The sequence below is a fragment of the Phyllostomus hastatus genome, unplaced genomic scaffold (assembly GCF_019186645.2).
Source record: "Phyllostomus hastatus isolate PE091 unplaced genomic scaffold, TTU_PhHast_1.1 phas_contig_244, whole genome shotgun sequence".
Classification (NCBI taxonomy): Eukaryota; Metazoa; Chordata; class Mammalia; order Chiroptera; family Phyllostomidae; genus Phyllostomus; species Phyllostomus hastatus.
In genome coordinates, this window is record NW_025333796.1 from 727,192 (window position 1) to 1,294,302 (window position 567,111).

Below are 567,111 nucleotides of genomic sequence, written 5' to 3' on the forward strand. Positions count from 1 at the left end.
GAGCACAAGGAAGTCCGCCTGGCCGTGTTAAACTAGACGCGTTCTATTTAACAATGGAGGGATGTTACGTTGAGGAGTCCAGTCATTAAGGTTCCCCCCGCAACTGCTCGATGATGGAAGGAGGATAATGAGAATTCACATTCTCCTTTTTTGGGGGAGGAATGGTTTAAGTGGGGCACGGCACATGAAATTTTAATAAATGTATGATGAAACATGGTAAAGAACTACTTTCACAAAATGGTAGATAGTAAGATTTATTTTAATTTTTCAATCTGAAAAAAAAAAAAAAAACAAACAAACCCCAAAACAAAACAACTATACTCATATGTACAGTGCGAACACTTCCGGAGCACGTACACTCGGACACGCCGTGTTTCTCTCACTCCCGTGACAATACTGTATTTGCCACCAGCAGATTTACAGAAGCGACTGCGTTGGCGGTCGCCCAGACAGCACGGGTTAACATTTCAACACACAAGGAAACACTCGCCTCTTCCCTCCCGGCAGGTGGTCTCCTCGGACCCGCCACCTGCCTCCGGGCCGGCGGGGCGCGTTTGCGTGCCCGCCCGCCCTTCCAACTCCGGCGCCGCAGACCCGGCGGCTGTCTGAGCCGTCGCCTGTCCTGGCCAGGCCCAGACTTAAATGATGAGCCACTTGCCGTGGAAAATGACCCCCCACCCCCGGCGGTTTATCCGCGGGCACGGTGACGCTCACCCCCGAAAGACGTGTACAAAAATCGCAGGAAAGGGAAAATAAATAAAGCTCTTGTGCAGCAGTCTCGCTCACGCTACAGTCCGGAACACTTAAACGCAAAACTGTCCTCAGAATCTTATAAAGTCATCGTTTATGCTCAGGGTACAAGTGCTTGACAAATCTAACGAAAAAGAAACTGGTTTGGTGAAGGTTCAAAGACTCGCACACGCCAGCCGTGTCGTTTCGCACACGCACACGCGGTCCCCGGCAGGAGCGGGGCCGTGTCGCTGTCCTGACAGAAGGCACTAGGTCTGAATATGCCACACGCTCGCCTTATGTCTGTCACGTTCCCTGTCCCCATACCATGGATTCTCGGAAAGAAAAGTGATAAACGTTTCAGGACACAGCGCACTTTAATTAGACGTACGGCATTTGAAATCTTTCAGACAGAGGCCCGCAGACAGCCTTGACGATGCGGGCCTGACTCTTCAAACACACACAATCTTTTTTTTTTTTTTTAAAACGCTTAGTTGCAACATCACTGGAAAGAACAGCCGTCGCTAAGCCCTGACACCCGTCCTCGGCCCTCTGGCTCTCTCCTGTGGCGGTCAGTGTGGGTGAGGCAAAGCGTGACCCAGAGCCTTCGCTCAAGTCCTGTAAGGGCGCTCCCGTCCCGCGGTCATTCAGCGTCCGGCTCCTTCTGTTTGGCACCTGTCGGAAGAGGGGAAGGGTCAAAGCGACGTCAGAACCCGTGACTCGTGTGCTCTGCGTTTGGGGCACACGGAGCACCTCGGCCACAGGGACAGGTGAGACCTGACTCCACAGGGACAGTGGTGCGCCCTGGCCCGGGGCCAGCCTGGAAAGGGGCATCTTTTCCCGAAGGCGCCGGGTTCTGGGCCTGCGTGGGCGGTTCTGCCCTGAGAGGAGGCCCCTTCCTGCCGTGCAGGAAGGAGCTGTTCAGTTATCTGTAACTGCCCCCTCTGGGCTGGGCCTGCCCTCGGCTGCACGCTGTCTGGGGGGTCGCCCACCGCCCATACTGCGGTGTGTTCGGGGTCAACGCCTGTAGCATTCCCCTGCATGAATGGAACAAAACCACCCATTCTGCTCACAGACATCTGGATTACTGCCAATTTTAGGTTATGACATAATGCTAGGAACAACCTCACATTCGCTTAGTCCCTGTAGCAGCATTTCATGATTATAAAGATCATCATGAGTTTCACATTCTCTACTATCTGAAATGTTAAAGTGACCCCGCCGGGTCTCGAGTCCAGTTCTGGATTCGGCAGCTGTGGGCGGGGCCCGCAGGGCGCCCTCCTGACCAGGCCCAGGTGCGCTCCCTCCGGGCCTGCGGGTCCCTGCGGTCCTGCGGGGACAGCCCTGGTGTCCCCACTCGGTGGTGTGGCGGCGGGCGCTCCTGCAGCGTGGGGATCTTTGGGTGACAGGTCAGCTGAGAAAACCAGTCTTAGCTAGTCTGACTTCCGAACAGAAGAAAAATCAATACCATAGTACACACACTGTAATGTTTAACTTCCAAGAGCTCAAAGTGCACGTGAGTTAGTCTGCCATCTTGGCCTTGGCCTTGGTCTTGGCCTTGGTCTGTGTGGCCTGTGCACTCGGGGCAGGGAGGGGAGGAGGAAAAAGAGGAAAGCAGGGAGAGCTGCTGGTTCTAGGACCCGTCGGCTGCCCCACAGAGGAGACACGCCAGCTCCTCCCTCCCGAGGCCTCTCCACCTGCTCCGGCTCCGCTCCCGGCTGCAACCCCTGGGCGGGCTCAGAGTGAGCCTGGCGAAAATGAGTGAGCCGTCGGTGCTGTGTGGTAGTCAGTGTAATTTCCACACACTATTCACAGGCAAAGTTGTGTTGTGGTCTTTGTTTTATGCACTCAAAACACCGGAAAGCTTCTTTTCTTTCTGAGGCGCAGGTGAAGATTCCAACAGTTAGAGCCCAAAGACTTTCCCTCGTGTTTTCCAGTTAGTGGTCCTAAAACTAAAACAAAACTGGGGAGGGCTTAGCTTTTTAATGGAAAAAGTTATGATGACCTTGGCAATGAATCCTTGGTAATTCGGGCACAGCGGGGCAGAGACAGGCTAAGTCAGAATGCTGTCCATAAACTCCTCTCCCTCCCCCAAGTGCAAGAGCAGAACCTCACAGCCACAGAGAACAGGACAGTGGTTTACGGAGGAAGGCGCAGAGGGCCGCCCTGCGGGGCGCACCCGGCGGCGGCGGTGGGCTGCGCCCGCTCCTCCGTCCCAGCGGGAGGAGGTCAGACACGGACCGGTACCTGGCGGGGTGAGGATCAGCGCCTGCAGGATGTCCGACAGGGAAATGATGCCCACGATGCTGTCGGCTTCGTTCACCACCACCAGCCGATGGACCTGCAACCGAGACAGGCAGGCTGCGTGAGCACGCCGAAATACAGAGTTTTAAAATGGAAAATAGAGAAACGCTGCCTTTCGTATGCTTTACAATGACTGCAGCCCACACGTGCGAGAGAGAAACAGTACAGAACCACATAAAGGTCTTTGGCGCTAATGTTCAAATGCAATGCTGATTTGCTCGACTATTTAAAAAAATTTTATTTATTTTTGAGAGGGGGGAGGGGAAGAAAGGGGGTGAGGGAGAGAGATTGAGAAAGAAAGAGAGAGAGAGATTGATTGGTTGCCTCTCATACACGTTTGGCAGGGGCCCAAACCTGCAACCTAGGCATACGCCCTGACCCGGAATCGAACCCATGACCTTTTGATCTGTGGGACCACACCCAACCTACTGAGTCCCACCAGCCAGGGCCATGCATAGCCTTATGGGTTTCCTTTGCATGTAACTAGCTGTTTTCCTCTTGCTGCCTAAACATTGTCTCTTCATTTCTCGAGTTTCCCGTTTTGATTACAAGACTTGGTGTGGGTCTCTCTGTGCTTCCCGGGGCGGGGTATCTGTTTCCTTTGCCAGGTTAGGAGTTTTCAGCCATTATTTCTTCAAATCAAGTTTCGGTTCTTTTCCCTTTCTTCTTCTGCTGTGATCCCTGTAATGTGAATGCCTTTGTGCTGGCTATTTCCCTGGAGCTTCCTTAAATTGCCCTCATTTTTAATTTATTTTCTTTTCTGCCGTTCTGATTGGTTGACCTCCACTAGCCTGTCTCCCCAGTCCCTACTCCCGTCTTCTGCAGCAGCTAATCTGTGGCCGAGTCCTCCCCTCCAGAGTACTTTTCACTTCAGCTATTGTATTCTTCAGTCTGCTTAGTTCTTTATTCCGCTAACTCCTTGTTGAAGTTCTTCTGTTCCACTCCCAAGTCTGGTGAGCACCCTTATGGCTGTCTCTGTATCAGAGAAATGACGTATCTCCGTTTCCTCAGGTTATTTTTCTTCTGGCTTCATTGGAGAGAGCCTTCTCTCTTTTCATTTTGTTTGACCTTCTGTGTTTGCTTACATGAATTACACAAAACAGAGTGCTTTCTCAGCCTTAGAAAAGTGGCCGTGACCTCCGCGCAAGCTGTGAGCCAGGTGGTTCTGGCAGGCAGGCTGGAGCCAGGCGGGCACCTCCGGCACCTGGCGCTGGGCCTGCCGGTCTGGAGGGGCTCTGGGCAGGGGCAGGAGGGCCGGGGGCATGTGGGGACGCCCGGTTGATGCTGCGTGCTCCCTTTCTGGGGGGCTGAAATGGGCTCTGGGCATGTGCGTGAGGATGCGCTGTGGTGCTCTCACAGGTGGGCCAGAGCACCTGGGTATCAGGGTGGACGGGGGTGTGAGCAGAGGTGCTCACGGGCCCCCCGACCCTGGAGAGCCGCTGCGATGTCCTGGCCTTCTCTATTTGCGCCCTGGCTCTCGTCTGCTGGGCAGAAGCTGCTCTGTATGCGGACCTCGTGTACCAGGTCTGTCCGGGAAAAGTCCAGCCGTTGTTAATATACCGAGAGCAGTTTGTGCAACATCCACCACGTAACCTGGCAGCCAAGGAGAGTGGACCGGAATGGGTACGTGTGAACAATGACGACTTCACTGTGCTTGTCAGTGGGGGCAGCAGACACCATTGAGTGAGCATGTGCCCTGTGTGGCCGTCACATTCAAATTGAGCAAGTAGAACAGCAGATCTGCGTCGAATTTTATGTTAGGCTTGAACGTTCCTCCGTGGAAACTATTTGGATGACTCAGAAGGCCGCAGCCCCGGGCAACTGGTGATGGACAGCTTCATCTCACCAATGTGTCCGCTCATGCATCACGTCTCCTGCAGAGGTCTGTGGTGAGACATCACATCACCCGGGTGACTCAGCTCCGCTACAGCCCAGATCGGGCGCCCTGCGACTTCTGGGTTTTCCCAAAACTGAAATCACCTTTGAAAGGGAAGAGATTTTAGACTGTTGATGAGAGTCAGGAAACTATGACAGGGTAGCCGAGGATGATGAGGAGAACTGTGTGAAGCCCCAAGGTGCCTGCTTTAAAAGGGACTGAGGTGTCATCGTCCTGTGTGCGATGTTTCTTGCATCTCCTTCAGTAAACGCCTCTATTTTTCATGGCACATGGCTGGATGCTTTCCGGACAGGTCTGTCGTGCACTCGAAGGTGTACATTTGAGGGTGCCTGTGGGAGGGGCGACTTCAGGTTCCCCCGAGCTGCCACCACCTTGGCACGGTCTCTAGTTTGTCCGCAGTGACACTTCCGGTGATCCTCTGGATACCCTAGCTTGCTTTGGGCTACAAAAACCACTGCCATCTTTCTCACACTGACCAGCATATATTCCTTTTATAAGTTTCTCTAAAAAACTTGGGTTCTCCAATAATCCTATGATAGAACTACACATTTAAGAACTGTAAGTTAAAATAACGGTTTACCTCGAGGACAGAGGTCTACATTCCATTAACATTAACTAACTCTTGAGCTGCTGAAGGTCAAGGGGAAGCCCTCTCACCTGGAGAACGAATCCTACTAGACAGACATGACCGCTGAAAGTATTTTCTTGTCCTCTGTGGTTGGGTCTAGACTTTACGAATGTCCCTTCTCTGAGATATCTGAAAGCCAGGGCGACACTTAGGTCACACAAATAAACCAAATCATTGCTGATACTGCATACCCTTCTCCTACTGAACTATCCAACATGTCGAAGATAAAAACCGGTCCTGGCTCCTCACCAAGAAGTCATCTGGTGAAAGGAATTATTTTAATGAAGAAAAAAGCCCGGATGGTTAACTTGAGAAACTGATGAACTGCATCTTTACTTTCCTTGATGACCTGCTTCGTATTGTAATGAAATTTCTGTTTTTCACCAGATGAACTTCAAAAACCAGCCAGCTACCTGTTGGGAACCGCCCTGCCTGGTATCAGAAGCTGTAACCCCGCCAAGGCTAAGGCTGAGGGAATGACCTTGGACCATAAGGCACCAAGGAGACAAAAGCTTATCTCCCTGGCAGGAGCGCCACTTCTGCTCTTTTTACTTCACCCTGCCCGGCCCCCAAGGCTTGGTCGGTTAGCCAATGACGGGTAAGATTCCCCAAGGGGGGAATGATCTAAGACAGGCACGATCACGTGGGAGGCCCCCAAGGAAGGACTTTGGGGGCTACAGCAAAAGGGGGTGATGGACCCTCGCTCCTCAGCTTTGACATAGCCCGAGTCCTCATCATCTGGGAGAAAATCTCCTTATCTCTTGGCTGCCTTACTTCCCTTGCTCCACCTAAGCCTGAAACAATGACAGGGTGGTGCAGCTCTGTGCTGGAAAGGGCGGGTTCCCCCTGGGCAATCAGGCCTAAGAAAGAATGTGTAAAATCCTGTGAAACCTGCTTTGTTTAGAATGCTCTCAATGAAATGATAAGGGTCCAAGCAAGAAGTAAGTTTGTTCCTTAAAGTTTTTTACAGCTCTTTAGCTGTCTGACCCTGACTCAAAATGGGCCCTCAGACTTCCTTGTTATTTGATCTTTCCTTCCTGGCAATGTTTAATGAGCTTTACAACGTGATTTTTACTCATCATAAAGGATGCCACCATCTGCATGTGCACTCTGCTTACAAATAGGAGGGAATCCTGATCTATTTCTGCTGATAATCTTCAGAAGGCACATAATTCTAAAGACCTTCATAAAATTATATATTCCTAAGTCAATTAAACTCCTTTGCAAAACAAGGAGTGACGGTGCTACATTCGGTAGAAGAAGGAAAGACTTCCTATTGAGATTCCAGGGAAACCCATCAGTAGCCACAGCAGGTGAGGCTGGGTGGGGCATCACCTCCGCAGAGGCCAGGGCAGGGCGGGGCTTGTCTGTGTGCAGAGGGCACAGGGCTGGGTGGGCTCGTGACGGCTCCCGAGAGGGAGCATGGCGCCCTCCTTCATGGGAAGCGGTCGGAAAGCAAGCTGGCTGCCCGTCATTAGCCTAAGGAACAATCGGGCACTCTGCTTCCTGGGCCGTGTTCGTGCGTTCTGCCGGAGCAAGCACCCGACACACTGATCAGAGGGGCTGATTCTGCCCAATCAGGGCGTGTCCCGGGAGGAGCACGGCTGCACCCTTCAGCCCTGAACAGTGATGGACGGGACACCTCTCTCCCTGTCTACCGAGGAGGAAAAAATAAGGGTTTGGGGTGGGCATGCCGAGTTCGGTGTGCTGTGCAATGACCTCGCTCACCCTGGACTGAGCCAGTTATGCGGCACACAGGGCAACCCTGCGGGGTTGAGCGGGTCGTGGAGTGGATGGAGCGGGGGGTGGGGGGGCAGGAGATGAGGTCACCAGACATGTACTGTTCGCCTGAATCAGGAGACAGAGGTACCAGCGGGAAGAGAGAAATTGTACTTTACTTAAAAAAATCAGAGTACATTCTATCATTTACTTTGTTAAAACCATGTAATTGAGCATTTTTAGCTTCCCATTCATAAATACCCAAAGGGAACTTAAAACTCTTGGGACTTCGGTTTCCTCCAGTAGGCCTTTTTTAAACCATGGGAGTAGCTTACCAGCTCACCTGATCCAACTATGATATCAGGACTTAAAAATCCCATTCAGTGAACATTTAGAGAAGACCTACTATGTGCCAGTAACACGCTGGGTTCTGGCACTGGGAGACAGCACCGTCCCAATGAATCCCACAGGCCGTTCCAAGAGTCCCAACCCTGGGGCCCCCTTCACTCACCGGCTGGGGCTTGTGTGGCCCGGGAGGCAGAGGTGGGGGGGGGGCAGCAAGGAGCCCGGCACAGCCGTCTCACTCACCTCGGCTCGCACTATTCTGTCCACGATGGTCTCCAGTATCTCCAGCTTATTGCACTTGACAACGCCCTCGAAATACTGGGAACGGTGCTGAAGCGCCTGGGTCACCGTGATGTCTAGGTTGTTGTATGTTTTTTCAGCAGCAAGGTTCTGTGATAAAGCAACAGAAGGAATTAACACGCTTTCATTTAGGTTCACGCTAATGACCCAAATGAGCAAGGGTGTCAAACAGCCCGGTTTTAAACCCGTGAGAGTCTGTTCAGCCCCAGCACACGGAGCTTGTACGAGGCCATCTGTGCTATCCTCCTCCTCCCGGTCGACATTAAGGCTCAGGCTGTGGACCTTAATCAGGAAGCCACGGTGCTAACTTGACTGCATGCCCCTCTAAAGATCCCCGTCCCAGGCCCCCTGCTGTCCTCACCCTGCACGGCTCCCCGCCTGAACAGAGCCTTTCCAGAGGTGGGCTGACCTCGGGTGGGAAGCGCCACAGGGCTGGGGGACCCGCGCCGGGAGCCCCTCGGGGTTCTGATTAATCTGAGCAGGCCCCGCCCACCCAGTTCCAATGAGCAGATACACGTATGTTTCGGTGTCTGTTATGTCAAGCAGAACGGGATGAAACGGAAGGCTCTGAGACGGCTGGAGGGGGCTACCGAAGTTTCAGTCCCCTTTCGTCGAAACAAAGGGGATTCTCGGGGAGTGCATGTAAAATGAACGAGGAGAGAAAGCATCGCACGGAAAGATGCAGCACCAAGGTCAACCCAGCAGAGTTAAACCAGGGGTTCACGTAGGACTTCACGTCACTATTCAGTTCATTTGCTGTCTCCTTTAGGACAGTTGTCCGCAATCATCAAACAATGACACCAAGTTCGTGTGCACTGAGCACGTGCCCATTGGGGGAATAACTGGTGTCCCCGCACAGAAGAATGACCCTTCCAAATACACACACACACACACACACACACACACACACGCTGCAGTGACGGGTAAACACCACACGCACCGAAAAGACGGGAGAGTTATAAAGTGCTACGAACACATCATGTGTTTGCTACACCGATGGATATTAGAAGTGTAATTACTGGGGGGGGGGGGATATGGAATTCTCTTGATAAGATCTTTACACTCAAAAAAGCCAGAAATCATTAAATTACAGAAAACTACAAAAACAGATTATTTAATGTTTTAAACACATTCTAGCCCTGGCTGGTGTGGCTCAGTGGACTGAGCACAGACCTGCAAACCTAGGGTTGCCAGTTCGATTCCCAGCCAAGGCACATGCCTGGGTTGCAGGCCAGGTCCCCAGTAGGGGGTGCTCAAGAAGCAACCATACATTCATGTTTCTCTCCGTCTCTTTCTCCCTCCCTTCCCCTCTCTATAAATAAATACAATCTTAAAAAAATATAAAAAAATAAACACATTCGAGATGGCAGACCTAACAAAATTGAGAATACTTACAATTACATCAAATTTGGAATAAATATCCACAACTTTTCCTAAAAATGAAGATATATGTTAGCAAAATGTCTTAAGAGCACAAAATCACATTTAAAATTAGTTGTAACTAGGTAATGATTAAGATTTACATATTACTAAATAAAACAAACGTGTCTATTTTTAAATGCACGTGAACTTTAAATGCACATCTTAGTAAAAACGAGCCAGTTTATAATTCTTACTATCCCAAGTGCCCCCTGGCGCTGAGCTTATCCACCCGATTTAAATGTTTGCTCCCTCCGCTTAGCACCTAGGCTGGGGCTGGGGGTGTCCAGCCTGCAGACCGCCTGCGGCCCAGGGTGGCTGTGAATCCGGCCCAACACACAATCGTGAATTTACTTAAAACATGATGAGGTTTTTTTGTGATCGCGTGTCACAATGTATTTAATGTGCAGCCCGAGACAACTCCTCTTCCTCCGGAGTGGCCCAGGGATGCTGCAAAGCTGCCCCCCCCTCCCCCGCCCCCGGGAGCCTGGGCCGTGGGGCAGCAACCCAACGCTCCTGAGACACGCCGTCGCTCCTGTTCCAGGCCGGACACGGACCTGACTCGTCCACGACGGGCAGGGCGGACACCCGCCGCTCCACGAACACGCTCAGGGCCTTGATGATGGGCGTGTCCGGGTGGATGAAGGCGATGTTGTGGTAGGTGCCGATGCCCAGCGCGTCCAGGTTCTGCTTCATGAAGGCCGGCTTTGGCATGTCGGACATCTGCATGGGGGGGGGGGAGGGGGCGGGAAGGGCAAGGGCTGTAGCGGCTCCCCAGGCCCCCCTGGGCGTTCACACGTCCGCACGGATGAGGAACCCGTGCGGCACACTAAGGGGAGTCTTCCCCAGCTGTCCACCCGGGCGCCGCACGAGTGCGGAAGCGCCCCAGGTGCAGAGCTCTCTCCCGTCCCCACCAGTGTGCACGTCTCTTCCATGTGACGACTTAGTCGAGTGCCGCGAAGCACTAACACTGTAGCGTTTTTCCCCTTCTCCGCACCCAGTGGGAAAGAGGACGGGAGGGAACAACAGGCCTTTTTCAAAACTAAAACCCAGAAGCCACCAAGAACGCTCTGCTTTTAAGTATCCGCATGAAACCCCGGTCCTGCGGCCCTCGCTGGGTCGCGTACTGAGAGCCCGTGTGTCTCCAAAGCCCGCGTGTTGGATAGGGCGCCCCTAGTGGCTGAGCGCGTCCTCACACCGTCCCGCCTCCGTCCACATCCGGAACTCTCCCCCTTGGGGGGGCGCGGGGGGCTCCCATGTTGGTCTACTAGGCATGAAGGACAAGCCAACCGCACAGAATTAAAAGAACCTTTAAAAGTTAACTTTTTTTTTTTTCACGGATGTTTTAGAGGAGGAGGGAGAAGGCAGAAGAGAAGTGTAGGATCACGTTTGACTAAAACAAAATTAAGGTGTACAGTTTCAAAAATCCACCTTTTAGAAAGGGTATAGTCGACTCCATCCTCCTGGTGTACCTTATAATTATCAGGAAAAGATGAACAATTAGGAGAAACAAAATGTTCAAGTCAAAGAGTTCATCAATATTCAAATCATGAGACTCCTAGAAATTTAGAGAAAAAAAAAGACCTATTAGGTCACCTGGCCCACGGCAGGGCCACCCCGGTTCCATCCTACGTGTGGAGGCTGACTATGGGCTGTCTCCGAGGGGAACGCTCCTTTTTCTCAGAACGGTAAAAACCAGGCTCTGAAACTCCTTTAAAACTCTGCACTGTGACCTGAACACCTCTAGCCATCAGGCTATTCTAACAGAATGACCATGTTGGCCCAAATAAGAGGCGGTCCCGGCAGGGCGACCCCCTCAACTTTTCCCGGGAGACAGACGCCACGGGCTGGTCTCACCCCGCTGCCCCTTTCCTGCGGCAGCAGAGCCATGGGGTGGGAGTGGGGCTGGAACCCAGCCATTCCGGGTCTGGGGACCAGGGGAGCTGGGTGCCCGTGTACACGGGGCAGGGCGGGGAGCTGGGGCAGGCTGCCGGTCAGATGCCCATGGGGACCGAGGCAGCCACCCGGCCTCCCCCCGGCTTCCTCCCTCACGAGACGGGAGGGACAGAAGCGCCCGAGAGAGCGCTGGCCAGGCTCGGACTGAGCACAGGACCTGCCTGGCTCACTGTGAATGTTGCTGTCAAGTGCTTTCTCTAGGGGACCCACGGGAGAGACCGAGGGCCGTTCACGCCCGCCCGGCGCCGTTCCAGCTCGGACCCAGGGCGGCGGCGTCAGACCCTGCAAGGCCAAGTCTCGCCCGCCGCCTCCCCACGCACGTCCCTGATCCTCCTTCCACGACTGTCTTTCTGCCGAACCGCACACTTTTTTTTTGGTAAATGACCCTTCTTCTTGCTACCATTTTTATCATTAATTTTCACGAGAAGAGTGTTACTTTCCCATGAAAACTATTACGATGTGGGGCTGGCGTGCTGGGTAGGAGACACCCCGGCTCCTCCCCGCCCCCACCAGAGGGCCACGCCATGGCCTTGCCTGAAGCTGTGGGGGGGGCCAATGGGAGAGCTAATTGGACGCACTTTTTAATGTCTGTTAAACTCTTTAAAGAAAAGACTCTTCAAATGGTCTCTTTGGCACCGTGAAACGAGGCCACCCACTGTTCTGGCTGATCTTACAAGGGAAAAAAGTCAGGTTCAGCGCCTGTCATTAAGAGGAGGAACTTGAAGGCTGTGGTCCCTCTGGGCCTCCGTGAAACCGGCCGACCGAACCCGCCGGTCTAAAGTTTGGCACGGCTGCGAAACCGCCTCGTTTCGAATGCGGCGGGGATCCTGCAGGGGACACAGCCCCCATTTGGGCCAACATGGTCTCCTCCTGCCGGAACTGTGTTCCCTTTGGGCTCCCCTCCCGCCGCTGCCGTTTGGGACAGTGAGCTGCTCCTGGGACAGCCCGTGGCGGCTGCGTGCGTCCAGCGCCGTGAGGTTGCACTAAAGCGCCCGACGGTGACAAGTGGCGATAAATCACCGGCCCGACCTGCCTCGGGGGGCACTCCTCCCCCAGACTGACTGGCACACTGCTTCGCCTTCCCTCCTATTTTAGGGGTAGAATAGTCTCACGTAAACAGAGGATCCCAAACGGTTTTGTCCTTTTGCCACTCGCTCTGAAAAGGGTGCCGGCTTTTTAACTGGAATCAGCTTTGGAAACGTGCAGTTCAGACAGGAAAGGGCCGAGAAGCCGAGGTGAGAGACAGAGGCCCCGACCCTGACCATTGCTCCCCCTGAGGGCAACGGGACCCGGCGCCCCGGAGTGGGTTCAGTTCGAGGGGAGGGGACTGAGTCTTTAGAAACGCTGGAGACTACTTACAAAGAGCTGGAGGAACTTGAGGATTCTTTTGTGGGTAAGGATATAAAGTGCATTCCCACTGATGGGGTCAATAACGGGCAGTCTGTGGATTTTATTTTTGATCAGCGAGCATACGGCGTCGAAGAGGCTGTGGGGAGAGCCGTGAGAGAGGTTAGGGGGCTTTCGGGAGGGAAAACGCGAAAACGTCGGACCACCCCTGCTTTCAAAGGGCTTCTCAGCGCTTCCTGTTACAACCACAAGGGGCTGACCGACTTGGAACGGTGTTCCGGAGAAGTCTTACATTGGAGATCGCACGCAGTAAATATTTGGGTTCCCCCCCCGCCCCCCGCCCCCCAGGCTGCGTCATTACTCAGCCTCCACCACGACTGCCAGCTGCGAGGCCCGAGCAGCTGCTCGGCAGCACATTTAGGGCTCTCACGGGAGGAATGATGGGACGCCGAGCCCCAGGAATGGCGCTAATGAACCCCGTGAGCGGCGCCTGTGGCCAGTGGGGCCCCCCTGGGCTGGCCGCTGGCCTCTCCTGGGACCGCCCACCCGGAGGCATGGTGGGTGTTTTTCACCTGTCTGTTGGGACTTGGACACGAAATACTACAAATCAACGCCCCACGTTTTTGCGCTAGCAGCCTACAGGGTTAAGGATGCTTTCGTACGGACGTGGAGGTGGACCAGAGCCACCCCAGAAGGCTTGGATCAAGATGTACGAGGGGGGAGACTTCTGAGAGTGCAGCCCCTCCCTTGGGACCCCCTTGGGCCGGGGTCTGACAGAGACTGAGTTTTCAACTGCGGGGTGCGTGGGAACCACCGGGGCGGGTGTTCTGTGGCGCAGTCCTGGGCACGGCTCCCCATCGACTGCTCTCGCTGCGGGGAGGAGGGCCTCGGGCCCCGCTGGTCCACCCCGCTCCCTGCCAGGTGTCCGCGGCAGGGGGTCGGGGTTTCCAGGCTGCAGAGTGTGACCGCCTCCCTGGTCCACGGCCGACCCCCTGCAGCAGCAGTGGCCGGGGTTTCTGCTGTCTCTCGCTTTCCTGAATTTACTACGTGGAATTAAGGGGGTTGGCCTTAATCTGGATGAAAAAAAAATCCACCAACCAACCCATCACGGTAACAAAACAGAGGAATCTGAAGGAAGGCGTTCAAAGGAGAAAAACTTCCCAGGTTTACCTTGCATCTGGAGATATATTCACTAAAGGCTTAAATGTTTCTTGTAAATAGAGCTCTGCATTCACAGAAAGAAAATACATAATTAGTAACACATTTGTTCTTTGCAATGATTACATAAATCAAGATACCCTGCAATTTATAGATGATAATTAGATTAAAAACCCACATCAAATTTAATTTAGCAGAAACTATCATCTTGGTTACATTTACGGCTATTTTAAACAACTTCCAAGCTGTTTTCAGGATATTGCCTTTGTGGAAAAACTGAGTGTTTAACAAGGAGTCCTACAAGAGATGCTGTGAAAGTCAGTCCAGGCAGCTGACAGAGGTGCTGCCAGCAGAGGTCACCCCACAGCCACGTCACCCACAGGAGACCAGCCTCCGAGACCCCCTTTAGGACTGGTTTTCCCGAGTTAAGGAATGAACCAGAAGCCGCAGCAGACTCCGTCCTTTAAGTGGTCTTATGTTTCTCGTGACCAAATGGATGCTCCAAACGCACGGCCTCCTGGGGGTCTTTCCAGTTGGGGGAAATGACCTTTGTAAAGATCAGCCAATTAATGTACTGAGCCTTCTATACAGAAGGCATTCGAGGACGTCTGACATTACTGCCATCACCACCGAACAGCCTTGTAGTGTCGACACGTACGGAGACTCGCCCCTGCTCTAACAGGGGACTCTGGGCACAGGTACCTGTGGGTACCGGGTGTGCGGGGGCTGGCACGCCCAGGCTTACAGCTGCAATGCAGGGAACAGGATTAATAAGCAGCAACACGAACATACACTCGGTGTTGCACAGTCACGGCTGTAGACCTGCGTCTGCCTGCCCCATACCTTCGCATCAGGACGGGCAGGGCCGAGACGCGGACCACGGCGCCGACGCCGTTTAGTCGGCGTTGATAAAGCCGTCACAAGTCACTCGGTGAAACTTCTGGGTCACACGGAATTAAAAGTCCCTGAGCCCTTCGGGGATTTCTAATTAAAAGTCCCTGAGCCCTTCGGAGAATCCTAACAGATGTTCAGATTTCCCGGCCAGTCACTAAGGTTGCTTATCAAACCAAGCGGATTACGGGAAGTACAAAGCTAAATTTCAGTTTTCAATTCACAACTGGCCTTCAGTGGGTCCCCCCATTTCCCGCCAGCACCTCCCCCGCCCCCGCCCCCACCCCCCAGAACAGGATCCCCGCCCTGGTTCCTGCCAGGCCCGTGTCTGTGGTCTTGCTGCCGGCAGGCGGCCCCCCTCCCCGCCCGCCCAGCTGAGCGGACCCACTGACACAGAGCAGCGCCCCAGTCGGGCAGTTCGGGTTTGAAAATGGCTCCGTTTCAGAACAGGGGGCTGTGGTCACGAAGGGTGAACGCCAGGGTCACAACCAACCAGGGGCAACCAGGACGCTGGCGTCCCGTCAGCTGGTCCCAGCTGTCTAGCTCAAGGGCCACTGGTTCGTGTTTCTCCCGATTTGTAAAGAAATGATGAGCAAATTCACAGAAGGACAGACCCTTGCCTTGGTTCATCTCAGGCATCCCTTGGTGCATTTTCTGTACCAAGGCAAATTATTTTGGGGGGTAATACTTCTCACCAAAACGGTGGATCCCGGGGTGTGGGGCGGGCAGAGATGTGGGCACAGGTTAGCTTACTCAGCCTCACGTTCCCGGCCTCACTAACACCTGCCACAGGGTCTCCATGGACTTCTATCACACAGAATGGACACTATGCATGGCAGGAGGGCAGGCTATCGAAACTAAGATAGAAACAAATGTTTGCCCTGCCTGACCGGTGTGGCTCAGTGCGTTGGGCATTGTCCCGCAAAGTGAAAGGTCGCCAGTTTGATTCCTGGTCGGGGCACAGGCCTGGGTTGTGGGCCAGGCCCGAGCTGGGGACGTGCGAGAGGCAGCCACACACTGATGCTTCTCTCCCTCTCTTTCTCCCTCCCTTCCCCTCTCTCTCCAAAATAAATAAAATCTTTTAAAAATACACTTTAATTAATGTAATTTATCACTAAGCAGAGAAAAGGGTCTGTGAAATTAAGAAATATTTTAAACACCGAGTAGAGCATTTCTGCTGATATTAAAAGATTTTAAACACCCAACGATACTTACCCCTCCACGTTTCAATCTTGTGTTCCTCTAATTCATAAATCTGTACCTGAAAGTAAGAATTCTTATTTACAAATGTTCATACAACGTAAGGACATTACTTGTCCTAACTACTTCCGGTCCTGTAACTCGGCAGGTGGAAATGATCAAGGAGACGCAACGATACTGGAACTACAAGTCAGAAACGAATGCTCCGCATTTCTTTGAGGATAAATGTTCTAGTAATTCAAAACATCGTAAACCAGCCTAACGTATTTTCGTTGATTTAACTTGAAAATTTCTGACACATTTAGCTTTTAAAACACACACAGACATACACACTCATTCCTCTGAAAGGTTTCTAGTGTCGCTAATTTAAAAGGGCGGCTGGTTGATTCCTGAGCGGAAAGGGGCGGTGGGGTCGGCTCACACCTGGGGCCGCCTCACCCGTCTTCACGAAGGGGGAGGGGACAGGGCCCCCACGCGGCAGGCCCCCTGGAGTCTCCAGCTGTCTCAAATCTCCACACCTGCTCTACCACTTCTCAGCTGCTATTCCTGGCCAAATTACTGAACCTCTCCGAACGTGTTTCCCTGCCTAAAGGGTGGGATAAAAAGCCACGCCCCCCATTTGGCTTCTGGAGGGGCTGTGGAGATCACGTGCCAGGTGCTCCCGACCCTGGAGCTCCCTCCTACCCTGCCTTCTGCAGCCCCCCCCCCCCCCCCCGCCGCTTTCAAAAACACAGCCGGGCCGCAACCCGGCACTCCATCAGGGCGCGTCAGGGTGCTGCGGCAGGAAACCTGGGCTCTTCTGGACGCGGCCAGTCCAGTGGGCAGGCGGCAAGGATACAGTCCTACAGAAGAGTGCCACTGACCGCCGAACACAGGATACACGCTCGGCCACTCTCCAAAGGGCTCAGTACGGGCCGTGGGAGCCGGAGGGGCACAGAGGTCAGGTAAGGAACCCTGGGAGGCAGAGCAATGCTGCACTGCCACTCATCAGGATACAGATCTCTCCCAGGTGAGCAACGCTGCACTACCACTCATCACAATACAATGAAAAGTGCCCCGAGGTTGTCAATTAGGCCCTGACTCAGGGACCCACGCTGCCCGAGGGGGACTAGTACAGGGAACCCCCCCATCAATCACTAAGGTGAGGCTCGAACAGGATTCTGAAAGAGCAGGACTTCACTGGCCGGGGCCAGCTTCAGGAGGAAGAGCGAGCGAGTGAAGTCGAGGAAGTGGATGAAGATTCCCAAGGAAGGGAAGTCGCACAGGGGAGGGCGGAGGCCAAGGCCACGCCCGAGACCACATCCACAGCAGGAGTTTGGAGGAGGAAGAGGAAGGACCTCCTGACTCAGGTTAGAAAGAGGACAGATAAGAAGTAGCCCGCACACTGAGTGTGAAAAACAGGCCACAAGGCTGCGCAGGAAGGTGGAGAAGCAGCAACCGCTGCTCCGTGCACAAAATGTAGCAGTTAAAGGAAAGGCATCCAGGACCCACGTTTGTGTAAAGAATAGTGTTTGATCGGAAAGGCAGCAGCCTTGGCTGCCATTACGAAGAGCAGTTCCTTCCACAATACACGTGAACGTTGTTGTTTGAAAGTTTCATTTCCATTTTGTGGAAAATCAGCCACAGAAGACTTTACAAAGCTGCTACATTCCCAAAGAAGCTTCATTTCAGGCTTACATTCCCAGTCTCACTGAAGATTCAACAGGAACGAGGTTTGAAAATAAGACTGGGGATCACCTGAGGAAGAATTAGCAAGTTTAAGGCCGACCAACGGATGATCTGATCTGAAGGTCAATGACCCCAGAGTCCCAGGGACCCGCGGCACAGGGTGACACGGTCTCACAGACGCGCACTGAGGTCCCAGAGGGGAGAGGACTGGGAGAATGAGACAGAGGCCTGCTCGAAGGAGCCGCAGCCGAAAACCTCCCCGATGACATGAAAAACCAACTTAGAGGGTCACACCAACTCGATGTACCCACAGCAGGATGAGCACAAAGGAAACCACGTGTGGGCATATCACCGTTACTGCTAAAATCCCGAGTTCAAGGGAAACTCTTGCCCTGGCCGGGTAGCTCAGTTGGTTAGAGCACCGTCTTAACATGCCAGTGTTGTGGGTTTGATCCCCGGTCAGGGCACACACAGGAATCAACCAATGAGTGCATGGATAAGTGGAACCACAATTTGATGTTTTCCTCTCTCTTTAAAAATCAAAAAATAAAAATAAAAAAAAGAAAGAGAAACTCTTGAAACAGAAGCAGCATGGGAGGGGATGGGTCAAAAGACAATGAAATTACATCCTTACAGTGTTAAAGAAAAAATGCTAACTCAGTTTCTGTCAAACAGCAAAACTGTCTTTCAAAAGTGGTGATGAAATTCTAACGACACCGTCAGACGGGCAAAACCGGAGGGAGCCCACCGCCAGCAGCGCCGCGGACCCACAGCCGCGGGGTTTTCTGCGGCACGGTGGGAAGTGCGGGGCCAGAGTTGATGGAACTACGTTTTATGCCAAACATGTGATGTCCACTCTGCATAGACTGTAGTAAGTTACAAGTGACAGGGAAACCCACTCAGCAGCCACACACACACACACACACACACACAGAGTGCAGAGAGGTACGGCTAAAGTATCGCCAGCGCTCTGTCATCCAAGATGGATTAGATGGGCCACACTCAGTCTCCTGCTGAACACAACTAGAAAACAGGAAAAAACAGGGAAAACAACTTTTTCCAGACACCAGATGACAAGCAGGCGAGACTCGGACCCCGCCGGGAGAAGGGAGGCGGCACGGTGGGCCCCGGTCAGCACACCGTCTCCAGGGGCCCCTGCGGACCCCACGCCGCGAGAACACGGCAGCCTCGCTGAGCTGAGACAGGCAGCGAGGGCTGGGAGGGCCGAGCCCACGGGAATGGACGAGGTGGGCTCCACAGGGCAGGGAGCTGTCCAGGTAACGCGGCGGGGGTGCACCCGGCACTCCTGAGTTCTTCTCACTGAACGCTCAGCTGGGCATGCGCGGCGCGGAAGCACGTGAAGCCAGGCCAGACCGACGCCGAGGGACGTCTGCGCTCTGACCAGGCAGAGGGCAAGTCCTGGTGAAGCAGCCAGGGGAGCGCAGGGGGCTCCTGGAAGCAGAGAACTAAACCAGCACTCTAACAAAGCCCGGACCCCCAGAAGCACATCGAAGACACAAAGTAAGCCCAAAAGCTGTCACTCCACACCCACAAGGGCGACTGTAACCAGAAAGACAGGCGGTAACAAGTGTTGGCGAGGACCCGGAGAACCCGAACCCTCCTGCATCGCCGGTGGGGGTGCCAAACGGCGCGGCCGCTGGAGACCAGCCCGGCAGCTCCTCACAGAGTTAACCATGGTACCGCAGGCCCCGTCAACCCCACCCCCGGGCATACGCCGGCCAAGGGAAATACAGACGCGGGTCCTCACAAACACTTGTACACGAGTGTCCGCGGCACCATATTCCCAGCAGACACAAAGGGGACACCATCCCCGTGCCCACCGACTGGCGAACGGACAAGTAGAACGTGGTACACCCACACCGCAGAGGACTGTTCGGGGGTAAGAAGAAATGAGTGCTGACTGGTGCTACGGCAGGAGGAAACCCGGAGAACGTTGCTCGAGGTGGGAGAAGCCAGCCACAAAGAGCTACTACGTGTTAGTTAGGTGACTCCCTTCGTAAGGCATGCCCAGAACGCGCACGTCTACGGACACGGGAAGCGGATCAGCAGAGGTGCCCAGGGCTGGGGGGACGGAGGGTTGTGTGCGGGGGGCTACAGCTAAGGCGTGCGGAGTGTCTTTCTGGGGGAATGAAAATGCTCTAAAATCGACGGTGGTGATGGTTGCAGAGAACTGTGAATATCCTAAAAACCATTGAATTGTACACTTTAAATGGGTGGAAAAAGGGTATATGAATTATATCTCAACAAATCTTAAAAAAATAATAAAACCCTCAAAAGCATCCAGCTGACCTGCCAGTTAAGTCCACTGCCTGCCCAAACAACTCGAATACTTTTGAATGGAAGACAGTACAGGTATTCAAGGACATGCTGACAATGTCTGCACCCACCGGAAACTATGAGATTTTCAAGAGGCAGGAAAATATGATCTGCATATAGGAGAAAAATCAGCCAACAGAATCAGGCCCAGAATAGACAGAGATGATGAAATTAGCAGAGAACTTTAAAACAACTGATATGTTCAAAGAATTAAAGATATGAAGAAGAAAAATGAAAAGTAAAAATAAAAGAAGAAACTTCTAGAGCAGAAAATACAGTATCTGATTGGAAAAACAATGAAGAGATTAGATATGGCAGAGGAGGAGAATGGTGACCCTGAAGTTACAGAAAATACCTGAAATGAAGCACAGACAGAAAAAACTGGAGGAAAAACCCTGCACAACAACAGAGTCTCAGCTGAGCAACTGGAACCCCCAGTGGCGGAGCAGGGGAGGGGCAGCAGAACAGCGGCTCCCCCCTGCGGCGGGCAACAAGGCGAGGTCTGCCTTGACTTCAGGGCTGCACTGGAGGTGCTGGCCAATGCAATAAAGCAAGAAAAATACTACGTTCATGGATGGCAAGCCTCAGGAGTGTTGAGATGCCAATTCTCCCCAAATTGATCTGCAGACTCTCAATAATATCAGAAGGCTCTTTTTTTAAATAGTCATCAAGACATCATGGTACAAGAGACAGACAAGGAGAACAATGGAACAGAACAGAGTCCAGCAACAGACCCACACCTAAGACAGTACAACAATGCTATGACAAAAAGGCTTATCAATAAATAGTGTGGGTACAGTTGACTGAAAAAAATCCTAATAAATGTACGAAAAGGTTCCTAGAACTAATAAGTGAATCTTATAGGATAAAAGGTCAATATACAAAAATCAATTGTTGTTTTCACTAACCATGAATACTTGGAAAGTGAAATAAGCCATAGCTTTCACAGTAGCATTTTTCTGCACATAATTAGAAAATGAGGTGAAATGTGGAGGGAAAAAAAATGTATCCTTGAGAATTAAGAAAATCTTTGGGCTGCATAATTTAGACACAACTGTGTTTCTAGACATTTTGATTTAATTGACTACTGCTGAGCTTTGTTAGACAGGGCTTGGCTACACTTAATAAAAATCTACCCACTTAATAATCAAACTCTGTGATTCTGCAAGCCCAAAAGCAGAGAGATGTCCATTATAAAGAAAATCAATATTTGCCCGCATTGGCGGCATTAAAGAAATCAGATCTACCAGGTGAAATGAATACGGAATAACTACAGGTCTTTGGTGGAATTGTTTTCTAAGAGTATGCATTATGAGGAAACTTATTTTCCCATTTTATGACGGAATTTAATTACTGGGCAATATTGACTATTACATGTAAAAACAGCAGTAATTGGCTTGTCTTTTTACCTTTTACGTACCCAAAATAGTGCTAGTTAAAGAAACAGTATACAATACTGTCCTTTCCCACCCTTGCCAAAATAAACAAAAAACCCCCCAAAACAACAAAGCCAAAACCCAGACCCGCTGGTAGAATCGGGAAGTCGGGGCGCTAGAGTTAGGGCCCTTTGTGGGCTTCTACACCCTCTCCTATAACGACAGGTGGGCCAGGGACCAGGGCGTCCGCCTTGAAAACGAGCCACGAGCAGTCTATTTTCAACTGGCGGGAGAATGTCAACACGGAATTTCTTCAATTTTATTTTTCACTTCTTTAAACGACGGAATGCCTGTCGTTCTTGTTGTAACACTTTGGGGTAAGTGCACGAAGCGGCCCTCCTGTCACCAGCCCCCCGGGGCAAGTCCCGTGGCGAGGGTCAGTCTCATCTCCCGGTGCACGTGCTCACCGGGGCGGCCACCCAGACGGGAGCGGCGTGGGGGCCACCTTCGCTGCCCGGCCCAGGCCGCCTCTCCACGCTGCAGTGTGCCCGTCCGGCTGTTCGAGGTCGTACACTCAGTGAAGCCCACTGACCACCTGGGCCACAGGCGGCAAACACAGGGCCAGTGTCTGCCCGGCACCTCGTTTCCACCCGGCGGCGGCACGCAGCTCTCGCTTAACTGTCAAGGAGTAGTTACACTGACACAGTCCTAAAGTTACATTCACCCCTGTGAAGGCAACCGCGAGGCTGACGTGGCCCCCGGTGAAGATGAGTCTGACACGCCTGATCCAGGCCATGAGTAAGCGCACAGCACTCTGCCGCCCCCGGGGATTCCTGAAGGCCGGATACCGACCACCTTCTCCGAGCTCCACGCGCAGGACTGATTTACACGGGGCCCCCTGTGCACCTCGCACTTTTGGGGAAAATCAACCCCTGGCACCACCCCTGCACCACAAAACCCCCAGACCCACAAAAATCTTCAACTGCGCACACACACGACCCTCACACACACCCACAGAACACAGCTCCAGCCACGGACACGAGGATTTCTGGCACTTACCATGGGTGATTTATAGTATCTATGTAGTATATTTATGAAATCTGTAATCGTTAGCATTCCTGGAACAGAGAATTATATGTTAAAGAGGAAACCCTGAAAACGTGAAAGAAAATTTCAAATAGCAGGCAAACGTGGAACAGTGGCTAGAAAAGTGCAGGCGTGTGCGCATCAAGCGCAGTGTAATACATCATTTAAAGCACTTCATCTGCTCATCGTCTACAGCCAAGGAAGATGCACAGATTCACCTGAAATTTAATCCAGCGGTAACTGGGTTTAATCACAGTATTGGGCACCTCAGCAAGGGAGAACTTAGTGACAGTTACAAAACATCGCACAGGATGGGCAGCTACGTGTAAATCACTGAAAATACTTTAAAATAAGATCAGGTATTCCAGCAGCTCTAGCAACATGATACTTCTGGGGGCTCCTGGACTGTTTCCTGGGAAGCATCTTGGAAACAACCCGCCTTACCAGTCATTACGTGGTAAGTGCCTACTATGTGGCAGGTGCCAGGACTACAAAGAGGAAACCGTAACCGAGAGGGGGAGGCAGGCACCCGGCTGGTCATTTCATCCTAACATGACGCACCCCGACAGGGACGACACCCCCATCTGCTCTGACTGCCAAGATGTGAAACCATGGAGTTTAGATGCTGTAGTCACACTGTGCTCAACAGTGCGACAATATTTAGAGAAGGGACTGGTCGCTTTCACATCACATCGTCTGCCCTGCCAAAAGGTGTTCGCCCACGAGGAAGAGGGGGTGGGGGGGACCCCAGGTGAGCAAAGGTGGCTGACGGACAGACGTCCAACCACGGCTTCCCCCTCGGACCCTGGGCTCACAGGAACTGGCACACGAGATCCTCCCGAGAGGCAGGAAACTCGATAAAAAAGCAGGGAAGTGGATTTGAGTTCACTGGCGGCCCCACCTCACCTGGACACATAAAAGCAAGCACGTTCTTTCATTTGCTACCATGTTTACGAGGGTGAATTCCAACCAGCGCCCATTAAAATGTCCTGGGCTTTGTGCTTTTCAGATTCCAGATTTTTCTCTGAGGCCACAATGCTTACCTACAAAACTTTGTTTTTTACTCTCCCACAGCGGCGCTGCTCGAACGCCATTGGCTACTAAGGCGAAGAAGGCCTTTTTAACCTGCGGGCAGAGAAGAGAAGCACAGTTTGAAAGTGTACACGTCAGGAGGAAAAACACCTTCGACAGAAACAGTCAACCAGCTCTTACCAGTTATCTTCAACATCAAGTTTTCTAAGTTTGATAAACTAAAAATAACCAAATTTATGAACATCAGCAGAAGTACTTGCGTATCATTTAAAGGCACGTAGGGACTGGGGATTATTTTTTGAAAGGGAAACAACACAATTAACTTCAAAAGTGTTTTCTTATTGTAGCGAAAGACTCTTGTCAACAGAAACTTGAAACAGTAATTAAAACCATATAAAAGAATTAAACTTCAGAGTTTAATTTCTCCTACACACGATTCTTTAGTTCACTTCAAAACACTGAAGTTCTAATGGGTTCCTTGAAGTGAAAATTTGTTTTTCACATGTTCACTAACAAAACAAACAAGCACACTTTCTCATGTCCCGAGGCTGGGAAGAGGTACAAAAGATGTCATTTAGTGGGACTTTTATATCTTTCAGACACGAACACCCGTGTGCCTGTCACAGGTTGGCCCGCCGTTCAGATGACATTTGCGTGAGCTTATCTCATGGCAACCACCTTCCTGACCAATGCCCCGGGAACCACGGCCGGTAAAGGAGGATCAGAGGTGCCCTGGCTGGTGTGGCTCAGTGGATTGAGTGTGGGCCTGCAGACCAAGGGTCACCAGTTCGATTCCCAGTCAGGGCACATGCCTGGGTTGCGGGCCAGGTCCCCAGTAGGGGGCGTGTGAGAGGCAACCACACATCAGTGTTTTTCTCCCTTTTTCCCTCCCTTCCCCTCTCTAAAAGTAAATAAAATCTTTTAAAAAATTTGAGAAGGATTATCAAAATAAATCATGACAATAAAATCTTTAAAACATTTTTAAGAAGGTTTATTAAAAGCTGAACGTCTGGTGCTGTAAACGAGTCTCTCCATACAGACAGCAAACAGGGGAAATGGTCCGACTTCACGAGGAGCCAAAAACACAAAAATCGAAGCAACTTCAGAGCATCACGTAGAGCTGCTGACTCAGCCGTGTTCCGTAGTCACGGCACCAGTAACCGTGACGCCGCGAGCCGCTGGCGGCGCCCAGAACCGCCAGGGTGTTTGGAGCCCCGGCGTGCGTCGGGAACCACTAAAATATTCACGCTCTCGGAGCGTCGGAGTGCTTGCTTGTTCTCTGTGGAATCATTTACTCAGACCAAAATTTCAGGAGCAGGATTCAGGAATTCAACCAATGTTGTTCAATGTGACACAGTTTCCAGTTCCGAAACTGGAAAAACACCCATTCCCAGCGAAAGCCAACTGGTTTCATACTGGTGTCCCAACGAGAAAGGTACCCAATAGAATGATTATGAAGACTAAGTTGCAGTAAAAAAAAGGTACATGATAGTGCAAATGCAAATTACAATAGTATACATTGATTATATAAAATATACATTTCAATGGAAAAGATAAAAGAGAAATAAGCAAAAAAAAAAAAGTTCTGATTCAAGAAGCTGGGACAAGGAAGTACCTTTCTTTCAAAAATGATTTATCGCTCCCTTGTTAACTAAGGAAAAAAACGATCCTTTTCTCGCTATGTTCTACAACCTCTGTTAACGTCACCACGGAAACACATGAGAGAATTACGGACACTTGGAGCTTCGAGTCAGACCAGGATTAATACCTCTGCACCTGTCTGCGCCCTGAAGGTGACAGATTCTGCCGTGACCGAGAATGACTTGTGCAGGCGCCTGAGGGGCAGGGGCGGGGAGCTCATCAATCAGTCTCAGTCTCAGCCGGGCCAGCGCTGTCCTGAGGGCCGCGGGGGGTCCATCCATCAGCTGAGTGACCCAGCGGCACTGGGGAGAGGAGGGCGTGGAGCCCACCCAAGGACACAGGGACACGCAGTCATCACACTGGCACCGTGAGCTGATGAAACAGTTCCTGAGCCACAGCCCATACCAAGAATTGCCCAAACATCCACACCGTTTGTGTGACTAGTAGTCACGGCACCCGGGGACGGCGGGCCAGTTTGAACGGGCTCCTCTGACCTGGAGGCTACTCTGAGAACCTCGGGTGTGGCCCTGGAAGCATCAGAAAAAGACTGGGGGAGAGGAGTCACAAATACGCAGATTTTAACACAGATGAAGTGATCTGCTGAGCTGGTTTTTCTGAACTGGCGGGAGCGGGTTCAGAAAACCAGCAGAGGAAACCAGCATTATCACTCATAGGATCACCCATCAGAGTCGCAGTGCCCGGAGCTGTCGAAAGGCCTTCCACTCTGAGAGCTGAGTTTGGCCACGATGAAATCAACAGTACAAGGTGGGCCAAACGCACCGCCATCTGAAAGCCCTGGTGTGCACGGACCGGGCCGGGCCAGATCGGCGGGGAGGGGGTGGGGGTGGGGAGGGCGCTGTGGTTCTTGAGAGGAAAGCAAATAGTGGCTGGAGCTCCGCAGGTGCTGCGGGACTGGTCTGCGGGCACACTCTCCAGGTCGCCTTCCGGTGGCTGAGCCTCAACAGGGATCCGCCATCTGTCCAAAGGAGTCAAATCCCAGGCAGGACAAGAACGGAGAAAACCACACCTTAGCACACCCCAGACAAGACGCTAAGAATCAGAGGCAAAGAGACCGTCCGCCAGAGGGAAAAAGACACTGACTTTCCCAGGAGCCGCCCTCAGAAGGACAGGGACCGATTTTCACACTGAAATATGATGACTGTCCTTTCAGAACCAGAAGAAACAAGAAAGCCCTGCCTCCCCACGAGCGCGTCTCGGACTCATCGGCTGCGTGAAAGCTCCACGCAGCCGCTCGCTGCTGCCGCGTCGCGAGCCCCACAGCCGGCCGGGTGCAGGAGCCGCGGGGGGGGGCGCTCTAACCGAGGGGGGGGCGCGTGCACACACACACACACGCGGACGTCGGGAACCGGCCGGGCAGGCTCACCCACCAGTCACTTCTGAGCAGACTGGCACTGCTGACGCTGCGCAGGTCAAGGGCGGGGAGGCAGAAACGCCCCAGGGAGCAGCCCCCAGCGGCAGAGGGCGGTCAGAATTCACTGGGAGACGTACCCTCGCTCCACTCGGGCAGGAGAGGCAGGACGAGCGAAGGCCAAGGAGGTGCCTGGGGCGAAGTGACACACCTCGGCCCGGGCCCCAGCCCTCTCTCTCCGGGCCTGGACGCCGCGGGACTCGCTGGGCCTGGAGGTGAAGGCGTTCAGCCTGGTACCACACGTACAGCCAAAAAGAATAAATGTTTTAATTTCCCACGGTGCTGACCCGACTGGAGGCAGGCAGAGGAAAATTCACGGCTTTCATTTCTCCGCCACGCACCGCTGAGGTGACGCGCCCACCCACCGCGGAAGGAGTGGCGGTTCCGTGCTCCGAAGACCTCACGGAATGTTCTATGGTGGCCAAGACACAGTCACACCGTCTTCACCACAGGCGTCCGGAACGCCCTGGCTCGGCGGCGTGCCCGCTGCTCCTGCGGCGTGGCTGCCCTTCTTGGCGATCACGGGGCCTCCTCTGGCTTTTAAACGTGTGCGTGGGGTTGCTCCAGGGCCCACTGAACAGTGTGGTCACAGAGTTCTTCATGGTGCTGGAGGGCACAGGGCGTTACTGACTCACCGACAAAAGGACAGAAAAGGGACAAGAACGGCCTCGCTCTGACCAGGAGAAAAGTCTCGAGGACGGCGGAAAAGTTGTTTCTCTTCTGCGGATGTGCAATTTGCTGAGACTGTTACCGATTTTCAAATGTACTCCTTAATGGGGGCGCCAGACAACCAAAGGGGACGGTCAGATAAAATGGACACCTGGGGCACAGACAGATCAAGCGGGGCCCCCGCCGTGCGAGGCGTCCTGACAGCCGAGCGCCCGGCAGCACACCGCGTCCCAGGAAACGGGAATCTGGTTCCGCTGATGCTTTTCACATGGTTTCACCCTGCTTTTCAGTAATTCAACCGATTGTGAGGTTTTTGAAAAGTTATTTTAAAACAGATTTTGTGTATTCGTTTTTAGAGAGAGGGGAAAGAGATGGAGAGAAACATCGATGTGCAAGAAAAACATGGATCAGTTGCCTCTCGCATGCCCCCAACAGGGGACCCGGCCCGCAACCCAGGCATGTGCCCTGACTGGGGATCGAACCTGCAACCCCTTGGTCTGCAGGCCAGCGCTCAATCCACTGAGCCACACCGGCCAGGGTGATCGCAGGGCTTCTACAACTCATGCTGATGAACGGCTAAAAGCTCTTTCAAGTTGTCTGATTTGGTTTCTCACTAAATTCCGACGTCAGGGCTCGTCCAAAGGATTCACGTCTGCACGGCTCTCCACTGTGTAAAGCAGGGCCGGGCTCTTGGGAATGGGATCTAAGCCCCCGCAAAACCAGCCCCAGCGCGATCCCTACAGCCCCAGCCGACTCTTGGGTCCTGCGCTGGGGTCAAGTAAGCCGGAGGCCCCCGTGCTGGGCTGAGGCGGGCGGCGGCTGGAGGAACAGGTGGCGTGAAATGGCCCCCGGGAGGCAGCCGCCGCGACCAGCAGCCTGGCTCCAGCTGACAGAGACGTAACCCACATTCTCCTCGGGTCCAGGCGAGCCGCCCGCTCACCCACTGGGCCCCACACTCTGCCTCGTGCCCGTGGGGACACCACGCGGGGCTCCATCAACCGTCTGGCTGAAACCCAGACAGGAGAGGTTCACCTCCTGTGGCTTTTACTTTCGGTCAGTTCACAATAGGCTCCTGGAGGTGACCACTTCTTCTGTTTTTTGGTTAATCGTTCATTCAAGCACCTCGGCCGCCTCCCCCACCTGCTGCCTCGGGACCAGACCGTCTCACCGTCCGCAATCCCGACGTCACACGGGCCCGGTAGTCCCCCCTCATTATACTCGGACATGACTCATTTGAACCTGGTTTAATGCCCCCTCCTAAAATCTCCACACCTGTCCTGGACTTCAGTGTCCTCTAATCACCATTTGCTGCCCTCTCCCCACGCGGGAGGTCCTTCACCTCCAGGATGAGAAAGTACACCATGAGCTGAAGAGTGTCCCTTCCTCCTCTTTGGCACCTGCAGCCAGAATCTGGAGCAGCAGGCCTGGCTCTCTCTATCCTCCCGGCTTTTAACATAAGCAAGCCCCGCCCCCAAGTGGATCTTATCCAATCCCAGTGGAGATCACCCACGCAGCCCCGCCCAGCCATCCCTTCTCTGAGCTCACTTTTTTTTTATGTTTTTGAGCTCACTTTTGACTCTATGGTCTTCCTTCTACGTTTCCTACGCGTTCTTGTGAACGCGTGTGCTTGGCAAACAGCCACTTCTTTGGGGAACTGCCTCTTTTCTCCTTGGTTGGCATAATTAGCAGTCACGTTGATTGGAATAATTTGAGCAACAAAATAAAGTAGCACTAAGTTATAACCCAATGCGCTGTATCTCTTCTCCCCATACATCTATACTGCTATTAGTAACTGAATAACCTTACGGGGGTGGCGGACAGAATGATGTCCCTTGTGGAGTTCCCACTCACTCTCGGGGGCACCCCGCCCTGCGGGGGTGGGAAATGTCACACCCGCCTCCCCAGCCCCAGTTAAACTGCTCTGTGACCGCGTCTTCCTGAGTGCGGTAGGGACTAACTGCAGTGGCACCCAGATTAACTGCAGTGGCACCCGGATGGGGTGTGGTGGCACTGGCGCCGTCGCCAGGACACGCCCGTCCGTCCCGGGCCCGGGTGGTCTGCCTGGATCCGGCTCGGCTCAGTCACCAACGTGCCCCGGGCCCAGCACCCCGGGTGCTCTCTGCCTGAACTGCGCCTGCACAGTGCTGCCCGTCCCGACAGGCCGCCCGCCACACTGGCCACTGTCGGTGACACTGCTCACCGGGTCTGGCCGTCAGGGAGCAGCAACACTTCCGATGCCTCAGGAGGCACCTGCCAGCTACAGGGTGAGGCTGTGGGGTCGGTGGGGGCACTGGCTGGCGTGTCAGACACCCCTCCCAGGGAGGTCCCAGCGGCTGCTCTGTGCACGCCCCACACCATTGTGCGGCCGCACACCACTCGGTCGGTCTCCTGGAAGCAGCACGCTCTGCTCTGAGCTATCACTCTGACACGTGTACTGAGTGACCCAGAAAAGCTGTTCTCGGCGGGGACCAGAGCAAGCTCATTCTCGGCAGCAAGGGCAGGCTCCTGGTGCACGCGGCCCACGGCCAGCAGAGTCACGGCCGGGGCTGCCCGGGGAGGCCCCTTCGGGTTCCCCGCTTCCCACCGGGCCCTGGTAGAGACGGGACGCTAACGAGGAGAAGCCATGTGTCCGTGCAGCCTGAGTGCCCCCGTAAACGGGGGTCATCTGACCTGTCCAGCCACACGCTGGGCTGTGCTCCACAGCCGGCCACCGTCGGCTGCCCAAGGTGCAGGGGACAGAGCTGGCCAGGTCTAGAGAGTGAGGACGATGCCCCAGCAATGCCTCCCGCTCCTGCCACTGGCACCAGCTATGGCCCCTCCTGTCCCCTGTCCACACCCACAGCCCACAGCGGGGGTGGGGGGGTGGGGGGGTGGGGGGGAGAGGATCCTTGTGAGCCGCTGACCAACAAGCGGCAGCCGGGCCTGCTTTACAGACGGTCCTCCGGTCCTCCAGTCCCCCAGCAGGCCGGCCCCGCGTTTTCCACGGGTCACTCGCTTTGGCTGCATTCTGAATTCGGAGGAAAGTCACCTTCCTGGCGAGGGCGGAGCTGCGGGAGGGCAGAGACAGGCCGTGGCAGCTGCCGCTCTCCTGGCGGCGGGCAGCCGGCAGTCAGGACACCTGGGTCCTGGGAGAGGGAGCCCTCTGGGGGTGGCCGCCGGCGGGAGATGGGCTGGCCCGGCGGTTGTCCGTGGGAATTCAGGATTTCTAGTTGTCATGACAGTGGCAGAGACCGTGTTCCTTATCGGAAAGTGACCGGCTGTCCCTTTCTCTGCTGTAACATTGTATTTGGAAGCTTCCCTGACTTTTGCATCAAAGAACCAGAGAATCCTCGGGTTTTAGAGGGACCTGGACCGAAATGAATTTAACAAAGTCGTAAAATGAGAAAAAAGGGCAATTTGCCAAAATCCACTGTATTGTCCCATGCGAACCAAACCCAAGTAGAAGATGAAAGGGACCCGGGGACACGACTGCAGGCAGTGTTGGGAACCGCCCTGCCTGGTTTCAGAAGCTGTGACCCCCACCAAGGCTAAGGCTAGGTGAGCGACCTTGGACCGTAAGCCAGCAAGGAGACAAAAGTTTATCTCCCTGGAAGCAGTCCCTTCTGCCCCTTTTACTTCACCCTGCCTGGCCCCCAAGGCTTGGTCGGTTAGCCAAAGACAGGTAAGATTCCCCAAGGGGGGAATGATCTAAGACAGGCACGATCACGTGGGAGGCCCCCAAGGAAGGACTTTGGGGGCTGCGGCAAAAGGAGGTGATGGACCCTCGCCCCTCAGCTTTGACATAGCCTGAGTCCTCATTCTGTCTGCTAGAAAATCTCCTTATCTCCTGGTTGCCTTACTTCCCTTGCCTGACTTAAACCTGAAACAATGACAGAGGGTGGTGCAGCCCTGTGCTGGAAAGGGCGGGTTCCCCGGGTGATCAGGCCTAAGAAAGAATGTGTAAGATCCTGTGGAACCTGCTTTGTTTAGATGCTCTCAGTGAAATGATAAGGGTCCCAGCAAGAAGTAAGTTTGTTCCTCAAAGTTTCACAGCTCTTTAGCTATCTGACCCTGACTCAAAATAGGCCCTCAGACTTCCTTGTTATCTATTGTTTGATCCTTACTTCCCGGCAATGTTTAATGAGCTTTACCTGAATTCTTCTGCAAAGGAACCCAATAAAAGCCTGCTCGGGCAGGGGAGTGAGGCACTCTCCCCTAGAGAGAGTGGCCGTTCTGTCCCTACTTCCCCACAGGACCTGGTTGTCTCTGTGTGTGTTTGTCTCGAGTTTCGACGAGCCATCCGCAGTGTTCCGAGGTCACTGCCGGTCGGTGGCCACGACAAGGCAGCCCTGCTCCGCAAAGGTGTATGTGTCACACAGACACTAAACACACGCGTGTGCGCACAGGTGACACCTGGCATCACCTGAATGCATTACCTAGGGCTTTCCGTGCAGAGCTGCAAGCCACACTGGTGGAAAATCAGCTGCCATGAGCACAGTCTTCGTACCGGACGGTCGGGTTCAAACCTTCTGCGATCACAGGCAGGTGATCCTCCACCGTAGTGGTTTTCCCTGTCCAACCAGTGTCATTTCAAATGAATTCACCAGCTGTTCTATTAAATGAGAAGCCCCTCACGGCGTGCGGAGGGGGCAGCCATATCACGTGGGCCGCGGGGGCCGATGCCCCCGCACTGGGCGCCGGGTGCCGTCACGCGCTGGCTCCGCGGCCCCAGCCCCTCTGTTCCAGGGTCTGCGGGGTCAGCTTTGCGACTCAGGTTCTTTAAGTCTAGAACGTGAGGTTCCCTATCCGTACACAGAGGGGGTCAGGACACATGCCCACAAGGCCACCTGGACGATGACAAACCCAGACCGAGCCGTGGCGTGGAGCCCGACATCCGGAGAGGACCCAGGGCGCGCCCGCTGGGACTCTCAGATGGCGACGACCTCGTCCGGCAGCCGCCCGAACAGTGTGCCGACCATTCCCCAGCACTGGGCCACTCACCTGCAACGTGGTGTCGAAGACCACGAGCTTGGAACTGGTGGGAACGATGTCGTAACACTTGTGTGACCTCATGAACCGCATGTAAACGCCACTTTCTGAGTCTTCTGCTGGGAAGGAAGAGAAAAGGGCAGCTCTCAGTGACAGCCAAGAACGCCCCCCGCGGGACCAGGAGTGCGTGCGGAAAACCTGCTGCTGGCAGACCTCCCGGGAGACGGGCCCGTGTCCCCGTGCCAGAGGGAAGGTGACGCGGACGCGCTCCCTCGCTCGGACGCGGCGCCGCCCTGGAGGTCCTCACGGGGACAGCAAGGCGGGGAAAAACCAGGCGTGCGCATTGAGAAGGAAAAAGCAAAACTGCCCTTATTTGAAGACTCGCTGGTTTTCTAACTAGAAAATACCGAAGAATCTATAGAAGAGTTTCCAGATCTTTAAAAGAGAAAGTTTAGCAACCTCCCAGAGGGCAAGGTTAATACAAGACAAAAAGCATGCCACCGTGTCTCTGTACGCCAGCAGCGAGCAGTGGGAACTCGCTCCACCAGCCACCCTGCCCTCTCCCAGTCCCTGCCAAGAGCTTGCACGCCCCCTCCCCAGGGCCCGGACTGCAAGGCCGCGGCCCGGACCGCTCTGCCCACTGCTCCCTGGCCTAGTGAGCCCCTCCGCCTCTGGGCCTCGGCTCCGGGACGTGACTGGGATGCTGTGCAGCCAGGACTGGAACCCAGACGCCTCTCGATTCCAACGGGGTGCTCCTCGCGGGGACGACAGCCCTCCTGCTGGCCTGCAGCGACCTAACCCCCGACCTGTGTCCACGGCTCGGCGTACACTGCCGTCTCCGAGAGACTCTGACCAGGCCTCTGAGCCCGCACCGCTCGGGACAGTGGGGGCTGGACCACCCAGGAGGACGGACGACTGTGCACAGCACGCAGCAGAGGAGTTGGTGGAGCAGCATGCCAGGCCCAGAAGACCCTCTGAGTTCAGGTCTCCTGCCGCGGCAGGCAGCGCGGGCTGGCTGCCCTGCTGATGCCACGGTCAACTACGCGACGCTCTCCCGACCTGCTCCAATCCTGACCTCCCCACAGGGCCCCGTCGTCCACAGCCCGCCCTCCCCATCAGCCCCCGACAGTGCCCTCCTCTGGGGTCTCCCCTCGTGCTCCGGAATCGGGTCTGATGTGCTGGTCCGGGCTCAGGAGCCCCCAGGCTCCGGCTTCCCTCTCGGATTCGCTCATCCCGCTTTAGTTGACACACCCTCGCTCACCTTTTCCCGTCCAACTCCAGCCCAGCCTCTCACCCCCCGTCCCCCCAGTGCCCACTGGGGAAGGGGCACCTCCATGCCGGAAGACCAGGTGCCGCGTTATTAAATCACCTGAATCCGTCCAACGACCTGGCGGGGCGCACCCTGCTTTCTTCCCGTGCACAGGGGCACACCGAGGCTCGTGGGAGCTCGGTAACTGCCCACCTCCACAGGCGGGAAGCGGGAACTGGGGGTTCCAGCCGGTCTGAGGCCGGGGCTCCCCCGAGACTGCTGCCTCACCTGCTCACGACCCCACAGGGCCGGTGGACACTGTAGGGTGCTGCCGGCTGCCGGGCACTGTCTCCGGTGTGGCGAACAAAGGCCGACATGACAGCCGTGGCCCCTGCCCTGCACACTCACATGCTGGCCGAGAATGAGGGCGCCCGGCGGTGAGCGATGGGACCAAGGTGGTGCTGGGTCACACAGAGTCCCTCCCACGGGCGGCCACCACCCCTGAGCCACGAAGGGTGAGGAAGGGGCTGGACGACGACCCCTCCTGTGGGTGCAGACGGCAGCCCGTCTGTATTTCTCTTCGGCCGTCACTTTCTGTCCCATCTGTAGTGGCCTGGAAGCGCTCGGGTTCTTGTCTTCCCTGGGCACGCCTCCAACGACCAGGATCTCACTCGTCTAGGACGTGAATTCATTCCCTCAATAACCGTGCATTGCACAGGGTCTCAGTGTGGGTCCTCCAGGGTGGGTCCTCCCAGAGCCGGCCGAGGCGAGGGGGGAGAGCCAGGGAAGGAACAAGTCAAGATGGGGCGTGTCGGCAGGCAGGTGACAGCTCCGTGCCTCGTGGGTCGAGGCTGTGAGATGGGCACAGGCCCAGACTGTCTCACCACAGCCCCCCCGACTCTGCCTTCTTCGGGGAGGGGGGTTCACCCCGGAGCGTTACCTCTGGCATTTCTGCCCTGTGCCCACAAGGCCGGCTGCCGAGGAATGCCCGGGCGGAGATGACGAAACCAGAGTGTGGACGCGGGCTGGCGCCCGCCAGCCCCTGCTTCTGGCACCGCCACCGTGCTAGAGGCTGGAGTCCCCGCCGCTGCCCCGGCGGGACAGACCTGGGGCTGTCCCCACGGCGGCACCGCGAGCACGACCCGGGACAGGCGGGCACTCGGGGCAAACGACAGCGGCAGCCGGAGAAGGGACAGCCCTTGTGACGTGCACGTCTGTCCGGGGGCTTCCACATCCACGTCCCCAGAACGGTCACGTCCCGGGACTCAGAGGCGCGTGGGGAAGGACGGAACCCCAGGGCGCTCCCCTCACAGGGCGCACGTGCCTCTGGCCCGGCCCGGCCGTCACTGGCCCCACAGCGCCAAGGAGGGCAGACCGTGAAAGGGGCAGCGTCCCCGTAGCCCACTGACCGGGGGGTGTGCGCAGACACGAGGTCAAGAGGGTCACCGCAGTCAAGCGCGCCTGAACTAACACGTGAGTGACGCATCGCCGGCCACATCCCGAAGTTCAAACGGACGAAATCAAGAGGGAAACTACAATAAAGCGTAATAATCCACCTCCCAGGAAGGGACCCTCACAAGAGATTTTGCTTATCGATTAAATTAAACCTTTTCATAAAAGGAGCACATGTTATAGATGATAGTATCGTGATACGGATACCTGAAATGAAATCTTAAAATTTTACCATGAAAAGAAACACTCAAACTTCTAATTTTTTAAAACCCTTCGTGTCATCTTAATTCCTCTGTTGACCTTTTAAAAATATTTAAATAAACATTTTATTTTTTAGGCACTTTTAAAGAAGATTTTATGTATTTATTTTTACACAGAGGGAAAGGGAGGGAGAAAAAGAGGGAGAGAAACAAGAATGTGTGGTTGCCTCTCTCGCGCCCCCTACTGGGGACCTGGCCACAACCTGGGCCTGAGCCCTGACTGGGAATCGAACAGGGAACCCTTTGGTTCATAGGCTGGTGTTCAACCCACTGAGCCACACCGCCCGGGGCTAAATAAACATTTTATTTTAAACAGGTTTACAGAAAAGCCATGGTTGATGGCTCAGTTCCGGGTACACCTCATATCAGGCTTCCTGACGTCTGTTACTGGGGTGCACCGTCGCAGCCGACGGACCAGCACCGCCCCGTTACCGGTGAAGTTCACGCTCCACTGGACTCCCTCCGCTCCCCTGACCCGGGACCTCACACCGGAAGGGCACTCGGTCATCGGGCTCCTCAGCAGCCTCAGACTGTCGAGTGTGTGAGACCTTGTGTTCGGTGACCTTGACAGTTCAGAGGGGTGCGGGGCAGGTGTTCCGTGGAATGGCTGTTGAGATTTGCGCGATGGTTTTCTCATCATCGCAGTCTTGGGGCTGTGTTCTGGGAGGGAGACCCTGAGCTAGCAGGTCCCCTCACTCGCCACATCAAGGGTGCCTGCTGTGCTCGTGACCCATCCCAGGATCACCTGGCTCAGGTAAGAAGCTGCCAGGCCTCTCCGCTGTACTCCTTCCCTTCCTTCCACACTGCAGTCCCCACACCTACAGGGTTGGGGGCCAGGCTCCACCTCCCTTCGGGCGGGCAGCTGCAGAAGTGACCGGGAATTCTTCTGTCCCTCTGTCTGTCTCAGCCCGAGTTGCCAACCGCTGCTGCGTTAGGGCTGGTCAGGCGCTGTGCTCTGCTGGTGGTTCGGGGAGGGGGGCGGTGTGTGGAGCTCCTCCCAAGGTCCCGTCTGCCCTGGCTCGGAATTCCGCCCCCTCCTGCCCCGTCCTCCCAGGGCCCCCCTGCTCGCACCTGCGACCTCCCACCAGCGGGACTGCCGGGGAGCTGGGCAGTGCGGGCGCGTGGGGGTGGGGCTCCCCGGGCTCCCTCCCGAGCACCCACCAGCCCCGACCGCGAGAGCCGGGGCTCCACCACCGCCCCATGTGGTCAGGCACATTTGCTGCAACCAGTGAACTGACAAAATGGTCACGGACGAGTTATTAACAGAGGCCCGGACCTTCCTTGTTCTGGTGGAGGGCCGGGCAGGTGCCTCAGAGGGCACCCCTCAGCTGGAATGCCCCACGTTTTCCTCGTAACTAGCATGGGGCTCTGGGGCTTAGGGAGGACATACAAAACTTTCTTTTTTAAATGTAAAAAGCTTGGCCCAACAAAGCACAAGCAAAAGGTTAAATATGTGAAACAAATTACAGCAGAATTTATTTTGGTCTGCACTATGAACAGATTATTACTGACATGATAAAAAACATCAGTGACAAAGGTGTTAGCGTTTAAGCCAGGAAAACAAAGTGAAATAAACGGCCTACAGCGCCACAGCTCCTCCACACGCGGTGCGAGCTGCGTTTGGGCGGCCTCATCTGTGTTGTTTACGCTGCGAGGAAGCCTCAAATGGAAATTGCAGGGAAAGGGGCACTGAAATAGAGAGAACCAGAGTAATCTGGAGTCAAACCAAAAAGAAAAAAAAAAAAAAAAAACCCAGCAAAACCATTCAACAATAACAGGCTGTTTGGAATGCATTATTAAAATTCCTGGGAAGGCATGAAGTTCAAACTTGCATTATTCAACAGGTAACTGGGGTTAAGATATTATCACAATGTTCCATTCTTTTGTTGTTTTATGTATCACTGGACAGGAGCGGAGTTACGGAGTTACTGTTCTACCAGGGGCGGCTGTTCGTGGAACAACGTGAGACCCCACCACCCCTCCAGGGACCTGCTCACCCAGCGCCGCTGTCGGAGGGAGCTGCTGAACAGGGCAGTCGGGAAGCAGAAAGTACACGGTGAAGTGTTTAACGTGCGAAGGTTAACAAAACACTTTGAAGATGCAACATCTAAGTCTAAATGTGAACAATCGTACACACTCAAGAGGAAAAGCGTGGCAGGGAGCGTGTCTCTTTCTAAAAGAGCCGACGACCCACCACTGTCGGTCCAACAACCCCTGGCAGGTCCTCACTGCTACACCAGCCCCGCGCCCCGCCCCCCGGTCACCCCAGGTTCCTAGCAGCTGACCTCTAACCCGCCATCTCCCCCAGGGATCGCCCACCCCCCACCCGGGACCCCACCACTACTTTCTCTGGGAACACCTTCCTCATTTCCGTGTGTGCTTTGCATGCAATTTCCTCTTTTCTAGAACAGCGCCTTCCCGTCCCACGTGCCCTTCTGCGGAGGGTTGCGTCCGGGCTCCCAGAGATGTTCCCTCCTGGCGCGTCAGGAGGAGACTTTATCTGGAACAGGGATCTCCTCTGATGGAATTCAAGTCAGGGCCTTGAGATGAGATCATCCTGGTTAGGGTGGGGGCACCCACCACATGTTTTTACAGGAGAGAACGAGGAGGCCGTGGCTGGGCGGGCAGCTCAGTCGGTTAGAACATGGTCCTGACCCGCCAAGGTTGTGGGTTCGATCCCCAGTCAGGGCACGTACAACAATCAACCGAAGAATGCATACACGAGTGGGAAGAACAAATCCATGTTTCTCTCTTTCTAAAATCAATAAACACAAAGAAAAGGGGGAAGAGGAGAAGACACAGACAGACCCGAGGGTGATGGCCAGGGAAGACGGGGGTAGAAGTCAGGGTGACGCGGCCCCGAGCAGAGGCTGCGGTGTGGGGGAGGGGAGACCCTCCCTCAGAGCCTCCGGAAGGACCAGCCCGCCGACGCCCGCCGTCACACTGCTGGCCTCCGCGCTGGGAGAGAACCACGTTCTGTCCTTCTGAGCCGCCAGGTCTGGGGCAACGCTTTGTGGCGGCCTGGGGAAACAATCACGCCTTCCAAGTTCAGTTCCAAGGCCGGGAACCCCTTCCTGCAGGCCCTGAGTCCGAAGGGATGGCGCCGGCCCTGACTTTCCCACGGGAGCTGGGCGAGTCGCTCGCTTTGGGAACCTGTGCCTCGCACTGCAGGTCGGGGTCCGCGCTTCTTTCCGACCGCGGCTTTTGGGGGCAGTGGGTGCGGTGTTGAGACAGGCCCGCTGACCTGCATGTCGCTGGCAGACACGCAGGTAACATGCACAGGACCGAGCGTGAATTACTGTGTTACCTCTCTAACCTGAGAGAGGAGAAGAACAATGACAGAGTCTAAAAGAACGCTGGTGATTCCGGCTTTCATGACCGACAAAGATACTTTGTTACTGACCTCTGCAAGACTGAAGGACTGGAAGCGGATGCTTTTAGTCACAGAAACAACGCACCTAGGGAAGTGCCCCCTGCCATTTTTTTTTTTAAAGCAAAACAGCATTAATCTACGGCCTTGAAAGTGTTAGCAGGTATATTTGATACTGAAGCTGTTTTCTACTTCTACTGGGCACAGGCACGTTATTAAATTGAGTAAGACTGCCGAAGACCTGAAAATGTTCGCACTGTTGTAAACCTCAAACACACAGCACAACACCTTTATCAGCTCACACCCCAGAGATAAACACTACGGGCATAAATGACTTCTAAAAGCTATACACGCAGAGTTTTAATTTAGAGCTTGCAACGAACGTGCTCAAAGATGGTGTGATTCTTGGGCCCTTCCAGCCTCACCTGTGTGAAACTTAAGAGACCACTGACAGACTGTCACCGACCATTTGTTCGTGGGACAAAGACGGCACTGAGGGAGGGGGACAGACACAGTGAGGGGAAGAGGAGGTGGTGGGCCCAGCTGCCAGTGCCCCGGGGACTCAGAGGAACATGGGTCACCGAGGGCGCGTCAGAAAACAGCAAGGGCTCCCTGCAACTGCCTCGACTCTGTGATGACGTCGCCGAACCTCCGGCGGCACGGAGAACGAGTTCTGCTCGCTCCCTCGGGGCCGAGCACCCCAGGGGCCCACGCGGGCCCCGGAGATTCAGGTCAAGGGGCGCGAGAGAAGCCTCGGAGCACGGAGGAGTGGCTGCTCCCTTTGACCGGCCCGTCCCGTGCTGGCGTCGCTGTATCGGCCAGAAATGCCGGCGAGCCACAGGGCTTCACATCAAAATAAAAAATGTTTGAGGTTATCAGTATGTTAATTGGGGGGGGGCAGAGAGAAACACGGATCGGTTGCCTCCTGCCCACGCCCCAACCCGGGGTCAAGCCTGCAACCTTTCTGGTGCACGGGACACCGCTCCAACCAGCTGAGCCACCCAGCCAGGGCGTCGTCAGAATGTTAGTTATTCTACAATTCAGAAACACAACGCCCCGGCCAGTGTGGATCAAGTGGTTGGCATGCTGTCCCACAGACTGAAGGGTAGTGGGTTCGATTCCCGGTCAGGGCATGTACCCAGGATGCGGGTTCAGTCCCCAGAGGGGGCGCACATGAGAAGGCAACCGCTTGAGGTTTCTCTCGCATGTCAGTGTTTCTCTCTCCGCGCCCTTCTTCTCTTTCTGAAATGAATGAAAAAATGTCCTTGGGCGAGGATGAAAATAAAATAAAATTTAGAAACACAAGCTTACTATATGCCTATGGTATCTTCCCTCTTTAGAAAACTATTTCAAATAGTTGAGCAAGAAATAGGTTTAAAAAGGTGAACACGGAAGTTAGGTGTGTATGGAAAACCTGAAACTCACGACTCTTCCTGAAGTGCTTAGAAGCGGGAATATTAACAAAGTCGAAGCTTACGTATAATTTTACAGGACGCGGGAGGGAGCAGAACCGATGACACGCACTCGACCTTGCTCCGTTCCGTGCTTCCTGCGCTTGCCCTCGTGTGCGCTGGGCGTCAGTGCCCCCGAAGAGGAGATGCATTTGCTCTTCCCGACGACCGGGCGAGCGAACAGGACGAAGGAAGGGGAGCGTGGGCAAGCACAGACGCACAGCTTCCCCACTGTCCACCTCCAGGAGCGGCAACGGATGCCTGAAGGTGAGGCACGTCTCCGGCAGACAAAGCAGTGGCCTCGAAATTCAGGTGACCCCCATCCGAGTTTTAAATGGCTCCGCGTGGAGTCCTAGGGACCACCCCACGGAGGCCCCTATCCCAGCCCGAGCTCCCTCTTTCTCAGGGGACAGACCCCACGGCGGAGCCACTGCCGTCCTCTCTGCGGCCGTCCTCGGGTTTCGGTGTCAAGGATGAGCTGGGAAGCCGCCACCCTTTCCTGCGCCCTGAAATAATTCAAAGGGCAAAGGCCAGGACCGTTCCCGGTGGGGCTGAGCGACCGCGCCCACCCACGGCCGGGAACGCCCCTTCTGCAGGGCCTGAGGAGGGAGGGGCGCGGACTTCTCGTTGCTTCTGGTACAAAACGGCTTCATTCGGCTGCAGTGCAAGTTCACAGCCACCCCGTTCACCCACTTCAAGTGTGCAACTTAATAAACGCCTACTTAATTTCCTTTATAGGGACTGATCAAAGGGATCATCGACTAATCAGGAAAACACGAATTTATAAAATCCATTCAAAAGTGATTGAAAGATTTTAAAATTCACTGGTACAGTTTGAAATACACAGGTTTCTTTTAATGTTATTTTCTAAATGTCTGCACTTATAAATAAGAAAGCCCTTTTATTTCTAATGCTTTTTGCATTTTCACTCCTTGGAAAGAGTGGGCAAAGGTTTACCCACTTGACTGGTCTTTTCCAGGATCGACACTCTAGGTTTTGCTGAGCGAGCCCACGTCCTGTGGTTGACTTGGTGGGTTGCTGGGCGCAGCTCACAGGGTTTTAGGAGGGAAGGGGGGAGGGTGAGGGCACTCGGCAAACCTCCCGGGGCACCCGTGCGGCAGCCCGGTGCAGTGTGTCCAGTGGGCTGACGCCACGCCCACTGACGGACACGGCACAGGTGACCAGAGTCGGACGGAGCCTGGGGCCTCTGCCGCCCGCACGTCTCTGGGGCCGAGCCTCTTCCAACAGGTGCTCCCGCCGCGGGCTCCCGCCTGAAGCGGCACGCAGTGGTCCCTGCAACACGGGTCAGCGCTGCCGAGCACTACGATTTCCGACCAAAGTACGCCACGACGGCTGGCAGAGTGGGGCGCGCACGGCAGGGGCTTCCTCTGGGGGGCCTCGGGGCCCTCCCCCCAGGGTGCTGGGCAGGCGGCCAGCCTTCTCCGGCTGGGGCCCCAGCGGGGCGGCCGGGGAGCGAGTGCAGGGGGCGGCAGGAGATCCAGACCGAGGCTGGGTCCAAACGGCCCTGACCTGCTGTGTGTGTGTGTGTGTGTGTGTGTGTGTGTGTGTGTGTGTGACCCGGAGCAACCGGCGGGGTCCCTGTGAGCCTGACCCTCTTCCTCTGTAAAGGCGGGGACAACTCCAGTTTGCGGCAGCGTGACCCTGAGGGACGGGGACTGAGAAGCCCGGACACAGCTGCTCGTGCCGCTGAAGGGACAGGGCCCCCAGGGCGCACGTGGGGGGAGTCTGGCCACAGGGACACCAAACCGCCCCCAGAGGAACGGCCGCCGCCAGAGGACATACGTACTCATAGGGACCCGCAGTTTCTGCTGAGTTGCCTTTTTGGTCCTTGCGCGGCGGGTCATGCCCGCGGTGACATTTCTGCAGGTGGCCACGCCAGGGCGGGCGCTGGGAGTGACCCCATCGCGCTCACAGTACCCGACCCTCACGGACTCCTCCTGGCCGGGCCCCGAGGGTCCCTCCTGCGCATGCATGCAGCGAGTGAGGCCTGCGGAGCCCGGCCCGAGGTCTCGTGGCTCTGCAGCAGCGGGAGAGACGGGACTCTGACCAGGGGCTGAGTCAGGCTCTCGGTGACGATGACTCTCATTACACCCGCAGCCGAGAGGGAGGGCGCACCCCAGAGCCAGAGAGGTCAAGGTGACAGCGCAGCCCCAGGGAGGGTCAGAACAAACGAGGAGGACGTGGGCGCGGGAGTCCGAACGCGGTCCCGATGGGATGATGAGTGCACGCCCGTTTCGAGGCGGACGTGTGGCGATCTAGAAGATAACGCTGTTGGTGACAAATGAACTAGCGTGGCCAAAAACACATGAATCACAACCTTCAGGAACCACAGGAAACAGCTCCGAGGGAGACAGACACAGTGAATTAAATGTTAAAAAAAAAAAGTGACTCAGATTTAACCCAAAGGCTCCCACACTGGCTTCCTCCCCAGGGGACGGTCCGTCCGCCTGTGTTATCGGGGGCACGTCAGACGCTTTCCCCCTCACATCTGGGCAGGCCCAGCCACGAGAGGAGGAGCCTCGAGAGGAGGACCCCCGAGACTGCCGCAGACCCCCGTCACGTGCGCGGGCCGTCACGCACCACCTCCGAGGGCTGTTCCTGCCCTGCAGCGGCCCCCTCCCCGGGGTGACAAGTGCACGCGGGCTTCCTGCTCAGGCGGGAGCCGCCCGAGTCCCCTCCCACGGCGACACTGCTCTGGGACTAGCACATGTTAACTGGCGTGGATGGCGTCCCCTTGTCGCCGCCAACAGAAGGAGATGCCTCAGCTCTTCTTCAGACCCACCAGGGACCCCGGGGAGAGTGCGCTGCCGTGCCACGGGGAGGGCCGAGGCTTCCCCGTCAGCGCACACAGACAGAGGGGCGCGCACCCCGAATACTTCCCGCAAACCGAGCCGCGAGTACTCGATCTCCGAGACCCGGGGAGCAGTTTTCGGACCCCCGCCTCCGGGAGCTTGCAACTCAACGGCAAAGCAAGCGAGCGAACACATTTCTCCCTCACGGCCCAGCTCCGCCGCGAGGGACCGTGAGACCACGTGTGGAGTCCGGCCCGGGGCTTCTGGACCGCCTTCCCCACGCCAGGGACACGCGGGCGGCACCTGGGGCCCAGCAGAGGGAAGGACGCCCCAGGGAGGGGGAACAGCCTGTGTGCAGTGCGGACGGCGCGGAGGCCCCGGCCCTGGTGGGCGGGACTGAAGGTCCGGGAGAGCTGGGGGGAGACGCGGGGGGGGGGGACGGGGGGCGGGGGACAGACGGGTGTGCGCCTCAGCAGGAGGGGGGACAGGGAGGGGAGCAGGGAGGTCGGAGACCGGTGGCGTGGGAAACGTGGGCTCCGGCAGAGGAAAACCCCCGTAGGCTCAGAGTCACGGACTCGTGGTGGACGCAACGCGGTCAGGCAGGTGTTTGCGGAAAGCCTCTCTGAGGGCAGCGCGTCAAGGCGGTCAGAGCGGCCGGAGCCGATGCCGGGGGAGGTCCGGCTCCTTAACAGCTGCAGAGCAGGCGGGGGCCTGGCCCGGAGCAGGGGCAGAGGTGCCCGTGAGCTAACAACATTCAGGCAGCGGAACTGAGGGGCTCTGAGTGCTTGGGTGGGGGCAGAGAGACAGCCACAGCCAGACACCCTCCTGGTTACACAAGGAAACGCAAATGAGCTCGGTGGAGGCCGTGCCCCCGACGGAACCAGACTGGCTTTAAAGAAAAGAGGCGGCGGCGGGAGGGCGGGAGACTAGCACAGAGGGGCCTCGAGATGCATCGGGCAGAGACACCGAGCAGGTAACTGGATCCTCAGGTGAGCTCTGGCCGGAGATACCTCCCTGGGATCATCAGTTATTAAAGCGCCGCGGTAACTCAACCCCCGGGATGAAAGCACCGGGCGGCGGGAGCCGTGGTAACCGAAGCCACGGGAGGGCCGGGGGTGGGTGGGGGTGCGGGTGCGGCAAGGGAGGAGGCCCAGGACGGCCGCGGGGAGGCCCCCGCGTCCAACGCTCAGGGAGGAGCAGCAACCGCGGGGTGTGAACGGGCTCAGAAGCCTGCTCCCCAGGGAAGGAGGGAAGGAGAGCAGGAGCCATCATGGAAACCAGCAGCCAGACGCCCACGGGGAAAGATGCCGCCGCGTGGGAGGGAAGGGACAGCCGTCGTCCGTGACTGTGAAAAGGAACCACTGCACGCACCCCGGGGGCTTGGGGGGGGGCCGTGAACCCGGGGGGGGGGGAGGCAGGACCGGAAGGGGGCTGCTCCCTCCCGGGGGTCAGGCAGACAGGCCCGGAGCAAGCGTGGCCGGGGATGCTCTGGGACTCCGCACCGGGAACCGGCCGCCCTCCCAGAAACGTGCCCTCAGGGAATTCGCTTAATCTCTTGCTTTAATCTCGGTTTCTCCCTCTACAAGAAGGGGGATGCTACAAACACTCACGTCTCAGGGGCGCTCTGCAGACCGGAGGAGCCACACGGCGAGGACCCGGAGAGCAGGGCCTCGCTCGCCGCACGCGGCACGTGCCGGCTTTCACGGTCGGCGTCACGGAGGGCGACGAGGCCTCCGTTCCCCCCGGTGAGCGCCAAGTGCCTCGAGCGCCGGCCGTGTCCCGACTCCAGAGTCCACAGGGGAAGCGTACAGCCGCAGGGACGCCGGTGACACACCCTGCCCGGGCCCACCCGCCCCACGCGGAGCCGTCAGGGGGGTGCACCGCCCTCTGGGCCGGGGGCCGGGCTCCGAGGTCCGCTGACAGGCGGGGTCGGGGCGGAGTGCCCACCGAGGGGCAGGCAGAGTGGGTCTCGAGAGGGAAGGTGACGGGCTCCCCGTCCCCGAGAGGACCCGAGTGCTGGCTCAGCGCCGACGACTTCCTGTCCCTGGGAAGCCAGGGCGCAGGCCCCACTCCTGGAAGTCCCTGAGCCCTCCTGGGCACGCTCCTCTGTTGAGCAGGTAGGGACCTCGTCACTTCAGGCAACAAGAGCCCCGGACCTCCCAGACAGCCCTGCTCTCCCCGCAGTGACGCCGCCGTGTCCGTGTGAGGCTGTGTCCCGACCTCGGGGGCCGTAAAGTGTGCGCCTGCACTTGACTAAACGCGGTCAGCTTTCAACGGGGGGCCGCTGGCGAAGGAAACACTTCACTGTACGCCTCCCACAAAGCTGTAACTACTCTCATAACCGAGGCGCAGCCTCTTGTCTGGGGTGAGCACGCAGACTCGGAGTGGGGGGGGCTGGCCGAGGAGCAACCCGGCTGTGCTGTCCCGGCAACCCTGACGCTGGACCGCCCCTGCCACCAGAGGTCAGTGCCCGTCACTCCATCATCCTCAAACGGTCAAGTGCACCGCGAGCCTCCCTGGGCGGCAGGCTGCCCTGAAGCTCAGCGAAGGGGCTGCTCCACCTGGTGACCGCTGACCGTGGACACACGGAGCCGGCTCTCCCCGAAGCGAGTCAGAGTGTCGTTTCTCAGGCTCTGCCATTATCCGTCCCCTCCTCTCATACATGTGTCCCCAGGGGTCCCATCCCCGGGAAACGAGAACCACAGGTACACAGGCTGCCTGTCTGTCCGGGCACCGCGGCCCTGCGAGTGTCCATGCTGACCCGCCTTGCTCTGAATCCGAGTTTGGGGACGCGCTCCGGAAAGGCTGTGCCTTGGAAAATGCCCTGCGGGCGGAGGAGGAGCGGCCAGGACAGAATGCGCCTCCTGGGAGGAAGGGAGCAGGCAGGTGGGAGAGGCGCAGGACAGGTGGACAGAGCCGCCAGAGCACCTTAGGGGCCACCTGCCCCACCGAGGAGTCTGCGACAGCTGACACAGAGGGAGGGCGGCCAGGAGATAACAGACGAGATTCCTCACGTGCCAGAATGACAGGTGTGTTCATCACAGACAAGCTGCTGGACGCGCCCCTCTCTCCGAGGGCGTCCGTGGGCTGGGTCTCGGCGCTCGAAGGTGCCTGCCCTCGGTCCTGACGCTACGTGGGTTTGGGACAGTTAATCCTGATGAACGCACGCGGAGATGTGACGCCCAGAACAGCACAACACGACAGCTGGAAAGCGAAAGCAGGACTCTGGGCCGGGTGTGGCTCTCCTCTCTCTGCACACGCTGCACCCCAAGTTCCCGTGAGGGAACTCCAGTCGCCCCCTTATCCACTGGCTCCCTGTCTGTGGTCTCAGCTTCCCACGGTCAGCCGTGGCCCGAGAACGCTCAACGGAAAATTCCTGAACTAAACAATTCGCCACCGTCAAGCTGCGCGCCATCCTGAGTTGCACGGTGCAGCGTCACCCCACCCCCGCTCTGGGCTGCCGGGGACAGACAGGCCACCTCCCTCTGTCCACCGTCTCCCACCGCGGACACTCCTCCCCGTGCGTCACTCAGCCACCTCTGCGCTGTCGGACCCCCTGCTTCGGTGCGGCAGGGCCCGTGCCCGAGTCACCCCGACTTTACTGAAGGATGACCCCGAAGCGCACGCGCAGTGATGCCGGCAGCTGGGCCGCGCCCGAGGGAAGCCGCTCATGCTTCCTGCGTGTGGAAAGGTGCGCACAGTGTGTGTGCACAGGGAAGAACTGGGTGCGACGGGCTTCGGGGCTGCCAGTGGTTTCGGGCACCTGCCGGGCATCTTGGACCGTGTCCCCTGTGGGTAATGAGGGGCTGCCGCGTAAACCTGTACGGCACTCAGGGAGGCGCCGAAACACCGTCGAGCACCTACTGTGTGCCAGCCACAGCAGGCACCGGGGAGGGAAGGAGAGGAGTCGTCAGAGAAGCGGAGAAGGGGCCCGGGGCACGGCCTCGCAGAGAGGGTGGGCCGCAGGGGAGCCTTGGTGGGCGGGTAAGGTCGGCAGGGTGCAGGCCGCACGCGGAGAAGGCCTCCCTCCCAAACGTGGTAACACCTGGAGGCGCAGGGACAGGAGGGGACATACCAGGACTGGGAGGGACACAGGGCGAACTGTGCCTGCAGGCCAAGCCCGGCCCTTTTCCTGTGTGCAGTCTGACCTGACCGGTCTGGTCCCCGGCTGCCACCTGCCTCGCTGCGGCGCCGCGCCGGCGAGCTGAGAGACAGCGTGGGGGACGGAGACCAGCTGGCCCTCTGCAGAAGCCGGGGGACACGTGGCCTGGAGCCCTGGTGCTCAGGGAGGCGTCTGTGAGGCAGGAGCATCTAGGGGTCCGGCCCGGACGCACGGAGCTGGAACCTGCCTCCTCAAAAGGTCTCTGGTGATTTGTACGCCCAGAAAGCTCTCCTGCCACCGGCGTGTGGGGCTGGGAGGAGGCGGTGAGGCCGCCGGTGAGGAAGAGCAGGTGTTTACCCCGTACAGAGTGGGGGGGGAAGCGGCGAAGATTTCCCCGTAAAGGAGCGGAGCCATCGGCCCACGCTCCGCGAAGGGCCCCGGTCACACCGCGACAGCCCGAAGGGTTGACGGCAGGGAGCGGCGTCAGGATCCACGCCAAGACCCAGGCAGCGCAGGGGGCGGCGCCAGATGGCCCCTTCTTTCCTCCTAGGAGCAAATGACATTTTGAGACACGACTCCAATTTCACTAATGCTTCCGGTTTGTTGCCAACAAACACAGCACCACTTATAATTTATCAGGAAGCAGAAAAACACTTAGTAACAAAATATCAGGAGTCGCGTGTTGCCACGCACACCAAATGCATCTCCGTCTAAGTAATGCTTCCGGACGGCGATGCATAAATGATGACAGTCTCCGGATGGGGAGGAAGTTTAAAGCTGACACGAGGATCAACTCATCAGCCATCTATTATGTAGGCTGCGAACACATCAGTTCACAGGATATTTAAAGGTGTGATGTCTTATGTTAGAATTTCCCCTCCCCAAATAAATGCACGATTCTGCTTGATACTCAGTTTTTCTGTATTTTGGATGAATAAGCAATCTAAAGTTAAAAAAAACCCACAACAAACCAAAGCAGTGTTTTAGACCGCACGCCGACACTGCTCCTTCTCCGAGCCATCGCCTCACCTTCTGCCTCCTCGACAACGCAGGACAGTCTGCCAGGGGTGTCTGCGGGTGCGGCATGCTTCAACGCAACGGCAGCAACAGAGAGAGACACAGACGAGCGAAAACGGAAACGCCCCCCCTCAGGGGCCCGGTTTCCTACTCCACCTTCGCTCCACGGGCAGAAACAAGGCAAAGGGAACGAGGCTTCTACATCTGCTCGGAACGGTGCACCCTCATCAGTCACTAAACGTCAAGGAAGAACAGAACCCATCAAACCGCGTGCTGAGAAGACTTCCCACGATGAAATTCACCGGTAAAGGCTGGGGAAGTCTGCGAGTTCAGTGCGGTGGTGGAGGCGACAGTTAAGAGGTCACCATTAGTAACGCCTGCGGAGGACTTCCTCAGGGTTGCGCCCTGCACTCAACCTCCCCGTCTGGGCCATTCCGTTTCATCCTCAACATACCCTGGTACAGCTCTCTCTCTAAATGGGGACACTGAGGCACAGAGAGGTTACGTGACTTGTCCCAGGCCACACAGCTGCGCAAGAAGGGGAGAGATGGTTTGAAGCTGGGCCTGGGTTCCGGACCGTAACTGTGGTGACTCTCTGATTAGCACCTTTCCTCCCCTTTCCCGTGGTGCCCAGGTGAGTCAGCACAAACGGTGGGATGCAGTGGGCTCTCATTGTTACTACCATCACCGACAAAGAAACCCCCTATGATTCAGATATTCTAAATCTTAATGGAAAGGTGGGGGCGGGGGCACACCATAGTGCCCTGTGGACAGTGGCCAACATTTGACTTGTGATATAATAAACAAAGGGATAATGAGGCGGATTCCTCAGTAGGATAATTTCTCAGTAGGATAAAATGCAAATGAAGTCCCAGTAAAATTCTGCAATATGTATCATGCAACTGCTTGTTAGCAGGAGATACGGATGCAGACCTTTAATGCTAATTAGCACAAATGCATTATTCTCTGGCTAAGATGTGTGTGGAACACTACAGGGAATCTGAAACGAAATAAATGTGGGCACTGGCCCAGCACTACCTACCGGGCTACCGGGCCCATGTGGGCTGTGCCCATCCTTTAAGGAGCCGCCTGGTCGGACCTGGACGGGGGTATGAAAGTTGGCCCGAGCGCCCACACGGCACGTTCTTTGTTGCAGGAGCTGGACTTTGTCAATATTCTCGGGAAAACAGAGAAGTTCACTAAATAAATAATGCAAGTCCACGAGACAGTGTGCAGGCCCTTCACATTCCTCGAATTGTGGGGCGTCTCATGCAAAGTTCTCTTCTCACTTTGAGCTCATTCTGTTCCACCTGAACTACTGATTCTGCCCAACACCAAACTATTCCCTTTCAAATGTTTAAGTTTCAAAATAAGACGCAAGTAAAACCTCGTCGTATCCCATTTTGAACATTCATTTTGCCAAAGAACAAACCATTCCCTTCACGTTTTCGATAGCTTCAAAATAAGATCCAGATGAAGAAAGAAAAAAAAAACAAAACAAAAACGGGCGGGGGCAACCCAGCGAGAGGAGAAGAGGCGGCAGGAATGATGGAGCGACAGAGTCACCTGAACTCCAAACCAAGTCACTCGGGGGCTCCAGGTCTCCCCGATTAACTTTCCCTATTTACAACAGGGCGACACACCCTGGCGGCGGCGCTTTCGCGAATACGCGTCAGGGCACAGTTCGCGTTCTTCGCAGGGATGGACCACGAACAGCATTTGGGGGTTGCCCCTGCGGCATTCCAGGCAATTACCACTGCATGACACCTGGCTCTCTGTCGGGCTCGGCTGGTAAGGACAAAAGGAGCGACCATCCTGGCACCCCGCTCGCCTTCCCCTGCGGAGGCACCGCGGGCCACTGCGGACGCGCCCCGCCAGCCCCGCGCCTCCATCGCCCGCCGCCGGGCAGACCGGCGGGGCGCTCGGCGGGGCGCGCGGCCTCCGGGGCGCGGGGAGCCGGCGGCCCGGCCCCTGGGCGCAGGAGCAGAGGCGCGTCCCGGCGGGGGGCACTCACCTTCTTCCAACTCGAATTTCTCCAGCATGCCGGCTTCCGCGGGTCGGGGGGCCGCCGCCAGCGCCGCCTGAGGAGGAAGAGGACAGGGATCAGCATGCGCTGGGCGGCGCTCGTCCCCGCGCGGGGCGGGGGCGCGGGGACGCGGGAGTCGGAGTGGTGGGGAGGGACGGGGGCGGGCTCCGCGGCCCCACGGAGCGCTGCGGCCTCACCCGGCGGCGGCGCAGCCGCCAGGAGGAGGGGCCTCTGCGCGCGGACGGGACAGAAGGGGACGCGGCGCGGCCCAGCCCCCGGCCCGCCCCCGCCGGACCTGCGCCCCTCCCCGAGTGGAACAGCCCGACTCCCCTGCCGGCGGCTTTGGTACGGGCCGGCGGAGGAAAACGCGTGGGAAGAGGACCCGGGCGTGCGAGCGGCAGGCACATCCCCTCCAGCCGGGGCCCTGTCCCCGCAGGGCCGCGCGGCCATTAGCGGAGGAGGCCGCCGCGTTCTCATCGCCGCCTCGCCCTCCCACCCGCCGCGCACCTCCGCTCACCTCCCCCGCACCCACGGCCAGCGCGTCCCCGCGGGCTTAACCTGCGCAGGTGCGGCCTGGGCCAGCCCGGGGGTGGGGCGCGAGGGGCGCGCCGCGTGGGGGTGGGGGGCGGGGCGGGGCGACGCGCGGAGCGGGGGGCGGGACCCAGAGGGGAAGGCTCCGCGGGCCAGGGTGACTGCACTTCTTTCTTAAATTTTAGGTTAAACTGCCCATCCCCCTCGCGTACTAAAAGGAATTGCTCCTTGGGTCCCAGGTACAGCGCCGCCTGCACTTTGCCGCTGCCGCTGCCACCAGCCACGGAGGTCTCCATTCGCTGCCCGTCCCACGACTCCCTTCTCGGGGTGCCCCGCTGCCAAAAGCTCGCACAAATCTAAACCTGGCCCTGGCCACTCTGTCGCCCTGCATCTGATATCCGAGACTCCCCTATCGCCGGCTCAGGCTGGCAGGCAGCGCAGCTGGCGGCCGAGAGCCGGCCGGCCGCCGGAAAGAGCAGCGCAGCGCGGCTGGGCAGAGCACAGGCACCCCGCTCCCGAGGCTCTGCTGTGTGATTTCTGCCTCATCTCCGGATGGGGGGAGGGGGGGCGGGGCGGGGCTCAGCTCAGCCCCCAGGGCCAGGGCCCTGATAATGAGCTGAGCTCCCCGCTCTGACTGGGGCTGGCAGTGGGCCCCCGGCCTCTGGATAGGAACTTGGTTTTATCGCGCTTGCAAACCACGCCAGGAGAAGGAAGTACCAAAATCTCCTGCGGGCTTGCTTTCTGCTCCGTCATCCCAGTTGAGCCCAACCCTACATCTTAAGCTTCTTCTTAAACAGAGGGGGGTGGAGAGGTAGTAGGGGTAAGAAAAAAGGACAAAATACATTTTGTCAGAGGATTGGTGGTAAAAACCCACAGCTGTGTCATGCTTAGCAGCCAAAGACTGACTGTTCCTCCTAAGTTCAGGGCATAAAGCAAGGATGTCTGCCTTCTGTCCTTTTTCAACATAGTACAGGAAGTTCCAGCTGCTGCAATAAAGCAAGAAAAATTAATAGCAGGCACACAGATCGCAAAGAAAGACACAAAACCATCCCTATTTGCAGATGACACGGTTTTCTGCATAGAACGTCCCGAGGAATCTAAAAGTGAACGAACAAATGAACAAAAAAAGCCCCCAAAGTAGGACTAGTGAGTTTAGGGTGTGATACCAGAGCAACACACAACAATCAACCTCATTTCTATATACTAACAATGAACATGTAGAAAACTGATATTAAAAACAATACTATCCCTGGCTGGTGTAGCTCAGTGGATTGAGCTCAGGCCTGCGAACCAAAGAGTCGCTGGTTCGATTCCCAGTCAGGGCACGTGCCTGGGTTGCAGGCCAGGTCCCTGGTCGGGGGGGCATGTGAGAGGCAACCACACACTGATGTTTCTCTCCCTCTCTTTCTCCCTCCCTTCCCCTCTGTCTAAAAATAAATAAAATATTTTTAAAAAACAAAACTACAATTGCTGCAAAGGACATTAAATACTCAGCGATAAACTGAAGGGAACACACGAGGTCTGCAGGCTGAAAGTGACAAAAGGCGGGTGCAACAGAGAGAGACCTAAACAGACGCAGGGGCGCCGCACATTTGTGGACTGACTGGGAGACCCAACGTCTTGGGGATGTCCGTTCACCCCCAAAACTGATCTCGAGGTTTCGTGCACATCCTGTTGAAATGCCGATCAGTTATTTGTAGACAAGCTTAGTGGAGCGTTCATAAGGAAACACTCAGGTTCTGGAACAGCCAAAGCCGTCTCGGACGAAAAATGAGGGGCAGGACTCGCCCGGCACGAAGCTCACCCCAAGGCCGCAGCAGTTGGGACTGCGAGTGCTGCATGTGATTCCACTCACACGGTGTGGAATTCAGAGAACCGAGTAAAGGAACACAATGGAAACAGACTCGTGGACAGAGAGCAGCAGCCTCATGGCTGCCGGAGGGGCGGGGGCGGAGGGCTGGGGCCTGGGTGGAGAAGGGGAGGGACTGAGGAGCACGGACAGGCGGTCACAGACCAGTCACGGGGGCGGAAAGTCCAGCAGTGGGAACAGGGCCGGTAGCGCTGCAGTAACCACGCGGGGGGCCAGGAGAGGGCTGGAAACATCGGGGGGAACACTTCGAAAAGTACAGGATTGTCGAACCACCGTGCTGCACACCTGAAACTAATACAGAGTAACATGGAATGTGAAGTGTGATTGAAAAATAAGATAGAGACAGACTACGGAGTACGGGCAGAGGGACAGACTCACGGTCCATCGGGGCAGAGAATCTGACCCACCCATGTGCGTCCCGCTGGTGTCTGCAGAGCAACTGGACACAAAGGTATACAGGGGGCCAAGGCGCACAGGTGAAGCTGCTCAACGTCATCAGCCAGCAGGGACACGCAGACTGGAATCACACTAATCCATCACTATCCCCCCACCAGCATGGCCCGGATAAGGATGGTCCGTGCTGCTGAGGACGCAGAACAACAATCACTGCTGCCTCGCTGTGGGGACACAAAGTCGGACCCCGGCTCTGGAAGGACAACGTGACGGTTTCTCATGAAACTACACCTGCAGCTGTCACACGACACAGCGATGGCACGCTTGGGCATTCATCCCAGATGACATGACACGTACGTTTACACGAACACCTGTATGCGAATGTTCCCGGCAGCTTCTCTCGTGAGGGCCCAGCCTGGACGTAACAGATGCCATTCGCCGGGTGACTGGTTAAGCAAACCACAGCCACGCATCACTTAACGACGGGAGCGCGTTCTGAGAAATGCGTCGTTAGGTGATGACATCACGGTGCAAACGCCACGGCGTGTGCTTCCACAGGCCTGGATGGCGCAGCCCACGGCACGCCTGGCTGTACGATATGGCCCGCGGCTCCTGGGCCTCCAGCCTGCACAGCGGGCTGCTGCACTGCACAATGGAGGCAGCTGCAACACGAGGGCGAGTACCTGTGTGTCTGAACACAGGAGAGGCCCGGGGAAGGGCACCGCAGGCAGAAAACGGTCTCCCTGTAAGGAGCGCTGACCAGCAACGGAGCTCACGTTTCCACGTGGTTCCGGAAGCCGCTCTGGGTGCGGCAGGGAGTGGCGAATGGACGTGAAGGCTCAGGGCATTGCTGGGCACCACCACAGACTTGGCAAATGCTGTAACACAGGCCACACTAAATGTATAAAGTAGTATTCTTTCTCCAATAATAAATTAACCTTAGTTTACTGTAACTTTTAAAAAAAGATTTTATTTATATTTTAGAGAGAGAAAGAGAGGGAGAGAAACATCAATGTGTGGCTGCCTCTCACGTGCCCCCAACTGGGGGCCTGGCCCACAACCCAGGCATGTGCTGTGACTGGGAATTGAACCGGCGACCCTTTGGTTCGCATGCCTGTACTCAACCCACTGAGTTACAGCAGCCAGGTACTGTAACTTTTTTTAACAAAAAGTTTTAAAATACTTTGACTCTTGTAATAATACTTAGCTTAAAACAAACATTTTATACAGCTGTACAAAACCATTTTCTTTGTGTTTTTATGCTGTGTTTTTTCTATTTAAAAATTTTTTAATTTTAAGGTTAATTTATTATTGGAGAAAGAATATTACTTTATAAATTTAGTGTGGCGTATGTTACAATACAGTGTTTGTAATTTTTAAAATATTTTTGTTGTTTGATTTTTAAAAAGTATGGTGGTACGGTGGAAGTGTCGATCATTTTACTTTTTGAAAAGTCCACATTTTGATTTCTTGCAGTAATTTTGGTATAATTTAAAAAGACTGGGGGGTGGGAGGGCGGAATGGGCGGAGGAAGGCAAAGAAGGAACAGTGGGGCATCTGTAATAGAATAACAGTAAGAAAACCTTAAAAAAGAAAGAATAGTTCTAATTAAAAAAAAATTAAAAAGACACCCTCGTTGCTGTTGATTCGGCCGCCGCCAGTTCACCTTTAACCCCGACGGGCTGCGTTTTGGAGGCAGGAACGGGCGGCAGCGGGCGGCGTGTTCGCCCTTCCGGAGGCTGCCGGCTCTGCAACCACGGCCCCCGGACGCCGGAGTCCTGTCCCCGTCCCCGCAGACAGTGGTGGTGGCGAGTGGAAATGGACACAGATCCCCGTGAGCCTCGTAGGGGTGACGGCACTCGATATCAGGCGCACAGGAGGAAGCTACAATAAAACGATTCTGAATCGTGCCAGCGAGAACCGTTACTTATTTCCACGGGGGGTTTTCACTTAGAAGTCCCGTGTCTTCTTGCTTGGAAAGGAGCGCAGTCCCAGGAGACTGGAGAGGGCAGAAGAGGAAGCTCTCCAGGACACAGGAGGCCGAGGGGGTGATGGGTTAGTTGGTGCGAATAACTGAAAGTCGGTGGCTGTCAGCTGCCCTTTCCGTGGTGATGTTTTCTGGAAGTCTCAACAGACCTATACGCCTGGCTTAACTGTAGCAATTTCGGGGGTGGGGGAGGGCAAGGCCGGAGGGGCCGGAACGGGCAGGGGCCTGCGTGGGTGCCAGTCCCCGCCCGCCCTCTCCGGAGCTCCACCGAGTGCTGAGCTGGACTGGAACGAGAGAGTGCCCGAGAAACGCAGAGACACTGCGAGGGCGACTTTCGGGCTGGTGAAACATGCTGCACTACTGAGGTCTGCCGTCCCAGGTCGTGGTGCCCCGGTGCCGCCAAGTGTGGGATTTTGAAGGAATATCTCTCGGGAAGGAACACTTCAGCCTGAGAACTTAATCACAAAACGGCTGCCGTGAAAGCTTTCCTTTATGCACTGCAGTTGGCTATGAGTTCCCTTTGCCTTTTTTAAAAAAATTGTCATCTTAAATAGCTACTGCAAGAAATAAATCAGCCTGAACTCCGGGGCGAGCAGCTCCTGAATAATTCAGTGTCTGGAACCTCGCAGCCGCCATGTTGCTGGTCGGGGGACGTGCTGACGCCGTCTTTGAGCTCTGGCTCGGTTCCCCTCTGCAGAGACGTGCCCCGTGGGGTGGGGGAGGAGGTGGGGGGCCTGCTGCCACCAGTGCCCAGACAGGAGCCGAGGGCCTTCTGACCAGCTCGCAACCCCCCTCGGGGCCGACCACTGCAGGCCTGTTTCAGGCTGACAGCTCTCTCTCCAGCGACTCGTCCTCTCCACCTGAACTTCCTACAGACAACTCAGGCCCGTCCCCCTGAAACAGTCCTCGTGTCCTCTCTCCCTGTCACGTCCTGTCCCCCGAGGCTGTCCTGCTCGCCTGCATCTCCACTCCGGCTCCTGGGCTCGCCTCCACCCCTTGGGCGTGGCTGCTGGAGCAGCTGCGGCTCCTGGGGTCCCGCCCTTTTCTGCCCCAGGGCCAGGGTGACCTTTTGAAAACCCAGACCTGCTCTCATAACTCCCCAGGGGACACAGCTCACAGCTCGCTCGGGGACTCTCAGGAGCCTTCAGGAATGTCGGGCCAGCTCCTGGGCCCCGCGGGGCCTGGTCATCCATCTCCTCACCTTCTCCTGCCTGCGGGGCCCCAGGCGCGGCCCCTGCTCACGCTGCGAAGGGCGTGAACATTCCGGCTGGTCTCCTGACCTCCCCTGCCCTTGGCTGGTTCCCACGCACTCCCAAACGATTCTCGGCCTCTCCTTACGATGTACCGGGCAGGCCAAAAAGTTCGTTCGTATTTTCCCTGTTATGGTGTCTCCAGTAGTGCTTAGCTGTCTTTAGCGTCCTTCCAAACAATGTTGTTAGACTGTATGGTGACAGCGGTCATATCAGCATGTGTTTAAAAAATTATTAAAATTGGTGAATTTTTGTGTAGCCATTTTAATATGGAAGATGGGAGAAAATATGCAACATTTTCGGCATACTGTCCTTTATTATTTCAAGAAAGGTAAAAATGCAACTCAAATGGAAAAGAAGGTTTGTGCCGTGTGGGGAGAAGGGGCTGGGACTGATCGAACGTGTCAAAAGTGGTTTGCGAAGTTTTGTGCTGGAGGGTCCTCGCTGGGCCATGACCTGTGGTCGGCGGGGGGGACCTGCTGCACTCTGGACGACAGCAGAGGAAGTGCTCTGAAGGCGAAGGTATTTGCAGGGCCCCGCGGACCATGTGGCCTCCATCCCAGAACACAGTGTTCTTCTCCCCTCCCCTCCTTTTCTCTCTTTTCTTTTCTTTCTCTCTCTCTCTCTCTTCAAGATTTTATTTATTTATTTTTAGAAAGGGGAAGGGAGGAAGAAAGAGAGGGAGAGAAACATCAATGTGTGGTTGGCCCTCGCACACCCCCTACTGGGGGCCTGGACTGCGACTCAGGCCTGTGGCCTGACTGGGAATCGAACCTGTGGTCCTTTGGATCACAGGCTGTCACTCAATCCACTGAGCCATGCCAACCGAGGCTCTTTATTTATTTTAAAATTATTGATTTTGAGAGAGAGAGAGACATCAGTTTGTTGTTCCACCTAGTTATTCATTTACTGGTTGATGCTTGCATGTGCTCTGACAGGGGATCGAACCCACAACCACGGTGCATGGGGATGACACGCTGTCACCAGCTCAGCCCCCAGGCCAGAGCAGACCCCGGAAAGACAGTCAGAAGCCACTGGGAGCTGAGGGAAGGGAGTCAGGCTTCACACGGCGGGACAGAAGGAGTGAACGTCAACGTCACCTGTTTCTGGTGACGTGAAGGGACTTTACTATCTGGGTAAAGGGCAGAGGGAGGCTCAGGGAGCACCAAGGATCAGCGAGAACATTTACGACGTCTTTGCAATGAACATCAGAACTAAGCGAGACAGTCTGGGAGTTATCACAGGAATAGAAATAGTTTGGACTTGGCGTTTCGGCGAATTAGGAAATAGATAGAAGAGAAACTAGAGTAACAATTAGAAACAGAGGCATCAAAGGGAGCCTTTAAATACAGCAACGACGTCTTCACAGAAGCCCAGCCCAGCCCAGCCCGTCAAGGAGGACGGGCAGGGTCACAGGAGCCGCACGGTGGGCTGTGAACGCTACGCCAGAGCTCCCTGCAGCTCCTGCTCGCTCTCGGGGCCGTGCCCACGCCTTTATATTGCCTCGGCTTTTAAAACCAGTGGCCTGGTCTTCGCACACTATTCATAAATCTCTCCTGAAAAGAATGCAATGTGAACACTGAAGCTTAGATTAGCACTGTGTTCTTGGAGTGACCCTAAATAGCGTATAAGTTGGTTTTTAAAATCGAGTACAAGGTTTTTTTATTTTTAAAGCTTCATGATCGCCAGCATCTCAGGACCTTTTCTCCCTCTCCCCTGCCATCCCCTCCCCCCTCCCCTCCCCTCCCCAACCTAACCTAGGCCGGCGGGCACCTCACCTCATGGGCCTGTTTTCCGGCTGCTTGGGAAGGGGCTTCGCCATGAGGCGACACGGGCTTGGAGCAGCCAGGACAACAGGGCGGCAGAAACAGGACAAAAGCCGGGGCAACTCGCTAGGTGCGCAGGATTTTAGCTTTTAAATGTTTTTTTTTTTTTTAAAGCCTAACCTGAGGATGTGTCTACTGATTTCAGAGACAGACAGGCAGACAGACGTCGATGGGAGAAGGAGGCAGTGACCCAGGATGGAACCTATGACCTTTCGGTGTGCAGGATGATGTGCAACTAACTGAGCCGCTGGCCAGGGCCAGGCTCTCAGGCTTTAGAGGCAGAACGATGATCTCGGGCTGAATGAGAAGAGCTCGCTGCGGGAAACTGCAGCTCAAAGAGGCCGTGTATTAGCATCCCCCGCCCCCCCCCCCCCCCGGTCCCCCAAACTCTTACTGTCCGTCTGATACCCGGGACATCGCCACAGACAGGAGGTGGAGACAAGTGAGGAGGAGGAAGGTCAGAGAGGCTCAGGCGTGTTACTGCTGTTGCTGAATTGACCTTTAAAATGGAAACCATTCCCCAATGTAACCTGAGGAGAGGTGCCCGAATTCCAGGTATAGGAGAACATCTCAGGATATAGGAGAACAGGTGAGTTTACTTTTCTGCCGATGTGTTGTGTCCCTAGGCAACCGCACCTGCGAATGAACTACGACAACCGCAAACTCCAGCCCGAACCCGGCGTCTCCACAGCGCCCCACTGCGGCGCTGAAGCTACTGAAGTTACAAGCACGTGACTTATCGTGGCCACAGAGAAATACAGAGGTGCTGCCGATGAGTCAAGAAAACCCGGACATAACTAGAAGTTTAAAAAGCATGACAACAGCCCTGGGGGGTGGCTGGGTTGGTTGGAGCGTCGCCCTGATACACCGAGGCTGCAGGTTCGATCCCTGGTCCAGGCAGATACAAGAGTCAACCAGCGGGCCCATCAGGAAGTGCAACCACAGACCGACGTTTCTCTGCCTCTGCCTTTCCTCTCTCCCTCCAAAATCAACACATAAAAATTACAAAGTCACAGAAAGGATGACAACACAGACTATGCTTCACGACAATAAGGAAAACCGCAGCTCACTTCACACACAGAGTCTTGTCCAACGATACAGCTGACGCGGCACGGACTCTGCAGGGGCGGGGCCTCTGACTGGGTCAGCGCAGGGGGTCCTGACGGGGCGGCCCCTGTGGGTCAGGCCCGCGGCCGACCTTCGTGTCCGGCCTGAGGGAGGGGCCGTCACTCGTAGGTCTTGGACCCGCACTTGGATTTGCGCAACATCGGGGAGTTCGAGAGCCAACAGGGGTAACAATCCCGATGGGGTGTCGTCGGCCGGTACTTCTTTTTGTTAAGATCTCCAGGACTATCTCAAAGTCAAAACGTGTGACCGCAGCAAAGAAAAAGTAAAGAAACCAAACAGAGCCACTGGGGGTCAGGTGGGCCGTGGCCTCAGCGCTCAGGCCCCGCCACCCTCCAGGGCCCGGATGGGAGTCCGCCGTGGCCTCCGGGCCCTGAGCCCATGCGTGTGGTGCGCCTGGATCCGGTCCCAGCTCAGGCCTGGGGCTCATACCCGACAGCTGCTCTCAGTGGGGGGCTGCCCTTGGGCAAAATGGAGGAAAAAAAACCCAAAAACCAACCACATGGGTTTCAAACCTAGGCCTCCATCCCAGCCCACTTACTAGTCACTGACTCTCAAGCAGATGAGTTAATTTTTCTCAACCTGGATTCTTAGTCTGAGAAAGGGAGATAGTGGTACCTGCTGTGCAGGGCGGCGTGAAAATTAATTGAACCAGTGGCTGCCTGGCATTTAACTGAGTCCCGGACTGCATCACGGGCAGGAGACGTGGGCTGTGTCGGGTCAGGGCGAGGGCGGGGACGGGGACGGGAGGCCTGCAGAGAGCCTGCATTCGCTGTGAGAATCCGTGGGCGCCCAGCGCTCACTTCCAGCTGTGGGGGAGGCGTAAACCGCATCCTCTTTGAAGGCTGGCGGGACCGTTCGTTCCGCAGACCCCGAGCCTGCCGTCCTTTGCCGTCCCCAAGTCCACGGAAGGTCGTCTGGCGACTGGAGATGGCATTTCCATAAGCCAGCTGCCACCACACGTGCCCGACGGGACCGGAGTCCGTGCTAGGCAGAGAACACACACACAGAAACACCCTAACACGGGACTGTCCCGAGCACACTCTCGAGGGCCGTGTTACGAGGCAGCTGTAACGGACCCACAGCCCGTATTGCTAAGCGTCTGAGGTGTGTGACTGCCACCCGCGGAGGGCAGGAGGCAGCGAACCCAGTGCGGACGCGGAGCCGTCTCCAGCCCACGCCTGGCGGGACGCTGACTTTTCTCCAGCAGTCCACGCATGAGGCTGGACCCGTGGGCGGGCGGAGTGAAAGCGCAGCCCCGTCTGCGGCCGCGTGGCCTGAGGACCACCAGGATCACAGGCTGGGGGGCGCCGAGGACCAGGCCTCTATCCAGAACGTGACCTCTTGGATTATTTCAGCACAGAGTGCTACATGCAGCCCCTTGTGGGGGCGTACCGAGGAATTTTCTGACCCAATTTGGTGTGTACGTTCCACTAGCTGTGCCCAGACACAACACACACAGCTACCAGAGGGTTACTGCCGACACTCACGATCGCGTTCTGGAGACAAATGAACCATACTGATATCATGTCTCCACGTAGCGTCATTAAACATGGGCAGCGAGCACACACACTAGTATGTGGGGATCCCCCCGAACGATCTGTAGCTGCCAGACACCGTGGAAGCGGAGGGCAGACGCCGAGCCCGGCACAAGGGCAGGTCTGCAGACGGGAAACTGCTTCCCTCTCTGTCCCCGGGCCCTTCCAAGCGGCGGCCACGCCTCGGGCAGGCAAGCAGCCCAAACGCCCTCACGGCCTCCAGGTGCTGAAGCACCTGATGCCCCATTTCCTAGAGAATGTCCCTGCTGCTGAGGGAGTCTCCCGAGACGGCGGTGACGGTCACCGCGACCTGCATCTGACGGCTCCGAGTCACGTGTTTCCCGGTGTCCGGCCCCACAGCGCACTCCGTAGCTGGGACAGTGCAGGGTGAGGATTAACGCTGCGCGACCACCACCCTTTGTGAGCCGAAGACTTTGAAAACATTTTGTGTTTTTTGTTTGAAGTTTTTTAAGTTTTTATTTATTTTAGAGAGAGAGGAAGGGGGTCTTGGGGGGAGAGAGAGAGGCTTTGGACTTGTGTCACTTATCCATGCGTCACGGGTGGCTCCCTGCGTGGGCCCTGACCCGAGACTGACCCTTACTCAGGACCCCAAACAATGTCGACTCAGGCCCCTCAGGAACAGCGGGGACGGCGTGTGGCCACACACAGCCTCCTGCAACAGGTCCCCGGGGTGCTGCCGGAGGCCCGGGGGCCGTCACTCATTAACAGGTTCTGCATGCCCTGCCCTTCTTGGAGAGACACCGGAGCAGGCTTGTAAACTTTCCCACCGCTCCAACGGCTAAGGCCGACGGAGTCGTTAAGGGGTCACCGTTAATTCGGCTGGTGTACCGACGATACCTCACACGCTCAGGTTAATGCTTTTCTAAGGGCTGCGCGTGAGGGGGCTCCCCTGGTTCGGGGGCCGAAAGAATTTCCATCTAAATGCAAATCAAGGCGGGGCCGACTGGAATGCAGGAGCAGGTGCGGCAGCTTTTCCGCCAGCCAGCCGTGTGCAGCGCCCACCCCCCTGCCCCGATGCATTCTCCTACACCTGGGTCCACAAACAGGCTCCTCGGGAGGCGGGGCCTGCACTGTCCTTCCCTGCGCCCGCGGGGAGGTAAAGGTGCCGCAGTCTTGGTTTCTTTGACTGTATTCGTGGAGACGCAAAGGGACAAAGAGCCCCTGATGTCCCTCTTGAACGCCCCAGAGGAATCGGAGAACGTGATCCCCAGGTGGGTCTCCTCTTTCACCCCCGATCTGCGTGTCCTTCTGAATGTGATGACGCCGCCGGAAACTGGAGTCCCCGGCCACGCACCTGGGCATCCCCGGGGCCGGCCTGCTCTGTCTCCCATGCACGTTCAGGAGGAGTCCCTTCCTCTGGGTCTTCACTTGGGCCTTCATTCAGACCTCTGCCATTGCTCCTTGGACCAGCGTTTCTTCGCCGGGCTTCTGGCGTGGTCTTTCCCCCATAAATTCCGATCGCCAGTCTGTCACTGGACTGATCCTTCTATGAAAACGCAAGTCTGGCCCCAGCCAGCGTGGCTCCGTTGGCTGGGCATCATCCTACGAACTGAAAGGCCGCCGGTTTGACTCCCCGTCAGGACGTATGCCTGGGTTGCAGGTTCAGTCCCCTGGGGCACGCACAGAAGGTAGCCAATCTGTGTTTCTCTCCCTCTTTCTCCCTCCCACCCCCCTCTCTAAAATAAAAAATAAAATATTTTTTAAAAAAGAATATTACAGGAGAAGTCTGACCACCTCTCTCCTCTGCACCACCACTGGGGCAGGCTGCGGACCACCCGTGACACTGATCTGTGGGCTTACGTCTAGTCTGCACCCCTTCCCTACCCACGGGGGTTGAACCTCGCACTGCTCCGGACGTCCTCGGTCCACTGGGCCAGTGGCCTGTGCGGCTTCACCGCACCCCGAGGGTGGGAAGACCATGCATCCTCCGCCCTAGCTCTCCGGGACGAGCTGCGAGTTGGCCAGCTTCATGGCCAGGGTCCCTCGGGGGCGGGACGGATGACCGATCTCCCGTGTGACCCCCAAGGACCCTGCTCTGCGTCTGCGGTGGGGCACCGCCCGACGGCTGGCCTCTCGCCTTCCTGGGGACCCGTCTCATTCTGCTGCTTTGCACGGGCGGCCCCGTCCGTTCCCTGGGCGGAAGCTCCGGCACAGGGGAGGGAACGGTTTTCCGAAAAAGGGCCGGGCAGGAAACCTGTCAGGCTCTGCCGGCCACTCGGTCTCTGCGGCCGACACTCACCTGTGCTGTCGCAGCAGGGCACAGTCACAGGAGGCGCGGAAAGGCACGAGCGTGGCTGTGTATGAATGAAATTTTAATTCCCGTGGGCCTGAGGGTGCCAGCCCTGAACGGGGCCCACGTGGGCAAGTGTTAGGCTGAGACGCTCAGACTTAGCTGGAGCGGGTAGGAAACTATGCCAAGAATGGGGATTTGGGAGCTAAATCACCTTGGTTCAAATCTTGACCTTTTTTCTTTTTTTTTGAGATTTTATTTATTTACTGTTAGAGAGGAGAAGGGAGGGAGGGAGAAAAGGAGGGAGACAGCAATGTGTGGTTGCCTCTCACGCGCCCCCTAGTGGAGACCCGGCCCACAACCCAGGCCTGTGCCCCGACTGGGAATCGATGCAGCGGCCCTTTGGCTCTCAGGCTGGCGCTCCATCCACTGAGCCACGCCAGCCAGAGCCAAATCTTGACGTTGGTGTTGCTAGCTCTGGACCTTGGGCGACTCCACGCAGGTTATCGCGGTGGACCCTCCCGGCGATCCTTTAAAGGGAACACCATCTTCCTGGCACGGAGGTGCGAGCGGAGAGGGCCCGAGGTTCAGGACCTTGTGAGCCCTTTCATCAGCAGCTCGAGTCACGCCCAGCCCTCACTCCGCCGCCTCTTCACACCCGCCTCCTGGAGGGAGCTGTGCACACTCTCCGTCCGCGCCGTCACCTCACACGCACGCGGGGACCCTCTGCAGGCTGGCGTCCGCCCCAGCTTCTCAGGAGTCGTGACCGGTGTGTGGAGCGGGGCGGTCCAGCCCGTCTCCCATGGAGGTGACGTCCGCCACGCCGTCCGCCCACGTTAGGGGGACAGTGGTCGTGGTGTGTTCCGCCCCCCAGGAGGGGTGCTGCTGTGTGTTAGCCAGGATCGACTCCAGGGGCCGCCCTGATGTCATGGGACACGGGCATCTCAACCGCGGCCCCTCCCAGGCGAAGGCAGGGCCACTCCTCCAGGGTGGCAGCGTCGCAGGAATCCTGAGGTGGCGACTGTCCTAACCGCCAGTTCCACCTCGAGAGGCATTGGTTCCATCCATCAAGGAAACGGACTTTTTAAAAAAATATTTTACTTATTTATTTATTTATTTTAGAGAGAGGAGAAGGGAGGGAGAAAAAGAGGGAGAGAAACGTCCGTGTGTGGTTGCTTCTCGCATACCCCCTGCTGGGGACCTGGCCACAACCTGGCCTGTGCCATGACTGGGAATTGAACCGGTGACCCTGTGGTTTGCAGGCTGGTGCTCAGTCCACTGAGCCACCCCAGCCAGGGCTGACTTCCTTTTTTACCCACATCTGTGTCCCTGTGACCACAGTCATGCTGAGGGCACGGCCCTGGGACCTGTATGTCTTTGGAAACAGACCCCTCTCTGTCAGGTTGGGACCTAGAAGTGACAAGGTGGGGGGTGCCCCCTGACATGCCAGCCCCAGGGCCCTGATTTTTCAGGCCTCACTGCCTGCTGGGAAGCGCATGTGGGCAGGGACAGCTGAGCCATCACCGAGTGTCCAGTGTGGTGCCAGGCACGTGGCAGGGTCTTAGGAACCTGTGGAACAAATGATTTCCCGGGAGGGGACAGAGGCAGGGCACTTATCAAGTTAGAGAAGTCTTTCCCTGACTGCTGTGGCTCAGTGGGTTGGGCATTATCACACAAACTGGAAGGTCACAGGTTCGATTCCCAGTCACAGTACATGCTTGGGTTGCGGGTCAGGTCCCTGGCTGGGGACGCTCGAGGGACAACCAATCCAGGTTTCTCTCTCACGTTGATATTTCCCTCCCTCTCTTTCTCTCTTCCTTCCCCTGTCTCCAAAAATAAATAAATAAAATCTTTCAAAAAATACTTCTTTAAAAAAAAATCTTGAGGCAAAAAGATCCAACGTCCTTTCCTTGGAGCTCACCCACCCCCCAGGGACAGAATAAACAGGAACCCCCCCCCACACAGAGCCAGGGCACTGCTCGGAAAGAAGGGGGAGCCCCCAGCCGAGGGCGCCTCTCTGGTCTGGGCTCGGTCTACTTTCCGACGGCGGGGTCACGGGGTCGCGGCGCCTGCAGGGCGGCAGCACAGGACCAGAGCCAATGACAACACCTTCCCTGGACAGCCCAGCCCGGGGGGGGGGGAGGGGACAGAGCTTCCCCGCCAGTCTCCCCGGCCCCCGGGCAACACTTGTCTGCCCTCGTGATGGCCAGTCCCCGCAGCTCCCCCCCCCGGGGCCCGAGGGGAAATTCTCCCCAAACTATTTTTACAACATCTAATCTGCTGTGAGTCACAGGCGATGCGGCTGTTGCGTGGCCATTTCTGGGCAGACAGTTCTAACGCCGAGACCTTATTAGGCCGCCCGTCCCTCGACGCTTCAGACGGGGAGGCAGGAGTCTGAGACAGTCGTGCACCCGGCACCTTCAACGGCTCCTCGACGGCCAGCGATCTCAAGCAGTTCTAGGTTTTAAACGTGCTTTCCCGTTTTTTTTTTTTAAAAGGGTCCTTATTCCAAATAACAATCTTGAAAGACTGGTGCGAGATTTCCTTCCAAATCCTAGGAAAACCCGGAATCTTGGAGACGGATTCCGTGGACAGACGGCCAGGTTTAAGAACCAACTCAAGTGCATGGATTCATTGGCTCACATCACCTCCCCCCACACGAGTGATGAAGTAAGTGTTAGTTGTCTTCTGATACATACAGATCACCCCCAAAACTCAGTGGCGTAAGATAACAATAATTTATACTCTGTTATGGGCTAAATTGTGTTCTCTCCCTAAATTCAAATGTTGAAGCCCCTCCCCCCATGTGACTGTGTTTGGACAGGGGGCCTTTACAGAAGTCACCCAGGTTAAAGAGGTCGCAGGGGTGGGCCCCTGAGCCAGCAGGACTGGTGTCCTCCTACGGGGAGGGGGAGCCTCGGGGGCGTGTGTGCCTGGAGGAAAGAGCACGGGAGGACCCACCCGGCGAGAAGGCGGCCGCCCGCAGCCTGTCTCCCCCTCTGCTACCGGTTCCTGCCCGCCCAGGCCTGCCCGCGGCCCCCACACTGTGGCCCCCACGCCGTGGCCCCTTCCTTCTCCCAGCACACGGCACACTCATTCCCGCCCCAAGTAGTGGCTGTTTTTTTCCTAGAAGGCTCTCCACCTGGCCCCTCACTTAAACTCTACCAGTGACTCGGGCTCAGCTCGGCGGGGAGCCCTCTGCACGGGAGTCCGCTCCGCCCTCAGGGGACGGCGGGGTGTCCCTTCTCCCTCCTGCGGTCACGGCCGGGTGTCTCGCCACTCATCCCCACCCAACCCGCTTGCTGTGTCTACTTCACGTTTCTCCGGCGCCACTCTGTCCCCAGGAAGACAGACTGCCCGCCCGGAAGGCAGGAGCGGCAGCTCGCGCTGCACCCCCAGCGCCGGACACACACAGAGGACGCTCCGCTGACCCCCAGCGAGGGGGACCGCCTGCGCGGGGAGAGTGGCCACGGCGCGTGCTCGGCGTGACCCGCGCTTCCACTTCCTCCCCAACGTGACAGCCGTCCTGGTTGGACTGTGTCCCCCCCAAAAAGTGACGTGGCGGTCCTAACCCCTGATACCTGTGAATGTGACCTTATTCGCAGATGAAGTCTCTGCAGGTGTCACCAAGTTAAGACGAGGCCATCCTGAGTCAGGCTGGGCCCCGACCCAACGGGGCCGGTGTCCGTGGAAGAGGAGGGAACCGTGGCCCCGGACAAACGCAGAGAGAGGGGACACAGGCGTGTACGGGGGGGGAGGGGAGGCAGAGGCGGCTGGGGGGGCCACTGCCCCAAACCGAGGAGAGCCTGGGGCCCCGTGAGGCTGGGCAAGACAAGGCAGGACCCTCCCCGAGAGGCCCCGGGTGGAGCCCGGCCCCGCCAACCCCTGGGCGTCAGACTCCCAGCCTCCAGCGCTGGGACGCGGCAGCTTCCTGTGGTGCAGGGTCCCCAGTGTGCGCCACTTGGCCCCACCAGCCCCAGGAAGTGAAAACAACGTAATAGAATAGCTACGTCTGTGCAGATCGAGCTCAGGGGCATGCTTCTCGCATGCTGGCCGGGCACAGACCTCACGCTGAGCATCCTCGGCGCCCAGCACGGGAGGACGGGGCGGCAGGGAGGGGCGGAGTCCAGCGAGCACGCCCAGGGCCCGGCGGGGAGCGGGAACAGGAGAGGGCCTCCCCAGGAGCCCCACGGGCTGCTTCTCAGGAGGAGCAAAGGCAGCTGCTCCGCCCCCACTCCGCTTGGAAAGGCTCCTCTCAAGAATGCTCCCAGCCAACGCCGTGTCCGGCATCAGACTTAGAAGCTAAAAGCTCTCGGATCAAATTCCTATTTTTAAGAAGCTTTTCCTTTGCCTTGCCTGTGACTTGTTACTGGAGTCTCTCCCCCTCAAGATCCATTCAAAGGAAACTTTTAATGGCCGATTTTCAAAAAGAAGCCGAGGGAACCAAAAAAACCCCGTTTCTGGTCAAGTTCCAGGTGTTGCCACTTTCCAGGGGACTCCCACCGCCGCCCGGCCGCCGGCCCCGGGACGAGGCCTGGACTTACGGTTCTGGAGGGAGCGTGGTGCGCGGGCGAGGCCGCGGGGGGCCGGGCCGCGCTCTGGAAGGAGGACGGGCAGAAGCGCTGGCCCGAGTCCGGAGGGGAGCAGGAGGCATAGGTGCGGTTCTCCAGGCGCTCGGGCTCCTGCTTGTAGGACTCGAGCGGGAACGAGTGCTGCTTGGTCACTTGGGTGGGCGTCGAGGGCGAGGACGAGAGGCCGGAGGCTGCGGGGGAGACCACAGGGGTCGTCAGTCCGGGGCCCACGGGTCCCCCCACGCCCAAGGGCCCCAATCTCAAGGTGGCGAGAATGAAACGACGGAATTCCAAATATTGGAACAAGCTTTTACAAACTGATGTCTGATCCCTTAGAATGAGCTGTGCCCAGAACTCCCCTCGTCATCCAACTTTTCTCCCTCTCTCTTTTTTTAAGACTTTATTTTTACAGACAGGGAAGGGAAGGAGAAAGAGATGCAGAGAAACATCAGTGTGTGGTTGCCTCTCACACGCCCCCTACTGGGAACCTGACCCACAACCCAGGCTTGTGCCCTGACTGGGAATCAAACCAGCGACCCTGTGGTTCGCAGGCCCCGCTCTGTCCACTGAGCCACACCAGCCAGGGCTTCGTCCTCCAACCTGAGCCACGGGTGGGGTCCCCTTCCGGGGGGGAGGGGGGTGCGCAGACAGTGCAGGGGCCGTCTGGGGGAAGGTCTCTCACACACGCGCACAGCAGACGCTGCTCTCCCCCGCTCAGTCAAACCCCGCTTGACCCGGGTGGGGGGCACCTGCCCCGCGTCCCCTGCCGCCTGAGGCGAGACCTGGGGGAGTCCACGAAGGAGTCAACAGGGACTGAGGTCGGAGTTGCAGACACCATGGGACGACAGTCCCCGAGGACCAGAGGAAAGGACGCGGCGTTACTGCCCTGATGCACGCAGCAAATGCGGCCCCTGGGAGTCAGTCGGCGGAGTGAGGGCGTACCGTGAAGGTGGGTGCTAGGCGGGGGGGGGGGCCTGTATGGGGGGGGCTGGACTGGGAAGGGGCCTTGCAAAGTGAGGATGCAGATGGGCAGGAACCGGATCGGGGGTGGGGGGGGTACTGGGGACATGAACCTGCCCTTCTGGGGTGAACTGCGTCCCCTGAAGAGATGCCCTGAAGTCCTACCCCCAGCGCCCAGTCATACGAGGTCGGATGAGGTCATACTGGAGTAGGGTGGGTCCTTCTTCACCCGGTGTGACCAGTGTCCTCCTGAGGGGACAGGACACAGAGACACACACGGAGGGGAAGGCCCCGTGATGGCAGAGGCAGGGGCTGGAGCGAGGTGCCTACAGGCCCAGGGGCGACCAGCCACCCGCGGCTGCGGGAGGCCAGGGAGGAGCGGACCCAGGGTCGGGGAGGGAGGCGGCCCTGCCGGCCCCCGGGCTGCAGGGTCCAGCTGTCCTGCTGTCTGAAGCCACCGGTGTGCGGCGCGTGGCCACGGCGGCCTCGGGACCCTGACACCCAGTGACGCTGCCCGGTGCTGACGTGTCTTCCGAGAGAAGCAGAGCTGGGGTGTGGGTCTGGTCTCCCCTGATTTCTAGGTGACTGAACGGAATTTTCATGTTCAACGTGTTGTTTAGAATGTTTCCATCAGGCGAGTCAGAGCCCAGATACCGAGGGACACGGCCAAGGCCACCGGCTGGCTGCTTCTGACCTAGACAAGGACTGGTCAGCCCACAGAGCCACGGCCCGGGCCCCTTGGCTGAGCCCCCTGTGCCGCGTGCTGCCCTGGGTCAGGGGAGGGGCTGGGGAAATGCGCACCAGCCACCCACCGGCGAGGAGCGAGGAGCCAGGAGGGAGCGGGGAAAGGGGAAGGCTCGGGTGTGTGTCTCCGGGGTGGAAGTAACCACGGAGACACGTCCAGGTGTCCCCGTCCGGGGCACCTCCCCACACCACCAAGTCGCACCCCGTGGGACTCGCGGTCCCCAAGCCCCAGGCCGGCCTCTGGAGCAGCCCCTGCGCAAGCAGGACACAGACTGCTCTCCGCCGCGCCTCCGTGCATCTCGGCACTTCAGTGAGGATAGGCCTCCTCCAGCAAGGCCCCCGGTGCTTTGTGGATGCAAGGTTTCCCCGGAGGTCTTGAGAAGCAAGGTCTGCTTTGAGGTGGGGCTGCAGGGGGGGCTGGGGGGTCAGGGCGGGGCGGGGGGAAGGAGAGCGAGGACCGAGCGCGGGAGGGAAGGGGACGGCGCAGCCGCTCCGGCAGGCCGGCCGACGGAGGAGGCCCCTGGCCCAGCTCCCAGCCCTTCTCCGGGCCAGGCGCCCGCGTCCTCATGGCACCAGTGCTCCCCAGAGACGCCCCCAGGAGGGTGAGGAATGAGGGCGCCAGCCAAGGCTCAGGGGGGTGGCCCAGCTGCTGGAGCTTGGGCTGGGGACCAGGAGCGGGGACTCCTGTGCAGGTTCGCTCGTGGGGCCTGGGCACCTCGCTGGCCTCGGGCCCCCCGGGGGGGGATGGCAGGTGGGTGAAGGGTCCTCCCAGGGAGAGTCCTCAGCAGGGGCGCCGGCCTGGCTCCTCACCTCGGACGGGCTAGTGCCCAGCGTCACAGTGGAGCAGAGAACGCTGCACGGTCCCTGCTCCCAGCTCTCACTCTGGCCGAGGACACAGGCTTGGCTCTGGGGGCGGGGCAGAGGCCGGGCAGGGGTGCGGAATGGAGTGGGACGCGGTGGGAGCCGTCTAAGGGGCACCCACACCCTAGCAGCCCTGGAGGTCCCCTGGGCAGGGACTGTCCAGGGGGTGTCGGTTCCTCACGTTGGGGGGAAGGGCCTGGCCCCAGGGACCTCCAGCGCCCCGAGCAACAGTGCAGAGCACCCACATTGGCCCCACGCCAGGCACAGCCTAAACCAGCCCCTCCATTGGCCCGTGCCCCCGCTTTCTGGCCCCCGCCGCGCCCACGGAGGACTCTGCAGAGGCCCGGAGTCTGGAAGGAGGTGCCTGTGCCGCGGCACTTCGGGAAAATCCGATCAAAGCGGCGCACACACACACGCCCGACCACGCAGACGCGCCTGCCTGGGGACGCTGCGTGGCCAGCGAGGGCGCCGGTCCTCCCCACGCTGCTTTGGAGGCAGGGAGGCCGGCTCTCAGGCAGAGGTTCGACACCTCCGGCCCGCCCGCACGGACGGCTGCGATTCTGCCCCGGGGCGCGACGAGCCCCGTGACTCGTGTCCGTGGCGCGGTGGCACGTGAAAAAGCGGCCCGCGCAGCCATCTGCACGGAACGGCACCACGCACGTGGGCCCGGAGTGCCTGCACTCGCCCGAGTGCCGCTGCAAGGGTCCGCAAGCGCCGTCACCGGGTGCGGGAGCAGCTGGTGGAGAAGACTTCCAAGGCCCGGCCTTTCCAGTTTCCAGCTTGCATGCCACGGACATGCATGATCTGCTCCGAAAACCGCTTTTCTGCGACCACGGTTGTGCTTCTGAGCTAGAGGCCGGCTCACACGGCATCTGAGCGCCTCCTGCCTGCTCTCCCCCACGGCCCCCCGCCCGCCCCGACAGGCCGTCCCACTGAGGACGTTCTGCTGGGTCCCAGCCCGGACACCGCCGTGTGAGGGACACTCGCAGCCAGCGGGAGCCCCGGCTCGTTCTGGGGGCATGGAACGTCAGTCCCTCAAGTGGAAACAGCTAAAGAGCCCGGGACTCAGCGGCTTGCCCCCTGGCGGGCCCTTCACACCACGGCCCGCAGTGTCTGCTTCTCCCGCAGCGCAGCCCGGTAGGCTGTGCCCATGTGGTGCCGCCGCGGCGATGCCAGCCCAGTCCCGACGAGGGCCAGAGAGAAGCCGGGGGCCGAAGACGCACCGCCTGGACCGCCCGGGATGCCGAGGGGATAAGGTGGGCTTCTCATGCTGGCGGCGGCGGGGGGATGATTTGTTTCTGGTGGGACAGAACGATGCTCCATGGCCCTGAAAAAGGATCCTCTCACCGAAATCTTTCCAAGTTCAAAGACACCTCCTGCCTGGCCTTCCTGCCTCCCCTCTGCTCCCTTCCCAGAGCCGGGGATTCTTGTGGCCCCGAAATCCAGACTCTGGTCGACAGTATCGCCCGATAAGCACCTGAGAGCCGAGTGCGCGCCCCAGGCAGGAGGCCTCAGAGAGCAGATCGCTGAGGCTGGGGGCGGTGGCGTCCCAGGAACAGGGGAAGCCCCGGCCTCGCCTCCAGGGGAAAGGAGACAGATCTGCCCCAATCCGGGGACTTTCCCACGGCCCAGAAGGACGGACAGGTTTCCCATTGTGTTCTCCAGAGAAGGCTCCCCTCCCTCTTCTGCTCCTTAAGGACTTCGTTCAGGACAGCCGTCAAGGAGGGACAATGCCCTCGATTCTTCCCGGGCAGCGGCCAGGGCGAGGGAACAGGCTCCGTGGGGAGCAGACTGGCTCCTGGCAGCCGCACAGCCCGCCAGGCCAGTGGCCCCAGACACCGGGGAGCCAGGGGCTGGTGACTTCACAGGGCCGACCGCGCTGGCAGGCGCTGCGTCTGGAGAGAGGGGGTGTGGGTGGGGGTGGGGGGGTGGGGGAGCCGCCGGAGGAGGAACGTGAGCACTGGCCTGCGGCTTCACCACTAGGAGCCGTGGCCTTGAGCCAGCCAACCGCTCGCCTCGGTGGCATGAGCCAGGTAGACCAGACGGCCGTGCGGTGAGTACCGGCATGCGCTCCTGCCCTCCCCACCCTTGCCTGGATGGGCCTTTTCCAGGCGTGTGGTCCGAACTCACGGGGAAGAACGGAACATCTGTCTCGTTCCTGACCTCACAATGCCCTTGTAGACCATTATTCCAAGAAGCACAGGATGGGAAAGGCAACTTTTCAGTTTATGCCGGATGAGGGGTTTGCTTACGTGCCGTTTCTTAAGACAACTACTGGTCACGGACATGAGGGGCTTGTGCTGTGCCTCACTTTGGAGGGATGGTGACGAGGGTCAGGGGGACGGTGGCACAGGCAGAGTGGGCCAAACGAGGGTGCACAGCCAGGCAGCCGCAGGGTCCCTGCTGCTGAGGAGCGTGCCGCAGAGGGACACGGTGGGGGGGGACAGAAATTCCCGGGCGACACAAGTGCATCCATAGGGGAGGGGGCGGGGGGTGCAGGCTGAACCTGCCGTGGAAAGCAGGACCAGTGAAATGGCGTGGGTCCGGCCAAGACGGCATAGAGTATAGGAAACAAAATGGAGTTATTCACGGCAACCACAGGGGCTACCAGTCAGTGGTGACACTTTGGTTCAAGAGGGAAACTACCTGAGTCACGCTGGACACAGCCGGCAAGGAGACACGCCCACGATATCTGCCCACGTGGTCCGAACAGCCGAGTCTGCGGAGCGGGACCACCCACAGATAGGCTCCCGGGGAGACTCCCAACTTGCCAGCAGGGGGGCCAACACACTTATCAAGGGACCCAGAAGGGTGGGGTGCACCCCTCTCGAGGTATAACTGAGGCAGCTCCAGACCACTGCTGAGACAGCCGAGCCCCACGCACCAGAGTGCCGCTCCACGCCACGCTGATCTCCCTTGGCACTGGCCGCCGGTGGCTCTGCACATCCCTCCCTGCAAGACGCTGGTGACCCCCACAGACTCCGCAGGCGCCCGGACCCACAGACTGAGACTCTGGGACTCGGGTTCGTGATGCCCCAATTCTCTTGGGTGACACTGTTACCTACTGTTTCTGAGATGTTAGTGTTGTTACCAGGTGAGCCCAGATTTGGGTTACACCTGCATTAATGAAAGCTGGGGGACCTGCATTAACCAAGTCCGAGTGAACAGCACAGTCCCCCGTGTTGGCTCCCTGATACTTCTGGGTGCCAGTGTCACCTGTAGGACTGGCAGCCGTACGGTGGCTCAGCACTTCCGGCTCTTAAGGCCTGGACCAGACAACCGCGTGGGGACCGAAGGCTGCCTACAGGGAGGACTGCGTCACAAACATCGCGTTCTCCACACCCGCCACCGCACGCTGCTCTGCTGAGGATGGCTTCTCTAGAGGGGTCACTTCCACTTTCAACCTTTCCTGTCTCGGCATTCCCTGTGCCTGGCTAACCTCTGCCCTTCCCGGCTTTAAGCTGATCTCTGGACACCGGAGTTCACGCAGCCTTCAGCCAGGGTCCCGGCTGCTCTGAGACCTTGCTTGGAATGCTCCAGAATCGCCCGTCTCCTCAAAGACACCGACCTGGTGCCCCTCCCCACCCCCCTCCACCGCACCGGGGCCCTCACTCTCGGGGCGGAGTTTCCAGCCTCCCGCCCGGGATCCGCCCGGATGGCGTTACAAACCACCGGCACTGTCTGTGCCGGCCCTGAGCTCACTCCCAGTTCAGGTGAGAACTCGCAGTCAGCTTCTGGGCCGCAAGCCTCACTTGCCGACTCTTTTAACAATCAGCTCTACCATCTTTCAGAAGTGAAACTGTTCAAAACACGGTGCAGAATGTCCAAAGTCACCTTGCAGTCACAGCGTGATGGTCATGTGGTGGGTAAAAAAGTTGATTTAAAAAAACAAACAAAACAGACAGCCCTGGCGGGGGTGGCTCAGTGGATTGAGTGCAGGCCTGCGAACCAAAGGGTCGCCGGTTCGATTCCCAGTCAGGGCACACACCTGGGTTGCGGGCCAGGTCCCCAGTAGGAACCCTAGGTTCCTTCCTGGGTCAGTGTGGTGACTGCCATTCCCTGCGAGGACACAGGGAAGCACCCTCATTTACTAGGAGGACGCAGAGCGTCACACTTGCGGGCTAACGCCAAGGTGCCCGGTGGGCAGGGGGAGGCTCTCTCAAGCCGCCCACAGGAGAAGCCAGAATGTTTCTGGGCAGGAGCCCCCCACACTACCCCGAGGTGCCCCGCCCTGCTCAGGTACGCTCTCAGGCCAGGACCCGATTTCGATGCAAGCTCAAACAAGTCCTCCTCACCTCGCCCTCGCTCTCTCCAAGAGGCCGCCCTAACACAGCCCGTCCAGGCGGATGACGGCTCCCAAAGAGCCAGCCTGCCCGCCACACGCAGGTGGCACTGTGACGTCACCGCAGGTCTGGTGCGAGGGCCCATGGGGACCCGCCCTGCTGGGATGGGACGGGCGGGTCACCACCGGGGAACGCCCTGCTGCCTTCCCCTCTCTGTCTGGGACGTGGCCCTGCCTCTAGCCCCTCTCGGAACTCCTGGGCGTCCATCCCCTGCTTATTATTCCAGCCACTGGGGACATTCCCCCGAAACCAGGAAGGGCGTGACCCTTCCACACCTGTGACCCTGTGATAACCTGCTGCAATCGGCCATGAAGCGTGCACTGGGCTGCTCTGTCTCTCTCTGAAGGCACGTCGGCACGGTTTTGCCTCTCCAAGAGCCGGGTGGGGAGGGTTTGGGGTCCCGGGGGGCTCCAAACTTTCCCACAGCCCTTCTTTCCACAGGGCGGCCAGGCTCCCACCGCGCCAGCCGTGGCCAGTGGCTGTGTCCCTGCCGAGGGACCCGGAGTGGGAGAGCAGGGAGCCTGAGGCCAGAGGGACAGCGACGTGCGGACCACACGAAGGGAAGGACGAAGGGAAGAGCAGGACGGCTAGGACCCCCGCACCCGCCGGTTCCTGGGCACGCTTTCCACGAGCTGACACTGCGCCGTGGGTCTCTTCTATCCTTTCTGCAAGTCAGCTGCTTGAGTCACCGAGAACCTGGGTGGGCGACAGTGACCCACCACCCTCCAGGAAGGGCTCTGAGCCACCGTCCCCTCCCCCAGGTGCGTCCTGGGCCTTTTCGCGTGTGCAGGTCTCCGACCGGTCAGCGTGCACTATCCCACCAGGCACTGCGGCACGTGGGCCCCGGGAGCGCAGTTTCCAGGCCTCCCCTTGGGAAGCGGGAGGAGGAGGCAGAGCTGGGGAGGCGGCTTGTGGGTGAGCGTGACCCCCGCCCCCGCCCAGCACTCGCCTTTCCACTGGGTCCCCGCAGGCAGGCCCGGCGGTGGCTGCCGGCCAGTCCCAGGCATTCACTGCCCAGGGTGCCGCTGCAGCCAGCCGCCGGGGCTCCGACCAGAGCTCTCCTGTGGGTCTGCTGACTCAACGCACACGCCTCCTGGCCTCACCCGCTGGGCCCCGTGGGTGGCAGGTGCCGGGAGCCTAGACAGGGTGCGGGCGAGGCCGGGAGGCCCGGGGCTGGGAAGGCATCCAGGCTGGGCCTCGGCCCTGGCGCGGCTTTCCGTGGGCTGTTCTGCTCACCTGCCTCCCGAGGAATGACAGACGGTGACAACCACATGCCTGGACGTCTCCTTGGGCTCTCGGGGGAGGGCTGGCAACCCCACCAGCGGGGGCTGGGAACAGGACCGTCTCTCTGGGGAGCCTAGAGCTCCTTACCTTCCAGCGTCTGACTGACAGGCACTGCCGCTGCCTGAGCTTGTGTTTTGTTTTTTTTTCATCCTCACCCGAGGATATGTTTATTGATTTTAGAGAGGATGTGTTTATTGATTTTAGAGAGGAAGAAAGAGAGACAGAAACACTGATTGGTTGCCTCCCATAGGTGCTGTGCCTGGGGATCAAACCTGAGAACCCAGGCATGTGCCTGACCAGGGGTTGAACCCACAACCTTTTGGTGTACGGGACAATGCTCCAACCAGCTGAGCCACCCGGCCAGGGCTACCTGAGCTTGTTTTATGGGCCATAAGAAGGCAGCCCCCTATCAGCACGATTTGAGGGTTTGGAGAGCCCCCTGCCCCCTCCCAAATACCGCACGTGCTTGGTGGGTCTCTTTGACGGCCCGGTCACCCCTGGGGCACTCTGCTGTCGCCTGAAAGGCTCCGCAGCCCAGTCACCTCGGCCAGCCTCCGGAAGGCTGCTCTGGGCGACATCTTCCCCTGCATGGGACTCCGTGCAGGGACTGTCACTGGGCCAGGAAATGCAGGGGGGACCCGAACTGGGCTGCACCCCGTTAGTACCTCCTGCCTCCACGAGGCTGAATCCTCTCTCTGGCCCCCTCACCCGGTGCCCGGAGCTGTGTGTGGGCAACGCTGTCGGAACGCTGTGCACGGGGCCCTCAGCACTGACCACCGGCTCCGTGCTGGGCCCGCTCTGGCTCCCAGAGCTGATTATTCCCGCCTTGCGTGCGTCCGGCACATTCCAATGCTGTCAAGTGACAATGTGCTGCGGCCTCTCTGTTACACGCCCGTCTCCCCGGCGAGCACGAGCCGTGGTGACGGTCCCTTACCGCCCGGCCGCCAGCACACGGGGCCGCACACGCTCCCTCTGATGAGTGTGAGCCGCGTTCACCAGGCGCCCTCGCTCAGCCGAGCGCCCGACGGGCACCGTCCACAAAAGAATGGGTGGGAAAGTCGGGTTTCATCAGAACCGAACACGTCAGGTCTTCCGAAGGCACAGGGAGGAACGTGAGACAGCGGCACGTGACAGGGAGAAGGTGTGTGTGCGCAGCACACGGGCGATGCAGGAGGACACACGTCCAGACCGGCCGGCAGCTCCCACAACTCGGCAGCGCGAGGGCAAGTGGCCCGGTGAGACGAGCGGCCGGCGGCGGTGGGACGGGCACCTCCCCGAGGGAGAGGCAGGGAGGGCGAGCACGTTACCACCAGGTGCTCACCCCGGAGTCAGGAGGGAGACGGGAATTAAACGTGAGCCTCATTCACAGCTGCCCTGAACCGGGCAAGACCCGGACGTCCCTCGGCTGGCGAGGTCATGAGCGAACGGTGCACCCACACAGCGAGGAACCGCTCGGTAACGACGAGGAAGGACCCCCAGTGCCGCCGTGTGGGCCGGTCTCCCGCGGTGCCCCGACCGCTGTTCGCTGCACTTGTGCGTGTGTGCGACGTTCTGGGAAAAGCAAAGTGACAGGGGACAGAAAAGTTGGAGGTGGCCAGGGGTTGGGGGTGGGGGAGGGGCTGCTGCCTGTGAAAGGGCATGAAGGGGCTTTGGTGGCCACGATGGTTGTTTTTGTCACAACTCGCGGCACCAGATGCCGGAATGGGTGAAGGTGCTATACGCAGACTGTCACCGCGCCTGCCTGGCTCAGGGAGCGCTCTAGGCGAGCCCAGGGCTGCCCACCAGCTGGCCTCGGCTGGCCAGCCTGGGGCCCAGTTCCCCGGGCCTTGAGACGCCTCCACGCTGGGGCCCCAGGCCTGCTCCATTAAAAATAGCAGCTGGCACCCCCGCCCTCCGGCCGGAATGTCATCTCGGGAGACTGGACGGAGCCACCACTGCTGAGCAGGGAAAAGGAGTGAGGTCTTGGCTCCCAGCCCCTGGGGCTCAGGCACCCTCCTCCGCCCTGCGGACTGGCTGGAGAGAGTTCAAAGGTCAGGCAGGGGAAAGGGAAGAAGGTCCCTGCGGAGGGAGCAGGGAGGGGCCTGCAGGCAGGCGCACCCAGCCCTCGGCCTGAGACCCTGAGACCAGTCAGTGACTTGAGTCCTCCCGTGGACCTGAGCACCCGGCACAGGTCCGAGCACAGAGAAGGGTCCAGGCCACCAGAAGGTCACGGGGCTCTCGCTGGGGTGCACAGGGGTCCAGAGCAGAGGAGCAAGGGCCTGGCCCTGGCCCAGTGGTGCCTTCTGCAGGAGGGACGACTCCAGCCGGCCCCTCCCCCCGGTTCCCTGTCCCCTGAGGCTTCCCCGTGGCCGGCTTGGTCCCTCGAAGCCACTCCCGGCCCAGCAGAGGGGTCTGTGCCCCCGCGTAGGCAGGCCTTTTCCATTTTAAAGCACCATGGCAGCCCTGGCCAGGCGGCTCAGCTGCTGAAGCGTCATCACCCCGTACACCAAAAAGACTGTGGGTTCGATCCCCAGTCCCAGTGCGAACAGGAGGCAACTGATTGATGTTTCTCTTTCTCTCTCTGTCAAATTAATAAACATATTCTCGGGTGACAAAACATGACATTTTGGTTGGTGTTTTAGAAACCTGTATGTGGACTGCCCGTGTACTTTTTTAGTACCCGAGAAATGCATTCGTCCAAATGTCCGAGCCACCTACCTGGTTGATCAGAACTGTCTCTCTCAAATATTTTTACTTGTGGTAAAACACGCCGGCCGTGAACTTTACCTCCTGAACCACTGCAAGCGCACGACACAGCGGCGTCACACACGCTCACACTACACACAGCCGCCGCCCCGTGCCCCTGAACCGAGACTGTCCCCATGCCCACCTCGGCGCCCAGCACCCCCTCCTGCCCCTGTGAGTCTGACGACTCTGGGGACCTCATCCAAGTGGAGTCACGCTTGTCCCCGTGAGACCGGTGGCTGTCACCCGGTACAGTGTCCTCAGGGCTCATCACGTGGTAGCAGCGTGTGCCAGAACGTCCTCCTTTTCAAACCTGAACACCGCCCCGCCGGACCAACGGACCGCAGAGCTTTCTTTTCAAGCCACCCCCAGCCTTGCTGCGGCTTCGTCTCTCCTCTGGCTGCCCCTCCCTGTGGCGGTGGCGGCGGTCTCCTGACAGCCCGCCCGCAGGCTTCCGCGTGCCCGTCCCTCTGACGCAGAGAGCCCGGCACGAGGAGCCAGGTGGCCGGGACCCACATGGCCCCCGGACACTCCTGGGGACACCCCTCCGTGCCTCGGGGCCGGAATCCACCCCTCCGAGCCTGTGCCAAGGCCCGCCTGGACACAGTCACAGGACCCCCCGCGGGTCACCAGGCCCACGGTGGGAGGGGCCCCGGGGAGGTGTCCCGCATTCCTCGCCTCCTTCCCGAGGCCAAGTTTCCGACGCGCTATCTGAGAAGCCCTGCCAAGGGTAATGTGACATTTACATGACACCTGCTAAGGCTGCTGAGGTGACATAACGGTGGGGGTGGGGGGAGGGCGGGCAGGGGTGTGTCCCCGGGCACAGAGCCCGCGGCTGGGCACGGCCGATGACTCGGTGTTGTGTAAATTAAACCGGCGGTCACCTGCTCTCCCGTGTCTTGGCTGAGCCCGCTCCCTCTGACGTGACCACGGCATCCCGAAGCCGGGCACTTCCCCCTTCGGCGGTGCAGCCTCCTGAGAAAGCACCGGGCAGCAGCCCTGGGGGGGGGCGGCGGCAAATGCCCCACTGCGAGTGACCGAGAGTGACCACGAGGGGCTCCCAGGGAGAACAGGCCCCTCACGCAGGCGCCCATGACAGGCCATCCGGCAGGTCATTCACGGATGAGCTCACTGGGGGCTCTGGGGGGGCCGACCCAGAGCTGGACACTGTGCCCAGAGCTGTGACCACCCTGGTAGGGGGCTCGGCCCCGCCCTCTTCCACCTTATTCTGCACCGACTTCAGCAGCCCACGCCTAGGTCTAGCCCAGGAGGGCCGCTCACTGCAGTCTGGGCCTCAGTGTGGCCCGCAGTGAGATGGGCACGCTGAAGCTGAGCCCCTGCGCCGCTCCCTGTGCCGGGCGGCACCTCCGCCCCCTGTGCCCGGCGGCACCTCCGCCCCCTATGCCGGGCAGCCCCTCCACTCCCGAAGCTGAGAGCCATGGCCCTACCGGGGGGGTCTGGGCAGGAGCTGCAAGGCTGGGCACTGGCCGAGCCCGTAGCCCCAAGCGTGGGACACTCCGGCCTACAGACCTGCAAACCCGGCCCACGGGGGACCGTGGGGGACATTGGGGGACACACCTAGGCCTTTCGCACGACTGTGGTCACCTGCTCTGCAGGCCTGAGCCTCCCTCTGGCTGTCACCCAGGTCCAAGTGCCACCGCCTCTGCTCTGGCCCGGAATGAGGGCCTCTTCTCCTTGCCTAGACTTTGAATGTCTAAGAGGAGACCCTCACCCCCAGTTACGAAAGGTTACAAGAGGTCCCCCATCCAACCTGCCTCTCGCCGTGGCCAAACTTTCAAAAACGGTTGGCGATCCAGGTGAGGGTGGGGCGGGGCAAGCCTTTCCTCTCCTTTCTGGCCAAGGACAGGGAACAGGGCTGGGAGGGAAAGGTGGGAAGGGGCGGCCTGGAGGACAGGGAAAGAGGAGGAGCCAGCCCGTCCTTGTCCCCAAGCTGGCCAGCTGTCTGCTGGGAGGGGACGGAGCCACCCGCCCCGCGGCCGGGCCCTGGAGCTCGGGAGCAGTGAGCCGAGCGGCTCCGTCTCCCCCAGGCCTGTGGTCAAGCCCAGCTGCCGGCTGCCGGCTCGGACCCTCGGCCCGCCTGTCCCCAGACCCCCCGGGAGGGAGAGGCGAGCGTGGCCCTGCCTCAGGGTGGCCAGGTCGAGAGAGGCAGTGGGGCCCGTCCGTCTTTTCTGGGTCAGAAGGACCCGGATGAGTCCAGGCGCTGGGACGGGCGTGCGGACGGCCTGGAGGGGAGCGGCAGCCTCAAGGACACGGTGGGGGCGTGTTCGGAACGGCGCGGCCTGTGTGGTCCCAACAACGTGGGACTCTGGCTGCGGCTGCTCTGGCAGGCTCCCCGCTTGCTTCCCCTCGGGAGCCGCGACAGCTGAGCAGAGTGTCGCGGGGACCCTGAGACACCGAGGGCAGAGGTACAATGACGGCCTGGCGGGGGCCGGCCTGGGGGCTAGGGCACGTCCCCCTCTCCAGGGCTGCCTTCCTGCCCCGCGCGGGGCTGCGGCTGCGGCCGGCCCGGTCCCGACAGAGAGAGAGGGGCTGGGGTCACCGCGGCGGTGGCGGTGCCCCGGATTCACTGGGGGTGACACGGGGAAGCATTTCTCTTCAATCTGTGTCACAGAGGAGGTGGTATCGGGGGTTCCCTTGCCACTGGCCATGTTTAGTTTTTGATTAGGCAACAGGAAAGAGGGTTTTCAGAGCAGTTTTGCTCTGAAAGAATCAGTGGAGGGGACGGCGAGCATCGACGGGGTGCCCGCTGCACGGTGAAGCGTCCGGCGGGGCCGTGTGGGGGACAAGGGGTACCGGGATGGGCCGAGGAGGCAGACAGAAGCGCACGATCCCATGAAGCCGCAGCACAGGCAGGCGTGTGATTGCGCGCGCAGGGGCCCTTTCGGGGAAGGGAAGAGCGTCCAAAGTGAGAGCGAGTGGGACGAGGGGCCCGGCACACAGCAGAGCAGAGGCCGAGGGCCCTGGGTGTGGGGGTGGGCGCTCCTGGCAGGGAGGCAGGCCCGTGGGAGTGATTAGCATTCAATAAACCGGGAGGATGGGCAGGTAGGGGAGCCAGAGGGTGGTGGAGGGGGACAGCGGCCTGCTGCCACCGGCGGCCACAAAGCAGAGCCCCCAGGCTGCGAAGACAGTGCACCACCACCGGCAACAGCTGCGCCTGCCGACGTTTCGCTGCTTCCGAGACTAAGGAAATGGCGTCGCCGAAACCTGGCAACGCGGCTCTGAGCCACGTGGCTTTTGTTTAACATTTAGCAGCAAAGGGGTCACTGAGTAAGTGACCGCAACATGTTTTCTTCCCCCACGAGGGGACCAGGAGGTGGTGCTCGGGGCCCCGTCTATGGCCCCCACATATTTCACGTTGAATGAACGAAGCGTATTGTTGGCAAGGCTCTGCACTGGGTGCCGGGGGCAGTGAGAAGAGGCCCGGCCCTCAGGGAGCTCGATTTCTTGACCCCGGCGATGCCAAGAGTGGGCGGAGGACCGAGCGGCCTGGCATCACCGGGGCTTGCTAGACGCACCGACACTCTGGTCCCACCCGGACCCACGGAATCCGAGTCTGCCCCTCGGCGACTCTCAGGCAGGACAGGGTGGCCATTCAGGCCGTGAGCAACAGCCGGGCCCCTGCTGGGCCCGTCAGAGCGCAGGCTCCCGGCCACACTCCTGGTGTGGGGGTGCGGGAGCCGGGCCCGAGGCCCGGGACTGTGCACCGCTGACAAAATTCGAGGTGATGGGTGGGCTGGCCTGGGACTCACCGTGAGAGCCAGCTGCCTGGGCTCCGGGGCAGCCTGGGCGTGCCCTGGCCCCACGCCCGAGGACAGGCCCGAGGGCGGCTCCCCTGTGTGGCCAGGCCCCAGGCCCTTGCTCTCCACACCATTCCTTCCATCCAGGAAAGGCCTGGCTGCGTGCCCGGCCCTGGCCGATCCTCAGCCCTGGTCCCACCCGCTCAGAGACCGCGCGTCTCTGCAGGACACGTGCGTCCTGCCTGGGGATCTGATGTCACCTGAGGGTGACGCGGGGGCCCCAGGCATTGCACACAGACGAGGCAGCCTTGCTGTGCCAACTACTCCACAAAGCACACACAGAAGCACCCATCAGACAGCCAGGCCTCCCCCCCCCTCCCGTCACCTGTCTGAATGCCCCTAGTCCTCAGGGGCCGCTGTCCAGGGAAGCAGCCTCACCCAACACCTCAGAACAGTCGCCGGGTGCAGGGTGGCTCTGAACCTCGATGCTGAATTACCCAGATTCTCCCTGCACCCTCTGCACTGTGTGGCCTGGGGCCGGTCACGAGCCACGTGTGGCTGTTCACGCTTAATAGAAATAAAAGAAAAACATCAGTTCCTTGTCGCTGTGACGGGTTGAATTGTGCATGTGGAAATCCTACTCCCAACCCCCCTAAAAATTGTGAATGTGACTTTAATTGGAAATCGAGTCTTTGCAGAGGTAATGAAGTTAAAATGAGGTCATTAGGGTGGGCCTGACCCAGTATGACCGGTGTTCTTACAAGAAGAGGGAAATACGGATTAGAGCACTTCTGGTCAAGATGGAGGCGTAGGCAAACATGCTTGGCCTCCTCACACAAGTACAGAGAAAAGGACAACTCGACGCCAGAACAAGTATCACCCAGAGGCATCAGAAAGCTGAGCTGTAAGGAGGTCCGACAAGCAAGGGCTTAATGCAGCCACGTTCGTCCGGACGGCCAGGAGGGGCGGAGCGGCAGAGGGGCACGGAGCCCGGAGCCCCGGGAGTAGCTGGCAGAGGCAGCGTAACAGGCGGTCCCGCACTCACGCGTGGTGGGTAAAAATCAGGAGGGATACCTTAGGAGCAAGGGATCCCAGTCCCAGACCAGACCACCCAGCCCAGGGTTCCAGTGCCAGGAAGAGAAGTCCCCATAAGGTCTGGCTGTAAAGACCAGTGGGGGCTAGGGCAGGGGAAGAAACGGCCAGAGTATCAGGAGACTCCTCTTAAAGGGCCTGCATGGACTTAGGATTTACACGGAGCCCCCCCCCGGGGTTCAGCGCCAGGGCAACAGCTGCCAAGTGGCACAAGGGGAGAAAGTGAAGTAACTGGAAACGGGACAAGTGCCGGGCACACCTCCAGAAGCCAGGTAGTGGCACTGTCCCCTCTCTGACCCCTCCTCCACACAGAGTCACGGAGTGGTGAAACAGTTCGCCCTGCCCTGGCGACCACTTCAGCCTCTGTCCCACACAACTGACAGGTCCGCTCTTCCACAATAGGCCACGCTACTGAGACAGGGAGTCAAAGCAGCTCCACCTGATACACAGAAACAAGCACGGAGAGGCTGCCCAAGTGAGGAGACAAAGAAATATGGCCCAACTGAAAGAACAGAACAAAACTCCAAGAAAAAAAAAAAAAAGAAAGGAAGCAGAGATAACCAACCTATCAGATGCAGAGTTTAGAGAACCGGTGATCAGGATGCTCAAACAACTCACTAAGTATGGCAACAATATAAAAAAAAAGCCAGGCAGAAATAAAGGTTATATTAAGCAAAATAAAGAAAAATCTACAGGGAACCAACAGTGGAGGGAAGAAAGCTAGAATCAAATCAATGATATGGAATACAAGGAAGGAAAAAGCATTCAATCACAACAGCAAGAAGAAACAAGAACTCAAAAAAAACAATCAAACAAACAAACAAATGAGCATAGACTAAGCAGCCTCCGGGACATCTCCAAACGCACCCACATCTAAATCATAGGGGGGCCGGAAGGAGAAGAGGAAAAAGAAATTGAAAACGTATTTGAAACAATAATGAAAGAAAACCTCCCTGATTTGGTGAAGGAAATAGACACACAAGTCTAGGAAGCCCAGAGTCTCCCAAAGAAGATGGGCCGAAAGGGGCCCACACCAAGACACATCATAATTAAAATGCCAAGGAGTAAAGATAAGGAGAGAATCTTAAAAGCTGCAAGAGAAAAGGAGACAGTTACCTACAAAGCAGTGTTCATAAGATTACTGGCTGATTTCTCAAAATAAACTTTGCAGGCAAGAAGGGACTGGCAAGAAGTGTTCACAGTCATGAAAGGCAAGGACCTACATCCCACATTGCTCTACCCAGCAAAGCTGTCAGTTAGAATGGAAGGGCAGAGACAGTGCTTCAGCTTGGCGATGATGAGATCCCTTAGCTTTCATCATCACCAAGCCCTTATTATGTATGAAATGTTAAAGCGACTTATTGAAGAAAAAGAAGAACATCAAAACTATGAACATTAAAATGTCAGCAAATCTGCAACTATCAACAACGAATCTAAAATAACAAACGAAGCAAACAACTGGAACAGGAACAGAATCACAGATAAGGAGATCACGTGGAGGGTTATCAGTGGGGAGGGGGAGGGGGAAATGGGGGAAAAGGTACAGGGAACAAGAAGTGTAAATGGTAGGTACAAAACAGACGGGGTGGGGGGGGGAGCGAGAATAGTGTGGGAAATGGAGAAGCCAAAGAACTTCTATGTAGGGCCCATGGACGTGAACTAAAGCGGTGCACTGCTGGAGGTAATGGGGGTGCTGAGAGAGGGGAGCCAAAGGGGGTAAATTGGGGCAACTGTAATGGAATAATCAGTAAGATGTATTTAAAAAAAAAGAAGAGGGAAGACTGGACAGACACTGCCCGTGGACGCCACCGTGGGAGGGTGGGGGTGGGGAGGGGAGTGACCCATCTACGAGCCGACAACGGCCAGCCAGCCCCGGCGGCGGCGGGGAGACGGGATGGAAAAGGGTCTCCCTCAGAGCCTCCCGCAGCAGCCCACCTGGTGAGACCCCGATGTTAGACGTCCAGCCTCCAGAACCGAGAGAGAGAAGAGCCTAGTTTTAAGCCACCTGGTTGGTGGCGCTGTGTCCCAGCTGCCCCAGGCACTGACACAGCCGCACTGTCCGTATTGCCGGCGCTCAGTGGCCACGTGCGGCTCCCGGCTACCCAGTGCGACAGCCCAGACAGAGAGCACTGCCGTCTCTGCAGAGAGTTCTGGACAGTGCCATTCTGCGGCGTGTCTTTCTAAGACAGACGCAAAGAGCAAGAGCCTGATTCTCAGTAGAAGCCAGCTTTTGTCTGGCTGGGCTGGACTTGTCTTCCGTATCCTCCACACCCCTGGTCCCTGGCCTTCAAGCGGGAGAGACACCCTCGTGGTCAGAGGCTCCAGGCTCCTCCCCAGCACGAGAAGGTAACGCTGACATCGGGGCCAGAGCCCTCACAGACGCGGACAGCACACGGCCAGGACCACTTGGAACCCGAGACCCAGTCCACAGAGTGAGCCCCTCCTGCCCTCTTATCTGTCTTCCCCGGCCATCTGCCAATAAGCCCGCCAGGGGCACGCCATCACCGTTCTGTGCGTAGACAAATACAACCCTGAAGTTCGACACTTTCCTGTTAGTAACCGATCCTCAGGTTGAGACGTGCACACACTTCCAAGACTCTCACGCTAACACATCCAAACTACTGACGAAGACCGTAGCAAGAATGAATGATCACACGTGAGGCCCGAGGAGCTCAGTCCCTGATGACGGCCAAGTTGACAGGGGGAGCGGGCTGATGGCAGGAGGAGGGAGGACCGGCGCCCAGATGTCTCCCAGGAGGGGCCCGAGTTCAGGGCTGCAGGCACGCCCCCAAGGCCAGGGCTGCAGGGAACAGCCTGAGCACCAGAACCAAGCGAGGCTGACGCTGAACGGCCCACGGCGTGCTTCTGCCTCCGGGCACTCCTCCCTGCCTGTGTCGCCCAGCTGTCCCTGGACCAGCTCCTTCCTTCAGGGGTGTGGCCCAGCCGGCGAGCTCGAGAGAGAAGGGGGGCCTGGCCGGAAGACACCCCCAGCCGCCCTCCCTCTGGGCCTCTCACATGGCCGACGACAAGAAGGCTCATCTTTCTTTAACGCCCCTTCGCACCCCTGACTCCCTCCTCAGCAGAGCCAGGGAGGGGCAGAGACGGGAAGGAGAGAGGCGGCCCTTTGCCGCCGCAATCGATAAGCTCTGCAAAGAGGAGGCAGCCGCGGCCAGCAAGAGGATTCCTTTGAAGGACTCCTCCAGCCGGCTCTCCGGGCCGCCTCCGACTCAGGCTCCCAGGGGGCCAATAAGCCGCTGTCTCGCCCACCAGCGTCTGCCGTCCCGACGCGGCAGTTCCGCTCCCAGCGCCGGCCTCCATCCTGCCGGCTCCCGAGGGCCTGTGCGCATCGTCCACGCAATGAACGCCGATCGCTCCCGTCCTCCACAGCTTCCTGCTGCTTGGGTTTGTGAGAACGATTTATGGGAGGGAAGTGCACCGATTTGCACAAGCGAGGGCATGCCTTGCACAAGCGAGGGTGCCCCATGAGCAGCTCTCAGATAAGGAACAGACATCACTCCCCAGGAGCCCCATCCCGCACCCGTGCAGCCCCGCCCACCTCCCAAGATAATCACCATGAGGAGTTCTGCCGGTCTGGTCTGGGACACCAGTGCGCCCGGAGAGCTTGTATCCTGCTCGTTCTGTGGGTGAGGTGCACCCCCATGTGCTGTGCCATTCACTCTCATTGCCTCGGGAGACCCCTTTACTGAGGTGCGGCGGTCCTTGCTACCGTGGGCGCCATCCGGGCGGTTTCTACGTTGGGGCTGTCACAGACCACAAGTCTGAGATTATACACACTCGCTCCCACGAGGAGGCACGCCCGCATGCCCTGGGGCTGCTGCTGCTGTCTCCCACGGACATACTCGTTCAGCACAAAGGTCTCGGGGGAGAGGGGAGAGGCAGAGCCCAAGGCAGGAGGGTGCTGGGCGCACGGGTCCACCGGATGGAACAGAATGCCAACTGTAAGGGAGGGTTCATCCCTCTGCCTGCAGGACGCACAGACAGACAGACAGACAGCAAGAGAGCACCGCCCAGAGACGCGCAGTAGGAGTGGGGCTAGGAGGTGAGGGGCGCAAGTCTGAACAGCCCCCCAGCCGACGGTTTTGCCCCAGAATGCTGGTGCCCATCACGCCTGCCTGGGGCCGCTTTGGCCGCAGGACAGAGAGAGCCCCGAGCGGAACGCAGTTTCTCTGGCATCCGGGATGCCATCAAACACTGCGAGACACGGCGATGCTGGACACAGCTCCGGCCGTCAGCAGGCGAGCGAGACCGTCTCCGAGTCCGAGGCACGCGCTGCAGCGCACTGCTGCCCAGCTGCTCTGGGAACCCCTGCGGTGTCACTGCTGGCTGGGGCTGCCGGGCTCCCGTTCCTTCCGGCCGATGAGAGAACGGAGGCTGGTCGGCCTGTTGCCTTGCACACACGCACACACGCACACACATGCACCACACACGTTAATCCTGCGGGAAAGTTGGTCGGGAGCCCTGAGCCCCAGACAGGATTTCCCAGCAGGCCGCACACAGAGCCGACACCCGCGTGCCAGCATCCATTCGTCACGCTGAGCTGGCCTTGGACACCACCAGGTGGGGCGCCTGCTGCAGCCCAACTGTCTGTGACAGACACTCTGTAGGGAGACAGACGGTGGGGGGCTGTGCCTGCAGGCGGGGGGCCAGGATAAGGTGCTAGGAATGCGCACAAGGCTGATGCCTGCTGGTCCGTGCTGTTGGGTGGGGCGGTGCCTGTGTCTGTGCAGCGGGGACTGGGCATAGGGGGTGGGGGGTGGGGGGAGGACACTGCGATGTCTCCTGCACTCAGCCCAGCGCGAAGCCTGACGCAGGAGCCACGTGCCCTGTCAGGCCGGCCCCTGATTCGCCGCCTTACGTAAGAGGACGTGGGCGGAGGCCAGCGGAGCAGCTGCGGGCAGCGGCAGCGGAGAGCGGGACTTTTCGGAGAGAAGGGGCTGTGTGGGGCAGGCGCGGCGGGTTCTCACCAGGGCCCAGAAGCAAAGCCGCCCTGTCAGCTTTCCGCATCGTGTCAGCATCCGCAGGGCTTTCCAGAGCTCCGCCTAAGACCGGGGTGCACTTCCTTCTCTCTGCCGAAGTGCCCCGGCTCCAAAGTCAGAGAGAGAGCCGCGGTCCCTTTCTCCTGGTGCACGCCACACACGTGGGACCTCAGGGACGAGGGCTGGCCTCGGGGTGGCCCGCCACACCGCCGCCCTTCCCCCGACAGTCCCACACGCCAGCTCGAGACCCCGCCCCTCCAGCCCCGAGGCCCCTGCCGTGGGGCCAGGGCCCCACCCTGCAGCCCGGGTCTTCCCAGTCCTGCGGGGCAGGGCGGAGACGGAAGGGCACGTGTACGTGGCCCGGGCCGGTCCACCGCGGGTGGTCAGAGGTAGGTGGCACCCATCCGGGGGTGACGGTCAGGCACCGACTTTGTACGCAGCTGCATGTGGCCCAGCACAGCAGACGCGCCCGCCCATCACGGGGAAGCCTGCCCAAGGGGTCTCAGCGGAGCCCGTGCACGAGCGGGTGGCTCCGAGCCCACCGAGCCTGCCCTGGCGAAGGCCCTGCTGCTCAAGCCAGGGAGGGCGTCCCCCAAGGCCCAGCCCGTCTCTGGCCACCCCGGGGACACCCCCGACAGAGCACAACCCCGACCACTGGGAATCACCGGTCACCAGGGGCCGGAAGTGACGGGGCCGTCTCTCGGCGCTCACGCCTGGGGCCTCCTCACCTTCCCGCCGCCGCGGCTCTAAGGGCCTGACCCAGGGGGAGTCCTCGGGGCTCGTGTGGCATACAGGCTCTGCCCCAGAAGGCCGCCTGCTGGCCCATCTGCCATGCATAAGCAGCAGAAAGCCAGAGGGGCCCAGGGGACCCTGGAGGGAGCCTGCCTGCGAGAAACCCAGGCCAGCTGCAGGCTCGGGCACCACCACACCACGCACAGTGACACTGCTGAGTCACCAACAGAAGGCGGATGACAGCCAGCACGGTGCTTTGCTGCATGGGAAGCCGGGTCCGAGCCACTGGCCTCCCCCACCCCTCAGCCCAGGAGCACCAGGTTCAGGGGGCAGGGAACCAAGCCCTGCCCTAGCCGGGGGCAGTGACTAGACAGAAGCACGGGTGCTGGGACTCCGGCTCCCGCCCTGGACTGGGAGCGGGGCTCCCGCCTGGCCCTGCCTTTAACCGGCCAGATTCTCAAGGCGTCCACCCTCCCCGGTCTCCCCAGGCCACGAACCGAGGGTCCTCAAAGGGTCAGGGTATCATGTCCCCACAAGAGCCACAGCACTCTCCAGCCAAAGGCCCCAGGAGGCCGGCGCGGGCGCGATGCCCACCGATCTGCTTCCGTAGGACGCGTCCTCACAACGTACGTTATGGCTCCTTCGTGTCTCCAGCAACAGTCTTCCCCCAGGGAGTGGGGTCGGAGGAAAGACGCAGGCCCGTGTGGCCGGCTCCAGGACACGGTGGCAGCGGCTTGTGCACCGCTCGTCACAGAGGCTGCCCCCGAGTACGTCTGGCCAGGGCGTCTCCTTCTCAAACCGGACCCCGAGGCCCCACTAGTTCCCAGTGCTCTCAGCCCGGGTGCAGGCAGCCAGCCTGGCCAGGGCGAGGGAAAGCAGGCACCCGAGTACACACCCAGGAGGTGTCTCCCGGGAGGGACAGGTGGCTCCTCCCGGCCCCGCCCTGCATCTGCCTCAGGGCGCACGGAGGTGGCCCTTCCCCTCGGCCGAGGGCCCAGGAGCTCCGGCCCTTCTCCCAGCCCCAGGACCTGTAGCACCTGTTCGAGGACATGCACACACCTGGGGAACCACCGGGTCAGGTCGCTAAAACCCAGTCCTGCCTCTCAGACGCTTCCCAGACTTGAGGACTTTTTGTCCGGGAGAGACAGCGTGGTGCTGGCCCGACACCTAACAGCTCTGCCCCCGTCCGACAAGTGGGCTGGAGACCCGGTGAGGCAGATCCTCGGTGGTGACCACTGGGCGGTGACCCCGAGGTACCGCCGCTCCCTTTCCAGGGTCCCTCCCTCACCTGCCCTCTGATGCTTTACGGAACCCTTGAGGGACCTTCGAGAAACTCCCTCCTGACCTCCAGCCAGTGCGTCAGCAAACCCCCTCCCCCAAGACCTCCCAGCCCAGGGGACCGGGTGCTGCCTCTTGGAAGAGGAATGGAAACTCAAAGGCCAAAGGCTCTCCTCCCGAAGTGACCATCTGTCTCTCAGGTGACCCGGCCTCCAAACCGCCGCCGCACCTCACCCAGCCGCCCAGCCCTGGGCAGGGAGCCCGGGGGGCGGGGGGCAGGCCCTGGAGGAGGTCTGGCTCCCCCGCAGTGCAAACACAGGATGCACGCAGGATGCACACATGCACACAGGATGTACACAGGGGTCGGGGCCTGACTGAGAGCCAAGTTCAACAGGGCCACCTCGCGAGCTGGGCCCCGGACGACAGAGGGCTCTGTGGGGGCCTCCTGAGCCTCCGCAGTGGCCAGGCCTGTGGACGGGTCGACCCCACGGCAGTCGCCAGGCTCCAGTGCAAAGTCCAGGCCAAGGCGGCACCGGACCCCAGGCCCTGGGCTGCCCCCACGGCGAGCAGGGTCACCACTTAGCCAGAAAACTCGCACCAGCCCCCCAACAGGGTGGGGTAAGGACACGCAGGGACAAGGTGCAGAGCACCGACCTTGGCGAGGCACCGTGCGCCACCCTCATCGTGACTCTCACCATGGTGACTGCCCATCCCGGGGGCGGGGGCGTGTCGCCTCCACGGTGAAGTGGGGGAGCCCAAGGAGGGGGAGACGGAGCGACTCGGCCCCCCCTCGGCCGGGCTCGGACGCAGCTCTGGCTGGCTCCGAAGCCGACACTGCCTGTCTCCTCCCTCTCTCTGCGTGGGCAGCCAGCGCTCAGCGTCGTGAAGGAAACATGTGAAGACGATCACTTCCTACCCACCTTCCCTCCTTCTCTCCCCCCTTCCCTCCGTCCCTCCGTCCCTCCGTCCCTCCCTCCTGCCCCGGGACTCAGGGAGGCCTGGCTAACAAGCTCAGAGCTCTGGTAACTGCAGGATCCAGGTTTGCCCTCAGCTGCAGCTGTTCACCCAGGCGTTCTGGAGCTTCTCCATCGCCCTGTGCCAACCCGAGACCTTCCTGCCACGGAGGAGAGCCGAGGACACGGGGCAGAGAAACGGCAGGTGTCTTCCACCAGGAGCACACTCGGTGTTTTAACTCCATAAGCCTCTCCTCCGAACAAAGGGCTGTGTTTGCAACAATGGGGCTGGCCGAAGGACCTCGACTGGGGGCTCGGGGTGCCCCCGATGTCACACTCGCTGAGCTCTGGCCGGTGGCATTCAGAGAGAAAGCACTGTTCACATCAAACCCGGCTGTGTCCTTTGCACCAGGGTCACGCAGGCAATGACCGGGGGCACGGCCTCGTGCCCACACGCCACAGTGACAGCCGTGACTACGGCACGGGCAAGTCCCTGGCGACGCAGGCGGCTCAGTTCCCTGTGAGCCCGCAGCACGGGGCGGCCGCCCGGACCGCCAGGGTCACCTGCAGAGCCCCGGTCAACCCAAGTGCCCGGGAGGCCAGCCCCCGGCAGCCACCCTCCGTCCTGGGCACTGGGGGCCGGGGCGCGGGACGCTGAGCGTGTGGGCAGCTCCATGGCCACTTCGCACGTCGGAGCGTCTTCCAGGGTGACAGCGCCTGTCACCCATGTCCCGGTCAGTCATTAAGGAGCAGGTCAGTGCGGGCGCCTCAGAAAACACCCGCGTCGACACTCGGTGGGCCGGCACGTGCACACACTTCAAGTCTGTTCGCCTCACCCTCACAGGTGACCAGGCAGGTGTTAGGGTCTCCGAGTTACAGGCGGTGAAACCGAGGCACGGGAAGGGCCAGTCCCCCGCAGACGACCGATCTTCGTGGGATGAAGGAGCGGACGAGAACTGTTTGCCAAGAGCCGGGACCGCTGGCGGGCTGCCCGAGAGGAGGGCAGAGCGTCAGAGACGGTCTTCGCGGAGCTGCCGGCCGGTCTGGGGACCCTCGGCCCGAGGGCGCTGCCGGGCCCCCGCCCAGCGAGCACACAGTGGGTGCGGGACACAGGCCACGTGCCGCTGCACTGCCTCGGGCCGGGCCGGGCGGCGTCACCCCACAGGCCCCGCCCTCCCTGAGGGGACCCAGGACGGGCAACCGCCTTAGGACTTCCTGGTGCCGCCCGTGGGGTGACGCTCACCCCACCCAGTGGCTGGGCCGCCCTCAGGTGACAAGCGGTTGGGAAGACCCGGTGTCAGGGTGTGGCTGGCCACCCGGGAGCAGCCTTCGTCCTGCGGCCTGCGTCACACGGAGTCACAGGACTGCACGGCTCGGTGTGACCGCCCCCCCCATCGTGTGCCCCCCGGCTGTCCCCCCGCCCCCACGCGCCGCCAGCTCTGCCGTGAACGGACAGGGAGGGGCCCACGCACCCGAGCCTGGGCTTCCCCAGTGCCGGCTCCAGGGAGCAGAGGCGGCCGCGGCGGGGTGTCATGCCCTGGGGACAGCCCTGTTCTCGGGCCCCACAAGTCTGCAGACGGCCACCACAGGGGTGGCCCTGCAAGGGCCCTCATTCTGGTGGGGGGAGCCCCCACCCCTGCCGATGAAGCCGAACAAGCAGCCCTTCTGGGCGCTGATGAGCTGACACCCACCCAGAGCCGAGGCTGGGGCTGGGGCTGGGGGCTGGGGCTGGGGGTGGGAGGGCCCCCGCCTGACCGGGAGAGGGACGGCCCCTAGGGATGCCAGCTGCAGGGGGTGTCGGGCCACACTGGGCTCCTGCTAGTGTCTGGAAACGGGGGACGACCCTCGCCCACCCCGACCACACCCTGACGAATCGGAGGAGAGAGATGGTCCGGCCGAGCAAACCCACGCCACTGGCCCCCACATCTCCCATCACTCGTCGGGGAACAGGGCACGTCCGGGAGGCTCCCAGCACCCAGAGCAAATCATGGGAAGGGGGCGCCCCGTGCCCTTGGGGAAGGGCGGCACCACAGAGGAGAGGGGTGCCTGCTGGCCTGGGGCGTTCTCTGTCCACTCTGCACACCCCCCACCCGCTGGGCGGACCCCACACTGGGGCCGAAGCAGTCCCTGACAGGTGTTCTCTGTGGCTGGACAGTTAAATCAAGGACGGACGAGGGAACCGGTTGAACGGGGAGAAGGGGGGGCTCGAGCGCCGACGCCCAGAAGGGTGAGAAGTCGGTGGAGAAAGCCCCGTGAGCCCCAGACCGCAGGGAGCCGGTCGGCTCGCGCACAGGCCGGAACGCCCGCACCTGTCCCCCGGGCGTGGACGGGAGGCAGGTGTTGTGATCTTTCGCTCTGACCCCGCCCTTCCGAGGAAGACCACGATTGCCGTGTGGGTTTTAGGACACAGCCTTGCCAGCCGTGGCAAGGGAGGCAGGGACGTCTAAGACGGGCACGACCGACACGCAGCAAATGCCCACGACACACACCCCCTCACTGCGACCGCTGTGAGGACCGCCTGCACCAGGACGGAGACTTCCGTGGGGGCTCCCGCCCACACCCCGCAGCCCTGCCGTCGCTCTGGGCGAAGATCGAGCCGTTTGGGCTTCTGTTTCGGGCCGCCGGGCAGCCGAGAACAGAAACAGGACACCCGGGGAAGCCGGCCCTGTGGGCCGCAAAGGGGCCCCTGTCATAAATCCGCCCGGAGGGAGCCCCCCGGGGTGGCAGCCGGATCACAAATCCCTGACCGGGCGGGCCGGAGCAGGTCGTCACGCCCCGGCCTGTACCGTCCTCTGCCCCCACTGAGCCGCCCGCCCATTGTTCCGGTGCATCCAGGGCACGGCACCTCTGACCGCCCGGTTCCCAGGCCCCCGGGCGCCTCGCAGCCTCCAAGGAGCACGTGACCTTGTTAACTCTGCTCTGACCGCTCAGTCCCATCCCCCCTGCCCTCCTCCCACCTCTGCTCCACGACCCCTCTTGGGTGTCGGCCGTGTCAAAGAAACCGCAAAGCTGCTCTTCTCCGGAGCGTCTGAGGTCTGGCTTCCCGGCACGGCTGCCTGTTTGGGCTCAAATAAACTCTTATAAAGACTCTTTGCAGGCCTGGGTGTGTCTCACGACGACCACGGGTGGCTCTGAGTGCCCCTGGGCCGGTTACGCACCAGCCCCAGGCTCCCCGGTCCTTTGTTAAGGAAACTCGGCCGGGGGGGGGGGGAGTGCGGGAGCTCACAGTGTGAGGTGTGAGTGCCTGCCAAGGAAGCACACGGAGGCCCTGCACGGAGCGGCCCGGAGAACACCCATTTCCACGCAGTTCCGGAGGCCGGCAGGTCCGAGGTCAAGGTGCCGGCACAGTCAAGATCGGGTGAGACCTCCCGTCCTGGCCGGCAGGTGATTGCTGCCTTCTCTCCGTGTCCTCACCTTCCCCTTTTCGCCAGGTCACCAGTGACCCTTCTGACCTCACTTCACCTTAACGACCCTCTAAAAGCCCCCTCTTCACAGACTGTCCATCACTTTGGGGCTTTAGCGTGTGATGGGGGGACCATTCGGGCCGGGGTGAGGGCCGAGGGCCTCCCGGGGTTGCCCGCCCAGCACTGGGTCTCGGTGTCTGTGTCCAGGGGCTGCGTGCTCGTCCGCTGTCCCTGCTCCGGAAGTGACTAGCAGGCCTTGTCGGACCGCCAGCCTGGCTCTTTGCATCTCGGGCCATCTGTGAGCTACTCACTATCCTTCAGTACATTTTTCTTGTTGCCCACCGCCCCCCGCCCCCCGGCCCCGTAACTAGCTAAACAAACTTCCGATCTTGTGGTTCCGCACTCAGAGGCCAGGCCGCACAGGAACCCCCTTCCACAGAGCCCCAGGCTGGCCTCTGGGGATCCAGTTCTTGCTCTGACTCTGAAGGGGGGCCTGTCCCAGCCCCGCCCTTTATGTTTACGAACTTGCAACCTCTCTCTTTTTAGGGCTGCCCGGCAGTGCTGCCTGGGGTGCTCCCGGGCCTGTGGCGCTGCAGGGAAAAGGCTCGAGACAGAACCCCCGTCCTACGTCCGGGTGGGGGTCCCTGAGACAACGCACGTGGACACGTCTCAGCGGCCCAAGGACTTATCCCAGGACAGGGAGGGGCGTCCCTGTTGGGACCCCTGAAATACTCCCGGGGAAAGGGAGGGGTGGCCAGCATCAACACTTCGGTGTCCTCAGGCATGTGTTTGTGTCCCTGTTGTAGCAGCCCCGCTCCGGAGCCATCGCCACTGAGGAAGAGCAAAAAGCTCTGGTCTAGAAACAGCACGGGGTGAGGACGCAGCGGAACCGAACTCGCACTCGGGTGCCGGCATCCCCGGCATCCCTGGCATCAGCTCCACGAGGGCAGTTTGGCAACAGCCCCAGAGAAGAACCACACGCACTTCCTGGCCCAACAATCTCCCTCCCGGGACTTTATGTCACAGGTGGGATCGTGCATCAGCATGGAGAGTAGGTGTTTGTTGCAGCATTTTTGCAGCAAAGAACGGAGAGCAGCTCTATCCATCCAAGACCAGTTCAGTAATTCCCAGTCTGCGGGACGGAGTACTATGCAGCCATGAAAAAGAATGGCTGCCAATGTAAACAGTCAAGGGTTATAAAGTAAGTCGCAGAGTAGTATGCATGACATGCTACCATTTGTGCAAAAAAAAAAAAAAGAGGCTTGAAAAGGCTCGGAGCGTCTCTGAAGGATCTGAGGTGAGGGCCGCGGAGAACCAGAGACCTGGGCTGCGGGCGGGAAGGTGCCTCGCTTCGCACCTCTGGACGTTTTCACAGCCACGCGGCGTCGCCTCTTCAAGTGCGTGAGTGTGTCAGCGACACAACAGTGTTCCAGGACTGGAGTTGATCTGTGAACTTCCGGCACGTTCAGCTGCCCGGTGTTATGTCGCTCTATCTGCACTCTGTCGTTTGCAAAACAGGGGCAGAGATGTTTCACCTCGGTGAACTCGGGAGGCGGGGACGGAGCCTTTCAGGCCCCCCTCCTCTCTGAGATACAACCCCCTGCGGGTGCAGCACAAGTAGGGTGCATCCCAGCAGAGGAACCCCAGGACTGGCCTGGGGCGAGTCCTCTCTGAACAGAACTGAAAGCTCCTCCCTCCCTGCAGCTTGCGGGGGGGGGGGGGGCTGCCAAAAGACCGAGGCTGGGCGAATGAGTGATGGGTGGAGGGCTGTCTGAAAGCTCCGCCCTCGCCTTCTGCCCTGCCCACCCATCTTTCCTCAGGACCCAAGGGCGCACTGCCCTTGGGCTCCGCGCCTCTGCCTGCTCTGCTCTCCCTCACCGGTACCTTCTCCCTCCACAGAGGCTCCTCCTGGGGCTTCCCTGTCCCGGGCAAGGAGGCTGCGCTTTGCTAAAGGAGAGCTGGTTCCTGCCAGGCGGGGGGCAGGGGCAGAGTCGCTCTGCCCGAAACCAGCACAGTGCTGGGGGGACCCGGGGGGACAGCAACCCCAACGCTCCGGGGCTCCACCCGGGCCTCGGGCCCCAGGAGGGCGCTTCTGCCTCGTCCGCCGACAGCTCAACACCCCTCCCGGCTCCCAGGGGGGCCCATCACCCGGCACTTTCTTATTACGGAGGTGCTGCTGACACACACCACCCCCGATTAGATAGACGCGGGCCGCGGGCCTCACCGAGTGACATTCCTCACTTCCCCGGACGCCCCGGTATCTTCCAACTGGCTCCCCACTTCCGAGCCTCCATGAGCCCCCCCACCCCTCCCCCTCCTCCTCCCCGAGGTCCAGAAATGGGGACACTGGGGTCCACCCTCCACGGAGGGGCAGCTGGAGAAACTCCGGACTGGACTCAGCAGCTCTCCCTCCATAAGCTGCTGGACCGCCGCCACGCTCCGGGCCTCCTGGGGCCGGACTCAGGGGTCTGTAAGGGTCTCGTTCTGTCCTCTCCCCCAACGCAGTCCCCGAGTCAAGGCCGCAGGACCCCGGGGAAGGCTGGGGGAAAGGGGACCCGGCCCCCCGCCCCGCTCACACACAACTCAAGGGGCTCTAGGTCCCTGAACTGGCTCCAGCCTGGGCACGGAGGGGTCACGACTCCGTCTTTATGACCCGGTGAGACTTCTGTGCACTTGCCCCAGAACTTTTCCGCACACACAGGCGGAGTAAGAATTGAGTTCCCTGCTAGGAGCACCACGGGCCAGCCGCTGCCGCCGCCGGGGCTCAGACGGCACTCCCCGGCCGCAGCTCTGGAGCTGGTCCGTGGCTGCAGGAGCCACGCCCACCTCCTCTCGCGACCGAGGGTGACCCCTGGGCCCCGCCCCCCGGACCCGACTGCCCCCGGGGCAGGCAGGACTTCAGGCCGACGCCGGCAGTCCCACTGTCCTCTCTGCCCCGCAGAGAACGGGGGCCCGGGGCTTCAAGGGTGCCAGGGCTCCCCTTACAAATCATCTGTCGCAGGCTTCGTGACAAGTGTGTCCTCTGGACACTCCCAGGTCCCAGGTTGGGGGCGGAGGAGCAGGCCCTACGTGACAACCCACTGACACTCAGGTCCCCCCCCCACACCTTCCTCTCCGGGTCCCCGGGCAGGCCTGGCCCTCCGACCCCAGGTAGTGTAGGCCGCCGTTGGGTCTACGAGTCAGCCACACACAGTGCAGGGCCGTTCCTGGCCCCCGCGCCCTTCTGAGTCCTCTCGGCGAGCCCGGGGCAAACGCCTCCATAGGGCTGGCACCCACCCACCTGCGACACAGCCGGGCGGGCCTCCAAGCCCCATCAGCTCCCCACTACCCCGGCTGCTGGGGCTCTCTCTGCCAGCGCCCCTGAGGACAGCGCCCCGACCACGCCCAGTCCCCCAGCCCCACGCACCTCTGCCCCGTCCCCCTGCCGCGTATCCCCGGAGCCTCGCCCTGCGTGACGGGCTAACTCGCACTCAGCCGGGAAGTGCCGGTGCCCAGGCTCAGAGGGGCCCAGAGGGCCCCCGGAGGGACAGTGTCACCAGACGCCCAAACGTGCCACCCAAGCCGTGTGCCTCTAGAGAATCAGGCTGTGGGGGCTGGAGGGGTGTTCGCTGTGTGCCCCAGGTCACGCCACAGGTGGCTGCGCCCTCAGGTGGCCATGGGGCCCGACGCGCTGGCAGCCGGCACAGAGGCGGCCCCGGGCCCTCAGCACCTCATCACGCACAGCGATGGTGGCAGGAGGCCCCCTCGGGCCCCGGAAATGGTGAGGCCGGTCGTCTGACCATCGGGGAAGTGTGGGTACGTGTGAGGCCCTCGCCAACGAGACTGAGGGCCCACCGCTGCCGGAAGGGCCGGCGGTCGAGCAGACAGAGGGACCGTGTCCGCAGACGCACGGAGAAGCACACGTGGCCCCCACGCACGGCTGGGAGGGAGGGGCCTCCCTACACGCGCTGCCACCTGCACGAACCCCAAGGACGCCACGGAGCGAGAAGGACGCCAGGCGCAAGGGCACAGACACCGAGTGACCTCTCCTGCGTGAGGCCCCGGGCTCGTCCGATCACGGAGACGGCGCTGAATGGGGGTGCTGGGGACGGGGATGGGGGGGGGCTGCTGCTGTGTCCGGGGGACAGCGGGTCGGTGTGGGAGGGTGAACAGTCGACGGACGGGGGTGATGGCTGCAGAGCAAGGAGAACGTGCTCAATGCCTCTGAACTGGACCCTTACGGTTAAAACAGTGCGTTTTCACCACAATTAAATGATGCCAAAACAACAAGCACAGGAGTAGACACACCCCTCACGGCTGCCGTGTGTGACTCACGGGGCGTGGGGGTTCCAGTGGGACGGGGGGCTCCAGTGGGACGGGGGGCTCCCTAGGAAGGTGCAGATCCAGGGACCCCGTGCCCCCCGCCTGCCCTGGGCCTGTCCGTGCACAGGGGCTACTCCCTGGGTTACCGGCTCTGACCACTCTGTGGGTCGGGCTCACTTCTCTCTCCGCCATGTCCACGCTCTCTTCCGGCCCGAGTCCCAGGGCTCCGAGAGCCTCCCATCAGATGTTTGAAAACTCACCCTGCGCCCAGCCTGGTGTGGCTCAGTGGATTGAGTGCCAGCCTGAGACCAAATGGTCACCGGTTCCATTCCCAGTCAGGGCTCAGTCCTGGGTTGCGGGCCAGGTCCCCAGTAGGGGGCGCACAAGAGGCAACCACACACTGATGTTTCTCTCCCTCTCTTATTCGCTCCCTTCCCCTCTGTAAAAATAAATATAACATCTTTAAAAACAAAGCAAAGCAAAACAAAACACCTCACCCTGGGCTATGACAGATAACATGCTGTCGAGGGCCTGCTGTATGTGGGGGGAGGGCATAGGGCGTCTTCACGGCTACCTCTGGAGGACCCCCCACCCCGCTCAGCAGGCACAGTGACCCCCAGAACTGCGAGCTCCCCAGAGGTCCGCCAAGGTGTCGGCGTGCTGTGGGCTCGTGGTTTGAGGGGATTTTCTGCAGTTTTCAAACATTTCAAAAAGTTATTTCACTGCATGCACTGCATGACTTCAAAAGCACACAAAAGGAAATGCATGAAAAATAAATGCATCTATTTTCAGGGGGGCGGGGCGCCCGGGGAGGCCCGGTTCCCTCCCACCCAACGCCGCGTCTCCAGGTCTTTCAACTCCTCCTCATTCGGCAGGACTCAGAGGCCCGCACGCACCAGCCCGCTGATTAAGTCCGAGGCCTTGAAAGACATTCACGATCTCCCAGAAGAACTCAGATTAAAGATTAAGAAGCTGAACAGGGTCCAAGCGCAGTAAGACTGTTTGTAACTCAGTGTTCAGTTCTGTGGCCCAGACCACGGAGCCGAAGCCAGCCGGGCTCCACAGCGACGACGGAGGACCTGAGGTCCCCGCGCCCGGTCGGCTGCCCCAGCCCACCCGCGTGCATTTGTAGTGGCCCGGGAAAACGTCCCCCAGCGGCGACCTCGCCGCGCCTCGCGGTCCCCCGGGGGTCTTGTACCCGCCCTCCCCCGCTTTGATTTCCTTTGATTTTTCTCTCCCGGGATGAAGGTGATCTATTTTTACTGCGGCAGCGGGTGTGGAGTGAGGGGTTGCCATAGCGACAGCCGGTGGTGACAGACCAGGCCCTGCCACAGTTCTGGGTCAGAAACAGACCCCGAACGCTGGGCCCCTCCCTTGCCCACTGGGGTCCCGCCTGCTGCCCGCAGGGGCCCCCAGGCGACCCCTCAGCTCCCAGGTGCGGGCAGGAGGCGGTCGGGTGTGCCCCGTGAGACGCTGGGTTAGGAATCCCGGGGCGGGCTCGTGTACACACACACACGAACGCTGAAGCATCTGCCCCAGCTGCACACGTGTGTGCCGGCAGCCGGCAGCCCTCGAACGTGTCCGACAGAGAAGCTTGCAAACATGCAGGGACGTTCCCAGCCGCTGCGGGAACCCCGACCTGGAAGCTGCCCAGGCCCCATGAGGGGGCTGCAGCCCTGGGCCCTGCAGGTGACCGCCGTGAGGGACCCTTTGTTACCCGGCAACCAAGTGAACGGGCGGACCTCAGCCGCAACCTTGGCCTGGCCGCGTCTCCCAAAGTGCGAGTGGGAGAAGCCGGACAACAACAGCAACCTTGCACAGACCCACCCTACGAAGTTCAAAGCCAGATAACGCTAATTTGGGGGGTCGGCACCTGGCAGGGGGCTGGGGGGGGGCTTCTGTGCCCGGACGCTGCTCTGTTCCTTCTCCGGAGGCCCGCCGCCAGCTGGGGGGCCCTGCTGTGGGGGTGATCCTGGGGGAGGGGGCTGGTGCAGCAGACAGCCCCGAGAAGGGGGCCCTGGGCAGCCGTGGAAGGCGAGGGGTCAAGCGCCCCTTCGTCGTGGGCCGGCCCGCAGGTGCCAGCCTGAAGACACGGTGGGGTGCCCTCCTTTCTGGGGCGCCGGCACTCCAGCGTCTCCTCGGAGCCACGGCCACAGCTGCTCAGAGGTCACCCCGAGGCCCCAGCCACTCCTGCTGTCCGTTCCGAGCAGCCAGGGCCACTCGGTGGCCGGGCTGAGTCACCCGGGACTGAGAAGCGGAGGGGACAGCGGGCACCGCTGACTCAGTACCCACCGTGACTCACGCTGGCCCGGGGTGGCGGGAGGGTCAGCGGAGGGGGAGGCAGAGAAGTGACACTTCCGTGTCCCTGCAGACGTCCATCCTAAACAGCTAAACACCCATGTGGGTGCGTGAGCGTGGGGGTCTTCTGAGGCCACCCCAGCGGGGACCCCGGAGCCGGGCAGGCAGGCAGGCAGGCAGGCGGGGAGACCATGAGGGGGTGGGCGAAGAGCTGAGGGGGGCGGGGTGGACAGCAGCCTTCGCCTTCCCGCTCTGCTGCTGCGTGAGGCCAGGAGCCACCACGCATGGACGGACGCGAGCCCTCCGCCCGCAGCCGCGGGGGACAGGGGAGCAGGGACAGGCGGGGCTGGGGGCCGCGTGCACCCGGGCGCGAGGCGGATGGGAAGGGGAGGCTCATGGTCACGCCAAGACCCGCCACTGGCTCTGGTCTCCCGTGTCACGTCCACTCTGGTGGCAGGAGACCGAGGGCCCGCTGCCCGGCGCTCCCCGGCTCTCCCCCACCCCCCTGGCGCCGCCCTCAGAGGGACCCGGGAGACCGCTCTTGCTTACCCCGGCCCCCCAACCGCAGAGGGCTGGGACCACACCTGACCCTCTCATCTTCCTTCTCCGTTTTTTTTTTTTTAATTCTCACCCTTGGGATATTTTGTTTACATTAATTTGGGGGAGAAAAAGAGAGGAACAGCCATCGGTTGCCTCCCCTGGGCGCCCGGACCAGGGACTGCACCTGTGAACCTTGGGTGCGCAGGACGGCGGCCCCGCCACCCGAGTCACCCACCCGGCCCTTTCCCACGCTTGCTGTGCTCGCCACATGCCCCTGGTGCCCACGGTCTGGGACTCTGCTGACCCCAGAGAAGGCTGGGGTCAACCCCTCACTGCCCGCCCCAGGGGGTGTGAGGCCGGAGGGGACGTGAAGCTGGGCTGGGGCAGGGCGCGAGGGTGCAGGGGGGTGGGGGGCAGGAGCTAAACTTCGAGGCCCGAAGGGGTGAGCTTCTCAGTAATCACAACTTTCAGGGGTATTTTACCCCAAGGTGTGACGTGTTCAAAATTCCAGTGACAGCTGCGTGCTTCCTGATGGAAGTGCCACCCACGGGCACACACAGACGGACCCCGCGGGTGCTGCCCCTGCCCACCCCGACTCTCCCGGGTGGCCACTCTGCCTCTGTGCGGGATGGAGACGGTGTGTCTCCTGGCGTCTCTCGACCTGGGGAGCGGCAGGGAAACCCGAGGAGGCGAAGGGTGCCTTGTCCCCTGAGACCGAGCCAGCGACAGAAGTCGGGTCCCGCAGTGACGGCGGCGACGCTGCACGGGGTCGGGGTCAGAGCGGTGGGTGAGACGCTGCTCTGAGCACAGGGCCCTCCCTGCCCCTGGCGAGCCGGGAGCCGGGGGGTCCCTGAGTGGGTGGGGGGGGGTTTAGAGGGAGGGGCGGTTAGACTGGGCCTTAGAAAGCGAGTGACGGACGGGCCGGGAGCTGGGAGGCCTCGCTCGGTCGAGGACCTCCGGTTCTCCTCCCCCGGCGCCTCCAGGCCGGGCACTGTCAGCAGGGCCCACACCGGCCCTCCGGCCGTGCCCCTGGGCCCTCTCTCGCAGGGAAACCAGGACACACCTGCACACCTGGGCTGCGGTCGCCTCGGGCGGCCTCAGCCAGCCTCCCCACCCCAGAGGGAGCTTCTGTGGGGGCCCCGGTTTCCCCACGCCCCGCCCCATCGGTGCCGGCATTTGCACACGAGCACTTGCAAAGCTCGGTGGACATGCAAATGTTGTTTTTGCTCCCAGAAGTGCAGGGGACAGGGCGACGGCCAGATTTAACACGGCGGGGAGAGCCGCCCTCTGGCCGGCGAGAGGCTTTCAATGAGGGGCCCGCCTGTCCCCACCCCCAGAACCCGGCCGCTGGTTCCCCAGCGGCAGGTTCAGGCTTAGTTCCAGAGCACACGGGGGTTTATTACTTTATTGCTCAGCGTGTCATCTTTGTAAACTGCGTCTGGGAACCCGCGGCAGGACGTCTGTGACTCCCCCGGCCCGGACAGGGCGAGGCGCCGGCCTGGTTCCTCTGAGAATTCACCTTTGAATCCAGTCAGATGCACAACCCGGTTCCTCCCGAGACTGAAGACACCCCCCCCTTGCCCCAGAACTGCACTGGCCTGGGGGGCTGCCGCTGAGTCCCGGGTGCTCACGCCCAGGGCCGCCTGCAGCACACGAGGCCCGCCGGCCGGAAATGACCGGACAGCGCCGAGATGCAGGCGGTTTTTCCGATGACCCTTCTCTCCTCTGACCCCCACCCCGCCCCGTTCTGCCACAGTCACTTCCTTATGGCCTGCACACGGTGTCACATTCCACTCGCGTGACATAAAATCTGACGCACCCTCGCGCTGTCCCCGTCCTCGCCACCCCGGGGTGTGGGAGCCCGTCCCCTTGGACAGCGGGGTGCTCAGGAAGCGCCCGGGACACCCCAGCGGCGCGGCCAGGAACCGGTGCACACCTGTGCTTACACAGCGCGGCCTCCTATCTGCTGGGAGTGGCAGGGCTCACAGGCGCCAGGAAGCCCAGAATGCTTCGGGCTCCGCCTGCCCAACCCCAGCCTCACGGGCAGGGCCACCCCAACCCACAGGTCCCTGGACACACCTCAGGGGAGACGCCCCCCACCCCGACCACTGCAGCCACAGTGGCCCCGAACCCCGTGCGTGCAGAGGCTGCAGCGGGCCCCAGGGGACGGAACGGCCAGCTTCCCCGCCCCCCCGAGACCGACCAGGTGTCGCTCCCTCCCACACAGACCCTGACCTGCTCAGCGGCCCCACCCCAGGGCGAAGGTGGCCGCAGAATCCCTCCTCCCAGACCCCTCCTGCCAGGTTCCTGCACACACGTGCGCTTCCCGCCTCACGGCCAGAAACGGCGGCCCCCGGCCCTCCTTCCTCGTCCCCGCCCTGCTGGGCTCCCCTAAACGAGCGACAGCCCGACAGGTCACTGACCGCGTCGGGCCAGGTGGGCGCGGGAGAGAGAGAGAGGAAGTCGCCTCGGGAGAGGCACACGGGGCCGTGCACGACCAGCGCTGCCATCAGTACAGAAACACACCCCGAACACACCCGTCCACACCTCCGCCTGCCGCCCGACAGTCACCGCCACGGCGGAGAGGGAGAGCTGCACCGGCTCCCGCCCCCCGGGGTCTGCACACGCGTGCACACCCGGGCACGTACACACACACCTGTGCACGTACATGCATGCACACCCCCCTGGGGTCTCCCCCCCCGACAGGACCCCCAGCTGGGGTGCGCAGGGCGGCGTCCTACCGTAGAGACCATGGGGCTCCGACTGCCGCCTCCCGGTGCTGCGGCTGGGTTCCTTGGGCTTCTTCTTCCCCCTGAGGCTGCCGAAGCGCTTCATGGGTCGTCGCTGCGGCCACAGGAGCGGCGACAGGAGACCACACCGGGCGCGTGCAGCCAGCCTCAGCCCCCGGCGGCGGCGGCAGCGGGGAGCCGGGGGAGGTGCAGCATCCGCCGGGAGGCGTGGGGCGCCCCGAGGCCTCGGCCCCCAGCAGCTCAGAGACGCAGCCTGGGAGTCCGAGTGAGGTCCCCGGGGGGCAGGGACGCGGGACGGCCACTCTCGGGCCGGCAGCCACGGGACTCACGGGGCGGGAACCTCCCGCCGCCCTTCCTCCAGCAGAGCTCGGCTGCAGCGCCCGGGCACCCCGCCGGCCCGCAGTGGCAGGGAGCCTCCGCAAGCACAGGCAGAGCCTGGCCGTGGGTCTGTTTGTGGAGCGCGGGCCAGCCCTGCACCCGGCACGCCCGGGGGCTCGCCCTCCGTCACGTTAGAGGAGGAGGGACGCCGGAACGGGCCCGGGGAGCACCGGCCCGCCGGTCATGTGCGGGTCTGCAGATGTCTCTTTAAAAAGCCTGTAAAAGGAAACCGCACCGGGCAGACAATCCTTGGCACCCATTGGCCGGAGCGCGCTCCCATTGTGACATGACATCACACAACTATTTTGATTCATGTGTTCCAAGGGTCAGGAGGCTCCGGCTGCTCCTCGGCGGAGGGGCCACCTGTCTCGGGGCTGGAACCTGGTGAGTGTCCTTCGGCTCCGGCTCCTCGAGACGGAAGAAAAAAGCCCACCTATGGGGGGCGGGGGCTTGGGGCCCCCCGGAATTCACTGGAGGGGGCAGCAAACTGGAACCTTGGACTTGCTAAGGACTGCAGAGTCACAGAGCTCAAAAGCGATTTTTAGAGAGGGTCTGGTCCAACCCCCTTCTGGGGCAGGTGGGGAAACTGAGGCTTGGGAGGGGCAGCAGCCTGTCCGAGGTCCGGCAGGTAACCGCAGAGCCAGGGCCGCACTTCTGAGCCAGGCTCCGGATCTAAGGAAACCACCCCAGGTGCTTTCAGGGTGTGCCTGGCCATCATGAAACAAACTTTGCCCCGCAGGGCAGGGGAAACATTTTCCCTCCTTTTTTTTCCTGACGTCCTCATGAGACTCCAGGGAGGGGAGGGGATGTGCCCACCGTTGCAACCCTGAGAAGGCTCCCTGCCGTCCGCGGGCCTCAGCCGCCCCTCTGCGAGCCGAGACGAGACTCGGGCGCGCTGGCCCGCTGCCCGGAGTCTGCGCGTCTGACGGCTGGACGGTCTGTGCGCCACCCGGTCCTGCCGGGGCCGCCGGGCAGACCGCCGGTCCGTCTGCTCTCAGCCGCCAGGATGCCCGAACGCACCCGCCCGAGCGGTGTCGCCCTCCGGGAGGGCTCCAGTGACCCGGAGCGACCAAGACGGACTGCTCACCACCACCAACTCCTCCCGAAACCCGCCCGTGACGGATGGCGAGTGGCCAGAATGGACGCGTGCCATTGGGACAGACGGACGGAGGGGCAGGCACACGGCCCAGCTGAGAGAAGAGCGGAGCTCGGTGGGGGGTCAGCCCTGAGGGCTGGAGGGTCCGGAGAGGGGCCGGGCCAGGCCAGGACCGCCCGTGGCGGGGCCTGACCTGCAGAACCAGGTCGCAGAACCCCCTCCAGCTGGGTCCCCAGTGGGGGGGCGGGGGGACGATCTCCGTGCTCGACGCGCTGTGGTCAAGGCCTAAAGAGACCACGTCGGGCAGTTCCGGAGCTCCACAGTCAGATTTCCTTCCCCTCCCCCCCACCTTCCCCTCCTTCCTCCTTTCCTTTAAATGCACTCAGCTCTTAACAGACACTGAATGTTCTGATTCACAAATGAAGCCTAGCCCCGGCCCGGTGGCTCAGTTGTTCGGAGCGCCGTCCCGAACAACAGAAGGTTGCAGGTTCGATTCCCAGTCAGGGCACACACCTCAACGGCAGGTTTGTTTGATCCCCGGTAGGGGGCAGGTACGGGAAGCAACCAATCGATGTTTTTCTCACAGCAATGTTTCTTTCTCTCTCTCTCTCTCTCTCCCTTCCTCTCTCTGAAGTCAATAAACATATCCTTGGATGAGGTTAAATAAACAAGTAAATAAGCTCTGGTTGGTGTAGCTCAGTGGATTGAGCCCAGGCTGCGAACCAAAGGGTTGCCGGTTCGATTCCCACTCAGGGCACAAGCCTGGGTTGTGGACTGGGTTCCCAGCAGGGGGCGCCTGAGAGGCAACCACACACGGATGTTTCTCTCTCTTTCTTTCCCCTTCCCTTCCCTGTCTGTAAAAATAAATAAAATCTTTTTAAAAACAAGTAAATAAACAAACAAAGCCCCACTTCTTTAGGAAAGGACCCCTAAACAGGTGTTCCCCTCAGAAATAATAAGGGGGCACATTTGACGAAAAGGAAAAGTTTTTATCTACGCCAGTGTAACGCTCTTGTCTTGGACGATCAGGCATGGAGCAAGAGGGAACACGTCAGCGCAGCGACCGAAAGCAAATGAAAATAATCCACCTCGGAGTCCCGCCCGGCGGCCCTGCGCCCGCGCACGGCCGCTCACTCGCCAGGTGGTTATTAAACCTCCATCCGATCATGACCGAGGCAGCTGCTGACGGAGGGGCTCAGGGTCATGAATAATCTGAAGGCATTCGTGTCCTCCAAGAACTCCCTTCCAGGAGGGAAATAACAACCCCGTGTGCCTGCCGAGTGCCTCCCACCTGCCAGTCGGAGTTCGAGTCGTCTCACGGTGATTGTTTTAGCTCACTCCCTCCCACGGGGGGGCGGGGGGAGGCGGGGGCAGGTGTTAGCACCACCGCTTTATTTATGATGAATCGCTTAGACTCAGAGATGCGCCCTGACAGGGATCAGGCAGCTAGCAAGAGGGGGGACCGTGGACTTGACCCTTACTCATCTGATTCCAAGTTTACCATCTGCCCACGACCCCTAGTTTCACAAACACATGCAGACCAGAGTCGGCCATCGGCGGGGCCAGAGGCCGAGTCCTGCTGGGTGTCAGAGGGCCATGGGCGGCCGGAGGGATGTGGAAAGTTCCCGTCTCTCCACTCCCTCTCGTCACGGTAACCTTCAGGCAGCGGAGAGACACACGGTGTCTGAAAGTCTCCGGCCCCATCACAGTTCATGTCGTGACACCGACCAGCCGCCCCAAGGGCGTCTGCGCCGAGCTGACCTGCCCACCGCGTGCGTGTCCCAGACGCGGGGAACGCCCCCCAGACCCGGACACCCTCCCGCGGGGGACGCGCCGGGGTGCTGAGGCCAGAAGCGGGAAGACACCTTGCTCCCTCTGTCCCCGGGGCCAGAACCACCGCAGCCGCCCGGCCCGGGCGCCGCTCTGTGACGAATTCACTCGCTGCGGGAGACGCCGGTGCCTTCGCAGAGCAGAGACTGGGGGGGCCCCCAAGTGAGGAAGAGGCCCCCCCACGTCACTCGGGGTCGCTGCCGGGTGCCGAGACGCGACTGGGTGTTCTGAAGGGAGGCGGCGGCAGCGGCCCAACTCTGACTCGCAGACACCCGTGCTCGGCCCGCACCGCCTGCACCGCCCACAGGAGGGCGCACTGCCCGTGCACGGAGTCGGGGCCCGTGCAGGGCAGTTTTAAGGGGAGCCAGGGGACGGCAAACGCAGCTACCTTGAGAGTGGACACAAAGCCCCAGAGAGACCCAACTACACCAACGCGACCTTTTTTTCTTTTTTTTATCCTGACCCACAGACATTTTTTAAAAATATTGTCTTCAGAGAGAGAGGGCGTGCCTGGACTGGGGCCGGACGCACCCCAACCACGGACCCGAGAGCTCTCTCGGGAGCCCTGCCCGTCCCGTGTTCAGTCCCCACCGGCCGGCAGCCCCGCGTGCACGGGCGGGGTCTCTGCACCCGCCGGGACCCCCGGGGGTCCTCACGGGGCACATCCCACCCTGGGGGGCCCCTTCTTAAGGGAGGGAGGGAGTGCCAGCTCCCCAGAAGAACCGCATTCCCTTCCACACGTCGGTCCGGTCCGAGGGCCGGGGCGTCTCGGGGTCAGACGTCCGGCTCCCTGGGCGGGCGCTGGGGCCCGGCCCAGAACCGGACCGCGTCGCTGGGACGGCAGCCACCGCTCTGTGCGCCTCAGCAGGTCCCCCCCACGAGGGCGCGGGCCCGGGGGGTCACCGTTCTGACTCCCTCCTCGAGGCCGGGACGGGGCGGGTTGCAGGTCGCTCAAACTGCGTTCTTGGCTCTTGCCGCCGCAGTCCTCCTGGTTTTCCAGCTCTGGGCCCACACGTGACGTGGCGTGACGTGGGAGAGCACTCGCTTTCCGGAGACCCTTCCCGCGGTGAGCCCGCGTCTTACTCCGTCTGGTGTGGGTCTTCGGTCCCCAGACAGAGGGGCCGCTCCCGCCTCGGGGGGACCAGCACTCAGTGAGGGGGCTCCTCGCACGGAGGCCGGACAGGGGCCAGGGGCAGGGTGTGCTCTGTGCGCGGCCACCTGGTGGGGGGGCAGCATGTCACCCCCCGGGGGGGCCGGGGGGGGCGGGGAGGCACGTGCAGCCTGCGGCACGTCCCTGCCGCGGGCGTGATGAGCTCTTACGGTCGCGGAGAAAGGCCCTGCGACCCCAGACCGCGGGACATCAGCTCGGTCGTCGCACCCCCTCAGCCGCTGCGCCGGAGGCCTGTCCCCACAGCCTCACACACGGGCGTCTGCGTCCCAGGCACCCGGCGCTGACGCCGCGCTGCCGGCCGAGGCCCCCACCAGGTCGTGCCGTCTCTCCCTGGCAGACACCACGGCTGATGCCCAGCTTCTGTCTGTCACCCCCTCCGTCAGACGCCCGGCCCGGCCGAGGGTGGATGGCCCCCCGCAACAGCCCCCTTGGAGCCCACGCCCCCTCTAGACTGCCAACTGTACTGAAATAATAAAACCCTCGAGGCCCCAAACCCTCCTCCTCCCCAAAGCCGCTCGGGCGCTGTGCCGGGCGCAGAGCGGCCTGGGGGCCCCGTGCGGCGGCGGAGCGGCAGGCACAGCGGGGCCCTGCGGGCACACAGGCTCCTCCTGGAGCACCGTCCCGGCTGAGAGGCCGGCTGGCCGGCCGTTCCTGTCTGACTTAAGAAATGGAAAGGAACAGAGGTTCAGAGAAGGGGAAGGATTTGGCCAAGAACCCCTGGGAGGGAGCCCCGTGGACGAGGTGGGGCTCCATCCCGGGTCCGCCAGACGCCCGTCCAGGGGCCCGGAGGACCCCAGGCTGCCTCCCCTCTGTCAGGGTGCTGACCAAGTAAACGGAGACACGTCGACCGAAGCCTCGCTTGGAGCCGCCGAGGCCCGTGGGACGGTGCCTGAAAGGCGCCCCGAGCTGCTCTGCGAGGCTGCGGCCAAACGGACCTGGTTACGCAAGAGGACGGCGGGGGCCCGAGCCGGGGGGGGGGGGGCGGCCACACACGTTAGCACATCTTCTGCCAGCGCCCTCCTGCTGGTTGCAAAACCCTGTGTCATATTTCACGGAAAGTTCTAAAGGTCGCCGTGGCACTTGACTTGGAGCGAGATCCCATGTCACCTCCTTGGGGCCCTCTGGGTCCCCTCCCCGGAGCTGCGGGGGGGAGGCAGCGGCAGCGGCTCGGGAGAGTGCCGCCCCACCCTGACTGGGCCCCCCCGCGGCCGCAGGCACCTCCCACGGCACCCAGCACGCCCACGGCCCCGCACGGCCTCGCGGCGACCCAGGAGCTGGAGTGGAGAGACTCTCGGAGTGGCAAGGGGGTGGGTTTGTTGGGCAAAGACAGAGCCCCTCGACTTGCAAGCTCACACCGGTGGCACCTCAAGCCCAGGGCAACGGGGGTCTGTTCATTTCTAGGGTACAGAGAAGTGCAGACAAAGTGCAAACCCGCGGCGGTGACCCCTTTCAGCACGCCAAGTGCGGCACCCCCAAAGCGTGAAGTCCAGAAACCGCCTTAGCATCCGAAGGGGCCCCACAGGCCCCAGGGAAGGGCTCGGTGGGGGCCTCATTTAGCCCCTCCAGGCGGGCCCTGCAGTCCCCAGGGGTCTGCACGCCGGGCCAAGGGCCCCAGGGTGCCGGAGGCAGTTGACAAGGACTGCGCGTTTCAGAGCGGCCCCCAGGGCGAGCCTTGGACTCAAGGGCCGTGGAGCAATGGCTTCCAAAGGCCCCGAAGGTTCTAGAAGCCGAGCGCCTGGATCCCTGTTTCATTCCCTAAGCTGTGTCTTGGAAAGGCCGAGCGAACAGGGGCGTGCGAAGCCTGGACGGGGTCAAGACCGATCCCTCGCCTGCTCCGCGGAAAGCCGGAGTGCGGCCCACCCAGGCCCTCACCTCCTGGCACCCGAGCCGGCTTCCGCCTCCTGGACCCCGGGCTCCCCAAGGGGGACCCCGGCTGCCCTGGTGCTGCCTTCTCCTGGAAACCCCTGGCTTTGACGCGAGGCCTGGGCTGACCTTTGTCCTGGACCTGCTCCTTCCGACTAGTGAAATACAGCACAGGACACAGCAACAGCCGAGCTTAAAATAACGGGTTGAGCGCGGCACCTCAGAGCAACTGGGCTTCACGTATCGGGCACGTTTCTCCCCTGACAGAGATCAACACACAGCCTGAGCCCCCTTCATGCCCCCCCCACCTCAAATTCTTCTGGAAAGAAATCACACGAGATAAAATAGCAACACGGCCCCGGCGGCAGCAGAGCATCTGACACGCACTACCACGGCCTGTGCAGAAGGGGGCGCTCGGGGGAGGCCTCAGTGGCTGACGCCTGGCGGCTGCCCAGCGGCTCTGCATCAGGAGGGCACTGCGGGGGGTGGGGGGGGGAGGGGCAGCTCCAGCCGGCCCGCCGAGCACCTGGACTTGCACGAGGAGCCCCACACACGGGGCAGTTCCTCCTGCAGACCCCAGGTCGGAGACCTCAGACGTTCACGGCCAACACCCTGCTCATCAGCCAAAGCTCAAGCTGGAGCATCTCAGTTCTTGAATGGGGAGCCCAGGGCCTCTTCCTCCCGGTGACTTCCTCCGCGTAGCCGCGCGCACGGAACACTGGCAACACTGGCGTTCCAGCAGCGGCTGCAGGGGGGGCGGGGCCGGGCGGGGCGGGGCGGGGCGGCGCGGCGCTGCTCAGCGCCAGAACTCGGGCCGCGGAGCGCGTCTCCGCGTCTCGCGCACAGAAGGGGACGGAGTGCGATGACTCAGGCGTCCCTCCGTGTTTGAACTTGGTCTTCGCTCGTGAGTGGTGGCTGGATACACGGAGGGGGGGTCACGGGCCCATCTAATTAGGACCCCCAAGCATGTATAAAGGGTGAAATTATATTTAGTATCTTCTGAGTCAGAAAACCACCAAGTGTCTACAAATCTAACCCTTGAAAAGATTTATGTCTGGGTGCTAAGTAGGCTTCAGTTTCAGACGCCGAGAAAGTCCACTCAGGTGTCTGGCTCGTTTCCTCGAGCCGACAAAATACGAAAAAGGTAACCAGGAACTCAGATGGCTCACAAATTCAGAGGGGCCTGACCCCGAGCTAGCTGATGTTGTTATACTCGCCAGAGCCCCCCACCCCAAATTCTTCTCGGCTCCAGGAGGGCAGTGCTGCCCCCGGGGGTGAGAGTGGGCCCCGGGGAGGGGCTGTGAATTATTTTTACACCCAAAACACAAACACACACACACACACACACACACAGAGTGTGTAAATAACACATCTGCTGCCTCCTCGTACAAACAATACATCTGTTTTATGAGAATTGCAAGGGGGTGATTGGAAAAAACGTCTAAAATGGCTCTCTTTATAAAAAGAAAAGTTTGATTAATTTTTAAAAAGAGGCTGGAAGGGAAACTGGGGAAGAAGTGGGGAAGGGAGTGTTTCTCGTCCACGATAGCGGACACCAGACAGGGTCGACCGGCAATAAACCACACGAGCGTTGAATGCGTGTATAAGTTAGAAAGGTCCCTCCGGGGTTTGGGTGGAGGGGCAGCCGACCCGGAGCGGAGGTCGGGCTGCACAGTGACTGGCCTGGGGCACCTAGAAAAGCGCCGGGGACTGAGAGAGACGGAGGGAAAAGGGCAGCCCGGAGCAGGGCGGGGTCGGGGACCTCTGCTCCCCACAAAGCGAGAGGCAGAGACGGCTCGTGCCGCGGGAGCACAGCCTGCGTGAGCACAGCGCAGACTCCTGGATCAGGGCGAACTTCCCGACTTGGACTTTTAACCTGCAGGTAGGAGAACGCCCCAGCTGTGTGAGACTACACTGCAGCAGGGTTTAGGGATAAAGGGACACTCTATCATCTGCCACTGTCTCTGGACGGCGTAGGCACCGTGTCAACCCACACGGATCTGCGGGGGGAGGGCGAGAGCGAGGCCACGGGCAGAGGCGGTGAGACGTTAACGCTGGGGAATCGGGGTAAAAGGTACGTGAGAATTCTTTGTGTGTTTTTGCAACTCCTCTGCAAGTTTGAAATCATCAAGATAAAATGTGACTTTTCGAAAGCAATGAAGAAGTAACGTGGTCAGGGCAGGGACGCCTCGTGGGTCAGCATCTCCTTGGACGGTGCCCCGCAGCTCCTCGCGGCGACATCTGCATGACAGCCACCAGAGGGCGCCCTCCCCAGGGACCACGCCGGGTGCCAGGCCACATGGCCCGGCAGAGTGCTGGCTGAACTTTTCAGGAAACTCAGATGCCACGCATACTTTTCCTTTCTTTGTGGGCAGGCAGGACGAGTCACGTTCTCGTGCAGCCTGCTCAGCCCCAGGAGCCGGCCTCACCAGCTGCCCGGATCCAGAAGGCTCTGGCCGCGGCCGGTCAGCGCAGGGCCCAGGGCCCTGGCTTGGCTCCTCAGAGCCAGGGCGGCTCGGGGGGCTGCTGTGGGCGCGGGGGCCCACAGTGCACCTTGGAATCGAGCCAGGGAGCACAGCCGGGCCAGGGAAAACCTTATTGAGCCAGGCACAGGGTAAAACTCACCGAACTCTGGATCCTAGCAGACACGTGGAGGCAAACCCAGGGCCACTGGCACAACCTTCGGGGAGCAGAGAGCCCGCCCCAGACCCGACCAGCACCACCAGCTCGCGGGCTGGGCTCGGTCCCACCTCACCGTTCACTCGCTCATCCGCTCCTCCCTCCCTCCCTCCCTCCCTCCCTCCCTCACTCCCTCGCCCATTCGCTCACCCACCCGCTCCCTCCCTCCTTCCCTCACACTGTCCCCGTGACCTCAGGGCACTGGACCGAGGACTGAGTGAGGGCGCCTGCTGACCTCGACAACAGTCGCAGGGTCCCCGAGCGGCAGACTCTGAGAAGGAAACCGACACGGAGGACACGCGTGTTAGGGACACACATGTTAGGGACATGCTGGGGACCAGCATCCAGGACAAGGAACGGGAGGCGGCAGGCTGGGGCTCGAGCCAAAGGCGGGAGGCAAGCCCGCTGGAGGGGACCCTTACGGGAAGTTCTGGGGCCAGGGTGACCCCCACCCTCCCCCAGGGCGGCTCTGCTTGGCGCCCGGGGCTGGCCTTCCCGGCCGGCCTGCAGCCTGGGGGCGGGAGAGGCTGTGGCCCCTCTGTCCGGATCCTGCCATGCAGACCGACCCCCGGCTTCTGCCAGGTCACCTCCGTGTGACCTCCCTGCCACTCCCTGCATTGCGGCCCCCCCAGCCTCTCCCGCCGCAGAGGAGGGGCTCCCCCACGCGTCTCTGGCTGGTGTCCCCGCTCCTCCGTCACCCTCAGAGCCACGGCATCGAGTGCCGTCTGCTTCAACCGCACGAGTGGCTCCGCCCCGCGGGCGGGACCCCGACCGCCGTGCGCCATGAACGGGCTCCCGGAGAGAAGCCAGGTTCCGCAGAGAGACCGGCTGTGGGCGTCGGCCCAAACGCTGGGGGCCTGGGGCCCCCGGAGTGGGACAAACAGCTGCCGTGGGGTGGCTGATCATGGGTGACGGTGGCGGGGGGTCCCAGCACCCAGAGCCCCTGGCAAGTGGAACAAAGTCTTGGGGGTTCTGAGTGAAAGCCTCAAAAGCCCGAGTTCATTCCTGCAGGCGCAGCACAAAGCCCTCGGCACTTTGTGGGAACACAGGCTTGTATCTGGAGAACAAACTCGAGCTGCTGGGGGAGAGAGGAAGAGCTGCCCACAGTCCAACACAGAGATGGGCGGAAGGACCAGCATCTCACAAGTTCAACCCAAATGGCCCGCCCGACACCGGAAGACACACAGAGCCCCAGACGGGGCACGGCGCGGAAGGGACCGAGGGGCGGCTGACCCAGCCCAGGAGCCCAGCCCCGCACGCGAGAGTCCTGGCATCCTAACATAACCGCGAGCAGAAAGTGAAATGGACTTGGGGTCCCGAGGGCACACGAGCTCGGTCACAGCCATGCGCTGGCTGGTCGTAGAAAGAGAGCCTTCCAACGTCCACCGCCCCGCACCTCTGGCCAAGGCCCGGCACTTTCCCCGGCCCCGGTGCTCTGCGCCCTGGGAGTTCCCCGGCCAACTGGCTGCCAGCCGCTCCGGCCCCGCCCTGCTGCTGCTGCTGACCACCAGGGTGGCGTCTTCCTGAGTACCCCCCCACCCCCGGAGTCCCGCTGCTGCCAGGGCAGGAGGCGGCACGCTCGGAAAACCAGCAGGAGCGGATGGAAGAGGAGGCAGGGTCCCGGGCGAGCACTGTTCCGGGAGAAAGGGCTTCCGGCCACACACGAGCGGGGTCACTGCAGACTGTGTTTCTTGTGGGCGGCGACAGACAAGAGCATTTCAAACGGCTGCCGTGACCAGCTGTGTGTGTCCCTCAGGGGTGGATGGGGACGCCTGGGTCCCCAGGCATGCTGTCATCTTCTTGCCTGCCCTACAGACACCGCAGCCGTGACCTACAGCAGCCCTCGGTGTAATCAGAGCAGCTGGCCATTCTGGTCAGCAGTTTTCAAGGCCTTTCTTCTGTAGGACAGAGGTGGCGTCCCAGGGCCCAGCGGGGCAGACTTCCGTCAGTAGCGGCCACCGGTATGGAGTGCAGCCCACGCAGATGCCCCCTTTTAAAAAATCCTCACTCCAGAATTGTTTACTGATTTTTTAGAAAAAAAGTTAAAGACGAGAGAGGGAGGGAAACATCGATCGGCTGCCTCTTGTGTGTGTGCTGACCGGGGATCAAACCGGCAACAGAAGGGACAACCAGCTGAGCCGCCTGGCCAGGGCTTTCTGGAGAAGGCGGGGCGCGAGGGGGTCTGAATGAAGGTGGGAGACCACCGTGTTGGGTCTCCAGGCCACCCCCGCAGCCCCCACTGGTTCGCCCACGTCCAGCTCCACCACCGGTCACCGCACGGAGGCCACATGGGCCCTCCGGGTGCATGTCGCTCCCTCAGTAGCCCCATCCCGGGCTCCCCGACTGCTCAACAAAAACGTGAAATCCTGCCCTGGCCTGCAAGGCCGCACCCAGCTCCCTGGCCGCACCTCCCTGGGCTGCCGCCTGCAGGCCCACAGGGGTCCCTGCTCGAGGCATGTGCACCAGCCTCCCCACCCCCGCCGGGCCGGGCGGTCCAGCCCCCCACACCCACCTGGCTGCCCCCTTGCATCCCTGCCTGAAGCAGCACCACCCCCTCACCCTGCCCCATGGTCACACGTGATGCATGTTCCTCCCTGTCCCCTCTCCCTGGAGTGTCACCCCACAAGGGCAGGGACTCACTGGCCCGTGGCTGTGTCCCAGTCCCTGGCAGCTCTGGGCAAATGCGGTCAGCATGCGGCGACCTGAAAGACCTGGGCAGGCTGGTCAGGCTTGAGGTGGACATGTCACCTCTGTGACATCAGTCTGGCAGGTGCACGTAAAGGCAAATGTCCCGGGCTGGACACACCAGGCAGGGAGGGACAGGGAGTCTCCTCCTTGTCCCCCGGGGCAGGCCCACCTACGGCCCGCACCAGGCTCAGCAGTGAGGCTACGTCGCCCCCTAGTGGTCACTCGGCCAGGAAGGGCAGAAAAAGCCAAAGTTGGCTGAGCCTGGCCAGGTACCTGTCACCTATAGGGGAGGACCTGGTCTCTCCCAGCTTCCGATGGTTGCCGGCACCCCTCAGCGTCCTTGGTTTGTAGACGCGTCACGCCAGTCCTTACGTTTGAAGTCACATGGCATCCTCCCTACATTGCCATCCGCCTATAAAACACCAGTCACACTGAATCAGCCCCCAGCCCCCACCCCCACTCTGGTTTGACTCTATCTCAACTAACGACACCTACAGTGGGTGGCCTTACTTCCAGACCAGGTCACATTTAGAGACACCAGGGGTTAGAATGCCAATGCCTTTTCTTTTTTGAGGGTTCACACTTCAACCCGTAAGTGTTACCGTAAGGATGAACTGAGACTGTGTTTTCACAGTCTGTGTAACAGTGCCTGAAATGAATTCTTCGTCCTGCCTCACTGCCCCGCTAGCCCTGGGCGGAGAACCTGACGGCGACTCCCGTACGACCCCCCGGACTGGAGGCTGCCGGCACCGGGGCCTCCCTCACCCACGGCCATGGCTTTGACTGACTGTCACGTACAGAGCCCACAGGGAGGGCCACTCCTCCGGCGACTGTGATAAGCAGCGATTTCAGGCCCGATTGCACCCCCTTCCTCTGCGACACCTGTGACACAGCCCTCACCCGCGTCTTCTGGGAAGGGCGTGGGGCCCCCCCCCCACCCGGGCGGGGCCTGGGCAGGGGCAGCGCCGGTCGCGGAGCGGAGTCTTGGGTCTGCCCCCGTCACCATGGCGACACGACCGCCGTTCCGGGAGCCGGGCTCCCTTTGCCGCGGGAGGACGCTTGTCGAAGGGGGTTCTGCAGTAAAACCCCGCGAGGTGGGCGGCCAGGACAGGGTGCGCCGGGGGCTGAGGCCACGGCCAAGGTCGCTTTCCGGAAACCTGCCTCCTCCTCGCAGGGACTCAGCGGTGGCCTCTCAGGACTCCTTGTTCCGGGTGGTTTGCTCTCCATTCTCCTCCAAGCAGGCTCTCCCGCCGCAGCCCCGCTGCCCGGCGGCAGGCGCCCCACCCGGGAGACGGCAGGCACCCCACCCGGGAGACCGAGGCGCCCCACCCGGGAGACGACGCAGGTGCCGGAGGAGGGGGAGCAGAGCGAGGTCCCTTTGCCGTGTCCCTGCCGAGACCCTGCTGGCCCCGGACTGAGTCTCGGAGCGAGAATGGTTCGGAGGGAAAGAAAGGGCCTGTGTTTCCCCGAGAACCTGGCGCTCGCAAGCGCGGTGCTGGGATGGGGGACAGCCGGTGCCCAGCGGGCGGTGCGCCAGCACGGCCGGGCCAGCCACAGAGACGGAACCGCTTCTGGAGCCGTCAGGGGACAGCCGTGGCCCAGAGGCCTCTGGGACATCCGGTCAGCCCACGCCCAGCAACACGCGTACCCCGAAAGGTGACCTCAGGGATATGGAGCCTTTGGTGCCGAGGCCAGAACCCCCCGTGCTGTCCCCAGGGGCCGGTGCCAGGCCCCCCTGGCTGGTGCGTATTCTGAGTAGCACCCCAGGTCAGATGGCCGTGGAGGGGCCCCCAGGTCAGATGGCCGTGGAGGGGCATGAGGATAGGGGATGGAGACGAGGCAGCCGGTGCCTCAGAGCTGGCTCACGCCTTGCCGGTGCACTTACAAGCCAGGCGTCCACACCTACGATCTCCAGGACAAGTGGCGTGTGGCCCTGCTTGGCTCCTGGGGGGGCAAAGGGAGAGCAGAGGAAAGAACCCTGGAGGGGACTCACGGGGACCCCAGGCTGAGCGGGCGCCGTCCTGCCCGCCGGGGCGAGGGGGTAGGGCGGGGCTGCCCGTGAAGGACCGAGGCGGACCTGACAAAATTGGCTTCTTGCTGAGCCAAGTGGCGTGGAAGTGAGAGGGACGGAAAATGAGTTCAGAAAGAAGGCTGCCAAGGCGCCCCACGTGGCCCCGCCCACAGACGTGGTTCTGCGGTCCCCAGCAGCCCACCCTGACAGGGGAAACCAGGCCGTTCCCCGGTGAGCATCCGCTGCAGACGCGACCGCCCCGGTGCTCAGGAGCCCGGCTAGTCCTGGTGTCCGGGCCGGACACGAGTCCCCCCGGGGCCTCGGGTAACAAACGGTGTCTTCTCGACATCCCCGTGGTGGGCGCGGCGGGTCAAGGGCTGTCTCTCAGGCTGCAAGAAGACCCTTCTCACAGGCCGACGGCACTGCTCTCAAGCTTGACTGCACGAAACCAGTTCCGGGGCAGCAGGAGCCGCAGGTGGTCTGGACGTCTCCATCCAGGAACAGACCGAAGTCCAGGATGGGCAGGGAGACTGTGTGCCCTGCACGCACGCCAAGGCCACACACGATGACAGAATCACGTGGCCAGGAGCCCAACGGCCCCCCCGCCCAGGGAAGTGGGGTGCACTCCAGCTGGACACGGGTCTGGACCTCCCCACATGGCCCACGACAGGGTGGGGCGGGTGGGTTTCCCTTTAGGGAAAGTCAAGGTCTTGGGCTCTGTGGTTCCAGGGTGAGAGCACGAGCCGGTGTTCTGGGCCAGCCTTCCCTAGCCTAATCCACACTCCCTGCGATGAGCAGCCAGCCATTCCAGAACCTTCCGGAGCCCTGCCAACAGCCGCCTCCCCCGAAGGTGGAGGAAAGCCTCACCAAACCGCCTACACCTATATCGCCTATATCACCTATCACCTATATCACCTATCACCTATCACCTCTCCGGAGCACCTCACGAGTCAGACGTCGGGAACCGGGTGTTCTCCGGCCCAGGACCTTGGTGAGCCCTTGCAACCACTGAACAGAAACGGGGAGGGTGGGCCACTGTTCCCGGGCATGGAGTGCCAGGCCCATCTTCCCGGCCCACTGGCCCACCCGCGGGCTCCCCCCGACCACCAGACTCGATGTCTTCTCTGCTCCTCCCCAGGCCGGCCGCCCAGTGCCCGCTGACCCTCTGCATCCCAGCCCGGGATGCGAACGGCAGACCGCGGCTGCTCCTGCCCAACCCGTCGTGCGCTGGGCCGAGGTGTCCGCCCCAACGTCACATCTCCCCAGGGACCTCAGGACGCGACCTCACTTGGAAACAGGGCTGCTGCCGACACAATGAATTAAGGGAAGAAAGGGGAGAGACAGAGACAACCGCCCTTCCTCACCAGCCGCAGAGATCAGCACTGCCCCCTGCGGCCTGGCCTCACTGAGAGTCACGCCGCACTGACCGCGGCTCACCGTGCCCACGCGGCCCGGGAATAAAGGAAGACGCCCCAAACCTCTGCTGCCCGAGGGCACGCCGTCCAAACCCCCACCATCCCCAACAGGCACTCCCTGTGTCTGCAGAAACAGTCAGGAAGAGGAGGGGAGAAAATAAACCCGAGAGTTCGCCTGGTGTGCTTCCCGTTACCGTCGACGGTGCTGCACTGAGACGGCTCCGCACTTGCACCACAAACACTCGGGATCCGAAGGAGCGCTCTCCTACACACACTCCGTCTGTTGGAAGGACGCCACTCGAACCCCTCCACGCGGGACCGTGGGCTCCGGGGCCATCGGCAGAGCTGAGCAAGGGCTGGGCCCGGGGCTCGGGCCCCGGGCAGGGGACACACCTGAGCTTCACGCTGCCGCCGCCCCCGCTGCTGCTTCTGAGAAAAGGCTGGAGGCCAAGGCCTCACCAAGAGTCAGACGTGCACAGTTTACCCCACGGCCAAGGCCGCACGTGAGGGGTTAGTGTAGGGAGGAGCTGCCTGGCCGGCGGAACCAGCACCGTCCCGGAGAGAGACCTGCTCCCGAGGACAGATGCAGATGAAGGCGCTGGGCACCCGCCTGCGGCCGCCCGGCCGCCCTCGCTGCCCCTGCAGGGGGCACGGGGGCCCGGCGGCCAGAGGAAGGGCCCCGGCAGCCCGGCACCCACCTGAAGACTAGCATCAATGCCTTACTTTTTCTGGAGCGGGAGAAGAACCGGATGCCCCCCGGCGAGGTAGACGAGCTGGAGGTGGGGGAGGAGTCCTTGGACGAGGAGCGGAAGATGCCGCTGAAGCTCATGCGGCGGGGGGAGCGCGGCGGCGACTCCTGGTAGGAGAACGGGAACACGGTTTTGGGGGAGCCAGGGCTGGTCTTGGGCCGCACGGGAGCCGACACGGGGCTGGAGGGCCGGTGCTGGGTGCCCCTGCAGAAGAAGCCCTTGGAGGGGCTGACCGAGCCGAAGGGGCTGTCCGCCTGCGGAGAGATGGGCACACGGGTGGGCACACGGGTGGGCGCACTGCGGCCTCGGCCCCGCCCCGGACCTGTCCCTGCAGTGCCCCCCCCCCCGTCACCCCCCCTGCCCCGGTCACCGAGCCGCTCCTCCACGGCGCCCCGCCTGAGAGACAGCCCCTCTCTCTCTCTGCAGAGCTCCCCCCACCCCCGTCCGCATGCAGAGCTCCTTTACAGACAGACAGAGGCGGCCGCCGTGGTCTGGGGAAAGCGCCGGACCCCGAATCAGCCCGCCCTCAGGCCGGCCAGCACCACCCAGAGGCTGTGACCTCTGCCCGGCTCCCCGCAGGGACTTCCTGGAGGGGGAGGGGGAGGGGAGGACGGGCAGGGAGTGGACACGGCTCAGAATGACGTCCCCTCCCCCCAACCTGCCTGCAGGTCTGTGTCCTGGAGACCGGGTCCAACACCCCAGAACAGGGCGCTGCCCGCCTCCCCGGAGGAAGCAGGCCTCTGCGGTCTGCACACAGGGGCCCCGGCTGCCCCCGAGGGCCCCGCGCTGGGAGGGATGCGTGCCCACCTCCACGCCACAGTGGCCTAGGAAGGGGGGGCAGCTGGCAGTGGCCAGGAGGAAAGGGACCAGGGCCAGGCGCCTCTGAGGCTCACTGCACGGATGACGTGTCCCCGGGGCTCCTGGAGCAAGGGCAAGGCCTGGCGGGGACCCGCCCGGCGCGCTGAGACCCTGGTGACCGGAGGCGTGCTGGGCAGGCAGGTGGGCGCACAGGCCCAGGGGCAGCAGCCTCGGGGCCCACGCCGGGTGCCTGCCTGGACCCATGACCCCTGTGAGCTCCTCCACCACCAGAGGGCGCCCTCGAGCTGGGCTCCGGGTTCCCTCGAGGGCACCAAGTGCACGCTCGCTCACCGGTGGGGACAGCACTTCCAGTGGCTCTCGGCCTCCGTCCACCCCCCCGTCACGCCCCACCCTGAGTGGTGGGCGGCGTGGGCCTGGGGACGTGGTGGGGTGGCCGGCACGCAGGTGGGCCTGCAGCAGGCGGTCCGGGCAAGGACCCTGGAGACAGAGGCTGCGGCTGCGAGCCCAGCTCGGTTCCCGGCCGTGTGGCGGGTGAGCTCCCGTGTCCTCGCCCGTCCAGCGAGGACCCTGGGCTGAGGCACGGGGCTGGGAAGGTGACCGGGAGTACTACGAGGGACGCAGCTCGCCCAGGCCTGGCCCACCCGGGACTCGAGGGGTCTGGAGGCGAATGCAAAGCAGACCCGCCACGGCGCTGGAGCCCGAGGGCACCGTGCCCGCCGTCCCGGGATGGGGCGGCAGCGGGGGTGGGGAGGCCGGGCGCAGCCGAGTCTGCAGGCCTCCCCTCCAGCCCCTCCCCTCCAGCCCCTCCCCTCCAGCCCCTCCACCGCCACCCGCACATGCGGCTCCCCCGGCCCTGTCTCCAGGATGCACCAGGAGACCACCAGACACAGGGAACGGGTGGAGGGTGGACCTGCAGGTGGGAGTGCAGGTGGGAGCACAGGTGGGAATGCAGCTGGGGAGCACAGGTGGGAGCACAGGTGAGAATGCAGGTGGGATCACAGGTGGGAACGCAGGTGGGAGCACAGGTGGGAACACAGGTGAGAAGATAGGTGGGAACACAGGTGGCTGTGCAGGTGGGAGCGCAGGTGGGATTGCAGGTGGGATACACAGGTGGGATCACAGGGGGGATCACAGGCGGGATGCACAGGTAGAAGTGTATCCTGGGCCCTTGCTGAGGGAGTCCCGCCTCGGTGGCACCTCGGGTGAGCTGTGAGGAAGGTGGCCTTACCTTGCGAGAAGAGAGCTTTTCTGAGCTCTCCAGGTCCCCATCCAGGAGTGGCATGGCGAAGGCGCTCAGGTCCTAGGACGGAAACAGAGCGCGTGGTCAGTGACGGTGGCCCTCGGGCGCCCGTCTGCCTCACGCAGGGGCTGCACCCGGCTCCCCGTGTGTGCTGCCGCCCCTCCCCGACGCTCTCCGGTATCAGCCGTGACGCAGGGGTGCGGATGGCCAAGGGGGTACAAGGGGGGGCGACGGTGCGGTGGCCCCCCTCAGAAATCCTGACCGCCCCCCTTGTTCCCTTCAGAACGGGAGTCTCCGTCCCCGGTCACCTGTCCCCCGGGGGAGGAGCAGGGAGAAGAGACGGGGACGGAGAACCGGGAAGGGAAGGAGCCAGAGGGAGGCGGGAGTGGGGGGGAGGCCCATCTCTGGGGAGCGGCCCACAGGCAGCACGAGGGGCCCCCCTGACGTCACACAGACCCCGGAGGACGTGCCCGAGGCGGCGTGTCTTCCCGGGAAAGATGTGGGGGCCGCAAGGGGGTGCGGGGGGCTGGCCGGCTGGGCGGAGTGAACAGTCACGCTGCTGCCGGAGTGGCCGGAGGAGGGGCATGGGGCGGGGGGCGGGGCTCAGGCCACAGCCTCGCCACGTCCACAGCAAAGGCGTCCTTTCCCCTCCACCCGCCGAGCCCACCAGCCCACGCACACGAGAAGCTTCCGCATTGCACTGGGTCTTTATGTCCGCCGGCGTTGGGGGTTTCCGTGCACCCCTCCCCGCACCCGCTTCACCTGCCCAGGTCTGCCCCCCCCCCCCCCCCGGCCGGCTCCCTCCCGGGCTGCCAGGTGGCACGCACGGCCTCCAGCCCCGCCCCCGTCCCAAGCCGTCTCCAAACCTCTACGTGAAGAGTGACCCCTGAGAAAGTGAGGTGCACTGCGTCTGCGTCTGCCCCGCCCCCAAAGCCGCAGGGACTCCCACACCTAGTCGGCGGAACGTGGGGGTTTTTCCCTGGGCAGGGGCAGGCCCAGCCTCTCCAGTGCTGGGGGGTTTCAACAGTCTTGGCCCTGGCCTCGCATCTGAACCTCCCGGGGACCCCGGGTCTCCCCGGGAACGTGAGTTGACCGGTCAGTGGCGTGGTGCAGGCAGACCCTCTGTGGCTTTCCCAGACACGCTTGTCTGGAAGGCTGTCCTGACCACCCCGGGTGCCGGGTGGGCAGGTCACTGGGCGAGGCAGCGAGAGGCGTTGAAGATGCGGTTTCTTCCGAGGACGGCGCGGCGCCCTGGGCTCGTCCCTGCGCCCCCGCGCCCCCACTACAGCCCAGACCTGGGCACACGCCCCGTAGAGGGGTGTCGGGACTCTGGGGAAGGTGACATCCCAGTGTCGGGCTGACGACGTCACGCGTCGGGAGAGCATCGGGACAACAGAGAAAAGCCCCAGGTGTGGGGACATCCCCAAAGTGACCCTCAAAGCAGCTCCTGGGGCCCCCCTCCCTACCCCCCGCCCCCATCAGAAATGCAGGCGAAAGTCAAAGGTGGATCACAAAAAAGGAGGGTGTCGGAGCGGAGCCGGCGCTCACTGCCACTGGGCTGTCCTCGCATCTGCCACCTGTGGCCTCATTGGGGCCCGAGAGCAGCCCCCTCGGCCACGCAAGGCAAGGGGTGTCACCCGGGGCTCAGAAGAGGATACTGAGGGTCAGAGAGGTCACGCCTCCTGCCCAGGGCCAGACAACCAGGGCCCCCCACTTCTAGCTCCGAGTCCCTCCACCGCCTCCTGGGGGTGCTTGCACCAGGACACACACCCGCTCGGTGTCAGAGGCTGGGACGACGGACAGAGGGCTTTCCACAGAAACTGCGCAACCTCGGCACGGCGAGACCTCAGGGGAAGGGACGGGCGGGTGAGGGTTTGAACGGTTCAACGTCGTTCCCCAGGCAGTCCACGATACTAACTTTCTCTTGAAGAGTTACTTCTCGATTAGGCGTAACCGAGCCGTGGGTGTGGGAAGTACAAAGTGTCGAGTGCCCCCGCACCCTACGTGGTCAGCCCACAGGCTGGCACTTCTGCGCTTTGTATAGTGGGGGTCCTGTTTACAGCTCCCCCGCCACGCACCCCAACACTCCCCCACGAGATAACAGAATTCACGCTGTTCACAGCCAGCCGACGTGTGCGTTCTGGCAGAACGAGGCCGGCCTCCTCGCGTCGTCTCAGCCTTGCCCGGAGGGGTCGGTGCGTGCGGATCGGACGCCGTCCTGCCAGGTCAGCGTTTCTGACGCTCGGGCTTAACAAAACCTCTTTGTTGACGCAGCTGGGGGACCCCAGAGAGTGCAAACACAGGACACACAGAGGGGCCGGCGGCCGCCGCCGGGGCCCTCGCCTGCACCTGAGGGCCGGCCAGGGGGCTGCATGTCGGGGCGTCACGGTCAGACATTCCTGCGAAGTTACTGGCCGCGTGATTCCCGCGGAGGAAGGAGCACGCCCAGAGAGGTGTCCGCGCCCCGACTCCTGCAGATCAGCCCCAAGGCCACCGAGCGCCAGCGGCATCGGGAGCCACCTGGGCCAACACGGGGCGGCCGCTCCGAGGTCCTGAGACCCTGGCCGGGCGCCCACAAGCCCCGTGTCCCTCGGCAGGTACGGACACGACCTGTTCGCCGAGACGCGCCAGGGGCCGGTGCCAGCCCGGCCCTGTGGTTTACCACCCGGGGGATCTCGGGCGCGTCTGAACTCAGCCTCCCGTCTGTCCGATGACAGGGTCCAACCAGACGGTTTCAGAAGGCGCCTTTCAGCTCCCACATCCAAACAAAGCAGCAGGTGGGGTCCGGAGCTCTTTCTCAGGGGGTCGCCCTGAGAACACAGAGCGAGGAGCCCCTCTCCTAAGACCCGTCACGAAAAGAACTTGCCCTGCTCCCAAACCACCAGACCCACTCTCGGCCCTGGAAGCTCAGGGCCTCGGGGGGGGGGGGGGCGAGGGGGCGGGGAGACCTCACAAACGTGGGCAACACCCAGGGCAGGAGACGGCCGTGCCCTTTGCGTCCCCAGCGAGACTTTGCAAAGGAGGAGGTCACGACCCGGCTGTGCCCATGGCTTTCTGTCTGGCCCGTGCCTCCATCAGCGTGGGCGCTGACCCCCCAGGTCTCTCTGGCGATTTCTAAGGCCCCTTGTTCCTAAGCGCCCGGGTCGTCGGTACAAACGCCAGGTGGGTCCCAGCGGACAGGTGGTGTGATTCCACAGGAGCCATGAGAGGCCGTCTCCGGACTGAGGGTCCCTTGGGGTCCCTGCAGAAGCCCCGCCCTGCCTGTCCCCCCCACCCGCCCACTCCCATCCACCAGCGCGGGGGTAGCTGTCCACAGGACTCGGCCCTGTCTGCGTCTGGCCCGTGGGGAAGAGGCTTGGGACCCGCCTGCGGCGGCGGCCGCGGTGAGGGCCTTGGCGAGCACGCAGGCGGGAGGCCCCGTGGGTGTCTCCAGATGGGCTGGCTCCGCGCACAACCTCAGCACCGCCGAACAGGCAGTTCCTGGTGCCACGGCGGGGGGCTGGCGACCAGAGCCACGGTCAGCCGGAGCCTTTGAAAAACACTCGCGTTACATAACCGTTCTCAGAAAAAAAATAAGGAACAAACCCTGAATCACTGGAACTCGGCAGCAGGGGCGGGACCGGGGCCAGATTCGGGGAAGCCTACACTTAACTCTCCGGGTGGCTGCAGACGCCTCCGCTTCCCGGAGAGGATATCGCGGCTCCTGCCTGCAGTCTGAGGGGCTTCCTGGTGTTAAAGAGAAAGGAAACCCCCATGTTTCACTCCTATGTGCCCCCTCCCCACTCTCCCTACACCTGGTGGTCCCAGCTGGCCTGCCGCCCCGCTCTGGCCCTGGCCAGTGGCCCTGGGTCTCCAGCCTGACGGTGAGCTGGCCGTTCTCCAGAGAAGGACACCCTGGGCCGCGCAGCCTGCCCCTGCCCCGGCTGTAAGGAGGCCCCGTCCCCGCCACCACTCCCAGCCCTCGCCCAGGGCCTCGGCTGGCGCCACAGCAGCACACAGCCCGCTCCTGTCCTCGAACCGCGCAGCCGCAGACTCCCCGACCAGAGTGGCCCAGAGGCCTCCGCTGCCCCCTGGGCGCTCCTGTGTGTGGGCGCTCGCCCTGGCCCCGAGGACCCCGGGGTTCAGTCTGTTCGGTGAGTCTGCAGCGCCGGCGGCGGCGGCGCAGGGCAGTGGCTGGGAAAAGCACGTCAGATGGTACGAACCAAGGCCCTTCCCGCAGTGACAGTCCCTGCGCAGTGGGGGCTGCGAGGGTCACCAGCTGGGGACACCTCAGCCTCGCCCGTCGAGGCTGGGAGCAGGCACAGGACTCAGGGCCGGTGTGTGTCGCCCCACACACTGGCCCGAGTCCTGGGTCACTGACTCCCGCTCGACCGAGACCTGAAATCCGGCCGAAAAGCTCCCACAGAGACGCTGACTGAGCCAGAGCTGCCTGACCCCTCCGCTGCCGCGGCAGGACGGTGGATCACGGCCCAGGCGCGGGCATGCCAGAGGGACAGCAGAGCGCGGCTGCTCTGGGGACGCCACGGTCTTCCTGCTGACAGGCAGCTGGGCCTGCCCTGCCCTGCCCTGCGGGCTGCCCGCGCTTGACCACAGCTAAAAGCAACCTCGGGAGGTCCCTGTGGTCTCCCGGTCCACAGCTGAGGATGCCCCTCCTCGCTCAGGCCCCAAAGGGACCTCTCAGGGCAAATGTTCCAGGCCTCGGCTAACCACCACGATTAGCACTGTGGAGTGGGCGGGGCGAGGTGGGTGGAGGTGACAGTGGGTGGAGCCGGGAAGGGAGGCCAGCGGCCGGGGAGGCCCTAGAAGACATGGATGAGGAGCCACCTGCTCACAGGCCACCAGGAGGTGTCTTTCCAGCCCCCTTGCGCAGGTGGCATTTAGGCCCACGTCAGAAGACGGGAGGAAGGAAGTGTCATAGATGGGGGGGGGGGGGGGTCTCTGGGCTCATGGACCAGTGCCGTCGCCGAGTCTGGGACGGTTCTGTGTCCACTCGGCCGAGCCCGGCCCCAGTGACTCAGTCCAGCTCGAACCTGGAGGCTGCTGGGAAGGTGCATGTAGATGAGGTTGGTACCTACGGTCCCGCCTCTCAGTGACGCTGATTACCCGGCAGTATCCACCCAGGCGGCTGAAGGCCTTACAGCCAAAGCCAAGGTTTCAAAAGGAACTCCGCCCAAGACCTCAGCATCGACGCCTGCTGGAGTGCCCACCTGCTGGCTGCCCTTCACTATAGATATATTTATAGCCCTGGCTGGTGTGGCTCAGTGGATTGAGTGCGGGCCTGCGAACCAAAGTGTCGCAGGTTCGATTCCCAGTCAGGGCACATGCCTGGGTTGTGGGCCAGGTCCCCACTAGGGGGCGTGTGAGAGGCAACCACACATTGACGTTTCTCTGCCTCTTTTTCTCCTTTCCCTTCCCCTCTCTAAAAATAAATAAGTAAAATCTAAAAAAATAAAAAAATACTTATATACTGTAATATATTTATGTAATTACATAATTATATACTATGTACTTCATTAATTTGTAATCATCTACGTTAAGACACGTAGCATAAATGTATTAAGCATACACAGTACACATATGCTAGTATTGCGTGTTCACACTGATGGGTGGATACTAAGGGCACATGGCACACGTGTTAACACCCCTGGGCAGACATCAAGCCTGCGTTTGGCAGACCCCCATCCTGTCCTGGCTCCACCTCTCCAGTGAGCCCCGATACTGACACGGAACCCTGGACCTCCTCGCCCGAGGTGGGGGGCCCTGACCCCACACAGGTGAGCGGGCCCACGCGGTCGCCCGGGGTCTCTGCACACCGAGCAGGCCCGAGAGGAAACGGCTGCACGGGAGGACGAGCGCGGGCGTGAGAACGGCCGGCGGAGTCGGGTGGCAAGCAGGAAGCAGCGCCGCCGGGCCGCCGTGGCTGCGCGGGGGAGCGCGGACACCCAGGGGAACAGCAGGGGGTGGGACGTCCCACCCGCACGCGGCAGCCTCGTCTGCCCCGGCCTCTCCAGGGAGCCCAAGGCGCCACGGGGACGTCACTCGTGGGGGAGGTGCGAGTCCCCCACCGGACGACAGCCACGCTGTGCTAGGACTGAGCGCCCTCCCGCTCCGCACACACCGGCAGTCCGGGGGCAGCCAGGACCTGTCTCCTTCGCCCGAGCGACTCGCCCCTCCACCGTCCCCCACACACGGCAGGACTCGAACGCCGGTCTGTCTCCCCGTGGACAAAACTGCCACCGGAGCAGGCGCTCAGGAGCTCGTGTGTCCTGACAAATACGTGGCCGGTGACGGCTCCCGGCACCGTGCACAGCAAGACCCGCTGACAAGGGAATGGATTTCACTTGGGACACCGTTGTCACTCAAGCCTCCTGGAGGCGAGGACACATGGAGCCTGTGAGCCGTCCTCCAGAGGAGGGGCAGCCCCTCGCTTCCCAGGCCGTTCCCAGCTCCGACGTTCGTTCTGGGACATGACGGAGACAGACGTAAAGACGGCGTCCGAGGAGACCAGGTCTGGGTTCCCAGAGAGGGTGTCTTCACCCACAAGTAAAATGCCAAACCACCAGCGGAGGCGGCTGTCCCAGCAGTGTGGACCCCTGCGTGTGGCTCTGCGCCACGACCCCGATGGCCCTCGGTCAGCCACCGGCCCCCCCCAGCTGCCCAGCCAAGCGCCCCGCAGGCAGCGTGGGCAGCATGGAGGGCGGCGGGGGGAATCAAGCAGGACTCGGTCTGTGTTTGAAGACAAACTGCAGGAGGGACACCACAAGTTAGAACAAAATTGGCTCCCAGGGAACATTTTTGTAAGGTCACAGGGCTGCTGGCGCGCTCCGAGACACGCCCTGCTCTATGCGGGTGGCGCTTGCGCAAGAGCCAGGGCTTCAAGACCTCCTCCTGCCCCCAGCCACCTTACCCCCTGGCGCGGCTCAGGGACTCAGCCCAGAGGCTGAGCCTTTCAGCTCAGAATTTCCGAATATCCACTGTCCATACTGGTGCAGCCACTGTGGAAAAAGGTATGGAGTTTTCTAAAAAAAAAACTTGCCCTGGCTGGTGTGGCTCAGTGGATTGGGCACCGGATTGTGAACTAAGGGTCACTGGTTCGACCCCCAGTCAGGGCACATGCCTGGGTTTCGGGCCAGGTCCCCAGTAGGTGGTGTGCAAGAAGCAACCACACACTGATGTTTTTCTCTCTTCCTTCCCCTCTCTAAAAAGAAATAAATAAAATCTTTAAAAAAAAGCTAAAAATGGAATTGCCATATGATCCAGCGATCCCACTAAGGATATATGCTAAGAATCCAGAAACACCAATCAGAAAGAACACAAGCACCCCTATGTTCCTGGCAGCATTAGTTACAGTCACCAAGACCTGGCAGCAGCCCAAGTGTCCGTGAGTAGATGAGTGGATAAAACCACTAGGGGACATGTACACAGTGGAATGCCACTTGGCCATCAAAAGAAGGGAATCTTGCCGTTTCGCAAGAGCATGGATGGACCTGGAGAACATTATGCTAAGTCAGATAAGCCAGTCAGAGAAAAACAAACACCATATGATCTCACTCATATGGAATCTAACAAACAAAATAAACTGACAAAATAAAACCAGAGGCACGGATACATGGAGCAGACTGACAGCTGTCGGGGGGAAGGGGGTGGGGAGGGAACTGGGAGAGATCAGCCAAATAACATGTATGCACGTATGCATGGCCCACGGACACAGAACAGTGGGGCGAAGGCCAGGGGGAGGGAGGGCGGGGGCTGAGTGGAGCGGGAGAGAGGCGGGGAAACGGGGAACATCTGTAATACTGTCAACAATTAACAGAAAAAAAACATGTATCAAAAGATTCTTCCCTACCTCATTGGTGTGGCTCAGCGAATTGAGTGCCAACCCGCAAGCTAGAGAGTCCCTGGTTCAATTCCCAGTCAGGGCACAGCCCTGGGTTGCAGTCCAGGTCCCCAGTAGGGGGCGCACATGAGAGACAACCACACATTGATGTTTCTCTCCCTGATTTCTGCCTTCCCATTTGTCTAAAAATAAACCCTTAAAAAAAAAAAAAGATTCTGCCCTAGCACTTGCACAGGTCCCGAGGGGCCCTCCGCCCCTATTTGCTGAGTCACCCACTGGCCCTGTGTCAGCAGGAGAGTCTGAAAAGTGCGAGCTGTTCGCACAAAGCGGCGAGGCGCCCCGGCTTCCCGCACCGCACACAGCGAAGAGCCGCGCCTCCGGCTGTCCTCCGCTCGCTTTCGGCCCGCGGCGCACTGGCTGCTCCGGCAGCGTTGGGCCACAGTCCTCACACCCCCAGTCCCCACCCAGCAGTGCGCGACGATGCAGTGCGCTACACAGCCAACAGAAGTGTGACTCGGAAGAAAACGGGGTGCAGCGCGTCGTCTCGGCAAGGTTTCGTCTCAGCGGTGCACGCACATGCGCAGACGTAGGATAAAACGTGCGCAGACATAGGATAGAATGTACGCGGACATAGGATAAAACATGCGCAGACGTGGGATAAAACGTGCGCAGACGTGGGATAAAACGTGCACAGATGTAGGATAGAACGTGCGCGGACTTAGGATAAAACATGCGCAGACGCGGGATAGAACGTGCGCAGACGTGAGATAGAACGTGCGCGGACTTAGGCTAGAACGTACGCCTTACTGTGATGCAATGCGTCGCACCCAGCCTGCCCGGGATGGGCTTTGCAGCAGTGCAGGTGGACGTCAGAGGCGGGCTGACTCTGTCCCCCACCCCGCTGCCCCCGGAATGGACAGGGAGGGGCACCATCTGTTTTCCTCTGCCCGGGCTGGAGCCCTCTGCCCCCTCTTTGTCCTCTGAGCTCAGAAATGTGCAGGGAGTGAAGAGACAGAGCATCCAGGGGAGGTGGGCAGTTCCTTACCTGCTCCCCTGTCCTCCGCTCGGAGCCACCACGTGGTAGAACCAAGGCCTACCCCACCGCGCTCCTTCTCACTGACTTTGACCTGACCAGGACAGCCTTCTCACAGTGTCGCGGTGCAGGTGAAGCCCCCGCACAGGCCCGGCCGTGCTGTGAACGTCCGATGTAATTATTCTGCCAGGCCACCCTCTCAGTTTGGTTCTGCTGCCTCTTTGCATCTTTCCTCCAAGGGACAGCGCTCCTGGTCCTAATCTCCCTTCCTTGTCATGTGTTGGCCTGTGTGACTTTGATATTTCCCAGAATCCTCCACGTGTATGGTCATTGCTAGTAATGGGAGCAGCTGCTCTGAGCACCTTTGGAAATAAGTCACCTCAAAGTGCCCTCACTGTCATCCTGCCACCTGAAGACCGGTGGGTGCTCCGCAGAGAGGGGCAGCACGTCCGTGGGGACCAGCAGGTCCAGGACACGGTACCTGCCCACTTCCCCATCTTTCCTGCTGAGGGCCAGGCCTGGCACCCTCGGGCAGCCCCACGGGGGACATCGGAGTTCTCGGCAGCCTGCAGTCTAGCTGCAGGGCCTGCCTGAAGCTGCCCTGAGAGGCCAGTGGTCGCCAGTCCACCTGGGGGCAGGTGCTGGCGTGGCCACTTAGCCCATGCCCATGGCTAGGAGTCCTTTCAGAATTCAGAGGTGCGGGAATCTTGTGTGCACACCCAGGGGATCCTGCTGGAGGTCCAGCCTCCAGACAGAGAAGGGACTGAGCAGAGCACAGCTCGCTGGGTGAGGCGGTGCAAGGTCAGGGAAGGTCTGGGAGCCAGGCCCTTCTCTCAGGTGCATGCGGGCCGTGTGGGCCAGGATAGCAGGCCGCGGCCTCCACCTTCCAGGTGGACGAAGGTGCTGGGCGTGGCCACCAAGGGCCTCAGGTGGTCTGCAGGCGCAGGCGAATCCTAGGGCCGGAGGGGATTCAAGGCCATCGACCATGGTGGAAGCGAATCCAAACAAGGAACTCGTTAGGTTTTTGTTGTTTGTTTTTTAGCTGCCAGCAGCCCGTTCTGCTGGGTCGGGGGTTGGGGGGAGGGGGTGCTCATTATGTAAGGAGGGGAGGGAAAGAAAATGCTGCATGTGAGGCCAGGACAGCAGAAACTTCTAGACCAGCTGCTGCCACAGCAGGGAGTCAGGTACAAGACACAGGGGTTGTTTTTCAAGGCAGGAGACATCAAAGCCTGCCTCTCACATCCCAGGAATGGGGTTAGAAGCCATCATCTCTTTAGGAGGCCCGGTCACTGAGATGCCCTCGTGGGCAGGACATCTCCCAGGCCACGTGCCTCCTTGTGGGCCAGGACGGGGCCAGTCCTCCACACTTCTGCTCCCTGCTGGGGTCTTTAATTTTTGCTGAAAAAACACCGGAGGATTCGGGGCCTAGGGGGACATTCCTAGAGCCAGAGGACCCTTGGGATTCTCTGTCCCTTGGCACCTCCAGCCTTTTCCTCTTAGCTTGTGGTCACACGTGTCCTGGGAGCCTCTGGACCACCCATCTCTGCACTTCGCACCCATGAGGGCCTGGGGACCCTGCCCCACACTGGAAAAACACAGTGCTCCAGGCCCCAGGTCCTTGTGCCCAGACTGAGTGGTCTCTGACCTTCCAGGACCACCGTGGGGAGCTGCCAGTCCCCGAGACCCATCCCAAACTGGCCTGGGAGAGAGGTCCATGGAGAAGACAGAGCCACCCCCTGCTCCAGTCCTGGGGAGGCCGAGTGATGACTTCCGTCAGACACCGGGAGTGCTTTGCCCTTCGAGCAGCCACGGTACCCCAGGGAGTGCACCCCCGCAATGTGACCAATGGGCAGAGTTTGAGCTTCAACAGCCTGGGACTGACACGGGAGTGTCCCTCAAGAGGGACATGCCATGGGCGCCAACAAGGAAAAGAGAAAGAGAAAGAGCTCCTGGATGTGCCCGTGGTCAGCAAGGCGTGGAGCAGCCTATGCGCTCCAACGGGGAGCCCCGCGTATCAGAAAGGGGGAAACTCGCTCTCCTGCCTGTGCCGTGGGAGGGGCTGTCCCCCTCGGCCTCACCAGCAGAGGACGCCGCCCACTGCCGGGCTCTGCGGGGGCCATGGGAAATGGCATCTGGGTGACCTACGTTCCTGACGTCTGCTCTGTTTCACTGCTGGCTGAGCTGGCGCAGCTCAGAGCAAGTACAGGGGTCGGGACCACGGGGAGCGGCGCTTCTCCAACTGCAGCGAGGACGCGGCGGGTCCTGAAGTCAATTCAGTCCAAACGGGCTTTCTGATGTTACCGATGGGATGGGTTGGGGTGGGATGGGATGGGAGGCATGGGATCGATCAGGGGGCGTACCTAGCACAGAGCCGGTGCGCCAGGAAACTTGGTTTGGGCCGTGCCTGCCCAACCACAGTGTCGTCACCGCAGCTCCCCGCCAAAGCCTGCAGGCCCCAGGCGAGGTGACTCCCAGCGCAGTTTGCAGGTTGGCCGCGTGGCTGCTGGCCCCCCAGCCAACCCCCGCTCACCCGTGCCTTCCCTCCCTGCACGCACACGCCGCCCCTGTCGAGAAGTGGGGCCTGTTCCTCCATCTCTCGACGTCGGGCTGGTGTTCCCCACAGAAACACAGCAGCGTGGCACCATGCGACTTCCGAGTTAGGTGATAAGACTTGTAGCTCCCCCCCAAAACCTTCCCTGGGGAAGCCAGCAGCTGAGATAAAATCCCACCGCCCTGAGACCACTGTGCTACGGGGAAGCCCCAGCTAGCCACCGGAGAGGCACCAGATCGGGCGGGGAGGAAGCCCCGGGGACTCCGGCCTCCGTGGCCGTCAACTGCAAACATGCGAGAAGCCGCACACGAGCGCTGCCGGCCGAGCCAGGAGACCCCCAGCCCCTGCCGATGCCACTGAATATTATCTCAAAGTTTGGGGGCGGGGGTTGTGGTACACCAAGAGATGACCAGGAACGATGCTATCCTGTGAAAGCTGCTTAATTTCTCTGTGCCTCGGTTTTCGAATCCGCAAAATGGGAACCACAGGGACTCTAGCAGCTTATGAATTAACATAGATAAATATGTAAAGCACATAGCACATGAGCTCCAACACACGAAGACATGGCAATGTCGTGTGACAGTCACAGGGAAAATGCCAGCCATGACGTCGACCTCCCGGGCTGATGTCAGGGGCCAGCCGGTGTTCTTTACGGTGGATGTTACCATTGCTGAGGGCAGAGGCCGGGCCGTGGGATCCTGTCTCTTGGAGCTCCGATCAGGGAGACGGGCAGATTCAACCACACCCCGGCGCCTGCCGAGACCCGTCCGGAACCCGCAGGGGAAGGGCAGGTCAGCGAGGCTGAGGGGACTCTGAACCCCCGGGGACATAGTCAGGGACACAGGGAAGCCCCAAGAAAGCCTTTGGGGGTGCTGGACATGCTCTGTGTCCATCCTGGCAGTAGCGGTCACGTGACTGAGAGCATGGGCCAGGACCCGTCTGATTATATCCGTGCAATGGGTGATTTCACTGTGTGCGAAATGCAGCTCAATGAAGCTGACCGAGAAGGGGCCGGCCAACCACCAACCCACCCCCGCACCACAGGGGAGAGAGAGGAAGAACCACCCAACTACGGTGTCTGTGCTGTGAACCCCGGGTACCGAGGGGGCCTTTCCACCCAGGGCGGGTGGGGTTTTCAGGGAGCAGCGGGGCTGTGGGCCGTAGTTCCATCTTATCCCCCGGCAAAGTTCTTCAGGCGCGCCTGCTCTCCTCGTGCCGGAGCACCTGCTGCGCCTGTCGGACCGGGCATACTTGCCCCTTCTCCCCGTGCCTGGGGTCTGAAAGGCCAGCATTTGGCCTCCCGGAGCCCCGTGTACAGCCACGGCCGAGACACACCCGCAGGTGCATCTGCCGGACACGGAAGACCCACTTCCTCCCAAAGGAGGGTCCCCCGCAGTGTGAGATGCCCCGAACCTCCCCCAAGGCCCCTTACTCGGGACAAGGCGGGACTGAAAAGACCACCAACCAGAAGAGAGAACACATCACCCCACGCCTTCTCTGATTAGCTAATTCCCGGAGTCGCCCACCGCCGAAGGGAACCCTGCAGCCTGGGAGGGAGGACCTGGAGGAGACAGCTCCCATGGGGTGGTGACGCGCCGACAAAAGTGCTTGGGGAAGCCCACCAGCGTGGGGGAGCAGCGGAGTGGGGACCCTGGGCCCCAGGAAGGGTCCTGAGGTGGGGGAGGGGGTCCCCGGGGGCACTGGTGGGCTCACAAGGCCCCGACTCCCCAACCTCTCTCTCTAAACCACCCTTCCCCTCCCCCTCAGTACGCAGGGAGGGGTCGCTGAGCACCAGGGGCAGGGCGGCTACCCACTTGTGGTCACCCGCAGCCCAACTATCCCCCGGTCAGCCCGCCCGACACCCTGGCTCCTCGACACTCCTCCTGGATCAGGCAGGGATGCGAGGGCCAAGGGGAGGCGAGGAGGAAGAACACTCGTAGGCAGGTGCAGAGCCTCCCTCCTCCCCTGGCCCTGCAGGCCCCGAAAGTGCGACTCTGACCCTGGGGGTGAAGCTCGCTGCACAGGTGGCCCCGTGCCCCCTCTCCCCTGGCAGCCAGGAGGGGGGGCGTCCTCCTGGGGAGAGTCGCCAGGGAGGGGACCACTAGTGAGATCCCCAGGGGTCTGGCCAGGCCTGGAAGGGCTCTGTGACACGCTCCCAAGGGACCCAGAACAGAGGGGTTCCCGGGCTTCCACACCCGGCACCCAAAGCCCCTTTCCTCACCCCCAGACCGGACTGGAACAGGCCCCTCCACCCCCTCCAGGGCCCACCCTCCTTTCCAAGCGTCCCCCTGGATTTGTGTCAGATTTCCAGGCCCCGGGAACTGAGCAGAGATGTGTAGCATCGATGACTCAGAGCGAGTGGGTGGTGACAGGTGCCTGCCAGCAGCTCGGAGCCAGGCCTGGCCGTTCCGGGGAAATGCCCGGCTGGGGTCCTGGCCTGCCATGAAGGGCGGATCCCGCCAGGGGCCGGGGGGCTGGGCGAGTGAGTGGCAAACCTGCCCCAAACAGAAGGACCCCAGCGTCGCCTCCCCCCCACCTCCCGGCCCCGAGCCAGCCCAGCACCAGCGGCAGGGGCCCCAGACAGCCCTGGCAGGCAAGGCAGACGCCCCCCTCCCACCAGTCCCCCTCGAAAGGGGGGTGCTGCCCCACCCCATGCTGGAGGGGGCTGCATGGGGCTGCGCCGGTCTCCCCAGCAGCGGGTCCCGGAAGCTCGTCTCCCCTAGAAGTGTATCACTCCTGCTCGCTCCTAAAACGCGGCCCCTCCAGGGCCCCAGCCGGCCACCCTCGGCTCACTCCGGGCTCTGAGACAGGAAGCCTCGCCTGGTGCTGACCTGTCCAGTACTCCACAGGGGGGCGGGGAGGGGGGTCCTAGACCCCCAGCCTTTCTGTAAGCCCTGAGCTCCTGCCAGGGCCGGGTAGGGAAGGCTCATGTTGGGCTTGAATGTTGGATAAGCAATAATCACCCTTCTGACCCTCACCGGTGAACACTGTCCCTGCAACGCCTTTGCGTAGTTCACAGCGGGATGAGCCTCGCAGGGTCAGGGTTCAAGGCCAACAGCCGTGGTCTGTGTCAGGCACCCGAGCTGCAGTGACTCAGTCCATTATTCCTCACGTCTTGTCTCCCTTTTTCCTTCCCGAGAGGGAAGTCTCGTGCCCGGGGTGGTTCACAGAAGATTCTGCTGGCTCGTCCTGCGCCCTGGAGGGCTGGGCGCCTGTCCCTGCACTGTGTGAGGGTCACGTGCCGTCCGTTTCCTCACAGCCTCTGCCCGAACACAGGCCAGCCCTCACCTGGGACGTCCCAGAACCCCTGGAAGGCTCACGGGGATCAGCCCCGGCTGCAGCCCTGCCTCCCGGTCACGCAAACGTGACTGAGCTGCTCCGGCCTGCCCACCGAGGGGAACATCTGTGCGCGAGGTCAGACCGCACGAGCTGCCTGGGTTATACACGAGAGAAAAGCCACCCAGTCGTCCGAAGCTCTGAGTTGCCCCTTCTCTCTCCTGCGCCCCCGGTTCTGTGTCTGTTCTCTCCCCAAGGGGCCAGGAACCCGTGTGAGGAACTCCAACCCCACCTCCACAGCCTCCCACCCCCACCCGGGGCTGCCCAGAGCCCCAGGGAGTTGGCGGCGCCCCCCTCCCCCCCAGGCGGCAGGGTCACGGAGGCGCAGCCTGCAGACGGAGGGGCTGGCTCTGCTGCGGCTGCCTCTCGGCGTCTGCTCTCCTGTGTACTGAGTCTGCACCGCGAAGCCCTGGCGCACGGGCCACTGACGGGCCGGAGCCACCGGCACCGGCGGAGGGCGGGCTCCCTTCCGTGCAGACGCTGAACGAGGCGATGCCGCCACACCCCTCGGCTCGCCTGTCTGAGAAGGAAACCCAAACCCAAACCCAAAGTCCAGGGCTGCCTCTGCTTCTCTCCGCCCCCTCCCTGCCTGCCCGCACTGTACCCCAGGGTGGAGGGTGCTCGTGGACATCGGGAAAGGCCTCTGTGGTTCCAGGAAGACAGTATACACAGGCCGCTGTGACCTTCAGGAGGCAGCTCAGCGGGGGAGCCGCGTGGAGAGACAGCCAACGGCCCACCAGGGAGCGCGCGCCATGCCCACTCGGGGCAGGCGGGCAGGAGGGAGGGCCGGGACTGCTCTGTCTCCAAGGACGGCTGGAGAAGGGGCTGGACCGGAGTGGCAGGGCACTGTACGAACCCCACAGAACCCACAGCCCCCATGCCTCGATTTCCTCGGGAGGAATCGAAGGGGTGAGACCCAGAGAACCCCATCACACAACGGTCCTGGTCAGGCACCGGCTTTGAGAACCGTTCTGCTGGGCTCAGCCAGGTCGCTCCCACACCTGCCCGCTCACCTCAGGGGCGGCGCCTGTTCAGTGAGCATCTGCTACGTGCCCGCACTGGCCCTGGGTCCACCGGTCTCCCCCCCAACCCTGCGAGGCCCCGCTGTCATCTCGGGAAGATGAGCTAACTTGCCCGTGGCCCACAGAGGGTATGAGAGTAGGGCACAGACTGAAACTCACATCCGACACCCACGCCCAGGGCTGAGGGGCTCTCTGGGGCAAGGGGGGCACGTCATGGCTGCCTGGGCATCTGGCAACAGGATTGGACCGTTCTCCTCACTCGGACCTCAGGGTCGGAGGTCAGAGCCCTGCAGTCTGTCATCAAACCACGTCAGGGCTCTGGGGCCCAAGTCTTGCTCGTGGCTGAGGTCCCTTGCTGGAGAGCCCGCAGACGTCACCGGGGTCCCCCGCAGGTGTCGGGGTGCTGAGACCTCCGGGCTGGAGGGGCCGGGGAGACGCAGAGCCTTCCAGAAGCCGAGGTCTTGCCTGGGATTCCCGCCCGGCCACCTCGCCGCGATGACAGCCAGGAGCACTGGACGTTTGTCACACGCCCACACGGGGCGGTGGGAGGGGAGGCTGAAACGCAGAGCCTGCGCGTGAACCCTGGCCTGCCACTTCCTGTCTGTGCAGCCTTCACCCCTGATTCAAGTTCCTGGGGCCTCTGTGTCCTCACGCGTGAAGCAAGGCAAACCCCCCCCCCCCAGGGCCGTCACGGGGAATGGAAACAACTAGCATCCACGACAATGTCAAACATGGCGCCCGGCGCCTAATACACGCACAGTCAGCAAATATTTACCCAAACGCAAACAGCGGACGGTTTAAGATGAGACACATCTTCCTAAAAACACACACAAAACCCCTGAGTGACCACAGGGAGCTTCCAGTGGAATCAGCCTGTAAGAACTAACTGAACATAACCTCACACAAAGTAATGCATAAAACAAAAGCTAAAGCCTTCGCCTACATTAGCCCACCCGCTGAGGTTGAGGGAGCTCTCAGGAAGGGAGGGGGCAAGGCTGGTCTTCGAGGGCCTCCTGTGGGAGGAGAGACTGGGGTACTTGCAAGGAAAAGAAAAACAAAACAAAACAAAAAAAAGCCTAGCCCGGGCCGAGTGGCTCAGCTGGTTGGAGCTCAGTGGGTTAAACCAAAAGGTTGTGGGTTCGATCCCTAGTGGGGGCACGTAGGGGAGGCAGCTGGTCAATGTTTCTCTCTCTTCCTCTCTCTCTCTCTCTCAAATCAGTAAACATATCCTCGAGTCAGAGAGTCGGGAAAATCCAAGAGGAGGGGCGGGGGGGGGGCAGCACCTCTGAGCTCAGGAGGCTGCAGCCGCCGGCAGGGAAGGAAGGAAGGAAGAAGGATACGGACATGGGACACGAGAGAAGGAACGGAGCCCACACGCCCACACGCGCACGCACACACACACACAACACCACCTCCACGAGACTCACTCTCTTTAAATCACCAAGGAAAGTTACGTAAGGAGAAAACAGACACAGCTCCAAGGTAGCCAAGGAACAATCGGTTCCTCCCGGGGGCGTGTGATGTATTTAATAAGCGGCCCCCGCAGAACCGCGCGGCGCGGCGCGGCGCGGCGGCGCACGGGGAGGAGACAGCGCAGCCGGGAGGAAGCGGCCCCGCGCTCGCTCGGCGGCAGGCAGTCCCCACGCACTCCGCCCCCCCACCCCCCCACGGCTCGGGAAGGTCTGCTTACTCAGCACCAGGGGGTCCCGGAGGCGTCCTCTCCCGGGCGGGCGCTCCTCTGGAGTGCCGGTGGCGGGGACACTCGCACTCACGCACGCTCCCGGCTGTGAAATATCCTGCCGCCTCCCTGCAAAGCCCCACGCGCGAGGCTCGGCCCGGCCCGGCCCAGCCCCGGCAGTCAGCCCAGCGCGCTCTGGGGCTCGGCTGCTCCCCGAGCCGCAGCCGCTGACGCTCGTCTGCAACAGATGGGGACCGGGGCTGGGCGTGTTCCCAGGCCCCGCAGCCGCACACCACGCGGCCGGCAGACGGCGTGAGCTGGCCGGAGCCAGCGCAGGTGGCAGCCGCCTCGTCTGGAGCGGCGTGGAGCGGCGTGCTGCTGCACACGCAGGCGGAAGCCCGCGTGGAGGGGCTGCGCTCGTCTCACCACCGGTGCCCGGGCCGCCGGGGAGGCGCCTCCTCGCTCCACAGGCACGTCTGCGGGGGGTGGGGGGGAGCCAGGTCTTTTAAAAAGACAGGCAGCGGGCAGAGCGGGGGGCAGGAGAGGCCAAGGGTGAGGCAGCGGGTGGCATCAGGGCTCGGAGCAAGGTCCTCCCGCCGACACGACGCCCTGTGCTGTCCCCTCCCTCCACGCAAAGGCCAGCTCGCTGCAGGGGGAACCAGCAGGGTGGCTCCGGAACCCTGGGCTCCCCAGAGACCCCCGGCCTTGGAAGGGAGAGACGGGGGTTTTCTCCCCAGCAGGCCTGTCGTGGGCCAGGGCTGCTCCGAAGCGCTCCACCAGCCACACCTGCACTTGAACCCTGGTCCTCCGGCCCTGGGCCGGCAGCCTACGGATGTCCAGAAGGCGGCGTGGTCCCCGCCTGGGTTAACCAGGCCCCGTTTTCCGCAATTCTGACATGTGCGGCCCCGCTGGCTCTGGGGGGGATCAGCCAGGCCCTGGAGCTGTAAACTGCTCACCTAGGACACGCCCCCATGTGCAAACCAGCCAATCCGGAGCCGGAACCCCTCACGGGGGGGGGGGGGCGTGTGCTCTCACACACTGGGCCACGCCCCCTGCCCTAGCCCCCAGGGGGCAGGTCCTGGACAACCAGGGGCAGTCTCTGCACCCAGACCCGGGACTATTCAGGTCCCAGTCCAAGGCCTGCTCAGCCAGCCGAGCCCGCACCTCCCGGAGGGAAGCCCAGCAGAGGCCCTCGCCCCCATCCTCCCCCGGTCCGCCCACCTCCTGACCCACCCTGGTGCCGCCCGCGTGGCCCTGCGTGGCCTGCCGCGCCTCTGTTTCCAGGGTCCGTGAGGACGACACACCACTCCTGCCCGTCACCCTGGCGTCTGCTCGTCTGACCGCGCCCGATGACAGCGGCCCGGGGAAGCCCTCGGCGCCTTGCCCTGCGACGGGGCGCGCACGCTGGTTGGGAAGAAGACAACGAGGGCCCCCCTTTCAGAATCCAGCCGTGTCCGCTGTTAAATCGCGCTCATGATTTCTCCCTTTCCGCAACGGAGGAGTTGCTCGAAAAGACACCGAGTGAGTGAGCTGGAGGGGGAGGAGTTCAAGTGGAGGCGTCTTCCTGGACGCACCCGCCCTGCGATGCTCCGCTATGATGTGGCCGGCAAATCCGAGGTCTGGGTGAAGGTGGCGACGACCAGGAAAGGCAGACAAGACGGCCGTGGGCGAGCCCCTCGGGGGGCTGCATGCAGGGGGCCCAAGGACCTTGCGTGACAGTCCACCCAGGGTCACAATCCAATAGGCCACTGAGGAAGAGCCGGGGATGTCAGGAAGCATCCCATGCGGTTGGGAGCCTGTGGCTTTCCTTACGGTGACTCTCAGCCCCGGCGGGGGAGGGGCAGTCACCGTCCGTCCAACGGCCCCTTCTGAGGCCGGCGGGAGTGGGGCAGAGCCTGGTGGCCATGTCTCTCCGGGCACCGGGCTGTGGCTCCAACGGGCGGATGACCGCAGAAAGTCCCCTGAGGCCCGAATGCTATTTCCGTGCCTGTGGGATGAGCCGTGTGTCACCTGAGGGCCCCCCCCCCCCGCCAGGTCCTCTTAGACCCCAACACCAGCACTCAGGGACAGCGGCCCGGGTTTGTCATTTCTCTGAACCACGGTGGCCCCTCGGAGAAAAGAGTCTGAGGGAAGACTCTTGTCCTGTGGGTCTCCCGCGGCTGCTGCGGGGATCACCGACAACCGAGCCCTCGGACAAAAACCAGTGCTGGCTTGGAGTGTGCGGGATTGTTCTGGAACCAGAGGGCAGCGTGAGCGTGAACTCGTGGTCTGGGGGCCGCTTAGGGGTGAGTGAGGGGCCCCGCCCTGCAGGCGGCCCCCCAAGGGCAGGGGGACAAGTGTCCACCAGAGACCCAGCCAACCAAAACATTTCCTCCTGCCAGTTCTGGCACCGGCCTTGCGGGGTTAGCTGGGCTGGTGTTATTGATGTGCGCTTCCTTCCAAAGCACACAAACAAGCCTGCGGAACAGCTGGAAACGCCAGGAAAACGGGCTCCGCCGGCCAAAGCGCTCGCTCATCGGAGGTTCGCCACACTTGGCCAGCAGCACCTGGGAGTGGCGGGTGGGGTGTGAGCGGCTGGCGCGGGCGGGGCCGGGCGCTGACCGGCGACCTCGCGTCTCCGGCACCTGGTGGTGTTCACCGGAGACGCGGCCCCATACACAGCCCTGCTCCGGCTTGCCAGCTCCCAACCACAAGTACGGTCATTGTTTCACCGGCATCTCCCCTCGCTTCCAGAATCTCCACCCCACCCCGGTCCCCACTTCTTCTCCAGGCTCTGAGCCGGCCCCCCTGGCTCTTCTCGGACAGGGCCGGCCAGCCCTCCTGCAGGAGAAGGCCGGGGGGTCAACAACATGAGGAGAGCAGGGCCACTACTGGCCGATCCGGACGTTTCCGGGACATTCCTGTGGCACGTGCTTCTGATTCATTCCCTCATCCACACACACACACACACACACACACACACACACTCATTAATCTCCTTAAGCATCACTCTCAGCAAAAACAAAATAAGGCAAAAAACAACACACCAGCTCCGTCTGCCCACAGAACGCCCCACAGCTCTCGGGTGCAGCATGCCCTGGGAGCTGGGCTGTGGCCACCAGACCTCCCGACCTCCCGACCTCTCAGGCTCGCATGAAGCTGACCCCGGAGTCCTCCGGGCTCCCCCACCCCCACTAGTCAGCTTCCCTGGGTTCTGTGGGTGGTGGCCCTGCCTCTGCCCCGGAATTGATGTTTCTAAGTGCGGTTTTCAGTGCTGGGCATTGACCCGGGCTGTGTCCACCTCCACGAGAGGGAAACGGGTGAACTACTGCCCATCGGGCCAATAAAGAACACGCAGCTCAGAGAGGCCGAGTCACGGGTCCCTTCCCCGCAAAGCCCGGCTTCCGTCCTTGCTGTTCACGCAGGACCACACGCCCACTCCTTTCCTTCGCCGGTTGTTCGTTCACTTGTATCTTCCCATTGTCCCCCTGCTTTAAACATTGTGGTTTTTTAAAGATTTTATTTGTTTATTTTTAGACAGAGAGGGAGAGAAACATCCATGTGTGGTTGCCTTTCACATGCCCCCAACCGGGGGACCTGTCCCACAACCCAGGCCTGTGCTCTGACTGGGAATGGAACCTGCGACCCTTTGGCTTGCAGGCCAGTGCTCAATCCACTGAGCTACGCCAGCCAGGGCAGGAGTCAGGTTCCGGGGTAAAGTCCGACAGAAGGGCACTCCCTCGGACTTTGGGTATCGTGGGCGCTGCGGTAAATGGCCCTTGGCCCAGAACATCTGTCGTCTTCTAGGGCTTAGATAAGGCGTGTGAGCCGAAAGCTCCATGACCGGCTAAGGCCAGCAGTCGCGATTCGGGCTGCGTTTTGCCCTAGTGGTCCCTCCGCGGTCACCCTGCCCGGGTCCCGACCCCACATCCGGAGTCTACGGAGACACACGTGTACTTGGTCTGTGCTGCTGTGTCACGGGAAGGGGTGTGAAGCAGACGGCAGAGACCCGCATGGGTCAGAGCCCCTCTCTCCTTCTCCTGACTCCACTCCGCTCCCTCTACAAGCTCCGTGCGGCTTCCGGGGGGCACACGGGCTGTTTGCTTGGCCACGCGCCCTGTCTGCCTCCAGTGCGGGTTGAAGGGCCCCAGAGAGGGAGCCCCAAACCCAAACACAGCGCGACGCCTTGGCTTTCTTCTACAGTTAGTTTGTTTTTCCAGTTTGGCCTCTGATCACGAATACGTGGAGAGAGCATGCCTTGTGTCCTCAAGGATATCTTCAGATAATGTTGTGACGATCTTTCTGAAAACACTCTCCACTCTGAACGTCGACTACACCGGACACCCAGCGTGTGCTTCCCCTTGGCTGGACCTCACCCACCCAACACGTGCTGGACGTGTGTCCTGTGCCAGGCGACCAGGGCACGTAGAGGAAGGACAGACTCCCTGTCCTTCAGCCAGTCCTAGCTTGTGGGGGAGAAGAATATATTCCTGAGCCCTGGCTGGCGTGGCTCAGTGGATTGAGCGTGAGCTGTGAACCAAAGTGTCACAGGTTCGATTCCCAGTCAGGGCACATGCCTGGGTTGCAGGCCATGGCCCCCAGCAACCACACATTGATGTTTCTCTCTCTCTTTCTCCCTTCCTTCCCTCTTTAAAAATAAATAAATAAAATGTTAAAAAAAAAAAAAGAGTACATTCCAGGAAGGTGTTTTTGTCTAAAGGCGAAGCCTGTTTTCGCAGGAGGCTCCCGGCCCTCCCCCGTCACCCCTCCTGTCACGTCCCACCCTCTCTGCTGGGGACTGTCCGTGTGTCCTTCCCCGAGGACAAACGCATTAGGCTGAAGTACACCCAGACTGACAGCCCCCGATGCTCCAACCCCGGGACAGTGATCTCCAGGCCAAACTTCCCGTTTCACCCAGGACTCCTCCACTCTCTTTGCTGCCCCCAACAGCCTCCAAAATCAATAACCAAGCAACCAGGTCCTTGGCCATGAACTGGAGTGACCAAGTGGACTCGATGTGCCCGGGACTCTCCTGGTTCAAAATAGAGTGTCATGGTCCCAGAAACCCCTTCGTCCCAAGCCGACCCGGACAGCTGGTCACCCTAATAGGCACCAGATCTCTCCCGCTGGCCGCCCCCACGTTCCCTCATGTTGTCCCCCTGAAATCAGATGCACCTTAGCCTCCCGTGCCCACCCACAGCCCCCCTCGCCCTCCGTCTCTCCTTCCTTCCGGCTGCACGGATTTCACCCTTCCCTCTCCAGGGCCCAGCTCTTCAGTAACTGAGGAACCCTCCCACCTCTCCCTTCCCGTCCGTTTCACCGACCAGGTAAAATCACTGAATAAGAATGGGACTGGGGGGTTGTGTTCAACAAGGAAAAGGAACTCCTACTGAGCGACCACCAAAGTTTTAAAATGAAAGTCAACGTGAACACCAGCGTCGCCTTGTCCCAAATATAGTTCCTCACGTGGCCCTAATGTGGCCCGTGGCCCAGGCCCAGGCCGTAGCCGTGAAGGGTCCTGGTGAAGACAAAGGCCACCCAGATTCCTCGTTGGCCGGCGGAAGTCAGGACCGGGGAGTGTAAGGCGAAAAGCAGGAACCACAACAGCAGAAACCGCCGGAGGGAACGGAAAGTCGGGCCTCCCCGCTCGGCGGCGGCCTGTCTGCCCGTAACCTGGACAACGCGTTCCGCTGGGGGAATTAGAAAACAGCGGCGGCAAGAAAATCCAGTACGACCAGACACTTGCTTCACCGATTGAGGGTGTGCCCCGGCCTCCCAGCGACTCCAGCACACGGCCCCAGTTGAGAACCGAGAACCAGGCGGCAGACCGAGAAAAACAGAAACACGGTGAGGGGCATGGGGTTTGTTTTCCGTCGACAGAAACTCGAAAGCACAGCGTTTCTGAACGCAGCTCCGACCGGCGTTTCCTGAGACGGCCTCAGCTAAAACCTGGCTGGGTGCACGCCGCCCCTTCGGCCACGGCTTCCGACGCCAGACCACCACACACGTCCCCCATGCTGTGGGTGCTCCTGGGGGACCACGGGGCACCCCTGCTGCGGAGCAGACGCGATGACCCTGCCTCACCGTGCTTCCCTCTCCCTTCTCACGCCCTCCCTCCCTTCTCACGCTCTCTAGATCAATGCCAGGGTAACATCCAGGTCCACACGGGCCTGGGGCTCCAATGTGCCCCTAAACGGAGGAGGAGGCTCAGCAGGGGCAGGGCCCAGGGCCACACTGCCCGCCCAATGGGGGCACCCTGAGCACCTGCATTCCAGGACAAGCCCCACCCACACTGGCCTGGAAGCGGTGCAAGTCCTTGCTTGTCCATGGGTGTCCCTGCTTTTGTGAGGAAGACCCAAGTCTCCTTCCCATGAAGCCTTGAGACAGGTCCTGAGGGTCCGAGTGGCAGTTTAGGGGTCTCGAGAGGGTCCTTGGTAAACGAGTCAGGGTGGGGGCTCCCCTGAAAGCAGAGCCGCCGTTCGACTAATCTCGGGTACTCCTGGCCTGTCGCGGTTCCTGATGCACGGGGCGCTCAGCAAGTATTTGCTGAAAGGGAGAATAAATAGTTCGAAGCACAAGCCCTGGCCAGGTGGGTCCGTGGGTTAGAGCATCGTCCCGATACACCAAAGTTTCAGGTTCGATCCCCGGTCTTGACACGTACAAGAAGCAACCAGTGAGCGTGTTAAAAAGTGGAGAAACACCGAGCCCTCGGCAGTCCTGGGTCCTGGGGTCCGCCTCTTGCTCCCACGGGGTTCGGGCGGAACGCACCCAAAGACTCCCCTTTTCCCCAACTCCCTTCCAACCCCTTTCCCAGTCGCCGCCTTCGGAACCACCTCAGCCATCCTCAGCCCCCCCGCGACCAGCCGACACCATTTTTGTTTTTTGACCTTGATTCCTCATTGCCGAACAACCACGAGCTCCCACGCTCGCCGGAACTATTCCACCCAGGTGGAGGCCACCGTCCACCGCCGGGCACACACCTGCGCCTGCGGGCCTCCCACACCTACCTCGCTCTCCGGGCTCCTGCTCCGGCCGTGACTTTGTGGCTCTGCAGGGCGCGGGCCAGTTTTCGCGAGACCCGGCCGAGGGGCAGCACGCAGGCGACAAGCGTTTCTCAAAGCGGCAAAACCAGCGCCACAGCCGCGCTTTTCCCCAGGACGCGGCGAAGCCATCCCACGACGAGTGGGGCGGCGCTCGGGGCGCCGCAGAGGACGCCTCCGGCCTTGGCTTCCCGAGCCAGGCTCTTCGGGGTGTACGCGTCCGGGGTTCCGCCCGCACAGCCCCTCGCCCGCACAGCCCCTCGCCGCGGTGACTTCCTGCAGAGCCACTTCCTGGACGGGGAGGCGAAACTCGCCAGGAAGACAGGTGACATCTGACGAACATCCGCAGGTCGGCCGGCCCCCGCGCGGGGATTGGCGAGTGTCTCTCGGAAAGGCTCACCCGCCAAGCACAGCTGGGAAGCCTTCGGAGCCCGGCAGCTTTGGGGGGGCCCTCTGCATCTCCCTGGTGTCTGGCTCTCGCCCGAACCTCCCCCTGAAACCAACAGACATCCGTTCAACCACCCTGGAGCCCTCTCCTATGTGTTGGACCAAATAGAAACAATAAAGTTTTTTGCGGAAAAAAAAAAGTGGAACAACAAATCAATGTCTCTCTCTCTCTCTTTCTCTCTGTCGATAAGTAAATAAATAAATTAGCGCTGGCTGAGTGGCTCAGTTGGTTGGAGCGCCATGCCACACACCAAAAACTGTGGGTTCGGCCCCCAGTCGGGGACACATACCCCCGGGTTGCAGGTTGATCCCTGGTTGGGGCGGGTGCAGGAGGCAACCGATTGATGTTTCTCTCTCTCAAATCAATAAACACGCCCCCGGGTGAAGATTATAAAGACTAATAGTCATGAAATAAAAATCAGTATTTTTTTTTTTTAAAGAAGGAGCGAACCAGCCCACCTCGCCCGCGTGACACTGCTGGGAGGTCTGGTGAAGGACCGCGTGAGAGAGTGCGGACTTCCTGCCGTCCCGGGAAACTGACCAACCAACGTGACCCGGTCTCATCATCGCTTCCTCCCTCCCCTCCCTCCCTCCTCTAAGGGCCTTTGGTCTCTCGACGTATCAGTATGAGACTGCCAGTCCATGAGTTTACTTGGTGTGTTCTGATGGGTTCTGAGGGTTCTTGGCTAGGATACCAAAGCAGAGGCAACCAAAGAAAAAAAAAAAACTTGCCAAATTGGACTTCACCAAAATTAAAAACCTATATGCTTCAAAACACACCACCGAAAAAAATGGAAGGACCGCCCACAGAAGAAAAGATTTGCAAGTCATTTTTCTGAGAAGGGACCTGTACCCAGAATATAGAAAGAACTCTTCTTTCTTCAAGTATATTTTATTGATTATGCTATTATAGTTTTCTTAATTTTCCCTCTTTATCCCCCCTCCGCCCTGCACCCTGAAACCCTTCAGCATTCCCCCCCTTAGTTCATGTCCATGGGTTGTACCTATAAGTTCTTTGACTTCTGTTTCCTACACCGTTTTTTATCTCACCCCATCTATTTTATGCCTACCTATTATACTTCTTCTTCCCTGTACCTTTCCCCCACTATTCCTCTCTTCCCCCTCCCCGCTGAAAACCCTCTGTGTGATCTTCATTTCTCTGATTCTTTTCCTGTTCTGGTTGTTGGCTTAGCTTTTGTTTTCATTGTTGTTGGTTTTTTTTTAGGTTCAGTTGTTGATAGTTGTGAGTTTGTTGTCATTTTACTGTTCATATTTTTTATCTTCTTTTTCTTAGATATGTTCCTTTAATATTTCATATAATAAGGGCTTGGTGATGATGAACTCCTTTGACTTGACCTTATCTGAGAAGCACTTTTCCTGCCCTCCCATTCTAAATGAAAGCTTTGCTGGATAGAGCAATCTTGGATGTAGATCCTTACCTTTCATGACTTCGAATACCTCTTTCCATCTGCTTCTGGCCTACAAGGTTTCTTTTGAAAAATCGGCTGATCATCTTATGGGAACTCCTTTGTAGGTAACTCTATCCTTTCCTCTTGCTGCTTTTAAGATTCTCTCCTTATCTTTTATCTTGAGTAATTTAATGATGATGTGCCTTGGTGTGTGCTTCCTTGAGTCCACCTTCTTTGGGACTCTCTGAGCTTCCTGGACTTCCTGGAAGTCTATTTCCTTCACCAGATTGGGGAAGTTTCCCTTCACTATTTGTTCAAATAACTTTTCATTTCCTTGCTCTTGTTCTCCTCTTTCTGGCACCCCTATAATTCAGATATTGGAATGTTTCAAATTGTCCCCAAGACTCCTAAGCCTCTCTTCATTTTTTTGAATTCTTGTTTCTTCATTCTGTTCTGATTGGATGCTTATTTCTTCCTTTTGTTCCAAATCGTGGGTTTGAATCCTGGTTTCCTTCCTGTGACTGTTGGTTCCCTGAACATTTTGCTTTATTTCACTTTGGGTATCTTTCACTTGCTCTTTCATTTTGTGACCCAGCTCAATCAGTTCTGTGAGCATTTTGATTACCAGGGCTTTAAATTCTCCATCAGATAGGTTGGCTATCTCCTCATGGCTTAGCTCTCTTTCTGAAGTTTTGCCCTGTTCTTTCATTTGGGCCACATTTCTTTGTCTCAGCGCACCTGTTACGTTATGGGGGGGGGGTGTACAGCCTTAGATTTTCACCCAGGCAGGGCAACGCTCCCTGCTGCTCCACGGCACTGCCTTTGGGGGAGGCACCAGAGAGGGAAGAGTGCAGCTTGCCTGCTCGTCCCTAGCGCACTCTCACACTCCTGCGTGATGCTGGGAGTTTCTCCCACCGCAGCAACCGCCATAGTCCACGGTCGACTCTGAGTCCGTTCCGTCAGCCTGCCCATGAGGTCCACTGCCTCGCTGCAGCCAGTCCTGCCTGCACAGTCTGCCGCCTGACCGGTCTGGTTATTCTGTCTGACTGTTTCTTTAATTCCTCGGTTGTCAGAGTTCCATGATGCAGTTTGATCTTCTGGCACTTCTGGTTGCTTATTGACTTCAGGTTGGTCGTTAACCTCCTTTTGGTTGTGCAAGGAAGCAAAGGGTTTCCACCTACGCTTCCATCTTGGCCGGAACTCCAAATGCGCTCCAGAAAGAACTCTTAAACTCAATAATAAAAAGAGAATAATAATAAATAAGAAAATCCCACTTAAAAATGGTCAAAGGTTATGAACAGATATTTCTCCGAGGAAGATTTACAAATGGCCAAAAAGCATGTTTTTAAAAGATGTTCATCCACAGCAGTCGTCAGGGGAAGGGAAATCAAAACCACAATGAGACACCACCTCACCCCGAAGAGGGTGGCTAAAATGAACAAACAGACAACACCAAGTGCTGGCGAGGGTGTGGAGAAGTTGGGACCTTCATACGGCGCTGGCAGAATGGAGGGTTTACGGTAAACCCAGTTGGAAAACAGCATGGCGGCTCCCTAGACGTGGAGCACGAATGGACCAAAGGAGCAGCATTTGATCCCTGGGTGGGAACCCAAGAGAAATAACCACACGTGTCCACACCAGAACACGCACACGAACATTCACAGCCGCATTCTTCCCAAGAGCCACGCCGCACGTCCTTTCACTGACGAGTGGCGAGCAAAGTGAGCTCCGTCCCTGTGGAATGCGGGGCGGCTGCGGAAAAGAAAGGAGCACGAACACCCGATAGAACGGGGGTGAACCTGAAAACACTGTGGTTAAGTCAGCGGTGGCCACCCTTTTCCTCTCACGGCACGCCTCAACGAATCACTAAAATTCTGCAGCACACCAAAAAATATATATATCGTTGGCCGATCTGACAAAAAAAAAAAAAGAGACAGGTATAATTTTGAGTCCTTCGCACCAGATGGCTCTTGTCATGTCGGCTGCTGTCCTTCTCTCATCAGACAATCGAAGGAAAAAGGGGTCAGTACCCCTGACTCCATGGTCGGGTTCGGCATGTGTTAAAAACTAGGGCAGACACACTGGTTGACAGTCGCCGTGGTGAGTGGAGGAAGCCAGTCTCAAAGACCACAGACGACACGATCCCCTTTATATAAAAGTCCAGAGCAGGGAGACTAATAGACAGACTTGTTTCTCAGTCACTCAGGGCTGGGGGGAGGGGACCGGGACAGATTGCTGACAGCTACAGGCATTCTCTGTGTGTGTGTCTGCCTCCAAATTTCCCCTTTTTATAAGGATGCAGTCACACTGGATTAGAGTCCCACCCTGCTTTGTGGGGAGCACCCTTTTTTTGGGGGGGCACACAATTAAATCCACCCCAGGGTGCTCTGAGGAAGCTTTTTTTACTTTGGCTTCTCTGTCCACCTCTTACCCCTCGGGAGTCGCTTAATCTTTATAACACGTCAGTTCTAAGTCTGCCAGCCCGTTCAAGAGTAACAAAGTATCATCTAAAATGTTTCACAGCAGCATTTCCTGCACCTCCTGGGATCAAGCCCTCCTGGCTCCGGCAGTAGATGCTAAAATAGCCTTAATTCCACATCCTTCAGTTCACAAGGACAGCGGCCACAATACCTCGTAATTAGGTGACACTTTCTGTCCAGGAGCTGGAGCCCGGCCAGGAGTGGGCACCACACCACGCCTCCTGTCTGGGTGTATTTTTAAGCGGTGGCCCCTTGCCACAGAAGGGCAGGCTGCCATGCGGAGAGACACCCAGAAAGGAAGTGCCTGTGGCACCAGCCGGCAGAGAGATGCTTCTCTTCTGGGGCCCTGGGACGTCTCCAGGCTTTGGGGGCGAGGAAACATAAAGAGAGGGGCTGCCGGTCTGGGCCTCGCCCTGCCAGGCACAGAGTCCTCACCCCTACTGCCAGGGTGGACACCCGCCGCCCCATCTTACAGACTAGGGGCCGAGGCCCCAGTCACAGAGCTCCTGAGTGGCAGAGGGCATCTCGGGTCCAGGTCTGAACACTCTGACACCCGTGTCCTTCCCAGATGCGGGAAGCACTGGGCGAAGCCAAGAAGCTACCCCTGCCCACCTTCCCCAGGGGTCCCGCCTTGGAGCCAGCACCCACGCCCACTGCGTGGCCTCCCCTTTATCTGGCCTGGGTCCGCATGCAGGTGGGCGTTGTGTCAAAAGCTCCCAGTGACTCCGACGGGTAACGGGCAGCAGGGTGGACAGCCACCTGCCTGCTGGGTGATGCCTCCCTAGGACGGCGGGGCTGGGAAGGCCGGGACCGTCTGTCCAGCGGTGGGGCGTCTGTCTGTCCCACAGAGGGCAGCCTTCCCTCTCCCAGAGGCACAGCTCGGGCGGGACTTCCTGCGACAGGAGCTCTGCAGGCAGAGTCGGGGGCATCCAGGACCCTCGCCCGCTGAGCAGCCTGCAGGCGTGCATCTACTTTGGGGCCGGCAGGACCCAGAGCACGTTGCACCTCCCAACACCCGACCCCGAGTTTTTGTTCTGACACCGGGGACATCTGGCGAGAACAAACATCAGTGACAGCTTCCCGGGCCTCCGGCTCTGCCCTGGGTCAGGCCGCTTTTGATGGGCCCTTCCCTGTGTGATTTCTCTTTCCCTCTGGGGGCGTGCACCCTCCCCCCTCGCCGCCCACCCCAGTGAGAGACCGAGGTCGGAGCGCAGCTCAGCTGTACCCACAGACCGGGGACAGGGACTCCCCTGAGAGCTTCCTTCGTTCAGAGACAACCCCCACCAGGGAGGGGGGCACGCCCCACCCCCGGCCCCCTGGCCCTGTGTGCGAAACCAGCCAGGGGTGTCTCAGGGTGGGCGCCGGCCTTCTGCTGTGAGACCTGGTGACCAGTTCCCTCAGGACCCCGGGAGACTCGGTCTGTGCACGTCCTGGGTGGGCCCAGCAGTGGGGACCAGGCAGGACCCCTGAGGTGAGAGAACAAGGCAGCCGGGCAGCTAAGACACCCCAAAGGAGGGTCGCCCAGCCCACAGGCAGCCGTGTGTTTCAGGCTGGCGGAGCCCCCTCCGCTTCCGAGCCCTTCCCTGCCCTGGACTTCCCCTCCTGGCCGCCTCTTCAGGGCAGAGACCCCTTGTGAGGAGGTCCCATCAAGGGGCATAAGCGCAACGTGTGTCTGCTCGTGGGGACGGACAACAGCCCCCCACCCCCCACCCTCGCCACTTCCGAGAGAAAGCAAATCCCTCCGCCGTGAGATGCTGGTTGTTTGCTTTTTAATTAAGAAGCAAGTTAAACCCCTTCACGTAACAATCACAGATATTCAGCACTGGTCTGGAATGCCCTACGGGGGTCCATTCTGGGGTGATGGGGCGGGAAAGGGAAAACCCCGGCAGGAAGGTGCAACCGTTCGAGAAAAAGGAGAAGAAAACTCGGAGCTCATGGGCGTGGCCGACGGAACCCGGAGACGCTCTGACACCCACATGTCCCCTGCACCCCAAAAGTTTCCCAAAGATGTACTGGGGCTCACAACAGAAGCAGACCAACAGTCAATAACAGGGTAGAAATACTCCACATCGAATTCGGTTGCATAGAAATAGTTAAGATAAAAAATTTTTAAAATTAGAAGCTGTCCCGGGCAAGAGGTTATTGTAGTGTTGAGAGCTGGGTGGGGGAAGGAACCTGCGGCCTCCTCCTTTGCCGGGGGTTGGGGGGGCGGGGGAGAGGCAGAGGGTTTAGAAGGTTCTAGAGGCTGATCTAGCTAGTTCTCCTCCACAGCAGCCAGCAAGCTTTTAGGCATCAGCCCCTTCCTTCCTCCACTGGTTCTCCTGGAGATGCTTAACGACCTGTGAGTCGCGGCTGTTTCCATAATAATCCGCCGCCTGTGCCTGCCGGTCTCCCGAAGACCCGTCCCTGGGAGTGGGCTTGGGCAGGGAGGACGACTCTTCTGGGCTAGAGGAGCAGGCGTGGGGGCTCATGCGGACCCCCAGCCCCAGGCTCCCCACACTCTGCAACAAAGCCGCATGGGGTTTACCGGTGCCCATGGCACGCCCCTCCCGGCTTGGCGGATTTGGGAGGAGAGAAACAGGGTCAGGCCGGGGGTTAGCACCAGGAGGCTGGAAGCGTCGGCTGTGGGAGCACCGGCAGGCACGGGGGAGGCGTGGGCAGCAGGCGGCGCTAGAACCCGAATTTCATCTTCCCTGCCCTCCCCCTCCGGGCAGTTCCTCTATTTCTAGAAGCCACGGCGGTGACACAGGAGACCCAGCCCCAGAAGAGGAAGGCGGGAGGCCCACTCCCACCCGTGGGGCGTGCGAGGCTGGGGTCAGCGGGGCCGCGGCGTTGCACGGCCCCACGGGGCTGATTCCTAGGCGCCCAAGGGTCCCTGGTGTCCCTGTGCTCGGGCAGCACGGTGGCCCCGCCAGGCTCGGCCCGCTGGCCTCCGTCTGCCCCTTCGCCTCCTCTTTCTCTCTGCCCCAGCTGCCCAAGGCTGCCACCCAGGTCTGGGAAAACAGCTTTCCTGGATCCGGCCCAGGGAACCTAATTGGACCCAAGGTCACCAAGGAAAGGAGCAGGTTGGTCCATTGCCCAGTGCGTAGACTCGCAGCTGCCACATGCGTCCCCCGGGCCATTCCCTAGCCTCCGGGAGTGACTGCGTCGCGATTAAATGCCCGTCTTCCCCCACCCCGGCCCCGGCCCTGGTGATCACCGGGCCAAAATCCACCTAGAAAAAACATTTTTTAAAAGAATTTAAAAAATGGTGATTTTTTTCCAGTCTCCAGTCAATCAAAGGCCGTAACAAAGATAATATAAAGAAATAAGGAAAGGAAAGAAAAGAAAAGAAAAAAGAAAAAAGAAAAGGAAAGGAAAGGAAAGAAAGAAAAGAAAAGAAAAGAAAAGAAAAGAAAAGAAAAGAAAAGAAAAACCAAGACACCAGGCGACACAGCTATGCAGAGCGGCTTGGAGAAGCCATCGACCGGATGGCAGCCGGCTGCCGGTCTGCAGCCTTGCGCACGCACCCCCATGCTGTCCCCTCCCACCCCCCTCTCGGGGCCTCAGTTTCCCCAACTAGAAAGTGACGGCCGTCCACCAATCAGCTACTCCTTCCTCCCTCAGCAGCTCGCCCTCAGTGCCCCCCGTGTACGAGACGGCCGCTGTGTCTGCAGCTCCTAGGCTCCAGCGCACCGTGCTCGGGCCTACACTGTGCCCGGCCTCACGGTCAGCCAGAGGCTTTGCCCACAGGGCTGGTCCCGTCAGCGTGGGAGTAAGGGCGTGGGAGACACGCTGCCGCCTGCCTTGCAACCACTGGGGAGGGCAGGTGACAGGTGTGACCAGCACGCCTCACCGAAGCTCTGTCCGGGACCCCAGGGTACTGGGCCCCACGCTGTCACACCCGCAGGGTCTCTCTGAGGATGGGGGAGTGGCCGGACCTCCGGCGAGGTCCCCAGAGGGAGCTGTGCGGGGACCTGGCTGGTGACGCCCTCCCCGGTGACGTCATGCGGCCCAGAAAGCCACAGCAGAGGAGGCCGTGGCAGGGGGTGCTCTCTGGAGCTCTGGGCTGGAGGGGTCCTGTGTGATTGCGGGGGTGGGTGTTCAAGAGGGAGACCTGGCTCCCCCCTCTGAAGGCGTGTGGGTGCTAGGTGCCCCGCCTCTCTCAGCCTCAGCAGCTTCTCGTCTGGAAATGTGAATATTTCGCTCATCGAAGAAGGTAAATCACCGAACAAATGCCTACTGAGGTGTGATTGGGAGATTTCAGGTCAGAATGGTGGGTGCAGGCCCCACACCCGAGGACAGGGTGATGCCCAGCAGTGGTGGGGGGGGCAACGCCGTGCAGCAGAGCATGCAGGAGGGGCTGGGGAGGAGCAGAGATGGAGTCCTACCTGCATGCGCTTTTTTAAAACAATGCCTAGCCCCTGGCTGGCGTGGTTCAGTGGATTGAGTGCTGGCCTGTGAACTAAAGGGTTGCAGGTTCGATCCCCAGTCAGGGCACATGCCTGGGTTGCAGGCCAGGCCCCCAGTTGGGGGCGTGCATGAGAGGCAACCCCACATTGATGGTTCTCTCCCTCTCTGTCTAAAAATAAATGAATAAAATCTTTAAAAAAAAAAACAATGCCTAAAGCTCCCTGACTGCGCTCCGTGTACCCTCCCTCTCAGGCGGCTCCCGGACCCTCAGAATTCAGGCGGAGCACGACTTCAGGACGGAGAACAGGTAGCCGGTGGGACTGCCTTCGAGGTCCCCAGGGGGCTGCCGAACGGGCCCCACCTCGGATGCACTTAAACGACGCACAGACACATGGGCAAAGACTTCCACACGCAGGCACACACACACACGCGTGTGCATGAGGGCAGGTGTGCCATGCCCAGGTGCGCCCACACGCTCGCTGCGAGGCAAGCCGTGTACGCGGGGCAGCCTGCGCAGGTGGCACTGAGAGATCACGCGTCTCGGAGTGAGTCCTAACGCCGGCACCAAGAAGTGAGCCTGGGCTGCATTTCACGCCGTGAGTCCTGAGCTTCTCCGCACCAGACACCACCGTCCAGGTCCGTGGTTTCGGGAAGGAGCCACCGGCCCACCATTCCCAGGACTGTGGCCGTCACGTGGCTGTAGCTGTTGCTATGTCTCTCGAATGTGTTTGTTTTCCCCAAAGTTTAAGAAATTACACTGCCCCCAGTCTGATCCTTTCTGGAGCAAAGTTGAAGCGCTATCTTGCTGGTGTGCTTCCAAAGAGACCGAGTGCATTTCTTCTCCGTCCAGATCTCGGGTCACGCGGCCTGACTCCGTCCACCCCGGGGTGGGGCCTCCCAAGGCAGCTCGGGCTGGAGCTGGAGACCACTTATTGCCAAACAAATTCACGAAACGGACTCACTGAGAGTCAGCAGACTCGAGGTCAGGAGGCCTTGGCCCGGATTCACACATCTGGGCCGAGGCCGGCATTGTCTGGTGAAGAGGGGGCAGACGCACCCCCTTCACGTCTCCCCCCCCAACCCGGCTGTGGTCACGACACAAGGTGCCCACGCCCTCTAGGCTGGGCCACCGAGAGCGGACAGCGAAGGGGGTGGCCCTGAACCACACGAGCACTCTGGTCTGTGTCCCTGGTGTCACGCCTGGCCAGGGACACAATGACTGGGAAGACTTTTCATTGGAATTCAGAGTCCAAGGCCTCACGCTCCGCAGGACGGAGAAGCAGGAAAAGACAGGGCCTGAGGCCCGCTACCTCGGGGCCTCAACTTACTCATCTGTAAAACGGGCGGGTGGCACAAGGTTGTTGTCTCCAACTCCTGTCGTTCTGTGAAGTTAGAGAGGACCTGCTTTCTGGGGGAGGGGCAGGATGTGCCGGGGCAGGGAGGGGGGCAGAATGAGTAAGAAGACCCCCCTCCCCCCAGCCCCAACTTGGGGAAGGCTATCAGAGCAGGGCCTTCCAAGTGCCGGCCCTCCCACACTGGGGGATCATATCATTATTCGCCTGGGCCACACCCTACCAGTTTGTTTGAACATGAAACAGGACAGAACGGAAAATACTGCAGTGCCTGGCACAAAGTTGTCAGTACGTGAGCCACTGTCATTACTCTTACTGCTATTGTAAGTCAGCGAGTGTCCATGGTCCGCATTTCTGCCCGAGGACGCGAGCCCCGCGCTCTCGGGGTTTCTGGTGGTCTGGGTAACCGCCCGACGCGCCTCTCGCAGGGCGCCCGCACTAGGTAAGTCTCTGCCGGACGAGGGAAGGGGTCTCCTCTCACGAGAGAGCAGTTCCAGACCTGCACCTCCTCCCTCCTGGGCCAGTCGGCCCAGGCCTGAGGTCTGCTGGGCGAACTCCGGGCCTGCGGGGCATGCCGCCCGGGTGAGAGCCCTGAGCTCTCCCCGCAGCACGGGGACGACCACGGCCCCTCCGGATGTGCTGGGGTGCGCATGCGCGCAGCAAGCGCTGCGTGAGTGCGGGCGCGCTGCAGACCCTCGCATGGGGCTGGGAGAGACGGGTGCGCCCTCCCTGTCTGTGCCCCCCTTGCAACTGTACTGTCACCCCACAATTCTCCTTCCGGGGAGCACCCCCGCTCCTCGCCTCTCGCCGGGTGGGGATGGAAATGGGCCTCTGCTCCTCTGTGACCTCCTGCCCTTCGGGGGTGCTGGCCGGACGTGGCCAGGCGCCGAGTCCTTTACTTCTCGGGCGAGGAGGTCGTCAGAGAACGTGAATCCTGGGCTAATGAGCCGAACAGAACCGGGGGCTGCGAGAGAACTGCAGCGCCTCTTAGACCCTAAACCACCAGTTCCCCAAGGGTGGTTCCCAGGCTGGCCGTGTCAGCACCAACCCCAGAGCTTGTGAGAAATGCAGATTCTCAGGCCCTCGCTGACCAAATGGACCAGCATGCGGGGTGGTGCTCTACCACCCTCACCTGTGAGGGAGGACAGGTGTGAGGGGCCCACCTGGCCCCTGCACCTCTGAAGAGAAACATCAGGACTGACTCCTGTTCGGGAGACAGTGGAAAGGTCAGTGACCCGGATTTGGGGGGGCAGGGAAGAACAGGTAAGGTGGTGAGGGGCCCTGTCAGACTCCCACCCACCTCCGGCCCCTCCCTGCAGCGGCAGTGGCGGAGGCACTTGCCAAAACACTGAGGTGGCAGCAGGGCACACCTCAGAGGTCAGAGTCCTCCCAGAACCCCGATGGCGCACCCCCCAGGTCTGCTCCTCTGAACGGCCGGCACCCCTGGCACCCCTGAGTCCGCTGCTCAGGGCCCCTCCCTTCATTCCGGGCCGTCCCACCACCTGCTGTTTGCCTTTCCCCGAGGGGCCAGGAACTCAGGATGTTTCAGCCAGTGTGTGTGTGCACATGTGAACACATGCATGTGTGTGCACATGTGAACACATGCGTGTGTGTGCGCGCATGCATGTGCACGTGCAGCTAAGTGAGCTGTGAGTCCTCTTATGGGCACCTCAGGACTGGACGAGCAGCGTGTCCAACCGCATTCTGCACATCCGTGCTTTTCCACGCTTCGCTCCTGGATGCTTCCCGACTGTCCAGGAAGCCGGTCCTGGGTGGGGGAGGCCCCCCACCCCCTGGGCCCACAGGTGGGGGTGGGGTCCCGCGGCTGTGCAAGGAGACTGGTGTTTTATTTTTGTTTTTGAAGATTTTATTTATTTATTTTTAGAGAGGGGGAAGGGAGGGAGAAAGATAGGGAGAGAAACATCAGTGTGTGGTTGCCTCTTGCACGCCCCCTGCTGGGGACCTGGCCTGCAACCCAAGCCTGGGCCCTGGACTGGGAATCGAACCGGCAACCCTTTGATTCTCAATCCACTGAACCACACCAGCCAGGGTGGCACTGGTGTTTTAATGACGCAGCCGTGCATCCCACCTGTGTATTAAATTGTTCTCAGCAAAGTCCCCAAGGCCCTTAATGATCAAAGTGGGTGTGGGGGTAAAAGGCTTGCGGGGGGTGGGGGGGTGGGGGAGGGGGGCTTGCCGTGTGCAAAGCCCTTGTCCGCGGGGGCCGCCTGTGAGGAACGACACGGATGTGGACTCTCCCAGGGGCTCCGCGGGGGCCTTGCAGGGAGACCACGGCCAGGGCCCCGGGACATCCGGCGCGAGGCTGGGCCCACAGTGGCATCCCGCCCACCGGACACCAGCCGGACTGTGGGGCTGAGCGGGAATATTCGTCCTTGGCAAAGCCTCCGAAGGGAGGCCCTGGGCTGCCGGGCACGTCCCCCTGCCGAGGGTGAGGTGTAGCTACCTGGATGCTCGGGGAACCTGCGGGGTCAAGGTCGGGATTAGGCCAGCGGTGTTCTCGGACTTTCCCTTCTATTATCAGCTCTGTTCCCCGGTTTTTCCAAGCCACGCCCTCAGGGGACGGCAGCCTGGGCGCCTCTCCCCAGCCTGTCTGTCTAGGAACCCAGGGAGAGGCTCTGCCCCCTAACGGGTCCCTGCGCGTCTCCATCCCTGTGTGGGGCCTTGCAGACTCCCATCTCGGCCCCTCCCAAGGTGACCCAAGGTCACCTGGGGCACACAGTGCAAGGCGCCCACGGGCTATGTGAGGGCTGGGCCGGCCTGCGCCCCGCCCCCCACAGAGCGTGTCCCCCAGGGTCCGTGTTCTAGACCCAACTCTCCCTGCCCCCGGGGGGCACCAGGTCAGGGCACGAGGAGGTGCAACCCTGTGGCGCTGGCCTGGCACCTGGAAGGGGCTCTCGCAGGCTCCCGGCGTGGACGGGGGGCGTCTCGCCCCTGCTGCACGGAGTGACGTCACGGTGACGCCACCTACGGAGCAGTGTTTACACCACAGCCATCGGCCAGCGCCACCGCGCGGGCTGCTTTTCCGGAGACAGTGCTGCGCCCCCTGCCTGCGGCCCAGCAGCCCTGGGGCCAGGCCGAGCGGGGTCCACCCGCACCCCCCCGCGGGCTGCGGAGCCGCCAGCCCCCGCAGGCCCAGACCTGGGGCTTCTGTGCTCCGACCGGCCGGACGGAACCGCGGACACACACCTTGCACTTCCTGAGCCAGCTCAAAGCGAGAGCACGGCACGGAAGACAACGACAAACTTTAGAGAGCACGTCCCAGTTCGGCCTGCCTGCGCAGCCAGGGAGGACCCCCACATCCTGTGGCAGGTGAGGAAGGAAGGAAGGGGGCGGGGCTGGCGCGGCGCACAGCCGGCCTGGGCAGGTCCTGGCCGGGCAGGTCCTGCGCCCACGGGCCTCTTCCCGGCGGGGGGCTGCGGGAGTGCGGGGTGAAAATTAATGACTGTTTAGGAGGTTGCCTGTGAGCCGTGAGGGTGGGGGGAGAGGGGCAAGTTCGGGCACTCTCGCGCCGCCCTGGCACGCTCTCGGGCCTGGGCAGGCGAGCTGCGTAGGAAAAGGATTTCCTGATGAGGCGTCTTGGGAGGAAGTGGCTGGCCGGCCGGCACTCTCTCCCCCACCGGGGGGTGCTGGCCACCGTGGTCTCCCTGGGTGTGCCCTCCCCCCCGCAAAGAGTCCCAGGGTCTCAGGGCGCCGGAGGACTGCTGGGGAAGTGCAGGGTTAGGGCTGTCATGCCTCAGTTTCCCCATCTCTAACTGTCTCTGTCTAGAAGGCCAGGAGAGCCAAAGCCAGAGGGTGAACACACACACACACACACACACCCTGTTGTATTCACTTCCCGGGCTGCCGTAGGCAAGGTACCCCACGCCAGGTGGCTTCCGACCACAGAAGCGTGTCCCCCCCAGCTCTGGAGGCTGGATATCCACAGTGAAGGCCCCGGCGGAGCCCCCTCTGAGACCAAGAGCGGGGGGAGGGTTAGGGTCCCCGTCCGTCCCTGCTCCTGGGGGTGCCAGCAACCCCGGCTTGTGGCAGAACCACGCCGGCCTCTGCCTCTGCCCTCTCCTGGCCTCTCTCTGTGCGTCTGTGTCTCCCTTCCCACAAGGACACCGTCATGTGGGACCAGCGGCTCCCCTGTGACCTCGTCCGAACAAGTCCCTCACGGGTCCCCGGGGCACAATTCTGCTCCTCATCCCCCACTGTTGCTGAATGGGTCCAGTCTGGGGGAGCTGCTCCGGGCACGCTGTCGTTTTCCAGAGGACAGCGTGGCCATCACAGAGTGGACACCGCAGGGCTGCAGGGCATGGGGTGGCGTCACCGTGGGCCCAGGGAGCCCGACGCTGGCAGCCCGGTGACCGCAGAACGAGGCAGACCGGGGCCTTGGGACCCGAGCCAGAGGTCATCCGAGCCGGCACTGTGGACTGCTGCCCTGGGACAGCGGGGGGTAAGCCCTGCGTGTCCAGGACAAGCCAGGTCCCCTGCCTCGGGGGCTCCTCGAGTACTTCACTGACAGGGACCCCCCCCCAAAGCTGCTCCTGGAAGAAGGGAGCCAATCTGCCTGTTTACTAACATCGCAAAGGAACCCGCCAGCAAACGCGAAATCCCTTCATCTCAGAGAGGAAAAGGCGCACAGCAGGCAGAAGGTCACCGTGCTGTGCTCGACCCCAACCTCGGGGTGACCAAAAGGGCGGGAATCGGGGGCCCCGAGGTGTGGTTGGCCTCACTGGGTAAACCAGCCGGTGCTCACAGGCAACGGGAACCCCTGAGCCCGGACTTGAACCCAGGTGCTCAGATCCTAAGGCCCTTAAGTTCCCAGAGTCCCTCAGACCCACTGTCCTCCGCTGTCTTGTGTCCAGAAAAGAACACGTCCCCCCCACCCCCCCACCGTCCTGTTGCCAAGGCGTCTGCCAGGGATGCCCGGAGGGGTGACTGACTCAGGTTCCACCGCGTGTCCGCTTTGGGGCCCAGGAGAAAAGGGAAGATGGGGGTGGGGGGTCTGGCCCTTCCCGCCCGGCTGCTGGGAGTCTTCCTGGAAGCCGGATCTGAGGGCTGCGAATCAGAGGTCGTCAGTGAGCTGTGGCCTATGACCTCAGGCCGGCCCCTCAGCCTCCAAGGTCACCTTCCACCTGCTTCCCCCCCAGAAGTGGGGAAGTGGGAGGGAGGGGCCTGAGTGAGCCCACATCCCCTCTGGCAGCGGCGGCAGCGGGAGCCGGGAATCCTGTGAAACATCTCCGACAAACAAGCCGGCGACTTCCACCCGCCCCCCCCTCCCCCGCCACCCCGCACCCCGAGACAACTGTCGTGTGCCAGGCTTTTAACAGCCTGGTGCAGAAACACTGAAGAACAAACACGAAGTGAAGGAACTCAGTGACGGGGTTCTGCTCGAACCCCGTCTTCCCCCTTGGAGGCCCTTGGGTTTGGGGCCTCTGGCAAGAAAGTTGCTTCTGCTTTTGACCAGCCACTTCCTCTTTTCTGGAACCTGCTGGGTGCGCCCCCACTCCCCCCCCCCCACTGCTGCCCCAGCCCGGGCCAAGGGCAGCTGCTCCTGCAGCCTCTGACCTGGGCCTCGGGACCCCGAACCACAGATCCGCAGAGCCGGGTGGGGCGGGGGTGGGGGGTGTTCTTTTTTCCCAACGCTGTTCTGTGTCTTTCCAGAGCTAGGTACCAGTGAGACGCATTCCCCTGTTCAGCAAAAAGTACTGGCTTTTGTTTTCATCCTCACTGTCTCACCGTGAACCCTTGACATCCTGGAGGGCCCCAAAGGCCACCACACTCCTAGGGCGTCGGCCCTGGCTGGGAGGGCCGGGGCGGGGGCAGCCAGGAGGACCAGACCCCCACACACCACATGTCCAAATGTCTTACTCCGTGTCACTCTCTCCCGTGGACTGAGCGCACCGTCAGGCCGGGCACTTCTGACACTCACGCTGTCCTCGGACCTCGCTCTGCGCAGAGGCAGGGGGAGCTGGGGCCGTGCCCTGTCTCCGCCCGGGTGAGGGGCTCCCCTCCACTCCCCTCACCCAAAGGACGGGAGGCGGCTCCAGTGAGGCCCGTGGAGGGCAGGCCCCGCCGGTCTCCAGCACCTCCCTGCTCGCCCGGGTCCCCGACACGCGCCCTGAAGCAGCCGGCCCTCCGTGAGGATTGCGCAAGGACCAGGGGACAGCCGCCTCGGAGCGTGGAGCCCAGAAAAGGGAAGAGAGACGGTTTTGGGGAAAGGGAGGGGGAGGGATCAAAATCACAGGCTTGGCAATAAAACCATTTGTATTTCTGAAACTGAGCCGTTTAACAACGGTCCCTGCGTACATTTTTTATAAGTTGGACAGTTTTATGTGGGGAGTGGGTCAGAGCCTGGGGCGCGTGTGATAAGACTGTCATCCTTTCCAGGTTAAGGGCGGGGGGGGACATCACCACGTGCTTTTCCCCGCTGAGGAAGCCGGACACAGGGCGGGGAAGGGGGGCCGTGACTCAGGCCCTCAGCACGGCCGAGCTGGCACCAGACTCGGCCCTCCTGGCTCCCCAAGGCTCCGTGCGTGGGGACTGCTGAGAATGGGGGTCCCCGCCCTCTGCGCCACCTCCCCTGACCCCCAAAGCACCGCCTGGAGGAGGAGACGCGAGCACAGAGCCAGGGGACAAGCAGGGCACAGGTGCTCAGCAGGCATGGTCCCTCTTCGAGGCTGGAAATGGCTCCAGGACCTGGTGCCTGAGGCCCAGCCCCGGGACCCCAGCCGCCCCACTGTCCACAACACCCGGCCGTCCCCACCCCTGCACACCCCCCCCCGTGGGCAGTGGGACATACACACCCCGGAGACAGCGGGAAGACCAGGTGCGTGTGGGATGCAGCATCAGGGAGGGGGGGGCGGGGAGAGGAAGGAAAAGCGGGGGCAGCCATCAGAAGGGCCGGGAACAGAGCCCAGCGCCACAGCCCCACCCGCACACACACAGGCCCCGGGGGATCTGCGTGTTCCTTCGCGCGTGCGGGACGCACGGAGCCCCAGCAGCACGCGTGCAGGCCCTGCCTCCCTTGCAGAGGGACGCTGCGGCGCAGGGAGGAGAACTGGCGGCCGCCACGGAAAAACCCGGCGGGCGGGGCGGGAGTGAGGCTGCGCCCCCCGCCGGGAGCAGTCCTCGCCGGCGGACAGGGCCACCCCGCTCGCTCCTGGCGACTCCCCGCCCCTGCAGCCAGCCAGTGAAGACGGGGGCGTTTGGATCGTCGCACCTCGTGCGAGCCCGCGGCGTGCCGGGCGCTTCCGGGGACGTCACTCACTGCCCGCCCCCCCCCCCCCGCACCGGCCCCCGGGAGCGCCCCAGCTCGCCGTCACGGCCTTTACGAGGGAGGGTCCCCGGAGCACACACGGGTGACAGGCCGCCTCACCGCGTCCGGGTTCGAAGGGAAAGTGAGAGGCGGTCTCGCTGGGGACTGCGCGTGGGAGGTGGAGACAACCACGCCTGCTTCCCACGGCGGCCTCGCCCCTCCCCAGCCCAGCCGTGCCCCCTGGGCACGCCACTCGGCCCACCTGAGCCTCAGTTTCCCCAGCTGCAAACATGGGGGCAGTGATAGGAACCAGGCAGCCCAGGCCAGGTGGCTCGGATGATTGGAGCGTCGTCCTGTACACCAACAGGTTTTGGGTTCAATTCCCGGTCCGGGCACCTGCCTGGGCTGCAGGTTTGATCCCTCGTCAGGGAGGAACCGATCGATGTTTCTCTCTCACTGATGGTTTTTTTTTCTCTCTCTCTCCCTACCTCTGTCTCTAAAACCAACTTTTTAAAAATCTTTCAGTAAGGACTTTTAAAAATAATACGGATCAGGAAGAGTTGACCAAGAGTTAAATGACAGCATATGGGACAGGGACGGTCGTGGTGCCGAGTAGCTAACCTGGTGCTCAAGAGATGACTATTTCTGCCCTGGCTGGTGTGGCTCAGCGGGCTGAGCTCCAGCCTATGAACTAAAGGGTCGCCGGTTCGATTCCCAGTCAGGGCACATGCCAGGATAGTGTGGGCCAGGTCCCCAGTAGGGGGCGCACAAGAGACAAACACACATTGATGTTTCTCTCCCTCTCTTTCTCCTCCCCTTCCTCTCTCTCTAAAGGTAAATAAATAAAATATTTTTTTTAAAAAAAAGAGAGAGATGACTATTTCTGACTTCACTCACAGGCAACCTTACAGTCGGAGGAACAAGCAGATTGGCCTCGGGCACCAGGGACGTGTCCCCATGGGAACTCGCCTCGCCGGTGCCTCCTGGCTGGTGTGGCAACCACGGGGAACAGAACTGGGTCAGAAGGCAGGTTTTTCAAGCTGGGTGAAACGGAGCCGCAGTGAGACAAAGGACGGGAAGAGATAAGGGCAGGAGAGCGAAGACACAGGAAAGGGGACGACAAGAGAAGCCCCTGGTTTGCAGCCAGGGGTCCGAGGGTCAGTCCTCCTATTTTGGCTTTACATGAAAGCTGGTATTCCTTCTGGGAATCCGAAGACGAACCAGTACAATTTTTGGACAGCGGCATTAGAAAAAAAACAAAACAAACACTAAAACCCTCAGTTCTCACTGAGCCAAGGGCTGCTCATGGCTGTAAAACCATGTTTGCTGAGGCCCTGACTGGGCAGCTTCGCTGATTAGAGCATCGTCCTCATACAACGAGGTTGCAGGTTCGATCCCCGCTCAGGGCACATATGAGAATCAACCAATGCATGAATAAGTGGAACAACAGATCGATGTTTCTCTCTCTAGCTTTCTCTCTCTCTCTCCAAAACAATCAATCAATAAAATTTTATTTTTCAATAAAAGGTTTGCTAGGAACGGAGGGTGGTTAGAAGCAGGGGCTGTGAAGGTAAGTCAGGGCCGGGCGACACTCCGCACTGCAGACCACTGAGGCTCACAGGGCTTGGTGCCGGGGGTCCACCTGGTGCCGGGCAGCTGTGCCCAAGGGGAGCCCATCGGCAGCTGCAGGTCCAAAACATGACTTCAGACGTAAGCATCTGTCATCAGCCCAGAACAACGGTTGGAGGGGGATGCCCCGGTCCCTTCCATGCACGCACGTCCCGTGGGCTGCAGGGCGCAGTGGTTTGGGGGTGGGGGGGTCACTGGAGCCTGGGCTCTGCATCAGAGATTTCCCGCCTGGAGAATGGGGACAGTGATGGCATTGGGTCACGTGGCTCGAGTTAGCTGATGCACAAACATGCCCAATTCGAAACGAGCCCGGCCCTCTCCTCTCCCCCACACTCTTGGGGAAGGAGCTGGGACACCTGCTTGCTCAGAAAGTCCCGCCTCCTAGGGTGTGGGACCTGCACCGGGACAACCGCCTGATGTCACTACAGCTGGAGGATGAGGCACCCTTGGAGTTCACTGTGGCCATTGCTGGGTGACCCGTGACTTACGAGCTTTCTCAAGATACAGTGACCTTCAGAACCAAAGGATCCGCGGTGGAGGCTAGGAGAGCATGCAGGGAGTACCCCCTATGTGGGACGACGCACTGGGCACTTTGAGGAGGGCCGGATGCAGGAGGTGGGAGAAAGCCGGAGGGCCCAGGCCTCCCCACCCTGAGAGTCCCCCGTCCTGCAAGACTGGGACGCACACAGGTCCAACCGTCCCGGCCTCTGTCAGCCGAGGGGAGCATTCAGATCCCTCAGACCACAGGGAGCTCAGAGAACCAGGGTGCTCGGAGGAGGCGCTACCTGCCGCCCGGCCTGTGTCTCTCCCGTCTGCCAAAGGAGAGATTCAGGAAACAGAGGCCCCTGTGGCCTCCAGCAGGGAGAGGTCACTGGGTTTGTGGGCAGCGCCGCTGGGCCACCTGCCCAGGGAATGTACTTCCTGGGTGCTGGCAGCTCTGGCACCAACAGAGCCACTTGGGAACCGGTGCCCAAAGGCCGGTCCTGAGCTGAATGCAGCGGGGAACACAGATGCCACGGAGAGACCAAGGCTCAGCGGTTTCCACCGAAAGGACAGGAGTCACAGCGCTACTCCTGGGGGACGTGTGACTCTCTGAGGACAAAGGTGGCGGTGGCAGTCATGAACCACCGTGGTCTCGCCCTTCTCTGGATTTTCACCAGCCGGCCAGGAGGCAGCTGGGAGGGCTTCCAGGGGGAGGCCTGCGGAGGCAGGGGCGGCGACACAGGGGCCACTCTGGAGCCCTGCGGGTACAGTGTCCCGCTTCCAGGTTCAGCTTCCGCCCCCACCGCCCCAACTCTCAGCAGCCCAGCCCCCAAACTTGGCCTTCGAGTCTTAGGGTGGTCTTCCCCACGGGCCCCTTTCTAGGGGAGAGGACACCAGCATTCCCAGAGCAGCGTGTGTGTCTCGTGTCGTCCTCCCCTGTGAGGTGGGATTGAGACCCACGCTCACAGGTAGGAAATCTGGGGCCCAGAGAGCGGCAGTGAACTGCACCCAGGATGCTCTCTGGGCTCCCAAACTCATGCCCCTCCCAGCCACCCTCGTGGAAAGCTCAGCAAAGGGCTCTGTTCTCACGAATCTGGTGCAAACGACTGTGAGGTCCTCATGCCTGTCCCCTTGGTGCACAGAAGCTCCCGGCCTCCTGCGGCTGGAAGGTGGGGAGGGAGGGAGGGAGGCGGAGGGGCTGCCCTCTGACCTCGGGCCCATATCCCCCTCGAGCTGGGCACCCTTACGCCACCAGGGCACCAGACCACTTTCACGAGCCATCTAAAATACCTCCTGCCACCTTTAGGGGGGCTCTTAACAGTCAATTAGTCTGAGCAAAAAGCCCAAATAACTTTCCCATGTAGGAGGTGCAGGAGAAAAAAAACAAAAACTCACACAAAAATGTTCCTGAAAATTGCCATCCAGCTGACCCACTGGTTTGTCTGAAAATGTTTGCTGTGTCATCGTTGGCTCCCCTAAGATTTGTCGAGAATCGATTCATTCGCATTGCTGGGAATTGGTTTGCACAGAGTGAGCCGAGCATTTGGATTCTCAAAGACGCCACATTTTTTTTTTCCTTCCCACGGTGCTGCTTGGTTTCTGCTTTTTCTCACCATAATCAGGGGTCGGCCACCTGGGAGCTAGTGCTTTTGGGGCCGGGACCTGAGGAGGTGTGGGTGCACCCCATCCTCAAAGGCGTGTTTGGTCTAATTAAGAAGGCCACTCCTCTGGGGGGGGGGCAGGGGGAGTCATCCCAGTTCCAGAGGCTACACGGAGTCAGCTGAGGCCTTCGTTGTAAATCTCTCCCTCTGCCCCACTCTGGCTTTCATTCTTTCCCCCGCCACTCAAGGGCCAAAACCACAGGCTAAGAATAATTTGTAGGTCAAGGTAACAAAGGGCATTTGCTTATCATTAAACACGGAAGGCAATAACCAAATAGGTCCAGCTGACCTAAGGACATTTCCTTGTGAACGCTAGGCCCACGTGCCCAGCCTGAAGAACTTTGCTTGGGATCTCTCGTGGCCACGTCCAGGGAAGGAGAGGGGTGGATGGAGGTGAGGCCGACGGTGCCAACCCGGGGCCTGGCTCTGCCCGGAAAAGACTCGGTGCTCCCTGACCACCGCCCATGGCGCTGGCTGTTGAGGCAGCGAAACACAGAGCTGCTTTGAAATCATTTCCTGGCCCGACCTGAGGAGCAGGTGCTCCTGGCCGAGGGCCAGGGCGGGCCAGGCCGATGGGGCTGTGGCTCTGCAGAAGCTCCCTCACCTGTGGCCACGGCTGCCGGCTGCCAGAGAGGGTCTTCTCCCTGCCCGGCAAGCCCCGAGGAGAAACCCCAAGGTTCCCTCCCTGCCAACCCACTGGCCAGTCCCCGAACCTCTCAAAGCCACATCCCCAGCTGCTAAGTGGCCCCGGGGCCCAGCCTCCACCCTCTCTGGCACACGGGGGCCTCCACGCACACCCTGGGCCACTTCTGCACCTGGCGGGGAAGCCACCTGGCCCAGTTCCTCCCTTCGGCCCACTGGGTTCCGCTGCCCAGCCTTTGCCTGCGGCTGAGCCCAGAAGATTCTGTTACCGGTGCCCCGAGGTCGTTCTGCAAATCTCAAAATACACTCTAGCGAGCAAAGGCGAGCGGCGAAGAGACAAGCGACCTCTCTGTTCTCCTGACACTGCCACTCGTCTTTGGGGACCAGCCTGGCGCGGGTCGGGTGGCGCCGTGGCCGCCAGCCCAGCTTGGGAGGGCCAGGCCCCGCTGCGGGTCCGCGGGCGTCTGCCCCCGCCCTCACCCACAGGCGCCTGCGGGCCACCTGTCCCCGGGGAGGGAGCGTGGCTTCCCCACAGCCATGGGGACAGAGCCTGACGGGGACCACAGGGTGCACTCGAGGGTGTGTGCGTCCGTGTGTGTACAGAAACAGAAAGCCTAGCAGAAATCATATACTCTACCAGGTATTAATTAGAGAGCATGTGATCTAATAACACAGCTTATATAATACATTAACCCATTTATGATCTTAAACTATTACCATATCATAATTGAGTAACGCATTAATGGATTATAGTTATATATTAATATATTTTATTATGTATTAGTATAATTACATAGCAATGCGGTGAACATATTATCATATGTCAATAATTATGTATGATATATATGTACAGATTTGAGGAAGAATAAATGTTTGCTGTTTTAAGTCACTGCGTTCGGGATGTTTCAGTAGCAGCTAAGGTGAACTGAGACAGTGCCCTGGGCCCAAGGTCCCTCTGTGTGCGGGCCACGCCGGGCCGGGCGGGGCTGGGCTGGGCCACGGGACACACTGTGAGCCCCGTGGGGTGCCTGGAGCGCAGCGGCTCCCGGGTCATGTTCCCCGACTTGGCAAGCAGCGGTCTCTCTGTTCCGGGCGGAAGAGCCAGCGTGAGATTTCCTGATTCCTGGTTTACTGTTTACTCTAATATTCGGTTTCTCAAAAAAAAAAAAAAATTAGAAAGAACCAGAAACTAAGACCTATGGGATTGTGGAAGACGGATGACTCACTTTTGAGACAAGAAGAGTGGAAAAATGGCCTTCCATGACCTTCACCTCGAAAGGAACTGAATAAAGAGTCTGGAGGTCGGGTCAGCCCCAACAGCTGCAGACCAGGGGTTTCGTTCTCCGGGCACCCACCCCGTGGGTGGGGTCCGCCTACCCAGAAGTCCTGCCTCCCCACCTCAGGCTGCCTGGACCGTCCGGTCCCGGGCTTCAGGAGCCTGGGGCTGGGCGGGGCCGAGCAGGGCCACCAGAAAACCCCGGGAAGGGATTCCAAACACCAGACAGAGTTTTCTTGGCGGGTTGGGCTAGGATGGCTGTGAGCTGTCAACAGCTCACACTTCTCTCTCTACGGCCAAGATCGTAACACAGATAGCCGTAATCTTTCACAGGGCTCTTTCAGAGACGAAGAGAGACAGCGTATGGGAAAGCAGATGCCTGGCACACAGCAAGGGCTCCATCGATATCGGCTGCACCCGAGGACAACCGTGCCAGCCCGGATGCTGTCTGATCGTCAATAGTATCAACCAGTCCTAGCCACCGGGGGCAAAACACCCGTGGAGCAGCATCGGAGCTTCGGGGAGGAAGAAGGATCTCTGGGGCGCGGCTCCTGCCACGAGCCACGGACAAGAGCCGGCCCTGGGTGACCGCAGCTTCCAGCCCAGGACCCAGCGAGCGTCTGGGCGGCCAGGGCAGAAAGGAGCAGCGTGTCTACGTGTGTGTGTGTGTGTGTGTGTGTTTTGGAGGATTCAGGGGACAGGACACAGAGCAGGACCTGGACCTTGGGGGCCGGAGACGCAGACCTGACCTGGAGGCAGGGAAAAGCAGGAGGCTCCGTGGGCCTGGCCCCGCCCCCTTGGGCAGGACAGAGCTGGCAGTTCTCCGCAGCCCCAGCTGTGCTCTGTGGGCAGGGACCCTGCCCTACGAGGTCCCTGGAGCCGCTGTGACACAGCCCCACAAGCGGGGTGGCTCAAAACCACGGAGACATGCTGGCACCCCGCAGGCGCCCAAGGCTGCAAATTGAGGTGTCACAGGGCTGCGCCCCTCCAAAACCTCTCCCAGCGTCTGGTGGCCCCATGTGTCCGTGGCTCGTGGCGGCATCGCTCCCGTGTCTGCCTCCGTGGTCACGAGATCTCCCCCCTGTGTCTCTGTGGCCAAACTTCCCTCTTCTCAGGAGGACACCCATCGTCCTGGATGAGGGGCCGCACCCCACCTCCCTTCAGCTCGGCTAGCGACATCTGCAAAGAGCCTGCTTCCGAAACAGGCCACGCTCCCAGGTCCCAGAGGCTGGGACTTCGACGTGTCTTTCAGGGACACGATTCCAGCCATGACCCTGCTTCTCTTTGCACCCTCAACGCCTAGTGAAGGGCCTGAGAAACAGACCAACCAGCTGGCTGGGGTCCGGTCCCAGCTCTACCCCTGCGTGACCGTAAACACGGCCCCCCAAGACTCAGATCTCCCTTTCTTCACCACCCAGGGTGGCTGAGAAGTTGCCCCCTTGCTTTCTCAAATTCTCCCCTGGCCCCCAGTGCCCTTTTTCCTGCCCCGCCCCTCCCGGCACGGCCCTGTACCAGACTCCGCACAAGGGGCGAGTCCCCGCCGTGCCCCCGCCAGTGGCTGGCAGAGTGGCCGGGCTTCCCACCGCAGGCCCTGGCCTCTGCCCCCCCACCCCCACCCCAGAGAAAAGGTGGGACCCCTGGGGTTCCCAAGAGCAAGCTGGCCGCTGTCGAACACTCAGCAGCAGCCAGGTCGGAGTCCGGCTATCAAAGCCCAGAGGCGCTGGCAGCGGCCCCAAAGCCCGGGCGGTATCTGATGGGTCCCTGACAAGCCCTGAGTTGGCAGAGAAGGGCTTCCTGTGAGCAGGAAGGAAACGATGGGGATCAGGTTATTCTCAAAGCGCGCAGAAGAGGGAGGAAGCGAGGGGGAGCTGGGCGAGCCAGTCCAACGCGGGGCTACAGCGGGCGCGGGTGAGGCGCCTGGTTCCGCGGGGGGGAGCGCGGCCGGGTTCACGTTCAACGCTTCCTCCCGTCCACGTGCGCTGCGCGGCGGGGTCTCGAGAACTCCCCGCGGGTGAGCCTCAGGGACAGGGCCTCGCTCCCCGGAGGCTCCTCTGCCCGGCGCACGGCAAGGTCACGGCCAACTACCCAAGCGAATCGAAGACTCCGTTTCAACCCGGCTGCTCACTTCACTGGCCTTTGCACACGCTCCGCATTGTATGAGACGTACGCACCCCTGGCAGGGCCGCGCAGTGGGTTAGGGCGCCCGCCCGGTACGCCCAGCTGGTGGGTTCGATCCCCGGTCGGGGCACACACAGGAATCAACCCATAGATGCATAAATAAGTGGAACAACAAACCCATGTGTCTCTCTTTCTCTGTCTCCCCGCTTCCCTCTTTCCCTAAAATCAACCAATCAATAATTTTTTTTTCTTTTAAAAAGATGTTGAGCCCTGGCAGGTGTGGTTCAATGGACTGAGCACCGGACTGTGAACCAAAGGGTCACCGGTTCGATTCCCACTCAGGGCACATGCCTGGGTTGTGGGCCAGGTCCCCACTCGGGGGCATGCAAGAGGCAACCACATGTTGATGTTTCTTTCCCTTTCTCCCTCCCTTCGGCCCTCTCTAAAAATAAATAAATAAATAAATATATTTTTTAAAAAAGACATTGACAACACTTTGGCATCTGGGTCAGTGTCGTGGGGTCACCGCCAAGACGGGCTGGCCCACCATCTCACGGGAAGCGGGAGACGCCGGCCTTTCACGAGCGCTCACACGCGCCGCTCCGGGTCAGGGGGAGGGCGGATGGAGGCCAATGAGGCGAAGGGGACCGGATTCTAGCCCGGCCCGTGAGAGTGCCCGCAGCCTCCCTGGGGGCAGTGGCCGCCCCCGTGAAAGGGCAGGGGTGCCCAGGAACAGACCGTGGCCGGTGGCGGCCGAACACAATGAAACGGACAAAGCGAGAGAAAACACACAGTCAAGACTCGGCGTCATTTCCGGGCACACTTCCCTGCCCGCATGGGTGCACAGGGCACGGGCGGACCCAGAAGGTAGGCGAGGGGGGGCTGAGAAGGCCCTGGGCAGGACAACGTGCTCCCGAGTCCTTCCTGTCGTCACCCGCACTCGGAGCACCGCCGGAGGGCGACCCCCGGGCGGACCAGCACCAGCGTACGGAGCCCGCGGGTGCGCTGGAGGAGGGCAGCCCAGGGACCACGGGCAGAGCGGGACACCTGCAAAGCACCGGGAGCCCCGACCAGCCAGCCATGTGCGGAAAGACGCGAGACCGAGCCCACAGACCCCACGGGGCCGCCGCTTCATCTCCGTCCCCTGGCGCGAGAGACGTCCTCCTGGGAAAGAGGGGCCTGGGTGTCACAGCTGCATGGGTGTCACAGCTGCACTTCTCGATAGGCTGCTCAGAGCAGCCGCACCTCGGCCCTCAGACGCTCTGCAGGGCGGAGCCTTCCCACACCCGAGCCCCACCGGCCCGTTCCCTCCAGCGCCGGGCTCGGCGGAGCTGGCGTCCAACCAGCACGCCGCGGGAGCCCACTCTCCGGCCGGCCGTACGCCCACCCCGAGCACTTCAGAGGGACACCCGGGCCCGGGTGGTAAACCCCAGGGCCTCAGCACCATTCTGGGGACTCTGTCACTGCGTCGCTTGACTCCTGAAGGCCCCGATTGTCATACGCTGCGCCCCCAAGAGCCTGTGCTCAGGGCACCCGAGACGCACTCAGCCACTGAGATGCTCAGTCAGGAAATGTTCCAGCGTGGCCCCGCAGCCTGGCCCCCGGCAGGCTCCCCTGGCAGCTGGGGCTGATCTGAACATCTGTCTGTGTCTGGAAGCCGGAAATGGGCTACCTTTGCTCAACAGACACTAGCCAAGGCTCTCTCTTCTCATCAACAGCCAGTCAAGTACAGATGACAGACAGACGCATGGATAGACAGATAGGCAGACACACAGATGGATGCGTGGATGGGAAGGAAGGGAGGGGGGAAGGGAGGGAGGAAGGGAGGAAGGAAGGGAGGGAGGGAGGGAGAGAGGGAGGAAGGAAGGAAGGAGGAAGGAAGGAAGGAAGATAGGGAAGAAGGGAGAAAGGAAGGAAGGAAGGAAGGAGGGAGGGAGGGAGCAAGGAAGGAGAAAGGAAGGAAGGGTTGAGGAAGGAAGGAGGGAGGAAGGAAGGAAGGAAGGGAAGGGGGAGGGAGGTAGGAAAGAAGGAAGGGAGGGAAGAAGGAAGGAAGGAAGAAGGGAGGGAGGAAGGAAGAAAAGAGAAAGGAAGGAAGGAGGGAGGGAGGAAGGAAGGAGGAAGGAAGGAAGAAAGATAGGGAAGAAGGGAGGGAAGAAGGGAGAAAGGAAGGAAGGAAGGAAGGGGGGGAGGAAGGAAGGAGGGAGGGAGGGAGGGAGGGAAGAAGGGAGGAAGGAAGGAGGAAGGAAGGAAGGGGGGGAGGAAGGAAGGAGGGAGGGAGGGAGGGAGGGAAGGAGGGAGGAAGGAAGGAGGAAGGAAGGAAGGGGGAGGAAGGGGGGAAGGAAGGAAGGAAGGAAGGAGCTCACGGGGGCAGATGAAACGGGTCGGCGTTACCACCGTGGAAGTTGGAAGCCAACTGCTGTCAAGCCCGCGTAGACGTGAGACTCCCACGGGGACCTCGTCAGAAGTGCAGAGCCACGGGCTCCCCTCCTCAGAGACCCTGACGCGGGAGGCCTGGGCTGAGACCTGGGCTTCATACTTTAAACGTGGTTCTACTTAGGCTGGTCCAGGAACCCCAGTTTGGAAAGCACTGCTCTAAACCCTAACCCTTGCTCAGGGTGGTACCAACTGACCAAGGTCGGAGCCGAGGTCAAAACTGGCACCCTTCCTGTGCTGCAGGGCACCCATTTCCCTTCCCAGGGCCTCAGCCCAGGGCGTGTGGGTGGTGTGATGGGCACGCAGCCCTCCAGCCCTGGGGACAGGAGGGCAGCTCCTGCTCCCCCCACCCATTCCGGGCCGTGCCCCCTGCCGGGGCAAGTGCCCAAGCTAGTGGATGTGGCTGGAGGGAGCCTGCCGGTCACAGGCCTGTCACCAGCCCGGAGGGCGCGAGGATCCCCTCGGGAGGGACACGCCGCAGACAGCGGCATCACTTGGGACGGCCCGCCCACGCCCAGCCGAGGCTCCACGACCTTCCGTGACTGGCCCGCCGCTCCTGGCTCTATTTCCAGTTGTCTCCAGTGACTGTGAGGAAGCTCCGGGGCTCCTGTCCCGAGAGGCCCGGGCGCGTGCTCGTGAATACTTAACGGTCAGCCGAACAACACTGGCCCCTGGCTCCGTGGGCCCCGGGGCCCCGGTGTGGGTCCTTCTCTCTACAGAGCTGCCCCCACCCCCCCAGCCGCCCCACTGGTCGCCTGCTTTGTCCCTGGCTCACAAACAGTTCCAGTGACCCACCAGTCACCGGCCGACGGCCCCCGGTGAGCACGAGTCTGAGATGCACGGATTTCAGTGCAACCCGGGAAGCCGCTCTCTCTCTCTCGGGCGAAGAAGGAGAAGACAGCAGGTTGGTCCCCAGCAGTAGCTTCTCTGGCCGGGTCCTGGCAGAACGCCACCCGCCTCGACCGAGTCACTTGCTAAAGCCGGTCCCTCCCTCTCACGACTATCCCCTGCCGCACGTCAGCTCGGGCGGCTAAGAGCACGGAGAGCCCAGGCGCGGTGCCCGCTGGGCGCGCCGGGACGCTCCAGACACTGCGCCCACCTTGCTGCCCCGTGGGCCCCGTGCGCCCCCGGGGGATCTGCATGTGGTCTTTCCTCCACCTTCTCGGACCCCTGACACCACCCCCGGGGGGCAGGGGTGTGGGGACGCTCTCCCAGAAAGCTGACCCAAACCGCCTGACAGACAGACTGGAAGCGAGCAAAGGCCGCATCCCCTGTTGGGCCAAGGGCCCTTCTCCCGCCAGTCGAGTTCAATGTTTGCGTCGCGTTAGTTTGCCGTTCCAGCTCTCCATCACCCGTTGCAGCCGGCAGGCCCCAGGGCGCCCCCTGAAATGAATTCCCCCGTGTTGGCGCGTCAGGCCGGCAGGAGCCACCGGGAGGAGGCCGGTGAGACGGTTAAGGAGAGCCGGGCCCGGGGTTGGAGGTTTGCAGACGGCGCCTGCCGGCCCCTTGGGTCACAGCTCTGACGACGCGTGGGGCTCGGGGGTGCAGACCGAAGCCGGTCATGTCCAGAAGGGATTCGACCGGATTTGGAGAAGAAGAGACGAGCTGCGTGGACACCAGAGCCCCCCCCCCCCTGAGGCCCTGTCACCGAGGGTGCCGATGGGTGTGACCGAGCGGCCCCACCCACGGGGCTGGCACAGTCGCACTGTCCTCAGCATCCCAAAGGTCCCTGGAAACGGCATCCTCTGGGCCCCGGGGACCGCCTGGAGCTGGGGGACGGGGAAGCGGAAGTAACTCCCCTCCGATGCGCCCCCGTCAGCGCGCGTCCACCGTGGCGGTGATCCGGCGCATCACTGTCCCCAAGAACGACGTGCCCTCACACCGGACACCTGGATGCCGTTCCCGTCTGCCCCGCCACTCACCTGACCCCTGGGCTCCCCCAGTCTCCCTCTGACACAGCACACCTCCCCCCTGTCTGTCCCCTCTTGCCACTGCCGCAGGCCAGCCCTCGGAGCCTGACCTCTGGTTTTTACCAGGGCGGCTGCCTCGGTTTCCCCGACACCGACCACCCCTCTTCCTGTGACCCCCCTTGGCCCACTGCTACCAGGCTAAGTCTCAGAAAGGGTAGTTTTCATCCCCTTTCATTGCTTCTTAGTTTAGATTCCCCGCCAAAGCGGACAGCAAGGGGACTCAGGTTCGTTCATTCATCCCCGGGGGTGGGGGTGGGGGTGGGGGGAGAATGAGCGGGGAAGCCGGACGCGCCAGCACCCTGACGGATGGACGACCGTGGGGGGCTACCGGGCTGGCCCCCGAGGGGACCCTCTCAGGCAGAATGCACGTCACGATGGTCCAGCTGCACCCCTCCTCGGCTGAGGGCTGCCCCTGATGGGGGCACACTCCTGACCCCAGCACTCAGCGCAGACCGGCCTGCGGCACTCAGGAGGACCCCGCCGAGACGGAGGCAGACTCGGACAGGGGCTGCGGCGTGGCGTGGGGCCGCTGGGCAAGGCTGCAGTGCGCTTTGTCCTGGTGGGCCGCCGCCACCCCCCCTTCTCAGCACCTGAGGGAGGAGGTCCTCGCTCCCTGGGCCTGCCTTCCTGGCCGGGCCGCAGGGCACCCAGGTCAGCTGGGAGGTCAGCGGACGATAGGTCGCTTTTCAGAGCTAAGTTTATCCCAAGTGGTGCGCGGGGCATTCTTATACTAAAAAGTCGTTTGTTTGCCCTTGCTGGTGTGGCTCAGTGGATTGAGCACAGACTGTGAACCAAAGGGTCGCTGGTTCGATTCCCAGTCAGGGCACATGCCTGGGTTGTGGGCCAGATCCCCAGTTGGGTACACACGAGAGGCAACCACACATTGTTGTTTCTCTCCCTTTCTTTCTCCCTCCCTCCCCCCCGCTCTTACATAAATAAATAAATAAATAAATAAATAAATACAATCTTTTAAAAAGTTATTTAAAATTGCTAAAAATAGTTATTTGTTGTGTCTCTGAAAGTCTACTTTAACCTGAGCACATTTAGCACCTTTCTTTGCTGAGTCTGGCAACCCCACTGCAAGGCCCTCCTTGGCTGGCCTCAACCCTTTCTGGTTACTCCGGTTCCGAAACCCTTCCCTCCCCAAGCAGGGGATGCCCCTGGCCCCGGGAGCACCCGGCCAAGCCCCGGAGGCCGCGGGGGTGCTGGGGCTGGTTCCCTGCCAGGAGCAGCCCCCCCGGGCTTCTCACCCGGTCTCTGTCCTGCCCACCATCTCCGGGTCTAGTGTCTCTCTGCCGCCTCGTCCTTCCCTCCCCTCTGAACGCAGGTACTGCCTGCACCTGTCATCGCACGCCCTTGGGTCGCCTGCCGGCGTCTGTCTTATTTCCCCAGTGCGATCGGGACTCTCACCTGGCCCAGCTTACTGATGGAGACCCCCAGGGCCCTGTGAGGGTGGAGACAGCAGCCCCGTTCGCCCCCAGAGCTCACCCCCTCCCCACCCCCAGAGCCCTGGGCACATGCAGGGAGATGGCCGAGGAAGCAGCCCTGCAGGCCGGGCCGGGTGGGTCAGGCAGCCAAGGTCACCGCCAGCAGCAGCAGGTGGTCAGAGGACCCGAACTACCTGCTGGCTTTTCCAGGTTCTCGGCCGGGCCTCTCAGCCCTTCCCCAGGTCCCGATTTCCCTCCCCCGATCACCAGCAGCCCCGCCCCCCCAGCACCCCACACGCAGCCTCTCGGCAACATGGTCTGTGCCCTGGACAGTGCCGGCTTCCGCCCTGTCTCTCTCTCTCGCATCAGGCGCTCTGAGGTGGACGTACTAGCCACACACTCACGTAACACTTGAAAGGCGTAAGAGCTTCCCCGGGAATTATGTTTCTGAAACATCCCGGGAAGTAGTGGGTGAAGAATGATCACCTCGGCGGACACATGGGACACACGGGGGGGTGAGATGGCTAACTGCAGTGACCACTGCTTCGGGGAGCTTTTGGGGGGACACTGACAAGCGTTTCACATCAGCCATGTCAACGGGAATATTTCAGTTTCAGGTAGAACGCTGATTCAGAAGACTACTTCTTTATGCATATTTTTGGGGTCACCACACTAGTGGCCACACAACAGCCAGGGGTCCAGTCACCTGCTCCCCGAGTTTCCCCCTGACCAAGGAGGACTGGTCACTGCACCCCAACTTTAAGCTGCTCCCCAAGTCCCCATCAGATGTCTGGGGTCTGCACCATGGACCTTACCCTTCCTCACCCACAGACAGGAGAGGGGGAGCTGTGTTCCACAGACCCCAGAGAAGAGTGCCCACCGGGTGGCAGGGGCCAGGGGGTGGCCAGCCGCCCGCCCCAGCCCCGCCCTGGCGCTGTCAGGAAGGCGATGGTGATCAGACTGTCGGTAATGGGGTGTGGAAGCAGCTCACTGCGCATTCCCCGCACCCCCGCGCCCAAGACCGGCCAGAGAACAAAGTCACCTTCTCCGTGGAGCCCTCTGCTCTGTGTGTGTGTGAGTGTGCGCGCGCGTGTGCAAGCATTTTACTTGGTTGGTGGAGGGCAGGGGTGTGACCCGGTTGGGGTTTTCCTCGGGGTGAACTTGAGAGCTGAGCCCCGTCCCGTCACCGTCGCCGGATCCCCGGCAGGGAGGCTGCGACAAGTGGCGGCGGGCGGGCTACCTGGGCAGGCCAGCCCCCGGGGCGGGGGGCGGGCGGGCGGCGGGGCGTCCACCCCACCCGCCTTCCCTCCACCTTGACAAAGTGACGCCGCAGACCGGTCGATGCACCCAAAGTCCGCGCTGCGCTGCCCGCGTGGCCGGGGCTGAAGTTCCCCACAAGCCCGGCCGCGATAGGGATCCCCGAGGCCCCACGTGCTCGAAATGGCGCTGCGGGGGCGGGGGGAGGGCTGGCAAAGGGACCGGCGGCAGAGGAGCCCCCGCCCCAGGTCCAGAGACGGCCTGAGGGAGGCTGGGGAGCAACGAGGTCCATTTGGGCGAGCAGCCACCCAGCCGCCCCGCCCCCGCTGTCCCCACCCACCACCCCTCCCCTGCGTCCCCCGCGGCCGCGCGCAGCTCCACCTCCCCGGAGCGCGGTCCACACCGTCCTTTTCCAACAAAACAACACTACGCACCGCCCCCCGCACCCGCACCGGGCGGGACTACGCCCAGCCCGCCACCAGCGGGCCCGGTCCGGGAGCGCGCCGCGTGCCCTTCCCCCCTTCCCCTCACTTCCACCCCCCCCCCCCCCGCTCTCGCCGCAGACGGCCGCCGAGCCCCGGCTGCACGCGGGTGGGGAGAGAGACGGAGCCGGGGCTCGGCGGCCCAGCTCGGCCCCGCGTCCCCACCCTTCCCGCGAGCGGCCCCAAGTGACAGGAGGGGCGCGCACGGCGCGCGCGGGGCAGCCCGCGTTAACCGCTTCGGCGCCGGGGCGGCTGCCGCCGGAGGGCGGGGACCCGCGGACCGCGGCTCGGGGACTCACCGGAATGTGCACTCGCAGCGACCGCCTCTTCTGGCTGGGGTTTTTCTTGCCCGGGCTGGAAACGTCCTTCTTCTTCTTGGTGTCCATGGCCGCGCTTCCCATAACTTGAACCAGAAGTTGATTCCGAGTGGCTCGGTCCTGGAATATGGTCCTGCTTCCTAGCCCGGCCCCTGCCCTCCGCCCGGGGCGGCGAGCTCGTCACCGCTGTCCTTCCCCCGGAGACACCGCGTGGGGACCTGAGCGGGGAGGGAGGGTGGAGCAGGTACCTCGGGCCGCCGCCCGCCGCACGGGAGGGATGGCGGTCGGCGTGAGCCGAGCTCGTTTCCTCTTCCTCCTACGGGCTCATCAGATGCCAAATCAAAGCCACAGGCTGTCCCGGTGCTGGTCTCTCTCCTGGTTACGCGTGGCAGAGGTCTCCGGCTGGGTGGCAAAGTTTTCTTCCTTTTGCAAAGCGCAGCAACATTTTCCTCCCACTCGGCTCCTCCCACAGATCCCCAGAGGTAACGTGCAAGGCAGGTGCAGTGGAACGCGGGGATCTGGGAAACGAGCCCCCTCGGCTCGTGCCCAGGTGGAGACTCCGGCGAGAGTGGGACAGTTGGCGTGCGGATGTGACCCTCGGCCGCAGAATAAAGCCGCCCGGAGCCTGGAACCGGGGCCGTCCTCCGGGCGCGAGGGAGGGAGGGAGGAGGGGAAGGAGGAGGCGCAAACGCGGGCTCGGCGCGTGGGGCTCGGGCTCGGCTGCGAGCACAAGTTGCGGCGCGGCTCGCGCGACCCCGCGGGCAGAGGGGGCCGGGCGCCGTGTGCCCCACACCGGCGCCGCGGTCCCGGGGTCGGCAGGGGGCCCGCGCGGACGCCGCGGGGAGCGCGGGACGGCGGGAGGCGGCGTGCACCCAACAGGAAGTGGGCGCCGCACGGCTCTGCGTGGTCCCCGCGCCCCGTGGCGTGCCCGGCGGGCGGGGGCTCCCTCCCCTGCGGCCACGGTGACGCGGGACTGGCTCGCGGCTGCTTTCTGACCCGCGTCGCGCGGTCCCCGGCCTCTCTGTTCGGGCCCGAGCCCCTGAAACACGCCCATGCGGCCGTCCTCCGCCGACCCGGCCGCGGCGGGAGCGCAGGCGTGCGGTGGGATGCGCGTGGATCCGCACGTGCTGCGCGGGGCACCGCGGCCGGCGGGCGGAACGCGCGCGGGGTGCGGCGGGGGTCGCCGGGACTGCGGCTTGGCACGCCTGGATCCACCCCGCCCCGCCCCGCCCTCGCGGTCCGGTTCGCCCGGAGTTGCGCAGTGGACCCGCGGTGAGTGTCCGAGTGCCCTCCCGCAGCACGGCGCCCCGAGAAACGCGGAGTTGTCTCAGACTGCGGCAGGAGATGGGCGAGGAGAGGCCTCCACGTGCCGCCGCGATCTTAGAGCGCCGCCGCCTCGCCATTCTGCCAACCTTGCCGAGGGCCCCTGGGGGTTCTGGGTGGCGGGGTGCCCCCCCCCCGCCCCAGGAGGGCGCGACCTTGGCCCTGGCTGGAGGCCGGGTGAGCGCTGGATCAGGTGCTGAGGCCCGTGGCCCCCGCGAAGTCACTGGAGCGCCCTGAATGCTGACGTCAGCCCTGCTGCACCCCGTAATCAGTAATGCGGAGAGGCCGCCCAGCGAAAACGCGACACAGGTCGCTTTAGGAAGACCGGGGGGACCGGCGAGAAGACGGTTCGAAGAGTGTTCTCAGAGGGGGAGGGTTCGCCTGCCTCAGGGACACCCCTTCGGTGGCGCCTCCCACCCAGCCAGAAGCGCCCCCATTTCGGTCATCTATCCCCTTTCCCTTTCCAGCCCAGGTCCCCGGCGCGTCTGGTGTGGGTGCGTCCTCGGTCCGCGGGAGCGGGGTTCGGGCGGGTTGTCCGACTTCTCCTCGGCGCCTGCTCCCGGGACCAGAACGCGGCCAGACGGGGCAACCGCCGCCGCCCGGTGCTGGAGCAGTGCCCGTTGGCAGGTCGCCTGCTGCCTGCTCTTCAGGGGGGCGCATCTGGGTTCAAAAACCAGGTGGCGAGCCTGGCCCCAGAGCTGTGGAATTTCTTGCTTTGACCTTTGCGTGAGTGGCTGCGTGAGGGAGACAGAGACCGCATGATTCCACAGATGCCGGAACCCCTGGTTAGCAGTGGGAAGGGGCTGGCCGCTGGCCCGTGACAGGGGCCCACCCTTCCTCTCTCCAGGTTGCCCCCCAGCTGCCACCCAGGTTCCGTCTCTGCAGCTCACGAGTTTCATTCACCAGCATGTGCAAATCACTCCACTCGATGAGAACTGGGTTTGGAAGGAAAGAGGGAGAGAGCGCGACGGTGCAGGCTGGGGGGTGGGGATTCAGGAAGAGCCGCTATCACTAGCGAGGGTCCCTGGGGGGGCGAGGGTGGGGGGTGGATGGAGAGGGAGCCACGGAGTGATTTCCCCCACTCAAGGCTTTGCCTGGGGCCTGTGGGTCCCTGTCACCGGCCCACGCCTGGTGATTGTTACAGTATGTACTTTTGTCAGCTGACTTGTGCAAATATGCCCAATCATTCATTAATAAAATTAATTTGTTCTCTGAGTTTGTCAGGGCACAGATTTTATTTAGGGCCTGGGAATCCTAAATCAAAACATTTTACCTAATTGCCTGCATTTGAAGAGCGTTGTTTGTTTGTGTGTTTGTGTGTTTGTTTTGGGGGGGCAATGGAGGTGTTCCACATGTTAATATTTCTGAAATGCGGGTGTTTCTTACAGATAGCGCCAGGAGAAGCTGACCAGGCAATTTTTTCTTTCTGAAAGAGATGAACACATTCGTCGTATATCTGCCGACCAGCGGGGTCTTGCCAGGGAGGGATGCAGTGGTGGTCTGGCTTTGGGGTTCCCTCGGAACCCCAGCTTGGCCTCCACCTTGCGGCCTACCCAGTCTTCTCAGCCAGTAGCTGCATATAGAATGCCCCGGCCTGCAACTTCTCAAGAACAACGCCAGGACACCGACCCTGAACGGGACAGCCACCTTTTCCTTGGAGACAGCATCACTGGGTTTGCCTTCTGCCCAGGGTCCACACTGTTTCTCGTCTCTCCGTGGTTGCCGATCCTGTTTTTATGGAAAAAAAAATCTCATTTGGGGGGTTATAGAGTTTATATGTAAATTTTTTTGCCAAGAATGAAGCAGAGGCTGTTCGTGGTCACTAAGTAGCAAAGTGACCCCCTCCTCTTCCCAGGGCCCTGGCAGTTAGGACAGGGGTAGACAGTTCATCCCGGCCGAGGAGACGGGAGTGGCCTGTGTCACTACTTCTGGGCCGCGCAGGAAAGACTCGGTCCGTCTCCTCTATTTTCCTTTGCCATGAACTTGGAGGTCACGTGTGCCCAGTGGCATAGGACGTGTGTTGGGCCCAGGGGTGTCAAACTCATTTCACCAGGGGCCCCATCAGCCTCGAGGTTGCCTTCCAAGGGCCGAATGTAACTTCAGGACTGTGTAAATGGAACTACTCCTCAACAGTTAAGCAACAGCTCGGCGCTGCCACCGGGTAGAAACAAGGTGCCGGGCCGGGTAAAACAAGGTGGAGGGCCGGGTTCGGCCCACGGGCCTTGTGTCTGCCACCTGCAGGTTAAGCCACTAAGGTTTTGATAATTATGTGTTACAGCATGACCTTGCCTAGAAGACTCATTGCCCTGAAAGTGGGTTTGTCTCGCTGACTGAGTCTTCGAGCACTCCTGTGACTGGGCACCCGGGGCGAACCCCTCCCTGGCCACTCCCGCGGCGGCTCTGCCCCGTGTGACGGAAGGTGACGAAGAGAGGTTGACCGGGACGGTGGGCCGCCAGCCTGCTGGGGGACCGGGAGCCCGCCACTTCGTCTCCTCCCGGTCCGTAGGGGGGATGTAGGGGCCTGCAGGAGATCTCCACGGTCCGTTTAAAAACACGGGGTGTGTGTTCTGTCCTGGTTGCATTTGGCACATATTTGTTAACCTTATTGCTTGAGTTCTCCCTTCTATATCGAACTTTACAAAAAATTCAGGGACTGAAAATGAAAAACACACAAGCAAAGAGAAGACCGCTGTTTGCTGCAGCAGGGACGGGTTAGGGCGGTGCTTTTCGGGGACAGGTGTGTCCACTTGGGGTGTCTTCTCCCCAGGCTGATGACAGTGAGGTGCCAGGCGTCCTACGAGTTCATATTCACAGTCCTGCCGAATTTCTGTGAACATCCCCTAAGAGGACTACCATTTTACAGAGCAGGACACTGAGGCCTGTCTGTTGGAGAGTTTGTTGCAATCCACTTACTGTATTTTTCAGACCATAAGACACACTAGGTTTTAGAGGAGGAAGATAGGGGGAAAACTTGAAGCAAAAAATGTGGTAAAATATTTAATAACATAAATAGTATTTCACTGATGTAAATGTAAACAGAATTCAACAGCAGCATTAACAGCCATCATTGCTCCCTAACTGGGGCGGGGGAGGGTTGGGGTGTGTGTCTTATAGTCCGAAAAATACGGTAACTTCTGTCTGTAGATCTTGATTCACTGTACCCCCCCACCCCCCCAGAAAGATATTTTAAAGTGTGCTCCCCTGACCCTCTGTTGTAAAAGATTTGCCCCCAGCTAACGATACTACTTAGGAAGCTCCTTCAGGGTGACCTTGGACAGACTATCCTGCATCCTCGCTGCCTTGGTTGGTCCCTGCCCGGGACACAGAGCTGGTGGACGGCCGTGGTCCACGCGGGGGGGGGCAGGGGGCAGGGGGCGGGGACCAGCGCCTGTGACCCGGGCGAACAGCCGCTCCCGGCGAACTGCGGCAGCAGAGCCAGGATTGAGGGCTCTCCACGCCTGAGTAACTCCTCGCTGGCCCGGAGCAAAGGGAGTGCCATTGCATCGCGAGAAGCAGGGCTCAGAGTCACATTCCCGTTTTCAGTTTCCGCCAAGTTGGGCACAGATTGCGCGGCCTCACGTGGCTCTGGCTCTCTGCTGTGCCCGGAGTCGGATATCGCTCCAGTCGGGGACCTCGAGGCCGGCGGCGCCCAGGACCCGCGGGGAGGGCTGCTTGGGACAGCCCAGCTCCTGGTGGCGCTTTCCCGGCCCCTTTGGGTGTCCCGGGGGGGGGGGGCACTGTGCCGGCCACCTCCTGCCCCTGCGTTTCAGACTGCGCTCCACCCATCACGCCTGTCAGCCACGTGGTGGCCCCGATGGCGGGACCCAAGAAGCGCTCTGGGTTAAGGAAGAGGGGACTCTGAGGGGACCGGCTCCTGCGGGGCAGACCTGCTGTGGGCATCGCTCCTCCAGAGGACAGCCTGGGGTCTCCGGCAGCTCTGCGCTCAACACACACTCAGCGGTTCCACGGAAGGGCAGACTCAGCACGCAGGACCGGCGGGGCCCCGCGGCACGGGCTCTGCAGCGGGCAGGCGTCTGTTCCCCGCGTCAGAGAGGAGGCAGCCCCAGCACACGCTCCACTAAGGGGACTTGGTGGTCAGGGAAACAGCGTTGGTTGGGAGCGAATCCTTTGGTCCGGATTGACGGTCTGCCCCCCGCCCCACCCCGCAGTGTGACCTTTGTCCCAGGGGTCTGGCATTACCTCCTGGGCTGCGAAGGCTCCCGGCTCCCCGGGCTGCAGACTGGGTCCTCCACTCGGTTCTGAACTTCGACCGCACGAATGCGCACACAGGCTCGCCCTGGGAAATGTGGAATGCTGCCATTACCCGTGACTCAGGACTCGTTTCTGACCTCCCGCTCCCCCACCTGCTTGGGACATGATTACATGAAGAATGCCAGTTCATTGTAATAATTTCCCGAACAAACAAAATCACCCTGGTAACGACACCGGCCCCCAAACTTACACAGAGCGGCACCCATCGGGACCTAACCTGCGGTGGGTGGGGGGCGTGCGAGGCTCCCGTCACCAGCACCGTGTTACCATCCATCCATGTGCCTTCGGCTCTCACGTCCAGACCTGGCCTCCAGAATGCCGGCTACGGCTTTTCAGCAGGAGGGGGGGGGAGGAGGGGGAGAAGGAGGGGGAGGAGGAGGAGAAGAAAGAAGGAGGTGGAGGAGGAAGAAGAAGAGGAAGAAGAAGAAGAGGAGGAAGAAGAAGAGGAAGAAGAAGAAGGAGGAGGAGAAGGAAGAAGAGGAGGAAGAAGAAGGAGGAAGAAGAAGAGGAGGAAGAGGAAGAGGAAGAAGAGGAAGAAGAAGAAGAAAGAAGAAGAAAGAAGAAAGAAGAAAGAAGAAAGAAGAAGAAGAAGAAAGAAGAAAGAAGAAGAAGAAGGAGAAGAACATATTTAGGACCCTCCGGTTTTGGCAGCGCCTGGAGGGCACAGCACCAGGCGGCGCACCGGATCTCAGGTGGGCGCAGACGTACCCGTCAGTGGGCCGACTCCCCGAGAAGCCGAGTCCCTCCCAGAGGGGCCCAGCCGCTCCCAGAGTTGAGTGTGTGCCAGACCTGCCGGCCTCTACCCCGCCCCTTCTCTGTGCCCGGGCCCTTGTGCTGTGACCACTGAACGCCGCGGTGCGCAGAGACAGCCCGCGAGACGCGAGGTGCCGGGGCTCCGGACGTGCAGGGAGGCTCTCCCGGCCACGGCGGCTTTCGACAACCCTCCCTAACGCCATGTGGGTCAAGAGGTGTTTTGTGAAATGTTCCTAAATATAACGCCCGAGAGTTGCATGACTTCTCGGGGGAGAGAGACCTTCCAAGTAAAGCTCCACCCACGGGCTTCCACGGAAGGCCGTTTTAGGTCCTTGGGGCACTCGGTCCCCATACAGCGCAGCGCCGAAGGCCTTCCGGCCCTGCTGTTTCCTGACGCCCCTCCCTGCGGCCTTTCCCCTGCGGGCGAAGCAATGAAGCCTCGCCGCACAGCTCGCTGATCTCTGAGCAGCCCGAGAGCGCGTCTCCCTGTCCTGGCGAATCCCTCCGTCACACAGGGGATTCCCGGCATCTCATGGCAATGAGCGTGCGCGTGTCTCTGCGCGACCACAGGTGCCCGTGTGTCGTGCAGGGCTGGGTGGGCTCCCTGCCGGTCCGGAGCGCCGGCTGAGTTTCACACGGGGCCCTGAATCTTGTGGTTGGGGTGCCAGGAGCAACGCTGTTCCAGGCGGAACTTCCAGGAGAGCCTGCATTTCAGTAGGATTGTTGGTTCCGAGTCTTATATCTTTGCAGGTTTGAGAAACTGACGTCATTGGTTCACCCAGAACTGACAGAGCTGGGGAGTCGTGTCATTTTTTTTAAAAAGATTTTATTTATTTATTTTTAGAGAGGGAAGGGAGGGTGGGAGAGAGAGAGAGAGAGAAACATCAATGTGCGGTTGCTGGGGGTCGTGGCCTGCAACCCAGGCATGTGCCCTGACTGGGAATTGAACCTGCGACGCTTTGGTTCGCAGCCTGCACTCAATCCACGGAGCCACGCCAGCCGGGGCTGGGAGTCGTGTCATTGTAACCACTCCCAGTAAGGGGTCTGTTCTCCGAGTGGCGGCAGGCTCCGCGCGGTGGGTCGTGCGCCTCTGCTCACGGGGGCGCCGGGCAGCGTCTGGCTCACGTGGGCAGGAGCAGTGAGAAGTGCCAACAGGGCGGCGGCCTTCGATGCCACGTGGGTGGGGCAGTCCCTCTGTGCCGGGAGGGGCGGTCTGAGCAGCCGCCGGCAGGGAGCGTGGGGGCGGGGCTCCCTCGTGGTGAGGGGGCCGTGCCTCCGGCGGGTGGGGGTCGGAGGAGAGCGCGAAGGCCTGGCCGCCTCCTGCGGGCGGACGCGCTCCGCCGGCTCCTGCCGTCGTCGGGCTCCGAGTGCGGCCCAGAGGCCTTGTGGGCTGTTCCCACCGGTGCCGTGGGGACGAGCTGCTCTGCTCGGGGGGATGGCTGCGCGGGCTTCCCCTGCAGACACGAGACGTTGCTTACTGTGACTGGGGTTTGTGCGCTGTCACATGGCGTCTCTTCCAGCCGGGTTCCCCACGGCTTCGAGGAAAGGCTGGGCGGCGTCCCACGCCGGAGTGCACGGACGCAGCACATACGTCACCCCGTGTTCTGTGGTGTTCGGAAGGAGTCCGCGTGCGTGTGCAGGTGCGGGGGCAAAGCGAGTGTTGCTGGTGCCTGTCAGGATATAGGGGCCTCGCCCCTCTCAGAGGTCGCGGCTCTGTGCCCCCACCAGCAGGGTGCGCCCAGGCCTGCCTCTCCCTGCCCGCCCCAGCAGCATATTTTCACTTTGTAACTTCCTAACGTCTGCCGATCAGGTCAGTCGGGTGAAAACAGGGTCTCACTGCACTCTCACTGTGCACTTTTTCTCTTTCCGACCGAGAATGAACACCCTTTTGTGCGTTTGTATTCCCTGTACAGTTGCCTTTCTGTGAATCAGAAAATTTATGCGGTGGGGTGGTGGGTCTCTCTCTAATCTGCTGATGGGAGCTCTTTGTATAGAAAACCAGCCCCTTGTCAGCGCTGAGGGTTGCAAGTATGTGTCTCCCTTCTGTTTGTCTTTTGACCTTTTAAAAAAATGTATCTTGGCCCTGGCTGGTGTGGCTCAGTGGATTGAGTGCTGGTCTGTGAGCCAAAGGGTCGCTAGTTCGATTCCCAGTCAGGGCACAAGCCTGGATTGTGGCCCAGGTCCCCACTAGGGGGCGTGTGAGCAGCAACCACACATTGACGTTTCTCTCCCTCTCTTTCTCCTTCCCTTCCCCTCTCTGTAAAAGTAAACAAATAAAATAATATAAAATAAAAACGTATCTGGCCTTTTCTTCATGTAGGATTGTTTACGTTTTATATAGTTTGTTTCATTAATTTATTTGTTGCCGCCCCGGGTTCTTCTGTCCTATTCAGGCAAGTGTGGGGGGAGGCCCGTGGGCCCCACCACCCCCGGGTGGGGGTGTTTCTGAGGCGGGGGGCGGTGAGGACGAGGGCGGAGGACACGGCTGTGCCTGGGGGCTGCTCAGTCAGCCCCTGTCTCCCCTTCCCCTCAGCCCCCGGAGCAGCGCACACGGCGGTGGCCAGGCCGGTCCTATTCGCTTTCCAGAGTTCTTGGAGGAAACCGCAGAAAGTCTCCAGCGGGCAGGCCCTGCGCCCTGGGGCCCTCTGGAGTCCGCCCGCCTGCCCGCCCGCAGAGGGGACAGCCTCCCCAGGGGAGAGAGAATTTCCTAGAAGCGCTGTCCTCCGTCTGCGGCGCCCGGGGCCACAAGGCCTCCCAGAGTGGCCCCTGGAGACTTTGCTTCGGACCGACCAGACCCGGGAGCCGCCGGGGCCCCCTCCCGAGCTCCGCCCAGGCTGCTGGGGGAGGCCGCGTGCACGTGCGAAGTCTGACACCCCCACCCCCGCTCCTGCCGCTCGGACCCACGCCCCTTCCGAGCCTTCTCCGGGGAAGTGTTCTGGCAGCCAGACACAAAACAGCGGCCCCCTTGGCTCCGTCTTCCCCGCCAGGAGGGTCGCGGGCGCCGCGCCCGCCTGTCGCCCGGCAGAAGGTGCGTGGCTGTGGAGGCCGGCCTTGGAGAACAGCCCGTCCCCCAGGGCTGCCAGGCAGGACCGCGGCGCGGCTGTTTCCCACGGAGCTGGCACTCCGCCAGCTCCCAGCCGTGTGGGCGGGAGCAGCCTGAGTCCGGCCCCTCCCAGTGTGTGGGAGGGGCGGGGTGGGGGGGGAGGGTGCCAACACCCATCCCCTGTCCATGTTATGTGTAAGAATATACGCACCCATCTTTCGCCCAAGAGAGATTGTGGCGTCTGAGATGCAAATGTGGATCTAGGGTCGTTGGTTTTGTAAGTCTCTCTAGAGCGGCTGTTAGATTACCGCCTGACAGGGGAGCGGTTAGTGGCCTGCAAGCAGGTGACATACCGCTTCAAAGCCAGGTGGAAGGAGGGGTCTTTATTAAGGCAGAAGGGGAATCTCGTGGGACTTTAGAAGGTGTGGGGGTGGGCTTTGGCCTGGGGACCCCGGAGGGAGAAGGGGACAGAGGGTTCTTTGGGGAGGGGTCCGAGAAGGAGGACATGAGACCCCAGCAGAGCAAACTGGCGCCGTCTCGAACCGGTCCAGCCACAGCTGTGTCGGAACCCCAGCAGAGAGGACTCCAGTGTGTCAGGCCCGGGGGCTGGGTGTGGCCAGCCAAGGTGGAGACTTGATCATTTGAAACATTAAAAAAAAAACATATGTTAAGATCCCCAAAGAGAAATTCCTGTTTGGTTTTAAAAACCAGGAACAGGCCCTGGCTGGGTAGCTCAGCTGGTTAAGAGGATCATCCCCATATGTCAGGGTTCCAGGTTCAATCCCAGTCAGGGTACATATAAGAATCAACCAATGAATGCGTAAATGAGTCGAACAACAAATCAGTGTGTGTGTGTGTGTGTGTGTGTGTGTGTGTCTCCCCTCCTCTCTCTCTCTCTCTCTAAAATCAATCAATAAAAAACGAAACCAAGAACAATCGTCTTTCTCCTGAACTCCTGGTTTGTCTGTTCCCTGTGGGCACTGGACATGTCCCTCATGTCTTGCTCATGCGTGGCCAAAACTCAGCATCAAACCTGTAACCCACACATGCACTGCTTTATCTTCCTCCTTGGGGAACATGCCTCCCCACTGGGAAGGGCTGCCCCTCTGAGTCAGTGCCCTGGTCCTCCTGGGACCAGTGACCGAAAGCAGCCGAACCGGCGTCCCCTGACTGCCGGTGGCCAACACAGGAGGACCGTTCGGTGGGAGTGGAGCCAAGCAGGTGCGTGGCTTCCCCCAGGAACGCCCCAGAGAAAGGCAGAGGAAGGAGGGGCGAAACGCACCAACCTCCCCCTTCTTTGGCCCCCTGGTCCTGCTCTCCTGCTTCTGTTGGTCAGGCCCGCGCTCGAGGGGGCCTGGAAAACGCTGTCCCTACGCTTAGGGCAGCTCAGGGCGGCGAGGACAGGTCCCGGAGCAAATGGTGGCCACGGAAATGGTGCCCACGGAGCGCACCCTTAACCCCACCTGGAACAGTCCTGGATTCCCTGGAACCATCTGAGTTCAAAGACACTGCCCCACAAACTCCTGAGATTTCCCGGAAGCTAAGGTCTCGCCCCCCCGAGCGCACGGGAATCAGGTCTGTCTCCCCGGCCCGGCACCTCACCCGCCCCCCTCCCTCAAGGGGGCTGGCTGCAGGGTCTTCGTCTGGACCGACTCCCAGTCAAAAATACCCCGGAACTCAAAACACCCACCGCAAAGCAGTGACCGAATGTCATTTCCTGAACATAATAAAAAATACCCAGCCGAGTCACTGAAACAAGAGGGGCGTTCTCATTACGTTCTGGCTGGACCAGGAATTACAAATACTGAAGAGGAGACGCGAACTGGCTTGATGCCCGTAATCGCTTACCTAAAAAAAACAAATTAAAACGGACTGAAAACACTTAAACTAGTCAAGTCATTCCATAAAGTGGCTGGGAACTAAATACTAAGAGAACTGAATGCTTTTCTCATGTCATAACGACAGCCAGCTGGAAAGTTCAAGCGAAGACGCGTGTGACTTACAGACTCAATGTGCGGCTCGTCCATCGAGAAGACGACAGAACCCCGGTGGGGGCCTGGTCGAAAACCGGACTGCGTGGAGGATGCGTGTTGGGGGAGGGACCTTCCACGCAGTAGAACCACCGTTCCTTCCCAAAGTACTGTGTTAAGTGAGCAGGATCAAATCCTCTATCACCCACCCCATCCCCACCCGCCCCCAACACAGGGCCTTTAAAAATGGGAACGTCAGTACCGTGTGATGCCCCTCATACGGGGACTCCAGTGAGCACACTGAACGAACGAGTGGAACAGAGACAGACCCGTAGACTGAGAGCAGCTGACAGCTCTTGGGGGGTGCGGGGGAGGGGTGGAGGGTGCAGCAAGAGGATAAAAGGAGAAAGAAGGTGTAGACGAGGGGGACAGTGTGGTGACAGGGGTGGGGGGGAGTGGGCGTGGCCAGCAGGGTGGGTGGAGGTGGAAGAGGGTGGAGGGGGATAAATAGTAACAGAGAAAGACAATAAAAAAAACTACCCTGCAATGTGTACTTCTTAAGTCCCTCCGGAAGAAGAAAACTAGGAGAAAAGTCACGAATGGTGTTGGGGGGGCGGGGGTGACGTGCAATGAGAGGAGGCTTTCTTTAGCCGATTCTACCTCGTCCACAGTGTAATGATTTCAGAAGGCCTAGCAGGGCGGGACCAGAGGAAACATGCAGGACAGGGGACCCCAAATGACCACGTGATGGCGATGGCTGCGACCTTCACGTGGTCGACGGCTGGAAACGTACAACGACGTGGTCCCGAGGCTCACACTGGCGGCTACCGGCGTCCTGCGTCCACAGGGCGGCGCTGCTTCCCCGCTTCCCTCCAGCGGGGGCTAGGGGCTCGGGCGGATGGAAAGAACAGGACCCGGCCGTCCCCCAGGAAATGCAACAGGCATCCCGGTGGGAGCTCTCGCTCTCCACGACCACTAAAACTCATCCGCACCGAGGACCCCTGGACAGGCCTCGCCAGCTCTGCGTGGGCGGCGTCACCGCCTCCTGGAGGGTCTGCAATCGGATAAGCCTGCGCGGCCGAGGGAAGATCCTGTGTCTGGGGACCCAGAACACCCAGGGTAGGGGGACAGGGGACGGTGGGGGTGGGGGCGGGGGCGGGCGGGGAGCAGGGCTGTGCCCCCCTGGGCTCACCTGTCTCCCCAGATTCCAACAAGGGGCTCGCCCAGGTGTTCTCAGGCCAAACACTACAGCAGGCCGTCCCATGAGCCTGCAAAAAGGCAACATGGTCGGCAACAACTTGACCCCCGCGCTCCCCAGACTCGCCTCTAAGTTTCAGACCCGCTCCAGGGACGCCTGCTACCGAGGCTTTGAGTGAGGAGCTGCTGGGAGTGTCCCACCTTTTGGCGTCTCGGGGCCACACGATAAATACACGCTAACGAAAACTGATGAGCAAAAAAAAAGGTCTTAAGTAAACTTACGACTTTGTGTTGGGCCCCACTCGAGGCCCTCCTGGGCCTCAGGCAGCCCACAGGCCGTGGGCTGGCACCACCCCCCCCGCCAGGTCACGGCCAAGTCCCTTGCTGGCGTGAGATCGCTGCTCTCCACATTTAGCGCTTTCGAATGACAGCACCAGGTCCTTCTCTCTGTCAGCAGTCCCCGAACATCGTCAGCCCTCGGGAACAGGATCCGCTGCGAAGCGGAGGGGCCCTTGACCTTGAGGAGCCCACTGGTAGGCGATGTGGGGGCAAATACCTAAGCATCCGTAAAAAAAACAATTTTAATTGGTTCCCTCTAGAGGAATTTGGGAGCGGATAGCTTTTTAAAAAATAAGTCTTTGTCCAGTTGTTAAGTACTTTCAATGATTTGACTTTTTCACAGGTTCGATTCTTGAAGGTTTATGTGTGTATAATTATGGTAAACATAAAACCAAATAAAACCCCACAGAGCTCTGTTTTGCTACTCTGGCTGCCCACCCCCGTGCTTCTGGTCGCCTGTGCTTCTGGTCGCCTTCCGGCTGCTGTCACCAGGAGCCAGCAGAGCCTGGCTCTCTGCTCTGTGGCCCTGCCCTGTCTCCTCACCCGACAGTGCCGTGGGGACTCCGGGGCGAAGAAAGAGTCTCCCTGGTGTCACTCTTTTCTGTCTGGGGTGTTCGGGCAAAGGCGGAAGACTGGACATTCGACGGTCCCTGTTCAGCCAGTGTGCTCGGCGAGGAACCCATGTTTCATCTTTAAATGGATGAAAAGGGGGGCGGGACTCAACCCTTCCAAGAATCCCGACACCGGGGTAGGGTATCGGCCGCGTCGCAGGTGAGGGTGCTGCGAGGGTCCTGGAGCTGAGCCCTTCCCCGAGCCCCCGCCGGTTCCTGCTGCCGGCGCGCACAGCCTGTGGGCTTCCCTTGGTCGTCACGTGGTATCCTCACCCTTGTCTTTGGCTAAGCGGTAGCTCTGCAGACAATGTGACCTTGCTATTTTTCTGCTGTTAATTTCTATACGAAGTTAGCTTTCCCGAACTTTTGTGAGATGGCTTGGTTCTAGCAGCCTTTTTTTCTTCTTCTTTTTTTTTTTAACATAAGCGATCCTTCTGTTGTTTTCGAGTAGCAGCTTGCTTCGTGACGCTACCTTGGATCAGATCTCTGGGCGTGCTGTTTTTCTCCGCTTCTGCAGCTCCTTTCCTCCTCACTTCTGATTTTACTCCGAGCCACGTTTCCTTGGGGGCGGGGGTGCCCAGGAAGGGAGTTCATCCAGTGGGGGTGACCCGGCCCTCTGAGGCTTGCGTGCGGGACCCTCCTGTCCCCCGGTTTTACCCACTGCCCACAGACCGGTCCACGGGGCCCTCCCTGTCGGGCACCCATCACTTCCCCACGTTCTCCCGCCCAGACGCCGAGACCGCGCACGTCTGACGGTTTTAGGGGTTTGTCCCACCGGCTTGTGTTTCGGCGTTTGTGGCGATGCCGTCACACCTGGCAACCTGGTCGGCGGGCCTTGCTTTTCGCCACCTAGTTGCCATGTGTTTTCACTGGGGTGGGGGGGTGTTGGGAAGCGCCACAGACTGCGCTGCCACCGCCAAGGCGCGCCTCCCAGGAATTCCCCTGCTCTCACTGGTTTTTTATTAACAACCTGAGAAAACCTAATTCCGAGAAGCTTCACCATGGGAGTCACCCAGCCGGAGTCACCCAGCCAGAGCGAATGGGGGAGCCAGCATTTGGACCGGGGTCTCACTTGAGAGCCCTCATTTTTTTGTCCACTACATTTTGTTCTTAAAAACTGCTCTGGCCCGGGCTGGTGTGGCTCCGTGGACTGAGCGCCAGCCTGTGAACCAAAGGGTTCGATTCCCAGTCAGGACACAAGCCTGGGTTGCCGGCCAACTCCCCAGTAGGGGGCGTGGGAGAGGCAACCACACATTGATGTTTCCCTCTCTTCCTTCCTCCCTTCCCCTCCCTCTAAAAATGAATAAAATCTTTTTAAAAAATAAAAATAAATACTAAAAACTGTTTTTGCTATTCCCAGCTTTAAAACTTAGCTGGGGTCCCGGTCACCAGCACCAACCTGTGCACAGAGCTCCGGCGCTCGGGACCCGGGCCTGTCCAGCCGCGTTCCCTCCGCCCCCTGAAGTGCGCCCCTGTCCTGCCCCCAAAGCCGCCTGCAGTCCCTCCCGGACCCTCGACTGTTCTTTTACCCGCCTTCCCCCGCTCGTCAAAGTCCGAATCATTTTCCCCTGTAATCAGTCACTAGTAACTCCAGTCCATTTTAGATGTGCATTCACGATTGGGGGCGATGTATCACTTTCCTCCAGTTCCCCCTGGTTCCTGGGGCTGCTGTAACACTGTATCACGAACTGAGCGACTTAGAACAACAGGAAGTTACTGTCTCCTAGTGGCGAAGCCCAGAAGTCCCCAGTCGGCCGTGGGCAGGGCTCTGCCGCCTCTGGAACCTCTGAGGGCGTCACCCCCTCCTCCAGCCCTCCCAGACTCGGGTGCTGTGCCAGCCTCGGTCGCTCCTCGGCTCCGGGACGACTCCCTGCCCCCGCCCCCCCCCGCCCCCATTCCTCCGCCTTCACACGACTTTCTCCCTGCCACCTTTGTCTTCCCACCGTTGTTCTCTCGTAAGGACGCCGGTGGTGGTACCGGATCGGGGCCACCCTACTCCGAACCTCACCCAAACTAAGTACGTCTTTAAGGACCCTATTTCCCAATACGACCACCTTCTGAGAGGCTGGGGCTTAGGACTCGGACATATCTCTCAGGGGGCACGACCCACCAACCTCTCCTCTCCTTCCCCCTCTTCCTTTCTCCATTCACGTGGGCAGGCTGCCTTTTTACTTTTTTCTGCAGGGAAGGAAAAGGACAAGAAGAGGAAGAGCCGAAGCCCTTTGGCTTTTTTGTGTTTTCTGGAAACCTCAAGACAGCCGGGAAGGCTTCCCTCCAGGACTGAAAAGTGCATCTCCCTCGGCAGCATGTTGGGGGGTGGGGGGCAGCGAGGTCCCAGAAAGGGAGGGCTGCCCGGTGTTTGGAGACAGCCGGGGTCCCCATCACCCAGTGCCCCGATCCCAAACGGAGCCAGGAAGCCTCCGACAGCGCCGCGTCTGAAGGCCATGCCCACCAGCCAGAGAGCACGTCTTACCCCATTTTTTTAAATTTTGTATCTCGTGTGCCCCCTGACCAAGTATATGGGGGCCAGTTTGTCAGTGGTAAAAGCAGGAATCTGAAGCCAGAATACAGGGGTGCGGGCCCTCATCCCACCGGGCAAGCGAGGCAAATAAATTCACCATCCGGACCTCCGCATCCTCCTCCACGCCCCGCAGACAAGAGGCATCCGGACCGCCTCCTGTGCGGAGGAATCGGGCCGAGGCTCCCGCCCTGCCGGGCGCCAGAAGGCTTCCGTAAACCGCAGCTGCCGGTCCCCTCTGCGTCCTCCGCGTCTCGGTTCCCAGCCTGTGAAACGGTGGTGCCACGCAGTGTGGCTGGAAGACTCGCACGGGAGCAGTGCGTGTGAAAACCACGTGTGAATTATGAAGTCCCGTCAGACGCCAGCTGCCGCTGTCCGCGGAGCCGCTCAGTTAGTGGTCGCCCCCGCGCGCACTGCCCGGGGCAGCGCAGGGACACTCGACGAGGCCGGAGCAGGTCTTTGTCCCTACGAGACGTCCCACACACACCCCGTGCTCTGCAAAACCTACAGGACATGAAATGTACCCTTTTAAGCGGACAGTTGAGTAGCACTAAGTACGCTGGCGTGGCACGGCCATCACCACCGCCCTCTCCAGAACTTTGCCGTCTCCCCAGAGTGAAACGCTGTCCCCACTGAACACCCCTCCTCCCTCCCCCAGCCCCTGGGGACCGCCCTGCTGTGTTCGGCCTCCACGAAGCTGACAGCTCCAGGTACCTCGCGTGAGTGGAATCTCGCAGGACTTGCCTTCCTCTGTGGGCGTCCTTCCTGCAGCGCCTCCTCCAGGTCCGTCCGTGTCGTGGCCTCTGATGGAATTTCCTCCCTTTCAAAGGCTGAGTAATATTCGACGTTCGTAGGGGCCGCATTCTGCTTGCCCACTCGCCTGTCGATGGACACCTCGATACAGTGTCCCTTTGACGGACGTTTATTTTTGAGTGCCAACGATGCAGCAGGCACAGCGTTTGCTCCTGGAGATGGGGTCGCTAGTGAGGTGGACTCGGGGGAGGAGCCCCCGTCTTCCCGCAGGTGACTGCCGGGCGCTCAACAGCGATGACCAAGAAGTAGTGGCGGTTTCTCTCCGGCTCAGGAAGCCGCCCCCCATGAAGAAACTTTTCTCGATCGATGGGTCCTCCACAATCTTTAATAAAACCTTCGGCGCCTGATTTGAAAATGACTGGAAGTCGCAGGAGTATCCGTGGAAAAGCTCGCCAGTCAGTGCGCACAGTTTAAGCCGTGGAGGGGGCGCTCGGATGGCGGACTCAAGTGCCGGCGGCGGGAACACAGCGGTCGGGGTTGGATTGGTCCTGGCGGCGCTGAGGGCAGGGGCCGGCTCAGAACGTCTCAGCAGGAGTTTCTGGGGTTCTGTGCTGCTCTCGGGGAGCAGCCGCGGGCTCCCCGCCGCAGGAGGACGCTCCCCGGTGCGTGTGTCCCCGGGTCCGCCTGCACTCCGTCGGTCCCCCTGCGTCTTGCGGCCGCGTCCTCTTGACTTCGCCAACATCTTATTAAGTGGCATCTTTTAAACCCCGCTCAGTTTATCACCGCGTCCTGTGATGTGTCTTCTGCACCACGAGTCGTCGTGCTGGACACTCAGAAGCGCGCCCGCCTTTGGCGGTGAGCGGACAGGGGCCTCGGACCACCCCTGGTCCCGCCCGCAGTCAGCCAAGTTCATGCCCGCGCACACTGGTGCGTCCGTGCTGACCTGCTCTAGGTCTCCCTCTTGTGGGCCGCCTGGGGAACAGCGCGCACCGGTGATCTCGAGCGGATCCAGTGAGAGGTGTAGGTCACCGATGTCTGTGAATCCGACGCGTTGAAGAGAAACTTTCGCTGTTTCTGTTGTGAAGTGTTACACACGTATAAAAAAAAAAAGCATATAGAGGAGAATATAAAAGGGACTGCCCGGCCACACCCCAGCTTTATCAAGTCTTCGCATTTGGCCCTGTATTGACTTTAGGTCTTTTGATGAATTCAGTGCGTCAATTCCCCTTCTGCGCCCTCCCCCTCCCCAAGGTAACCATTTCCGTGGGTTTGTATTTGTTACCCCCCCCCCGTAGGTATTTTTATAGCGGCTGCCTACGCGGGTATGGATACAACCCGCGCTACTGTAGGGCCTTCTTTAGCCTTCATGACGATGCTGGGAGCCTTCCTTGCCCGCCGGCTCTCCTCCCTCCGTGTTGTGCTGTGGAGGTTCGTCCCGGGGCTTCCCACTCCCTCGTCTGCCCTTCCCGTATCCTATCGCTCGGACGAAACCCACGGGACACGTGCCTTTCCTCTTATCCCGGGGCATGCAGGCGGTTTTGAGCCCTCTCACCAGGACCGGCACCCCCCCCCCGGCCCCAGACACTCACTCCTCCGCGGGTGGACGTGCGAGGGGACTTCCTCAGGGCGGGGTCTCGGCGTCTGGGCCCTTCGGCGTCTCTGGGGTCCCAGACGGCTCGCAAAAGGACCGGGGTCCTTGACGTGCCCCTGCCACCTGGAGACCTTTCCGTCCTTCCTCCCATCTGCCCTCCTGCGAGCGGCCCGTGTGCCCACCTTCACGCGAAGCACGTGTGCCCACCTTCACGCGAATTCCCTCTGTTACCAGTGACAACCACCCAACGAGGCTGGCGTGCGCGTGCCCGAAGCTGGCGTGCGCGTGCCCGGTCGGTAAAGGTCACCGAGGTCCAGGAATCTGCCGTAGGCCGCGCGGGCGGCAGCCAGCAGGGCAGTCTGACCCTGACTGCCCGGGAGCTGTGCCGCCAGAGTTGCTAGAGACTCCGCCCCGGGGCGCAGGGGACCCCAGGGCGTAGGGGACAGTGGGGAGGCTCCCTCGGCAGAAGCCTGTCGTGTCAGCCAGGTTGCTGAGGGCTAAGGGAAGAAGGAAGAAAGGTTACGCCAATTATGAAATATGTCAGTCATCCTTCATACAAAAGAGTGTTTTTTTTTATCATTAACGTGCAAACTAGGAAAAACAGTAAGGAAAACGGGGCTAGAGGGGAGTAGAAAAACACCCCCCAGAAATGAGAGGCATCTAGGTGCCTAAGGAAAAAAATATGCCACTCTTAGAAAAATAGTGCTGGAAAAAGTTACTGCTCAAACCATGTGTTCGTTTCCTTCCAATGACTAGGAATCAGTGATCCTCTTAGGACAGATGCAGGGACCGAGCCCTGCTTCGCCCTCGACTTGGAAGACGGGCGTGAGTATTGTGCGGTGGGCAGAGGGTGGAGAAGAAAGAGCCCAGAACCCAGAGAAGGCAGCGTCTGCACCCCACCGCGAGCAGAGGAAAAACAGCGCGAGGAGAGTAAGGAGGAACCGTGTTCCGCAGCCGCTCTCGGCTCAGGGCCCCGCCCCGCCAGGCCCCGCCCTCCCCAGGCCCCGCCCAGGCCCCGCCCCTAGGCCCCGCCCCCGAGGAGCTCCGAGTTCTGAGCTCCCTGGGACCGTCTGTTTTGTGTTTACTTTACGTTGGACTGAGTCCCTCGGGGCAAGTGGCTCAGCACGTTTTCTAATGAAACTTCCCCTTTTGTCTCCTCGTAAGAGGAGGAGTTAGGGCCTCCCAGACAAGACAGCGCCTGACTCGCACGAAAGGAGAAAAATGCTGTGGTGTTTATTTGCTTTTGTTTGTGCTTAGACAGAAAGCGCTGTAGGCGGCATGTCCGAGTTGTACGGGATTGCTTCACTTGGAAAGAGGACATCCAAAAATAGCGCAGGCGGAGCGAGCCAGAAGCGAGAAGAAGCGCGAGCAACAACTTAGCCCGCACAGGAAGCCAGACAGGAAGCCAGAAGTGTGGGGTGTGGAAGTGAAACCGCTCTCTGAGAAGCACATCAAGAACATTGCAGAGCGGGGGGGAGGTTTTCAGGGCCTGAGTCGGAAGACACACACCCCCTTGGGTACCTTCCCCCCCATTTTTAATGGCAAGATACGCACAATGTAAAATTTATCATCTTAACCGTTTTAGGTGTCCAGTTCAGGGGTGTCAAATCCGTTCACAATGTTGTGTGACCAACCCTGCCTGCCATTCCTCTCCAAAATTCTTGTCACCTTGCCCTGGCTGGTGTGGCTCTGTGGATGGAGCACTGGCCTGAGAACCACAGGGTCCCTAGTTCGATTCCCAGTCAGGGCACAGGTCTGGGTTGTGGGCCAGGTCCCCAGCAGGGGGCGCTCGAGAGGCGACCACACATTGCTGTTTCTCTCCCTCTCTTCCTCCCTTCCCCTCTCTCTAAAAGTAAATAAATAAAATCTTTATTTAAAAAACTTGTCATGTTGTACAACTGAGCAATAGCTCCCCGTTCTCCCCTCCCACCCCCCCGCCCCCCACAACCTCCGTTCTACTTTCTGTGATTTCCGTGATTTTGACTATTCTAAATAGTTCCTGTACAGGAAATCATACCCTATTTGTCTTTTTGTGACGGGCTTATTTCCCTTAGTGTCATGTCCTCAAGATTCATCCGTGTGGAGCGTGGGTCAGCATGTCCTTCCTTTTAAAGGCTGCGTAATATCCCCACTGTGTGCAGAAGGCACCCGTGGTCTGTCCACCCGCTCATCTGCCCACGAGCGCGGGGGTTACTCCCGCGTCGTAGCCGCGGCGAACGCGCTGCCTGAAAAGGTCACTCCTTGGCACGCGGACCAAGCCACCGACCTCTGGAAGTCTCCCAAGAGACTACTTCTCATTGAACCAGCAACACTTCGAACAACTAACCTGGAGCTTCTGTAATTCTTACGTTCAGAGCATCTCTGTCCGACAGCTGTACCGGACGTTCCCAGAACCAAAGTTTTTTATTTGTTTGTTTATCAACTGAAGACAAAACTAACTGTTCACTCAAGAGGCCGCCGATTAGCATCTACTAAGAGCAAGTTCGGTGCTAGTTTTCCAGGGGAACTGGCCTCCTTTGGCCAGATCTGTTCACGGAATTTGAACCAGTGTCCTTAACACTGTCCTTTTCCCTGTCAAACACGTGAGCCACGGCAGGCTTGGGGACTATGGACCCTTTCCCCGAGTCTGGGCTGCAGCCGCGCCCAGATCCCAGTGCACAGAGTCTAGGGCTACTTCCCCCAAATATTCACATTTACCATTGCTTACACACTCCTTTGTCTTGTGCTAAGCGTTATAACCTTGGATCAAATAGACAAAACACGGGTTTAGAACAGAAGCCGTCAGCATACGGTCTATTGAACAAGATGGTCCTCCTTGGATATTAGCTGGGGCCTTATTGTAAGCATGGCTTTTCCCCCTGGGGAGACGCAGGGCCAGAAAGAAGAAGGTTTTCCTGGCTCCCAGCTGGAAGTGTGGCGGATCTTCACAGAAGGTAATTTTGTTATCTTCTGTGCCTTCCCCAGCAGAGACCGAAGCTGCAGGCTTCCTCTCCTTGCAATTGTTTCAGTGAGAATCGACTACAATGAAACGTGCCTACTAATTTGAGAGAGAACATGCATTGTGTCTGCCTCCTAACGTCCCTTCAGCCACAGGGAAAGTTCCAGAAGTTTCCAGGGAGTTGACGCCCCCTGTTGCAGATGCGTCTTGCTCTCTCCCCTCCCTCCCTGCCCTCCCTGCATGTCGGGGGTTCTGTCTTCCTGCCCCTGCTCTCCTCGCTGCAGCTGCTGCAGCTGCCAGCCCTGCCGTGCGACTTTGTTCCAAGCCTTTTGCTTGTTACAAAGTATCCTGTCCTCTTAGAAATCCATTCTGACAACCAGGCCCTGACTCCTGGTCCAGTGGTCTAACCGCGACACCCCACTGTAGCCACTCAATTCGCCTTCCATCTGGGATCTGCCCCTAATTCCTCGCCTGGTGGCCCTCTGTCCCGGGGAACCCTTAAGCAACTCCTGGGCGCATCCTTGTCTTGTACGTCCTTTTGTCCAAAAATTGTGCCTGCTCACTTTTTTCCTTAATTTTTTGGGGGGGCACATGACATGCATACAGGGAAATGCACAAACCTTCTGAGAACAGCCCAGGAAAGTTTGTCTCCGACTTTCGGGAAGACTTCGCCCAGAGCAAGGAAATATTGACCATTCTGAAAGGCTCACTCTGGGGTGTCTCAGTAATAAGCCCCCCTTCCCCCACCCCAGGGTAACCCCTGCTCTGATTACTGTCGCTCTAGAGTAATCTTTGTGTCTTCTTGAGCGTTATAGAAATAGAACTGCAGCCCTGGCTGGTGTGGCTCAGTGGATTGCATGCCGGCCTGGGAACAGAAAGGTTGCCGGTTCGATTCCCAGTCAGGGCACATGCCTGGGTTGCCGGCCCAGGTCCCCAGTAGGAGGCGTGTGAGAGGTAACCAATCAACATATCTGTTACACATTGATGTTTCTCTCCCTCTCTTTCTCCTTCCCTTCACCCCTCTAAAAGTAAATAAATAAAATCTTTTTTTTTTTTTAGAAAAAGAACTCTGAATTCCTGTGTCTTCTACTGCTCAATATTATGTCTGTGAGATTCTTCATACGCGGCTGTGGTTGCTGTGGTTCAGTCGTGTGTTGCTGTCTGGCGTTCCATTATGGGAACGGCCACAATGTATCCATTCTGCTATTAGTGACACTTGGGTCGTCTCCAGTTGAGGGCTATTAGGAATAAAAGGTTTCATTTTAGTATTCATCTTATTGTAAAGGCACCAGGAAGGACCTGCCCTTCAAGCCCTTCACAGCAGACTCAGAGCTGCGCCTGGAGGCCGGCCGTGCCTGCCTGTCGCATCTGGGCAGAGGTGTGTCAACAGGGACCTGCCCACTGCCTCTCACACACTTGGAAGCAGAGGTCTGATGGCAGGCAAAGCCCTGAGTCAGCCTCCTCCCCCTGGGCGGGGGGAGGGGGGCCGGATCTGCTCAGACGTGTTAAGAAAGAAGACATTTCACAAGCACTCGGCCAAATGCATCGGCTGACATCTAAAGGCTGAGTAATGTAGAGGAAAAAATTAAAAGGCGGCCAAATAACCCTTCGGCTCATCGTTAAGTCAAGTGCAGTGTGGTGAAACCTTTTTGTGTTTTTTTTTTATTAATTCTCACCAAAGGATGTATTGATTGATTTGGGGGGGGGGGAGAAACACAGGAAAAACAGAGAGAGAAACATTGATGAGAGACAGAAACATTGATTGGTTGCCTCCCCATGTGCCCTGACTGGGGATCGAACCTGCAACCTCGGCATGTGCCCTGACCAGGAATCAAACGGGAAACCTTTGAGATGATCCTCCAACCGATGGAGCCACCCAACAGGGGTTTGTTCTTTTTCTTAAGTTTATTTCAAAACAGCCTAGCCTAGAGAATCCTAGGATTGCAATTTTCCCAAGATGAGGCTTTTTCCATTTCCTCAGCGGCGGTGGGGTGGGGGTGGGGGTGAGGATTCCAAGACTTTCTGGAAGAACCCTTTAAACTCTGGAAAGCCGGGATTCCACCTGCTGATCAGAGCTTCCAGGCAGGGGCCTGTGGGGGCTGGGACGCCCTGTGTGACGTCACGGGGCTCTGTGAGGTAGGCTCTGCTTCGAGCTCTGCCACGGGGGCAGGACTCCGGATGCTGGCACCACGGAGTCGGCCCTTCCAAAGTAATCCCATCCTTCAGATCACTGCGCGCACGTCCCTGCCTGGCTCCGCCTATGCAACTTAGAAAAGCCTCCGGATACAAAGTAGCCAGAGTGCCCGTCTGGGCGGCAGGTGGGTGCGCGCTCAGAGCGCTGGAAGCGGGGAGGGCGGGGCGCGGAGATGGGGGAGGCTTCCCCACCTGGGCTCATCGGGAGCAGCGCACCAGCACGCTGGATCGCCAGTGAGACGCTGGCTCGGGGGTTAGGGTTACCATCTGATTTTTTATTTTCAAAGGTGTTACCCCCATCCTAGAGGCGGACTGGGCATCACAGTGAATTCAGTTCTTGACAATCAGGGCCAATTTTGATTATGCTCCTTAAGATGTATACCAAGTGAAGGTGTTATTTACAATAAATAAATAAATAAATAGAAAAAGGGCCCTTTGTGGTATCAGAGAGATCAGTACTAAGATTGCCCTGGGCAAGTGAGGGAGGGTTACAAAAACTGACGGTCTGTGTTCCTGGCCCTTAAGACTCCCACTTTTAAACCCAGCTCGAAGGCGGAGGCCGCATCCAGACTTAGCGTTTTGGCTTCTCAGCGGGTGCGGGGTCCTGAACGCTCAGGGCGTTTACCATCGTGTTGGCTGCACACATAGGTCGTCGCTGAAATGTTTTACGGATTCCGTGTTTTTCTAGCTGGTGGAGTCAACCTAAAACGCTGCGGTGTGGTAGGAGAGGCTGCTGTGTGTTCTGGGAGGGTGGCGGGGGGAGGGCTATTTCAGACAACTGCAGGAACTCTGCTTTAAAACTCGTGACATAAAGAAGCAGACACCAGAAAGAGGAGAACACTGGAAAGGTATATTTTTATAGGTGCTCACATCTAAAGAGAAATTTCCCCAAGTTTTCTTAATGTACTGGGACCCCTCTAGAGAATACACACGTCTTTTCTGTTTCCGTAGTAACCCTCGCCCGTGAACTCAGGTGCATATTTTCTACGTGAAACTCCGTCGGCCCCTCTCCCCCGTGTTCTGTTCGAATTCTGTTTCCCATCACCTTTGGGTTTTGGGGAAAGTGAAAGCGAAGTTTCTCAGAGTTGGAGACGTTTCCTGGGAAGGCGGGGCAGCAGTTTAAGTGGGAACTGCGCATTCTGTCTCCGGGCCTCGTCCACCCTGTCCCCCAGTTAGCGGTTCTCGTCTTGTCTCACCCGTGCGGTGCTCTTCCCTGGCAGGAGCAAAGGCCGCCTTTCCAAAGCGTTACCCGTCCCGTTCGGGAGGCTGGCCGCGTCCCCGACAACGCTCCTCGTTAACAAACCCTCCCTGGAGCCAGCGAGGGCCGGGCCCCGCCCCGGCCGGGCCCCGGGCTGCCTGGCCCCTGGGGACACCCGCTGACCCCTGAGCGGGCCGAGCACGTTCCCGGGCAGGCTGTGTGGGAACTGGTCCCTCCCCGTGGCCCCCCAGCAGAAGGGGAGCGCTGGCCTCCCCTGGGGGGAGGGGGCCGGTTCTGCAGGCCCAGGGGGTCCCCGTGGGTCTGGGGTTTCAGACGCGTCCCCACGCTGACGTCCCCACCCTGGGTCGCCGAGGCTCCCCAGGCCCAGGGTTGAGAGGTCACCCTCCCGGGAGCTCTGCTGCTCCGCCCCCTGTCCCCGAGCCTGGGCCTGACCTGCAGCCTTCGCTGCCCTTGGGTGGCGGGAGGCCAGTCCCTTCCTGCACCGCTCGGGGTGGGGGTGGGGGGCCCTGACCGAGGTTTTGCATGCAATCTGACGAACCATCCCTCAGCCTTTCACCGCCTTTCTCCGACGGCACCCGTGGCGCCCAGCAGCCGCCGTCTGGTGCCACGGCAGTCCCACTCCTGCACTCCGCCCCCCGCCCCCCCCAGGACGAGCCTCTCCACCAGCAGCCGCCCCGGGGCACGGCCGGGGGCACTTTCACACGCGCACTGCTGCTGCAGCGAGCCGGGCGCTGTCCGAACACCGCCTCTCCGTCAGCTGTGGGACCCTCGGAGCCGCCCCCGAACCCCATTTTGGTGCAGCACCACAGCCCACCTCAGTGTCCCGTCACCGCACGCTCGGAGTGGGGCTTCCCCTGTCCGTCCCAGTCACTGTCACACGCCCGGTGGCCTCTGACCTCCAGACAGACCCATATCGCAGTCTCACCCAGGGATGGCCCCCTCCCCCTCTCCCCCAGGAGGGTCTTCAGCTTTCCTTTCGTCCCCGGCCGAGTGAGGAGGGAGAGAAGACAGACGTCGATCGTGGAGAAAGGAAGCCTCTCACGTCCTTTCTCTTCTTCTGATAAACTGCGAACTATTTCCAGCGCACGGGAGATATCGAGGAAAATGTCACAAATGCCGTGTACACATCGCCAGGCTTTGTCCAACACCCTTGCTTGGCCACATCTGCTTCAGAGCTTTAAAAAACAAACAGCGTTAGGAGCTCACCCCGGCTGGGCGGGTCAGTGAGTTGGAGTGTTGCCTTCGTGCACCAAAAGGTTGCGGGTTCGATTCCTGGTCAGGGCACATACGTAGGTTTTAGGCTTACTCCCCCCCCCACAGTTGGGGTGCATACGAGAGGCAATTGATCTCTTTCACATCGGTGTGTGTGTGTGTGTGTGTGTGTGTGTGTGTGTCAAATTAGCAAACATTTGCTCAGGTAAAGATTTTTAAAACATTTTTTTAATCATCAGGAGCTCTTACTTTCCTCCCCCTGTATCCTCCCCCTCGGAAGCCGTCGCCACCCTAAACTGTGTCCGTGTACCTGCCCCGCCCCCCCCATCCCTGGCTGCATACGGCGTCACCGCAAACAATGGCACAGCTTGTCGTGTTTTCCACATGTTTGCAGGTCGCGTCCTACCCAACTTGTTGGGGGGCAACATCGTTTCCTGGGACTTGACAGTGTCCATACGGGGAGCTGCCGCTGGCCCGTTTCTGGCCCGGATGGCACGGCCCCCCTTCCTCCGGGCTCCCGGCGAGGGGAGCCTCAAGCCGTGTCCAGTGTCTGTGCACACGCGGCCTCCGTCCACACGCTTGGCCACGTCCGGTGAGGGTCTCCTCCGGCGCTCTCCCTGGGGATCTGTCCCGTGTGTATAAGGTCACCCGAACTACACGCTGTCCCACCGGCGGCGGCTGCCACTTCCATTGCCCCTGCTTTCTCCAGCGTGCGACATTGTAGGGTTTGTGTTTATAACAGGCGGATCGGTGTGAGATCAGATTTTAAAGAGACAGACCTACAGTACGGCCCCAAGTTGAACCCCGCAGCCCTAAGGGATGAGGAAGCACAGTTTCCTTGGGCTCCATGCTCGGGAGAGTGCGCCCTGACGACAAGCGATACTAAACATCTTGTGAGCCTGTCGTATAATTTGATGTTATGTCCTCTTATGAATGTCAGTTTTAAGAGTGGTTTGGATAATAGAAAAAAGGTACATTTTAATCTTATCAACATATATGACGAGTGCTGATAGCAAAGTGATTATCCATTTTTTATTTATTTAAAGGGTACTTTATGTATTTATTTATTTTTTGAGAGAGGGGAAGGGAGGGAGAAAGAGGGGGAGAGAAACATCAGTGTGTGGTTGCCTCTCTGGCGCACCACCCCGCACTGGGGACCCAGCCTGCAACCCAGGCCTGTGCCCGGACTGGGAATCAAACCAGCGATGCCTTGGTTGGCAGGCCGGCGCTCCGTCCACTGAGCCACACCAGCCAGGGCCCAAAATGGTTTTTAAAACGCTGAAAGTTGAATTTAAGCCAAGCAAATGACCCTACAAACCACTGCGATATCTAACGGAGCTTCTCTCAAATCCTTCTGATTTAGGAAATTGAAGACTGGACTCCCCAAAATGCTGGGTTTACGATGAGAAATGTCATAGTTCAGTTTTTGCTCTGTGGGTCCCTGACATTTGGGATATGGACACTGCTGCTCTGTGTGTATTTCTACCACGACCACGTGGGCGGCGGGCAGGCGGAAAGCCAGGAGCTGGCATCGATTTGGTCCCTTGAGAAAAAATTGCAGCCACCAATTACCCACGGCCCAGGACACCCCGTGCAAGCGGAAAGACCTAATGAGGATGAAACTAAAGAACGGAGGCCCTTTTTAAACTCAAGTAAGCGTTTTGATGTTCTCTGTTAGCCATTTTTTTTTAAAGATTTTGTTTTTACATGGAGGGGAAAGGAGGGAGAAGGAGAAAGAGAAACATCGATGTGAGAGAGAAACAGATCGGCTGCCTCTGGTTCAAGTCCTGCCGGGGGACCAAACCCACAACCCAGGCCCCCGACCTAACCGGGAATTGAACTGGTGACCTCGTGCTTTGCGGAATGACGTCACAACTAAGTCATGCCAGTCAGGGCTCTTTTAGCCATTTTTAGGGGAAAATAGGCCATACGTGTAACATTTGGAAGGGGAAGAGAATGTTTTGTTTTCCATATCAATTCATTTTTTAAAATTATGAAATGTTTTATATTCTACCTACGAAAAAATGAAACAGGTAGGTATGCATTTAACCACCTTAATTTAAGGTTTTTTTCCTTTAACAAAGATTTTTATTGTAGGAAAACATACATAACACGGAGGTGAGCATTTTCACCATTTTTAAATGCACCATTAAGCGGAATAAAGGCGCTCACAGCGTCGCGCTGTCCCCGGACCCACCCACCTTCAGAACTCCCACCCCACACATCAACAGCACCTCCCCGCGCCCCCAGCCCCCGCTTCCTGGGAAGCAGCTTCTACTCCGCGTCCGGGACCCTGGCTGCTCCGGGCGCTCACACAAGCAGAGTCACGCCCTGGCCACGCCTCCGCGACCGGCCTCCTTCCCTTAGCAGGCTGTCTTCGCGATGCAGGAGCGTAATCCGTGTGCCAGTGGATAGGCACAACCGATACGGCTTACCTATGTTTTTTTAAGAACTTTTTGTTTTACTGTTGTTCAAGTAGAGTTTTGTGCCTTATCCCCCCACTCCTCCCCATCCCCCCAACCCTCTCCCCCTCCCTCCCCTGTTCCCACCCCCCTTGTTATTGTCCACGTGTCCTTTATACTTGTTCCTGCAAACCCTTCACCCTCTTCCCCCATTGTCCCCTCCCCTCTCCCCTCTGGTCACCGTCAGCCTGCTCTCAATTGCTGTGTCTCTGGTTATATTTTGCTTGTTTCTTTGTTTTGTTGATTAGGTTCCTGTTGAAGGTGAGATCATATGGTATTTGTTTTTTACCACCTGTCTTATTTCACTCAGCATAATGCTCTCCAGCTCCATCCATGCTGTTGAAAAGGGTAGGAGCGCCTTCTTTCTTTCTGCTGCATAGAATTCCATTGTGTAAATGTACCATAGTTTTTTGATCCACTCATTTACTGATGGGCATCTAGGTTGCTTCCAGCACTTGGCTATTGTAAATTGTGCTGCTATGAACATCGGGGTGCATAGGTTCTTTTGGATTGGTGTTTCAGGGTTCTTAGGGTATAATCCTAGCAGTGGAATTGCTGGGTCAAAAGGCAGTTCCATTTATAGTTTTCTGAGGAAGTTCCATAGTGTTTTCCACAGGGGCTGCACCAGTCTGCAGTCCCACCAACAGTGCACTAGGGTCCCCTTTTCTCCACAACCTCGCCAGTACTTGTTTGTTGCTTTGTTCATGATGGCCATTCTCAATGGTGTGTGGTGGTATCTCATTGTGTAAACAGTTTTTAAATAGTTCATTATATGTCTCAGTTTTGTTTTTCACACAAATAAATTTGAATAGATACAGTTAAAAACATCACCCTTTAGTGAAGTGATGGCCATCAGCCAATACTTATGTGACACTCTCATTACCTTTTCTTGTAGGTAAGGATGTTCAGTTTATGGACCCAGAACTTCTTCAAGGCTTTACAAAGTATGGATTTAATACCATAATCAGTGAAAGCTTGGGCAGAGTGAGACCTCTGCCAGATACCAGGAATGAAATGTATGTTGCTCCTCTTTATTTTTGTATTGAGATATAATTGACCTATAACATTCTATTAGTTTCAGGTGTACAACATAATGAATGGATAGTAGTAGTATATATTGTAAAATAACCACCACAATAAATCTAGTTAACATCGGTCACCATACATAGTTACAAAAAATGTTTTTTCCTTGTGATGAGAACTTTTAAAATCTACTCCCCTGGTAACTTTCAAAATATGAATCCAGTGGTATTAACTACAGGGCCGGGCTGCGCATCACCCCCCAGGACTTAGTTACTTTGTATCCTGGACTTAGTTACTTTGTATCCGGGACTTAGTTACTTTGTATCCGGGACTTAGTTACTTTGTATCCGGAAGGCTGTGCCCTGCAGACCTCCCCTCTGTACTCACTCCATCCGCCCCCGCCTCTGGCAACCACTACTCTGTTCTCTGTTTCTATGAGCTTGTTTTTTGTTTTGTTTTGTTTTGTTTTTTTTGGTTTTTTTGCAGGGGGGTGGGGGAGGATGGGGGGTGGTGGTGGTGGTTTCTGCTTTTGTCTTTTAGATTCTACATGTGAGATGGATATGGGTTTGTCCTTTTCTGTTTGACTTGTTTTACTAAGTATAATGCCCTCCGTGTCCATTCATGTTGTTGCAAATGGCAATATTTTCTTCTTTTTATGGTTCCATTTTTTAAATGGAAAATAATATATATTTTATACACACACACATCACTTTTTTACCCATTTATCCATGAAATGGACTCTCAGGATGTTTCCATGTCTCGGCTGTTGTAAATAACCCCGCAGTGAACATGAGGGCGCAGACGTCTTTTTGAGTTAGTGATTTCGTTTTCTTCAGAATAATACCTGGAAGTGGGGTTGCTGGATCATCAGGTAGTTCCGTGTTTAATTTTCTGAGGGAACTTCATACTCTTTTCCACAGTGGCTGCACCGATTTACACTCGCTCCTGCCCACGGAGCACGGGGTGGGGGGCTCTTTCCTCCACGCCCTCGCCAGCACCTGTCATCCCCCGTCTTGTGGAGAACGGCCGCTCTAACAGGGGCGAGGGGCCGTCTCACTGCCGTGTTGGCTTGCACGTCTCCCTGACGATTTGTGACGCTGAGCACCTTTTCACGTGCCTGTGGGCCATCTGTGTGTCTTCTCGGGGGGAAAAAAATGTCCATTCAGATCTTCTGCCCATTTTTTAAATGGTATTGGGATGTTTGGTCTGTTTGTTTGCTATTGAGTTGTATGAGTTTTTCTGTTGTTGTTTTTTTAATCCTCACTGGAGGGTATGCTTTATTGATTTCAGAGAGATAGGAGGTGGGGAAGAAAGAGAGAGGGAGAGAGAGAGCACAGACGTGAGAGAGGAACATCGCTCGGTTGCCTCCCACACGCGTCCTGACTGGAGACGGGCCGGCAGCCGTTTGGTGCGTGGACGAGGCTTCACCCAACGCCCCCGCCCGCCCGGGGCGAGCGGCGTTAGTTCTGTGTACATTTTAGATATTAATGCCTGGTCAGGCATAGGATTTGCAAACGTTTTCTCCCATTCATGAGGTTGCCTTTTCATTTTGTTAGTGGCTCTCTTTTCCGTGCAGGAGCTTTTTCGTTGGATGCAGCCCTCCTTATTTCTTCTTGCTCCCGTTGCCTTGGTTGGGGCGTCAGAGCCTCAAACGCCATCGCCGAGACCGATGTTGGTGAGCTCGCTGCCCGTGTTTCCTTCTGAGGAGCCTCACGGCTTCAGGTCTTACGTTCACATCTTCCATCTCCGTTGAGTGAATCTGTGTGTATGGGGTCGGTTAGGGGTCCATGTCCTTCTTTTGCACGTGGCTGCCCAGTGTTCCCAAGACCACTGATTGGTGGGCTGTCTTCACCCCATTGTATACACGTCTCCTTTGGCATAAGTTAACTGTTTGGCATTAATTAATTGGCGGTTATTTCTGGGCTCCCTATTCTCTTTCCTTGAGCCACATGTCTGAGTTTTAGGCCAGTGCCGTACTGTTTTAGTTGCGATAGCTTTGTAGTATAGTTGGAGGCCAGGGCACTGAGATCCCCAAGCACGCATCATTTTCTCCCTCTCCCGTGTGCCTGCAGGTGCCATCAAAAACATTACCCAGCCCAGCTACCCACCGCCAGCGTCGTCATTTGCTTCCACAATGAAGAATTTAATGCCTTGTTTCGGACAGTCACCAGCGTCGTGCATTTCACCCCGCACCAGCTCCTTGAAGAGATTATTCTGGTGGATGACATGAGCAAATTCGGTAAGACGGAAGACTAATAATCTCCCTAGTCTACGCTGGAGGCAGCGCTCTCTCCGATGGCCTGTGAGCTACTTTAAAACACAAAACGCCGTCCTGGGTGCCACCGAGGCAGGCCCTGAGCCCGAGGCTACGGCTGCACTGGTGGCGGGGATGTAAGATCTGGCCCCTGCCCTGCCGGCGTTGGCAGGCGGGGCGGTTAGTGCTTCCTCCAGGTAAAGGTGCAGGGGCACCCACCTGGTCTTCAGAGGTCTTCGGTGACATGCAGGAAGAAGTGACATCAGAGCTCAGGTCTGAAGGGTGGATTGGTGCGAGTCAGCTAGACAGAGAGGCGCAGAGGAAAGGGGACTGTAAAGGCCCGGAGGCGAGAGACAACCTGGTCGGCTCAGAGCAGTTGTGTATGAGAGGTACTTGTGTGAGCAGAGAGTTGAAGGGAGGGGTGGACAGAGAAGCAGAGATATACAAAGGCAACCGCTCGTGAAGGGGATTGGTGGAATTTTACCTGGAGAAAGCGGGGAGCTCTGACACGCTTCACGCAGGGAAAAGGCAGGACCTGGGTGCCTTCCAGGAGAGAACTCTCACTGGGCCAGCTACAGGGGCGTGCTTCCTGCTGCTTGCTCACGAGTGTAAAGTCTCGTGCTGCTACACGGTCTGATGAACCGCACTTAGCACCTGAAATTCGTTGTCTGTTCTACCAGTTGAATGCAAAGGGGAAGCCAGCCCGGAGGACCCGGATGCGTGGAAAGAGTTTCGGAGTCTGCAGGTCCCTGGGGGGGGGGGGCGTTTCCCATGGAAACGACACCCCAGCCTTGCATAGGCCTCCTACCTGAGAGCACACCCCATCACTGTGGACCTGACCCTGTGGGCTGGGAAAGAGAGAGAGACAGAGTAGGGAGAAGAACAGGAAGGGGCGGGAACTCCGGGCGTCAGCTCGGAGGTGGAATAGAACTGAAGCGAATGTCACCCACATTTAGGAATGTCACCTGTCAGCCAGGCCCCGCCACGCACGACATTTATTTCTACGGGAGACGCTCTTTATTCCTAGTCTTGTGTGTGGGAGGGGATGCGGAGAGATGGTCCGATTCCTCATCTGGTCAGTAGGAGGCGGCGGCGGCTCTGAGCAGGTTGGCCCATGCTGGGTCACAGGTCCCCAGAAAAGCCGCGAGCAGGGGCAGGGTGGGCCGTCCTGCGAGACTGGAGCCCTGCTTTCTCGCCGGGAAGGACAGGGTGCGCTGGGGGGCTCCAGCCCTGGGGGGACCACGGGGCCCCGCCCCCAGCCTTTCACAGCCACGCCTGAGTGCAGAGACCTACCATGTTTTGCTGTGTGTAAGGCACAGATTTTTTTTGCCCAGATTTTTGAGGAAAAATTAGGGATGCCCCCTACATGGGCTGTGTGCTGACTGTTGTATTCCTTCCTCCCGCTGCGACATGGCGAGGGATACGGCGGTGGGGGGTGGGGGGGGTCCCCTCCCACCGACGAGGGAACTGACGCTCACGTGGTCTGATGACTTGCCTGAGAGTTACCGCCAAGTGTGCGGCCCCTCCAAAAGCCAGAGCGCCCCAAAATGCCCAAACCCGTGTCTTTTCTCTTCGACTTCTATGAACAATTTATTAACATTGCGGTACTTCACGAGAAACAGAAAGCCGTGTACGGCTGATTTCAGGGCTGGAACACTTCCTTCTCTTCCTCGAGTAGGGTAACGTTTTCTTTCAAAGCGAGTGTCTCTGTGGGTGAGCGTGGCTTCTAGGGGGTCAGTCGAAACCGTGCTCAGCTGTTTCCATGCGTGCAGCTACCATTTTACACGTGGCCAAATCTCGGATTCTTTACCCCCCCGCAGACGATTTGAAAGAAAAGCTGGACTACCACCTGGAGAAGTTTCGGGGGAAGGTCAAACTCGTGAGAACCGAGAGGCGAGAGGGGCTGATCCGCGCAAGGATGGCGGGAGCGGCCCGGGCCTCAGGTAGGGGCCTCCCCTGGGCGGCCCAGCCGGGGTCCGCCCCTCGGGGACCTGTCCGCCCGGCAGAGCTGTCCTCACAGGGACCCTCCCTGTCTCCCCTCGCCACAAACACGGACCGGAAACGTATTTCAGCCCCACGAGCGGCAGAGTCGCTTTGACCCCGAAAGCACTCTGCTTTACAATGTTAATGTTAGTTCGAGGGGAAGGTCCTCACGTCGGCCGCCCCGTAGCAGGGTGCAGAGTGAGTGTCCCCCAGACACAGTCTGAGACGCAGCTGCGCATGCATGGGACCGGCTGCGGTGTTCTCGGGACCCAGGCCCGTGGAGCAGTGAGGACAGGGAGACTTCTGGGGGCCAGTGGAGCCGGGGGCAGCTGCCTGCAGCACGGGGGACTCTGGAGCCAGGGTGGGCACCCGCTGCAGGGCTCCAGGGCCCAGGGGACATGAGCGGAGGAAGGAGAGTTCCTGGAGAAATGTCCGTGAAGGGTTAAGGGGTGAGGGAGACAAGTGGACCCGGAGCAGCTTGTGGTCCGAGGACGCCTGGGCAGGGGGAGAGGGAAGGACGGCAGGGGGTTGGGGTGGAACTAGCTTCGGAGAGGCCCAGCTGGGTGCGGGGGTGGGGTGGGGGGGCAGAGGGCCCATCAGAGGCGCCGGCTCCAGCCCTCCCTCCCTGCCTGCTTCCCCAGCCCCCACCCGCACACACTGTGCTTAGTCACCTCGGGGGGGTCCCCCCCGGGGAGCGCGAGGCCGTGCTGCAAACACTGCTCTGGACCCAAACCTTTGGGAACTGTCGGATGGGCTCCCCACAGTGCGTGTGCTCCAGAGCCGCTCACTCCCGGGGCTGCCATCAGAGAATGGGGTCAGGGGACGGGCAGCGATGAGCACAGCCCTGCCCCTGGGAGGGGCATCGCCCTGGACGAGGCAGCCCCCTCCTCCTCCAGGGCCAGCTCCTGGGGAGGGACGCAGCTGCAGCTGGGAGCCCTCAGCAGTCAACAGTTCGAGGCGGGGTGGTGGGGGGGGGGAGGGGGTTCGGGGGCGGGTGCCCAGGGGTCTGAGCATCCCAGCTACCCACCTCCCTGGAGTCCCAAAGGGCCGGAGGTTTCTGGGCCGCAGGCTGGCCCTCAGCCCGCTGAGCCACACCAGCCAGCGCCGGGTCGGAGGTTTTTGGCAGAACATTAAACTAGAACCAAAGGTCATGGGTTTTGTCCAGGGTGTTCCCTCAGACCACATTGCAGCCTGGGACTCCTCAGTGAGCCGAAGGCCGAATACGAGCAACATCTGATTCTCTTTTTCTGAGTTGGCTGAATCGACAGCCACACTCTCTGATGGAACAGCACAGACCATACGTGGTCGTCGCCCGAAACACAGTGCAAGGCCCAGCACGGTGCGTGTGTGTTTTCAGACCTCTGGTTCCATGCATTAGTGTGAGTGTGTGTACACACACACACACACACACACACACAGAACTCCAAGGACCTTTAAACGTGCAGGGTGGGGTGAAAGTAGGTTCACAGTTGTTCACGTATGAAGACCAATACATCAATGACTCGGTAATAATACAGGAATAAACTGTTTCACGTACTCATGACTGCCAACCCACTTTGCTCCACTCCATGTGGAATCGCACTAGCTTCATCGTCCTGAGACCTACTCTTTTGATTTAACTTTAATGTTTTGGAACTTTCCCCATGACAGTACTGAAGACATGAGTTTTAATCATAGTATGGTCTCCCTTATGGGTTCTATGAGTAGATAGTCATAATTCACTCAGCTATTTTGGGGGGGGGGTAAAAACTTTTTTTAAAGGGTTAATCTATCCTGCTTCAAGAGAGAGGGGAAGGGACAGAGAGAGAGAAACACTGATGTGAGAAAGAAACATCAATCGGTGGCCTCGCGCACACGCCCCGACCGGGGATCGAACCAGCACCCTTTCGGTTACAGGGCAATGCTCCAACCAGCTGAGCCACACCAGCCAGGGGCGGCTGATTTTCAACTGGTGGTTTTTATTTTTACCGTCGCTCACTAAAAAATAAGAAATGCGGCACCAGCGGTTCTCGTACCTGTATCTCCGTGCCAATGCACGTGTATGGGATAAACTGCTGAAAGGAGAAATCTCAGCCAAGGGAGGATTCTTACTCCCAGCGATGACAGGCACTGACGGGTTGTCCTCACAAAGACCGCAGCCGCGAGCAGCCCCGTCACCGGCCGCAAGAGGGCCCCCTCCCCGGAGCCTGGCCGGCACCGGGCGTTTCCACACACGCATTCCTCGGGTTGGCCAACCTTTCCCATCTTCTCTAAGCAGAAGAGGCCCTTATTAAAGCTTCCACTCAAGAGCGAAAACAGGGAGGCATCTTTGCATCCCGAAGTAAACCACGGAGGAGGTGTCCTCCCGGCCAACGCTTGCTAAGCTGAGCTGATGGGTCAGAGCCAACCTGAGGTGTCTTTTCACCGCAGCCTCGCAGTCCTACCCACTTCTTCAGAGTCCCCCCCCACCCCCATGCCACCCTCCGACCGCAGGTGTCCCTCTGGGCATCGCTAGCACGGGAGGGCCCGCCCTTCTGGTACAAAACCAGGCCTGTGTTTCTTGTCTCTGGCCCCGGCAGGACCCAAAGCACCTTGGGAGCCGAACCCGTAGCCAGCGCTCGCCCGAGCGGTGGTGCTCGACTTGGACTTGGGTGGTCCGGGTTCCGCCCACAAGCCCTGACGCCGGCCGCCTCTTGCCCCCCCAGGAGACGTGCTGGTGTTCCTGGACAGCCACTGCGAGGTGAACAGGATGTGGCTGCAGCCCCTGCTGGCCGCCGTGGCCCAGCACCGCAGGACGGTGGTGTGTCCTGTCATAGACGTCATCGACCCCATGACCTTGGAATACCAGCCCTCCCCCGTCGTGAGAGGAGCTTTCGACTGGCACCTGCGGTTTAAATGGGATAACGTTCTCTCTTATGAGACGGAGGGACCCGAGGGGCCCATCAGACCCGTCCGGTGAGATTTCTTCAGGGCGTGGGGCAATACGGCGGAATAGGCGCATTGGGTACCCGGGGCAAATAAAAAAGAAGCGTTCAGAGGTTATTTCTTCACTGTCTCGGGCTTAATGCTATGTTGCTGTTTCTCTCGTCTCTGACAGTTCACTTGCCTCGAACAGGCTGTGAGAGCGGAACTGAGCTGGTTTTGAGTTTCCTCCACTGAACACGCCATGTCACCCCGTTCCCAGCACCCCTCCCTCTCTGGCGGGTGCCCTCTGACCTCAGAGGTCTGCAGAGCGTGGCCTGTGCTCGGGGGCGAGGGGCACGTGCTGGCCCTCGAACAGAATGGGGGCGCGGGGGTGGGGCCGGCAGACCTCTCCCCAAATCCGTTTCTAAAATAGTCACGCAAGGGCTTCTGTCCGTACCTTCCTAGGCCGAGGCGGACTTGATTCCCCTCGGTTGTTGGTCTCGGGAACTGTCTGGCTGAGTGTGGGCGCAGTCTGGGCGCTGTGAGTGTCAACGGCGTTGCCGAGGCTGCTTCTGAGCAGACTTCTGCCAGGCCCCTCTCCACACTCGCTGGTGACTTCGGACACCAAGGCCGCCTCTGTCCCTTCACAGCCAACCTCTTCGTCCCACTAACCACAGGAGTGCAATCTCCTCACACTGTCTGTAGCCAACACCTGCATCAGCTCTTGTCACGGATATTCCAGAGAGTGGGAGACACAGAGAGAGAGAGAGAGGGAGAGAGAGAGAGAGGGAGAGAGAGAGGGAGAGAGAGAGAGAGAGGGAGAGAGAGGGAGACATCGACTGGTTGCCTCCCGTACGTGCCCTGACGGGACTCGAACCACAGCCTTTCGGCTTACGGGGTGTGGCTCCAGCCAACTGAGCCACGCGGGCCAGGGCTAACTCATCTCTCAGACTCACTCGAACCAGACTTTGCCCGCCCCCTCCAAATGGAAACTTGTGAATGGCCTTCACGTCGGGACACCCAGTGTTCCCGTCTCAGTCCTCGTCTTCCCCGGTCTGTCCGCTGGGCCGCCCCTCCCTTCCCTCTGACGCGCACCCTCCCGTGGCCACCCCCCCGGGCCACCATGGTGCCCGGGGCGTCCTCCCGCCCCTGTCCTCCTCCCCGTCTTCTCCCCGGGCTCTTACCGTTGGGTGCTGTGTCCCAGTCCTGTGCCCCCTTCTCCCTGTCCCCTTCTCCCAGAGTGACCCGCCCCCCCCCCATACCGACGACCCCCATCCTCACGTCCCCAGCCCCGACCGCTCTCGGACCGCCAGACGTGTCCTCCACCTGTTCCCCGGCATCTGCACTCACACGCCGAGTCACGTGTCTCAGACAGGCCCCGAACGGACCGGCCCCACCAACCCAGCCCCACGCGGCGCGTCCCCCGTCTCAGCACAGGGCAGCCCCGGCCGCCAGGCACCGGGCCCGGAGCCCTGGCTGGAGCCGGCCCCGACTCCCTCTTCCTCCCAGCGCCCGCATCCCACTGTGACCCGCGGGCTCCGTCTTCAGAACAGATCGGGACTTCCACCCCGTCTCTCTGCCATCGTTGCTGTGCCCTCGCCCCAGACTCCACGGTCTTTCTCGGGGGGCCCCTGCCGTCACCTCCCCCTGGTGTCCCGCCTCCCGCCCCCGCCTGCAGACCCCCTGACTGACCTCACACTCGTGACGGACGCCTCGCGGGGAACATGGACATGTGGAAGAATGAATGGGCATGGGATTCGTTTTAAATCATTGAGTTTGGTATTTATGGGTCCTGTTATGGGTGGACCCCACCAAGATGCCTGGGCCATAATAGTTTTCCCAGATGTAAACATTACAATTCACTTAACGCTCTCAGAAAGGGGTTTATCTCTAAACCCCACTGCCCAGGTCAGTTGCCATCCCCACGGGAAACTCGCGGTCTCAGGGGAACTTTCCCTCTGACCGAAACAACACTTAGACTAGGTGTGTTGCTTATATATCTTGGTGACTGCTAGATAATGTTACTGCCTACTTTTAGGTAGCGGTGGTTTCAACTTAGCAACTTTATGTACTTAAATGTACATTGAGATAATTTTGGAATTAGCAAAAGTGGTTGTTTTCTAGTTCTAACTATGTTATCATTAACATTCAGTATAAATTGGGCAAACATCCATAATGACTGAGTCTGTACAATCAATTTAATGTTGATGTGTCTTTTTAGGTCCCCTGCAATGGCTGGAGGGATTTTCGCTATAAATCGGCACTATTTTAACGAGATTGGACAGTACGACAAGGACATGGACCTCTGGGGCGGAGAAAATTTGGAACTTTCACTAAGGGTAACTCAGATTTTATTTATTTTTTAAATAGTTACCTTTGCACATACCACGTGAAATCGAACCTTCAGTCCTGTAATCTGCTGTGGCAATCATGCCCTTTGTCCCCATGAGTATCTGGTACCCTTCTGGTGTCCCGTGAAATGTACGATTTACGAGACCCCTTGCAAAAATTGAGAAGATTTCATAAAAATGTCAGAATGTCCGACCACAGGTGATTTTGAAATGTGCGGCACACCAAACCCAGAGACTACTCTAATCTGGGGTGGAATCTCTTTGATTCGGCTGGTGGTCTTGGGGGCTATCGTAGGGTGGACATAACACAGCGTTAGGAGGCAGGGGACCGAGGCGCCACTGAATACATGAGCCACCTTAGGTCTTAGCTGCCGCATCTGTGAGACGAGAGGACTCAGGGGAGGATGTCTGAGCCCTCCCCCGACTCTTAAATCCTGGGGTCCTTGCTACCACGAAGCCTTGAGAACCCTATGGTAAGTGGGAGGAGCCAGACACAAAAGCCACTTACTGATGAAACAGGGATCCACTTTCGTATGAAATGGCCAGAATAAGCAGGTCCCCACACACGGAAAGTGGATCCCCGCTGCCAGGGGCTGGAGGAAGTGGAGTAGCAGCTCGTGGGTGCCGGGTTTCGTTGCTGGGGGTGAAAATGTCCTGGAATTAAAGGCACGATCTCGAGGAAGTACTGAAACTCACCAAAATCGATGCTTTAAAAGGGTGATTTCTTATGCTCTGTGAATTGTATCTCAGTTATTAAAAACAGGTGCAGCTTTTAAAAAATCCTGTGATATCAGATCGTAGAACGAGTCCCAGCTCTACCCCTGCATGATGATCCTTGGCAAGGCATTAATTTTTTTAGTCTTGGTTTCCTCGCCTGTTAAGTAGGAATAAATATAAATGCCATCTTCAGAAATTTGTGAAGACTTCATGAGATAATTCAAGCAGAGAATAAAGTACAAAGTAGATATTCTGGGGGGGGAGAGAGAGAGACTCCAAAAAAATATAAGGTACTAATCAAATGTTTATCGTAGGTATTTGTTTTTGACTAAATTCTAATAGATTATCATAATGAACTGTGCATAAAAATCTAGGCTGTGAACTCATCATTATTACTCTTAACATTTGTTTTCTCACTTTCCTGCCTTGTTTGTCTCTGCCCAATCAGGAAAGCTGGTGTGGAGAACACAGCTTAACTGATGAATTTATAGGAGCTGATTAATAAGAGACAGCCATTACTATTCTAGTTTAAATTTTGCCACCTGTTCCTTTCACTCTGTGAAATCATCTGCAGAAGTTATAGTTTGAATTTCATGTTATCTTAGCATGTGTTAAATTGTTTCCTATATTTCTCTTCAATGTTTTTCTGTGTTTTTTTTTTTTGCTTTGGATTTTACTTCCCTCTTGTTTTGGCTGGTTACTTTGTTCGCTGTTTATACACTCTTTTAAATATAGATTTGTTTCCTAAACCTTCAGATGCTTTATTTCTAATACACGGACACCTAGAGCAGTTGTATTTCCCTCCCAAGCCCCTACGTAGCCGCATCCTGTGAGTCTGTCGTCCTCAGTGTTTCTTCATCTCCATGCATGTCTTCCCTTCCCATCGGCCTCTGGTTCGTAACACCCGCACCTTTGCCGCTTTTCCTGGCTTGGCTGGTCATTCCTTACTTCGTGACCTCCCTCTGAGAAAACGGTGTACGGAATTCCCCCTCTCGGGACCCGATCGCTCCATTAGCACATTCTTCTGCCTCGGACGAAAATCAGTCCTGTGGACGATGCAGGCATATTTGAAAAGCACGTGTATTTTTTTTTCTTTCTGGCTCTGTATTCCCTCCAGATAGAGAATAACTGACAGCTAAGTTATTATTCAGATGTAGTAATTGTCTTTGCTTTAATATTTTCAGCCACTCCATTCCTCATGGCCCCTTCCTATCTTTGAGTATCCTTGAGTCTCTCTTTTTGTAAACAAATGTAAATTAATAAATAACTAAAGCGCTCCCGTGACCCTGGCCGTGGTCTGTAACCAAGAGACCGAACCTTGTCTTTCCCAAGAAAAGACCGTCCACGCCTGTGTACACTTCATGTCTCGCTTCCTCTCCGTCCCAGTAAACCAGGGTTCCGAGGGCCTTTGGGATCCTGTGACATTGTTCTGGGAGCTGTCACCAGTTGTGTTTTGGTTTTTAAGATTTTATTTATTTATTTTTAGAGAGAGGGAAGGGAAGGAGAAGGAGAGGGAAACATCAATATGAGGTTGAAAAGCTCATATTGATGAGCTTTGAGTGCCCCCTACTGGGGACCTGGCCTGCAACCCAGGCATGTCCCCTGACTGGGAATCGAACCGGCGACCCTTTGGTTCACAGGCTGGCTCTCAATCCACTGAGCCACAGCAGCCAGGGCAGGGAGCTGTCACCAGTTTAATATTGATGTCCCTAATGGATGGCTTTTGGCCTTCCATATACTTGAAGTTATTGTAGCATTTGATGGTACAGAGCGTCTTTTCCAGAAGTTTTCTGGGATTTTAGGACAACATTTCTGGTTGCTCTTCTACTACTTGCTGGCGCTCAGTTCCCTTCACGGGACTTTCTTCTGTGCGTCTCTTAAATGTGGGTGTTCCTGAGGTGGCTCTTGTCAGCTCCGTCTCCTCGCCCTGCGGGCTCTCTGGGGCTCAGGGCTGACATCCGCTGCCGTGCACCTCTGAAGCCATGCCGGGGGTCAACAGAGTGTAATGTTTTCTTATATTGTTGGAGGATGTCTTAAGCCGAATTTATCGTGCCACTCTTCACACACAGTCGGTATCAGAACGGGTCACGTATGACAGAGGCAGAATTGCTTACTGGTCCTGGGCATGGGGCCAGATTTCCTGAGTTGGAGTCCTGTGCCTGGCCACTCTCAGCCTCGTGTCACTGGGCAAGCTGCTCAGCCAATCTAGGCATTGGTGTCTCCATCCGTAAAATGGGGATAATCACAGCACCTACATTATGGGGTTGCTGTGAGGATTGAATGAAATAAGGGACTTAATTCATGTTAGCTATTGCTATGTCTGTAAAAAAAAAAAATCCAGCAGCTGGCCCTGGCCAGGTGGCTTGGTAGGTTGGAGCATCGCCCCATATGCCAAGAGGTTGCAGGTTTGATCCCTAGTCAGGGCACGTGCAGGAGGCAACTGTCTCTCTCTTGCATCGATGTCTCTCTCTCTCTCTCTCTCAAATCAACAAGTACTTCCTTGGGCGAGGATTAAAAAAAATCCAGCCGGTGCCCGTTACTGGCCAACACGCGCGAGCGAGCCTTCTCTTTGTCTCGCGTCCAGATCTGGATGTGCGGGGGCCAGCTCTTCGTGCTGCCCTGCTCACGAGTGGGCCACATCGTCAAGCACAATACCGAGAACCTCACCGAGGTTTCCCGAGCCCTGACGCGGAACAACCTCAGGCTGGTGCACGTCTGGCTGGACGAGTACAAGGTAACGGACGCGGGTCCGGTGCGGAAAGATGAGTGCGGGGGGGCCGTGGGGCTTGACCCGAGGAAGCCGTCCACGGCCTTTCCGGTTATCAGGTTTCATTCTTTTCTCCACGTTCCCGATATAAGCCACGCCCTTCCCACCGTCCCTCCCCTCCTCGGGCCCTGATCTCAGTGAGTGCATCCTGCGCTGCAACACCTGCACCGTACTTTTTCTTTTCGTGTCTAGGAAAACTCAAGACACTTAGAGATCAGTCAGTCAATGCAAGAAGCCTTTTATTCGTTTGCCTGGGTCTACGGGCCCTCTGAAGCAAATCCCTCTCCCCGTGCCCATCCCCACAGGCAGCTCGTAGATTCTCTGCCTCCACTACTGAGCCCCCGACAACGGCGGGGCTGCTGCTGACCTGGGAGCCCTCTGCCCCGGGCTGAGCCCCTGCCAGGCCCTGAAAGGGCACGCACGCGGAGAACTTGGAGTGTGGCTCCGCTCCCGTTCGAAAGCCGTCAGTCCGGAATCCACGCACAACCCACATGGACAGAAACCCCCAAAAGTTCTCCTTTCAGATACACGGGTGGAAATATGTGAGGATCCCTCTGCGATATTGTATGCCCTGGCCTTGATCTAATATTTCTTTATTATGTTAAATTATAAAAGTAGTAATATATATAGATATATATATTTTTTAGCAAGCAGGGCAATGTGAATTAAAACCTCAGGGAGGTATTTCTAGAAAGACAGCCACCTATATTCAGACACACACACACACCAATCTGATGAGACCAAGTGTTGGCAGCAACAGGAATTCTCAGACACTCGTGGCGGGGTCTAATTATTACAAACTCACTTCGGAAGGCGGCGGGGAAGCATGGAATCAAAGGTACTGACTGTCCCGTGACCCAGCAGTCCCATTCGAAAGAAATGCATGCGTTTGTGTGCTGGGACACAGCGAGGATGTTCACAAACGGCACTGTGTGTTACCCCAAAGGAGTGCGGCCCAAACACGCATCCAGGGTGGAGCGGATAAATGTGACGCATTTAGTTGCTCCGACGACAGAAATTAACCAACTCCAGACACACACAGGACAGCGCAGGTAAGTCTTACACACATCACGGTGAACCAAAGCAGGCAAACACGATGAAATGCACCGTATTTTTCTGTAAGTTAAAAATGGGCAAGATGAAACTACATAATCCATGCACGCATATTTAGATATCAAAGCTAGGAAGAGAAGCAAAGAAATGAATCCATCATCAGGAGCATCTGAAAGGAGGAGAATGAACTACGACCCGGAAGGGGAAGACCAGGGCCTTGCAGGGTCCTGGAAATGTTCCATTTCTTGGCCTAGTCAGCATTGCCAAGGCTGATTTTTCAATAATCCATGAAGTTGCCCATTTATATTTTACGTACCTTTTGCATGTTGACTGTATTTCCTGATTTAAAAAAAAATCAGCTCTAAAAAGATGAAACATGCTCGCTTTTCAAGTCCTGCAGCAGTGAAGAGGGTGAAGTAGAACGTAAGCTTCCTAAGCCCGGAAGCCATCCCGAATCACTGCTTCGGGGTTCTCGTTAGCACACTGTGGACTCTGGCCACAGGCTTAAACGGTGACTCGGACACAACTAGGACTGAGTTTGCTGAATGTCCCAGAAGACCCAGGGACAAAAAGCTCCGTCTCCCTGAGAAGGAGGCCCCGTCTGGCGTGACCCATGGGTTGGATGCGGCCGCACAGGGGGAAACTCAGTGAGTGACACCGAGCAGGAGAAGGCTCACCCAGGGAAATGCTGCCTAAGGCTTCTCCGCTCGCACTCCAAAACGACGACACCCCTCCCCCACCCCGAGGCCCACCCCCTGCACCCACCACAGCGGGGAACTAGGAGTGACTAGGGAAGATGGTGAGGACCTACAGTGGCCAGGGATCCCCGGGGAGGACCCTACCTGGCACGCTCATAATGCGCTGATTTAGAAAAGCAAGCTCGTCTCCCTCCGCAGTGTTCCTCCGCCGCACGCTGGGCCCTGGGAATACGCGGAGGAACACACACGGGGCCTCGGGGGACTCCCAACACTGCTGGCCACGTGGGGGGGGGGCGGAGCAAGGGCGTTAGACGCACATCCTTGGGGCTTCCTGCACTCAGAGCGCACGGAACACCGAGCAGGTGGGGGCAATAAGAGTGGCCGACCCCGGCGTGGCACCACGTGCTGGGCTGCATCTCCCAAAAGCTCTGCGCGGATGGAAGTGTTCGGTCCTCCCAACAACCTCACGAGGGCAGGGGCCACGGTCACCTAGCTGATAAAATCAGCAGAGCCAGCCCTGGGACCCGGGCTGTCGTCCTCCAGAGCCGCGGTGCCCTTGGCCCCCACACCATCCCCCGTCCCAGAAACTGTGCAACTGTGCAAGTGTGTTGGCTGGGATGGGGGAGGGGAGGGGAGGGGGGAGGTGGGAGAAGGGAACACGCCCCACCTCTGCCGTGGGCCACCCACCACAGCACATGCTGCACGTCCGTGTGGGGTGAGTGTGTCCCAGCTTCTACGTGTGTCCCTAGACAGAGGAAGTCAGAAGGTCTTTGTTCTAAGTTCAGAGGGTGAAAATATATACACCGCCATGTTGGATGTCTAACGAAACTCTTTCTGTCTCTTTAAGGAGCAGTATCTTTTAAAAAGGCCTGGTCTGAAATCCGTTCCCTATGGAAACATCAGCGAGCGTGTGGCATTAAGGAAACGATTGGGTTGCAAGTCATTTCAGTGGTATTTGGACACCGTCTTCCCAGAGCTGGAGGCATCTAAGGGCAACCGATGAAAGCACGTGGTTTCATCAGCAAAGGGTTACAAAGCCCCCCGGAGCCCCCAGCATGGAGGACAGAGAAGAGTACAAGTTTGGAACGTCAGGCCATGACAGGAAATGCACCAGGAAATACAACCAGAGGGGTCCACACCAGACCCGCCTTCCTTTCCTCCTTTAATGCTAGCACTTAATATGTTCTCGCTCCTCGGCCACTGAATTTCTGGGATGGCAAGACCTGGAACCTTAGAAATGTACGCTGCCATGCAGCCAGGATGCTGTCATATAGTGATCTCCGATTGCTTGCTGCACTCATACTCGGTCCTGGGGGGCCATAGGGTCGGGACGGGCCCACTCTTGGAGGCTTCGCCAACTCTAGTCCTACCCCAGGCACGTGACCTGGCCCAGTGGTCTCTCTGAAGGACAGTCACAGAGAGCCTTGGTTGGGTGGGCCCACTTCCGTTCGATCTCGTCGAACTCCTTTCTTGCTGCCAATGTGGATTCTGGCATTGACGCCTCACTGAGCTGGGTTCCTCAGTGCCTGCTGTCCACTCCACTGGCCTGGGGGTCCCGGACCAGCTCCCTTGTGTTCCTGCCTGCCCTTCTGTCACTTGGGGACACCCCTTTTTCTCTTTCTAAAAAAAAGATTTTATTTTTAGAGAGCAGGGAAAGGGAAGAAAGAGTGGGAGAGAAATAACGTGTGGTTGCATCTTGTGTACCCCCTACTGGTGACCTGGCCCACAACCCAGGCATGTATGTGCACTGACTGGGAATTGAACCAGCGACCCTTGGGTTCGCAGGCCTGCACTCAATCCACTGGGCCACACCAGCCAGGGAGACACTCCTTCTTCCTTGCTTCTGATTTTGCCTTGTTCATGCCTGTCCCCTCCTATGGTTCTGGCGTACAGCTCTCCTGACACTTCTCGGATTGCGTGCCCTGAGGACAAGCTATGTTCTGACTCAAGAACTGTTTAGCTGGGATCAGGGAAGAGGCACCTGGGTTCCAAATCCATCCCCCTGAGGACACACTCCCAGGTGTCCAATGAACTTCCTTCAGGTTAGAGGGATGGCTGTGGAGTCAACCTGGGTGCGGGTGGCTAGGAAGCCTTGTTCATGCCTGTCCCCTCCTATGGTTCTGGCGTACAGCTCTCCTGACACTTCTCGGATTGCGTGCCCTGAGGACAAGCTATGTTCTGACTCAAGAACTGTTTAGCTGGGATCAGGGAAGAGGCACCTGGGTTCCAAATCCATCCCCCTGAGGACACACTCCCAGGTGTCCAATGAACTTCCTTCAGGTTAGAGGGATGGCTGTGGAGTCAACCTGGGTGCGGGTGGCTAGGAAAGTGAAATGTATTTAATTTACAAAGACAGAATGAGAAAATAGTGAAGAGGCACATGAAGAAGGAGGAAAACGGGTTGGGGGGACTTAGGAGACAGTTACTAAGTATAGCCTATGCTGGAGAAGACACATGCTGGTTTTTATAGTGAGGAACAGCTGGGCCAGTCTATTCTCATTCATTCAATGACTGACCATCCTGGGGACTGGGGTGCCGCAGACAATGGAGCAGGCAAACACCCCTCTCTTCATGGGGCTTGTGTTCTTGGAGATGATATAGACAAGGTAAAGAAAAAAAGAACCAGTTTACAATCTCTCTATACCTGTGTATTTAGCAAAATACTCTGTTGAAATCTGTCGCCAGAAGGACATGGGAAAAGCCTATTGTCATATATTATAGATGGCCATATATTCGATGGAGCCTTTGAAAGGTCAATGTAGCAGCACAAAATTAAGCACATTATCATTATACTCTTGGCCTATATTTATGCCTGCCTTGCTTCTAGAAAGTAATAAAAGATTGATCCTAATGAACCCACAAAGCTACTAGAGTAAAATACAAAATAGAAATTCTGTAGCAGAAGGAAAAAGAATTATAGTAAATTAAATACACAGCATCTTCTTGTAGTAATGCCTTTTTTTCTAGTTTTAAAATTTGAGGATACTTCTAAAGTAATCATAAAGGATGTTGTAAATATCGGCTTTGTGGAAAGAAAAAGAAATGTTCTTCGAGCCCTGGGTGTAATATTAAGTGTCAGTGTTGCGATAATTTAGTTGTCACTAGATGACATGGATACGTCTTAGAGATGACGCGTGTCGCTCATACATGCATCCCCATGAGTGTGCGTTCAGCGGACCCTGTAACAGAAAACAAGTCAGAATCAACTTCCAACTATTTGGTGTGATTGGAAGGAAATCCGTACGTGACTATAGGCGGCAAATTTTTGTTTTCGTGGGGAAACTTAAAAACCTGATTTGTATTCTGGAGCAGGAAACATCTGCTAACCGGCCCAAGGCTTTTCACAAAACACCATTATGACCCAATGCTCCGACAAACCTTAAATTAAGCTCGGGAGTTCTACAACGAAAGCATACTTCTAGGAATTTATCCTAAGACACGCCGGTGTGAAATAATTAAGGGTTGACACTTGCTGAGCACTTACTGACCCCGGGTTCAACCACAACGCCACTCCGCAAAGGGCATTTCAGGGTCATTCGAGCTCTCGGCAAAATGCAGGTTTTGCACTCCCCCACCGAGCCAGGAGGTTTTTGCACAGCTTCCCCCACCGAGCCAGGAGGTTTTTGCACAGCTGCCGGGAGCACAGGGCCTCCACCTTTACAGTCCAACCTGCACTTCGCGTATCGTAAGTGGCGCCGACCACCTTGTCTTACGTTTAAGGGTCTGACGCGGGCGTTTCCATGAAGGAAAAACCCAAACAGCGCCCGGGACAGACGGCGCGTCCGAGGGCACCGCGGGGCCGCGGCGCGCACCTGCGGACAGTGACGTCACCCGCGGCGCGCGGGGGCGGGGCCTCGGTCACGTGGCCTCGGCGGGCGCTCTCGCTCCAGCCTCCGCAGCGGCGCGGGCAGCGGGCGAGCGCCCCCCGGGCCTGGGCCAGCCCGCCACCGCCACCGCCACCGCCCCCCCCCCCGCCCCCGGCGCTGCGTTTCCTCCCGGCCAGCTCCGCCCGCTGCGGCCAGTGCGGCGCGGACTTGGGCTGTGGCGGGAGGGAAGATGCCACAGCCCGAGTCCCAGAAGGCCGGGATCCTGTGTTGCCGGCGTGGGGGTGAGTAGTGCGCGGCCGGGCTGCGGCGTGTGACCCCGCGCGGCCACCGTCCCCGCTCCGCGCCTCGGGCGCGCAACTGGGGCGCCGGGGGCCGGAGAGCTGCGGGCTGCGCCCCGGCCCCCTGCAGTGTCTGGCGGTCGGGCCTGGCGTTCGGAACCCCGAACACGGCTCTTTAGGCGCGGGTGTGGACCGAGGAGACGCCGGAGACCTCGGCGCCCGCCCCGAGTGATTTCCGGTGGGGCTCGCGCTCGGTTGCGGGGGTGCGGGCCGCCGCGATCGTGGACACGGGTCCGGGGGCCACAGGCCGGAGCCCCCACTGCGGCTCCCCTGCCCAGGAGGGGTTGCGGGAAATTCCAAACAAAACCCCGAGAGGATCGAATAACGCGCCCCCTCCCGGACCCAGCCCCCGGTGCCCACAATATTTACATTGCCCTCCAAGTCTCACCAAAAAAATTTTTTTTTTTCTTACGGCTGCTTTGTGCCAATCAGGATTTTAACCCGGGCCACCGATGAGCCTTTTCCTTTTCGTTTCTTTTGCAACATACAAGTTGAAGAAATTGGGTTGTTGGTCTTGCACAGTTTGCTGCATTCTTAAAATCAGTGCCGTTCGGTTGAATATACAAGTATCAAAATACACAAAATCCGATAGACTTCACCCTTTTGAGGATATTAATGCGCTCCTGATGGGTCAGCGTCGTCCGTGTCGTCGACGATCTGCCGCCGCATTCCTTTTGGTTGGCTTTCCAAATAAAATGAAGTTGTAACTTTGCATGGGCTTTTATACTCCGGTGCACCCCCAAAATACTGTGGTGCTGCACGCCTCCCCCAAATCACAGTTTTAGACCGGGCTTTTTAAAATTTTTTATTTATTTTTAGAGGAGAAGGGAAGGAGAAAGAGGGAAACAGAAATGTGTGGTTGCCCCTCACACTCCCCCGCCTGCCACCTGGGGACCTGGCCCGAAACCCAGGCATGTGCCCTGCCTGACAGGAATCGAACCAGGGACCCTCTGGTTTGCAGGCCAGCACTCAACCCACTGAACCACACCAGCCAGGGCAGACCAGGCTTTTTTCATTCACTCAGTTCTTCCCTTTTACCTAGAAATACAGTGTGTGGAGACCTGCTCTGCAGCCTTCAGAAAACTCAAGAGCAGACAGCCTGCCCTCCATGTCCTCAACTGTCAACTTTGTCGCCAGTTTCCATGGGATTCCTTGCAACTGGCGTTCTTTTTTTTTTTTTTAACTTAAAAAAAAAAAACAAACCTGTGATAAAATACAGTGGCACCTCGGTACTCGTCCTTAATTTGTTCCAGCACTTGTGACGAGTGCTGGAACCTGACAAGTGCCCAACAGGCGAGGAGTGCTGAAGCATTTGCTCTGGTGGGCGGGTGCTGGACTGGCAAGTGCCGCGAGTCCCCAGCGAGCGCACAGTGCTGAGACTTCTCTTCTCGTCCGCGTGTGACAAGTTCTGAGGCCAAGCACTGAGGTGTGACTGTGTGTGTGATAGGACTTTTTTTGTTTATTTTTTACCCCCACCGGAGGACGTGCTCACTGATTTCAGAGAGAGGGGAAGGGAAGGAGGGAGAGAGACGGGTCGGCGGCCTCCCATGCACATCCTGACCTGGGGCGAGTGCCCTGACTGGGGGGTCAGGCGGGCAGCCTTTCAGTTTACAGGGCGTCGCTGCCACCAGTGCCGCCACCCGGCCGGGGACGTGAAGTTTACTGTGCTGACCACTGTAAGCACACACTGCAGACGTGTTAAGTGCACTCACAGTATCGTGTCACCGTCACACTGTCTCCGTCCCGAGTTTTCTGTCCCCCTGGACAGACAGTCTGGGCAGCTACTGGGCAGTCACTGCCCATCTCCCGCCCCTGTCCGTCTATGAACGGGCCTGTTCTGGAGACCTGGCGGAAGTGGGCTCATGCAATGCTCACCCGCTCGAATCTGGCTCATTTACGTAATGGTCGAGGCCCACCCTGTTAGGGTGCTGTGAGAGCTTGTTCCTCGGTGTGGCCGCACGGTCCTCAGCTGCACCGCCGGCTAGGGTTCGTTTACCCGTTCACCCGCTGGCGTGCTTGGGCTGTCCCCTCCTTCTGGCTGCGAGGCGAAATGCTACTGTGAGTCTGTGGTTACCTGTACATTGGAGTATCTGTCCTTTGGGGTGGGAATTGCTGGGTCCTGTGGCAAGTTTATGTTTAACTCGAGGATCTACCACACTCTTCACAGTTTAGGACCGCTTTCTTACAGACCCTCACGCCTTCCTTATTGCTAAGTCTGATGGCCCCCAACTGGACCCTCTGCTGGCCTGACCTAAGTTCTAAGTCTGATGACCCCCGCCGGAACCCCCTCGCTCGATGCCAGTCTCCGAGGCACCTGCTGTCTCAGGACAGCGCGCCCTCTAGAGGTTCTCCGATGCAATGACTTCTGAGGTCCCTCCCCGGCTCTGCCTTCGCACCGGAGGTGCCGCGCTTGCTCCCCGGTGCACATGACGCTGCTCATTCCTTAGGCCCTCCTCTGCGGTGACGTCCCTGTCCCTTAGACTACAGCCTTGGTGTTTACTTTCAACTGCCCTCTAAGGCTTAGGGTGCCTCCATGTCAGGGTGCTCTCGAAGGCAACCTGTTGGAGACAGAACTCACCCCTGCACCCTCCATAGCCTGCTCCCCCATGCTCCCCGCCATCAGGACGTGAAGGCTGCTGGTGGCGGTTTTGTCCCCCCACCTCCCTGAGGGTCCCAGTTTGGTCAGGTGGTGGGTGCAGAGGGCTCTGCCTTTGGTTCTCCTCTCCTTTGACCTCCGCAGCTCCAGATGAAGCTGTCATTGGAATATTTATTTCTGGACTCCGTGGTTCTAGTTTTTTTTTATTGCCCCTCTATTCCAAACAGTTTTACACCCCGCTCCTAGAATGGGCTTACAGACGCTCTGTTGCACGCAGAACAGGTTAATCTCCTGGGGGCCAGGGCCCTCGCCTGTCCTCGCGGAATTAATGACCCGCCCCCAGCCTCCTCTGGCCGGCGTGCATTCAGTGGGCCAGCTGCTGCGAGTGCTGTTCCGAGTGGAAAACTGAAAACAAACTCACGGGCGGCTTCCCAAGACGCGAGCTTTCTGCTGGAAATATTGCAGTGCTTGGCCACTGAAGTTCCCATCTTTAAAGTCAGACTTAAGTCTCAGTTTCTGTAAGAAATTTTCTTTAAGTGTTTCATACAAAATTAACTTCTCCTCCATACTGGTTCCTATAAAGTTTGTATCTTTCTTTATTGTACTACTTTTTAGAGTTTGCTTTTGGATATGCCTGAGGTTTTCACCTTATTTATCATTTTTGTGGGATATTTGTTCTCTGACTTAGAGAAAGTGACCAGGGGTATACAGGTTTTTAAGGCTTCTGTGTCACGGTCCAATTCTTTTGTAAAAATGGTCTGCAATTTATAATTTGATTGGTGATAAATGCATCATTTAACTATCAATACTTTGTACTTCAGAGAGAATTTAAAACATTGCTAATTCAATCATTAGAAAATAGCATCATATTTTTATTTGCATGTCTTTACTAACTGCGACTGAAGACTTTTCCATACGGATTTCCAAGATTTATCCAAGTAGCTTGAAAAACGCAGTGTGCAGGTTCCCAGCCCGTGCACAGCAGGATGGGACAGGGTTCTCGGACTGGGCACGGGTGGTATTCCGGGCCAGATGCCTCTCTGTTGCTGGGGGCCTGCCCTGGCACCGCAGGGCGTTCAGCAGCACTCCTGACCTCTGCCCACCAGATGCTGGTAGAATCCCCCCGTTGTGACAGCCACGAGCATTCCCAGACATTGCCAGGAGGCAGTGGGGGTTGCCCAGTACCCCAGCCCCCGGCCGAGAACCACTCAGGTCGAATCTGGAGCGTGCACTCGGCTCTCGGAGCCTTCCTCCACCGGCCCAGTCCGCCCTTCCGACGGTGCGCCCTGCGCCCACGCACACCCTTCACCGTGCGTTTCCGTGTGAGCACCGTGGGCCAGAGACTCCAGTGAAGCTAGTCTTCGGTGACACTTGTACTATTCAGTGGAGAAGGAGAGGTCAGGAGGAAGTGGTTAGTTATCGTGCACAAATAACACCGAACACACAGAGTCTGTGTCCTCTGACTCCACGCACAGGAATTAGTGGAGTGCTGACGGCCGGGTGGCTGGGGGTCGGAGCGTCGCTCCGTACACCAGAGGGTTGCAGGTCCGGTCCCTGGCCAGGGTGCACACCTGGGCTACGGGTTCGGTCCCCAGGTGGTGTGCTGTGGGAGGCAGCCGGTGGGTGTTCCTCACTTTGATGCTCCTCTCTCTCTCTTTCTCTCCCCCCACCAAAATCCATTAAAACCCCCCGACACATCCCTGGGTGCGGGTTAGAAAACAGTTGAGGACTCGACCCTGTGAGCTCGTTCTAACCCTAGAAACCCACGTACGGGGTGGGGCTAGAGTGGGTTCCGGCTGTGAGCACGGGAACCCGTTTATTCCCGCGTCCGTATTCACTGGTCGGGCGCTGTTTTCCACACGAGCGACTGTGACCTGCTTTTGCCCCACCCCGGCCAGACGGCATCCCGCACCTTCAGGTGAGGGTCACGGTCGGGGGGCATTTGTTGGGTGAGATACGTACCCCCATACCCAGCTCACTCTCTGTTAGGTGCGGTTTGTGGGTCCCACACGAGCAGCGCTCTGTGTCGGCCTCTTTACGGTCACGCAGGATAGCTTTACCACCCCCCCCCACCCCCGCCGAAATCTGTGCTGTGCCTGTTCACCCCACCCTCCCCAGCCTTCCAGCCCCTGGCACCCGCCGAGCTGTGGGTCGTGTTTGCACGCTCGCTCTCCCAGGACGCAGATGTCCTGCAGCGGGAATCGCACGGCAGGGGCCTTTCCGAGCCGACTTCTTCATAAAATGCACCCCAGACTCTTCCGTATCTGGTGTGGCCTGACCCCCCCCCCCCGCCACTTCTCCCTCCCTCCCGCTCTTGCCTCCCTCCTCTCCGCTTTCTCCCTGTTTCATCTTGCAGAACAATGTGTGATTGTATGGTGGTGTCACGTTCTGTCCGTCCACCCACCCTGTGAGGGGCGCCTTCATCGCTTCCCGATCGAGGCCGTCATGGGGACAGTCGCTGCGGACATTTCTTCTGTGCGGGTTTTAGGTGGGAAGTTCGGTAGCCTCGGGGAACTGGTCCCTTTCCTCTCGGGTTCTGTCTGTCTGTGGTGTTTCTCTATTACCCTTTGGACGTCCGCGGGAATGGATGGGTGGCGATGTCCCACCCTTCGTTTCTGATGCTGGCGTGTGCGTCTTCTCCCCCGCTTTTTTTTTGGAGGGGGGAGTGACGAGTGGGTAGCCTGCCTAGAGGTTTATCAATTTGGTTGGTCTTTTTAAAGAACCAGCTTTTGGTTTCACTGATTTTTTTTTTTTCTGTTTTCAGTGTAGTTGGTGTCTGTTCTGATTTTTATCATTCATTGTCTTACCACACAGCTGCTCTTCTTTCTCCGGTCCCAAGGGGGGAGCTCAGGGCACCGATTCCGCACCTTCCTCCCCTTCTGACGCGTGGCTTAATGCTGAATCCCCTCCGAGCGCTGCTTTGCCGCACCGGCAAACTTCCGTGTTAATTTTCAGTTCCAAGTAATTTTAAAGGTCTCTCCATACTATTTAATTTCCAGATACCTGAGGTTTTTTGTTTTTTGGGTTTTTTTAGTTTTGTTTTGTGGGTTTCTGGTTTCATTTCATTGTGCCTGCAGATTTTATGTCCGGTAAACTGTGTTTTACGGCCCAGACCGTGGTCGGCGCCGGTGGACATGACCTAGAGCAGAAGGGTCGTCAGCTGCCGCTCTGGCGGCAGAGTGAGGGGGGGGTGAGACCCCTGGGATGGTCCCGGGGGTCCAGCCTGTGTCCTCCACGGGCGGTGTGGCTTCCTTTCCCCTCGCCGCCCAGTCCCTTTGCTAGCTGCGGAGTTCCCAGTATCCTCCTGGCCTTGACCTCTGCCGATCACCTTTCCCCCCTCGATTTGATGGGAGGGCTGGACGGGGCTGGAGTGGGAGGGGCCTCTCGTCCCGGCCATTTTTATGCGGAAGACTGATGACTCTCTCCCTCCCGGCCAGATTCACCAGAGGGCCTTTCCGGGATCTTCACCTTCACCTTGAGGACCTGGTGGGGTTCCTGGAGGTAAAGCCCACAGAAGAGTGCCCGCCCCTGAAGACCACACCCGGGGGTCCGACTCCCACGCCCGTTCCAGTTCGCGCCGAGCCTCTCGCCCCAGCGCCCGGCTCCAGAGGCCTTCGCTCCAGGTGGGCAGACGCGGCTGCGTGTCCCCAGGTGGGGTGGCTGCCGGCCCTGCACCCCGAGTTCTCCGACGGGTCCGGAAACCCCGCTGGTTTCCAGTCTGTCCGGCTCTTGTGCTGAGGCTGGGCGTGGGCTGCTAAGCAGGAGCCACCCCCCACTTCCTAATTTTTAAAAATTTACCTTTCAGTTATGGTTGACAGACATTATTATATCAGCTCAGGTATGAAACGTAGCGATTGGACAGTCACCTCACGAAGTGTGGGCGAGAAAGGGGGTTCTGTGGAAAGTACCTCCCAGGGCGACCTGGTCACACATTTCCGCCCGGGCAGGTCGTGGGGGGAGTCACGACCCAGGAGCAGCGTGAGGGCTTTAGCCAAGGGCTTGTCTCTGCCGCAAGCCCTGACCCGTGGGTGCGTCTGTGCGGTAGGTTAGCACAGCCACCCTTCCCCCGCGTGCACCGCCCCCTGGACTGAGGCGGAACCACCCCCAGACAGCACGCGGCCCGGCCCGCCGCCCCGTCCCGGTGCTTCGCCGTGTCCCGCCCTCCGGGAATGCTGCTCCTTGTTCCCCCAGAGGAACTGCACGGCCGTCGTTCCTGGGGGCATTTGAGACCTCGCTCCGCAGCACAAGTGGTCAGTTTGGCTCAGACAGATTCTCGTGAAAGCTCTCTGCAGCCCTGACCGTCATGGTTCAGTGGGCCGGGCGTCGTTCCACAAAGCCAAAGGTCGCTGGTTCCATTCCAGGTCAGGGCACGTGCTTGGGTCGCGGGCTCGGTCCCCTGCCTGGCCACATACAGGAGTCAGCCGATCGATGTTTCTTTCTCACGCTGATGTTTCCCTCCCTCTCTTTTTCTCCCTCTCCTCCTCCCGCCCCCGTCTCTAAAAGTAAATAAAATTTAAAAAAATAAAGGAGTTTGCAGCTTCTGTCATGCATTGGAGATTAAGGAGGGGACTCCGGGAGTGTCCCGTGAAGGCGGGAGGAAGCAAGGCGGGCTCGGGTGGCGGGGGAGGCAAGGCTGTGCCCTCTGGAAGTGGTCGCCCTTCAGATGTCCTTGGGGTTCATTCCCCTTTCACGAGGAGAAGGAGAACAGGAGGCTGTTGTTCTCGTGGTTTGGGGCGTGGCTGGTGGTGTACTAGGCGAGTTATGTCCCTCTGCCGGGGGTTGGGGCCTGGAGGCTGGCTGAGCGGCAGAGCTGCTGGGATTTAAGTTTCTTTGGAGGGGGGTGTACCCCATTTTCCTCCGGCCCTCCTCCTCTGTCTGCTCGGCTGCCGACTGCATTCGGTTTTACGGCCCCCGGTGCCGGCACGTCGAGGGCCGGGGCCCTGGACGGAGGGGGACACAGATGCCGTGAGGGTGTTTCCCTGCGTGGACACGGGGGTCCCAGGCGCGTGGTCATGCTGCCTGCCCTTTTGGTTTCACTTTCAGTGTTTAATTGGTTAATTTTGCTTTTCTCCGGTTGACACCACCGTGTGGTGGTTTCCCTGTGCGTTTGCGGCAGAAACAGACACTACCTGTGCGTGCGTTCTCTGTGGGTTTCCTCGGGGGGCTCAGCGGCATCGGGGGCCGTCAGAGGAGGGGTTCCGGGGAGCGTGCGGGGTCTGAGGTTCGCTCTGCGCCGCTCCTCCATCAGTGGTCTCGCTCCTCTGTCAGTGGTCTCAGTGGTCTCGTGCGTGCCACGGGCAGCGCGCCGGGGCAGGGCTTCCTCCTGGTCCTGCTCAGAGGCCAGTGGGTGAGGGGAGGGAGGAGGGGGGAGGTGCGTTTCGGTGCTGTCTGTCGGCACCTGGTAATCTCACAGGCGTCGGGGGCGGGCGCCGTCGTGGGTCAGTGCGCACACTCGCGCGAGTGCCGCCGAGATCTGGATGTGTCCCTCACACGGGAAAAACAACAAGTATTTGCTTCTGGGCAGTTCGGAACAGAGAGTGCACTGACGAGAAAATGGCTGGAAACCGCTGAAAGGGAATACTTAACGTTTAAAGGGAGACACTGTGAGCCACGTTGGGTATCGTGACAGTCACTTTGCGCTGCAGGAAAGGGAGCGCTGTCCTGTGTGGCTAGAGCGCCCTGCCCCCCCCCCCCCCCCCCGGGCCTGGCGTGAAAAAGACGCACAGTGGGCGAGGCGAAGGGGTTCCAGACGAGGCTGTGGCTCCGTGGCTCGTGAAAAAAAAAACAACAAAAAACGATTTTCACATCGTGCTTTCAGACTGCTCGTTCGTTGTTCCAATGTCACTCTTAAATTTTTGACATGTTAATAGATCATCCCTTCCTCTTAGTGTGCTGAAGTCCCCGTTTGCTTCTGAGATTCAGAGCCTCAAGATACTTAATCCTCCCCGCGTGTGTTCATAAGCGCCCACAGCGAGGGAGGCCGGGGCGGCAGCGGAAGGAAAGGGACCTCGGTGGAAGCCTCGGCCCATCGTGGGAGCGGGGCTGGCTCCTGGCCCCGGAGAGGCAGCGCTCGGGGTTGCGGTCGGAGCCGCCCTGCGGTCGTCTCAGCCGCGGGCTCCCGGGAACGGTGTTCTCGTTGTGAGGCTGTTTGCTCGTCCCTGCCCGCCCTGGAGCGACTGTTTCAGGACGGTGTGACGTCTCTGTGAGTTAGAATACCATGTTTCGCCTGTCCCTACTCTCTGTTTACACAGTTGTTGCAAAGTCGAAAACTTGCAACTCTCTGTCTTACTTGCCTGATGGCTGCATTCCCCTTGCTCGGAGACTGGTTTCTTCCGCTTCTGGGTCGAGCAGTCGTCCCCACCGGCGGGTCTTCTCCGTGCGCACGTGCCAACAGCCCACAGGACGGCGCTCCCGCGCGCCGGACTCCCCTCCGCGCGGCAGGGGTTCCCAGCCGCCGCTCCAGCACGGTTGCGGCGGGGGTTTTGTTTGGTGTCGTCGCTGGTTTTGTTCGCTTTTTAAGTGTTTTAACTGACGTGCAGTAAAATAACCACTCGGTTGGTAGACAGCTGAGAAATCGAGCTGTTTACCCACCACCCTCTTCTTCTAGGCCGATGGCATTACGTACAAAACAGCTTGATTTCTTTTTTTTTTAAGATTTTATTTATTTATTTTTAGAGAGGGAAGGGAGGGAGAAAGAGAGAGAGAAACACCAATGTGTGGTTGCTGGGGGCTGTGGCCTGCAACCCAGGCATGTGCCCTGACTGGGAATTGAACCTGGGACACTTTGGTTCCCAGCCCGCGCCCAATCCACTGAGCTACGCCAGCCAGGGCCAAAACAACTTGATTTCTGAAGCGACACTTAACCAACGCCGATTGGCCTTCTCCTGAGATTTGGGGGTGGAGGGATGGTGCTGTTATTTTTAAAACCATTACGTACTGTGGAGGCAAGAAGTGACGCGTCAGTGTGGCTTCGCAGATTTCCTCTGTGTGCGCTTCACTCACGCGGGGTCTCCCTGCCTCAGTGCCCACGGAGGCTGCCCTGTGCACCCCCGGTCTCCTTCCACAGAGCCCTCTGGGGGGGTGTGAGGCCACCACGGAGGCCAGACAGCATCGGAAAGCTCGGGAAAAAACCGCAGTGCTGTATTGTTTATCGGCCCTCATAACGAGAAGGAAAATGGAATTCGAACTCTTTCAATTATAAATTTAAAGTGTAACTGTTTAATCTGGAGTAGCATTAGGGTAGGTTTAACCTTTGATCAGAAAGTAGAACTACTTTTTTAAGCTGCTTATTTTTAAAACAGATTTTAGGGTTCCTGGGTTAAAGCAGTCTTGAGATTTTGCGTCTGGAGGGGACCTTGCGTGTGCCGTCAGGTGCTGCCGTGCTGGCGTCTTCCTCGTTAGAAGCTGGAATCTGAAGAAGACCCCCGAGCCCACGGCAGTCCGGGCCGAGGCAGGGAGCGGCGCCCGTTAACGTGGGCGGGTGAGTAAGCCCTCTGCTCTGCTGCCGCTGCCCGTGTGAGCGCTGACACCTTGGCCTGTGGGCCTGACTGTGGACTTTGTTGGGTTAGTCCGGCTGTCCACGCGTGTCGTCGTGCCTGAGTCTTCATGGGGCGCGCCGGGGTCCTCCGGAGTCGGGAGTGCGCCTCGGGGGTCTGGGCGGCCGTGAGTGGGAGCTCGGTGGCGGTGCACACAGGTGACCCGAGCGTCCGACATCTGTCCTCTCTTTCAGGACACCGACGATGGCCCCTCGGCGGTGCTAGGGCTATGATGGGAAGTGCCACGGTCCGCTACTTCTGCTACGGATGCCTGTTCACCTCCGCGGCCTGGACGGCCCTGCTCTTCGTGTACTTCAACTTCAGTGACGTGACCCAGCCGCTTCGGCATGTGCCCGTCAAGGGGTCGGGGCCCCACGGGCCGTTCCCCAAGAAGCTCCAGCCCCGCCTCACGCGGGGCCCCGGCCGGGCGCCGGAGGAGCAGCAGCCCCAAGCCCGCGGGGGCGGGGGCGGGGCGGACGCCCGCGCCGAAGGGGCGGAGGGAGGCGCCCCGAAGTCCTCGTCCGAGCTGGGTGAGTGGGTTTGACTCCCGCCACCGGCGTGTGCGCGCACGTTTCATCCTCGGGAGGCTAAGTCTCGGCGGCCCTCCTGGCCGTGTGCTGCTCAGGCAGTCAGAGGTGCCGTCTTTGCCCGCCGGCTTATCCCCTTTATGGGCTGGCTGGCGTCCTTGTGACTCTTGCAGACCGAGGGGCGTTCTGTGCTAATGTGTCCGATTCCGACGTCAGTGTTCTAGGCGGACTGGGAGAAACTAATGAGATGCAGAAAAGAAAATGAAGGGTGACGGCTGGGGAGACAGTGGACCCTGGGGGGGGTGGAATCGCTGTCATTGTTTAACGCGGGGCGAGGCGGCTGAAGCACGGCCGCGTCGGACCCGCCGGGAAGGCGCGGGGCCACCGCGGCCACTTGCGGCACAGAAGCCGCCTGGTCTGGAACCAGCTGCGGTCGCTGGTGCGGGGTTTCCGCCGGTCCGGGTGGTGCAGGTGTTGGAACACCTGTGTCAGATACAGGGATCGATCAAATAGAAACTTTTCCCCTTCAAAAATTGTATTCTGTTCAACTTGGCAGCAAGAATCTGCTGTGTATGTTCTAGAATATTTTAATTCCAGAGTCCTGGTTTTAGCAGTATTTTAATATGGGATAAATGAGCCCTTTTGGTTTTCTTTAAAACTTAAAAAATTTGATCTTGTCATGGAAGCATCAAATAAGTAATTAGTAAAAGATTTTGAGAGATTGAAAGACTCATAGAATGTAAAGGAAATGTTAAAACATTATTTTCATTTGATTGTGGTTTCAAAGACAAAAAATAATTTTCTGGGAAGTTAGTGATATTCTAATACATGAAGTCAAAAGTATTTAAAATTATATGAGGAAACAGAAGCTAATACTTCAGTTTTCATGAAATACCCCTTGTAATCTTTTTTTTAAAAGCTGCTCGCTTAGACATTTTAAGATTATCTAGTTTTTTATTCATAGTTATTTTGGTAAAGTTTCTGTAAGTTAGTTTACCATTTTTTAAAGATTTTATTTATTTTTAGAGAGAGGGGAAGGGAGGGAGAAAGGGGGAGCGAAACACCAGTGTGTGGTTGCCTCTATTGCACCCCTACTGGGGACCTGGCCTGCAACCCAGGCCTGTGCCCTGACTGGGAATCAAACTGGCTACGCTTTGGTTCGCAGCCAGAGCTCAATCCACTGAGCCACACCAGCCAGGGCTAGTTTACCATTTTGAATGGGCATTGTATTTGCCTTTGGAAGTAGCAGTGAGAGAACTGTAGCTGTTTGAAGTACCAAACCCAAATTGCTTGACTGAACAACTAAATTCTTTATAAAAGATTCTAAAGAGGAAACAAAAGCTATGACAGCTAATAAGTGACCTGAGCAAAGTTGCAGGGTGTGTAAGACCAACACACACACACGGCAGCCGTGTTTCTGCACACTAGTGACGACTGGCCTGAAGGTAAAATGAAGAGAACAGTCGCACTGACAGTCCTATCCAGGAGGATGAAATACCGGGGAATAGGTTTAACCGAGCAGGTGTGAGGTCTGTACACGGACAGCCACGAACCACGGCGGGAACCACCGGAGTAGCTCTGAACGAGGGGCGAGACGCCCAGGGGTGCGGGCCGGAACGCGGACTACCGCCGGACTGTCAGTGCCGCCTGAGGCCGTCCGCAGGGGGGTGCAGACTTTACCTGAACCCCGGCGGCCTTTGCTGAAGGGGCAGAAGAGCCGATTCTGGAATTAATTTGGATTTGTCGACAAAGAAATGTCCAAACCTGTAGAGAATGTTTGTAAAAGTTTACTTGCGCCCGAAAGAGGATGCACCTGGAAGCAAGGGGTCACTGCCCGGGTCAGTGCGTCCGAGAGGAGCAGAGTGCACCCCGAGTGAGAAGTTGGGGGGGGAGGGTGGAGGAAAGGTCACGCGGACGCGGGAGGAAGCAGCTGGGGGCGGGGCTGCGGGGCGGTGAAGCCGGTGTGTTCCCTGAGGGGGTCTGAAAGGGCCCCTCCCAGGGTGCCGGCTTGGGTGCGTGGAACCAGTGGGCAGGGCTCCGGTAGGGACGGCCTTTTGGTGAGGAAGCTGTGTGCCTGGGGCAGGACCGCCCACCACGGCCTGTCCGGTTGGGGGTTACGGCCAGAGCCCCATGCGGTCACTTTCCGTGGAACCCCTTCCTCCGTTCACAGATTGCACGGGGCTCTGGACAGCCAGAACGACCCTGGAAGAGGTCCACCACGTCAGAGGACTCGCACGTCCCGGCGAAGGGCTCACGCTTCCTACGGAGCTGCAGAAATCAGACAGTGCGGTCCTGGCGGAGGGACAGACGCGGGTGAGCGGACAGACCGACGAATCTAAAATGAGCCCAGTGACATCTGCAGGGAGTCAGATTTCCAGAAAGGGTGCCGAGGCCATTTACTGGGGAAAGAACAGTCTTTTCAGCAAGTGGTGGTGGGACAGCTAGTCAGTTCCCCGCGTGCAGAGGGATGGAGTCAGGCCCTCACCTCGTGACTTAGGTGAACGTTACATGAACTCAGAACAACACATCAGACCTCAGCGTAGGAGCTTAAGTCATAAAACCCCCGGAGGAAATCGTAGGGATAAATGCTCGTGACTGTGAATTGGGCGATGGTTTCTCAGCTATGACGCCAGAGGTGCAAGCGACAAAAGGAAAAACAGACGAACTGGACTGCGTGGGCATGAGAAACTGCCGTGCGTCGGAGAGCCCCCCGCCCCGCCCCCCCGAGAAGATGGGGAGGACGGCCTGCAGGGCGGAGAGCGTGCTCGCGCACCGTCTCTCTGGTGGGCCCGTCGCCACCGGAGCGGCGCGGGGCCTCTGAACGCGTCAGCAGCGGAGGGGCGAACACACAGCTCGGTTCAAGCCGAGCAGAGGACGGGACAGACGCTGCTCCCAAGGAGAAACCGGCGCATAAACAGATGTTCAGCATGTTAGTTACTGCAGAATTGCAAAACGAAACTACAGTGAGGTGCCGTGTTACACTCGCTAGGGGGGTTCCAATATTTAAGAAGGGAAGTGGCAAGTGTTGGTGAGGGTGTGGAGAAACAGGGACCCTCGTGCATCGCTGGTGCGAGGAGAAAGGGTGCAGCCCGTGGGAAGAGCCCTCGGTAAGTAAGTGTGGAGTCACCGTGTGCCCTAGAGATTCACTCCACACCCCCTGGTGTGCACCCAAAGAGTTGCACGCTGGAGACTGAACAGAAGTTTGAGTGCAGGTGGTCACAGCCGCACTCCTCTCTGTGGCCGCACAGCGGCGACGGCCCGGACGTCCACCCGCTGCCGAGGGAGGGCAGGCGGCACGGCCCGAGGCGTCGGTGCGCGGACGTTGTTTGGGCGCAGGAGGAAGTGGAGTCACGCCGCGTGCTACAACGCGGGTGGGTCTTAAAAACATCCGGAGGGAGGGAGTCAGGACACAGGAGGCCAAACAGTGTGCGACTTCCTCTGCACGAAACGTCTGGAGTGAGCAAACCGAAAAAGACAGCAGGTGAGTGGCTCGCCAGGGGCCGGGGGGGGAGGCGAGGGGGGGTGACGGCCCCAGCGGCCACGGATGGCACATGCGTTACGCCTGTACGTGCTACTGTACTCCAAACAGTGAGAGAAAGCCCACGAAATTCCTTAACAGGGAAAAGTTCACGTAAAAGGAATTGATGTGAGTTAGTACAGTAACAGTTGAAAGTATCCTGATTTCTGAGTGGGGCGCTGTCAACAGTCGGGAAATTACAAGACGCTGGAGAAAGACACTGAAGACGACACAAGTAAGTGGAAGAATCAGCGCCGTGAAAGTGTCCACGCTGCCCGAGGCACCCACAGATGCAGTGCCATTCCCATCGAGATGCCAGCGCTGCACTTCACAGAACTGGAACAAGTATTTCAAAAACGCGCATGGAGCCGCAAAAGACCCCAAACAGCAACAGGCGATCTTGAGAAAGCACAACAAAATTGGAGGAATCACACCACCTAATATGAAACTATACTACAAGGCCGCAGTCCTCCCAGCAGCCTGCTCTGACACAAGACCTCGGCCAGAGCAGTGGGACGGGACGGAGAGCCCCTAACTAAACCCGCGCCTTTGCCGCCCGTTGCCATTTGACAGAGGAAGCGAGCACGTACAGTGGGCTAGAGAGAGTTTATGCAACAAACGGTGCTGGGAACAGTGGACAGATACGTGCAGAAAAGCGAAACCAGACCACCTCTTACGCTGCCACACACAAGAACAAATTCAAAATTGATTAAAGACTTAAATGTTAGACCCGAAACCATAAAAACCCCAGAAGGAAACACGGGCAGTAAAATCTCAGACGTGGCTCTTAGGAATATTTTTTCTGCTATATCTCCTCAGGCAAGGGAGGCAGAAGGAAAAATACACAAATGGAACCACATCAAACTAAAACGCTTCTGCACAGCAAAGGAAATCATCGACAAAATAAAAGACAACTCACTGACTGGGAGAACATATTCACCAATACATCTGATAAGGGGTTAATATCCAAAACGTATAAAGAACTTATAAAACTCTACACCAGGAAAAAATCCAATTAAAAAGTGAGCAAAGGGAGTGAGTAGACCTTTCTCCAAAGAGGACATACAGATGGGCAGTGGACATGAAAAGATGCTCAGCGTCACCAATCATCAGGAAAATACAAACTGAAACCATGATGAGGTATCATCTCACAGCTGTCCGAATGGCTGTCATCGAGACATCAACAAACGGGAAGCAGTGTGGAGATGCGTCAAAAACTTGCACACGGATCTCCCTTGGGACCCAGCGATCCCACTGCTGAGAATTTGCCCGAAGAAGCCTGAAACGCTAATTTGGAAGGAGATAAGCACCGCCGTGCTCACTGTGGCACTGTTTACAGCCCCTGAAGATCTGGAAGCATCCATCAGTAAGTAGGTGCCCATCAGTGGGTGAGTGGATAAAACAGCGGTGGACATTTGCACGGTGGAGTACGCCTCAGCCGTGAAAAAGGAAACTTGTACTCACTTCCCCAGCGTGGATGGACCCGGGGAGCGTTACACCAAATGAAGCCAGTCAGCTGGACAAGGACAGGGCCGCACGATGTCTCCCGCGTGTGGAGTCCGATGAACAGGCTGAACTGATGCGCCAAACAGCCGGGACCACAGACGGAGAGCAGGCGGCGGCCCTGGGGTGGGGGTGGGGGTGGGGGTGGGGGGTGGGGAGGGGGGAAACACTCGCAGACGCAGACGACAGTGCGGTGATGGCGGGGGGGGGGCGCGGATATGGGCATAAGGGGGTTACGTGGTGATAGAAAAAATACAATAAAAAAAAAAAACCCTGGAGACGTGCTCAGAGCCAAATACTTAGGAAAGCACCGCCGCTCACACCGGCGTCTGGTCCCACGGGGCTTCCGCGCGCTGAGGTGGCCGCGGCGGGAGCAGGCAGCGACCGCCCGGCGCCGGTTCGCTCTGCTGTTCGGCCTCCGTGTGCCCCGCCCATCACAAGGTGCCATGAAGCTCGCCTGCTGTCTCAGCCTCCTGCTTTCAGGCCGATCCACTTCCCCAGATAAACTCTGCCAGGGGCTATTAAAGATTAAAAAAAAAAACCCTGGCCGGTGTGGCTCAACGGATCGAGTGCCGGCCTGCGAACCGGAGGGTCCCCAGTTCGAATCCCAGTCAGGGTGCAGGCCAGGTCCCCAGCTGGGGGCGCGCGAGAGGCAACCGATCAGTGCAGCTCTCACACATCAGTGTCTTCCCCTCCTGTTTCTCGCTTCCTTCCCTCTCTCTACATAAATAAATACAATCTTTTAAAAGAAGATTTTAAAGAAGTTTATTTGGAAGGAATCAGTACGAGTCAGTGTGGGAGTAGTCAGAACTGTGCTGATGTCTGAATCGGGCACCCCCCACAGTCCGGGAGAGAGCCCGTGAAGTATGTTGCAGGAAGATTGCCGCGGCAAATGGAAAAGGTTTTCTGATGTGATCTAGTTACATAATTAAAATAGCTCCTCTGGCACGTTAATTATTCATTGGAATGTGGCTGTCACTTTATTTGTGCAGGAGGAGGAGAAAACTTAAGCTGACGTGACCCCCCCTCCATGCCCTACCCCCCCATTTTGAAGACCCACGCTCAGCACCCTGCAAATGCGCGTCATGGCCGCCTCCCCTGCGGCGGCCGCACGCTCATCCCACATCCAGAATGTGTGACTGGCCGTCTGTGCCGGCCCGCAGCCTTCGCCCGTCTGCCCCAGCCGCCGCCGCAGACCGGTTCCGTGCACAGGGCGGGGCGGAGGAGGTTTGCATCGTCCCTGTGGGAAATGGTCCGATAAGGGACAGACAGTGACACGAGAGTCAGCTCTGTTTGGCAGAGTCACCCCTCAGACCTCCTTTGCCCCCCCCCCCCGGCCCCGTGAGTGAGACTCACACGGTGTCACCGTGTTTGTCTTTCTCTGCGTTGCTGCACGTGGCGTAATGTCCCCGAGACTCATTCAAGTGGGAGAAAACGGCAGGATGTTTTTTACTGCGGTTGAATATTGCTCCATTCTGTTTGTATACACCACGTTCTCGTACCCGTTCATCTTGTTGATGGACAGAAAGTGATTCTTTGATATGGAGCAAATCTTCACCAAGAGGGTCCTTATGAGAAAACAGTCATTTTTGGGACGAGCTAGTCCTTCGGTGTTTGTCGAACCCAGGAGGGTTCGCTGAGAGTCTGAGTCGTGCAGCACTGTTTTGGATGCTGGGCATCGAGCAGTTTTTGTTTTATTCTCTTGCTCTGACAGTAGCCGGAGCCTCCGCCCTGATGGAGGTTGCTCCTCCTGCAAATCGCTGGAAGAGCCCCGGGTGCGCGCCCACTCCGAAGGGCCGGCCGGAGCGGGTTAGGAGGTGGTGTTTCCCGCAGTGCACCTGGGTACTCCGGTCCCCGGCCAGACAGTTGGGGACACCGCCTTCCGCAGCCCCTCCCTTCACACCTGAGTGTCCGTTTGTCCAGCCCCAGGGCCTCAGGTGTGAACCGCAGCGTCTCCCTGACTGACTGGCCCGCTCGGACCCCGGACCCCGGGGGGGGCGGGCGCTGCTGTGAGGCCGCACGCCCCCTGGTAGGGCAGGGGCGCGGGGGAGGGGCAGGAGGCGGCCAGTCTGGGCCAGGGCAGGGCCTCCAGGGCTGTGAGGCTGAAGGGGTTTTGAGTGGGTTTGCAGAGGGCTTTCTTGGCCAGTGCTGTGCAAGCCTGGAACCAGCGACACTTTGCAGAGGGCTCCCCCCTTCAGTGGGAGGGCCTCCCCCCTTCAGTGGGAGGGCCTCCCCCCTCAGTGGGAGGGTTCCCCCCTTCAGTGGGAGGGCCTCCCGTGAAAACTTGCCTGTGACTGGGACCTGTTGAGTCCATGTGGCTTCTGGAATCACTGCTTCTACAGAGAATAACCATCAGGTTCCTTTTCCCTTGGTCAGAGGTAAGTTACTCTCTTGAAGACCTTGAGAGACTAGTGAGAAGGCATCCTTTATGGTTGAGGCACACTTGGTTTTGAGCTGGGCTGATAAAAATTCGGCTTCAACCTCAGTTGACTGTTTTGAAGGTGGACTGAGAAACATGGCTATTATCCGGTTGTCGGAACCGAGAGTCAAGGTTTCCGTAAGGCCGTAACAGGGACCGCCGCGACCTTCGGCAGTGTCGGCGCGCTGACCGTGACCTCTCCCCCCGCAGGCATGATCTTCAACGAGCACGACCAGGAGCTGCGAGACGCCGGCTACCAGAAACACGCCTTCAACATGCTCATCAGCAACCGCCTGGGCCCCCGCAGGGACGTGCCGGACACGCGGAGCGCAGCGTACGTGCCGGCTGGCGCCGGGTCCCGGGGGCCGTCCGGGTGCTTTGCAGCCGGGGCTTGGTCAGGGTGCTGGGAGCGCACGCCAGAGCCCCCCTCGCTGTGCCCCAGTCCCCAGCGTCTGAGGGGGCGCTGACCAGGTTCTGGAGTTTCCTGCGTCTCTGGTGAAAGTCACAAGCATGTGGGGGAAGGAGAGAGGCGCTGACCGCATGTATTTATGCAATCTAAGCATAAGTTTTTTAAAATGTGCATTTATTGGGTTCACGGCAGGAAGGAGGAGAATTTTGCTCACCACCTCACTCTCGGGTTTTCGTTGTATTTGTTCCGCCAAAGGCTCTGTGTTCACGTGGGCGCTTTCTGGGCCGGCCTGGTGAAGACTCGGCTTCAACTCCAGCTCACCCGCCCTCACACGGTCGGTCAGCCGTCCCCCACGGGCCGGCGAGAACGTCTTCGGGCCCCTAGGCACGCGCTAGGCCTCCGAATGCACCGGGAAGACGTTTCGGGGCCCACAGGCGCCCCACCCGACAGGGCGGGGGAACGCGGGCACAGGCGATCGCGGTGGCGGGGGATGAGGTCTGGGACGGGAATCGGTGCCGCGGCCCCCAGACCGGAGTGGTCAGGGAGGGCTGCATGGTGGTGGTGACCCAGCGGCGGTGCAGGGATGGGGAGCATCTGGAGGCCCGGAACGGCGCAGTTTGCCAAAGGGACGGACACGGTCCACTTGGGCTGCCGTGGACGGGTGGCCAGAGGCCGGGGTGGGCAGGCCCCGGCGCCGGAGGGCTGTCCCGTGTGCCAGGCAGAGCGCGGAATCCCGGTTTGTGCTGGGAGTTAGTGGCTTGTGCCGTCGGCGTGTAAAGCCACCTGACTGTTGGCGGCTTACATGGAGGCTCCTCTGTTATCACGGTTCACTCGCGTCTTTTTCTGTTGGGCAAAAACCAAAATGTTCAAATACAAAGTTTTATATTTCCGTTACTGCCTTTGGAAACCTCGTAGAGGGGAAGCTGATCACCAGCTTACCAGTGCTGTGGTAAAAACTTGGAATGGTTTTATGTGACCTAAGTACCAAAAAAGAAAAAAAAGATCCATTTAAAATGCCGACCTAAACATAAGCAGAGCAACACTTGCCGGAGGGAGAAGTTGCCAAGAACTGGAAAACGGTGGAGTAGGAAACCATGCTGTTTTCCCGAATGGCCTTTAAAAAACTGTTACAGCGCAGGGAGGCGGCCGAGCGGGGCTGCAGTCACCAGTCAGCGAGTACCGGGGACTCGGAGTGCCGGGCCGAGCGGTGCTGGAGCCCTCTCGCCCTCTCGCCCTCCCTGCAGGTGCAAGGACAAGGCGTACCCCGAGGACCTGCCGGTGGCCAGCGTCGTCATCTGCTTCTACAACGAAGCCTTGTCCGCTCTGCTCCGGACGGTGCACAGCGTCCTGGACCGCACGCCGGCCCGGCTCCTCCACGAGGTCATCCTCGTGGACGACGACAGCGACTTCGGTAAGGGGCGCAGCGCCCGGCGGCGCGGGGTCTCGGCTGCTGCTCCCCGCGGCGCTTGTGGCGGCAGCGGGGCCGACCTCGCGCCACACGGCGGGTGGGAGAGCCCTGTGCACGCGCGCTCGACGGAGCCGGCCACAGACAAGGGCCCGTCCAGGGCGTGCAGGGTGCTCTTGGAGAAGCCGCAGTGCCTTGGTAATCTGTACCCGAACTCGGCCCTTCAAGTTTTTCCCTTGGCTTATGTTTAAAAAAAAATCTTTTATTTCGAGCCAGTTATGACAAACCCGCAACTGACACATGCTTAACGGGGAAAAGCTAAAAGTGTTTTCCTTAGGATCAGAAACAAGGCAAGGTTGTCCACTTTCACCGCTTTTGTTCGCCGTAGCATTAGCAGTCCTAGCCACAGCAATCAGACAAGAAAAAGAAATGAAAGGTATCCAAATTGGAAAAGATGAAGTAGAACTGTCATCATGTGCAGAACCCTAAGGATTCCACCAAAAAAACCACTAGAACTGATAAATGAATTCAGTAAAGTAGCAGGGTACCAAGTCAGGATTCAGAATTTGGTTGCATTTTTATGCACCAGCAATAAACCATCAGAAGGAGGAATTAGGAAAACGGCCCCACTGGGGTTTGTGCCAGCATGGCTGCAGAGTAGGTAAAAGTTACACTCACCTCCTGCCAGGAGCACATTGGAATTACAGCTAAATCACTGAACAGGCAGCCAGAGTAACCCACTCAACAACCCACTGAAGACTAGCTGAACGGAGTCCCGCACACAAGGGTGTACAGAAGCAGCCACGTGGAGATTGATAGAAATGGCGGAGACGAGAAGAGGGAAGAGGTCAAGAAGTGCAAACCAGTAGTAACAACACAGACACGGGCGTGCAAGTACAGCACGGGGAACACAGCCAGTAACACTGTAGTTATGTGGGGTGGGTCAGGGATCACTCGGTAACGAGTGTGGTTATCTGACCACTGTGCCGTATGCCTGAAACTAATACAAAAAAGTATCGGATGTAAACTAAAAAAAGGAAGCACGTGATTATCGGGTGCTGCATTCTTGGTGACGCAAGGATTAATCAGTTGGCTGCCATATTCTTCCTTTGATTCACCCAAACTGTGTAATTTCCCATTAGCCTTTTACCTAAATTTTATTCATGTGCTTGTTAAAAAAATCCCATTTACAGTTGCTTCAAAAGAAGTACTCAAGAATAAATTTAACCAAGGAGGTGAAAGACCTGAACTTGGGAAATTGTAAGACACTGAGAAAGATACAAATAAAGGGAAGCACATACTGTGTTCATGGGTAGGAAGAAGTGACATTGCTAAAATTTCCATACTACCCAGCGCAATCTGTAGACTGAATGCAGTCCCCATCAAAATAACAAAGGCATTCTTCACAGAACTAGAGCAAATAACCCTAAAATTTATATGGAACCACAAAACACCCTGAGTAGCCACAGCAACCTTGAGAAACGAACAAAGTTGGAGGACTCACACTACGTGATATCAAACTCTACTACAAGGCTATGGTAATCAAAACAGCACGGCACTGGCAGAAACACACATAGGTCGGTGGAACCAAAGAGCCCAGAAGTAAACCCACATCTGTATGATCAATTTATGACAGCGGAGGCAAGAATATACAATGGGGTAAAGACAGTTTATTCAATAAATGGTGTTTATAAAATTGGACAGGCACAGGCAAGAAAAAAAAAAAAGAAACCAGACCAACTTTTCATATTATGTATAAGAACAAACTCAGAATAGATGAAAGACTTAAGTGTAAAACCTGAAACCATGAAACTCCTAGAAGGAAACACACAGTAAACTCTCTGACATTGATCTTAGCAATATTGTATCTCCTGGGGCAAGGGACACAAAAGGAAAAATAAACAGATGGGACTGCGTCAAACTCGAAGGTGTTCGGGCAGCAGAGGAACCCGCCGTCAGAGTGAAAGGGCAGCCTAGTGAGTGGGGGCAGTTCTTCACCCTTGGGAGGTCACTGCTGCTGTTACGGGGTTTTTGGTGGGGGCAACAGGGGTCGTTCCTCAGTTATTCCAAGGTGGTGTAAGACTTGATAACTTGCTTCAGAACAGAAGACACTTCCCCCTCGTTTTCTTCATTTTCAAACCTTTGACAGGCAGTCAGTGGACTGTTCTCTGCAGCCCGCCGTGCTGGGTGCCGTGGAGGCGCAGACGAGGTGTCGCTGAGGCGGCTGCCCGTCCCGGCCGGCACTGCCGCGCCCGCCCTCCCCTCCCTCCTTCCTTCCCTGCTTTCTCGCACAGGATGAGCCGCGGTGTCCTCTCGGAACAAAGCAGAAGGTTCTGTTGCATTTACTCGACAGATTGTTGCAAGCACCAGACGCAACTTTAGAGCAGCTATAAAACATTTGTTTTGTATCTGTCTCATAGGGTTTGAATAATTACTGGACTCTTTATTTTCAGATGATCTGAAAGGACAGCTAGATGAATTTGTCCAGACACAGCTCCCGGGGAAAATCAAAGTGATAAGAAACACACAGCGTGAGGGGTTAATTCGAGGAAGGATGATTGGAGCAGCCCACGCAACAGGTATAGCCCCCCTGGTGGTGCCGCACGGTGGTGCTGAGTGAGGGGGCCCCGCTGTGGGTGCTGGGTCCGCAGAGGTCTGGGAAAGCGGTCCCTCGGGGGCATCGCCCGCGGGGCAGCTGGCGCTTGTTCAGTTTGGGAAAGGCCCTTGCCCAACTCCAGCCCCCGTCCCCAGGTCCTCAGGCCCAGGCTCCGCGGTGAGTCCCGGCGTCCTCGCGGGTCTGTCGTCTTCCCGGCCCTCGCCGTTAACTGCTGCCCCTAAGTACGTTCCCACCTTGTGCACCTAGATCAGCGGAAGAGCCCACACCCAGATGCAGCTGAAGTCTGGCAGTTTTTTAAATACATAATTTAAAATACAGATATCCAAACTGATGGGTTTGAATTATGCCAGTAATTCCTAAAGTACAAAGGCCCACCTGGTGATGTGCCTCGTTTTCGGTGGGTAAACAGACATGATGTTGAAAACTGACGCAGAGCCCTGACCAGTGTGGCTCAGCGGGTTGGACGTCGTCCCCCAAACTGAAAGGTCGCCAGTTTGATTCCCGGTCAGGGTGCATGCGTGAGTTGCGGCCTGGTGTCCAGTTGGGATGTGTGTGAGAGGCAACCAACCGTAGTTTCTCTCTCACGTCAACGTTTCTACCCCCTCCCCTTCACCTGTCTCAAAAATAAAACCTTAAAAAAAAAACTGACTTACACAACTAGGAAGTATTTTCTTTAGAATTTTCCTCTTAATCCTCCTGAGTCCATCAAGGACAAAGTCTAATTTTACTTATTTATTTTTAGAGAGGAAGGGAAGGAGCAAGAGAGAGAGAGAAACATCCATGTGCGGTTGCTGGGGGCCATGGCCTGCAACCCAGGCATGTGTCCTGACCGGGAATTGAACCTGCGATGCTTTGGTTCGCAGTCCACGCTCCATCCACTGAGCTATGCCAGCCAGGGCAACAAAGTCCCTTTTGGTGTCACCATGTCTTTGAAAGCTTTCCTGCTGACACTTACCTCTGCCCTTTCAAAACGGCGGAGCAGGTGTCCAGTTTACAGCCTTCTGCTGAAAGTGTCTGGTTAGCCCTTGGTTACGTTGTGCTGACTCTACCGTGCGTGTGCGCGTGTGGTTAACTCTGTGTACGACTGGCGGTCCCGACTGTCACTTATGATGGTGGTAAAAAGCATTTCCTTTGAAAATAAATCGAATGCATTGTTTAAACAACATTAGGTGCCATACTACGCCGTGTGTAGCGGGCTCACGTCTCTGAGCACACTGTCCCCCCGTCTGCCCCCCCAGGGGACGTGCTGGTGTTCCTGGACAGCCACTGCGAAGTGAACGTCATGTGGCTGCAGCCCCTGCTGGCCGCCGTCCGGGAGGACCGGCGCACGGTCGTGTGCCCGGTGATCGACATCATCAGCGCGGACACGCTGGCCTACAGCTCGTCCCCCGTGGTGCGGGGGGGCTTCAACTGGGGGCTGCACTTCAAGTGGGACCTCGTCCCCCCCTCTGAGCTCGGGGGGCCCGGAGGAGCTACTGCACCCATAAAGTAAGGCTTCTCCCGTGTGTTTGAGAGACTCTCACCAGCGCTAGCGCTACCTCACAGGGGAAACAGTATTTTAAAGATAGTTCCTCCTCCTCTGCGAGAAGCGAAAGTGTTGGCGTAGTTTATTCGCTAAGATTCTGAGTGCTGACCGAATGCTGTGCAGTCGGCCAAGCCCTGAGGAGAGATTAACGAGTGAGAGGTGGCCCTCGCGCTCAGGCTCTGCGGCTCGGCGAGTCAGGAGCGCCGGCGGAGTCGCCAGCAGTGTGCCGAGCTGTGTGGGACGCCCGGGGGTGCCCGCGGCCCGTGCCGGTGGCCGTCCTCCGTGCCCAGCCAGTGGGAGGGGTGCTGTGGGGGGCGTGGGACACGCCAGCTTTCCTGCAGCCAGGGTCCTGGGCGCAGTCCCGGGCGTCTGCTGGCCCTGCCCGCCCGCCCGCCCGCGTGCTCTGACGCCGCGCGTCCGCCCTGCACCCTGCTCCTCCTTCCTCCTTCCCGTTTCCCCCTGCGTCTCTCACGTCACTTTCAGAGGCTTGTAGTCTGGTTTTCAGAGTCTCGGATCCACTCCTTCAACTTCTCTACTGTAAAAATGGCACCCGTGAAGAGTGTGCGTGTGCACACCGCTGAATAGACGGCTGTAACGCGGGCGCTCGTGCAGCCAGCGCTCGGGCCGACCTGGCGATGGGTCCCTGGGTCGGGTCCCCGGGGTCCCCGCCGTCCCGCTGCCGCGCGGGCGTCTCTGAGCAGTGTGTTCGTTCCCGCCCGTCCCCCCCGTGGCTTCATGCCACGGGGCCCACGGTTTGGTCTGAGTTTCCTCGGCGTCGCCCTGGGAACCATCTGCGGTGCACGTGCAGCTACAGCTGAGTCGTTGTTGGTGCCGCACGGTGAGCGTGCGAGTGCTCTGTTCTGCTGGCTAACACGTCACCGCCGATTCGCCCGCTGCTCCTGGGGGCCGTTGCCGTGTTTTCGGTTGTGTGCCCGTGTGGTTCGTTCTCGCATCGCAAGCAGCGCTGTTCCCAGCATCCCCATTCACGGCCTCCGGTGCACAGGGCAGCCTGCCGGTCTCAGGGCACCGCCCCCCCTCCCCTGTAGCAGCAGGTAACATCTTCCGAACACCTCCGGTGGGACTAGGGTGCTGTCGGCGCTTCTGCTGGCCTCTGGGGGACTGCTGCTTCCTGTCGCCTGGACCAGGCCCTGCTCTCGGGGTGCCCCCGGGACCGTGGCGTCAGGGGCGGCTGCCTTCCCGCTCCCGGGGCCGCGAATGAAGTGTGCCCGGCCCCGGCGGGTGTGCCGTGCGGGTGTGTGCGGGCGCCGCACTGGCTCCTGGGGCGCTCGGCGGGAGCGGCCGCTGGTCCTGCCGCCTCCTGACAGCAGGTGCTGCCCCCTCCGCTCCTGCTCCCCGCCCCCCGCAAGCTGCTTCTCTTCGTGGCTAACTGCCAGAGTTGGGTGTTTCGATATGTTTAAGTTTTCAGCCTTTTTCCTTTTCTAATACGGGTGGGTACCTAAGAGATGATACATTATTTTTATCATGTATTTTTTAATGTTTTCATTGTAATGGCTTCCAATTGATAGGCTGTTTAGCAGTGCATTTACCATTTTCCAAATATCGGGGGACTTTGTAGTGGTTCTTGATCCCTCACTGAAATGGGTGAGGTCTGCCCCACGGTCTGGCAGCACTGACCTGTGTACGTGCTCCTCATGGGCCTGGAAGACTCGTGTGTTCTGCAGTGGTTGAGGGTGGGATTCTGTGGCGGTTTGGTCAGGTTTACCGTGTTATCAGATATTCCACGTTTTCAGTTAACTTTTCATTCCCACGCTCTGTCAGTTGCTGGGAGTGGCACACAGTTTCCCACGGTGTGTTTCCCCTCCTAGTCCTTCACGTGAGTTAACAGATGCACGAAGTGTCAGACCTTCCGGTGAAGGAAACCGCTCAGCGTCACAAGCGCCCTTGCGTTCCGTACCCTGCACGCTGGAACCGCGCTTCGTGGCCCGACACTCACGTGGCCGAGCCGTCTGCTTGGGCCCGCGGCCCCCGCCTCCCTGCCCTTCCCCTCCGCTGCCGCGGCCGGTCCGTCTGTGGCCTTGGACGTGTCCCCGTCGGCGGCGTGTCACGTGCACGCTGCACAGTCTGGTGTCCTGTACGTCAGTGGTTACCCTGCAGGCGACAGCTCGTGTCCTCGACCGACCGAAGTGTCACCTACACCGGTGCTTCCTCCAGACAGTGCCAGGGGCTCACCCTACGAGACCGTGACCGCGATGCACCGAGCGTCCCCCACATGCATCTCCCGTCGTGGTCCTCTGCTCGGCCTGCACCCGCAGGCTCTCGTCTGGGGTCACTTCCGCTCTGACTGACGCGCACGTTTCAGTGTTTCCTTCGGTCGGACCTTCCGGCGATTACTCCTCTTTCCAAAATGCCCTCGTCCCACCCCTAGTTCGAGGAATAATTTCACTCGACACCCAGTTCTGAATTGGCAGACAGTGTCCTTCCAGGACTTCGGGGGTTTTATTCTGCAGCCTTCTGGGGAGAAGTCAGCGTCGGTCTGGTTTTCGTTTCCTCGGAAGGTCACCTCGCGTCGGCCCTCCTTCCCCCCCCCCCCCCCCCCCGTCTTCGCCAGCGGTGTTCTCAGACGTGCGGACACAGGGGTGTGTGTGTGTGGTGCTGCCCACTCCCCTGCTCACGCCTGGTCCCTCGTGCTTGACCGTGCCCGGCCAGGGGTTCGGAGCCTCTGCCCGGCGCCACGGCCCCGCTGCCTGGCCCCCGCACGCGTGCGCTGCCGTGGGCGGCTCGCTGCTCCTGCTCCCCTTTCCTGGGGCCCGGCTTCCCAGCCACGCGTCACCCGTTTGCCTGGTGGTTTTTGTTTGGCCCCAGGCACTGTGTGTGGGAAATGACAGAAGTGCATCCGTGCCTGGGTGGGCGATGTTTTCCTGCACACAGAATCTCGCTTCGCTTGCGGCAGGCGGCTTGGGCGCCAGCTCCCAGCCCGCCGAACCCAGCTGCCCGGGGCGGGGGGCGGTGCCTGGAAGCTCGGCCGGCTCTCGGGGAGGCCAGCCCACCGCTCGCTCGCTCACTCTGGCTAACAGGGTTTCTCAGCCTGGACAGCGCGGGCCTGTCTGTTGGGCCTGATGAGTTATTCACGGAACAGCATCCCTGGCCCCAACCCGTCAGATGCCGGAGGCACCCGGCCCAGACAGCCAGGAAGTGTCTCCAGAAGGAAGACACACGCTTGCCTGGAGCCAGAGCCACCCGACTCGAGAGCCCCTGGCTGCACACACTGTTGAGCCGAGGTCAGAGTGGCCGGGCTGTCCGGTCTCACTTCGGGGCCCTGGAGTGCAGCCTTCACCCCAGCGGCCCCGGGCCTGCCAGGCGGAGCTCCGTAGCTCACGGCAGGTGCATCTCTGCCAACAGCGGTCGTGATGAAGGAGAGTGCTGTGGTGTCGGGAGAGTGGCCTGCGTCTCCCGTTATCTGGTCTGTCACCAGTGACCTGCAAGGGGGTCGTGTGGGCCAGCTCCGCCCCTGGTACTAGACACAGTGTTTTGTGATGGGTAACCGAGTGTTTATCAGTGATGTTCCACAGCTGCACTGAGCTTTTTAGAACAAGAAACCCGACCGTACAGAGCTGATACAATGCACCTGTTTCCCAGGTCGCCCACGATGGCCGGAGGGCTGTTCGCCATGAACAGGGAGTACTTCGACGAGCTCGGGCGGTACGACAGCGGCATGGACATCTGGGGCGGGGAGAACCTGGAGATATCGTTTCGGGTGATTTTATATTTTTTACCTGCTCAGTCATTTGTGTGTGCGTCCGCGAGCCCGTATTTTCTGTGCATTCTCTTCGATTGTTAAGAAATTGTCCTCAATGAATGCACGCTACTTTGCCATAATCTCTGCTATGGACAACGTCCATTCAGACTGTCAGAAGCACAGAAGCAGCCTTGTATTTGTTTTATGAGGATCCAGAAGGGACGGTTGTGGTGAATGGTTTGGCGTAAGACTTAATGTGCATTTAGTGTCGCTTTGTCCTTGCCGGACACCGTCGGGACCAGATCTCCCCGACTGCCCCAGACCGCCCGGCGCGCTCCTGTTTCCCCGGAAACCACTCCCAGCTCCCCCTCCCACTTCCAGGAGTGGGCCAGCTCACGTGACGAAAAACCGAGCCTCCCCCCACGCACTGCTTCCTGAACGGTGCACACACGAGCACCTCCGCGCGGGGGGAGGGTGACACGGGTCCCCGCGCCCCCTCCCGGTCGGGGAGCGGGTGCGCGTCCCGGCAGCGGCACGGTGTCGGTGCGCCGGCCGTGGAGTAGTTTTGCACATGTGCTGACCGCAGTGTTTTTAAAAGGTAGTGTTTTTTCACACTATCTCTAGAGTCTTGAAGTTGGAAGGAATAATAGACATTATTAGTTCAGTCTTGGTGTAGAAAATGAGGTAACTGAGTCCCACAAAAATTAAAGGAACTGTATAAGGTGACTCAGTGGAAAGTAAAATTTAGACCAGATCTAAGATCTCTTGAATCTGGACCTAGTTACTCTGCATATATTATTTTTAAAGAGCATATACATATACGTATATATATATATACACACTATGAGAAAGCTCCTGCACAGCTGGGACTCCAGGGCCCCTTAGTGAGCGTTCCTGCCCCTGACCCCGAAGACCCCGCTCCCCGGCCCGGTCCGACCGTGCGCGGCGGCGAAGGAGTCCGCGTGGTTTCAGACCTGACTCGGACCGATAGTTACAGGGAAGCGCACCTCGGCCGCCTTCCGGGACGGTCGGCTCTAACGGGGTGAAGCCCCGCCGACGCCCACCTCCCCGAGACCGGGCTCGTGGCCGCGTGCGGGCACACGCACGCACCGGCCTCGTGACCGCGCACGCACGCACGGGCGCGCGCCGACCCGCGGCTCCGCGGCGACCATTAACTCGTGTTTTGCTTCCGACCAGATCTGGATGTGTGGCGGTAAACTCTTCATCATCCCTTGCTCTAGAGTCGGGCACATTTTCCGGAAGCGGCGGCCCTACGGCTCCCCGGAAGGCCGGGACACCATGACGCACAACTCGCTGCGGCTGGCGCACGTCTGGCTGGACGAGTACAAGGTGAGCGGGGCCGCCGCCGCGTCCGCGTCCGCGCGGGGGCCGCCGCCGCCGGGCGCCCCCTCGCGCCTCGTCACCCGGCTCTCCGCGCGCCCAGCCGGTAAGGACCGAGACGCGCGGCGGCGGAGGAAACTCTCTCTCCCAGGTGTCCTCAGCCCCCTGCGGCCCCCGGGCCCCGGGCTCCTCCCGCGGCTCGCGGGCTCCCCCTGCGGGCTGCTCGGGCGGCGTCCTCCCGCGCCTCCCCCGAGATGCAGCCTGCGGCTCCGCTGCCTGGGCAACAGCTTTGTCGAGGTTTGATTCAGAAACCACTTCTCAGGACATTCTATCCCTCTCCGAAGAAACCCCATGTCCTCGGCCGCCGCCTCCGCCGGCCCCGGGTAACCGGGACTCCGCTCCCCCACCTCGCCGTCGGGGCCTTGCACACAAACCTGGTCGCGCGGCGCCTTTGTGACCGTCGGTCTTCACTCGGATCGGTGTGCCAGGGTCGTCACGGTGTGCCACGCGCGTCGCTCCCATTTTATCGCCAAGTGACAGTCCAGCGTGTGGCAGGACCGCATTTTGTCCGTCCTTTCGTGAGCCGATGGACGTGTGCGTGAGTCCCACCTTCCGTCCTGAGAAACGCCACCGTGCTCATTCGGTGGTTCGGAGCGAGCGTCTGTTGGGCCCGCGTGGGGCTTGGGGGGTACACAAACGGCAGAGCGCGCAGGACCTGGTAACCCGAGGTGAATGCAGGTGGAGGGCGTGTCCCGTGCCCCCTGGGAGTGACGAGGACCAGGGGATGCTGGACTGGGGAGCAGAGGCAGGACTTCCCGCCACCGGACTGAGCTCCCCGAGGCCGAGCTTCGTGCCGGGCACCTGGAGTCACCGCTGTCCAGCGCAGCAGTCCTCACAGTGCCCCAGGTCATCCGACCGGGCCCAGCTGTCCCCGCGGTTGGGTGGGCAGCGTGCGTGAAATTCCGCCGGTGGACACCGCGTGCGTGGGCGGTGCCCAGCTGCAGGCGAGGCGCTGGCTGCGAGCCGCAGACCCTTTCTGCCGAGGGCAGCAGTGGTCTGCACGCGCGTAAGTGCCCTGGCTATCGCGTAGTGAGGTTTATCTACTTGGGAGACCGTCACAGAACCCTCTTTTCCAAGTGACCAGTGCGGACAGACCAGTGCAGGACGCCTTGAGCGGGTCACAGACCCGCTCCCAGAGCAAGGCGGGCCAGGCCGGCAGGCTGCGCTGCAGCAGGAGCACGGAGGCGCCAGGCGGTGACCTCCCGGTCCCCGTCGCAGCTGGCTTGTAAAGGTCTCTGAGTTTTAACGTGCAAAGAACAGCAGCCAGGACTATCTGGAAGCTGTTAAAACATTTTCATTTTAAACTGTGTTTTCGTTGACGCGGCAGTCACAGGTAGAGGGCAGACCCGGGGACCCACCGCCGCCGCCCCCTCTGCGGACGGGTAAAGCAGGCCGCCCTCCCCGCCCGAGCACGTCACGTCAGTGGGCAGTGAGTCTGTGTCTGGTGACTCGAGTGGCTTCCGTTTCTGGATGTTGACTCGAACGTGGCAAACAGCAGTCCATGTGACAGGCAGAGACAGGACCTCCGTGGGCGGGGCCCTCAGTGACCCCGGGGGCCGAGCCCTGGCGTCGGACGGCGTGCGGGCCGCCCGTCTCACGTGTGGCCCGTTGCAGCGACTCTGAGATGCCAGTCGGAATCAGTGTGCGGTGCCGTTCCCACGGGTTTTGCCGTTTCTGAAACTGGGGTGCATCTCACAATTCGTCTTCTGACCGTGGTCAGCCACAGGCCTGGTTGGGCAGCAACTTCCCATGGCCATTTTCGGTCAGAATCCAGAGAGCACTGGCGTGAGAAGTGTTTTTGCTCACGATCCGTTTTTTCACACGCCCTGGAACACGCCCCCCCACGCGCTCGGTGGCGCCCCCTCTAACGAGGAGCCCGCTCTCCCCAACGCAGGAGCAGTACTTCTCCCTGAGGCCCGACCTGAGGACCAGGAGCTACGGGAACGTCAGCGAGCGCGTGGAGCTGAGGCGGCGGCTGGGCTGCAAGTCCTTCAAGTGGTACCTGGACAACGTCTACCCGGAGATGCAGGTCTCGGGGCCCAACGCCAGGGCCCAGCAGCCCCTCTTCGTCAACAGAGGGCCGAAGCGGCCCCGAGTGCTGCGGCGCGGCCGGGTGAGCAGGGCGGCGGGCCTGGCGGGTGTTCGGGGGGGGGACCGCGGCTCGCCTCCCGCTACACCCGTACGGCTCCTTCTGCTGAGGGAGGTGCAGGAGTTACATCATCCTGGCTGTGAGGACCCTTTCCCTGCCGGGGCTGCGGAAGCGTGGCTCCTGGCTTCTCTAAGTCACACGCTTGCTCCCGAGAGGACAGGTGCGAGTGCGGGTGCGAAAGGCAGTGTGAGTGTGCAATGCACTGGGCACGCACCTGTCGAGTGGCCAGAACAGGAGGGGAGGGTGGGGCAGCTGCAGTTGTTTGGCCGCGGCCCCGGGAGCCGACTGCAGCCAGGGAGCAGCGGGGGGCGCTGTCCGGGTGTTGGTGAGGCTCATGCCCGGTGTGTGGCGGTCATCTGAGCTGAGCGGGAACCCCACTGGCCGACACATCTGCTTACATGTTCCCTGTTGTTTCTCGCAAAAACTATTTATTTAAGAGAGGGGAAGGGAGAAAAACATCAGTTGGTTGCCTCTTGCACACGCCAGACTGGGGACCTGGCCCACCGCACAGGCCTTTGCCCTGACTGGGAATTGAACCGGCGACCCTTTGGTTCACAGGCTGGCTGTCAGTCCACTGAGCCACACCAGCCAGGGCAGAATTTCTGCAGTTTTATAATCACACAAATCTTAGGGCCCTAGCCAGAAAAACTCAGGCCTTCTCCCTAAGTCATGTGTTAGAACTTGCTCTCTGCAGGCTGTGTAAGTTCTGTAACCACTGCGGGGCGGCTGGTAAGAGGCCTGGAGCTTTCCCCTTCTTGTTCTGAGGTTTAAAAAACCACCCAGATGCTGTAGTCAGGTGTTCCCTGCTCCGGTGAAGACAGGCGCAGCGAGTGTCCCTGTAGCTGAGCCCCTCGCCACGATCGTCCCCACCTCACCAGCTGTGCGCGCTCAGTCCTGGAAGAGTCCCCTTCCTGGGACGGGGCCCCCTTGGCCGCTTTCGAGCACCGCAGCCTTCGGAGTGCCTGCGGCGTTCATAGTCTGTATCTGACTGGGTCGTGCTCGCTCCAGGCTTTCTGTTCGCGACCTCCCCAGGGTTCTGTTCGGGGCACAGATGATGGTTTAATTTTCTCCCTTCCCTCCGGGGGATCAGTCGACCCGTGTCTTTAGGCGGAGTTGCTGCCTGACCTTGCCTGCACCTGTGGTTAAGACGGCCTGCAGCCGTGAGGGACCCTTCATGCCGCTGTGCACGCAGCTAGGGTGTCGGAGCGAACATGCTTTTGATGGCCCAGGGCGGCCCCACCTTTGGCTAACGTTCTCCTGGTTCGCCCCGAACCCCCGGGTCTAGTGCTGGTCTGTCTCTGATGCTGGGTTTCACACGTGGCCTCTCCTCCCGCAGCTCTACCACCCCCAGACCGGCAAGTGCCTGGTGGCCCAGGGCCGCCCGAGTCAGAAGGGAGGCCTCGTGGTGCTGAAGGCGTGTGACTACAGCGACCCCAACCAGGTGAGCCCGCGTGCGCGCTGACTCGCTCGCCCGGCGCAGGCCCGCCCGGGCCGTGGCACGGGTGGCGGGGCACCGCTCCTCTCTGGCTGAGCCGGAGCCCACCGCATGTGCACCCCGCCTCCGCTTCACCCACGCGCCCGGTGCGGCGCGGCTAGGCTGCCGCCGTGTCCTGGCTGCTGTGAGGGGTACAGACAGCTTTTCGGGCTCGTGCTTTCGTGTTCGGTGGTTAAATGCCCATGAGTGGGGTTGCTGGGTGATGTATCTGAGGAAACGCCGTACGGCTTTTGCCAGGGGCTGCACGGGTTTAAGTCGCACCAGCAGCACGCTGGGTCCCTTCTCTCTGCACCCTTACCGGCACCGGTCAGCCCATTGACAGTGGCCACTCTGACAGGTGCGAGGTGAGTGCTCATGCAGCTTGAATTTGCATCTCTCCGATGAGCAGTGAGATTCTGAGCATCTTTTCATGTACCTGTTGACCATCTGTATGTCCTCTTTGGAGAAAAGCCTGTTCAGGTCCTCTGCCCAGTTTTTTTTTTTTAAAGATTTTTATGCATTTATTTATTTTGAGAGGCGGGGGGGAGGAGAAAGAGGAAGAGAAACATTTATGTGTGGTTGCCTTTCCCATGGCCCCTACTGGGGACCTGGCCTGCAGCCCAGGCATGTGCCCTGACTGGGAATTGAACCGGCGACTTTTGGTTTGAAGGCCGGCACTCAATCCACTGAGCCACACCAGCCAGGGCATCTGCCCATTTTTAAGTTGGGTGGTTTGGGGGTGGTTTTTTTTTTTTGGTGTTAAGTTGTATGAGTTCTTTATATGTTTTTAGGTATTAACTCTCTCAGATGTGTCATTTGCAAATACCTTCTCCCATTCAGTAAATTGTCTCGTGTTGTTGTTTCTTTTGCTGTTCGGAAAACTTTGAGTTTGATGGAGTCCCAGTTTATTTTTTCTTTTGTTTCCCTTGCCCGAGGAGACACATCAGTGTCGCACAGCTCTCCGAGCACAGGTCCTTTATCTCTGGTTCGATCTATCTCTGGGCATTTTGTTTTCCTGACGCGGTCACGAGCGGGGTGGTTGTCTCCCGAGCACTCGTCACTGCCGTGCAGGAGGAGCACAGCAGGTCTGTGTGCGCCGATTCCACGCCCGCAGCTTCGCCGGGGCCATCGGCTCCGACGGAGTTTGGATGGCGTCTCCAGGGTTTTCCGGGGACAGTATGACGCATCTGCAAATGACGAGTTTCACTTCTTCCTGTCCAGCTTGGATGCTTTTATTTCTTTGTCTTTTCTGACTGCTGTGGGGGGAACTTCGGTTTTGACCTTTCACTTTTTCCCTTAGGTCTGGGTTTATAACGAAGAGCACGAGCTGGTTTTAAGCAACCTCCTTTGCCTGGACATGTCCGAGACCCGGTCGTCGGACCCACCTCGACTCATGAAGTGCCACGGGTCCGGGGGCTCCCAGCAGTGGACCTTCGGGGTGAGAGGCTGGCTCAGTGGGGGGCAGGGGCGGGGGCAGGCGGACTCCTGTTCTGCCGGTGGGAGGGGTTCTGAGCTGGTAGCGCCCCGTAAGGAGCCTTAAACATCCCACGTGGGCTCTGGCGGGCTGTGCGTGCTTCCCCACTCCTACTCCCAGCGGTGCTTGAGCGACCTCTCCTTTCTTGTTTCCAGAAGAGCAGTCGGCTGTACCAGGTGTCAGTTGGGCAGTGCCTGAAAGCGGTGGACCCGCTGAGTCACAAAGGCTTTGTTGCCATGGCAATATGTGACGGCTCCTCCTCTCAGCAGTGGCACCTGGAAGGTTAAGGTGGACCCCGTTCTGGGATGCGGGTGTGAGCTGCCGCCCCCCGGGGGGCAGCACCAGGTGACCGGCGGGAGGGGAGGACTCAGGTGCCACCAGGACACCGAGGTCCCTTCTAGGCTGCTGTTAAGGACTTCCGTGCTCACGGTAGGAAACCAGGTGCAGGTGTAACATCAAAGCCAGGTCCGTATGGAAGGGCCAGACCGAGGAGACAGCTAGGTCTGTTCCAGCTAATTTGTGCTCGTGCTAGTCCCTCTGACAGTGGAACGGTGTCCATCCGTCCGATCGGCTCGTCCCACTCTCCTTCCCGGGAGACTGCACAGCAGACGGTTAATTTTAAACACACACTGACTGAGTCCACATTAACTCTAGCTTCAGAGGCATCACTTAGAAGATCACATTTGAAAGGCAGTTGAGTATTATAAATTATTTTGATTAATTGTGGTACTATGTACATTTAAAATAAAGGATCTTTTTAATCACGTGCCGTCTCTGTGTGCTGGAGCCTGCGGTCCGGGCTGCCCCGCGTGTGCGGGCGTGCAGAGCGGCACCCGGGTTCGGCCGACGGACGGGCGTGCTCGGGAGCGGCTCTGGCCGCGGGGCGGGTTCCGAGTTCCGGCGTGAATCGTGAGTTTGAGCCCGCAGGGGTGTGGCTGCGGACGCGTGCTGTGGCAGCTGGCCGCGAGGCGTCAGGCAGAGCTGCGACCCGGGTCGCCGGGCAGAGAGGCCGGCCGGGCAGGGGGGAGTCTGCGTGTGTTCAACGGCCACCACGCAGAGCGAGTCTCGGTCACCCAGTCCCTGACGCGGCCTCTCGGACACCCAGTCCCGGCGCTTCTCGGCACCGGTGCCCGGCCCACGGGGCGGTCTGCACATCTCACTGGGCCTCCACACGGGGGAGAAGAACGTGCCCGTACCCCCAACTTTTTGTCTGTCTTTCAACGTGGAGACCCCCCCGACGGTGCGTGACGGAGGACAAGGCAGCGGGCCGGTAGGCTCACGTGGAGCAGGACCGGTGGTGCCCCGGCCGGAGGGCCGAGCGTGAGCCTGGCCTGGGCTGTGGGACCCGGCTGCCCGCCGCCGCCGCGTCCTGGAGACCGCCTTGCGGTGTGACGCAGACCCGCTGGGCGGGAAACACGCACGTGCCAGGCACGAGTGGGAGGCCTCCGGAGAGCGGACTCCAGTCGGGCTGCCGCCAGGGATCGAGGTCCTTTCGTGGCAGGGACAGGGCCGACCCGCTGAGCGGAAACCGCCCTTCAGAGCTTCCTTCCGGACGGGCGCCACCCACGGTTTACGGGGGTTTCGCCGCGCCCCCCGACGGCAGCAGAACAAAAAGCACGCGGTCACCGGGGTGAGGAGACCTGGACCACGGCTGAGCCAGCGCCACCCGGGGCGCAGTGACTCTCCCAAGTACACGAGACACGTTCACCGAGACAGATGGTGTCCCGGGATCTCAAGCCTCAATTCACACAGGTTCAAGGCATGACACTTGTGTTAGAAATCAACAAGGAAATGCCCGAGAACCTAGGGATGCCTTCCCGGCGCCCGGGGTCGGAGAGCACTCGGGGGGGCCAGTCTGCGCTGAGCGCGCCGCCACGGCCCGGCAGAGGGGCCGGCGCCGCCCCCTCGGCACTGGGGAGGCGCGGAGCTCCGAGCTCCTCCGTCAGGAAAGGGTTAATGCGGGTTTGAAAATCAGTGAGTTAGGCTGTTACCTTAGGTAAATAGAAAAAGAGCAAGGAAGCAGGAGAAATATTAAATAATTGGAACAGGAACGGAAGAAATAATCATACCAGGATGAAATAGAAAATCAGAACATCAACGAAACCAAACACTGGATCAAGAATATAAAAACTGACAAAACCTCTAGTAAAAAAACAAAACAGAAACAACTCCTGGCATCAGTGAGGACAATGGCGCCCCCCAGAGTGTCCCCAGGTGACAGAGAGGCAAGCAGCACAGGAATCTCCCTCGCCGGTGGGAGCACCATGTGGCACAGCCACGGTGCACACGTTTGGCGGAATTTCCTAGGAAACTACGTGCATCGTCTACAAAACATACAGTCCCACCACGCAACCCAACGGTCAAGCCTCTGGGTGGTTTACCCCAAGGAGCTGAGAACTTAGTGGCCACACAAAACTCTCACTTCCGGCAGCTTTGTTAATTGTCCAAACTTGGACGTCCTCCGGTGAGTGGGCGGGTGCACTGCGGACCACCCGGACGGCGGAGTGTCGGCCAGTGTTTGGAGGAATGGGGCCGGCGGGCCGGCACGCCACACACAGACGCACATGGATGCGGAGGGACCCTGAGCACGCGTCCCTCGGTGGAAACCTGCTCACTGCTCTAGGCCAGCTGGTGGCACACAGGAGGCGGCCGTGGGGACAGGAGCAGGCGAGCGGTCCACCCTGCAGGCTGCACGGAACCAGAGGCAGAGCCCGGCGCACGCTGTGGGCTCGGGAGGCGGTGATGCGTCGGCAGTGGCTGGTCAGTGGGAACCAGGCCCTGCTGGTGCGGGGCTCACAGGCAGCTGTGTGAGTGTGAGTGTGTGTGCGCGCGTGTGCACGCCACACTTGACGCTGTGCACCCGACGCTGCTTACCAAAGGGCACGGGACCTACAGTGACCAACTGGGTGGCCGTGTGTGAGACACAATAGACAAATTCTTTGAAAGAGGCAAATCACCCAGCTCCTCTGAACACACAGACAGCTGAAACCTGTAGTTTAAAAACCTTCCCACGCAGAAAACTCGGCACAGATGGTTTCACTGACGAATTCTATCCAACGCTGGAGGAAAACATCCATACCAGTAATACAGTTTCCTCTGGGAAGCTGCTGAGAAGTTCTGGTGGTGTGAGCAATTCAAAAAGCCATGTGCCAGGAAACAACATCCACCACGCAGAGGCACAGAGCTGCCGCGCCCGGTGACACAGCCGCCCGGTGACGCGGCCGCGCTCGCCGTGCGCCCCCATCTCGCCAGCCGGGGCGTCGGTGCACTGGGCCCCGCCAGGCCGTCCGCACAGAAAGGCCCCCCGCCACAGTCTGTGCTGGAGCCCGGCGTGCAGACGCGGGTCAGGCCGGGGAAGGTCCCGGTGACCGCGGGGTGCGGGTGGGGAATGAGCGCCCCAGAAAGGCTCGCTCACAGAACCGACCCGAGTGCAGCCGACGCATCCAAGCCCGGGAAAGGGCATCCAGCGACAGGAAGTGACGCTGGAAAGAGGCGTGTGGGAACCGAAATGCTGCCGGGAGATCAATCAGCAGCTAACTGGGCCCAGAGGCGAAAGGGAACGAGCAGACGCCGGAACATGGAAGAGCTGTTACCAACACGCTCCGTGTGCTGAGCGTGTCAGAGGGAGACTGGGATGCCGAGGAGGGAGCCCGCCCGGGCCCTGAGAAACGAAACGCATGACGAACCTGAGTCGCGGTCACACGCCAGAGGAGACGGCGGAGACTCGACGGCCCGGCGGCGTCCGGGTCAGGCCCTGGAACAGGAGACGGCCGGGGGCCGTGGGGCCGTCTGTGTGATCTTTGCAACTGTCCTGCGGACCCGAAATCACCCTCCAACAAACTGTGTTTCGGAGGACCAGGAAGCCGCTGCGGCGCACCGAGGCCACACGTCAGAGAACACCGCAGAACGTAACGCGCACCCGCGCTTCTGTGCGCACCCACTCGGGATTACCACACCCACGTGTGACGCCCATCCTCGCTTCTCCCTCACACATCTGGGCACGTAACCCGTCACGGCGTCGTATGTGGGGAAACACAGTAAACTGCCTGGACGGCTCGCGGGTGGTCTGTTCTCCTTCCCTGCTCTGGTTTGCTTCTAGGGACGCGTAGAGGTATTTCAATCACGGAGCACTGTCCAACAGTTCCACCCAAGTACTCGTTCAGGGTCAAAGAGAACGTACTGATTTATTTCGAAAGCCGCCCTCCCCCCGCAGGCGCCCGTTAGCGAGCCGGAGAAAGGCGCGCGTCTCCGGGGCACTCACCTCTGCGAGCCGGGAGGGGGTCAGCGGGACATGCAGACCGGGCCGGGTGCGAGGCCGGGAGCAGCGGGGGCAGCAGGGCCTTCCCGGTGGGCTCCAGGTCGGGCGGAGCCGCCGCCGCCGCTACCGCCAGGAGTCCGGCAGTGCCAGCGGAGCGGCTTCGGGGGAGGGAGGGAGGAAAGACGGGGTCTCCGAGGTGCAGCGCTCCCGGAGCGGGGGCGGGTGGGGAGGACTGACAGGCGCCAGCTGTACCTGGGTTTGGAGAAGGGAGGCCCTCGCACCGTTGTCCTCGTGCGTCCTGACTCCTCCGGGTTGGGGGGGGGGGGGCAGGCGTGTGAGCTCGCGTGGACGTGCGTTTCTGAAGCGGAGGAGTGACGTGTTTCCTTCCTTCCCGGGCCCGGAGCGGAACCGGGTGGGAAGGACTTCCGGGGCCCAGGGCTGCAGGCGGCGAGAACCCCAACCGCAGCGCCCGCAGCCTGCCCTGGGGACGGAGGGGCGAGGCCCGCAGTGGGGAAAGGGGGGCGTCTTCTCTAGAGCAGGTGGCCTGGACCTGGGGGCCTCCGCAGCGTCAGCGTGGACGAGTGGAATCAGGGGGCGGGCAGGTGGGCGGCCCTGTGTGCGGCAGCCGCCTCTGGGGGTGTTCCAGGCGCAGCCACCGCCCACGGGCAGGAGCACCTGCTCCGCCTTCCTCCCTGGTAGGATGTGAGCTCCACTCTAGAAGATTATGGAAGTTGTAAGTGACCTTCCGGAACTACAGATGAGGGCTGTGCTGACCACAGTGTCGTGTGCCCGCCCTGCAAGTGGCGCAAGGCTAACGCCCCGGTGCCCGTCCTGGGCGGGGACCGTAGCTGCGGATGGGCGTGATACCAGGCTCCCCACGCTGTGACGGGGACCATCTTGCTTCATTGCTTCAGAAGCACCCAGTTCCTCGGCACGAGGTGGAGGCCCTGTGGCTCTGGTAAGAGCCGGTGGTCCGCAGCTGTAAAGCGAACCCCTGGCCCCCTTGACAGCTGTGCTCGTGAAGTGTCAGTGTGTCGCCGAAAGGAAACCGGTTTCTTCTCTGCACGAAAATAGTAAAACCAACGGAGCACATCACTCAGCGTGAGGGACCGAAGAACCGGCCGCGGGGGCGGCTGCCTGCCCCGAGCCCCGGCTGGGATGCGGGGAGGCTCTTCAACAACAAAGCGGCGAGGCGCAGTCCCCCGATGCAGAGGACCCGGGACCCGGCTCTCCCCGATGATTGGCGTCTGAAGGAGACAGCTGGCCTACGGGAGGCGTCGGCACTGCTTGGGAGCTTCGAACGCAGAAGACCAACGCCACTTTGTTGGTGTCTGAGGCTGACGGCCCTCCCAGCACAGAAGCCAGGGGCGCCTGCGGAGCTGGGCCTTCCGGGAGGAGGTGACCTTCCTGGAGATGTTTTCTGTGTTGAAGTGACGTGACTCTGACGTCTGAAAAGCAGGTCAGCCCAGCAGGAGGGGTGAAGGCCAGGGACTGTCCTTCGGAAGACTTGATGGCGTCTCCACCGCACGGCCAGCTGCTCCACTCCACACGGCCCCTCTGGGTCAGCGCAGCACTACTCGGCGTCCCGCACGGTCCCCCTCCTCGGCGGTGCAGCACAGGTCACCTCCCGTAGGTCAGGGTCACGGTGCCTCCTTCTGTCACTTCCTGTCGTTCTTGGGTCTTCCGAATCCCTGTGACTTGGCTCTCGCTTCTGTCTGGCCCCACCTCCCGCTGCTGGTCCGCCTGGCCTGCCTCTCGGTTCCCGCGCCTCGAAGACCCCAGGGCCCTTCCTTGCACATGCTGGGGGGGGGGGGGTGCGGGCCTTGTTCCTGTCCCTCTGCTGCCCGTCTCTCCATTCCTCACGGCTTCGCTTCAGTGTCACCTCAGGGAGGCCTCTGCTGCCTCCAGCTCACCGAGTCAGAGTGCTGTCCGAAAAACGGCCTCACTTTGTGCCTCCAGTGGAACGGAAGCCCTGTGACTCAGAGCACAAGGAGGCCACGCCGACACTGGCGGGAAGGGCTGAGGTGCGGAACAGGCCGGTCCAGGCACCCACGTGTGCCAGGTAAACATCGGGAGGACCACCCCGCCGACGAGCGAGGGGTTCCAGCCCCACACGGGCACGCTCCAGCCCCGGTTCCAGTGCCGGGGAGAGAAGTCCCCGGGGGCCCTGGGTCGTGAAGGCCAGCAGAGACGTGCCCCGGAGACAAGGTGGCGGCTAGAGACGTAGACACCGCGGGTCTCAAGAGGGCCCTGCACCAGTTCACTGACCCACTCGCTCCGGGCGCGCTCGGGGACGGCGGAGCAGCCCTCGAAGTGACAGGGACTTACGGGGAGGAAACAAGTGGACGAACTTCAGGGTGAGGGCTGCAGGGCCAGCAGGAAGGGCAGCTCTCTCAAGGACACAAGTCTGGCCAGTGCCACTGTCCCTTTGTGGAGCTCCGCCCCGGTCCCCACGCCGCCAGCCAGACACGGGTGGGCGCGCCCAGTCTGAGTCACCATCGACCTGGCTAATGCCGCTCAACCTGCCCCCCCCCATCAGTTCCCCGAGACCCTGCCCCACCAATTCACGGTTCAGCCAGAACCCCTTCCAGCACCTCTTCCACACGTGACCAGCCTCAGCCCACGCTGCCGACTTCCCCGAGATCTCTCAGAAGTCCACGAGCCCGGGACAGGCCGCAGCCGGCTGCAGCCGGCCACAGCTGCCCTGAACCTCCTGCTGAGCTGCCCAAGCCCAGCACGGGCAGCAACCAACCACACATCACGTGGGGTTTACCTCTTGGGAGCAAGGTTGGTTCAATACCTGCAATTAAGGTGACTCACAATGTGAACAGTATGAAGCATAAAAATCATCCAGTTCCATCAACGGAGGCAGAAAAAGCATGTGGCAAAACCCAGCACTCATTTACAATAAAACCTCTCCTCAAAGTGGGAACAGAGGGGACATAAAACCCAACATATGGAAGGCCGTGTACGACAAACCCACAGGCAACATCCCCACCAGCGACGAGCTGAGAAAGCCTTTGCTGCGTGGGCAGGAAGAGACAAGGGCGTCCACTTCCACCACTTCATGTAACACAGCGTCAGGAGTCCCGGGCACACCGTCGGACCAGAGAAGGCACCCAACCAGGGAGCAAGTACAACTGTCACCGTCTGCACATGACATACTATAGTGAACCCTAAAGATGCCACCAAAAATTTTTTTAGAGTAAAATTATTATAAATCACACAACTCAACACCCAAAAAACAATCTCATTAAAAAATGGGCAAAGGAACTGGCCAGACACTTTTCCCAAGAGGAGATACAGACGGCCAACAGACATGAAAAGATGCTCAGCACCGCTCATGAGCAGGGCAGTGCACATCAATGCCACGACGAGATCTCCCCGCACGGTCATCAGAATGGCCGTCCCGTCGATCACCCAGCAAGCGCCGGCGCGGACGCGGTGGGAAGCAGGGTGGAGGTCCCTCAAGAAGTTAAACAGCTGCCTTACGACCCAGCGATTTAACTTCTGGGTATATACCCAGAGAAACCCCAAACACGAATTCAAAAAGACACCTGTACCCCCACCCCCGCCGCCAACGTTCATTGCTCTGTCGTTCACAATCACCGCGATACGGAAGCAGCCCCAGCGCCGGTCAGCACGCAGACACAAGGGAACACGAGTCGGCCGTAACAAAGAACGGCACCTTACCATCCGTGGCAGCGTGGACGACAGGCCCAGATGGCATGCACGCTGCAGTCGGTCGGACAAAGACAAACACCACGTAATGCCACTTACACGTGGCGTCTAAGAAACAACAACCGAGCAAACAAAAACAAACCCACAAAGAATGAACGAATGGCTGCCCAATGTAATGGGGTTGGGGGGTGCGGGAGGGGGTGAAAGGGAAAAAGGATCAGAAAGTACCGACTGCCAGGGATGGGAACTGTCATGGAGACGTGGGGCGTGGCCCAAGACACGCAGCTGGCAAAACCGCAGTGACCGTGTGACGTCGGAGGGGCACTGGATTCACAGGGACGGTCACCGTGGAATGTCCAGGCACCGCGTCGTGCACCTGAAACTAATACAAGACTGTACAGTTCAACTGTGATTGGAAAATGGAAAAACAATTGAAAGTAAAATGTAGTTAACATCGTACATAAAACGTTTACTGAAAGTAGGAAAGATAACACACAAAAAAGGCCTCAGCTTCCTTCACAAATTGTAATAAGCATCTCTAAGGTAAGAAAATAAATCTTTAGGGGGCTCTGAACAATTTTAATTCTCAGCCCCTGAAGGTAAACGTGTGCGACGCCGGCAGTATCACGGACCACATACGGTCTGTGCCACGCACAGCGGAGCTCGGGGAGCAATTTAACAGTTACACAGAACTGGACTTTGTGAACAAGGGAATAAAGCACAACAAACACTTCTTCATCAGAAGCCGAAGTTCCCTTCCTCATTCAACTGCGAGGAAGAGACTGTCTCTATGTTACAAACTTGCTTCCGAGCTCCCTCAGAAGGGAGCCGAGGGGATGACACCAGCACGCCCAAACTCCCCGAGCAGGGCCCGACCGAGGGTGACCTGTAGGAAGCTGTCCCTTGCAGAGCTCAAACCGGAACGCGAGACGGGTTAACAGAGATGCAGGTGGCTTTAATAGATGTAAAATATTTTATTTGTAAATGGTGATCTTCTAAATCTGTGTCCACAAATTCCAAAACCCATAACACTCTGTATACTTCAAAAAATTCAATTTTTGCCAACATTAGATACTATTATACAGAACAGAAAACAAAACAAAAACCCGGTGGGACAAATACTGGTAGGATGTCAGAGTATTGTACAAGAGAAGAAAAATATTCAGGAAACAAATTTCATACAGCTATTTATCAAGAGAAAAATATATACAATTGATTTATTCTGTAAGATAAAAATACATCATGCCATATACATTACAAGTTCAGAACTGCGTCACTGACTAGACCACCAGCTTACAGCCCACTCGAGTTGTGCACACGAAAACTTCATCATATACTCAGTCTGTGAAGTGTCAGTACCAGAAGTTTAAGTACAAAATAAAAAGCTAACCTGGTTCAAAATGCTGATTAAATTTCTACAAGCAAACACAAAACAGTGTGTTTTTTATTAAAGAAATGTAAACAAACAGTTCATACAAACACACTTTAAAATCACATCTTCCAAAGCCCCTCTGCCGGAGCCCTGCAGCGGCCAGCCTGGTCACGGTGCGTCTGTCCTTTTTTTAAAAATTTCCTCTCCAAATGTTTGTGTCAAACAGAAGGCTAGAGTTAGATCTGAGTTCCTGCTACACAATCCTAGTACGTTTACATGATTCTTTGTGGCCCGAGACAAAGTTCTAATCAAAACTACTTTTGCTGGAAAAAACTCAGCCTCCACCTGGGTGTCTTCTGAAGCCGTCATTCACAGTTATCACAAAGTGTGAGCACAAAAAACCCGACTGAAGGAGCAGGGATGCAACAATAGAATAGGAAAAAATCAGTTCGAATTACCAAAACAGCTACAAAAGTGGTCGTCGAGGCCGTTCCATCGGAAGGAAGGTGTATAAAACATTAAGTACTAATCGACCGTAGTTTCCAAAAACCCCCGAACACTCCAGGTTGAACTTTTGGTTATTACGTAATCATGATGGCGCACTTAGTAACACGAAGTCGTGTCGTGACATCCCTGTGGACACTGTGTAAGCACCCGAGCTGCTGCAGAGCCTGGTAGCGTTTGGTCAATAACTATTTTTATTCTGTATTTTTTTCTCAAAATATTTACATATTTGTACAAAGTAACAGGTTTTGTTAGTTCTGCAGGTAACAGCAGCAGCTTGGCTTTCTTCTAACTTTTATTTAAAAATAGCTTCATTCACTTATTCAATAATAAATACAAAAAGTTTCTCTTATTTTACAGAAATCAAAAACTACAATAAACTGACTCATGGAATCAAGTATTTAAATGTGTTTTAGTGCAAGTTATTATCCCTTAGCTCTATCCCTAAGGAAGTCATTTCAGTACATTCCGTGTTCAGTGGTGTCTACTGCAATAGAAACTCTGACGCAGAGGGCCCGCCCCCGTCTCCCGTGAGGCCGCGGCCGGCGCCCCGACGCCCCCTCTCGCTGGTGATTTCAGTCTTACATTCATAGGAAGGGCCCTGCCCCGGGGCGGGGCAGCCGTCGGCTCTTTGCCCCAGTGAAAGGTTCTCCTCAGTGAGACTAACAACGAAACAGAACAAAACCCACCCACAGAAAGGAAAGGAAGGAAGGAAAAGAAAAAGTGCTGGACCACTCTGCGATTCTGGGCAGCCTCGGCCTCGGCCTCAGCCGCGCCCGCGCCGGGCCGGCGTTCCGAGGCCACTCCACCTGAGGACCTCGGACCTCCCAGAAGCTAGTTTTCAGAGTCATAGAACAGAAAAAAAATCTGTCTGCTGCCAAATCCAAACGGTGTGTGGAGTCACTCCTTCCCAGGGACGCGCCGCCCGCCGAGCCCGAGGACGCGCTCAGTTCATCCACTTGCGGCAGTTGACCGCTCCGCAGTGGCACGGGATCTTGTGCTGGTCATCCTCGAAGTCGAACTTGTAGTCGTAGCACAGCTGCCCACGGCAAAGACACAGGGTGAGAGGGGCCTCGGGGGGCCGCCACCACCCGCCCGGGGCTTGTGACCCACACAGCACGCAGAGGCACGGGAAGACCCGCTGTGCTGAGTTCCTCGGGGGCGGGGGGCACTGGGGGACCTCAGGAACAGGTAAAGGAGCAGGCCTGGCTGAGTTTACCTGGGGTCCCAGAGGGATAGAGGAAATCGGGGGGGCAAGGGGGGGTGCGCGGCAGGGATGGGTTGGTGTTTGTAGAACAAACCAGATATGAGGAAGGGTGTCAGCCAGAGATAGTGTCACCTCACAGCACGCTGCCCCTGTAGGTGGGCCACATGGGTGGGTACCCCACCCCCGCCACAGGGCACCTAACCTGGGCTGAGGGGACTCGCCCTTGCACTCCCGTCTCTCTCCTCCACTGCGCCTCACTCGGAAGAGCATCTCATAGACACCCTTCTGCAGGGCGCACAGGCTAACAGCGCAGACCAGCCCTGGGGTCAGGTGGCTGGGAGTCTGCAGACTCCCACGGGGCCAGTGTGCTCACAGCGCCCAGAGGGCTTCTCACACTTGCTCTCAGGGACCCGTCAAGTTACGTCAAGACGTGCAAAACACACCTCGGGTCAACTCTCGATTTAAGAAAGGGGACTCTGCAAAATTGACCAAAAAACACGGGCAGAGAGCCCCACACGGTCCTGTTCGCGGTGGGCCAGGGCCCCGACACAGGGAGGCACTCGGACCCTGGGCCCCGGGCAGGAGGGCGGCTTCGCAGTCCACGCCGGCTCCGGAGCGAGGAGCCACCGCGCCGTGCGCTGGCCGCGCCGAGACAGAGTTGGGGAACGCAAAGGAGGCAATGAAACTAACAACAACCTTAACTGTCATCTGTGAGACCAAAGAAACAAGTGTCAAGGTCAGCGTTTAGCATGTTGAAGAAAACGAAAAATAATAAAGTAGCCAAACTGCTCAAATATCTGAGGGCGTGCACAGCCGGGAAGCGTGCACTCCAGTGTGAGCACATGCGGCCCCAGCTCTGCTGCCTGCTGCCCCTCGGGGACCCCCGCACGAGCCCCGGGGGTGCAGAGGGTGCCAGAGCAATGGTGGTGTGACGGGCTCTGGTCACCTGCTCATAGCCAGGCTTGGTCTTTAAAGGAGGGCCCTGCCCTGCTGCGAGCAGGGGGAGGGGGAGGGAGGGGCCTGTGGCACAGGAGACGATGCCCGGCATGGGACGCCGGGATGGAGGAGGGGCGTGGAGAGGGGCGGTGCACGGGCGCTCAGCACTGCCCTGCGGGAGGCGTCCACGGTGACAGGGTGTGGCCCGCCCTGCGGGGACTGCTGCTGGCGGCGGCGCCCGGGACACCAGGGGACGGGGGTGCGGCTGTGGGGAAGGGCAGTGTGCCCTGGCGCTGCACCCGACGACCGGCTCCCACCACCACGGCCTCACCTCCTCTCCCTTCTGGATCCTGCGGCTGGAGCTGATGATGATCTTGTGTCCTCTCTCGAACGTCACCACCTCCGCCACGCAGTTGGGGGCGCACGAGTGGTTGATGTACCTGTGAACGACCGTTTCAGAAAATGGTCGGTCAGCGGGTGCTTTGAAAACCCGCAGCTCACGGGGTGAGCTGTTTCCTACGCACAATTCGATCAGCCCGAGCAGGGGAACACACGCACGCACGCTTTTAAGTCAGCTCTCTGGGGCTTCCTCGCCCTGAACCGCCCACCCCACCCCCGACTGCGCACGCGGCCCCGCGCGGACGGCCGCACCTCACCTGGCAGGCCCGCCCGTGAGTGTCGCGTCGATCACGTGGTCGTTGTCCATGCGGAACATGTACACGCCCCGGTTCTGAAAGAGAGGCCACTCGGGTCAACTCTCGAGTCAACTCAGAGCCGCGCCCCGCGGTCACGCCCACGTCGGGGAGGCCCCTCCTCGGGTGAGCGGGAACGGGCCTGACCCCACTCACAGGTCCTCACGCTGCGAGTGGATGTGAACACGCACACCACCCACGGCGACCCATGAGCAGGCCGGCCGCCGCCCAGCCGGGCTCGCACGCCCACACACACCCGAGCCAAGGACGCGGACCGGGGAGAGACGGCCGGCGGGCGAGAGGAGGAGGCACGACCTCCGGGAACAGCGTCTGCTCCAGGCCGATCCCCGAGCGGCAGCCCCGGGCCGGCCCTCAGCCCTCACCTGAGACTCGTACAGCTTCTCCTTCCTGTTGGCCACCTCGTTCCGGATGATGGTCCCGATGTACTCGATGACCATGGTGTGCTTCTCGATGTCCCTGGCGGCATACAGGCCCAGCCCCTGCGGGGAGAGCACACGTGTCGCAGAAGCGCCCGGTTCCCGGGCGGCGTGCCTGGACCAACTCTCTCCTGAAGGTCCTGTCGACAGCCACGTGGCAGGCGCCATCCCAACCCCGAGACCCTCGCTGCCCGTGCCGCCTGAGGGCCGGTGCCCACACCGCTCTTGTCCCGCTGCCCCCGCCTGGTCCACGCCCCTCACGCACTCCGTTTTGGCGCCACCGGCCGGCTGGCCCCACTCTGCACCAGGTGCTCTGGCCCCACTCCTGCTTCCACGCGAGGTCCCACCGGCTCAACAGGTCAGTGGCCCCGGGGGACTGCCTTGTCCCCCCAGGACTCCTACGGGGACTGGGCGTGACCACACAGGCAACGAAGAAAAGGCCCGGGACCAACTGTAGGGCGTGTCAGCAAGGCCGTGAACAGAGTTCAGATTTGGCGAGGAGCTCCTGCACGCCAGGGCGAGAGAGCGGAACGGGAGCAGCTAGCTTACTGATAGGGCGCTGGGCAGAAAACCGGCTCCTGGGAAAGTGAACTTACACCCCAACAGCAAGTGCTGAGCCTGCCGACGAGACGTGCCGGATGGTGGCCTGGAAGGCCCCATCTCGCCTGCGCCACCCGTCAGTGTGACAGACCTGGGAGAGGCAGCACCCCTGAGACTGTGGGTGGGTCCCAGGAAGACTTGCGCTCTCGTCCCCCAGTCTGAGTTCCGCACGCCCCACTGCCACCGCCCAACGTAGCGGCGATGCCAGGGGCTTCTGTGACACACGGGGACCCCCGACATGTTCCTCTGCGGGCACCGCCTGGGAGCCACAGGGGCGAGGAGGCCTGCGTTCCCGTGAAACAAACTGTTTCCTGGAAGAGCGGGGGAAGCAGCCCACCCGCCGACACCCAGACAGGGCCCAGAGGCGGACGAAGCGGGCCGGGCGGTGCCCCCGCACGGCCGTCTTCACGGCGGCAGTGCCGCGTTTCTCCCGCACGGGAGGAAGCGGGGGCTCCGGGGGGGAACCATCTGAGAGACGACGCGCGCACACCGCCGGCTCGACCGCACGAGGGCTGCAGGGCAGGGTGCGCCTCGCTACTGGGAGTCCCCCCCGCCCCGCGTGCAGGCAGACGCCACACCTCGGCTCCACCCGGCAAACACCGCACCGCGAGGCCTCAATGCCGGGGCGACGGCCACGGACACTCAGCTCACGAAGGGCAGACCCCGAACGCCCCTCATCTGCGACTGAACCTGCGGCACCACCCACGCTCGGCCGCTGGCAGCAAGACAAAGATGCTGTAACGTCTGCTGTGGCAGGGGGCCCAGTGCCGCCGCAGCCGCCGCGACGAGAAGCGCCCGGGTGTTCAGAGACCCGGACTCCTGGGCGCTGGCCTGTGGGCGTGAGGCGGTCAGCACACGGGGGCTGCCCTGGCGGTTTCAGGAGAAGCTGCACACGAAGGACACGCTCGTCCGGGGTGGACGGTCTGTCAGTGTCTGCTCGGTGCCTCCAGGCACGACGGAGCCACGGCAGAGAATGAGGGCAGGCGGCCTCGGCCAGGCTAGAGACCGAGCACCAGTGAAAAGCGATGCAGAAGAATAGGGACAACTCGAACCCACGCTCACGTGTGCACACGGAGGCGGCGGCGGCGGCGTGGCCCCCTGGGGGGCAGGCGGGACGGAGGGAGCACACGGAAAGACACAAGCGGGTTAAGACGGCAGACCGAACGCAGGCAGCTACGGGGCCACTGCAACGGTGAGGCAGTGCCAGCAACGCGCACGCATGGGACGGGCGAGCGGGCTGCGCGGCCTCGAAACGGGGGAAACGGCAGGCGCCCACTGTGGCAGGGCATCAGCACCGCTGCCGGAGCCCAGGCCCAACACACAAGAAGCTATTAAAAAAAAAGAAAGAAAGAAAAAAAAAAAAGACATCGGCAGGTAAGCAGAGGTCTCAGACCGAGAACAAAGCCGGCAGAGGGGAAGGCGGTGAGAGGGGCTGCTCAAGACGGGGGGCCCCAAACCCACAGGTCTTAGCGGGGCCTGGTGGAGCCGGTGCTGCTGGTGGGTCCAGGCTGAGGTCCCGGATCTGAGGGGTCTAGGGTCTAGCACGCGCCCACTGGGTGCAAAGGGGTGAGGGGCTCCCAGGAGAACAAACAGGACAACACTGCTCAGACTGGAGGCCACGCTGGCCCCCAGAGAGGGCTCACCGAGGGAGAGAATCAGTAAACCAACGCAACCCCAGCCCAGACGCAGGTGCGTTGTTGTTAAATACCCAAACGTCGAGAATAAAGGCAAGGCCCTGGCTGGTATGGCTCAATAGGTTGAGTGCAGGTCTGTGAACCAAAGGGCTGCCGGTTCGATTCCCAGTCAGGGCATGTGCCTGGGTGTGGGCTCAGTGCCTGGCTGGGGGCATGGGAGAGGCAGCAGACTGATGTTTCCCTTACACATCAATGTTTCTTTTCCACCCTTCCTTCCTCCTCCCCTCTCTAAAAAGGAAAACCTTAATAAAAAAAAAAAAAACAGTAAAAGGAAACATTGTAAGATCTTCCAGAGAAGAGGAAAACGTTCCCGCGAAGGAATGAGAGCCTGAACGAGGGCAGGCAGGCAGGGGACTGTCGTGAGACCTCGGTGGCTGCTTGGGCGGGGGGGGGGGGGGTGGCCGGCCGGCCGCTGAGCTACAGACAGGGAGGCGGGGACCGAAGAGGGGTGGCGGAGCCTACACCGGAACCTGAGCGCCAATCCCAACCAGGGACTCCCAGGGCAGACGCTGGCTGGGCCTCTGGTGGCCGGGCCTGCCGCCCGGTGAGCGCGGGCTGCGCGGCGCACGTTTCTGGGCCGGGTCTGCAGGCGGTGGCGCTTGTGCCACGTCCCACAAGGACCCACCGGGGAAGGAGCTGTCAGGACACAACCTCCAAACGGGAGCCCCTCCTGAAAGTACTGTCGTCAGACCGGTCTATTCCCACAAGGGCGCGAGCACACGCATGGAGCGCGGAGGCCAGGGCCCGCCGCGGTGCGTGTGGGGGTCGGGGCCCAGTGGCTCCCCGCTTGCTTGTGCCCTCCTGGCTCGCTTCGCAGACCGAGAGCCGGTGGGATGCGACCTGACCCCGCGCCACGAGCGAACCCTTTGCACGCACCAGGGCCACTCCCCCTTGCCGGCCCCGCCCCGCCCCACCCTGCCCCACCCCAAGAAGGGCGTCCTCCCACCTGGATGCGCGAGCGGGCCAGGTACACGTTGGACTTCCACTCGGTCTTCATCTTCCGGTACTGCGACGACTTGGAGTGCACGAACTGCTTGCTGTAGGGCGCGTTCAGCTCCCCGGTGACCGTGCTCTGGAAGGACTTGGAGGTGCTGGTGCTGTTCAGGGTGTGCGGCCTGCGGACCAGGGCGTGCCGGCGGGAGAGAGGAAGGACAAGTGAAGACCCCTCTGAGCCTCTCGCGGGGCCGGCGGGCGCCACCCGCGGTGGCGAGCGCGCACACGGAAAGCTGCCTAGCGGAGCCCCACGGCGCGGTCTCGGGTGTGCTCGGGCAGACGCAGCCAGGGACAGCAGGGTTTGTAAGCGGCAGACAGATCAAGCACAAAAACCACTAATACGCCTAGAAACCCTGGGCTGTACTATGTGAAGTTAAAACAAAATACCTTAACACAAACCTCTTGACATGGGCACTCATTTTGGGCTCGGACCGGGCACAGCCTGTGGGGTTGACGGCCAGAGGAAGCTCCATGAGGGGGTTCCGGCCGTAGCGGAAGGTGTAGTTCTCGCAGGCCTCAACCCCGGGCAGCTGGAAGGAAGCACAGCAGGCGCACGCACTCGACCGGGCCCGCCAGGCACCGCCCCGGGCCCACCCGTGTGGACGGAACGTGCCGGCACTTCCGAAACGCGCTGAAGCGAACGTGCTCGGCCTGCACTCCGCGCTGGAGTACGAACACCCGCACTCGGCGTCAAAGCGGAACTCCACGACACCCAGCGTGCGGGCCTGTGGGGTGGCGGGACCTGCGACGCCGCCCTCCCCCAACAGGGGTGGGGGGTGGATGGGTTCTCCCGTGGCTCTTTCCATGAGCTAACAGCAACGTGGAAGTCCTTGGACTTTAATAAAACGTAGGTTCAGTTAAACACCAAACAGGTCACTCTCGTGACGGCGCCTCGCTGCTCTCCACCCGACTCTGACATGGTGACGGGACCACCGTCAGCACCCCCGGAGCACGGGGGTGGCTTTGCAGGGACCCATACGATTTACGCGGCACAAGGCTTTCTGCAGTGGGTCCCCGTGACCGTGTCTCTCGACGGACACGGCAGACACACCGTGCAGCCGGGCCCTCTGCTTGAGGGAGCAACGGGGCCCCCCGTCCCACGGCTTTGGGGTCCTCTGCTCCTCCCAAGAAAGCCTGCCAAGGAGTTTTTAGTATTCAAAAAAAGAGGAAAAAAATGCTTAGAATCATGTAGTTTCCCAGAGAGGAGGATGGACTTATTGGCACACGTGCTTGTGACCCTAGACAACCCCTGAGGGGAGACATGCATTCTCCCGTCGCCTGAGGGAGGCTGCGGACCCCCGGTCAGGGGCGGGTACACCAGAGTCCTGAGGGCAGGGGAGCTCAGGGCCTCGGGGAGGGGAGCCCCGTGGGGCCACCCGGCCGAGTGGACGCGAACCCTCGCTGAGATGCCCCAATGAGCCATGATGCCGCACGCGACAGAGTGGCCACCCCAGAGCAGGCCCGCCTCACGCCGCACTCACTGATTCCGCGATCCGAGCCACCGCCGAGACGGTCAGGCCGAACAGGTCCTCCCCCTTCAAGTACGCAGGGAAAAGCTGCAGCATTTCAGATTTTCTCCTCACGCAGGCCACAGGCTCCAGAATTTGATCCCAAACACCTACATACGGACCAAAACAAACAAAGAAGTGTGTATGACAAACTAGCTCAACAGGGAGGCGAGCGGGATGCAGCCGGAGACCCAGAGCAGGATGGACAGCGACCCTCGCAGGTGCCCCAGCCCCCGAGCCAGGTGAGGCCCGGACACGGCCCGCCGGCAGAGGCTGTCGGAGACACCCTGGCGTCTGGAGGAAGAGACGAGGATATGTGAAGGATATTAAGCAGGAAAAGCGAAAAGGAATGTTTAAAACAACTGAACTTTACGAGAGTAGTCAATTCATGTTCATACTGGCCATGTAACATACCAAATTTTAGAAGGTCCAATTACTGGTATCTCTGGAAGAGTTACTTTCGTCTCAGATATAAATTCAACTGTGAAATTTATATTTCTATTGGAATCATCTTTAGAGCAGTTTCGTACATTTTTTAAAAACTACTAACGGCAGTTTCCCAATACATTTAAAAAAATCTACTGATTTTAGAGGGAGAAAGGGAGAGGGAGAGAGAAGACACACACACACACACACACTGATTTTTAATTCCCTTGCTCTCGCACTCACGGGGTGACTCCTGTTTGTGCCCTGACCAGGGGCTGACCCCACAACCTTGGTGATTGGGACGTGCGAACCAGCTGAGCCACCTGCCAGGGCACTGAGTACTTTCCACACCACAGTGCCAGTGACATCCAGGCTTAACGCTGGAGGTCAAAGCTAAGTGTCTGTTTTCTTGCTCTGAGTGAGACGACCCACAGAACCCGCCCGGCAGGTGGCGTGTGCCCTCCGTGTGACACTGAGAAGAGGGTCCCCCGTGTAGACGGCAGCAGCCTTCACTGACCAACGTTTCTGTTTGACCCACTCCGTGTTTGACCAGGTATCTTGACTTAGAGTCTAGCAACTGTTCAGGAAACTGTACGGCAAAGAGCAAGTCGCATGCACAGGAAGTTCAGGCCTGCGTTCGTAAATGGAAACCCTGTCTGTCGCTGAAAAGCAAGGAACGCATGTGAGGGAAACACCGGCGCTCGCAGCCCGCCAGGCCGCCTCTCACCTTTGGGGGAGGAGCCGCTCAGGACGAGGTCCTCGTGGCCCTGCTCCACCACCCTGATGACGAACACGGGCCGCCCGTCCTTCTCCTCGATGGAGCAGAGGTAGCGGCAGCGGCGGTTAGCGTAGCGCGTGCTCCAGTACAGGCGGCTGGCCTCGTAGCCCACGGGGAAGAGCGCCTTGGGCGAGTGGAACGCCTGCATCTGGTGCGGGAGCAGCTGGCCGATGGCGTGGAAGATGAGGCTGCCGACGCGGAAGGTGTGGTCGCGCTCGCCCCGCTGCACGATGCTGGCGATCTGCCGCACCTCGTCCCGCTGCACGTAGACCCTCCGGAAGACCGCGAAGTAGTTCAGCTCCTGCTCGTGCACGCCCTTTGGTTTGTGCATGGGGCACAGCATGGTTTTATCCTTAAAAAACATGCATTGTGCTTTCATGGCGCAGGTGAAGTGGTATAGGTTGGTGCACCGCAGCCGGTGGCACCCGCTGGTGGCGCCCGTCCTGTGGCAGAAGACGCACTTCATGTGCAGGCCTCTCCGCAGGGCCAGCTCCACGTTGATCAGGGCGCCCGCCTGGGTCTCGTAGACCTCCGTGGACCACAGCGCGCAGTTCAGGTGCACCCACAGGTCCAGGTCCAGGTTGAGCAGCCGCGCCGGCCCATCCGTCAGGCCGTCGCCCTCCTCGTGACAAAAGCAGCACTTGCGGTAGTCTCGGGGCACGGGGTCCGGCCGGAGGGACGTGCCCAGCTTCCTGAGGAACTCGTCGATCTCGTCCTCGCGGGGGGGCTGGAAGGAGCCCTTGGGGATCACGACGTGCACGCTCCACTTCTTCCACTTCATCCCCCTCCACTTCTTGGGGACCGGCCTGCAGTCTTCAAACCCGCCGTGCACAGTCCTCAGCCGAGGCTTCAACTTGACTGTGACCTTGAGCTCATCTGGCTTTGCCTCGACTTTGGCTGCTTCGAGTGCGGGCGGGAAGGTGATGGGAGGCGAGGCTGGGGGGGAGGCGGCCTCCCGGAGCTGCGGGAGGCAGTGCACGTCCAGGGCGGAGACGTTGGTGCTGTACTGGTGGAGCGTGCGGGCGGGCGTCTCCTTCGCAGGCGACTGTGGCAGCAAAGGGGCGGGCTCCTGGGCGACAGAGACAAAGGCGTTTCACAAGCTCTGAAAGCAACGCTTGTTGAGCTGAAAAGCCACATGGCTTGACGTGTGTGACCCAGAGGCAGGGGACAGAGCCTGTGGAAAGCTAGTGAGCGGTGAGGCCCCGCCCCACGCAAGTCCACGTCGACCCCTGCGTGTGAGCGTGCGTGTGCAGAAACGGGGCTGGGGGGAGGCGCTGCAGGTTGCCTGCCACAGGCCTTCTGCACGAGGCCGCAGCCCTGGAGGGGCGCCGCTGTTCCCCGTCTCGCACGCCCCCCGTCTCCACCCAGAACACAGCCAGAGGGGCCTGCGCTGCACCACAGAGGGGCCAGCGGATTTCCTGGGCACGGGGGGGACAGCACTCTGGGAAGCCAGGTGAGCCCTTCGGAAAGGCCCCCGTGAGCTCCTCCCCGCTCTCCGCACCCTGGTTTGCTCGTCTCGGCTTCCTCGCCGGCACGCACATGGGGGGGGCCTGTCGGTGAGCACAGGACTTTGCTCAGAACCTCTCCGGGGTCAAACTCAGCCGCGGAGAGCACCGAGCTGAGCAAGAAGCTGCAGCAGGGGCCCTTTGGGTAGAGCACCCCGAATGGCCACCCCTGGCCCGTGGGTCCCCTTTTCCACGCCCTCCACCCCCACCCAGTGCGCCCACTGAGGACAGGACACACCTCACGGAGAACCCAGAAGCAGCCTGAACTGCAACCCAACTGGACACTGCCGGAAGAAAACACCCTTCCCTCCCACAAGCGAACAAACTGCGCGTCCAAGTCTAACCCTGCCTGGCACGTCGCTCCGCTTTCACGGCCCCGGGGTGTACTTTCCGTCAGCAAAATGAGTCTCGGGAGGTTCTCCCCAGGGAGACCCCAGAGCTCTAGATCCCGGGGGCAGGGCGACGGGCAGTGAGAGCGCCGGCAAAGACCCGCCCTGGCCGCGCAGGGACCGAGGGCACGCTGTCCGCCGCACACGGCCCGCGGACACAGGAAGAGGCGCCCACCATCACGAACTGTCAGAGACGCAGGTGAAAGCCACAGCGAGGCACCAGCTCACACGGTCGGATGGCCACTGTCAATGAGTCAGCCGACCAGCGCCGGCACGGACGCGGAGAAAGGGGCCCTCGTGCACTGCTGGGGGGAGTGCACACTGGTGCCGCCCCTGGGGAAAGCAGGGCGAGTCTCCCCCAGATCAGAACTGCCTGCGACCCAGCGACTCCACCTGCGGCTTTGGACTCACGCTCGCTGCAGCGCTGTTTACCATTGCCCGGAGACAGTTGCTGCTGTGCCGCCGGCAGGCGCACGGGCTCAGGAGAAACACTGGGTGTGCGCAACAGGGCCGGTGCGCCCACGGAAAAGCAACAGGACCCAGCCGCTGGCAGCAGCACGGGCCGACCTAGCGGGCGTCTGTGGCGCAGAGGCGGCCAGGCGGGGGCCAACACACACACCGTGAGGCCCTGCCCACATGTGGGGCTGTCACACTGCGGCGACCGCGGGGGTGGGCAGGCCGGCGTGTCTCCAGCCACTGCAGTGCGTGTCTGAGGGGGGGCAGGACGCTGCGGTCAGTGTCATTAGACACACATTTTAAAGAAGCAAGCAAGTCACAGGAGCACACGGCTGTTCCAGAAAACCGAACACCTGCACTGACCTCACACTCAGACACACACCACAGAGTTAAGTGGCGTGGGCCACGGCCACCACGGTCAGAACAAAGCAGCTTCTCCCTGACGCACTCGGACTGAGCTCACCCGTGTCTGCGAACAGGCTCCCCAGGGAGAAACCAATAAAACCGTAAACACGGCATTCCGCAGATGGTTGTGGTTAAACTAAGGCGTGTGTCACTGAGTAAGATCAACATCTAGGGTCAGGGTTTCCCTCCGTTCTGAACCTCTGAGCCGCAAAGCAGGCCTGTCCCCTCTGCAACTGACGCGTCCCCTGCCACCGTTGCCCAGGCTGAAGGCGGCTGGAGCCGCTCTCTGTGCAGCCCCGAGTTCCCCTCTGGTGCTCCCTGGACACCGTGCATCAGCTGGAACCGGACTAACGTTACCTTGCTTTCCAGGGTTTTTGCTTGTGCGGTCGACGCGTAGAGAATAAAGCAGTTATTGCTACAGAAGACGATGTCCTTTTCCGTTCTGCTGGAGCTTTCGCGGGAATCCTGAAAAGCAAAGAAAAACGTGTGGGGGTCTCGCCAAGTCCCAGCCAAACACACACAAGATCTGCACAGAGTGTTGGCTGGCATCTCACGTCAAAGGTAAAGGAGCTTCCTGTCTTAGGAGTAAAAACAGAACTACACGCCTACTTGGCATGTAGTGCAGCCTCAGAGGAGGTAAACGCACAGAAACACACTCCTCTCTCCACACTCCGTGGCACCTGACAACGTGTTTCACTGCACCCAGTGCAAGTCTGCTGCAGCCATCGGCCTGCCCGCATCGCATGCGTGCCGACGCACTGCCAGGACACTTCCAGGGGGTGGAGCCAGGGGTGGAGAAGGGACGTCCAAGTACCTTGTCCCCGAAGGCCAGGTCCCTGAGAGACTTGCGCACGCCGCTCCCCAGGATGACCACCTTGCAGTGGCAGCACCACCGCGTCCTGAGGGCCGCGCCCTCTGCCATGCCGTGGCTGGCCTCCTTGTGCACAGACAGACCTGGGGGCGAGAGTCTTGTCAGGGACGAAGGGGGCCGCCACCACCTGGTGGTGCTGGCGTCACACTGCCCCAGTGCCTTCTCCCCGAGGCTCACCGAGCCGACCTGTGTCACTCCACTACTGCACAGAAACCCCCTCTTCCCGGCAGAGGTGCCAAGGCACCTACGGTGCGCGTGCCCTGGGGGACAGAGAAGGGAGCTCGGCTCGGGCGGCACGGACACGGCGCACATCCCCACCGGGTCTTCGGGCAGTGAGTCGGGGGGCGGTGTTCCTGGGGAATTACGATGGCACAGAGGCATGTGTGCAAGAGTCGGAAGTCTGGCTTGGACAGAGAGAGCTAAGCCAAGTTCCAGAGCCAGGAGAGGAGAGCCGGGACTCTGTGCAGGGCACAATGACAGGACAGCGGGGGAAGCAGAGGAGATGGGATGGCAGGAGCAGCGAGAGGCTGGAAGTTCAAAACCAACCCCGGCGACTCTCAGCAGGAGCTCGGAGACGAGGACTGGGGGACCGCTGGGTTCTGGCAGCAGCACCAGGACAGAAACCGCCCACAGGGCTGGCTGCAGAGGAGGTGGGGGGGGTGGGGGGGGTGGGGGGGTCCGGAGGAGGACAGACCAGAGGCCCAGGAGGAGGCCAGCCTGGGGAAGGCACGGCCACCCCGCCGGGGACGGCGGCCCCTGTGCAGAGGGTGGGCAAGCAGAGACGGAAGGGGCAGAAGAACAGGAATCCAGTGGGTCCCAGCCCTCTGGGCAGTGTGTGGCCCTCGTGGGAGGGGAGGGCAGGGCATGCAGAGAACAGCAGACGCTTCCGGGCAGCGTGCTGCAAGCCAGCACCCCAAGGCCCCTGCACCAGAGCTCACATCACCCCGCAGGACACGGGACACCCCCCCCAGTTAGGTCACTGGCGTCCACACTCCCAGATGCTGCCTGCTACTGGTTCCCACCACAGCGAGACCTCACATGAGCACGGCCCGCGGGCACAGAGGGGGCCCGAGGCCGACGCCCACACCAGCTCACCATTGCTCGTCGGAGGAAACGGCACGAGGGGCGGCTTCAGCCGGAACGAGCTCGCCAATCGGGGGGGTGCGGCAGATCCTGGTGGGTGCCCACGGAGAAACAGATGCTGTCGATACTCCAAACCTGGGTTTGCTCTGTGGCTGTGGACCACACCCACGGACGGACCGTCTGGAGCGCTACTGACCTCGTAGCTGTTGGGCACGCGGACGCGGAGCAGGTCGGAAAAGGCGGCCACCACGCTGCCGACGTTCTGCAAGGGAAAGGCCCGTGAACCTGGGCCGTGAGCCTGCGCCGCCCCCTGGAGAGCGGCTGTCTGCAGGCGCCCGCCCGGTCAGCCGCCCGACCACTTCCGTTCGGGCCGGAGCCTCGGGGCAAAGGCCGCTTGAGCGACCGGTCCCCTCGTCCAGTCCCCACACATTCAGTCCCCGCGAAGGGCTCCCGCTGACGGCAGCCGTGAGTGCGTGGGGCCCCTCCACGGGTGTGCAGGGAGGGACGCGGCACGGGAGCGAGCCAGACGGCCCCGGTGACACAGGCCCGCCGCACGCTGACTGCTGCCGAGTCGCACCGTCGGACCAGTGCGGCCGCCAGTCCAGTGTCTTCATGGAGTCAAGGCCCCCCAACAATGACTCAGCAATTCACTGGGGTTCGCTTCCAGCAGCGGCCGCCTGCACAGTACTCATGTTTGACAGCTGTTTTCCATCGCTTAGCCCTCGCTGCAAACGGTGACGGAGGTCTCTCTCCAAGCACACAGCATGCGACCTCTGACTACCATGCAGGAACTCCAGCTCCATCTGGCCCTCCGGCTGGACCGAGCCCAGGGTCCACCCAACACGTGCTCCCAGGGCTCAGCATTGCGGCCAGCATGTCCGTCTGCAGCGGCTCCGACTCCCAGCCTACCACCTTCGACCTTTCCCCCTCCAGGACCCCGCGGAACATCTCATGACTGCCACCTGCCACACCTCTAAGGTCACACCGCCAGGCCCATGAGAGCTTTACCTCAGCAGCGGCCGGGTGCAGGGTGATGGCCACGGATATGAGGCCTGACCGGGGGCCGTTGGGGGACGCCCCGAAAGGCGGTGCAAACAGGAAGGCACCTGGCTCGGTTTTGACATCGTTCCGCCTGGACTCTGAACCTGAGGGGGGAACCAGGGGCAGGAGACAGGGAGGACTGAGTGTTAGTTACTGCTTTCCAGACTCCCAGTGCACACGCCAGCAAACCCACCCACTGCCGGGGACCCGCCGAGGCCAGGCACGCCCCTACCTCTCCCCACGGTGCTGGGAAGGATTGGGATGATGGGGGACGGCACAGGCTCCGGAGGCTCCTCTTTGACTGACGCCAGGTCCGGGTACCTGCGCACCTCCACCCCCACCACGCTCTCGGGGGAGGAGGAGGGGACGAAGCTGTCGGGCGTGTCCCGGTCGCCCCCGTGGTCCTGTATCCTGCAGGAGAACCAATGCCACGAGTCAGCACGCACAGACCCACCCTGGCCGATGCCCCCGCCACCACCCCCTCCACCAGCATGGCCCTGAGGTTCTCTGCACTTGGCAGTGACCTGGGAAGCTAGATTACCAAGGCGACGGGGGCTGGAGGGCGAGTGTGGTATTAGGCTACACGGGACGGGATGCCCCAGGAGCCCAGGGACGCCGCCACGCTGAAGGAGACCCCGGCAGAGCCCCCAGACTGAGCCCCCGTGGAGGCCGGCGCAGACAGAGTCCCGCCCCTCCCACGGCAGCTGTGGGGTCACAGGCTCGGCAATCCTAGCACTGAGGGAGAGGGGAAAGGAGACCCAGGCTCCCAGTCAGAACAAGCGCCTCCCCTCTGGTCCACGGCTGTCTCACTGGGCAAGTGAGAGCCCTGGACTGGACGACGTCTCCCTCATCGTCGGAAGGGAGTCCTCAGCTCCCCGGCCGGGGGCAGAGCAGGCTCTGGGGAGGTCAGGAAGCAGCCCTCCCGCACTGGGCGGGGCGGGGCTGCCAGACTCCCCGCCACATGCCCGGGCCTGACAGCCGATGGAAGAAGCTGCAGAGCTGTGGGCGGGACAGTCATTCAAGGCTCTCCCCCGCGAGCTGTCTGCTCTCCCCGCAGACCCGAGAACACCAACGAGGCCCGCCCACTGTGCCCACAGCGGAGAGGGTCATGCCTCTGAACCACCAGATGTGGAGATTCCCCTGGCCTCACTGTCCACTCCATTGTTATTTAACTCCTGGCCAGGCACGATTTCAAGTCACAAACTAATTTTATCCAGTAGCAAAGACGTTTTATAAACTTCAAATTCTGAAGAAAGTTATTCGCCAAGTGTTACCCCTTAAATGCCCTTAGAGGCTACTCCTGCAGATATTATGCTGAACACATACACATGTCCACTTAGAAACAAACACGTGACGACTACAAGACATCTGCGGGAGAAGGACCTTCTACCTTAGCTCCTCCAGGTTGTTGTGCGGTGGGGTGGGCAGCGAGGCCGGCACATCGATGGTCTTCGGGCCCTGAGCAACGGCTCTGGCCAGCAAGTCGTCCTGGGGCCGGAACGGCAGTGGAAACGGTTTAGATCCTAGACTTTTGGTAACTGGAAAAGCGAACAAAGGACCACGAAGGCACTGGGTCAGAACCACGGGGCCAAGTGAGCAACGCACGCGTGGGCAGAGGCACACGCAGCTAGGCGTCTCCACTGTACCTTCGTGGGTCACTAACACTCCGGCTTTTCCAGCAAGTTCCTCAGTTGTCGCAAAGCCATTGGCCATCTTCTGACAAGCCATAGGAGGTGGTGTAGGAGGAAGAGAGGCAGGGGGTGTTGGAGGATTACTTAAATTATTCTGCTGCAGGAGACCAAAAAATTTTAAATTACATGCTACTGAGCAAATAAGCCACCACCTTGCTAAAATACAGTTCTGTGAACTTTCAGCACACGGGGAGCGAGGCTGCCGGAATGCAGCCCAGACGCCCCCCCTCTCCACAGCACACGGAAAAGAAGGGCAGCCGTCCCAGGCCAACAGGCTTTCCCGGGGAGCCAGCGCTCGGGCGGGCACCCACGCCCTCCTCCGCTCACTCGGCCCCGCCCGACGCTCGGCTCTGAGGGAAGCGGAGGCACGCTGTGCCTGATGGGACCCTACGCAGCTCCTGTCACGTGTGGCTGTAGCCAGTGAAGGACAGCTTCAAACCTCAGGCAGTGAATTGTAAGCAGTTCTCAAAAATTCCTTTATTCAGTTCTCATTAGGACATGCCCCAGTTCTATAATACACTTGAGAATGCGTGGCCCCGTTTCCAGCAGCACAACTCCCACGCGAGCTGCTGGGGCCTGGCCTGTCTCGGGTCCCTGAGGAAGCAAAGGCAGGAGCAGGGGCACTAAAGTGACTGAATGGTCACACCCCTCTGAACGCCTCCCCCTGCTGCACCTTCGTCCCCCCGTTTGCTCTCGGCTGTGGGGATCTACCAATAACAATGTGCAAACTGAGTGCAAGGTGAACTGCAAGTCTGGCCAAGACCAAGGGCTTCCTGAGGATGAACGACTCGTGCTGGAGGACAGCCAGAGGCAGAGCAGAAGGGGCGAGAGGCTGGGTTCTCCCTGCAGAGCAAAGCCAGCACCCGGGACGAGGGGAGCATCGCGAGGCAGCGACTTTAACAGTCAAGGGAGAAGAGAAGTCCTCAGGAAAATGGGCGACACTACCAAATATTGTTACAGAAAACCCATTTCACGTAAGTTAGATGTGAAATAAAGAATGTCTACTAAGGCCATTGCAAAACTTTGTTTAATAAATAATGCCAGAAGGTAAACTTGCCTTAGGCTAACATTTTCTTACTAGCGTAAAAATTAATGCAGAATTATAACTAGTGCCTAATTAGATAAAACACATTAAAAAATTTTTTTCTCATTTAATTTTTCAGGGTAAATTCCTAACAACATTTTTTACCCTCACTATTTACTATGAGTTTGGGTTTATTTTAAGAGTTAAAAAAAAGATTATGGGGAAATAAATACAGGGTGGGGCAGAAGTAGGTTTACGGCTGCTTGCGTGGAAACCACGGCAACGGTAAACAATGACACAAGAATAAGCTCTGTTTGCGCACTCCCGACTGTAAACCTACTTTCGTCCCACCCTGTATTTTCTCCGCCATGGAGATACAGTTGGACATTTTTTCACAATTTCAATTCTCTGAACAAAAATTTTTAAGTGTTCACATCCGAAACCCTTCGGCAGGAAGACATGGGCCTGCCCACTGAACTGGCGTTTCAGCGGAACTCGGGAGGTCAGATGGGAACGAGACGGAAAAAACACCACGCGCTCCGCCAGCGCTGCTGCGCATCCGGAGAGGAAGCGAGGTGGCACTCGGGCAGAGGAACATACCTTGTAGAGCAACTGAGAATAGTAATCCGAAACCCCGTCAAGGGTAGCACTGCCAAAAGCTCCTAGAAGTCGGTTCCCACTATTAAATTGGCCACTGCCATAAGGAAGAAAGTGCGCAAAGTTCACTCCAATGATTGGTTCCATTAGAGGGAGCAGAGAGAGCTGCTATTGAAAAACACATTCGAGAGTGATGCACATGGTCAACAACAGAGGGCGGTTTTCAACTTTTCTAAGACCCGAGGCAACTTGGTCAGACAGGCGTGAGAAAAAGTAGACTTAAAAATTTCACCAATTAAAATGCTGGACTGAGTGAGACTGCAGAATCTGAGAGCTACTCTGAAATAAGCTCTATTCTGACCTGTCTTAAAGGGACGCTGCCAGGCATCTAATGAGTGAGCCCATTCCTTATCGGGGCTCAGCGAGGGTCAGGGTGCAGCCCGAGGCCAGGCACCTGGGGGGCGGCGCGCACCCCCCTCCTTGGCAGCAAGTACGAGGGTGCAGGACCGGAGCTGACTGCGGGGAGATACCCCCCGCTGCACGTCTCCACACCAGAGTCCCATGCGCTGCAGACAGCGCGTCTCTGGGTGCCAACCACCCCCTGCCCCCGCAATGTCACTGCCCCCTGGGGCCAGCGGGACGAGCTGCCCACGTGCAGACAGGGACACCGTCAGGCTCCTTGCTGAGGTCTGCCTCATCCCTGTAACTCTCGCTTTAGGGTCGAATAAGCATCTGATGGCCCCACACCCTTGAATTTCCAAAGGGGCTACGAGGAAAGGCTCACCTGTTTCAGGTGGGTGAAGGTGTCAGGGGTCACGTGCACGGCCTGTTTCTCCTCCTCATCCTTTCTCCGCTTCTTGGAGCGAGGGGCTGCCTTCTCCCCTGTCCTCTGCGTCCGTTTGCTCCGCTGTCTCTTGGGTTCGCCGCCTCCGTCAGCTTTCGGCAGCTGGTTGGTGCTACATCCCAAACCTCCGTGCATGGGAGCCCCCAGGGCGTGCTGACGCGATGGGGAAGGTTAAGAGGGGAGAGAGCTATTCACAGGTGGGTTCTTGGCTCCAGCATGTGGGCCCCGCCCTGAACACGCCCCTGACGGGGGACGAAGTTCTGGAAGGGAGGCGGCAATGCCAAATGCCACTGCTAAACTGTCACCCCCTTTTCTCAAAGGCTATTCTCCAGCGTGGACACCAGTCAGCGGCGAAGCTCGAGGAGGGAGCGGGACCCCCCATCTGCGGGGAGGTCCCGTCTGGCCCCATCTGGCCTCCGGGGAGGCGCCACGCGGAGCCCCCGGCCCGGCTGCAGGGAGCTGCTCAAGGCCAGACAGCACGGCGGCCTCTGCTCAGGGTCCCGCTGAGCTCCTCGGGCTCCCCCCTGCGGAGTGGGTGAAACCCGGGCCTGCAGAGCAGCTGACAGGAAAGCTTCATCCTACGCATCTCGAGTAGAATGCAACAGCCAGCCTCAGAGGTCAGGGAGACCAACCAACGCCGGCCATGCCGATGAGCTCACAACCATGCGTTTGCCCGAGTAATAACTGCTGTACACTCGGAATCAACAAGAGAGAACTTATGCGACAGCAATGAACCTTTCTTTACTTTTGTCTTTATAATTAGAATACATCGGTCCTTGAAGGGGCCATCCAAGGTAGTGTTATCAACACCTAGAAATACAGGGACGCACTTTAGGACCCTTACTTCTAAGTTTGATGGCTGCCCTCCGCTCTGTGGGCAACTATGGCCGTTGAACTCACTTGAATGTACTCTGCAGAGGACCGAGGGGGTTTTGGAGATCCGAGTTTCCAATGACACTCGAGGTGGCTCGGAACAAGGACAGCAGGGCCTCTGTACAGGGTCTCTAAGGGGCGGACGCGCTGTCTGCGGCCTGCGGAGGCGCCCGGCACCTGCTGAGGGGCCCGAGGCTGCCCGAGACTGCAGAGCTGGCTGCGTCTCAACAGAGCTTAAACTCATGGACACCGGGTACCCCGGAACTTGCAGTGATTTCCACACATTGGCAAGTCCGACTCTTTAGATTTTCCCCCAACCACCCACAAATGTGAAAACCAGTAAGCAGGCCCAGACTGCCGCCTGGGGCTGGATCCGCGGCTGCAGGGTGAGCGGCCCCGACAATTAGCAACGCAGGCCCTCTGGTGCCACTCAGAGAGAACCCCGAGTCTGACCCTGGGAGTGAGGGGGCTCCAGACGATTCCTACTCTGCCGACCAGGGAACCCCGGGCCAGGGCCATCCTCTGCACATGCACCTGTGTGGGGTCCCTGGGACCTTGTGGAAACCACCTTCTGACGGGTGCGTCTGTGCGGGGCAGCGAGGTCCTGCGCCTCCCAGATAGCCCCTGGGTGCGCTCACACTGCTGATCCCAAGACCCGCAAGGGCCTCAGGCCTCGCGTCGGCCCGAGGGACTGATGCTCCGATCACTTAGGGGAGCGGGATGGGCACCGACAGCGTCTCCCATCCTCACAGTGACCCCCAGAACGCTGACACCACTACGTCACAAAGAGCACTTGTAACTACGGAAGAGCTCAAAAGATGGAAAACCGCCAGAAGGTCCAAGACAAAAGCAGGGAACACTCTCGCTGTCCGTCTGTGGTTTTTATCTGCACCTACGCGTGTTCTGTTAAAAACACAGTGAGTCGCACTTTGCGTTCCTTTGCTTTGGGGGCTGCGTGGTAAACCTGACAGGCTGCCTGCGGCACGGAACGTTCTCACACGGCATGCGTGTGAAGAGCTGCAGAAAGCCCCTCGTCTGTAAAACCCCATCATCTATCAAACGGAGAGACAGTACGTGGTATCTCAGGGCAAGTGCTCAGCATGGCCCAACGCCAGAGGTGTGGTGAGGGGTCGTTACCCCTGGTAGGGCTGTCTCTTCCCCTTGCCACCCTCCAAGTGGACATGAGAACACGGACAGAGCCCAAGTGCGTACACAACACAGACAACGTCATCCCTTCTCCTGCCCTAATACCCTCTCCTTTTTTAATACGCAGTCACCAGTATCAGGACTTCAGTACCCAAGGCCTGGCTGCATGGTAAGTGCCATGCTGGGTGCTGGGGACAGGAGGGGCCCCAGAGCAAGCATGCCCCACTGGGGCCGCCCAGGTAGGGGGCACTGCGGACACAGTGCCGTGAGCTCAGGGGCACCAAGAGGTGTTTGAGAAAGGTGCCTGGGGAAGACAGCTCCAGTACGGAGCGCTTTCAACGGTAAAAAGATACTGGCCGGATGTGGAAAAGGAGGGGGCTGCGCTGCAGGACAGCGGCACCTGGAAGGCAGGCAGGAAGGACGCGCGGAGACTGGGCTGCAGGTCCCACAGACCGGGCACGTGTCTGCTGGTGACAAACGTCCTGTGGTGAAACTGACAAAACTACCTCCATCTGTGGGGCTGGCACGCCCCCGCCACTGAACGGCCAGACAGACGACCAAGAGGAGACCGAGGAGACCAGCACCTGCGGAACACACGGTGTCCCACCACTAAGCACCGGGCCGCTGGAAAAGTGGCAACGTAAAACCCAAGGTGAGGAGCGCGGCGAGGGAGCTCACAAACACCCAGCTTCTCAAGCACACAGAAGCCAGAAGCCAGAGGCCGGGCCGGGGCGCCGGAGCCCCAGGCTGAGGCCCTCCTGGGCCAGTTCACAGAAACACGTAGGCTGCGGCCTCGCGAAGGCGTGTTGACAAGGAAGCTCTCCGTGCAGATGAGAAGCAAGAGCCAACCACCGATACGTGAAAAACAGCACACGTTACCCCTAGACCCTGCGCGAGGGACTGTGAGACACTGGGTGTCAACACAGCGACGCGGGGCCACCGACTGGCCCCCAGAGTCCCGAGGGTCCCGGAGCAGGAGCTCCTCCGTAGTGCACACTTTTTGGCGCAAACATTTACATCTTTGCTTGAGTTGTACCAACCTGATGTGGTACATCAGCTGGCAGGCCCAGGTTATGTACGAAAAGCACCCCTGTGTCTCTGAGCTTTGAAAGAGAGTACACCAAGTATCATCTAACGGAGTTTACGGCTGTGAGTCAGAACACTGGGTCCACGGGAACAGAAACGAGAAAATAATAATAATAAAAAAAACACCACTGCGGACCACGAAGGCTGCAACACAGTGTTAAAGTCAGCACGCGGGCTGTGCCCCCTGGGCTGCAACTGTGGCCCCCCACGCACACGAAAGCAAGCGGCGGTTGGCCCGAGCCGCACCTACCTGCCCTTCAGCTGGGCCCGGCCTCTCCACTGGCTTGCTGTCCTTCGAGCAGGGGTCTTCGGAGCAGAGAGTGCCCTCGGGTTTCTGGTTCACGAGGGCAGCCGCCTTCTTGTTCTTCAGCAGGTGCTTCAGGAGCTCGTTGCCCGCGTCTGCTTTGGCAGCCGGGGCCCCGGCAGGAAGGGGAGGGCTCTGCCCCGAGGAGACAGCACAGGCGGCAGCCGTTTCCGTGGCCTGACTTCCAGCGCGTCCCTCCGGCGGAGGCCCCTCGTGGTCCGGGCACTGCTCAGGCAGGGCTGTTTCCTGTTTGTCCTCTCCAGTGGTGGCAGGTGTATCCAGGGGCCGCTTGTCCACCTCTGCGGTGGCGCAAGTCTGGTGATGTGGAGCTCCTTGGGAGAACTCACCGGGGGGCAGGCCGTTTTCCGGGTTGGCGTGCTGCTGGCCTGCCGCCGCGCCGCCCGCCTCCCCCGGCTCGGACTCTCCTTGCGGAGGGAGCTCGCTGGGTGTGTGCACGGTGGGTGTGGAGGTAGCTTCAGAGACGCTGGGGGTCGGAGGAGCCGTTATGTCCGAGTGTGGAGTGGATGGAGCCTTGGTGGACTCCACGTCGTCATCTTTCTTTTTCTTTCTTGTTCTTTTTTTCTTCCCCTTTTCCTCTGGGATGATGTCAGAGTACAGCTGGATGAGAGACTGGGCGGAGCCAGGGTAACCTTGTCCATGGGTCACGGCAGGGTCCTGGCCACAGGGCAGACCGCTGCTGGCCCCTGGTGGTGCCGCAGACAAGGCCGGCGTGAAAGGTGGCCTCACGGGGGACTGCGGGAAGCCGGCCCCGGGAAGACCCCCAGGCGCCTGCTGACTGGGGTGGAAGTTTGGGCTCCCGCCAGGCATGGAGGGCGAGTCTGGGACAAACGGTGGGGGTCCCAGCTGCCTCCGCTCACCGGCTGCCATGAAGGTCGGAGTGGGGGGTGAACTCACAGACCTATGGGCACTCGGCTGCTGTAGAGCCTGGCCCACCTGTTGCTGGTGCTGAGGAGACTGCTGCAGGGGCCGTGGGGGCTGCAGGAAGTCACAAGGCAGGTCAGGGCCGTAGAACGGGGCCTGGGGCGCGGCCGGCCTGGCGCTCAGCTCCATCCTCTGCTGCAGGGCACGCTGGCGGTCCACCTCCTGCAGCAGCTGGATGCGCTGCCGCTCCTGCTGTTCCCGGAGACGCTCCTTCCGCTCCCGTTCTTGGAAGCTTTCGCTGAAAGGGTTGTTGTCATCGAACTCTACCCGCGGAGGGGGGCCGCTCTGTGGGTTTGCGCTGGACACCGTCCCTGGGGCTGGTGTGCACGTTTTCATTGGCAGTTGGGGAACCGGAGGCTGAATCCGGGGCGGGTTGAGGGCGAGGTGAGTGGGGGTGCTGGGAGGCTGCCACCCTGGTAAGCTGGGCATTCGCATGGGGCTGGCGTGGCCAGGAGTGACAGTGGTGTGCGGCAGCGGCTGGGCCACCAGGGGGAAGCCGGGCTGGCCGAGGACGGGCGGGGCTGCTGCGGGGACCAGGGGCAGCGGGGGCTGCACGCCGGGCAGGACGGCAGGCGGGGCCACGGCGCACTGCTGCTGCTTCATGCGGTAGTCCTCCATGAGCTCGGCGTGCTCCTTCTGCTGCTTGCGGATCTGCAAGGGGAGGGAGATGTCACTCAGGGACACGCACGCGGGTGCCGCCCACGCCCTGGCCGAGGGCTCTGGGGGCTGCGCCGAGGGTGGTCTGTCTTCCACAAGGCAAAGCGTGTCGCTCGGGCAGCGGCACAAACCGCAGAAAGCCGGATCGACACGCACTAACCGAAGACTGCCAATCCTTCCTGACAACAGGGTTTTCGTGAACCCCCTGTAAAACCTTTTTACACACAAACTATCAAAACCAAATTCCACGTACAGTTTTCTGAAATGAATGGTAAGAAAACTTCACTGTGAAAGTCCTAAACTACTTCAACTACAGAAACACAAAACAATAAACAGGCTACACAGGAATCAGCTAACTGTAACACCTTAGAAGTTACATTAATCCATCAGGTTAGAATGACTGAGGTTTAACTCCACTTCCACCATTTAGACATGTTAACATTTCATTTCTTCAATGTATGCAATGGCACCCCCCCCCCCCCCCCCCGCTGCTTGGGTTAAGAAGGCTAGACTGGAAGACTCCTTGCATGTAAGAGCGAACATGCTCACATTTCTGAACTCCGTATAACCTCTAAAGTATCTTCAATAGTTCCTCGTAGGGTCCTCACAGACTGGTGCCAACTAATTCGTCCCCAAACCCTCTGTGCCCTGGACTCATCCGGTGAGGACACAGCCGGAGATGAGGGCTGGGAGGGTGGGGGGCGGGTCTCACCCCAGCAGTCCTCACAGACTTGCAGGTCCCGCCGGGCTGGCAAGCCCATGCTCCGCGCACCGCGGCTCAGCTGTGACTTCTGCCTCATTTTCTCCTCCTTTCTGGCTAGTTCACTGCAGAGAACTGGAGTCGCGGATGGACTGGGGAGGCAGCAGGAATGCACACGAAACCCCCGGAACAGTGTCTGAACTGGAAGGCGGGGTCCCCGCCGTTCCCACCACACTCGAAGCTACTTTAAAAAAGCCATGAGCAATCAGCGTCCTAAGGAGATCACACCGGACAGTGGGCAGCTACACAGGGACCGGCGACTGCTGCTTCCACAGAGGACGTCCTGGGGGTGGGGACACGAGGCCTCCATCACGGAGAATTCACACAAGGCAATGAAAGGTCTATAATTATGTTACAGGAAATATCCACGCTTAAAAGTGTGTTTGCTTGTAGTACACACCAACGCAGTAAAATTAGAGAGAAAAGAAACCCCGCCTTCCGGGTTAGTCTTGCTTCACGTAACAAATCATACCACAGGCCCCTGTCACGGGCACGGCGCCGTGCCATCGAGGGCACCGCCGGAGCAGGCTGCCCGAGCCGGGGCTCCTCACGCTCCAGCCAGGAGGCGCGCACTCGTCACCTGCCTCTGCGATGGCCGATCCCCAGCCTCTTCCCAGGTACAGCGGTGAGGACACCAGCTTCAGAAGGTGGCTTCCTACAGTGTTCCTCGCAGGAAGCACGCAAATTTTGTCAATGTACTCTGACCTCCCCCATTTCTACCACTAGCATTTAGATACTTTTCAATTTTTTTAAAAATTAAAATGGACTGGTGGGGGCCATGCTGACTCTGGGTGTACGATTCTCCGAAGGCTCACACACAGACATTGGTGGTGTCGCGGCCGCCGCCACGAGCAGGGCGCAGAGAGCTCCCCCACTCTGCCTCCACGGTCGGGCCTCCCTCCCCGGCCCTCGGCCCGGGAGACCACCCGGTCACCGCCCCGCTTCCCGGCTTTGTCACGGCAGGAATGCCAGGCACGCGGGATGGGCGAGCGGCCCTTCGGGATCAGCCTCCTTTACTCAGCGCAGTGCTCTGGAGACCCAGCCAGGCCACCCCTTCTCGCTGCCGGGCAGGGCTCCGTGAGGACACGCCGTCCTTCGCGCCCCCACGCACCACGGAAGGGCACAGGGGCTGTTCCCAGTTCCTGGTGACCATGAACAGAGATGCCATAAATGCTCATATAAGGATTTTTTGTGAACCCAGGTTCTAGGAGTGGGCTCTTAGCCCATTTTGAACACTGTTGCTGCTTTATTTCACTGTTTTTATTGATTACAGAGAGAGGGGAAGGGAGGGAGAGAGGAGAGACGTTGATCAGTTGCCTCCTACACGTGCCCAGAACAGGGACCGAAGCCGACACCCAGGCCTGTGCCCTGACTGGCAATGGAACCCGAAATCTTTTGGTTTGCAGGACACTGCCCCACCAACGGAGGCACGCTGGCCAGGACTGTTAATGGTCTTATTTTAAATAAAATTTTACTTCTTCTGAAGGATAACTGTAATTTCAAGATGAGCATTTTGAGAAACAACTGGTTTGTAATGAAGGGATGGTTTCATTTTTTTTTAGAAATGAGTACTTTTCACAAAAAATACCAATGCATTTTAAAAGGAAAATACAGAGAGGAAATATGAAAAAGAATCACTAGAATGTTTCAAACGCCGTATCTGAGATCCCACTAGTGACCAGGAAAGTAAAGGCAACGGTCCACCAAAGGTCAGCTCCTCCGGAGCAAACGCTCCTCGGACCACTTCTGTCCCCGCGGGAACCCGGGGCCTCCCCGTGAGCCCTGCGCCCCAGAGCGCCGAGACCCTGGCAGGCAAAGCCACAGAAGCTGCCCAGCTCCTTCTAGGGCACGGAAAGGACTCCCCTGGCTCAGGACTTTGGCAGCGACTCAGCTCAGCGCGGCCCACCGAGCGCCCGCCGTGTGACCACCAGCCCAGGGACGGGCCCTCACCTGCTCCAGCTGTTTCTGGACCATGCTCTGCTGCTCGGTCACGTGCTTGAGCTGCTCTGCGTCCTCCTCCGGGAACTCCCGCCCGGCCTTCTTGGCGGTGCGCTGCTTGGCAGAAAGAGCCTTCTTGGATTTTCTGTGGGCGCCGATTTGTTCCTCGAGGTATTTCTGCTGCATCTGAAGCAGCTGCTGGGTCTCCTGCAGCCACTCTTCATACTGCTTACGCTGCGAGTCATCTGGGGAGAAAACGGAACCCTCGCCGTGCTGGCCTTCCCCAGCGTCCCCCAACAGAGAGGCCCCCCAAACCCAGTTTGTAAGGCAATGCACTTTTACAGGACCTGGTAGCAGGCATTTTGAAAGCGCCATGCTAACCATTAGACCATGGTGTAGCTACTACATAGTGGGAGGTTTTAGAAAAGTATTTGAGAAAACCAAAGAGTGTGTGGTTTTAGGACAGGAGTTAACCTCATACTTATCGAGACTATAAATCTAATCTTTGGAAAGAGACTTTTATCTAACAGATATAAATCATCTGCTGAACAAACTGCTGAAACCCTGTGTGCATCTCATTAAGTCAATTTACAGACTTTGAAGAGACAAAGACAGACATACCCTGTGACAGCCCTGAGCATGGACTAGGCACCATTTCCCATGCTGCCAAGTTTAAGGAGTTTCCCCTGTTTCTTGGTGGTGCAAGTGTGTCCTATGCTGAGAGGGAGGGAACACAGAATGGTTCGGGAAGAACCAACATGAAGTCTGTATTTTACAAAGGAAATCTGTATGTTAAAAACACAGGTAGTTTTTGGGAATTCGGTAATTTGTACTTCTGTAAGCAAGCAAAGACCGGGAACAGTTAACCAAGTACAATCTTTTCCAGTTTTATGACTGGCATGGACCTCTCCCAAAACGACTCTCTCCCCCTCTGCCCCAGGGGTCCTTCTTTCCTCTTTCAGGGCCCTTCACTGCCGTGATGCCAAAAAAAAAAAAAAAAGTCATCTCATGTAGTGGAATTCAGAGTATGCCTGTAGGCTCACTTTTCAGACACAGGATGAGTAAGTCCCATTCCCAGAAGGACCTCAGCTGGAAGGCTACATCAATGACCACAGAATACTGTCATACGGTAAGAATGCACCAAGGCAATGGGCACAGGAGAGCCAGAAAAAGCCAGTTGGTTACAGCAGTTCACTTGTTTGTAAGTGCGAATGCGTTCAAATCATGATCGTCTTTAATGCAGGGGTAATTTGAGAGGGTCGGACTTTGGGGTTGTTCCTAAACCCAGAAGTCCCGGCACATGTATGACCTTGACATCTAGTCTAAATGTGAAGGGCATTTTCCAAGAACAGGCTTTTTCACAAGGTTTCAGAAGTTCTGCTTCGGGTAGAGTGAGACCTACCGCAAGGAAAGCCTTTCTGGTTTCTGGAACCAGGAGAGCAGAGGTGAGCAAAATGAAAAATAACGGTGAAAAAAAAGTTAGCTAGACAGTCTGAAGATTTCAGGAAGGCTCAGTCTGGGGAGAACGTTCAATGCTACCCTGAACCGCCTCGGGGCCCCGGGAGACGACGAGACAGGGCTCTGGCACCCGCGCGGCCAACCCCGCCGACCTCCACGCGGCTGGCTTCCCTATGTCGCTCCCACTCAGTGTCCTCGTCGCCGAGGCAGACCATCACTGGAGCAAGAAGAGGTTTAACTCTACATACAGATTGTAAAGTGCCCGATCTCCTTGTCTATCGTCTATATAAAAAAAACAAAAATAGCAACAGTACTGAAGAGAGTGGGGAAGATGGCTTTTCTTTGCTAAAATCTTTATCTAACTGTAATTCTTCATGCACAGAGGAAAAAGCAAAAGCAATGGAAATACATGCCTCGAGGAAAAGACGCCCAACAAGGCCTCATGAAGAGGGGGCCCTCAGACCGGAAGCCACACACCTGCCCTGACCGCAGAGCTCCAGAACACAGACACAGCGCCAGCGAGCAATCCCCGAAAACAGGTAACGTGTGAGACTCATACTTACTGACAAAGCCCGGACCGAAATTTGGAGGGTTAGGCCTAGAAAGCTGATGTGTTATACTGCCGTCCTAAAATAAGTAAAATTTACACATAGGTTTATTCCACATTTCAGTTCAAGGGGAAAAAAACTTAAAGAAAAAAAAAAAAGAAAGAAAAAGAAATGGAAGGATTAAAAAAACCCTTTAATTTCCTAAGATACCTTTAAAATTCTCACTTTAATGAAAAGCAGGGCGAACTGAGTGGCAACAACCTATTTTCTGAGAATTTTGCTCTCTCTGAACTGCTGTATTTTCTGGATTTCAGCTGAGAAACACGTAAGTCCGAGGGGAGGGACCGTCCGTGGGAAACACAGCGCAGGGCGAACAGGCGCGGCCAGCGTGTAGCTAGAGCACACGTAAACCCCACCCCGGACGAAACCCACCCGGCCCCTCTCAGGACTCGGCCGAGAGCGCGGGCTCCGCACGGACGGAGCCCTCCCTACAGCACGGCCGCCTGCACCCCAAGACCGGCGTCTCCGACGTGTGCGCGTGAAGCACGGGCTCGCCGGCGACACGGCCGACCGCGAGGCCCCTCCGTCCCGCGGCCCGCGACGGCCGTCTGGACTCCGGCCGCGGGGCGGAGGACCCAGCTCCACAGACACGGCAGGAGGGGCCCGACGGGCAGCTTCCTTCTGCGTCCCGGGCGGACGCTGGACGGGGCGGGCGGCTCTGCTTGCCCTGACACTGCCCGACACCGAGCACGTGAATGTTCACACACTCACAGCGGAGTGTTCGGAACGGTGAGTATTCAAACTACTGCGTCATTCCAAGGAACAGACAGCAGAACGTGACTTCACCGAAACAGAGTAATTATACTCCATATTTCTACTGTTTTTAACAGCTTTGCCTCCAAAATACAGGATGTGAAAACATCTTTGTGGAGCTGAAGCTGGACAAAAGTAACACCCAAAACCCTACACCTTTACTTTGGTCTCCCTCCCTCTGATTCCCTACCCTTAAACACAGAGTTCCTGTTCAGAAACTGCTGTCCATGGTTGCCCTGCCTCGGTCCTCTCCTTAAAAACTGGCAGGAAAACCTGTTTCTGCTGAGCCGGTGTCTAAGGCTCCCATTACTGCTAGAAGCGGCCCCGCCCTGTGGAAGAGGCCGGGCGGAGAGAAGCGCGCGTCGGAGGGGCGGGGCACGATACCTGCGGCGCGACCTGAGGCAGGAGGGTCTGGCCTTCACCCGTCTGAGCCCCGGGCGCCGACTGGCCCACGAAGGGGAACCTGTGGGCAGAAGCACCAGGCGTCAGGTGACGAGCGTTCGGAGCTCCAGCTACTTCACGCTGTGAAGCACGTTCTCTTCCAGGGCAGAAGGAGTCAGGCCCACGTCCTCGCCCTCCCACACCCCACCGCACCGCCCCGCCCCATCCCCGGCCAAGTTCGACTCCGGGTAGAAGGAAGCGTCGGAGATCACGCTGCTCCCCGCTCCCCACCCCTCGGTGCCCCGGGGGCCGTGGCACACTGGCTGGGCCGTGCCAGGGTTGTTTTCTTCTCCGTTATGCGCTTCACTGTACCTTAAAATAAAATGAATTCGTCTTTTGAATCAAACACAATCTAGTGAGGAAAACGGTTTTATTACACACTAAGAAAATTATTTCTCCCAATCTTTATCTTAAAACTGCCTTTTCTGACCTAAAAACATAAAAATAATAATGAACTGAGAACTGAGCTATTTTGTGCTGTAGGAAGTAAAGCTGTCTCCCCCAAGTAGGAGGTGTCACGCATTTTGGCACACTTCTGCATCGGACGTTCAAGTAACAGTCGGTCGCTGAGCAACAACAAGTCTGTACGGTTGAAAACACGTGGCCAGCACCTCGTGCACCGACGCCCCTGCCCCTGCAGCCCAGGCTGGGAAGGTCTCTCCACCCGCAGGCCGCCCCGCCCACCCCCGCCATCGGCGTCTCCCCGGCTAGGCTCCGCGGGATGGCCACCTCCGCCCCGCCAACGCCCCGGAGAGCAGTGGGCACAGGCCCACACGCGCCTCGCTCGTGTCTCCCCGACCGCAGAGGTGTGCTGCTGGACCAGCAGGGGTTCTGAGTCTGCGGCCCGTCCTGCACACGGAGTGCTGAACGGGGTCCGGCCTGACTGCCCTCTACTCCGACTTTAGACAGCAAACCGCAGTCTCACTAGCAGGGCCACGCCTTTGCCGCCGGCAGAACTTACGTCACTCTCCCACCAAACGCTGCTGCCGCACACACTGAATATGGAACATTTAGCTTCATTATGTCTTTAAAGTTATGTAGTCATTAAACCTACGGCTAAATTTATTAAGAAGCACATACACCACGTTTTAAATAACCACGTTTTGAGTGTAACTGACTTCCTTCGCAACACTGTTTTCGGATTTGCGCCGAAAACGCTCTGGGAAGAAGAGCGGAGACCTCACTGGAGCGTCAGAACGCCACGACGCGGAAGGGGCCCTGCGCAGGAGAAGCCGTGCGGACCACGCGGGGCCGCCGGCTCTGCCCTGCGCTCAGCAGTGCCGCCTGGCCCACCTCCAGGCCATCTCGGCAGATGAACTCAACCTTTCGGGTCCCTGATTTATAGGGAGTCTCACGATTACTAGAGTCGTACAGTTGTTTTTTTTTTCTTTTTTAAACTTGAGAGTCCATTTGTTAAAGCTGGGGACACTGAAACAAGGGCAGGTTTGTGATGGAAGGCCTTGGGGAAGGGGTCAGGGCGTCCATCCAGGACCTGCTGCTGCCCTCTTGCACTGGCTCAAGTCTCGTGGGTCCCTTAGGATTTAGGACACGTGCGCCCGTGGGAGGACGGGGTGGGGAGCAAAGACCCAGGCATGGTCCCAGGAGGGAGAGCGCCAAATTCATGTGGACTGTACATTCACTTCCGGAAGTCTGCTTTACACACCAGGTTTTCTTTTTTTTCTTTTTTTAAACTTCTAATTAAGTGTTATGAGTATTGTTTTTTATTTAGTTTTAGAGAGGGAAGGGAGGAAGAAAGAGAGAGAGAGAGAGAGAGAGAGAGAAACATCAATGTGCAGTTGCTGGGGGTCATGGCCTGCAACCCAGGCATGTGCCCTGACTGGGAATTGAACCGCGACACTTTGGTTCACAGCCTGCGCTCAATCCACTGAGCTATGCCAAGCAGGGCACATACCAGGTTTTCCAACAAGATAATGAGGCTCAACCCCTCCCTACTGCCGGAGGTTACCCAACAGCTATCTACCTAACAGCCAACCATTCCCGTGCTGGCTGGACACAGACGGACCAGCACCGTCTGCAGGCAGTCTGATTCGGTCGGTCTGCGTCACAGTAAACCAACGTGCATTAAGAAGAAAACCGCCACCACATTAACTCTGAGGGTGGTCTATGATCAGAACTGAACATACTGCCCCTGAGGTTATTAATACTCCTGAGGGGGCATAAACACCCCAACTCTAGAAATTCTTACAGCCCAACAACTCTCACAGTCTTCTGTAACACGCAATTTCCATTTTTCTGCTAACAGTGAAAAGGCGTACAAATTCTCCTACTGCCAACTTTCAAATGTCCTCTTCTCTACTCCTTATGACACTTTTTCTGATTCAAATTTCATTTGGGGGCATTTATTTTAGAGTCTTACTACCTTTACTGAAATGTTCCACATTTTTCTTTATGTTGTTCCCCCTTTGATGGAATAAATAATATTCAAAGACTTAAATGAACTATTATCTTAATACAGAACAGTTTTTACGACATTTAAAACACTTTGGACTTCCTGACTGATCGAGTCAATCTTCCAAACCTCCCTGTGGTATTTTATTATGTTTACCCTTATTATGGAAATTAAACTCTCACATGTGATCACCTGCAGATGACATCACAACAAATGTAAGTGCCATTCACTCCTACAAGGGGGACTGACAAAACCCGGAATTTACTTGTCAGCAAAACACTTCCCTTTAAGGACTTTTTTCATCCAGGAAAACCAAAAAAGGTTACTCAGGGGGAGAGCAGGTGAACAGGGAGGGTGGGCAGGAGCACTGGTGAATCACCCATCACGGAACGGGCAAGTGCCTTGAAAGAATCCTCACAAATCAATCTGGAGGCCCAACTCAGCCCCTCACAAGTAGGCCATATGGCACATGGATGCGGATGGGCTCCCAGAACACCCACCCAGTGGGGGAAGCCTGTCCCACAAGGGGCCCACCCTCCAGAGGGTAATTCTGCTTCCTGGTGGGTCCCCCATCGTACGGGTTTGTCAGTCGGTATGTATTCTTTGCAGGAACCAGCAACAACCCCACATGCTTCCTGACACGAAGGAGAAATGAACAGTGTCCCGCCTACCTGCTCATGACCATGGGTGGCATGCCCAGGCTGCTCTGCGCCATCACCCTGTTGATGCCTTTGAGGGCCACCATTTTTGCTTTCATGATAGGGTCTGTGATTGCATCGAAATCTAGAGAAGAAATATATCTCAGAGTTATTGATTCCCAGTACTTGGTTCAAATTACACTTAGAGGTGATGTAACCATCACGAACGCTATATAGTATCTACAGACTCTACTTCACCATTATTTAACAACCACTCTTACAGACTTCCAGAACCAGGTAAGGGATCACGAGACCCTAAGAACCGCAGCCTGATTTTCGTGCATCTCAGTGAGCAGTAACTGAAGCAGGCTATAATACCTGAGCCCGCAAGAACAAAAACAAGAAGCTTGTCAAATACACGGGGAATTGCAGCAATAATCCAAAGCAGTGGAACTCCTTTCCACCCAAACGTTCACATGCTAATCAGAGCTGCTTCTTTAGCAATGGTAACGCAGTAAGAACCTGCAGTTATTTCCAATACTAAGGAGTTCCACTAAACCAGTTACCACACCTCAAGAGAAAAACACACCAATTTCTTGAGGACATATCCTTGCAGTAAGGACAGGCTGCTGAGAAAAGACCTCTGCGTGAGTGAGACATGGCCGGGTGGTGGAACTGGTAGCGTGGAGAAGAGAATGTCAGTGTCCCCGCCTGGAGGAGAGTGTCGTCAGACCTGCATCTTCTGGGGGCTGGTTCTTGCCATCACAGGCACTTGGGCAATTTTGCTGCACTGTCAATTTGTGAGTTACCGCTCCCCCCAGATTAGTAAGCTACTAGAAGTTAAATAGCTTTCTATAACAAAAAATTGCCAAACATTTGCTGTAGCAAATAGGATTACGAAGTGTATTTCTATTATAACGTCTTTAAAGTCAAGGACCCGGAAACAAGGACGACCCCCCCCCCGCCAAAGGAGATGCTTGTTTCCTCTGAACACCACCACGAACAGACTCGGGAACACCAAGCGTGCTGGGCCTCTGGATGCACCTGGGAGGAATCTACCACACCTAACCACTCTCATGGTACGGTTGCAGGAGGAACAGGAATGGGGCCCTTGGTGCTCTAGCCCATGGAACGTGAACCCCGAAACCACACACACACGCGCGCGCGCCGCCCCTCCCAGTGACCACCACGACCGACCCCCGGCACCCGAGGCCGCCCTACCGACGTTGGGGAAGAAGGGCTCCGACCGCTGCCGGATCATGGCCTGCATCTGCCGCTGCTGCTGCTGCTCCTGCCTCTCCTGGTCCAGGAGGTCCTGCAGAAGCAGGGGCTGCTCCTCCAGGAGCAGGGGCCTCTCGCGGCCCTGCTGGGCGAGCGCGGGGGGCACCATCAGCGGCTGCGGGCCGGGCTGACTCGGAAGAGGCACGGCTTGACTGGCAGGTTTTCCTGTCCCGAAACCGTGGTTAACTGCTGACGGGCCCTGGAGGAAGCCTGGGTTGACCTGCACGCCCTGAGGAAAAGCATGGTTTACCCGCGGGACCACTGTCACATTGGAACTCACGGCACTGTCCAGAAGGGGGCCGGGCGGTGTCATGAGGGGAGGCGGCAGACTGGACACGTGGCTGGAGGGGGAGGCAGGCAAGGCTGGTGGGGGAGACCCCAGCGGCCTCAGGTCCGAGCCCTCCGATTTTTCGTTAGCAAGTAAACTAGAGAGGACTGGAGCGGACCCTGTCACGCCACAGGAGCCCACCGTGTCTTCAGCAGGCAGCTGGGGGGGCCCGAGGGCAGCGCCGGAGCCGGGGGCCGCGGCGTCCAGCGGAGGCCTCCTGTCCAGGAGCTCCGCCTCGCAGGACTGCAGAGCAGCCGCGTCCGCCCCGTCGCCGCCGTCCGTGCGAGCGGCAGCCTGGGAGCAGGGGGTGTCGGCGGGACCTCTGCCCGTGTCGCCGCTCCCACGTTCACACCTGGCTTCCCCTTCGGAAGGTGGGGATGGGACTTCGGTTTTGATGTCGCCAGCAACGGTGGGTTTTTTCCACGGAGAGCGTGTGTCAGAAGGAGCCCCGGTGCCACCTTCCTGCTCCTTGCTTTTCGGTTCGGTGGACACACACTGACTGTCCAGCCTGTCCTCCATGGGGACGCTGAGGTCGAGCTCCTCGTTGAACACGCTCTTCTTGCCCCCGAGGTCCAGCTCCGGGTCCGTGTAGGCGATGATGTCGAACTCCCCCGACCGCAGCAGGTCGTCCAGGTGGGGGTCGTTCGTCTCCAGGTTGCCGAGCGTGTCCAGGTCGTCACCCTTGCCGTCCTCCGCATCCAGATTTAAGTTCTCGAGGTCTTCGTCATCCAAGTCTTTGACTTCAACCCCCTCCAGGTCTTTCACGTCTAGTTCTTTTACAGAGGGGTCGTCGGAGTCCAGTTTTTCCTCAAGACCGTCCGAAGGCTGGGCAGCGACGTGCAGACTACCAGATGGCGTTTCAGCTGGTGCGGATGTGGACAGAGGGGTCTCAGGAAATTCGCCGCCTAAGGGATGACTCAGGGACCTCACGACCACGGACGAGTGGGCAGGATGCCCTTGCTCCGGGTGAGGCGGCGGCACCTGGTCCAGGCTGGGATGCACAGGCAGCTGATGAGGTGGACCTGGGGGAGGCCGTCTCAGGGGGTCGGCGTGTCTGGGGCCCGGCAGGTCCGGCCGGGGCATGAAGGCCCCGTGCCTCGGGGCCGGGGGGCCCTCCAGCGCGCCGCCGGGAGGGACGGGGAAGGGCAGCCGGGGCCTCCCGTCGGGGGCCCTGTGTCTCAGCTCGATGAACGCCTGGCCCAGGATGTTGTGCTGCTGCACGGGCAGGCTCTGCGGGGGGAAGTGCTGCGGGAGTCCCACGGGGCCGCTCGTCTGCGGGCCGCCCACGGGCCTGGGCACGTCTGCGGACATGGACCTTCTCAGCTGCGGAGGGACGCCAGGTCCGGGCACCTGCTGAGGGGGCATGAGGAAGCGCTCCTGCCCAGACAGGGGGGTGTGACCCCCTCCTGGAAACCCAAATCTGGGAGAAAGAAAAGCAGGTAGTTAACATTACATTTGTGTTATGTTACATTTAGAGTTACCTTGAGAAAATGAGAAAGTTTTGGATTACACTCAGATACAAATGTTGCTACATACCACGAGGTAGCAAAGAAAACAATCACAAATAGAAAGCACTGGTAAACTATCCACACGCAAGGACACTTGGCTACGTGCCCATAATGAGCCCCGTAAACGAAGACGCAGGAACGGCCGCTAAGCAGGCGGAGCCAACCATTCCAGAAGAAGCCTCGCACTGCTGGGGCTGCGCGCGAGTCCGCTTCCCCCTCTACAGTCAGGGGCTTCTGTGCAGGGGGCTGATTTGGAGGGGCCTTGAGTGAAGGGGGCAACCCTGCGAATTGTGCTAAGTCTGACAGGACTCTGTGTCGCCAGGGAGACTAGCCTGTCTGTCTGAAAGGGATGAAGACGGGGGGCAGTAAGACACGAAGACCAACAGGTATTAACTGCGAGGTCTAGCAAATGAGCGCTGGCTGGTGTGGCTCAGAGGATCAAGTCCTGGCCTTTGAACCAAAGGGGCGCCGGTTCGATTCCTAGTCAGGACACCTGCCTGGGCTGCAGGCCAGGTCCCCAGGAGCAGCGTATGAGAGACAACCACACACTGACGTTTCTCTCCCCTACCTTCCCCTCTCTCTAAAAATAAATAAAATCTTAAGGAAAAAAAAAACCAACAACAACAAACCATTAACTTTACCAGGCTATCTCATCATGAAGAGTTCCTGAAAGAACACATCCTTTCAGTGCGCAATCTCCAGAATGTCCACTATGCAGAATAAAACAGAAACCCGGAGAGAGGATTCCCATTCCTCACGCCACAGCACGCTCTGACTGGATGTGGTGGTCCCCCTCCAGAGATCTGAGGGGTGTGGCTGTGATGTGACCCGGACAGAGCCAACGCTTACTAACAGAAGGGGTACCTAGAGCCTTCAGAGCTTTTAAAGGTAAAAAACCCCAGAACTTTAAAGTTGTTTGAGAAAATTATCTGCACGAAGTCCAGCTGAGAAACAGGTGGGGTTTGGGACAGGGTGCGGCGAGGAGCCGTCTGCCGTCCCGCGGGCAGCCAGGCCATCCCGCGGGCAGCCAGGCCGAGCGCGTTTTCCCAGAGTGCCCCGGGCTCAGCGCTACAGCCCCAGCGGGACGCACATCGCGCTGTGCGTGGGGGAAGGGCTGTCTCCTGCTCCCTCTCGTTTCTACGTGACTCGCTCCCTCTCGTTTCTACGTGACTCGTCTCGGCCCTCCCCAGGCACCCCAGGCGCCCGGACGGTCTCAAACCAACAAGTCTTTTTTCTCACGGCAAGGGAAGGAAATGAGGACGTTGTTTCCAAAAAGAAAAAAATGTTTAAATGAAAATGGCATTTTGGGGGGTATTTTTCTATTATAAAAAATTATTCAATGTAAAAAAAAAAAAAAACAACCCACCAACAGAAAAACACACAGTGTAAAATGTCAACTCCAGTTTTCTGATGCTAACCTGCTGGATACCATTCAAGACATTTACCTAATTGTTTCTGCAGTTTCACGCAAATAAAATTGTATTGTTTATAATCTATATTTCCAACCCAGTAAGTCAAAAAGCTCTTTCTCATCAATTATTAAAGCATCACATTTTTCACGGCCAACTTGTACTTTACAACACAGATGTACCGTAATATGTACACCCACTTTCTCCTGAATTTTATGCCTTCAACTTCTAAAACGAATGTAACGGAGCCCATGTAAAGATTTCTGGAGATAAATCATCCTAAATGCACAGAACAATGCAATCAGTGTTAGCCATCGATAGTATGTATTATTGCAGATGAGGATTTAAGTAATTTATACCTTTTTGCTTTTATAACCAGTGGTTAAAAGAATAACCCTGAATGTGTTTGTGTCTGTAAATTCCTACGAAGTAAAACTTCCTGTAAGTTAAAGGCATTTCTGATCTGCCCGCAGCTGCACCAGCCAAGATGCCCATCAACTTGACTGTTACCCACTTTTCCAATTATTAATTTTTAAATATTTTCCAATCTAAACAAAAACTCAGTGTTTTAAAAAATATCCCTGTTATTAGTGGACATGACACTGGCTGTATCTCAAGGGGACTAAGGAGTAAAGGCAGTAACAACTTCTTAGCAGAAATGTCCCCTGCCCGGTCCCTTCCAACAGCAGTGTAAGTGTGGCATGAAATGAGAAGCATTACCTGAATCCGTGAGGTCGGATCCCCATACCAGTAGCATCGGGGGCGTAGGGCCCGCGTGGGTCTTTTGGGAAGACGGGGTACCGAGGCCCCATGGGCGGGACAGCTGGCGTACGGAGGCTCCCAGGGGTAGGGGGGCGGCGGCCGGGTGAAAGCTGGGCGCATGCCCTCAGGCTGCCAGTGCTGCAGGGGGTGAGGCATGGCAGCCGGGTCCTGGGGCTTCTCCTGCCGACCTGCCATCTTCTTCTGCTGCTGCTGCTGCAGGATCATTTCCCGTAACTTCTGCCGCTGGAGGAAAGAAACTAAAGTCACTGGGATTCCTGCTCACGAATGGCTTTCTAAATCCTGTCACTCCCAACACGTGACTAAGGTAACGTTTAAAATACCTTCATGTTTTAAACTGTGATGAAGCACTATTTACACTTCCCTGTTCAACAGGTTATGAAACAAATTGATTATTTGGGGTCTTTCCCTTGCCCAGCAACTATCACAAAACCCGAAACCTTTCCTAAACAAGAATGCCCCTAAAAATCCATCAACACTAGAAGTACACTTGGAATACTGCAACTGAACTGGTGTTAATTCTACCACTTTCGCTCTTCTTGTTTGCAGTGTTAAGAGCTCTCAGTAGAAGATACACTGTAACTCCTGACACTAACTCCTGGGCAGAAACTAGCGCCATGAAACGTCTGGGCGCGCGCGCTGTGCTCACCTGCCGCAGCTTCTCCGTGTCCACCTGAGACGCACTGCCGGGGCCGCTCTGTGAGTCGGGGACTCCCGAGGTGGGTGCCGGTCCAGGAAGCTGGGAGACACTGGGAAACTGCGGGCCTTGAGAGTTCATGGGGGTGCTGGGAGGAGCACTGAAGTTCCCCTCGGACCCGGGCCGAGGCTGGTCGGCAGCATCAGGAGCAACTGGACTTGTCCCAAAAGCGTCAGCCTGAGACCTCGGGGTCATGGGGGGCTGGTCATAGGGATCCCGAGCAGCAGACGGGGAGACGCGGCTAAAGGTGTCTGCGAGGCCCGTCCCGGGCGGCCCGGGAGTCTGGGGACAGGCATCCGGGGGCCTCCCCACAGGGCCCACTAAGGCTGAGCCGCGGCCCTGCGCCGCCTGCAGGAAGGCGTCCTGACTCGGCATGAGGACGGGTCTCGTCACTGAGGACCGAGCGAACCCCTCCGACCCCCTCGGCCGGGGTGCTGCTGGTGGCTGAGAGTAGAAAACAGAAACACCAGGTCTCGGTGTCCCAGGAGGGTGAGCATAGGGGTCCGAATGCCTCGGAGCTGTGGCGGGTGTAACGAATAAGTCTGCCTGTGTCGGTGGCCTCGGGGTGGGTGGCTGCTGACTGTACGGATCGATCGAGGGGGGCCGGGGAGTGCCGGGGGGCTGAGAATAAGGGTCTGGGTTGGAGCGAGGTGGTCCTGAGGGCTGGGAGTACGGGTCCTGAGATGCCGGCCTCAACGTGCCCGCGGGCTGGGGAAAGGCCCTGGCGGGGTGGGCGAAAGCCTCCGTCATCGCCGGGTGTGGGGTGAGGGGCGGCTGGCTGTACGGATCACTGGGCTGGCTCTGCGAGAAGCCATCTGCAGGCCTGGGTGTCAGAGCGGGCCTTTCGTACGGGTCCACGGGCAGGCGCCTGGGAGCCTGCAGCCCGGGCCCGAAAGGGTCCTGGGAGGGGGGAGGTGGCTGCATCGGAGTCTTAAAAGGTCCAGGACCACCGTCCAGAGGTGCAGGCGTCAGCCCAGGCCGGGCATACGGGTCAGGGACCCGCTGCCTGTGGAACGAGTCTGCCCGAGGGGACGGCTTCGGGAAGTGGTCACTGGTCGCAGCTGCTAGAGGGCCTCTGGCGGCTTGTTCCGAAACGACCGGAGAGCGGGGCAGGCCCAAGGGTTTGGGGAACGGCTCTGCCAGCACAGGCCGGGGTGTGTCTGGGGGCTTTGCGTAAGGATCGCCGCCGGTCCCGGAAGAAGAGCAGGACTCTCTGACGGGAGACGGCCGACCGGCCGCGCCCTCGCTCACCGGAGTGGGCCTTGGTCCCGAGGGCGGGGGCGCACAGCTCTCCGCTAGGCCCGCAGAGTTTCTCCTGGACAGGCCGTGGCCCCCCGGAGCTGGTCTTGGAGTGCCGACCATTTTTGCGTAGGGGTCCATCGGGGACGGCGGCCGGGAGTTGGCAGACCCAGGCGAGAAGGCCTGTGGCAGGGGCGGCTGTGGCTGGGGCAGACTCTCCTGGAGGGGCGCCCGGGAGGGGGCTGCCGGAGGGGGCGGGGCCTGCGGCTTCACAAACACGTCGTCCGCAGGCGCAGAAGTGGGGGTCCCGGGGTGCGGCTTTGCGAACAGGTCCTTGTGGAAGGACTGAGCCGGGGACATGTTCCCACCGCCGGGCTGCGGGGTCGAGGGGCTCTGCACGCCGCTGCTCGGCGTGTCTGGGCCGGGCGGCGCCAGCAGCGCCTGCGCCCCCGACTGCTGCAGCTGCTGCTGCTCGCTCTTCACCTGCTCCAGCTTCTGGGAGGCCTCGATCTTCGCCTGCTGCTTGCTCTTCTGGCGCATTTGCTGTTGGGTTTAGAAAGAAGCGAGCGTGTGGTAAAGGAAGAACGTACGGGGACAGGCGGTTGGCTCTCTCTCGAAACGAATTCTTCGTTCTGTGGGGAACTGATCTGCCTGAGGCCTCCACGACCACGGCACACCCGTGTGAGCGAGACCCTCCCGAAGAGGCGACGGTGTCCCCCGGGCTCACTCACGCCCACAGTCACGTACCACCTACTCCAGCATCTCCAGAAACACCCAAGGCAACTTGCATGCATCTCACCAAGAAAGGAATGTTTATTTGCAACCAAACGTGTATGTTCTCGCAAGACCTACGTTCTCAAATGACACGACCAGCTCTCTTCAAGCAGAAAGGCAGTGTCGAGAACTAATCACTACAAAACAGAGCGCCCCACTAACCTGCCGGAACTTCCACTCCTGCTCGTGCTCCGACTCCCTCTGCTTCAAGGGGTCCTTGAAGAGCTCCGCGTCAGCCCGCGCGCCGGGGTCGGCGCCGTCCGGGTGCTGCTGCCGCCGCAGGGAGTCGTTGGACATCTGCACTTTGTTGATGCGTAGCGCGGCCCGGTTGTCTCTGGCTTTTTGCTGAGAAAACAGCGCAAGAAAATCATCTCTGTGTAATAAGAAATAAATTTACTTATTTATTAAAACTTATTTCTAAGAAATAAAAATAAAACAATGCTGCGCTTTATCACAGAAGAGCAAGGAAAGGCCACGCTGAATGAGGTACAACCCTTCAGCCCACACAGCCCCTCGGGCGAGGGAGGAGGAGGAGGAGGAGATGGAAGATGCTGCCCCCTGCTCCCTCCGCCTCGTGTGCCTCTTCGTAGTCGCAGGGCGGTTTTCTACTGAACTCCGGACAAAAGCAGCCTACCGTGAGAAGAAACGGGGGCACGCCAACGCGGCCTCCGAGCGCTGCGCCCTTGGGAAGACGCACGGCCGTCCTGAGGCGGAACGACCCCGACCGCCCCCAGGACAACTGTGTCCAGCCTTCGGCCCCCGGCCCCGACGGCCGGCTTACAGACGCGTCCCACGTCCCACTCAGACACGGAGGGTGAGGGAGTCGCGGCGGACACGCAGCTGTTCGCCAGCTGCGCGAGTACGAACACGCTTCCGCCACGGGAGACCTTTCTGTCGCCCCGGGGCGAAGAAGCGCGGCTCGGGTGTCACGCTCAGAGACACGACGCGCGCAGGGCTGTGTTCAGTACCACGTATGGCGCCCTCTCCTGCGAACTGGCTTTCCTCCACAGCTTCGCGATCTGCTTCACCCTGGTGGTCCAGTCTGCAAGGCAAGGAGGCACGCACGCGCGTCAGCGCCCCGGCGGGGACGGGTCATGGGGAAGGGCTGACGGACCCCCGACGGTTAAACTTTCCTTGGCCGCACTGTCGCAGACGAGTGGCCCCACATTAGGTTCTCTGAGCAGTACCAAGGTCACAGAGCACAGCAGACCAACACAGTATTTTCTGAAAAAAGTGTTTGTTGCCTTACTACCAACCTCACGTGTAGAGTTAGGACAGTTTTAAATCGAAGGGACTAAGCAGCCAAGATCAATGTAAGCCAAATAGAGGGTCCGGCACAAATAACGCCCCTGCTTATTACAACACCTTTTATTACGAGATCATAAGCAATTAATTCTGTAACATAGCAGTGTCAAATGCAACACACCACATGATGTTTTAGGTGAAACATTTACATTAAAACCATACATTATTACACCCATATTATTAGCCTACGAACCACATTCAAGCAGGCCTTACTTCTGCCGGACCCTGTAGGATAAACTCCCTCAGCCATAAAGCTGTTGCCGGGAGCAAGGCTGAAAGTTCTGTAAGGTATCTGTGCTCAGGAGGGAGCTTTCATTTTGACCACAAGGAAGTCAGCGTCACTGTCGACGAGCGTCGCCCAGACCCGGAGCAGTAAACACTTCCGAGCCGCTCCTGCAGAACTCGGTGTCGCGACAGCATGAAAGACGCTTGGGTGAGGGGGACAGTTCGTGGTCAGGGGAGAAACCGTGTGCTCCACGTTAGAGGAAAGGAAGAGGAGCGGAGGGGCGGCAGAGAGGGCAAAGGCCACCGAGAAATTGGGTGCTGAAGAAACACCACGGGAGCTCGCCCTGCTCTGAGACGCCGGCTCCTCCTGCCGGAAAGGTGGCCTCGGGTCTGCACGTGCAATGAACCACATGCCACAAGGGCTTCACCCATTCATTTATCTTCGCTCTCGGGACGAGGCCAATGGCCCGGGGCCTGGGACTGAGGAAACGAAGATGTTTCCAGGGTCCAGGGGAACTGCCCGCTGCATGGCCGCCCGGGGTGAACATGCCACACAGGCTCTGGACAGCAGGGAGAAGAGCCCAGACAGAGAGACAAGCACCGTCTCACAGTCACGAGGGAGCGGCTGTCCCCGCTGCGGCCACCCGGCCAGGACTCACCCGGGAACTCGTCCTTCAGGCCGGGGAAATTGATGTTTGTGTACAGCACCGGCGCCACGGTGGCCATCGCGCCCAGGGCCTCCTCCTTCTCCCACTTGAGGGTGCTCCTCTGGGCGTTCGACAGGGTGTCGCCCTCCCCTTCCACAGGGGGCGCCGCTGAGCCCCATGAGCTGTTGGGGTCACTCGCCAATGGATGAAATGCTGCACCTTTATCTCTGGCAAACAACATACGACGTCACTTTGTAAGCATAAAGTAACCTTCAAGTACCAGCTCATTAAAACCTGTTGGGCGAAACGACTGAATGTCCCATGAATTTTAGCAAACGTCACAGTGAACATATTGTATAGTAAGGCCACACACAGCAGTGTGCTGACAGGCCTGTGACAAAGGTCCCTTCCGTGCCCACGGGAGGGGAGGGCGCGCAGTACCTGGCATCGGGGTAAGGGGACGGGGGCATGGCCGAGAACGCCCCCAGTCCGCCTCCAGCAGGCAGAGGGCTGTGTGGGAGGTGAGGGCTGGGTCCGATGAGGCCGTTCATGAGCGGCATCCGTGAAAACACATCTTAGGAGAAAACAGTCATTCAGTTTGCATACTGTTCATAAACATAAAAAGCAACAGAGATTTCTAAATAAAAACTTGTAATGCTATTCAATCAAGTTAGATTTTATCTCAATATTAATCTGCAAAACGGTGCTTAAGGGCGATTAGTCATGTATTTTAAAATGCAGTCTCCATAATGCCGTCCCCCCCGTCATGGCAGAGTGGGACCAGTGCGTGTGCGCAGTCTGCAAACCGGTTATCGTGTTCCAGGGTATTATTCTGCATACGGCTATTCTTGTTGCTTTCCAGAGTTACAACTCCAATGCATTAGCATGAAAAAAATTGTAAACATTTATAAACATACGGAATTAGTATTACCCAAGTATGATGGCATCCTTACTTTTCCCTCAAAAACTTGGATGAAAAGGTACACATTATACATGGCAAAGTACAGTAAGCACCGAGCAAAAAAAACCACCTCCTCGTTAACACTGGAATGAGGCTGCACAGCGAGGAGATCTGAGTAATGATTGTAAAGCCTTTATGAAGGAATACATCTTTGACTGACTTGATTTCTACAATACACCCTTTCGGTTTCAGAAAACAGGGAGACTGATCCTGTGTTTATGTTGAGAGAAACACTGAAGAGTTCTTAACCACCAAGGACACGCATGGGAAATGTTCAGTCCAGCCAAAATCAAGGCGCATTTATGTTTCAAGGCTGAACTGGTGGAAACTACAGTATTTTAATTATGAACATTATGGAACTTTTCATGTGTACACAAAATTGAGAGTCAAGGTCACACTGGATCGCTGATATACTTCAGCACTCGTGCAGGACAGTGAAGAGTTCAGGACACTGTCCGTCACCCAGCTCAGCACACTGTCACGACACAGAGGCGATGACCCGGACACAGAGAAGGGCCCTTTTCCAGGGGGGAACCGGGGACCCCAACCTGCGGCCCTCGCCCCGTCTCCCCCCACAGCCCTTCACTCTAGGCTGTCAGAAACAGGGACAGGTCAGCGCCTGAAACGCATCTGGCAGCTGGTTACCAGACGGGAGCAGAAAACCGACCGAAGCAAAGAGGCCCCTGTCCTCACAGTGAGGAGTGCCTCTGGCACGGGGTGGGTGTGGGCACGGCCGTGGACCGAGGCCAGAGCGACGCGCACACGGCGCCCAGGTGAGGGGGGACGTAGTTCTCCCAACACGTGTGCAAGGAGTCCGCACGCAGGTGAGCAGACACGTGCGTGCGGAGGGCACGGGGGGCCCCGCAGCGTGGTCCCCACTGCCGATACTGTGAGCAGGAGACCCTGGCCACTCACGGAGCACAGGCTCCAGGGGCCTGTCTGGGAGGTGGGGGGGTGGCCGAGAGGAACGCGGACTGGAGCGCTTTCCCATCAGCATGGAGGAGGGCTTTCTCCTACCCGTCTGCATGTGTCCCTGCTAAGGCTCAGGGCCGAGTCTGCTCTAGTGAACACAGGCACGCGCACATACACACAGCAGACCCACACTCGGGCGACGCCTCCAGGTGACATACCCTGGCTGTGCACGGGCATCAGTGGCGGTGCGGGGGGCGGGGGAGGCTGTGCCAGCGCGGCTGGCGGGGCGGTCACAGGGCTGAGCACGGCGGTGAACAAGTCCTCCACGTCCTTCCCTCCGAGCTCTAGGGGGTGTGACGGCGACACGGTTAGAGTCTGTTCCAGCCACGCGGGGAACGCCACTTTCGTGAACGACAAAATCAGAATACAATTACCTGGAATTTTATATAGCTTTCCAAGAATTGCCCCTAGGATGGAATAAAGACACAGAAATGTTACCAATTGCCCTTTTGCTATACAGATACAAAGTAGCATGCACAGAAATCATTCGAACAGGACACAAATTGCAAGCAAGCATGCAGAAATCTTTGAAAATCATATTTACTCAAGTTTTCAGAAAGCCTAGGTGTGGGGCAAACACTTTACCATCTGTGACCATTTTGTCTAGCTCAGGACTCAGGATCCCGTCCAGCTGCTCCTCACTGAGCGGCCGTGAACTCTGGCTGGCGGGCGGCTGAGGCAGGGAGGACGGGTCGTCAGCAACGGGGCCCATGTCCATTCCGGCTGGAGGAGCGAGGGGAAGACATTAGAAAGGGAGCACGCCGGCCGAGTGTGCAACACTGCTCATCTGCATTAACACACGATTAAAACCAAGCAATGAATAGTCTGCATCCCTGAATTAGTCAGGGTTCTTACATCAATCTGGACCGTCAAAATTAGTAACAATTAGGCACCATCTGTTTGTAGCCTAGGTGCCACTTAAAGTGATAGTTCAATCACAATAAGTATCCCTCCTGAGGAATGAAAGAACACTTGTGGCTCTAAAGTGCCAATTCCCACAAAAATAAGCACATCACTAAGGCAGGAGCCTCACCCCACAGACCACAGCTGTCTGGGCGACGCTGGCGCCAGATGTTGAGTCTGACTGCAGCGCGTGGGGCAGGAGGGACACAGCCCATGGAAAGCCAGGAAAAGCTCTGACATTCTTCACCAACATTCAGCACACATTATCCTCGTGCACAATTTCAGCTGGAGGTCACAGTTTTGGAGCACTCGGCGGCCAGCACACAAAACCCAGGTTGTGCTGATGATACAACGCGTTCTATTTAAAGCAATGCCACTCTTAAACGTGGTCTCACTTCTTCACCGTGCTTTCTCAGTATCTCCAGCATCAAAAAGTACGATGCGGCCTGCTCTATTTCACCTTACAGTACACACTAACTTCGTAACATTGTACTTAACATACTAATAAAAATAAAACCGCTCATTTAAAAACAACAAGAAACTACTGGGAGTCACCCCGACCCAGCACAGCTGTCGCAGGCTCTTGTGGCATGCACGTACGCACGCACTCAGGGAAGCCGCGTGTGGCTGTGACACGCTGGCCTGAGGACAGACGCGCACACACCCACAGGCCCGCCGGGCTGAAGCCACGAAGAGAGAAAGACTCCTCTAGTCAGCCCTCGCCCACTGCGCAGGGTCTTACCCAACGGAAAAGGTGATCTGTCACCCTGGGAAGTGCAGGAGTCAAGACCCACAAGACCCAAACCAGGTAAAATGGGAGGTTACCGGGGGGGGGTGCGGGAAGCGAGGGACAGGGCGAACAGAAGAAACCAGACACGGCAGGACTTCAGGGCCGAAACCCTTCCACGCGGCACCGTCGGAAAGAGAACAGAAGGGACCTATAACTCGCCCCTGCCCCACCCCAGAGCAGGAGTGCGCGGCAGATCCGGGTCCATGGCGACTTCGATAACGACACAACCGTTTCTCCTCCGTTTCCAGCGAAGACCAGATTGGAAACAACCCCCCCCCCCACCCCCATGCCCTGAAACAGACACAGGGCCAAGAGCCTTCAATATACCTGAGTGATCAACCGATTTCGCAAGGTCGTCCGAAATGATCCCCAGAATGTCATCCTCCGTGTTTAGGACTTCAGATATGTCAGCCAAGGGGTCGTCAGCAGCACCTGAACACAGCAAACACATTGTCAGTGCCTCGGTGTTTCCACAGATGTTCAATTCCAAAACAGCCTCACGCGCCCGACCGTGTCCGACAGCCCCGAGTGCAGCAGACACTAGCTGCCAGAACGGCGACAAAGTAAGGTCATTACTTCTGGAGGCTTTTTCACACGAAAGGCACTCCAGTGTTTCGAATAAAACGTTAGAGACGTACAGCCAGTAAAAGTGAAATAAAATACCATGAGGACAGAGCAGGGAAATGCCCGGAGAAAACGGCATCTGTGAAACAGAACTGGGAAACAAAAGCACGGAGGACAAACACAACACGGGAACAAACGTGTCGCCGGGGCCCCCTGCCGCGTGGCCCGGATGCCTCTGGCGCCCGATCCCGTCACGGACTTGCGCGTGGCCGACGTGTGGCAGACCCAGCCAGGTCTGGGAGCCCGGCAGCAGGCCCGCGCCGGCCGCCGGCAGTGCAGGCAGGGCTGACCGGCAGCACAGGCCCGCGCAGAGCGCCCCCAGAGGGGCCAGGCAGGACGGGGCGAGCGCCGCCCAGACGTTGAAAGGCAGGGAGGACTGGAGCTGAGAACGGGGCGCCGCGTCGGGGTGAGTGGCCAGGGAAGCCCTTCCGGAGCGCCTGACCACACGAGGAAGACAGGGCGTGGGAAGCCCACAGGCAGGCGCGGGCTGGGTCTAGCTAGCGCAGGGAGCCCGTGTGCTGGTCACGGCTCTGCAGGAATGGCGGGCGGGGGCGTCAGGTACAGAACAAGGCGGGGCTGCGGGCAAGACTGGCAGCCGGGAGCCCCGTGAGAGCTGGCCGCGCCAGCACTGTGGGGGGCAGGAGGGGGCGTGAGCAGAGGGGAACGTGCGGGTGCAATACGTGTGGAGTGTGAGAGGGTGACAGGTCAAGGAGGGCCCTCGAGGCGTCCAACCTGACGAGCAGAAGAATACTTCGGCTTTAACAACTCCACCAGTCATTGACATCGGGGAGGATAGGCTTATGGGACAAACAGTCTTGTCCTGTTAAACACATACTTTCCAAATAGAGTTTGTACACAGACAAAAATGTAACTTTTCCAATTGAAAGGGAATACAAATTGTATGTGCCCAAATATTCGCAAGTTTCAAGAGGTACACAATTATTTCAATAATGTATTCTCTAGACACCAGTACACTTGAAAGAAAAAATCCTGGATAATTCCTTCAGGGGTGATCTCCTGTGAGCGTGCTTGTTTTAAATTTGTGGAACTTCACACCCAAATGATAACGTTTTGTAAAAGACTGTTTAAAAAGCTTCTCCTTACCTGAACAGAGTTTATACCTTGCCAACAAATTATTAAAACTGATGTCATGGGCCACGTTGAACGAAATGTAAAAAAAGAATGGAAGAGTCATTACTTGTAAAGGTCTCATTATAAATGCCACAGAATGCTTCAACCGCTAAGAACGTTACATTTACGCTTCGAAATGTTTCTCTCATTCCGCTCCTCCTGTCTGGCTTCATCGCTACCCCGTCTCCGGCCGCTGGGTGGAGAACAGCGTAGGGTGCCGTGCTTCCTGTCTCTGTGCGGCTTCGGCCCCGTCACAGGTCTCTTCCTCACAACACCACCTCAGGCGCAAAGAACTTCCCATGGAGTCTTTAAGCGGCTAAGCGTGATTTTCACAAGGAGATCCTGACATTTCACAGTAAGGGTGCCCAGTGATGGCCCCGCAGGCCCTCCTCCTCTCCACATCATGTGCACACGGTGGTGGCGTGGCCGAGAGAGGTGGGGTGAAGGGAGACGCACCTCACGCTGCCAGTGCCCACCCACCGGAGCACAGCTCGGGGATGAGAGTGGACAACTGGGCGTGCACATGCACATGGGTGCCAAAAGGGCCTCCAGTGCTGCCAAGAAGTTCAGGTCAAAGCCCAAAGCCTACCTTTCCACTCGGGAAAAGGCCAAGTTAATAAAGCTGCAATGATCACGCAGTGAATCGTCTTTCGGTGGAAGACTGCCTAAGAGGGTCTTCCAGACCGAGCTCATAAAAGTAACTGAGCAACGGGCAGGAAGGGAGCGTGTCAGGAGAACGTTACTTCCTGGTGGTCAGTGAGACAGACACCTGGACCTGGGGACAGGCCCCGTGGTCCCAGCTCCCACCCACACCCCCGACCGGCGAGGCTGCTGGGGCCTGCTGACGCCAGTGTGCTCACACGTGTTCACACCCACGTGCAGCCCACAGACCTCGCTCCAGTGCTAACCAGGCCCCGTGTCCGCCACATCCAGGGCTGCAGTCTCAATCGGGGCAATTCCGCAGGGGGACAAGCGGCAGTATTTGGGGACATCTCTGAGCTTCATCACGTCCCAGGGATATAGGTGCTGGCAAGTGACCCACATGGCCGTGGGACCACCTCCTGCCTCTGACAGAGCACACCGGCCCAAACTGTGGGTGGTGGAAACCGATCCATGGCGATGGGTTTCACTTCTCCGCAGCCTGCCAGCCAGACCCCACCGCGGCATTCCTGTCGTCCGCTTCTATGTTTCTGGGTTGCATAGGTAACAAATCTCTACCTTACTTAGTTTGAAGATTATTATATTTGTAACTGATGGCCAAACTGAACTCCCTTACACTGCCCCAGTCAGCTAAGTGTAAGCCTAACATTTTCCTTTGCAACTCTGGTGGCAGTTACACAAATTTGTTCGGCAAATATTACAGACCTGTCTACTTAAAACAGCCACATTTACTGGATACAAGTTACAGTTCAATAATGCGAACTTAAAAATGCAGGAGGCCAAACTGAAAGCATTTCGAAGGTCTAACTCAAGGCAGAGGAATGGCACATGAGAAGGAAGAGTCCACATACCATGCGCCCCAGGTTTTGCTGGAGTGGAGGACGAGCTGAGCAGTGGGTCTAAGGAAGGATCCAAGAAGTGTGCGTTCATGTTTGTTTTATACGGAAGCGGAGCTGTGTCTTCTGGTAGATTATCTAAACTTAGCTTGTTTTGTCTACTTGTATCTAGAAGATCTTTTCCAAAGAAAGCTTCCTAGATAAAAATAAGCACATATAAAAATGACTTAGAAAATTCTAAAATGACAATAGAAATTCTGTCACCATTTTTGACAAGAAGGCAGAAATGAGCTTGGTATTTAAGAACACAGAAACTGAATATAGAAATATATAAACAACAGAGAAATATCCTGTCAATTCTTTTATACAGATTTCCTTTATTTTAAAAGTACAGCTTTTTCATAGTTTCACTAGGAACAAATAACAGTATGCAAACAATACCACACACTTTTGTCTGATATGTTTCTAACAGCAGAATAATAATTCAGTAATTCCAGATTAGGCTACAATTAAAATTAAAGATTGATACATTCACAACACTACTGGCACCTAATTCACATTACAAGAAACACTCAAGCTTCACGAATATTATTATTATTTATAGATTACCTGCAGAGGACAGCAGGAAGGCTGGATCTACAGCTTTAATGAGTACAAACCTCAGACAGATCGGCAACCTCGGGTTGACTCAAACACACTGCGAGTCTGCAAGGGGTTTCAGAGCCGTTTCCATCTCACTGCGCACACAAATCCACGTCTCTCCTGTGCTTCTGGCGGCCCCCCACTCCCCCCATGAACACTTCTCCACCTCGACGAACGGTCTCTACACCAGAGACTGGGTGCCACGCTGGGCTCCTGACGGCTCAGGGACAGACAAAGAGGACCAAAGGGAACACCTGGGAACCCACCCTCCCACTCCCTCTTTGACCCAGCAACTCGGGCCCAGCCTGGTTTCTGCGCTGCGGTCTGCCTGCAACAGGGACCCTGTGCAGAAGGCAACTCTGCAGCACTTGTCAGCACGGAGTGCGCTCTTCTCACCAAAGACGCACACGCGGAAAGGGTTCACTGGAGTGTGTCTAATGCCCAGAACTGAGACCTGCCTTGAGGTCCATCAGAACACACAGAACTAAACAAATTATAGACACCCATGCAGCACAGCAATTTCTAAAAAGGATGTAGAGCTATGATGTCAAAGAAAGGCTCTAAAGCACAGACTTTAAAAAAGCAAGTTAAGTGTGTGCCCAGCTGAACATAAAGCACAAACCCAAACTATTTGGACTGAGAAAAGATAAATCATAATTAAAAAGTTACAAATGGAGAAACTAGACTGTGAACAAAGCTAACTTTGGACAGAAAAGGGGTAGGGGGGCTGGTTTGTGAGGTCTTCTGGTAGAGGTCCATGGCCCATTTTATTCAAGATTTTCACATTTAAAAAAAATCTTTTTAAACATTTTAAATTGTTGTTCCAGTGCAGTTTTCTTCACATTCTTTAAATGAATGAGTTGTTTGACTATGAAAAAAACCTGAAAATCCATAAAGCTAAGTCACTGGATAGGAGATAGGTTTGCTTCTTCGACTTTTAGAGTTCTTCTATTTAAAAAACTTTGGTATACGTTGGAGAAATCTGAGACCACAATTAGCAAGGTTTTTTCTTTAAATGACTTGGACGACTGTATTTGTATGTATGAGAAACTGTGACGCTGTCATGAAATTGGTGGGTTTTCATTTCTGGCGGCCCCACAGGGCTTCTGACTTCATCACATGTCAGTGACCCCAAGGGCCACCTGGAGACCTCACGGGGGTGCCACTGTGACTCAGCAGCGGCTGCCTACACGTTTCCACTGGGCAGACTCTACAATCACTTGTATTTTATTTCGGCATCATTGTAATTAATAAAGAAACACTGGAAAACATTAATAAATTTCTAGTGGATTTCTGTCACCATGTATTCTGCCCCCCCACCCCCTCGATGGGGAAAAAACCATAAGTACTACCACAAGATGTCCAGGAAAGATCACCCTCACAGACGCTTCCTTTACTCCTTCACCACCCCCACCCCACCGCAAGAAACAAGCTGCTACTACACCACTCAGCTCGGCAGGTGAATACTGAAGCAGGACCCAGGAAATCAGATCCTTCTGCTTATGTATGCAGCAATCGGTTTCCATACTTTCTTTAGCAGCTAAAGCAAGCTTCCTAAATACAGATCACACTCTGTGGGAGGGGGTGGGGGAGGGGAAGGAGCACCTGGTCTGCTCAGTGCGGGCAGGAAGGGCTCTCCAGAGCGCAGTGGAGGGGACAGGAAACACTGACAACAGCGTGCAGAGAGAACCCAAACAAAGGGGTCTCTCTCCTGACCAGTAAAATGACTGCTACGTATTTCTGAAATGGACAAAACTGGGATAAATGGATATATAATAGGAAATAAAACTCCACTAAGGACAGTAAGTAAAACAGAGTCAGGCACTGCCTACTCAATTCTGATTTAATCTCGGCGTTTCTGGGCAGTGGGTGTGGCCACAGCATCACAGGGCAGGATGCTGGGCACGCAGACGGTGAACAGGACCACGCAGCCCATGGGCACCGGCGCAGCACCCCAACCAGGGCTCGCCAGACTTGGCACTCTGACGCAGACACTGCGCCTAAGATGGTGGCTGTTCGACGAAGTCCACTCGGGCACGTCACCACACTCTGACTTCAGTTCTCTCTCTCAAACACAGACAACTCTTCACTCAAGCAGTTAACGTTTACGCTTCTTATATAGGAGGGGAATGACCAACACATTCAGGAATGTGGAATCAGCTCGAGGACGGGCAAGATGTCGGGTCCCGGGCTCTCTGGTCCATGTTCACCAGAGGGACCGCCAGCTGTCTGCTTTCACGTAGTTCACACTACCGATATAACTTCTCCCCATAGAAGGGCATTCTCCTGCTTAACCCTCCGGCTCACCAGGCCTCCAAAAGCAATCAGGGGCTGGTCAGTGAGGCTGCGGCTCTGGCTGCCAACTGGCCGTCCTCACTCGGGGACCCTGTTCCTGCACCCCAGAGCGCTCACGTGGGCGCTGCGGTGCGTCTGAAACCTGCCACCCCAACTGTGCAGTCGGGGGCACTGACCTCTCTTCCGTTAGCGTGTGGGACAAAAAATGACCGCAGCCAATGCAACATAAGCCGCCTGGTGGGAACGCATCAAAATTACAGCTCGTTTGCATGTGTCAGGTCGGAAAAGACACGTTTCTGGTGCGCCGCAGAGTCGCGGCGGCGGCTGCAGTGTCCCCAGGACGAGACAGGGCACAGTGCCCCATGCACCTGCTTCGTGAGAACCCGCCTCCTGCGACCCGGGAGTGTCCTTCTCTATCTGACGAAATACTTAGAAGTGAAAAACCGGGGTTAAAAAGAACTCTGTGGAACGTATCAAAGCACAAGAAAGTAAACATTAATTGTTAGGAGTCCCTGGAACGTTAAAATAGCGTTTACGGTAACTAATTAAAAACAAGTAAAAAAGTAACAATCAACAAACCTGTTTTTCAAAACTCAATATACATTTCTTTCATTAACAATCTATGAGATGTAATGTAAAGCGAAATATTACTTGTAAATAGGCAGGGAAAGTCTCTTCAAGCTTGTTTTTCCTTTTCCGGTATCTCTTCTTTATTTTTTCGGTGTTTTCAGTAACCGACGCAGACTCGTCCACCAGAGCATCCGGTAACTGCTCGCTCCACCCTGGAAAGAGCCATCGGGTTTATGAGCACGGGGTAGTTCAGACGTGTATAAATTTTACGTAGTATCACAGAAAATTTTCTCTAACTTCTCTTCAGTGTCGGCATGTTTCCTACCATCTCTTAATGAGTGCCTCCCTGTACCCAAAGCGGAAGCCTGTGTTTTTCCTTTAACTGCAACATTCTATTAAAAGCTAAAAAGCGAAATTGCCCCGTGCTAATATGATACGTCTGGGCAAACGGCTACTCGTACGCGACTAGTTTAGCAGGAACGGCATCTTTGTGCAATTTAATGGGAACAGGCCACAAAAGGCTTTTCAGAAACGTGTGTCCTTCTGTCCGGCAGACCCAAGGTGGGGGGTTTACTGCGAGTTAGTGTGTGTGATACATACATATGTAACAGCTGACAGACTAAGAACGTGCTCAGCGATGAGTGATGGTCAACCCCTGAACAGAAATGGAAACAAAAAGCTCTGGACCACGCAGTCCGCCGAGAACAAGAGCACCCTCACACAGGCGGCGAGCACTTCCGTGGCACTCTTGCTACTTCTCCGCCCCCTCTGAAAATCAGGGGGGCAGGAGGGACCACTTTTGTTGCCAGAATTCATAGGTACACTGACTCTTCTAAAAATGACTAAAGTCAGCCCTGGCTGGCGTGGCTCGGTGGATTGAGTGCCGGCCTGTGAGCCACAGGACCGCCAGTTCGATTCCCAGCCAGGGCACATGCCCGGGTTTCAGGCCATGGCCCCAGTAGGGGGCGTGCGAGAGGCAATCCTCTCTTTCTCCCTTTCCCTCTCTCTAAAAATAAATGAGTAAAATCTTAAAAAAAATAAAAAATAAAAAATAAAAGTGACTAAAAGTGATGGATAAATATTTCTAAACAATCTATATTTTAATGGATTAGTAATCTAGCCAGAAAATGAAGAGTCCTCAAAGACCAAAATTTAAAGTAAAACAAGAACCACAGAAATTACAAAAGAATTAAATGAAACTGAAAATTTGATAAAATCCAGTGACCCCTGAACTCCAGTTTTCACAGCCTTATGAGGAACGGGGAGCGGAAGACCAAGGTTAAGGCCCTCCTGCGAGGCGCAGATGCCCGAGGTGCCGTGCAGGGCGGGGGCGGGGGCGGGGTCGGGGGGGCGGGGGCGGCCCCTGAAGGAGCCCCGGCGGCTCAAGCCGGCGAAACAAATGCGCACACACCCTCCCGTCCTCCCGTCCCCGTCACCCCCCCCAGCAGAGAGAACCGCTTGCCCCTTTGTCACAGAACGGGGCGCTACATGGAACGGCAAAAAAAATGAAACTCTTCCATGAGAACCCGTCAGCTTCCTTTTGGCCCCAATGGGTAAGAAGCCTGAATTTACACGACACGGGCGGGCCCAGAATCTTCGGCCTGGGAACGGCGCTCCAAGAAGTCCCGGGGCGGCGTCGCCTCCTCGTGCTCCCGGTCCGAGGCACGCCGAGGTTCCCTGAGATGACTAACCCCTGTCCAACCCGCCTGTCAGGAGGTGCACACCTCGCTCTCCGGAACACACACTCACAGGGGCGTGGAACCGACGGTCACGCGTGGACAGGCCTGTCCGCCACACGACACGTGGTAAGGGAGGCCGAGCAGAGCCAGGCACCGGCCCCAGCGACCTGCACCAGTCAGAGGGAGAGGCAGAGCGAGTCACAGGGAGATGAAGAATCCTCGAAGACAGAAGGGAGAGGAGGGGACTCCGCGGAGGGAGGGAGGAGCCAGCGGGGAGGGAGGGAGGAGACGCGTGGAGCGAGCAGACTCCGGGGAGGGAGGGGATTCCGGAGGGAGGAGCCAGCGGGGAGGGAGGAGACTCCGGGGAGGGAGGGAGGAGCCAGCGGGGAGGGAGGGAGGAGACGCGTGGAGCGAGGAGACTCCGGGGAGGGAGGGGATTCCGGAGAGGGAGGAGCCAGCGGGGAGGGAGGAGACTCCGGGTTGGCAGGGGACAGCGTCGAGGGAGGAGCCGGCGGGGAGGGAGGGAGGAGACTCCGGGGAGGGAGGAGCCGGCGGGGAGGGAGGAGCCAGCGGGGAGGGAGGGAGGAGCCAGTGGGGAGGGAGGGAGGAGACGCGTGGAGGGAGCAGACTCCGGGTTGGGAGGGGACGGCGTGGAGGGAGGAGCCGGTGGAGAGGGAGGAGACTCCGGGTTGGGAGGGGACGGCGTGGAGGGAGGAGACTCCGGGTTGGGAGGGGGGAGACGGCGTGGAGGGAGGAGCCGGCAGGGGGGGAGGAGACTCCGGGTTGGGAGGGGGGAGACGGCGTGGAGGGAGGAGACTCCGGAGCTGGCTGCGGAGGGAAACCACGGACCGCCCTTCTGACAGTTCGGAAAAGGGGACAATGCAAAAGAATTAAAAACTCAACAGATGGCGCAGACGAGGAGAATACTGTTTAAAGGAGAAAATAAAGAGAAAGAGATGGAAAACACAAAAAACAGTTTCACTGCACATGCCGCATTGTGAACCTGGGCCGTTCATAGCCTATCAGAGACTTCTTCCAACTGCTTGGGGGGCTGCTGGCTTTTAAAAACGTGCAGCAGTTCCCGTCACTAACCCAGAGGTCAAAACCCCACCTCCTGACCGACCGTGGACGCGCTCTGTTGGGAGCACATGGCGCAAACAGCACCTCTTCTCCCCGCGCCCCACGGAAAGCATCTCCCGCACAGACGTGCACGCACCCCGACCACAGCGATGACACCCCGACCACAGCGATGACGTCAGCACCGCTTTCTCAAGCTGTGCTGTGATTCAAGCAGTGATTCAACTTTCTTTGACACTCTAAGTCAAGACGACAGAATATTACTTGGAAGAGGTACTTCTAAAACAATATACAATTTTGTTAAGAATTGCCAGGATACCCTATTCCTTTCAACTACACTGTCTACAAGTTTCCGGCTTCATGCTGAGCAGTGGAGGCCGCCAAAGAAAGGCCTGTGGGGAGGCGGCCGCGAAGGGCCGAGTGCGTGACTGAGTGACTCGGTGTGGAACCACCTGTATGGACACGGGGAAGAAGGGGGCTCATTTGCAGACCGTCAAAGGAATAAATAGTCCCTGTTGGGCTCCAGGCACTTCCGTGGCCGCCCAGTTCCTGCATCTGTGGGCGAGCTCAGTCCGCAGGCACCGGCCCCTGGGATCACGGTGGTGACCCTGTCGGGGCCGTTCCAGTCCGCAGCGACGCCAACACTACGGGCTTCAACAAAACAGAACCCATACCGTCCTCTCTGCCAGGCAACTGCTCGGAGACGGAGCCGGAGGAGTCCTTCCTGATCACGGATCTCTTGGCTTTCCCTTGTCCGGTTCGACTTCTTTGCCGCACCATAAATCCGCCAATACCTGAGCAAAAGAAGAACTGGGTCACTTAGTAAATAACCAACTTCTCCCAATATTTCTACAGTGAAGAAGGCGAAACTGCTTAGTCTTACAGAGTGAAGCATTTTACAGATTCAATATGGGCTAATTTAAACAATTTTCATTTTAATGCAAAATTACATGAGTTTGGAAATGCACAAATAAAAGAGGTTAAAACTATTGTTACCTCATCACTCAGTAACCGAAACAGAGATAAAAACTCATTAAGACAGCAAGGCTGCATGCCTTTCCTCCTGTCCACGTCAGAGTAAATACTCCTTATTTAACAAACGCTAGTAACTCACATCTCATTGCTTAACATTATTTGTATATTAGCTGAGGGAGAAAAGAGACCAAATACTGACTAAACTACTAGATAATCCAAACGAAATTCAAATGACTTTGGGGAAAAGTGTCTGCGGACCCCGGTGAAGGCCCTCAGACACGAGGCTCTCCCCGCCCTGCAGGTGAGCGCACGGGGCCTGGGGCAGGGCACTGGAGTTCTGGCTACTACTGGACTTTGGGCAGTTTATGTAACTGTTCAGTGCTCGAGACCCCTCCGTGTAAACAGTGGTAATGTAATGCAGCTCCGCGCACCTACGAGGACGGAATGATACATTCACAGATGAGAAGTGCTTAGAATATTGCCTGACACACACACAACGCCAAATGCCACCAGCTCTTGTCCTATGGTCCAGAAGTCTCACAGCACACTTTGTGACCTACTGGGCCAGCCACTTCGAGGGATGGATGACTTCCACATAAGGTGGAGAGGAAAAAAACAAAATATGAGTCCCCAGAAGGAGCCTGCAGTGTCTAAAAAATGAGTGTCCTTTCATAAGCCTCATCATCAGGAAGAAATGAAAGCACTTCGAACAATGATGTGGCTGACACTCATCTGGGTCCTCACAGGCGGCCTATCGGAAGGAAGCTCAGCTTCTAAGGCCCTGCAGGACGCACACACAGTGAGGAAGTTCTTCCCCACACATCGAAAGGTAGGTTAGGTCTCTCTTACCAATAGAGTAAGCAATCAGAAGAATAAAGGTTTAAGTGATTCAAGTTAATACCTCACTGAGTACTAAAAAAAAATTAATAAACTGCCTGTAAAAAGCCTACAAGTCTGTATTGTGATATTTTCAATAACTTTTTCGAATAGAGCAAATAAAATTTGACCAGGAAGACAGCTCTCTCTCCACCCCCAAGGCTGAAGGAAGACAGTGGTGTTTCACCGTCACACTACTAACAGGTCTGTAAGGTTTAGAAGGCATAAGAGCCCTAACACATCACCTTCTTATTGTGGATTTACGGTTACTCCTGTGTGGACACAAAAACGAGTTTAAAAAATAAGAAAACAGCCACCCAGTAAGGCATTTAACAAAGTGGGTAACATTTGGGATGAGGCATTAAATAATGACTCATGGTGAAGTACCACACATTCGACCTCAGGGATTTGTCACCTAAAAAGCATATTCAAATCGCGTAGTCCTTTAGTTTTAACATTCAAGTTTCAGTTTACTGAGTGGCTGAGAAGCCATATCTCATCTGATTGTTTCATTACAATTGGAGCCCTTGCTATTATATTTCCCTTAAACTAACTAAGTTTTTATTAGACAGAAACATCCCGTGCAGGCCCTGTACCTGGTCGGTAAGGTTTCCTTTTCCTCTTCTTGACGCCCTCCGTCCCTTCCACGCCCTTGGTTTCCTCATCCGCAGCTTCCCGTTCGGGACTGGATTCCGACTTCCCGTCACAATCCATGATGAGTTCTCCTTCTGGAAAAAAGTCCATGCACATACAAACTTGGGAAACCCCATCCGAGAATAATGCCCATGAAACGGGAGACACGGAGCAGAGTGGCCGCGGCGCCCCACCGACCCCGAGTCCCAGCGGACAGGAGCCGTGCAGCAGCGATTGCCGGTCAGGCCCCAAATGGCCGCAGAGCGCGTGCTGCCTAACGCAGCGGCCCCAGGAAACGAAGCCTCCTCATCAGGGAAGGGGAATCAACACAGAGAAAATGCTCAAAAAGACCATTTTCGATCAGTCTGCACTGGCGTCATTTCCCCGCTTTTGGTTGCGCCTTCAGGCCCAGGGCCCCGAGGCCTGCTCCGCGGCCTCCCCCTCCCTTCTGAGACCCAACCAAGGCTGTCGCTGGGTGTCACTCAGCTCCTGAAACACTGTCTCCAAAACGGAACTACTGACTCCAGACAAACCGCCTCCAGCCCCAGGTGCCGGCCGTGGCCACAACAAGGCCCCAATGGGGAGCAGCAGGGGAAGGAACAGCGCCCCTCCTCAGTGCTGCCGCACAGAGGCCGGGGAGGACCTGCCCGGGGCTTGTTGCGCGTTTCGTTTTGGAAAGGGTCAATAACCTCCCGGTTTGAAAATCAATGTGCACTGTCAAGACGCCTCCCCAGTTCTGTGCGACGCAGCACTGCCTGGGTTTGCCCGTGGAGCCGCCGCGCAGACAGCATCCAACAGCCCCGCACACGAGAGCCCTTCGCTGTGCCCCGGCCGACTGGGTGGCGCCTCCCAGACGCACGGACCGCCAAGCACCACGTCACTCGGCTCCAAAGTCCATGCTTCTGCGTAGCTGCATGTCGGCCACACGTAACCACCAGGGGGCTCTTCTCCCAGCCCCAGAGACCCGACACAGGGCACTGGAAGGGAACACGGGTGAGTGGGCAGAGCAGCAGGAGCATCCGACAGGCACGCCCATTCTAAACCGAGACCCTCTCTGCAGCAGTCTCCTAACTCACCCCCCGCCCCGTCGAGAGCCTCGGAGTGCGCATCGCAGACCAGTGCCCCTCTGAGAATACTGGGTTGGCCGATAGTTCCTTTGTCTTGTTCCATGCCCTGACCGCAGTAGCGCTCAGTTGTCTTTAACCTCACTCGAAACAATTTTGTTAGATTGTATCTTGACAGCTATCACAACAGTGTGCATTGAAAAAACAAAACATCAAAACTGGCAAATTTTTGCGTGGCCACTTTACTAAGAAAATAAGCAACACTTTCAGCATGTTATGCTGTATTAAAGAAAGGTAAAAACAGAAAGGTTTGTGCAGTGAGTGGAGAAGGTGCTGTGACTGGTCAAATGTGTCAAAAGTGGTTTGTGATGTTTTGTGCTGGAGACATCTCGCTGGACGGTGCTCCTCGGCTGGGTAGATGAGTTCAGATTGATAGCAATCAAACTGACACAGAGAACAATTAACTTTTTAACATGCGGGAGATGGCCAACATACTCAATATCTCCAAATCAATCAAGTTATTGGAGAAAATAAAGTGTCTTTTACTTATTTTGTGGGAAAAGACATGGGGACGGTCTGGGCAGCCCGTGGAAACCAGCCCACGCACACAGTGAATTCAGCTCCGTGAGCGGCACCTCCTGGCCCTGCCGGCTGTGCCGGCCACTCCCCTCCCCTCCCCTCCCCTCTGACCCCACCAGCTCCTCCCCGCCCCTCTGCTCAGTCTGCAGGGCACACCTGGCTGCACCGCACTCCTCGCTCTTGCTGGGCACAGGCACACGGGGCCTCTGCATGGGCTCCCTCCCTGCCCAGAGGCTGTGCCCTCGGGCGTCCTGGCAGCCCCTCCCTCAGCTCTCTGAAGTCTGTGCTCAGGTGCCACTCTGGTTCACCTGACCCCCTCACCCCACGTGTGCGCCCCCAATTCTTCCTCTATCTTCTCCACAGCAGTTGCCGAACGCATCACAATCAGCGTGTTCGTCGCTACGTATCTCAGCAGTGTTTCCTCCTGACACTAAAACCGAGTTCCACGCATGGAGAGCTTCGCGCACCAATCCGACACCCAGCAGCCGGCACGCCAGAGCGCACGGCACCGCTCAGGGCAGAGACAGGAAAGAACAAACACGATGACCGCTCTGTTTCTGCGTCGTCTGCAAGAAGAGGACGGCCCTACACGCGGGCAAGCCCGTGGTCGTCTGCTTCACAATGAGCGAACACGTAACTCCCACTGAACGCAGTGAGCACTACTAAAACGGTCTCCGCTGAACTCCACGAGAACTCCGCTGGGAGAGTCTGACACCAGACCAGAGCAACGCTCACGCACAGAGTTCGGGGCGGACACCCGTGACCACGCAGGCACACCGGACGACTGAGGACGGCGCGCCCGTGTCCGGACAGGAGCGCACACTCCCCCCCTGTGGCTCTCACTTGGCCGTGGTGTCCCAGCTCACGGCCCGCCACCTGGGACTCTGGAGCCCCCCCACCCCAAACTTTCCCATATCTGTGACCCTCAAGCACACGGACCCCTGGGAAGTTTGTGATGCAGCTCTGCGCTAAGGTCACAAGAAAAGGGAGGGAGCCCGCAAAGGCAATGTCGAAGACCACCACCCACTCAGAAAGGACAGGGGCCACGTCGAGGGCGATCGAGGCCAGTGGCATCTGCCCTTAAGAAACCCCTCGCACTGTCAAAGCCACGTCACACGCCTTCGCTCCCGCAGACACACTGGGGCTGGGGCGGGGGGGAGGGGGAAGGCTGGGAGCACCTCGACTGTCGTCCATCTCCCCGTCCCGGGAGTGCTCGGACTGCGGGTCGGGCGGGGTCTGCAGCACGGCCACGCTGTTCTGGTTGATGATCTTCAGCTTCAGCTTGGGCTTGGACCGCTTTCTCCTCGGGGCGGCGGCGATGAGGCTCTGCAGCTGCGTCATCCCCGACTCGGTCAGGCACACGCCGTCCTGGGTGTACGTCTTGGGCGGATCTGAAGTGACAACACCCAAGGGTACAGACTAAAACCTGCGCTTTGACTCTGGGAAGTCCCATGAACATTACAAAGCACCCGCGTGCCCAGGGAGTGTGACTCTGATAAAACAGTCACCGACGAAATGCACGAACAATGAATAGTCAACTAAAAGTAAGAGTCGCTGGCCAAACTTCAAGTTACGGGCAGAAAGGCTGTGCGTTTTCCAGCGACAGCCCCCCGGCACCTCCCTGCACGTGCATCAGGGCCGGGCGTCAGAAAGGAGGCGGCGGCACTGAGGACCACGCTTCTGTCTCTCAACCTCCTCGACCCATTTCCCTGGGGACCCTGCCGGACCTAAGGGGGAGGCCAGTTACGCAGGAGAAACCACGACACTCCAGAAGCCCAGCTGGAAAGCAAAGTATGGATACGATCACGTGCAGGAAGAGGTGTACACAAGGAGACACCCTGCAATTTCTAAATCCACGGAACTGTTCATCAGAACAAGTTCTGAACTGTCCACATACTTTTGTATGAGGTGATATCAAATAGAAGAACGGGAGTTTAATAAAAGCACAGTGTTAATCGCCAACCTAGGCAGATCTATCACAGAAAAACGTAATGATCGAGGAGTTCATTCTAAGGGCGCCTGTCAACGAGGCCGTGCGTTCTGCCAGCGAGTAACCGCGCACCGTAACGCGTCACTGAAAACACAGCCAGCAGGGAGCCGACGGCGACTGTGTGAGCGCTGCCTTCCGCGGCCAGCTGGGTGAGACTCGTGGGCATCCGGCCCCGCGGAAGCAGCAGGAGACGAGCACCTGCCCGTCGCCCTCGGAAATGTGACTGGCACCGGGGAGCGCCCACCGAGCGCCGGGGCCTTACCGAGCTCTTTCGCCTTCGAGAGGGTCTGCACCACGAGGGAGGGGTCACAGCAGTCCACGGAAGGCACTGGCGGGAGGGAAAAGGTCGCAGGGTCATTTTTTTGGAAGAGGTAAAATACATTTAAAACGTATCTATGAATGATTAAAATTTGCATTTCTATAACCACGTTACTAAAAGAGAAGTTCGGAGCGTAAGCCGAGTTTACAGGCTGCGTTTACCACAAGCCGGTGAAGGGCAGACGCATGTAAGAAGGAAAAACTGCTCAAGGCAGAAGTACTGGGTTTCCACGTCCTGCTAACAACCACACGGCTGTGAGGTGCAAAAGCAAAATTACATTTCATATCTAAAATATACGCTTATTTTACTCTATGTAAGCCAACTGTTTCAGTATATCAAGTTGGAATAACAGAAGTTAACGTATAACAAAAGCAACTTAATTTCCATAAAATACTTGCTCCAATGACAGTTTCAGAGGAGGAGGAGGAGGAAGCAGAGTGCAGCCCTCGCTGGCCACGACCGCCAGGCGCAGGGCTGCACGGGGCAGGGGGCACAGGGCACGGTCCGCCGCCCCTCACCATGTGACGTGGGCATGTAGGGTCGGCACATGCTGCAGTCGAAACCGGCGTCTGCCACGCCTTCCACCTCCTCTTCCGTGTTCAGGTTCTGGCACGCCGCGTGCATCCATCTGCAAAGACCGAGTTTGTGCAGTCAGAACAGAATCTGGGAACGGTTTTCTTTTAACGGCAGGAGTTGGCAGCCTCCCAGCTCCCAGCCCCTGACCCTCAAACGCCCCCCTGCCTGAGCCAAGCTCCCCTCTTGCCCCAGCCCTGCCCACCCACCCACAAGAACGCCCGCGGCTGAGGCGGACCGGGAGTGGAGTCCTCGGAGGGAGGCAGGGCAGCCGTGTGCAGAGGCCGGGGTCACCGCAACGCTCCCACACTGCGGGCTCCGAGGCTCGCCCGGCAAGCCCACGGGAACTCAGCGATGCCCGGGGCACCGCGGCCCGAGCCCCATGCAGTGTGACCGCCGTGGAGAAGCCCAGCGCAGGAGCTGCTGGACAGAAACCGGGACAGGCAAGGAGCCACCCGGCCGCCGTACGGGGCAGCGCGGGCAGGGCCTCGAGGGGCTGCCATGGCTCGCACGGCGCTCACCGCTCACGGGGCGTGCCCTCTCATCCCCTCCCAAAGCACTGGACCGCGAAGCAGCGCGCCAACCACGCAGGGAGAGTGGGGGCTGGCGTCTCACACCCGCACTCTCACTGCCCAGAGCTTTAAGGGGAGAGTGAGAGGTTCTTTGTAAAATCCAACGAGACACTCTGAACCCCTCCTAGAGAAACGCATACATGCACGCCGTAACTCTGCCCCATCTGATTTCCAGGGGCTCATAAACCCCCAAGAAGCCCCAGGTTAAAAATCTTTTTGTCTGGAACTGAGACTACGGGAAACGCCCACAGGGTTCGTGCTGACTAGTAACCTGGGAAGCAGAAGCGCTGCTCCCTGAACGTAAGAACAATTTGTCCCCTGCCCCCACCCCGCCCCCCCCCAAGGGAGGGGAGAGCCCGCGGAGGGCGGGGCCGCGGCGGCGCGCCGTACCTGTCGCACTGCCTGCACTGCAGGATGAGGTCCTCCTCGCGGTAGCTGCGGCAGCAGGCGGGGCAGCAGGCCAGGCTGGCGCACGGGCCGCACTGCGTGTAGTTGTTCTGCCACTCGCACCGCAGCCCGGCCGACGTGGCCCCGCAGTGCCGGCACCACACACACCTGGAAGCCAACGCCCCCCAAGGTGCAACTTTACTTACGGATTCAGGTCCTGCAAACCGAGAAGCTACACATGCACAGAAGAGGGGGGAGACAACTGAACGCGTATCTGAAACACCTGACTAGCCGTCTGGACCATGGCAACTATGTATCATGCAATTAAGTGCATGTGGCCAACTTTTTAAATTGTTGTTCAAGTGCAGTTTTGTCTTTCACTCCCATCCCAGCCCACCCCCCGCCCCCATCGTATATCTAACTCTTTAAAACCACAGCAACGTGGGAGAGAACGAGCTGAGAGAGCGAGCAGCGTGGGAACCGTGACCCCGGAGTACCATTTGCACTTCCAGCCGCCCTTGGGCACGGTCTGCAAGGGCGGGTCCAGGCAGTAGGTGTGGTAGCTGATGTCACAGTCGTCGCACAGCAGGAGCCGCCCGGGGTCGGTGGCCTTCCCACAGGCCTCGCACACCGTGCACTCCAGGCACCGCCAGCCTTTGCTGAGGACCACTTTAGTGATCTGGAAAGAGACGGCTGGTCACGCGATCCGTGCATGCATGGCGGGCACGACGGCCGCACACACCACGCAGACGCACGCGGTGCCGAGGGGCCTGCACTCGGGAAGGAGGCCAGCAGCCAGCAGCTCCCGATCACTGACGGGGCCCACACGGGCGTGGGCCCACTCACGCGCTTCTGGGGGTCCACCTCTGGGCGGTGGTGCCTGCTCTAATACCCCCCTTGAGTCCATGCACCTACCCGGTGCTGTGGGTTTTATGTGCACTGTGTGGGTGTGGTGCCTGGATTTTACGGGAATGAAAAAACACTGCCCCATTACTGTTAACAGAAGATTTAGAATGGATCCACATAGTTTCGCCTCGGTATTTCATGAATTCATGCTTCTGAAACTCGGGAACACTGCAAAGGCACTTGTACATTAAAATCAATATAAAAATGTAAACACACACACACACACACAAAATAAACAAAAACAAAACCCAAACAAATGCCAAAACCGTGAGTTCCCGAGAACAATTTACGGTCTTGGAGGGTTTCGGCTGTGAAGCCGGGACGCTGGAAGTTCCCGTTCACGCCTCTGTTCACTCTCTCGGCCACCACATCTTGGATACTCTGAGAATTTCTACAAGAGTTTGAGGATCCCTCAACTTCTGGAAAATTCCTTAAAGCAGCCACATCATGTAACTATTAAGACTCTGAAACCAACGCAAAGACCTCACGAGACCAGAGTCCCCCACACAGACGGAGTGACGGAGGGCCTGCGCCGTGACAAAGGAACAAGCGATCGAGACGGCAGCACTCAGACCGTGATGAGGAAGGAAGTCTGGGAGTGCCCCAAGAGGAAATGCAGCCAACCTTGATTTCGGCAACCAGGGTCGGGAAGTTCCCAACTCTACAGGGATTCCTTTTCAAGGTCCACTTCTTAACCAAGTACACAAGTAACAGCGTGGAAGTCTAACACCTTTTAGACACCCAAGGACACAGATTTCCGTGCCCCGGTAACCCATCTAGTCAAGCCCCTTAAGGACGAGGGACAGAAGGAGGGTGCGCGCCAAGGAAGGGGGGCAGGGACCCGGGAAGCAGTGGCCCCGCAGACCACCTGCCAGAGGAGGCTCAGGATGACAGCTAGCGCGGGCCCTGCGCCGGACTGGAGAGAGAGTGCAGGGGGCAGGCGGCGCTCTCCCCGGAGACACGGGGAAGGGCCGGAACCGCCCGCTGTGCTGCGACCGAGCCCCCCAGGAGGTGCGGACAGACCCCACCACCAGCCAGCTGACGGGGAGTCGAGGATCATCGTCTCCTTCTCGCTGTTAGAGGCTCCGTGGAAAATAAAGAAGTTGCGCACACTGTTCTGATGTCAGCGAACACCCCTGGGCCGCACCCGGCCTGTACACTAGCGTAGGGGGTGCGAACAGTAGCAGGAGAACCCCATGGGGCGGCAGCCGGGAGAAGGCTCGGGTGTGTTTTAAGAGCCCAGGGTAGGGGGAGCAGGGCGGGGGGAGCAGCAGCCCCAAGCTCTTCGGGGGAGGGTCAGACAGCAGACCCCCTGGACCCGGCGGGGCACGGGGTCTGAACCTCACGGTGGGCCCGGGGCAGCGAGAGGCCAGCTGCGGGCAGACGTAGGCAGCAGGGTGTGCCCGAGGCCCAGGTCTGGGCGGCGGTCCCTGGTGCGACCGACAGACCAACGGGGAGACAGACCCCAGGTGTTTCTCCTCATTCTTGGCACATTCTCCCGTTTCTCAGAGACCCATGCGGTGACACCTCACAGCCAAACTCCCTGGGGACTTGGTCTGTGTTCGCTCTCGGATGCACCAAACCTGGTGGCTACGCCTCCGTCACCCCTGAGGACACTTCTGACTCCCAAACGCAGCTGTGCTGCCTGTGCGCATCTGACCGCTCCGCACGGTTTCAAGGTGCCAGCAGTGGCCCCACCCCCACCCCACCCCCAATCCCAGAGCTCTCCGGTTTAGCCCTAAGAGCTCTCTCAGGGGGGATGTCCCCTCCAGGACACGTCTGGGTGAGACACATGTGTGTCATGGTGTGGAAGCAAATCCACTCAGCTGCGATGGGGCGACTGGGACCAGGCCTCCCCCCGCGCCCCCCCCCCGCCCCATGGCAAAACACCGGAAGCCCAGACACAACCTGGGAAGTGCTTGTCGGCAGGCACGGGGCAGCCCCGCACTGCGGCCTGGGGAGCCGCGGCCGGGGAGGAGTGGACTGAGCACGGGGAGGCCTGCGGTCCTCGGCCTGTACACATGGCCCCGGCGCTGCCGAGGGTGGGAGAGCCCAGCGCAGCAGGCCGTCCCCGAGCTCAGAACACAGGACAGGCTCCCAAGAAGCAAGAGGCAGCCCGGACAGCTTTCCCTGGAGCCTCCAGCTGAACACCAAGCTGCACATCGAGGAAGCCAAGCAGAGACCCAGGACCGGGGGAACAGCTCTCGGGGGTGTGTCGGTGGGACAACCAACGACGAGAGCCCACGCGACAGTGGAAACATCCACGTCTCAGCCAGCCAGAGCGCGGACGGGCCCCGGTGGATGGGGAGCAGGAAGGCTGTGGCAGCCGCAACTAGGGTTCCCCTGGGGCCACAAGGGAGCCAGGAAGTGTGATCTGGGGAGCCCCGGCGGGCCCGGGAGGCGGGAACGATCCCCACAACAATCTAAGAGGCTGTCTGGGCCCCACCCGCCCACGCCGGCGGGGCTCTGCAGAGGCTACCACCTGACACACACGGCACCGTTACACTGGCACCACAAAGCTGTACCCGCTCTGTGTTTCAAAGGGGTCCCTGTGAATTTCTAAAATGAAATATTCATTACCAATCTGACAAAAATAAACAAATAAAACAAAATATTCAGTATTTGTCACCTTCACACACAAAACTCTGAAAGCAGCTCTAGGACAACACGCATAAGGCCGGCCCCGCACCAGGAAGGGTCTCGAGGGCGAGACCAGGGTGCCTGGAAGGGCGCCTCTCAAGGTGCTCGCGTGCCCGCGGGTACCTGCCGGCCGCAGCAGACTCCCCGCTTCGGGAAGGCGCACCCACACTCCCTGCAACGCACAACTGCAATGCACAGTGTCCACGTTCAACCGGAAATTACTAGGCGCTGACAAAGCAAGAAAGCATCTCCTAATGAGGAGAAAGACTAGTTAATCCAGTGAGAAATGCCAGATAAATATATACAAAGACTTGATGGGGAAAAAAACTTAAAAAAAGTTTAAAACTACAAGATGATGAAGTATAAAATGGACCTGAGATTAAAGAATACAATTACCGGAACCACCCACTGGACAGGCCTAGAGCAGGTCACACACTGCAGAGCAGCGTGAGTTTTGGGGAGTGCTCCAGAAACGACGCAGACTCAGTGCAGACGGAAGCAGAGTGTCAGCAATCCGGGGAAAATGTTACAGTTTCTCACACACGCTCACACACACACACACAAACCGGGGTTTTCCAGGAAGTGGGGTAGAGAGGAGAAAGAGAAAAAATTTCGAGAAACTAGGGCCACGACTGGCCCAAACTGATCAAAAACACCAGCGCCCGGACCCGAGCAGCCTGGCAGGACACCTGGCGCACCGCTGGAGGGCGCACCGCTGGAGGGCGCAGCAGGGGGAGCGGCTCTCACAGGCAGGAGGCAACAGGCAGCGGCCGAGCCCCAGGCCTCAGGAAGGAGCAGGGCAGTGTGTCTTTACATGGAGTGCCCGCACATCCACGTCTCACTGTCTCAAGACAACGGCAGATAATCACTACCATTTAAGACAATAGATCGTGGAGTGAATTTCCTCAGGGAACACTTAAAATGCAGTACTGCAAGCACCGCCACGTGGGTACCGTTATGCCAACAATATCTGATTCATCCGAAGACTCGGAAGCAGCGTACCACCCAAGTCAAACCCAACCCGGACGCGTCGCTGTGGAGTCGCTTACACGTGCGTGTATTTACCTTAATACTGACGCAGTACGGGTGGTAACACTGGCCACACTGAGAGCAGGCGAGCAACCTCCCCTCTGCTCCTTGGCCGAAACTGCCACAGACCACACACATGTCCTGAAATTAAGTACATGTGAACATACGTTAATTTTTTTTTTTAGATTTTATTTATTTTTAGAGGGGGGGGAAGGGAGGGAGAGAAATATCAGTGTTTGAGAGAAACACTGATTGGTTGTCTCTCACAGGCCCCCCACCCCCAACCAGGGACCTGGCCCACAACCCAGGCACGTGCCCTGACTGGGAATTGAACCAGCGACCCTTCAGTTCGCAGGCCGGCGCTCAACCCACTGAGCCACATCAGCCAGAGCACAAGAACATGTTTCAAACGGGGCCCTCAGCTAAGAATGTACCAATGTGCTGATTCAGTAATTTTTAAAAAGTACCTTCTTAGTTTATACAACTTTAGAGCTAAACATCAGAAAACCTCAGTGCACACAAGCTAAAGCAGAAACGGGCCAGGGGGGAGTCAGAAGTGGAAAAGCACAAGTAACTAAGCTCAGACCTGATGCAAAGTGAACTTGTCACTGCTGGAGAACAACACAACCGTATTGTGCATGGAGTTTTCCTCTTCATCCTTATTCGATGAAACATCGGCAGCAGACACCTACAAAAGGCAAAAGAGAGGATCACAGCCGCGCACAGCTCGCCCCAGGAGCGCCAAGCAGCTTCAGCACACCAACAAGCCAACTGACGCAATTCACCGCATCCGCCGACCCCCCACAGGATCACCTGCACAAATGCAGGGAAGGCAGCTCAAGGCTCACGTGGCATTCAGAGGTGCGGGCGGGTGTGTGTGTGTTCACGCGATGATGATGGCATGGCTCTCAAGGGTGTGCCAGAACCTCCAAAAGTGTACACTCCTGACATGTGCATTTAGGTCAATTTACCTCAATAAGCCTGTTCATTTGGGGGGGGGGGCACAGGGACGGACCTGTCTTCTTAAAAAAAGGACCGGAATCCCTATTTCCTTTAGTAATAAAAGTAAACAATCCCAACTGTCCCCTCAACTTGCCAAATACAGTTTTTATTCATAATGTGTCAAGGAGCAAACATTTGCCATCTTACAATCTATGAAAGATGGTCATGAAACCCTCCACACTAATGTGTAATGTCTCTAGTTTCTCCTGCAAACCCCTTTCAACACTGAGAGCCGCTACAACCAGAAACTTGGAATGCTAAGAGGATTTTTTTTCAAATAAACAAGAATAGGACAGGCGTTTGCCCCTTTTCTAAATAAAAGAAAATGCATTACATTTGGGTTTGGGAGAGGGCTGATATAGGAGGCACAGAGTCCAATGGGAAGGCAAAAGAAAAAGATAAGTAGAAAACCTAACCAAAAGTGTTTGGTTTTCTTTAAAGCAAAGTAGAGATCTAGTAAAACAAAAATTTTACCATCCAAAAAATAACCTGCCACCCATGAGGGCACCATGGTCAGCAGGAATGACAAGGAGGCGCGACTTACCCCGGGCAGCATGACCGCCCCTACGCCGCTCTTCAACTTGGACCGGCCTCTGCCGCCACGGCCGGCCAGCCCCGCGCCCCGCGGCCTCCGCTTCCCGGGGAAGCCTGACCCACGGCCCTACGCAACAGAGAAGGAAAAGTCAGCGTTCTGAGCAAGCCCCAAAGCATCTGAAACCCACAGTGAGGTCCAACATCTTACGGAATGTTACACAAATAGCTGCTTCTTGCTTTTATCCAGATCAGATACATACTGAGACAAGGTTATTATCTGTGTCTTTCAACATGTATTCTGCAACTTAAAAACACTGCACATACATATGGGATGCCTGTAACCTAGAACCAAACTTTGAGTCCGGGGTCGTGGGCGCCCTGCACCAGCAAACCCTGGCCTGATCGGGTGGCGAGGACACCCACGGCCCACCTGGGCACCCCCACGTGTTCAACACATGGGAGGATAAGCAACAACTCGGGCAACCCGGTCTCTCGGCAGCTCCGGGAAGAGCCGACACGGCTGGAGTACTTCCTGTGGGCGGCTCTACGCTCCCTGCCCTCTCCACAGTCCTGCCGGGTCAGTCCTGTTTGATCACCCGCTTTAAGGGGTACCTTCTCCAAAGTCGGGGAGCTGCCTAGTCTGGGCCTTAACCACTGTCCGAACTGCTCCGTTGCATGAGAGCGGAGTTTTGCTATTACCCAGCAGCATTTCTCCTCACCATTAACACTGTCAACTTTGCTTATTATTTGACAGTTGTCTGTATTAACCGGGCGTGTGCCTCATTCTACCCTAGTAATGAGAGGGCAATTTATTTATAGATAGGAAAACTGGTAAAAGGCCAGCTCTGAATCATCTAAATAATTACTTAAAACAAAGATAATGTATCTGAATTTTTAACCAACACAAGAAGACTCTATAGGAAAACATTAAATTCCCCGACATTTTAATAAATATGCACTGGGGTTATTTGTAGTGGTTTTTTTTTTTACTGTTTTACTCAGACTTATTTATTACTACCTCAAAAAAACCATGGCATCTACATATCCTTACACATTTTAAATTATTAAAATTACTCAAGAAAATCCTTTGGCACTCTTTCCCTAACGAGTTACAGTATGTCTTATGTTCAACCAAGGTCGCTAACCACAATCTTGGGTGCTGAACTCTGCCCCCCGTCCGGCAGAATGGTTTCCGGGTCAGGACCACACGGTGAGCAGACAGACAGTCACACGTGAATAAGGGGACTGAAGAGACCGTCTCCCCTCCGTGCTGACACACACAGCCACCTTCCCGCTCTCCTCTCCTCTCCTTTCCTCTCCTCTCCTCTCCTGCCGTCCTTCCGCTCTCCCGAGCCTCCCTGACGCGGGGCCCTGTAAGGCTGAACTGGGTAGTTTCTCCTTGTTTTCATTTTGTTAACAGGTATTCAAGACTTTGTAAAAGTCGGTGATTACATCCAGACTATAATCATCTCACAATCTGGTTTTCCTCAGCATTCAATGACAAAGATAAGTGAAAACTGGTGGTGTCTGCTTCAAAACTCTCAAAGAAGTCATCTTTTACACTCTTACAGATTTATACTCTCCACACCGTGCACGGCATCAGTATGTTGTGCACGTTCCTCCAATGGGGACAGAAAATAAGGAGGTGGCATCTGTAACTCCTTCGACACTCTTGATTAGTCTACATTAAACATCCTCATTCCAGAATTACACTAACTGCGCAAAATGAAGAAAAACTGTGCTCTCTAGTCAGTAAAATCTTTTCAACTTTTCAGATGATTAACACTCTTCACGTTTGGTTTTCACCCTTCCAAACGCCTCAGACCTGGTGGCTCACATCAAGGACTAACAGCACCCCGCCCCTGCGAGGTGGGACCAGAGGCCCTGCAATTCAGAGGTCAGCAGACAAGGGCATCTGCTGCGACCCCGGGGTTTCTTCCCAGGGCACTAGTGCGTCCACAGCTCAGTGGGGTTTTTCTTTTGTTCTTTTCTAAGCTACAAAATTTTATGGTATCATGAATACATAACCAAGCCCTTAATTACTCCACAGCCTGCATGACAAGGATTTCCCCCCATACTGTTAATTACCACATAAAAGGAAGCAACCATTAAAAAAGGGCATTAAAAATTTACACTGAAAAGCAGGCATGTAAAACTGCAATTTAATTTCCCCCTGATCCAGACTGTTAAATGCAAGCATGTTGCTTCTTCATATTAAAAATTTTAGGTTAAAAACGTGGCTCTCAAAGCTGAACTGTTTAGGAGAGGTTCCATTCCAACTTCTACTCAGCTAGACCCAGAAAGAAACGACACATGAATGTAAATGCAATTTTATTTACCACTTTGATGCTCCAAATGGCACTGCCAGGAAGCTGCCTGGGTTTAAAAATTTCCCGACCTTCTGAAATGTCTGGGGCCCAGGAAGGTGGGCTCACTGTATTATGGGTGCTCCAAGCCCCCTAGGATATGGCAGGTGAGAAAATAGATGTGTAAAACGCAGCAACGTAAAATGTCAAAGCCAGCAACTAAGGAATTTTAGAACAGCAAAAACAAATGCAGACGTGTGGAAATTTAGGACAAATTGCTTCCAGTTAAAAAAAAATAAAGTTAGCACTTACAGTGGCGTTATACTTAAACATTTGCACCTACAATTTACATTAAATGTTTTTATTCTCGTTGAAACACCGAAACTTTAAAAATTAAGGATTATGACACCAACAATGACTCATGAACTACAATTATAACACCAAATATAAACAAAAGCCCATCAAACTAAAATTGTAAGAAACTCTTCAGGGAGTACTTTCTTCTAGCAACTACCCCTCCGCTGGAAAGGAGAATGGGCAACTTTAGAGAACGCTACGTACACCCACTGCTACGAGCAACCAATCCAGCAGGCCAAACGTGCGATCAGAAACGTGAGCGATCGATAGATACACTCGCTTTCCACTGTGGAACTTAGTGACTGCGTGACCTTCAGATGCAAACGCCACTGAAGTCTGAGCGTTTGACTTTACTGCTCCTTCAGTGTCCTGGCCGGTGGTTTTGGTTTTCAGTTAGGGGACGACAGATGCAGATTATGTCCAAGGGATTAATTTGGGAAGCAAAAAATGTTAAAGCAATTGTCCTAAATTTGCAAATTACAATGCCTAAAGTACTCGATTATTTATACGAGAAACAGTATTTTATATTAAAACAGCTAAAATAAAACTGTAACATTTTACTTCCAAGTGGACCACACCAAGCAGTCACCTGCGCTAATCAGGTGAAGACACTACGCGGCATGAAGAAAAACGTTTACTCCACATAGATAACATTTCAAAGGAAAACACAAAACAAATGTCAAACAATAAAGAACCCATTTGGAATTATGTAATTCAAGAGTGCACACTATAAATGTTACCAATTAAATGACTAAAACTTAATATGAGAAACACGGTACTTACCAGGTTTCCAGAGTATCATCAAACCAACATGCAGTGGCCTATTAATCGTATAAAAATACCACTGGGATTTTACATAATCAACCAAAAAGCAGCGCTTAACTACCCTTCGTGGAGCAGACATTAACGGAGTGACAGTAATTAAGGAAAACCGCGCAAGGGAGAGACCGGCTGCACTTGGACGCGGCCTGCCTACCCTCGCCAAGCTCAGCTGGTGGGTGTGAGGGGTTCACTCTGCTCCCACAAGGACCGGCTGCAGGTACCCGTCTCCTTTCCTACTGTAACGCCCAGGGTCTTCGGTGGCCTCTTTGCCACGGAAAGTCCTTCCTCCATTCTTCTTTTACTCCAACTCCCAACACCCACATACGGCTCTGCGGGGCTCAGAGCAGCACCCTCGCCCCACTCCACCCCACCCCACCCCACCCCGAACTCGGTCCTTCCCGCTGCCCTTCCTCGGCCTCCACGCCAGCTCTTCCTCCCCCTGCCTGGACACCCCCCCATATCCAGTCTCGCCCCAAACGGGACTGTCTGCAGTGAGGGCGGTAAACACCCCCTTGGTTTATCACCCCCGAATTCACGTTCTGAGAGCACCGAGTCGGCCAGATTTTCAACTTCCTTTGGAGCGGTTCCATTTTCTCACATACAGCTGCCCAGGTCTGCCGAGTCCAGCCCCTCCCTCAGCCCGTCCAGTCTCCTCATCTGACCAGTCTCCCCATCTGACCCGCCCTTGGAAGTAAGTGGACCGGGAGGCACCGAGGCACTCCCTTGCCCCTCCCTCTCCAATCCTCCGCCCGGCCCTTCCTTCGCTGCACACCGCGCGTGCTCATCATGTTACCCTCCAGTCCTGTCTCCGTCACTCGGCTTCTCCCCACCCCCATCCTGGGCTGCCAGCACCACGCCCGCCTGGCCTGCGCCAGCAGGCCTGCGCGTCCTCCAGCCTTACTCCAGGCTGTGGCCAGGCCAGACCGACTTCTCCAAAATGGAACTGTGAGCAGGCCAGCTGCCGCCGTTTTAAACGCCCACCCCCCAGATCTCAGTGCACTTCAGGCCGACCTCGCCGCCACGCCCCCCTGCTGCTGGTGCGCCCTCGTCCTTCGAACCCGCCGGGCTCCTCCCCGGGCAGAGCGAGTCCTGCGGGCTGAGAACGACTCCAGCTCTCCGGTGGACGGCTAACTCTTCCGATCCCTCAGGTGTGCCCCTACACTACCTGCTCATCACAGAGGCCCACCCTCGGCGCTCGGGGAGGCATCGTCTCCCTCGCCACGCTTTCCGCACCTTCTCGCCGATCCCAGTCTGGGCTCACACGTTTTGTTGTTCATAACTATGTACCGGCGCAGTGCGGGGGCGAGAGGGGTCTGGGCGCACCCCAGTGTCCCCACTGGTTTCTCCCTAAGCATGCCTGGCTGTAACGTCCACCTGACATTCCTTCCGGTAGATCGGTAATGTTCGGTCAGTAGGCAGTCCTTAAAACATGCCATAAAACGTTGTATTTGAAGATAATGTTACGTTATTCATCATAATTTAAAAGTTAGCTTTGATGCCAAAACTCCATCTCATTTTAAAAAGCGTTCATACTTCATAAAATATGGATGGGCAAAGTGAAGGGTTCTATAGATCAAAATGTTTGGATGTCATTTCAGGGATAATTAGAAAGCCACTCAGCCGCTATGAAGAACTTATATAATAAAAGCTGGGGTAATTACATTATGAATTTTAATAAGTGTATTATCAAGCGACACTGGAAGATGAATTGTGTGCAATTTTATAGGAACAGAAGAAAAATTATGATACACTTAGATATTTTGACAAAGGAGAAATTACCTAATATATTCTTTAGACCTTAAAACTAAAAATACAGCTGTAATTACTAACTTTAGTTATAAATTTTCCTTCAGATCTCATCTTAGATCAAAGACAACACAGACCGTTCACAGGAAGTTGGCGCCCCCTTTTGACTGCAACATGGTTTACACCATCGTTGCACTCGAGCTTACACTGAATTTACTGACTACACGTGTATTTAATTGCTGCCATTGGAGCATGAGCTTGATGAGAAGATACCATGCTCTTCCTGTTCACTGCTACATTAATCATTCTGTTTAGCATTTATTGAACATATTTTCCTTCTACTGAGCATTCAGTACCTATTCTGCACACATAAATGTATCAATAAACCCTGTAGTATGATATGAAACATACTAATTCACCCATCAGGTACAGCCTGGAATCTTTCATTTCCTCACCAATAAAAAAATTTCACAATCTACCCAGTGCACTGTTACTCTTTACCGAGTATCTACAAAATGAATTAAAAGAAAAAGGATTCAAAACACAGACAGCAGGAGTCTAAGTTGTAAAGAAAGATACTAGGCTGAAAATATAGTGATTTGTTGCTACAACTAATGGTTCTGTTATAATTTAAAATGTGTCCCAAGATCACCTGGAAGAAGAAGAAGATTTCTGTTCCAGTCCTTAAAATACTGGAGGAACAGCAACATCTTCAGTTTATCAATTGTACATTTGTTCAGTATGTGTTTTAATTTCATCAATATTTCTGGAACTCGAGTTTTCCCATTTAAAAAAATGCTCTGCCTTGCACTGTCCGTGAAGGCAGCTCATCTAAGACCAGATCTGGAACACTCAGCAGGACAAGTGAATGGAAAGCGTCTCACCCATCACGTTCACGCAGCTCCAATGCGAAAAGGCACGGGGTTAGGTAAGACACTGAAATTCCCTGGGCCGCCTCCTGTCGGTGACTGGGGTGACTGGGGACCCTGCAGCTCAGACCCAGGGCTGCGTGCGCCCGCTGGGCGGCCCCAGCTGCCCTCCCGCCGCCAACTCCGCCTCTAGAAGGCGTGGTCTCACCCCTCAATTGAAAGCTTTCAGCTTTTGTTTCTAATTAAAGTGTTTGCTTCACTTCTACGTGAATTCCTGGAAAAGCCCAGGTAGTACTCGAGTACGGTTAAGATAAAGATGGGACCATTATGAAACAGAATTTTAGTGGATGATACACACAGCTCTTCGGTCAGGATGGCATCCGCTCCACTGGTGAGGACCGCAGAGCCGATGACATTCAACAGAACACGGAAACAACAGTGACACCAACTATTAAAAAAAGATGGAAGCCAAAGAATCTTCCTTAATCACAAGAACGGCTACAAAAATCCATCTCATCTCATAGCCAGTCCCCGTGGCCAAGAATATGTAAAATACTAAATAAAACCAAACATATAAAGCGGGAAAGCCTAACATTAAGTCAACTCATGTAACAGAGCAGCCGACGTCTGGACTCCCAACACGCGGACGTGCGAGCTCCTCTTTGGGTGTCTCCCGACCCCAGCACCTCGGCAGGGACTTGCACCGGGGAAGCGCTGCCGTGCCCTGGGCAAGGCACCCTCTGCGCGGGCGCGGCCCAGTGCGGCCAGCGGCCGGGGCTCGCCAGGCTCAGGGTGCTGGCCGCTGGCTGCACAACCACACCCAAGAGAACGGGGCAGTGAGACATGCCTGCGGGACGTTGGTGAGACTAGTGCAGGGTGTGAGGGCAAGTGCGACGTGACAGCTGCCCGGGGAGCAGGGCCCCCCCAGGACGGGGGGTGACAGAGCACTGGGCAGAAGTAATGATAGCAAGTAACAGGACACGGCTCCTGTAAAATGAGATAAACCTGGGGAAAAAAAAACAGAAACAAACCAAACACACACACGTTTGGAACACAGGTCAACAGAAAAATAATCCTAATGGTTTCTTAGTTGGGAGAGAAAGTCTCTCAATGAGGAGAAGTACTGTAAAATTTAACAGGAGCAGGTATGATGAAATTATGCTTAAAGAATGCAAATTATCTAAACCAAAATTAAATTTGAGAACCAAATTTCCATTGCTAAAATCTTTTCAGAGCCAAAACTACATAATTATTATATAACCATTCAAAAAAGAAAAAAAAAAAACACTAAAAGACTAAGGAGCAGGAAAACTAGTTTGGAAATAAAAAAATCTCCCTTGGTGTAACTGTAACCCGCTGTCTTCAGAGAATGAAAATATATCTGGACGTTATTTGGATGAGACTAATTCTCACACTAAGTTAAAATATAATTTTATTCTTCTACTGATCTTACAACTCCACAATTGGATGGTCAAGATATTTTTCCTATAAAAAGTCAGACTTTTAATTTAAGTCATGAGACACGAAACTCCAAACTACTATTTGTGACTGCACTGTTTGGTATCTGGCCATCTTATAAAGACTTCAAAACGTAGGAATCTTGTGGAACACACCCATTTTAGGTACAGTGTCTTCACTTCGCAAGCAGCTTCCCTTAAATCCCAATTAAAAACAACTGCCACTCACCCTCAAGGGGTAAAACCCACACTGCCTGCCTGAAACAATCCCAGGAGGAAGTTCCTTTACGACTAAAGATCAACAACACAATCCTAAGGTTTGTGCTGAAACCACTGATGCAAGTCCTCCCTTGAAATGCTACACCACTAAACCTGAAGCTGTACTTTTGTGAAGGCTTTATTGTTACTGTCTGTGGCAGAGAACTAAAAAAAAAAAGAAATTGCGTTCTATTAGAAACTATCATCACACAGGTTCCATCTGTGGGTCACAACAGAGCTGAAATGCCAAATGAGATTATTTCAAGTTTCGGTCTTCAAACAGCATTTAAAAAAAAAAAAAAAAAGCCCAAACAACCAAAGTCAGCACCACGTGCACACTCTGCCTGACGACAGAAAACAGCGCCCCCAAACCCAAGCCACACGTGCACCCGCCGTCCCGGAGGCGCGCCCACGTCACCGCGCCTGCCCTACCTGTCTGGACCGAGGTCTGCCGGGAGAGAATTTCCTTTTGGTGATAGCTGGTTTGCCCATGCCGATTTTTGGAGTGACGGGGAAGTACGTGGTGGGCATGATGCCACCCACAGAGGCGCTGAGCTCGGAAGGGTAGCCGTGCAGCAGGTCGTGGGAGGGCAAGTCCGTGGGGCGGGCCGGGGGGGAAGACACGCGGGCCTTGCTTCTGTCCGCTGCCGGGGGAGCCGCTGGCTCCGGCTCCCGCGGCGGCTTCGCAGACTTGTCTCGGCATAAACCACCCTTCACGCAGCTCTCGGCTGCAGGAGTCGTTTCAAAGTCCATAAAGGCAGTGGAAGATTCGGGATTTTCTTTCCTTTCTGTTTCTTCTTGTACCCTCTCCACAGGTGACTGTTTCTCAGGACATACAGAAGAACTCTCCTCACTCGGGCACACTCGGGTGTCGGGAGGAACGGTGACAGGGTCGATGACCGCTTTTGGAGGCCTGGGCTCTCCGGCGGAGGCCACTGGGCCAGGGTCCTCTAACGGCTGACGCTCCTCTCGCACGGTGACCGGGTGCGCAGGGACTCGGGCGTTTTCTGTCACCTCCATTTTGTTTTCATTTCGATCTTCATCACAAATAACTGTTGCTTTAGAAGACATTTCCATTTGGTAATTATCAACTGCATGTGAAATCTGATTTTCCAATTCAGGATGCACTTTTTTATCTTGAGATGATTCTGTAAAATTTGAAATATTTGTTATGTTAACGTACACGCAAATTTTTAAATTTCTAATCATGAGTAGGTGTAAGACATTAATGCATTAAATGTCTGTGACTTCGTGTCTTAAGAATAATCGGCTTAAAAAATAAAATAATAATCGGCTTAGAGAAATCAGTCACAGATCAGACCCCAAAACCTTAAAACCACCTAAACAGGATCAACCGAGTGTAAGAATATTAAAATACAATTTCTAGTATAATGCTATCACATGGACAGGATGCTTTGTAATTTGAGACCTTACAAAGCATTCAACATCTCGTGGGTGGAGTCGGTCACTTAACAGCAGGCTCACAGGCCCAGCGGGTGACCCCACGCGCCCCACCACGTGGGACGCGAGGCAACTCCCGAGCCGCATCAACAGAGATGCCCGTTTCCTCGTTTACAATGCACCGCGGGCCTGGAAGCCGTCTAGTTCTCACAGCGCAGCCAACTCCCCCTGCTCATTCCCACCTTGCTGGAAGACCATGTAGCCGAGGATACGGAAAAAACACCAAAGAACGGGTCGGTGGTACCCCGTATTTTTAAGCACAAAAATGCTTCAAAAAGGCTTTGCGTGGAACTGAACACACGCGAAGAGGAAACACGTGAAGGTCTGACGCCCGAAGCATCGTCACGGGAGCGACACCGATGACACGGGTCCTGGTGCGGCAGGGAGCCGGGCCCCGCTGCTGGACGGCCGACGGCCTCGGGTCACCCTGGCAGGGGCAGCGCGTCCCGTGCGCACACCCGGCGTGCCCCCGCCACCCTGCACAGGGCGGGCGCGGCGAGGAGGGCCCGCAAACACGCGGCCCCCACTCCTGTCCGCGGCTGCGCTCACACCGCGACGCGAACCCGCCCCAGGGAGGGACGTGCGACCCGGCAGCTCCTCGCAGAGACGGCAGCCTTCAGAGCCCCACGGCCAGTTCCGTGCAGGAAAGGGGTCCCTGACCCGAGAGAGTTCCTTGCTCTGACGGGTAGGTAAGCGACCACTAAAAAGGCCCTCAGACACCACCACCAAGGGACAGAGACACGGCGGGCGCTGCTTACCGGACACGCGGAGGCCACGCGCGTGGAGGCCTTCCGGAGGCTCGCTCTGCGGCTGCTCCCCGGCGCGCACCTGCAGGGCTGTGAACACACACTCATGGGGCCTCGGGCGGCAGAGCTCCCTGCCCCCGCTCCCTCCGCGGCCATTTCGGCAGGACGCTTGTCCTGCCGCCGCGGCCGTTTCCCACGTGAGCACAGAACACAATGCTGTTACTTATCAGTGCACTGGGAGTGAGGGTGGGCATGAAAAAGAATTAGGGTTCTGATTATGCACTGTGATTAGGCTTGTAACAGCTTTGTCTTATTTTTCTTCACTTGACACACCTTTTAATCAAGTTGTTAAATATAAGGAATCTCAAAAAAAAAAATCTGAGACTTTTTATGTATGTTCAACCTGTGACACACACAATTTCCCAGAGCCAGAGGCACCCACTGTTAGCTTCAGTGAGTAGATTCCCCCCCACCTGTCTCTCGTTAACTTCAGACGCTCACGTAAAGCAACAGCTTCTTATCAATATTGCAAAAAGCTTAATTGAAACAACTGAAGTAACCCTCGACAGGACTGTTAAGACGATCAAAAATGAACCTCTCATTATCCCAGCAGGAAGCACCTCACAGTCAGCACCGGCTCTAGTCAGTAATTACAAGTATCAGCAGAGGAGAAGAAAAGAACAAATTACTTTCTAATGAAAATCACTTGATGTGTAAACAAAGTGTTTACTTGTGATTAGGTGTCGATTACAGCGGAACCGCAAACACACACGTGCCCTTTCCCCCACTGGATGGTCTTAGGTTTTATTCTAGTAAATTTCCCGGGTACTGCGTACATCTTGGCTCATTTTTGTTTAGGACACTAACATTTTAGCAGACACTGGCGCACTCGCTGTGCACACATGCTCCCCGCCCCCGCCCCCGAAGACAGACTAGATCCGTCACAGAAAACTTTCTCACCATCTGGAACAATTCCAGGCGCAGACTCCGGAGCACGGGCACCCTTAGGAACGGCTTCCTCCAGAAACACCACGTGGTGGTCAGGGTCTTCAACTTCCATGTCGTTGATATCTTAACAGAAACGTATTTATTCTTTAGCTCAGGAGGAGTTTTCATGCTCCAGGCAACTACGTCAGCAGTCACTACTCTGCTTCAGTGAGGGTAAACTATCCCTGAAAATGCCCAAATGCACCACGCTTTCCTATTCTGCACCCGGTATAACTTACATCATAAAACACACGGGGAGTGCGATGAGCTCCCAGGTGAGTGGCGTGTTACTACACAGGAAGGCCCTCCCACCAGTGTGTGCCGACGGCACCCTGCACGTCCAGGGTGGGTGAGGCAGGTGGGCCCACACACACCCCGTACGGACAACACCGGGCCTCCACGGACGCTGCCGCTCGCGCAGACGAGAGCGAGCAACGGTCTGGTCTGAAGGTCTGGCTCTTTCCCGTCCAAGAACCCTGCTGCCACGCTCACAACCGGCAGTACACTGCTGAAGACACCTGGGCACATTCGGGGCTCTCGGGGTGAGGATCAACGTTTCAGAGTGACACTACAGATCTAAAATGTGTTTACAGCGAAGTAACCCAGATTTTGAAGTGCACGCTGGTCCCCGGACTCACTCCCCTGGACGGCGGCTGCGAGGGAGCCCGGTCCGGTGCGAGCCGGCGGGATCCCGGCGACCAGCATGCACCTTTCGAGGCGGAGGAACTCGGAGCCCGTGCCGCCGCCCAAGCAGCATCCCGGTGCCTGCCTGGCGGGCCCAAGCGTACCTACGGGGACGTCGGCCACCTCCTCGTCCTCCCCCGGCTGCAGCCCGATCTCAGCAGCCAGGTGTCGGCAGTACGTGCAGACGTACTCTTCTCTGAGCTGGGGGTCCAGGTCCTGATCCGCTGGCTTGTCGCACTCGAGGTGCACCCACCTGCAGCGAGAGGCGCTTTTCAGTGAAATGGTCCAACACAAAGCCAAGTGCACAACACGGGGCGGAGAGAGGACAGTGACACCCTGAGGTGGGGGGGCCGGGGGGAGGGGGGACAGCAGGCAGGAGAAGGGCCATCAGGATGCGGGTCCTCGGGAAGGACCAGTGTCTCTGGATGTCACTAAAGCTGCCGGCACACGTCTACCTCCAGAGCGCCCAACTGCGTCCTCTTTAGCCTCCCCGCCCAGAGCTCCCTTCCGGCCTTATCCTTTGCCCACCCTCTCCCTTCCGCCTTCTGGACGCATGGACACGGAACGTCATCCCACCCAGTGCAGCACGCCAGGGCACTGGGCGGCCACGCCCAGAGCTCGGGGGACACAGCAGCCCACAAGCACACGGACACGGGACAGAAGGATGGGACGGAGGGACGGCACGGCCGGGCCGAGGGCCCCTTACCTTTTGCACAGGTTACAGTGCAGCATGTCTCTCTGCAGCTCTGGACCGGGGCACTTCTCACAGAAAGGGCACAGGTTATCCTGCTGCTGGTAACAACTGTCACAAACCAGGCAGTTGTGGTGCCACTGAGCACTAGACCGTGTGCCGCACTCGACACATATCCTGCAATTCTGAACACCAGGAGAGATGGACACAAAACCCATCTGTTATGCGTTTGTACTGCAGTTCTGGTGCAACCCTTTTACAAGCCAATGAAACACTTGTATATGACACATTAAGCCTTAATGTTCGTGACACTAATTTACCATGTATCTTTTCGAAAAAGCAATTTGTTTTGAACATTTGATAAGACATCTCTCAATTTGCCCTGAAACCTCCAGGAGAATGTAAACAGGGGACAGAGACATCCGAGGAAACACAAATCGGGAGGGAAAACACGAAGTACACAGCAACTACTCCAACTCGAAAAAGAAACAGTCGGGAACCAGGAAGCAGCCCGAGTGGAGCGCGGCCACCCAACCCCCACTGCGGCCAGCACTCCGCGGCGGCAGAGCGCAAACCCCGGGAACTGGCACTGAAGAGGTATCGCCAACCCCTCCAAATGACTCGGTGTGCAAAATTGTGAAAATAATCACTCCAGATCAACTCCAAGTTCAGCTTCTCCTTTGTCAGCAGAGTGGCACTCGGTCTTTCCAAAAGAGAGCTTTTCAGGAAGTGCGCGGCGCCCGCCCGCCCGCCCGCCCGCGGCGGCCACACCCTCTCCTGTGCCGTGACTCAGCCCGCCTGCGAAGCCTTCGAATCCTCCCAATCCCGGCACCCGATGGGTAAATCGTCCACCCCACTAACACACCAACCAATGGAACAGTATCTTTTTGAGCTGCTGGACTGGTATGAAAAGACTCACAAACAGAAAAGGAGAAACTAGCAGGGGCCATACATCTGCTAATGTCTTCCAGATACAATATAAATGCACTAATATTCGTGCAAAAACCCTGAATCGTATTATGTAAAGCAGGCGTGTCAAACATTTTCACCGGGGGCCACACCAGCCTTGCGGTTGCCTTCAAAGGGCCGAGTGTAATTTCAGGACTGGACACATGTAACTACCCTTAGCAGTTAAGCGAGAATAGAAACAAGGTGCTGCCCCCATTCGGGCCTCAGGCCTGGTGTTTGCCACCTGTGGTGTAAAGACGGACAGCAAATTAGGAAAACAATAAGCCACATCCAAATGGAGTTTATGCAAGAAATGCAAGGATGGTTAAATACTAGAAAAGCCTATTAGTAAAATTCAACATATTCGTAGGTTGGAAGAGAGTAAATCCTTTCAATACATGCTGAAGAAAGTCAAAACCCATTCTTTCTTAAAAACAAACTCTTGAGAAAGTAAAAATGGATGGGTATGTCCCGAACGGGACTACACACACCCCCCTCCACTCCAAAGCCAGTACTTCCCTAACGGGGGACCCCGGGTCACTCCCACGGAGGTCGGAACAAAGCAAGGACGCCCGCTCTGCCCACTACTACTGGACATGGTCCTGAAGCCCATGTAAACACTGGAACAAAAACTGAGGCAGAAGAGCAAGAAAACTCTACTTGTAGATGTCAAATAGTACACTTGCAAAACCCTAGAGAATGGATAAGTTCAATAAAAGAATTTAACAAAGTGGCTGGATATAAAATAAGCAATGAAAAGTCAATAAAACACACACAAATAATAACCAGTTAAGAGGTATAACAAATGAGAAAACTCCATTTATAACAGCAACAAAACAGACACATTATCTAAGAATGAACTTAAAAACACACCTAAACCCTACACAAAGAGAATTAACAAAGCACTCTCAGAAGACACTGAACAGACTTGAACAAATGAAAAGACATACCTTGTTCTTAACGTGTCTTAGTATCAACAAGACGTCAACCGATACATTTCAAGTGATCCCAATAAAAACTTCAGTCACGTTTTTCGTGGAGTCAGACACACACAAGAACGGCAGGAAAACCGCGAAGCGGAAAAGCTCCGCAGGGGACCGACAGCACCCCCCACTGCAAAGCCTCCGGGACCGGAACAGGCCGGTCCCAACAAGGCCGGTTCGCCACCAAGAAAGGCAGGGCATCAGAACACACAAGGAATTCCAGGAGCAATCCCACCCAAGTCTGAACCCTGGTCTGGAACCTCGGGTCGATGGGGCACACAGCCTTTGGAGTGGCTGGCGGTGGACAGCCGGAGAGCAGCCTGGGAAAAGACACTCCGCACCGTCCGGAGAAGCAGCCAGCCCTTCCCAAGGGCCTAGAGCTACGGGTCAGACGAACAAAAGTGATGCAAAAACCGAATGAAAATACGAACTGCTCTATAACCTCAATGTAGGGGAAGGGCAATTTTAACTCAGAAATCCAGAGGTAACAGAAGACAGGTAAATCTAGCTACATAAAAATAAATTTTCATGTGGCAAAAAATAACATAAGCAAAATTTTTTAAAATGTCTACCTGGAGGAAAACACACGCATCACATAACACAGGTAAAGGCCTGGTCTCCCCAGTGCACAGGGGCCGGCAGAAGTGAGACCTGCCTGAGTGTGGTGGAAGGGTGATAATGTGGGTGTGATGATACACAGTTTTAATGTGGACATTTCACCTAAAATGTCCAATGGTGTGCATAAGTGTGATGTTACAGGTACAGGCTTATAATTTTGTAATAAAAAGGGGCGTTATTTGTGCCAGGCTCTGTGTATAAAGAACCCTTAAACTGGAAGGTAAAAAAATCAAAATCTTCAAGAATAACAGGAAATACCCATGAGAAGACAACTCATGAAAGGTCAAAATTACCCTTGTGCATATGAAAAAAAATGACCAACTTCATTCAACAGAGAAATGAAAACTAAACTACACTGAGAGATCATTTTTCACCATAAAATAGGCAAAAATTCAAAAGCTGAGCATGACATTCTGTCGGCAAGGATACAGGAAAAAAGGTTCTCTCTTCCACCCCTCTCCTGATGGCCCTGGGAACTGCCACCAGCCCCTGGAGAGGGATGTGACCCTCTGTAACCAACTCCGAGTGCATCTGCCCCCAGCCAGGAAGCCCACTCCTGGGCATTTGTCACAGACATCCTCTCCCCACGGTTCAAAACCCCTCTGCATTAAGTCACCAACTCAAGAATCGTTTGTCATGCAAAACACCATGAACTACCTCAACCTCCCAGCTTTGGCCACCGGGCGAATCAACTGCGGTGTGCAGGGAAGAAAGGGGGAGGGGAAGGAGGAGGGAAAGCCCGACTGAACTGCTATCAAGTGACTTGTAGATTTGTTTAAGGGGAAAAGGCAATTGCAAAAGAGCACATGTAATGTGCTGCCTTCGGTGTACACAGAAAATAACGTATCTGCTTGTCATTACAAAAAACCACAGTAAGGGCAAACTGGAAAGCAAGTCAGTTACCCAGCAGAGTAAATGCGGCCGAATGCAAGCTGGAGAAAATGGCAATCCTGAGCAGAACTGGCTGTGTACCTTTGACTTCTGAGCATGCTAGGGTCCTACATATTTTTAAAAGCGGAATAACACCCTTCCCGGGAGTCCACCGAAGGCCTGTTCATCGCGCCGAGCCGGCGAGTCCATGCGTGCGTGCTGCTGGGGCCAGGACTCTGACGCGACCCGGGATGAACACACAGGCCAGAACCCGGAGGGCAGAAGCCTTCGTGGGGGGGGCCAGCGTCGGAGGTATTGGTGTAAACTCATCATGTATGAGTTGTGTTGAGTGCGTGCCTATTATGTGTGTACATGCACGTGTACACATGCACGTGTAAGTGCACATGCACACCCGTGTTTCCCACCCCATCTGCTGAAGGGGTGAGGAAGCAGACAGCCCTTGGCAGGGAGCGAACCTAGCGCCCATTCTCCAGGAAAGGCCCCCAGCCCAGAAGGGAGGATGAGCCCAAAGGTGAGGAGGCGCCCCAGTACCCGGTGAGGGCAGGTCACGAGGACCTAGGGGCCAGCCCGAAGCGGCTGCCCTGGGGAAACATGGGCCCATCTGAGCGCAAAACAAATTAGCTACAGCAATGCATCATTTTACAGCCCACAGGTAAAGCCTGCAGCAGGCAACCGGTCCTGAGGCCTTGGAAGAAACTCGGAGGAGGAGCGAGGTCCGTGCAAGGCCCGAGGGTGCCGCCGGGCACGCCGCTTCACTGGGCACCTGGGGGGGGGGAGCATCCAGGACTCGGCGGGCGGCAGGCCCATGCGGTCGGAATGGCCACCACCTGTGAGGGGAGGCGCGCACGAGGCCCACCTGGCTGAGCCACCTGAGGGCAGCGGCACCTGAGAAGAGCCCTCATCACTTGGGCGGGATTGGGGCCAGGAATGCATGACTCTACATAATGATGAGAAAACACCAGAAAAGAACAGAACGACCGAAGTCTATTTAGGGGAACAAGAACAGGTGTGTGGAGGAACACTGGTCTTCAAAAGTCGGCATCAAAAAGACATGAGCTTAGGGAACTTTCTGGGTTCGAGGAGTCCAAAGAGCAGCAAGTCAAAGGAACGCCCACCCTAGACCAGGTTTGGGGCTTTACCCGGGAAGGGAGAAGATGCTCCATGGACCTCAGATCAAGGGGCAAAACTGAGATACGGGTGGGAGACTGGAAGAAAATGCGGTTGGGTTGGCCACAAAGTTCGTTTAGTTTGCTCTAGATGACGACTCTGGCAGTGCTTGGTTGCCTTCGACTTCACGTGAAACAACTCTGTTATGATTGTGTTGTGACAGCTTTCATATTAGCATGCACAAAAAACTTATCAAAAATGGTGAATTTCTGTGCAGCCACTTTAATACTGAAGATGGAAGAAGATACACATTTTCGGTGCAGTATACTTTATTATAAGAAATGTAAAAAAACTGGAAACACACACACACACACACACACAAAAGATGTGTGTGGAGAAGGTGTTGTGACTGATCCAATGTGTCAAATGTGGTTTGTGAAGTTTCTTGTACTACTGACACTTGGGCCAAAGGTCTGCAGTGGGGCTGTCTGATGCACTGCAAGATGTGTAGCAGCGCCCCTGGCCTCTCCCCACGAGAAGTCAACAGCGGGGGACAGGCAACATCCTCAAAATTTCCAACTCAGTAAAGTTATTGGTGGAAGTGAAAAATGTCTTATTTTACGGAAAAAACAACAGACTTTTTGGCCGACCCAATGGACCGATGTAAAGGTATGAAATAGGGAACAGTGCTGTGACGATGTAAGGATCCCTGCTTTATTAGGAAACACACACTTAATGAAAGTACCCGGGGTACAGGGAGCACAGTGTGTGGAACCTGCCCTGGCGCGGTTCGAGCCCCAAAGGTACAGTGGGAGGGCAGGGGAAGGGGCGGCAGGAGCAAACAAGGGTGATGATAATCAAATCCCAACAACAGGTGAATCTGGGTACTGAATAAATGGCACGTGGGTGGTTTCACTTTTTCCAAATTTTAAAGACTGAAGTTATTTTCAAATGAAAGTTTTTTAAAATGGGTAACGTGCCACCAACAGAAGGTTCCTGAGAGAGGAGCAGGGAACAGAAACCGGCCTGACACTGACTGGCCTACGGCTAAGCTCCTGAAAGGACGGCCCTCGCTGCCCTGAGCAGCCTCAGCAGACCGAAGCCCAGGTGAGGGCCTGGGCCCACCCTCCGCCCGTGCTGGACACACACGGGGCCTTCGACTGTTCGAAAAACGGGCCAATTATGAGCGAGGACTGCAGAGATGCACGGGAGAACTGAACGGCAGAGGAAGGGGTAATTCCTCAGCCAGCTCAGAGGATGAGCCCCTCTCTACGGAAAGCCCATGCCAACTATTTTGGGCACCTGGGCACTCACTGTTGACACCGTCTCCCTAAACCCAACACCCCCGTGAGCGGAGGACTAGAACTTTCTCCACACGAGCAACATTGGCTCAGGAAAGCCAGATAATGGCCACGGGTCCTGTACTTAGTAACTGGGGCGCTGAGGCCTGACGCCACAACCTCCTCTTACCCACAGGACCGCTCCTCCCCAGATGAGAGTTAAGACCCGCACGCACACACAACTGACCCACCCGACTCTCGGCAGGATCGAGGGACTCCGTGGCGGGAATGAGAGCAGCAGAATGGGACAGCGAGCAGGATCAGGGGGAGTCGGGGCACCACCTTGGGAAGCGAGCCTGGAGTTCTGGAGGCATTTTCCAAGACAATGCAAACCAGGGCAGAGAAGGCGAGTGAATCAGAGCAGGAAACAGCATCACCTTAGCTGTTACCGAACAACGTGAGGGATGATGTAAACAGCGTGCTGTGTGAGTTGGTTTAAAGGCGAAGTTGACCAACCCTTCTCTAGACCATGCCATGGGTCCAGCTGTTGGCAGAGTCGAGAAAAGAAAAAGGTGCAACACCAAAACTACGCCACAACACGTCCTGGTGGCAGTCAGAAGGCAACAGTATCCGTTTGTAGAGGAAAACAGACAGGGCACAAAGATTGGGGGTGAAATGAAACTAGAACTCACAGAGGAAACACATACTTTTGGGGGGGGGCTGAGAAAAAATGGCAAGGTTTGTAGTCTGGGTTAATTTAACCAAGGCAAGGAGAGGAGAAAGGTAGGTTTCTCATTTCTACATTCTCAGTGGGAAGTGAGAGAAGAAATGATCCTTTCAACAATTACACCTTAACATTCATATGATAAGATTCTGAATTGCAAATCACGGAAGGGAAAAAAGGAACGGAAAAACAGGAAAACAAGAAAACTAGTTTCTTTTAATACAGCCAAGCATTTCAGTCGCAACCATCAACCTCAAACAGTTCAACCTTTCAAAAGATACATTTAAAGTTACAACGGAAGGATCCAAAATTCACAAAAGCAGGCGTGAAATGATCATTCACCTGGTAAACTGAACCCCTGTGGCCATATTGTCAAGCAAAGCAAAATATAAAGGCAGTTTTACGTTGATAAAAAGCACAATATATGTATCAACACTGACCTGATCTACTTGCTCAGCAACAGCCACAAAATAATAGTGCCAAAAAAAGAAAGTGAAATACAAGGAGAAATCAGTATGAAAAATACAGTCAATTTTACCTACCTACTTACAGGCTGTTCAATCTGCTGGTCAAAAAATAAGGACTTGAACAAAATGAAACTAAAAACATAAATACTACACCTTAAAAAGTCACTATTTCAAGAATCAAAACAGTTGCAAAAAAAGAAAAACACACTGGCTAAACTACCTTATTAACTGTAATTAACGCAAATTAAGTTAAAAAAGTTAAAGCAGGAATTAACATGCTTAAGCACAACCTAAAATAACAAAGATATTAGGTCAAATGTACATAAATACGGATAAAATAAAAAGTAACACATTTGGGGACAGCCAAAACTATAATCAAAGGTAAATTTATAGTCTTAAAAGTATCCTTTACCTTAGAGAAGCGAGGAAAACAAGTTACGATTCAACTTCCTGTTCCCCAAAGTGAGCCGGCCAGCAGGCGCACGAGGCGGCGGCCCAGCCCCAACGCGCGCGCTCGTCCGACCGCCGGTTTTCCGTGGCCGGATTATCCGGACCGGAGCCAGCCAGCCTGCCTCGCCAGCCAGGCTCGCCGGCGCCCAGGGACCGGAACGCCGGCGGGCGGCCGCCGCTCCGACCCTCAGCACGCCTCCCGCTCCTCCAGGGAAGCCACACCTGAGGGCAGTTACCCGCAGGAGACCCCTCCCCTCCAGTCTCCACCCTCCGGCCGCGGGGCTTGCGGGCCGCCGCCCGACAGGCGGGCCCAGGCGCCGCCAGGTCCAGGCGCCGACCCTCGCCGGGCGCACGGGCGGGGCGCAGGTGTTCGGCTCTCCCTGCGCCTCCTCCCGCCCCAGCCCAGGACGCTGACCTCTCGGCCGGGGTCGCCCCCACCCCCACCCCTAGCCCGCGCACGGGCCCCCACGCCTTCCCCAGCTCCAGGATGAGCTCTGGGCGGGCGCCGCCTCTCTGCCAGTGAGCCCAGCACCCCGGGGGAGCCTCGGACCCGGGGTCACCTCCGCCGCCCCACTGGCGGGGGAGAAACCGACACCAGTTCGACCGGGCGGCCAAGTGCAGGGCCAGGGCAAAGGTCCCGGGAGCACGTTTCTTTCCGTGCACTCGGGTGGGCGCTGTCTTCTAGAACTGCGAGTGTTCCGGGAAAACGCCAACCTGAAGTAGTTAACGCAGAGTTTACCTGGCCTGCAGGGTACCGACTGCGGTGCCTGCCTTCAGCGTCGGTGGTCGCCACGTTCGTCCGGGGCTGCCGGACCCGGTGGGGGGGGGGGGGCGCAGGGGCACGCCGGCCGCTCGCCCTCCTATCACCTCGCCCGGGCGCAGTCACGCCGCGCGCGGCGCGCAGTAACTCGCGGGGGAGCCGCTGCCCCGAGTTTTAGCAGTGATTGGCTCGGTACCCCAGGTGCAGCTACAGATTTCAGTGGTGCCACAGGCTCCACGGAGCCGCCCGGGGCACCCCACTGCAGCCGGCGCCGGAGGCCCAACTCGCTCGCTCCGAAGGCGGAAGCAGGGCCGCCGCGCCGCGGGTGCTGCTGGCACGCAAGTCCCTCGGCCGAGGCATTGCCCGTCTCAGCGCCGCTCGCGCCCAGAGAAAGCGAACACACCGAGCCGGACCTGGGAAAAGGCCTTTCTCCTCGATCCCCACCTGGTCATTGGGTTTCCAGGCATACCTGTTTTTAGATTAAAGTAACGATTTACTGTATAAATTCCATCTAGTTTTACTTTTAACGTCAGAGTGCTTGCTGTAGATGGGAGCAGCGTGTGCACAGCTGCATGTCTCTTCTACAAAACTGTCATTTAAAACCCCTCCGCGCGGGCGGAGCGCGCACGACTGAGCTGCTCGAGTCCCCAGGCTCTGACGACCTCCCTCCCGGGCCGGGCCGGGCGAAGGGACGTCCAGAAACACGTCTGCGTGTTCCTGGAGAGCACAGCCATGCTGCTCGGCCGGCAGGGGCCGACAGCCCTGGGCGGTAAGGGAAGGAATGGGTGCTTGGCCCAGAGCGGTACAGGGCAGGGGGCCCGAGTTTCAGTCCCTCAACTTCGACAATTTACTGGACCACTAGGCCCTCAAGGGGTCTTAATCTAGAACTTATTAGGGAACCTATATAGATTTCAAAGGAAGCACATGAACTACTTTTATGATTCAGCCGAAAGAACAGTCAGAGAAAAGCCACAGTAAATATACGTGGTTTTTGTAAATATCTCCTGAACAGGAAAACATTTTATTCAGTCAGTTGAGAATTAAAAAGGTAAATGAATGATCCTTACCTTCTACTATAAGAATATAAATATTTTGTGCTTCCACAAATAGTTTTAAAATCCGCTGACCTGGTATTACAGCTAGCTCACACCATAGGCAGAGCTGTCAGCTAAGCTACAGGGGTGGGCGGTAAGGAGACAGAACCTCCTAAAAGCTCAAGCGATTAGCATGGGACACCTCAGGGCCACAAAGATGCCACAAAGCAGATGGACGAAGGGCAAGCCACTGGCTCAGAGAACACCCAGAAAGAGTTCAAACTAACTGTGGACAGACTGATGGCGGTGACCAGAAATGGTGAGGCTGAGTGTGGTGTGTGCAATCAATGATGATGTGCACTATAGAATATCAAGCATAGCAGTATCTCGAGCAATGAAAAAGAAATGGAAAAATGTCTACAGACCTTGCCTAACTCTCAAACCGTAAGAGAAACTTTAAACAACACCTAAATAGTGTCTAAGTCAATCACCGCTACAACTACCATGGGGGAGGCATGCTGTGTATGTACTCGTATATGATTCCAAAGACTTCACACAGATGCTACAGACATACATACCAATACGTGCTTATAAAAATACCCTGAAACCGCCTAGCAGCTTCTCTCTCTGCATGGAATGTATTTTATCTTTGGATTTTAACTTAAAGGATTTTAAACATTTATCTCTGTTGCAGCACCCTCATGTGGGGATACTACCTGTTTCGGAGACTTCTGTGAAGACTAATGGGAATTCGCTCGAAAGCAACTGCTAAGCCATGAAACACCATACATGTTCGTTAACAGATTCAGCAGCATTTTTATAACAGCCTAAAATTGCGAACAACCCAAGTATTCACCAACAAGGGATCCAACAAACAAACTGTGGTTTCTCCACTGCTCGGCACCAATATGGGTGAAAAAATCTCAAAATAATTCAGTTTAAAAGCCAAAACAAAAAAAAAGAAAAACAGACTACATACGTACTGTATCATGTCACTTACACAAAATTCTGGAAGACGCAAACTGGTCTATGGTGACAGCACTGGCTGCCGGGAAGACACGGGGCGGCGAGCAGGGGGCCGCTGGAGAGGCCCGCAGGGGCACCGGGGACTTGGGGGGGGGTGAGTGCATGTTCATCATCCCCCAGGTGGTGGGGGCTTCGTGAGGGTATACACGCGTCAGACCAGGTTACAGACTTTAAATATGTACAGTTTATTGTTTATCAGGTACGCGTCAATAAAGCCGCTCATTTTAAAGTTGATGGCAACGTATAGATTTGCACAGGTATCTGGTTGGTCTGCTCTACATAAAAATAAAAATGAAAACACACAGACGCTGATATTTTTCTAAAAGAAATAAACAACTTACTTTGCACTTCCAGCCATTGGTTGGTACTGATTTCATAACTGGTTGAAGACAAAAGGTGTGATACCCTTTGTCACACGTATCACACACTAGCATCTTGCTATCTTCTCCCGATTGTCTAAAAAATAAGATAGCATTAATGATGCCTGATCTTTAAACTGATGTTTGTACCATAAGTAATCATCTAAAGACTCAGTCCGGGGACCTGCCCAGCTCGTAACACCTCAGTGTCTGTTTTGTCCTCCTGCAGATCGCGACAGAGGCCACCCACGCGGGATGTGGCCGCCGAGTGGAGACAGTGCCCACCCTCAAGGACTCTGCTCACTGAATGCTCACCTAGGGCGAACCTGCTTCAGTCATTTGGGGGTTCCTGCGAAGAAGGAGAGGTTACGGCAAGAATGACTGACTCTGATCCTTCTGGGGTAAGTCTCACGCCACCCTCTCTCGGGAAGGAGCCGATCTGGGCACGGTGGGCTGAGAAGACCGTCATGATAAAAGGAGGCCCGCACCTGGCACCAGCCTGTCTTTGCGTGCAGACTGCAGGCTTTCTAGCCGTGGGACTCCCGAGGAACTCAGACATGAGTTCTCTTCGTTTCAGGTATAAAGTGCGAGTGATTATCAAAGAGTACGGTGTGAATTAAATATAATTCTGGCCGAAGAGCTGGGAATATTTATGTGCTAAATAGATATAAGAATAATCATCTTATAATTATTAAGAGCTGCACTTTAAAGCAATCTCTGCCTTGACTCCTGGCTAATCACGACCCACTCTCGGAGACTAAGGGCTTAGTTCGAGAGGAGGGGGGGACAACGGGGCGATGCAAGAGCAAGAGGCGAGAGAGGCCACGCTGAGCGAACCTGGGGGTGAACAGAAGTAAAAAGGAAGATGGGTTAGTTGGCCTCCACTTTTCCTCTTTGGCTTAACAAAAACTCTAGGTATAAAACCGTGTATTTTATCTCTTTAGCTACATGGGAAGATAGTGCAGGAAAAGCATTCTTTCCAGTTCCCTTCCTCCCCCCCAGGAACCTCGGCACAGACACAAGGCGCCGGATCGGTGCTGACTGGTGTTTTCTTCAGCTCTTACCAGAACGTAACAGCACACGGTGCTACTTGTTTCATAGAATTCTGAGACACTGATGCTGATTGTTAGCAAGTTCAGTTGTGAATAAAACGGACTGATTATGGAGGTGGTGGGCGTAATTCCTCCTGGTCGTAACAGTCCTCTGCTTGCAAATAACCTGGAGGCCGCTGCAGATGCAGGTGAGGTCCCCCAGTTACCGTGCTGATTAGTAGCATGAGAGGAAACACACACACAGGAAAGCCTGGGGAAGTGACCGAAGGACGGAGCAGGACACTCAGGAGGAGACCCCCGCCCCACCTGTGTAAGTGCCATGGGTGCGCTTCAGCTGCAGAGTGACTGGCACCTGAGGAGGGCGCCACTGCCTTTCAGACAGACGCGGCTGCTTTTGTCAAACAGTGGCCTCAGTGTGCGCTGTCCCTCCTGGCTGGGGTGGGAAAGGGCTCGCCCTGAGGGCTACTCTCTGTCGTCAGCTCTGTCTTTCCTGCTAAATCCGCCCCTCCTAGTCTCCCTCAAACGGAGCTGCTTTATTTTTCTAATACTTATTTCAAATTGTTAATACCATTCATTTAAAAATCGTTGACAAATTTAAATTAGCTAGGCAAGCAGAGGGATTCAAATTATTGAGATTAGTTTTTGTTTCAAGGTCGTGTAAATGTTAACGCACAGCTAGCATTTACTCCTTCAGTGGAGACCCGAGGAAGCCAATGGGATGAACACAGCTGCAGTCTGAACCACCTTCAGCACGTTACACAAACCTTTCGCACCTAGGAACAGGGTCTCTCTTGCACTCGATACACACCTGTGAGTTGAAATTAGAACTTACTTGCAGTTCTGGCACACCTTGCACTCGGGACATTGCCACCCTGCACGTTTTAACGGAGTAACCGCTATGTCCAGGCACAGTCCGTGATAGTGCTGCCCACAAGTAGTACAAAAGAACTGATCTAAGAGGTCTCCCGGGCTGTCGCACACTGCACAGTTTGCATCTTCCTTTGCTATAATTAACGGTAAAACAATGAGATGGTTGTATAAGAATTTAGTATTTTTCTGACTTCACAGTTTAAAAAATAACTTGAAGGGAACTTGCATGGTAAAGCTTCCAGACACTTGAAGTTATCCACACTGAAGTGCTACCCAATCAGGAGGTGGTCTCGATAAAAACAAGGTCATGTATTTCATCTGAATTTAATCACGTTAGGTTTAACCATCTAGCCCTGCGACCACCTGTGCCTGTGTGCACCTGAGACCACAGTGGTTCTTAGGTGACCTCCCAGCCCTCGCACCAGTGCCAGTCTGGCGCCTAGTCGGTGCTTGACGCTCGCTGCTGAAAAGCAAACAGGGAAACACTGACTGAGATGCTCGCAGCAGGAAGAGACAGTTTATGTGGATGTTCCATGTTTTGAAATTAACAAAATGAGGTAAGAGGCAAAATTAAGAAACGTTAATATCAATTAGATTAAGATGCTTCAAGCATAAACAGACTAATTTTCATTTAAGTCAAACAGGTTTTTAATACCAGAAAATACTGTGTGAGGGAGAACATTTCAGATGGAAGCTACATATTCATACCCAATAACTTCATATACTATTTTGATACTCACTTCTATTAATTGCCAGTCATTAAAAAGCATTAATTACATTTTACATATTATAAACATCATCTATCCCTTAAATGTTATCAAAAGAAATGGTACATTTTAACAGTCTTTTTATCACTATAACAAAAAATAACTGTAAGAATAAACTGCCTTGCCAAGTACACAGTTAAATTCATGCATATTACAAAATTCGGAAAATAATGTTTTTTAAAATCACACCAATTAGGTAAGATGGATAATCATGGCTGTATGTGACTCTTCCTCAGGGTCTCGGCACACTAGTTTGGTTAGCTGACTGTGCAAGGGCTGTTCTCGGTTGCGTAGGCGAACTTCCTTCTCTCTGGTGTTTTGAAGGTCTGGCCAGCCCTCCCCGGCTCCGAGCCCTTCCCTCCCTCCTTCCCAGTCAAGTCCCCCTCCTCCTGCTGGAGTCAGCAACCCGCTGGTGTGGTCCAGAGAGGTCTCTGCTGTGCAGACTTTTCGCCTTTATTTCAGAGTCCAGTTTTAAATGGTAAAACCCACCTGTAGCTGGAGGGCCCTTCACAAAGGGGCCCTGGGACGACCTTGCCCCAAGGTGGCCCCCTGGTGGCCCCACACCCTTCTTGCAGCAGCAGCTAGAGGAACGAGGCTCCTTTGGAGACCCTCCCTCCTGCGCTGGGCAGCATTCACATCCCCCCCAGGACCCCAGCAAGACTCCCCTTCCCCCGCTTCCAGGCTGGCCACTCCCCTGCCCTCTCCCTCAGTTCCCCGTGCCTTCATCCGGTCCCCCAGGGCAGGCTTTGTGTCTCCCTCCCTCTAAATGCTGGTGTCTGAGAGCAGCATCCAGTTCTCCCTTTTCTAACCCCTGGGGCTCCTCTCTGTGATCCCAGCACCTCAGTCCACAGCACCAGCTTCTTTCTAAACCCCACACATTATTTTCAAGTCTTCCTGGACCTCAACAGCCAGATGCCCCAAAGACACTCACTCAACCCCTCTGAAGCTCCTTTCTCTCAACCAGCGTCAGTACCACTGCTGGCTCTTCAACTCCTCCCTGGCCCGACACACCCAGCAGACACCGACTCCTGGGGGAACTCTCCTGGGCCCCGCCTGTCCCCACAGCTCCTTCTGGGCTCCCTGCCGGGTTGCTGCAGTGCCTCCGGAGCGGCACCCCTGCATCTGGCCCGACCTCCTCCCCAAAGCACCTCCCGCACGCCCAGACCGATTTCTCAACACTGTGACTCCCACTGTTCAGTCAAGCTTAGATGAAACCTCCACCAATACTTCCTTTTTCACCAAAATGGAAAAAAAAAACCTTTCTAGTGAGGCAAAAAACAAACAAACAAAAACCACGATGACTCTCAGGAGCGCCCCCTGTCCCCTGGCCCTGCCAAGCAGCCTGCTGTACCCCTGGCTCTCCAGCGCGCGTCCTGCGTCCTGCGCCCTCCGCTCGGCACGTGGCTCTGGGTCGTGCCCCTAGCCCGCTCCAAAACTCCGCTCAAACTCCGTCCCCGGACAGGAAACATCACCACGCCGAAACACCGAGGTGGTTGTTGACTACTCCCTTCTTCATAATGCTCAGAAGGAACTGTTATACACGGGAGCTAGGGACCCCCCAAAACCCAGAACTGTCTTTTAGAGGGCGAGCTTCTTGTAGGACAGGCTTCCCCTGCCCCAGGAACTCATCTGGATCAGTGCACCAGCTGGCGTTATTGTGAGAGGCTGGGTTCAGCTTCAGTGAATTCTTTTTGAAGACTCTTCCAATGCATTTGCCCATTGTATGAAGAATGATTGATGAGTGCACCTGCCCACACTTCTCTGACTGTTCAGCAGTTTTACACCAAAAACAGCAGGAGCCCCACCCTCCCTATTCACCCAATCTCGCCCCAAGAAATTTTTTTTTGCCCAGATGAAAAAATCCTCAAAGGGAAATGTTTTGTCAATGTGGAAACGGTGAAACAGAAAAACGGCAGAGGCACTCAAAGGCATCAAAATCGGGAAGCTCAGAACCTGCTTGGAGCAGCGGGGAAACACCTCGATGGGGGCACTGGAGGAAATGCAGAGCACTCCGAAGGGGACTGAGTCTACACCAGCAAGAGCAAACACACCACTTTTTATAAGTAAACTCTGGGTTTTTGGGGCCCCCCCATACAATTGATTATAACCCAACACTGTGCTTCCTCGAAGGGTAGAGACCTCGCCCTTTCCAGCTCTGCGCCCTCGCTGCCTGGCACAAACAACGCCGCATCACACACACATTTAAACACAGGGCTTGCTTCTAAAATCACTTCTGAATGGCTCTTTGACTGACAGGTATTAGTTTAAAAGTGGAAATGTCGTAAACTAGTTTGTTTTTGATAGAAATGGCATCATAGAGAGACTTCTTGCCAATATTTACTCATTCAAGCTTTGGACGTTTAAAAACTAATCTCCGATGGCTGCCTCCTCGCAGAACACAGAGAAGCCGGGGCAGGTGCCGGACTCTGGACACCCGACACCGGGTCCACCCTCTGCTGGGATGTGCCAGCGGCACCGTCTGACACGCTCCTGCGGGACTTGCTGGCGTTGGCTACGCTGGGCACTTCCACCTGCCGCGGGGGCAGCGGCCACAAGTGGCTACAGAGCAACGGAAACGCGGCCGGTCAAACCGAGACGTGCTGCACACGCAGATCACGCCCAGACTCCGCAGACTTCTCCGGGACACTTGTCGAGCATCTCCACACTCCTTGCCCGTCACCCGTGGACACGGCGCCGCTCCGCACGTTCCGGAGCCAGGGCCGTGAGGAGGGGAAGCCCATCTGCTGCCCCCGGGCATCTGGCCTCCAGGGCACAGCCCCTCTGCACCCAGATAACGGTGGCGCAGACCCCGCCTTCATTCTGGGAAACCTCCCAGCAACGCCTTCCGGCCACATCGTCACGCTGTCCCGGGAGTGTGGGTCGCTGGCAACACGCTAAGCAGAGGAAAACACCCAGTGGCACACTGGGTCTGAAGACGCTGACCACACGAGGGGTGAGAACAGTGACAGTGAGGACGGGACGACACGAGGCAGCGGGGCTGGCCCCACGGCTGCCCCCCTCCCCCAGGAAGAAGGCGCGTGCGGAGAGGAGCGCACCAGGCAGCATCTCCGGGAAGGACACGTCCACAGACAGATGTGCGTGTCTGGAAACCACACGAGAGACGTGGGGCTTGAAGCAGTCAGGGATCCAACGACTGCGCGGGGTTTTCCCTGAAGCCGCTGGAGCGGGGCGGAAGGCCGCAGCTGCAGCGAACCTGAGCGGGCGGCCGCAGGACGCAGGGCAGCGGGGCTCTCGGGAGGGGCCCACCGGGGAGACCGCGTGCGTGTTCACCGAGCAGGCGGTGCCCACAGGCTGGTGGCTCTCTCGGAGCCTGGGGAGGCCGTGTGATGCGGGGGGCGGGGTGGGGGCGAGAGGAGAGCGGGAGAAGCAGGAGGAAACGCTGGGGACTGGACGCGGCCCCTCCCTGAGGGGCAGCTGTGCCAGGAGACGGGCGCAGGAGGAGACAAAGACAGCGACCTTGAGTCGGAGGGAGCCATCCCGGACCCTCCCTCACACTCGGCCAGGCTGGGAGGGGGGACCGCTGCGGGGCGAAGTCTGGAAGCACCCAGAACGAGTGCGCGGGCACCACGAAACAGCAGGAACGCCAGGGCGCTGCCTGACGGCACCCGTCTGGGAAGGGCTCCTGCAGCGCCGCGCCGCGCCACGCCACCCCTGCTGTCCACGCCACCACGACGGCAGCGCCCTGAGCGGGGTGACGGGCCTGGCACGTGGGAGCTCCAGGAGGAACATGCAAACCGGGGCTGCTGTCCGGAGAGGTGGGCCCACCGCGCAGGCGGGCAGGTGAGAACGGGAGGCGAGGGGACCGGCAGAGCCGAGGACAACAGGGAAGCAGCAGGACTGGGTGTCCGGAGGTACGAGAAAACCAGGACACCGCGCGTGGCGCTGCAGGCTGACTGTGGACAGAGAGCGAGAGCTGAGGGGTGACAGTGATGACACGGGGGGTCGGGGAGGGAGGACAGAGAACACTGCCATGCTTCGACCCCCGGACAGCCGCCGCACACAGCCTGCCCCGGGTGTGCGTCTGGGCTCCCCTGGGTGTCCCTGCCGCCCACGCCGAGGACGCGGGCACGGGCACAAGGACGAGCCCCTCCCTCAGGCCCGGGCGGTGTCGCTCCACCTGCCCGGGGTGCTCTGGGCTCTGGCCCTGCACGGCCGCCGCTCAGCAGGGCAGCTTCCCCTGAGAGGCGAACGGCTCCTCCGCAGGCGAGTCTGACCACGCCTCCCGAAGGGCCTCCGTGTCAGCCGCCCAGACGAGCTTCCTGGGCACGTGCACCTCGCAGCACCGTGAGAGAGGCGCTGGCAGCGTGGCCAGCGCTGGCCTGGGACACAGGGCACCCCAGCACAGCGTGCGGCTCGGAGTCCTGGCCTGGCTCACGGACGCTCTCTTCGCTGCGAGTTCTCTCTGCGGAGGTCTGTCACCTTGCACAAAAAGACGTCTTAGTGCTGACTCAGCTAACTACCCCTCTAACGTGCTGCCCCACACCTAGGCAGAAGCATCGAGTATCACGTTCATGTACACATACAGCTTGAGCCTCGGCTAAGAGCTAAATAACCACCTCTCTGTAAAGCAGCTAATATACATGAGGTACAACGCTACACGACATTCATCGATTAGTGTCTCTTAACCGACACTCGTTAAAGGCACAGAAAGTTATGCACGTTGTGCTGTGACACACAGTAGGGCAGCTGGAAAGGCTTCGGGAAGACCACTGCACAGTCCTGTGTAGTACTGCAATGCAGTCTGCCTACGGTGCTCTCCACGTCCTTGGATGCTAAGACAGACGGTCGGAGAGCTGCGTTTACACTGCGCTGTTCAAGAGCACGAAGAAACAGAATTCACGCAGTTGGGCTCTGGTTTGATGCCCCTGGCTGCCGCTGCTGGGGCGGTTACGGGAAACCGCCCTGCAGGGTTTGTGTTCTGCGCTGGGAGGCAGCTCCACGGGGACAGCTCTTCCTGCCGTGCACGGTGTGGCGTGCCCGCTGTTCCGGTGCCCAGCGCGCTCCTGTGCGCGACTGCGGACCCGGCGCCGCTCGGCGCCGACTGCTGGAACGCTCTGGGCAAACCTGCGGCTTGGGGGAGGAGCACGTATGTGTGTGGGTGTCTCCCTCGCCAGGGCCTCCGTGCTCGGCCTATCCCTACGTGCCCACGGCCGGAGTTCCTTGCTTGTCTTTAGTTGTATTGGGTCCTGCCGCTCCCGTCTCTTCACGCGACTCCACACGTCTCCCTGGGGGCAAGGCTCCGTGATGCCTGCATGCCCCCTCACTTTGTGCATGGTGAACGGGAGCAAGTCACGTGGCCTCCGTTCTTACGCTTCCTTGCTTTACGGACCGATCTGCGGTCTCTAACATGTGAGTGAGGCCCACACTGACAGAACAAGGCTGCAGCCTGGGGCAGTGCTGCCACTGCGCAACCAAGTGTCTAACATGAGAAACGTGGCCACAGGAAAGTTTACACGTTGCTTGTTTCCTCAGCTCCGATGCTCGACAAAGCACCAACGGCTGAGTAGAACTCAGACTCCCAAACACGCACACGACTGCTTGCCCCACAGCAGGGTGCCACCCACCACCCAGGGCACAACCTCTAACGACTGATGCTACGGTCTGTGCGCTCGGGAAATGATTCACCACACGGGGTCTTAACATAACGACCCCTGTAAGAGTGGCTGTGCATGGCCCTGGCTGGTGTGGCTCAGTGGCTTGAGCGCCGGCCTGTGAACCCAAGGGTCACCGGTTGGATTCCCAGTCGGGGCATATGCTTGGGTTGTGGGCCAAGTCCCCAGTAGGGGGCGCACTACAGGCAACCACATACTGATGTACCTCTCCCTCCTTCTCCCTCCCTTCCCCTCTCTCTAAAAATAAATCACACCTTTAAGTAAGTAAACAAGTACAATCTTTAAAATAAAGTGGCTGTGGTGAGTGTTCTCCCCCCCCAGGTTCAATGGTGTACAATCTAAAACAATGTAAAACTTTGAACCCCTTATTAGCCTAAGTACAATTTGACATTTCAGTTAGCCTTACCTCTAATTCACATCTGTGTGGTTACTAGGGGCGATGTGATCATGCATGCAGACACAAAATAACCTTAATGGAAGGTAAAATTGTGGTACCAAACAAAAGTAGTAAGTAATGATGATGGAACCTAACTGTCCTCGCGAAGTCCAACTCAGGCTAGGCCTGAGGGGCTGCCCTTATGTTTCACAGAGGCGAAGACGGCAGGGTCAGCCTTTCCGGACTCGCTGGGGGGCCGGGGAAAGCTAACAGCCAGGCGAGCAAGAGCGAGTGAAGCATCAGAGGGGTCTCACGAGGAGCCTGGAGACTCGGCTTACTAGGGAGAATCCATAGTGAGAGAAGGGGAAGAGCTCCGTCTAGTGGTGCAGAGAGCGAGCGGGGCACTCTTCCCTGGAACCTGGAATCCGGGCAGGCCCGCGCGTTCCCCTGCCGCACAATGCCGCCGCCGGGAGGGGAGACAGGACCAGCGAGAGGGCGGTCTCGGCTCGCCGGGGCCGACGAGGCCCGTCGGGGCGGCCGGGCCAGCACCGCTGCAGGGAGTCGAGAGAGCCTCCGGTGCTCCTGCCGGCGATGCGCACCCCCCGACGTGACCCCCGGGGCCGGCAGTTTTAAACCGTGTGCGTGCGTGCGTGCGTGCGTCCCCCGGCACACGAGCCCGTCACTGAGAGGCTGTGGCGCGCCAGAAAATGCATTTGCCGTCGGGCTGCTACACGAACAAGTGTGGTTTGCCTCCTTCGCCCCGGATGGCCGGTGCCGGCGGCGGCCGCCGCGTCCCTGCCCGGCAGTCGGAGGGAAGAGAGGGCAGGCCCGACCGCGGCCGGGCACCGCGTGTCCCACGCGCGTGCGTGCTGCGGCGCGGGGGCTGGGAGCCGCGGCCCCGAGCTGGTCGTCTCCGGACGCCCCACCGGGCGGGCTGGGGGTGGGAACTGACCGGCACTGGACCCTGTTTAACCTTCCCAGCGACCTGCTGTCTAGTACAAACTAAAACAACGTCTGCTGAGGGCTGCTCTCTTTCCATGAGGGTTGAAAACTTTTCTAAATGAGGAAAAACTCATAAACTACATTTGCGTTTCTGAGGAAATGACTTTCTGGATTTAACTTCAATGACACTGCTGGTAAGATCCCCCCGAGGACCTCTGGCAAAGGTCCCTCAGTGTATAGACACTACATGTTATACAATAATACTGACCCTTCGCTACAAGCAGACTAGCGTTAGGGGACTCAGGACACTGGCCACGTTAAGTGGGCGCTCGGACGACGGGCCGGGGCGCGTCTGCGGGGACTCACCTCTCTCGGGAGCTTGCTCGATGTGCTCGGGGCAGAGGAGGAGGAAGCGGCCGGCGTCCTGGAAGGTGCCGGCCCCCACGGCGCAGGGGTAATGGTACCTCTGGGCGCATCTCTCTTCACAGCATCTGATAGTGGCTCCAAGGTGCTTACAAAATGCACATCGCTGCGGGGGCGAGAGGGAAAGACGCGTCTGTACAGAACCTGGCAAAGGAGCACTCAAGGATGGGCCAGGAAGGTATTAAAAGCCTTTATACGTCATTAGGAAAACTATCTGAATCAGCAAGACACCAAATAAAGGACCCGCTGAAAATAATAAAACCTCAGATACTCAATTTGGTGCATGCTGTAAGACAGACTCACCCTTCCATTTAAGTTTACAAAGTTAGCATTTCACATTTTTCTACTGACTTCATCAAAACATATAATTAAATTTTAAAAAATATCAGTGCTATGGTTAAAAAGGTGGGTTTCTAGTTTAGGGTTATTTTAACAGTGTTTAAATACCATCAATAAACAAATAAAAATGAATGTGTAGTTTCTGTAGTTTCTACTACCACCCCGCGTAGAAATCAGTATGCGGTAAACGAGCCAATCACAGAATAAGTTAGCGAAGGACAACCACATCGTTAAAGCTGCCAGACCTACACATTTCACTGTAATTAGTTTTCAGGTTCTTAGTAAAATGCTGGGAATGTGAAGAAAATTAGGTCATGAGTGTCTCCCCTCCCCTCCCCCCACCCATTTCAATCTGCTTCTAACTCTCTCCCAAGCAGCAAAAGCGAAGAAATAAGCCACACTGCCCCTGCCCGGACCCCCAGGGCCAGGCCAGGGCACTGGGTGTGCAGGAGTGGGTCCAGACCGCCCACAGAGCTCTGTGTCCCTGCGAGTCTCTTCCTCAGGGTGGCCGATTGGGAGTGCCCGGGACCAGGCCTCCACGCCTGCTCTGGAGGCCACTTTCCTTGGGGAGCCCTGGCGGGGTGGCCTGTGCAGAGGGGGCCTGGCCGTCCGTGTCACAGGAACTTCTGCATCAGCGTTAACGCCACCTGCACGGCGACTGATCTTGTCTCGTCCTGCTCCGAGGTCTGGGGCAGAGACCGCAGGCTGCCCTGTCTTTGTTTCTGCAGCACTGGGACTGCTGCCTGTCCCTGACACGGGGGGCGGGCGGCGGCGCGCGCCTATGTCCATGCATCCTCTAGGGACTCTGAGAGGGACCTGTGGGGGATGCGCACAAACAGCACGCTGGAGCCCCGAAAGCCCCATGGAAGGACCGGCAGTCAAACGGAGCCTTGCCAACAGAGGGGGTGCTACCAGCACAGTGGGCGTCCCCCCACACTGGTGCACGGGCCCTGCATTCCAGCACAGCGCGTGCGAACCCACGGAGGCCGGCTCCTGCCAGCAGCGCCTGCTCACGGGCTCGGGCCCTGCCCTGCACCAGCACAAGAAAGCTCACGTCTCGTGGTGTGTCTCTACATGCCTTGAGCGTGGTCAGCAGACCACTGCAGCCCCTAACGTGACTTGTACACACTAGCTCTGTTTGTGGCACTAGAATCACACATGAAGTCCACAAATCCACACACTAATACCCATTTCAGTACTTTTTTTGTGCTCAAGGGGGTTATTGCATTCACTGATAAAGTGGAATGACCAACTTCTTCCAAACCGGGTATGTGTTTAGCTTCAAAACTACCCAGGTATCTCAGAGGCATTAACAGAACCCAGAGTTGGCAACATCAACAAGACCTGGGTGGTCTGTGGATTCCTCAGTCACGATGAAAAGGCCAAGAAAATGTTGAGGCAGGAAAGTGCATTTTTAAGTCCAATCAATCACTGAAAAGTGTTCGTGGTAACTATTAATATACAATAATTTATGCCAAACTGTTAAAATCTAGAATCTCTGTTACTTTTACAACATATGCCAAGTTGCACAGAGCCTTTTGCACTAAAAAAACGATTCTGGCAAATAAAATATAAAGGCTTTTACTTAAGCGCATAATAAGGAAACAAAATAATTTAAATTGATCCTTTTCCCAGTGTCTGAATCTTTTTAGAAACATCAGCGTGTTCTCTAAATCGCATTTGCAATGGAAAATGTTACGTGACATTAGCTAAACTACTACAAGTCCTGGAATGTACTCAACACGCTAATTCCCAATAACACAGAACGGTGTCAGGGAATAAAGGAAGGAAATCAAACACAAACGGCATTCTCGCGAACGCCCCCGGCCCATCTGCCACGGCTACAGAGTCACTGGAAGACGTTTGGCACTGGGAGAAGACGTACACTTTATATAGAGGCTGGAATGTGTCTTTCTGAACCAAATAGAAAGTATTGGTAACGCTGCAGAAAATATCAAAGAACACGTTTCCACAGGAAACTTCTCTAACGTCAGTGCTCTCAGGAACCATGTATTGGAAACCAAGCAAATCATACAGCAGGTAACAATTACAAAGCTAATTGACATTTGGAGAAAGGAAGGAGGTAAGGTAAACAACTCTTAAATAGTATAACTAAACAGTTTGTTTGAATCAATATTTAATAGTCTGAAACAGGGCTTTTCCCACTTTTTTTTTAATCATTAAAAATCCAGGCGAGGAAGAGGAAGTGTTATAGCGTCTCTTGGCACTAGTCTAAGAACAGACTGGGCACAAACAGTTGTGAAATGCGTCTCTAATAAAAGAGCCTGACGGAGAATGTGTAAAGAGCTCTCGCAACTCACTAGTAAGAAGCCGAAGCAGCTGGAAAAGGAGGGTTGGGCAAAAGTTTGAACAGACACCTCACTGCGGACGCACAGTGGCAGGCAGGTCCACGACACGGTCCATCTCAGCCGCCAGAGAGCGCCAAACGCGCCCACAGGGAAACGTCACTGAAACGGAACCACTGACACTTAGAAACAACGGTGGGGACAAAGGCTGGGACCAGCCGCCGTGGGGAGCAGAGGAAGAACCTCCACGGAGAAGGACATGGGAACTTTTGGAGACCCATGAGACAGGTTCCCGAAGGTAAACGGACACTCTCGTACAAATAAACAGTTCCCGTCCTAAATACCGACACGAGAAACGTGCCGACACCCCTGTCGCATCCATGTGCGCAGCGGCTTCACAAACGAGGGCCCAGAACAAACTGTCGGCTGGAGAGTAACCCTTCTGCCGGTACCTGCCGCTCGATTCCGTGTGTCTGCGCAGAACACGCAGGGCTGCAGCAGAGGGGCCGGCCGGCGACTGCAGGAGCTGCGGTGGGAGAGGGCTGGCCTCCGCGGGTTGGGAGAGACCGTCTGGGGTGAAGGAAATCCTGCCTCTCTCAACTGCGGTGTTACGTAACTGTGCACACTTCTCGAAACATGTTCAACCATAACCTTAGAAGGGCGGAATTACGTCAAGTATACCTTAATAAAAGAATGACGCACACAGGAAAAAAGTATGGATTAACTGGATAAAGGCAGAGAGGCCAGTATCAGAATGATGCCCTCGAAGGCGCAATCTGTAAAATCTGAGTAAGACGCACAGCCTCACTGCTGGAAGTCACCGGTGTGAACAACCGAAAGCAGGCTGGCATGAAAAGACATCTGACCCTCGAAGGAAAGGAGTGCGCCCGGCTAAGACTGGAGTTAAACAGGTTTTCAGCCGAGGACATTTCTAGGGCCAAGTGGTACTAGACCTCAAACAACAAGGTCAAGGTCAACAATGGTAGGAAGGATGAGACGAAGGGGAAACCCTGAAAGGAGTGAGCCTCAAAGAGCACCCCCGACCCCGATGTGAATAAACTCTCCGACCTCTCCTGCACCCGAACGTGGACAGTCACAGAGAAACTATGATTTCTGGCGGCGCGGACAACAGGGTCGCTGCAGTTTGAGTGCAAGTCCAGACACTGAGAGAGCCTCCCGGGAAAAAACTTGACAGTGAACACAACACAAGACAGTGGTATCCTGTGGCCATAACCTCATCCCCTAAATGTTTAGTATGCAATGAAATGTGCTAGGATGTGTGAGTATGTGTGCTGGGGCGGGGGGCGGGGCAAAAAATGGGACCCACAACAAAGAAAAAAAAAAAGTAATACAAAATGACCAGAGGCAGAGTAACAGAACAGACCTGAAAATCACAAAACCCAATGAAAATTCTACAAGTAGAAATTATAGTAACTTCCATGAAAATTTTAGTGAGTGATCTTAACAAGATACTGGATATTATAATTATGAACAAATGGTCAGGCCAGGCCAAATCATTCGGCTGGTTAGAAACTCAGCTGGTTAGAGCCGCTTCCCAAACACCAGGGCTGCAGGTTCGATCCCCAGTCAGGGCACGTACAAGAATCAACCATGAGAGCATGAATAGGTGCAACAACAAACTGATGTTTCTCCCTCTGTCCCTTCCTCTCCCTCTCTAAAAAATCAATAAATAAAATTTAAATACATAAATATATAAAAATGTGAACATATAAAAGCAATGGTGAAGGATCTTGAAAACAAGTGAATCATTTATGCACTCTAAAAAACTACAAGTGAAATTATTGAAAAAGAAATGAGCAGAACCCCAGCAGCCGAGGGGACGACATTAAACGCAGCAATGCGCATGGAACCACAGCTGCAGAGGACGAGGAGCAACGGGACAGAAAGAGACGGAACACAGGGGTCCAACTTTCCACAGATCGGGTGGGAACAAAGCGAACTTCCATTTTCACAAAGCTCAGCACACCCCACGCGGAGAGAGGACGAAAAAAACCACACCTCAGGCCCCTCCGAGCCAGGCTGCCGAAACCCGGAGGGCAAGAGAGAACCCGAGAGCACCCAGAAAACGCCGACACCCTGCACACACAGGACCAACACCACCGCCAACACCAGCCGCTCGTCGGGAGCGACGGGAGGCAGGAAGCCACGCGAGAACATCGGCCACATGCCGAGCGCATGGAAACCCGCCGGCGCACGACTCTGCAGCAGGAAAGCGGGAAGGAACGCTGTCCTCCCGAGCTCGGACCCCCGCCCCAGCGAGTGGAGGGGCCGCCCTGCGCCTGTGCTCCGCAGCCCAGGCCCCACGCCCCGCAGCAAAGGCTGAAGGGAGAAGCTCGAGTGCCCGACGGGGGGGTGAGCGGGCAGCCCGGCCGTGCACACCCGCTGGACGGGACGGGGACCTGCTCCCCCCACGTCAGTGCAGAAGAGGTGGGGAGCCTGGAACGGAGCACCCGCCAAGGACAGTGAGGGGACATGGCCCCCACCCCCCGGGTTGGTGGCAGGGAGTGCCCGCTGGAGAAAGGGGCCCCAAACCACTGCCCAGGGGTCACGTGGGGCCAGGGGGTCGGCAGGAACCTCCTGTGCTGTGGGACAGCAGAGGTGCGATGCCCACTCTGCACGGCAGCCGCCGAGCCCCCGCGCCCCACAACCCGCCAGTGGAGGCTGAGTAGGGAACCGGACTCCCACACACACCGGGGAGGGACATGGGGCCACCCCTCTTTTCTGTCCCCCAAAAGCACAGTTTCAGATAAGAGACACTTAATGGGGGCATTTTAAATAAGCAGAATTTCCTAACATAACGCTCAAAATGTAAAGGGTTCAACAGAAAAAAAATAACTCCTCCCACAGCAGGAACCAGGGAAACCTCGATGGGAGCATACAGTACATACAAGGCACGAAGCTGCTTCAACAAGAAAGTATAAGCACGCTGGGAGCAAATAAAGAAAGTGTCTCAGCAAAGAAAACAGTCTTGGCAAAGGCATAATAGAAACAAATGGAAAGTTCAGAACTCAAAAACATGCTAAAAACATAAGTGAGGCGCTTAGTGAGGGGACTTCACAAGGGAAGAGAAGCCGCCGCACCTGAACAGGTGAGGGAGGGACCGGCGGGATCAAGGGGGCGGGGCCACGGCGAACGGAGCAGCACGCCATCGTGTGGAGTGCAGGGGAGAGGGTGAGGCTGGAAAGGTATCTGAAGAAACATGGTGAGAATTCTCCAAATCTGGAAAACCTACAGATTCAAATAACTGAGTGAACCCAAAGATGGAATACGCACCTTACCCCCCGATCCGTGCTAAGACACATAACCAAACGTCTAAAAACTAAACACTAAATGCAAAATCTTGAGAGAAGAGAAACACCGCCTTCCTCACGAGGGGAAAAAATCAGTCGGGAGTCCATTTCTCACCCCAAACCATGGAGGAGGGCGGAGGAGAGTGACACACGGCCTTTTCCAAACGCAGAAGAATGAACTGTCAGCACAGAATTCTCCATCCAACAAGATGTATCCTTTAGGGATACATGGGCAATCAAAAACACTCGGATGGGGGAAAACTACGCAAGAAGAATGGTCAGGAAAGTTCTTAAACCAAAAAGGAAAACGAGAGAAAGATTCTGGAAACGCCATAAAGAGGGAACACAGGAGTGAGGAAAGCTGTGAGAAATTGCAACAGACGTCGCTTTTCCTCTTGGATTTTCTAGGCTGTGTTTAGCCACAGAAGCAACATGTTTCACACTGTCTGACGCGGAGCCCGGTGTACACGCAGGAGACATGTGAGATGCCTACAAAGAGAGAACACGGAGGGAGGCGAGCGTTCCCGCCGTCACGAGGCCTGGTAAAACGAAGACGCCGGCCACACACGCACAGGCTGTGGGAACCACACGTGTGTGATGCAGCACCCACGGCGATCGCCGCAAACGTGTGCACAAAGGGACACACAACGACGACTCCAGAGGGGGCGGGGCTTCCAGAATGACACGGAAAGGAGCCCAGAAACCTGCTTCACCAGGACACGACGACTGAGCCGATGAAAATTATGTGTATCCAAAATGTGTGTGTGTGAGATCTTGTTCAAAGCCTCAGGGTATTGTCTGAAGAAAACGGAGAAACAGCCATTCAGGAAAATGTACTTGAGTCATTGATAAAACAAAGGGGGGGGAAAACCAGCATCACCATTTCAATCCATGACACAGAACATCTTGTCATGATTCAAAATACTCAAAGAACTGGGTTAGAAGGAAACCACCACTCCCCTCTCCGGCTCGGCACCGATGTTTAACTGCCGAACTGTAACGCATCGAGGCAGATCCTGTTCCAGGCTGTGCTGAACTGGGGCTTTCCCAACTCCTTTGAAAATGTCTCCTCTGGAGTTGTTTCACGCAGACTGTTTCATAAAGACTGACTCTTCAGCCACGTCGAACTCAGCACCAACTCCTGGAGTAAACGGCAACTGAGCGGCACAATACCGTCTACTGGCTCGTCTAGGGCCTAGAAAACCAGCTAGAAATCGTGTGTCCTGTTTTTTAAATGGCTGTTGACATGGCCGACAATGTCCTCGACTTTCTTTTTTTTTTTTTTAAGATTTTATTTACTTATTTTTTAGAGAGGGAAGGGAGGGAGAAAGAGAGAGAGAAACATCAATGTGCAATTGCGGGGGGTCATGGCCTCCAACCCAGGCATGTACCCTGGCTGGGAATCGAACCTGCGACACTTTGGTTCACAGACTGCGCTCAATCCACTGAGCTACGCCAGCCAGGGCTTTGACTTTCTTTTTAATTCTTGGACTTTTTTTGAATCCTCACCCAAGGACTTGTGTACTGATTTTAGAGAAAGGGGAAGGGAAGGGAGAAGAGAGGGAGAGGAATAACGATGTGAGAAACAAACATCCCCTGACTGGGGACACAGGAAACGACCCGCAGCCTCCTGATTTACAGGACAATGCCCAGCCACAGGGCCACTCCGCCCAGCCTGTTCTCAGGATTTGACAACTATTCCTTCTGAAAGGCTAATCGTTAAGAAGTTTCTTTACTGAGCAAGCATTTCTTCGACGGCTATTCACATGCGATTTAATTAAGTCACCATGGACCAGCAGCGGTTCTCCTTGCCTGGCTAACGGATGAGCCCCCCGGAAAACGTGATTTGCGGCAGCCCTTGTAAAGAACCTCTGCTGTGATGAGATACTGCGTTTTAGTTCACCATGTTTTCAGGCCGTTCATTTCCCGGGACTGGAAGAGTGTGGCGAATGCTCGATCTGGTCGTGCTGACGCACGCCGTACTCCGCACAGCTACCGCGTGCGCCGGCGCAACAGACTGAACGCCTCGCCATCTAATGTGGCAACAGCAGCAGGGCTGCCCAGAGGTCCACGGTTCTCGTTGGGACGTGCCAGGCGTGTGTCACGGGAATGAAAGGCACAGCTAGCTGCCGGGACACGTGGCACTCAAGCACGAGTCCGAGCTGTGTCACTGACCCGTTCCAAGCCCGCGAGGACGCGAAGCACCAGCAGTCTCTGCGCACCACTGGGCCCCGTCCCTGCCCTGCAGTGGGAGCCACAGATGATGTGCAAATGAGTGGGTGTGGCTTTGTGCCAATAAAACTTCCTTTATGGACACTGAAATTTGAATTTCAATGACTTCCATATATTATGAAGAATGTCTTTGAAGTTGTTCAACCATATAAAAACATAAAAACCACTGCGGCTTGTGGGCCACAGCAAGACCGGTTGTGAACTGGACTTGGCCACAAGCCACACACTGCTGACCTCTCGGGTCACCTTTAGAGACCCCAAACAAGCCTCTAGTGCACGAGGCCCCTGAGTCCCCGTTCCGTCTCCCTGGCTCGGCAGACTAGGAACTCGTCCTGGCTTCCCAGCCCCTCGCCTGGTCTCTTACCAACTGCACAGATGTCTCCAGGGGAGAGGGAAGTTCCAGTCAGGCCGGCCTCTCGCCTCTCGGCACAACCCTCCGCTCTGGCCCTCGGCCCTCCCGGTCCGCCCGCTCGGGCAGCTGTCTAAGAAAAAGCCCTTTCTCCGGCTGTTCCGGCTGTTCCTGGGGCAGAGCGGATCTAGCAGTTCCTCCGGTGGCGTCAGAGGCGGAGGCAGCATCCCCCCAGCACACGGCACACGGCAAGACCCCGAGCCGCAGCGGCCACGGCAGCGTGGCAGTGCCACGGGGGCGAGTGGGCGAAGGAACTGCAACAGAGAGCTCAGAAACAGCCCGCACGCGCGTCCGTTAAACACGTGCTGGGGGACGGAGGCTGCATGTCAAACGAGTGCAGGAAAGAAAAGACACTCCAGTATGTGCTGGAGTAGCACTGGCTCTCCGTTTGTGAGGAGATGAAACTGGATTCCTGCATCACACAACATAAAACTCAGAATGGGAAACACCTAAATGTCAGGGCAAAAGTACAGAAGTGAGCTTTTGAAATGTGTGTTAGAGTCCCACCGGCAACTACCAAAAGAGTTTTGCTTCTGAGACACATTTTCATGATTCAAAATTCTAACCTTTCTAAAGGGCACGTACGGTGAAAGACCCCTTGACAGGAGGACACAGGATGAATTTTCCCTGAGGGCCGGGAACTTCTGCCATGTCCGCCCCGCGTGGCCGTCCAGCCGCGCTGCAGGCCCACGGAAGCTCACGACGGCCTCCGCGCCGGGGCCACGCAGCACAGGGGTCCTTCACAACAGCAGGTCCCACGTGCCCCACCACAGACGGGAGGGAGCTCATGTCTGTGCGTCAGACTCAGTTAAAACTACAAAGGAGGAGTGTGAGGAGCCTTGGCCGGGCGGCTCAGTGGGTCAGAGCATCATCCCACCACGCCAAGGCTGCAGGTTCAATCCCCGGTCGGGGCACATGCAAGAATCAACCCATGAGTGCATCAATGAGTGGAACGATAAATCAATGTCTCCCCCACTCCCTCTCAAATCAACCAATCAATAAAAATTAAAAAAGAAATAAATTACGATTTTTGCTGAGGGTCAAGGCAACTTCACGGAACGAGCCTTACAGATTCGACCGTATTTCACTAACTAGGCCCAGCAAACCCGAACTTTCTCTGACAGAGGTCCGGTGCCCTTCAGCTCCCACCCGACGTGACCCCTCAGCAAGAACGGAAGGAGCACACGTGCCGGGGCGAGACGACCCGGACGCCCGTTTCCAGGTGCCGGCGCACCCAGGGGCCCCGCAGGGTCCGGCGCTCTGACCGGAGGGCCCGTTGTCGCTCCCCGGTGCCCTTCCCCCGCAGCCTCGCACTCAGCGCAGAGAGGCGGGCGGCACCCCTTCCCGCGCAGCACCACCCTGCGCGGACACGGGTACCGGACGGCGTGTGGGGGACGTCACCTGACATCAGTCAACGATGTCAGGCACAGAGTAACTAGCCGAGACTCCTGACCCCGTTAAATGCAGTCGTGTCTGTTTAGAAACGCTCGGGACACAGAGACACGCCTGAAGCCGCTGCCCACACCCGCCCAGCTCCCGGGCACCTCGCCGCCCGGTGCACAGCCTGCCCTCCGACTCGCGTCGCGTCCCCCTCTTCACCGGACCTCTGCCCTGACCAGCACTGAAGGTCCCACTCCATCGCCCTTCCCCACTTTGGACTCTCCACCCGCCGGCGGACGTGCGGCCGCCGTGCTTGGACGGCTGGGTGAGCCCAGCCCCGACATTCGGGGGGCTTGGGGCTCAGCACGGCCGCCCTGCTCCGGCCCGAAACCATGGAGACGCCTACGTGGCCTCGGAGGCCACCAGGGAGCCAGCGCTCCTCACGGCACCCACGGCATCCGAGCTGCACGTGTCACACGTGGCCTGAATTCCAAACTCACACGCGTGGACCTGCGGCCACAGCAGCGGTCCTGGACACTCCTGCCTGCAAGTCGACCTCTTCCCGTTTCACTGGGAAGAGCCGGGAGCGCTCAGGTCTGTTCGTGCGGCTCTCGTCTCGGGGGCGCCGAGAAACACCCCCCCCTCCGCGGCACACAGGGCCGAGGGCCTCCTCCCTTCCCTCCCCGCTGTCCCCACCCGACTCCTTCTCCGGCCACTCTCCCCCTGCCATTCCCAGAACCCACCCTCCCCCCACCTCTGCGTAAGCCTTGATGGGTGGGGCTCAGCAGGGCCCTGTCTCACTTTTCCCAGTCAAGGTACTCGCCTGGGTGCCAGGTTCGGGCCCCAGCAGGGGGCGCACGAGAGGCACCCGACTGACGTTTCTCTCCATCTCCTTCTCCCTCCCTCTCTCTAAAATAAATAAAATCTTTTTAAAAACTTTGTTCGAGATGACTCTTCGTCTAGACGTCCTATGTTATAACCTACTGACCCATGCTGCAAGCATAATATTAAAACTTTCCAACTTTTAAAACATTTCCAGGTTCCGTCAAAATATGCTCCCAAGAACAGACACTGTTGCTTCACATCCATTCCATCTTCCTCCTTCCTCGGGCTCTCAACTTTGTGCAGAAACCGTGGTCCTCCTCAGCATTACCTCTGGCCCGGAGGAGAACCACAGCCTCATCAAGTGGTGGTTGTCCCAACACTCTTACTGGCTCCTGGTTTAAAGCAAGAATGCAGGAGGCAACTCTCCGTAATGAGACGTTAGGAGAAATCTGCTCCAGTGCAGGAAACAGAGGAAAGGATTTTCTCAATTACAATCACAGTGAAGACAAAGTTCCTCTCTTTCCGTCTCTGAATGGCACCCAGAGGGTGTGACGTGCGGGGCTCCTGCCACCACCTTCGAGCACAAGAGGAGCCGGATGGAGGACAAGAGCGACACGGCGAGGACGCACGACATGGGGGCAGTGCGGCCTGGCAGCCCGGCGTCCGGAACCACCGGCGACTGTCCCCCGACTCCTGACTGCCCAGTGTGAAGCATAACCAACACCGAGTCCGGGTGGCCGGTCACACCAACAGGCAGGAAACCACAATCCTAGCGGAAAATGATCAAAACTGGCCTGCAACTGATGTACGTGTTAAAATTAGCAGAGAAAGATGTTGAAACAGTTATTTACAAATGTACTTGAGATATTCAAAAGTTAAGTAGTGACATAAAAGATATAAAAAGACTCAAGTCAAACTTTCTAAGATAAAAACATCTAAAATGAAAATTACATCAAATATGATGAACATCAGATTACAAACTGCAGAAAAAAAGATTGTGAACCTGAAGACAGAAAACAGAAATTACCTAAAATTAAGCACGAAGAAGAAAAAAAAAAGAATCTTAAAAAATAGGGGTGGTGGGGGAGCATCAGTGAGAAGCAAGACAACTTCAAATGGCCTAATATTTAGGTAACTGGAGTCCCCATAAGAAAGGAAAGAGAGAAGGAACAGAAAAAATATTTGAAGAAATGACTGTCGAAAACTTTCTACCCATGAGAACTAAACCCTCCCAGACCCCAGGAAGCTCACCAAACCACAGGCACAAGAAACAGAGAGAGGACAGGAGGGCACAACCACCCAACTGCCCTGCATCAGCGACCCAATGTGAAAACTGCCCAGATAAAGAGACATGTCCGCAGAAGCAAACCCACAGAAACAGAGGGCAGGCAGGTGACAGGGTGGAGGGCTGAGGCGTGTGGCAGTCACCGTGTGTGAGGCACAGCGCAGGGAGTACAGTCGATGGAAAAGCACGCGGGAGCAAGGACAAGGGAAGAAAGGCATGCCACGCACACAGGAACGACGGTAAGAATGGCGCCGGGTCATTCGTTGGAAATAACGCGAGGAGACTGCGGCACGACAGCTTTCAGCCCCGGGGGAAATGCCGACCGGAACCCTGTACCCAGCAAAAACTGCTTTCAAAGCGAGGGTGAAATGAAGGTGTTTCAGAAATAGGAACGCTGAAAAATGCATCACTGCAGACCCCCATTACCCTCCAGGCAGAGAGAAAGTGGCACCAGGTGACGTCCGGATTGTTACTTAAATCTCACTGAGGTATCTGTTTGATGAAAAATGACAATCATATGGCGTTGACAACACATGCAGAAATCAAACTGGTAAGAGTGACGACAGCCCGTGGCGCAGGAGGGGCAAGGAGGAAGGAGACGGAGGACACTCTCGTTACGCACAAGACTGTCCAGAGTGCCCCGAAGGCAGGCGGTGATCCGGGAGAGGCGAGCGCTGGAGAGCCTGAGGGAGCCGGTAGAACAACGGAACAAAGGGTCACGGGTAAAGGTCCACCGCAGGAGACCGGTCGGAAACGTAAGAAGGGACTCGGCCCAGAAGACCGCAGGTGAGGGAAACCACGGCACGAAACGGATGCACAGGGAAGAGGAAACGCCGCAGGACGACTCGGTCACACCGAACGCGCACGGCCCGAACGCTCCAATCAGAGAGCAGGGCCTGCCGGCTGGAATTTAAAGAGCAGAGCCGGTTTCCGCAGGAAGTGCACACCGAGTGTGAAGACACAGACGGGTTCGAGGAAAGGGATGGAGAAAGGCACACCGCGCTCACACCGGTCAGGGGAAAGCGGGAGTGGACGTGGTAGCACCGGACAGAGGAGGTTCTGGAGGTGAACACAGGACTTTCCGTCCCGGTGGCAACGGCCCTTATCAACGTTTCCTCCGGCCCAAGTTCTCGTGCACAAGCACGGCCACACTTATCGCCACCTCTCGAGGACGGAGGATAACCCCAGGGTGCACACGGAAAAGTCAGTCCTATGCACAGAAACACCCATGTATTAAAGCTGGGCCAGAATCCCACCTCAGTGATGGGCAAAAGGGTCACGGTACTGGGCCCGAGACTCCCCTCCCCAGGAAGGCCTTGCACAGCTGGCCTCTGGGACGGGGTCTCAGGAGGGGCCCACAGGTCCCCGAGTGACAGCTTGGCTCTCTGCGCACAGACCTCAGGGGCTAACAACGTGGCTGTCCCTCTGGTAGGTGGGGCCCTGAGGAGGCTCCAGGAAGACCTGGCGAGCCCCGTGCATGAGCACTGCACACACATGGCTGCATTTTCAGGGCTGGGCAGAGGGTGCTCCAGCGCGCCCTCGGGGATGGGAATGCCCTTGGAAGCCTGCCCCCGGGGGTCTGCCGGTGCCCTCCCCACAGCGACCCCCCCCATCACCTGCCACACTGGGAGTGTGGGCCCCTCTGTCTAAAACTGCAGGGGACGTGAAGGATACATACGTTGACAGCATTTTCTAAACTGACATTACAAGTCACTAGGACTGTATTCAAAATAAAACAGTATCAGACAACATCACTTCTACAGCACCTACTTGCAAATCACCTTCCGTGAAGATGAAGACCACTATTTTCAATCTTACTGAGACCTACTTTCAGTCGGTGAGGCAAGTGTAGAGAGACTTGTACTGTATACAGTTTTTAACGAAAATCACACTCACACTACACTGCTTATTCACATTCTCAGTGTATGCTGCCATCTTATTATAGAAGAGCTATTTTTTCCTTCTCTTTTGCAGTCTATGAAAAGGAACCAAAATATAAAAAACTTACAACTCTTCTCGCAGAACTTAGTTGGCTTTTACACAGAGAGACCTGCTACAAAACCAGCATAATGTATTGGAATTCCAGTGCGGGTTTGTGGTGGGGGGAGGGGGGAGAAAACGTAAGAAAGTATCGATTCTAAGCGAGATGTTACAGGCCGTTTTTGTGTCTCATTTACAGAGTAAGACGCCACACTTGCTTCAGAAGGAGGTTAAAGAACGGAAGTCTGTGCTGGGGGACGAGTAACTTCTCTCGGGAGGGGCCCCGAGGGGAGCGCAGGGAGGGGGGCTCTGGGTGAAGAGGTGACCGGACGGCTGCAGCGCGCAGGGGCACACTGTCCCCTTGGTGACACTCACGCTGGCCAGAGTTCCCAGAGGCTGGTAGCACCCAGGGCTCCGAAAGAGGAGATGAGGAGAGAAATGCCATTCCTCTCCCTGAAACACAGGTGTACAGTTCAGCATATTCTTCCTAGACCAGAAGACAAACAATGGCCCCCCTGGAAGGAGAACCTGGGCAGCAGTCTGAGGGAAATTTCAGAAGGACTCAACTGCCGGACAGAGAACGCCGTTTAACAGCTGAGGAAACTGCACTGAGCAGAGGAACGGTATCCATCGTTAAACCAGGACTTCTCAACCTCAGCATCCTGGGCGCTCTGAGCCGGGCAGTCCACCCCTCCAGCAGGAGGCTGACCGAGCGCCACGGACGCCGCAGCAGCAGCCACGAGGGGGCAGCAGCTCCCTCCTCTCCGGGCGCACACACCCCCTCAGCACCGCCCTTAGGTGGCCGAGGCCGGGGCGGGGTTCCTGCGGCCGCCAGGGACTCAGTGTGGGGGCGCTCAGCTCTGCCCGAGGGGTGGACCGGTGTAAGCCTCAACAGGCAACAGGCGCTGTCCGTGCCCGGGCAGCCCCCGAGGGAGGGTCGCAGACATAAAGACGCACACAAGCAGTGCACACTCACACCGGCTGTTGGAGAGGGGCGAGGAGGAGAGGGGCGCGTTCTGGGAAGGGGGTCTGGGCGAGGGTGTGTGCTCAGGGGCTTCTCAGAAGAGAGGTGCACAACCGCACAGCTGGGGGAGCCCCGCAGCGCCCCGTCTGAGCTCTGGGCCTTGTTCTGGTCCTTCTTAGGCCGAACAGCTCTTCATTTCAAAAGCTCTCGGGTGTTTTAAGGGTGTGGGGGGGGAGGGGAGCCTAGCAAAACTAAGGACATCCAGGAAAGAACTGGTGCATCACTACCACAACCCTTTTTCAATCCCAACCAAAATCACCGAAATTTAGCTAGTCAATTTTCACTTTCTGTAACCAGAAAGTACTTTTTTCTTCTTACAAACTGGGTTTAAAAGCACACTAAAACTTTAAAAAGTATTTTAGACAAATCAGGAAATTCCCTGTCCAAAATTTTTTATGACAAATGTTAAGAATATTTTTTCACTGTTTGATTTTTTTTATAAACATTCATGGTTTATGGCAATAAAATATCAATAGAAATAGGTCCAGATATCCATTTTTAAAATGCTCCACCCAGGTACACTTCCTTGAAGAGACAGTACGTTCTCGCTGCTGTCGCGTTCACCATGAAGAGGCAGATGAAGTACCACGACACGTGCAACCACGTGTCACCATAGTGAAAGTCAACCATTCAGAACATCTGTCCTCTGGTAAGGTAACAGTGAATTCCAAGTTCAGCAGCACTTTGACACACTGCCCCAGGGAACCTTCCGAGACACGAAAGATCTTCACCGTCACCGACCTCCACCCCCATCACGTACGTAGAGCTGTGGGAATGTCCTGTTTCAGAGATAGTGGGGGGACGATCAGAAATTTATAAACTCGTATAAAAGGAACCACACTGGGAACCGACCTCCTTCAATACTCTGGACTTCTTACTTGTAACTGTGAACGATTCTACGAATGATCTTTCGTGCTACTCTTTTAGGCCACGCACACTTCTTGAGGAATGCCCCCAGAGAAGGCCTGTCAGAACGGCACTGTTCTGCCAGTGAGGGGAGAGAGGCCAGACTACTGAGTGAACATACCCTATGTCAGATGGCAGTGCGTGCCGAGGAAGGAGAAGCGACGACGCAGGCAGTGATGGGAGGAGGCGGCACCGGAAATTCTGGACAGGGAGCCCAGCGAAGTGCTCCCGGATGAGGAGCTCGAGCAAGCCCCTACGGGAAACAAGGGGGCCGCACATGTGCGCCGGGGAATAGTCAGCTAAGAAGAGGAGGCCCTGCGGAGGCCCGGGGTGGGCCGGCGGCTGGGGAACCTGAGTAAGACCACGGGGGTCCGTGCGGCTCAGAGAAGCAGAGGAGGGGAAGAGGGACACCCGGTGATGTCCGGGACGTCCTCGTGGGGGCGGGGGGCAGGATCGCAGAGCCCTGTCCGTTCGTTAGGACTGGCTTCTGCCCTCTGAATGAAGTGGGGAGTCGCTGGAGCATGTTAGGTGAAGGGGTCATGTGACTGTCTTGTGCTACTTATTGGGTTGGCCAAAAAGTTCGTGAGATGGCTGTCTCTAGTAGCACTAGATTGTCTTTAACTTTATTCAAAACAATTTTGTTAGATTATATTGTGACAGCTGTCACACCAGCATACATTTAAGAAAAACCTTATCAAATTTGGTGAATTTCTGTACAGCCATTTTAATACTGAAAATGGAAGAAAATAAGCAACGTTTTTGGCATATTGTGCTTTATTATTTAAAGAAAGGTGAAAATACAATGGAAACGCAAGAAAGGCCTTGTACAGTGGATGGAGAAGGTGCTGTGACTGATCAAACATGTCAGAAGTGGTGTGCGAAGTTCTGTGCTGGAGACTTCCTGCTGAACATGCTCCACAGGTGGGCAGACCAGCTGAAGCTGACAGCGGTCAAATCGAGACACTGAGAGCAACCAGCGTTCTGCCACATGGGCGAAAGCCAGCAAGCACAAAATACCCAAGTCCGTGAGTTATTGGTGAAAATAAAAAATGTGTCTTCTATTTTATGGAAAAAAACTTACGGACTTTTGGCCAACCCAATGTTTATTCATGCCAGCCTGGACCCGTGTGTACTCGTTTTACTGTGGACGAACAGCTAACACGATCACTGTCTGTTCTCCACCATCAGGCTGGCTCCTGAACTCTCAGTGAGTCCCCGCCTCTCTGAGCACCTCCTCCTTTCCTGGTGCCTTATTCTCCCTGCACCAGGAACCACTTTACTTCTTAAGGAGAACAGCGGTGAAAAGCCAAGGTCTAGGCCCTAGGTGTGCTCACTGCTCCCCGGGCCCCAGCTTCCGGGCCTTCACGGTGGACAGAGCTAAGGAACAAATGTATGCATGCCAGCTCACGCATGTACACACAACTGCAGTTCAGGATCTGTCTGTGTAAATGTTAAAAACCGTGAGTTTACATCGATCCCTCTGATTGCATTCCAACGCCACAAAATTCAGGCTAGCCCTTCCTCATTAGTAGCTCCTTTCTCCAACAGTGGAAAACCCAGCTCTCACGATCTACCCTCTATTCACTGACTTGTTCACTATGACATACACATAAAGCAGTTTCAGAAGCGCCGACCCACACCCCTGCCAGAAACTCACGCACTCCCTGTGTGACAGCACGTACGTGCAGTTCCTCTGTCTACAGCCTTACGGGTAACCCGCCAACATCCTGGTTTCCATGTACTTGGGGTCGCTCTTCTCCTCCCCACCCCTCTAAGTGCGAGTTTCCCCGTTCCCTTCTGTCCCCTTACCCTGCTACACTGTTGTAACTGCTTACGTGGGGGCAGCTGGAGGAGCTGTCCCTCACTGTGTTTTTCAGCTGCACCGGAGTCCACAGCATGAATCGTACCATGTGCACTCGGCCATTCTCTATTGTGTGTCGTCAGGTAGGTTGTTGGCAATTTAATCGCGTGAGTATTCTGTACTATTGCAGGCATATTCTCAGTGCAGATTCCAAGAACGGTCACAAGGTAAGTGCACACGTAGCTTGTTACGTATCATCAAACTTCCCTGAGGAAACTCTGTACCAATTTGCATTCCCACCAGCAAGGTGTATGAGTGACCATTCTCCACAGCCTCCTCAACAACTTTTTATATGTTTAGATTTTTGTCAATGCGACAAACTCTTCTTTTCTTAGGGGAGAACAAGTTTTAAAAGTTCTAGCTAACTGGTCTACCTTATGCCTATGTGATAATGGAGAAAAACAAGACAAAACCAAAGAAAGGGCGACAGAAAGCGGACACCATCCTGCTCTGACCGACTTGCTGTCGTGGAGACCAGGCAGACTGTCCCGACAAAGCCGTCCCCGGCCACCTTCCCTCTCCGCTCCACGCCCTCCCCGCGCTCACCCAGCTCCGCTGGCTTGGGCCCGCTCCACACTAACGCGGAGATGAAGTGAGCAGGAATGCGAGCTTCCCACGCCCCGATTCCTCTGCGGGGCTAGGGCAAAGCCTTGACCTCTAACTTCCACGTAAGTATTATTCAGTGTGCATGTAAAGAACAAGAACGGCACCTTCTGTCCAAGACGGACGGGGAGAGGCGAGCTTCCCTTTACCCGCGCAGCAAACAGAGCCAGGAAATACATGTGCTCACACTAACTCAGGTACACACACAGGTCTGTATTTCCGTATTTGTGTAAACGTTAGAGAGTTCACATTGACTTCTTCGATTCCAACTCAACACCAGGAAGCTCCGTTTAGCCTTTGTTCTCCGTCTTTCCTATTGCACAGGCTTTACTGTGCGTCACGGATCCTGCATTTCCCACACGCTGAAGGCAAGACCCTCCCCCAGCAAGACGCCACGCTCTCCACCGGGACGCTGGCTTTAACGCGGTGGCCTGGGACCAATCCCGCAGCTACCTCTGAGGTTCGCCTGTGCTTTTCAGCGTGGTAAGATAATCCCCAACCGCTTCCCAACTAGTTCACAGGAAAAATGGCTCTCACGGATCCATGCTCCTCCTGACCTGGCCACCTAAGTATGTTCAGACAGTGGGATTTCCTACTCAGCATTACACTGCTCAGACCAGGATAACACAAGCACTTAAATGTAATGGCACATTTCCAAAACAAGCACTCTTAAACAACTAATCCTGAGGTGAGTGACTCATCCACGTAAAGGACATCGTTCTGATAACCTGGGTAAAGCTGATGTTACAACAATTGAATAGTTACTTGAATCTAAGTCCTTGTCTCAACTACACTTTTGAAAGTTTTAACTGCATTCCATCCATCAAAGACCCCACATGTAACGTCTGTGGCCAGAATTTCCATTTCTAATGTCCCTTTGGAAGGGCCGCCGCACTGCGCAGGGTTCGCTGCGTCTCTCTCTGCGCTTGTCCTGCGGCGGGCGCGCTGAGGACGGCAGACTGGGACACAATGGGACTTGGGGACAGTGCCAAAAGGATGAACCAAACTGCCAACTTAGCTGAAAGGGAGTATTTTAATCAGCTTTTGAAATATCAAGACAGAACCAGCCCACTGTGGACTAACAGCTGTCAGGGCTTGTCTCCCAGGTGAGAACTTCATCAAGTGCTTCTGTCTTAAAGAGGGACCACGTGGACGGATAAACAGAGCCAGTGACTCTGATTCCTAAACATTTTAATTTCTCGTTCAAATATAAAATACTTATTTTAAAAAGTTACAGTTACTGCCTCATTTAACATACTATGTTCTAGTGGTATGAACAAACAACTCTCAGATACGAATTAATAATTCCCTATTTTGAGGGGTTCTACATTATAGAAATTATTATTCAATAATTACCTATTAAAATAGTTCTTACAAGGGAGCCTTCCTGTGGGCTAGTGCAAGTGTTACAAGGCTGGGCTTGGGGGACAGCTCTACTTACTTCTGTGCTCCCTGAGACAACAGCTTTGTCCACGCTCACGGACAAGGGGTCTTCCGTCCGGCCCACTCCCAGCGACCACTCCACGCAGCGGTGATGAGCCCAGCACGTGCCTAGGGCGGTCAGAGCGGAAGGAGCAAGTGAGTGACGTTAGCCGCGCACGGACACCAGTAAGCACAGGCGCGCGAGGCCCGCCCACGCCACGGTGCGAGACACCGGGCGTAGCGCAGCGCCATGCGGGGACCTGTCAGAACCACAGCCCTCGGGCTGCAGCCAGAGCCCACTGACCGAGACTCTGGCCGCGGTGCTGGGACTCCGTTTTAACAGGCCCCCTCCCCCACCTGGTGGTTCTCAGGAGCTCAAAACAATGAGAATCACAGAATTAGTAATTATTTCTCCAACGAAAAATTAAATATTACTGTAAGATCTTTTATCTGGAATCTCACACACAACACACCACTTTTCGGTGCATGTTACTTCGCACGCCGTGTGTGACAACGAGCACGTGTGGCGAACAAGCTGCAGCCCGCCCCCCTGTCCTGCCCCACCCACCCCACGGGCCACGCCAGCCGCGGCCGTGACACCCTCCTCCGTCACAGAGCTCCTGAGTCACCACCACCAGTGGGCCAGAAACCCCGACAGCTCCTCCAGAGGGCGCGGTGCTCCTCTGTCGTAGTGGGGCGCCCGCGTGGCTAAGCACTACCGCCCCTGCCCCTGCAGTCGGGCAAAGAGACGCAGGCCGCCGTGAGCCCCACGTTCGCACAGACCCCTTCCAAATGCTGTCTTTCCTCAGTCATTGGGTCACCACGGCTTCGCCACCGACACAGAGGCACTCGCGAGAGTTAGAAGAGCTTCTGGCCCGGGGTTACTTTATTTTACCTGAGCGGGCACACTTCCCGATGACAGTCCCTGCTCTGCGATCAGACCGCCCCTACACTAAGGGCCCCCGCTCTGAAGGTGCTCCTTCGGGCACACTGACGTGCCCACAGAACCAACGGGCGGCGGACCCCGGCCGGCTCATACCTGCGGGCCCAAACAAGGCTTGGACGTCGACGGCATCCGGCAGGCCGACCACACTGAGCTCGTCCCAGACGCGGGCAGCCTGGCCGTCGGGAGCGGTCTGCGTGCCCACGCTCACGTGAGCCGCTGCGTGCTGCGGCGGCGGCCGCTCTCTGGGGAGAGGAACGAGAGGGATGTGAGGTGAGAGCGACAGAGAATGTTCCGCTCTGTAACAGCCTGCATGCAGCACAGTGCCGGGTGCACTTGAACTCGGCAGGCACACGCCGTCCTACGACCGCTTAGGACACGTCTGTTGTTACTCATAGTGTAAGGTGAAACTAGATCGTGACCTTGTATCACGTAAGCGACTAAAAAGTCTTCACATCTGTGAACAACGTAAAAACTGCAGTTGTAAATTTACTTTGCCGTTCTATGTATTTTTTAAAAAACTGACACTCTGATATTCTAATCACATTCTCTCACATAAAACTGACACTCTAATATTCTAGCATTTTCTCACATAAAATGAATGTTCTCTTTGGTCTTACTTAAATGCTCGTAAGACCTAGTGGGATCGAACCAGAACCCACATCTGCTTTTCCCTAAGCGAGGGCCACCACGACGGAGCTGGTGTGGCGGGCGACCTGACGCCGGAGCGGCGGCCTCCCAGGGAGGTGAAACCCCGCTGAGGGTGCGGGGGAGGCAGTGGGAGCAGAGCGGGGCAGCGGGCGCTTTCTCACGCCCCCGCCCCGGCCAACCCCGGCAGCTGGTCTGCGGCAGGACACCGCACGTCCTCGCTGCCGGGGCCGTGCACCTCGAACGGGAACTGCGGGAGAGACAGTGACGAGCTGCCCGTGGCCCCGGGACGCGGAAGGCCGTGCGGCAGCAGAGACCGCAGCGCACAGCGGGCACTGGGACCGGCCACAGCGGAGGGGAGACCTGGGACCGCCCCGGCCCGTGAGCCTCAGACACGCATTAACGGAGGCGGTTACGTAGACAGTGCCTGCCACTGCGCTCGAGCGTGTAAGATGGGGGAAACCGGACGACTGGCAGCCCAACTTTAATTCTCTCCTGATGCCACAGGGTTTAACCTGTCGCGACGCGGGGTTAAGTCACTGCTGAGTACGGGGCGTGACTCGCTGCACTCCGGTCTGCTGGGCACCTAGTGGGACCCTGCTAGGAGAAAAGCAGCACGAGGCCAGGGCACTGGCCTGTTTATACCAACAATCACTGTAAGGAAAAAAGTATTAACAGATTTCAGTAAGCACATCTAAATATCAAACCGCAGAAAAATAGCCAATATGTTTATGTTCTGCATTAGAAATGTATAGACTTAACTTTTCTAGAACGTTTAGCATGCTCTGCTAATTCTAAATTCTCATTTTTATAAATATCTGAAGAAGAACAAACTCTTTCCTATAAATATAATCTCCACCCCTACAAATATATTCTTCCTGGTTAGTCGTTGGCATTTCATTGGGAGGGGGAAAAGGACTAACAGTCCACCCATAAAGACTAATGTATCGTTATAGCGTGCTTCCTTTGCACCAGTATGTGACGTGGGGCGGGTACAAAGACCAGCGGAACGGCCACGCAGCCTGCTGCGGACCGGCTGCTGGCCGGCGACTCCCTCAGAGCCCCCCGGGCCCTGCGGCCGGCCGGTCTGCACACAGCACACCAGACGCCGCCGGCGCCCGCCCTGAGGAGGACAGCGGCCCGGCCCAGGGAGGGGCGCGGAGAGAAGTCAGCTGAAACGCAAGCCCCCAGCAGGTTAAGTCTAAGCCGAGAGGGAAGGAGAAGGGAACCCTTGATGATGGATCCCTGTGTTTAGCAAACCAGGAGGGAAAACTATTTTAAAACCTCCCTCACAAGTTTTAAAGGAAAAAAAACTGTCTGGTTTATAGTCCATCAGTAACATATTCTGTAAATATTTAGAATCATTACCAAGCTAAATTAATTGTTTACCCCTAAATGATTTCTAAATTTTGTAAATGTGCTTCATTCCTAAGGTCCATTAACTGGCTTGTCATGATGACTTAATAACATGGAAAACACTTAGTGTGTATGAAGGCTTTCATAAACGAAGGCTATTTTTACATAATTATCATCTTCACCCATAGAGTTTCACTACAAACTAACTAATAAAGTCAGTCGCTGAAGCCCAAGTGCACTTCCCGGAACAGGTGCTTGAGTATGGCCCTTACTGGAGGCGGAGCAGGAAGACACGAGATGCGGCCCGTCCGGTGCACAGCTGTGCTGGTCACCGACGGACACTGGGAGTCCGCTGGACCTCGCCGTGTCCTGTGAGGGTAGGACCGCTCGCTTTGTCCACGGGGAGTGCTAGTGTCCAGGACCTAGCTGTGGCCTTCGTAAAAGCAACACTCAAAATACGGCACTTCTAGACTCCCTTAAACCGGTCCACCTTAACTCCTTCTAGAAGATCCTCTCCTGTGATTGCCCCACTTCCTGCTTCGGGCCTTCAAGGCGCTGGCAGCAGCCCATGGCCAGCCGGCCGGGCCGGGCCAGCCCAGCGCAGCACAGCTACGCCTCCGCCTCCTGGGCCCGCGCCCGGGGAGCACTTGCAGCCAGGGGAGCACTTGCAGGGTGACATCACTGCCCTCCAGGGGCAGCGCGGGGAGCCTTCCAAGCACATCAGCTTGACACTTTCTGGTGGACCTCAGAAAATTCCCCTCCCTCCACTACCAAAGCCAAGTCCACAGGTGAAGACGGCCTTGAACCAAAGCTCTACAGAAGATGAGATGAGTTTTAACTTGGGAAGCAGACGTATTTGAAAAGAGTGTTGGGGAGTGTTGGGAAACTATATTGACCGTGAATATAAACACCAATGCGTAGTGACACAAGTCCCTAAGTAAACGGCTGCTTCAGTAAAAGAGAAGAGCACCTTACTTCAGGACCCTGGGCTTCCCAAGAGTCTGCCAGAGAGTGCGACGTGCTCTCGAGCGCCCGCACACGCCGGCGGCCCGGGGAGGCCCCCGCTGAGCAGGAAAGGCCCCGCCGGGCCCCGCCACCCCCCGGCCCTGCTCCTGCACAGACCACCAGCGCGCACTCAGAGGAAGGAGAGACTCCATCCGTCGTCTTGACCTACTTCCCACGGTGTGTGCCCTCGAGAGTTTTCTTCTGAAGTGAACCTTTGTGATCACACTGATTCTGTTAGTATGCGGTGAAGAGAACAAACTTTTTAAAAATACAAAAGAGGTTTTGAGAAAAGGAGCAATTTGCTGGGTTAATGGCGAGCCATAAAGCATCCTATGAACGCTGGAAACATGAGAAACTTCCAGTCACAACACCATTTCTGGAGGCACAAACAACGCAGCGAAAACACGTTTTACGGTCTGACCGCGTCCCGACCGGTCAGATCTGAGAGAGTGCTTACTTCCTCTGTCCTCTCTGCTTCCGCGGCGCCAAGTTGTGTGTCTTCTCGCAGGTCCCGTTGCTGCTGTCGTCCACGTCCCTCTTGCCAGAAGGCGGGTTTCTCCAGGGCAGGACCAGCCCAGGGGTCGCCCGGAACTGTCTCAGGTCTCCCTGTCCCAGGGAGCTCTTCTCGCCGCAGTAACAGAAAGCACAGAGCTGTTCACTGGCAGGAAGGCAAGGAAGGGAGACAGGAGCAGAAGTAGTTTTACTGAACTTTTTACAGGGACAACCATAGACACAGGCGCTTTAAAATCAAATAGTGTTTTTAGCACAAGCTAAGCTTTTTAATGTCTCCAGCATAAAAACAAAACAATTATACATTTACAACTCTGCTTTTCCACAACACGATTTTTTAAAAAATAGCAACCATACCAAAACCAAAAAAATTACAGCTTGAGTCTAGAAACACAGTTTTCTTTTAAACCCGATCCAAGAAACTCGGAGGGTTAAAACCCGGCGAGGAGAGTAAAGCTGAGCCTGGGGAGGGGGAGGGCGGGGGTCCGTGGCCGCACAGTCATGTGCCAGCTCTGGGAGACAGCGGGTGACGACGTCGGGTTTCACCACTGCATGGAACGTCCTGCGTGGGTAACGTGTCACCCCCCCACACACACACACACACCCACGTCGAGTGGGATAAAACACGAGCGTGAGTGGGTGCGGCACGCCCCTGGCGTGGTGCTGGAGGCAGAGGAAGGGCGCGGCAGGACCAGGGAAGGGGTGGAGAGCGGAGAAACGGCTTCGGGGGGGGGGCGCAAGGTCATGCGCCACAGACACCGGACACGGTGTGTTCACCAGGACTGCGGAGGACAGACGGCGAGCCCCAGTGTGGACTAGCGACTGTGGCTGGTGACAATGCCTCAAAGCGGTGTCTCCTTTGTAACAAGCACATCACCCCCGTGCACAATGCCAACAGGCAGGGAAACTGGGGCGGGAGGAGGCTGGCAATGGGAACTCTCCGTACCATTCGCTTGATGCTTCTGTAAACCAAAAATTGTTCTGAACAATGAAATCTATTAACTTTTTTAAAGAGCTATGTCAAAAAGTTAAAGGACAAAAAACAATACAAACTCATGGAATATACACTTGATGAAGGACCTTAGGGAAAACACCTTTAAAAAGCAGCGCATGCACTGCAGCTGCCCCAAGTCTGGTCCTCAGGCGTCACGGCCCCCACCGTCCCCCCTGCCGTCCCCACCCCGTGCACTGTCCCTGGTGTCTCCAGTTAACAGGAGATGGGAACAATCCACAGTCTGTCTAGGTGTTCTTTGCAATGTGAAGACCTACTCCAACTGGGCTGATGAAGTGACTCGTGAATCAGGCCGCGTCCCACACCGCAGCTGGAAGGGGGCTCTCGGGAGTTTTTCAAACGCCAGTTAAATCCAGACTGGGTCTCTCTCAGCTAACTTCCTTTGGGTTATGAAAGCTGCCCGCTCACATTTTTCCAGCATTCCCTATTTCAGTGCAACGAGGAATGTGCTGCCTGCTGATGCAGACACAGGCGCAGTCAACGAGACCCACTTTCAGAAGGTGAAGCGGACAGGAAGAAGACGGGCGTCCCGCACCAGGGCCGCATGGGTGCTACAGCTCCCCGGCCCGTGGTGCGCCCGGGCCACCGCACTCACGCCTCCCCACATGCACACGCCCCGCGTCTGGCTCCCTTCTGCCCCTGCGGACGCCCGCTGCGCATGGCAACAACCACTGGTGTTGGCCTTGCCGACACCACTGATTAGAGAACCAGGCAATACTTTTAACGTATGGATCAAAAATATCTTCAGATGCCACTGTGTACCCAAAGCCAGCACTCACGTGTGAAGGTGTACTAAGATTATTCCCAGCCTTGCAAGAGCTCGGAAATCTCGCCCCACAGCAGGCCCACCCGACAACACTCCCAGCGAAGTGCCCGCCCTGCTGGAGTGTTAGGAAAGGCTGGGAGAGACAAGGAGTGAGGGCTGTCACACGTCTCAGGGGGCGGGGGACCGGGGCGGCACACAGAGGGATCTCTGGTTCCACTCTGGACAGAGGACTCGGCAGGGCGCCGCTCCCTCCCTTGCCACCGAAACTCTCCGAACAACAGAGCGACTCCCTTTCCTGACTGCCGGGAGGCAGAGGTCTCAGGGCCCCCCACCCCCTGCCCTGGGTGACAGGCACGTCAGAGAGACGAGCACAGGCACCGCTCCACCCAGAGAGGAGGACACCCGATGTCGCGCCAGTGGGACGGCAGTGAGTCCGCAGGAAAGGTCGGAAACCGCTGGAGGCCCAGTGGGGGGCCGTGCGGGAACGGAAGGCCCAGACGGCCCACAGGCCCAGGGGCACCGTCCTGTCTGAGGACCTCCTGGGGCACATGCGCAAGGGGAGGGGTCCTGAGGACCCGCCGGTCACGGGACCAGCCCGGGCCGCGGGACGGCAGCCGTCTGGGGAGACACGAGGACCCACCCACACTGTCCCCCACTGTGCCTGGGAACAAAAGCCTTAGGCTGGGGGTGGCGGGGGGGGGAGACCACCTTGCTGCAATGGCAGTGGCCACCTGCAGGCGGGGGACACAACGGGGGTCGGGGGGGCCTTGAACCCTGGATGCGGAGCAAGGCTGTGTATGTCCCGGCCCAGACCACTGCTGGTCCCCCACAGCAGGGTCACGGCAGGGCCACCGAGAACTCCAGGGTCACAAGGGTGGGAGCCCCAGCAGGAGCGGGAGCTCCAGCAGGAGGGGCGAGGACAGGAGACGGAGGGAGGCGTGGCAAAGCAAGGGGAAGCAGGCAGTTCAGGGAGACAGGGACGGTCACTGGTGCCTGATCTCGGAGTCTTCCTCGGGGCTTTCAGATAAAGCCAAAGACAAAAGACTTCAGAGCTGAATTATACATTTAGATTAAAACGTCCTGTTGCTTTCTTTCTTTTCTTCTCTTTTTTTTTTTTTTGAGAGAGAGGAAGGGAAGGGAGGGAGAGGGAGAGAGAGACAAACATCGATGTGGGAGAGAAGCATCAATTGGTTGCCTCTCATATGCGCCCCGACCAGGAACCGAACCTGCCACCCAGGCCTGTGCCCTGACCAGGAATCGAACCAGCGACTTCTCGCTTTGCAGGAAGACACCCAAACCACTGAGCCACATCAGCCAGGGCCTGTTTTTTTTTTTTTGTTTGTTTGTTTTTTTAAAGAATAAAGGCAGAATAAGTCACTAGAGGAAAAAGTGTACAGGTAGCTGTCACACTGCCCCTAACGATAAGAGCTCAGAGACTCCGGTGGTGGCAGAAGAGTGACCTGGTGACGCCCTGTTCTGGCAGAGGAGAGGACCGCTCGGCTCTATGACCGCCTGAGCCCCGAGACCGCGCTCCCCAACGGCACACGAGGCCAACACCCCGAAAGTGGAAGCGACTCAGTAATGGAATCCCACCCAGGCTTACGCCCAAGGCCGACCTCGCGGAGCGGCCCCCACAGCCACCCGGTCGCCCTGCCCAGCCAGCCGCGCCCGCGCTCTGACCTGATTCTGGCTTCCACGCCCACGGAGACCAGGGAGCTGGCCGACTCCTCGGACACCGAGCGCTGCAGGGCCGGGGCGGGCCGTCTGCCGCCGTCCGCCTCGGCTTCCGCGTCCTCTTCCGCAGACTGGTCTTTGATCTCTGCTTCGTGGGGAACAAGAGAGGACACAGAGTCACTCCGCAGTCACGGCCACCTTCGGCGAGTGCAGCTGCAGAGCACAGGCCACGAGGGAAAGCGAGCCACACGCACGACGCCTCTCCGCCCACAGGCAGGAGCACGACGCCTCTCCGCCCACAGGCAGGAAGAGCTCGTGGGCGTCGGCAATGACACTGCTCACACGCGTCCCTCCCCCCCACGCTGCGGAGTGGGAACGGGGCACGCTTCTTGCCCCCGGCCACAGTGCGCCCCGAGAAGCTCCCTCCTCCCGGCGACTGTGGAAAACCTTATGTTCCGGTTTCAGCAGCTGGTTGACAGAACAAATGCATTTCCATGTAACTCATTTTAAAAAAAAGTTTCTTGGCAACTTGTAACTCGTAATTATAGTTCATTTGAAGCCATCGCCGTGCCCTCTAATTACCAGCCTCTCCGCGAGCTGACTAATTGGGAACGACGCACCTCGGCTCCGCCACCCGGTCCACGCTCCCCGGGACCCCAGCCCAGCCCCGGCCCCGGCCCACGGAGGCCGCATCACCACTGCGCAGAGTTCCAGACGTGCCCTGCCGCCCTGCCGCTGTTCTGGGCACCGAAGTCTGGTCCACTGGGGTCTGGGCGGGAATGGGCACAGCCATCCCCCTCCCCCCGCGGCGGGGTCAGCCCCACGTCCTTGGCTGGCTCCTTCCTGACGTGACGTTACCTGGACCTCTGCGCACCGCACCCCCGCCACAGCCCCTCCGGCTCCACCGCCCTGCGCCCCGCCCCCCCCGCCCCGCCGGTCCTTCCTTGCACCCCCTCCACGGTGGGGTGGGATCCAGAGCGGCTGCCTCCTCGCTGCTGCCACCACAGCAGCTGGCTGCTCCACCACCAGCCAGAGCCCCCTCGCCCCCTCCGCAGCCTTCAAACCTTCCGGAAACTCATCTGACACCAAGAACCGCCACCTCCCCAGCGAGATGCTCTTCGGGAGGGAGCATCTGCCTCTGGAGGCGGGACACACGGCAGATCACCATGGGCGCTGGGCGCTGACCTCTGAAAGGCCAGCTCTACCGACTGCTGGCGACACAACTTGAGATACAAGTGCTCTCCCTCAGCCTCCGCCGCTTGCCGGAGCGATGGGAGGTCAGGGGTCGCGTGAGGCTGCCGACGCAGGGGAAACGCTGTCACCGGTCTCTGCGGCTGGCCCCTCCAGACCTCGGAATGGGAGTGCGGCCCGCCGTGGGTGCAGCGCAGGCTCTGCTCTGCAGGCTTGATTATTGTCCAGGTCTCAACAGTCTCCTCGGGACTTATTAAAGATTTTAAATCAACATCTCTCTGTTCTCCACTGCCCGAGATCCTCGCCTGCATCTGCTAAAGAATCAGTAGGGACTGGTGGGTTTGGTGTTACTTCTGGTTTGGGGATTTGGTTGTTTAGGTCCTTCACCTTTAAGGAGTGAAGACAAATATTATAACTGCGTCTTAGCGATCACTTCCAACCACAAAGAAAGAGACAAAGGTACCTGTAAAGGTGTGGAACTACCTGTAATCACAGAACCTATCTTTTTAAGACTGCTGTCCCTCATTTAGCAGCATAAGCGCGGTGGCACTGTCCACCAGAGTCACGGCGGGGTCTTCAGGAGACGTCAAGTTAGGCGGCAGGATGGGAACCACACTGCCCTGCAGGAAACGGCCGGGAGGCCGGCGGCAACGCAGGGGTGGCTTCTGGTGCCCGGACGTGGTTCTCCACAGCTCTCCAGGAAAAACACACTGCTGCCCACCGCCCGGGGCATGTGCCCCACACCTAGAAACTGCACCCCTGGGGGTGAGGGGAGAGGGTGATCCTCTCCTCAGCCCCACCTGGGTCTCATCACCTGCAACCACTAGGTGGTGCCTGTGCAGTGGTCAGCAGGCTGGAGGGCCCTCGGGGCAGGGCGTCCTTGGAGAGCGGGTCGGCCAGCCCCCGTTGCTCAGTGCGTCCTGTGTGCTGGGCGAGCCTTTGGGCCGGTGATGAAGGGATGTGAGAGTGAGCGAGCCAGATCAGAAGCTGCCCCCACACAACGCGGTTCCACCGCCCGCAACTGTTCCTTAGTCCTCCGTGGTTGGTTGGGTGACAAGCACGTTCAGTTAATAGCGAAGGCTGCTTGCCGTGGTAGTTCAAATCAAAGGCTTGGAATGAATGGTCCAGAATTTACGTTGTACCTGAGTGGTTTCCTAGCAAAGCTCGGGGTGCTGACCACCTAAAAGGCAGCAGCTAAAACCAGCTGGTGTGAGACGGTCTTTCGAGTCAGAGAAGGTGATGCCTGCGAAGCTGTAGCCCCCCGCCCTGAGTGTGCAGTGAGTGGGGGGCACGCGGCCGCCCCGGTCACCCGCATTCCTTCCCCTCGGCTTGCACACCACCCGCTGGACACCGAGCTCTGGCCTCAGGTCGCACGTCACGAAAGTGCACTGTGAGAGGTCACAGGAACAGAGAGAGCGTTCATTTACTCTGCACCTCCTGGCCTTGTGCGAGGAGTTCATACATCAGTAATTTTAGAGTGACTGTTTACCAAACAAAGTAACATTCCACTCAAACAGTAGCCAGTGCAAACACAGAATCGGGGTGCGTCCCCCGGAGGGGCCCAGTCAGGAGACGGCAGAGCTAATGCAGGAGACAGAACCGTGCAGACAGAGGCCCCCCTGGGTGGGCGGGGGAGGAGGGGGGGAGGGGTGCCCGGCTAACACTGGAAGCGCAGGCAGAAGCGTGCCTAACAGGACTCTCGCTGCACCGTTCCCTTTTAAATAGTAAGAACATCTGACATAACGTCCTCATTTGAAAGATAAGCAAACCAACATATCAAAGTCGAACAAGCAGCTCAAGATCACTGGCTAAGAAGCCGGGAGTCAGAGCCACATGCGGCCCTACTGCGCCCCGCACAGCACCTCACGGACTCGCGCGCGCGCGCTGCCCGACTAGGTCCACGTCCGAGAGAGATGGTAACACTCGGGCCGCGTTACTGAGGGGCAGCTGCTGACTACGAGGTGCAACCTGAAAACACAGAGGTTGTCTCTTTATCTCTTTGTGGAGAAAACCCCTCACAGTCAAATTCACAGCAATGAAACCCTCTGATTTGGGGCAATTATGAGATTGTTTCCCTCAAAGATTGAACGCTTCTTTGGAAGGGCTGCACGGGCCCTACAAACGTACCCACCAGCTCACCAACACGACGGCACAGCCGAGCACGGCACGTCCAGGGTGCTCCAGCGCCAGCCACGGCCTCGCCTGTCAGCACACACTTGCAAAGCCTCGTTCTCTTTCCATGAGTTTTCAAACCCCTCCCCCAAGGACATTTTCCAGTGCTTTTAGAGGAAGAGGAAGAGACAGACAGACAGACATCGACATGAAAAACACCAACGGGCTGCCCCCGCCCCGCACGTGTGCTGACGTGCACACCGATCCCGAAACCCAGGCATGCGCGCCCTGACCGGGGATGGAACCCACGACCTCCCAGCTTATGTGACGACATCCAGCCAACCGAGAGCCACACGGGCCAGGGCTCTCACCGTGAATTCTTGTAACGCATTTAGTCAAGTGTTCTAGGGTCTTCGGGGAGAGGCTGCGTCTTCATGCTCACGAGTCTTGAGGCGTGGAACTCTAAGCACCCGTGTCATTGTGAATGTGTGACCAAGGGGGGGCAGGGGGCGCACCTGCGTCTCGGACACCAACAGGAGTCAGGTACTTCCTGACCGCACCCAGCGTCTGAAGGCATCTCAAAATATCACTCACCCTCATCGCCACTTCAAAATCACAGTAACTATTACATTAAATTCATAACTAAAGGTGTATTTTTAAAAGACTTTATTTATTTATTTTAGAGAGGGGAAGGGAGGGAGAGAGGGAGGGAAAAAGAGAAATATCAGTGTGTGGTTGCCTCTCAGACACCTCATAAATGGGGACCTGGTCCTTCAACCCAGGCCTGTGCCCTGACTGAGAATCGAACCAATGACCTTTTGGTTCAACTGGCCGGCACTCAATCCACTGAGCCACACCAGCCAGGGCAAGGGGGAAATTTAAAAGCTCGTTACAAAATTACAAACTCGACACTTTGTCATTCTGATGACACTTCGATAGGATTATCGTCACAACCTTACGTCTGTGGTCCATTTAAAGACACTGCTGGAGCAGAGTGTGCCGCGGGGGCTGGGGCACAGGAGAGCGCCCTGCTCCCTGGGGACGGCGGCGCCCCGCCGGGCTGCACTCTGCGGGCGTGGGCGCCAGATCCGCCTCACAAGCCAGAGCCGACCTCGAAGCCTGGAGGGCGGTCAACACCCGTTAAATCCATTACGTACAAGGGCAACACAAACCAGGCGGATAAATCTTACCATGTACACATACGTAAAGAGCTACAGAACACAGATCGCATTACATGAAATATTTTAAATGGGCTAGTATTTGCTAATCACGTTAATCATCACTGGCATGTTTCTGCTAGTTATCCAAGCAATATGCCTGCTTCTATGCTGTAGTCAGCTGTTAAGTAAAATAAAAGCCATTTTACAGAATGACAATGTTTTCCATCCTTCTTTTCACTGACACTACAGAAGAACATGCATTGAGAAATCGTGTAATCATGTCCTCTCCTTCTGAACAGCTGTGGTCAAAAGAGGCTGGTATCTCTCGACAGTTACTTTTTCTGGATGTGTTTGCATCTCGCTGAGTCTAGTGTATCCACTACAACTAAAAGATGCGGTAAAGGGAAAGAACTGGCAATACACGGGAAACAGAAAATAAACCACCAAAAAGTAAACATTTATCCTGCCTGTAGTCACTGAACTACTTAACATATTGATACTGATTATTAATACGAAGTAGCCACTACTTTCACAGAGCAACTAAAATGTAGCAACTGTAAATACACAAAAATGTGAAACACTGACCTTCTCTAAGACTTAACACTTTTATAGCAACTTACTCTCTTTATCCTTACCCATATTTCAATAAATTTTCATAAATCTGCACTGCTGTTTTAAATTTAATATGATGGTTTTTAAAACAAAGGATTAAGAATAGGAGTCCAATATTTATCAAGAGCCAAAAACACAGACATTAACTAAAGTAGTAATTGTTAAAAGCCAACTGCTCTCTCAATGTTTAATTTTGTCATTAAAGTCACTTCCCTGAGACAATTGTAAAAGAATCACAAAATTTTTTAAGTACTTCCTTTAGTTTTTCTATATGACTTTTTAAAAATGTTTTCAGTGAATAATCATTTTACAACTAATTTAAAAAACTAAAACCAACAACTTAGAATATACATGTTCACCATATGATACCAGCTATTAGTAATCTTAACCTTCTTCTGAGAACTATGTTACTTGGGCCTCCAAATTCAGGGCCAGTAACAAAAAAAGAACATTGAAACACACAGCTCCTCGGCTCGCTGTCAGCGCACGCCCCCTGCGTCCCAGGCGGCACGGTGCGAGGCTGACGAGCACTAGTGCACAAGAATGTCACGAGACCTGCGAGGACGGCGGCCAGGCCTGGGACCCCACACAAGCTGATGGGGTGGGTGTGTTCCCCGTTCACGGATGCCGGCGCCAGGCACGAGTCTCCTGGACCCAAGACAAAGGACGTCATCGCCCCTGCACAGCCAGCAGCCTGAGCAGGAGGACCTCAGTCCCAGTGGGGCCCCGCCCCCAAGACTCCTGGGTGGGCGCCACCCTAAGCCCAAATGACTCTCGCTCCCGCAGTGACAGGTATGGCAAGGAAGGAGCAGAGCGTGGGAACCCACAGCTTTCCTGGACGAAACAAGGCTGCGCTCTGTCCCTGAGGGGGACCTTGCCTCCTTCCTCCCAGGCTGCTCGATGCCAGCGGGACCCTGAGAAGCGGCCCGGATACGGCAGCAACTCGGAGGCTGGGGAACTTTGCTGGAGAACACAACACGCCGAGCAGAGAGAGAGGGGCCTGGACGCCGACCCGGGCAGTGCGGCTCGGAGCCTGGGCCGTGGTCGGGAACAGGTCACTGCAGGAGAGAAACTAGAAGGAAACCCAGGCAGGGAGCAGCAGCGGGAGCCCCGCAGACAAGGCTGGGACTCCGGAGGGCGGCTGCAGAAAGCGCGGACTCCGAACCGGGGAGCGATGCCGAGGATCAGTCGGGGACAAATCACACACCACAGCAGATGCGAGCAGTTATTACCACTTGACGAAGAAAGCGGACTGAAAGGAAAACACACCCAAAGGGTCTGTGGCGACCCACCCGGCGGCCGCCTCGGTGCCGTCCACGCCTCTGCCGCGGAGCCCCCGCGCTGCCTCTGGGAGTGGGCTCCGACTGCCGTGCGCTTGCCCGCGCTGGCTCACTGCTGAGACAGGCGGGTCCGAGACAGACCCGGAGTCCGGGCCGGCCCAGAATTCTGTCCGACACAGAGACAAGCCCCCTCTGCTCGGGCGCGGACAAGAACGCAGGCAGCCACCGCGGCTGCAGGAACCCTCCCGCCTCCGAATGGAGCTGACTTCAGAACCAGGTGGGGAGATGCGATGGCCCGGGGCCCTGTGACGACACTGAGCCTGAATTGTGCAGCTCACATCCACCTGACCTCTGAACATGGCAGCGTGTGAGCCACAGGGTGCCCTCTTTCCTGGAATTTGAGCTGTTTTACTCTTAACAACGATATCCTAACCACGGGATGCAATGAATGGGTATCAGGTTCCACATCCCATCCAAAGGGACACAAGGGGCACCCAGGGCTGGGTTTGCCAGGGCGTGTGGGCCGCCTGGGAGGAGGCCACCGGCTTGAGGATGGCCCGAGGAGTCTAAACGGTCCAGGGATGGGAGCTCCAGGATGGCGGGACCCCCAGGGCTGGGCACGACCAGTGAGAGCGAACCAGGGACAAACCAGTCCTTGCAAAGGCTGCTACACGGAGCTTTGGGTCCCGTGCTCAGGACAGAGGCAACAGCGGTGACACTGAATGGGGTGGACCAAAACTGCTGGTGCCCCTAGGCCCCTGGGAGATAAAAACTATCTTTGGAGGGGAAAAAAAATCCATGTATTTCTACAAATAAAGTGCTAAGCACCTCGTCCCGCCCACCCGCGCAGGAGAACGGGAGCGTGGGGGCTCCGGCGGCACACGCAGGGCGGGCAGGGACGACTGGGGTGGGGCCGCCGGGCTCCAGACACGGGGCAGTCCAGCACCCTCTTTCCACTGGACGCACCGTTGTCACAGGAAACACAACTACACGTTCCCAGTGTTCAGGACGAAGCAGACACTATAAACACTAACGCAAATTAGAAAAATAATAATACAGAAATTTTAACATATGGTAAATGGTTCAATTGGTATGTTTAACAGATATTTGATGAAGCAAGGAAGGTGCAAGCTGGAAGGTGTACCTAGAATGAACTGCTTAGAACACAGGGAACAGGACAAAGAATTGAAAAAGCAGCAACAGAGGGGACAGATGGCAACACGCAGTGGCACGGTCTAACAGCGTTTAGAAAGAAGGAAGGACGGAGCAAAAGCAGTGCTGGAGTGTGTAAGAGGAGAGGACTTCCCCAAACCAAGGAAGACTTCAAGAAATCTCAAATTCCAAAATAGAGAAAGTGTACCAGACCAACACAGTATAATGAAAGTAGAAATTAGCAACAAAAACAAAAGTAAAATGCACACAAATACCCAGAAATTTAAAAACTCTCCTAAACACCTTGCGAGTCCCAGGGGAGACCAAACCGCAGCTGAAAGCCGTTCAGAAAGACGGCGGCACAGGCGCGCACGGCCCGCCTCCGGCAGACCCCCGCGAAGTCACAAGTGCACTGCAGGACGGCCACCACGCAGAACCATCGGAAACCGAGCTGCATGGAAGTCGGACAACCGCGGAATTAAAGAAACCACACACATCCGGACGGGCAGGAGGGGCGGGGATGTGGAACGGGCTGGTCCTTCCTGCGGGGTCTCTCGGGGGCGAAGAGTCCTGGTCCCCAGTCCCACAGCAGGCCCCGCAGCCCGGGGTCCCAGTGCCAGGAAGGTGAACCCCCATAACTTTTGGCTACGAAAACCAGCAGGGACTGAGTCAGGGGAAGAAATTTCTGGAGTCCCAAGCAGTTCTCCTTAAGGAACCCACACATGGAGGCACTCAGACTCACTCCCTCTGAGCTCCAGCGCCAAAGCAGCCACATGAAGGGCACCAGTGGTGTGCAGGCAGAGACTGAAGTGTCGGGGCATCAAGGCGAGAGCTGGGAAACAGCTTTCTCCCTGAAAAAAGGCAGACAGAGGCCACTGTCCCTTTTATGAACCCGCTCCCACCACAGAGCTGGCAGGCGGGTGCTGTATCGGAGACTCCACCAACCTGGCTAAAGCCAATGCTGCCTGCCCCACCCTGGAGATCCCCTGAGGCTCTCCAGCGAGACTCTGTCCCACCCAACTTGCAGGCCCACCCAACCTGTTAACTGTGACTTTTCCAGATGACTGGCTGGTCTTAGCTCATGATTCACAACTTCCTTAATCCTCTCAAACAAGCAACAGCCAGTCTCCAGTCCCCCTATACCTTGCTAAGTGGCCCCAGTCCTGGCACTAGCAGCAGCCAGCCTAGATTCACAGCTTGGCTTCACCTGGGAATCCCCAAGCCCAGCACAAGAAGCAGCCATCTCAGACTGCTTTACAGCTCAGGCAGGGTGCCCCAGGCAAAACACAGGTGGGGGCTGACCTTGGCCGGCACTACCCAGGAAACCCCGGGCCAGCGCACCCAGTGGACAGCTGAAGACCACGTCAGAGCACCACCACCCTGCCCCTGCACAGCTGATCCTCCACAGAGGATGGAGGTGGGATGGTCAGTGGTCACAGCCAGTCCTTGCAACTGACTGGCCTGGGTCAATCCCTCCCACTGATCTGCCAACAGTAACCAAGACTCAACTACAAGAGGAGGGTGTGTGTACTCAGCCCACATTAAGAGCGTATCTCGAGTACCCGGCTTGGGTGTTAGGGGAGGCTGTGCCACTGGACCCAACAGGACACCTACTGCATTAGGCCACATGACCAAGACACAGGGTCAAAGCAGCTCTATGTAATACACAGAAACAAACACAGGGAGGCTGCCAAAATGAGGAGACAAAGAAACATGGCCCAAATGAAAGAACAGATCAAAACTCCAGAAAAAGAGGTAGATGAAATGGAGATAAACAATCTATCAGATGCAGAGTTCAAATCACTGGTTATATGGATGCTCAAGGAACTTAGTGAGGATCTCAGCAGCATAAAAAAGATCTTGTCAGAAACAAAGGATACACTAATTGAAATAACAATGACAAGAAAACAACAGTTGGGTGGATGGAACCAAGCATCAAATCAATGATTTGGAACATAAGGAAGCAAAAAAAAAATCAATTAGAACGAGACAAAGAAAAAGAATTTTTAAAAAATGAGGATGGTGTAAAACAGCCTCTGGGACAACTTCGAGCACACCAACCTTTGCATCAGAGGGGTGCCAGAAGAAGAGAAAGAGCAAGAAATTCTAAATCTGTCTGAAAAAATAATGAAAACTTCCCTAATTTGGTAAAGAAAGTAGACATGCAAGTCCAGGAAGCACAGAGAGTCCCAAACAAGGTGGATGCAAAGAGGCCCACTCCAAGACTCATCATAACGAAAATGCCAACAGGTAAAGAGAAAGAGAGAATCTTAAAAGCAGCAAGAGAAAACAAGTTAGTGACCCCCAGGGGAGTTCCCCTAAGACTTCCACTGATTTCTCAAGAGGAACTTTGCAGGCTAGAAGGGACTGAAGAAGTACTCAGTCATGAAACCAGGGACCTATGTCCAAGATTGTTCTACCCACAAAACTACAATTTAGAATTGATGGGCAGGTACAGAGCTTCCCAGAGAAGAAAAAAACTAAAGGAGTTCATCAGCATGAAACATTATTATGTGAAATGTTAAAGGGACTTATTTGGGAAAAAGTGTTCAAACTATGAACAATGAAAAGGCAATTAATACATATCTACCAACAGTTAAATCTAAAACACTAAGCAAACAAGAAGGTCAGAGACAGAATCATGGACATGGAGACCTGTTTGATGGTTGCCAGATGGGAGTGGGTGTGGGGGATGGGTGAAGAGGTGAGGGGATTAAGAAGTACCAATAGGCAGTTTCAGAACAGCCGTGGGGGTGTAAAGTGCAGTAGAGGAAATGGAGCAGCCAAAGAACTTACACACATGACCCACGGACCTGAACACTGGTGGGGGGACGGCCTGAGGGAGTGGGGGTGCTGGGTGGAGGGGGGGGAAATCAGGACAACTGTAACAGCATAATCAATAACACATAGTTTAAAAAAAGAAAGCTATTCAGAAAATAAGAATAAAAACAACATCCAAACCTAAGGAAAACACATGAAATTGTGTTAAGAGAAAAGGCACACTAGCCTTAAGACATTTACTTGCTGGTTGAGTAATTAAGGAAAATTAATGAATTAAACACCCCATAAGCTAGAAAGGACATCTTCAGAAATGTCTACAGCTCACGTGATGTAAGTAGTGAGTTAGCAAGACTGCAGAGTACAAGGCAAACATACAAAAATAAACCATAGTTTTATGTATTAGCAATGTATGACTGAAATTGTTTTTTAAAATGTAACATTTCTTCAACAATTTGCATGAGGTGGAAGCGACTCATTCCACACACAACCCGGCGAGGAAGGGCAGTGTTTGATACCTGCAGCCCACTTTCAAATTGCACCGCGTGGTGCGTGCGTGCCTGCTGGCTACACGCTCTCAGAGACCAGGTGGGGACAGCCCGCCCACCGGCCAAGGAAGGCGCACCCCTCCAGCGGCCACTGCCAGGGCCATGCTCGTTGGCATGGTGGATGTTAGCACTGCCTTCACCAGCGAAGTCAGGGACTCCCTGGTCTGCACGACGGGCACAAAAAACGGGCAACGGTTGCGAAAGTAGCAGTAGTCTGTCTCTGGAGACCGGCTAAATGGTTTAGGGACGCTCCGGCCTCGTCCGGAGCACCCAGGATGGAGGCCACACCTTCAGGGCTGCGGGTGCAGGCGTCATCCCTGACCGCATGCAGCTGTGAAACCGTCATCTTCGGTGGCTGTGCCTGCTTGCTAATAAATGCTTAGGGAGCACGGGGGAAAATGCATCATTTATAACAGCTTCCCAAGAAATCAAATAATTAGTGTAACTAACAGAACACGAACAGGATCTGTATGATGAGCATTACAAGGTGGCGATGAAAGATATCACAGCGGCCCCAAGTGCAGAAGCGTGCCAGGTTCACAGAGCGGGAGACCCGACCCGGTCAGGATGTCGATCCTCCCCACACCGATCTGCAAGGGTAACACAGCCTCAATTAAAGTCCCAGCAGGCTTATTTGTAAATAAAGACAAGCTGATTCTAAAATATATATGGAAGGGCAAAGGAGTAAGAATAGCTAAGACACTTTCAAAAAAGAATTGCCGGGGGGGGGGGGGCAGGTGAGGGGTGGGCAAAGGGGGAAAATCAGGACAACTGTGATAGCATAATCAATGAAGTATAATTTTTAAAAAGAAGTCAATAAATTCACACTTACGAAAACTTATTTTTACAGAAAAGTGTATTCATGAATGTTCATAGTTTTTTAAGATATCCAAAAACTGAAAACCACCTGAATGTCCACCACAGGGTGACCGGTTATACAAGCTGTGGTGCATCTGTACAAAGTAATACCGCCTGGCAATAAAAAGGAACAATTTATACTGATACTCATAACAACCTGGACGAATCCCACAGGTACTAAGCTGAATGAAAGAAGCTGGTCTCAGAAGGTTACATACTGGGTCTTATTCACACGGACTTCTTGGAGACACAGCTATGGGGGAGAAGACAGGTCAGCTGCCGCCAGGGCCCAGGGAGGGACAGCCAGGACTCTACAGGGACAGCACGAAGGAGTTTGGGGGAGATGGACAAGCAAAATAAGGCCGAACAGAAGCTCCTTGCAGCTTTTAGTGAGGGGCTTTGCTTCAGAGATAAAGAATGAGTCAACACTATGTCTAGACTTTCGGGTAAAACACAGCATCCATTAAAAGTATCTCCTAGAGAAGTAAGGTACAGACACTTCTGGCTCCGTAAAACCCCTGGGAAAATGAGCCTGGTAAAGTCTCATGACCGAGGAGAATTTCTGGAAGGGGCTGGGGCTGGAAACCATAGAGGGGGGAGGAGAAGAGATTCTCGGAAGACTTGGGTAGCTGACGGCCCAGTCCACACGACGCAAAAGCCAGCGCCCAGCACGCACTCCCAGCATGCTCTTCCCCTGTGAGAAGTGGGGGCCCCTGAGCACGGCCAGGTCCGGTGGGAACTGAGAACACTGGACAAACCTGCTGACCACAGGTCTGCACGTGTGTCGTCCCCCGCCGCTGACCCCTGGGGTCACTAAAGCACGGAAGGAAGGGTTCAAACAAAGGCTCACTGACTCTCTAGATTCTTTTTTTTTATTTTAGATTTTATTTACTTATTTTTAGAGAGAGGGGGAGGGAGGAAGAAAGAGAGGGAGAGCAACGTCAATGTGTGGTTGCCTCTCACGTGGCCCCCTCTGGGGACCTGGCCTGCAACCCAGGCCTGTGCCCTGACTGGGAATCAAACTGGTGACCCTTTGTTTCACAACCCCTTTGGATTGAGCTTAATCTACTGAGCTACACCAGCCAGGATGACTCTCTGGATTCTTGAGAATGGAACTGGTGTACCGGGGTGGGAAAAACTCGCCCAGGTGGGACTGTGAGAAGTCCGTAGCCTACAGAAACTTACAAACCAACTCAAAATTCTCATAAAAAAGGCCAAGCTGGGCCGAGAACAGAAGAGTAGCTGCTGAGGGCCGAGCGGTCGGGGATGGGGAGACGGCGGGGGAGATGCACACAAGGCTGCAGTGACGGGGGTAAGCCCGCAGATACAACGTACAGGGCACGGTGACTACCGCTACTGCTGTACTGGCCCCGGAAACGCTGACAGTAGGTTTCCAGTCAAAAGAAAGCAGGAGGAGCTACATTCATCTCGCAGAGCAGACTTCATGGCAAGTAAAGTTCTCAGGGACAACCGGGGCATTACATAAAGGGGTCAGTTCTCCCAAAACATGCAATAATCCCTAACACACATGCACCTAACAACAGTGCCAAAATACAGGAGGCGAAAGCTGACAGAACCACAAGGGCAGATATGTGAGTCCACGGTTCCACATGGGGACGTGGACACGCGTCCGTCAGAAATGGATGCATCCAGCAGCCGGCAGAAAGCCAGAGAGGACACAGCCGAACTCGACAGCACCGCCGGCCCTCGGGACGTAACGGGCCCCTGCGGACCACTCCACCCAACAGCAGCAGGACGCACGCTCCTCCCCCGCTCCCACACTGCAGCCACCAAGAGACCACACCCTGGGGCACGGAACACATTTAAAATAATAAAAATCACACACGTCTGCTCTCAGACCACAATGGGATTGAACTAGAAATCAGTAACTAGAGAAATCCAAAATATCTGCAGGTTAAACAACGCCCTTCTAAATAACACATGGATCAAAAAAGAAATTTCAATAGAAATTTGAAAACACTTTGAACTAAATAATAATGAAAATAGAACTTATCAAAACTGGTGGGACGTGGCAAAAGCAGAGCTTTGAGGGAAATGCATAGCATTGAATGTATCATTAGCAAAGACCTAAAATCCATGAGTCAAGCTTCCGCCCTAGGAAACTAGAAAATGCAAATTAAACCCAAAGTAAGCAAACAAAACAATAAAAATTAGAGACAAAAATCACTGAAAATAGAAAATAGAGAGAGGAGTCAATAAAACCAAAAGCTGGTTCTTTAAAAAGATCAATAAAAATCAATAAGCCTCCAGCCAACGAACTAAGGAAAAAAAAGAGAAAGGACACAAATTACTAGCATCACAAAGTAAAAACGGGGCATCACTACAGATCCTAAGTACATTTAAATAATAATAAAGAAATAACATGAACAATTCTATGCCCATAAATTTGATTACCTAAATGGAAAGAAGCAATTCTTACAAGACATAATCTGCCAACACTCATTACAAGAAAGACGCACTCTGAACAGCATTATTCTGTTAAATAAATTCTATCAATAATCAATAACCTCCCAGTACAGCAAGCACCAAGCCTAGATGTTCACGGGGAAGACAATACAATTCTCTACATTGTCTTCTGGGACATAACTCAGATGAATACTCCCTAACTCACCCTATGAGGCCAGGACTCCCCTAACACAAGAACAGAGACAAACACTTCACACGAACAAAAACAACCCCCCCAAAAACTACAGACCAGTATCTCTCATAAACACAGATGCAAAAACCCTCAGCAAAATACTAGCGAATCAAATCCAACAACGTATAAAAAGAATTACACACCACAACCAAGTGGGATTTACCTCAGGTATGCAAGGCTGGTTCAACATTTAAAATCAATTAATGTAACCCATTGCATCAATAGGCTAAAAAAGAAAAAAAATCATGACATCATATCAACAGAGGCAGAAAGAACATTTGATAACTCATTTATGATTTAAAAAATTAAAAAACCTGTCAGTAAACCAGGAAAAAAGGGGAACTTCACCAACTTGATGAAGAATTGCTACAAGAAAATCCCTACAGCTAACATCATGTTTTAAATATTTTATTTACTGATTGATTTGAGAGAGGGAGGGAGGGGAGGGGAGGGACGGAGGGAGAGAGGAAGACAGACGCACTGGTCTGCCGTTCCGCCCGTTCGCGCACCCCCTGGCTGGTTCCTGCGTGTGCCCGACCGGGGATGGGATCTGCCTCAACGGTGAAAAACTAGGTGCTTTCCTGCAAGGATCAGGAACGAGGAAGGATGATTCAATACCCCTTTTCAATGTTGTACTGGAAGTCCTAGCTACTGGAGTGAGCCCAGGAGAGGAAATAAAAGGCACACTGATTAGGAAGAAAGAAAGAAAACTGTCTTTGTTTGCAGATGTCCTGACCATCGATGCAGAAATCCAAAAGAACTGACCAAAGACAACCCTCCTGGAACTAGAAAGCTTCTGGAAGGTTTCAGGGCACATGAGGTAATATACAAGAGTCAATTACTTCCCTCTACACCAGCAATGAGCAAGTGGGCTGTGAAATACAAAAGACATGCCATTAACATCAGCACCCGCCTAAAAATGAAATTCTATTCCACGTTCATGGATTGGAAGACAATACTGTCAAGACGTCAGTTCTTCCCAATTTGAATCACAGACTGAGTGCGTTCCTAATCCAAATCCCAGTGAGTTCACGTGGAAACCTGGGGTAGCCAACACACCGCTGAAGAAGACCAGAGCGAGGGAGCCCACACTGACTTGGTGTTAGGTTTCTTTTCGTAGCAGTTCTTCACGGTGTTGCGGAAGTTTCCCTTCATTTCCTAGTTTACTGACAGGTGTTTGTATTTTTTTAAATCATGAATGGGTTTTGGATTTTGTCAGATGTTTTTTCTGCATCTGTTGGTATGATCTTGTGATTTTTCTTTTTTAGCCTATTGATGAAATGGATTATAGTAATGCAGACAGAGCGGTGCTGGAGAAAAACCAGACCAGCTGCATGGGACAAAACAGAGAGCCCAGAAGCAGACCTGCTGAAGACAGCTGACTGACCCCTGAGACAGGAGCGCAGGCTATGCAGTGGAGAAAAGGTCGTCTTTCCAGCAGATGGGGCTGGAACAAGTGGACATCCATGCACAAAAAAGTGAATCTATAAACAGACCTGGCACCCTTTGCAAACATCAACATAAAGTGAATCACAGACCTAAGTATGAAAGGCAAACCTATAAATCTCATGGAAGGTAACAGAGGGGAAAATCCAGGTGATCTGGGGTCTGGCAATGAATTTTTAGACCCAACACCAAAGGCATGACACAGAAAAGAAATAACCAATAAAGTGGAGTTCATTAAAATTAAAAATTTATCCTCTGTGAAAAACCCTGTCAAGAGAAACAAAAAAATTTTTATAAAAGACATATCTGATAAAGGACTGTTATCCAAAATATACAGAAAGAACCTCTTACAATCAACAATAAGAGAATAACCTGATTAAAAAATGGGCTGAAGACTTTTAACACACAGCTCGGCAGAGGAGACACACAGACGGCAACTAAGCACATGAAAAGCTGCCCACATCACGCGTTAGCAGGGAGATGTGAGTGAGAAGGCGAGGCACCTCTGCACACCCAGTGCAAGGGCCAGCCCGGAACACAGAGAGGCCTCCGGCGCCGGCGAGCACGTGCAGCGACAGAAACGCTCGCTCACTCTGGTGGGATGCACGCTGGCACCGACACTTCGGAGACAGCTCCGCAGTTTCTTACAAAACTGAACGTGCTCTTGTCACGTGACCGGCAATCGTGCTCCCGGTCATTCACCCAAAGGGGGTGAAAACTCGTGTCTGCACAAAAACCGGCACGCGGATGTCTGCAGCAGCTTCAGCTCCTAACAGCCAGAGCTTGGGAGCAACCAAAATGCCCTTCAGCAGGTGGCGGACAAACAAGCTGCTGCACATGCATACAGCAGAATACCACTCGTCGATGAACAGAAATAAGCAGGGAGCCGTGAGAGTAACCTTGAGTGCACACCACTGAGTGAGGGGAGCCGATCTGAAGAGCCTACACACTGTATGATGACAGCTGACGGCACTCTGCAAGGAGGGCTAACCTGCGAGGAGGGAGAAACGGTCAGGGCCTGCAGGGGTCAGAGGACAGGGAGGGAGGAGTGGGCAGAGCAGAGGGTTTGGGGGCAGTGAAATGGCTCTGTGTGGTTGATTCTCTGACGATGGCTGCATGTCATCGCACCCCTGTCCAAACCTGTGGGGTGCACACCACCGAGAGTGAACCCCAATATAACTCTAGGCCTAGGGTGGTAATGGTGTGCTGACGGAGGACCCACTGTGACAGCGGCACCGTACGGGTGGGGGTGCTGCTAACTGGGGAGGCGGTGCGTGTGTGGGGGCAGGAGGTGTACAAGAAATCTCCGCCCTGGCTGGTGCGGCTCAGTGGGTTGAGCGCTGTCCAGCAAAATGCAAGGTCACCGGTTCTATTCCCAGTCAGGGCACAGGCCTGGGCTTAGGTCCCCAGTAGGGGGCGCTAGCGAGAGGCAACCACACACTGATCGTTCTCTCCCTCTCTTTCTCCCTCCCTTCCCCTCTCTCTAAAGTTAAAAAAATCTTTTTTAAAAATCAAGCTAAAGGTAAACAGAAAATATCAGTGTGAACAGGTGTTCATAAGCATGTGTACACACTCTCACGTCTATATATTGACTAGTATATCACTAAAACGGAGTAACATAATTAATTCTCAACAAAAACAACACGGTATTCACCCCAGAGCTCAGATTTTTATCTCTAATGCTACCCTCCCCACTATGGAGAACTAGGAGTCCGTACAGAGTAGTTGATTTCGGTCTCTGGAGGTAAAAAGAACCAAGAGATGGGCCTGAAAATGCGGTTTCCAAAGACCAACGGGCTTTGAAGCATTCTGAGATGACACTACAAAGGGACTGAGAAGCCAGCCACAAGGGGCTCCCACTGGCCACACCACGACAACTTAAACAGTTAAAAATTTTAATTATAATTGGCTGAGTTATAATTAGCCAATTACAATTAACTAAAACAAGTTTACGAAGCCTTGATTATGTAATGATTCTCAGAGAAGTGGAATTCCTCTCCTGGAGTAACTAGCACTTCATTCGAGGTGATCTCATTCACGAAGGAAAATGCAGGGACTGAAGACAGCCGCCAGCCCCAACGGGGGGACAGGACTCTCTCAGCGGCGGAGGCAGCGCGCTGACCCGCAGGACGCCCCGAGACCTGCACAGGGCGAACGCAGCCGCGCAGCCGGCGCGAGCCCGCTCCTGAGCGACCCAAGTCCGCCAACTCCCCCTCTGCGGGGTCACGTGCAGGCTGGCGGCTCTGATGACCGCTCCCCATCCTCCTCCGTGTCCTGCGTGCTCGCTGCCAGGACTGGACAGCGGTCCCTCCACGGACGAAGACTGGCACACGTGGCTGTCTCTGACTTCAATCCACGAGGCCAGGATGAGAGCTACGCCATCCCGCTCCTGGTGGAACCTTGCACAGAGCTTCCCCTGTCTCGACGTCTCATAGCAGAGAGTGTGAGAAACCGCTTACTGGGGGCTGACCGCTCCTCGGGCGAGACATCAGTAGCGCTTCAGAGTGTCAGCGTGGCGGTGCCGTCCCAAGCAAGATGACCAGCGGCCCGTCGCCCGAGAGCGCGCATGTCTGGTGCAGTCCGGGAGTGAGCATGGAGCCGGGGGACGGGAGCCCATGAGCAAGGGGGCGCTGGACATGAGGCCGGACAGGCGGCGAGGGTCGGGCTGGCCGCAGAGCTTGAGAGCCAGGGCAGGGACTGAGGATTTTACCTCCAGTGCCGCTGGAGGCTCTGCACGGCCGACGAAGGGAAGCGCGAAAGCGGAGGGGACAGTCCGGAAGCCCTTCGTGAGGCCGCCCGCGTGCGTGGCCAGTTCCGGAGGGACAGCGGGGGAGGAAGCGGCAGTGTCACACAGTGAGGGTGCGCTGGGAAGGGAGAGCCCAGGGGGCTTTCCGGTGGGAGCGCCACAGGCGTCCCGAGTCGTTGTGGGGCCGTCACAGAGGGCGCGCGCACAGGCCTGGGCGGCACAGCCTGCTGCCGAAACCGCGTGGGCGTGCTTTACCGACCGGTGGCACCGGCGCAAACGAGCAGGAGGTGTGTGCGCTGCAGTATCACAATGGCCGCAGCCCCACTAAGCGACAGGGGTACTCCAGCTCATCACAGCCTCACGGGGCCTCTGTCTCTGTGCCGTCTGTGGCTGGCTGACGCACCGCTACGCGGCCTGAACAGCACACAGTGGCATGCACTGCGAAGGCCCCACTGGACGAGGGTCGGTCTCAGGTCTCAGGGCAACGATGGACGGTCCCACGGCCGCCGCACGGACCCGAGGCGCTCGCTGCACACAGGAGCGAGACTGAGCAGGACGCTGACAACACGGCTGTGTTCAAAGTGCGGACAGAGCTGGTGATGTCACGTCTCAGAGTCCCTGCACACGGGTCACATTTAAAGTCACTAAACGGGAGGAGACCACCTGCATGTGAGAGGACGAGCCAAGGAGAACGACGCGAGACCGGTGGGGGCAGGACGAAAACCCGGGAATGGGGGGTCCTGAAAGTCGTTTTCTGATCGTTTTGGGTTTTTGAAAGGAGCCCCCCGACCCCCCGGGGGCTGAGCTGCGTGGGACGATCCTGACCATCGAGGCGGACGTGGCCCTCCGGGGTCCACGGGGACACTGCCGGCAGCAGGTCTGGTCGAGCCCCCGAGAGGAAGAGAGACTGAAGTCGGAGGGCGAGAAGGTGGTCAAGAATAAGTGGCCACCATGAACGTGGGCAACACTCACAAGGCTTTTGCCACGAAGACGAGCAAGGAAGCGACGCGGCAGCCGGAAAAGGCTGCCCGGCCAGAGCGGTGACTGGGGTCCCTGCGGCACCCCAGAAGGGGCCCTGCGGCGTGCTCAGAGGCTCCTGGCGGTGACCCGCGGAGAGGACAGTTTGTGACACCCAGGAAAGCGGAAGGCGGTGAGTCCACAACAGACGGAAGGGGACCGAGTCCAAGGGCAAGAGCTGGCCTGCGCCAGCCACCGAGACGGCGCTGACAGCAGGGACGGTGAGCGGGACGGGCAGAGAGAGGGAGGAAGGCCTCGGTGGGGTAAGTGTGCAGTTTCCTTCCCAGTCGCTCCCGTCCTGTTTTCACTGCACGGGCAACGAGATCAGGGGCTGAAGGGAGAAAACCTGGGAGGCAGTGTTAGACGTCTGGAGAGAGGCAGAAGGCCGAACGAGCCCTGACTGCTGAGGGGGAGGCTTCAGGTGACAGCGGAACGAGTGAGGGCAGCAGTCGGGACCCACCTGGGGCGCGGGGGCCCAGGTTTACGGCGGACCCAGTCTCCGCGAGGTTACGTTTTCCAGGCTGTTGCACAAGCAGCACGTGGCCCTGTTGCGAAGGGGGGGGGGGCACAGGAGCGGGGATGCACAGAGAGCGAGTGAGAGTGGCTACAGAGATGGTCAGAGAATGTGAGCGGGCAAAGGAGCACGACCCCCCATTGGACGGACTTCGGGAGGGAGGCAGCAGTCGCCCTAGCGAGCGACCCAACGACGAAGGCCAGAACGTGGCCACAAGAAGAAGCGGCCGAGGTGGGCTGGGGAGTAAGACTTTCAAGGGAACCAAGGCGCCAGGAGGCCTGGACAGGGAGCAGGTCGTTCAAGCCGGCAGCAGGAGAGGAAGAACGCAGGGAGGCGGGAGGCCCTCGGGGAGCACAGCCCAGGAACCTGCGGCCCAGCCCGGGAGCACCGTGTTAGAGGAGCTTGTAATCGTCGTGTTCAAACACGTCCCTTAAAAGTTCACAGGCTTTCACTAGGAAGTTAAAAGTCAAAAATCAAACATGGGGAAAAAACCATGTGAAAAGAAACTAGTGGGGAACTCGACATAAACTGGAATTTAATCTGGTAACCAGCGCGCACCAGAAGGTGAACCGTAGAATTCTGAGCCTGCGAGCTTCCCCCTGTGAGGGCGCCCGCCAGACCCTGCAGGAAAGGGAGGTGAGCGTCATACAGGACACCTGACAGCTTTCCGAGGGCTGTGGCTGCATAAGAGCAACACATGTGGCACCAAAAGCATTTTACCGGAGATTGCATTTTAAAAGACACAGCACTTTCTAACTTTTCCCCAGAAACTGTGTGGCACTCTCTAGGCGTCAACGAGAGGACACTCGGCTTCAGAGAAAAAGCCTGCCGGCGCATCTGAGGTCCACGCGACAGCTGCCAACACGCGGCCAGCAATCTCACACGCGCAGCCTCTGAGGGCCACGCGAAGCCTCGTCTCTCTGACAACTTATTAAATCGCTAACTTCGTGTAAATTCTGGAAATGACTTTTGGACAACCGACTCTACCCGCCTTTTGCAGATACCCAACGCACATCGGCTTATTTCAGGCACCCGAGACCCAGCAGACCAGAACATGTTTGGTCTGGCTGCACCCGGCGTTTCACGGCGCCGTTCGCCGGCGGAACGTGTTTTTTCTTCCTCACACACAGGATGACACGCTAAGCTTTAAACAAACACTGCACGGTCCCCAAGCCAGAAACACACTGCGAGCTGTCAGACGAGGGGCCTGGAATTACTGTCCATTCCAGTTTCCACTTCCTTTAATGAGACATTCCTCTGCAGATATTAAATAACTTGCACGAAATCAGCAGCGTAGAGAAAAGAGAGAACTCGGCTTTATCGCTCTGGCAAACCGGGGTTTTCACTTTGTCGCGACTTACCCAACTGAGCGCCAGAGAGTTCAGAACTCAGTGTACGGACTAGTACTAACTGGTCACGTTATGTGCATTTTTACAGTTTTTATTGTCTTGGCTGGTACCTGTTTCCACGATATTTTCTGTTTCTGTGGTCTCCAGCCCATCCATGCTATCCTCATCTTCCACGGTAGTTTTTCCTCTGCTTCGAGGCCTGCAGAGAGATACATACACAGCGTTAAATGTTGAAAGTTAAGGCTCAGAATGAAACTCCATATGGAGCACCAGTCGAAGGCGTGCGAAATAAAACAATGCAGACGCCTTCTCTACCGTCTCGCCAGACGGAAAAGCACCACAACACTCTACGGTCACTTGCCCTCGACCCAGACGCGCCTCCTGCCTACCCACGAGGACAGGGCCCGCCCGCAGTGAGGCCTGCCTGAGAGTGCCCGGTAGGGAGTCCCCTGGGTGCAGTGATGTGTAGTCTTAGTGGGAGCACTGCACCTGGCGTGTCGTGTGGTGTGCTTCAGTGCGGAACTGTTGTGTTACAGAATGACATGCTTAGGGTTTTGTAATAAAAAGGATGTTATTTGCACCGGACCCTGTATTTGTGTCATAATGTCTCACCCCTTTAAAAACTCTACATTTTAAGCTCTTTTTTGTTTATTTATCTTTTATCTTTAGACAGAGGAGGAGAGAGGAGAGAAACACCGCTGCCTCTCCCATGCCCCAAACCAGGAACCTGGCCTGCAACCCAGGCATGTGCCCTGACTGGGAATCGAACCGGCAACCCTTTGGTTCACAGGCCGGCACTCGATCCACTGAGCCACACCAGCCAGGGCATGGCTACATGTTTCAGGCTCCATCCCTCCGTGAGCTAACCTCTGCGGTCCTGGCTCTGGGTCACCTAACAGGTGTTTTCCAAAGTTCACACCCTAGGTCACACCGCTGTACCTACTGAATAAAGGACTGATGCCCAGGTGTATGTATTTTTAAGAAAGTGATACATACCCTGTAACCACACAAGGAAAAGAAACCCTAAACATGAAGCATGATCATCACACCCACCTTGCAAGCCTGATGAAATTTAATTTATAAACACTTCAGTGAAGTAAACTCAAGAGTCATGGTAAAGTGAGATTCTTTGATCCAATACATTTAAGAACAAAAACTAATGCCTTTAAACATTTTCATGTTTTGAAAGGAAGGAATAGGGATGAGTCAAAAAAGAACAACTAAAACATAAAATAAGAAAAAATATGTCACACACAAAAAAACTTGGAAACTGACACAGCAGAATTCAGATTTCAGCACATGAAGTTATTCACTACTCAGAAAGTGAAGATTAGAAATGAACTCAGTGAACAGCTGGAAACACGGACAGGACAGGAAGTGGGAAATAATGGGCTGATGCGAAAGGACGGACAGGCTGTATAGGCAACGGGAACCCACCGAGTCTCACTCCAGAAAGGACGCTCAGCAACGAAACAATAAAGGAGATGTAAGAACTCCGAAAAGTGGTCCAGGTCCAACTGGTTTTATCCACGCATGACTGCCAATCGTCAAAAACTCACCTGCACCCCCAAACACAATAAAATAAAAACACCTGAACCAAAACCCTAACAAATATAGCCCAAAAATAATAAACTAGCTAAATAAAAGATGAGTAAATCAGAATAAGTATGATTTAGTATCAGAAATTTGTCAATAAAATACACCAGGCCAAACAGCATCATTTGAAATTTCATGTGGGAAAGGGGGAGGAAGCGGAACTAAATAAGAGACCACAAAGACTTAATGTTCCATATTACTCTTATAAATTAAAGCTACTTGTTTTATTGTTTAAACTAAAACAATGTAGGAGACTTGTACGCAAAGCCACATGGGGGTGAGAAGACTGAAAATTACCCTGCAGCCATCAACAACTAGAGAAGCAGGTGGAGTATGACCAACAGCCATTGTCAGACACTGGACCGCAGGCAGGGACAGGCCTGGGCTCCCTGGGCAAAGGGACACAAGCCAGGGGAGCCCTGCCATCCCCGGGGCTGTCTGAGTGGGGTTCATTTCGGCAGCGGCGGAGTGGAACTCAGAGACTGGCGACTGTGCGGTCTCTTAGGGCCTTTGCTCAGTTACCTGTCGTCTTACCGAACAGGAACGAGAGCTCCAGGAGGGCTGGAGCTCTGCCCCACTCACCACCCGCACCCCCAGCACCTCCCAGCACCTCCCAGCACCTCCCAGCACCTCCCAGCACCAGGCCTGGCACAGACACGCGCTGTGCGCGCCGCTGAATGGACTCGACGGCTCTCTAACCCAGGAGGGAAAACACAGACTTGATCAGGAGAACTCAGAGAGCCACCTAACCCTTCTAGAGATGCAAAGCACAGTCTGCTTCCCACTGAGCACAAAAACAAAATTTCACACGGGGCCACATGTGAAAAGAAAGCCGTGCAACGGAAGACTGAATGTTACGTCATCAAGGTAGATTTAAAAAGAAAGAAATTTTGACACCACAAGGAAATAGACAAAACTGTCACCATTAGCGGACGGCACCCCCCACATCTACTCAGAAAACACTGGTGAGTCCACCGAAAAGCTAGCAGAGTTCTGCAAGGCTGTCGGGTCGACACGGTAACGCGGACACCCACACCTTCCCACACGGCGCGCGGAACAGCCGGCAGCGACAGTCAGCCCGCCCGTGATGAAGCAATCCAGTTACTGGGAGTCCCTCTAATGGAAAACTCAGTACATACAGAAATACATGTCTAGTAAATAGTATTTCTTAGTACTTAGTTTCTTAGTATTCCAAGAAATATATTTCTTAGTAAATAGAAAAATATGGTAAAACTTACGGACACAAAGAAGGAAACAAGTAAACTGAGAGGCAACAGAAAAAGGGACAAATGATACAAAGCAGCAATTTGTTGACAAAACATAAAATGAGGGAAAGTTCGACCCACCCAGAACCTGGGGAAATCACACACTGACACGGAGAACGGAAGACACGGACAAAACCCGGTGACGGCGGGAGCACAGAGAGATGAAGACCCACGCCGCAGAGCTGAGGGGGTGCGGGCGGGGCCGCGCACGTGGAGAGGCGGGTCAGCAGTATCCCCCCAAACGCGAATACACACACCACCTGACCACTTTCTTGTGCGGAACGCTACCCAACCCCATGTGCATAAATGTACACTTTATACGTGCGTGCACACACACGCACACGAGGATATGCACTGCAGCACACGCAACACAAATGCCGACCGAAACGAAGGGAGAATTTAAATACAGAATGCCCCAGCCGTTCGATGATTCAGCCTGTGTCCACCACAAACAATCCAGAAGGACCTCTAAGACATAGCTGAATGAGAAAAACTACATTACAGACAATACGTGAGCCCATGGATGTGTTGTAAGTGTACACGGATGTATAAAGATGCACTTCTGTTACAAGGGTGTGTGTGTACACACACACAGAAAACACACAGGACGCGCACCACACTGGTAGCGGGGGTCTCCCCTGGACGTACAAACAGAAACCTCGGGCCAAGGAAGGGCCTTTCAGCTCCTCCTGAGTTTTTAATAAAGAGCGCACATGCATCTATAACTAATAAACGAGGGGAGGGTTAGAAGACGGTTTGCCTTGGGAACCACTGGGCGAGGGTTTCATCTGCTCTGGCAGTCCCCGGGGCCCTGCTGATCCGAAACCAGAGAGAGCTAACGCATCCAACGGCTGCTCTTCGGGGTCTCACGCGAAGTGAGGGGACAGCTCGCGGTGCCTGGGGTGCGTGCACAGTGACGGTGGGAGGCGCCTCTGCGAGCGAAGCCTGCACCTCGCTTCCCGCCTCTGACGGGGAGAGACTGACTGCACGTGGGGGACGGACAGGCGCGCGTCCCCGGCACACAGAACGAGAACCGCTGGCCAACCGGCCGGCCAAGAGGGGATCGCTCTGTGACTGCGGAGGACGCCCAGAGCAGGGCGGTGGGCAGGGTTTCGGAGCGCCAGTGGGGAGAGGGGGGAGAGAGGGCCCCTCAGGGGGCGAGAGTGCCGTGGGCAGGCACAGGGGAGGGTCAAGTTCAGCCGCGGTCAGAAGAGGACACGTCGGTGCGGACAGGTAAAATGGGCCCGGGACACGGGAAGGACTTGGACACCGCGCCAAGGTGAATTTAAACGACATTTGACAGAGAGGTCCTGAGCGTTTTACGGAGAAAGCCCCAGAACCAGCTCTGCACTGGGAGAAACCAGCCCGTCTCTTTAAGACCCAACCCAGGCAGAGAAGGGGACTGAAGGCGGTGCTCAGGGGACAGCTCAGTCTGGGGCAGAAGCAGCCCGAACAGTCGGTCCGAGTTCTGTCCGGTTTCTAACCCAAAGCCAACAGACGACCGTAGGTTTGCTCAGCCAGCAGTGGCCTGCTGGCTCGGGGGCCCTGGGTCTGCGCACCAGAGCCGGGCTTCTCCACTCGGGAAGGCGGCATTTTTACCTGGCCCCCACCCCACATCCAGCAGCGTCTGTCGGCATCTGGTGGGCAGAGCCCACAGACGCTGCCCAGCACCCCTCGATGGCACAGCGCTGCCCCACGGGGGGGGCAGTGCCCCGATGCCAACAGTGCCAAGGACGAGGGTCCCTGCGGCACCCTCTCGTCCCCCTTCCCACGCCTCCCATGCGCTGCTGCCGTCTCTTCTAATTTCTGTTCCACGACAGGGCCTTCGAACCCCGCGAGAAAGGCACATCACCACTGTCGCGACGGTGGGCCTGAACACACCGTGAATGCTAAGGTTTGGCTTAAAGGTTTTTTATGAGCCACGTTGGACATAACCTTTAGAAAGAGAGCTGCCTGCCCCTATGGCCTCTTCTCCGAGTTCAGGCTCCGAGCGCCCAGCACGGTCCGCTTGGTCCTCCCGCCCCCCGCCCCCGCCCCGCGTGCCCCTGCTGCGCCGGTCGGCCACCGCGTTCTGCCTTCTTTCTTTTTGGCAGCGCATTAACAGGGACCCGGTGTGCCCCCGCCCTCGCAGGCCCGTCACCGCACAGACAGCACCCCGCTCCCCCGGCGCTGCTGCCTGCCTCCCCAGGGCCCCGCTAGCCCTGGGCCTTGGACCCTCGCGGAATCCCATCAGACCTGCCCATGCACACGGGCAGAGACGAGCCCCACGAACCCCACCACAGGACAGAAGCAAGGTGCAGTACACCGCCCCCACCAGGCGAAATCGGGACCCACGGCCCGAAGCTCGGCATTCGAGGTCTCTTTCCAACCACTGCCCCCCCTCCCCTCTTTGATTCTCTCCCCCCTCAGGAATACCCTTTTTCAGCAACGGGACTCACCCGGGGCACACAGACGGCCCTTCCGGAGCAGAGAAATGAACCCCGCTCAGGCTTCACTCGGGCGGAAGTCGTGCTTCCGGCTCAGGAGAGCAGTAAGGGTTCCCTCACGGGGGTCCTGGCCGGCCCCTCGCTCGCCGTCCTTATTCAGGACGTCCTCTGCTCCCCTCCCCCTCTGAACTCATCCCACCCTCCACGAGCTCCACCTTCCCAAAAAGTTCCCACGACACCGACCCCGTAACACAGTCCTGTCTACCAACACTGCCCCCTGCACCCCTGCCTGGGCCTTTCAGGCCGTTTTATTTGGCGAGGAACGTGTCGTTTCTCTCTTACACCCAACAGTGAGATTTGTGAGTGATGCACCCGTAAGTTCAATGGAGGGCAAGCAGGTACGTACCCAAGCCAATCTTCAGTGCTCTTTCAAAGATTTTGTTTTTAATCACAATTCCCAGTATTGGCAAGAAAATAAACGGCATATTCATTTGTTATTGGTAGGAGCATAAATTGATACAATTATGTCTTAGTGATGTTTGCAAATATTTTAAAAGTCTCTAAATCCTCTACACTCTTTGGCCCAGGAGTTCCACTTAGGAGTTCATCGTGAGTCAATATAAAGTGTATGAAGGTTCAGCTCACAGGGCGTTCGTCCGTACGCTGTGTCTAACTCTGAAAGACTAGGGGAAAACCTCTCCTCGTCCAACGAGACAAGACCAGAAAGGTGAGTCGCTCATCTGAGCAGCGCACCCCTCCGCAGCAGCTACAGCCCTGAGAGGTTACTGTTGTGGAAATCTCTACATGCGACCGTCCTTCCGTGTGAAAATACAAGCCATGTAACCACCACCTTGTTTTATGTTTATGTGCCCCACGTTTTCTCTTTTCTAAATGTTTTCTACACATGCACAATATACTTATACAACGTATGTATGTAAAAAAAAATACCACTAGGTGTTTGCAGACCATAAGATGTAGAGACAAAATATCTTTATTTTCTTTTGTAGACGAGCGTTTATAACTTAGCCGTATTCACTTTTCTGATATAAACATGTTTACGGCCTACTCACAACTGAATGCCATTTTGTACGAACGGCATTCGTACAAAACCTAAGAAACCCTGTATGCATGCACCTGTGGGGGAAACACCTTCAGCAGAAATGCTAACGCATCACCCCCCCCATACACACACGGTTCAGTAATCAAATCGAATCATTGGCTACACTGGGGACTGTCACTGTGGCATGGGCTGGGCAGTGATGGGGCCGGAGTCCCTAGCAAAGACCCCACGGACAGGAGACTGAGGGCCAGACAGGAGGTTGGAGGGCCTGGGCGGGGAGGGGTCCGTGACGCTGCCCCGGGACGGGGCTGCGGGTGCTGGGTGAGGAGAGGGGCCCCGTCCCAAAAGAAAGGCGGTGCAGGGGTGCTGCGGGGTGAGCTCCACAGGTGGGGTGCTTAGGCTCCACCCCGCCTCCACCTCTCCCTAGGGGCGTCACCTGAGCGAGCCGTGGACCTGCCCTGCGGTGTGCTCACCCGCAGGGTGGGGAGGAGCGCGTGTGGTTAAGGGCTCCGTCGCCGTCCACAGTCAGCAGGGCAGGCCTGCGACGACGCTGGCGACAAGCCCTGTGCGGCTGGGCCAGCTGTGGGGGCTTCCCGGTCGGCACCACTCTGTCGCGGACAGCCTGCATTCTAGCCTCGCCGGGCGCCCGAGGTCCGAAGAGAACCAGAGCCAGGGCTTGGGGGGGGGGGGGGCGGCTGTGCGGCGAGTGTGGGGTGAGTGTGAGGGGTGGGGACGAAAGGGGGTGTGGCTGTGGGCAGGGCTCTGTGGACACATGCACGCAGCTCAGGACAAGGGCACCAGGGGTCACTGTGCACAGCGCTGCCAGAGCGACCTTCATGCAACAGGCTCTGTGTCAGCCCCTGGGTAGCAGCAACACCTCTCGCCGTCCCTCCGCCGCCTTCCGTGCTCAGCCGATGTCAGGTCCACACCACCTCCCACGCCACGCACGCCGGGCTAAATGTCCTCTTCACGCACTCACGCGCTTCTCGGTGCTGGCACGGGCCGCCCTCTGCCAAAGAGGTAACCTCTGCCTCCCCCAGGAGAAGCACACTGCTCACCAGCCTTCAAACCTCGGCCCCAGATCACCCCCAGGGCCCCTTCCTGACCTCCAGCCAAGCGCCCCGACTTGTGCGCTCCCCAAACCGCACACTGACCCTCTGCCCCACTGAGCTGTGCGCCACCCAGCGCGAGCCTCCATGCAGGGGCCTGGCCCTCACCCGCGCGGTTCCGGATGCAGTCCTCACAGTGACTGACGCAGAAAGAAAAAGAACAGAGTAAGGAGCACGTGCTCATCGCACGCAGAACTGCCCGTGAACTGACTGGTCACACCGCCCTGACTTTCCTGTACAAACTGCCATGCGCTGCGACCCAGGAACAGGTCAGGGTGGGGCTGGGCTCTCTCCATACGAAAAGTACCCCAGCCCATAAAACAAAAGAGTAACAGAGCTGGAGTACCATCATTATCATCGTTTCACAGCCCAGGAGGATCACTGGGCCCAGGCACTGGTCACCACCAGCTGCGCGCTTCACAGGAAGGGACGCCCAGACTCTGTTTGCCTCCGAACGAAAGCATGTGCCGCAGCAGAAGCAGCAGCCTTGAAAAATGAAACTGATTCTGAATTCGATCGTGACTCCAGTTCCAACAGAGAAACACGCTACACTTCAGGGGCCGGGCCAGCCAAAGCCAGACAGTGGGAAACTTGTTCCTTCATCAAATAAAACACAAGGAAAAAAGGAAGGTAGGAACCCACAGATTAAGAGAAACTTAATCACAATCTGTGGGTCTTACTCAGAACCAGGTACACACACAGTGTTTTTTTTTCTTTTTAATAAATTCTTTAAAGATTTATTTTTTAGAGAGGGGAAGGGAAGGAGAAAGAGAGGGAGAGAAATATCAATGTGTGGTTGCCTCTCTCGTGCCCCCTATTGGACACCTGGCCCACAACCCAGGCCTGTGCCCCAACTGGGAATCGAACCGGCAACCCTTTGGTTTGCAGGCTGGCACTCAACCATTGAGCAACACCAGCCAGGGCTTTTGTGGGTTTTTGTGTGTGTGTTTTTTTATTGAGATATACCCACTTAATCTGAACACTGAGTATTTGATAGTATGGATGTTAAATATTTTTAGGTAATGATGGTAGTATTAGGGTTTTAAAGAACCCTAAAAGTCTTTACTTTTTAGAGATACATTCTCAAGTATTTATAAAGGAGATTATATTATGCCTGAAGTTTGTTCCAAAATAACACACGAGAGAAGTGCATAACAGTGTCAGTGAAGCGAGGCCGGCCTTGTGCCGACGAGAATGGTCTCAGCTGGGCCATGGGCACTCGAGGGTTCGTGGGACTGCTCTCTCTCTGCACATCTGTACGTGGGCAGCCTCCGTGGGACGGGCAGGTGGGAAGCCAGGTGGGAAGGGGCAAGGAGTGACCACAGTGACTGCAAGTCTACTGACTATCGAGACAGGCGGAGGGAAGGAAAGAAGACCACCAATGGGGGTGGCGGCGACCTGAAAAAAAACAACCACGATGCAAAGAAGGCCTCTGCTGACAAAGCGAAGCCAGAATCAGGACACAGCAGGGTGTGGGGAGGCACCTGCCACAGAACTTGATCCTGGAGAGAGAGAGAGAGAGAGAAAACGCACACGCGCACTCGAGACCACATGGTCTGGGTTCAAATCCTGCTCTTCGACGCACTCAGTGTCTTAGCTGCCTTGGATGTTACAGAAGAGACAAAGGATAGTAACAGTCTTTACTTCAGAGAACTTGTGTACAAATTAAATTATCAATGTGGTTATAATATACAGTCCTCCTGAAACAGTACTGCCTAGAAGTTCTCAGCAAATATTAACTGTTCCCTTACCTTCCTCCTTCCCCCACCATTCAGATGGAAACAAAGACACCCCCACCCAAGAGGTGAAGTGACTTCAGAACCACGGTCTACGCTGAGTCCTTACGGCAAAGACTGGCTGGCTGGCTGGGTCCTCACCAGACACAGCTCCTGGACACATGGCCAGGCTGCGTCTCCCAGCTTCCCTTTCATGTGGCCGACTTCCCGGCAATGAAATGTGGGCAAAGGTGACAAGCACCTCCTTGACAACTCCCAGGCCCTGCCCCCAAACCTCCCATGCAACCCCGCACCCCTTCCTCCCCCACCTGTCAGGTGGACGTCATGCCCAGGGCAACCCTGGACATCATGCGTGAAGACAGCAGAGAGCACATAGCTGAGTCCCAGTAGAATAAACTGTCATCGTCCTAAACCCCCAAATCTCAGGGTGTATCCATGAAAGCAGCTGACCTGAGTCCAGCGAACACAGCGCTTTGTACGGACCCACCAGAGCAGCCACCCCTCCTCACTCTGCAGAGGGAGACACCAGCACGTGGAGAGTCAAGGCCACGCAGTCAGTGAGTATCTGTACCAGCCCCCTTTCCAGGGATCGGGCCAGTGCAGGCTCAATGCAAAGCTCAGGCTCCTGAGTGTCTTCTAAGATCACAGAGCCGGCGAGTAGAACCGGGATTTCTAATCTACAGCGGGCACATTTCACACGGAGCTTTGTTTTGTATTCCTGAAACAACAACACTGTATCTCTCAGAAGAGTAACTACAAAACAATGCTACCTTAAAGCGAAAAGATATAATAGACAGGCCCCCAGAAGTTTAAGTGGGGCTTCACAATGGACAAGAGGCACATCGGGACACTTCTTGAAAAGACACCGTGTGCATTATTACAGAGACCACACTTCCCCACCCTTGCAAATAACCACAGAGCGCAAGTTTATTTATTTATTTGTTTTTTAGGCCTCACCCAAGGACATTTTTTTTTTTGCATTGCTTTTAGAGAGACAGAAAGGGACAGAAAGAAACATCAGTCTGAGAAAGAAACACTGGTTGGCTACCTCCCGTGTGCACCCAGGTGAGGGATCAAACCCGCAACCTCGCTGTGTGCCCTGACTGGGTGGTAATTGAACCCGCAACCTTTCGGCTGAGCCACACCAGCCAGGGCAACAAGTTTTAATTTTTTTAATCCAACTTTTCCTATTTGTTTTTACTTGAGCCATCCCTATTTACTGACAGTTACATAGCATCATTTTACAATGCTATAATTTCAAAAATTAAAATGCAGTAAGTGGAAAACTCACTATTTTGATCATTTCTGAAGTGCACCCACAATAATCAGGATGTGTGTGTGAAAAGAAGGAAGAGATATGTTGTTAAGCACAAGAAAGCTACAGCACAGTGCTCACAGCACAATCCCATTTGTTTTGAAAACACGCATTTACCTAGTCTGTGTTTTTTTCTATATGCGTACACATCCCTTACCCACCAATGACACACATCTGGAAGGAAGCATGGAAGTTTCCCAGAGGGCACCTCCCGGGAACAGAGCTCAGCTGTGACTCGTACCTTTCCTTAGAATTTATGGTGAGCGTGTGTACATTTAGAGTAAGAAAGCCTTTACAATAAAGACATACCATACCTGTGATTTAGGGTAAAGTGATCAAACTCCCCAAATCCCACATTATCACAATATATTCAGGGAAGCATCTAGGTTGGGAGAAAAATTGTAGCCCTCTACAATGTAAATAAATATATCTGGTCAGTTTCACATACAGAAATGTGTGTGTTTATGTATCTGTAAGTCAGTCTATTTTAAAACACACAAAAATAAGTATATCCCAGTCAGGGGATTCTGGTAACAGTTGATCAAGCACGTTCCTTTTTGTGAAACTGGGAGCTAACCTGAAGGGCGAGCGCCTGAGGTTATCGCAGAAAAAGCCACAAGGTTAGAATTTTAGAACAGTTCCCATTTGGGCCTCCAACTTGACGATGTTTTGGGGACACCTTTAGTCCTTAGGCTTCCTTCAAATATTCCAGACCCCTCAGGAGAAAAGGGCACATCCCACCCAAATGCCATTTGTCAAAGACCTCACTGTGTCCTGGGCGCTATTCTAGATTCATTAGCATAAAACTATCTCACATTCATCTAAATAGCATTTGTCAAATGCCCAGGGGTAGCTATTATTGTAATTAAAGTATATTAAGATAAATGTTCCTTAACCTAGAGTCTTAGATAACTGCAGGAGAGTGAAATAGAGAACAAAGTTTTATTGGCCAGGTTACGAGAACTGGGGGAAGGGAGAGACTACGGTAAAGATAATCCAACATAGCAAGCACTCTAAATAAATTGTATTTGGCTTTTTAAAAATATTTTATGTATTTATTTTTATAGAGAGGGGAAGGGAAGGGGAGAGAGAGGGAGAGAAACACTCACGTGAGAGAGAGACATCGACTGGCTGCCTCTCACTCTCGCGCCCTGGGTGTGGGCCAAACCCCCACCCAGGCCTGTGCCTGGGCCAGTAACCGAACCTGCAACCCCTTTGTTTTGTGGAAGGTCGTCCGACCCACTGAGCCACACAGGGCCAAAATGCTTTTCAGCCTCCTTAATTCATTATGAGAAACTCTCTGATAGTTTGGAAATTCAAAATCAAAATGTGTGTAAAAATAAAGTCACACTATGAAAAAAAAAGAAGAAAAAGATGATTCAGCAACAGGTGCACACTGAAACTCGGCCCTGAGCCCGCCCGGCCCCAGGCGCCGCCCAGCACCGCCCTGCACCGCCGCCCACCCCCAGTGCAGGTGAGCTGCCCGCAGGAAGTCAGCTCGCCCCGGCACCCTGCGCACCAGGACATCCTGTGTGAACTGAAAACAGTACGTAAATCAGTCTGAGCCTCCGGAAATTGCCAATATTTGACCACTTTATCCTTTAAGAAAAAAAAACAGTTTCATATGGCTCAACCTAACCCACCCTCTCTGACTCTGGTAACTCTTTGAAAAAGAAAAAAAAAGAAAGTTTTACAGGGCTCCTTTCTACCTCCATCCTGGCGCCCTCTCCCCCCAAAACATGGCTAATCGGGAACTGACAGCTTCAGAACTTGAAGGTCTCGCTGCCCGTCGGCAGAGAAATGCAGCGCCCTGCTTATCAGAGCCGACTGCTGGCACGCAACCGGCTCCCGGCCGAGGAGCACCGCGAGAGCTGACTCGGGAGACCCGACCGAGAAGGCAACGCATGAACATGGCAAAGGCGGGAGAGCCCGACCGAGCCCCAGTGCTAGAAACAGGCAGGGCTCCGACTTTTTAAAATAAATCGAAGGGGTTCCCATCTTAAAATGGCGGATTTCTCCTTTCCTTACGAGAGTTTAACTGGAACCGCCAACCGCCCAGTGAACGCACACCCCACACCGGGAGCGGTGAGCGAACCAGTAACACCAGCAAAGACCAACGCCGGCCGAGACGGCCGTCCGGACCAGAGCACCCAGCAGCGCCCGCGGGGGTCTCGGGACCTGGGAGCGTCGTCCGCAGAGACAGAACACGTCCAAGGGCAGGACACCCACGTGCACAGTGTGATCACAGTTTCCGATGTAAAACCGGTATGTACTCAAACACGTGTGTCTACTTCTTACATGTGGCCAAAACAAGTAATAGGGTGGACCCCAAACTAATCACAAAGACTGCCTGAGAAGAGGATCTCGAGGCTGGAGAGAGGTAAAGGGGAGACGCCCAGCCATGTGGGGGCTCTATAAATTTAATTACAGTTAAGTATTATGGAAACCTCAGTTCCTGAGCCCCCCCCCCCCCCCAGCTCCAAGGGCAGGAGCTGCTGCCGCCCCACAGGGAGTCCCCAGGGGCTGCTCTGCTCTGACAGCAGGCGGGGCCTGGAGGAAGCCTGGAAGCAGCTTTTAAAGGGAACAAGACAATGAAGAAATCTGCCCTCCACCACCCTCGGAAACAAAATACAACAAAACTCAGAAATTACATACACAAAGGAACTCAAGAAGCGCTGCATCTTCAGGTGGTGTCTACCTGGACGAGGTTAAGTTTCATCTTACGACCATATTCAGAACAGAAAGGTTTATTACTTAAACCGATCTAGTGTGGGGGGTGCTGAGGGGAACCCAAGTGTCAGCATTTTATAACCCTCTACTGACAGACACGCAACAGACACTTCTCATCAGAGAAGATTACCCTCGACGATCTCTCCTTGATAACAATGATACTCTTTGGCTTAAAAAACAGTAACACTGGGGAAGTTTTAATTTATAATTTAGATGTATGAATCAAGACAGAATTTCACCTGAATCAATTTCCAGTTTTAAAATTTACTAAAAACTGTCCGGGCGCTGTGGCTGTTGGTTGGAACGTGGTCCCGTAACAGAAAGGTTGTGGGTTCGACTCCCAGTCAGGGCACATGCCTGGGTTTCGGGTTCGATTACCAGTGACGTGCGTGCAAGAGGCAACTGACCAATGCCCCCCCCATTCCCCTCCCCCACCCCCCACCCTTCCTCTCTAAAAGCAATGAGAAAATATCTTCAGGTGAGGATAAAAAAAAATTTTTTTTAATTACTAAAATCTCATAATCACAGAGACTCTAGCCCTGAATAGGTTAAAACAATTTGGAATGGGCCTGCTTTAACAGATGAATTAGTAAAAAACTTTCCATATTTTTACACATTGCAATGGATGCATGAAATTCACGAAATTTCAATTCAGAAACTCACTCCTAAATAGACCACACTGAGTTGGATCGTGCCCCCAAAACCCGTGTCCCTCTGAGAGCTGCAGTCTCCTCTGTGCTCAGGGTCTCCGCAGAGGCGGCCAAGGTAAGACACGGTTGCCCTGGATGGGGAGGGGCCTAAACCAGGATGGCAGGGTCCTCACGTGAAGAGGGAAGTGTGGACACAGAGACACAGACACCCCGGGACAAGGACGTGGGACAAGGGGGGCGGAGACAGGAGTGATGTGGCTGCAAGTCGAGAAAGACCAAGGACGCCGGCAACTGGGGGACACTGGGCTCAGGACCGTCTCCTCGGAGGCCTCCGGAGAGGCCAGCCCTGCTGACACCTGGGTCCCCGAGGTTCGGCCTGCAGAACTGGGGGACAATGAGTTTCTGTCATTTTAAGCCACCCAGTTTCTAGTACTCGGCTGCAACAGCCCCAGGAAACGAATACAACACCCTCCGTCCCCAGAGTCACGGTCAGACGCAGAGATGTGCCCCAGTGCTCAGTAACAGTCATTAATTCAGCCTTTCCTGTGCAACTGTCATTGACGATGGGAGAAAACCCAGTTCCTGATTCCAGAATAGATCTTTCTCCCTGGGACAAGCTGAGGATATACCAACTCCCTCTCCAGAGATCACCCGAGAAAATCATTTAGTAGGAGAGGAAAATACAAAGACTAAAAGCTCACCATAACACGCAGAGCAAAGCAAAGGCCTGCAGCACGGAGGCACCCACCTGTACCCCTCTCCCAGCACGCCCCTCTTTGGTGTGTCTTCACCTGCTGGCTGGCCTGCCCGCCTCCGTCCCCTCCTACGGGGGCACAGACCTACGAACAAGCCACAGCCTTCCCTCCCTCCACACGTCCGCACTTCCTGGGCCCTGCCCCCTCTCGGACACCGCAGCCTCTGCCCTCGGAGCCAGGCTCGAGCGGAAAGTCTCCCCAGCTGTCTGTGCCCGTGCGCTCTCCCAGCTCCAGCCCACCCCCGGACCGTCCGTCGGTCCGCACTCTGGCTGACCAACCCGCCGTCCCTCCCCCAGGGCGGTCTCTAGAAGAACTCACGCCGCACTGGACACGCGTCCGTTCCAGACCTCGGTCTGCAGGCCTCTCCCTCCGGCCGTCCCTCCTCACCGGTCGACAGCGCTCCTCCCAGCCCCTGGTGGGAGCCCTCGCCTGCCACTGGGCAGGTTCCTCTCCCCTCGGCGCCCCGCTCCGCACTGGCTCTGGAGGTCATGCCCGTGGCCCACAGACCCCGATACGCCGTGGCCCCCTCGCCCGCACGTGACACGGGCACCCGCAACTCACCAGATCCCACCCTGAACCTGCCATCATCTGGCTTCAGCCACATCGGTTCATCTGCCTGGAAGCTTCGACCATTCCCGTTTTCTCCTTTCTAAGTGCCTCCTATTAACCCCACCCTGACACCCCCTCGCCCTGTCGCCTCTTCATCACCCCGACCCTGCCTCACTCCAGGCCCTCGTGCCCTCGCCTGCTGACCCCGGCCTCCTCCCGAGCCCCCTCTGCTCGCCCTTCACACTAGGCCAGCCCTTCACACTAGGCCAGCCGGCGTTCTGAAAAGGCAGGTCGGGTGCCCTCCCCTGCGCTCACCCGCCCATGGTCCCGCTCTCCGGCCGCAGGCACAGAACGCCGCCTGTGCACCTCGCCTGCCGTCTCCCCTCCACACCTCACACTCGTGCACCCTTTTACTGCCCCTTCAGGGTTCTCTGCCGTCACACGTGCCATCCCCTGCGCCCGAAACACCTACAAGGCAGCCTTCACAAGCTTCTGAGTGCGGCCTCTTCCTCGGGGGACAGCGAGTGGCACCTCGTGTCAGCAGCACCGGAGCACGCACGCACCCCCACCCCCGCCCCCGGCCCCCGGCTGTGGGTTCTCGGGCAGGCGCCCCACCTCGCTGTTCCGCGTCCGGCCCACACCTGCCAGAGCACCCGACGGAGGCGGCAGCGCTCAGGAAGCGCCGAGTCCACGAGTCGGTCTCGGAGATTCCCACACCAACCAAGTGTCGCTGCATCCATGACTTCAGGCGAACGGGAGACTGGTCAGCTTTCTACCGCAGCGGCTTCGACACACGGCATGTACACACACGTGCACACACATGAAATGTGACTGCACTGGAGAGCAGGCCCTCCAAAGAGGGAGTTAAGTTAAAACCAGGTGGCCACCGTGGGCCCCAATCTGATGTGACCGCTGTCTGTGACCGCTCTTGCTAGAACACGGACTTCACGGAGGGAAGCCAGGCGAGGAGGTCACAGAGAGAAGGCCGCCAGCTGCAGCCACGAAACTAGCCCTGCCGACACCTCAGCCTTGGCCTTCCAGCCTGCAGAACTGTGTGCAAGTCAGTCCTTGCAGCTTCCACTGCCCGGTGCTCTGTGGTGGCGCCCAAGCTGACTATTAAAAGGGCTTCTAGTTTAATATTTAAACTTCTCACGGTTGTGTACACGGAATTCTTATCAAGCTAGCAGGGGTTAAGTGAACAGTGGATTATGGACATTTTCATTTTCTTTTTTATGGCAGTCTGGGTTTTTTTTTTTAATTTTTATCAATTCTAGAGAGAGTGTATGGGGGAGAGAGAGAGATACACATATTAATCGGGTGCCTCTTGCACGACCCCCACCGGGGACTGGCCCACAACCCAGGCGTGCGTCCGGACCGAGGATCAAACCGGCGACCTTTCAGTTCGCAGCGCTTACTGCGTTTACAAAACGCTGACGCTGGACGGAAGAACTCACCACATACTGTTGCAGGCTGGCCCCCGCCGGAGTCCCACAAGCCAGGCTAGACAGGGAAAAGGGCCCGCCGAGACCCGGAGGTTCGGGATTTGTCAGTGCTCCGGTCTCTGCATCCGTCTCCTCGGGACCGGAGGTCCCAGCCGCCACTCCGCCCCGTCTCCCGAGCTCCACGCTGCTTGACACTCAGAGCGGGGAAGCGGGCGCTCAGAGGCTTCCGCACGGCGTGAGAGCGGTGGGCTCCAGAGTGGCCTGCGCAGCAGACACGTCTCCCCGGGCCTGAGAACTCTGGGACTCACATTCACAGTGAGAAAGAACACCAGATTGAGCTGTCCTAGGATGCAGCATTCCATCCCTGACGTAAGGGTCGGTTACGACAGATGTCCAGGGTGGGACAGAAGTGCGTTCACAGTTGTTGACGTGGAAAATAACACATTAATAAGTGGAAATACAAGAATGAACGTTCGTTCCCATGCTCACAGCTGTAAACCTGCCTCTGCCCACCCCCGTGCACAATGTGCTTCCTAGGAGGAACATAAGCAGCATGCGAACGCTGAGGCCATGGGTTCGAATCCCCACTCATGGAGGCATGACTCGAATACAAGTTCGAGGAGGAACGCTCACAGCCACAATCCCGTCACTGACCCCCGTTAAATTCCTCGTGGGAACGACGACGTGCAGCCTATTACTGCACTTTGATTAACAATGAACGCCGCACGATCAGGCCAGCAATCCCCCCCCTCGGCCCCGACCCTCACGTCGTCCCTTCTGTCTGGACACCCACTAACACGACTGCCACCCTTCCCAGCAAGTGTCCTTCACGCCACCAGGAAGTCCCCGCAGAGCTGCCCAGTCTCCCCTCTGGTTCTAGAGCCCTCCGTAAATCTAAAGCTACGTGTCTGTGAGTCAAAATACAGCACAGGGCCAGTGTAAGAAAAAACTGAGATACCTTTCCTGCGCTAAGGCACAGGTGGCAGACACAAGGCCCGCGGCCCGAACCCGGCCTTCCTCCTTGTTCTATCCGGCCTGGCACCTTGTTTCTACCCGGCGGCAGCGCCGAGCTGTTGCTTAACTGTGAAGGAGCAGTTACACTGATACAGTCCTAAAGTCACACTCGGCCCTTTGAACACAACTGCGAGGCTGAGGTGGCCCCCCAGTGAAAATGAGTTCGACACCCCTGCACTAAGGCAACTTCTTTAAGATGAAAGAATCTTACTTATCGTTACACTCCCCTCTGCACCTCCAGGAAAGCCACTCATGCAGCCAAATTTTCATCAGAAGGCACACCGAGTCCATAATGCACACTAAACTGGTTTTCCTTGTCCACACGCACTTGAACCTTCCCCCGAAAGTGTTCTGCACAGAAAGGACGCAGGGAATGTGCGTGTCTCTAGAGCCCCACAACCCTGCTTACGGCACAGGAACTAAACCAGCGACTCTCTTGGAGAATCTCCTGCTTTTAACTACAGAATTGGGAGCGCAGATGTTATTCTAACACCGTACCAAAAGTGGGTTAAAGTGAACAGTCTGAAGAAAGAGAACGGAATAGGTGCGTCCTGGCCTCCACTGAGTTGGCTCTCGGCTGAGCCCTGAGAAGCCACTGGCAGGAGGTGTCTGCGTGTGGCCCTGCCCCTGCAGGCACCTCCGACACGGCCGAGACAGGAAAAGGCCTCAGAGCCCCCGCAGAGCGGCGGGCGTGCCCCAAACTCGCACACGCGCAGTTTCTCCTTCCACGGTGAAGTGTGATGTCGGGGTGGGTGGGGGGCACGACACAGCTTTTTACAAGAGTCCGAGTGTCTCCAGCCACCTCACCGTGACCTTCCATCCCCGCCACTCTGGCTCACCCCGTTAGTTCTCTGTAATCCAGGCCAGGGGACTGCCATCGGGAGTCCCCCCAAAGTGGCTGGAAGACACTGAGCTTGGCGGTCAGCCTGCATTGTCTCCGGGAAAGCTCAGGGCGCAGCGAACTTGTCTGAAGCCGCATCAGAGCTCCCCGACGCACCGCTCCAGGATGCGGCATCCGCGTGCATTTCCCGAGAAGGCCGTCCCGGCCCAGCGGAACAGTGCGGGGTGCTGAAGTGATCTGGGTCACGTCGCTAAAAAGCTGTGAAAATGAAGCTCACAAACTGCTATGCGGATGAGAGAGAACACCCCATCTTATAGCCACGCCACCCCCACCACCGTCTTGAATCAAAGCATGAACCATCGGCTCGACAATAAAACAAAAATCTCTTGTTCTACAATAACCCAGCTACCGGCCTTGTGGGTGAAGGAAGACGGGGCGGGAGGAGAGGAGGGGAGGCCCAGACAGAGAAGCCGAGTGACACCACGCAGCTGCAGGGCTCGGGGGCAGTGGCAGCCAGGGGACCTAAGGGGCACGGGGGAATGGGGGGTGCTCGGCTCTCCCCTCCCCTGGTGGGAGCGCGTCCACCGCCGCGCTGGAGGACCGCAAGCACAGTTCTACAGAGTTGTACAGATGATGAGCCGCCAGCACCCGGGTTACAAAGACACCTGCACCCCAAGTAGGAAAAATGATACCTTCTAACGACACATCATGCACCAGACTCTGCACTCACCTGCCCCCACCTGTAAGTTTCAAAGGGTTCATTTATTTCAACATTGAAAAACCCCACTAAAACATATATGGCTGGAAATATTTAGAATCCATTACAACAAGAGCTTATTTACTTAGGATATAAAAAAGTATTTACAAATCACTTACTAAAAAAAAAAGACAACTAACCCAACAGGAAAGTGGGCAAGGACAGCTACCACCCCACCAACAGCCGCCCCTCACAACTGGCTCTTGTCGCCGGGCCACCCCCCTGCAGGGCCTGGGAGGAACAGGTGTCTGCTTTCTTGGCCTCACCTGCGCCTACGGCCTGACACGAGCACGTGACCAGCCACAGCCAATAGGCTCAGAGGACAAATCTGCTCGGGCTTCCAGGAGAGGTTTTCGTTCCAAATTAAAGACAGGAGCAAGAAGCAATAGACCGAGTCCCCGCTGGTGTCCTGCCGCTCCTCTCTCCGCTCACACCCTGTCTGACTCCCGAAGGAAGCCCTCCAGCTCCGCCCTCAGCACCCACGCAGAGCTGCTTCTCTGCTGCCGCCCTCCCAACCCTCTCCCCTCCCAGGCTGCCCGCAACCTTCTCCCACCTCCACAGCTGCTTCAGCCTTTGCAACCTTCTCCCACCTCCACAGCTGCTTCAGCCTTTACCCTCCTAAGTTCCAGTCTCAACCCAGCAGCCAGCGGGAGCCTCACAGCCTCGTCTCCAGATAGGGTCAGTCCTTTGCTCAAAGGCCCCCAAAGAGACGGCGTCTCCCCCAGATGGCCCAGGAGGCCCCACACACTCGCTCTTCCTCTGCCCAACGTGCTCCTCCCCGACACCTCTGCCCTCGCCCTCTGGCCCCTGAAGGCTCTCTCTACTCCAGCGTCATCTCCCTCGGTGAGGCCTCCGCTGACCACCCCCCACTGAAAATAATAACCAGCTCGGCCTCGTCTGTCGCGAGCAGCACCGGAACTTCCCGCACTCCGAGACGGCCTCCCGGTGCGCTGTGGGTGTGGGGCCCTCCGTTTGGTGACCCCGTCCGGCAACGGCCACCACCACTGAGCGGGCGATGAAAGACCAGGAGACGGGCGACGCGCGCCCAGGTCCTCGGTGAGTTCGCTGAGCTGCGCATTTCCACCTGGACGCCTGGTCACAGGAGGTAAAATTTTACCCGTCATTTCAGCAGACACTGTGAATGAAGGTCTGTGTTATTTGAAGCCAAATGATACCTGATACAAAACGCCGGGAAGTGGTTTGGCAAAAAAGAGAAAGAAAAGAAAAGGGGAGGGCGGGGAGGAGAAAAAGAAATGCTAGTGGCGAGTACACCCGACTTAACTCATCGTGAAGCATGCAAATTAAAATAACCATAAAATAATATGTCACACAGAGAAACATAAAAGCTTAATACATGCATACCCCATTCCCTGTGGCTCACTAAAACAGTGGTGGTGTTCGGTGTTTTCAAAACCTGACACGCAAGCACATACTGCACAAGAGTGTTACTCCACTGCCTTACTCTCTCCGTGCTTGACTGGCAGACGCTCGCTCCCGGCCACACCGGTAAAACCGGGCGGTGACTCTGAGGCCGTCCACGCTCGCTGCGCCCCGGCCACGTGCCGCCTGCCCTCGTTCACGTGCATCGCTGCCTGCCCAGCGCAGACCCACAGGGGAGGTCCTGTTTCCAAGTGATCCCATTTTAAAGGAGATGAAACTGAGCTCCAAGACAGATCGGCGATCAGCCCCAAATCGAGTGGCTCCCGAGTGGTTCGGCTGAAACTCGAGCCCGGGCAGCTGGAGGGCGCAGACCCATCATCCCACAGACGCAAGCGGCCGAGAGATGGGGCACCTCCAGGCGGCAGGGCCTGGAGCGCACTCCCACCCCTGGGGCCCTTCTTCCCCCTGCACTTGCGCTCCAACCCGACAGCTGACAGAAAGTATTCGCGTGACAGGGCCAAGCTTACCAGAGGGAAACGCTCGGGCAGACAGAGGACAGAGACGGAGGGGCGGTCCAGGATTTGGCGATAAGGGCCACTCCCGAGAGCGAGGGCTGCAGGCTGCAGCCGGCGGTGTTTCCGGCTGCTGCGAGGGCCAGATAAACCGACGCACCTTGTGCACCGCGCGGGCGGTGCCCGGCGCACTCCCCACCGCCAGCCGGCAGTTTTCTTTCTCATCACGACGGTGATGCGCTTCCTAAGCGTCACCGCCCGGGCTGGGGCCGGGGCTGGGGCTGGCCGCCCACTGCGTGGCCGGGAAACAAACGGGGCACGTGTCCGGCTTCACGCTCACTGGGAAGACGGGGCAGGTCCCAGTGCTCACCCCGGGGGAAGAGTGCCGACGTGACCATGTCGGGGGGAATCCTGTCAGCTCCCGCCGAGACGTGCACCTGTCCCCCAGCAGGCACCCTGCGGGAGCCCGGGGACAGACGTGCTGTGTGGGAGGGTCCAGGCGAGCGCCGCAGCGCTGGGGAGAGTGGGCCACTCACCCCACCCCGAAACGCACGCGCTCTTTGAGAAGAGAGCTCTGCCTGCAGGAGTCAGCGGCCCGTAACGCGCGCACAGCTGCGGGTGCACAAGGCTGGGGACACAAGGGCGGTGACAGCAGAGACGGCGGGGCAGCGGGAAGGAGCACACCAGCAGCAGGGCGGGGCTCGGCGAGCTCGGGCGGCGCGGCCGCCCGGCCTGCGGCCCGGTTCTCCCCCGGGCTCTCCGGCCTGAGTCGATGGCACTGCTGCCCGCCCAAGTGCGACCGCCCGGCAGCCAGAAGACAACTTTACTTCTTCCTCTGCTCAGGCCCGTCTCGCCAAACCCTTTGGCGGGTATCATCAAAATGACTCTCAAAACCCACACGACACCTGTGGCCCTTCCCCTCAGTCACAAGCCCACTCTACACCGCATCTGCCAAGAGGCCGCCCCTGGCCTGCCGGGTCCCGGGGTCAAGGCCCTCCCCGACGCCTCCGCCCCCGCCACCGCACACAGGCCCTGCCTACCTACCTCCTGGACGCCCGCGCCCAAGCTCTCCACGGGCTCCAAGAGCACCAGCCTTTTATCTGGGGAGGCGGAAGGGCCCCTTCAGTGCGACGCGCTCAGCCCAGCTCTGGAGCCTCACCATGAACTGTGTTCTTCCCGAACCGCCCGGTCACTGCCTCATCACTCAGGTCTGCCCCCCTGTCCTCACCGCAGAGGACACCCGATGCCCCTCCACACGCGCCATTGTCCCTCAGAGCCACTAGCAGGCACAGTCAGTACCGTGGCCACTGCCGGCTTTCCAGCCCTTCCCAGTGTCCGAAACGAACTATAGGGAGTGCTTTGTCTTGTAGCGCCCACCGCTGACACCCGGGCCCCGTGAAGGCCAGGGCCTGGCCTCTCCTGGTCACCGCTGAGTCCCTAGCACCCAGGGGCTGGCAGCGGCCAGCACTTCCTGTCAGCTGCACGGACATCACGCGGTCTTGTAAACGACCGAGACTAACGGCACTTGCTAAAACAGAAGCAGACAGTGACTCACCCTACAGTCCACCCTCGAGAAACCCGGGCCTGAACCGCCGGGCTCCACCCACACGCGGTTCTCCAGTGACCCGCGTTGTTCAGGGGTCAACGGCACTTCGTTCTGAGGCTGGCAGCCTGCTTATGTGGACAGAGCACTGCGGTCACACCGGCCTTCCGACTGAGTGGGAGGTGAGAGCCCCTCCCCTCCACGCCGCTCGGGGGCCCAATGCACGCACAAGAGGGTGCCAGCTTTGTAACAGTGAGTGTAAGCACGCCGTGCACAGACAGACGGACAGAGCACACGCACGGTGGCGGTCCAGACGGACATGAAATGGCATTAGTGGTAACGACCTCTGAACTGTGCGGCTGAGGGGAGGGAGGCAGGCCTTCCACTTTCTCGGTTGAGCTCTCTGAGCTGGCTGAGCGTTCTACCAGCACGCATTACATTCGTAACGTCTTTTTGTGGCGCTTTTCCTCGGCCCCCACCTGCTGCAGAAGGCCCGACACGAGCAAGAGAGTGGGTGCTCTGTTCTCTAAACACCCAGGACACCGCGGGCGCGAGGCGGAGCCCCACTGCCGCTCTGCCGCCCAGCCCCCGCGGGAACGGGAGAAACAGACCCGTGAGCACGGTTCGCTCTGGTCTGGTCCCGCCGAGGAGCTGACGGAGAGTCTCCGGTTCAAACAGCACACTGAACATACGTGTTCCTCTCCCTCCAACAAGAGACACTAACGTGGTAGTAAGAGATGTTCAAGAAAAATTAGAACAAAATGAAGTGGCAAGATCTTTCTAAACAAGAGAAACTCTACGCTACGGAGAGAGAGAACCAGTGAGCCTCGTGTGGGGGTCAGAATTCACAAGGATAGTCACCAGCCTCGCCCTAAAGTCTGCGGTCACTGACCCCCCCCCAAGAGCTCCCCGTGAGCCCCTCTACTGCTCCGTAAATCTGAGTGACGGCCCAGGTCAGCAGAGCGTTGACAACAAGCCTACGGTGTAAACAAGACCCAAGCAAACGACCGAAATGAACCTGCAGCACAGGCCCAGGAACAGGCGGTGACCGGAGAGAAACGCGTGTCCCTTTCAGAGGGATTCGAGCAGGTCACGGCCCCACCATCCTGAAAAAGAGACGTGTGCTGAAGAGAGGGCGAAGAGAGGGAAGGCTTCTCGAAAACGTGAAACCTGACAGCTGACGTGAAGTGAAACTCACGAGCCTGAAAGTAAAGCAGAGGAAGTGTCGGGAGGGTGAAACGAGAAGACCAAAGGGGGAGGAGCCTCTTCAGGAAGCCCAACAACCACCCAAAACGAGGAAGGGAAGAGGCTGATTACAGCATGTAGAGAGCCCGCGTCCTAGTTTAACTGTGGGAAGGGCCATGTCCAGGCCTCTCCGAGAAATTCCCTCTCTGTGGACGCCAGAACGCAGCGCCCACGAAGGATCGAGAACCACGTGTACCAGACTTCTCCTCGGCAGCAATGGGTGCTGGAGGGCGGGTGCCAGAAGGCGGGTGCTAGAAGGCGGGTGCCAGAAGGCGGGTGCCGGAAAGAAGGAGCGATGCCCGCGGAGCTCTCAGGGGAAGTCACGTCCAACTTCGTGTGGCTTGAAGGAAACAATACCTGTCAACTCTCAGGGCTAAGACTTTCAGAAATGTCAGGGCTCAACGTTCATCTCCCACGTACTCCTCCCTGAAAGAGCACGTGAGGGGCGTCCTGCATCAGGACCAGTAACTCGGGAGAGCACGGAGACCAGAGGCGGCAGAACGGGCGCCGGGGGGGGGGCGGGGGACGTGGACAGGCCCGGGGAACCACAGGTCCGAGCGGAGGAAAGAGAACAAGGAGTCCCCGTTCCCCGGAGGGAAGCACTCGTCTAGTAACACAATGGTGGTAAAAACAACTGCAATGAGAGGCTGACTGACCGGCTCAGACACGAGGAACCAGCACAGGACAGGTAACCACATTCTACTCGCCTCTGCTGTGAACAATTATTTAGAGCAGCGACTTTCCACCGTGTGCGGCGAGGATGTTTAAGACATGCAATACCTGACTCTTTAGGCAGGGGCACCGACCTCTCTTCTCTCAGGTTGTCCCGTTTTAAAATGACGACAGCCAGCACAACAACTGCTGGCGAGTGCGAATGCCATGTCTTGAGCCATAAATACAGAAGTCACATGATACCGTTGTGTCTCACAGGTCACGTCGCATAATTTTGCACATGATTGGTTAATTTTTGGTCCCAGAAACCTTTATACACAAGGATAGACACCTGACTTTTTAAAAAGTCACTTTGGAGCAAAGAAGGTAGGTAATTACTATTACTATTATTATTGTTATTTTGTAAATCCATTGAAATTAAATTTATTTTTGTCAGATCAGTAAAAAATGTATTTTTTGATGTGCTGCAGAATTTTAGTAACTAGTTTGTGTGTGCCATGAGATGAAAATGGCTGAATATTGCTGATTTATGTCATCACAATAACACAGAAACTATTTGTTGATTTTCATCAATTAAAACCAAGTTAGAGGCAAAGTATAAGGTCTGTCCAAAAAAAATCCAGCCATTGTTACTAAAACGAGAACGGTGTGTGTGACACCCACATCCCCTGGCAGTCAGGAGCGTGGACTGGAATGCACATGTGTGAACAAGGACGACTTCACTGTACTCATCAGCAGGAACGGTAAGACACTCTTGACTGAGCACATGTACTGGGTGGCTGTAGCATTTAAAATGACCAAGCAAATAAAGCAACGAATCTGCATCAGATTTTGCGTGAAGCTTGAACATTCCCCCGCAGAAACTATTTGGATGATTCAGAAGGCCACAGCTGGTAACTGGTGACCGGCAGCTTCATCACTACAACGTGCCTGCTCACAGGTCACGTCTCCTGCAGAGTTTTGTGGTGAGACACCAAATCACCCAGGTGACTCAGCCCCACTACAGCCCAGATGGGGTGCCCTGTGACTCCCGGCTTTTCCCAGAACTAAAATCACCTTTGAGAGGGAAGACTTTCAGACCACAATGAGCTTCAGGAAAATATGACGGGGCAGCTGATGGCAATTGGGAGAACTGTGTGAGGTCCCAAGGTGCCTACTTTGAAGGGGACTGAGGCATCATTGTCCTGTGTGCAATGTTTCTTGTATCTTGTATCTTCTTCAGTAAATGTCTATTTTCCATAGCACACAGCTGGGTACCTTCTGGACAGACCTCGTATAAGGGAGTACGGTACAGAGTGTAAATGTTCTCAAACTTGACAATGCCCAAGAAGAAATGACAGAGACTCATAAGGGCATAAAGGGGAAAGGAGAGAAAAAAAAGTGGTGCTAATGTTCTCCTACTTGGAAAATCAAGATAACGGGAAGCAAAGATAACAGACTCTAAAAGTGATGCATCTGTTAGGGCAGTGGACATAAGAGAGCCAAACCCTCATTTATCAGAGCAGAAATCAATCTAAAGTTGATAAACCCTAAGCTTATTATTTCGTCACAACACCGCATGAAGAAACTACTTAAAAGTTTCCTTTGGGACAACGGCTTTAAGGAGTCAGGAAGGGTCGTTGGCCTTTATTATGAACATTTTGGGGTGTCTGACTCCTTTCAACAACACACATATTGTACTTTGTAAAACGTCTGAATGGACTTAACAGAAAAACTTCAAGGAATACTGAACTCGTAAAAACACAATGCAGAGCGCATCCTGCCTGATTCCCCCCCCCCCCACCCGTAACCTACCGGACGAAACCTCCGTCTCCCTCACATCCCTAGGTGCCAGGCTGGACCCTTTCCGAGCCTCTGCAGTCATCTGGAGCATCCTGAGAGACAACTGCGTACACCGCGTCACAGGGTGCATAGGTCACTGTCGCAGAAGTTTCTGGACCGTCACTCCCTACCCAAGGAAAAGTAACTCCAAGTTTAATTCACAGTACTTCAGGCAACCCAGAAGACCCCCATTTACCCAGAGTTTCTCAACTTTAATACACTTATTCTACTGTAACTATGGAATGTATCTTTAACACCTTTTTTCCCAGACTGGTGTTAGTGACATAAACAAGAACATTTCAAAATCAACAGACCTAAATTTACTTCCGCTTCCATTCCATCTCTCCTTTGTCCTTTTCACAAGGAACTTTTTACTTGTATTTAAGGAATACAAAGCTTATCATTTATTTTTTTAATCTGTCAGAAGCTGAAAATGAAAAGATATTTTTATACAAAATATTGAAAGGAACAAATTGTTTTGTTACTATTCAAAACAATTTAGTTAATAAACGTTTATGCAAAACTATAGAGTTGGTAGCAAGCCCAAGTATGAGACCAAATCCTACAAAGATAAGAGCAAATGTTAACCTATGATGGAAAAGTCAAGTAAGGTGCAAAAAACAGCTATAGGAAACCTTAAACAAGCTGTCAGTTTTCCCAGGGAAAAAAAAGGGTTTTGTGGGGTTTTTGGTTTGTTTCTGTTGTTTCAAGTGGTGGGAGAGGGGAGCTGCGGGGGGCACTGCAGCATTCTGTCTGTCTGTGGTGTGTGTCATTTTGTGGATCAATATTCTACCCAGCAGCCTTCTTAAAAATAAAACAGCTAAAAAGAAACCAGGATGTTTTTCTTCAAAATGCAGACCACACCGTGGGGGCGCTCCCGTGTGCTGACAGCAGTTGCATCTAACACTGCGCGTGTCACCGACGCCAGGTGAAGGTCATTAAGTGGACGAGACTGCCCACCGGAGGAGCAGTTCGGGTCCCCCTTCCGCACCACCACCCCATCCCCAGTGACGGCCACACGAGGGACGCTCCGCACCTCCTCTTTCAGACAAGTCACTGACCCACTCTGCCGTCAGCTAACAAACAGCAAAAAATAATTTACCAAGTTTTTCTCAAGTTAAAACATAAGCTATTGTGTAATCTGACACTTCAGAAAGTTCCATTCTTGTCGTTAAAATGAAGCAAAGGAAAATAAAGGGCCAGCGTCCCCGTGTTTAGTAAGGCAGCAGGCAGTGTAGAAAGGACACAAATGTATCACACTAGTCCACTCTACGTTTTGCGTGGGTCCAGACGTCAAAAACACACGTGCACAGAGAAAGCATGCGATGAGCACAATAATTACATAACAGATGTGACTTCATGTTGGAAGCAGCAACTGTTTATTCTGAAATACATACTACTGACTAGTTAAAATTCAAGTTCATCTTGCCAGAATACACTGTTTCCAAATCGATAATCCCCCCCAAAAAATAAAACATATATATCAGTATTACTTAACCGTACTTTCAGAAAAGTGGCCAAGAAGGATTTCATGACCTGGGTTAAAAAAAATTCTACTTATGAAATAAACACTGCTGCTTTGATCTATAATAAAACCTATTCTAGAAGAAATTGTTTACCATACTTAACATATAATCAAGGGTTTTTAAGAAAAAAGCCTAACATGCCACCTGATGTTATATATATAAAGTTTACATGTAATATATAACTATATCTAAATATTAAAGAGTAAGTGGATATGTAAAGTCTATGAGTTTGTGAATATACATGACGTTACCCCTACACTATCCCAGTTTTACTTAACAAAAAGAATATATTTAATACACCAAACTGTTTATCTCTCTGCTAAAACAAGTTCCCTAAAACACATTAGCTACATAACAGTTTGGTGATACTTTAAAAAAAAAAGTCTTTGATTAAATTCTAGATTACCAGAAGAGAGGTATCAGATGCTGGTGAAGAAACCAAAGACTGTACTTCTTATTTTTTCCCTTTTCTAGTTATAACTGGAAATTAAACACATATGAAGAACTATTTTGAAAATCCTCAAATATAATGGAATACTTGAGTTAAAGTGTTTTTTTAGAGTTTTCAAATTATATAAATATTTCAAAGTGTGTTAAATTCATATTACCATTTACATATTTTACAGAGATATTCTTATATACACACAACTTACACAGCATTAGAATCAAAAAGCGGAATTATTTTAGAACAGCTAATACAACTACCTAAGCAACTAAGTGAAAAATCTCGAGAACTGACGGGGTGGGGTGGGAGGGAGATGCTGCTTTATCCCCAAACCCTCTGACCAATCAACTTCCCCATCCAGGCTGTTATAATTACTTGTTATTTTCTTATTTCCAAACCTAGGTTTGATTCCACGGTAAGAGCATGCATCTCAGTGTCTAGCGCCATCGTCCTGAAAGCTTTCTTGCAGCTGAGGACACAGAGGACTACAGTGCTTCCGCGAGTTCTGTTTATTTTTGCCAGCAACAATCCAAGCCAAGTCACCCTGCGGAACCAGATGCAAACATGCGATCCTCTGAAAAGAAACAACTTTCCCCCTTTGGGTGTTTAGGGTTCTGGCTCTTTTACTGCCGTTTTACATTTCAGTACCGAACCCATCTCACAGGAACTGCACCGCCGCTGGGATCGGCCACGTCCCCCCGCCAGATCCCAGATCCGGAGCCTCTGGACAGGAGCGCGGGGCGCCACCACCCAGCCCCAGCCTCCCTCCGGCGGTCGGTCGGTCGGTCGGTTCGGCAGGGCCGGCCGGCTCCGTGGCTGCCAACGCAGCCGCCAGCCGGCCGCTCCGCGCGGCGGCCCCTGCACAGGACAAGACACAGGAGCGCGCTGAGGATCTCCCGCCACACACACCCACGACCAAAACACACACAGACACACACTCCCGGGAGCCCACAGTGGGGAGGAGGAGGGGGGAGGGGGAGGGGGAGGGAAGGTGGAGGAAAGAGCACGACCGGAGAAAGTAGATCCCCGTGCAGCAGGCGCCTCAAAAAGGTGGGATGGATTTCTCCAAAGCCCAGACCGGGAACCTCGCGCCGACAGCCGGCGGAGGCGGCCCCGCGTTAACTCTTTGCTAACCACCGCCGGGACGCTCCCCGCCGCCGCCGCTGCTTCCCTTCGGGCCGCCCGGCGAGTCTGGCTCGTGCGTCTGTCCGACTCAAGGAAATTTTGCCGGGAGCAGGGAGCACCATAAAACAGAAGGAAACAAACACGTTTTGCATCATTTTGCATCCCAGCATGAAAACCTTAAATGAACCCTTATCCTTTCTAATCTCTCCAGCAAGGAAGACAAACCCTAACCACCACCTAAGATGATGGTCTTGAACGTCTTCTACCAGAAACGCCTACTCAAGTCTCCCTCTCCCAAACCCGGGCCTTTTTTTTTTTTTACCCGTTAACAAAGTTTTTTTTTTTTTCCATGAAAAAGTCTACTTAAGATGCAACCACTTTTTCTATTTTTTTCCTCCTTTTATTTATAGATGCTTATCATGTTTTTAAAGTGTAAGGGGTTATTTTAACCTCCTTTTGTGAACTTCCAAACAAGCATCTGTAATTATGGAGAATCGCCCTCCCACTCCATAAACAAACCATCCTACTCTTCCCCCTCAGACTTCCTAATGCTCGGTGGGGCTGGCCACAGAGTGCTGTCTACTCCTGGCACTGAACAAATAAAAAGAAACATTATGTAACTGTAGTCTACTTCTGTTGTTCTAATAAACTAGCTTAAATGACTATTTAACAGTGGCCTTGGCTACCAAAGAATCCCTATTTTCAATTAAACAGATATTGTCAAGAAGGATAATGTTGGGGGGAGGGGCCACAGGGTCAGAGCAGCAGAAGTGCATGGAGGTCAAGTCCAGACTGTCTCCACAGAGGCCAGCTCAAGAACTCCCCTTTTTCAGGCCTGACGCCCCGCGCACCCACCTGCGCAGAATCCCGGTTACAGAGCACCGTCTTCTAGGCGACACCCTCCAAACCCACCCGGTCACAGCCACGCCGCTCAGGTTCAGAATACAGTTAAAGGAGTCAGGGTTTCAGCCACAACCGAGAAACCAGCCCTTCTCGGAAGATGCCGGCCGCGGGACTGATGCTTCTCGCGGACGGTCAGACGGGGGACAAGCCCGGGCTTCGGGGGCAGAAGGAAACGACCGGAAAACAGAGGCCTACTCTTTCATTTTAACAAAGTTAGACAGTATCATTCCCAAGAATATTTTCTATGGTTTCCGAAGACACAATGCGAAAGTCTCTAGTTTTTATTTCCACTGTAATGAAATTCATTTCAACTATGAATAAAATTCTACACAAATTTCAACCCAGGATTTTTATTCTAATTAAATTAAATTTACAAAAAGTCTTTTAGTAAGTGTATGTGCAGCACAAGGATTTGCCCATGATGAAAACTACTCCACAGAATTTAATAAAAATATTGTATTTGGATAAATCATTTCTATTATCAATTAATAGAGTTCCTTCACTTAATTATTTTTGGTTTTGTGCCCTTCCGCCCAAGGACAAACTAAGCCGTGGCACAATGGCTTACTCTGTGTGACAGGGTCTTGTCAGCGGCAGGAAGATTAATCCAGCACGACTGGCTTTAATTAACTTATCACTTCCCCTCACCCATTCCAGGGCCCCCTCACTTCCCCCACGACTTCCCCTGAAACCCTAAATGTCACCTACAGAGTGAGCGGCAGCCACCAGGGCACAGCGCTGTCGGGAGCGCCGTGGCAGCACGGAGCTGGCAGCTGCTCCCCGGCTGCCACCAGCACAAACACAGGACCAACACGGAGGGAGCGCAGGCAGCGAGAGGGAAGGGAAGGAAACAGAGTAAACGGAGAGAGAGAGACGGAGAGACAGGGCCACCCTGCGTCTGTGGTGGGGCAGGCTCATCTGTGACTCACAACACGTCTTACTGGTTTTCACGGAGGCTACGGAGTAAGTTAACTTCTCCATACTCCACTGACAAAACACAAGATCCGTTACTAGTCGTGAGTTATTTAGAGTGAACAAACAAAATCAAAACAGAAACAATGCCAGGATTAAAACCTAAAGGCACTGCTCCTCCCAGTACTGTGCCCTACTGATGCGATGGAGAATGGCACTGAACAAAAAAAGGCATCAAAAATCAAATGTGTTGAGGTTCTAGAAAGTCTCTCCTAATGTGTTATCCTAGTCCACAAGCATTTTTCTTAGTTCTCTCCCTCTAAAAGGAATTGAAGGCCCTGACCAGGTAGCTCAGCTTGTGAAAGCGCTATCCCCAAAATGCCAAGGTTGCGGGTTGGGTCCCGGTCAGAGTGCAAACGAGAATCAACCAATGAATGCATAAACAAGTGGAGCAACAGACCAGTGTTTTCTTAAGACTGTATTTATTTTATTTTTAGAGAGGGGGAGGAAGGGCAAAAGACAGGGAGAGAAACATCACTGCGTGGTTGCCTCTCACCCGCCCCCTGCTGGGGACCTGGCCCACAATCCAGGCCTGTGCCCTGACTGGGAATCAAACCGGTGACCCTTTGGTTCGCAGGCTGGCGCTCAATCCACTGAACCACCCCAGCCAGGGCAAATCAATGTTTCCCCCTCTCTCTCCCTTCCTGTCTCTCTAAAATCAATAAATTTAAAAAAAAAAAAAAGGAACTGAATAAAACCTTAAAGTGTAAAAGAAACAGGGGAACCAAACTACACAAAAGATAACTCTCTATTTAGCCAAAGAAGACAAAATACTTAGAGCAAATGTTTTTTATGTTATATAACAGCTTAAATAATACAAAAAACATTAACAACGTTCTCTTGCTAATAAACTATAAAAGCGAGAAAGAGAAATTCACAAATACAAGTAGTAAAATTCAAGAATTTTCAATAATCCTACTAATCAAGTAAGTACAAATTTAAAACTGAAGTACTGTTTTTCGATGATTAAACTAAGAATATAAACGTTGTCCGTGACTGGTGTGGCTCAGTGAGTTGGGCTTCAGTCTAGCAAACCAAAAGGTCACAGGTTCGATTCCTGATTCCCATTAAGAGCACAGGCCTGGGTCACAGGCCAGGTCGCTGGTTGTGGGCTTGTGAGAGGCAGCCAGTAGATGTTTCTGGCTCACATGGATGTTTCTCTCCCCCTTTCTCCCTCCCTCTCTCTAAAAATCAACAAATAAGATCTATTTTTAAATATAAAGGTTGTGTTTTAAATATATCATACATGACAAAGATTCAGTGAAACTAGTTCTAACACACATTCCTGTTGACATTATAATTTGATATAGCCCTCTTGAGAAACATTTTTTAAATTTTAATAAAAATAACGCCCTGGCTGGCGTAGCTCAGTGGATTGAGCACGGGCTGCGAACCAAAGTGTCGCAGGTTCGATTCCCAGCCAGGGTACATGCTTGGGTTGCAGGCCATGACCCCCAGCAACCATACATTGATGTTTCTCTCTATCTATCTCCCTCCCTTCCCTCTCTAAAAGTGAATAAATTTTTTAAAAAATCTTTAAAAAAATTTTAATAAAGATAAGAGTTCCTATTCAGTAGGCACTGTTCTAAAAGTTTTCTGAACATATACCCTCTTTAATTCTCTCAATAACCCTAAGGTGGGGATTTTATCATTAGCCCCATTTTACAGGTGAGTAAACAGAGAGATTACATAGTTCATACAAAGTCCAATGACCAGAAAGTGACAGAGCCGAAATCTGAGACCCAGCATTAGACACATGGGCCTACTCCCCTCTAAATACGTATCACAAATCATAAGACTCTTCTTTCTTTTGAACTAGTCCTCCTGCCTATGGAAATCTGTCACATAAATGTAATCCAAAATATCACCGTGACTATCTACAAAAATATACGCAGACCATTTTACATGGTAGAATAAGAAAAAAATCATATTAAGAGAAGTGAAGAAACAGGGGTGATGGAGGACAGTTATATTAGTTTATTCAGTGGAAAGTTAACCTTTCAAAAATGTTATGAAGATTAACAAGGAAATTTTCTTTTACATGTTAAGAGATTTGCTACAAAATCTATAGTATATGATTTATATACTATAAATATACCATCATTAATTCAATGAAAAGAAAAATATGCAAATGGAAAGGTTGGAAAGAAAACAGATCAAAATAACAGTATCTATGTTAAAGTGGTGTGAAAAGGGGTACATTTTTATTTCCTCTCTCCATGTTCCACATTTTCTGTATCAAAAATATAACTTTAAATAAAATTTAAGTGATTGAAATAACAGGTTTCTACAATAAGGAATCTGCAGGTTAGATGATGATGGCAGAAGAAATTTAGGCTCACACTGAAAAGGATGATGCTTTGACATGCTTTGGTAAGCAGAAGGATAATCTGGTTACATTTCAAAAATTTCAGAAAAGAACTACTTCCTAATATAATCCCATAATGTAATTTAAGCTGAGCAAGCTCTACTCCAACCAAAGCTCAGACGAAGGCCAAGGCACGCAGCACCGCCAGGCACAGGCCTGGAAGGAGAAGGCCCACTCTGGGCGGCGGGCCCCTCGTAACACGTGGGGGTAACAGTTCTGTGAGCCGGACGGGGACGCAGAAACACCAGACTGCGCAGTGGCGTGCGGTACCACACACACACACACACACACACACACACACACCCGGCAGTGGGTCCCGACCATCAAGCAAGCGCACAGTAGCTCGGTGGGTGTCACATGCTCACTCAGCTCTGCACCCGGCACCGCCCTCCCACGGCGGCACCCGCAAGTGCCGAGAGCCTCAGGGCGCTTGTCCCCGACAGGGCAGCTGATGCCGCGGGTCCTCCGGGCCCCCGAGGAAGCAAGAAGCGACAGAACGAGAAAAGGGTCAGAGAGAAGGGTTAATTGGAGGGGCAAGGGGTCACTAACGAGGCTAATCAGAGGGCTGTGCGGTAAGGTCAGAGGAGAAATAAAAGCAGAAGAAGGGAAGCCAGCAGCAGAAAGGGAGAACGATTCCTAATATAAGTTAGTTACTTCAAGGGGAAAAAAACCTACGCTTGGATTCATCACGGCTAAAAAACCCAACGGCAACACAAAGAGGAGGACGTCGAACACGTGCGCCCCGCTCACCAGGGACGACCAGGGCTGAGGAGCCACGGCCCTGTGTTCCGGACGCCGGTGGTCTGGCCAGCGCCTCTCGGGGCCGCGTCCCGGCGGGACTGCGAAAACCCTGGCCCTTGGTTCTCGGTCTCAATGCCGCAACACCAGGTCCGCCACAGCGCTTTCTTACTGCCTGAGGTCCTGAAGTTTGTTCGGGTTCACAAAATTAGGGCAGCTGGAGGCTTCCCCACTGATAACTCCCCTCCCACTCTCATGCATTTCACTCGGGCATGGTCGCCACACGCACTCTGCAATGCGCACTGCCCACGGGCCACTGCCGCCTGGGGGTGACACCGAGGGAGGACTGTCCCCGACATCGTCTGTCCCCACACTGCGGCTGGGTTTACCTCCTGACCCGTTCCCCTCAAGGATTCAGCTTGGGGGGGGCGCGGGAAACCTCCATCCCTTCTGCATCCGAGACAGTTTCCTGCAGAGAGCACTTTATTTTTAGAGGAAAGGCTCTCATTCTGGAGGCTATGCACCCCCACAAAGCTTTTGGATAAGCTTCAGGGGGTCACGGAGCCGTCTCCTTTAAATTCTATAAAATGTGCACAGCTACCTTCCTGCACACACTCTTCTGTGGAAAGTGGGGGCACATCCAAAGGGATCTGCAACCCCAAAACACTGAGAACCCCCACAAGACGTAATCAAACCCACCACGCGCGCATCTGACTCAAACCAGCTGGACAGTTCTCCCCGCTCCATCCTCCTGCTGGACTCTGGCGTGTGGGGCGCTAATAAAATCAGTGGCATGCTTGCTGTCCGCCAGATACCATTCCAACCACATCACACGTAGGAACTTGATTCTCACGACATCCCTGTGGAGCAGGTACCGTTACCATCCCACCTAGCTGATGAAGCTCTGAAAGCACCAACAGGCATTTGTTCAGAACCACACAGCTATTCTGCTTGAAAACTGTAAAACTACTCAAATGAAACGCGGCTGTTTGGCTGTGTACACTTTTCCTACTTCTCTTAGCTGCGGTAATCATCTTCCTGTTTAACCTGCACCTGAGTGAGAGAGAAAATCAAGTATCTTGTTGTCAAAGACCCACTGCTGCCACATGACAATTCACGGATCCCTCAGTTCAAGAGAGACCTCAGGTCCACAAGGGTTAGAGGAGGGCCATGGAAGACACGCGTCCCAGGACAGCACCTGGTCTGAGACCTTCTAAATCAGCACCCGATGAGTTAAAGAGTATCCGCTTGGATGTGGAAACCCCTGGAGAACCTACAAAAATACGAAAACTAGTAAGTGAGTCGAGCAGGGACAGGAGAGTCTATCGCTAACACATAACTGTCAAGGCCACTGCGGGGGTCCGGCCCAAACTCGCACTGCAGAGTTGCTGTGTCGTGTTCCCCTCCCTCTCCGCCGCCAAGCCTGCACGACCACTTCTTTAAAAGAAACCAATCGTATCCCTATATACTGGCAACAATTTATAAGTGACATGTTTAAAAACAAATTCCACTTACAACAGCATCAAAAAGAATTACATACTTAGGAGTAAATTTAACAACAAAAAAAAAGCACAAGACACATAGACTGAAAATTATAAAACACTGCTTGAAGAAATTAAAGAAAATCAAAATGAAGAGATACATGATTTCACATATTGGAAGAGCAATGTAGCAATTCCCTCAAAATTGATCTACACATTCACTGTGATCCCTATCAAAGTTCCAATAGATTTTGGTAGACATTGACAGGCTACCCCTAACATTTATATGGAAATGCTGTAGGTGAAACGATTTTGGAAAAAAACACAGTTGGGGAAAGTACGCTCCCTGATTCCAAAGCTGACAGCAACGGCAGGAATCACGACAGTGCAGTGCTGGCACGGGACAGACACACGGGGACACGGCACAGGACAGAGTCCAGAATTGAACCCGCACAAGAGTGGTCAAGTGACGCTGAAGGAGGCGCCACCACAGCCGGACGAGGGAAGGACAGGTGCTGCTGAAACTGCTGTGCGTCCACGTGCAGATACACTCAGACCTCACCCCACACACACACACACACACACACACACACACACTGACTCGGCGGCACGCGGCACTGGCCTTGACGAAACGCCTAGCGCTCTAAAAACCAGAGAAGCAAACAGAGACGTTTGTGATCTTGCGCTAGGGAAACAGCTCTTAGATACGAAGCCAAAAGCACAACGCGCACGAAGGAAAAACGATGGAGTGAACTTCATCAGAATTAGAAACCTCGGTGTTCCAAAAGACACCATCTAAACGTGAAAAGAATAAGCCACCGACCAGGAGAAAGTAACTGCAAAGCGTGTCATTCATAGAGGACCCGTACCGAGTGCAGAAAGAAGGCCAACTGCGGAGACGAACGAAAAGCCGCCGTGGCCAGGGCCCGGGGCGAGGGCGGGTGTGCAGCTGCTGCACCAGCACGTCCAGGGCCGCGGGACTGCCCCGGCCGACTCGGAAAAGGTGGAGGGCATCACTGCACGCCGGCCAGAGCGCGAGGAATGTGCGCCACCAAGACTGAAGTCCCACGTCCGCCTGCGGACTTGGGATGACTATGTGGTGCGTCCAGGTGGGTTCATCAGGTGTTAACAAACGCACCGCTCGCTCTGGCGGGGGGTGCTGGTGGGGGATGCTGACAGGGGGGGGGGGGGGAGGCTGGGCACGTGTGGGGACAGAGGGCGTGTAGGAAATCTCTGTGCCACCTTCTCAGTTTTGCTGTAAACCTACAATTGCTCTAAAAAATCAAGTCTAATATATACATATGGAGAACTCTTAGGGCTCAAAAATAAGACACGCCCCCCCAATAGGAAAGACTAAAATTAGTATTTAAACCAAGTAAGACACAGAAATGATAAATGAGCACTTGAAAAAATGCTCGCCAACATAAATCATTAGGGAAAAGCAAATTAAAACCACAGTGAGGTATCACTGCACACCCACTAGAACAACGAAAATCAAAAAGGTGCCCTAACCACTAAGACTCCTTCAGTTGGGTGTCATCCCACAAAGCAAAAGGTCCCCACCCAGTTGGGGCACCTGTAATCGATGTTTCTCTCCCTCTCTTTCTTCCTCCCTTCCCCTCTCTCTAAAAATAGATAGATAACATCTTTTGAAAAACTTTAAAAGTCGAAGGCAGGGAGGAGGGGACAGTGGGGAGAAGGGTTTTCAGGAACTACTATAAAGGACACGGGGACAAAACCAAGGGGGAGGGTGGAAGCAAGGGAGGGAGGTGGGTTTGGAGGGCGTTGTGGGGGAGGGTTGGGGAAAAATACAGACAACTGTAATTGAACAACAGTAAAATAATTTAAATTTTAAAAGTTAAAAATAAATAAATAAAAATCAAAAACACTTTAGAATTCCAGGCCCTGGCCAGATGGCTTAGTTGGTTAGAGCATCATCCCCAATACACCGAGGTTGTGTGTTCGATCCCCAGTTAAGGCACATACAAGAATCAACCAATGAATGCATCGATGAGTGGAACAACAAATATCCCTCTCTCTCTTTCTCTCTCTCTCCCCCCAAAACCCTTCCCTCTCTCTCTAAAAAAAATCAATAAATTTTTTAAAAATTTAGTAAGACTTTACAATTCCAAGCCTCAGCAAGGATGTGAACCTTCATGTAATGCTAATGGTATAGGCACTTCGGAAAGTTTGGAGTTCATATAACCGACAATTTCTATCCCTAGAGAAATACCCAGAGAAATAAAAAAACATCTGTCCAAAGACATGTAAGCAAATAGTAGCATTATTCACAGTAGACAAAACACCAGAAACCATCCAAATGGCCATCAGCTGGTGAACTGATAAACAAAAGGTGGTTCATCGAGTTACATCCCTACAACAGAGTATTACAGACCAACATAAAGAAACAAGCTACTGATACACGCAACAGCGCGAATGCACCACAAAGACATCTTTCCAATCACAGGTCTAACCCTGGGGTGTTAGTTAATGGAATCTAGGATAAGTACCAGTTAATGGCAAAAAAAAAAAGGTGGCCATCGTCCCCTGACCTTAAAGTGGAGTCTCAGATGCCAGGCTTGCCTGCTGGCGCTTCATTTCCTAACCCACAAATGAAAGAGATTAGACTAGATGGCTCTGAGGTTGTTTCTGGTTCTGGGGCTGAATAACCTGGAAGTGAAAGCCATGCAGGTATTATTTCTGAGGAGAAAGAATATGGCAAGTCAGTCTGAGTTCTCATTCTGGTTCCTGTAACATGACAATCGGGGCATGTGCTCCCTAAATACCAACTGGCCACTTGTTGCCAAGGTTCCTTTTCTAACCAAAATACGATGCTAGTCTCTGCTTAAAATTTTCAGTGGCTCCCTACTGCCTACAGTGAAAAGTCAGAACCCCCCGATTTGCTTCCGGCTCCTCATCCTTTCACGTACTGGGCTGCAATTTCTCTTTTGTGCGCATGTGCATTGTTTCCAGCTTCACCGATGGACAACCGACAAATGAAACTGTAAGATAGTTAAGTGTACACCGCAGAATGTACCAGGGTGACACTAGATAACAAAAGCACACAGGTCTCAGGTGTCCAGGTCTGCAACACGCCGTCTCTATGCTGCAGTGCGTGTGTTCCCCACCCCAAGCCAGTCTCCTTCCACCACCATTTATCCCTTTACCTTCTTCTATGCCCACCCCTTCCCTCTGGCAGTCACCACACTGCCGTCTGTGTCCTGAGTCTTTTTTTCCTTTGCTTAATCTCCTCACCCTGCTCACCCCCAACCCCCGACAGCTGTCAGCCTGTCCCCTGTATCCATGAGTGTCCTCTGTCTCCACTTTGTTTGCTAGTTATTTTGTTCACTAGATTCCACATATAAGTGAAATGAATTGAATAAGGAATAAATAAAATTATTTTTTAAAAGCTGCATCATGATGATGTGACATACATACATACTTTGACAGGACTCCTCCCTTCTATTTAACGAATACGTCCGTCCCATCACATATTTATCTTGTATTTTTGGTGAGGATATTTGAGCTTCAGACTCTTAGCAAATTTCAACCACAGGACACGGTGTGAACCACAATCACCATGTTGCGCATTAGGTCCTCAGGCCCTTTCCACCTCACGGCGGGGAGTGGGCCTGGGGTCCCTTAAAAAGCAGAGACCCGCATCCAACACCCCTGGATTCCAGTCCTCCCTCAATCACCCACCAGCCGAGTGATCTCCCTGAAACCTGGCTGCTTCCCCTGTGACGCTGGACCTGATGGCCGGACTTGCACGTGACTGTTAAACCTCGAACGAAGGAGAACGCTGGCCAGCGAGGGCAGGGCCCAGCCCGCGACGGCCACGTGCTCGCGCCTCCCTGTGCCCGTCCTTTCCGTCAAGTTCATTTAACTCTCCGCCACTCAGCTCAGGTTATTCTTGCCCAACCCCCGGCCTTCAGTTCCTCCTTCCCGACACGTCCTCGGTACTTTGCCTACCGTTTCTTCCCGTGCGGGACCCGTCATTTCGCATTCTACTTCGCACTGTGCTAGCGAAAAACGAGGGTAAGCGCTGCGTCTGACTTTGATGTCTCCGGTCTACGGCGCATAGACAGCCGGCTCCGACTTCTTGGGCGGCTGGTGGGAACCAAGCAAAGTGGCCCCGACCGAAAACACGTGTGCTCTAAGAACTTACTTTGAAAAACGGTTTTCAGGCCACCTATAACCTCGCTGACATGTCATAGCCATTTTAATGTGTGGTTCCTCCCCTCCTCTCCCATGAGCGGGCAAGAGCGCGGAACTACGCGGAGAAAGGATGAAGAGCCCAAGCCCTGTGCCTCCTGTACTGATTCTACCTCCGGAAAACATTGTCTGATGTCTAGTGGCGTTGTTGAACACACCCCATAATTAGTAAGTGGTGGTGTAACAGACTACCAGGTGGTCGTAGTCAATCAGAGGCAACAAAACGTATTCCAAAATCAAATACGAATACCTGGACCAAAGCAAATGTTACCCCATTACGTATGCTGTTTATTAGTATTCATCATCAAACACCAGCATTTCCAGCCCCCCCCTCCCCGAAATGTGACAGGATTTCACTTCCCCGCCTCCTGCGAGTCGGGCGCCGCCACTGCCTGTCCTGGGCCGAGGAAATGCGGACAGGACCGGCCGGTGCCACACCCGGAGGCCCGGGAGCCAGGGCAGAGCCGGCCACGCTCTCCGCTTCCTCCCTCGGCCACTGTGGGAGGCCGGAGCGCCTCCCCTCCCCCCGGCTGCAGGCGTGAGGAGCTCCCAGATCAGCCCACGGAAAGCGTGTGGCGGGCGCGAGCAGCACCCCCTGGACACGCTGACACACACACGCAGGAAGGAGCTCAGCGTGTCTCTACACCGCGGTCATCCCCAGTTGTGAGGATGTTCTGCACGGAGTTGGGACTCAGGCTTATCCGTAAACTTTCCAAACATGGAATGAATGTGATATTTTTAAAAGGGAAAAAGACGGCCTAAAGGCTGGTAAAATAAACATTTGGGGTGAAAAGATTGAAAAGTGAAGGAAGCGGACACCGACGAAGGCCGAGGTGAACACGGAGCAGGGCATCGGTGACAGCGCGCCATCCCTCCGCTGCCTCCTTACCCTGCGCGGGACGGGCGCCGGGCACTCTGGGCTCCCGGAGCACGCGGGCAGCTGCTGCCACGGGACCGGGGCCGGCACCCGACACGCAGCCGATCTGCCCTCTCCAAGAGTCCCGTGCCATCCGTGTCCCCCGGCCCGAGGACACAAACCATCGCGCAGAATGCTGCAGCCCACCGGCCACCTCGGAAACATCCACTCCCACCCTCGGCAACAACCCTCCAAACCTACTCTAGGCGGCGAAGGGGCTGCATTCCCAGCCTCCTCTGCGTCCACACGTGTTCCCAGGACCGCATCCCAGCCCGCCACACACAAGCTGCGGCCCGCGGCACTCCTCCGAGGGGCGTTTCAGAGAGAGGAGCTGCTCCTGCCTTGCTCCGCCCTTTGCTCGTGGGACGTGGACGCGGTGACCAGAGATCCAGTAGCCGGCAGGAATCTGACAGCGAAGGCCACAACATCCTGGAGACCCCTGAGCGGCGAGATAAACCCACTCGAGTCCCTGACAGCCTTGCAGGGCCCAGGCCACACACGAGCCGAGCCCCGCCCTCCAGGCTCCTACGTGCGAGAAACACACACTCCTCTTCAAGTCACCGCTGTCTTGAGGTTCTTCTATGCCACAAAAATGAACCTCACCTCAGCCCAGAAACAGAACCCAGGCATTCTGACACGGAGTCTGTGGTACTCCAGGTATAGCATACGAGAGCACTGTACAAGTCAAAAAAGCAAAATCATACCTTTCTGAAGGCTGACAGCCACAATTCTTCTATTTTTCCATTACATTTACTCATTGTAGTCCAATCTACACTAACAACTACTTTTCAAAATATCATTTAAGTTCCCCAATAAAAACCCATCTCTATTTCAAAATGCCTTAGTGAAAGGAGGGGCAAAATACATAGGGGGCAGCGTTACTGAATATCTCAGTAAAAGAAGTTGGAAAACGGTATTTCTGGCCAAGATGGAGGTGTAGGTAGATACACTTTGCTTCCTCGCACAACCTATGTAAAAACAAAACAGCCAGGATTGCCAAGAAACCGAACTGTATGAAGTCCAACAACCAAGGCATTAAAGAAGAAACGTCAATCCAGACCGGTGGGAGGGGTGGAGACGGGCAGCGGATGCACGTGAGGACACTCGACAAGGTGGTGGCTGGCAGACAGGGCGGTCCCACATTTGCGCGTGGATAAGCTGGGAAGAACAACTGGGGAGCAAGACAGACCACGCGACCCAGGGTTCCAGCTCGGGGAAATAAAGCCTCAAAAGCTCTGGCTGTAAAAACCTGTGGGGGTCACGGTGATAGGAGAAACTCCCAGCCTCACAGGAGAGTCTGTTAGAGAGGTCCACAGCGTCCTACAATGTACACAAACCCACCCACTCAGAAATCAGCATCAGAAGGGCGCAATCCACTTGTGGGTAGTGGTGGAAGTGACTGAAAGACGTGAATGGCCTTGTTCCCTCCCTGATCCCTCCCCGACAGATGGCACCACAACACAGCAATGTGGGCTGCTCTGCCCTGGGGAATACCTAAGTCTCTGCCCCCTCACTACATAACGGGTATGTGGAGACAAAGAAATATGGCCCACGTGTAAAAACAGATCAAAACTCCAGAAAAAGAACTAAGCAACAAGGAGATAGCCAACCTATCAGATGCAGAGTTCAAAGCACTGGTCATCAGGATGCTCACAGAAATGACTGAGTACAGATGCAAAGTAAAGGAACAAATGACAGCTATACAAAGTGAAATAAAGAAAAATATACAAGGAACCGACAGTGAAGGGAAGGAAACCAGGGCTCAAATCAACAGTTTGGAGCAGGAGGAAGAAATAAACATCCAATCAGAACAGAATGAAGAAACAAGAATTCAAAAAAATGAGAAGAGGCTTAGGAACCTCTGGGACAACTTTAATCGTTCCAACATCTGAATCGTAGAGGGGTCAGAAGTAAAAGAGGAAGAGCAAGAAATTGAAAACTTATCTGAAAACATAATGGAGAACTTCCCAAATTTGGCAAAGGAAACAAACTTTCAGGAAGTCCAGGAAGCTCAGAGAGTCTCAAAGAAGGTGGACCCAAGGAGGAACTTGCCAAAGTACATCATAATTCCACTCCCCAAGATGAAAGATAAGGAGAGAATCTTAAAAGCAGCAAGAGGAAAGGAGACAGTTATCTACAAAGGAGTTCCCATAAGACTATCAGCTGATTTCTCAAAAGAGATCTTACAGGCAAGGAGGGGCTGGAAAGAAGTATTCAAAGTCACGAAAGGCAAGGACCTACATCCAAGATGACTCTATCCAGCAAAGCTTTCATTTAGAAAGAAAGGGCAGATAAACTGCTTCCCAGATAAGGTCAAGTTAAAGGAGTTTATCATCACCAAGCCTTTATTATATGAAATGTCAAAGGGACTCATCTAAGAAAAAGATGATCAAAAGTATGAACAGTAAAATGACAACAAACTCACAACTATCAACAACTGAACCTGAAAACAAAAACAAAGTAAGCAAACAACTAGAACAGGAACAGAATCATAGATAAGGAGATCACATGGAGGGTTGTCAGCAGGGAGGGGGAAGGGGGAGAAAGGGGGAAAAGGTACAGGGAATAAACATAAGTGGTAGGTACAAAAGAGACAGGGAGAGGGTAAGAACAGTGTAGGAAATGGAGAAGCCAAAGAACTTATATGCACAACTCATGGCATGAACTGAGAGAGTGCTGGAGGAAGGAGGGGTGCAGGGCACCAGGGATAAAGGGGAGGAAAAAAGTAACACAATTGTAATAGCATAATCAATGAAATATACAAATAAAAGAAGTTGGGAAACAACGATTTTTATCGTTCATACTCAAATAAATGTTTTTGTTCTTCAAGTCCCTTAATTTCCCAAACCATCTGCTTCCATTCTATATTGCTATATAACAAGCCACCACAAAACGAACAGATGAAAACAACACGGTTTTGTTTATTTGTAATTTTGCGATCTGGGCTGGGCTCAGCGGGCTGGCTCCTCAGGTAGTCTTCCAGGTGGTCACCTGGCTCGGGGCTGGACTCAGCCGGGCCACGGAAAGAGCTGGGACATCTGCGCAGGTGGCCTCAGGACGCCTCCCTCTCCGCGGGGTCTCTCCAGCAGGATGGGCCTAGCTTCCTACATGAGGACACGGGGCTCCAGGCACGCACAAGCGGAAGCTCCAGGCCTTCTTAAAACGCAGGCCCCAAACTAGCACCGCGTCGTTTTTTGCTGCCTTCTCCTGGTTAAAGTGAGTCGCAGAGCTAGCCGAGACACAGGGCGAGGTGACCGTACAACAGCTTGAATCCAGAAAGCATAATTCACTGGGAGTCACCAATGTAACAGTGCGCCTTCTCCCCCTTTACTTATGGACTGGTTAGCACCTTAATGTACGACCACTAGCAATACTACAATCTCCCTCGGGCTCAGCTATCTGTAAAATGAGTGGATTGACTAAATGTCCTCAGAATCCTCATCTGATTTTTAAATTCTGTAACTCTACATTGTTACTTTATATGCAATTGTCACTTTATATTCCTACTCCAAACACATGGTACATGTCATTAGGATCCCAATGATCAGGAATTTGGGGAAATTTTTTTTTGCTAGTCTCCACTAAAAGATGGAATTAAGAACAAAATACACAGACTTCACTATGACCATCGACTACCATATTTTGCCGTGTATAATGCACACTTTTGCCCAAATTTTTGAGGGAAAATAAGGATGTGCATTACACATGGGTAGTACCTGAAAACCCTTTCATCTATTCCTGTTTCGTAAGGATTTTTGCATAAAATTTCTTATACTGCAGTATGTTCAAAAATCAATGCTAAAATTCCTTTATAATACAAAAAAGTATCTAAATAAATAATTGAATTAAAAAATGAAGGTGAAAGTTTTTTTTCCCTGAAACTTTGGGCCAAAAACGTGGGTGTGCATTATACACAGTAAAATACGGTACACTATTTCTGATGTAAATGGATTGCACTGAGGTATAAAGATTAAAAGTGACCTAGGCATAAAAGACACAAAAAATCATTTAAAAACCACCTAATAAGTCTCCGTAGGAAGACCTTACCAAACACCACTATGACTGCACTAACAAGTTTAGGTAACAAAAGTATTTGAAATGATTTTGTGATAACATTGCTACATCTATAGCTTTTGGACTTGCTTTGGTTGTTTTTCATGAGTTACTGATAAGAAGAAGCACACTACTTTAGCCCTGGCTGGTGTGGCTCAGTGGATTGAGCACTGGACGGCGAACCAAAGGGTCACTGGTTCGATTCCCAGTCAGGGCACATGCCTGGGTTGTAGGCCAGGTCCCCAGTTGGAGGGGGGGGGCATGTGAGACACAGTCAATGTTTCTCTCCCTCTCTTTGTCCCTTCTTTCTCTTCTCTCTGAAAATAAATCTTTTTTTTTTTTAAAGTTACACACAGGTTTTCGACTGCTGGCCGCGGGGGTGGGGGTCAGTGCCCCTAACTCCTGCGTTGTTCAAAGGAAAGGCCAACTGTATTGGGTTTTTTTAAATGCATAGGTCTAGCCGGCGGGGCTGCGCTGGTTGAGCATTTTCCCGTAAGCCAACGGGTCTCTCGGGTTCAGTTCCTGGTCAGGGCACGTGCCCGGGTCGTGGGTATGGAGCAGCAGGTTGGTGTGTTTCTCTCTCACATCTGTGCTTTTCTCCCTCTTTCTCCCTCCCTTCCTAACCCTGACCCTCTCCCTAAAAATCAACAGACATGTCCTTGGGTGAGGACAAAAATATTAAAAACAAAAATACGTTGCATAGTTGTAAATATAAAAGTATATGCTCCTAAGAGGTATCCATGTTTATCAATGATTCTTCTAAATCATTTTCTACACACAAAATATATACGTAGTTTGGGTTCGTGGGCTTTTCACAAAGAAAAGTACTAAACATCGCTTTGCAGCTCTTGGAAATCTTTTCCTCAAGCCAACAAATGTGTCACCCACATCCTCCCACTTGGGCGTCCACAGGTCTGCCCCCGTCCCGAGAAAAACCACATGGCTGTCCACTGATGGGCATTTTGTTGTGGCCAGTTCTTCTCTCCTGGCCTCCTGCTTTCCTCTGCCGCCAGGAGCACCTCTGCACGTGCGCGCACGTGTGCGGGCGTGTATTCTCATTCCCAGTCTCAACCGTGCAGACTCTCCGTGTTATCAGTGATTTCTGCTAAATCACACCTTTAATCACCTGTCCTAATCTAGTTCCTAAATCCCCAGAGCACAACCCATAACCCCGGACATTTCTAGCCTCTAGACATCCACATGGGGAACTTCAAGGTTCCCCCTTGCACTGACGGAGGCCCCAAGGGCTGGACCCGCCCTGCCCCGCCCTGCCCTGCCCCGCCCTGCCTGCCTCCCACCTGGGCCTGAGCAGCAGCTCCTTATCTCCGTCCCCAGTGTCTTCAGGGCAGTTCTCCTACAACATCTGCCATCACACCACCAAGCACCAGAGCGCCTCTGTTCAACTGTGTGAGATGCCATAAAGAACACACAAAGTAATGTCATAGCATTCCTGTCCTCAGGAAGGCTGCAAACACCTGTTTTTGCAACTTTAATTTACAAAATAAAGTAACCTGGGCAGAAAGCATTGGTTCAAGAAGACCTGCAGCCCACTCACGGTCCACAGATTAGATTCGGCCCCCAAGGTACAGGCCCAAATAGTGTTGTAGGCCTTAATTAATTGAGAACAATTCAAGACCAAGAGACTTCTCAGAAAAAGCTAAGCTCCCAGCCCCCGCTGAAACCCCAGAGTGCCTAGAAACAGCACCCCACAGCCCTACACGGCAGCCGTCAGCAGAGCTGTCTCTCAGTCTCCGGCCTCCCAGGGCCTCCGGGGTCAGCATCGTTCGGGCCTTACAAGCTTCGTGCAAGTCTGTTAAATTACCTGCCTGGTCCTTGTAAACAGTTTATAGACCCAGGGCTATGAAGCCCAAACTCACTAGCGAGGCATTCCAGGACCCTCGCAGCTTGGCACCAGTCCGTATACTGAGCCTCTTGATCTAGTCGCCCTCCAAGGAAACACCCTCTAACACTTCCCTCCACCCTCAATAAATGTATTCACATTGATCCCTCGACCCCCCCACTGCCCCCAACACTCTCACTTTCTTCTCCCTCAATCTGGCTAAATAAATGCTCTTGATCCTTCAAGGTCTAATTCAAGTACTGCTTCCTCCCTGGCCACAGTGCACCTCCCTGCAGGCTGACTGTCCCTCCCAGCATATCCCTGCTTCCACGGTCTTTGAGTGACATGCTGCATGGAAGGTCTAAAAAGTTACAGAAGGGTATTTCTCAGACTCTTACACGACGCTGGCGTTTCTGCGTCATGCCCATTCACTGCTATCACAGTATTAACAGCAGAAGAAAACCCAAACAGTTTTGCTATCTTTTTTACAGGAGGCGTCCTCTAGAGAAAGTACGAAAAGAGCTGTGTCATTCCTGCTTCTCCTAACCTGTGTTCTCAAGTCCTCTGAAGGCTGCACACAGAGAAACCGGACTTCCAGTGGCAGGTTCAGGATTGGTCTACGCTAGCCACAAGCGTACATTTACATGTAGGGCATCACAAGAAAAAAAAAAGACATCCCTATTTCACTCAATAACTTCTGCAATTTGTACTGCCAAGAAGTTTTGGAAATAGCCACTTGAGCACAACCATGATAAAGAAAACTTTCTAAAGAGAGAAAGAAGGGATGAATGTGTTCATTGAAATGAAAACAGGGGCCAAACAAAAGAAAAAAGAGAAACACACACGCAGTCCCTGGAAAGTGTACTCTGCGCCGGCTCTGGGCAGTGATGTTCCGTCCAGACCTCTCACAGGTCACAAACTCTATCAAATCCCATCAAGGGACCGCAGCCGTCCCCAACAGGCAAGCACACACAGGCTGCGTCCGAGGTTCTCTGGAAGGAAACACTGACCAGTTTGCATTTGGAAGGACAGTGAAGTTCCTTGGAAGGCCTTCAAGGTGCGCTGTCCGTGGCTTCAGGACACAAGGTGGGACGAGCACCGCCTGCCCGGAGGAGCCCTGCCTGTGGCCAGGAGCCACCTGCAGGCTGGCAAACCGGGAGGGAGCGGGAGGGTAGTGAGCGGTGTGCCTCGTCACTCTGCAAGCTGACTGCACATCTAGCAAGGCTGGACTAACTGAGATCATGGGAAAATGTGTTAAATCACTGTTTTCAGAACGGGGAAATTAACTTGTGAGATGTGTTTATTAAGTTGACATAGTAGTAGTAACCAACAATATACTGATAAAAAATTGTACATTTGACTGAAAACATCATATTCTCAAAGACAAGCGATGCCATGAAGGCGGCCAACAGGCACAGGGACAACTGCCGCCCAACAGCAGACAGGCTGCCATTCCTGGGCCAGCTCTCTGAATAAATTAAAACATTTCAGTGCCCGTTAATTGCCAAAGATCAGCAATTACCGAAAATCTCCACTTATCTGATTTCTTTTAAAATAAAAAAGAGAAATACTATCATAAAAATTACAACTCTGCATTATCTCAAAGAGCATAAATAACGATAATAATACCTCTCAACGATAAACCATTGTTTTATGAAAATGCATCCATTAAAGTGCAACAGAGTTTTGCAGTCACTTGTTTCACAGAAATGGAACCTGGAAGGTCTGTGGGGGAGGGGCTTCACCCGAGCCGCAGCAGGACCATATCTGGCGGGTCCCTGGTATGACATCGCTGCTCCCTACTTTTCCTGCGGCCACAGTGCTCAGGGCGGCCCCGCACACCAGGAGCGGACCTCCGGACAACAGGCGCTGCAGGCGGGCACGAGTGCTCTCAGAGAGGGCAAGGACAGTGGCTCAGGAACCCCAGCCTCCCACCTGCCCCTTCGTCGCCACCCCAAGACCCTCCCCACCCCTAACTAACCCCCTTGGCTGACTTGGTAAGAAATATGGTGGAATGTTTTCATGGCTTCCCTTATATATTCTAAGGAAGAAAAAAATATATACAAAGGTCCAGGAAGAGTTTCCTTAGCATTAATAAAAAAGTAACCAGACCCTCCAGATGCGCCTCCTCTGAGCCAGGGGCTCTGTCTCCAACAGGACACCTGCGCCCGTGACGAAGGCCATGAGGCACTCCAATAACCAACCAGTGAGGCAGTCCCTGCTGCTCAGAACTTTTAGGCAAATGTCAATTTCGCTGTTCCACTTGACTCTTGCATTACCAAAACAAAACAAAAAAAAAAGATTATTGCCCTCAATTGGCTGGTGTGGTCCCGGGCACCAACAGGCTGCAGCAGGCCTGATCCCTGGTCAGGGCACACACCTAGGTTTCTGGTTCCACCCGAGGAGGCAACCAAGTGATGTTTCTCTCTCACATCCATGTCTGTCTGTTTCTCTCTCGCGCACTGCCTCCCCTTACTCTCACTCTAAAATCAATTTTTCAAAAAACAGATCCTCGCCCAGTCTGGTGTGGCTCCATAGATTGAGCACTGGCCTGTGAACTGAAAAACTGCTGGTTCAATTCCCTGTCAGAGCACATGCCTGGGTTGCAGGCCAGGTCCTGGTTTGGGGGCCTTGTGAGAGGCAACCACACACTGATGTTTCTCTCCCTCTCTTTCTCTCTCCCTTCCCCCTCTCTCGAAAAGTAAATAAATAAAATGCAAAAAACCACACAAAAACATATCCTCGAGTGAGGATTTAAATAACTAAAAATTCTTATTTATATTCCTTTCAAATTTTGCCTCTACGATTAATAGCTTCAGTTCAAAATTCTTTAAGGTAATAAACATAATTTTAAAGTAGTAACAGTTCATGCAGTAACTATATAGCCTGTGCTTTCAAATTTGATAAAACATAAAAATGATCTAATATTAAATAAACCTGAGGCAAATGTGTCAAAAAGTTTTCTAATATTATAAAGTAAGAAAATATTAAATGTGTTTACCTAATTGTCAAAAGTCCAAACTCAAAGAAAGTGTAATTAGCAATACATGGGCACCTTTTTTAACCCAAAGACAAACACACAAACCCATTTTTGAAACAAAGTGTCAAGATGTGTTCATGCCCTCTCACCAAACCACCCACTTAGTGACCATGAAAATCACACTGGCCATTGAAAAGCCTGGATCTCCACTGCATTTCACAGAGAATATTAATTTTTGTGTCCCACCTAATTAATTTGCAGGCACTTTCAGTATTGACAAACCCAACTGGAGCTTGCTGCCAACCAGTTTCACTTTCAGGGTCTCCCCCTACTAAGTACAGGGTCTGTTCCGCATGTGCCCTAACAGCGGGTAGAGGTGCCCATTCAAAACCCTTCTTTCTGCTTTCATTTCAACTGACTGGTTTCCATTTACGTGTTTCTGAAACATTTGGAGATTCCACCCCGTTCCAAAAACACACCTGACTCTAAAGAACTCACTAAAAAGTTTGGAACCATCGAAGTTAGCACTGAACTTTACTTCCTATGATGAATGCTGTACCCATTTTCAAACCTAGGAGAAAAAATTCTATCAAAACTTAGAGTTGTTCTAGACACTTTCCAAAGTTCTGATGCTTTTATACCGTCAGACTGGTTGTGTTCTGCAGAAATTGAAATAATAAAGTGGTACTACCCCAAACCAACTTTTTTTCTTGGTGCACGAGAAGCTGCACTAATACAAATGCGCCCATTTCAACCTCGGCAGGTGTGCGTGGGCGAGGGGCTTGACAACAGGTAGGTGTACACTTTCTAGAGAAAGAACTTAAAAACAAGTCCAAAACATAAATGAATCCCAAATGTTCAGAGAGAAACCAAGAAGTGCTTTCCACACAGAGAAAACGGGAAGAAGTCAAATTAAAACCCTAATATGACTTCATGTTTGCTCTAAAGGATACAGAAAGTGACAAAGAAGCTGAAAGTTACTTAAAACTCCACATCCCTTCTCCAAATTTAACCTAATACAGGACTCATGATGGCATTTCACACCAGACGTGACGTTACAGTGCAAGCGGCATCCCAACCCCTAACTTGGAGCGACCAAGGAGCTCATGCAGCAACGCGAGCATCCTCCACTGGTTTCCCTGACGGCCTGTCAGAGCTCCGTGAGAGCTGGCAATAAAATATGGAGGCAAGCTGAAGGCCCTGAATCGTTCTCAGAAGCGAGGACAGCAGAGAAAAGAAAGCTCTCCAGTCGAGGGCTTCCTGGGGTTCTGGCAGCGCCGCTCCGCTCCGACTCAATAAACACTGCGATTGTAACTGTGTGTCAGCAAACGCAACACCACTGCGGAGTGAATTCGCCCGAACGGCGACAAGCACAACTACAGAGTATCCACAAACGTGCAGCCTCCCTCCGCCCCGTGCAGCCTTCCACTCCCGGCCCCAGGCGGGCGGGCGATCGCACGATGACACGAGCAAGCGACACACGCCACGCTGCAACTTCAGAGGGCGGCCGCACACACCTTGCGTGGCACCCTCCGGAGCCGCAGCGGCCGCGCGACTCCCCGGCACCCACACGGGCGTCTCCACGTCCAGGCAAAGCCGCCGTTCGGCCCGCCGTCCGGTGACGAGCCCAGGCTGGCAACGGAGAGCGCGCCGCGGCGCCCAGGGCCGGTGCGTGCCCCGCAGCCGACCAGGGCTGCCCCCGACCCGGCAACTTCCACGAAGTTCCGCGGCGCCTCGCCCGCGTCCCGGGCGCGACCGTGCTCCGCGCGGCCGGCTCGCGGCTCCCAAACTTCCTGCGCGCTCAGCCTTCCGCGGCGCGCCCGCGGCCGGGCAGCGCGTCGGGGTGCCGGGCGGCGAGGCTCCGGGTGGGGGAGGGGAGCGAGAAGTCCAACGACTTCCTAATCGACCGAGGGAGGGGGAAAGCGCCGGTCCGGGAGCCGGAAAAGTTGCAGGGCGACAAAGCAGCGCGGCCCCCGCCGCGCCGGGGCTCGCCGCCCCGCTGCCGCCCCCCCCGGCCGGCCGGGGGAGACCACCTGGCCGCGGCGTTTGACAGCTCGGCCGGCGTCCCGGGGCGCGCCGCTTTGTAGTTGACAATAAACTCGCCCGGGCAGCGCCAGGTGTGCGGCGCTGTTTGCGCTTTAAAAGACCCGGCGAGGCCGGGAGGCGGCCGCGAGACGACGGGTCGCCCCGAGGGGGGGCGCCCGGGAAGCTCGGCGCAAGGGCCCAAGTAAAAAGTAAAGTGCGGCGGCGGCGGCGCCCGGCGGGGCGGGAGGTGCGGGGCGCCCGCGGGAGGCCCGGGCGCGGCGCGGGGCGCGGGGCAGGGCGGCGGGCGGGCGGGCGGGCGGGCGCCGGGCCGGGGACGCGCGGCGGGCGGCCCCACCCCCACCCCCACCCCGCGGGGGCGGCGGGCGCGGGGGCGGCGGGCCGGGCGCGCGGTGACAGCTCCGGCCCGGCGCCGCGGCTGGCTCCCGGCCTGGCGCCCTCGCACTCAACTTACTTCTTTCTGGCTCTCGGGAAAGGGGAAGCGCCATCTTTGCGAGGCCGGCCCCGAGGTCTTTTGTCTGCGGCTGCGGGGCTCGGCGCCGGGGCTCCGGGCTCCTCGGGGGGTGCCGGCGGCGGCTGCGGCTGCTCCGCGCTCTTGTCCTCCTCCGACGACATCCTGGTCACCAGGAAAGACACATGGACCCCGGTGCTCCTCCTGGGGGGCTCCTCCCGCCGCCGCCGCCGCCGCGGCCGCCGCCGCCGCCGCTGCTGCTCGGGGTGCTGCTCCGCGGCTCAGCCTCTCGCATCGCCCGCGGCCCCGGGAGCAGCAGCAGCAGGTACCGGGAGAGGCGGCAACATGGAGCGAGCAGGACACGCACTCACACACATCGGCGCGGGCGCGCGCACCTCGGCGCGCAGGGGCCGGGCGGGGGGCGGCGGGCGGGGCGGGCGGGCGCGAGGGAGGGGCCGGCGGGCGGGGAGGTGCGGGCGGCGGGCGGGGGCGCGGGCGGGGGGCCGCGTGCGGGCGCGGCGGGGAGGCGGAGGGGTGAGGGGCGCCGGCCCGGGGTCTCCGCCCGCGCCCCTTCCCCCAGGCCGCCCGCCGCGGGCCGGAGGGCGGGGCCGCGCGGGGGGCGGGGCGCACGCGGGCGCGCGCGCGGGGCGGGCGCCGGCCGGGGGGCGGGGGTCGCGCCCCGCCGGCCGCCCCTCCCCCGCGCGGGCCGCGTCAGGCCGGGCGGCGGCGGCGAAGTTTTGACAGCTGCTCCAGTTGTTGTTGTGGGCGCCGGGCTGCGCGAGCGCCGGCCCCTCGGCGCCCGCCCCCCGGGCCGGGGAGGAGGAAGTTTTGCGGCGGAGCGTGCACCGCACACCGACACACACTCTCGACCGTGGCCGTCGCGCGAGGGCCGCGCCGGGCGTCCCCCGGGCGCCCCGCACCACAGACCTCTCAAACTCGCCGCGGTCTCGCCCACACACGGCCGCCGCCGCGACGCCCCCGCCCCCTCCCCCCCCCCCACCCGCCGGCCCCCACCGCCCCCCGCCCCCCGCGCGTCGCCGCTGCCACTCACAGGGCTGGCTCCGCGCATGCGCCGCTCGCGGACGCGCCGCCGCCGCTGACCTCACCGCCCCTCCCCCGCCCCCGCTCCCTCCCCCTCTGACGCCGCGGCTCCGGCTCCGGCTCCGGCTCGGGAGAGCGCCAAGCTGCGGAGGCGGAATCCGGGATCGGGTCGGGTGTACGCGGCGGCCGTGGGGGGAGGAGGCGGCCGCTCGGGCGCGCGCCGGGAGCCAGGCGGGCTCCGCCGGCCCCGTCCCGTGTCCTCCCGTGGTAACGCGCGTCTTCGGAGGAGAAATGCCCTGCAACTTCGCGATAAATAACCCCGTCCCACGGATAGCTCCGCTGCTAGTACAACGTCATTTTCGAAAGTGATCCAGGAAGGGCTTACCCAGCTGGGCACAAAAAAAAAAAAAAAAAAAAAACGGTGGAAGAGGTGCTGAGCCCGTGCAAACCCAGCAACTTCATTTTCCTGTTCAGTGTGCTGTGATGCACGGACAAAATACCAAGTCCTTCTAAGCCACCTCCTGTCATCAGGAAAAATGGTAAAAGAAAAATGGGGCTGGAATCAGAAATCTGATATCTGCACTTTCTGAGAAAGGACAGCGACAGATAGGGGACTCGGAGGTTTCTTGTGCAGGGAGGCAACTGGACAATGTGCTTTCCACTCGCGACTGATCAGTGCGAGGCGGCGAACACGTTGCTGGTTTGGAGGGAAATATTAAGACCTATCAACCAACCATCTGCACAAGAATTAGGACTGTCACTCACTGAGCGAGCAGATTCTCTAGGCTGGACACGCGGGGCACTTGCCATGATTTAATCTTCACAACACAGTTTTAGTGTAGGGGTAAAAGTACTGTGCTGTTTTTTTGGGCTTTGTTGTTCATCTTCCCTTCCTCCCAATAGCCAGAATATAAACCTTCAATTGTGTTTCCTATTTGGGCAAAATTTACAGTTTGATTTCGAGCCTATTCTAATTAAAAGCATCATTTTCTGAAGTGGCTGAAATAAGATTCTAATAAGATAGTCATTTGAATTCCTTCAAGGTTTAATCCCTGCTGACTGTTTCAAGTTGGCTGAATTCACAGCTATGGGAATTTTGAGCTCGGGGAGAAGCTGGCTTGGTAAATGCAAACTATAAGTTAAAAGTGTCTATTATACATAGAAATACAACATATCTGTGACTAATGATAAACATATGATGTGGTGTGTTTAAAATTTATTATTACCCTTTTTTTCACGTTCTCTACATATAATGCTTGAGAGCACACTTTCAAAAACTGGCTGATTGACACAGACGTTTACCGAGTTCAGTGCTAGAATTAGAACGGCCATTTCCGACTGTGCACAAAATGATGTACCTGGATAATTCAGGTTACTTCTCCAGCATGGGGGGCGGGCTTGTGTCAGGGGGTGCAAACTGCACGTCACAGGTTTGTGCATTGATGCTTCTGGGAAGAAGCAAGGCGGTGAGGGTGAGGAAGCCCAGCCTTGAATCTCCGTCCTGCTGGCCACTGCAAGCAGACCAGTAGTTGGGATCCATTTAAAAGGATAGTAGCCTCCGCCGGCTGAAGTTATCACAGGCAGAGCAAATAAAATAGAACTCAGGAGGCAAAGGAAGTATTCAAGAAATAGTTATTCGACATAAAGTTTTTCAAGGGTTATTCCATTTCCATTACCCACATTATACAGCTCTGAGACCACAGTGGCAGCAAAAATCCAGAAGGCAGGGACCTGAGGTGCTTCCAAACCATAAAATTAAAAAGACATGAGCATCTGCAAAGGCCAGGAAAAAAAATTAGAACGTCTAGTTTCTAAAGTACACATGTTACACAGGCACTTTTTCAACATGGTAGCCATGCACCAGAATGCAGTCATCTCTGAGGGGCGGGGTTCCAGCAGCTTTCACTTTCTGTGTTACATCTCTCTAAAATCCGTTTCAAAGCACATGCAGTATAATCAGAGATATGACATATTAAATATTTAAAATGTGGGTGGGGCAAGGCCTTAACCTGCAACAAAGAAAAAGCCACTTCTCAATAAACGGTAAGCAAATGAGATTCTCAGAGTGTAGCAGGCGACAGTGAGTAAAAATCCGCAGTACAGGACCCGTCCTCGCCGCCTGAAGGCCTGCAGACGTCACTGGCGTGGTCTTTATTCGGAGCGTGTCTGTATCGCTTTGTTTTGGTGGGCACAGAAGTGTGGCTCAGGCTCTGCCCTGGGTTCACTGCCAATTGTCATCCCTCCCTTTCTGTCTCCCTTGAACTCCTGAATTCCTCGGGGCTTGCTAGGAACCCAACTTACAGCTGGGAAAGGACCACTGAGAACTTAAATTCTAGATCTTACCATCTTTACATTCATATTTCTACTATCGAAGTTATGCTTTAAAAAGCTGCAGCCATGGCTCGCGTTTTGTTTTGTTTGCTTTATTTTTCAGTGGAAAAAATGTTTTAAAAATAATTTTAATCACTTAAAATTCATTCATATTTAGTCTATAGTGTGTTTTTTAGCTTTTAAAATTCATATTGCTTTGAGTAAGTTATTTCAGTAATTCATACCATGTACCTGTGAGACCGAAAAATTAAAGAAGCTAAAAAGAAACAAATGGATCAATCACGTAAAAAAAAAAACCGTCTGCCTAAGAGTCCTGGTCCAGAGTAAGTAGGCCTGCTGCGCCTCCCCCCCCACCATAGTGATAAGAATCTTGCCCTCTGGGGGTGTATACTCTAAGGCTGGCACTGCTTAACAAGATAAACACAAAAGGGACAAGCAGGCAACTGAAAATTAAACACGGAAAAACATACAAATAGGAAGATTAAATATTTATAGCCATTGTGTACACAATCATAGTTTTAAAAGAAATGCAACTGGGGGCTTGGGGGGGAGGGCGGGGCAGGATGAGTCAGCAGACAGTGCGGCTGTTCACGAGGGGGGGGGCTAGAAACCGCCCTGCCAGCTGGTGTGATACACACGGAAAGATGGGCTCCCCCGCCCTGCCCCCCCCAAACACACACGCTTTCTGAGGTTTCTCTCCTTTATTGACCGACAGACAGGGACACAGTACGGATTCCTAAGGATGCCGCACCAATCGACCCTAAACTGGGCAGCTTTAAACCACAGAAACTCGTTCTTCCCCAGCTCTGGAGGCTGGAAGTCCGAAATCAAGGCGTGGGCAGGGCCGGTTCCTTCCGGGGGCTCCGAGGGAGAATCTGTTCCGTGTCTCTCCCCGGGTGTCCGGGGGCTGCCCACAGTCCTTGGCACCCCTTGTCTTTTAGGCGCACGACTCCAGTCTCTGTCACCGTGGTCACATGGGCGTCTTGTCCCGGTGTTTGCGTCCTCACATGGTATTCTCAGTGTGTGTCTTCCGTTCTCGTAAGGAGGCCGGCCAGTCACACTGGGGTCAGGGTCCACCCTACTCCAGGATGACCTCGTCTTCCTTAGTCATGTCTGCAGTACTCCTCCTCCTCCTTCTCTTTCCTTCGGCCCTCCCTTCAGACTTCATTTCCATCCCAGGCCACCGCTCTGCCAATGGCGATGGTTCCGGGTCCCTCGGGGAGTTTCCGTAGCACCTGTGCTTCATTCACCCCCTCGCGGCTCCCCCACCTGTAACGAATGGCCGGCCGGCCGTCTGGACCCCGCCCTGAGCCCTGTGAAGGCGGCTGCAGCTGTCTGCCTTGCCCACCTTTTATCCCTACCATTCAGCCGCAGCTAAAGAAATAATTGTGGAAGAAGCCAACTAAGTCTGGCTGGCGTAGCGCAGTGGATTGAGCGCGGGCTGGGAACCAAAGTGTCCCAGGTTCGATTCCCAGCCCAGGGTACATTCCTGGGTTGCAGGCCATAACCCCCAGCAACCGCACATTGATGTTTCTCTCTCTCCCCCCTCCCTCCCTTCTCTCTCTAAAAATAAATAAATAAAATCTTTTAAAAAAAAAAGAAGCTAAATAAGTGAGGAAACATGTTAACCTTAAGAGAAAGAACTAAGACAATTGTTCACAGGAGTGTTTGCTTCTTAAAACGAAACTGTATCTGTATGAACGATGTATATGTGCACACTCCGTTACTTCGCTACATTTTAGGTTGGTTGTTACAATGTATTTTACAGGTCTACGAAGAAATAGGCAAGTCATCTTTGCCACCTGTGACTAACATGTGTGACACCCTTGCCAGCGTCCAGCGTTGCTGGCTGTCGGGAACCTGGGCAGAGAGGATGGTGCCCGTTTCTCACGGTCTCCGAAAGCAGCAGAGGTCAAAGAGTTGCCCAGGCTTCAGATAGCAGATCTGCTTAGAAGCGTGTCCCCCAGCCGAGAGAGTGTGGAGGGGAAATGACGGCAGAGCAGCACGCATGGTATGCGTCATCCCGCCCGAGTCTGGCACGCCGTTGCAGCCCACACCTCCGGTGCGTGTATGTGCAGAAGGGAGTCCCACTCATCAGCATGGGACCAAGGATCATCTCCGGGCTGGGATTCCAAATGACATTTACTTTCCTGGGTCTTTTTTTTTTCTTTGTGGTTTTTTTTTATTTGTCTATTACAGTTCACGTTCAATATTATTTTTTAAAGATTCTATTTATTTTTAGAGAGAGGGGAAGGGAAGAAGAAGGAGAGAAAAAAACCATCAATTGGTTACCTCTCACACACCCCATACTGGGGACCTGGCCCACAACCCAGGCATGTGCCCCCACCGGGAATCGAACCAGTGACCCTTTGGTTCACAGGCCAATGCTCGATCCACTGAGTTACACCAGCCAGGGCTCAATATTATTTTATATTAGTTTCAGATGTACAACATTATGGTTAGACATAATTTACGAAGTGATCCCCCGACACCTCCAGTACCCATCTGGCACCGAACACTCGTCTGTGGAAATACTGAAACAGTGCCTCCCATGTTATCGTGGCTCCTGACCCTCATCATCAGTTCCAGAGTCCTGTTTCCCCACTTAGGGGGAAAGGGAAAAGGGTTTGTTTTCCAAGTGAAAATGAGTGGCATTGCTCTTTCCCCTCATCTTGATACATTCGTCACCCCCGGCCGGTGCGCTGCCCAGCACCTGTGGGAAGCTGCATTCATTCGGCGGGAATCTCTCCCCGTCACTGGTCTCCGTGCCCCTGTCACCTGTCTCCCTCGCTGCACTGGACATCGTGGGGACGCCACGTGTCAAACAGAGAAAGACACAGTCGTCACTCCAGGAGGCTCCATGTGAGGAAAGGAGGGAGCGAGCGAAGGAGGGGATGAAAGAAGACACTCACCTTCTGATGCGGGGGGGGGGGGGCCCAAGAGGGCCCGACTCCATTCACTGGGGTTTTCTGCCGTCCTGGCCGGTGGGAGGCGGGTCCTGTTCCCTCCCCATCGTCCATTCTGTTTGTCCGTGGGCTGTGGGCCTCTCTCGCCCTCGTCTTGCCCTGCCTCTGCCAACCCAGCGACACTGCCGTCCTTGGCAGGAGCTGTCCCACTCTGCGCGGCGTCACACACCTGCCACCTGAGAGACAGCTGAACACCCGCAGGAACCTGACGACCAGCACAGACAGGCGGATAAGGCGGCCGAGGCAGAGGCCTCAGCAGGCCCTGCCCAGGGAGTGGGACCAACGCAACCCGCACCCCCCCCAAAACGGGCGGCTCGGGGCCACCGCGTCGCCAGGAAATCAGAGCGGGCCTGTCCTTTCATCCGCTGTGTGGTCCCTCACCATCTCCGACGGTTAAGTGCAGCAGTGCCGGGGCCTGGCACCTGGGCGTGACCTGAGCCTTCTGGGTGCCCGGACCTAGCTTCCTCGTACCCGAAGGCCCTCCTGGACCCCAACCAGCCTTCTGTGACCTCACTCCCTGACCGGGGTTCCACGTGCCACTCTGTGAGGTCATCAGGATGGGCTCCCTTTCAGCCGCCGAGGGGCCGAGGCCCCCGCAGCCTCCTTCCCTTCCAGCTCAGTTTGGGGGTGGTTTCAGACCTGTGCTCACCCCCAAACCCAGCCTGGAGGGCAGGTGTCCCCAGACACTGGGTGATGGGCCCATGGGTCCACTGACCCCTTGAGTAGCTTCAAAAGGTTGGTATCCCCCCCGCCCCCTGCCCGCTACCCGCTGCTGCTTCTGGAGCATCCCTGCAGCCAGGGCGCCCCCCTGCCCCCCCCCTGCTCCGGCAGGCCATGGCCCATGGAGCCCCTTCAGTGCGGGAGCTGCCCCAGCGGCTGTGGCCGGGCCCCAGCGGTCAGGGAGCAGAAGAACAGCAGCACCTTCGCAGCAGCCTGGCCGCGGTGCAGGCCTTGGCCAACGTCATCCGGCCGTGCTACGGGCCCTACGGCCTCCAGAAGCTCCTGGTGACCGCCAAGGGAGAGACAGTGTTCACCGGGTACGCCACGGCCATCCTGGGGGCCCTGCAGTTGCAGCACCCGGCCGCCCAGCTGCTGCGGGAAGCGGCGCTGGGCCAGGCCGAGCACAGCGGCGACGGGGTGGCCTTCGTGGTGCTCCTGGCCGAGGCCCTGCTGACGCAGGCCGAACTCCTGCTGAGCGCCGGCCTGCCCCGCTCCCAGCTCCGGGAGGCCTACGCCGCGGCCGCCGCGGAGACCCTGGCCCTGCTGCCGTCGCTGGCCATCCGGTCTCTGGGGCCTTTGGAAGACCCGTCCAGGGCCCTGTATTCGGTGATGAACACCCACACGCTGTCCCAGGCGGGGCACCTGGCCAGGATGGTGGCACAGGTGTGCTGGGCGGCCAAGGAGCTGGACGGCACCTTCCGCCGGGAGCGCGTGGGGGTGTGTGTGCTGCAGGGGGGGCAGCCGGAGGACTCGTGCCTGCTGCCGGGGCTGGCCGTGCCGGGGAAGCCGTGCGGGCAGGTGACCGTGGTGCTGAGAGGCGCCAGGGTGGCGGTCTTCGCCTGCCCCTTCGGGCTCCCCAGTCCAAACGCCCCTGCGACGGCCCGGCTCTCCAGTCCCGCCGAACTGGTGCAGTTTAGGAGGGAAAGCGAGAGTCTGCTCCAAAGGCAAGTGGAGCAGCTGGCACACGTAGGCGTGAACGTGGCGGTGGTGTGCGGGGACGTGGAGGAGAAGCCCCTGGCCCAGGCCGACAAGTACAACATCATGGTGATCCAGGTGAAGTCCCCGCGGGAGCTGGCTGGCCTGAGCGAGGTTCTGGGCACACCTGTGATGCATCACCTGGTCGCCCCCCTGGAGCCGGGCAAGTGCCAGCGGGTGTACGGGCAGGAGCTGCGGGAAGGCCTGGCCGTGGTGTTTGAGTGGGACCCTCCGACGACCCCTGCCCTGTCCGTGGTCCTGCGGGGGCCCACGAGGGCGGGGCTCCGGGAGGCGGAGCAGGCCGTCTACCACGGAATCGATGCCTTTTTCCAGCTGTGCCAGGACCCCAGGCTGCTCCCGGGGGCCGGGGCCACCGAGATGGCTCTGGCGAAGATGCTCTCGGACAGGGGGACGGCGCTGGAGGGGCTGCGGGGCCCCGTGCTCCTTGCGTTTGCCCAGGCCCTGCGGTCTCTCCCCGCCACCTTGGCCGAGAACGCGGGCTTGGCCGCCTCCCGCGTGATGGCGGACGTGAGCGCCGCGCACCAGGCCGGGTACTTCCTCGCCGGCGTGGGGGTCGAAGGCATGATCGACGCGGCGGGCGAAGACGTGTGGGACACCCTGGGCGCCAAGGCCCATGGCATCCAAGCCGTGGCTGACGTGGTCCTGGAGCTCGTGACCGTGGATGAAATCGTGATGGCCAAGGAGACGGCCCCCGGCCGGCAGGACCTGAACCCTAACGAGAAGAAGGCCAAGGATCGGCGCCCGTGGCCTGTGGAGATACTCAAGTAGCCACACCCTCCAAAAACTGGGGGCTGTCAAGGCCGGCCCGACCACCCCCCAGACGACTGTTTGCCTTACTTATTCCCGCCGTGTTTGGGACAGAGTCCATTTCTTTAGTTAAAACAACATAAAAGTCCTTTTCCTTGACGTACTTCCTTCCAGATTCTCGGCTTAAAAACAACAACTCCTGTTTCTCTCCATCAGATTCTTCCAATAAGAGCAGGATTCAATTCTTTTTTTTTTTTAAGATTTTATTTATTTATTTTTAGAGAGGGAAGGGAGGGAGATAGAGAGAGAGAGCAATGTGTGGTTGCTGGGGGTTATGGCCTGCAACCCAGGCATGTACCCTGGCTGGGAATCGAACCTGGGACACTTTGGTTCCCAGCCCGCGCTCAATCCACTGAGCTACGCCAGCCAGGGCAGGATTCAATTCTATTAAAGGTTTTTAATTAAGTATTTGGGGATGCAACAAAAAAAAATGTGCATGAGTCTCTCCCCAACTACTTTATTCATGTGTGATACTCTAGCACAGGGCTGTCAAACTCATTTTCACCGGGGGCCATGTCAGCCTCGCGGTTGCCTTCCAAGGGCCGAGTGTAACTTTAGGACCGAATAAACGTAACTGATCCTCAACAGTTAAGCGAGAGCTCGGCACTGCCGCCGGGTAGAAACAAGGTGCCGGGCCGGATAAACCAAGGTGGAGGGCCGGGTTCGGGCCGCGGGCCTTGTGCTTGCCGCCTGGGCTCTGACACGTTTGAATTTCTGTCTAGATGTCACTTTAGCCACCTGAGGACATCAGTCCCAGCTTACAGAAGGGGCAGCTCGTTCCTGCTGAGAGTGTTCGGAAAAAGAAAGGGATATTATTCAACGCAAGAAGGAGAAGGAGAACGGAGGAAAATCAGCTGGCAGACAGGCAGAAGTGTAATTTTAAAAAAGAAAGCAGCCCTGGCTGGCGTAGCTCAGCGGGTTGAGCACCAGCCTGTGAAGCAAAGCGCCGCCGGTTCAATTCCCAGTCAGGGCACATGCCTGGGTTGCAGGCCAGGTCCCCAGAGGGGGCCATGTGAGAGGCAACCACACATTGATGTTTCTCTCCCTCTTTCTCTCTCCCTGACCCTCTCTCTAAAAATAGATAAGAAAATCTTAAAAAAAAAAAAAAAAGGAAAGAAAGAAAGCCACCTTGGCACAGGCGACAAGAGATGAGGACACACAGCTTAGACCACACCGAGGTTGTCCCGCAGGGGAGGAGCGCGGGGGGCACCTGGGTGTCGGGCGGGGCTCCGACCCCGACTGGACACCCCCAGGCATGAAAGCACTGGGAGCAGAGTGGGAAGAGCTGCCCGAGCCTCTGCCTCTTTGACCGCCCGGCCCCTCTGCTCGGGGAAAGAAGGAGCCGGGCCCGGCAGCAGAGGCGAGGCGCGCGGAGGCTGTGATCTCTCGGAACCGGAGAAACAAACGAGCTGCAGCGGAGCGCTCCCAATGTGCAAACATCTTGAGGAACTCAGAGGAGGCAAAGTTTCCGCACCGGCCCGAAAAAGCCGTCAGAGAACCAAGGGCGGTCTATGGAGATGCAGGGAAGTCCACTCCCTGTCACTAATTTAGGGTCTGTAGGACCCTCGATGCGTCTTTCCTCGTTTCCTCCCCATCGCCATGTTCCAGTGAAAACAGCTAAGGGCTTTCATCCGTCTCTCCTTCCCTCATGTTCTGTATTCCAGGCTCCATTCCTCGGTAACAGTGGCAATGACAGAAACAGGGAACCCTCTAAAGTAGGTCAAAAGGACTTTATACAAGTTCTCCTTAATCATCCAAACGTGAGAAAGAAGTCTGGTGGGCTCTCAGCCGCAGGAGGCCCATTCGAGCGAGCTTCAGAAAAATTAAGTCGCCGGCCAATGTGACAGAACAAATGGAAAACGGAACTCCATAGTCATTCCCTGTTTTACCGCCCCTACGATACATTTCTCTCCTGTGATGTTTTCAGGGATATAAGCCCTACGGTCACAGAGCAAACATGCCTTAAAACAGCCCTTTGGGTATTTACAGTGAGTGTTTTTAAAATTAGTGTAAAAGCCATGTTTATTTTCTAGAAAAATAAATAATAAAGATGGTCCTGCTCACACAGAACATTTTAGTTACAGATCTAAGATATAACAAAGATCCGATGATGCAATAACAGAGGACATTTTAAATGTTTTAAGTTTGATACACGGATTTTTTGATAGTTTGGAAAAAAATCATATTGTAACATCTCATTGCCATCTCCTCCCCCCTCCCCCATACACACACGGAAGTCTGTATATGTAAATGCAAGTTACAACGGTCAAGGTCACCTCTGGCCAGGTAGCTCAGAGCGTAGTCCCAAAACACTCAGGTTGGGGGTTCGATTCCCAGTCAGGGCACACACAAGAATCAACTGGTGAATGTATCCATAAGTGAAGCAACTCATTGATGTTCCTATCTCCCCCTTGTCTTCCTTTCTCTAAAATAAAAAAACAGTAATTTAAAAAGTTATCAAGGTCAATCTTACAAGGGACAAGGGAAGTATGGCAGACACAAATGTAACGAGCTTATGCTTAAAGGTAAAAAAATGCGTGACCCACACTTGAAATTTGAAGACAGAGAATGCAGGCATCTTGTGGGGTGTGCTGGGCTGGGGGGTGCCTGGAGCCTGTGTGAGAGGCCTTCCTTCCCATCCACCCCGAGACTGGTCAGTCAGCTCTTCGGTCTCGTGGCCTTGAAATAAACCTCCCCGAGTGAGCCAGAGGCGGTTTCCCCTCTCTGTCATCTAAAGAGCACCAGCTGTTCCAGGAGGGCAGAGAATGTCACACAGCAGGCGACAGGAACGCCCAGGGCGGCTGGCAGACAGGGCCTGGGGAGAGGCCCAGGACGGACGGCCCTTCGGAAGCTGGGAGGGTCCGGGTCTCCTCAGATGAGTGTCCCTTCCCCATGACCTCCTGCCCTCTAAGCTCTCGCTGCTCGAAGTGCTCCATGAACCCACAGCATCAGGAACAAATGAGAAATACAGGGTCTGGCCCCTCCCCCCCACCCCCCACCCCACCTGCTATGTCACAATTTGCACTTTAGCCAAGACCCTCAGGTGATCAGGGTGCATATCAACATTTGAGAAGCACGGGTCTAAGCAATAATCCCAATTAGCTATATCTTGATTATGCTTTGAAATCAAGCACCCTCCTTAATACCACCTTGGGCATTCTGTTTAAGTGTCTCAGGTATCACATTGTTTCTTTTCACCTGCTAACCACAGAGAAGTTGACCAGAACGTGGCCTCGATTTTACTGGACCCTGACCCTGCTTCCGAGGCTCCAGGGTTGAGGTCCGAGGTCTCCCAAGGCCCACGGTGCCGGCCACCCAGGCGCCTTGCAAGACGCGCTTCTCTTCTGTAGAAGCAACTGCATTTCAGAAAGGTCAGTGCCTAGTGCGTGTTCTGCATCACACTTGCAGCTGGGGCGCTGGGCTGTTCTCCCATCCCCAATCCCTTCTGGTGTAGCAACATTGTCTCCTGGGGCTCCCAGTCCATCCAGCCACCAACAACAAAGCAGCAAGATCCTCTGGAGGAAACGGAGAAGGACAAGGAGAGCGTCGGAGTGCCGGCAGACGGAGGAGCGGGGTGCCTGTCCCGGGTGGCGGGGCTGTGGCGAGCCGCGAGAGCTATTGCATCGTTTGGGTGCAGGACAGACTGGGACCCGCGGCACAGGTGCTGGCGTCCCGAAGGGAAAAGGTCACTGATTTCCAGTGAAAATACGACGGAGACTTGTCAACAGTACGTTCAGGCCCTTGGTCTAAGGCACCTCTTCTCAAGACGGCGTCCTGAAGGGAGCCCCGGGGGACGGGGGTTCACCTTGCTGGGCTGGGGGCCCTTCAGTGCCCAGACGGGGGCAAGGAGAAAGCTACGATTAAAGAGGGAACACAGAAAACTCCAAAACGGGGACACCTGAGTGGGAGGGAGAGAGGCTATCGAGGCTCGGGGGCCGCACCAATTTCATTGGTGAGTGAGCAAAACTCGCGTGAGGGAGTCTTGCCGGAACCCTGTCGGCTGGACAGACGGACAGACGGGTGTGCCGCCCAGACGCCTGCCGCTCGGGCCTTTCCGGGTTTCTAACCAACCGTGGGCGGCGACCCCGGCGGGGAGGGGCTCCTTCCCACTGTGGTTCACCGAACGTGTCCCCGGTGCTCAGTTCCCCTGTTAAGGTCGCCACCCCAGGCAGGGCTGTCCCTCTGGCGCTAAAACATGGGAACCTGAGGTCCCCCTTCCTTACCGGGGGAGGGGAAGAAGGCTGGGGTGGAGACAAGAGAGATGCGGATGAGTTTCTCAGAGGGGCTCTGCTCACCTCTCCCAGGGCTCCCGGGGGCGGGATGGGGAAGAGCCGGGAGACTCTCTCCGGGAAAGCGGGGGAGGGGCGGCGCGGCGTCTCAGCCCACAGGAGGCTCCCTGCTTCCAGCCCGGAGCCCTGGGGCCCCAGGAGGTCTGTGCCAGCGGGAGGGGACGGAGTGGGCTGCGGGGGAGGCGGGGAAGGAAGGGCCTGCTGACCGCGCTGCGGCGTGCCAGCTCCAGGCCTGGGAGGCGGGTTTCCCTGGGCCCGGAGGAGAAGGAGGAGGTCAAGGATTGACTTGGTGGAGGCCTGTGCTGATCCAGAAAAACCAGGAAGAGGTTAACGCACTTGGAATTAACCAGATTAAGTGTTCTACCGCCCCGCAGAGAGGGGGCTGGAACAGGACACGCTGAGATCATGGAGATGCAGAGACATCACGACATGCTCCGTGCTGCCTGCGTGCAGGGCCTGGAAATTCAAACCCCGGACCAGCGGAAAGACCGTGCGGGGAGTTCGGACATTGTCCTGCATCAGACACTGTCCTGCGTGTTCCCCAGCAGAGCCTGACGCCGGTTACCTCGGAGCCGAGAGCGGCCGGATGCTGGTTAGCTAGGAGGTCAGCACATCTTCAGATGCAGTTTTCCTCACTATAGAGGCTAAAAAACATGACAATGGCCCTCTGGAAGTTTCCTTCTAACTCGCAGATGCATCAGAAAAGCAAGATGGGTCCAAGCGAGACTTTCTAGACTTCAGGGAACTCATAGTGAGACACACTTTCAGACCCAGATTGCCTGAGTCTCCTTCACCATCGGAACACCTGAGTGCTCTGCTTCCTGTGCCCACTGGATCGGAACCCCAGCCCCGCAGAGGCCTCCACGTGGCTGCTCACCTGGGCCGACCTCCTGGGAGCCACCCCCTCCCCCACCCCTGGGCCAGCACTGCCCCTCCGGAAGAGACCAGACCGCTGGTTGGCCAACCTCCATCTTCCCCGCGTAGATGCAAAAACATTGTACATTTCACATTCATTTCTACCTTCATTATGATTGCAAATCTCCTATTTCAATTTTGATAATGTGACTTGTTCGCAAAAGACATTAAAAAACCCACTGCAATATTGTTTTGTGTGAAAAAAGTTTCCAGAAGTGCTTGCAATGGTTTTTCCATTAGATTTTAATTTGAGAAGCATCTACACATGCTTTAACTCCTGAAACTAAACAGAAAACATTTCAAAATACACCCAGATGTTACTGAAATGTAAACTTTTTAAAAATCATCTGAGACACCATTGACAAATAACATTGTATCCACGTCGGACGTGCCACGGAATCACATGATACGTGGATGGATACACAGTGTCCTTATCACCGCCCGCCGTAAAAGGGCGGTTAACATCCATCACCACAGTTACGATTTTTTTCTTATGATGAGAACTTTTAAGATCTACACTCTTAGCAAACTTCAACTGTACACTAGAGTATTGTTTTGTGTTTTTATGTATTGATCTGAGAGAGAGAGGGAGAGGAAGGGGGGAGAGACAGAGAGAGCAGTTTGCTGTTCCTCTCCCTGATGCATTCATTGGTTGCTCCTTGGATGTGCCCTGAGAGCTGACCCACGACCTTGGTATACAGGGACGACGCTCTGACCAGCTGAGATACCCAGCCAGGGCCTACGACCTAGTCCTGTTAACTGCAGTCACCGCGGGGTGCAGTACCTACACAGGACGTGTTCAAACATCACTGGCAGTCTGACCTCCTGCCTACTTCCACCCGCTTCACCCACTCTTCTCACCGCCCCGCCCCCCCATCTCCGCCCCCGGCACCGCGAACCTGCTCTCTGTGTCTGGGTTTGGGCTTCTTCCCTTTTTGGGATTCCACATATAAGCCGATCACACAGCATTTGTTTTCCTTTAACTTCTGTCACTTGGCATCATACTCTCCAGGTTAATCCATGTGGTTGCAAAGGACGAGATTCACTGCTTTTCCTGGCCCAGTAATATTCCATTGTGCACACGCACCGCCTCTTCTTGACCCGCCCACGGACACTCGGGTTGTTTCCACATCTTGGCGACTGTAAATAACACTGCTAGGAGCACGGGGGCGTGGACGTCTTTTTGAGGTAGCGATGTGATTAGCACCCCATCAGTAAATGCCCGGGAGTGGGACTGCTGGATCACCAGGCAGTTCTGTTCCTACGTTTCGGAAGGCCCTCCGCACTGCGTTCCGCCACGGCCGCACCAGGGCGCGTTCCCACCAGCGGGGCGCCAAGGGCCAAGGTTCCCTCCGCGCACGCGCTCGCCAGCGCTGTCGGCTGCATCTCGAATCCATTAGGTGGAAGGGCTCCGCGTCTCCCTCTCATGCTTTATTTTGTGTTGTTTTTCCCACTGGTTTATTTCAAGTCCCTAATCATGTATTTCTCACCCACTCTTTTTTTTCTGCCTGCGGCACCTTTCTTTCCACCAGTTTCTGTGGGTTCTCATTACAAGGGCGAATTAAACTTCTTTGCCTTTTATTCTACACCTTCTTGAAATGCCTCCTCAACCTTATGGAGAAGAATAAGGTTGAGCAGGAAGATAATTCCATTTCCTCCCCAAGATCTGTATTTCCTCTTCATAAAATAAATCTCTCTTCTTTCCTGTCTTTCCCTCTCTACTGATCTCGTCAGCTGTTTACTTCCATAAAACTTTTTTCCTCTTCTGTCCAGTGAACCCTCATATACTCTGTTTCAGACCTAAGCCACTGATAGGCTTCTAGAGTGGAATGGTTAGCACTTTCCTCTCATTCTGTAAACATAGGAGAGCGCTGGAACCCCATGTAACTGTCCTTCAGACCACAGAGGGGGTCAGTGGATGGGTTCCTGCCATCGGGACATGTACAGTCACCCCAGTGTTAGGAACTGACTACCCAGATTCCAGAACTCAGCTCGGCCAGCAAGCACGGAACCTTGCTCGATCAGGCAAACTTGCCATCTAGAAATTAACAAATTCCATGGGAGGTGGCTGGGAAAGACGTGGGTCCCCTCTGCTACAGTGATTGACACATGACACATGGCAGTTATCAGCCGAATGAATGAATGAATGAATGAATGAAATGAAGCCATCTGATACCTCACAAAATGGTGCGAGACTGTGAAAACACCCCACTCAGATCCTCTGCTCCGGAGTGCGAGTGCACCGGACTGAGCGTGCCGCCTTCCGAACCCAGCGCCGCACCCCTCGGAAGGGCGCTAGGGCTCCAGTGCTCCCATCAGCCCGGCCAAAGCCCGCTCCCCCTCCCCCTCCCGGGGGCTGGACCTCCCTGCGGCTGCCAACCGTCTCCCCCTCCTTCCCTCACAGACATTTCCTCCCACGCATCTGCCGCCTGACAACCCTGCCTGGCCACCCATTCTGCAGGGGACCTGCCGGGGCAGGGGAGGGTGAGCCGTGAACAGAAGATCGCTCTGAAGCAGGCTGTGGCTCCTGCACACCGCGCACTAGACCTGTGCTCCCCTGTGCGGGACCAGCCACAGTCACAGTGACTGGGGGAAAGATGACCTCTTGGGGAACCCCACCTCCGCCCTGAGAGCCACTCCCTAAGCCCCTCCCTACAGGCAGGAGCGCCACACCCGGGCGGCAGCCTCACACCTCCCCCACCTGGCCTGAGGAGACACACTCTCTCGAGTGTTACTCATTTCTAGAAGTCAAGTAAGCTTATCCTTTGAACAACCTCTCCCTTTTTCCACTTACTAAGTCAGTATCACTACATCAATAACAAAAAAAAAGTCTTGCACAAAAATAGCCTTTTATTTACTTTCCCAAGCCCATCCTAGAACCATTGCCTCGCCTGACCCGCGGGATAGAGATGGGTGCAGACGGGGCCGGGCCATCAGCCCCACACCCCGGAGGACGAAGGGGCGCCCCAGGCTCGTGTCGGCGCGTGTGGGTTTCTGAGCCCAGCCAGGGAAGGCTTCCCCGCTTTGACCGCCAAGTCCGCTTCCACTCCTAAAATGGTGCAGTCTCGAAGCTGGATGAGGGACCTGTGCTGAAGGTCTTTGGGTGGCGGGCTAATTCTCCCACGCCGGGTCGTCGGTGCTGACACGGACCAGCTGTCCCGGCAGGCCGTGCACTGCGCCAAGTACCAAGCGCGGGGGCACTGTGGAATACTGCTCAGCGTCTGCCCACCCCCCCCCACACACACCTCTTCTGAAAGTATTCAGGTTTCAGGCGCACACACTTACCAGGAGTCACCCCAGCGTGTGGCCTAAGGACATGCCCTGGTTGGTTTAACCTGATCAACACTTCCGATTCTCCTGGACAATCCCTGGTCTGGGGGTTGCAAACACTTGCAAAGCCCAAAGGGCCCAACCAGGGTGAACTGGAAGGTTCCGGCCCGGGGCCGCAGGACGAGAAGTTGACTCTGTCCTACTGCACGCGGATCAGGAAGCACCGGCTTTCCCGCTCCTGGCTGCCTCGCTGTGGCCCCGAGGGAAAGCCACAGGACTCCTGTGCGGGCCGATTGCTGTCCACATCCCTGAAACTGCGAGCAAACAACCTCGGCCGAGGCAGATGATGTAACTGCGACCCAGGGGGGCACCAGACCCAGCCAGGCCCAGAGCCTGTTTGGGGCGGTTAAGACTGGATTTCAACTTTCCAGCAACTGGTGCAGGCCGCCTGCTCTCGGCAGGTGGGGGACGCTTCCCTGCGCGAGCACTCCTGGGAAAGGTGAGACAGACCCAGCTGCTGAACAGGACCCCAGCAGGAGGAAGGGGAACCGAGACGGGGCTTCCTTCTCTTCTGCTTTCCTGCCCAAGGTAGCACCCAGTGACAGGGACCCAGCCGAGCGTGATGGTGACACTGAGCCAGAAACCCTTCCCTTCCCCCACCCTAGCCCTCAGAGGGCCACGCCCGCTAAGACTGCCCTGGAGGAAGGAGGCACTCCCTGCCAGGTATCTGCCCACCTGGGGTCGGGGTGAGGGCACGGCAGGCTGGGAGCATCTGGAAAAGGGGCGGGCAAAAGGGCCGCCTTGGGGCAACGAGCTTCTTTCCTCACTCTGCTGGTCACACAACAGCCAGAAAGCAAGCACACAAATCAAAGGAGCACAAGACACAAAGAGAACAGCTCCTTTCCCACCTGTCTTACTTGTAGGCGTATCCACCTCACGTCGGCAGACTCAGACCTGAAGGGCAGTGGTGGGTCCCCCTGAGCCCCTCGGGGAGGACAGCTGGCCAGTGCATGGGCCCACGGCTTCAGTGCCCTCGCCGACTCATCCGGGCTGGCTGAGTACCTGCCGCCTACTTTGTGCCCTGGGGACACGGCTCTGACAAAACACAGAAAAGGTCACCCTGTCCCGGAGCTCACCAGGTAACAGTGGGGGGGGCGTGAAGGGGAATGACACCCCAGATAAACACGACGACGACTTCAGACAGCGCCTGTGCTCTGAGGGAGAGAACAGGGTGACCGGGCAGAAAGTCAGGCAGGAGGGGTCCTCCTTTAGATAAGGGGTCAGCAGTCCATCCCTGTGGGGACCGAGGAGCTCAGCCACGGGAAAGGGCTGAAGAAAAGCTGATCCAGACAGGCCAGGCCACGACAGAAACGCAAAGGTCCCGTGCAAACGTGCTCGGCAGGAAGGTGGTCAGTGTCCCTGGAGGGCAGTGAGCGGAGTCTGGACAGGCCTCGGGGATCCTGGAAGGCAGGGCCTTGGAGGCCCAGGTGGGGGCTGTGTAAGGACCCTGGGGTGGGCGGGAACACACGTACCACCAGCTCCCCATCTGCTGCTCTTCTCCTGCACCTGTTCATAAGCCATGATGGATCCTCCTGGCGGACCCCTGTGGAGTTTGGCCTGGGCTTACGTTTGAGATCTCTCACTCTGATGACCTTGATAAAGCTACTTGAGTCTCCTCATTTGAATAATCAAGGGGGTTTCTTTTCGGTTTTTTTTCTTTTGTGGTTTTGAACACTTGTGTGGGGATAAGCTCTCGAGCCTCATCAGTTTATCCTTCCGGTCAAAAGCAGCTGCTTACAAAACTAGCACAACTTAAACGTACACATATGTACAACGCTTAAATTGTTCGGAGAACAATACAGCATCCATATGAGTCGACTCCCCAGGAAAAACTGGTCACTATGTTGCAGGGATAATCAACTTTGCCATTACGTTCTCACTTGGTCCTTTAAAACCTCAATCTTGATCCTAGGTCTGGGTTGATCTGGGCGTTCCAGTTAATTTCCCATTTCAAAAACCCACAGCAATAGCCACCTTAACATTGATAGTTTTCATATCCCTTGTCTCCCGCGCTAGCTGGGAGGTCTGTTCTCCTCGGCTGGGCTCAGGGAGGGAGGAATTGCGGGGTGGGCGGGGAAAGGGGACGAGCGAAGGCCCCAGAAGATGGGGCACCGGGAGGAAACGTGGAGGTTTTCGCTGCCTCTTACTCCAGGGAAGAAAGGAAAATGCGAAGCGACGCAAAAGAGAAGAAAGGGGCTGGAAGCGAGAGTGGGCAGCGTCGGACGCGGGGTCCGAAGGGCAGGCGGCGCAGAGCAGCGAGAGGAGCAGCCGGGCTCGGGGCTCAGGCTCCCCGAGCGCAGAGCGAGGAGAGAGACGTGGGGGAGATGGTAAACACTGGGAGTGGAGCAGAGCGAGGGACAGGAGCTGGATGACGAGGACGAGGGAGGCCGGCGGCTGAGGACACCCGCAGGAACCCGGAGCGTAGAGACCAGCAGGGCTCGGCTCCCCCAGAGGGCCTGTGGGGGCGGGGCGGGGCGCCGAGCCAATGGGAGGAGGAAGCGGGGCGCCAGGCACCTCTGGACCAATGGAGGGGAGAGTAGGCGGCAAGAACAACCAATGGGAGGCCGAGATGGAGGCGGGACGGACCGCCTGGCACAGAGCAGGCCAATGGGAGGCCGAAACCGGAAGAGCTGGCGGCCGCCGGGCCCCAGACCCGGGAGGGGAACCCGGAAAACAGTGGGGGCTGGGAGCCGGGCTGTCAACCTGTCAAATCCACTTTGGAACGAAGTAGGTCACGCGCCTCCCCGAGCCAGGGCTCCCCCACCCCGCGAGGCCGGGCCGGGCTGCTTCCTGTTCCTGCGGGCATTGGGGGCGGGGCGGGGCGGGGTGGTGGCCGGGACACCTGCCTCCCCCGCCCTGTGGGCTGCCCGCCTCCGCGCCGCGGCCGCCCGCTCGTGTTCTCCCTGCTCCGGGGCGGTCGGCCCCATGATCTCCCCACAGGCCGCCAGGCCCACTGCGGCTGCGCAGATGGAAACACGCCTTCCCCAGCGGCCCCTCACTGCGGGGGACTCCCCACACTGGGGCTGCCCGCTCGACGCTCGACAGTCAGGGCCGGTCCCCGAGGCCCGCGTTTGCGGAAGCCGGCCGGCGGCGCACTACTTGGCGCGGAAGGACCCGTGGGAGGCGGAGGAATCCGTGCTGGCCGAAGGCGTAGAGCCCGCCCGCCTCCCCGTCACCTGTTCTCACCGCGGCGGCGACCCAGCCTCTCTCCCGGCGGCGGGCCGGCTCGGGGGGACCACGCTCCGGGTCTCGGTGCAGCGCGTGGCAGAGCGTCCTCCTTGTAGTCCTCCTGCGTGTCCGTACTTAGCTCGCGCGCGAGTTCTCCCGTTGTTTCCCGGAGAGTGACATGAAATAAAAGCCCCCGGGAGAAGGCGGCGCGAGCCCAGGTCCCCGGCCCCGCGCTGGCCCCGGCGGCGTCCTGGCCCGCGATGCCGGGGAAATCCTCCCGTTGGGGCCACACGTGCAGTGCTCTTTGGTGGCTGTCCGTCCTCAAAATGGATGTTGACGCACCGTCTCCAATTCAGCGACAGTTATGCTCCTGTGTCCATTCTGTTCGTTTCTTGACGCAAATTTGCGTAGGACTTTTGCAATGAATGGGCAAGTGAATTTTTACTACTTGGCCATTCAAATTATGTTAATTCCCCTCCAACAAGGTGATATATTGTAACAGCGACTAAGTACTCCTCTCTCAAATTGTATTAAATCTAAGGATAAGATGTAGATTGAAAACGCTAAAATTGGAACGCTGAATTTACATTTTTGACGGTAATTATTTGGAGTGTTTCATGGATGAAACATTTCATTTTCACTCCAAGAACAATTAAATACTTACTTAACATATGCAAGCATTGCATCTCGCTCAAACATTCGCATGTGCTTATAGGCAAAGCATTGTGCTCAAATATTTTTATTGCTTTACCAAATGCATATTTCCTCAAAAATAATTTGATTTCTTTTTAAAATCCAGTCTTTGTATGCATTTTAGCTACCGAATTGGGAAGAAGATAATATACTATACTGTCTATGTACAGAATGTACAGATGTAAATTTTTACATTTCTAAGAGACATGGTTATCAAGAAAGAAAACTCTGGATAAAACTTTTGCAAAGTAAAAACGTCCTTTAAATTCATAAGCTTAACAGTCATGAGCTTACCCATCAATTAGCAGTAGCATTGTGATACTTGAAGAACTACCACTTTTATTACTCTGTAACAGAGCATTATCAGTAAAAGGTTGGACCAGATGCCAAACCTTTTCAATAAAGATTAAAATCTAGCAAAACAACAAAAGACCTCTTATGTGTTTTATTGTAGCTAATTTCTAATTGCCTGCTAATTTTCCAAAGGGCGTGGTTGTTCTCTGTTTTCACCAATTAGCAACCTGAGAGTGCTCTTTGCCAGCATTGGGGAGGTTAAAAAAGTAGTATCTCTTCTTATTCCAAAAGTGTCATCCTTTTCATGTTCATTAATACTATGAATAAAACAAAAACACAAATATTCTTTCCACAAATAAACCACAGGATTGTCAATAACAGAACGTCAACGCGAGAATGAATTGTATATTCTTATACAAAAATTGCATGCTGGAATTTAGCCACTAGCTCTATTGCATTAATAAGAAAAACTAGAGATTTTACAACTTAAAGTACAGCCCTAAAACAATCGTCTGGCTACTTTGGGGTATATTTTCACTCCTTTAACAAAGGGCAAAAAATAGTGTTTCTTAAAATGAGTGTTTTGATGTGATGTGCCACATCGCTTGTTTTCGCTTGTGATTCCACGAGAAAGCTAACTCCATTTCTCCTCCTCAAATATGAAAATTAGAAACAGTCTGTCTTAATTATTTCTTCCATTGTATCCCTTGCTAGCAGATTCTCCCTGAATAGATTTGGGAAATTTATTACTTTTATAAATGGAGTGACTGTTTTGCCTAAACACTTCATGTATAATATCCCCCTGCAAGGAGGATTTTTATAACTCCCCACCGGATCGGATCGCCTCGGCACAGTTTCACTTCTCGGCTGGCACTGCATTTCCTGAGCCAGGAGGGACGGCGGGGCAGGCGACCTCTCCACTCCCTCTGGGGAGGGGGCGGAGGCTTCGCCCTGGGGGGGTGGGGAGAGGGGGATGTCCTGGGGCAGCTCCGCCTGGGCTGTGCGATGGGAACGTCAACTCGGACTAAAAGGGGAAAAAGACTCTGTGAGTGGGAAATGAACATGCCCTGGGCGAGAGGCTGCCAGCCAGTGTGTTGTCTACCTTGCACAATGTTTAGACATGTTTTCACGAGTTTCCCAGATTTCAAAAATGGGGAGACTTCAGACAAAACTACAGACTTGCTTCTGTGGAAAGTCACACAGATGCAGCTCATTTCTTGCCCGGCCGTGGGCCGCAGTAGCTGGCCGGCTGCTGCCCGCTTGGGACGGGGTGAACGCGCTCTGCTGGGCCGCATGCCACGGGTTGTTGGAGCCACCCGGCCACCGGGTGAACCTGTGCCCCGGAAAACCTGCTCTAGGTTCTACCAAATTGTGAAGGACTTCAACGCAGGGAGAAGTCAGACTTAGGAGGAAGAGAGGGCCTGGGGCTTTCGTTCTGCATAAATAAAACGAGCTCAGAAACGGAAAGTTGTTGGGACGATGTAGCCCGTTAGTTCTCTTGCCAGTCCCCCGGCGCAGAGGAAAGGTCGGGTTGTATCAAAGTGAAAACTGGAATACAGAACGGAGATAATGCTTTCGTGTTAGACGAACATCACCGGAAGTCCGGGCTGGCAAGCCTGGGAACAGTTACAGCTGTGAGCGGTTATGTAGGAAGAAGGGACTCCCCAAACGGCTACAGAGTGAATATGCTGATGATGACAGTGCAATAATTTGCCGTCACTATGATACTTAGGATGCCACCAACCCTTGGCTATTATTGGTCCTAAAAGTGCCCAAGTGATCTTTCTTTCCTGCCTTCCCTGGACTGCCCCCTTAGCTTGTCCTCTCTTAGGCCACTTCCTGTCATGGTCTCTGTCTTCTCATGTTGGCACCGGACTTCTCTCCTTGGTGAGAAATGCTCCCTTCCTAGGACAGGGAAGAGAGTGAGCGAGCTAAGCACCGAGGCGGCAAATGTGGGAGGCAGGAAAAGAGACACAAAGGAGAGAGGAGGAGCACCAAGCACGGGGAAACGGAGATGATAAACCCAGAAGCAGCCGCCACCACCTTCTCCTGCCCAGTCAACCTCAAAGTCAACACCAAACCCCACGGGGACGCAGCGCGCTGGCAAGTTTGCGAGTCCCTGTCCAGGTGGACTGTGGGTAGTGGCTGCTGGAGTGCGAGGCAGACCAGCTGGGCAGAGCTACATGCAGGTCCGGTCCAGGCTCATCGGTGGGGTCACGTGCACTTTCAAATAGTAGAATGTTTACAAAGTTTTTTATACAGTTTTTAATCCTCACCTGAGGGTATATTTGTATTGATTTTAGAGAGAGAGGAAGGGAGAGAGAGACACATCAATGTGAGAAAGAAACATGGTTTGGTTGCCTCTGCACGTGCCCTGACTGGGGATCAAACCCACAACCCAGGCGTGTGCCCTGACCGGGAACCAAACCTACAACCTTTTGGTGTGTGGGACGGACGACACACTAACTAACTGAGCCACCCGGCGAGGGCTATGAAAGTTTCAACAACATGGCCAACACCATATCAGATGAACAGAAAGCAAAAAGTAAAATTATTAATAAAAATGTATGGAGGAGTTAAAATATGGTGTTGGATTTTAATTGATTGAAGTGTTATATGAATACACTATTTAAAAGGCTAGAAGAGGCTCTGGCTGGCGTAGCTCAGTGGATTGAGAGCGGGCTGCAAACCAAAGTGTCACAGGTTCAATTCCCAGTCAGGGTACATGTCTGGGTTGCAGGCCATGACCCCCAGCAACCGCACATTGATGTTTCTCTCTCTCTTTCTCCCTCCCTCCTCTCTCTAAAAATAAATAAAATCTTTAAAAAATAAAATAAAAGGCTAGAAGAAAATATGGCAAAATAGTAGTGGGTCTGGATTTCCAAAAATTTTCTAGTGATTGCAAAGCATTTATATAATCAAAGGAAGGTAATTGAGAAGGGGCAGCTAAAAATCAAGCTGAGTGTGTACTTAACGAGTGTTAGTTCCGTGAGAGAAACTAACACCTACAGATGTTACCGTTTCCAGACTTCAGAAATATTTTCCAAAGGTCTCAGGGGGCCCAGACAAGAGAGGACAGACGGCTGAGCAGAACCTAGCCTGCAGTGCTAGAAAAGTAACTCAAAGTCCATGCCACGCTGACACCCCACCTGGGATCAGAGAAGGGCGTCGTGTCATAGTGTCCCTTCCTGAAGCTCTCAAAGCCTGTCTGTCCCCCGCCTCCTTTGAGGAAGGACAAGTGTGTGATCTAGGGCATCTAACCAGGTGTATCAGTCTGCTGGGGCCGCTGTAACAAAGTAGCACACACTGGGTGGCTTACACATCACGCATTTTATTTTCTCACAATTCTCGATGTCGGAAGGGTGAGATCAAGGTATCTGTGGGGTTTGTTTCTTCTGAGACCTTTCTCCTTGACTGTAGATAGCTGCCTTCTTTTTTATTAAGATTTTATTTATTTATTTTTAGAGAGAGGGGAAGGGAGAGAGAAAGAGAAGGAGAGGAACACTGATGTGTCAGAGATACATCAGTCGGTTTGCCTCTTGCTCGCTCTCAAATGGGGACTTGGCCTGCAACCCAGGCATGTGCCTCGACTGGGAATCGAACCTGTGACTCTTCGATTCACAGGCCGGCACTTTCTTGGTGTGCCCTCACATGGTCTTTCCTCTGTGTGCCTGTGTCCTACCATCTTTACAAAGCCTCCAGTGTCATTGAGTTAAGACCCACCGATGCGACCTCATTTTAACTTACTTCCTTTTTAAAGACCCTACTTCTAGCCCTGCCTGGTGCAGCTCAGTGGACTGCATGCCGTCCTGTGATCCGAAAGGCTGCTGGTTCAATCCCCAGGTAGGGCACAGGCCTGGGCTGCGGCCAGGTCCCCGGTCGGAGGTGTAGGAGAGGCAGCAGGTCCACGCCTCCCTCACACATCGATGTTTCTCTCCTTCTCTTTCTCCCTCCCTTTCCCTCTCTCTGAAAATAAATAAATAAAAATCTAAAAAAAAAAAAAAAGAAAATGACCCTACCTCCAAATAAAGTACAGTCACATTCTAAAATACAGGAGGTTAAGAACTCCACATGAATGTTGGGGTGACACAGTGCACCCGGCGGCAGAAGGAGGGGCTGGTGGGAGACGGTGGCTCTTGGAGCGTGCACTTCCCACCGAGACACTTGGGTGGCTGTCCTTGAGTCAGAAGGACCGCGGTCAGCTTCAGGGGCACTAGGAAAACAAGTGGAGTGACTAGAAAGGTGGACAGCTTTCAAGAAGAAGGAAGCCAAGGTTTGTTTCGAGTGGAACTAATAAAACTAGAGTTAGCTGTGTTTTTTAGAAACTTTTAGCCAGCGTTCTCTCTTTAAATGTCATAATATTGAAGAAAACCATTGCAGGGTCTGTCTCTGGGTGAGACGTTTCAATGGCATCGTGAAAACTGACCGAAAAGATCAGGAGAGCCGAAGAAAGTAAAACAAGGGCAGGTCCATGGACTCTCCTATACGAGGTTTGTCATGGTTCATGCTATGTCAGACACATGCATCACAGCAGGCCTACCTGGGGGATCTGCTAAACAGAAAATCCCACCAGCCAACAATGGCTTTTAAAGAACCAGTGTCTGTATGTATGCTCAGTGCAAACAAACACCGTGCATCCCGCAACTTGTCTTGCGTTCCTTGTCTTAAAAAAGATGAGGGAGAGTCCCGGGAAGGCGAAATTAAAAATCAGGACAAGCACATCAATAACAAGCAACAACAATGAAACAAACTCCAGCCTGCCTTGGCTGCTTCTGCAGTCAGAGACTTTTGGACTTCGGCCACAGAATTCTGCATTTCACTCTGCAGCAGGCTCCAGCCCCTTTTGGAAAAGGTGAGGCGCATATAATGAATAAATAATATCACCTCATTTTGCCTCAGTAGAAAAAAAAACCTGCCTGTGCAAGCAACAATCTCTTCCTTGTTTCAATATTAAATTGCTTAGCTGGACTAAAACAAACCTTTAAAAGAGAAAAAAAACAAAAACAAAAACCCTGCTTGGTATCTGTATCAGTTGGTACAAACTCAAAGGAAATCAATCGCCAGGAGCAAATGACATTGAGTCGACTCTGACTTCCTCTTCTACCGTCCCTCCATCTACGTAGCCTTTACAGGAAGTATCTTTTGGGGAAGCCCCGAGGCACAGAAAGCTTACAGGATGCCACCGGCCTGATTACCCCCTCCCAAATTCTCTGTGGAAGCTCCCACCTTCTCTGTGACTGTGTCGGGAAAAGGGCCTTTGGGAGGGAAGCAGGATTAAATGAGCTCATGGGGTGGGGCCCTGATCCCATCGGATTAGTGTCCTTTGGAGGAGAGGCACCAGGAGAGCTCCCTTTGTCCCCTCCCGGTGAGGACTCAGCAAGAACGCGGCCTTCTGAAAGCCAGGAACTGGGCTGTCGCCAGAAACTGAATCGGCAGGCTCCTTGACCTTGGACTTCCCAGACTGGCCCACTGTGAGGGATTAGGTGTTTGCTGTCGCAGCCGCCCGGTCTGGGGTGCCGCAGCCGCTGGCTGACCCCAGGGACCTGTCTGAGCGCCCCACGCCCTCCTTTTCACCCTCCGGGCCTCCATCTGCGATGGCTCTTCATTACCTTCCCACTGGAAGGGGTCACACCCGACCGGTGTCTGGGGGTTAGTGAGTCCCAGCGGAGCGCCAGCCTGTCCGGGCCAGTTCACCCAGAAGTCTGGAGCTCAGGGGAAGGGGGGATGGTCTGGGACTCACAGAGGGGGAGGAAGGCAGCTCCCGTGGCGATGGAGAAACACCTGTTTGGTGGGGGGTGTTTGCTGGGCACCTCTGACCCTGGGACCCAGGGAGGGCGTGGGCCGAACGGGCCCGTTGGTTCCCCGCTGTCCGTCCCACCTGGTCCCCACTGAACTAGGGTCACCGACGGCGACACTCCTCTTCCTGGAGCGAGTCCTCTGTCTGACCTCTTTTAGGCAGTTGAGAGAAAGGTCAAAGATCTTTGTCTGAGCCTTCTTGTTTCTTAAGACTAGCCAACTCGAGATAGTCAATGTCCCCAAGAGGCACGTTTTGGGGTGGCAGACTCTGCTCCCCTTCAGGGCCACCTCTGGCTCTGCCCTTTGCAGCCAAGTGGTGGCAAGTCCGGTCTGCAACATGCCCTGGCAGTGTCTCAGGAAGTCCTCTCCCCCTTTCCAGCCCCAGCATTCCCCTTTTCCCTTCAGCAGTGTGCTCAAGGCCTCTTGGGGCCGTTTTCTCCACCTCTGCTCAAACCAGGCGGACTGTCCCCGCACACGGGTCTGACCCTAGCAGCCCTCGTTTCAGAGCCCTCCAGCTGCCGTGCGCCTCGGGCGCCCCGCCCTGGGTGCCCACGGTCCGGCTCCGGCTCCTGGCCAAGCGCAGGCCCCCACTGCGCCCTCCAAGGAACTCTGTGGCGACCAAAACAAACTGCTTGCCCTTCTGCACGTGTGCCCCCGAGTTGCCCACCACCGTGCCTTTGTTCGCGCAGTTCCCAGGCCCCGAAACACCCTTCCTTCCGCCCTCCACCCCTCCGCACCCCACGTGTTTATCAGGAGCCTTTTGGGACCCTCCCAGCCAGGAATACTTTCTCCTCCGAGTTCTCGTCCAGCTTCTGCGTTCTGTGGGAGGCCCGCTGCAGGGAAACCAACTGGCGAGGTAATGAGGCTTTTCTCCCTGCTTGCCCTTGAACCGCCAAAGCCGGTGACTTGCTTTACTAGGACGGCGGTGCTCGAAACGGGGTCTCTGGAGGCATCGCCCGGGGGACCGCTAGAATGCAGATTCCCCGGCCGACTTCCAGAGATCCCCCACGTCTGAGACCTGGCGCTCCGGCAGAAAGGCACGCTAACTGCAAACGCTTCTCAGAGGAGGTTCCCGCGGACCGGCCTCTGAGGACAATGCAAGGAGGTTCTTTCTGTCTCCAGGGCAGCTGGGCCCATGAATTCGTTGCCTCGTTGGGCTTTCAGGACAGAAGTCCAAGTGCAGCCCGAACAGGAGCACAGCGCTCACAGTCCCAAAGGCCGGATGAAGCTTTCTCACACCAGGGGTGGCAGCCCACACGACTGCAGCAAGCAGGGGCAGGTTCCGAGAGCGGGGAAAGCCGGCCTCCGTGTGGGGGGGTGCCTGGAAGCGGCAGGAACCAGGACGGACAGACGGACGTAAGGGAGTGCCCGCTCCTCGCCGGGCAGTTGTTGCCGTTTCGGAACGTGAAACAAGTAATGCCCCCGGTCTTCCCATTTCCCCGCAAAGCTAGGAATCCAGACTTTTAGGTGGCGTTTCCACATTACGGTTTCAAAACACTGGGAGGCTGACGTGGTCCAGGAGCCTTTGGAACTCGGACTTAAACCAACAATTTAACGACGGAAGCACAAACAGAAGCGAATACCGGTTCTTCCTGGCCGTTGCGGCGGAAATGACAACAACCTTCTCCTGCCTATAAACTGAGAAATGAAACCCACACAATGAAGAGAAAGGCTCATTTCAGGAATTCATAAATCGTTGATCTTTGTAGAGATGGCTCTACCCTCTCCCTTTACAGAAGGAAACACTGAGATCCATAAAAATTAAGTTAGTTATATGACTTTTAAAAGATGAAATTAGGACTTAAAAAAGAAGTTTAATCCTCACCCGAGGATACGTTTATTGATTTTAGAGAGAGAGGAAGGAAGAGAGAGAGAGTGAGAGAGAGACATCTATCGGTTACCTCCCATACCCACCCCAACTGAGGGTCGAACTCACAACCTAGCTCTATGCCCTGACCTGGGGTCGAACCTGCCTCCGTCTGGTGCACTGATGATGCTCCAGCCAACTGAGCCACCAGGCCAGGGTTAAACGACGCTGTGCAGAGAGGCAGTGCCTTGTGTCCAGAGCGAGGATCCGTCAATCAGAGGGTCATGGCTTGCTCCTTTCCAGGCTGTGTGACTGTGAGTTAATTGCTTTAAGTTACTTAAATTGGCCTTCCTGAGCTGTAAAACTGGATACATGTATATTGTTATGGACTGAATGTATGTGTCCTTCCCCCCAAATTCGCCTGTTGAGACCCTCGCTACCACAGTGAGGGCATCAGGAGGCGGGCCCTCAGGAGGTGATGAGGTCGTGAGGGTGGAGCCCTCCTGAATGGGACCCACAGGACTCCCTGGCCCTTCCCCCCCACCCTGCTGCCGCCTCCGGGGAGGACCCCACCTCACTGGTGCCCTGCCCTGGACTCGCAGCTTCGGGCACTGCGGAGGCCGCCCACGGGCTGGGCGCTGTGTTGCAGCAGCAGGACCTGACAGAGACACACAGACTGGGCGCTTGTGGAAACCGAAGCACACGCTCCCGTTAAGATTTCTGGCATCGCTGCATGTGAGCTGTCGCTACTGAGTTCAAAATTAACCTCCGAAAACTCTCTCCTGTGTAGCCCTGGCTGCTGTGGCTCAGTGGATTGAGTGCCGGCCTGCAAACCAAAGGGTTGCCGGTTTGATTCCCGGTCCAGCCACATACCTGGGTTGTGGTCCAGGTCCCCAGTAGGGGGCCCACAAGAAGCAACCACACATTGATGTTTCTCTCCCTCTCTTTCTTCCTCCCCCTCTCTCTAAAACTAAATAAAATATTTAAAAGAAAATTCTCTCCCTTACAACTCCACCCCCCATCTCCCTCAGTCCTTATGCAGTGAAGTGGTTTTTTATTAAGCTGACTGTTTTTAGATAAGGTTGGTTTCCACTAATTTGCAGATGAAATCGGCCAAGTACTTGATCCTTGCTGGGGCAGTTCCTTTATCTGCTAGAGATGTCACCCTATTTGCTTTCTTATTTTATATTTTAATTTAATCTTTATCGTATTTTTCCATTACCGTTTAGTCCCCTAAGAAGTTACCCCATTTGAACTTTAAGTGAGAAATCTGAGGCAAGTTTAAGAAATACACTATTTGGCCCCGGCCGGTGTGGCTCTGTGGGTTGAAAGCTGAAAGGTCACTGGTTCGATTCCCAGTCAGGGCTCATGCCTGGGTTGCAGGCCATGGCCCCCAGCAACCGCACATTGATGTTTCTCTCTCTCACTCTTTCTTCCTCCCTTCCCCCTCTCTAAAAATAAATAAATAAAATCTTTAAAGAGAGAGAGAGAGAAACGTGGTGTTTAGGAAGGCCTGGGTGAGGTTGAGTACTGTCACCCCTAGCTGGGTGGCACTGATGTGTCCTGTCCTGCAGACACACTCGTATTCAAACTTCTCTTCTGACTCTTGTGACGCCCCAGCGATCCAGCCAGCAGTTCTCACCCGGAGGATCAAGACGGAGGAAACCGAGGCTCAGAGAGGCCCCCCTCCGACCTAAGGTCACCTGGTGGGTACGTGGGGAACTCAGGGACGACGACCAATCCCTTGGACTCTTCAGCGCAATTTGGAAGCCGCTTAAACACGGTCCAGTCTTGTTGGCTTTCTTTTCAAGTGCTTTTCTCTCCTCTTTTAAAATTAATTAATTTTATTGGTTGTACCACGAATGTACAATGCATTTTCCCCTCAAAAATTTGGGCAAAAAAAAGCGCGCATTATGCATGGCAAAACACGGTGCACGAGGATCTGGGGACACTATGGTACTCCGAATAAGATGAAGGTCTCGTCCTGTGGAGGGCTCCCGCGGGAGGCTCGGAGCGTGGCTGGCCGTCCCCTAACCTCCCCCGCCCAGCGCCTCCCAGTCCCGTCCTCGTCCTCACTGGGAGAGCCGACACCCCTCCTGACGCCCAGGCACCGCCCGGCCTGTCACACAGAGGTCCCGCCTTCCAGGTGACCCTGGGGCTGAGACGGGTCCGCCATCACGGACTTTCTCAGGAGAAGGAGACGATCTCCAACCCCTGTCCCCTCTTCTTCTTCAACAGACATGATGCCCCGTGGTGCTGTCCTTACCTTTTTCAAATAGAGACTCTTTGCTGTGATATCTACCTGGTTTTCCAAAAATCGACGGGTGACACTTCCAAACTGGGATCGTAGGAAAGGTCCCCCCGAGTTCTAGGTTACAGGCCGGCCCTCGGTAACAGGACGGGGGGAGTGGGGAGGCGACAGCCTTGCCATCGTTGCTCTGCACCTTGAAAATCGCCTTAATTTTTATGCAATAAGTGTGTCTTGTTTTTGTCATGAAGACTTTTTAATTAAAAAAGAAAAAGTTTCCCCTTTGTCCAACATTGGCAAAAAAAATAATCTTAACTTCCAAGCATTGGCTATTATGCTCTGTTGTTAAAGAAGAGACTTTCTTGAAGGAAAGACTATTCCGAGCTGATATTTTAAAATCAAGAGTTGGATCTTAAAGCCAGCGCAGGTCCTAAATAAAAGCAGAACCTCTTTCCTCTTGGAACAAGTTAACACTTTCTAGATTCTACAACTATGAATTGCAAGACAATATTTTAAAATGTTCCTGGAATCTCCTCCGCAGTTAATTGTGCTCCCTAACCATCCTTGGATTGGAAGAATGTCCATGAATAAGTATGCAGTCATCTAAAGGAGAAAAACCTTTTCAGGATTCCCTAGAAAACTTCAGAAAAAGCACGTGAAAGAAGCATCCATCTGTGGTTAAAAAAAAATGATTAGAGATTTAGGAATAGAAAGCAACTTCCTGAAGCTGGAAGTCCGCAGCAGATGTCACGGGTGACAAAGACATCTGAGCCGCTTTCCGTGAAGAAAAGGGGCGAGGCAGGGCCCAAGCGTCCGTCCCCGACACCGGCACAGCCCCGGCGGCCTGGCCCACGCAGCAGGGGAGACCATAAGGGCCCCACGAGCAGGGAGCGGAGGACGGACACTGTCGCCGTGTGAGAGGACAGAACGTCTCTGTTCAAAAGCCCAAAAATCAACAAGCTGTTAGAACCCACGAGAGATGTGGCATCCATGCCAGGTTCGAGATCCACTCGGGAAAATAACTGCTGCCTGTATCCGTCTAGGTCCGATGGGGAGACAGAAAGCACACAGTCACTGGGGCAGCCCAGGTTCAATGTTAAGGATTATTAACAAACAACAGAGCCCTGGCTGGCGTCACTCAGTGGATTGCGCGCGAGCTGCGAACCAAAGTGTCGCAGGTTCGATTCCCAGTCAGGGCACATGCCTGAGTTGCAGGCCATAACCCCCAGCAACCGCACATTGATGTTTCTCTCTCTCTCTCTCTCTCTCTCTCCCTCCCTTCCCTCTCTAAAAATAAATAAATAAAATCTTTACAAATTTTCTTAAAAAAAAAAAAGAAAGAAAAGAAACAGCAGGAGAGCAAATGGTAAAGGAGAGCAGTCGCTCTACAGAGTATCCCAAAGGGCCGACGTGAGTGGGGCTTCGGGCTCCTCGAAGGGGTGTGGCTGTGGCCCACGGGATGGCGAGAAGTTCCTGTGTGCTGGGCTGGCCGGGCCGTCTCCAGGCACGCAGAAGACACCCTGGGGGGCCCAGGTGAGCCAGTGTCAAGGGGTGAGTGCGGGGGGTAGAGGGTGGGGGAGGCAGGGCGAGCTCCCAGGGGGAGCCAGGGCGCCGTGCGAGGCCTGTGGTGTGGGCTGGCACTCCGGGAGGGCTCAGGGAAGCGCCCCCGAGGGTGCAGAGGGCGGAGGCCAGTGGGCAGAGGTCCCTGCAGTGGGGCGGGTGTCCGTGCTGTGACCATGTGGCCAGAGAGCTGTGCCTGGCGCACAGGACCTGCTGGGCGCTGCGCGAGCTGGGAGCTGGGGAACTCGAGGTCGCCTGGACCGGAGACAATGCACCTGGGAGCTCGGGGAAACGGAGGCGGAGCTTGGACGCGGAGCGCGCGGAGGGGAGGCTGCGGCACCGGGCAGAGACCCCTAGGTGGACTCTCATGCGTGGGCGACACAACTCGCCGGGGCCAGGACAGCGCTGTGGGGGGACAAGGCGGATCTTGAGAGAAACCTCATCACTGGGAACTGGGAGTCGGGACCCCGACCACCGAACCTGCTGAGGCAACGCCGACCTCTGGCTGGCATCCCCGCCGATTTCCCGGCCGCCGCCCCACGGTGCGCTGCCCCCCCGCCAGGCCCCTTCGTCCAGTCGTGGCCCCCCCAGGTCTCCTCCCTCGTTGTGTGAAAAGGCGCCTGCGCTTTGGGGTTTTCCGGAACCTGCTTTCCCCCGAAGACCCCAGTGCACTGGGAACAATGTTGCGTGAAGGTACACGCTTTCCCCCTGCCCGCCTGTCTCGGGTCAGCTTAACCCCCGAGAGCAGGGGGAAGGTTTCCCTCCCCTGCACCCTAGGAGCATCCCACGCTCGTGGAACATGGCCGTTACCTGTGCGGAAATTCCGCCCTTCAGAGCCGCATGTCGGTGGAACCCTAGTAATGAAGGGAAGGCCACGCCCGCGGGTGCGCCTCTGGGAGGCGGCCCCTCGGCGGGCCGGGCTCCAGCCCGCTCTGGGACGCAGCCTCCCCGGGGGTCCGACCCCGCCTTTCAGGGCACGCGGGTTTGTAAACCGTGAAGCTGGCCAACCGACCGGTGACCATGGCGCTTCTGTTCCCAGCAGTCCTGTCTGCAGTCGCCCTGTCCCCCCAGTCACGTCTCCCCTCCTCCGCCCTGAGCCTTCTGCCCCTCGCAGTTCTCCTCAGGGGACAGCGCAGCACCCCTGGGACCCGGCGCCTGTCGGGCCCAGCCCCAGACCGACCAAGGCGTAAATCTGGGGGGTGCCCAGCAAGGACGTTTGGGGGCGTCCGGGGAATCCCGACGCACACCCAGCCGCGAATCGCGGCTCCAGGGCCGTGCTGCCCCTCCCTCCCAGGGGTCTCCCGCCTGCTGGGGGTTCACAGCACGTCCTGGGGACAGTGTCCTTGGGAAGAGTCCAAGTGCAGTCCCATCTGTCTGGACCTGGATGGACGGTCTGCCGTCTCCTCCCTCCGCCCCAGTCCCCCACGTTCCATAAAGCTTCGGCGCTTGGCCGCATGGCCCAGAGGGGGGTGGGTTTGACCCGTTGGAACCCACGATGAGTCAAGTCCTCTCCGGGAGGGCGGCCGCCCTCATTCACGGAGACCGCCGCAGAAGTCCAGGAGGGACCCTGACAGACGTGGCGCTTAACCGCTCCTGCCAAGACCCGCCGGACACGGGACTCTGAGCGGAGCAGCGGCGCTGTGAGGACTGGCACACAGCAAACTTCCACCGCGCTGCCGTGTGCCAGAGGCCGTTCTCGGCAGGACCGGCTGCGTCACGTGCAGGGCCGGGCGCGGGATGAAGCTAGGGGGCCCCTTGTTCAAAACGCAGGGGAAGGGCGGTTACAGGCCCTCAAACGTTCGCTGTTCTCCTCTCTTCCGTGGTCTGTCTCGGGCCTGTCCTGGCAGATTTTATTTTCTATTTAATGTCACTCTCCCTGGGGCACAGGGGCACTCCCAGGGGAGGGTGGCCCTCCCGGGTGCCTGGGGGCGCCATCCTGCCCGGTCGGTGCTCACACGCCTACCAGCCGCTGAGTCCTCCGGCCCCGCCACACACAGCCCCAGAGCCAGTGCACCCCGGCGGTGGGGCTCGGGGAAGCCCCCCACGCAGTCGCTGGCAGACAAGGACCCTCCCCTCAGGGCACTGCAACCTCTGCACCCAAATACCTGGGTACCTGGATGGGGGTGGTCACTGACAGCCCTGGGCAGGACGCCGCCAGGCCCTGATCCCGGGAGCCAAAGGACACAGGGCCAACCCTCCTGTGCCCCCACTGCCCACCAGAAGCAAAGGACAGCCAAGGTCACGGGAAAGGAGAGGACTGGCCAGGTGGGGCCAGGGCCGGGCGGCCAGGGAACCTCGCCCGGAGAGGGGTGGTAGGCAGGCCCCGTGGGGCTTTGCTCACAAAACAAAAACTCAGAAGACAATATTTTAAGGCTTGCAAGACTTGCCTGCAGAGCGTCCCACGTTCTGGCGGGGTACCCCCCCAGGCCCCTGCAGCGAGCCTTTGCAGGGCCCACTCGCTCGGTCTTCACTGCGCTTCTGTCCGCGGGCGGGCGGGGAGTCAGTGCGGCCTCCGCTGCATGGGCGAGGGGTCTGCAGCCGGCCTGAGCAGGGGGAGCGCAGTGCTGGCCCGGGCGGAGGAGCCTGTGCTCCTGACGTCACCCATGCTGCGGCTCTTTCACGCATCCGTGCTCCCCAGGTTCAAGTGCGGAACAGGCAGCCAGACAGCTCACCAGCTGGCACGCAAGCCCTGCCCTCACGGCAGCTCCTCTCCTCTGCTCCCTCGGGCGCTGGCTGAGCCGCGCCCAGGGCAGCGGCGAGGCGGTGCCAGGGTCCTGCCCACCCGGCGATCGGAGACAGGGAAGGCCGCTGCAAGAGGCGCCTGCAGGGTGGCCGAGCGTGGTCAGCGCAGGCAGCACACGAGGCTCTCTGGGGTCTCAGGGCCTGGCCCCGGACGAAGGTCCCGGTCCCCTGTGTCCAGGAAGGACTCCGTGAGCAGGTGCGGCATCAGCCAGGACCCAGGAAACTTCCGGAGCTTCACAGCAGTTCTTTCCCGCGCCCCCACTGCCTGGTTTGTTTCCCGTTTATTTCACCGGAGGGCGTGGTCTTTGCAGATACAGTTTCAGACACAGGCCGGCGCCCTCAGGAAGGGGCCTCCGGCATTCAGGGGCCACAGCCGCCCGTGTGCTGGCCGCCGTGGAGTCCGTGGCTGTCTGGGATGCATGTTCTAAAAGGCCCTGGTGGTAGCGTTGGACGAGCTCCGTGGTGTGGACGCCACCCCGTGACCGACTCCAGGCCGCCGTGACATCCGCCCGCTTGCCGAATACTCGCCGTCCCCACCTGCAGCTCCTGGAGGCCGGGGGAGCCAGCGCAGCTGCAGGTGTGGGTCACGGCCACCCGCGGACATGGCCTTTCTTCCAGGTCCCCTGGGGTGCAGCCTGGGAGTGTCCCCGCTGCCACAGTGGCTGTGGGACCGGGAGAGGAGTGGCAGCGCAGCGCTGGGTCGCAGGGGTCAAGCTCAGAGTCTGGCACCGGGCAGCCGCCGCAGGTCCCCAGCAGAGACCCAGACCTCAGGCGAGAGCAGTGGCGACCAGGCTGGGTGGCTCACCGGGAGGGGGCTGAGGCCTCCACTGGAGGACGGGCGGCGGGAGGGTGGGTGTCTGGATGCGGTGACGGGAGAGCAGCCGGAAGGAGCCTGGGTGGCGCCTGGGACCTCCGCGTAACTGGGCAGAGGACGGAGAAGAACACTGGGCATCTTCAGGGTGTAATTTGGCGGCAGAAAAAGTGTAACGAGCCCTGGCTGGCGTAGCTCAGTGGATTGAGCGCGGGCTGCAAACCAAAGTGTCACAGGTTTGATTCCCAGTCAGGGCACATGCCTGGGTTGCAGGCCATGGCCCCCAGCAACTGCACATTGGTGTTTCTCTCTATCTTTCTCCCTCCCTTCCCTCTCTAAAAATAAATAAATAAATAAATAAAATCTTTAAAAAAAAAGTGTAACGAGGGAAGGACCTGTTTGTCCCTCCTTTGTATTAAAATCCTGTTGGACGGTTAGCTGATCTTTCTCTCGAATTTTCCTCCTGTCACCCCTCCCCCAGACCCTTACCACCTTCGTCACCCTCACTCATATTTTTTGCAAAAATCCTGAGTAAGGAGTTTAGTTTAATTAGACATGGCCTCATTCTTTTTTCCCCCCCAAAAGGCTTTATTTATTTACTTTTAGAGAGAGGGAAGGGGGGGAGAAAGAGAGGGAGAGAAATGTTGCCCCAACTGGGGACCAGGCCTGCAAACCCCGGCATGTGTTTTGACTGAGACTTGAACCGGTGACCTTTCCCTTTGCAGGATGGCACTCAACCGACTGCGCCACACGGGTCAGGGAGGCCTCGCCCACTCTTGGAAGGCGTCCCTGTTAGGGCGCCACAGCAATCAAACGTGGCATTGGAGTTTGGGAGTGGGTGGGGGGACGCCTTTGACAGAATGTGTCTTCTGAGGGAGTTCATCCAGTAGGATCCCCCCTCCAGTGCGGGGCCGGTGCGGGGGACACGGCGGAGCTCCCCTAAAATGTCTCACACTGTTGAGAGAATTGACGTGAGAAGCGAAGAGGTAGAAATAGAGGGAACATACATACAAAACAGGAAAACGTACATAAGTAAGGACCTCACTAACGGCGTTCCCTGATCGCCAGCGCCTACGACACTCCTGCAGCTCCTCAAACACAGGACGCTGGAGGATGGCTCGGTGGGAGTGACTGTTTGGGGGAGAAAATCAACTTAACACCCTCGGGCTTTCCGTCTGAGCTGCCAGGAACGCCCGGGTGGCGTGTTCGGCGTCAGGCGCCAGCGTCTGCAGAACCCTCCGGATGCCGGTCGCCCAGGCCCGCCTGTCCCGCCCGCTTCCAGTCACCCTCCGCGCTCCTCGCGCTCACGAATTGTCTGACATTGGCTTGATGTCCTCCACTCTCGTTTCTTTACAATCGCAACGGGCGTCCCTCACATTTGGCTTCGACTTCGAAAATAATTTTTAGCTTTTCGAAATCCTTTTGAGGAGTAGGCAGGGTATAAATAAATTTGAAACAGAACGATGGAAATATACGCGCGAAGGATGTTTACTCCAGCATTGTCTGTGAAAGCAACATTGGAAACAAATGTCTGTGAATGGGGGGGAGGGAGGTTAACGCAGTAGTTGCTGAGAGTGAAATATCCGTCGCCCAATCAGTCGGTACCTCCTAACGGAGAAGCCTGTGTGGGACACACGAAGAGGGAAAAGCAGTGCACAGACAACTCTACGTATAGAGAAAAAAGCAAAGCTATATCCATGTCAGAGCGCAGGAAGTCGATTGCAGGTCACGCCACGTGAGGGCAGTCATCTTCTCTGCAGGCTCGTGTTGTTGTTGAATCTTCTACTCTAAGAAGGTGTGGGTTAGCCCTGGCCTAGTGGCTCAGTTGGTCAGAGCGTTGTCCTGATACGCCAAGGTTGCGGGTTCGATCCCTGGTCAGGGCACATACAAGAATCGACCGATGAATGCATCAACAAGTGGAACAACAAAATGATGTATCTCTCTCTCTAAAAATTATAAATTAAAAAAAAAAGAATTCATGTCATCTTGTCATTTAAAAATCCAAAGCAGAGCAAAAATTGTTAAATTACCAACTATGTAATAAAATAACAAAGGACACAAAATAAGACTCATCAGGAATGTTGTAGATTTCCTTTTTATTCCTGTTTTGAATAATTTCATATTTATACTCAAGGAAAAATTAAAAAAAAAATAAATCTGGAACACAAATGAGAGGACACTGTGAAGAGTAGAAGATAATTGGGTACAACTACCTGTTTAGGGATCACAGAGATCACAATTTCCGGCAGGACACAGGGCGGGCAAGTGTGTATTTGTGTGTGTGAAAGTTCGTTTGTTTTTCTTAAGATGTTTATTTATTTATTTTTAGAGAGGGAAGGGAGGGAGAAAGAGAGAGAGAGAGAAACATCCATGTGCGGTTGCTGGGGGCTGTGGCCTGCATCACAGGCATGTGCCCTGACTGGGAATCGAACCTACGACACTTTGGTTCGAAGCCCGTCGTTTTGTTTTTGAGGAGGACATTTTCCTGATGATGATGAGGAGGAGGAGGAGGAGGAGGACAAAACTGCCATTACTGTATGGCAGGCATTGTCTTAAGTAATTTCACTTTTATTAAGTCATATAATCTTTTTTAGAAAATTTAAATTGATCATAGAGAGACAGGGGGAGGGACAGAGAGACAGTGATCGGTTGCTTCACTTATTGAGCCTCCATTGGTTGTTTCTTGCAGGCGCCCTGACCAGGGATCGAACTGGCAACCTTGGCGTAAGGGGACGACGCTCTAACCCACTGAGCTACCTGGCCGGGCTTGAGTCATATAATCTGAGCGGTAACGCGGTGAGGAAGGTCCTCTGGGCATTGCTATGTTACAGTGAGACGCAGAAGCAGAGAGAAGGAACTTGGCCAGGGTCACAGGGCTCCCATGTCCTCACGGAGCTGGGATTCAAACCTGGGCGGGACACAGCCAGAGTCCCCACCTGTCTCCTCCCTGACACTGTAAAGTGGGGTGACTCCCTGGGGTCCCGCCCGCCCCCAGACCGCTCTCCGCAGCCTCCCCACACACGCAGCAGCCGCGGTCCCTTTGGGGGCTGATGTTCTGATATTCTCACGTCGCTGCACTGAGTTTGAGGAGGTTGGTGCGCCTTGGGGTGTGATCGTGGAAAGAGGGGACACCAGAGGAGTCGGGGTCCTCTGACAGGAAGTGGGGGGCTGCAGCTGGGATCTGTTCAGTCGGCAGCAGCCAGGACAGGGGACTGCCCAGGTTTCCTCCCGCACAGCCTCGCGGGTGCAGCTGCCCGACCCACTTCCGCGGTGGAGGAGGGAGGGGGAGTCAGAGCCCCCGCGCCCGGCAGGCACGGCCTGGGGCCACACGGGGACATCACAGACGCCCACGAGAGACAGAAACAAGTGTTATCTGAGGACCTGGGCTCCATTCAGGTCACCGGTGGGACTCTGTGACTGTTGGGGCTCGCTGGGGGCTGGGATGCAGGGACGAGACTGGGTCGGGGGTGTCGTGCTGGCTGGCGGCGCTGCCCCTGCCCACTAGAGCTGGGCGCAGCCTGGCCCCTCCACCGAGGCAGGCTGGGGTGGGTCTGAACGGGACAGCCCACTCCCACACTCTGTTCTGCGACGCCCCCTCCGCTCCGCTCTCCGGGTCAGCCCCGCCTTCGGTCCCTCCCCGTGCTGCTGCGGTTTGCAGTCCTTCTGTCCACTGGTCCTGGCTGGCTGTCCCCCACACAAGCTCCCGAGGGAAGACCGTGGCCGCCCTGAACGTCCCGGCCCCGGTCCGGTTCCGAGCGGCTGCTCGCCCACTCACTGGGCAAGGAGACGGGTGGGTGACGGGGTCAGGGTGGATGCCCCGTGGGGAGGGGGCCGTGGCCGAGACCAGAGGCGGCGGGAGCTTCTCCAGCCTCACTCCGGACAGTCACTGAGAGCCCCTCTGCCCTTTGTTTACGGGGCCCACAGCTCCGAGACTTACCGCGTGGGAAAGTAAAATGGAAAATCGGAAAGGCTTCCAGGGACTGAAAATGAAAATTAATAAACCCATAGTACAGTGCGTTAATTTTTGTGAAAAACGACTGCTTTCCCGCACAAAACAAAGTCTGGGGAGACGGTGACGCTGTTCCCCGTGAGCAGAGCCCTCTGGGACCGTCCGGCCCGGCGGCAGGCGGCCCGGCGCTTCCACGGCCCCTGCGCGCACTGTCTGTCGCTGTGTCTCCGGCCGCGGGGCCCCTGGAGCCTCTGTGCGCACTTGCGCGGGGCTGAGAGGGAAAACGCAGACGGCAGCCGAGAATCGGCGTGACAGCTCTGGCCCGTGGACACCCTGAGCGACCCCGGGGACGGCCCCTTCCCCCTGAGGGCCCCACCCAGCCCCGCGGACGGAACCGTGAGACCCAGGAGGTCGAGGCGGGGCGGCGGGCGGGCCCTCGCTGACAGTGGCGTCAGTGTTGCTACGGTTACTGCGCGTTCACGGACACCAGGCCCGCGTTCACCTCCGCGGGAACCCCGCCCTGCCCGCCCCACCCGGGAGGGACTGCGCGATGCTGGCCAGTGGAATTCTTCACTTACACCCACATGCGTGTCTGTGTCCACCTTTCCCCCCACAGTGAAACCGGACGAGTGTGTGTGTTTGGTTTTAAGAAAGTGACCCCAACAGCTAATGTTGCTGCTTTTGGAGGGCCCGGCCGGGCCCAACCCCAGCCAGCCCCGGACAGAAAACCGCCCTCTGCCACCTTCTAAATTCCATCATGTGTGGAGTCGGACTTCGACTTGAATACATTCTTGAGCCATTTCATGGGGATCTTAAGAATTCATTGAATCTTTTGTCTTTGAAGTTTAATTCTTCCACCTCTGGCACATTATCTACGGCTGTGAGAAAAACTGCCTATCGCTTGGGTGATTGCACCTAAAATAAAGGTGCAGGGAAGTGAAATTAGAAGCAGAGAGAAGAGCAAGCAGTTCTTCGGTTTTCCCTGCTCAGGTTTTGGCCCAGAATTCACAAACCCCCTCTCTGTGTTCACGGCTTCCTTCCCGGGCGCTGGGTTCAAGTTCAATGCTGGCTTCTTCCCACCACATTGCTCCCCAGGTCCCTCCTGTCCTGCTCTCTCCCTCTCTGCCCGTGCTCCTTCCCTCCCCTCCCGCCCATCCTGCTTCTCAGTGACCTGCTCTGCGTCCCCATCGCCGGTTCCCACCCACGGTGGCAGCCTCTTCCCGGGACCCGACCCGGCACGGACCCTGTGTCAGACAGGTGCCTCCTCTCACTCATGCTCGCCAACCCCAGGGGGCCGCCGTCACCCGCCCTGCAGGCGGGAAGCACTCAAGGGCAAGAGGCCCACAGGCAGCATCCCTGGAAAGCACCGAGGCATTATGGGAACCCAGGTCTATCCATCCATCCATCCAGCCTTCCATCCATCATCCACCCATCCATCCATCATCCATCCATCCACCCATCCATCCACCCATCCATCCATCATCCACCCATCCATCCATCCACTCATCCATCCACCCATCTATCCACCCATCCATCCATCCACCCATCCATCCATCTATCCACCCACCCATCTATCCTCCATCCATCCATCCATCCATCCTTCCATCCATCCATCATCTATCCATCCATCCATCCATCCTTCCATCCATCCTCCACCCATCCATCCATCCTTCCATCCATCCATCACCCATCCATCATCCATCCTCCATCCACCCCGCACTCACAGATAAAGACTTACTACCTGCCAGCTGCCCTTCTAGGAACCAGGGCCACCGGCAGATGTCAGGGGAGCGGAATGGAGATGAGGAGTCACAGCCGCGTGGTGACAGCACATACAACCAATCAGAGGGACGGACGCTGAATTCCACTCAAGAGGTGAGAGGAGGCCTCGGAGAGGAAGCGGTACTTGGAGGCCCTGGTTCCTCAAGCTGCCTGGCAGCCACCCTGTTACTCTACCTTGAATGTGAACGTTTGGAGTTTTATAAAGTCTGTAGTGACAGCTCTTCCTGGAGGGGCCGGGGCCTGCATTTGAGGAAAACTGGCCACCCCAGTGCAGACTGTGGTCCTGATGGTACCGATCAGTCGTCCAGGTGGTCCTAAAGGGCAGGCACACACCTGTCCACCACGTTTTCTTAATCCTCACCTGAGAATATGTTTATTGGTTTTAGAGAGAGAGGAAGGGAGAGAGAGAGAGAGAGAAACATCGATGTGTGAGAGAAACATCAGCTCCCTCCGGCATGTGCCCTGAGCAGGGGCTGAATCTGCAACCTTTTCGGGACCGTGCTCCACCACACGGGGCAGCCTGGCCACATCGGGAGAGAAAGAGGACGCGCACTGGGGCGGCCGTGCGGTGACTGTCTGGCTGGCAACCAGTGTGCTCCTGCAGCTGGGACAAAGGGGGACAATGGGGACAAGGATTCGTGTCGCCTTCACGGACCCTGACTCCCGCTCCAAAGCCAACCGAAGGAACACGTGTGCCCCGGGCTCCCGCCCCCGAGTCCTGGAGGGCGGAGACGGACGCGCCGACGTGTGGGAAGTTGGCTGCGTGACTGGCCTTCACGGGGTCACACGCCTAGTGGGAGGGACGCCGCCTGGACAGGTGTTTGTGGTCGGGGAGGACCCTGCCCCCGCCACTCTCGGTCAGTCTGGAAGGACGCTGGATTGTCTGCTGGGCCCGAGTCGTCACGGGAGTTAACACACAGGCAGGTGACTCAGGAAAGACCCCCATGTCCCGCACGTTCTGGCTGAAGCCCTGCGATGACCGCAGCACACGAGTGTCTGGGATCGAGACCAGGGCAGCCCACTCTCGGCCCGTCTGCTGTGGGGGGGCCAGTGGGCCGTGGGACACGCCTAAGGCACGGACTCCGGGAAGCTGGGTGTTTGTCCTCACTGGGTGCAGTACCCACTGAGGTGGAACAAACCGTCCTCAAACCCCGGCGGCCTGAGCTGCCCCCGAGGACCCTGCGTGGCCCGGCTGGACTCGGGCTGCCCTGAGCCCTCTCCTCGATGGGGTCTCAACGGTTGCCGGTGGTGACACGTGCGAGGCCTTGGCCCACTCCCACCCACCCCGCACCCTCGGAGACTTGGACACGCACTGGCCCGGTTTCCGCCAGCCCGAGGCCGTGTCCCAGGCCCGGCCCAGCCCCTGAGTTCTCGCCTGGGACACTCGGGCTGACCCGACGCCTGCCCTGCTGGACACTCCCCAGAAAGCAGCCCCCCGCCTGTTTCTTGTGAGTTGCCACGTCTAAGACTCCGTTCCAGCCCTCCAGGGTGCCCTTCCCTTCTCTCTCCTCCCCTCCAAACGGCGGCCTTTGCACCGAGAGGCGCTGGGCTCCATGCACACTGAGGTCTCCCCCCAAGACCGCAGCGGTCGGGATACAGTCTACATCGCCACAGCTGTCCAGCTGGGCTCCCCTTTGACACCACAAGAGACATGTAGGCCTTAGCTGTCATCGTGCCACCCTCGCCACAGGGCTGCTTGAGTGTCCTCGTGGCATGGCAGCTGGCCTGTCCCACAGCAAAGGGAGAGAAGGCGGAGCTGCCATGTCCTGTATGACCTCGCCCTGGAGGTCACGCACGGTCGCTTCTGCAATATGCTGTTCCTTCCCCGGGCCAGCCCCAGTCCCTGGGAGGGCGACTCCAAGGCGGCGGCCCCCGGGGGCCGGCTGCCACGACTCCGCTGGAATCAGGCTGCTGGGACAAGGACGGGGTTGGCGTGGGGGGCGTGGGGGGCATGGGGGGGTGGGGACTAGGCTGCATCTAGGCGGTCCTTCCAGCCCGGACTTTATCTCCTAATGAACAAGAGAGCTGGGCAGCGAACGAAAGAGTTAATGTGCTCCCAGAAGCGTCTCTCACAGAGAGCAACGCATCTGCCGGGGTCTGGCCCGGTTCCTGGAACCGGGGGCTCGCTCGGTGGGGTGGGGTGTGGGGGGGCGGCCGCAGCAGCTGTCTGGGTTCCCATCATGGCTCCTCGCTTCCGAGGTCGGGGAGGCGGGAGGGGACGTGGACAGGTGGCCCTGGCGAGGCCGGCTGGGGCCGGCGGGCGCACAAAGATGCCGAGGATCTGGAAGGGAGACGGGAGCGAGGGGCCTGGCAGGCCGCCCTGCGGGGGGCCACTTCCGCCTCTCAGGAGCGCCCACCTGATGAATGGGTCCGCCCGGGGGGACCGGCTCCTGGGCCTTTCTCCGCGGAGCGGTGCCAGCCCCCCCCCCCAGTAACACTTCCTCTGGCCGGCCCCAGTGTCCCCCGCCCCCACTTGTCCTTGGGGCCGACCGCTGGTCCGGCGCAGATTGGTTGTCCCCTGGCGAGCAGGAGGGGCGGACTGGCAGCCCTGGTCACTCCGGAGGGAAGGGGGTGAGGGGCCCTCGCGTCAAGGCCCCCTGCACCCCTCACCCCGATTCTCCGACTCCTCAGTGCATTTCTTTCCCAGCAAATGCTGTCCCTTCCAGGGGGCCGTCCCGGCTGCCGGCCGCCCCAGACGTGAGCAGGAGGGCGCGGGAGCACGGGCAGGCGCCCACGCCGGGAGGGAGGCCCGAAGGGAGCTGCTGCTTGTGTCTGAAGGGGTGAAAAGAAGCCCCTCACCCACCCGACGTCCTCCCTCGGGAGGTGGGCTCCCTCCTTCCTCCATCCCCCCCGCCCCAGTCCCCTGTGGTCTCCCACAGGGGTGCTGAGCCCCACCACGGACCGCTGCGGCCGGCCGAGGGGCGGGCCCGGCTCCTCTGGGGGCGCCCCTGCCCCGAGGACACACGCGTGTCACACTGGCTCACTAGCCCCTCGGAGAACTGCCCTCTTCCTGGAGACGGCTGGCACGGTGATGGACGGAGGGGGGTGAACCCCGGGGCGCGGGAGTGAGGACCAGCCCGGTTCCGGCCTTTGCTCCGGCCCCTGCCCCCCTTGGCTCACCCCCCTGCATGGCGGTGCCCTGGCTCTGCCCGCCCCCCCCCCCACGCCGCTCTCCATTCAGCAGCGCTCCGAGGCCCCCCACTCCCAGAGAGCGCGGACCGCGGCGGGCGCGGGGTGCCAAGTCCTGGCGGCCCCGGGGCCGGCACAATGCCCCTTTGTGCTCGCTGCGTGCCCTCCCTCCGCCCCCTTCGGCACTTCTTTTCCAGCCGACTTGGCTATGACAGTACCTCGGGCCGGGGGAGGAGAGGCTCCGGAGGCCAGGCCTGGCACCGAGTCCGAGCGGGCGGGGGCCTGGCCCTGCGGCGGCGGCCGTGGTCACATTCCCACTGCGGGGGCCCTGGGACCGCCTTCCCGGGCGAGCTTCCACGGCGGGGGGGAGGCAGTGCCTGGCTCCTGGTAGGGGCTCTGCTGGTGGGGGACATTATTCCAAAGAGAGGACTGGGGGGCGGGGTGTGGAGCTGGGGTCTCTGGGGCCCTGCGGGCTCAGCGGCAGCCTAGGCACCCAGGGTCACGAGTAAGACGGACACACAGAAGGAAGGAAAGCGGCCGGGTTACAGGCGAGGGGTGGAGGGTGGAGTGGATGGAGGTAGGGCTGCCAAGAGCAGGAGGTGCTGGTGGGGGCCGCTTTGCCTCTGTGGATGGACTCCGGGGGGGGCCGCCAGGGGCGCCCCCTGCAGGCTTAGAGGCCGGTGGACGCCCCCCTTTCTACTCTGGGATGTGACTTCCTCCTTTGGTCACGTTTTCGAGGGGCCGCCGGCACCGCCAGGAGCCACAAACCTGGCACGGGCGCTGGGTGCCCACTCACATTTTTAGAACACTTTAAAGGAAACCCTTCAAATCCGGAACCAGACAGCTGGAGCTTCGCTTCGGCGGCCCTGCGTCCCATAGGGAAATACAAAGGTCAGCCCGCAGGGCAGAGGTCAGCCGGAGCAGGGAGACACCACCTCCGCCGCCCCCCGCCGGCCGCCTTGGCTTTCCCTCGCGCAGTGACCCGCAGACACGCGAAGGTTTGCCGGCCGGCCGGACTGCGGGAGGGCTGGGGGTGGACGACCGGCTTCCAGTTGGAGGTGCAGGGGCGGTGCTCGCAGATTTTTGTGCAGGACGATGAAAGCTCACCCGGACAGTCGGACGTAACTGGACGACGTGACTGGGGAGGTGGGGGCTTGGACCCGGTTTGGGCCCCGGCCACGCGGAGCCCCGGGCTGCTGTCCACGGCGTGGACGCCGGCAAGCGCCTGCACCGCACTGCCTGTGAAAATATTGACGTACACCTGCGCCCGCCTGTAAACAGGTGCCGCGCCCACCCCGCCGAACCTGTCTGCTCCAGCCCTCCTCCCGGAGCTTCTCCCAGTCCGGCAGCCCAAGGGTTAAGTCCGGCGTCGCCGGCGTCCAGGACGGGGTCTCAGAGCCACAGCGAGGACCCGAGGACCCTCAGCAGCAGCCCTGGCGACACCGGTCACTGTGCTACTCGCCCTGGCAGAGGAATCTGGACGGAGCGTGGCGGTGCTGGCGCTGGAGGGTCTGACCCACCAAATCCGAGACGGAGTTCTGGTCCGCGGGGCGGGCGGGGGAGGCGGCGCCCGCGGCTTTACACCCCCGTCCCTAGACATCGACGTTTGATTTATGAACGCTGGCAGCGCCACGGGCCATCTTGCCAACAAAGGTCCCGAAATTGAAATCACATGAAACTTTCCCTGGTTCCCTGCTAGGACCCCAGACGCCCTTCCCTTTCGCAAGCGGCAAATTCACTTAAAAATAATTAAGAAAAGATTGATGGGATCTTGGAATTGTAATGAAAAATATGATCTCATTAGTAAGTCATGAGTCAGGGCCAGGCGCCCGGTCAGATGTGCGCACTTCTGCATAATGAGAAGCTGATGCCGGGGAGCTAATAACGGCACGAATTAAAAAATTAAAATGGTTTCCCTTTATACTCCTTGGGCCGTGCTGACATCCTTCCCTCGGCAAAGGTGCAGAAAGAGGTCTCCCTCCAAAGGGCCCTGCCCGCTGCGGCCGGGCTGGAGGAGGGAAAACGGCGGTAAAGGACCGAAAAGGCTGAACCTGGGGGCTCTGCCCACGGGGTCCGCGGTCAGGTCTCGCCGAGGTCTCTGTCCAGCATGAGGAAGGCTCCGGTTCGCCCGTCCGCACGAGGATCAGCGCGCGCCCGAGGATCAGCGCGCGCCCGAGGATCAGCGCGCTGCGGACAGAGCAGCCAGACCCAACAGTTACCCTGCGCAGCCAGACCCAACAGTTACCCTGCGGGGCAGACGCGCATAAGCTCCAGGAAGGTAGCCCTGAGTCCCGCGTGTGCGACACGCAGGCCCTTGCCAGCTCCTTCCTGCCCCTTCCAGCTGTCCACCCGGCCGGCCAAGTTGGTCGGAGCCTCGAGTCCCTCCGCTGTCAAACGGGAGTCAGAGCCCCTCCCGGCCGGGGGGCTCCGCGGGTAGGAGCGTCCTCGCCCCGACACCAGAAAAGCTGCGGGTTCGATCCTGGTCGGGGCGCGTGCGTACGAATAGCAACCAACCCAGGGTTCTCTCACAGGGATGCTTCTCTCCCTCGCCCTGCCCCTCTCTCTAAAACCAATACTAATTTTTAAAAAGATTTTATTTATATATTTTTAGAGAGGGAAGGGAGGGAGAGAGAGAGAGAGAGAGAGAAACATCAATGTGCGGTTGTTGGGGGCCGTGGCCTGCAACCCAGGCATGTGCCCTGACTGGGAATCGAACCTGCGACACTTTTGGTTCGCAGCCCGAGCTCAATCCACTGAGCCACGCCAGCCAGGGCTTTAATAATATTTTTTTAAAATATCCTCTGGTGAGGATGTAAAAAGGTAAAATAAAACAGGAATAAGAAAAGCAACCTCCTGGGTTTACGGTGAGAATGCCACGGCATTCACGGCGCCGGCGCTCATCTGAGATTATTTATCTTCCCCCTTCCTTAGGGGCGTTACTGGGCGGGCATCGAAGTGAACCGTGCCCCCTCTTCAAGTCACAGGGACCAGCGCTCGCGGAGCGTCCGAGATGTCCCAGGTGCGGTGGAGGGGCGCAGCGACCGGCCGGCCGGCCTTTGAAGAGGTTGTGACCTTGTTGGGAGCAGGACCCCGAAGGTGGGCCCGTGTGTACCGACTCTTTGCAGAGCGCGCCGGGCCAGCGGCTGCGGGAGGCCGGAGGGAAGTCCCGAAAGGGGGAGGTTGCAGGGAGTGGCTGAGGGGCTGGGGCCCAGCTGGGGTGCGCTGCCGGACCCACTCTTGAAGTGTTTAAATCCTGAGCCCCTCGAGGTACTCCCCTCCTCCCTCCCCCCCAGTCCATGGGACCTGGGACGGGTAAGACCAGGGAGGGGCGCGCTGGGGGGAGGAGCAGCTTGCGGGGCGGCAGGGGGGAAACACGGCGAGACACCGCGTGGGGGCTTGTGGGTGGGGGCTGGCGACGTGGCCGCAGACCAGGCAAGACTGGGCCCCGCGTGCTGCACCCGGCCCTGCCCTGTGAGCGAGGACACTGAACTTCATTGAGGGGGACACGGTGGGGGGGTCTGGAGCAGGGAACGATGGAAGATTCGCTCTGAAGCAAGACCTAAGAAACGCCACCAGGCAGAGGAGAGAACTCAGGGAAGAAGCCCCTCTGCGGCCCGAACCGGGAGGCTGGCCACGGGAACAAGAGGATCATGGGAACACAGGGCCGACACTGGACGCAGACGCCGGGGCAGCCGCCGGTCACCAGCACACAGCCCCTCCCAAGCCCCTCAGAGGCAGCTGCCCACCTGCTGCCCCTCTCAGGGTGGGACCCCCAAAGAGTCCGAACGCGCCAGGGCCTGGGGCCAGGCCAGGTAGCCTGCTGGGGCTGACCGCCAGCCCCTCGCACGCTCACCACCACCCCTCACACGCTCACCCGCTCAGGGGGGGCCTCCTCTGCCCGGACACAGGGTCGCACCGTGGTGCGCGTTAGCTAACAGCTGCGGGACCTGTCTGTGCCGGGCACCGAGTGGACACTTCGTGGATGGCCTCTGACCCAGGGCCAGTCACGTCCTGGTCCCGGGCAGGCTCCATCCGGAGCTGCCGTGGGCGGAGGTGGCCGGTTCACGCCAACCCCGTGGAGTGAGGGCCTGCAACCTGGCACACCGGGCGCTTGGTCCCCCGCCAGCGTTCCCCAATTGCTCCGCTTTCGCCCAGGGCACAACCACCCCTCCTGCCCCTGGAGGGTTTACCAGTTGGCCAGGTCGCAGGCAGAGTTTGTGTCATTGCACTTTGCTTTGTTGCGGTCCATAGATGTTGCGTGTTTTTGTTTTTTTGTTTCTTAACAAATCGAAGGCAAGACCCTCCCCCTACAAACAGATTCCGACTCACTTTATTGCGGCACTTGCCTTATGGGGGTGGTCTTGACCCGAACCCACAGTGTCTCCGAGGTGCGCCTGGTCTTCCTACCCTCCCCCTCCTCTGTGCCCTCGGCTGAGGCCTGGCCACGCCCCGGTATTCGCTGGAGGCTCAGGGCAGGCTGACTGTCCACCCCGTCACCCTGGGCAGGTTCCGTGCCCGTTCGCACAGCCCAGGCACAACGCCAGCCCGCGGTCCCCTCACCTCCGATCCCATCGCCTCCGCCCCGCTTCCTGCCCAGCCGCCCGTCCCAGCGGTGCAGCCCAGCCGCGCCGGCCCCGCGTCCGTGGGTCCTCGTGGGAACACCTGCTCGGGCTCCGACTCTGCTCCTCCCAGCGCCCCGTCACCACCCCACCTCCACACAGCGTCGGGTGCAGGTGCCGATAGGGGACACCTTTCTCCATTCCTTCCTAATCGCTAAGGGAAGCCTTCGACGTTTTCCTGTGAAGCATCTTTGCCTAAGTTAGTTTTATCACACATTTGCATTTATCAAGTAAAACGCTTTTCCTCCTTTATTTTGTCAGCGTGCTAAATGACGCGGCATTTCAGTAAACCAATTTCGTGTCCGGGGTACGCGTTCAAATTGGTCCTTTTTGTGTATGCTCAGAATCCCTCGGGCAGCATTTTACTTGGCGCCTTTGCATATACGCTTATGCACGATCCTGGTCTGTCATTTTTTTATTTTAGTTTTTCACGTCACATCTTTGAGAGGTTCAGCGCAGAGTTGCGAGAGCCTCAGACACTGAGCTGCGGAACATTCTCCGTTTTTCCCCTGCCCTGGGAGGGGTTGCGTGGGGCTGATTTTATCTCCTTCTTACACGTGGTTTGCGTTCCCAGGACAAGCCAGCTGGGCGCGGAGATTTCCCTGGAGGAAGGTTTGAAACTACAGAGCCGCCTTCGTTTATCGGTATAGGACGGTTCAGGCTTTCTGTTTCTTTTTTGTCAGTTTTTTTTTTTTAATCAAAATGTTCCAACTTGCACGGGAAGCCACTTACAGCGCGCCCTCACCACCTGTCGCCTGTCTGTGGGACCCACAGTGACGCTTCACTTCCCGTTCCCGACACGGCGGCCCCTGAACGGCACGCACTTGAACCGCACAGGCCCCGGTACACGTGAATGGTTTCAGGGCCTACTGTGCTGCTGCTCTCTATTGGTCAGCAGCTAGTGGGCGAGGAGGCTGACTGTGCGCATCGATCTGTGCCATTTCATTCAGAGGACTTCAGCACCCACAGGTCCTGGCCTCCTGGGGAGGTCCTGGGGCCCATCTCCCCCATGGACATCAAGGGACAGCTGAAGATTTGGGGAGTCAAACATTATACACAAGTTTTTGACTGCATGGGGGGGGTTGGCACCCCTAACCCCTGCACACTCTTGGCTCCCTCTTCCTTTATTCCTTCAGCAGTCTCACCAGACCCTCCCCTAGGACCTCCCCGAAACCCCCATCCTTGAAAACCCCTCAAGACAAAGAAGGTGCCCGCGGGCATCCTCCCTCCCAGGAGCACGCTCTCATCTTCCCCTTCCCCCGTGTCCTCCCCCCAGGCACGCGTCTGCCACACCCTAGGAGACCCCAGAGACCTGCAACCCGGAGCAGCGGGCAGCGGCAGACCACTGCAGGCTCGCCCCTGCCGCTGTCTCCAAGGCCCTCTCCTCGGAGTCTCCGGGAGCCGTGGCGGCCCCGTGGAGGCTCAGCGCCCACCCCCCCCCCCCGGTCCCTCTCTCGTTGCTTCTCCTGTCCCAGGCCCCCCCTCGGTTCACTGTCCCCAGCTCTAATCAGCAGCCTCTGAAAACCACCGGCATTCGGGTTGTGAAATATTTCCCGCACGAAGTCAAGAACCCACATGCTGCGGGCTGGCCCTGGGCAGGCCGGCTCAGGGCCGGGTCCCCTTCCTGATAACGTCGGGAACATCACAGCACTTTTCTCCCAGTCCTCTGTCCACCCGCTCCAAATCCTCCCACCGGTCTTGTTGTCTGACCAACTCCTCCTCCTCCTTTAGAACTCAGCTGAGTGTTGCCTCTTCCAGGAAGACTTCCCTGATTTCCCAGACTTGGGTAAGTCTGATCCTCCTCTGTACCACCACCTGTGTGAGCCTGAATTAGAACATAACAGGGTATTGTCATTATTTTCGGCCTGAATCTTCCAATGCTAAAAGGAACCCTCTAACCTTCGAAGGCCTGTGATGGCACAACATCGCTGGATTAGTGATGCCCTGTCCTCAGCAGATGCTCAGCAAACGCCCATTGCACCCACGAATCAGTGAACGCTCCCGAGTTCCAGCTCGGCTCCTCCGACTCTGTCTCCGCCTCTTGCCTCCTTTGCATCCTGCATACCCCCAGGCCTGCTCTCCGCTGTACCTGAGTTGCAACCTCTAGACCCTTAGCCTGCTTTCCTGATGCCTGACGGTGGCCTGTTGGCTCGCACCTGGCATTCATCCTCCTGTACCTGCCACCACGTCCCTGGCACTTCGTGGATTCTGAGCCGTCACTGCATCGACCCTAACGAACACCAGCCCTGCCTCTCATTTGGCCACAGCCTCCTGGGGGTCACCTGGGTTCTCCTGTAGTTTCCTTCCTGGAGGCATGCCTAGGTTTCCCGCTGCTCATCCGGGTTCCTTGCCCGAGGCCGTGGTCCTGAGCAGCCCCCCGGGGGCTCACGTCTCCAGCGCGCCCGCGCTCCAGCACCGCATCCAATGTGTTGGAAGTCAACGTGATGAAGACCACCTTCAACTGCCGGGCGGTCAGTTACTGGCGGTCCGTGTGGCGCCCTGGAGATCAAGTGACTTACCATTCCAGATCTGTCTGTTCTGTCCTTCTTTTCCTTCTGTCTATCCCCGTGGAACTTGCATTTCATTTCTCTGATCCGTAAGTTCGGCATTTGCCATGTATCCAGTCACGAGAGAAGCAGAGACAGTAGGAGCCGGAAAGCATTCAGGATGAAGTCGCACAAGGTTCTCGTTTCGTGGGTGCAGAAACCGAGTCCTAGCGTAACGGGGTCTGCGGGCAGCTCCGCAGCACCCGGCGCCGGCCTGTTTCTGAGCACCAGCATGCAGGGTGTGGGTGTCCTGGGTGCTGGCCGCCACCGCAAGGTGCGGGCATACCGCTCAGAGACCTCAGCGGGGTTCCTGTCTGCTGACTTGACTCCTTGCTGGTGTGCTCAGACCACACTGCCCCGCGTTCAGATCGGCCAGCACACGTGTTCGCCAGCAGCAACGGCCCACGTCCGTAAGCGTGCCCCCCGCGGGGCGCCGCCCCAAGTGCTGTGCGTCTCCCACAGACACTCTGCTGTCCCCGCGTGGCGCAGGAAGAAACTGAGGCATGAGGGCATTAAGTGCCTTGGCTAGGGTCACGCACGCGGCTGGTTGGTGTCACAGCCTGGCCGCCGGGCTCCGGAGCCTGGGCCTTCCCTGTGTCTACACGGACAGCCGATTTGGGCGGTTCTTCTCTCCCTTCCGAGAACAACGACCCTGCTCATCTTCACTGGGAAGAGCCTCTGAGATGGTGTGTGTGTGGGGTGGGGTGGGGGGGCTCCTTTGTCTGCTGGGTGGGCTCCGGAAGTGGCAGGACTTCTCGCTTTGACTCTGAGCACTGCGTGGTTCCCCTCTCCCTTGCTCCACGACCCACTCGCTGCGGTGATTCACTCTCGTCTCCGGCCCTGGCGTTGGCCCGGGCGGGGCTCGCCGCATGGCCACCTCGGTGTTCCCAGCAGACAGCACCAGGCCGGGCCCCAGGCGGCCGTCATAACTGTGCCCCAGCCCCGTCCAACCAACAGAGACTGAAAGAATCGGAAAGAGGCACATTCTCCATGGGCACAAACTCAATGCTGCACACCTATTGGTTTTTTTTTTTTTTTGCTTCAATCATGGGTAATAGATTGGTTTAACTGATTTTGGTTGAATCAGACGATTAGAAAATAGTCATATATACACATGCCACCTGAGCTGACCCTCGGCAAAATTGCAAAGGTGGGGACATCGGTCTTTTTTACTCCACAGCTCCCCACCTCCGCGCGCCGTGGGCCGCCCACTCACCCAGACCCCCCGCACGGCCTGTCGCCTTCCAGTCACTTCCCACAAGGCCTTGTCCCCAGCCTGTCCTCCAGGCCAGAAAACGTACCACAGACGGTTTTAGCCTCAAGGCTGAAAGGCACCCGGGCCTCTGGTCCGGGTCGTGCCCTGGATTTCTTTGGGAACTTTGCTTCTTTTCTCAACTTGGCAAAACAAGGGAATGGAAAGAGGTAGCGAGTGAGATTACCACGGCCACTGTTTATGCAGCCGGCCACTGTGTCAATCGTTGTACTTGTAGTTGCATTTGCAGACTGCACGACATCTGTGGGAGGCAGACACGACGCCGTGCCCGTTGTGCGGGGCGCGGCACACGGGCTGGAAGGGTACACCCACAGTTCCAGTCTGAGAAACAGCCGAGCTGAGACACAGACTCCCAGCTGTCCGGCTGAGAGCTTGCTCTCTCACCCCCCACTCCAAGCTTCCAGCTTTCACACACCGGGGTGCTTTCTGAACCGGCAGCCACAGCCCGAACTTTAATCCAAATGATTAAAATTTTATCGTAGTATTTAGTAAACTGAGGAAAACAAGTGAGGAAGTATTTGGGGCCCCTAAAATCCCATCACCTGATCTCCCATGTATTTGGATTTGGCAACTGAGAAGGTGAAATTGGAATGGATCGGTTAGAGAGGGCCCCTCGGGCCTTGTGTGGACTGATTCAATACTCCGGCGAGCAAACAACTATTCCTGTGCAGTCTGCACCGGGAAAAGGCCACGGGTTTGTCGAGGAGCATGCATCCTTCTCCAGGAAAGCAAATCTCCCGCCGTCCCCTGAAGAGCAAGGCATTTCAGCAGGGAATACATGAGCGAGCCTCTGAGCTTCCAAGAAACTTAGTAGGGAGCGAAAGGAAAGGAAAGGAAAGGAAAAGAAAAGGGAAAAAAAAGGAAGGAAGGGAGGAAGGAAGGAAGGAAGGAAGGAAAGAAAAGAAAAGGAAAAGAAAAGAAAAGAAAAGAAAAGAAAAGAAAAGAAAAAAGAGAAGAGAAAAAGAAAGAACCATAAATTCCAGTAAGGACTGAACTAAAGGGGGGGAAAAAAACCGGACAATCTGATGGCTAAAGTGATAAATGTAGCAAAGCTCCAGACCCCTCAGACTTCTCACCTCTGCTCTCGAAAGGAGCGACGGTGAACGTACACTCGCACAGTCTTTGCTTAAGCGGAGCAGCCGCCCTGCAGCCCTGCAGCCCTGCAGCCCTGCAGTGCGTCGGGAGCCCCCGCTGGCTGGCCCAGTGTCCCCGTGTTAGCTATTGCGTTAGGGAGAGTAGGCCTAAGGAGCCGGCAGGACTGATGCAGGGCGTGACCTTGGGCTCTGCGGTCTCCGTCCCTTTACCAGGAGGGGACAGCTTCTAAGTTTCTTAGGAGAAGCTCTCTCTTAGCTCGGAGAGGCTGCAGTATTGAGGGTGATGTATCTGTTAATTTATTCACCCCTAAGCATTCCTTAACTGAATTATTAATTCCTAAAGCATTTATTTATTAAGAGCGCCGACTGGCCCCCGGCACTCTGCCCCATGCTGGGGGGACGGGGGGGCAAAGGAGAGGAGTGAAGGCAGACTCGGGCTCTGCCCTCGGAGTCCGCGGGCTGGCAGGGAGCCGGGGCCGCGGCAGGGCTGACTCGGGGGCGCAGGGACCTTCGAGCATGACCTGAAGGGGCGGTAGGCGGCCACCTGTGCAAAATTATAGCTCCTGAGTTTTTAATTTACTGCTCTCATGCCCCTTGACCCTTTGGTTTAAGGCAGCCCCTCCTTAAACCTCTTTGGAAGGTTCACTCATTCTATGGGCAGATGTTGATTGCACGCCGGGGTGCCTGGCTACGCCCTGCCGCCAGGTGAGTTCGAGAAACAGAGGTGAGCTCCCGCGCTAGATGTGACATGTGACTCACGATGCCCCGCAGAACTTCCTGCCTGGGGACCTCATTTTGGGGGCGAGCTCTCCCCCTGGGTTAGAGGGCTGAAGGACCCTTGTCATAAGTAAGCTTAGTCGGGGGTGGGTGGGTCATAACGTGGGAAGCAACCACGCGTGTGTCATTCACATCTTAGCTAGAATCAGAACACTCGAGTTCCGTCAAGATGCCCTTCCCAGAAACTGGACGTCAGGTCCTCTTTCCGGAGGAGGCATCTGGTCAGGATGGAATGAGAACATTCGATTAGGGGACGTCCGTTTTTAAGGCGGGGCTGCGGCTCCCCCCAGACAGTGGTGTCGCTGGACTTACTAGAAACAGGGCTGTTACTTCTGCGTGGGCGACGCCACTGTCCTCCACCTGCTGAGGACAGGGAAGGGGCCAAAGCAGACTCGTGGGAGGGAGTGGGCATGACGGGAATTTAGAAGGGGAGCTGCTGAAAACGCCACCAGTGTAAAGGCAAGGCGACCGCATGGGGCGAGAAGGCCGCCCGGGCCGTGCGGGGCTCAGGTGGGCCAGCGGAGGAGGGGCGGGGTGCCCGGGCTCAGGTGGGTTTTTCCAGGAGGTTGTTTTCCCGCCGCAGTCTCTCTGTTCAGCGAGAAACGTGTGGGGGTTTGTTTCCATTTGTTTACCAGACGAAGGGCTGCCCTGGGGGACCGCGGGGCTGGGGACCACGGCAGTAACTGTAATTGCGCTGAGGGGATGACAGAAGGGGGGCGACAATTGTCGTTTGTGTGCTCTCCCTGGAGGCCTGGGGCGCAAGGGAGCCCTGGTTGGCCTCCTCCCTCCCCGACCACGTGTTCCTGCCCGGCGATCAGATGAAAATGCAGGAAAGGAAACTTGGAGGGAGGCCTCCAGGGTGTGTACACGGCCGGGTGGGGGAGGGGGGAGGGCACTGCCTGGCCAGGGCCGCTGGTGGCCCTGGGAGGGGCGTGGGTGTCACCTTTCCAACTCGGGGCCCACCCGCCTCTCCAGCTGCCTGCCGGTGGGCTGCCATCCAAGCCCCCCTTTCCCAAAGAGCAGGGGCCCCTCCGTCCGAAGCTCTCCCCAGGACGTGATTCAGGGGGCCCGGTTCCTGGAGCTGGGGTCCGTCTTCAGGAGTTTCAGCCGCCCTGCAGGCCTGGGGCGGGTCTCCTGTGAGGGCGTGCCTGGAAGGCACCCAGGGCCTCCTTACGACTCCCTCCGGTTACCCCGTTACCCCGACAGAGAGAGGCACAGCCCGCCACCCAGGGCCGGGTCTCCACCCGCATTCACACAGATCACGGGGCTGGGACCCGGCGGCGCGGGCCAGCCCTCCAGGATGAGGGCTCCTGCGCGTTAGTCACTGGGCGGCTTCTCAGGGGCCACTTTTTTCAGGCACACACTGGGACGAAGCGGTCACATGCAGACGGCTGAGGGCAAAACCAGTGCCCTCCTCTTCCGTCCTGGGAACCCCACCGCCTGGGGAGCCGCCCGGGGAGCCTGGGCTTCTGGCAGGAAGAAGAGGGAGGGACTAGGGCAGGGGGCACAGCTCCGGATCGGGCCCCCGAAGAGCCGGGAATGGGAGAGCCTGACGTGAATGTAGGGGGAAGTCAGTCTGAGGTTAGAGGAGACACCAGGCGCACTAATACCAGTGGTCCCCCGCCCCCACCCCCAACGTGGATGCGGCTACTCAGGAGGAACCCCGTTCCTCAGGCAGGCCAGGCTGCTGACCCGGGGGCTGCAAAGTGCCTTCTTAGAGTAGGCGGAGCCAGCTTCCTGGGGGCCCTTTCCTCCGGGCGATGAAGGCAACTACTTCCTCCTCCTGCCTGGTAGCTGAAGACAGTCCCCAGTCCCCAGTCCCCAGTCCCCGGTCCCTGGGCACTGTCCCTCCTCAGTGGCAGGGGAAGTCACAGGGGAGAAGGAGTCTTCCTACCTCGCCCCCCAACGGGAAAAACTCCAACCTGCGAGGCTCCAGGCGACTTTCCTGACCGAACCTTTAGGGGACACAGATGTCACACCCACGGCGGCCACATTTGGGGAAAACCTTGCCAATGTACAGCCCTTCTTCCCGATTCCTGTCAAACGTCTCAAGGAAAGACTTCATGATGAAAAGTTCTCAAAAAGCAGCAAGGTGAACATACTTGCTGAGCACCCGGTGCAGGTGAATCATTCTGCCCAGTGTGCTCTTACACATCTTTCTTTCTTTCTTTCTCTCTCTCTCTCTCTCTCTCTCTCTCTCTCTTTCCTTCCTTTCTTCCTTCCTTCCTTTCTTTCTTTCTTTCTCCCTCCCTTCCTTCCTTCCTTCCTTCCTTCCTTCCCTCCCTCCCTCCCTCCCTCCTTCCTTCCTTCCTTCCTTCCTTCCTTCTTTCTTTATTTTTAGAGAGGGAAGGGAGGGAGAAAGAGAGAGAGAGAGAAACATCAATGTGCAGTTGCTGGGGGGTCATGGCCTGCAACCCAGGCATGTGCCCTGACTGGGAATCGAACCTGCGACACTTTGGTTCACAGCCTGCGCTCAATCCATTGAGCTACGCCAGCCAGAGACATCTATTTTTTTTAACGGGCGAATGACGGTGAACACGTGAAGTGCTTATCACGAGCAGGGTGCTCTGCATGCATACGCGCCCCGAATTCTCACCGTGACGCTGCGAGTTAGACACCGGCCCACTTCCCCGAGTCGGCAGCCAGGCTGCTGATACGCGTTTGAGACCTGACGGCTCGTGAGTGAGACGGATGTGGGACCCAGCTGGCCCCTGACCCCGTACTCCCCCATCCTGCCTCCTGTGAACAAGCTGCCCTGAGCGGCGTCTGGCACAGCCAGAGGTCACCGGTTCGATTCCCGGTCAGGGCACGTGCTAGGGTACGGGTTCGGTCCTGGGTTGGGGGCGCACGTGAGAGACAACCAAGTGATGCTTCTCTCTCACATCCATGGTTCTCTCTCTTTCTCCCTCCCTTCCCTTCTCTCTATAAATAAATAAATAAATAAATAAATAAATAAATAAATAAAACCTTTAAAACGAAAGGAAAAGACCCTGACAGGGAAAAAAGAAATGTCACCAGCAGTTAGAGAGGCTTGCACGGAACGGCTCTGGGATGCTGCGTATTTTGAGCCTTAACTCTAAACAAACAAAAAAAATCTAGTGTTTGTGAACTTGTAGAGGGATAAGCGCCTGTCTGGGCCGCTGGTGGTTCGCGGCCTCCTGGAGGACAGGTCAGCACCGGGCGCTGGCACTGTGCGCGAGTCCAGTCCGATTCAGCAGTGCCCTTCCCGAGGGCTGGTCCGGGGGAAGGAAGGAAGAACCGGAGCAAAGATCCGGTTTCGGAGGGATCGGGGCCATCGAGGTGGAGCGGAGCCACAGGACAGTGAGAAGGATGAAACGGGGCACGCTCACAGAGTGGGGACCACTTGGTCGACCACAGAAATGCACAAAGTAGTTTTTTTAGTCAAGGCTGTCTTCTTAAAAAGTCTCTTATTTATTCTTTAGTGATTTTGGGGGGTTGGGGGAGAGGAAGGAGGAGAAAGAGAGAAACATCCATGTGTTGTCCACGCACCAATGCGTTCATTGGTTGCTGCTCCTCTGTGCCCCGACCAGGGACAGAACCCACCACCTTGAATGTGAGGATGACGCTCCCACCACCGGGCGGCCCAGCCACGGCCTGCACCGGGGGTCTGAAACGGCCTCTAGGGAGACGTGACCTTTCATCGAGTTCCGAGGCACCAAGGGTCCATCGCTCCAAGTTCAGGGGAGGAGTGTCGGGGCCTGGCAGTGGGGGGAAGGTCGCACGTGCCGGCCGCGCTGAGCCCTGTAACCCCGGGTCTGAGGTTCGGACTTGACTCCGCGTGGGGCCGGGAGCCACGGGATGTCTTCAGTGGGGCCGTGGCAAACCTTGATCTGTGCTTTGGAGAGGTGACTTGCTCCTGTGTGGCCCGTGGGTTGCAGGAAGGTGGCCGAGGGAGCTGGGAGGGCAGTCAGGGTGGTGGCGATCGACTGACTGTCCGGCAGGGATGGGGCTCTCACCCGCCTTTCCGCGCCACTGCGGGGGCTCTGGGCCCTCCCTTGCTCTCTCCGTCCTCGCCTTCCGCTTCCCACTTAATCTTCTGAAATCTGGTTTTACTCTCAGAATGCACTGCGACTGCTCTTGTTAAGGATGACACTGCTGCCCTGCCTGAGTGGCTCAGTGGGGTAGAGCACCGTCCCATGTACCAAAAGATCTTGGGTTCGATTCCCATTAGGGTACATATGGGAGGCAACCGATGGACAATTCTCTCTGACATCCATGTTTCTCACTCTCCCTCTCTCTCTTTGTCTCATCAGTGAACGTATCCTGTCCTTGGTGAGGATTAACAAAACAGATGTCATCACCTTCTAGTTGCCAAAGGTTATCTGTTTCCTCCACCGGACAGGCACTGCTGGTCACTCCCCCTGACCGCCCTCCCTCTGGGACGCTGCCCACCCCGCCCCTGGTCCTCCAGCCCGGCCTGCCGGCCTTCTCCTCCTGGAACTGCCCCCTGCACGTCGGAATTTCCCACGTGTCTCTCCTGCCTCCTCTCCTCCCTGGAGACTGACTCTGTACTGAGGACTTAGAATATTATTATCTGTGTGCTAACAACGCTATTAAAAAAAAGCCCCAAACCTATTATTAAAAGACCACCAGTTAGAAATCCTTGCAATAAAAAATGAATACAGCCCTGGCTGGTGTGGCTCAGTGGATTGAGTATCAGCTGCAAACCAAAGGGTCGCCGGTTCAATTCCCAGTCAGGGCACATGCCTGGGCTGCAGGCCAGGTCCCCAGCCCGTGGGCTGTTCCAGGACATACGTTCTCATTTCAAAGAGCCCACCGAGTCTCAAGAAGAATAAAAACAAACAGAAAACTTTACCCCCAGACACCCGGCAGCGAGGAGCAGGAGGAAACCCTGAAGCTATCCGAGGAGGGCGGGCGCGGGGATCAGCCGGGCATCTCATTGGCCGCCGCGCCTGCAACAGAGAGGGCATCACCCCGGACCTTCGGGTTTCGTCTCAGCCCGTCTCCCAGGAAAATGGAGACATTTTCGGACCTACAGACCCTGGCGGAAAGAATGCATGGAGAGGGCACGTTCTCCAAGAAAGAGACGCGAATCTCGGAGGGAGGAGGGCTTGCCGGAAACCGACGCATGCGGAGAAGCGAGCGCGGAGGGTTCTACAGAAGGGGCGTGGGTGGGGAATTGCCCCAAGTTCCAGAGCTGCGGTCTGCAGAGGGGCGTGCAGAGGTGAGGGCGGGCAGCGTCCCCGGAGCCCTAGCCTCTAACCACCGCCTCGAAGACCCCTGCCCCCAGCGGCCGGCACTGGGCCGGACACAAAGCCAGGGCTCAGCAGTTGCTGGCCGCGAGAGTGAGCGAATGGGCCGATGAACGGTTCTGTCGCGGGTCTTCCCTGATCACCAGCGAGTCGGCGCAGTGAGGTTTACCACCTCCCCGAAGCCACCCGGGTCTCTCCAGCCAGGAGCTGGGGCGTGGGCAGCCGGGGCGGGGTTCACGGCCGTTCTGGAGACAAGTTTGGATTGTGCTCCTTCCAAAGGCTCCTGGGAAAACGGCCTCTGTCTGGCAGCTCTGCCCGAAGGCCTGAGGCCAAGAACCTCCGAACAAACACCCTGCTACTCCTTGCGAGTGGGAGAGGACGCCCCGTGTCCGGGGAGCCCGCACTTGCCATTAGCTGAGTGCCAGCTGGGGCGTTCTTTTTGCATGTTCCAGATCAGGTCCAGATTCTTTTTTTTTTTTTTTTTTAAGATTTTTATTTATGTTTAGAGAGGCGGGAAGGAAGGGAGGGGGAAAGAGAGGGAGAGAAACATCCATGTGCGGTTGCCTCTCGAGCGCCCCCTGCTGGGGACCTGGCCCACAACCCAGGCCTGTGCCCTGACTGGGAATCCAACCAGTGACCCTTTGGTTCACAGGCCGTGCTCAGTCCACTGGGCCACACCAGCCAGGACCCTCTTTTGTCAGCAGAAGCCACTTGTCTGACATGAGCTGGCAGGCCATCGCTGCCCAGGGAGCCTTCACGGGCACTGGAGGAACCAGACTCCATGGAGGCTGGCGGGCCCCAGGACTTCCCCGTCCTGAAGACAGAACCTTCTACTGCACCGCAGGGCGGCCGGGGGGCTGGGGGGGGGGGGGGTTGCGGGGGCGGGGAGGCTCCTCCACTGGCTCCTCCCACATGTCTTTGAAGACCAAACAACAGCTGCCAGTTCCCAGTGCTTTGGGTGAGCATTTACCCAACAGACTTCACTGTCCTGTTTAGGTTACTAAACGTCTTGATTTTTAGGCTCAGATGGCTTGACGATGTGTGGATGCTTGGGTGGTTCCCCACCCCCACCCCCGTTTTACCTGAGTGCCTGGTGCTGCGCAGACCCGCTCAGCGCCTGGAATTAGGAGCAGACTTGCTCTCTCGGCTCTGACCTGCCGGCTGAAACCGCTGATGTGTCGATGCGGTTCTGCGGTTCAGGAAGAGAAGGGACACGCGACTCCCAAATGTTTGTCGCCCCACTGCCGGTGTGAATGCCCGTGGGCCCTGACGGGGTTTTCCTGGCCAACACAGCTGCACGGGCTTCTCCCTGAGCTCCCAGGAGACCGGCTGCCCAGCCCGGGTCCCAGGCCCGACCCCCACGTGGGGACCCTGAGCGTCAGGGGCCGCTGGCTCTCGGCCAGGGCTGTGGTTCCAGCCCGTCCCCGGACGGACGCACGCACGCACGGCGCCCGGGAGACCAAGCTGCTGACAGGAGAAGGGTCCGCGCCCAGCGTGAGGCAGCCGGGGGTACACGGACGGCGCCCCGCTGATGCCAACGCCTCTGCGTGCTTATCCCCGCTGGGCAGGCCGCGGGCGGGCGCGCTGGGGGGCGTTTCTGCTGTTCTCGGCGGCCGTAAGAGACTTTCCTGAGGTTTGGCGTGACCTCACAACGCAACAGCAGTCCTAGAAGGCTCCAGTCTCCTCGAGGGGTCACCTGTCCCAAGTGCTGTGTTCCGGCTTTCACCACGTACAGTATTCATTCTCGCATTCTCAATGTAATAGGTCTGGGGGAGCTTCTAGGTACGGATGAGGGGAGCAAAGCACCAGGTGAAGTCATGGATCCGAGGCCACACGATTAGCGAGGGGAACGGCTTGGAGCTGATGGAGGTGTTATATGGTTTTAAAGCCTGTCCTCGTCCTCATTCTACTACACTGTCTCTTAAAAAAAATTTTTTTTTAAATTGGCCCTGGCTGATGTGGCTCAGTGGGTTGAGTGCCGGCCTGTGAACCAAAGGGTCGCTGGTTCGATTCCCAGTCAGGGTACACTCCTCATTTGCAGGCCAGGTCCCCCAGTGGGGGCGGGGGGTGAGAGGCAACCACACACTGATGCTTCTCTCTCTCTCTCCTTCCCTTTCCTTCTCTCTAGAAATAAATAAATAATCCTTTTTTCAAAAAAGAAAACTTCAAAAAAAATTTCAATTGATTTTTAGGCAGAGACAGATATCGATTTGTTGTCCCACTTACTTACGCATTCGTAAGTAACTGGTTGCTTCTTGTATGTGCCCTGACCGGGGATCAAACCCGCAACCTGGGTGTATCGGAGTGATGCTCTAACGAACTGAGCTACCCGGCCGCGGCTAATACTGTCTCTTAATAGCAGAGAAAAACACCTCACTCGCCGCGGCGGTGGTGCCCAGACCCACGAGCCCGTTTCTAGTCTCTCCCCCTCCCCCCATGCAGTCCGTTCTGTAAACCAAGGCAGCTTCCACGTTGCTGACTCTGGCGCTAATCCCTTCCCCGCCCACTCAGAAACTCCCGGCCGCCCAGAGGAGCAGAGCAATGTCCAGGCTCCCTCTGATGCCTGTGCTTTCTGCCAGTCATCCTTGTTTCATGCAGACAGTCTCCCCCACAGCTTCTGCAGCCTCCGCAGAGGAACGGCAGACCTCCGGAGCAAAAATTAGTAGGGGAGGGTTGCCAGCTTCATTGTTGGCTTTTTTCTTAAGGATTTTATTTATTTATTTTTAGAGGGAAGGGAAAGGAAGAAGAGAGGGAGAGAGACATCGATGTGAGAGATACATCGATTGGATGCCTCTCCTATGTCCCCAAATGAGGCTCTGGCCCGCAACCCAGGCCTGTGCCCTGACTGGGAATCGAACCGGCGACCTTTCGGTTCGCAGGCCGGCACTCAGTCCACTGAGCCACACCCGCCGGGGTGGGATGCCACCTCTGAATGACCCTATCTCAAACTTAGGGTATTTTTAGCCTTCATGAAAATGAAGCGCTGAAGCAAGTATTTTAAATGAAGAGATTATCAATGACATTTCCAACATCTTAAATTACTAGCAGTGGCTAATGCACAATTGCATTCTCCTTACCATCTGTTGCTTGCTCAAAACTTTAGCATCTCTTTCCAAAAAATGTTAATGAAGGGCTTGTATAAACAACTGGCCCCCTCCCCTCCCCCGCCCACAGATATTTACACTGAACGTTTCCTGGCTGACGCTCTCCCCCGATTGTTCAGTGTGTTTTGAGTGGGAGGCATGGGGGGGGCCTCACAAGGAGAGCACATTCGCTTGAAGTCCTCTCCTTGTGAAATCAAAGAGATGAGGAAGTCAGTGGATGCATTTGCATCTGCTACGTTACGGTTCAGCAGATTTTCTCGGTGGTTAAACCCTCTTGCCCATAACCAACCGGCCAGCCTCGTGTTTACTAAAAGTCATTTTTATGAGGCCACGGAAAAACGGTGCTGGGGCTGAACGCCGGGGCACGTTTCAGGGCGGGCGTCGTCTGGGTGCGGTGTGCGTGTGAGCGTGTTACCTTTCCCCTTTAACGTTTCTGCCTGACTGAAGTGGAGGGCGGGGAGCGTGGCGTGTCCCCCCTTCCCTGCCAGGGGCATCATCTCCACCAGGTGCCCCCGAGGGGACAGGGGACGTGGCCGGGCTGGTGCTTGCTATCGCGGGGCCTCCTGCGGCAGGAGGACAAGTCTCGGGTCTCCTTCTGCCTCCAGGCCCTGGGATGCTGGTCCCATGGCCATGTCACTGGCTCCCCAGGCCTCGGGCGCCTCCGGCCGGATGTGAGGGTCTGTCCGGGGTCTCTCGGGGGTCTTTCATGGATCTGAAAGCACGTGGCCACAGAAAGCCCATATGGGCAGCTCAGGGGCATGCTGATTCCGGTGACCTCTGACCTCCCTCAGAGCTTCCTCCTTCGATGTCTTCCAGACCGTCCATCCGGGACTTGCGCGGAGGGCGGACAGAGTCCCCGTGAACGGCCCCGGCAGGTGGCAGGGAATGCGGGGCCCTCTGCCCCCCAGGCTGCTGCTGTGCTCCGAGGCTCCCGGTCTGGGCTCGGTCCCCGCCCACAAGGGGGCGTGTCGAGGGGTCTGTGCGCACGGGGTGCCCCCTCCCTCTTTGATTACTGGGAGCGGCTTCCCCTGCCCTGCACAGCCTGTGTCCGGCCCAGCGGGTCTCCGTCACGCTGGCCTGGAGCCCAGCTGCCTCCCCTCCCTAGCCCGCTCTGGGGCCTGGCCCTGGGGCCTCACCTGCCTCGTCCGAAAAACTCGGAAACCCCAGGGGCAGACGCTCTGAGGATCTGACGTTCAGTGGTTCCACAAGTCACTTGAGGACAAACAGAAGAACAGCCCCAGACAGCAAAGCCCCACTTTCCTGCCCAGGAGGACCCTCGGACCCTCCTGCCCACCTCTGCCCTGGAGGCTCTGGCCCCGCCCCCGCCCCCCCCCCCCCCGCAGGGTGGACGCACCGACCGCCTCGCCCCAGGGTGGCCGGCGCACTCTCGGGCCCAGGGTCTGGGCTGCGTCCCCGTCACAGGAACCTGCGGCAGAGTCCCGGCTTCTCCCTGCACCGCCCCACCTCGCTCAGCAGCATGTGCTCAGCAGCATGATCGATTGATTACTCCACTTACGGAGCTGCTCGGAAGCCTTTCTGGGCGCTGTTGGGGAGGCTGGGGCAGGGGCCTGGTGCCAGGCTTGGAATGGGGGGCTCTCACCCCAAACACCGGCCCGTCTGAACGGGCTTCAGCCTCTGCCCTCATTGCAGGAGCCCCCTCAGGCCCGTCTCTCTTCCCCCATCATCCGGCACTCAGCAGCGGCCCGTGCGCCTTAGTCACGGGACTTTTCTGCACACCCAACAGAGGGGTAACTGTAAAGGGAAAACCCACCCAAGGGCCTTCCTCGCTGACAGTCCGGAAGGCCTCCCCTGCCCTGAGGAAAAACGGCTTCTCCGAAGAACACAGAAGGGCCGTCACGCGTGGGACTCGCCCAGCCCCGCCCTGCTCCTCTCTGCCTCGCTACCCGGGTCCCGCCCGGCTGCCGGCCTCCCTGCCGCGCACACGCTCCCAGACACGGACTGGACAAAGCCACCGGCCCACACCACGAGGCCTGGCGCAGGGGGCTTCCTCCCTGAGACCCCGGGACCTGCCGGAAGCTGTCTGACCGGCTGCCCAGCCGTGCCCATCCTACCACCATGCTCTGCTTGTTTCTGCGCCCCCTCCCAGTGCCCCCCACCCCCAGCACAGGAGCTGTCCTCAGTTGTACCCGTCAGGGCCGGGCCGTGCAGGGTTGGGGGTCCAGCGAGCCCTCCCTACGTGCAGGTACCCTGCGCTAGAGACGCGTGATTACATGTCCGTGGTTATGACGGCTTTCGGTTTGGAGAGCAGAGGCAAAGTCTCGATGCGGCGCCCGTCTGCGCGGAGAAGACCGGCAGGGACACTGAGATCTTAGAGCAACAGTGGGTCACAAGACCCAGCCCCTCCCTTGCCTCTCCCGGGTTTTACTGCGCCGGGGCTGCCCCCTAGAAAAACATGTGACGTTATCAGACGCCCAGGCCAGGGTGCTCCTGAACATCTCGGGGACCCGGGGGAGAAAACTGCTCTCGAGCCTTCTGGTTTCCGTGGGTGCCCACCCGTGGGTGCCCACCCGCAGGTGTTCAGATGGGATAAAACCCTGTTGGGAGCAGCTCTCAGCGTGCCTGCCCGGAACCGGGAGCTCGGGAAAGGCCGGCTGGCATCGTTGCTGCCCTCGGCAGTGATCAGCTGTGCTAGCTCCTTCGTGGGGCTTCATCCAGGATGGCGCTGCCCTGGGCGTGGGCGTGGGCGTTTCGCAGCTTTGCGGGGAGGGAGACCAGCCCATTCCGGGACACGCGGTCGGTTTGCCCTGGGAGCCCCCACGCCCTCCCGCTCCTGGGTGGGGCTCCGAGCTAGAGGGGTGGCCTCAGCAGGCGACTGCCCACGGGGAGGAAGCTTCCGGGCTGCAGGGACCGGGCTGGTGCTGATGGAGAGGGAGGGTTTGAGCCTCGTCCCGCGCAGACCTCACCCCCACGGCTTGCGTTCCCACACCTCTCCCTCTCTCCTTCTGGACTGGGGGCCGTCCTCACTGACTTCTTTCAGACCTGAGCTTGCCTCTCGGACGGAGGTTTTCTGTGTTTCTTCCGGAGGGGCGGCGGGGCTGCCCTTTGCCTGACTCCCCAAATTCCGCGGGAGTGGGGGAGGGGTCAGAGGAGAAGAAGAAACGGTGCTGTGCGGCCGGCACTCGGTTTCCCAAACTTGTCATCGGGAGAAAACGCGGGTGAAACGTACACAAAAGGGGGCGACCCTCAGGGCAACTCAGCCCGGCAGGTGCGTGTGGAGAGCAGGCAGGTGGGTCCCTTTGACCGTAACGCCTTTGACTGCTTTGGGGGAACAGAGGGACGCAGGCTTCACGGAATGGATTGGAAGGCCTTCCCTCCCTTCTGATTCTCTGGAAGAGTGTGTGTAGAATTCCTATTGTTTATCCCTTCAGTCTTTGGTAGCATTCAGGTGTGAATTCTTACAAGTGCAGGAAAGATTTCGAACGACTAAGTGGGATCCAAAAGATGCCTGGGTGCATCCCGTCTGGTTCTCACATCCGGGCTGCTTCGGCCTCGGTCTTGAAGCTGTTCACAACTCCGCAACCGCGGAAAACCGAGAAGGCAAATGGTCCTTGTCCGAAGAAATGCAGGTCGTGTCGGGTGGAATGCAATTTATCACCGCACTGCGGACAGACCTATTCTGCATGGTCTATAAAATCACTTTTATGTCATTGCCTGTTCTCTGAGTTATCTTTTGTTTTTGTTAAAATTTTATTTTTATTTATTTTTAGAGAGAGGGGAAGGGAGGGAGAAACAGAGAGAAACATCAATGTGTGAATTGGATGCCTCTAGTACACCCCCTACTGGTGACCTGGCCTGCAACCCAGGCATGTGCCCTGACCGGGAATTGAACCAGTGACCTTTCAGTTTACAGGCCAGCACTCAGTCCACTGAGTCACACCAGCTGGGCTGAATTATCTTTTAAGATCAGCTATAACTCTTACCCATTTCTCCATTAGTTCATGAGCCAAATGAAATCTTTCTCCTGTGTTCATTTCATATTTGCATAAGAATAACAATTTTACCTTTAAAAGTATCTTTTGAAACAAGAATGATGATTCCTGGCACAGGTTTCGTCTTGATCCAAGTGTTACGAGGTTGGCTGGTTGCTAATGCTTTACAAGCTATTATATTTACTCTAAATGGTGAAGATGATACTATCCAGAAAACGTTATTTTAAGATGAAATAGCCAACCCTGGCCAGGCAGCCCATTAGTTAGAGTGTCGTCCCGATGGGCCAAGGTTGTGGGTTCAGTTCACGGTCAGGGCACCTACAAGAGCCAGCCAGAGAACGGATCAATAAGTGGAACAACAAATCAGTGCCTCACTCTCCCTAAAATCAATTTCAAAAAAGATAAAACGGAGAACTGGATTTAGTTTCCTCATCTCTCACTTGTAAGGTCCTTTCTCATTCCAACCATCTGACTCTGACTCAGTGATTTCGTGATGAATTTATTATTTCCAGGGTTCAGTTTCAGTATCTGTTAAAATGGTATAGTGACATTTTCTCTACCCATCTCAGACAACCACATCAGATGATAGATTTGAAATGTTCAAATGTGATATAACCCTAAGAGGTTATTTATTATCGGTGTCTCGTGGAAAGCAGAGAGAAATATCCCTAAGCCTCAGTCCCTCATTGTGGTCAACAGTTTAAATTTTAAATCTTTGTAATTTTCCAAACAGCCTTAAAAAGCTGCTTTGATTTAACTTGATATTTTTCTTAAAGAGGAGTCATCATCATTTTTTAAAAAGATTTTATTTATTTACTTTTTGACAGAGGGGAAGGGAGGAAGAGAGGGAGAGAAACATCAATGTGTGGTTATGTCTTGAGCGCCCCCTACTGGGGACCTGGCCCGCAACCCAGGCCTGTGCCCTGACCGGGAATCCAACCAAGCAACCCTTCAGTTTGCAGGCCGGCACTCAATCCGCTGAGCCACACCAGCCAGGGATAAAGAGGAGTCATTGTCTTAAAACTAACTCCATCAGAGGTTTTAAGTAATCTACATTGATATCAAATTCTACAAGCAGAGACTCTGAGACAGATCAGACACCTCGGGGACTGCTCTCAAGAGCAGGGGCAGCGACACGGCTCGTGGTGAGGCCTGGCTGAGCTCATTTCCGGCCGCAAGTACGTGGAGGGGGTTATAGATGTCTTCAAGAGTCTCCTGGCTCCTGGGGGCTGGTGCAGCCCTTGACCAGGAAGTCCTTCTGGAAGGGTCTCCCCACCCTCCCCTGCCACTTCCTTATTCCGGGTCATCTCCCAGCACCTCCTGTAGGAGCGTCAGGCGACCCAGCCGGTGGGGCATAGGATCCCCCCGGGGGCTCAAGGCAGGGAGACCACGCACCTTCGTCTCGCGTGGACAGACTTACGCTCTCCATAAACCAGGTCCTGTGTGTATGATCTTAACCCGTCCCCTTCTCCTTAAAAGTGAAACGAGATCAGGCGACATGAAGTTGTCTTTCAACGTAAAGTTTTAAAACCTGTCTTATGACAGGGAGAAAAGGAGGAAGCGTGCCCTATATTCTCATGTGTGTATCTATGTACCCACGCACCCCCCCCCCATTTGCTCTGTGTATTTTCTGTGTGCAGGGCACCAAACAAGCTACCCCCAAAAAATGTCTAGCCCTGGACAGGCGGCTCGGCCAGTTGGAACATGGTCCTGTTCACCAAAAAGGTTGCGAGTTCCATCCCCGATCAGGGTGCGTACTGGAGGCAACTGATTGATCGTTTTCTTTCACATCAACGTCCCCCCCCCTTTCTTTCTCTCTAAAATCAGTAAACATATTCCGGGGGGAGGATTTAAAAAAATGTCTCAGATGTTGCCCTGCTTTCAAGGAAGTCATGGAAGTTCTCCTCCCAGCAGGCCGTTGGGGGCAGAGGAGGGGGAGAGAGCCATGAAGAGGTCTCCACGAGCCAGGCCAGAGGACCTGCGAATCGATTACGTAATGAAGCATCAGTGAGCCAGTGGCATCCGGTGGGGGCGCGTGGCTTCCCTTCCAAATGCGGACCACCCCCCCACTCTGGCGCGGAGGCAGCGAGGGCGACGCGATGCAGGACCCCAGATGACTCCGTGCGCAGACACGGCGAGGAGGCCGCGCGTCTCCTTTGTACCAGGGCCCCTGCCAGTTGTATCCGGCCAGATTAATTAGAACTTTCAGAAGTGCAAGTCAGGGCCATAAAATATTAACGTCCGTGTCGCGGGTGATGTCAGCGTCCCGAAATAGCCCAGGGCAGTTGCAGGGTTCGCAGCTTCCACTGGTGTTTGGAGGGGGGACTTTTCCGCTGTTTTTCGGGTGCAGGCTCCCCGGGGGCCGCCTGTTCGGTGACCCCGAACTTTGCCCTGTAGCACCCCTTGCCTCTGGTGCTCGTGCACCCTTCTCCCTCGCCCCACCTGTGCCTCCCAGAAAACGCGACGTTGCCCTGCTGTGGCGCCTGGCTCGACCTGCGACGGGGACGCCAGCCGCCGCGCCGTCTCCGGGGAAACTGCCGCTCACGGTGCTCGTGGTCCCGGCATCACGCACGTGACCTGTGATGCTCCGGTACGGGCGGGGGGGGGGTACTTATTTCTTCTCAACAGGCAACTGGCAGCCCTGGACTCCCTGTGAGAGTGGGGACGCTGGGGACGCGCCGGTTCATTCCCTCCGTCTCCGCACAGCGCGGCCCCCGCGCTCCCCTCCAGGCCTCCCTGGGGATCCGGCCCGTGAACTCGCACAGGGAAAGGCCCGCGTCTGCTCTGGGCAGACCGCAGGCCCGGGGCCGGTGACAGAGGCGGGCTCGGCGTCCGCTCGCCAGGGCCGTGTCGCGGATTGCCGTTAGGGGAAGTGCGCAGCGTCAGAAGGGTGGCGCGCGGAGCTGACCTAAGGAAGCGGTCTCGGCACAGCGGCACACGCTCCGACGGGGAGCCGAGGCCCCCCCCCGTCTCCCAGAGCACCTCGGGGAGACGCAGGGCCCCCGGGACTGCCCACCAGCACGCTGTCTCCTACAGAACAGTGCGACCAGGCGTACGTGACTACAGCCCGACGTGCTGGCGGGAGCTAGTCCGCTTCTGTCCCCGTGGCGGACGTGGGTCGTGTCCGGGGCTTCCCACCACTCCCCGCGTGTCTTCCCCCAGCTGGAGAAATTCCCGCGCTGAAGGGTGCCTTCTCTCCCACCCGAGTCGGAACTCAAATTCCCGTTCTCTCCGCCAGGCATGGGGCCAGGCCGTGGCTCGGCAGTGACCGTGTGTGGGGACTCTGCTAATGCTGCCGGCGCGGGGGCACCTGGCTGCTGAGGGCCGCGGCGGTGGCGAGCGAGCGCGGGTCCCAGACGCGGGAGGGGTGGCGTGTCCTATTGCCTGAGGCAGGCGGTTCCTGAACTGGCCTCTCAGCAGAGGCTGGGCGGCGGGGAGGCTCCGAGAGCTGCTTCAGGGAGCTGAGCCCCAGGTCCCTGCTCGGGCCCTGGCTTCGCGCCTGTGGGTTACCCACGTCGGCAGCGAACCCTGCGCTGCTACGTCTCTTTCTACTCACGTTAGCCCCGGGGGATCCTGTTCTATTGCTTGTCTTTGGCCATTAAACCCCGACGCTTACAGCACTGGTACCAGGAATGGTGGGAGGCAGCAGACTCGGAGGAAACCGGGGCCTGAGATTTGCCACCTGGCCTGAGGGTCTGAAGACAGCAAGAACGCCCCTGGGGCTCCAGTCCGGGGCGCTGGCGGCCCACAGCCCCAGGGGCGAGCTGGTACTGGAACGATGATCACTGTGCCTCGCTGGGGTGCAGTGCCGTGGAGGGCAAGGCTTCGGGGGTGGATGGCCACTGCCAGGGAACCACGTGACAGCAGCCTGCAGGGTGTACGGCTGCTCCCACACACGCTGGGGGCAGGAAAGGAGATTATAGATGCAAGGTCTTAAATGTGGGCTTAAGGCATTTTCAAAGGGCCAGAGAGTTGCTGACTGTTCTGCGTGTGACCTCCAGCAACTGCAGCCTGGTCTCCGCAGCCTGGGCCCCCTGCCTGTCCTCCCGTCCCCTGGGGGTCACGCGGTCACTGCAGGACTGCTGTTGAGGAAGAGCAGGCTGGCCCAGGATGACTCGGGGGGCCTGCTCTGAGCCCCCGCCACAGAACGCCCTTCCCAGGGTGGCTGCCCCCCCTCTGCCTGCTGGAGCTAGGAGACCGGTGACACACACAGACGCGCGATGCAGGCTGGCTCTCACTCTGCACCCTGGCCTCCGTCGCCGCCCTGAACCGCAGGTTCACTCAGATTCCAGCCTGCTCCTGACCAAGCTGGCTTTTATTACGTGCAGCCAGAGTGCTAAACAATGCAGCTGCCCCCTCGGGGTCCTGCTGCAACTGGGTTTTCTGCTGAAACAAAGCCCTCACAGCTTTACCCAACCTCCTTTCCCTCGTCTTCCCGCTTGGGTTAGAAACCGTGGTCCCGGTGGGGCGAGCCGACCGAAACCCACACGAACAGGCCCTCGGGGGTGAGCCTGGTCCCCCCCACCCGGGGCCCCCAGGCCTTGACACCTGCCTGCCTGCTCCCTTCGCACCTGCAAGTCCACCGGGACAGCCTTTCATTCCTGGGCAAAGGTTCTGATTGCTCCTTGTCTCCTGAGGCCCAGCCACCCGCCTGCCAACACCTCGGGGATTCGGTTCCCCCGCGAGTGACGAGGTGGGTCCCTGAGCAGTCTCTGGATTCGCTTGTGGGGACTTGGGGGAAGACAAACAGGAGCATTCTGACACAAACAGGGGGCCCTGGGAGTGGCGGCCTGAGCGTGACTAGGAGCCTTCCCTCCGGCTCTGGAGGGCGGGGGGGCTGCCAGAGCCCAGCAGCAGCTCAGCCTGAGGCCCCCAGATGGGGGTGCTCTTTGGGAGCTGCCTTCGGGATCCCTCCTGACCTCCAGCGTGCATCTGGATGTTCAGAGAGTCTCGAGTCGGTGCCGCCCAAATTAAAAAAAAAAAAAAAAGGCCTGGAAATTACCTAAAAGTCCCCAACAGGAGATAAGCAAAATTCAGTACGGTACATTTAGAGAAGGGGAACCTGGGTATTGGGCAGGTGGCAGAAACTGGGGGAGCCGTCAAACTAGCAAAATAGCTAGAAGGCATCGTTTTAAATGGCTGCATGATATTTGATTAGAGCTTATTTACCCAATCCCTTATTTTTAAACAGTAAGGTGGTTTTCAGTTACATTTGCTGTTATAAATGATGATGTACTGATCGCTCTTGGGTATACTGTTCTACCACTGAAAAAACCTTCCTCGAGAGGCCTAGAAGGGGAACTCCCAGGACAAAGGAGATGGATTCTAAGGATCTAGAATGATTCGCAAAGCCCTTTATACAACGTCTGTGCTTTTTCTTCTGCTTCAGTGCTTGACAATTTAATTCCACTCCCCTCAACGTTAATTATTATCAATAATTGACCCAAAATGATGTTCCATATCGTTTTAATTTATATTTCTGGATTGCTGGTTAGGCTGACTGTTTTTAACAATTTCAGAAATTATTAGTGTACTTTCTGAGAATTATCTAGTTGCATATTAGACCCACTTTTCCATTGAGTTTCAGGGTTTTTCCTATTAATTTACAAAAACTCTTAGCCAGGGTCCTGGCCAATATGGTTCAGTTGGTTGAGCATCATTCCTCAAACTGAAAGGTCACCGGTTCGATTCCCGGTCAGGGCATGTGCCTGGGTTGTGGGTTTAGTCATTGGTCAAGGTGCACACCAAACACCGCTTCTTTCGCACATCGATGTTTTTCTCCCTCTCTTTCCCTTCCCCTTTCCCTCCCTCTAAAAGTAAAAAATAAAATAAAAACCCAATGGCACGTGCATGCAGAAAAGGGACCTCGTGTAAGGATTATGTATAGCAACAATGTATTTTTCAAAGAGTGTGAATAACAAATTACAATCATTTAAAATGTGTTCGGCTTCTATGGTTGAGAGGTTAAACCTGAATGAATCAATATCACAAATTTATGTTTTACGCACTGATGTAAAAAATCTATTTTACTGATTTGGACCATGAAATTGTAAGTGATTTATTGTCTTTCAAAAACGACAGAGGTTTCGGTTAAGATAGTGGCGTGAGGAAACACAGGACCCCAAACCTCCCATGACCACATCAAAATTACAACTAAATTACAGAAGAAAAACCCCATCATTCGGAACACCTGAAATCCAGCTCAACAGAAGTCCTCTGAGGATGAAAAGAAGAAGCCACATTGGGACTGAAAAAAGAAAAAAGAGATGCGCAGAGACATCGAAAAGGTTGCTATGTAACTGTTGACGCGCTGCTATTACCCGTGTACCCCGGGTACCCACACCACGGGATGACAGGCGAGTGTCATTTCAAAGGCCAGCGTCCGCATGCGGACCCCCCTGGGTGGCATGGGGGGAGGCAGCAGGGAGTGAGGCAGCGGTGCGCCAGTGAGTGGCAGCGACAGAGTCCCAAGGAACAAGTCGATTTGGAGAAGTCGGGCACCATGCGCTCCGGCTCCCACGCTGAGCGAGGCAGCGCCGCAGAAGCGGAGTGGCTTTGGAAGGTGCGCTTCGGCGACGCTACGGCTCCAGAAATTTCGTTAGCTACTTCTCAGGATAGAGTGGTTTTCTGCTACAAAACACAAGCTAAACCAATATAGTCAGTAGAGAAACAAAATGTATAATTACTCTATCAAGGGAGCAAGGGAATAAAGAAAATTAGACTGATGCGGCAAAAAGAGGAAGGGGAAAAGCAACACTATAAACAGATAAATAGAAAATGTGAAGATATTAAAAACGAGACCAGCCATATCAAGGACCATTAAAAATTGTAATAGGTGGAATTCCCTGAAAAAAACAAAGAAACTCAGATTGCATTTAAAAAGTGATAAGCCTTTTACAAGACGTGCATCTAAATGGAAAACATGAAGATATGAAAAACCAGAACAGCCATAAAAATTTAAATAGACTAATTAAAAAAGTAAACGGACGACATTCTATTAAGATACAAAGAAACCTGGATTGCATTTAAAAAGTTATATGCTTTTTACGTGAAGTCCACCCAAAGCCTACTACCCCAGGAGAGTGGGGGATGCAGGGATGGATGAGGACAAGAAAAAATAAAGAAAGTAGGGCTTGTGATAGCGGTCAAGGCAGAGAGCATTAATGAGAACAAAACAGATATTTACATTAATGAAAGATGTTCATTAAGCCCTGACTGGTGTGGCTCGGGGGTTGGGTGTCATCCTGCAAACTGAAGGGTCACTGGTTCGATTCCCAGTCAGGGCACATGCCTGGGTTGCGGGCCAGGTCCCCAGTTTGGGGCGTGCGAAAGACAACCAACTGATGTTTCTCTCCCTCTCTTTCTTTCTCCTTCCCCTCTCTCTAAAAGTAAATAAATAAAACCTTTAAAAAATGGTCACTAAGAAGATATAATAATTAATAGAACAAAAGCCCCCCGTCTCAGGCCCTCTCTCCCAGAGCTGGCTGCACCCCATAAAGCATCACTGACCCTCATTGTTTTGTGAGCCTTGATCCTCGGGACTGGAAAATTACTGGACGTGCCCTGAAGGCGCAGAGGCTCGGGGACTTCTGAAACAGGGCAGACCAGACCACAAGGACCACCGGACCCTGCAGCCGCAGATGACACCGAGACAGGCTGCAGCCTGCACAACACCCCCTGCAACACCCGGCTCCACAGCAGCCCAGCCACCTCACGCTCGCAGCCCCACCCCTCACACCTGGTGCCCGGGCTGGGCCTTGCCCCCACCCAGCCCCGCCCCTCCCTTGGGGAACTGAAAACAGAACCTTTCCTCTCGGCACTTTCCTCTCTTTGCGGATTCTCTCACGGCCCGCGTCATCGACCGCCCCAACAACAATAATGATTCTCTATGACCTGAGCGGCATAGCTTTACAGTCATAAAGCAAACACTGTTAGAAATACTAAAATTGGACAAGGCAACGACAAATAGAGACATTGAGTCTTCAAAAGAATTAAAAGGTCAAGTAAATTTTAAAATCTGCTGTAACTCTGTATCAATAAATTTAAAAATATAAACATGATTGTTTAGAAACTTTTTTTTTGGAAAACATGAATAAACCAGTAAGTATAGAAAAAAAAATGTTGAGCAAAAAGAAAAAGGGCTCATGGGCATGGACAACAGTGTGCTGGTTGTTGGGGAAAGGAACTAACTGGTAAGGGGAAAAAATTGTAAAAAAAGATTAAATAAAAAAAGAGAAAAAATGGAAAGGGTAATCACAGATTTATCTCCCCCAAATAGTCCAAGCCAGTTTCTTGTAGTAATGGGTAAATTCCATCAGCTCTTCCAAAAAGTTATAGATAGTATTTTTGTTGTTGTTGTTGTTATCCAACTGTTCTAGATACCGCATTCTACAAGGCTGGTAGAACCTTGGACAAAGGCGCCAAAAGAAAACTGTACATAAACAAAGATGCAAAACACCAAATAAAATATTAGCCTGTCAAACCCGGCAGTCAGTCCAAAGACTGGAGCCCAAGGAGATGTAAAACTGTGGGATCTACTACCGACCGTAATGTGCTACATCGACAGAGAGGAGCAGGAAAAAAGAGTGTTTTAACAGAGGCGCCAACCAGTTCTGAGAAACCGTAGCCTAGGAATAGACAAAGCTCCTCCACGTTGATAAAAAAATCTCAGCATGAGCTTCTGTGCAGTGACACACCATAAATAAAATAAAAAGAAAAAAAAATCCAGGAGAAACATGGAGTGATAAAGGTAACGGTAAGAGCCAACAGTAACACAGGGGTTCTCACCTGCCAGGAGCTATGCCAGGCATGTCACATGGACTACTCAGCCACCATAGACAGGTATCCCTAGTGTTACTGTCATTACTCCGATCTAGCAGGTGGAATTGGGGGGCCACACGTGTGCTGGAAGGACTCGTGTCTACACCGGGCATTTGCTGTTGTGGGCTGTTCAGGACCCGGTTCTCTGGCGCCAGCCCTCCTGGGGCACGTGAACCGAGGCAGCCAGGTAGGGTCCTTTGGCTTCAGAGCCCGCGGAGCGTGGGCCTCACCTGTGGGCGTGGACGGCCTGAAGGACGTGGACCTGAAACTCCCGGGGCCGTGGGTGCTCCTGGCTGCCTCAGGGGGGCCCGACCCCCGAGGGACGCAAGGAGGGCACACGGGGCGAGCAGAGGCGAGAGGTTAGGGGCCAGAAGGGCCGGCCCGACGGCTCGTCCCGGCTGCACTGGTGCCTGAGGAGAGAGCCACTGCTGGGCTCCAGTTCCTGGGTCCCCGAGCCCTCCCTCCGTGGGCTGATCGGGACGGGTCACCTGACCCTTGGAGTCTAATATCTATCCGCAATACGTACAGAGAGACTCCACCTACTGCGTGAGGATAAAGAAGATGTGTCTTTGTACACATCAGCAGTACAAAGACACGTGATTGGACCCTCGACAGAGAAATACCAGCGGGGTTCACTCTGGACCTCCTGTGTGGGGGTCCGAGCCTCTCTGCGGCGGCGGGCTGGGTCCTGTTTTTCTCGGCTCCTCCTGAGGGCTCCCCACCGCCGGGACCCCGTGGGCCGTCCACGCTGGGCCGTGGCCTGCGCAGGAGACCCTCAGCCCGGGACCCCTTCCTCCTGGTCACAGGGCTCCCTCACTCGGCTCCACGGAATAATCTTCCTTACACGTGGGGTCGGAGATGGGGGCCGTCATTAAGAGCACACTCCTTCCGCACGGCTAAGGGACTGAGAAGGGACGTCCCCGCGTGGACCTCTGGGAGCGCAGCGGGGGTGCACTCGGGCTGGGGGCCGGTCATTAACCGGCTCCTTCCAGCGGAGTCCGCGGCTGCCCTCCCTCGTGGCCCGCCGCGCGCCCCTAACGACGCCGCGGCTCCTCCGGGCACGACTCTTCTTCCTTAGCGCGTGGCCGCTTTGGAACAGAGCCGATTGCAGATTCTGTTTTATCCCACTTCTGCAAGTCAGCGGTGGGGCCATGCTTCTTTGGTGTCGAGAATAAAAAGCCCCCGATGGCAGGTTGGTACAGAGCAGAGGGAGGGCTGTCGGCCCGAGCACGGGGCACCGACTGGCACCGGTGACAGTTCGGTGCACGGGTCTATCGGAAACCCGTTCCGTGCTCGGCGGCGTGAAGGATTCGAACTGCGGACCTGACAGCGGCCTCCCGCTCGAAGAGCTTCCAGCCTGGTTTGGGAGAGACCGTCTGGGGCGCCGAGATGCTGGGGGCGGCGCGGAGATGCGGGGGGCGAGGGTGGAACCGGCAGCGGGTCCTGGAAGCCGAGGTGCCTCCAACCTGTGTGTTGGACACCCGTTCCTTGGGGACGGGAAGGAGGAAGTTCAAGACACGCGCGGATGTGTGCACATCTGTGGGACAGTGATGCCAGATGCACCGGACGCGGGTTCATCCCGTCTCTCCGGACACAGTGCACTGGACGGCGAGTAGTGACCATCTGTCAGCCGGGATTACCCACAATGCCCAGTTCTACTGAGGGAGCCGGGGGTCTGGGTGTGGGGCAGGAACTTTCAAAGAGATCATTGTAGCATTAAAAAAAAAATTAGAACTAGCCCTGGCTGGTGTAGCTCAGTGGATGGAGCGCGGGCTGCGAACCAAAGTGTCGCAGGTTCGATTCCCAGTCAGGGCACATGCCTGGGTTGCAGGCCATGACCCCCAGCAACTGCACATTGATGTTTCTCTCTTTCTCTCTCTCTCTCTCTCTATCTCCCTCACTTCCCTCTCTAAAAATAAATAAATAAAATCTTAAAAAGAAAATTAGAACTGCAATAGACCGAAACACATCGAACTGATACTTCAAAATGTTTTCATTGTTATATTCTAGGTGGCTTAGGGAACCAACCCATTAATCTGATATAAATAAAGGGAGGGAAACAAACATCTACCCCGCCTTCCAAACATGAGGGGAAAATTCTTCTCTGAAGAAGAATCACGGCTCATACGTGTCAAGGGAAGGAACACGAGAACACCGCCCTGTGCAGCCCAGATAAAACCATCACGCAAAACCCCGTGACCACTGTCGGTGAAACCGGCAGGTGACGTGCGAACAGCAGACTCGACCCCTGGCAGGTCAGGCCGACACCGTCGGAACCCAGGAGCCCGTGTCAGCCTCGCTAAACTGGGCACGTGGACGGTTGGGGCCTCCTGGGGAAAAGGCAGAAAGAAAGCCCGCGGCATCCTGCGTGAGGCTTTCTTGAAGAGTCCACGCCTGAATCTCATGAGGCTCCCGGGCGGACGGGAGGTGTGGGAGCTGGAGGATGAGGCCCCACGAGGTCACACTGCCAAGTTCAGACCGTGCAACTGCAGGGACCCCTGATCAGGGGGTCATTCGGGGCACCCAGTTCCGGTTCCCACACGCCCACGGGCGCGTCTGAGGCCGTGTGGGGACTGACCGCATATGCCCGGATGCCGGGCGACCTTAGGAATTACTACTTATTTTGTTGGGGCGTAGCAGTCATCGTGGTTATATTTTTAAAGTATCTTCAACTGCATGAGATTCATACACTAAAGCCCCGATAAGGGACACCATGCGTCGGAGAGTTGCTGTGATCTGCTCCAGGGAAACGAAAAGAAAATCCAGGCGGGCGCACATCGGAAACCACAGCGGAACGTGCGGACTAGACGCTGCCGGTCTCCGACTTCTGCGACTTTTGAGAATTTCCATCAGGGAACTCAGTTTCCCGTTCTCCTCCCAGAAGCATTCCCCGCTACCGAGCAGGGGGCCGCAGCTCCCTCTCCACCTGAAGTCCGAGGAGGCGAAGCAACTGCGCCCCCCCAGCCGACTGGTCCCGGCCCACCCCAGCCAGGAGGCGCCCGGCCCCGGGGTCAGGCCTGTGCGGAGCCGCCGGGCCTCCGCGGGTTAACAGCCCCGGCGGCGCGGCGCGGCGCGGCCCCGCAGCTGCCCGCAATTAGGCGGCCCGGCGGGGGAGTCCTGCCCGCGCGATTGGGACTAATTGCTCGCCAGCCTCTCGCTCGGGCGGATCGATGGGAGTGGGAGTGGGAGTGGGAATCCATTAGGGAGAGGCCGGGCAGGGAGCGGCGGCTTTCCGGTGAGTGTGCACGTCCTCGGCTACGCAGCCGCGTCGAGGGGTGTTCCCCGCGCGCCCGGGCACCCCACCCTCCCGTTGCCACGGGAGAATCACCCTGCGACTCACTCTCCCGGTCTCCCTTTGCCCCCAGGGACAGCCTTCCTCCCCCACCCCCCCGACTCCGGTCTCGAACGGGAAGGGGCCTGTCTCTGCCGCGAGCAGCGCTGTGGCCTGTGTCCTGGAGACACGCTGCGTCCCGGGAGCGAGGCCGAGCGCAAGCCCGCCCGCGAGGCCCGGGAGGCCCAGGAGGGCTCCGCAGGTGCGCTGGGAGCTGGGCCTGGGGGGCGGGGCAGCTCTTCGGGATGAAGGAGACGCGGATCAGGGGCTCCCGGGGCCCCGAGAGGACGGCAGTTTTCACGGAGGCAGCGTCACCGGACTCCGCTGGGCTCCGAGAATTCACAGCTGCGGAGTACCCGGTCCGGCCCTCCAGGGCCCCTGCGCCCCGGCAGGTTCAAAACCGCAGCAGGATCGCGGGGGAGCTGTTTGTGGTGCCCGGGGACGGCGTGTGGAGGGTCTTGGACACCCCCCCCCACACACACACCACCACTAAGTCACATTTTCTCATGTAGCTGAATTTTTGTTAGAACAAAACACACACACACACACACACACACACACACACACACACACACACAGAGTTTTGAGCTTTAGCCTACTTTGAAATTCAGGGGTATTCTGATGAAGCGTGTGGGTTGTGCTGTTTGGGGGAATACACGGCTGAGCGCACCTGAGGTGCTCCGCCAGCAGGACTCGGTCACAGAGAAATCCCTGCGCGTCGGCGACTAAAGTGCCTCCGCAGACGAGACATAGAGACCCAGACTGATTCGGGCTGTGCATGCTTCTCCAGAAAGAACATGCATTTTTAAAAAAAGATTTTATTTTTATTTTAGTTATTTCTAGAGAGGGGGGAAGGGAGGGAGAGAAACGCCCATGTGAGAGAGAAACATCAATGAGTTGCCTCTCGTTTGCGCCCCAAGCCAGGACTGAATCTGCAACCCAGGCAGGCGCCGGTGAGGGAGATTTGAACCCACGACTTTTCGCGTTGCAGAAGGGCGCCCGACCAGCTGAACGCACTGGTCAGGGCATATGCATTTTTTTAAAAACCATGTTTCTTCTTATATGTATCAAAACCCACACTGAACGATGAGTTCTCTGGGTTGCAAAAGAGGATTTATTTTTCACACCTGTATGTAATCCTTGCTTTCAAATGAAACAACCTGCATCTTTTTTTAGGTGTTTGTGAAAACTGAACAAGAACCACATTGTTATTTTGCAACTTTGTGCAGAGAAAAATTGTTGTTCCTCTTGCACTAAAAGTGCAGTAAGTCTGGAAGGTATTAAAGTAAAACTATCGTAGAGGAAAAAGGATGATAATTCGTTAACTTTTTACTTCAAATATGAACCAAAGCAACTTTTTAAAGCACTGAAGAATATTTGCCTGCTTCAAAAGCAGGGTCAGCTCTGGCTGGGTAGCACAGCTGGTTAGAGCATGGTCCCAGTACACTAAGGTTGTGGGTTCAATCCCCGGCCAGGGCACCTACAAGACTCAGCCAATGAAGGCATCAATAAGTGGAACAACAGATCACTGTTTCTCTCTTCTCTCTCTCTCTCCTGCTTCCTCCTTCCTCTCTCTAAAATCACTAAAAAAATTTTTAAAGCAGGTGCATTACAAAAGATCAATTTGTTAAAGTCGGCCATGAGCAACTCACTGGACTCTCTGTGTCCACATGAATGCAGTGATTAGACTGCATTTCTGCAAAACACCCTCAGGCCCAGGTTCTCCCCGAGCAGTGACGCATCGCGGTTCGGCGAGACTGCAAACGGTGCCAGACGCCGTAAGCGCAGTGCAGAGAAGGCCCTCGCCTCCCGGGGGCGCTCTCTCGGGGCGAGCGCTGCGGAGGGCGGGAAGGCCCCGCCGGGATGTCTGCGGCCGTCCGCACCGCCGTGTCTCCGGGGTTGTGTCGCTGTGCTCGGAAGGCTGTCTTGTCTGGCAGGAGCGAGTTCTCACTACGATTCTGTGCAGCCGCGTGCACCCGTGGGCACACGCAGCAGGGACAGAGGAGTGAGCCCCACGGGGGGGGGGGGCGGGAGTCAGGGCTCAGGGCGGGTGGGAGCGCACCTCCTGGACCGACCGCGGGGCGTGGGACGTCCGAGCCGGCCTGGAAGGCCTCCGAAGCCATCTCAGCGGGAAGTTCTCCGAAAGCGCTGGCTGTGAGTAAATGGGGGGGGGGGGGGTGCCATGAAACCTGTTTCTCAGAACGACTCCGCGTGTGTAAAAATGCACGTTATACACTACGGAGGAAACGAAGACAAGTGACCATCGAGATGAGGACAGCAAGAAAAGCAGCTCCGTGTCGTGGACGACTCACGAAACAACGCACGACCCCTCGTCCTACACAAACCCCACCTCTCGCCCACACCCACCCCGGTGTGCACGCTGCCCCCAGACTCAGAGCCTTTGGGGACCCGCCCCCCCGGCCCCCCCAAACACACCATGGGAGGTGGGGGCGGGGTGGGGATCGGTTTAAAGGACTGCCGTCCGCGAGGACCCTTTATTCCGAGAACCCAAATCCAGGGCGGGCGTCGCGTTTCCCCGTTAGTCGGTAAGGGCGGGGCACCTCCCAGACTCGGTCCGTGGAGAGAGCACGCTTCTTTAAACGCGCTGACACCGCTGACGATGTAGGGAGACGCGTGACGTCCGTAGAACACGCCGCGCGGGGAGAGGCACCGGTTCCCAACGCGCAGGCAGCGCGGGCTGACCTCACCTGGACCACAGGGCGGCCAGGAGAAGCGACCTCATCCGAGTCCCTCTCCCTCCATCTACCCGCCCGCCCGCCTGCTAATGAACACATTCAAGATCTGTAAGTGTCATTTTGGGAAACGGCGGTCTGTTAAACAGCACATTTTTTTTTCTGCGTTTCCCGAGTTCTCGATGACAAGGAGACACTCGCCTGCCAGGACCCGGTGGCCGGTCCAGCGGCGCAGTTTGCCCCATCTGCGGACGAGGCATGAGGCTCCCCGTGCTTGCTCCTGACAGGCGGCCGCTCCCACTGCCGAGGAAGGGGCATACACGCAAGCCAGGGGCATGCGTTACGCGCGGGGTGCAGTTCCGCTGACTCCCAGATCGCTGCACTTTGCAGTGCGCGCTTCCGTGTAAACCGGGGCAGGGCCCCTCCCCGAGGCCGCCACTGACTAACTCTGCGCATCCACCGGCTCCTGGCCGTGCGGTTGTCCTGTTCGCGCGTGACTTCCGCCCCCGACTGAGGAGTGCGCTTCCCACGGACTCTGCTCTGTGGTCCCCATCACTCACCGACGTTCCAAACATTTAGGTTCTGGCCAGCTGTGTTCCAATTGGGCTCTGCTGCAAACTATAATAACTATGCAACTTCTTTCTTTCTTTTTTTTTTTTTAAAGATTTCACTTATTTATTTTTAGAGAAAGGGAGGGGGAGAGAGAGGGAGAGAAACATCAGTGTGTGGGCCACCAACTAGGGACCTGGCCCACAACCCAGGCCTGTGCCCTGACTGGGAATCAAACCGGTGACCCTTTGGTTCACAGGCCAGTGCTCAATCCACTGAGCCACACCAGCCAGGGCGAAATTTCTTAATACTGAGAGCCTTAGGTCACAGGAGAAAACAGTTGCAAATTTAAATTCCTTGTGCAGATTTTTGTTGCAGACACATGTGACCAGCCAGCAAAGTCAGTGAAGAACTTTCAAATATAAAAAACATATTAGAGTAACTGGGCGGAAACACCAAAAAAGAAAAAAAAAGTATATTAGGTTAAAGTTCTGTAGTGGAAGGGAATGGAAATACAGATTGACGCAACTAGTACTAATGTGAAAGTTCTGACTAGTAAATACAAGCTTTACTTTAAAAATCCATTTTTGGTTTAAGAATGGTGGTAAATATGCATAACGTGAAATGCACCACCTTCACCACTTTTAAGTGTGCACTCAGGAGTGTCCAGCACGTCCACACTGTTGTGCAGCTGACGTACAGACTGCCTCCTGCAAAACTGAGGCCGCCCCCCATTCACCAGCACTGCCCCCCGCCCCAGCCCCAGGCACCGGCCGCCCATTGGCTGTCTCCCTTCCCCACAGAGGGAGCCACGGAGGATGAATACAGCCTTTGCTTTGGCGTTTAAAAAAACGGGTGGTAGGTATCAAATTGCTAGGATAGGTGGGCTTCATGCGATACGCTTAAGAAATGTTCTTTGTAAAAATGTTAATGTCGGAAACCAAACCTTTTACCAACATCTAAACATATGAATTGAAGTTGTGAACGTTAATTCAAGAAGATGGAGGGTGATGTATAATTTTCCAAATTTCGTTTTGGGAGCACACACGGAGAAGAGAAGCCCAGAGACCCCAATCCAGTCTTTTTTGTTTACGCAGGCACGTACATGGTCTGCGTGGTCACAGGCCCAGCGGGACGTGGCCACCTGCCGCAGAAGCAGTCCCCGGTCTCTGACCCTGGGAGCGCCTTCCCCCTGCGGGCTCTGCTACCCCCGCATTCTACACTTTTCAGGCTTAAACGCACTATTCACATGTAACCCTCTGTGCAAATATGACTGTATAGTCCAGGATCTTTAATAATAAAAAATACCCTCTCTTGCTGGCATAAGTTAGATTTTTCTATAATGAGCTTAAGCAGATGAACTGTGCTTGGTTACGCAGTTGGTATACTTTGTTTTAAGTAACACAGAGCGTGTCACCCCGGAGGTGACTAGTACACCGACATAAACCGATGGAGGTGGGGCTCAGAGGTCGTGCGGTCAGAAAAATACGGAGGAATAAGCTGAGGCACAAGGAAGGGAATTGCTCCCCAACAGCCTGCAGGAAATGCTGAGCCATATTTGAAATGCAAAGACATGAATTATGGGACTACCAATAAATATCTCCTAAGCTTTTGAAGGAGATCCTCCAAGAAACTTCAAAATAAATGAATGGAATCTAATAATTTAAATCTCAAGTGCTGTTATTTCTGCAAGATCTCGGATTATATGTTCATTTGTCCACTGGAAGAAAAATCACATTTTCATTTCTTATATTTTATTTATGTTAGAGAGAGCACTTCAATTTTAATTCAAATATCTATCCATTAAATGCAAAAATGTTAATGTAATATTAAAAATGAAATTTAAATGAAAGCAAGGGAATATCACATTAAGGTTCCCATGGCAACCCTCACTACACTTTTCAGCTTCTGAATTGTAATATGGTCATTTATTGGAGGCTCCTACAAAATGTAATTTTGCAAATGTTTAAAGATGTATAGGTTAATTCATGTCAATTCGAGAGATCAGGGGCAACAGAACATAATACGTCAGACGAAGAACACTCTAATATTAACCCGTATTCTTAATTTAGACACCCCTACGTGAAACGCACGCAAACTTCCCACATTTGGAATGATTTGTTAGTGTTCCCATGAGTCACACGCCATCGTGGGGTTCCCGAGGCGGGTGAACTCTGAACCTCCTGTTACTGACAAACACGGGTATGGCCGCCTGCCTCCGAGTATCCTCTGTCTGTCTAAAGGAGCGCATTGGACCGCTGCGAAGCCATCCGCACGAGAAGTCGGAAAGAAATCCTATCAGAACGTCCAGCAGGGGTGGGTTAAGCCAACTGCGGCGCACAGAGCCTTGCGAACCATGAGGTGGGCGTGTACGGGTGTGGGAAGGTGGCCACGGCACACTGTCAAGGGAACAGAGCCGGTCGGAGACAGTGTGAGCAGTGAGAGGAGAAAATACAGAAAAAGGCAAAACGCCGTCTCAAACACAATGTGCACAGAGGTACAGAGAACAGCCTAGAATGATACATTCCAAGTGGTAACAGAAGGGATCTCTGGGTGGGGGGACGATGTCTGACTTACTCCTTATTCTTCTGAACATGTGAACATGTGGAAAAATCGAGTGTGAGATGTAAATAAGTATCGCCTGACATTGTAGGTGTGAAAACATTTATACTCTCTTCCACTGAAGGCAGGGCTGTAAGTTGGTATGAACCTTCTTTTTTGTTCGTATTTTAATCCTCACCTGAGGATATATATGTTCATTGATTTTGGAGAAAAGGAGAGAGAGAGATATCCACGTGAGAGAGAAACACGGCTCCCAGTTGCCTCCCGGACACGCCCTGACCAGGGACCAGACTCGCAGCCCAGGCATGTGCCCTGACCGGGGTTCTAACCCGCGACCTTTGGATGTTCGGGATGACGCTCCGACCGACTGAGCCACCTGGCCAGGGCTAAGCCTGCTTCTGGTAACGCTTGATCATATGAAGAAGTCGCAGCAAATCTACTTCTAAAAATCTATTTTTAAAAAATATTGTGGAGCCCTGGCTGGTGTGGCTCAGTGGATTGAGTGCAGGCCTGTGAACCAAAGGGTCGCCAGTTTGATTCCGAGTCAGGTCACATGCCTGGGTTGCGGGCCAGGTCCCCAGTAGGGGGCGCATGAGAGCAACCACATATTGCTGCTTCTCTTCCTCTCTTTCTCCTTTGTTCCTTTCTCTTTAAAAATAGATAAATGAAATCTTTTTAAAAAATAATTGTGGAAACGCCCTGTGTGTGGCTCAGTGGATTGAGCGCTCACCTGTGAATCAAAGAGTTGCTGGTTCGATTCCCAGTCAGGGCACAGGCCTGAGTTGCAGGCCAGGTCCCTGGTTGGGGGTGTGTGAAAGGCAACCAAATGATGTTCCTCTCACGGTTTCCCTTTCTTTCTGTCTCTCTTCCTCTAAAATTAAATAAATAAAATCTTGGAAAAAATAGTTGCATGACTACGAATATGCTAAAACCAAAGAGTGTATTTTCAATGGGTGAATTTTACACTCTGTGAATTATATCTCAAAGCTATCAAAAAAGGTATTCTGTTGAACATATTCTCTGGGAGTATCTTTTAAGAAAATGTGACATTGTTCCCAAGATTTACCCAACGTTTCCCCCTCCCTCGGGGGCACAGTCATGTCACACTGTCGGGTGCTCCCCTGTGTGGCAAGCCACCACTGTGTGTCCGCTCACCCACTCTGCGGTGCATGGGTGTCCTAGCTGGCTCTGGATTTGCTGGGACAAACAACGCTAACATAAACATATTTACACGTCTCTCCTGCTGCAATTGTACAAACAGGCATTTCTCAAGGATGTAAACCAGATGGAAGGGGGTGCCTGCATTTCACTTGATAAGACCACGCCAAGTTAGCTTCCCAGGCGGCACCCACAGTGCGTCCGCGTCCCCAGCACTGAGTCCACTGGGCTGTGGACCGTCCTCAGCTCCTGGTACCGTCCCCCTTTCAGGTTCTGTCATCCAAGGTGAGATGACGTCTCCCTGAGGTCCTGATCTGCATGTCCAGTGGCAGTGGGATGGGACCTCCTTTCCTGCTTGGTGGGGGCCACTTTGCATGCGTGGCATCAGAGACCGCAGCCCCGTGCAAGCGAGGCCTTGAAAGAGGCCAGCAAGTCGGGGCTGGGACGCCAGGAATGCAGAGGCAGGCTCCGCCCCGTGCTGGCTCCGAGGGTTCCCAGCAGAGATTAGGCCTAAAGAATGCACGGTACCCCTGAGGCTTGCTTTGCTTTGTTCAGCCCTGTTGACAGAAACCAGATGTTAAAGTTCAAAGCAGCAGGGAGTGAACTCCTAATCTCAGGAACCCCGCCTTAACGACCCTCTGGCGTCAGCTTATCTGACAGACCCTGACCTGAGGCAGATCTCTGTGTTTCCTCATTTGTTATCTATAGATAATGTCTGTTTTGAGTAACTATGGCCTTCAGACACTGATGGATGAGCTTTGCATGCGGGTTGTATACCCCTGCGAATACTGACCCACCAGAGAGAACCGCCACCCCCTTCCCTGCCGGAACAGCCAGCGGTGTCCGGGGGGACTGATTTCTCACCCGAGGCCGTGGGACGGGGCTTCCCACTCACGCTCTGTGACCATTCCCGCCGCTTCTGTCAAAGGTCTGCGAGTGCTCTGCCCGTTCTGCTGTTCACTCATGCCTCCTACTGGTGTGCGCGTACAGTGTGAGTGTGTACATACGCACGTGCACATATGCACATCATACGTAATTACAGAGTTTGTTTTGTTTCGGATAATAAACACTCGTTCACGTGAACTGCCTGCCCGTGTACTTTCACTTCGTAACTTATCGTTTCACTTTGTTTGCATTATCTTTTGACGAATAAAAATTCATAGTTTTAAGGGAGTCAGACTTATTTTTTCCCATTATGATTATTTTTGTGTATTTGAAGTATTTCCCTACCCCAAAACCAAAATTATATTCTCACATACAGTCTTGTGCAGTCTTAAATGTTTGCCTTTACATGCATGTCTTTCACCAATGGATTGGGTTTTTTTTTTTTTTAATATTTTCCTTATCTCTGAAGATATTTCTTTAATTTGACTCACAATATACTTCATTTCTTTTAAGATTTTTATTTATTTATTTTTAGGGAGGGAAGGGCGTGGGGGGGAGAGAAAGAGAGAGAGAGAGAGGCATCAATGTGCGGTTGCTGGGGGTTATGGCCTGCAACCCAGTAATGTACCCTAGCTGGGAATCGAACCTGGGACACTTTGGTTCCCAGCCCGCGCTCAATCCACTGAGCTACGCCAGCCAGGGCTTTGGATTGGGTTTTTTAAAATATGTATTAAGAAAGGCCCCGTTTCATTGTTCTCTGTGTACCGTCCTCCATCCCTGTTGCCGAGACGTCACTAGTGCACCCTTGTCGCGGTGATTTGCCACTTCTTACATATGTTAGGTGGCATGCAGGTGTGGTTTGTTCTGGCGCTCCACATTCGGCTCCGTTTCCCGCTGTACCGATACACACGACAGTAATCACTCTCGCTGCGCACCTTCCCGCACAACAGGCAGGTCTCCCGGCCTCGGTCTAGGAGAGCTCAGAGCAGCGGAGGGCACCCCGCGCAGACCGCCCTTGGCCGGCAAGCCTGCCGCGGTGCAGGCAGCTGTCGGCCCTCTTTCGCTTCACCTTCTGCATCCGCCGCAGCATTTGAGCAGAAGTAAGGGGCGCCCGCGCCGGGGTGGGGGGGGGACGCTAGGCCAGGCCCCTTCTGCCCACGCTGGGGACCTCCACCCCGTCTTCGCCCCGGAGCTCGCCGTTGATCAGGCCACGGGTTTCTCACGGCTGCGCCGCCAGTCTCAAGGTCTGCGCGCGGACCCTTCCTCCTGCCCGGCATGCAGGTGTCGGTCAGGCCCGCGTCCGGAGGAGGCTCTCCCGCCTCACCCTGCCCCCTCCTCCTGGCTCACGTCTCACGTGTCTGCCCACGTGTCCGCAGCTGCCTTTGGAAGGCCCGGACCCCAGGGAGACCGAGGGCTGGGGAGTCCAGGCCCTCCCTCCACTAAACTGCCGCATCAGAGTGAAGGGTCCCGAAGCAACGCAAAACAAAAACACTTTTGGGGGGGATTTTTAACTTTCTTCATTGATACGATCTTGACTTGTCCCCCTTTCTTCTGGTTTATGTGGCAAATGACACCGACTGATTCTCTAATGTGCACCAGCCCCGTGTTCGTGTATAAGCCGTGATGTGGTACCCTTAGTCACATTTTGTGGATTGTTCATTTTTTTTTTAAGATTTTATTTGTTTATTTTTAGAGAGAGGGGAAGGAAGGCAGAAAGAGGAGAGAAACATCAATGTGTGGTTGCCT

At 56.9% G+C, this 567,111-nt stretch overlaps 6 protein-coding genes and 1 pseudogene across 14 annotated transcripts; 4 read left to right on the plus strand and 3 right to left on the minus strand.

Moving 5' to 3' along the window:
• Positions 1–246: 246 nt before the first annotated feature.
• Positions 247–180,246, minus strand: PRKAG2 (protein kinase AMP-activated non-catalytic subunit gamma 2). 6 transcript variants are annotated; one of them, XM_045837752.1, is made up of 16 exons: positions 179,638–180,246; positions 122,129–122,200; positions 120,056–120,335; positions 67,155–67,372; positions 49,828–49,894; positions 32,112–32,218; positions 23,404–23,485; positions 22,334–22,392; positions 15,909–15,954; positions 13,815–13,869; positions 12,657–12,783; positions 9,899–10,064; positions 9,318–9,355; positions 7,866–8,012; positions 2,977–3,070; positions 247–1,404 (listed from the first exon to the last, which is right to left on the minus strand). In XM_045837752.1, the coding sequence occupies exons 1-16, from the start codon at positions 179,737–179,739 to the stop codon at positions 1,373–1,375; spliced, it is 1,692 nt and encodes a 563-aa protein (XP_045693708.1). In that variant the 5' UTR covers positions 179,740–180,246; the 3' UTR covers positions 247–1,372. The 6 variants fall into 6 exon arrangements, with proteins under 6 accessions (XP_045693708.1, XP_045693709.1, XP_045693711.1 ...); XM_045837753.1 differs by having other exon boundaries at positions 32,112–32,215; positions 179,638–180,244; XM_045837755.1 differs by lacking the exons at positions 120,056–120,335; positions 122,129–122,200; positions 179,638–180,246 and adding an exon at positions 104,193–104,767.
• On the plus strand, positions 179,933–183,026 carry LOC123817948 (translation initiation factor IF-2-like). Its single transcript, XM_045837759.1, has 2 exons — positions 179,933–180,927; positions 182,367–183,026. The coding sequence occupies exons 1-2, from the start codon at positions 179,933–179,935 to the stop codon at positions 182,368–182,370; spliced, it is 999 nt and encodes a 332-aa protein (XP_045693715.1). The 3' UTR covers positions 182,371–183,026.
• Positions 183,027–206,989: 23,963 nt separating this feature from the next.
• GALNTL5 (polypeptide N-acetylgalactosaminyltransferase like 5) lies at positions 206,990–224,781 on the plus strand. The gene is made up of 8 exons (XM_045837844.1): positions 206,990–207,239; positions 208,945–209,065; positions 211,145–211,311; positions 213,147–213,269; positions 215,994–216,243; positions 218,414–218,531; positions 221,845–221,994; positions 224,626–224,781. Exons 1-8 carry the CDS (start codon positions 206,990–206,992, stop codon positions 224,779–224,781), a joined length of 1,335 nt encoding a protein of 444 aa, XP_045693800.1.
• A 2,930-nt stretch (positions 224,782–227,711) lies between these two features.
• GALNT11 (polypeptide N-acetylgalactosaminyltransferase 11) lies at positions 227,712–262,955 on the plus strand. Of its 4 annotated transcripts, none has more exons than XM_045837821.1 (14): positions 227,715–227,886; positions 233,977–234,162; positions 237,841–238,019; positions 238,269–238,604; positions 246,251–246,374; positions 247,694–247,860; positions 250,308–250,433; positions 251,710–251,959; positions 255,594–255,711; positions 256,891–257,043; positions 258,989–259,207; positions 260,580–260,684; positions 262,018–262,155; positions 262,347–262,955. In XM_045837821.1, the coding sequence occupies exons 4-14, from the start codon at positions 238,304–238,306 to the stop codon at positions 262,476–262,478; spliced, it is 1,833 nt and encodes a 610-aa protein (XP_045693777.1). In that variant the 5' UTR covers positions 227,715–227,886; positions 233,977–234,162; positions 237,841–238,019; positions 238,269–238,303; the 3' UTR covers positions 262,479–262,955. The 4 variants fall into 4 exon arrangements, with proteins under 4 accessions (XP_045693780.1, XP_045693777.1, XP_045693779.1 ...); XM_045837822.1 differs by lacking the exon at positions 227,715–227,886 and adding an exon at positions 228,103–228,121; XM_045837824.1 differs by lacking the exon at positions 262,347–262,955 and having other exon boundaries at positions 227,712–227,886; positions 256,935–257,043; positions 262,018–262,154.
• An 8,129-nt stretch (positions 262,956–271,084) lies between these two features.
• Positions 271,085–477,783, minus strand: KMT2C (lysine methyltransferase 2C). Its single transcript, XM_045837738.1, is given in 60 exon segments — positions 271,085–273,045; positions 274,481–274,589; positions 274,806–274,879; positions 275,225–275,341; positions 278,519–278,687; positions 278,953–279,095; positions 280,047–280,183; positions 281,227–282,346; positions 284,390–284,497; positions 284,847–284,986; positions 285,999–286,248; positions 286,995–287,131; positions 287,260–287,438; positions 288,418–288,565; positions 288,674–288,815; positions 291,124–291,336; positions 294,539–296,185; positions 298,902–299,134; positions 300,911–300,974; positions 302,093–302,171; positions 305,231–305,342; positions 306,419–308,226; positions 310,444–310,568; positions 310,570–310,728; positions 311,153–312,982; positions 313,376–313,558; positions 314,182–314,255; positions 315,403–315,617; positions 315,832–315,964; positions 317,482–317,607; positions 317,698–317,730; positions 317,909–318,046; positions 319,344–319,448; positions 322,283–322,463; positions 325,856–325,986; positions 329,205–329,324; positions 330,978–331,109; positions 333,836–334,048; positions 334,910–334,975; positions 335,485–335,594; positions 336,502–336,666; positions 336,996–337,177; positions 341,110–341,214; positions 341,660–341,761; positions 342,620–342,736; positions 344,949–345,068; positions 350,857–351,572; positions 352,644–352,721; positions 353,592–353,702; positions 354,407–354,555; positions 355,009–355,178; positions 365,623–365,737; positions 367,525–367,696; positions 375,647–375,809; positions 395,606–395,715; positions 396,626–396,774; positions 399,996–400,196; positions 403,507–403,648; positions 425,033–425,121; positions 477,400–477,783. Coding segments are annotated over 60 exon segments (14,613 nt in total). The 5' UTR covers positions 477,561–477,783; the 3' UTR covers positions 271,085–272,952.
• A 6,785-nt stretch (positions 477,784–484,568) lies between these two features.
• CCT8L2 (chaperonin containing TCP1 subunit 8 like 2) lies at positions 484,569–486,218 on the plus strand. The gene has a single exon (XM_045837773.1). The coding sequence runs from the start codon at positions 484,569–484,571 to the stop codon at positions 486,216–486,218; it is 1,650 nt and encodes a 549-aa protein (XP_045693729.1).
• A 72,347-nt stretch (positions 486,219–558,565) lies between these two features.
• Positions 558,566–558,699, minus strand: LOC123818012 (annotated as a pseudogene).
• Between the last annotated feature and the right edge of the window lie 8,412 nt (positions 558,700–567,111).

Bases quoted from the DNA above. Each gene is read 5' to 3' on its own strand.
- GALNTL5 (XM_045837844.1), top strand. From the start codon at position 206,990: ATGAGAAATGTCATAGTTCAGTTTTTGCTCTGTGGGTCCCTGACATTT. The intron at 216,244-218,413 runs GTGAGATTTCTT...GTGTCTTTTTAG, and splicing joins GGGCCCATCAGACCCGTCCG to GTCCCCTGCAATGGCTGGAG. The intron at 221,995-224,625 runs GTAACGGACGCG...TGTCTCTTTAAG, and splicing joins TCTGGCTGGACGAGTACAAG to GAGCAGTATCTTTTAAAAAG.
- LOC123817948 (XM_045837759.1), top strand. From the start codon at position 179,933: ATGGCGGTCGGCGTGAGCCGAGCTCGTTTCCTCTTCCTCCTACGGGCT.
- PRKAG2 (XM_045837752.1), bottom strand. From the start codon at position 179,739: ATGGGAAGCGCGGCCATGGACACCAAGAAGAAGAAGGACGTTTCCAGC. The intron at 32,219-49,827 runs GTGAGTGCCCCC...CTTCCTTCCCAG, and splicing joins GAAATTCGAGTTGGAAGAAG to CAGAAGACTCAGAAAGTGGC. The intron at 9,356-9,898 runs GTCCGTGTCCGG...CTTCATTTTTAG, and splicing joins GCCCGTCGTGGACGAGTCAG to GAAAAGTTGTGGATATTTAT.
- CCT8L2 (XM_045837773.1), top strand. From the start codon at position 484,569: ATGGCCCATGGAGCCCCTTCAGTGCGGGAGCTGCCCCAGCGGCTGTGG.
- GALNT11 (XM_045837821.1), top strand. From the start codon at position 238,304: ATGATGGGAAGTGCCACGGTCCGCTACTTCTGCTACGGATGCCTGTTC. The intron at 238,605-246,250 runs GTGAGTGGGTTT...CTCCCCCCGCAG, and splicing joins GAAGTCCTCGTCCGAGCTGG to GCATGATCTTCAACGAGCAC. The intron at 246,375-247,693 runs GTACGTGCCGGC...CCCTCCCTGCAG, and splicing joins CCGGACACGCGGAGCGCAGC to GTGCAAGGACAAGGCGTACC.